The sequence below is a fragment of the Hyla sarda genome, chromosome 6 (assembly GCF_029499605.1).
Source record: "Hyla sarda isolate aHylSar1 chromosome 6, aHylSar1.hap1, whole genome shotgun sequence".
Classification (NCBI taxonomy): Eukaryota; Metazoa; Chordata; class Amphibia; order Anura; family Hylidae; genus Hyla; species Hyla sarda.
In genome coordinates, this window is record NC_079194.1 from 180,780,392 (window position 1) to 181,357,107 (window position 576,716).

The 576,716-nt window shown below is 44.4% G+C and overlaps 7 protein-coding genes, 1 long non-coding RNA gene and 2 other non-coding genes across 16 annotated transcripts; 5 read left to right on the top strand and 5 right to left on the bottom strand.

Annotated features, from left to right (window-relative positions):
* Positions 1 to 5,197: 5,197 nt before the first annotated feature.
* LOC130276494 (EP-cadherin-like) lies at positions 5,198 to 51,343 on the bottom strand. The gene is made up of 16 exons (XM_056525959.1): positions 51,131 to 51,343; positions 49,413 to 49,527; positions 23,767 to 23,975; positions 23,545 to 23,688; positions 22,470 to 22,619; positions 21,913 to 22,057; positions 21,231 to 21,406; positions 21,029 to 21,157; positions 20,358 to 20,540; positions 13,556 to 13,800; positions 9,058 to 9,200; positions 8,243 to 8,467; positions 7,538 to 7,753; positions 6,881 to 7,011; positions 6,619 to 6,762; positions 5,198 to 6,269 (listed from the first exon to the last, which is right to left on the bottom strand). Exons 1-16 carry the CDS (start codon positions 51,191 to 51,193, stop codon positions 6,063 to 6,065), a joined length of 2,625 nt encoding a protein of 874 aa, XP_056381934.1. The 5' UTR covers positions 51,194 to 51,343; the 3' UTR covers positions 5,198 to 6,062.
* A 39-nt stretch (positions 51,344 to 51,382) lies between these two features.
* On the top strand, positions 51,383 to 271,404 carry LOC130276496 (blastomere cadherin-like). 3 transcript variants are annotated; one of them, XM_056525963.1, is made up of 9 exons: positions 51,383 to 51,453; positions 162,423 to 162,537; positions 165,269 to 165,474; positions 208,750 to 208,893; positions 209,460 to 209,609; positions 211,559 to 211,703; positions 211,790 to 211,925; positions 212,006 to 212,134; positions 271,268 to 271,404. In XM_056525963.1, the coding sequence occupies exons 1-8, from the start codon at positions 51,421 to 51,423 to the stop codon at positions 212,025 to 212,027; spliced, it is 951 nt and encodes a 316-aa protein (XP_056381938.1). In that variant the 5' UTR covers positions 51,383 to 51,420; the 3' UTR covers positions 212,028 to 212,134; positions 271,268 to 271,404. The 3 variants fall into 3 exon arrangements, with proteins under 3 accessions (XP_056381938.1, XP_056381939.1, XP_056381937.1); XM_056525964.1 differs by lacking the exon at positions 51,383 to 51,453 and adding an exon at positions 115,468 to 115,618; XM_056525962.1 differs by lacking the exon at positions 51,383 to 51,453 and adding an exon at positions 162,073 to 162,186.
* Positions 271,405 to 274,728: 3,324 nt separating this feature from the next.
* On the bottom strand, positions 274,729 to 310,931 carry GAS8 (growth arrest specific 8). Its single transcript, XM_056525961.1, has 11 exons — positions 310,798 to 310,931; positions 307,496 to 307,597; positions 307,121 to 307,318; positions 301,752 to 301,958; positions 300,736 to 300,790; positions 300,164 to 300,369; positions 299,722 to 299,889; positions 295,461 to 295,547; positions 276,624 to 276,833; positions 276,472 to 276,537; positions 274,729 to 275,071 (listed from the first exon to the last, which is right to left on the bottom strand). The coding sequence occupies exons 1-11, from the start codon at positions 310,798 to 310,800 to the stop codon at positions 274,922 to 274,924; spliced, it is 1,452 nt and encodes a 483-aa protein (XP_056381936.1). The 5' UTR covers positions 310,801 to 310,931; the 3' UTR covers positions 274,729 to 274,921.
* Positions 310,902 to 369,959, top strand: DBNDD1 (dysbindin domain containing 1). 4 transcript variants are annotated; one of them, XM_056525967.1, is made up of 5 exons: positions 310,902 to 311,037; positions 361,602 to 361,754; positions 363,219 to 363,272; positions 364,999 to 365,139; positions 368,741 to 369,959. In XM_056525967.1, exons 3-5 carry the CDS (start codon positions 363,251 to 363,253, stop codon positions 368,896 to 368,898), a joined length of 321 nt encoding a protein of 106 aa, XP_056381942.1. In that variant the 5' UTR covers positions 310,902 to 311,037; positions 361,602 to 361,754; positions 363,219 to 363,250; the 3' UTR covers positions 368,899 to 369,959. The 4 variants fall into 4 exon arrangements, with proteins under 4 accessions (XP_056381942.1, XP_056381943.1, XP_056381940.1 ...); XM_056525968.1 differs by having other exon boundaries at positions 310,912 to 311,037; positions 361,607 to 361,754; XM_056525965.1 differs by lacking the exons at positions 310,902 to 311,037; positions 363,219 to 363,272 and adding an exon at positions 340,852 to 341,125 and having other exon boundaries at positions 361,607 to 361,754.
* LOC130276499 (uncharacterized) lies at positions 346,540 to 359,545 on the bottom strand. Its single transcript, XR_008845148.1, has 3 exons — positions 359,320 to 359,545; positions 358,100 to 358,317; positions 346,540 to 346,598 (listed from the first exon to the last, which is right to left on the bottom strand). It is a non-coding gene; the product is annotated as an uncharacterized LOC130276499 (long non-coding RNA).
* A 47,391-nt stretch (positions 369,960 to 417,350) lies between the features above and the next one.
* On the bottom strand, positions 417,351 to 454,594 carry LOC130276500 (AFG3-like protein 1). Its single transcript, XM_056525969.1, has 16 exons — positions 454,391 to 454,594; positions 451,711 to 451,798; positions 449,484 to 449,581; positions 447,608 to 447,757; positions 442,398 to 442,466; positions 442,141 to 442,265; positions 441,026 to 441,296; positions 438,369 to 438,506; positions 438,118 to 438,271; positions 435,457 to 435,564; positions 435,051 to 435,176; positions 434,850 to 434,960; positions 433,071 to 433,186; positions 422,767 to 422,967; positions 422,448 to 422,642; positions 417,351 to 419,226 (listed from the first exon to the last, which is right to left on the bottom strand). The coding sequence occupies exons 1-16, from the start codon at positions 454,487 to 454,489 to the stop codon at positions 419,023 to 419,025; spliced, it is 2,253 nt and encodes a 750-aa protein (XP_056381944.1). The 5' UTR covers positions 454,490 to 454,594; the 3' UTR covers positions 417,351 to 419,022.
* A 16,217-nt stretch (positions 454,595 to 470,811) lies between these two features.
* DEF8 (differentially expressed in FDCP 8 homolog) lies at positions 470,812 to 497,558 on the bottom strand. Of its 2 annotated transcripts, none has more exons than XM_056525970.1 (12): positions 497,338 to 497,558; positions 492,863 to 492,982; positions 485,922 to 486,019; positions 481,493 to 481,642; positions 480,199 to 480,340; positions 479,367 to 479,531; positions 476,369 to 476,496; positions 474,994 to 475,107; positions 474,782 to 474,862; positions 474,561 to 474,701; positions 473,493 to 473,602; positions 470,812 to 472,629 (listed from the first exon to the last, which is right to left on the bottom strand). In XM_056525970.1, exons 2-12 carry the CDS (start codon positions 492,969 to 492,971, stop codon positions 472,530 to 472,532), a joined length of 1,338 nt encoding a protein of 445 aa, XP_056381945.1. In that variant the 5' UTR covers positions 492,972 to 492,982; positions 497,338 to 497,558; the 3' UTR covers positions 470,812 to 472,529. The 2 variants fall into 2 exon arrangements, with proteins under 2 accessions (XP_056381945.1, XP_056381946.1); XM_056525971.1 differs by having other exon boundaries at positions 497,189 to 497,558.
* Positions 497,559 to 497,759: 201 nt separating this feature from the next.
* LOC130276502 (60S ribosomal protein L13) lies at positions 497,760 to 505,714 on the top strand. Its single transcript, XM_056525973.1, has 6 exons — positions 497,760 to 497,789; positions 499,419 to 499,535; positions 499,874 to 500,015; positions 500,481 to 500,654; positions 503,127 to 503,183; positions 505,513 to 505,714. The coding sequence occupies exons 2-6, from the start codon at positions 499,432 to 499,434 to the stop codon at positions 505,669 to 505,671; spliced, it is 636 nt and encodes a 211-aa protein (XP_056381948.1). The 5' UTR covers positions 497,760 to 497,789; positions 499,419 to 499,431; the 3' UTR covers positions 505,672 to 505,714.
* Positions 499,608 to 499,692, top strand: LOC130277826 (small nucleolar RNA MBII-202). The gene has a single exon (XR_008845591.1). It is a non-coding gene; the product is annotated as a small nucleolar RNA MBII-202 (small nucleolar RNA).
* Positions 500,346 to 500,430, top strand: LOC130277828 (small nucleolar RNA MBII-202). Its single transcript, XR_008845593.1, has one exon. It is a non-coding gene; the product is annotated as a small nucleolar RNA MBII-202 (small nucleolar RNA).
* Positions 505,715 to 576,716: the final 71,002 nt, after the last annotated feature.

Below are 576,716 nucleotides of genomic sequence, written 5' to 3' on the forward strand. Positions count from 1 at the left end.
CCTGCTTGTTGCAGCCTCCGGCGCTGACACTCTATACCAGTGGTCTTCAACCTGCGGACCTCCAGATGTTGCAAAACTACAACTCTCAGCATGCATGCTGGGAGTTGTAGTTTTGCAACATCTGGAGGTCGGCAGGTTGAAGACCATTGCCCTATACTGTGTGGTATCCCTACGCCCGGGCTGCAAAAAATAAACAAAAAAAACCTTTCTTACCTCCCGTTGGTCAGGTACCGGCCTCATCTTCCTCCAAGGGGATGGAATGTCGGACATCCGTCAGCCTATCACCGGCCGCAGCGATGTTCCGCCTCGGCCGCTGATAGGCTGAGCCCACTGTCATGTAAGAAGCCGTCTAGAGCTCCTTAAAAGACAGTGGGCTCAGCCTATCAGCAGCCGAGGCAGAACATTGCTGCTGCCAGTGATAGGCTGACGACTGTCCGACGTTCCCGTCCCCAGCGTAAGGCAGACGTCGGAACATGCCGTTAGTTTATTTTGTTTACCTCGTGTCAGCGGCCGCAACAAACTGCACGAGGAGAGAAGCGCTAGCGGATGACATGCGAGTATTTAACCAGATGGGGGCAGCGCTGGGCTGATAATTGGGGGGGAGGCAAGCAGAACAGCGCAGCACTGGGCTGATATTTTTGGGGGATGGGCAGGGAGGAGGAAATACCGTTATATACCGTGGAACCGCCGAAAGTTACAAAAAATACTGTGATACACACATTTGGCGATACCGCCCAGCTCTACTTCCTATAACCATCAATAAGCTTCTTACACCTCTCAGCCGGAATGTTGGACAACTCTTCATTTGCAAACTGCTCCAGGTCTCTCTTATTGGAAGGGCGCCTTTTCCCAACAGAAATTTTAAGATCTCTTCACAGGTGTTCAATGGGATTTAGATCTGGACTCATTGCTGACCACTTTAGAACTCTCCAGCACTCTGTTGCAATCCATTTCTGGGTGCTTGACTTGTTTGGTGTCATAGTCCTGCTGTAAGACCCAAGATCTCGGACGCAAACCCAGCTTTCTGACACTGGGCTGTAGAGTGTGACCCAAAATCCGTTTGTAATCCTCAGATTTCATGATTCCTTGCACACATTCAAGGCACCCAGTGCCAGAGGCAGCAAAACTACCCCAAAACATAATTGAACCTCCACCATATTTTACTGTATTCTTTTCTTTGTAGGCCTCATTCCGTTTTTGGTAAACCGTAGAATGATGTAAGTTATCAAAAAGCTCTATATTGGTCTCATCTGTCCACAAGACGTTTTCCCAGAAGGCTTTTGGCAAAATGTAGTCTTGCTTTTTTTTATGTCTGTGTGAGCAGTGGGGTCCTCCTGAAATAGTTTGCACTGACACTGATGTTCCCTGAGCCTGTAGGACAGCTTGAATATCTTTGTAACTTGTTTGGGGCTGCTTATCCACCATCCGGAGTATCCTGTGTTAACACCTTTCCTAAGTTTTTCTCTTCCGTCCATGCCCAGGAAGATTAGCTACAGTGCCAAGGGTTGCAAACTTCTTGACAATGTTTTGCACATTGTAGACAAATCTAGATCTCTGGATATGTACTTGTTACCATGAGCTTGTTGTCCATTCTCTTTCTGTTGTCCATGCTTAGTGTGGCAGACACACAATGAAAAGACTAAGTAAACTTTTCTCCTTTTTATCTGCTTTCAGGTGTGATATTTTATCCACACCTGTTACTTGTCCCAGGTGAGTTAAAGAAGCATCACATGCTTGAAACAATCTTATTTTTCCACAATTTTGAAAGGGTGGCCATTTTTTTTTGGGGGGGGGTTGGTATGACATTATGTCCAGTTTGCTTTTTCCTCCATTTTTGGTTTAGTTCCAATACACAAAGGGAACATACATATGTGTAGCAAAACATGTTACTGTAATCCTTTTCTGTGAGAAACCCTTCATTTTCTTGAAACATTTCTATAGTACCATCATTTACATCCATGACTTTTATTAAAACTTTTTTTGAGTAGTTGATAGGGAAGGTGTTAATTCACATTTATATTTTACTATTTTTACTGTAGATTGCATACACTGATCAATGCTATGCCACAGCATAGTGATTAGTATTATCAGCACTCCTTTACTAATTCCTGCCATGGCTGGCAACAGGTGATCCCAATCAACATCCCTGAACTAATTGGCAGTTAACTTCAGGACTTTTAGACATTGCGATCAACTTTAACCGCAGCATCAAAAGTTAATACAGGTACCAGCTATGATGTAAGCTCAGCAGTTGAGCCCACGGCATAGTTCGGGCACTGAGTGTGCAGGTGGCTTACACACACACAACATAAAATTATATTATCTCAGCCCATAGACTATTGTCATTTTTTTTGAGCACCAATACCCTAGTTCACTAAGTAAAAAGTTTAACAAGGGGACTATGTTTCACAAATCAATAAACCTAAATCTCCTTAGTTGTGAGCTGCACTTTCTATTTCACTTTTAATAAAATGTATGTCACTGTAGGATATCTTTGTGTGGCTGTGTGCAGTCATTGCTTCAGCTTTTTTTGGAGTGTTTTTGGTTTACTTGCTCAAAAATGGTGCATAGGCTTTAATAAGTTTTGCACAAATAAACTCCAAGAACTTGCTGTAGGCAAACCCTTTTCTATGGCAAGGCAGAAGTGGTAAAAATGTGCAGATTTTTTAGAACATTTGAATACTGTGCCTTTTTCAAGAAGGAGCACATGGCAGATATCTTCCACTGGAATATCAATTCACTGGAAGTTTTGCAGTGGGGAGAGACTTATCAAAACTTGTGCAGCAGAAAAATTGCCCAGTTGCCCATAGCAACCAGTCAGATATTTCATTTGCCTCTAAAAATGAAAAGGTGCAAGCTGACTGGTTGCCTGAGCAACAGCACCATTCTTCCTCAGCACAGGTTTTGATAAGTCTGCCCCAGTGTCTTTAAAAAGGAGTATCCCAGCATCTAAGCTTTTATCCCCTAGCCAGATGATAGGGGATAAAATGTGTGATTGCTGGGACCACCACCCGACCGTGCTGCAGGATTGTGTCTCCAGTGTCTGAAACCTCTGGGCTTTTAAGACTGGAGACTTATCACGCCCCCACCATTCGTGTCTATGGGAGAGGGCATGACAGTCGTTACACCCCCTCCCATAGACAGCCCTGCATACAATGCTGGGGGTCCCAGTGAAGGAGGGCCCCAGAACATCCTCTGGACTGGGGATAAAATCTTAGATCCTGGAATACCCCTTTAAATTGTGCAAAATTTTTGTACCAAGTTACAACCAAAAAATGTTAGGAAGCAAATATAAAAAAAAAAAAAAATCCCATTGTTCTTTGGAAAAACGTGTCATTCAGTGCACTTTGCTGACTTAAACCCACCACCAAACCAGACTCCTTCACTACATTAGTCTATGGTGACTGAAGTTTGGGCAACAGGCAGGTAAGTGAGGCATGTTGCCATTCACTTAATCTGACCGTAACTTATCCAGACATGACAAATTTAAATTGCACTGGGTCTTAGGACTTTGACCTAATGTGATCTAAACTTTTGACATGTCTGAACACCAAAGGTTTTTACAAGTGACTAATTAGAGGAACAGCGCCACTATTTAAACTTTGTATCCTACATGTAATTAACTGGACGATGACGACAACTAGAAATAGACATGCATAGATCATTCAGCTATTCAGTGTCCATAGGGTGGGGATCATTTATTAATCTCTTGCTATAAATTCTCTTAAAAATGTGGGTGGCTTGTTTATGACAAACCCTTCATCAGTTTCCAAAACACTCACAAGTATAACGTACACCAGTATCTGAAGATTACAGCCATGTGGCAAGGATGGAGAAGAACACCCCATTATGACCACTAATTATAACCCTAATACTAATCAAAACAGAATAGTTTGATACTAACAGAACAAAAAGTACTATACTGCATCAGCTTGAAGCCAACAGAACTTAAAAAAAATAATTTAACAGCACATTCTTTAATCTACACCACTAATCATACATAGAACATTCTTCACACCAGATGTGCTACTTTTAAACAATTTCTGCATGTTTGTGGTAGTTCTATAAAATACATACATGGCTCAAATCCTGAACATATTCAAGATTACAATCAAATGGATAGTCACATTCAAGGGGATGCTGTAAAGCTAGTCGAGAGCATTGGGAACAATGTCTAATTGTGCTATACAGAACCTACAAAAACCCTTTAACCCCCTTAACGATACAGGACTTAAAAGTACGTCCTGGTGAGCTGGTACTTAACACACCAGGACGTACATTTACATCCTATGCTTAACCGTGAGCATCGGAGCGATGCTCTGGTAATGCGCGGCAGGTGCCGGCTGCTGATAGACATCTGTGATCGCACGGATGTCTGCCATTAACCCCCTCAGATGCCATGATCAATACAGATCACAGCATCTGCATCATCGCGGTCACTAAAATGGATGATCGGATTGCCCGCAGCGATCAGATCATCCAGCACGGCAGACGGAGGTCCCCTCACCTGCCTTCCACGGGTCTTCTGCTCTGGTATCGAGCAGACGATGACCAATAGCACTGAACAGTATTAGCAATCGAATGATTGCTATAAATAGTCCCCTATTTGGACTATTAAAGTGTAAAATTAAAAATTTGAAAAAACCCCTCCCAATAAAAAACGTAAATTGTCCCATTTTCCCTATTTCACCCCAAAAAGTGTAAAAAATTATATACATCTTTGGTATCGCTGCATGCGTAAATATATGAACTTTTAAAATAAAATGTTAATGAGTGATGTCATTACAACGGACAACTGGTTACGCAAAAAAAACCAAGCCCTCATACTAGTCTGTGGATGAAAATATAAAATAGTTATGATTTATTGAAGGAGAGGAGAAAAAAAACGAAAAACCTAAAAATAAAACTGTCTGAGTCCTTAAGGCCCAAATGGGCTGAGTCCTTAAGGGGTTAAGAATAATTCTTCAGAACGTGTACCTGTGATATTTGACATTGACAGTAGTGCAGCACTAAACTACATTCAGTGCCTAAATGCCTCCACGGAGGTGGTTCTTTTGTTCGTGGATGAACAGAGCGAACAGACCTCAAAGCTATTAAGGCACCATATAAAAAGGAGCCTTGGAAGTTCGATTTTTCTGCCAACATTGCCAAGGTTGAAGAACCCCTTTAAAATGTGATTTGCTTTAGCTCCCCTGCATAAGTCTAGAGCAGGTTAGGAAAACACAGAGACAAACCTTTAATAAAATGTATTTAGGTACTTTACATCAAATCTTTTCTTGAAAGTTTAAACACAAGTTAGAAAACAATTTCTATAAATAGTACACAAAGATGAAAAATAATCAATATAAAACCTGCTGTGATAACCCAAATTGTGTGTGGGTGGGGGAAGAAAAAAACAAATAAAAAAAATGAATAAGATCTACCCTACTACAATGACATGAGAATGTTTAGAAAATAAAATAAGGGGTCTTTGATGTCAACAAGGCTTTGGTGTGATCTCATTATCCAATGAACCACCACCATTAAGTTAGGTCTTCTCCCAGACACTTGAAGGTATGGCCTGCATTAAACCTGTGCGGTGGTTTAAAGGCTTTTTAGTCCAAGCTTCATTCCAGTGTTATGCACTCTGTTCTTGTGTGGACAAGAGTCAAGGGTTAGTGTGAAGGAGTTGAAAAGTCCAATGTCATCTTTAAGCATGATAGATCTGATTCTAAAAACCAAGGCAAACAAGTAACATATCATCCAAAGCCTCTGAAGAAAGGCACAACTGAGCGATATTTTAGTTTGAGCAGCACTGGATTTTGGATCTTTGCACTTACTAAGCACTACAGATTGGCCAAGCCATCCTGGACAAATTTTGGTTTTATAATGCACATAGCTTGTCAGGCATAAAAGCCAAAAAAAGGGAAAAAAAAAAAAACATACATGTAGTGGTTCAAGGTACAATATGAAGTGGCTATTCCTCAGCTGTATGTAAAAAACAAAAGGTGTTTTGTTTAAGGCGATGTGGTAGAAGTTCTACTTTGGACACATTATCACTGTTCACTCTCCTTGTCAACAAACTAGTCTTCATCTCCACCATACATGTCTGCCAATTTCCGGAAGCGAGGACCCCATTGGCTAAGACAGTCATAATCCTGGTCAGCATCTGAGCTTGAAGAGTTTATGGAACTAAGAGAAGCCGCTTCTGATCCACTTCCTTCATAGTCAAACACAAGGAGGGAGTCATATGGTGGAGCAGTGGGGTCATTATCAGCTGCATGGAGGTTCTTTAAAATGAAAATAAATAAATGAAATAAGGAATTGACTATCATTCCAGCATATTTAGTAGCAAAAAATTGTAAAAATAGAATAGCCTGCAGAACATTATGCCGGTAATGTACTGTCAGCTTGTTTAGAGGTAATTTCTGCTTTTAATGAGCTTGAGAATCCATTAGGCAACTTCCCGATATAAGCAGCCATGGAAGCTCACTAATGTCCACTCACAGGAAATTGACGACTAGGCAGTTTAACCCTAAGCAAGTAGACATTTCATTTCTGGTACATGCATTTTCATGGTGTTGGGAAGATACCATAATTACATATCTTTCTGAACTTTACTTCATTTATAAAACTTACCTCTTCAATGAAGTTTCCAATTTCATCAGGGTTTGAGGGTCGGGGTCTGTACTGTGGAGCAGGCATTAGGGTCGGGACCACATCATTCCTCATAACATCAGGTCGTGCATCTAGTCCACGGTGGAGCTGACTCAGGTCATAATCCTAAAATAGGTTTTTTGTTTTTATATGAATGACTATATTCTAAACACCCATGGGGTGTAAAATGAAATTTTTTCTAAACACACTAGATTTTACTGCATTCTGTTCAAAAAAACCTCACCTGATCTTCCTCTCCTCCTCCCTCTTCACCATAATAGAAAATATTGTCCCTCGTCTCATCCTCTGGCAGTAGCAAAGGTTCCTTTACCACCTTCTTCCTCTTTAAGAACAGCAGAAGTAGCAGGATGAGGACTGTAGAAGGTAAGATAAAGATGCACACAAGGGTTATGATGGTTGCTTCCCCCCCCCCCCCCCCCCCACAGACAGCGTACACCTTTAAAATGCTGATCTCTTTAGTTGTAATGCATGAAATTGGTTACTACATAGACCCAGGCATGTTTCCTAAATTATGTATCCAATGTACATAGTCACAAAATTATCCAGTTTTTAAAGTGTAACCATATTTGTTAATTGTAAGGTATTAACTACAGCATTAGAAAATGTTCACACCGAGTAAAATTTCCAGAGAAAATGACAATTCTCACAAAAAAAATTGCCTCATTAAAGCAGATGTGAAGCAGAATTTCATTGTGAATAATACCACACAGATTTTACATGTCAATTTTTGGAACAGAAATCTAACCCTTGTCAGGCTTCCCATCAAAATCAGTGGAGCCAGTTACTTTGTGTGAATATACCCTCAGTTGAACAACAGTAAACATTTTGATTGGTTTATACAACTTTCTGCTTTTTCAGTTTCTCAAACCAATCTACTTACTTAGAAGTGCCAAAACAGCCCCCAGAATGACCAGGATAATGGGTAGATCAAAACCAGCAACAATCTTATCTTGACAAGAGATACTACTGCCTTCACAGTTGCACACTGTAGCATTGACAACGGTGACTTGGGCCCGCTTTTGAGCATCAAATAAGCGAACATATATATTGTAGTCTCCAGCTTTCAGTTCTTCTTTGGGTTGAAGAAACATGGAATCTGGGCAGATGGGGGAAGAGAAAAATAAAAAATTAGATTTGTTAGTAGCAAAATAGAAAAAGTGCACCTGCATACAAATACACAGCAGAAAGCAGCTTAAACACACAGGGCTAGGTTAACACTACAGAATTGGAGAATGGGATTCTGCTGCACAAGAATTTCCGAGTGGAATTGTAAAGCCGACCACCACTCTAATTCTGGCGCAGTAGCATCCCATTGCCGGCAACAGAAGAGAATTGGTGGTGGAAACCACCTATAATACATTGCTGGCTAGGGGGACTGCAGTGTAGGTGCAGTCTTCATGCCGACTGATTCAGTAAGTGCTGGCCACTTCTGGAATCTGAGAGATTCCGTAGCGTGAACCTAGCTTAACACTACCTTGTGGTTGAACCATAGAGGTCCAGTCATCACAAGTGTAATAACTAAATGCATCTATATAGGCCATAGTCACATTTCTGTAACAGTTCTAATATCATTTCATCCACTTACTTGTTCCTTTTATCTCAGCAGTCCAGGTCACATCAGAGCCATGAGTGAGCTCTACCTCATAAGGGTTAGTGTTTGGGGGAATGTCCGCATCAGAGACTGTAAACTCATATGGCTCAGGTTGCCTGCTGCATATGGTGAAAGCACGAGGGCTGGGGACAGGACCATTATCGTTGACATCAAGCACTTGCAGAACAAGCGTACCAGTACCAGTTGCAAATGGAACGCCTGTAAAAAGACAGTCCTTTATTTTTCTAAACATAGCAAGCATTAGATGACCTGTTGCATATTTGCACATTCATAATTTGCGCAGGTAGCTGGGACATAATGACCCTGATTTACTAAGAGTGTTGTGTAGGTTTCTTTGTGTGTTTTAATTCCCTACAATTTTTTTCCCCATGGTATTTACTAAGGTTTCCCAACATTTTCCACTTTCCCTACAAATTTATTTTAATTTTATTTTTTTCACACACACAAACAAACACACGCTCTGATCTGTTGGGTTTTCCTCAGATCAAATCCATCACATTTTCTGCGGAAACCTTAGTAAATATGTTGGGTTTTTGTGAAAATTTTGGAAACACGCCCCTTTTCCGGGTTTTCTGAGCAAAATAGAGAGTTAGTCAGGGGTTTTTCAATTCTGGCACAGACAGAATTTCTGGCACACAACCTGACAAAATATGTTGGGTTTGCAATAGTAAATGAGAGACAATATGCGCCACTAGCATTTATACTGGCAGTACATTTATTGTTCTATACAGACATGCACAAAAAAAACAAAAAAAAAAAATCCACATACTAAAACCCTGTCTGCTTACCATCATCAACCACCATCACAATGATCGTGTAATTGTTGTTCTTGACAAATTCAGACTCTCTATCCAGGTTGCCATTTCCAGTGACAATGCCAGTGTCTTCATTTACAGCGACCCACCGAGCAGGATCATTACCAATTTTGTACCTAAATCAAAAGCAATACTGTTTCAGATATTGTTAAGACTTCCACACAATATGCACATCAATATAACCTGAGAAATGCAGTGCAACACCACTCATGTTTATGGGTTGTGCCGATACTGCTCTGTAACTTCAGTCATGTGAATGTGGCTGAAGTGAAATACTGTACAGCCTACAGCTGTGCAGTAACTAAAAGACGATTGGGAGTTTCTGTGCAGAGGAAAAGTTGTCCAGTTGCCTATCGCAAGCAGATGGCTTTCATTTTTTTAAATAAAAAGGAGCAATATGATTATTGCTATGGGCAACTGCCTTAAGGATGTGCACTGGAGTTAACAATAACTATAGAAAAAAACCTCATGGGATGTCCTAATATATGGTTTGGAAATACTGAAATGACTGGAACCCCCCTCCCCATAAAATATATGGTTTGTACTGATAGTGCCATAAGATATGGATTGTTTACCACATTAAGATATCGTTTGGGGAAAAGGCCATGTGGGCAAGGCTATCTGGTTGGGCTCTCTGTAGCAGGTCGGAAGATTGAGCATCGATATGAAGGATTCTAACAAGGGGCGGGGGAAGTTACCTTATCTGGCATTAAAGGGAAGTTAGGCTAGTACTGCTTGTTAGTGCAGGAGATTCTGGTGAAAATGGGGTTCACCTTTTTCTCTAGGTGCCGCTGTTACAGATACATTGCTAAAAATCCTAATATACAAAATGACAGTGAACTAAGGGCATTTCCTAGCCCCAAGGTGCATTGACTCCTGTCCATAGCTGCTACTTGATGAGAGCCCACGCATGAGCCTGGGACAGTTATGCTAGAGATCTTTGCCCATGGCAGCTACACGCAGAAGACGAAGTATAGGATTAATAAAATGGGGGCATGAATCATGGGACTGGCCTGAGAGGAGAGCCAGTGCATTTCAGGACCAGGGAACACCCTGACTGCACCAAGAGCCTTTAGCAGTATATCGGAAACAGAGGAACCTAGACAAATAAGATAAACCACCATTTTGATCAGAGTCACCTGCACTAAGAGGTGGTTTAGTGTGGATGAGACTGCTGTAAGTTTTAATTTAAACCCCAGGAACAGATAACCATCCCTAACAAACACTAACAAAGTAAAAGGGGAATGAGGAGTTAGGCTGGGTTCACACTGCGATTTGACGATACGGTCACTGGATGTAGCTGGGGGAGTGAAAACCGGGTGCTCCCGATCGAGCCGAACCTGGCCCGTATCTCATTCATTTGAATGAGCCGACCGGAGTCAGATAGTGAACTAGTCGACTAATTTTTGCCCCATATTTGGTTTTGTGACAGACCTAAAACTGCGGCATACCATGGTCACAAAACCGTCAAATCTCTCAACTTATGATTTTTCACTTTTTCTTAGAAAAGTTTCAATTAGCAGCTTCCCCCCACAAGCCACTTCCAAAAACTGCCACACCTGTATACAGGTAATTTACTGCCACACCTGTATACAGGTAGTTTCATTAAAAAGGTACTCCGCTGGAATTTTTTTTTTTTTTTTTTTTTTTTTATCAGCTGGTGCCAGAAAATTTTACAGATTTGTAAATTACTTCTATTTAAAAATCTTAATCCTTCCAGTACTTATCAGCTGGTATTTTCTACCCAGGAAGTTATTTTCTTTTAAAATTACCTTTCTGTCTGACCACAGTGCTCTGGAGTTCTTTTCAGTCTGAGCACAGTGCTCTTTGCTGACGCCTCTGTCCATAACAAGAACTGTCCAGAGCAGGAGAGGTTTGCTATGGGGATTTGCTTGTACTCTGGACAGTTCCTTATATGGACAGAGGTGTCAGCAGAGAGCACTGTGGTCAGACAAAGGAAATTCAGAAAGAAGAAAACTTCCTGTGGAGCAAATAGCAGCTGATAAATACTGGAAGGATTAAGATTTTTTAATAGAAGTAAAAAATCGCGTGCTCTCTACACGAGGACGCCACCTGGATTACCTGCCTTGCAAGCGCAGCAGCCCCTGTATCTATCGCCCACCATCTGCTAACATCGCACGAATAGGAGTCGACAGACTCCAGCGGTGCGCTCTCAGGCCAGAGAGCGGGGACAGACGGCTGCCTGACATCGCTGAGGACAAGCAAGGAACGGTAAAGTTACCTCCCGAGAATCGCATCAGGACCGGTGAGCTAAACCTTTCCCAAACACTATGCGCAGAGTTTGAATTTACCGCTGTGGAATACAGCATCCTAGGATTGCTCTATATAATATACAGAGCGACATCTAAGTCTGGAGCCACAGACACCTGAATATTATTCAACTGCCACTTTACTGTCTTGAAAGGACATTTATAAGTGTGATAGACTGTGTGATCTATATTTTCAGGACTGCACTGGCACTTTGGATAATATTTGTATATAGATAATGTCCATCAGAGTGCCGATTTGAAATAGCTGCTACCCTTTTCAGTGGTCTCATACATCTATAGATATATGTATATATGTATATATATAATTTTATTTTATGAATATACATATGAATTTTATGATTTTATATTTTTTATTAATCTTCTGATTCCGTGGATTTACAAGGGCCCTGTGATCCCGGACTATCAGTTGATAGTAATTAATTAATAAATATTTCATATATTTTAACCAACAAGTGTGTTCCTTATCCAAAGACCTTGAGCCTCAAATTCTTTTTGTCCAATTTACAAATTTGTTTAACTTTCTGGCACCAGTTGATTTAAAGAAAACATTTTTTTCCAGCGGAGTACCCCTTTAAAGCTCAACTTTATTAAAGGGAATAAGGCTGAGCTGCAATAACAGAAAACCTGAGTACAAGTGTGATGTTTTTTAAAACATTTTCATGTTTTTTTTTGTTCAGGAATTGCAGGATTTACCTTACCTGCAATGACAGACGTGATAGAAGGGATATGATAGAAACTTAAATACATAAAAAAGGAATCATGGTAAAAGAGTATATTTAAAAGCAATATCAGGAAGTATAACTTTACTGAGTAGCAGATGCATGGAATAGCCTTCATGTAGAAGTGGTAGCTGCAAATAAGCATGCATGGCATAGGGCTATCCTTCATATAAGATAGGGACTATTGATCGTATTCAGAATATTGGGCAGAACAGATTAGCCAATGGTTCTTATTTGCAAACACATTCTGCTTCTATGTTTATGTTTGTTTCTAATCTTTGACAACCCCATTCAACCCCCTTAAAGATGCAGGGTTTTTCCTTTTTTACAAAATCATAACACTTTCAATTTTGCACTTAAAATTCCATATTATGGCTTATTTTTTGCGCCACCAATTCTACTTTGCAGTGACAGCCATTTTACCAAAAAATCCATGGCAAAATGGGAAAAAATTTCATTGTGCAACAAAATTGAAAAAAATGCCATTTTATAATTTTGGGGGCTTCCGTTTCTAAGCAGTGCTTTTTTTGCTAAAAATGACACCTTATCTGTAATATGTTTGATTTTTTCTTACCTCTAGAAAAAATGATAACTACATGCACGAAAATGAATAAGTTTAAAATAGTCATCTTCTGACCCCCTATTACTTAATTTTTCCGTGTAGGGGGTGGTATGAGGGCTCATTTTTTGCGCAGTGATCTGAAGTTTTTATCGGTACCATTTTTGTTTTGGACTGATCGCTTTATTCATTTTTTTGTGCTATAAATTGTGACCAAAAATACGCTATTCTGGACTTTGGAATTTTTTTGTGTGACCATCATTGACACGGCGATACCAAGTATATATATTTTTTTTACAGTTTTGAAAATGGGAAAATGGGAGGGGGTGATTATTTTATTAGGGAAGGGGTTAATTCATCTTTAGTAACTTTTTCTACTTTCTTTCCACTCATTACATTGATTCCTAACAATGATAAACGGCATAGAACTACATGTGGATGATCAGTATTATCGGGGCTTGCCTGCTCCTGCCTGGATCTCAGGCATGGAGAAGTCAATCGCCGTTCGGATGCCGAGGAAGCAGGAAGGGGGCCTTCCTTTGGTGTCCTAGTAGTTTGGGACACCGCGCTGTTCCCCATCAGCCTGACTGAGCTGCCGGGATAGTTTTCTCAACTTTAGACTGAAAGGGGTTAATAGCGAGCAGCACAACGATCGGTGCCGCACACCATTTGCCCAGGGTCCCGGCTTTCATTAGCCGCCGGGACCATGACCCCGCGTTATAGACAGACTGGGCGCAGGGCGTACAGGTGCGTCCTTAAAGAGGTTAAAAGCGTAACTGCACTCAATTTCAGGATATTTAAACAGATCCTGTTACCGGAACTTTTGTAGCCAGAGATATCAGGATACGAAGCTGAAAGATTTAAACAGATACCCTGCCCCTATACATTAGTGTTTGACATACTTGAGCTTTTGGTTCTTCTGCTTGTCAGGATCCTGAGCAACTAGAGCAGTTATCTGCCCCCCACGTTGCAAGTCTTCTGAAACCTCCACCAGGTTGACATGTGGGATGAAGAATGGAGCCTCATTTACATCCTCCACATTCACAGTCACTGTAGCAGTTGAGGTTGGCAAAGGGACAGCAAAACGTTCTTCATTCTCTACTGTGATCTGCAACACAAACTGCTTCCTGGTCTCAAAATCCAAACCCTGTCAGGGAGAAAAGACAAGAGATTAGTGGGGGAGAAAAAAAAAAAAAAGTCCCCCATCTAGGGGAAAGACAGTTTTGCTCCTATTAAAATAGTAAAATCTATGGAATAATATCACACCTCCAGAATCTACATCAACTAGATAGTGAATATATTAATGACCTTTAGAGAGATTGTATAGTGTCTTTGCAGAGGATACCAAGCTCGGTAAAGTGGTTAACACACAAGGACAGGGCATGGTTACACATGGATCTGGATAGGTTGGGGTTTTGGGCTGGGAATTGGTAAAAGGTTCAACGCTGATCAATGTAATGTTATGCACATGGGGAGAAAATACTGAGGACAGCTGACATGCAATAGGACTTAGGAATTTTAGTCAACAGTAAACTAGCAAACCGTGTCAGGCAGCTGCTGCCAAGGCAAATAAAATTCTAGGGTGCATCAAAAAGGGGGAATATATATGAGAAAACAGTGTTAACACTGGACAGTCCAGACATTGAATACTGTACAGTTTTGGTCACCAGTGTACAGGGAAGATTGCGGAGTTGAAGAGGGTATAGACAGGCGACAAGAGAAAAATTGAACAGGAGGACTACAGTAAGACTATCAAAATGTAATTTTTTTTTTTTTTTTTTTAAATCAGGAGAGGGGTGACCCATGTGTAATCGAAGGGGAAAAAATTCTCCCAAAATTTGCTTATACTGTAACTATTGGGAAATCAAAACCTGTGTAGAGGAAAAGTGTTGCAACCAATTAGATTGCTTCTTTCATTTTCAGAGGCCTCTGTTGGGGGAATGCAGTTGCCCATAGCAAGTAGTGTTCTCACAAATCGTACTGGCTTTGACAAGCTTAAGTGATTCACTCCCGATAGGAAGTTGGGTAGTTTTCACTTTCTATCTGGTGGTGTCTCAACGCATCTACAGTCTGCATATCTTTGAGGCATTCACGTGAAATTATGTGTTTACAGGATGCTGCTTTGGGCTCAATGATGGCAGAGGACCAGAAGGAACAAATGCAGCAAAACTGATTTTTGATGGTTTCAGAACTGGGGCAGACAGGTAAGCAATTATATACCTGTAGTAGGGCTGCACGATATATCGCAAAGGCAATTGAATTGCGATTTTTGTTTTTGCAATATAGCGATACGGCTCCCCAGGAAAAATTATCTGCTCGGGCGGGCTCCCGTGTGCTGCTGCGGGCGGGGGACGGCCAGAGCAGGTAAAAAATTGAAATACTAAAAGTCAGTGTTTCCCAACCAGGGTGTCTCCAGTTGTTGCAAAACTACAACTCCCAGAATGCCTGGACTGGCAAAGGCTGTCCGGGCATGCTGGTAGTTTCACAACATCTGGAGGCACCCAGGTAGAAAAACATTGAGCCAAGTAAAAGTGCACAGAAAGAAAAATAAAACCTTCTGCTCAACTACTCCCGGTCCCTGCAGATGCCGTTCTTCTCAGTGCGGTCCAGCGTCTTCACTTTACCATACAAGTAGGACCTTTTCAGCCAATCGCTGGCCGCAGCTGTGTCAAGCCAGTGATTGGCTGATGGGGAAAGGTCTTTCGTTTGCATACACACTGGGTTTCCCAGTTCCGGTAGGAGATTTGAAAACTGCCCGAGAAACCCAATGTACAAGCAGGGGGGTGGAATGTGACATAAGGGGAGGAAGGAATGTGACCGGAGGAAAATGTTCTGGAAGATTTGACCATGAGGGGGGATGTGACAGGGGGAGACAAATTAAATGGGGAGATGTGAAAGGGGCGGTGGGCATAAAATGAGTGGATAGTTGTAAAATGGAGAAGACTGGACATGAAATGGTGGGATTTCACCTTTTATCGCATTGCATCGCAATATTTAGGCCCATAATTGCAATCGCACATTTTCCCTATATCGTGCAGCCCTAACCTGTAGCATAATTTTTTCCCACTGATGCCGAGTAGCCATTTAACCCCTTAAGGACGCAGGACGTAAATGTACGTCCTGGTGAGGTGGTACTTAACGCACCAGGACGTACATTTACGTCCTAAGCATAACCGCGGGCATCGGAGCGATGCCCGTGTCATGCGCGGCTGATCCCGGCTGCTAATCGCAGCCAGGGACCCGCCGGCAATGGCCGACGCCCGCGATCTCGCGGGCGTCCGCCATTAACCCCTCAGGTGCCGGGATCAATACAGATCCCGGCATCTGCGGGAGTTCGCGATTAAAATGAACGATCGGATCGCCCGCAGCGCTGCTGCGGGGATCCGATCATTCATAACGCCGCACGGAGGTCCCCTCTCCTTCCTACGTGCGGCTCCCGGCGTCTCCTGCTCTGGTCTGTGATCGAGCAGACCAGAGCAGGAGATGACAGATAATACTGATCTGTTCTATGTCCTATACATAGAACAGATCAGTATTAGCAATCATGGTATTGCTATGAATAGTCCCCTATGGGGACTATTCAAGTGTAAAAAAAAATGTAAAAAAATGTAAAAGTAAAAGTAAAAAAAAAGTGAAAAATCCCCTCCCCCAATAAAAAAGTAAAACGTCCGTTTTTTCCTATTTTACCCCCAAAAAGCGTAAAAAACATTTTTTATAGACATATTTGGTATCGCCGCGTGCGTAAATGTCCGAACTATTAAAATAAAATGTTAATGATCCCGTACGGTGAACGGCGTGAACGAAAAAAATTTTAAAAAGTCCAAAATTCCTACTTTTTTAATACATTTTATTAAAAAAAAAATTATAAAAAATGTATTAAAAGTTTTTTATATACAAATGTGGTATCAAAAAAAAGTACAGATCATGGCGCATAAAATGAGCCCCCATACCGCCGCTTATACTGAAAAATAAAAAAGTTATAGGTCATCAAAATAAAGGGATTATAAACGTACTAATTTGGTTAAAAAGTTTGTGATTTTTTTTAAGCGCAACAATAATATAAAAGTATATAATAATGGGTATCATTTTAATCGTATTGACACTCAGAATAAAGAACACATGTCATTTTTACCAGAAATTGTACGGCGTGAAAACAAAACCTTCCAAAATTAGCAAAATTGCGTTTTTCGTTTTAATTTCCCCACAAAAATAGTGTTTTTTGGTTGCGCCATACATTTTATGATATAATGAGTGATGTCATTACAAAGGACAACTGGTCACGCAAAAAATAAGCCCTCATACTAGTCTGTGGATGAAAATATAAAAGAGTTATGATTTTTAGAAGGCGAGGAGGAAAAAATGAAAACGTAAAAATTAAATTGTCTGAGTCCTTAAGGCCAAAATGGGCTGAGTCCTTAAGGGGTTAAAATGGCATCTCACAGCTATACCGTAAAAAGCTATAGGTTAGGGAATTATGGACACTGCATTATGCAGTCAAACTACCGTATATACTCGAGTATAAGCCGAGTTTTTCAGCACGATTTTTCGTGCTGAAAACACCCCCCTCGGCTTATACTCGAGTGAACTCCCCCACCCGCAGTGGTCTTCAACCTGCGGACTTCCAGAGGTTTCAAAACTACAACTCCCAGCAAGCCAGGGCAGCCATCGGCTGTCCGGGCTTGCTGGGAGTTGTAGTTTTGAAACCTCCGGAGGTCCGCAGGTTGAAGACCACTGCGGCCTTCAACATCATCCAGCCCCCTCTCACCCCCTTTAGTTCTGAGTACTCACCTCCGCTCGGCGCTGGTCCGGTCCTGCAGGGCTGTCCGGTAAGGAGGTGGTCCGGTGAGGAGGTGGTCCGGGCTGCTATCTTCACCGGGGAGGCCTCTTCTAAGCGCTTCGGGCCCGGCCTCAGAATAGTCACGTTGCCTTGACAACGACGCAGATGCGTCGTTGTCTAGGCAACGGCTCTATTCCGGGCCGGAAGCGCGGAGAAGAGGCGCCCCCGGTGAAGATAGCAGCCCGGACCACCTCCTCACCGGACCACCTCCTTACCGGACAGCCCTGCAGGACCGGACCAGCGCCGAGCGGAGGTGAGTACTCAGAACTAAAGGGGGTGAGAGGGGGCTGGATGATGTTGAAGGCCGCAGTGGTCTTCAACCTGCGGACCTCCGGAGGTTTCAAAACTACAACTCCCAGCAAGCCCGGACAGCCGATGGCTGCCCGGGCTTGCTGGGAGTTGTAGTTTTGAAACCTCTGGAGGTCCGCAGGTTGAAGACCACTGAGGGCGAATGATGAGAAGAGGATGATGAAGGGGGGGGGGGGTGTGGGGATGATGAAGGGGGGTGGGGATGATGAAGGGGGGGGTGTGGGATGATTACAAGGGGATGATGAAGGGGGGATGTGTGGGATGATAAGGGGATGTGTGGGATGATTACAAGGGGATGATGAAGGGGGGATGTGTGGGATGATAAGGGGATGTGTGGGATGATAAGGGGATGTGTGGGATGATAAGGGGATGTGTGGGATGATGACAAGGGGATGATGAAGGGGGGATGTGTGGGATAAGGGGATGTGTGGGATGATGACAAGGGGATGATGAAGGGGGGATGTGTGGGATAAGGGGATGTGTGGGATGATGACAAGGGGATGATGAAGGGGGGATGTGTGGGATAAGGGGATGTGTGGGATGATGACAAGGGGATGATGAAGGGGGATGTGTGGGATGATGACAAGGGGATGATGAAGGGGGATGTGTGGGATGATAAGGGGATGTGTGGGATGATGACAAGGGGATGATGAAGGGGGGATGTGTGGGATGATAAGGGGATGTGTGGGATGATAAGGGGATGATGAAGGGGGGATGTGTGGGATGATGACAAGGGGATGATGATGATGTTAATGACGGGTCTGGATGATGACAGGGGGGGATGAGGTATTTCCCACCCTAGGCTTATACTCGAGTAAATAACTTTTCCTGGGATTTTGGGTTGAAATTAGGGGTCTCGGATTATACTCGGGTCGGCTTATACTCGAGTATATACGGTAGCTAACAAAAAAAAAAAAATGCACAAGACTTCACTACAAGACTGTGCTGTGTACAAATGTTGGCCCATGTACAGTCAGGTCAAGAGGATCACTCATGGTTTTCCCAGAAATGATAATGTTAACCCCTTAAGGACCGGGCCATTTTTCATTTTTGCATTTATGATTTCTTAGGAGAGGCGGAACAAACAAAAACTTAATGCTTTCCTTTTTCCACGTACAGACCCATATAAGAGCTTTTGAGCTTTTTTGCACCACCAATTTTACTTTGTAATGACATCTCATTTCACCACAATCTACGGCAAAACTAGAAAAAAAAGCCAATTTGTAAATTTGGGGCTTAAGATTCTACACAGTGCACTTTTCGGTAAAAATGACACCTTATCTTTATTCTGTAGGTCCATATGTCGCAAGGATACCTAATTTCCATTTTTATTTTACTAAAATTTATTTCCACATAAAGGGACGTAAGAGGGATCACTTTCTGTGCCATGATCTGAAGTTATTGGTACCATTTTTTGTTTTGATGGGACTTTTTGATCACTATTTTTTATTTTTTTTAGGTTATGCAAAATGACCAAAAATACGCAATTTTGGACTGGAATTTTTTTTTACGTATACACCATTGACCGTGCAGTTTAACTAACATTATATTTTATAATTCAGACATTTACGCACACGGCGATGCCAAATATGTAAACCTAAAAATGATTTTTTTTTTATATGGAATTTGGGAAAAGGGGGAGAGTTAAACTTCTAGTATGGAAGGGATTAATTCACATTTATTAATTTGTTACACCATTTTATAGTCCCCATTGTGAACTATTACATGCAATCTTCTGATTGCATACACTGTTCAATGCTATGCCATAGCATAGCATTGATCAGTGTAATCGCTCTGCTGCTGCATCCTGCTGAGCAGGCAAGGAGAAGCAGATCGCAGTTCTGATGGAGAGGAGGCAGATAAGGACCCTCCCACCATCCTTTCAGCTATTCAGGACGCCGCAATTTCACTGGCACAACTTGGTGGTGGTGCACAACTTGAGCCACCATTTTGGCCTTTCCTTGTTAAGATAAACTATTAAATTACATATTCCTACAAGCCTGTGACTTCAATAACTTAATGAATGCCCTTTTATTCAAGTACATATACACAATATTGCAGCTTTGCAAAAGTTGGAGATTCAGGAAAACAATGAATAAATAGACAAATCTTGACAGAGCGGAAGAATTGAATGACAAGTCAGCTGTTTACCCTGCCAGAAATAGTAGATAATATAATGCAATCAGCTAACCACAAGGTAGGATTCTGTGAAAGGCCAGCTTGTGTTTAACACAAGAGGAAGGAATTACAAACTTTATCCACTAGAGGCAGTGTGTTAAAGTACATAGCCTTGAACAGTATGTTTGAGATTTTCCCATTTTTTGTTTTAACAAACATCAGCAGGGAGCGTACATCAAGGTCAAAGGCATAAGAAAGTCAGCTGGGAGTCAGAAGATACAGACTAGACAACTACTGTATTTTTCCTCTTCAGATGAGAAAACTTCAGGCAGAGGATGCAATATGACACTAAACAACTCACTGTTTTGGATTCCATTTCTAAAACAATGAGTCTTATGAAAACTTTTTTAGCCCTCCTATATGGGAGTACAGGCACCAACCTTGACTGTAGTCAGAATGCCTTCATTTGTATCTTTGTCTGTGGCAATGCTGAAAAATCCTCCTTCATTTCCTCTTATCTTGTAAACTGCACGCCATGCGGGTGTTTTCTCTTCATCCAGATCAATTACAGTCAACCTCTGAACTTCAAATCCAACTTCATTTTCCGGTACAAGTGCTATGTACTGTGAAGGAGGTTTAAGATTGAATTAAGAAGAATTTTATGCAATTGAATTATTTTTACCTTTACAAAAAGTCATGCATGCCATAAATGTGTTGAAGAAACTGTAGAACTGTAGAAATTGTCATCCTAGGGTGAAAGATCAATTCACAACTCAAATATGTAGTTCTATGTGCATAATATTTGTACTGCACACTGATCTTTAGGCTTCTATGCTATTTGAAATACCATAGCATATGTGACACCCTTAAAAAAAAAAAATGCAAGTCTTTTAGGGACTGTATGTAGGCATCTATCATGTCCTAAATGAAGATTTTTTTTTATATCAGGATGTGTGATGTGTGGATTTATGTAACAGCCAGGTAATTCCAGGGCTCATTGATGTCAGTGTTCATTAAAATGGTCAATTGTTCAGTTGAATAAATACCTTCTATTGTATAAAAGTATTCAACCCCTAGATAACAGTTGTATATATAACAAACAAAAACTTACCTTCACAGGATCAAAAACTGGGGCATTATCATTGGTGTCTAAAATTTGGATAACTGCTTTTGCAGTGGTGGACAGGCCATTTCCCTCCATGTCAGCAGCCTGTACAGTCAGTACATACTCTGGTACTCTCTGTAGATACAAAACCAGGGTTAGCTTGTTGACAAAGTCAATTTTGCATATACACAACAGAGAAGGGACCCACCTCCCTATCCAGTCCTGTCCCAATCACACTGATAACACCGGTCACACTATTGATGGTAAAGAGCCCAGCTGCTGGATCTTCAGGCTCCTGCTTTAGAATGGAATAACCAAGAATGGCATTTGCAGTTTCTGGGTCATCATCATCTGTTGCAGTTATATTTATTTTTACTGGAGTCCCTACGGTAGAATAAGTTTATAACCGATAAGAAACAAGTCTGGAACCAGACAGAACACACAAGTATGCCGGGAAAAAAAAAAATATATATATATAATATATATAATATAATATATAAATATATATAATATAATATATATATATATATATAAATATATATATATAAATATATATATATAAATATATAAATATAAATATAAATATATATATATATAAATATATATATAAATATATATATATAAATATATATATATATAAATATATATAAATATATATATATATATAAATATATATAAATATATATAAATATATATATATATATATATATAAATATATATAAATATATATAAATATATATATATAAATATATATATATATATATATATATATATATATATATATATATATATATATATATATATATATATATAAATATATATATATATATAAAAAAATATATATATATATAAAAATATATATATATATAAAAAAAAAATGTCAGCCATACCTGGTGGAACTCCTTCTCTTACAGAACCTCTAAATACTTCTTCTGTAAACTTGGGTCTGTTATCATTCTGATCAAGGACTTGGATGATTATTTCCATTGGTTCCTCTGCAGGCTCGCCATTCGATGATACCGCATGAGACTGTAGCTGTGTTAAATATAACTTGTTAAAAACCTTCTTGAAAGATTGAGTATGTATGCATATTTCAACAGGGGAGATAAACTGCTGTATGACATCTCTGGCAGCCTATTATCCCCAGTGGAAATAATGGATGAGGGACAAAGATTTGGTGGGTTTTGCCAAGTTCTGTCTTATGTGGAAGCAAACCTTTACTTGCTACACCAGCCGCCTATTACCAACAAGTGTTTAACTATTCCTTGGACCACACATAAAAATGTGCAGTCTGCCAAAGTCAGGTAGACTCAACTATAAAATGTATACGATTTAGTGGGATCAAAAGTTATCACGCTGGCCATTGCATTTCTATGGCTGCACAAAATGAAGAGTCTAAGACACAGATATCCATTATGAAGAGAACAGATCAAGTCCAGGTACTTACAGTATACGATGCATATTGTTCACGGTCCAAAGGTTTATTCACCATCATCCAACCAGTCTCCTTCACAACACTGAACACTCCTTCAGGAGGGCTATCGGCACCTTGCCCGGTAATGCTGTAAAAAATAGTTCCTCCCTTGTTGGATTTAATCTTGAAGCAGAGAGAAATCATAACGTTACATATGGAGGCAGTTTGTTAGCATTGCAACAATGTCATGTATGGGTTTTAACATTTCACAGTTGAGATACAAAGTTTTGCCTAATTTACTTTGCAAATTAATTACCTCTTTATTTTGTTACCCTATAGCTGCATTCACAATGTAACAGTTTGCAGAGCATGTTCTGTGATCTGTATATTGAAAATTATGCCTTGACCCTGTACAGTCATATGTAATAAACTGCCCTAAATAAAGGGTATCCAGTATGTATCTCTTTTCCAAGTTTATTATAGAAGCCTGGGGGATGGTCCTTCATACTTTGACTGGTTCCAGCACTTGTTTAAAACACCGGCTTTAAGGCTGCATTCACATCTCGTTTTGTACATACAGGTGCCGGATCCAGCTGGGGGAGGGGAAAACCGGGCCCTCCCGTACCCCAGCCGGATCAGCCTGTAACTCCATTTACATTGATCAAACGGTCAAACGGTGACTCCGGTCAGCTCACTTTTGACCCGTATGCGGTTTTGGACCGGACCTAAAACCGTAGTGTACTATGGTTTGAGGTCCGGTCAGGAAACCGCATACGGGTCAAAACTGAGCCTACCGGAGTCACCGTTTGACTCCGGTCAGCTCATTAAAGTAAATTGACTTACGGGCTGATCCGGCTGGAGTACGGAAGCGCCCGGTTTTCCCATCCCCCAGCCGGATCCGCCACCCATATGTACAAATAGAGATGTGAATGCAGCCTAACCCAGGATAAAATTTAATAGTTAACATTTTACATACATCAGTAGCTGTATAAAATTGTACTGACATTTGAATACCAACTTTAAAGTAGAGTAGGGAATAGTAGGGAACAGCTTATGGCCAGTCATAGGCTTTGATTTTGGTCAAAAGGGCACTGGATACTGTCCTCACCTGTACAAGTCTTTTGGGAAAAGGGCCCCTCCCATTCTCAGGCACATTGATAGGTGGGATGACCCAATCCCTCTTCCTTCTCTTTAGGCCACTTGGCTTCTCAGGAAAAATCAGTAAGGGTTGTTTGCCTTTGCCATGAGCTTTCTACAAAACACAGATTAGAGATCAACAAAGGAAACACCAGTATGTGGTCCATAAAATGTCATCATACAACATACTTACCCCTTTAGGCCGCTGCATCCTTTTTATAGTAACTGCTGTAGAATATTTTACGCCTTGAGAATCCCATGTATTGACATGAAACTTTATGTCCTCACCATGAAGCTTTAGGTGTCGTTTAGCAATCAAACTCCCATCACCGAGCACCAAGAATCGGGGATCTCCAACATCAAATTTACCATGTTTTGGAGCCATGCAGTCAACAAACTTTACTGAAAAACCGGAAAGAGGGGGGGGGGGGGGTTATTTCAGGAGAGAAGGTGTTAAATGGTTTGAAAAATGCAGTAAATTTGACTTTTGCCCATTGCAGCCATGCATAAAACCTGCACCAGACTTATCTGAAAGGGCATGCAGCCATGGGTTAGCTGTATTTATTGGGACCCTGGCAGCATGCCCTTTCAGTTTTCCCTGCACAGTGACACTGTCACCCATGGCTGTAGTGTAGTTTACAGCACAGCTAATGTTGTGACTGCAAATGAAGAGGCCAAAATGTTAAGCCTATACTGGTTAGTACACGTTTTACTACTTTAGCCTAGTCATCTGACACCCATTGATCTTACCTGCCCTTTAAAGTGGTTTTACTTCATATGAAGGATTCCTTCTAAGACAAACTGCACAGCGAGTGTAGATGACTGGCCCAGCTGGTTTCCAAATGAGGAGCCTGGACCTGGCAAGAGGTTCTATTAACCAGCTCTATTAATTGAGGGTATTCTGCATGGGTACAAATTGCTGAAGCTACATTGCTCAGGAGACCAAAGGTCACAGTTGCGCTGTAGCAAAACAAAGGGTTGAAGGTGTGCGCTCTGCCCAGGAGCCTAAATAGAGCTTACAGACGACAACAGGCATCAGACAGGCTGGGCCGGAGCATGGCTTGAGGGAAAAACAAGCTGCACTGAAAATATAGGAGAATGGGTTTAGGAACATGTAGTCACGTTCACAAAAAGCACAGGGACAGTACAAGTGTGTTTTATTTTCTTTATAGGCAAACTGTGGAACATGTCACCCATTTGAAATAAATTGACAGCCTTACTAAGGCTAGAGAACAGGACTAATGAAGAAAAAAATAAAAAATAAATGGCTGAGGTGACATTGTTTTCACCCCAAGCCTGGCCATCATTTTGTGAAACATCTATTAAAGGGGTACTCCGCCCCTAGCATCTTATCCCCCCTATCCAAAGGTTATCCCCTGGGATCTCCGCTGCGGCACCCCGCTATCATTACTGCACAGAACAAACCCTCTGTGTGCAATGACTGGCAATACAGGGGCCAGAGCATCATTATGTCACGGCTCGCCCCCTTAATGAAAGTCTATGGGAGGGGGGCGTGATTGCCGTCTCGCCCCCTCCCATAGACTTGCATTGAGGGGGCGGGCTGTGATGTCACGAGGGGTGGGGCCATGAAGTAACGATGCTCCGTCCCCTGTATTGCCCATAATTACACACAGAGTTTGTTATGTGCAGTAATTAAAGTGGGTGCTGCAGCCGAGATCCTGGGGGTCCCCAGCAACAGGACCCTGCCAATCTGACATCTTATCCCCTATCCTTTGGATAGGGGGATAAGATGTCTAGGGGCGGAGTACCCGTTTAACATACATTTTGGGGCTTTCTATGCTAGCAAGCAATGAGTCCTTAGTCTAGAAAACAAAATATTTGAAATCTTTCACTGACAGTGTACAGGTGCAACAGAAGTCAATTATGTCATGGATGTGCTCAACAATAGAAGGAAAATCCTAGAGCCCTGCTGCAAAAAACAGTATATGGTCCATTGTTCTCGAATACATCGCCTATTGCACTTATTTAACCTCTTATGGATGCAAAAGAGTTCTTTTTTGTTTGCTTTTTTAGCAAGTTTTTCCTCCTTGCCTTTTCATAGAAAAAAAAAAAATCAATTGTCCACCAACAGAGCCCCATATTTTTGGGAAGCAAGGGCTTGTTTTTTTTGCAGGACCAATTGTCATTACATAGAACATTACTCACTTTACCACAAAAACTAGTGGGGCAAACGTGAAAAAAAAAAAAATTATAAAAAAGTTCATGCAAAGTTTTTCAGCCCAGTTTAATGTTTATTTTTCACCTAGAAAACATCCTGAGGGCTCATTCACACAAGCAGACTTTTCAAACTTTCAGCAATTCTCCCGCTGTGAGTTTGTAAAGGGGCGGAGTCTCCGTGCGCTACCCGCAGCTGAATTTCACCAGTGGAATCTCCACTGTTGAAAATCCACTGCAGGTCCTAGTGACTCGAGATCTGCTGCGAATATGAAAAGAAATCAGATTGTGTGAGTGAGCCCTGAGGTTCTATTCACTTGTACAGTATTCTGTGCAGATTTGATGCACAGGATTTAAAGCTGTATTTAGTCATTTAGTTTACATTGGAATCTGCACCATAAAATCCTGCCCATCAAATCTGCCCAGAAAACTGTACTGGCGATCCTCTTAGAAGTCTATGGAAGTGGATGCAGTGACCGAGGCTCAGGAGCGGTTTAATAGTATGACTGCGCAGGAAGTTGCTGTTTGCACTTTACACAGTGGCACTTATGGACGAGTGTCTGCAACGGATGGCACTGTTAAGTAGAAACTTGACAGACGAAATTGGCGGCTCACCTCAGCTGAACATGCACACTTGTGCGCGGATTAACCGGCAGTGCTCCCGGTCCAACAATAGCACAAGAGAAAAAAATATCCAGCGCAGAGTGCAGTGAATCAGGAACAATTTATTAGAGATCACACCAACGCGTTTCGGGTCAAACAGGACCCTTAGTCATGGCATGACCCGAAACACGTTGGTGTCACTGTGCTATCCATGTGATCTCTAATAAATTGTTCCTGATTCACTGCACTCTGCGCTGGATATTCTCTTCTCCTCGGATGGTACTGTTAAATCCCCTCGGTGGCATACCTACATATAGGCAGCATAGGCCACTGATATTACAAGTTGCAGGATATAACGTCAAGAAGTAGCCGTTTAGAGCTGGAGCACTCTTTAAGGTTTGTCTTTATATAGTCTGCAGCCCCAGTCACAATTTTTATTTTTTTCATAAAGGAATGGTATAGAAACATGTGGCTGCTCTTAACCTTGGTTATCTTTTACGGATGCCTCTGAAAGTCCCAGGTTGCTCCGATTACCAAGTAGTCTTCAGCCAGGTGTAGGTGACACCTGTCCTACCACATTTTATGGAATTATGAAAAATGCTGCTTAGGTATCAATTCTTGTGAAACTTCTAGAATAACCAATGCACTGAACATGTTCCTGACCAGTATAGACATGATCTCACACCCAAGCATATTAAACATGCAGCAGGCCCACTGAGCATTTCCCTTAGGGGAAAGTAATACTGTTACTATGGAGCATTATGAACTACCACAGTAAAAACAGTGTGAAGCAGTTTACCGGCAGAAAGAAAGACCGAGAACATTGATGCTTACAGCCAAGACTCTGGTTATACTGTTCTACATCGCACCAAAGAAGGGCAATGGAGAGCCTTAATGGAACTGGGCAGAATTATAAAGACACTGATGCTTTACACAAAGATATAAATAAGAGCCACAACCACCAATGTACTCTTGTTCACTGGTTATGTGGTATGCAGCTCAGCCTATTTACTTTAATACAACCAGTTTGACTCCGTATGAAATACTGAAAATTCTCTAATGAAAGCAATTCCAAAACCTATTGGTTTTGCATGCTTTACAACATATCAAAAGTTTTTGTATCTGACAGTGCCCATTTAAGCATAGAGATTACTTATACACTAGGCCTATATCTTGGGATTGGCCATGTATAACCAGAATTTGCTGGAGGGGTAGTCCATACAATAGAGCCATTATTGTGGGCCCACCACAGAGGTTGCTCCCATGTCTCACACACCACGATGCAAAGTGAACAGGACTCTACTGAACATTATCAAATCGATGAGACACGTGCCTGAGTAATGAGCTGCTGAAAGGACAGGAAGACTCCAGAAAGTATCAGTCATAGGCCTCCTGCAGGCCCCATTGTAACGGAAAATGCCTTAATAGGATGAGTGCGCAACCAAGTTCATGCTGAGAGCTTCAGCACTGCAGATAACGGTTATGGATAGTTTGCTGGTAAAAAGTGGCATGGCCAAGATTCTATTTGAGGAATGGTCTGTTTATCCGAACAATTATCTCCTTCAAGGTAACAATATGACAATATTAGATTACTGAAGTTTTATCTGATAAAGTTTATGACTGTTCAGTGTCATGATCTCATCACTATCCTGGATGTCTGCACTTGCCATTATAGAAAAAAGGAAGCAAAAAAGATTTGGTCAGCTGTTAAAGGGGTCCTCCGGTGCTTAGACATCTTATCCCCTATCCAAAGGATAAGATGCCTGATCGCGGGAGTCCCGCTGCTGGGGACCCCCCGTGATCTTGCACGCGGCACCCCGTTTGTAATCAGTCCCAGGAGCGTATTCGTCACGCCTCCGGCCCCGTGTGACCTCACGCTCCGCCCCCCAATGCAAGTCTATGGGAGGGGGCGTGACAGCTATCATGCCCCCTCCCGTAGGCTTGCATTGAGGGGCGGAGCGTGATGTCATACGGGGCGGAGGCGTGACGAACACGCTCCGGGGACTGATTACAAATGGGGTGCCGGGTGCAAGATCACGGCTGTCCCCTGCAGCGGGACTCCCGGGATCAGGCATCTTATCCTTTGGATAGGGGATAAGATGTCTAAGCACCGGAGTACCCCTTTAAGATTGATTTTCACTCTGCTTTAGCAGACCCTTAGACATTGTGGAGGACAAGGTAGACCAGTGAATTACTTTAATGTTGGGTGTGTGCTTGTAATGGGAGCCACATCAAAACAGCATCATACATATTTTTGTATCGGACCATAGTTAGGAACTTGTGGACAGTGCATGCCAAGATCCTTAAGAGGTCCCTTTGGAGACATCTGGAGAGATTAAGCTTGAGCATTTTTAGCAGCCACTCTCCCTATGAAGAGAGGGGAGGTTTGTAGGAAATCTGAGCAATAAGAAAAGGAAATTACCCTTTACAATAACTGAATATTAAAGTGAACGGTTTATTCAGTAATTAATGAGCCGAAACTGATTACCTGGATCTTGTAACATTACTTCATGCATAGAAAACTAAATATATAGAGATAGGGAATCTTCTGAATATCCTATCCATTATGTATACTCTCATCGGGGAAAGAAAATGACATTCAACAGCGCAACATTTTAGAAGGAGCAGTGACAATACTGGTTTTGGGGAAGCAACATGCCACTTATTTTATTTATTTTTTTATAAGAAGCAGCATTCCCTACCAAATGTAATATGTTTTTGTTTGATCTTTATCCAGATTTTCAGCCAAGATCTGCTGACCACTTCCCTGAGGGAAGACATGTGACAAAAAGGCCAAGTACAGTACAAACAGGGCAACAATGAACGGTTTTATCTTGTCTCCCTCTGAAGCCCTAGGAGTGGGTGGATTAGCAGTGAAATAACTAGTGCCCAGTGTTACAGAACCCCTTTATTGCCATGTGGAGCACTAGGAAAATTCTAAAACTTTGCCAAGTGTTTTGTTTTAGTTTTCTTTTTGCTTTGAAGTCCTACAAAATGTTGGGAATAGAGTCACATGCATTGCACAAGATGCAGCATTTTTGTAGACTGATCAGGACCGGACGTCTGTTTCATTTAATTTTCTGGAAAGAGTTTCACTGTAAAACGACATTACTCAAAACATAAAAGATTTTAAAAAAAAAGTCTCAGTATAAGCCCATGTTTATTCACCTATGGCCTGATCAAGCCAAGTTTTAATAATATCCTCCCCCACAGTTCCCAGGAAGTAGGGAAGACTGGGAAACTACACAGCAAAACAAATGACACTGTCCAAGGCAGATCAGCAAGGTAGACACCACTAACATCACACATTATTGAGAAGAAGAGATCACATCCTGCTGACAGGCTTCATCAGATTAGGCACAGATAAAAATGGCAGCCAGGAAGTGTAAACGGTAAGAAGTAAACAACCAATGTGTTTTGTGAAGAATGTAACCCTACAGATTCTTGAAGATCAGAATGATGCAATCCAATAAGCTCCAACACATCGGGGGAGATTTATCAAAAACTGTCCAGAGGAAACCTTGCTGAATTGCCCATAGCAAGCAGAGTTTATTTTTCAGAGGCCTCTTCAAAAATGAAGGCAGCAAAACACTGGACAGGTTTTGATAAATCTCCCCCATCTAGTCAGGCCCAACCTTAATGAGGTACTTCCATGGAAAACTTTTTTTTAAATCAACTTGTGTCAGAAAGTTAAACAGATTTGTAAATCACTTCTATTAAAAAATCTTAATCCTTCCAGTAATTTTTAGGGGCTGTATACTAAAGAGAAATCCAAAAAAGAAATGCATTTCCTCTGATGTCATGACCACAGTGCTCTCTGCTGACCTCTGCTGTCCATTTTAGGAACTGTGCAGAGCAGCATATGTTTGCTATGGGGATTTTCTCCTGCTCTGGACAGTTCCTAAAATGGACAGCAGAGAGCACTGTGGTCATGACAGAGGAAATGCATTTCTTTTTTTGGATTTCTCTTTATTATACAGCCCCTAAAAAGTACTGAGAGGATTAAGATTTTTTTTTTATAGAAGTGATTTACAAATCTGTTTAACTTTCTGACACCAGTTGATTTAAAAAAAAAAAAAAATAATTTAAAAAAAAAATGTTTTCCACGGGAGTTCCCCTTTAAGACCTCTTGTGCAGCTATAAGTCAGCCACAAGATCTGGAGATTCAAACAGTATGTTAAACATATACACTTGCCAGCATGCAAAAGAACCTGTATACATCAGTACACAAACACACTAAAGGGTGCCATTCAATTTCACAACACATTCTACCCAAAAGGCACTAATACTCTATCCCCCTCGCTTCATAAAACAACTTAATTTAAAGGGGTACTCTGGTGCTTACACATCTTATCCCCTATCCAAAGGATAGGGGATAAGATTCCTGATCGCGGGAGTCCCGCAGCTGGGGACGCCCGTGATTATGCACGCGGCACCCCATTTATAATCTGTCCCTGGAGCGTGTTCGCTCCGGGTCCCATTACGGTCGACCGCAGGGCCAGCGGCATGTGAAGTCACGCCTCCGCCCCCGTGTGACGTCATGCTCAGCCCCTCAATGCAAGCCTACAGGAGGGGGCGTGATAGCTATCACTCCCCCTCCCATAGGCTTGCATTGCGGGGCGGAGCGTGACGTCACACGCCGCCCGCCCTGTAGTCGCCGTAATCAGTCCCGGAGCCAACACGCTCTGGGGACTGATTACAAACGGGGTGCCGCGTGCATGATCCCGGGGTCCCCAGCAGCGGGACTCCCGCGATCAGGTATCTTATCCCCTATCCAAAGGAGATGTTTAAGATGTTTAAGCACCGGAGAACCCCTTTAAGTGGCAGTGCACACTGCAGGTGCATTGGCACATTTCATACATGTGAGAACACAAAAAAAAAAAAAAAAAAAAAAAAAAAACAGCCATCTATTTCCCCTAATTGGGGAGGATTATATTGGTAATTTGGGAGTCTCCCATTCATCCTTTTCCCCATAGGGTTCCCTGGTTATTGTTTGGTAGGATCCTTCTGAAGCCACCTATTGTATGGTCTAAAGGGATCACTATGGCTATGGATGTATCAACTAACACTGGACTACATATATTTTTGTTTTACCTTTTTCAATAGTATTTTTAGCAGCCTAAAGTTAGATTTCATGAGGTGATGGGAATAGTAGGGCATTTGTGCCTTTTGAGCAGAATGGGTTGTAGTATTTATTATACGCGTGAATAGTGTTCAAACAGGTGGCACTTCTGTCCTAGCAGGTAGTGAGCGGGTTAACTCTTCTAAACAGTACAAGCCAGGATTTGGGTTAGGATAGCGATGGTGGAGATCAATCACATATAGTCATCAGTAATGCTAGGATAGATGCAAGATAGTTGTGTCAGATATAAGGTCAATAGAAACAAAGATATCCGCACTCACTGCTGGATTCACGACTTGATCCTCCTAAATACAGCAGCCAGCAGGTCTTGGTGATGCAAAGCGTTCAGAAGCTATTATCGGCAATTTCGCGCACTAAGTGCCTCTTCCGGCTCTAGCAAGGAGGATCGAGTCGTGAATCCAGCAGTGAGTGCGGATATCTTCGTTTGTTTCTATTGACCTTATAAAAGTACCGTATTTATCGGGGTATACCACGCACCGGCCTATAACACGCACCCTCATTTTACCAAGGATATTTGGGTAAAAAAAGTTTTTACCCAAATATCCATGGTAAAATGAGGGTGTGTGTGTGCGTGTATACCCCGATATACCCCCAGGAAAGGCAGGGGGAGAGAGGCCATCGCTGCCCGCTTCTCTCCCTCTGCCTTTCCTGGGGTCTAGAGCCCTGCTGCCCGCCCTTCTCTCCCCCTGGCTATCGGCGCCGCTGCCCGACAGCCAGGGGGAGAGAAGCGGCAGCGGCACCCATTGCCGGCGCCGCTGCCCCCCCCCATCCCCAGTGGCATAATTACCTGTTGCTGGGGTCTGGTCCCCTGCGTCGTTGCTATGCACGGCGCACTGACGTCATGCGCCGTGCAGCGCATAGCAACGACGCAGGGGGAGAGAAGGGCCGGCAGCAGGGCTCTAGACCTCAGGAAAGGCAGGGGGAGAGAAGCGGGCAGCGACGGCCTCTCTCCCCCTGCCTTTCCTGGGGGTGTATCGGTGTATAACACGCACATAGACTTTAGGCTAAAAAAATTTGCCTAAAAAGTGCGTGTTATACGCCGATAAATACGGTAAATTTTTATTGTATTTTTTAACATTGAGAAAAAAAAATTAACTTTCATTTCAACCCTTTAGAAGTCAGATATTTTACACATATTGGCAGCAATATCTATCATTACTCAGTTCAACAAAATTCATAACCATGAGTCCCGAAGAGATGGTATTTAGAACCCATGGGCTTGAGGAGTCTCAAGCTTCCACAAATCCAGACAGGCGTCCCCCTACTAGAGTGAAGATGTCATTGTTGGGAATCCTTGGGGCAGGTGTCTATTCGGATTGAAAAGGAATCCTTTCCCTCTCCCTGATAATCTGGATTTTTTTTTATTTTCGCTTCCCTGAAAGGAACCCCTGCCCCTACCACACAAGGAATGGCACAGAGTTTTAATTTAGATGTGACATCCCCTTTCCAGGACCCAGATGGCTCTCCTTGCTGAATTTGGCAGCGCTGCAGTCCTAGCAGGGGATCTAACAAGATCCACTGTGGAATCTGCTAGCAAGTCAGCAGCTTTGGAAACTACAGGAAGATATTCAAAAATTTCCTGCCTAGGAGTTATTTTCAATGTGGGATTAAAGCTGAGCTAGCCAGACTCCGGACCGAGCCACACACACACTGAGGCTACTGAAGCCTTAAAAAGGGGTACTCCGGCGCTTAGACATCTTATCCCCTATCCAAAGGATAGGGGATAAGATGCCTGATCGTGGGGGGTCCTACCACTGGGAACCCCCGTGATCTTGCACACCGTACCCCGTTAAAATCAGTCCGGGTGTTCGCTCCGGGTCTGATTACTGTCTATCACAGGGCCGGAGCAATGTGATGTCACGGCTCTGCCCCGTGTGATGTTACACTCCGCCCCCTCAATGCAAGCCTATGGGAGGGGGCAACAGCTGTCACGCTCCCTCCCATAGGCTTGCATTGAGGGGGCTGAGTGTGAAGTCACCATGCTCCGGCCACGTGAGCGACAGTAATCAGCCTCGGAGTGAACATGCTCCGGGGACTGATTTTGACGGGGTGCGGCGTGCAAGAACATGGGGGTCCCCAGCAGCGGGACCCCCACGATCAGGCATCTTATCCCCTAGCCTTTGGATAGGGGATAAGATGTCTAAGCGTCGGAGTACCCCTTTAAAAGGAACCTGCTGAGACTTCCCAGAGGTTTTTTTTTTATTACATAGGTCAGCCTTTCTATCCATGGGGTCGGAGAGAGAACCTAGATCTACAAAGGGTAAAGCAAATTATTTTTTTTAAATCTTCGCCACAGGCATCAATAAGGTGTGCTCTATCCCAATTTGAGACATCTTCCTCAAAATGGTACTCAATGTATAGTCAGGTAGGCATTTTTGTCTGGCTCCATTCTTTATCAATAAGTGCTTTAACTTTATTATGGAGACAGAAAGCATGTCTGTTCTTAGGACCTAGACCTTAGCTCATCCTCTGCTGACTACAGCTCTTTGCTTTCCTCTAAATTCCTCGTGATACAGATGGCCTTTATAAGCTGCTCCGTAGCCTCACGGGTAATCCAAGACACAGTACCCAAATCCTCTTCAGCAGAAGACAAGACCTCACCCTTTTCTTCTGTAACAGACTAAGGCAGAGGGGATTGGGATAATGGGGCAGGAAGAGCGGACGAATCCTTGTCTTTTCTAAGACCTAGGTCCTGCAGAGAATTTTTAAGTTCATCTTTAATTTTTTTTGCACTAAAGAGGAGGATTCCTTTTCGAATAGAGCATATCCACAAGATTGACAGATCGCTCTTTTACAAGAGGGTTCTAGCAGACTTCTACATTGTGCACACTTAATGAGTTTTAGATGTAGCTTTCTTAGGGGCCTCAGCTGAGTTTTAACTGTCGTGCTGGAGCTCTTTGATTTAGTGCGTCCACCTTCTTTCCCAGTTTCAGGCATGCTGGAGAAGGTCTTCAGCTCGATTTAAAAAAAAATAAAAAAAAAATAAAAAAATTCAGGCGAAGGAACTCAGGCACCAACTTCAGGACGAATCCACTGCAGTATAGAACTGCACCGATGCAGGAGCTGGCTGCTGCGGTCAGCGTGATCTCTGGACTCCGGGAGAAACAGATGCCAAGCTCCGGTTCCCGTGTCTTTCGAACGCTCACGTGCCCTCGGCACATCCCAGTGGAAGTGACTGCTGGGCCGGTCGTCACCACTGTGTGCCACATGCGCACACATACAGGGACTATGCAGAGACCAGAGAGCCGGCCATCCGACCCGCACTCTCCTCAGTATCCCCCCTCCCAGAGAGGACACTGCCGGGACCCGTATCAGACACTGCCTGACACCCACAGCAGACATGCAGCGGCTCCCGAGGAGCCTTATGCCGCCCGGATAAACCGCTCACAACCACCAGCAATGGGGGCCCCGCAGCTCATCTAAGGAAAGATGTCAGAAAAATATTCCCAGGCCTCCTATCCGTAGGACAGGAAATCTGAACCGAGGGTGGATATGGAAGGAGGTCCAAATTTATATCCAGGTTTCCTGTCTCATGGTGGGAGGTCCTCTCCAGGGGTGCCATCATGGGTAAATGTTAATACCAAATGTTCCTACTGAACTTTACTGTCTGAAAGGGGGATACATACTAGAACCCATCTGTGGGCACCAAGAACAACCTCAGGAGATAAAGCACTGCAGCACACACAAGGCAACCCTTTTATGAGTATGGATTCTGGATCATTCAGCTTAATTCACCATTCAGGAGATGACTGGGTGTGTGAATTGGAAGAAAAATTCCATGTTTTAGACCAAGGCTCTAACTTGCAGGATTCAGTAAATGCAGAGAAGCTCAGCTAGCTGAGAACGGCAGCATAAGAACTCAAGACACAGAACAATGAAGCTCTCCCACTATGGAATGGAATGCGTTTGGGTTATGCAACAATGCATCTTGCAGGTCATCAGTTAACTATTCCAAAGCAGAATGAAATAGTGGAGAGGGCACACAAATGCTAGAAACTGGAGGAACCATAAAAATATCCATTGCATCATGCTCCTCTGCCCCTCAGGCCCTGCAATAGGCATAACCCAGACTAAGACTACGTTCCCAGTTTTTGTGTTAACGAGAATATGGCCGCACAATTTGTCTGGAGTTTCCTTTAAATTCCTAATAAGCACTTGGAAATAATTTGCTATGATTAAACAGGTGTTCTTGTGGGCTTTTAGTCCAAAAATCAACCATAGGAGAACACATTACATATGTTATCCTGATCTGAGCAGTTTCATTACAATGCACAACCATGCTTTCCACTAGCAAAATTACACAAAGTCATAAATACCGTAATTCCTGCAACACTCACATCAAGGTTAAGACGCTGCTTGTAACTGTGCAACCATTCCCCAGGTTACAGATCAGAAGGGCTGCACAGAAAGCTTCTCAGCCATAAAACTGGCAATTAGTCCCTACGACCATCAATAAAACAAGTGGTGGAGCTTTCAGAAAACTACTCAGAAGACTTCAGTGACATTCTATAGTCTCACAGAAAAAGTGCAGTCTTACAATGGAACAATATGGCTGAAAGGCTATCAAGCATGGGGTGCAATCAGCAATACATGCATCATGAGATGCACGGGGGTGTGGAAATTTAATAAAAAACTACTTGTTCACAGGACTAAAAAACGAATCCACTTGTCTGGGCCAATTTTCGCTTTTACACTTGTTTTTTCCCTCATTGCCCTTTAAATGGTCATAATTAACTACCATAATGACACCTTTCAATTTTTCCATAACATCTACGAAAAAAAAAATTGGTGAAGTTAAATTGATAATTTTGCTAATTTGGTGGTTCCCTTTTCTACGCCATTTACCTTGTGGTTGAGCCATTATGTTATTTTGATACATTAGGGCGGCCTGATTACAGCAATACCAGATTTGTATAGCTTCCATCATGTTTTACTAACAAAACAAAAAAAAAAACAAAAACAAAAAAAATTTGAATTGCCATTTTCTGACCCCTGTAGCTTTTTTTTTCTTCATTGTTTTTGCATACCAGGCTGTATAAGGGCAATTTTTTTGAACCATAAATCTGTTTTTGTATCTGTACCATTTTAGTGCTGATCTGACTTTTTATTGGCTTTTAACTTTTTTCTGAGAAATTATAAAAATTGCAATTTACATCATTCACGGTACGGGATACATAATGTTATATCTTATGTATACAATTACGCACGCAGCGATACCAAATATGTTTATTTTTATAATGTTTAAGTGTTATGTAGAAAAGGGGGTGATTTGAACCTTTAATATGTAAGGGGTTAATGGGCGTCTTAAAATTAACTTTTTTTTTTTTTAAACACACACTGTTAGTCCTTTAGGGGACTTTTCGATTCCTTATACAGATCAATAGAGTTCTATTGAACTCCATTGATCTGTGTGCTCTGCAATCCATTGCTAGAGCCTAGCCCAGCCAGACTAGATGACAGAGCCACGGGACAGCCAGGAACAGGCGTAAGCCCTCCAGCTACCTCTATAGTAGATCGCGCCCCCCCCCCCCCTGCAATCATGCTGCAGGGACGAACCACCCAACCAGGGAGCATTCACATGTCCCTTTAGATGCCGCAATCACCACATGCTAGCCATTAGCGGTGGCCCCCAGCTACTGAAAACCGCCGGGGCTGCAGAGTACGGAGCGGGCACGAATCCGGAGGCTGCTCCATACACCCTTCTGAGCGCTGCCATGCTTGCTAGGGGTTTTCAGGTCCGGCCCCAATTGCCTGAAGCAGGACTAAGGGCCTGAAAAATTCCCTTGCCCGGCGACCGGAACTGGATGTCCCGAGCGTTGGGCGATACAATTTCCACATCCCTGGATGCATGTGACCGCCCACCAGCATGGCATGTTTGATCATAGTCCAACTGACCAATTTCAGCCAGACCGTGTAAGAGTTCAGTCATCTCAGGATGCCATCTATACATAAAAGCCGTGAGAAACTAATTAAGATGATTTTGCATACTACAGATTAATTTCCTTTGTATTTTATAACACCTAGAACAATCTTGTATCAAGTTAAAATGATTAGTTTTTGGTCCAATAAATCCCAGTAAAATTCAGCAGCATTGTGGGGCTTTTTGGTATTGTGGTTATAGCTGTAGGCCACATGTCCTATTATCTGTCCATACAAAGTTTTACACATCTGCTGTACATGACTTCTCTGTAGACTCTTTGGTCCATGCCACATCATAGCAATAAGCCTAAACAACTCAATTCAAAAAGGTCTCCTGCTAACACCACATTATCCAATGATCACCCCCTCAAAAAATTCTTAGACAGAAAGGAGCTGCTGCACTTCCTCATATGTTATAAAACAGGAAGAGATATATTTCAGGGAGATTGTGATAGTTCTCATGACTTAAGTGGTTCCTCTTGGCCACTGCATGATCTGTTTTGAAATTAGTCTCAGGCCCATTTATGTCAGTTTCATCATATGACTGCACAGATTAAATAGAGGGGGAAAACAAAATTAGGTATATCAGAAAGAACAGCACTAACACCGAATAGGTTGAATTTATCGTATGTGATGCAGATACTTCACACAGAGGGGAATTCATCAAGCTATTTAGACCAATTTTTTTTGTCTAAAATTGTCACAAAAATTCTGTCACTTCCCATGCAACTTTGAGACTTTTGCTCATATTTGAAAGTGAACCATCATTTGCAGTGCTTTAGACTACTTTTATGCAGTGGGCACCAATTCATTATGTGTGACTTCTCAGAGTCGCAGCTGCAGTCTTTTAGATGCAAAACCACACTCATTTACTCCAGCCCTGTGAAGCAGTCTAAACGGGTATAGGGGGAGAGGACATATTCAACAGTTTGCTAACACTAATATGGTAAATGCTTTTCAATAGAAGAGCATAGATCAGTGTTATTAGCGCTTTGCTACAACCTGCAAAGGCAAGCTGCAGCATAGGAGCGAAGATCACACTTAGGACAGGCAGGTAAGTGGCTTCACTCGCTCATTAAAGCTGACTGGGACATCGCGCATTCAACACAGTTGCCCCAGTTTCCCTGAGCTATCGGCAAGGTGAAATCTGAAATTTTAGCCACCGCGATCAAGTGTGATTACAGGGGTCTAAAGGGTTAGTGCCGGACATCGGCCAAAAGCAGATGCCCGGCAATAAAAACAGAACTTAGCCATTCGGGAGCGGGTGATTAGCATACCGGAGGCAGGCAAGGAAAAATTGGGCAGTTTTAGACACCACGGTCAAGTGTGATCGTGGTGGCTAAAGGGTTAATCGCATTTGCCACAGTGCATGGAAATTAGGGAAGAGGTAAAGGGCATCCCTGGTCCAATTTTTAAAAGGTTAACAAATTGGATATATGGCAGATCATGAGTGATTTCTTACTCCCCCTGCTTCATTTATGCAGGAAAGAACAGGAGGGAAATGTAGGAAGACTCTGAGGTAATGTTCCCGTGCACCAAATTCATCAAATGGCATGTGACACTTGATGAATTTGGCACAGGAATGTAAAATCAAAACGTGACTTTTCATCTCTAAAATAGTACACACACTAGACAACAATTGATGAATTTCCCTCAAAGTCACAAAAAGGTTTAGGATTAAGCTACCACTTTGGCAAAAATTAGACAGGCAGCCTATGTCCCTAACATGCTAAAAAGTAGGGATCAACCGATACAGATAATCTGCGACCTTTCAGGCCGATAATTTATACCGATATTCTGGTATAAATTATCGGCTATTTCCCCCACCCGTCCCCGCAGAAGCGGCTGCAGATCAATGATTTAAAGCGGGCGTTTTAAATCAATGAATCCCCCATCCCTGGTTGTATAATTCTGTTCCCAGGGTCTGCACTACTTCTGGCTCCAGGAGCATCCTGAGCTGACACTGTGCGCACTGACGTCGCGTTGAGGACGTCAAAAGTCATTGCGCTGCGCAGCACGTCGCAGGAGCCAGAAGTAGCGTGGGCCCCGGGAACAGGTAATTATAAAACCGGGGAGGCAATGGGGCATTATCGGCAAGGTAATTGCAGATACCGATAATGTCACAAATGGCCAATATTATCGGCAGATATTCACGAAACAAATCGGACGAGCCCTACTAAAAAGCCCTCCTAAATGTGAAGCTGAATGCAATCTACTGCTGGTATAAGTCATAAAAATGCTGATCTGGCTAATGTTAGTCAATATGAACTAAGCCGTCATAAAGCTCCAGAAACCCAGAAATCTCATTCACATATACAAATTACATAAATCGGAATGTTTTGAAAGTTAAGTGGCCCTTTAAGCTATACATAACCTCTTAATGTAACCTAGCATTAATAACTTAGCATTATTGACATTTGTATTGATTTTATACCTGCACAGAGTATTTCACAAAATGATGCCAGTTGCAAGAGAATAGAATTCTGTATATTACAAGTGAAACACATGGTGATACGCTGTGCTGCATTATTTATAGCTGGATGATGCGGCAACACTAATGCAGTCTATTGTAAACATAATAAAACTCCCTAGATACGCCGCAGGTCTTGATGCCTGCAGTAGTCACGCAGGAAGCAAGGTGCAGCATGCAGGCTGTTTCTCATCACCCATCAAGCCTGCACTTAGGTTGGGCAGATTGGGGTTACCAGCTGTAATGAGACCCAAATTATTGTTTATGGAGAACAAATACCAGCTGTCAAAACACATCAGGATTAACACAGCAACAATAGTCAGCACAAGGGAAAATAAAACCCCACACGCAAGTGATGTAACAGATCTGTATACAGATGAGCTGCACATCCATTGTTATCACCTCTAGTTATCTGCACTCATTTCCTACAAATATGTCACCAATACGCCATTTAGTCACTGCTTTGTGTAAAAGACACCCAAAAAAGGAGAACATGCACTCAAGAAAAATGCATGTAAAGAAATTCCCTAAATACACCCCTACAACAAGGAGGAAGTGACCTGATAATAGGACAGTCACAGATAGGGATGCCACCTTTCTTGCAAAAAGAAAAAGGCAATGCTAATTTGCATAATTATATATTTTGTCCTATTCTGACCCCTATAACTTGTTTCTCCTTATATGGACCTGTATGAGGGGTTCATTTTATTGCACCCCGATCTGTAGTTTTTAACAGTACCATTTTTGTTTTGATGTGACTTTTTGATTGCTTTATTGAATTCGGGAGTTGCAGTTAGTTACTAACTACAACTCCCAGCATGCCCTGATACAGCCTGTGGCTCAAGCAGCTGCCCCCAAGGAAAACTACAACTCCCAGCATGTTGGACTATATAGTAGTATATAGTATAGGTCAGTGACCAAAGGTGCCTCCAGCTGTTGCAAAACTACAACTCCCATAGCCCAACATGCTGGGATTTGTAGTTTTGCAAAAGCCGAGGTGCTGTGGTTGGGAAACACTTGTATAGGTTATGGTGCAACATTCCGGGAGTTGGAGGATTGGTTGAATAAATACCAGCCATTGCATTGCTGGTCTTTTTAATATAAAAATACCGGCAGACTGGCCAAAATCACAGCTGTGCCGTAAAATACCGGTCAAGTGGTAACCCTAGTCAGTCAATGGGCAGCACGCATAGATTGTATGACTGCCTGTGCACAGCTTCAAATCAGGCCACTATACAGATTGGAGATGTCTTCAGCAACTGTAGTGCTATGTGGTCGGTAGCAGGAGGTGACTGACCTATATGACATCCAATAATCCCAAGAATGGTGGTCTCATGTCCTCTGTAGAGAATGAGAAGTATGCTCTCTAGATGAGAAAAATTGGAACACAAGATCCCCAATCTGGGGATCAATGTAGGGTCCAGCATTCAGAATAGATCAGTGTATTTAAGAAAACCCTTCAAAATGTCAAAAAACCCTTAAGTCAACATGCCATAATGACTGGTACAAGACACGGCTACAAGAAGAAAAAAAAAAAAAAAAAAAAGTCAACTGTACGTATGTAGTATGCTACGGGTGAGAAGTTGGACAATGCCTACATAACCTACACCTTTTAGCATCCCTGCCTTCTTATTTCTGATCAGATAGATTGTCGTAAACCACAGACCACCATGCAGCACTCCTGAAGTCAACAGTACAGACAGTTCACTCAGCTGCACGAATAGTAACTACATTGATACTTGATACGGTGCTTCCTCAAGGGGAGGAGGAGCGTATTTGAACAGGTGAAGCCGTAGGGATGGGGGAGGGGTAGTTTTCAATTCTATGCCAACACAGACATTGGGTGCAACATAAAACATGCAGGGAAGAGGAAATTAAGGAGAGGAGATTAAAAATAAAAAAAAACACACACAGGGCAGGGGACAAAGCAGGTGTATCAATCTCCATATTTAAACATTTGCGATATAGGATTCCTGGGCACAATAACTTCTCATATAGTTTTGATAAGCAAATCATTTCTAGAAACCAAGATATGAAGGAAAATATATGTCTGGATTAGATTAGAGGCTGAGTTTACAGTCCATTACAATACCTCAGGACCTGTAGAGAACACTTAGATGGCAGACAGAAGAAAACAGGCACAAAACATGACATTAAAGCAGCATTACAGGAATTTTTTTGCTTCTATAGTGCAGCATAGGCTATTACAGAATATGGAAGGAGATTTATCATTTTCAAACGTATGGCTTTTATGACTAACTTTTGCTTACATGCAACCTATTTGTCAAATAGTCGCACAACCTTGATAAATAAAAATCGCATGTAAGCAAAACCCAGGAAACCCACTTCCAAAAGCATTATTTAAAGCAGAAAAGTTTTCCCTTATGTTAATAGCTGAAGTTCTTTATCTACCCTTTATTACCAGTAGTGTTGCTAGAGAGTGACGGCGAGGGAGGCGTACCCCATCAGGCGACACCCTGACTGGCACTAAATAGCTGCACTCCAACTATCCCGCAACAACCCAACCACCCTCACAAAATTATATAATATCAATATAAATATATAATATATAATATATTATATATTATATATAACATATAATATATTATATATTAAACATACTATGCCGCACCATGAATATCCGTACTCTGTTCGATGGTTGTAGTCTTGCGTCACTGCGCTCAGGCCGGAATTTACGTCAGGAAGGCCACGCAGCACGACCCCCCCCCCCAAAAAAAAAAAGCTCTGCACGTTACCCACCCTAAAATGTGCATGAAGCTGTATTACTATGGATGTTTTTTTTTTTTTTTAAGGGAAAAATTTGTGCCACATATGGTTATTTACGTAGTCTAAAAATGCTTACATAATTATTTTGTGCCTTATTCTATTTTAACCAGTGCTGAGGAGTCGGACAAAATTTTGGGTACCTGGAGTCAGCAAACATGCACCGACTCCTAAATTTAGATAGGAATATATAAAAAAAAGTTTAAATGTCCCAATTCACAAAGTTATACTTAAGGACTTCTCTACTGTAAGAATAAAGACCAATGCATACAGTGCCTCATGTAACCGCAAATCAAACATGTTAAGTGACTGTGAAGAAGCATGCTTTTCATGCTGTTTCACTATATGGCATGCAACACACAATTAGGAGCGGCAGTACTTCTATTTTCCATAGTGTTGTGTTCTGCTGTTACAGGGAACCCATGGGTAACCTAGCCTCTCACTGATAAGGGAGTAAGAAAATATGTTTTTAGCAGGACTAGAGACACTTGTAACAGTGAAGGGAATGGAGGGTCAAGAGCTCAAGACTGAAGCTGTAAACCATTGGAAAAACTGCTGCCATTCAGCTAAGGCTATAAAAACTTGTAAACTATGCTTGTTAGCTTAAACTTTAAACATGACTATGGGATTCTACTAGGGAAATCATGTTTTATAATAAATGCCCCTTCCTGGATCCTCCCACTGCCCTATCTTCAGCAGCAGATCAGCACAAAAAGGAGGAGAAGGCAGCAGCTTCTGCCCAACTACCTCTCTCTGCTAGAAGAACTTGGTGGAACAGCTTCTTGGATTCAACTGTAAGTGTTTATAAATACATTTGCATATTAATACAGAGGAGTCAGAAGTAGGGATCGACCGATTATCGGATTGGCCGATATTCACGATTTTGGACTTTATCGGTATTGGCAATTACCTTGCTGATAATCGAATAATGCCACGCCCCCCTCCCCCACCATGACGCCCCCCCCCCCCCCCACCACCGCACCGTGCCGGCCGCTGCCCCATTACCTCCCCCATCCCCGGGCTTTTTAATTAACTGTTCCCGGGGCCAGGGGTCCACAATATTTCTGGCTCCTGCGCCGTCCTGCGCAGCGCAATGACTAATGACTTCCTCAATGCAATGTCACCATCAGTGCGCACAGTGACAGCTCAGGACGAAGGTGCCGGAGCCAGAAATAGGAGCGGACCCCAGGAACAGGTAATAAAACCGGGGATGGGGGAGGCAATGGGGCAGTGGTACGGTGCGGGGGGGGGGGGGGTGGAACGGCGGCAGTGATGGGACTCATGACCCCAGGGCAGGCAGCGGCGGTCTCTGGCACCGCAAAAGCCCCTGCAGTTCATTGATTTAAAGTGCCCGCTTTAAATCAATGATCTGCAGCGGTGTCGCAGGGGGTGGGGGGGATAAATAGCTGTTAACTTGTACCGGAATATCGGTATAAGTTATCGGCCCTAACCTCCACAGAGTATCGGCCCTATAAAAAAACTATATCGGGCGATCCCTAGTCAGAAGTACAAAAAACTGCGGAGTCGGAACATTTATCTACCGACTCCAAAGCCCTGATTTTAACACAACATTAATTTTTAAAATGTTGTGGGTACACCAGCATGTACGTGTCCTAAAATTAACAAGGGGTGCAGTGTGTATTTTCAACCTCAAAATTAGAGTTATTAGTTTTATAATTTTCTCTTTAACATTAATGTAGTAGCTTTGTTTCATGATGCAGAACAAGGTTGGACCTGGAATACATATGCGACTTTTAAATGGAGATGCGACTTCATAAATAGCAACTATTGCATTTGATAAATGCATGTCCACTGCAAAGTGAAAAAAATAAACAAACACGTGAGCAGATTTCAGAAATGTGCTTTGGAATAAGCAAAAATCAAGAAGTCGCAGCATGTATAGAAAAGTCACACGTGCAACTTTATGCTAAACAAAAAAAATTACTACGGTGCTTGATAAATCTTCATGGAGGTTGTTGTGAATGCTACATTTTGATTTCATCAGGCAGCTAGTGCTAGAGACTACCCATGTGAACTTAGGTTAGTGTTAGTTCACACTGCAGTAATGAGTTCTTACTCTTTAGAGAAATATTGTCATGGAAGAGAAAGTGATCAGACCCATCACCACAATTAAAAGGAGTACTCCAGCCAAAGACCTCTTATCGTCTATCCAAAGGATAGGTAATAAGATGTCTTGGACCCCTGTGATCTCCATGCAGCAGCATTATATGCCGGGCTGCTGCTCCAGTCTCATGACTATGGGAGGGGGCGTGACGTGATGTCACATCTCCCATCCCAGAAACAAAGGTTTCCGAGACTGGAGCAGCAGCCAGGTATAGAAGCTGACATTTATCATTGTCTTTAAACAGTTTGTGTCTACAAAAGGCACAAAAAAAGGCGCAAGCAGGGTTTATATGTGCCTTTTTGTTTACACATTTCTGCTAATTTTAAGTTGCAATCCACATGATATGGAAGGGTTTATCAACTGCGCCTTTTGTGAAAAGGTGCAAAGACGCTGAAAAGTCTCTAACTACACCAGCCCAGACAGCTTTTTCGTGTATGTGAAGGGAGAAATTTCAGAAAATGTGACCTGCACAAAATTTATCAAATGCTCTGTGACCATTTAATAAATTTGGCTCTCCTTCACATTACCAGTAAAAAAAAAAAAAAAAAAAAAAAAAAAAAAAAAGGTACAAAAAAAATTATTCACTTACACCTACAATGAAATGCCAGCCACAATGCGGGCGCTGCCTTTAGGTTATGTTCACAAGTTGAATTTATACTGCATATTACACACATTTTTATTGCATTTTAGTTGTTTTTGGAGCCATTTTCCAAAATCCTAAAAAAAAAAATGCATGTTTTTACCAGATTTTGCATTATTGTGGTACAGACTCCATTTTTGCTGATAACCAATAACCATGTAAAGCATAGAAACATCATAGCTACGACAAATTTTTCCTATGTACTGGCTTTAACAGATGACATTGAAAAACTGGCATAAAAGGATGCTGGATTAAGATCTTTTGCATAAACATACAAGGCTTAAAAGAATTTTGCAGATACCACTTAGATTAGGCTCTGACAAATTATAAAAGCCAAAATGTGTCCCTTAGGTGGAGTTTCCCTTTGGGCATTGACGCCAGTCCTAAGAATAAGTCACATTTTGTTAGTTGCACCCCAAGTAAAACAATATAAATCTAAGATGTCAGGCCTAAGGGTTTAGGAGGTGTTTGTTACACTGTACTGCTCATGCACCTGGGCAAGAAGAACAATAACCCTTTTGTTAAACCCCACAGGAGAAGAGTCAAGTACTAGAAAGAAAAAAATAAAATAATGGAGTTTCACTTGAGTTTCAGTTACAGTCAGATGCATTAACAATCTCTGTGCAAACATGGACACAAAGACAGCTCCCAGGCCAGGTTAATGACCACCACCATAAGCTATTCACACCACAGGAGGATGGTCCAGACCCATGGGGAGGGAGGGGGATGGGATCCAGAAATACACAGGACTTACCAAAAACCAAGACAATAGCACCCTGGTCATTACCTGCAACCAAACTTACCACTTCAAAAGCAGCTTTTGATTCATATGGTCTTACAGTTCCATAGAAAAAGGCAACAATATCCAGGTTGGAGCTATGTAGCAGTATTTGTAGTCTGATCCTATCATGAAGCTCAGATAAAAAATAGCAAGCAATAGATTTTGTATTTTCTTGCCATTGAGGTCATGTGTGCAGTCCATAATCTAAGAAAATAACCGAGTGTGCAGGTGATGTGTAGCATAGAATGCCACATCTTGCAGTCTTAAAGAAAAACTGTCAGGATTCTAACGAGGGGTCACTTATTTTGGTCCACTGGCTGCAGAGATATTTGCCTGTAAAGTTCTGGTATTTCATCCATGACTAGCACTTTGAAGACATTGCCCCCACCGGCTGGCCACCTCTGCCTTCCGAAGTGAACTTCCTAAGCCTGCCCCTGCTATTCGCTTATTCACCATCTTCAACTTCACGTCCTAGTGACATGGAGTCACAGGTCACATGATCACAGCGCTCTGTCTGCAGAGCGCATGTGCCAGAAGATTTCAAAGAGCAGAGCGCTCTCATTAGGCAGAGCTTTCATCATCAGGACATGAGCCATTTGAAATCTTCCGGCGCACGCTGAGGCAGCCAGCCGGTGGGAGCAACGCCTTCAAAGCGCTAGTCATGGTGAAATACCAGAACTTTACAGGCAAATCTCTCTGCAGCCAATGGACCAAAATAAGTGACCCGTCATTAGAATCCTGTTCACCCACACTATAAACCAGTGCAGAGGGTTTCTTGTGGTTTAATAGGCTGACAGTTTTTCTTTAGAGAGGTCTTCTGATTAGGACAACCCTCTCTAGAGCAGCACCCTGGTCGGTGAGGGGATACCTAGCAATAAATTATTGTGAGGGTAACCATGTAATAATGTAGTAATACACAGCATCCAAGTCTTTACATTGTCATGCCAAATCCAGTAGAAGAGAGGTCTCCACCTTTTCTTGGGAGCCACCTTCACTGGTATTATACTAACCAAACTGGCACTGATCAAAGTACATTGGAACAAGGGCATTTGGCCAAAACTGAGGTAAGGCTGCGTTCACACCACATTTTTCAAGTATGTTTCCATTATTGAAAACTTATGGAACCGTACTGAAAACCGTATACATAGACAAATTGAAAACTGTATGCACCCGGATGTATACGGTTTGCTTGCAATATGTTTTTTCCCCATACTCAAAACTGTGGTTGACCACTGTTTTGCCTCAGGTTTAAAAACCGTACTGCAATCGCATACGTTTTATTTTATTTTTTTAACATTGACGTCAATGGGAAACGCACATGTATACGGTTCCATACAGGAAACCTTATACGGTTTTTACTTTGCACATATTCATCCTGAAGTCCCCACCCAACACCCCTCCCATTAAAAATGGACAAAATTTAATACCTTTTTTTTTTTTTTAAACGGACTGAACCGTATGCACTTTTAAAAACAGTATACGGTTTAAAAACACATACGGTTTACTTTTTCCCCATACAGTTCTATCTGCCATACAGTTTTCTTTAGAAAAACTGATTAAAAACAGTATGGCAAAAACGTGATGTGGACACCTACAGAGGTGGGGGTTGCGAGCGCTCTTAGAAAGTGGTCCACTATTTGGCATACCCACCCAACATACCATATATATATAGCAGAGATTTCCTGATGGGACCCCTTTAAACTGATAACTAAAAATAGTTGTTGCCAATCTAAGCATGCACATTTACAGGAGGAAGGCGTTAAGCGACCTAAAAAGTAAACAGCATGGTCAGCGCTACTACTAAACCCGCTGAACACACTGTGCAATAAGGGTTCCCATATTTGCTATACTGTAACACTGGTTATATGCAGTAATACTTAACATAACAGGATTGCCCATTGTATGCAGAAGCTAGTCCTATGTATAGAAGGTCACCACCCGTAATAAAGTATTACATTGTCAAACAATGATAAGATAAGCCCTGTGCAGACAGCTCACAAGGCCAGAGACCCCCAGCGCATATAAAAGGAATGCAGCTAAGACTCTTTGGAATTCCATTTTATTTATATTAAACACACCAGGACCCAATACCGGATGTCACAACCTGGAATAAGGAGGATAAAGTATCAGGCAGGGAAAGAAGAGACAACAGAAACTAGGTGACAAAACATCTGTTTATAAAGGAAGGAGAGCATAAGAAAAGGCCTCACAGGTAACCTGAGCCTTGGTATGCAAGGAGGTGGGGAGGGGGATGGGTGTGATGCATGCAGGTTGTGATGCCTTCTAGTGGGAAAAGACAACCCACAATGCATCATTTCAAAAATGTCTCAACGTTCATTTCACACAAGTCAAGGTGCATTATTCTTCAACCATCATAAACACATACCATGGAGCAGTACTGTACTACAACAACCCCACACACTATGAGTAGCCCCCTTAATAATCTCTGGTGCTGAAACCAAGTCATTCACATCTCTTTACTTTGCTTCTTAGACTATAGAAGGAAATTATTAACAGGGGACACGGACCTGCGTATTGGAGACTATAGACTCCATTAGGCTGGCCGCAGATCAATGATTATATGGAATTTTATTTCCAGTTCATTGGTAGCACATTACAGAAAAACATAGCACACATTATAACCACTATATATCAGTGTTTTCCAAACAGTGTGCCTCCAGCTGTTGCAAAACTACAACTCCTAGCATGCCGAGACAGCCTTCGGCTGTCTCGGCATGCTGGGAGTTGTAGTTTTGCAACAGCTGGAGACAGCACCACAGGAAAAGATGACCCTAACAAAAAAAAAAAATAATAATCTGACTCTAAACAGAAAAAAAATAGCTAAATTCTGAATTATTTAAGGCCACAAGTAGTAGATGAGCCCATCTCAGCACAACACACACCTAGCATTTCCCGAGGAGTTTAAAACCGCTTTCAAAGCCACAGGTGAAGCAAGGTAAGGGTTAACACGTTGCAACATCAGAGAGTACCGGCGCCAAGACAATACCATTATTAACTGCTTTTCAGCCTGGTACGTCATGCCATTGTTTTCCAGGGCTTGGCTAACCCTTGGCTAAAAGGAGTTTGGGGGAGTGTTATGGAGAAGATCGATCAAGGTCAATGAGATGGGGGTGCAAATTATACAGTATAGGGGGGTCTACGCGAATTCATTACTACGTCATAGACCACAATGGCTTACCAGTTCCAAGCCTTTTTTCCTTCTTTAATTCCCTGCGGTCCACAGCAAAGATATACTCGTGCGAAGAGAAGCCAGGCTGACATGCTGAAGAGCTGGCACTCACAGAGGTCAACAGCTAGAAAGGGGAAGGAGATGAGTGTTTTTATATCTATATACATAATATAGCAAAAAAGCAAACAAATACAGCAGCACTTAAGCTGAAAAAAGAATTAAGGTGCAGGGTGCAGGCCACTCATAAGAACCAAGCCCCTCGGTCCATAAGCATAGAATCAAGTACAGCACACCATAGGTTGAAAAAAAGTAACGTTTTATTCCATCAAAAAAAAGTGAAAACAGCGACATTTTCGATCTTCTCCAGGATCTTTCTCAAGCCCGGAGAGGATCAAAATGTCGCTGTTTTCACACTTTTTGATGGAATAAAACGTTACTTTTTTTAAACCTATGGAGTGATATAATATTATATATATATATATATATATATATATATATATACATACATACATACATACACACACACACACACACACACACTGTATTTGCACATACACACCACTGTCAACAGCTGCGTATTTTGCTATCCATTGAGTTTAATTACGCAGAAGCAAAAAAGCACGTTACCCTTTCAGTGTATTTAAATTCTAGCTTTCTTATCCTTCCCTTATCTGCATTGAAACAGCACCATGATATATACATATATACACTTTTCTTCCCTCATTGAGACATGGAAAGATAACCTAGAAATCTGCCCACAATAATAAACTAAGGGTACGTTCACATGTGCATCCGGCTGCAGATTTTACATTTCATGTTGTAATTGGGAAAATCTGCAGCACATTTTCCATGTGTGAACATACCCTAAGGATGGTCTTACACTGTGCAGTTTTAGTAGCAGCTTGGAAACAAAAACCAAGTGTGGATTATAATGTATTAGATAAAGAACAGCTCCTACTTATATCTTAATCCACTTCTAGTGAGAAAATTAAAGAAAGTAGAAGGGGCATCCATTCTTATTTAAAGCATTACAATCCATACCTGGTTTCGGCTTCAAAAAACACTGGAAAAAAAAAACTAACAAAACTGCAGTGTTAGAGTACATTCACAGAGCTGCAGATTTTTTTTGCAGTTTTGCTATGCATTGAGGTAGCAAAAAAGGTTACAGAAAATCAGCAGCAAAATTACCAAACATTTAATAAATTATATTTTATATCTCTCTCTCTCTCTCTCTCTATATTATATATATATATATATATATATATATATATATATATATATATATATATATATATATATATATATATAATCTCTATCTATCTATCTATCTACACACACACACACACGTTTACAAAATAATTAAAACGAAGTCCTGCAGTGTTATAGGGGTAGAAGACAAGCAGAGCTCCTCTCCCAACCTGACTGGAACAGATACAGCAGTAGCCTCCAAACTGTGTTCCTCCAGCTGTTGCAAAACTACAATTCCCAGCATGCCCGGACAGCCGTTGGCTGTCCGGGCATGCTGAGAGTTGTGGTTTTACAACAGCTGGAGGCACACAGTTTGGAGACCACTAAAATACAGTGTTCAAACACCTATACTGGAAAAAAACAGGACAGTAGATACATTGTCCAGAACTAATAAATAAAGTCTAGTAGGAGCCATCCGCCTACTCACAACTCTACAACAAACGCGACCGAATTCATAGGAAATAAATGCGGTAACTTACCTGTAAAACGAAAAGTAAACTCCACAGGCAAAAAGCCGGGAAGTGTAACTTGTGGCCCCCCATGTGTGTGTATCCGAGCCCTCACTCAGCCCCGCACAACGTGTTACACACCCGCTTGACTCTATGCTGGCTTTAACTCTGAATCAAGCCCAGGTGAGCCTGGCGGAGAGTGACGTAGGCAGGTGAGAGTTCCCATTGGCCAAGTTGTACGTCAATCATCTAGCTGAAACTTCTGCCCGCCCTTGGGTGTGACGACCACGTGACTCTCTAGGGTGTCAATCAAAACCGGAATGCGAGCGGAGCCGGAGTGTCCTGTGAGATGTGTAAGTTCACGTTACTTTCTCACGCGCCTTCATTTCCATATATTTTCACTCATTTTTCTCCATGAAGTATTCGTCGTCGAAGTTGGTAAACATTCTCTAGGCCCTATATAACTGGACAGGATATATAGCAATACAACCCACAACATCCAACCCATTAAGCTGATATATCTGTATTCAGCCCATTATGAAGGACAGATAAAACCCACAAACCACCCCTAGAGTCTAGGTCTAGTCCAGTCCCTTTAGGGGGTGGTTTGTGGGTTTTATCTGTCCTTCATAATGGTCTGAATACAGATATATCAGCCCAATGGGTTGGATGTTGTGGGTGCAGCACAAAAGGTTGTATTGCTATATATCCTGTCCAGTTATGTATTCATAGTTCTGGAAAAGCAGGGTGGTTTATAAGTTGTCTTTTATTGCACACAGGTAATATGGGACACATTGTGGGAAAGCTGGGTGAAGCCATTGTCTAGTTCTATCATGGTGGCCCAGGTTAACTGAGTAGTCAGGCGGCTGGGCTAATACAAGGTTTGCTGGATGCAAAGCAGATGTCTTAAAGGGGTATTCCAGCCAATTTTTTTTATTTAGCCTATGTGTCCATATGTCACCTTTTAAAATAAAAAACTTTAAACTTACTTCCCACCAATCCGCCTATATCAGTCTCCCAGACTTTGGCCCCTGTCTTTTCCTGGTTTTTGGGCCCGACACCTCACACTGCCGGTCAGCTAATCAACGACCGCAGTGAGGTTTGCCTCAGGCGGTGATAGGCTAATCAGCAGTGTCAAGTCATCACACGCAGAGGCATAGCTTGGAGCTTCTGGGCAACCACAGAGCCCCATATGCCAATTATATTACTGATCTCTAATGGGGCACTGGTCTCTAATGTTCTTTGGGGCCCCCATAGGCACCAGGGCCCCGGTGCGACTGCTACCTCTATAGCTATGCCCCTGATCACACTGCTGCTCAGCCTTTCACTGATCGCGGTACGACATTGCTGTGGCCGGTGATTGGCTGACCCACAGTGAGACATGTCGGGCCCTAAAACCAGGAAGAAGACCGGGCATAAAGGATAAATAAAAATTTGGCTGAACTGCTCAGTGAACATTAACATCAGTGTGAATGGTTCTTCCGCGAGACAGGTTCATACTGAAATTGATCCATACAAAGAAAGATCGTTTTCATTCTTTGTGCGGAAGTCCACGAGCCCTGCATTGCCATCAATGGTGAAGGTGCAGGGTCGTGCGGTCCTACCGCCGAAGTGCCGGAATTCTGCGAGCGTAGATTCCGTTAAAAATCCTCAGTGTGAACATACCCTTACAGTATGCAGACATTGCGTTGTACAGCTGAATGATTGAAATTGTCAAGCGGACTACTGATCAATGAATGTAGGATTCCATCAACAACCGCTCTCCTCTCCTGAGGAGCAGGATGGGACCTAACATTGCCCTAGTCAGTAAGTTTAGCCTTGGCAGCCAAAGAGCACATGTCAGCTACTTTGTACTGTCAAATTCCTGAGAAGACTGAATTATGTGAGCCGAGGTATAGCTAACACCAGGCATACCTCCAACAAATAGGCCATGAGGGGAATTTATCAAACCATTTAGACTGCTTTTCTCATTTAAATTTGTCACATGAAAAGTCGCAGGCTGGCCCCATGCTACGTTTTCTGTGACATTTTACTTAGAGCATTTAACCCCTTAAGGACACAGCCCATTTTGACCTTAAAGGGGTACTCCGCCCCTCGACATCTTATCCCCTATCCAAAGGTGTCAACACAGGATAGTCCAGATGGTGGACAAGCAGCCCCAAACAAGTTCCAAAGATATTCAAGCTGTCCTTCAGGCTCAGGGAGCATCAGTGTCAGCACAAAATATCCATCGACATTTAAATGAAATGAAACGCTATGGCAGGAGACCCAGGAGGACCCCACTGCTGACACAGAGACATAAAAAAGCAAGAGTACATTTTGCCAAAATGAACTTGAGTAAGCCAAAACCCTTCTGGGGAAACGTCTTGTGGACAGTTGAGACCAAGATAGAGCTTTTTGGTAAAGCACAGAATTCTACTGTTTTCCAAAAACGGAATGAGACCTACAAAGAAAAGAACACAGTACCTACAGTGAAATATGGTGGAGGTTCAATGATGTTTTGGGGTTGTTTTGCTGCCTCTGGCACCGGGTGCCTTGAATGTGTGCAAGGCATCATGAAATCTGAGACTAACCAATGTACTTTGGGTCGCACTGTACAGCTCAGTGTCAGAAATCTGTGTTTGTGTCCAAGATCTTGGGTCTTCCAGCAGGACAATGACCCCAAACATACGTCAAAAAACACCTAGAAATGGATGGTAGCAAAGCGCTGGAGAGTTCTGAAGTGACCAGCAATGAGTCCAGATCTAAATCCCATTGAACACCTGTGGAGAGATCTTAAAATTGCTGTTGGGAAAAGGCGCCCTTCCAATACGAGAGACCTGGAGCAGTTTGCAAAGGAACAGTGGTCCAACTTTCTGGCCGAGAGGTGTAAGAAGCTTATTGATAGGTTATAGGAAGCGACTGATTTCAGGTATTTTTTCCAAAGGGTGTGCAACCAAATATTAATTTAAGGGTGCCAATAATTTTGTCCAGACCATTTTTGAAGTTTGGTGTAACATTATGTCCAATTTTCTTTTTTTTCTTCCCTTTTTTGGTTTAGTTCCAGTACACACAAAGTTAATAAACGTGTATAGCAAAACATGCAATCCTTTTCTGTGACAAATAATTCATTTTCTAGAAATATTTCAGGGGTGCCAACATTTACGGCCATGACTGTGTATAAAATCACTTGACACTTAACTTTTTTTAAAAAATAACTGTTTATTTATGTAGAAATATTTTCCAAGACATTTTATACACATCAAATAACATGTAAAAGGTAAAGCAAAAAAGTATAAAATCATCTCCAGTGTAGAAGTAAGCAAAGTAACTAAAGTATTACATGTATCATCATTACAATGTATAGAACAAGAATGGTCACGTGTAAAGACATAACAGTATAGAATATAACAATCCAAGTCTGTGAGAAGAACCAATGGTCAATTGGGTCCGATGTAATATCACATTGTAAAACAAGTAGAATTCCCACTAGAAATGTAAAAATAAACTACAGTAATATAAAAAAAAAAAATGGATAATAGAAGAAGGAAAGACATGGAAGTCAAAAAAGAAAATATTTTCCTCCCTTTTCCCTTTCATAGTGTGGATAGTGCGGGAGACGCTGATTAAAATGAGCCCTACCTTGTCCGAATCTGCGCCGTCATTCTCCCGCAATGATAGTTTTATTATCTGTTGAAATCTTCCTGTAACTGGCACTGGCGGGGCTTCGGTGCTTAACTGGCACTGACGTCAGCGCCGCTTATGAATATTCAGCCCCCCAGTTAGGAGCGGCGAAGAGAGGGAGAGCTGGAGGGAGGGGAGATGAATATTCATAACCGGACAAGGTAGGGCTCATTTTAATCAGCCTCCCCCGCACTATCCACCAGTACCTGTGGATAGTGCGGGAGAGAACAAGTTACAGTTTTCCTTTAACTTTTTTTGCTTTGTATATATATATATAAAATTTATTGTGGCCTTGTGCTAAAATTAAAAACACAGACTTAGTTGGTTATAAGACTTGCAGTAGTGTTGCCATCCTTTCCAGCCATTACACAACGTAAAGAACTGTGTGTTTCTTGCTTTATTCACTGTGTATTCAGTAGGGTTGTAGGGACATTAATAGAGAAGCCCAGAAAACCCCTTTAATGAGAAATGTTCTGTTTATTCCCACTTTATCACTTACATTATGACACTTGTGTACAAATCAACAGTTTCACATTCAGAACTAATAAAAATAAAACCTTAAATACATATGACCACATAAGGAAGTGAGGAATATAATTGTGCCATCAATTATTATTGCATTTTACTATTTGAAGGAACATCGACCTTGCTCTAAAGTGAATTGTCACGTATCTTAGTGGTAAAACTCAATGTTCCTTGGTGTACCACAACCTTTCTTTCTAATGAAGTTGTTAATGAGACTTCTGTAAGCCAGGATTTCGAGAAACAACTGCAACTTTACCTAAGGGTACGTTCCCACTTGGCGTATACGCAGCGTATTTCACGCTGCGCAAAATCAGCAGCAGCGGGAAATACGCTGCGTATCCCTCGCTCACCATTCACACAGGGCTTTCCGGCTGCAGCCCTATGTGTGTAGTGAGTTTTGGAGGCGGAGCCGCGCATCACAGTCACGCCGGCACATGGCACCACCTTCAAAACTCACTGCACACATAGGGTTGCTGCCAGAAAGCCCTGTGTGAATGGTGAGCGAGGGATATGCAGCATATTTCCCGCTGCTGCTGCAGATTTTGCGCAGCGTAAAATACGCTACGTATACGCCAAGTGGGAACGTACCCTTAAGAGTACCTGCCATGATCTTGTTAAATCTTATAATCCTCCCAGTTCACTGCCCCCATCATGATAAAGCACCCCCTGCCTTTATTCTTTATTATTTTTTAGTTTTCTACCTTGATATTACTCTGTATTTTCTGCTCAGTCAGATTCACAGAGTGGAAAGGGGCGTTACCCAGCAGGCGTGACATCATCTAAAGCCATACAGGGTAAAACTTCCTCCCTCCTTCTGCTACACACAGCCCAGAACAGTTAGTGTGAGATGAGCTCTGATTGGCTAGGTTGCACACCTCTTTCCGCACTCCAAACTGCATTTCCTGATTTTGGACTTCTGCCAGGCCAGCAGGAGTCCAAAGTCTGTGCAAGACATAGGGGGAAATGTGCTCTGGACAAGTAGGGAGACACCTAGTGGCAGCTTTTTAAAACACAAATAAAACATAGAAAACTTCATAATTTTTTTTTAAACAATGTACATTAGAAAGATTTTTTATTTACCATAAGGAGTGCAATAGCAAACATTAGTTTTAATGACAGTGCCCATTTAACTTAACCTCTTCAGGACATAGGGCGTATGGATACGCCCTGCATTCCGAGTCCTTAAGGACCGAGGGCGTATCCATACGCCCGTGGGAATTCCGGTCCCCACCGCTAGCCGGTTGGGGACCGGAGCCGGATGCCTGCTGAAATCGTTCAGCAGGCATCCCGGCATATCGCCCAGGGGGGTCATTATGCCCCCCCATGTCGGCGATGGCCGCAGATCGCTGGACAATTCAGTCCAGCGATCTGTGGCGATTCCGGGTCAATTGGGTCTCCGGAATTACTGGCTGATCGGGGCCGTCTCTGAAGGCCCGAACAGCCAGAGCCTGCAGGGGTGAGGTGGCACTGGTGCCACCTCACGATCGCCCTGATTCGTCGGCCGGATTACCGACCGACCAATCAGGGCGCCTGCTGCGGGTGTCACTCCCGCAACCCACTCCGCCCCTCTTCCGGAGGACGTGAGCGGGTGCGGGACGTGCACCCCGGGTGCTGGGGACCCCGATCCCCGGCGTCAATATTGGGATCAGGGCCCCAGGAGCAGCGGCGGCAGCAGCGACGACGACGAGGGACTGACCTGCGCGGCGTGGATCGTTGGAGGTGAGTGACAGCCTCCTGCTGTTGCTTAGCAACAGCTCCCAGCATGCAAAAAGGGCATGCTGGGAGCTGTAGTTATGCAACAGCAGGAGGCAGTTCACCACAACTCCCAGCGTTGCCTTATGGGCATGCTGGGACTTATGGTTTTGCAACAGCTGGAGGCACATTTTTTCTATGGAAAAGTGTACCTTCAGCTGTTGTATAACTACAACTCTCAGCTTGCACAAACAGCTAAAGTGCATGCTGGAAGTTGTAGTGGTGCATCTGCTGGTTGCATAACTACAACTCCCAGCATGCCCGTTGGCTGTCGGTGACTGCTGAGAGTTGTAGTTTTGCAACAGCTGAAGGCACACTGGTTGTGAAACTTAGAGTTTTTTTTTTTTACCTAACTCAGTGTTTCATGACCAGTGTGCCTCCAGCTGTTGCAAACTCCAACTCTCAGCAGTCACTACTGTGAACCCCCGCCCGTGCGACTGTACCCTAAAAACACTACACTACACTAACAAAAAATAAAATAAAAAGTAAAAAACACTACATATACACTTACCCCTACACAGCCCCCCTCCCCTCCCCAATAAAAATGAAAGCGTCTGGTACGCCACTGTTTCCAAAACGGAGCCTCCAACTGTTACAAAACAACAACTCCCAGTATTCTCGGACAGCCGTTGACTGTCCAGGCATGCTGGGAGTTTTGCAACAGCTGGAGGCACCCTGTTTGGGAATCACTGGCGTAGAATTCCCCTATGTCCACCCCTATGCAAGTCCCTAATTTAGGCCTCAAATGCGCATGGCGCTCTCACTTTGGAGCCCTGACGTATTTCAAGGCAACAGTTTAGGGCCACATATGGGGTATCGCCGTACTCGGGAGAAATTGTGTTACAAATTTTGGGGGGTATTTTCTGCTTTTACCCTTTTTAAAAATGTAAATTTTTTGGGAAAACAAGCATTTTAGGGGTATTTTTTTTTTTTACATATGCAAAAGTCGTGAAACACCTGTGGGGTATAAAGGTCAACTTCACCCCTTGTTATGTTCCCCGAGGGGTCTAGTTTCCAAAATGGTATGCCATGTGTTTTTTTTTTTTTTTTTGCTGTCCTGGCACCATAGTGGCTTCCTAAATGCGGCATGCCCCCAGAGCAAAATTTGCTTTCAAAAAGCCAAATGTGACTCCTTCTCTTCCGAGACCTGTAGTGCGCCAGCAGAGCACTTTTCACCCCCATATGGCATGTTTTCTGAATCGGGAGAAATTGGGCTTCAAATTTTTAGGGGTATTTTCTGCTATTACCCTTTTTAAAAATGTCAAATTTTTGGGAAAACAAGCATTTTAGGTAAAAATTATTATTTTTTTTACATTTGCAAAAGTCGTGAAACACCTGTGGGGTATAAAGGCTCACTTTATCCCATGTTACATTCCCCAAGGGGTCTAGTTTCCAAAATGGTGTGCCATGTGATTTTTTTTTTGCTGTCCTGGCACCATAAGGGATTCCTAAATGCAACATGCCCCCCAAAAACCATTTCAGAAAAACGTACTCTCCAAAATCCCCTTGTCGCTCCTTCCCTTCTGAGCCCTCTACTGCGCCCGCCGAACCCTTTACATAGACATATGAGGTATTTCCTTACTTGAGAGAAATTGGGCTACAAATCCAAGTAAAAATTTTCTCCTTTTACCCCTTGTAAAAATTTTAAAATTGGGTCTACAAGAACATGTGAGTGTAAAAAATGAAGATTGTGAATTTTCTCCTTCACTTTGCTGCTATTCGTGTGAAACACCTAAAGGGTTAAAACGCTGACTGAATGTCATTTTGAATACTTTGGGGGGGTGTAGTTTTTATAATGGGGTCATTTATGGGGTATTTCTAATATGAAGACCCTTCAAATCCACTTCAAACCTGAACAGGTCCCTGAAAAATATTCAGTTTGAAAATTTTGTGAAAAATCGAAAAATTGCTGCTGAACTTTGAAGCCCTCTGGTGTCTTCCAAAAGTAAAAACTCATCAATTTTACGATGAAAATATAAAGTAGACATATTGTATATGTGATCCAAAAAAAAAATTATTCGTAATATCCATTTTCCTTACAAGCAGAAAGCTTCAAAGTTAGAAAAATGCTAAATTTTCAAATTTTTCATCAAATTTGCGGATTTTTCACCAAGAAAGGATGCAAGTATCGACAAAAATTTACCACTATGTTAAAGTAGAATATGTCACGAAAAAACAATCTCGGAATCAGAATGATAACTAAAAGCATTCCAGAGTTATTAATGTTTAAAGTGACAGTGGTCAGATGTGCAAAAAACGCTCCGGTCCTTAAGGCCAAAATGGGCTTGGTCCTGAAGGGGTTAAAGGGGTACTCCGGCGCTAAGACATCTTATCCCCTATCCAAAGGATAGGGGATAAGATGCCTGACCACGGGGGTCCCGCCGCTGGGGACCCCCGTGATCTTTCACACCTCACCCCGTTATAATCAGCCCCCGGAGCGTGCTCGCTCCGGGTCTGATTACTAGCGATCACAGGGACGGAGCATAGTGACGTCACGGCTCCGCCCCCGTGTGACATCACATCTCCGCCCCCTCAATGCAAGCCTATGGAGGGGGCGTGACAGCAGTCACGCCCCCTCCATAGTCTTGCATTGAGGGGGCGGAACGAGCACGCTCCGGGGGCTGATTATAACTGGGTGCGGCGTGGAAGATCACGGGGGTCCCCATCGGCGGAACCCCTGCGGTCAGGCATCTTATCCCCTATCCTTTGGATAGGGGATAAGATGTCTTAGCACTGGATTACCCCTTTAATTTCCATAATATTCACAGCCAATGATACACAACTTAGTAGTAGTACAGCTTAAACCACTTTCCTCCCCTGGACATATAAGTACATCCTGGGGTGGGGAAGGGGGCTGGCTAAAGCCAGAGGCCGCAACTATTAACCCTTTAGATCCTGTGATCAAAGTCGATTGCGGAACCTAAAGCAGGTAAATTACTAGTGCTGGTTGGTTGGGAGGCTGATCGGGACCACTGCAGGGTAATCGCAAGGTCCCGATCAGCCTGCATGACGGACAGAGGGTTCCTACCTTCCTCCGTGTCATCCTGATGGTGCCCTGCTTCTCTAGCCTTGTTCTGCAGGCTAGAGAAGCAGAGCGCTAATAACACTGATCAATGCTGTGCTAGAGCACAGCATTGAATAGTATTAGCAATCTAAGAATTGCAGGTAATATTCCCCTATAGGGACTAAAAAAAAAGTGTAAATAATAATGTGGTAGCTTGGGGGTGTAGGGTAGGTAGTGTGTAGCTGTGCAGTGATGAAAGGGTGTTAGATTTACCCTTAACTGTCGTAACGCTAGGGTGCGGGTTCCTCTCTGTATATATATCCTACCGCCACCCAACGATAGGGAGGAATAAAGTATTGTCCACAACCGGAATCTTAGTAAACTGAAGATAACTTTACTGCAGGTTTTATGCAGGTTAAATGTAGTAACAGTCTTTACAGAGGACCGGACTTTAGGTTCCTCACAGGTTTGGTTGGGACCTTATAGGCAATAAATCCACTGGATTTAGGGGAATTGTTTAGGTACAGCAGTCACGTAGGATTAGGATTGAGTTAGATTGAACTCACGGTTTTGTATTCGGCTGAAGTTAGCAGACTTCAGGCCTAGATTTGTCTTGCAGGTATCCACAGAGCTCCGCTCGCTGTCATATCCCAAGGGAAAGAGACAGAGGATTGGATAACAGCACCCTTATATCTAAAGGGGCAGGCTTCAAGCTTATTGGTCCTCCAGACCTGTCAGTCCTAATACAAAGCATTTTGGTACAACATGTGACATGAGCACCTGACCTGGAAGGTCCTTAACCTTAGCAAACAATATAATTATTATTCATGTGACCTAAGGTCCTGGAAGCAATATTTACACTATACATTATATATATAATAAACACATAAAATTAAAGAAGGAAGAGGTGACAAGGGGTTATCCCACTAAGAGCATCCTATCAGTGCGGAGGAACTCTGACTTTGGGGACTTATAAGACAAGGTACAGTACGAGTACAGTACCCGGACACAACAATAACAAAAATAATAACTCCTCCCCTGATTAAAGTTTAAATCCCCCCCTTTTCCCCTTTAAAAATTATGTAAATAAAAATAAACAAACATGTGGTATTGCCTCGTGCGGAAATATCCAAACTATTAAAATATTATGGTAATGAACCCGCACAGTGAATGGCGTAGACATAAAAATACCAAAAGTACCAGAATTGCAGATTTTTGTCACATCCTATAGCAGAAAATTTTTATTAAAAGCAATCAAAAAGTCAAAAAATACAGCCCCGTATACAGAAAAGTAAGGGGTTATAGGGGTCAAAACAGAACAATTTTAAAGGGGTATTCCAGGAAAAAAACTTTTTTTTTATATATCAACTGGCTCCAGAAAGTTAAACAGATTTGTACATTACTTCTATTAAAAAAATCTTAATCCTTTCAGTACTCATATGCTTCTGAAGTTAAGGTTGTTCTTTTCTGTTTAAATCCTCTCTGAGGACACCTGTCTCGGGAAACGTCCAGTTTAGAAGCAAATCTCCATAGCAAACCTCTTCTAAACTGGGCGTTTCCCGAGACAGGTGTCATCAGAGAGGATTTAGACAGAAAAGAACAACCTTAACTTCAGAAGCTCATAAGTACTGAAAGGATTAAGATTTTAATAGAAGTAATTTCAAATCTAAAGCAAAGAACGAAGAAAACTCGGCACTGCTAGGACTGTACTAAGGACTGGTAGGTGGGGAAGGGACCACTGGTAAACTGCTGTATGAACTCGGGTGGTGCTCAAACTGAATGACAACAGTTCAATAAATCTTGATAGAAGAATGAATGAATGAAAAGTCGGCAACTCACCGCGCTGGTTCTTGTGAGATCCTTCTTTGTTCACGGCATACTCACATGTAACAAACAGGGGAGAGACAGACTGTGGGGGGTACAACAAATAGGCAACGGAACCGTTTGTCAGGATTCGAACCCGTGACCAGCCACATCCCAGGCAGTAGCCCTGCTTACTAGGCTACCGTCTTCTCTGGACATTCCTTCCTGAAACCTATTATGTAACCTTAGTCTTGCCAAGTCTTGCTCATCACCCTTGATTCCCCACACCTGGTACTTCCCTATATAAGTCCAGCCCCTTGCACTCTAGCTTGCTGATTATTGAGCTCCTGAGCCTTGATCAAGCTTCTCCTCATCTGCTGCTCTTGCTACTACTGAAGTCCACTGCTGACCAGGAATTGCCTACCGACTACTCTTCTGCTTTGTCCCTACTTACTGAACTGCTACCACCGTTGCCATCTGGATTGTCTGACCACGCTTATTGCTGCCTGCCCTGACCCACCGCCTGCCTACTGACTACGCCTCTGCCAGACTTCCTGCACTTACTACCTGCCTGCGGTCCTTGCCACTGGGCTCCACTCCTACCTCCAGCCAGCGGTCCTCTAACTCAGGTGAGCCCGTAGGATTGTTACACCGTTTCACATAGTGAACGTGCTTCTTCGGGCCTGAGGCTCAAAGAAGCACGTTCACTGTGTGAAACGGTTCCATTGCCTATTTGTTGTTCCCCCCCACAGTCTGGCCCTCATTTACTATTCTAAACCCGACTTGTTTGGTTTTTTTTTGTCGCATCTTTGTCTACGACATGTCGCAGACATCGTGCGCCAGTCTGCGACACGATGCAACATTTTTTCCCGACGGACCCGATTTGGATTCTCCCAAACCCGAAAAAGGGGCGTAACCCGACATTTCTGAGCTTTACCACGTATTTATAAAGCTTTCCAAACCGAATTTGTTCAATTGTTGTGGATTTTTTCCCGACAACTCAGAGGAGTTGGAAACCAAGCCAAAAAGACGCACATGCGACAAACAGGATGCAACATAATAATAAATACCAGGGAAAAAAGCAATCGGGTAAGAAAGCAACATAGACTTACAACCCGATTTTCTAAGTAAATGAGGGCCTCTGTCTCTCCCCTGTTTGTTACATGTGAGTATGCCGTGAACAAAGAAGGATCTCACAAGAACCAGCGCGGTGAGTTGCCGACTTTTCATTCATTCTTCTATCATCATTTATAAATCTGTTTAACTTTCTGGAGCCAGTTGAAATATATAAAAAAGTTTTTTCCTGGAATACCCCTTTAAGCAATACAAATTTTATTACAAAAAGTTAAAGGTTAATTTTTAAAGTAAAAATGAAACAAAATCTACATAAATTGGGTATTTTAGTAATTTCATAGAACAAAGATACATGTTGGTTTAATCGTAAAGTGCACTGTGTAGAAATGAAACCCCCTAGAAGTTGCATAATGGCATTTTTCCCCCCCAGTGTGGCCCCACAAATAATAGTTTTTTGCTTTTATGATCATTTTGTGGTAAAATGAATCTTGTCATTAAAAAGTACAACTGGTCTTGTAAACAACAAGCCCCTATATAGGTCTGTAGATGGAAAATTAAAAGAGTTATGGATTGCCAGACTGCAATGGTGACGGCTTATCTCACAGAGAACATTCATTCAGGAGCCCATCATATACATTAGCCGGCCATCTTGTCCCCCCCTAAAATCAGTGGAATCAGTTGACTTTTCTCTGTTTATGGGGCCTTAATAGGGCATATGGACAATCCTTTGAAAGGGGTTTTTGGAACTTTTTCATTGATGGCATATTCTTAAAGTAGCTCATAAATATCTTGCATACACAATTCATTAATACACACATTAATAGAGAAACCCAGAAAAACACATTACCACTTATATTATGACACTTGTGTACAAATCAACAGTTTCACATTCAGAACTAATAAAAATGAAACCTTAAATACATATGACCACATAAGGAAATGAGGAACATAAAGCAATGGTTTAGAGAATGTTTCAAGAAGCAAATGTAAACTATAAAAGGAGTACTCCGGTGGAAAAAAAAAATTAAAATCAACTGGTGCCAAAAAGTTAAACAGATTTGTAAATTATTTTCAGTACTTATCAGCTGCTGTATGCTCCAGAGGAAGTTGTGTAGATCTTTTCAGTCTGACCACAGTGCTCTCTGCTGACACCTCTGTCCGTGTCAGGAACTTTCCAGAGCAGGAAAGGTTTGCTATGGGGATTTGCTCCTACTCTGGACAGTTCCTGACACGGACAGAGGTGTCAGCAGAGATCACTTTGGTCAGACTGAAAAGAACTACACAAGTTCCTCTGGAGCATACAGCAGCTGATAAGTACTGGAAAGGTTAAGACTTTTTAAAAGAAGTAATTTACAAATCTGTTTAACTTTTTGGCACCAGTTGATCTGAAAAAAATTGTTTTACACCGGAGTACTCCTTTAAAGGAGTATTCCGGGATGGGAAAATTGCCCGTCATACTCCGGCAGTAAAAAAATAAAGAGGTACAAACCTTCCGTTCTCTCCCCCGCAGCCTCTGGTAACTGGCTCCGGCCTCCACCGCAATCTCCTTCCTGATTGCCGGTGCTCGGTGACTCATACTGCACTAAGCCAATCACCGGCCGCAGCGAAGTCCTGCCACGGCCGGCGATATGCTGAGCGGCAGTGTGATGTTTTCAGCCCCGGCACCTGCATGGTCGGCAAGACTATACAGCGGTTTCACAGGACATGTCCCATTCAGAACATGCCTCACCATGATTGACCAAAGAAGTTGAGTACAGATGCTTATTGTCATATCCAGAGGTTGTCTTTGGGAAGTGAGGGGGGGGGGGGGGTAAGCCTGTCAGTGCTCAGACGATATGCCACACATGGCATCAAATTGGTCTGCATGGCTGTTGTCCCAGAAGGAAGCCTCTTCTAAAGATGAAGCCCAAGAAACCCTGCAAACAGCTTACTGAAGACAAGCACAGACTAAGGACAAGGATTGCTGGAATCATGTCGTGTGGTCCCATGAGACCAAGACAAACTTATTTGGTTCAGATGGTTTCAAGTGTGTGTGGCAGCAGCTAGGTGAGGAGTACAAAGAAAGTCTGTTTTGCTTATGGAGAAGCGTGGTGGTGTCATGGTCTGGGCCTGCATGAGAGCTGCTGGCACTGGGGATCTACAGTTCATTAAGGGGACAATAAATACCAACATGTACTGTGACAATCTGAAGCAAAGCATGATCCCTTCCTTTCGGAGACTGGGCCACAGGGCAGTATTCCAAAATAACGACCGAAAACGAAATAATAACGAAAGAAGCAGAGGGTAAAGGTGATGGACTGGCCAAGCATGTCTCCAGACCTAAAGCCTATTAACCCCTTAACGATGCAGGACGTAAATGTACGTTCTGTGAGGTGGTACTTAACGCACCAGGGCATACATTTACGTCCTATACATAACCGCGAACATCGGTGCGATGCTCGGGTCATACCTGCCGTTAATGGCCAACATCCGCGATCGCGCAGATGTCCGCCATTAACCCCTCAGATGCCGTGATCAATACAGATCACTGCATAAACAGAAGTGCGGCACTAAATGTGGATGATCGGATCGCCCGTAGCACTGCCGCGGCGATCTGATCATCTGTAATGGCGGACGGAGTTCCCCTCACCTGCCTCCATCCTTCTCCCTGCGTCTTCTGCTCTGGTCTGAGATCGAGTAGACCAGAGCAGAAGATAGCCGATAACACTGATCAGTGCTATGCCCTATGCATACAGTGGGCATCAAAAGTTTGGGCACCCCAGGTAAAAAAATGTATTAATGTGGAGAAAGAAGCCAAGGAAATATGGAAAAATCTCCAAAAGGCATCAAATTACAGATTAGACATTCTTATAATATGTCAACACAAGTTATATTTTATTTCCATCCTTTACACTTTCAAAATAACAGAAAACAAAAAAATTTCATCTGCAAAAGTTTGGGCACCCTGCAGAATTTATAGCATGCACTGCCCCCATTGCAAAGCTGAGACCTGCCAGTGTCATGGATTGTTCTCAATCTTCATCTGGGAAGACCAGGTGATGGCAATCTCAAAGGTTTTAAATGCCCAGACTGATCTGACCTTGCCCCAATAATCAGCACCATGGGTTCTTCTAAGCCAGGGGTCCTCAAACTACGGCCCACGGGCCACATGCGGCCCGCCGAGGACATTTATCCGGCCCGCCGCTGCCTGGGACATCCCTGTTCGGGACACAAGGATGCGCTCTCGGAGGCCCCGCGTTTACTTTAAAAACACAGAGGCCGTCGGGAAGGTGGTGCACGCAGGTACGTCACTGATGCCGTGCGTGCGCCCATAGCAATGGACGTGCGCTGGCCAGCTAGGTAAGTGTTACCAGCGGCACGTCAGCTCCGGTGCTCCGACCACCGGTCCTTCGGTCCCGGGACTTACTGCTATGTCCGGACCGGAGGAGCGGTGGTCGGAGCACTGAAGTGGGACAGAACACAGGCATACAGCCCCCAGCCATACACTGTATGGCTGGAGGCTGTATGTCTGTGGGGGAACATACTGCACCTAATTTGGGGGATCTATACTGCACGGTGCACCTTATGTGGGGGAACTATACTGCACCTAATGTGGGGGAACATGCTGCACCTAATGTGGGGAGCTATACTGCACCTAATGTGGGGGAACATGCTGCACCTAATGTGGGGGAACATGCTGCACCTAATGTGGAGGAACTATACTGCACCTAATGTGGGGGAACTATACTGCACCTAATGTGAGGGAACTATACTGCTCCTAATGTGGGGGAACTATACTGCACCTAATGTGCGGGAACTATACTGCACCTAATGTGGGGGAACTATATTGCACCTATTGTGGGGGAGCTATACTGCACCTAATGTGGGGGAACTATACTGCACCTAATGTGGGGGAACTATACTGCACCTAATGTGGGGGAACTATACTGCACCTAATGTGGGGGAACTATACTGCACCTAATGTGGGGGAACTATACTGCATCTAATGTGGGGGAACTATATTGCACCTAATGTGGGGGACCATACTGCACTTAATGTGGGGGAACAATACTGCACCTAATGTGGGGGAACTATACTGCAATTAATGTGGGGGAACTGTACTGCACCTAATGTGGGGAACTGTACTGCCAACCCTAATGTGTGGGAACTATACTGCACCTAATGTGGGGGGAACTATACTGTCAACCTAATGTGGGGGGAACTGTGCTGCGTACTTAAAGGGGTAGTCCACTAATAAGATATAGAAGTGTGCATAGGAATTTGTTCATGTTTTTTTTATCTGTAGTCCGGCCCTCCAACGGTCTAAGGGACCGTGAACTTGCCCCCCATTTAAAAAGTTTGAGGATCCCTGTTCTAAGCATTTGTCTAGAAATAGAAAATAGTTGACGCTCACAAAGCTGGAGAAGGCTATAAGAAGATAGCAAAACGTTTTCAGATGTCAATATTCTCTGTACGGAATGTAATTAAGAAATGGCAGTCATTAGGAACAGTGGAAGTTAAAGCAAGATCTGGAAGACCAAGAAAAATACCAGACAGAACAACTCGCAGGATTTTGAGAAAAACTATTCAAAACCCACGTTTGACTGCACAATCCCTCCAGAAAGATCTGTCAGACACTGGAGTTGTGGTACACTATTCCACTATAAAGAGATGCTTGTACAAATATGGTCTTCATGGAAGAGTCATCAGAAGAAAACCTCTTCTATGTCCTCACCATAAAAATCAGCGTTTGAACTTTGCAAATGAACATATAGACAAGCCTGATGCATTTTGGAAACAAGTTCTGTGGACTGATGAGGTTAAAGTTGAATTTTTTGGCCGGAATGAGCAAAGGTACGTTTGGACAAGAAAGGGAACAGAATTTAATGAAAAGAACCTCTGTCCAACTGTTAAGCATGGGGGTGGATTAATCATGCTTTGGGGTTGTGTTGCAACCAGTGGCACAGGGAACATCTCACGAGTAGAAGGAAAAATGGATTCAATAAAATTTCAGCAAATTTTGGATGCTAACTTGATGCCATCTGTGAAAAAGCTGAAGTTTAAGAGAGGATGGCTTCTACAAATGGATAATGATCCTAAACACACCTCGAAATCCACGGGGATTACATCAAGAAGCGTAAACTGAAGGTTTTGCCATGGCCTTCACAATCTCCTGACCTCAACATAATTGAAAATCTATGGATAGACCTTAAAAGAGCAGTACGTGACAGACAGCTCAGAAATCTCAAAGAACAGGAAGACTTTTGTAAGGAAGAATGGGCAAAGATACCTCAAACAAGAATTGAAAGACTCTTGGCTGGCTACAAAAAGCATTTACAAGCTGTGATACTTGCAGGGGGCAGTACAAGATATTGACTCTGCAGGGTGCCCAAACTATTGCAGACGCCATTTTTTTTGTTTTCTGTTATTATGAAAGTGTAAATGATGGAAATAAAATCTAACTTTTGTTGACATATTATAAGAATGTCTAATCTGTAATTTGATGCCTTTTGGAGATTTTTCCATCTTTCCTTGGCTTCTTTATGCACATTAATACAAATTTTACCTGGGGTGCCCAAACTTTTGATCCCCACTGTAGCACTGAACAGTATTAGCAATCAAATGATTGCTATAAATAGTCCCCTATGGGGACTATTTAAGTGTAAAAATAAAAGTAAAAACAATGTGAAAAATCCCCTCGCCCAATAAAAATGTAACCTCTTAAGGACGCAGGGCGTATGTTACGCCGAGCGCTCCGGGTCCCCGCTCCTCCCCGGAGCGCTCGCTACACTCCTCTCACTGCAGCGCTCCGGTCGGTTCCACGGACCCGGGGCGCTGCGATACCGCCTCTGGCCGGGATGCGATTCGCGATGCGGGTAGCGCCCGCTCGCGATGCGCACCCCGGCTCCCGTACCTGACTCGCTCTCCGTCAGTTCTGTCCCGGCGCGCGCGGCCCCGCTCCCTAGGGCGCGCGCGCGCCGGGTCTTTGCGATTTAAAGGGCCACTGCGCCGCTGATTGGCGCAGTGGTTCCAATTAGTCTTTACACCTGTGCACTTCCCTATATCACCTCACTTCCCCTTCACTCCCTCGCCGGATCTTGTTGCCTTAGTGCCAGTGAAAGCGTTTCCTTGTGTGTTCCTAGCCTGTGTTCCAGACCTCCTGCCGTTGCCCCTGACTACGATCCTTGCTGCCTGCCCCGACCTTCTGCTACGTCCGACCTTGCTTCTGTCTACTCCCTTGTACCGCGCCTGTCTTCAGCAGCCAGAGAGGTTGAGCCGTTGCTAGGGGATACGACCTGGTCACTACCGCCGCAGCAAGACCATCCCGCTTTGCGGCGGGCTCTGGTGAAAACCAGTAGTGACTTAGAACCGATCCTCTAGCACGGTCCACGCCAATCCCTCTCTGGCACAGAGGATCCACTACCTGCCAGCCGGCATCGTGACAGTAGATCCGGCCATGGATCCCGCTGAAGTTCCTCTGCCAGTTGTCGCTGACCTCACCACGGTGGTCGCCCAGCAGTCACAACAGATAGCGCAACAAGGCCAACAGCTGTCTCAACTGACTGTTATGCTACAACAGTTACTACCACAGCTCCAGCAATCATCTCCTCCGCCAGCTCCTGCACCGCCTCCGCAGCGAGTGGCCGCTTCTGGACTACGACTATCCTTGCCGGATAAATTTGATGGGGACTCTAAGTTTTGCCGTGGCTTCCTTTCCCAATGTTCATTACACTTGGAGATGATGTCGGACCAGTTCCCCACTGAAAGGTCTAAGGTGGCTTTCGTAGTCAGCCTGCTGTCTGGAAAAGCCCTGGCTTGGGCCACACCACTCTGGGACCGCAATGACCCCGTCACTGCCTCTGTACACTCCTTCTTCTCGGAAATTCGAAGTGTCTTTGAGGAACCTGCCCGAGCCTCTTCTGCTGAGACTGCCCTGTTGAACCTGGTCCAGGGTAATTCTTCCGTTGGCGAGTATGCCGTACAATTCCGTACTCTTGCTTCTGAATTATCCTGGAACAATGAGGCCCTCTGCGCGACCTTTAAAAAAGGCCTATCCAGCAACATTAAAGATGTTCTGGCCGCACGAGAAATGCCTGCTAATCTTCATGAACTTATTCACCTAGCCACTCGCATTGACATGCGTTTTTCCGAAAGGCGTCAGGAGCTCCGCCAAGATATGGACTCTGTTCGCACGAGGCGTTTCTTCTCCTCGGCTCCTCTCTCCTCTGGTTCCCTGCAATCTGTTCCTGTGCCTCCCGCCGTGGAGGCTATGCAGGTCGACCGGTCTCGCCTGACATCTCAAGAGAGGACACGACGCCGCATGGAGAACCTCTGCCTGTACTGTGCTAGTACCGAACACTTCCTGAGGGATTGTCCTATCCGTCCTCCCCGCCTGGAAAGACGTACGCTGACTCCGCACAAAGGTGAGACAATCCTTGATGTCTACTCTGCTTCTCCACGTCTTACTGTGCCTGTGCGGATGTCTGCCTCTGCCTTCTCCTTCTCTTCTGTGGCCTTCTTGGACTCTGGATCTGCAGGAAATTTTATTTTGGCCTCTCTCGTCAACAGGTTCAACATCCCAGTGACCAGTCTCACCAGACCCCTTTACATCAATTGTATAAACAATGAAAGATTGGACTGTTCCATACGTTTCCGCACGGAGCCCCTTCTAATGAGCATCGGATCTCATCACGAGAGGATTGAACTTTTGGTCCTCCCCAATTGCACCTCGGAAATTCTCCTTGGACTTCCCTGGCTTCAACTTCATTCCCCAACCCTGGATTGGTCCACTGGGGAGATCAAGAGTTGGGGGCCCTCTTGTTCCAAGGACTGTCTAAAACCGGTTCCCAGTACTCCTTGCCGTGACTCTGTGCTTTCTCCAGTAACCGGTCTCCCTAAGGCCTATATGGACTTCGCGGATGTTTTCTGCAAAAAACAAGCGGAGACTCTACCTCCTCACAGGCCTTATGATTGTCCTATCGACCTCCTCCCGGGCACTACTCCACCCCGGGGCAGAATTTATCCTCTCTCTGCCCCAGAGACTCTTGCCATGTCTGAATACGTCCAGGAGAATCTAAAAAAGGGCTTTATCCGTAAATCCTCCTCTCCTGCCGGAGCCGGATTTTTCTTTGTGTCCAAAAAAGATGGCTCTCTACGTCCTTGCATTGACTACCGCGGACTTAATAAAATCACGGTTAAGAACCGCTACCCCTTACCCCTCATCTCTGAACTCTTTGATCGCCTCCAAGGTGCCCACATCTTTACTAAATTGGACTTAAGAGGCGCCTATAACCTCATCCGCATCAGAGAGGGGGATGAGTGGAAAACAGCATTTAACACCAGAGATGGACACTTTGAGTATCTGGTCATGCCCTTTGGCCTGTGCAACGCCCCTGCTGTCTTCCAAGACTTTGTTAATGAAATTTTTCGTGATCTGTTATACTCCTGTGTTGTTGTATATCTTGATGATATCCTAATTTTTTCGGCCAATCTAGAAGAACACCGCCAGCATGTCCGTATGGTTCTTCAGAGACTTCGTGACAATCAACTCTATGCTAAAATTGAGAAATGTCTGTTTGAATGCCAATCTCTTCCTTTTCTAGGATACTTGGTCTCTGGCCAGGGACTACAAATGGACCCAGATAAACTCTCTGCCGTCTTAGATTGGCCACGCCCCTCCGGACTCCGTGCCATCCAACGTTTTTTGGGGTTCGCCAATTATTACAGGCAATTTATTCCACATTTTTCTACCATTGTGGCTCCTATTGTGGCTTTAACCAAAAAAAATGCCGATCCCAAGTCTTGGCCTCCTCAAGCGGAAGACGCCTTTAAACGACTCAAGTCTGCCTTCTCTTCGGCTCCCGTGCTCTCCAGACCTGACCCATCTAGACCCTTCCTATTGGAGGTTGATGCCTCCTCAGTGGGAGCTGGAGCGGTCCTTCTGCAAAAAAACTCTTCCGGGCATGCTGTTACTTGTGGTTTTTTTTCTAGGACCTTCTCTCCGGCGGAGAGGAACTACTCCATCGGGGATCGAGAGCTTCTAGCCATTAAATTAGCACTTGAGGAATGGAGGCATCTGCTGGAGGGATCAAGATTCCCAGTTATTATTTACACCGATCACAAGAACCTCTCCTACCTCCAGTCTGCCCAACGGCTGAATCCTCGTCAGGCCAGGTGGTCTCTGTTCTTTGCCCGATTTAATTTTGAAATTCACTTTCGGCCTGCTGATAAGAACATTAGGGCCGATGCTCTCTCTCGTTCCTCAGATGCTTCTGAAATTGAACTCTCTCCTCAACACATCATTCCTCCTGACTGCCTGATTTCCACTTCTCTAGCCTCCATCAGGCAAACTCCTCCAGGAAAGACCTTTGTTTCTCCACGCCAACGCCTCGGAATCCTCAAATGGGGTCACTCCTCCCATCTCGCAGGTCATGCGGGCATCAAGAAATCTGTGCAACTCATCTCTCGCTTCTATTGGTGGCCGACTCTAGAGACTGATGTGGTGGACTTTGTGCGAGCCTGCACTATCTGTGCCCGGGATAAGACTCCTCGCCAGAAGCCCGCTGGTTTTCTTCTTCCTCTGCCTGTCCCCGAACAACCTTGGTCTCTGATTGGTATGGATTTTATTACTGACTTACCCCCATCCCATGGCAACACTGTTATTTGGGTGGTCGTTGATCGATTCTCCAAAATGGCACATTTCATCCCTCTTCCTGGTCTTCCTTCAGCGCCTCAGTTGGCTAAACAATTTTTTGTACACATTTTTCGTCTTCACGGGTTGCCTACGCAGATCGTCTCGGATAGAGGCGTCCAATTTGTGTCTAAATTCTGGAGGGCTCTCTGTAAACAACTCAAGATTAAATTAAATTTTTCTTCTGCATACCATCCTCAATCCAATGGACAAGTAGAAAGAATTAACCAGATCTTGGGTGACTATTTACGACATTTTGTTTCCTCCCGCCAGGATGACTGGGCAGATCTTCTACCTTGGGCCGAATTCTCGTATAATTTCAGAATCTCTGAATCTTCCTCCAAATCCCCGTTTTTCGTGGTGTACGGCCGTCACCCTCTTCCCCCCCTCCCTACCCCCTTGCCCTCTGGTCTGCCCGCTGTGGATGAAATTTCTCGTGATCTTTCCATCATATGGAGAGAGACCCAAAATTCTCTCTTACAGGCTTCTTCACGCATGAAGAGATTCGCGGATAAGAAAAGAAGAGCTCCTCCCATTTTTTCCCCTGGAGACAAGGTATGGCTCTCCGCCAAATATGTCCGCTTCCGTGTCCCTAGCTATAAGTTGGGACCACGCTATCTTGGTCCTTTCAAGATTTTGCGCCAGATTAATCCTGTCTCTTACAAACTTCTTCTTCCTCCTTCTCTTCGTATTCCTAATGCCTTTCATGTTTCTCTTCTTAAACCACTTATCATTAACCGTTTCTCTCCCAAATCTGTTCCCCCCACTCCTGTCTCCGGCTCCTCGGACGTCTTCTCCGTCAAAGAAATTTTGGCATCTAAAAAGGTCAGAGGGAAAACCTTCTTTTTAGTGGATTGGGAGGGTTGTGGTCCAGAAGAGAGGTCCTGGGAACCTGAGGACAATATCCTGGACAAAAGTCTGATCCTCAGGTTCTCAGGCTCCAAGAAGAGGGGGAGACCCAAGGGGGGGGGTACTGTTACGCCGAGCGCTCCGGGTCCCCGCTCCTCCCCGGAGCGCTCGCTACACTCCTCTCACTGCAGCGCTCCGGTCGGTTCCACGGACCCGGGGCGCTGCGATACCGCCTCTGGCCGGGATGCGATTCGCGATGCGGGTAGCGCCCGCTCGCGATGCGCACCCCGGCTCCCGTACCTGACTCGCTCTCCGTCAGTTCTGTCCCGGCGCGCGCGGCCCCGCTCCCTAGGGCGCGCGCGCGCCGGGTCTTTGCGATTTAAAGGGCCACTGCGCCGCTGATTGGCGCAGTGGTTCCAATTAGTCTTTACACCTGTGCACTTCCCTATATCACCTCACTTCCCCTTCACTCCCTCGCCGGATCTTGTTGCCTTAGTGCCAGTGAAAGCGTTTCCTTGTGTGTTCCTAGCCTGTGTTCCAGACCTCCTGCCGTTGCCCCTGACTACGATCCTTGCTGCCTGCCCCGACCTTCTGCTACGTCCGACCTTGCTTCTGTCTACTCCCTTGTACCGCGCCTGTCTTCAGCAGCCAGAGAGGTTGAGCCGTTGCTAGGGGATACGACCTGGTCACTACCGCCGCAGCAAGACCATCCCGCTTTGCGGCGGGCTCTGGTGAAAACCAGTAGTGACTTAGAACCGATCCTCTAGCACGGTCCACGCCAATCCCTCTCTGGCACAGAGGATCCACTACCTGCCAGCCGGCATCGTGACAGCGTACCTGTAAGCCCTGCGCCTGGTCCCGATGTATAAAACGGGGTCACGCCGTGACCCCGCATCACACCGAGTCAGTCCCGACTGCTATTCATAGCCGGGACCCTGGGCTAATAGCATGCGGCACCAATCGTTTTGCCGCACGCTATTAACCCTTCGGACTTTGATCGCCACTCTGAAAATGAAAGTAAACACTTCCCGGCAGCTCAGTCGGGCTGATCGGGACTATCGCGATAAAATCGTGATGTCCCGATTAACTAGGACGCGAGCGGAGGTCCCCTAACCTTACTCTGTCGTGTCCGATCTGGGTTTAATTGCTCCAAGCCTGAGCTACAGGCTTGAGCAATCGAGCCCCTATCTCGCTGATCCATGCAAAGCTATGGCTTTGCAGGGATCAGTATAAGAGATCAGTGTGTGCAGTGTTATAGCCCCCTATGGGAGCTATAACACTGCAAAAAAAAAAAAAAAAAAGGTATTAAAAGTTTTATATATGCAAATGTGGTATAAGAAAAGATTACAGACCACGGCGCAAACAATGAGCCCTCATACCGCCGCTTTTATGGAAAAATGAAAAAGTTATAGTTCAGCAAAATAGAGGGATTTTAAATGCACTAATTTGGTTAAAAAGTTTGCGATTTTTTTAAACCAGTACAATAATAGAAAAGTATGTAATCATGGGTATCATTTTAATCGTATTGACCCACAGAATAAAGAATATGTCTATTTTACCATAAAATGTACAGCATGAAAACAAACCTTCCAAAATTTGCTAAATTGCGGTTTTCTTATCAATTTCCCCACACATATGGTATTTTTTTGTTTGCGCCATACATTTTATGGTAAAATGAGTGATGACTGTAACGCCGAGCACTCCGGTCCCCGCTCCTGGACTGGAGCGCGTACGGCGTGTGTCCCCAGGCAGCGCTCCGACGTCTCAGTGTGTGTGCCCCCGCTCTCTTCGGCCCGGGACTCATAGATCTAAAGGCCCAGTGCATCGGTGATTGGTGCCTGTTCCAATGTGGTTGATTAAGGGTTAATGTTTGTGAGAGGCAGTGCTGCTTAGACTTAATTAGGCCTCACCTGTGCACTGCCTATAAATACCATCTCCTCCCACAGCCTCCTGCCGGATCTTTGTTGCCTTGTGCCTGAGAGAAAGCGTTCTTTGTTCCTGTGTTTCCTGCCTGTTGCCGACCCGTTGCTACTGACTACCGCCTGTGAACCATTGCTGCCTGCCCTGACCATTTGCTTCGTCCGACTACGCCTTTGCCTCATCCTCTTGTACCTTGCCTTATCTCAGCAGCCAGAGAGGTTGAGTCGCTACTGGGTGGAACGACCTGGGGGTTACTTGCCGCAGCAAGTCCATCCCGCTTTGCGGCGGGCTCTGGTGAAAACCAGTAACTCCTTAGACTCCGTTCCCCTGGTAAGGCCCACGTCATCACCTCTCTGACACAGCGGATCCACCACCAGCCTCCGCTACCTGCTACCAGCCCGGATCCTGACAGTAAGATCCGGCCATGGATCCCGCTGAGGTGCCTTTGCCAAGTGTCGCTGACCTTACTACCATTCTGGCCCAGCAATCTCAGCAGATCGCACAGCAAGGTCAACTGCTGAACCAGATGTCCGCCAAGTGCTTTCTCGTCTGAGGGAAAATCGCCTTTATGCCAAATTTGAGAAGTGCGTATTTGATCAAACCAGTCTGCCCTTCCTGGGGTACATAATTTCCGCTAAAGGTATTCAAATGGATCCTGCTAAACTCTCAGCAGTTCTGGACTGGCCTTGTCCTACCGGTCTACGGGCCATACAGAGATTCTTGGGTTTCGCCAATTACTATAGACAATTTATCCCTCACTACTCTACACTTGTGGCACCCATCGTGGCTTTGACTAAAAAGGGGGATAATCCTAAATCCTGGCCTCCTCAGGCCAAAGAGTCCTTTCGCTCTCTCAAGTCAGCCTTTGCCTCCGCTCCTTACCAGGCCCGATCCATCTAAGCCCTTCTTCCTGGAGGTAGACGCATCCTCTGTGGGTGCTGGAGCCGTGCTCACTCAAAAGACCCCAAAGGGTAAATTTGTTTCCTGTGGCTGAAATTATTCCATCGGCGACAGGGAACTTCTGGCCATAAAACTGGCTCTAGAGGAGTGGAGGCATCTTCTAGAAGGGTCTGCTCACCCGGTGATCATTTACACCGACCACAAGAATCTTTCTTACCTCCAAACTGCACAGAGACTCAATCCACGCCAAGCCCGTTGGTCATTATTCTTTGCCAGTTTTACCTACTTGATTCATTTCAGACCTGCAAGCAAGAACGTCCATGCAGATGCTCTTTCCCGTTCCTCTGATGCCGCTGGGGTTGAAGTCACTCCACAACACATCATTCCACCAGAACGCTTGGTTACCGTGGCTCCTGCGGATCTGTGTAGTCTTCCTCCCGGGAAGACTTATGTCTCCCTCCATCTCCGTTTTGAAAGTGCTTAAATGGGGACATTCTTCCTTGGTTGCTGGCCATCCAGGAGTCCGTAAAACTTCTCAGCTGATCTCCAGAAGATACTAGTGGCCTTCCTTGGAGAAAGATATGGCTGACTTCGTCCAGGCTTGCTCAGTCTGTGCTCGAGACAAGACTCCACGCCAAAAGCCTGCAGGGTTCCTTCAACCTCTCCCAGTTCCAGAGTCTCCATGGTCCCATATGGCCATGGATTTTATTACTGACCTGCCTCCATCCCATGGCAAGACTGTAATCTGGGGGGTTGTGGACCGCTTCTCTAAAATGGCGCATTTTGTTTCATTACAGTCTCTTCCTTCTGCACCCCTTTTGGCTAAGCAATTCTTGCACCATATCTTCCGCTTGCATGGCCTCCCTTCTCATATTGTGTCCGATAGAGGGATACAATTCATTTCCAAATTCTGGAGAGCCCTCTGCAGACAACTAAGAATCAAATTGGACTTCTCTTCGTCATACCACCCTCAATCCAACGGACAAGTGGAACGTGTGAACCAAATCCTGGGAGACTATCTCCGTCACTTTGTCTCCTCTCGTCATGATGACTGGGTCGACCTTCTTCCGTGGGCAGAATTCTCGTATAATCATAAGGAATCATCTGCTTCCAATAAATCTCCTTTCTATGTGGTCTACGGGCGTCACCCCTTGCCACCCTTGCCTTTGTCTTCCTCTTCCGGAGTGCCTGCGGTAGATGAGCTTGTCCAGGACTTTGCCACCATCTGGCGCAGGTCAAATCTTTCTCTTCTACAGGCCTCCTCCCGCATGAAGACCCAGGCAGATAAGAGACGTCGGGCTCCACTAGTTTTCGCCCCCGGGGACAAAGTGTGGCTCTCCTCTAAGTATATTCGCTTCAGAGTCCCTAGCTATAAATTGGGACCTTGCTTTTTGTGACCTTTCAAGATCAAGAAGAGGATTAATCCGGTTTGTTACCAGCTCCATCTTCCCTCCTCCCTGAGGATACCAAACAGCTTCCATGTCTCCCTTCTCAAGCCGGCGGTCTTTAATCGCTTCTCCCCCAAGGATGTCATCCCTACCCCAGTATCTGGCACCTCTGACATTTTCTCCGTCAAAGAGATTTGGGCAACCAAAGTGGTCAGGGGGAGAAGGTTTTTTTTTGGTCGACTGGGAGGGCTGTGGTCCTGAGGAGAGATCTTGGGAGCCGGAGGAGAACATCTTGGACCGCAGCCTCATCCTCAGGTTCCAAGGTACCAAGAAGAGGGGGAGACCAAAGGGGGGGTACTGCAACGCCGAGCGCTCCGGTCCCCGCTCCTGGACTGGAGCGCGTATGGCGTGTGTCCCCAGGCAGCGCTCCGGCGTCTCAGCGTGTGCGCCCCCGCTCTCTTGGGCCCGGGACTCTTAGATCTAAAGGGCCAGTGCACCGGTGATTGGTGCCTGGTCCAATGTGGTTGATTAAGGGTTAAGGTTTGTGAGAGGCAGTGCTTCTTGGACTTAATTAGGCCTCACCTGTGCACTGCCTATAAATACCATCTCCTCCCACAGCTTCCTGCCGGATCTTTGTTGCCTTGTGCCTGAGAGAAAGCATTCTTTGTTCCTGTGTTCCCTGCCTGTTGCCGACCCGTTGCCACTGACTAGTGCCTGTGAACCATTGCTGCCTGCCCTGACCATTTGCTTCGTCCGACTATGCCTTTGCCTCATCCTCTTGTACCTTGCCTTATCTCAGCAGCCAGAGAGGTTGAGTCGCTACTGGGAGGAACGACCTGGGGGTTACCTGCCGCAGCAAGTCCATCCCGCTTTGCGGCGGGTTCTGGGGAAAACCAGTAACTCCTTAGACTCCGTTCCCCTGGTACGGCCCACGTCATCACCTCTCTGGCACAGCGTATCCACCACCAGCCTCCGCTACCTGCTACCAGCCCGGATCCTGACAATGACATCACAAAGAACAACTGGTCTCGCAAAAAACAAGCCCTCATACTAGTCTAAATATAATAGAGTTATGATTTTTAGAAGACAAGGAGAAAAAAACAAAAGCGTCAAAATAAAAAAATTTTTTTTATTAAAGAGCTTTATTATTATCAGTATTGTTTTACATACATCTTAACAATATCTATAGTCTGCACTATAAGTCATGCAAGGGAAAAAACAAAAAACAAGAAAGGGAAAAAGGAAAAGATAAAAAGGAAAAGTTTAAAAGAAAAAAATAAATTGCCTTCTCTACTTTCTGATCCATTCTCTCACCTATACTCTCTCTTTCTCTTTCCAGCCTCTTTTCTCTCCTTATAGCTTCTCAATCCATCCCTCCCTCCCCTTCCGATAATAAAGCTGATCATTTGTTACTTAATTGTTCCCATATTTGTGTTTCTTTCTTAACCCCATTTGAGCTACTCAACCTCCGCAATCTCAACATCTCCATTGTGCCTACGTATTTAAGGGAATTTATTATTTCTTTTAGCGAAGGGGTCTCCTGGGACTTCCATTTTTTAGCTACTGCCAGTCGAGTTATAGATGGTATGTGAAATGTTATTATTTGTTTAAAAAGTGGTAATTTATCTAATCTTAATGATATCAGAGTTACTTCTGGTCCCCATGGTATTTATTTTAATAGTTTCCCCATTAAATCCCAAATCTCTCGCCAAACCCGACATATGGGTCTACAGTTCCACCATATATGCAATAAAGACCCCTCTCCCACTCCACACCTCCAACACAAATCTGAAGTCCCAAGTCCCATTTTCACCATTCGTTGTGGAGTAAAGTACCAACAGTAGCGTAATTTACGGGACACTTCAAAGTGTGCTACATAATGTGAGACTTTGGTTGGGAGAGAGAAGGACGGTGACCATATTTCTAGAGGTATCTCCATACCTAAATCCTTCATCCAGTCTTGTTGAAATTTAGTTAAGCCCTGTGGTTTATCTTGTAAGGTCTCCTAAGCTAGTGAGATTCCCCCCTTATTCCTCCCCAGATTGGAGAACACTATCCCAATAGATAAGGAAGGGGCCTTCTCCTTGAATTTAAATGTGCTAATTAAGTGGCGCAATTTAAATATTTAAAAAATTGTCTACTAGGGAGCTTATATTTAACACTAATCTTCTCAAAGGGCAGTAATATGTTATCTTGACTGATATCTCCCAATGTCCTAATCCCACTTCTCTCCCAGTCTATAAAACTGGACTCAGGGATTAATTGCTCTACTACCTCCATTGTTTTCATACTTAATCACATCAAGCCGCCTACTTACATTAGTTCTTATCCAAACTTTCATACTTGCTGAAGCTGTTGGACTGGTTGTGGGAATTATTTTGCCCTGTATAGCAATAATCCACAGGGCAGTTCTTAGTGATGAGATTCTTGTCATACATGCTTCTGCCTCAACCCATTTCAATGTATGATCATTATGCCACCATCTATGTAATTGCATAAGATGAATTGCCTGGTAATATCTTCCAAGATCCGGGCAGCCCAATCCCCCCTGATCCGTCGGTCTACATAAGGTTTTAAAAGCTACTCTAGTTGGTTTGTTTTTTTAAATAAATTTAATCAAAGTGGATTGCAGTTTTTTTATTACTGTTTGTGGGATTTCTAGGGACAGATTTGAGAAGATATATAGAATTTTGGGGACTAATACCATCTTAGTTACTGCAATTCTGCCCAGCCAGGAAAGTGGTAATTTGGTATAACTATTATATGTTTCATTTGTTTATGAAGGCATTCTATATTAAACATCACTGTTTGTACTGGGGAGATCATCAGTCTGATTCCTAAATATGTCAGTGATGACTCCTTCCACATAAATGGGTACTTCTGCTCCAGTTCCTTCCTCTCATCAGGGGTCATCACTACCGGGAGTGCCACTGTTTTTGACAAATTCAATTTATAATAACTGATCTCACTAAACTGATTCAACAATGCCATCACCGACTCCATGACATTTAGGGTTTACTATAGTGAGAATCACATCGTCGGCGAATAAGCCCACCTTGTGTTCTACTAACCCTATAGGGATGCCCCATATCTCCATAGATTCCCGAATAGCCTGGGCAAATGGCTCCATCATTAAAACAAATATAGTAGGTGAGAAAAAATTCTAGACAGGGCCCCCCCTATGCTCACTCTTGCCGAGGGCGAACTATACAGAGCCATGATGGCTTCTACCATAGCCCGAGGTATATCAATCCTCTCCAATACCATCCTCAAATACAGCCAGTTTATGCGGTCGAATGCCTTCTCCGCATCCAGTGCAAGGAGCAGAGAAGGCATCCGACCGAACCTCGCTGCCGAGATCACATTAAGGGTCCTTCTAGTTCCATCAGCTGACTGACGCCCCCTGACAAATCCCACCTGATCTGCTCCTATCAAGTTTGGTAGGACCTGCTCCAACCTGGATGCCAAGATCTTTGAGTATAATTTAAGGTCTGTATTTAGGAGTGATATAGGGCGGAAATGTGCAGGGGACGTCAACTCTTTTCCCTCTTTGGGGATTGTCACTATAGTGGCCTGTAGCATTTCACTTGGGGCCTTCCCTGTTTCAAATACATTATTAAACAAATCTAATAAATAAGGAACTATACAGTTTCCAAAAATTCTATAAAATTAATTAATTAGCCCATCTGGCCCCAGAGCTTTTGCTGTTTTAAGGGTTTTTATGGCTTTTCTAACCTCTTCCAATGTAACTGGCTGATCTAATTTCTTTCTCTGAATTTCTGTAGGTAAAGGAAGGCCCAGTCTAGATAGGAATGAAGCTATTACTGTTCTAGATGGGTGTACCATTTAATGGAGTACCCCTTTATGAAAATAAAATTGTCCATAAAGGGGTACTCCAGTGGAAAACCTTTTTTTTAAATCAACTGGTGCCAGAAAGTTAAACAGATTTGTAAATCACTTCTATTAAAAAAATCTTAATCCTTCCAGTACTTTTTAGGGGCTGTATACTAAAGAGAAATCCTCCCAAAAATGCATTTCCTCTGATGTCATGACCACAGTGCTCTCTGCTGACCTCTGCTGTCTATTTTAGGAACTGTCCAGAGCAAGAGAAAATCCCCTTAGCAAATATATGCTGCTCTGGACAGTTCCTAAAATGGACAGCAGAGGTCAGCAGAGAGCACCGTGGTCATGACATCAGAGGAAATGCATTTCTTTTTCGGATTTCTCTTTAGTATACATCCCCTAAAAAGTACTGGAAGCATTAAGATTTTTTAAAAGAAGTGATTTACAAATCTGTTTAACTTTCTGGCACCAGTTGATTTAAAAAAAATAAATAAAAGTTTTCCTCGGGAGTACCCCTTTAACCTCTTCAGGACGCAGGGCGTATGGATACGCCCTGCTTTCCGAGTCCTTAAGGACGCAGGGCGTATCCATACGCCCGTGGGAATTCCGGTCCCCACCGCTAGCCGGTTGGGGACCGGAGCCGGATGCCTGCTGAAATCGTTCAGCAGGCATCCCGGCATATCGCCCAGGGGGGTCATTATGCCCCCCCATGTCGGCGATGGCCGCAGATCGCTGGACAATTCAGCGATCTGCGGCAATTCCGGGTCAATCGGGTCTCCAGTGACCCGGAATTACTGGCTGATCGGGGCCGTCTCTGACGGCCCCGAACAGCCATAGTCAGCAGGGGTGAGGTGGCACTGGTGCCACCTCACAATCGCCCTGATTCGTCGGCCGGATTACCGGCCGACCAATCAGGGCGCCTGCTGCGGGGGTCACTCCCGCAACCCGCTCCGCCCCTCTTCCGGAGGACGTGAGCGGGTGCGGGCGTCAATGTTGGGATCGGGGCCCCAGGAGCAGCGGCGGCGGGACTGACCTGTGTGCCGGCAGCAGCAGGAGGTAAGTGACAGCCTCCTGCTGTTGCTTAGCAACAGCTCCCAGCATGCAAAAAGGGCATGCTGGGAGCTGTAGTTATGCAACAGCAGGAGGCAGACAACCACAACTCCCAGCATTCCCTTATGGGCATGCTGGGACTTATGGTTTTGCAACAGCTGGAGGCACATTTTTTCTATGGAAAAGTGTACCTTCAGCTGTTGTATAACTACAACTCCCAGCTTGCACAAACAGCTAAAGTGCATGCTGGGAGTTGTAGTGGTGCATCTGCTGGTTGCATAACTACAACTCCCAGCATGCCCGTTGGCTGTCGGTGACTGCTGAGAGTTGTAGTTTTGCAACAGCTGAAGGCACAATGGTTGTGAAACTGAGAGTTTCTTTTTACCTAACTCAGTGTTTCACGACCGGTGTGCCTCCAGCTGTTGCAAACTACAACTCTCAGCAGTCACCGTACACCATGCACCGGACATGCTGGGAGTTGTGGGAGTTGTAGTTTTGCAACAGCTGGAGGCACACTGGTTGTGAAACACTGAGTAAGGTACACTCACATGGGCGGAGGTTTACAGTAAGTATCCGGCTGCAAGTTTGAGCTGCGGCAATTTTCTGCCGCAGCTCAAATTGCCAGCGAGAAACTACTGTGAACCCCCACCCGTACGACTGTACCCTAAAAACACTACACTACACTAACACAAAATAAAATAAAAAGTAAAAAACACTACATAAACACATACCCCTACACAGCCCCCCTTCCCTCCCCAATAAAAATGAAAAATGTCTGGTACGCCACTGTTTCCAAAACGGAGCCTCCAGCTGTTGCAAAACAACTACTCCCAGTATTGCCGGACAGCCGTTGACTGTCCAAGCATGCTGGGAGTTTAGCAACAGCTGGAGGCCCCCTGTTTGGGAATCACTGGCGTAGAATACCCCTATGTCCACCCCTATGCAATCCCTAATTTAGGCCTCAAATGGGCATGGCGCTCTCACTTTGGAGCCCTGTCGTATTTCAAGGCAACAGTTTAGGGTCACATATGGGGTATCGCCGTACTCGGGAGAAATTGTGTTGCAAATTTTCGGGGGTATTTTCTGCTTTTACCCTTTTTAAAAATGTAAAATTTTTGGGAAAACAAGCATTTTTAAATTTAAATAATTTTTTTTTTTACATATGCAAAAGTCGTGAAACACCTGTGGGGTATAAAGGTTCACTTAACCCCTTGTTACGTTCACCGAGGGGTCTAGTTTCCAAAATGGTATGCCATGTGTTTTTTTTTTTTCTGTGCTGGCACCATAGGGGCTTCCTAAATGTGACATGCCCCCCGAGCAAAATTTGGTCTCAAAAAGCCAAATATGACTCCTTCTCTTCTGAGCATTGTAGTTCGCCCGTAGTGCACTTCAGGCCAACTTATGGGGTACCTCCATACTCAGAAGAGATGGGGTTACACATTTTGGGGGGTATTTTCTGCTATTAACCCTTGCAAAAATGTGAAATTTTGGGGGGAAACACATTTTTGTGAAATTTTTTTTTTTTTTTTTTTTTTACGTATGCAAAAGTCGTGAAACACCTGTGGGGTATTAAGGCTCACTTTGTTCCTTGTTACGTTCCTCAAGGGGTCTAGTTTCCAAAATGTTATGCCATGTGTTTTTTTTTTGCTGTTCTGGCACCATAGGGGCTTCCTAAATGCAACATGCCCCCCCAAAAACCAGTTCAGAAAAACGTACTCTCCAAAATCCCCTTGTCGCTCCTTCGCTTCTGAGCCCTCTACTGCGCCCGCTGAACACTTTACATAGACATATGAGGTATGTGCTTACTCGAGAGAAATTGGGCTACAAACATAGGTATAAATTTTCTCCTTTTAGCCCTTGTAAAAATTCAAAAATTGGGTCTACAAGAACATGCGAGTGTAAAAAATGAAGATTGTGAATTCTCTCCTTCACTTTGCTGCTATTCCTGTGAAACACCTAAAGGGTTAAAACGCTTTTACTGATTGTCATTTTGAATACTTTGGGGGGTGTAGTTTTTATAATGGGGTTATTTGTGGGGTATTTCTAATATGAAGACCCTTCAAATCCACTTCAAACCTGAACTGGTCCCTGAAAAAAAAGCAAGTTTCAAAATTTTGTGAAAAATTTGAAAATTGCTGCTGAACTTTGAAGCCCTCTGGTGTCTTCCAAAAGTAAAAACACGCCAATTTTATGATTCAAACATAAAGTAGACATATTGGAAATGGGAATAAAAAAAAAATATATTTGGAATATCCATTTTCCTTACAAGCAGAGAGCTTCAAAGTTAGAAAAATGCAAAATTTTCACATTTTTCACCAAATTTTGGGATTTTTCACCAAGAAAGGATGCAAGTTACGACAAAATTTTACCACTATGTTAAAGTAGAATATGTCACGAAAAAAACAATCTCGGAATGAGTCCTTAAGGTGAAAAAGGGCTTAAGGGGTTAAGGCCCAAATTGAGTCCTTAAGGGGTTAAAGTGTACCTGTCATTAACAAAAACATTTGATATAATGTAGACAATGCCATTATATGTATATTTGTAATATACATTGATTAAAAAATTTGTATATTTTTTGTGAAAAAATGCTGTTGCCTGCTATTGTCTGTGTGTCTCTATGAGGAGTCCAAATACAGGATGTGCAGGCTCCTGGCTTGTCAGTCATCCTGATGTGTGAGCTGGGGACATATCCCAGAGCCTAACTGCACAGAGCCCTGCTTGTCCTCATTGCACAGAGCCCCTTGTGAACCCACTTACTTCCTGTATTTGGACTCCTCATAGTGACACACAGACAATAGCTGTAGGGACAAAAATATATAAATTTTCTAACCAATGTATATTACAAATATACCTATAATGGTATTATGTGGAGAAATCTTAAAATTGCTGTTGGGAAAAGATGCCCTTCCAATAAGAGAGACCTGGAGCATTTTGCAAAGGAAGAGTGGTCCAACATTCCGGCCGAGAGGGGTAAGAAGCTTATTGATGGTTATAGTAACTGATTTCAGTTATTTTTTCCAAAGGGTGTACAACCAATTATTAAGTTAAGGGTGCCAATAATTTTGTCCAGCCCATTTTTGGAGTTTGGTGTGACATTATGTCCAATTTGCTTTTTTTCCTCCCTTTTTTGGTTTAGTTTCAATACACACAAAGGGAATAAACATGTGTATAGCAAAACATGTGTTACTGCAATCCTTTTCTGAGTGAAATACTTCATTTTCTTGAATAATCTCAGGGGTGCCAACATTTACGGCCATGATTGTAAACATTTTTTGTTAAGGAAAGGTACACTTTAAGCATCAGTGGGGAATATGGTGGGGTATAATAAGGTCTCTAACATCCTCCAGCTCTTTGATGTCTTCACAGAGGAGTGGAAGAGGACTTCAGTGCATACCTGTGAAGCTCTGGTGAATTCCGGTTCAATCGTTTTTATTGAAAATAAATGTTTGTTAACAATTAACACAAAAGAATAACAGTGCAAATACAGGTTCCACACAGGGAACTCGAGTGGAAATACATCTCAGTATCCATAGAATGGGTTGGATGGAAAAGAGGGGCTTAAACAAGGGATGGTGGAACCGTGGGGGGGGGGGGTTTTGGGAGGTGGGAATGTGGTGGGCCCCATTGTACATTGAACATGAAACACACCTATGAGATACTCCTTCGATCACATAGCTATGCAGAGAACATCATTGTCCATTTTAAGGTGTATAAGGAGTCCACAAGGGAAAGAAATCAAAGGAAAGACAGGAAGCAATGTTCAACAACATGACTGCATAATAGTTTAAATGTAACAGTGACATTCAAGGTGGGGACGGTGGTTACCGTATTGTGCGAGCCAAGGTTTCCATTTGACATAGAACCTTTTGTAATAACCCGAGCCTAAGGAAATAGTTTTTTCCATATAAACATGGAGTGTTAAGTTTCTGAACGATTTCAGCTAATGGGGGTACATCAGGTGTTTTCATCAGCGTGACCCTGGCGATTATGTAAATAAGGCAGGTTATAGGGGCGGAGGGACAGTGTCCATATCTAGGAATAATAAGGCATACCTGCAGTAACGTCTACCGGAAACCGGAGAACCTCTCGTAACAGATGGATGCAGGCATCCCAAAAAGGGCGTATGACTAGGCATTGCCACAAAATATGAAACAAGGTACCTTTATGTCCACATTTGCACTAGCAATTATGAGGGGACCCCGGGTACATGACTGCCAATCGATCTGGGGTGAATTACCAACGTAGGGTAGTTTTTGCAGCAGACTCAATGTGGGACACACATAAAAAAGTTTTTTGAACAGTTTGAAATGCACTTCTCCACTCTTGGTCAGTGAAAGTTATCCCCATGTCCCTCTACCAAGAAAGGAGGGGGTGAATTTTGTGGAAAGTGGTGGAGTAAGCCATAATGGAACACAGCGGCCGGAGAGCCTTCAGATTCCTAGCTAGGAACGTAAGAGTCGCACTGTGTGGGTTGATCCCAAACAGGGATAGGGATGTCAAGAAGTGGCGCACTTGAAGATATTTGTATAAATCCCTGTTGGAGATGTGGCATTTGGATCATATGTCTTGGAAGGTCAGGAGGCCCGTCGGGGTACAGATTTTACCTAGTGATGTTATTCCAGCCGCCTCCTATGTACGTAGGTCAGTGGCACGTAAGGCAGCTTGAATAAGGGACATGGAGAGGTTAGTTATGCAGGGGATAGAAAAAGCTGCAGTTAGAGTCCAGTAGGATGCCCATTCTGTGTAAAATACTCTAACTATCGGGTTAGTGGTATGAAATGTCAGAGGGGACCATAGAGGGGGCAAAAGGACATCTGAAGTACAGTAAGGGGAGGTAGAACTCTCTATGTGCACCCAGGGTTTGGAGTGATAATTTTTAAGCCAGTGTCTCAGGTTGCTCACCACTGTGGCCAAAAAACACAACTGTATGTCAGGACCCCCAATCCTCCAACTTCTCTAGAAGCGGATAAAATATGCCGCGCTATACTAGGCCTCCTATCTGCCCATATGAATTTGGAAATCAAGGTTTGTGCCATAACAAAGAAGGAATTTGGGAGTGAAATGGGGACTGTTCTAAATAGGTAAGTGAATCTAGGGAGCAGGAGCATTTTGAACATGGCCACTCATGATATATTAAAGTTTGTCAATCGCCGTGCTTCTGCCTCAATGTCTGCCAAAAAGGGCTCATAGTAAACTTTAAAGAGGGTGCTAGTGAGAAAAGACAATTTTATACCTAGGTAGGTGAGACTTTTGCAATGCCAGTCAAAGAGATGTTGCTTTTTCAAGTCATTGATAGACAGTCAGTTAGGTGCAATGGTAAGACCTGTGTCTTAGTCGCATTGAGATGGTAATAGGAGAGTATGCCAAAATTATCTATAAGCTGCAGAACTGCAGGGACTGACACGGAGGGGTATGCAAAGGATAGAATCACATTATCCGCATAAAGCGAGATGACGTGGTCCTTGCCAGATATTTAAATTTATACAATTCATGTAGAAGAAGAATGAAGCAGTCGGCAACTCACCAATCCTCGGTTCAGTAAAGTTCTTTATTGCACATACTCACAATCTGGGTTGCCCAGGGAGAAGACAAAAAGATGGCATAAGCGGGGGGGAGGGGTACCCACAGAGAGACGACAACGTTGTTTCGCACTACATAGTGCTTCAACTGGCCAGTGTGAAACTATGTAGTGTGAAACAACGTTGTCGTCTCTCTGTGGTACCCCCCCCTCCCCCCGCTTATGCCATATTTTTGTCTTCTCCCTGGGCAACCCAGATTGTGAGTATGTGCAATAAAGAACTTTGCTGAACAGAGGATTGGTGAGTTGCCGACTGCTTCATTCTTCTTCTACATGAATTGTTTGGATTTATCTATTCATCAGTCTGAGCTCCACATACACCTCACTGCTATACCCGCTATTGTGCTATATAGTCCAGAGCATCAGAAGTAAGCTGTGCCGAATTGCTCTGTCTTTCTTGTGAGATTTTTAAATTTCTTCTATTAAAAATCTTAATCCTTCCAGTACTTATCAGCTGCTGTATAATAATGTATAAGTACTGGAAGGATTAAGATTTTTAAATAGAAGTAATTTACAAATCTGTATAACTTTCTGGCACCAGTTGAGTAAAAAAAAAAAAATGTATTCCGCCGGAGTACCCCTTTAAGTCCTAATTGAGGAGGGATAGGCCTGAAGTTTTGTGTGATTTGCCCAGCTTTTGTGGTTGAGAAAGCCATCTGGGGCTGGGGCTTTTTGGGATGGACTTAATAGTTTTGCTTAGTTCTGTTCAATTCCTGCAGTTGATCACTTTTAAGAGAAGGGAAATGAAGAGAGGCAAGGAATTTGTTAATAGAAGAGGGCAGATCAGGAAGAGGGTGGGGGAGTGACGCTCCAAATTATATAGAGAGGCATAAAAGGTTTGGAACCCATTGGCAATAGAGTCTGGTGTATATAATTTAGTCCCTGAGGACGGATGGACAAGATGGGAAATGCAGGACTTTGCGCGGTCGGCTTTAAGGCGACTAGCTAACAGTTTACCCGATTTATTGTTCTGGGAATAACATCTAGCATTAGTTTTCCGGAGGTGTTTTTCATAATCAAACAGAAGGAGGCCTCCAAGGTTTTGGCGAAGAGTCAAGAGTTGAGAAGCCAGTGTAGGGGAGGGGTGTTTTGGTTTTGTACGTCTAGGTATCTGATCTTAGCTGTAATGTCATTCAGGGCCACAGTTCGCAGTTTTTTTTTACAAAGAAAAGATTTTTTTAATAGAAGTAATTTACAAATCTGTTTAACTTTCTGGCATCAGTTGATAAAAAAAATTTAAAGAAAAGGTTTCCACCGGTGTACCCCTTTAACCACATAGGGACCCAGGGCGTACAGGTATGCCTTTGGTTCAGTCCCTGGTACTTAAGGACCCAGGGCGTACCTGTAGGCCCGTGGGAATTTTGGTCCCCGCCTCCTGCCGGGCGGGGAGCGGGTTGACTGCTGATATTGATCATCAGCAGGCACCCCGCGCAAATGCCCAGGGGGGGTCATCAGACCCCCGCATGTCGGCAATCGGCGCAAATCGCAGGTGAATTCACACCTGCGATTTGCGCCGATTCCGGGTCATACGGATCTATGGTGACCCGGAATATAGCGGGGATGGCGGTTGTCTAAGACACCTACGATCCCCCTGAAGGGATAGAAGTGAGGTGGCCCCCCCCCCCCCCTCCTATCCCTGCTATTGGTCACCAGAAGCAACGACCAATAGCAGATCGGGGGCGGGGAGGTTAACTTTCGTTTTCCCCGTCCTGCCCAACCACAATAGGCGGGGCAGAACGGGGAAACCGAAGAGGACCAACGGCAGAAGATTCACTTACCCATCCGGAGGCAGCGGGCTGCGGTGATTGGCGGGCGGCGATGTCGTGCGGCTGGCTCTCTGGATCCTACGGAAGCCGGTGAGTTGCCTAGCAACATCTGTTGCCTAGCAACATCTATACAGTGGTCTCCAAACTGTAGCCCTCCAGATGTTGCAAAACTACAACTCCCAGCATGCCCAGACAGCTGTTTGGGCATGCTGGAATATGTTGTTTTGCAACAGCTGGAGGGCTACAGTTTGAGACCACTATACAGTGGTCTCTAAACTGTATCCCTCCAGATTTTGCAAAACTACAACTCGTAGCATGCCCAAACAGCTGTTTGCTGTCTGGGCATGCTGGGATTTGTAGTTTTGCAACATCTGGAGGGCCACAGTTTAGAGATCACTGTGCTGTGGTTTCTAAACTGTAGCCCTCCAGATGTTGCAAAACTGCAAATCCCAGCATGCCCAAACAGCAAACAGCTGTCTCGGCATGCTGGGAGTTGTAGTTGCGTACCTCCAGCTGTTGCATAACTACATCTCCCAGCATGCCCTTCGGTGATCAGTACAGGCTGGGAGTTGTAGTTTTGCAACAGCTGGAGGCACACTGGTTGGAAAATACTGAACCTAACTGAAGGTTTTTCAACTAGTGTGCCTCCAGCTGTTGCAAAAGTACAACTCCCAGCATGCATGGTCTGTCAGTAATGCTGGTAGTTGTAGTTTTGAAACAGCTGGACGTTTGCCCCCCCCCCCCCCCCCCATGTGAATATACAGGGTACATTCACACAGGCAGGTTTACAGTAAGTTTCCTGCTTCAAGTTTGGGCTGCGGCAAATTTTTTGCCGCAGCGCAAACTCCTAGCGGGAAACTCACCGTAACACGCCAGTGCGAATGTACCCTAAAAACACTACACTACACTAACACACAATAAAGGGTAAAACACAACATATACACCCCCTTACACTGTCCCCCCAATAAAATAAAAAAACGTATTGTACGGCAGTGTTTCCAAAACGGAGCCTCCAGTTGTTGCAAAACAACAACTCCCAGCATTTCTGGACAGCCACTGACTGTCCAGGCATGCTGGGAGTTTAGCAACAGCTGGAGGCACCCTGTTTGGGAATCACTGGCGTAGAATACCCCTATGTCCACTCTTATGCAATCCCTAATTTAGTCCTCAAATGCTCATGGTGCTCTCTCACTTCGGAGCCCTGTCGTATTTCAAGGAAACAATTTAGGGCCACATATGGGGTATTTCCGTACTCGGGAGAAATTGCACTACAAATTTTGGGGGGCTTTTTCTCCGTTTAACCGTTATGAAAAGGAAAAGTTGGGGGCTACACCAAAATTTTTACACTAACATTCTGGTGTTGCCCCATACCTTTTATTTTCACAAGCGGTAAAGGAAAAAAAGACCCCCAAAATTTGTAACGCAATTTCTCCTGAGTATTGAAATACCCCATATATGGGTGTAAAATGCTCTGCGAGCGCACAACAAGGCTCAGTAGTGAGAGCGCACCATGTACATTTGAGGCCTAAATTGGTGATTTGCACAGGGGTGGCTGATTTTACAGCGGTTCTGACATAAATGCAAAAAAATAAATACCCACATGTGACCCCATTTTGGAAACTACACCCCTTACGGAACGTGACAAGGGGTATAGTGAGCCTTAACACCCCACATGTGTTTGACGAATTTTCATTAAAGTTGGATGGGAAAATGAAAAAAACATTTTTTTTCACTAAAATGCTGGTGTTACCCTAAATTTTTCATTTTCACAAGGGAAAATAGAAAAAAAGCCCCCCAAAATTTGTAACCCCATAACTTCTGAGTAAGGAAATACCCCATATGTGGATGTAAAGTGCTCTGCAGGTGACCTACAATGCTCAGAAGAGAGGGAGCGCCATTGGGATTTTGAAGAGAAAATTTGTCCGGAATTGAAGGCCAGGTGTGTTTACAAAGCCCCCATAGTGCCAGAACAATGGATCCCCCCCCACATGTGACCCCCATTTTGGAAACTACACCCCTCATGTAATGTAATAAGGGGTACAGTGAGCATTTACGCCCCACAGGTGTCTGACAGATTTTTGAAGGAGTGGTCCGTGAAAACGAAAAATTTAATTTTTCATTTGCACAGGCCACTGTTCCAAAGATCTGTCAAATGCCAGTTAGGTGTAAATACTCACTGCACCCCTTATTAAATTCTGTGAGGTGTGTAGTTTCCAAAATGGGGTCATATGTGGGGGGTCCACTGTTCTGGCACCATGGGGGGCTTTGTAAATGCACATAGGCCCTGAATGCCATTCCAAACGAATTCTCTTTCCAAAAGCTCAATGGCGCTCCTTCTCTTCTGAAGAAGTGCACCAGCAGAGCACTTGACGTCCACACATTGGGTATTTCCATGCTCAGAAGAAATGGGGTTACAAATTTTGGGGGTCATTTTCTCTTATTACCCCTTGTAAAAATGTAAAATTTAGGGAAAAAAGGAGATTTTTATGCTTACCGTAAAATCTCTTTCTCGATGGATCCATTGGTGGACACAGACCATGGGTGTATGCTGCTGTCACTAGGAGGCTTGACACTATGGCAACAAGAAAAGTCGGCTCCTCCCAGCAGGATATACCCGCCTCCAGGCCACTGAGCTAATCAGTTTTAGTCCCAGAGCAATAGGAGAAGGCCGACAGGTCAAGAGAAAACCACAAACTGTCCGAGCACCCAGAAGAAAAGGCAACTGAACAACCTTTGGACAGATAACTGAAATAGGAACACCAGAAAAAGGGTGGGAGCTGTGTCCCCCAATGGATCCTTTGAGAAAGAGATTTTACGGTAAGCATAAAAATCTCCTTTTCTCTATCGGCTCCATTGGGGGACACAGACCATGGGACGTACCAAAGCCGTCCCTTGGGTGGGTAAGGAATCAGACCGGTGGACGGTTGGACCACCGCCGCCTGCAATGTCTTATGGCCCAGAGTAGCATCAGCTGATGCGAAGGTATGAATCTGGTAGCACCTTGAGAAAGTGTGCAAAAGCGACCACGCGGACGCCTTACAGAACTGCAAGACCGAAGCCACGTAGCGGAGGGCCCAGGATGCCCCAAAAAACGGGTGGAATGAGCCAAAACCCTGAAGGGTGGGATCTTCCCCTTGGAGCGGTAAGCTCCCGAAATAGCATACCAGATCCACCGAAAAATAGTGGCCATAGAAGCAGGTTGTCCTGTACGACGACCTTCCGGAAAAACAAAAAAGGGGAGTCACACTGCCGAAAGGAAAGAGTGACTGAGAGATAAGTCCGAACAGCCCTCACCACAACGAGATTTGGAACAAATGTTTCCAGGATGAGAAGGGGCCGGACAAAGGGATGGTAGGACGATGTCCTCATTGAGATGAAAATGAGTGTCCTCATTGGACGGAAAACAACTTGTCCTGGTATACAACCAGGAAGGGAGAACGGTAGGAGAGAGCTACCAGCTCTGACACCCTCCTAACAGAGGTAAGAGCAATAAGGAACGCCACCTTCTGGGGAAGGAGGCAAAGAGAAATGTCCCTGAGAGGTTCAAAAGGGGGGCGCCTTGCAGGGAACCTAAGACCAAGTGTAAGTCCCAAGGGAAAGAAGGGGACTGATAAGGAGGGGCAGCTTGTGCCACTCCCTGAACCAGGTTTGGACATGATAATTGAACGCCAGAGATGTTGCAACAGAATGGAAAGGGCCAAACCTTTGACCCTTAAGGGAGCCGAAAGCCAACCCTTGGGCCAGCCCCAACTGGAAAGGGGTCGGGAATTGAAAACCACGACCGGAGAAAAAGGCTGAGTTTCACACCAACAAAAATAAGATCACCAGGTATGGTGGTAAATCTTGCAGAGGAAGGCTAGTGAGCCCTCAGCATGGTGTGAACCACTTGGGAAGAGAAACCGCGGGTCCTCAGAACCGCTGTCTCAACCGCCACGCCATCAAAAGCAGAGACGGTAAATAGGGGAGGCACAGGAGACCCGAGATAGGAGGTCTGGACGATAGGGAAGGCGCAGCGTTAAGTCGTTCAGGAGCCTGACCACGACGACGTACCACGCCCTTCGGGGCCAGGCTGGGCCACGAGAATGTCGGAAACGCCCCACTGTGAGTTTCCCCAGGACCCCGAAAAGAGAGGAAGGGGAGGAAACAGATAAGGTAGGGCAAAGCTCAACCACTAAACAGATAAGGTAGGGCAAAGCCCGACCAAGAGAGAGGAACGCTTCGGTTGTGGTGGGACAAGCAGAGGTCCACGCCTGGAGCGCCCCAGGGGTTGCAGATCACTGCAAACACCCCTGTATGTCGGGATTACTGGCGTTGGACGACTGAGGACAGGCCGAGAAGACCACATCCCAGGGACGGCCGGACTGAAGATAGCTGAGATGGCCGGAAACCTGAATTCAGCCCAGAAGGGAATTTCCCAAGAAGCAAGCAAAGAAAGAATTGCCCTAGGCCCCAAAATGTTGAAGGGGAAAAGGGCTTCTCGGCTTACCGGCCGGTCCCTGAAAACACCTCCCCAGCCCGACAGACTGGCAGGGAGGGGCAGGATGGAGCCCCCCGAAAAAAGCAGGGGGGAAACTAAGTCACTGTAGAAGGGACCGACAAGACTGACGAGAGAGAACGATCTTGCGGTCGAGAGACAATGGAGACCTGTCCCACCGGAAGAGAATCACCAGTTGAAGAGCTCGGTGATGAAACTGGGCAAATGGCACGGCCTCCACGGCCGCCGCCAACCAACCCCGGACATCCATGCAAAAGCGAATGGAAACTGGAGCAGGGTGCCGAAGTCATCGGACTCTTGATAAGTCAGCCGATTGGTCGGCGGAGTCAAAAGCGGGCAGAGGCCGTGTCGAACTGGAGCCCCATGAGAGCGGTTGGACTTGTCCCAATTGACCATCCAACCGAAGTGAGACAACGTCTGGAGGTTGAGACTAAGACTCTCCAGGATCTGCGCCCTGGCTGGGGCTCTGATCAGGAGGTTGTCCAAGTAAGGAATCACGGAAACAACTGTTGTCCGTAAAAGGGCGATCACAGGCGCCAGGACTTTGATAAAGGTCCGCGGAGAAGTGGCCACAACGAAATGGAGAGCCACAATAGAAAATGACCGTCCGGAACTGCAAAGCAGAGGTACCACTGATCACCGGGAAACAATGAGATGTGGAGGCAGGCATCCTTGAAGTCCACCGCGGAACGAAAACTCCCCTTGAACCATGGACTCCATTCGGGATGGGAAAGCAAGATGCTGGCTGAGATACTCGAGAACCAAGACTGGGCGAACAGAAACGCCTTTCTTAGGGAGCACAAAGAGGTTAGAATAAACCTCGAAAATGTTCCCCTGAAGGAACCGGGACAATTACTCCCTGGATTAAAAAAAAAAAGGAGCTGCATGGTCCAGGCATCCCGGAGAGTAAGAGGCGACCAACCACCCGAGAAAGGTCGGTGGGTGGGGGGCGACCCTTCAGGCCGAGGAAGGCCTACGGGTGCCTGATGGGGCCGCAAAACGGCCGGAACAGATAGCCGACCTCCGGGAGGAACGGGATCGGAAGGAGGGAGCCTTCTTCCCGTGAAGGCGCCTGGCTGGACCCTTTGTTGGTACCCTTTGTTGGTACCAAAGGTCCGCAGAACCGAAAGGAGGACTTACGACGGAAAGCGGTTCTGTGAGCCTTATCCAGAAGTAATAAAGAACTCTTTTCAGCCTGTCGCCTCACTTCCTGAAGGTGGCGTCCGCATTCCAGGCTTTAAGCCACATGGAGGGATGGTGGCTACCATGTAGCTTGTGGCAAAGGCAGCACAGTGGCTGCGCATGGAAGCAGAACACAGAAAATCTCCATCTGCGAAGCATCGGAGAGCTAGATTAAATAAATCCTCAGGAAGGATCTTGAAGACTACCTTGGCGGAGTTGGGAGACCATACTGAAAGGACCTTTGACACCCAGGCAGAAGCAAAAGCAGGAAGAAATTTGCCAAAGCCTCCACCTTCATGTCCGCTGGATCCTTGAAGGCAGCCGCATTAGCCAACGGGCGGGTAGGCGCCTTCCTGAAACTTCTTGTCAGGGTGCCTCCAGGCGGATACCAGCAGGGCGTAAAATTCAGCTTGAGAGCTGAAAGTCTTGTGTGCCGGTCGGGCACGAAGAAAGGAGACTTCTGGAGCCACGTCAGAAGTTCCTGGGTCCTTTAGATGGAAGGTGTCTCATATGGCCGCAACCAATGAGTACACCACATCAGGCACATCCGTGCGGTCCTCTGAGTTGGAGGCCGAATCAGAAATCTCATCTGCAAGTTCTCCATGTGAATGGGAACGAGATGAGGCAGCCCTGGAAGAGGTGGGGCACGAAGATAGGAAACTTCTGGACCACGTCCGAAGTTCCTGGGTCCTTTAGCTGGAAGGTGTCTCTTATGGCCCCAACCAAAGAGTACACCACATCAGGCACATCCGTGCGGTCCTCTGAGTCGGAGACCGATTCAGAAACCTCATCCACAAGTTCTCCAGGTGAATGGGAACGAGGTGAGGCAGCCCTGGAAGAGGTGGGGCACGATGAAAGGAAACTTCTGGAGCCATGTTTGAAGATCCTCTGTCCTCTAGATGGAAGGCGTCTCTTATGGCCGAAACCAATGAGTGCACCATGTCGGACATATCCGTGCGGTCTTCTAAATCAGAGGCCGAATCGGAAACTTCATCCACAAGTTCTCCAGGTGAATGGGAACGTGTGAGGCGGCCCTGGAAGAGAGGGAGACGGACCTGGTACAAGGGTCTGGAGAGCCAGAGCGGCGACCATGGGAGCGTCCTCTAGGGGAGCGACGCTTGCCACAGGTCGGAGTAACGGGGTGATGCCTGTGAGGGGAGCGCCCGTGCCTGCCAGAAGACTCGGGGAATTTGTCAGATGAAACACCCCTATGACGCTCCAAGAGCGTCAGTATAGGGGGAGAGCGGGACCCTCCGGAGGGCCGGTGTAAGGAGGGCCTCTCCAAGGCAGTCACCACATAACGGGAGACCTGAGCCAAGTCGGATATAGACCAGGAGAGGGAGGGAACCAGGGCTGGAGGGGCGGCCGAACCCAACGGGTCTGGAAGAACAACCGGGGTAGAATAGCAGGGGGGTCTGGGGGAGCAGTGGTGCAGGCAGAACAAGTGGCTCAGCAGAACCAGACATTTTTGAGTTACAGCTATAACAGATGTAATGAGTGGCTAACACTCCAGTTATCTGTTTAGAGGTAGGAACAGTTCTGGGCACGGACATAGTAAAAATTGAACTGTCTCACCCAAGACTGTGTGGTCCATGTATCCTCCCCAGGGCAGCTGAGGGAAACTCCGCGCTCTAGCAGTCAGAGAGGGGGAAATATGCCGGCCAATGGCAAGAGAGGGCCGTGCTAGGAGCAGGGGCGCTGCTGATTGGCCCTTTCCACTATATGCGCTCGCACAGCGCTGATTGGTGGCCAGTTCGCGCCATGTAGAAGCTCCGGCGGTCCTGGGTGGCACGGAGTTAAAGCGCCCCGGGCCGCCGGAGAAGAAGAAGAACAGTAATGGCGCCCACTCATTGCCCCGAGCGCACATGCGAATGCATATGCGCTCGCAGGGAACGGAGCGGGCGAGATGCCGCCGGCAGCAGCCGCTGCTGAAAACAAAAGTAAGCCGGCGATCTGTGCGCCCGCAGAGAAGAGCAACGCCGCGGCTGTCAGCCGCGCTAAAGGTCTGCTCTAGTTCAGTCATAAAAAAGCACACACACAAATGAACAGTGAAATAACACACAGTGAAATAAACTGTGCCCCTTACACACTAAACTGCCACTGCTCACCCCAGAATAAAGAAAGCCCCCTGTCCATGCCAACCCCTTTAGACCCATGAGAAAGGTGGGCAAAAAACTGAGGGTCTCCAGAGGTTGCAAATCCACACCTAAGGGAGAAAGGGAAATATACTCACTTCAGTCAGAAGAACTTACCTAATGAAGTCTTCAGTCAGCTTTTTGTCACCTGCATCACGCCGGGCTACCATGTGCGAGTGAGGCGAGCAGGGAGATAGGTGGACCCGGACCCATGAGGTACAACCCCAGGCGCTGACCGTTGGGGGTTAACAGCACATATACGCAATATCTGTGCCCCCTCAATCGCAATGGGGAGACAGTGAGCCGCAGTTCCTGAATTCCCACCTGAAAAAAGAAAAGAAGCGGAATAAAAAATTAACATCCCTAATACTGTGAAAATATAAAACATAAGATCTGGTCTGGAGAACTCCAGACCATTTCCACCTCCTTAAGACACTAAGCTAAAACTGATTAGCTCAGTGGCCTGGAAGCAGGTATATCCTGCTGGGAGGAGCCGACTTTTCTTGTTGCCATAGTGTCAAGACTCCTAATGACAGCAGCATACACCCATGGTCTGTGTCCCCCAATGGAAGCGATAGAGAAAACTTCATTTTAGTAAAAAAAAATTTTTTTGTCATTTACACATCCAACTTTAACGAAAAGTCGTCAAACACCTGTGGAGAGTTAAAGCTCACTGGACCCCTTGTTACGTTCCTTAAGGGGTGTAGTTTCCAAAATAGTATGCCATGTGGGTATTTTTTGCTGTTCTGGCACCACAGGGGCTTCCTAAATGCGACATGCCCCCCAAAAACCATTTCAGCTAAATTTGCTTTCAAAAAGCCAAATGTGACTCCTTCTCTTCTGAGCATTGTAGTTTGCCCGCAGAGCATTTTACGTCCTAACATGGGGTATTTCCATACTCAGAAGAGATGGGGTTACAAATTTTGGAGGGCATTTTCTCCCATTACCCTTTGTAAAAATGGTACATTTGGGGAAAAAACTGCACTTTAGTGAAAAATCTTTTTTTTTTCATGTACACATCCGATTTTAACGAAAAGTTGTCAAACACCTGTGGGGTGTTAGGGCTAACTGGACCCCTTGTTACATGCCTTGAGGGGTGCAGTTTCCAAAATGGTATGCCATGTGGGGTTTTCTGCTGTTCTGGCACCATAGAGGCTTCCTAAATGTGACATGCCCCCCAAAAACCATTTCATCAAAATTCACTCTCCAAAATCCCATTGTTGCTCCTTCCCTTCTGAGCCCTCTACTGCGCCGCCGAACACTTGACATACACATATGAGGTATTTCCTTACTCGAGAGAAATTTGGTTACAAATTTGGGGGGCTTTTTCTCCTATTACCACTTTTAAAAATTCAAAAACTGGGTCTACAAGGACATGCTAGTGTAAAAAATTAAGATTTTGAATTTTCTCCTTCATGTTGCTGCTATTCCTGTGAAACACCTAAAGGGTTAACACACTGAATGTCATTTTGGATACTTTGAGGGGTGCAGTTTTTATAATGGGGTCATTTGTGGGGTATTTCTAATATAAAGGCCCTTCAAATCCACTTCAAACCTGAACTGGTCCCTGAAAAATTTTGATTTTGAAAATTTTGTGAAAAATTGCTGCTGAACTTTGAAGCCCTCTGATGTCTTCCAAAAGTAAAAACATGTCAACTTTATGATGCAAACATAAAGTAGACATATTGTATATGTGAATCAATATATAATTTATTTGGAATATCCATTTTCCTTATAAGCAGAGAGCTTCAAAGTAAAAAAAAAATGTTAGTATCGACAACATGTTACCACTAACATAAAGTAGAATATGTAATGAAAAAACTATCTCGGAATCAGAATGAAAAGTAAAAGCATCCCAGAGTTATTAACGCTTAAAGTGACAGTGGTCATATGTTGAAAAAATGGCCAGGTCCTTAAGGTATAAATGGGCTGGGTCCTTAAGGGGTTAATCATTTGTTGCAGTTCTAATATAAATAGAAAGCTGCGCTATGATCTGTTTTTTAGATTCTTAATTTTTAAACCAGTAACTAACATTGAGATGATGGGTATTTCATAGCAAAGCCTTCTCTCCATCACGTTGTGAAAGAGCATAGCATGGTAACCCACATACCAGATCCTCCCCCTTTCCTAATGTTAGGATTCTTGTAAAATTCCAAAATTGTGTTTCCATTAAGCAGGGGCAGAAGGGGGATTCCAAGTACTGTTACATAAAGAGAAGCCATGACTTGTATGACAACGTGTCACTTTCAATTTCACTTCCTAATTTTTACCTAATGTTATCAAATACTTTTGTGAATATTATATTAATATAATTACTGGTAATAATGTACTCACTAATGCTTGATAGCTCCGCTCCAATCTCTGTATCTGCTGCCGTGCTTGGACTGGGAGGTGGCGTTCCCCTCCACACTGGAAATAGCAATAGAAGAAGGTATCCAGCACCGGAGAACAAATAAAATACTTTGCTTTATTGAGGCATCTGCATAACGTACATACACTGGAGGGTAGTCGCCTTTAAGGTTGGGAAACACTGGTTGGGAAACACTGAGTTAGGTAGCAGACTAATTCAGTGATTCCGCACCAGTGTGCATTGACAGACCATGCATGCTGGGAGTTGTAGTTTTGCAACAGCTGGATGCACACTGTTACCTAACTCAGTGTTTCCTAACCAGTGTGCCTCCAGCTGTTGCAAAACTACAACTCCCAGCATACATGGTCTGTCAGTGCATGCTGGGAGTTGTAGTTTTGCAACAGCTGGAGGTTTGTGCATAATTTGTATAAAAATTTAAAACGTCCTGTACAGCACTGTTTTCAAAATGGAGCCTGCAACTGTTGCAAAACAACAACACCCATCATTGCTGGACTGTCACTGACTGTCCAGCTGGAGGCATCCTGTTTGAGAAACTATGCCGCAGGGTAGTTTTGGTGGAGGAGGCAAATGTAATGCATTACATCCACATAAGGGGTATTTCCTTACTTTCCTTAGAAATGGTGTTACAACTTTTGGGTGGCTTTTTTCCTATTACCACTTGTGAAAATGAAAAGTTTGGGTAAAACCAAGCATTTCAGTGAAAAAAAATCAAATTTTTCATTGTCACGTCTAGTGTTGAGCGGCATAGGCCATATTCGAATTCGCGAATATATGGCCGAATATTCGTCATATATTCGCGAATATTCGCATATTCGTAATATTCTCGTTTTATTTTCGCATATGCGAACATTCGCGTATACGAAAATTAACATATGCGAAAATTAACATATTCAAAATTAGCATTTGTAAAAATTCGCATATGCGAAAATTAGCATATGTGAAAATTAGCATATGCTAATTTTCGTATATGCGAATTTCCGTCCGACAGTCTCACACAGTAGTATTAGAGCCTTCTTTACACCACACAAGCTGGAAGCAGAGAGGGGTGATCACTGTGATGTGTACTGTGAAGAAAAAAAAAAAAAAAACGAATATTCGTAATTACGAATGTATAGCGCTATATTCGCGAAATTCGCGAATTCGCGAATATGCGATATTCGCGAATAATATTCGAATTGCGAATATTCGCGAGCAACACTAGTCACGTCCCACCTTAACGAAAGTGCGTCATTCACCTGTGGTGTGTTAAGGCTCACTGTACTCCTTGTTACGTTCTTTGACGGGTGTAGTTTCCCAAATAATGTGCCTTTGGGGTTGCTGTTCGGGCATCATGGGGGCTTCCTAAATGTGACATGCCCCCCAAAAACCATTTCAACAAAATTCCTTCTGAGCCCTCTGGTGCGCTTGCAGAGCATTTTACATCCACATATGAGGTATTTCCTTACTATAGAGAAATTGGGTTATAAATTTTGGGGGACTTTTTTTTCCCTTTACCCCTTGTAAAAATGAAAAAAAAAAATGAGGTTACAAGAACATGTTAGAATTTTCTCCTCCACTTTGCTGTTATACCTGTGAAACACCTTTCTGAATGTAATTTTGAATACTTTGAGGGGTGCAGTTTTCATAAAGGGGTCCATTATGGGGATTTCTAATATAAAGACCCTCAAATTCATTTTTCGTGAAAAATTTGAAGCCCGCTAATGTTTTTAAAAAGTAAAAACATGTCAACATGTGGCATGTCTATTTTCCTTACAAGCAGAGAGTTTCAAAGTTAGAAAAATACTAAATTTTTAAATTTTTCATGAAATTTTGAAATTTTTCTCCAAGAAATGATGCAAGTATCAACGTAAAATTACCACTAACATAAAGTAAAATATATTGCAGAACAACAATCTTGGAATCAAATTCATAAGTAAAAGCATTTGAGATTTATTAATGCATAAAGTGATGGTGGTCAGATTTTCAAAATATGTTCTTGTCCTTAAATCAAAGCAAAATAAAACTTATCCCCTATCCCCCGCGATCTCCCAAACGGGGCCCCACATTGCTGCTCTATGTGAGCGGCTAATGCACGTAGCGTTGACCTTTCTGAGGTCGACGGTACGCCCCCTCCACACCCTCTCCCCATACAGTTCTTTGGGAGAGGCGGGGAGGCACGAACGCTGCCTCTCCCATAGAACTATGTGGAGGAAGCGTGTCGGCTACGGCTTCATGCTGCAGCCGGCACACCTCCTGCACGGGAGAGCCGCGACAGAGCCGTGGCCCCATGCAGAAGATCGCAGGGGGTCTCAGTGGTGGATAGGGGATATGTTGTATTTTGCTGCAGATGTCCTTTAACCCCTTCAGGACTGAGCCCTTTTTCACCTTAAGGACTCAGCCCTTTTTTGCACATCTGACCACTATCACTTTATGCATTATTAACTCTGGGATGCTTTTACCGATTATTCTGATTCCAAGATTGTTTTTTTGTGACATATTCTACTTTATGATTGTGGTTTTCATTGTTACTTGCATCCTTTCTTGGTGAAAATCCCCAAATTTCATGAAAATTTTGAAAATTTTGCATTTTTCTAACTTTGAAACTCTCTGCTTGTAAGGAAAATGGATATTGCAAATAAATAATATATTGATTCACATATACTTGCATCATGATTTGCATATATTTGCATCATGAAGTTGACATGTTTTTACTTTGGGAAGAGATCATAGGGCTTCAAAGTTCAGCAGCAATTTTCCAATTTTCCACAAAATTTTCAAAACCAATTTCTCTTGAGTAAGGAAATACCTCACATGTGGATGTCAAGTGCTCTGTGGGTGCACTACAAGGCTCAGAAGGGAAGGAGCGACAATGGGATTTTGCAGAGTGAGTTTTTCTGAAATGGTTTTTGGGGGGCATGTCGCATTTAGGAAGACCCTATGGTGCCAGAACAACAACAAAAAAAAAAACACATGGCATACTATTTTGGAAACTACACCCCTCAAGGAACGTAGCAAGGCATACAGTGAGCCTTAACACCCCACAGGTGCTTGACAAATTTCTGCTAAAGTTGGACGTGAAAATGAAAAATTAGATTTTTTTTCACTAAAATGCTGGTGTTACCCCAAATTTTTCATTTTCACAAGGGGTAATTGGAGAAAAAGCCTCCCAACATTTGTAACCCCATTTCTTCTGAGTATGGAAATACAATGCTCAGAAGAGGAAGAGCACCATTGAGCGTTTGGTGAGAGAATTTGGTTCGAATAGAAGTGGGAGGCCATGTGTGTTTACAAAGCCCCCTGTGGTGCCAGAACAGTGGACCTCCCCACACATATGACCCCATTTTGGAAACTACATCCCTCACAGAATTTAATAAGGGGTGCAGTGAACATTTACACCCCACTGGCGTTTGACAGATCTTTGCAACAGTGGGCTGTGCAAATGAAAAATAAAATTTTTCATTTTCACGGACCACTGTTCCAAAAATCTGTCAGACACCTGTGGGGTGTAAATGCTCACTGCACCCGTTATTACATTATGTGAGGGGTGTAGTTTCCAAAATGGGGTCACATGTGTGGGGGGGGTTCCACTGTTCTGGCACTATGGGGGCTTTTAAACACACATGGCCTTCAATTTCAGACACCTTCTCTTGCCAAAATCCCAATGGCGCTTCTTCTCTTATGAGCATTGTAGTGTACCCGCAGAGTACTTTACATCCACATATGGGGTATGTTCTTACTCAGAGGAAATGGGGTTACAAATTTTGGGGGTGCTTTTTTCCTATTCTCCCTTGTGAAAAGGAAAAATGTAGGGTAACACCAGCATTTTAGTGAATTTTTTTATTTTCACATCCAAATTTTACGAAAATTTGTCAAACACCTGTGGTGTATTAAGGCTCACTATACCCCTTGTTACATTCCATGAGGGGTGTAGTTTCCAAAATGGGGTCACATGTGGGTATTTATTGTTTTGTGTTTATGTCAGAACCGCTGACATAAAAAATCTGCCACCCCTGTGCAAGTCACCAATTTAGACCTCAAATGTACATAGTGCGCTCTCACTTCTGAGCCTTGTTGTGCACCCACAGAGCACTTTACATACCCACATATGGGGTATTTTCGTACTCAGGAGAAATTGCGTTACAAATTTTGGGGGTCTTTTTTTTCCCTTCTACCGCTTGTGAAAAGTATGGGGCAACACCAGCATGTTAGTGTAAAAAAAAAATTTTTTTACACTAACATGCTGTTGTAGACCCCAACTTTACCTTTTCATAAGGGCTAAAGGGAGAAAAAGACCCCCAAAATTTGTAACACAATTTCTCCTGAGTACGGAGATACCCCATATGTGGCCTTAAACTGTTTCCTAGAAATACGACAGGGCTCCGAAGCGAGAGAGCACCATGCACATTTGAGGTCTAAATTGGGGATTTGAATCCGCCACAAAAATACCCTACGGCAGTGTTTCCCAAACAGGGTGTCTCCATCTGTTGCAAAACTCCCAGCATGCCTTGACAGTCAGTGGCTGTCTGGCAATACTGTGAGTTGTTGTTTTTCAACAGCAGGAGGCTCTGTTTTGGAAACAGTGCCGTACAAGACTTTATTTTATTTATTTATTTTTTATTGGTGGTGAGGGGGACTGTGTAGGAGTATGTAGTGTTTTACTTTTTATTTTGTGTAGTGTAGTGTTTTTAGGATACATTCACATGGGCAAAGGTTTACAGTGAGTTTCTCGCTGGGAGTTTGAGCTGCGGCGGAAAATTTGCTGCATCTCAAACTTGCAGCAGAACTCACTGTAACATACATTCACATGTGGGGGGGGGGCAAACCTCCAGCTGTTGCAAAGCGACAACTCCAAGCATGCACTGACAAACCATACATGCTGGGAGTTGAAGTTATGCAACAGCAGGAGGCACATTGGTTGCAAAACACTGAGAGTTTATTACTTAACTCAGTGTTTCACAACCAGTGTGCCTCCAGCTGTTGCAAAACTAGAACTCCCAGCATGTACAGTCTCTCAGTGCATGCTGGGAGTTGTACTTTTGCAACTTCTGGTGGCACACTGGTTGCAAAACACTGAGTTAGGTAACAAACTCTGTTTCACAACCAATGTGTCTCCAGCTGTTGCAAAACTGCAACAACCAGCATGCATTGACAGCCGAAGGGCATGTTGAGAGTTGTAGTTTTGCAACAGCTGGATGCACTTTTTCATAGAAAAAATGTGCCTCCAGCTGTTGCATAACTACAACCCCCAGCATGCACAGACTTCTAAAGGGCATGCAGGCAGTTGTAGTTGGAACTCCAGCTGTTGCAAAACCACAACTCCCAGCATGCCCTTTGGCTTTTCATGCTGAGTTGTTGCTAAGCAACAGCAGGAAGTGACCAGGCCATACCTCCTGCTGTATCCTGCCCCGGTACTGCCACCGCTGCTGCAGCCGATCCTGCTTCTCCTGTCGCCGACACCGATCCTGAGGGGACCCCCGCCGGACCAGGGTAAGGTAGGAGAACCCCGCCGGCGCCGATCTCCGCTCCGATCGCCGTCCCCAGCAGGTCCGTGATTGATCGGTCGTTCCGACCGATCAATCACGTGATCGTGAGGCGGCACCCGTGCCACCTCACTCCTGCTGAGTAAGGGTGAATGGGGCTGTCTCCGGCAGCCCCATTCACCCTTTTTTTCCAGGCCTCCAGAGACTCGATTGACCCGGAATAATCGCAAATCGCGTGTCTGAATTGACACACATTTGCAGCGATATGGGAGGACCTCAGGACCCCCCTGGGCGATATGCCGGGATGCCTGCTGAACAATATCAGCAGGCATCCTAGTCCGGTCCCTGCCCGGCGAGTGGCAGGGGCCGGAAGAACGCAGGGCGTACCCATACGCCCTGAGTCCTTAAGGACTCGGAAACAGCTGCGTATGGATACGCCCTGCGTCCTTAAGGGGTTAAAGGAGTACTGTAGTGAAAAAGTTTTCATTACCTCTGTGCCCGGGTGGCAAAAACTAAAAAAACAAACTTTAACTCACCTACCGGTTCTCCGGTACTGGTCTTCTTCCTGCTTCCTGGGGACGGTGAGTCATACTGTGCTCAGCATATCGCTGGCCGCAGTGATGTCCTGCCTCGGCCAGTGATAGGCTGGGCGCACTGTCAAGTAAGGAGCCCGGGCAGCAGGGAGAACGGAGGGCCAAGGTGAGTTAAATTTAGTTTTTTTTGTTTTTGCAGCCCAGGCACAGAGGTAGTGAAAACATTTTCACTACAGTTCTCCTTTAAGGTCAAAATTGTCTTCGTCCTTAAGTGTATGCAATGCATTCAGAAAGTTTTCTCTTATTATTCTGCACTCAATACCCCATAATGACAAAGTGAAAACAGAATGTTAGAAATCGTTGCTAATTTATTAAAAACAAAGTTGATCGCAGCGTCTAAAACGGGAGAAAACAGTTGCCGGTTAGCTCAGCGGCTGTTCGGGACCGCTACGGTGAAATCGAGAGGACAGCGGGGGGGTGCTTACCGTCCTCCTCACTGTCAAATCAGTGTTCTATTGCTCCAAGCCTGCCATGCAGACTGGAGCAATTGAGCACAGATAACACTGATCAATGCTATGCTATGGCATAGCATTGATCAGTATATGCAATCAAATAATTGCATGTAATAGTCCCCTATGGGGACAAAAAAAAAAGTGTAAAAAAAAAGTTAATAAATGTGATTTAATCCCTTCAGTAATAAAAGTTTGAATCACCCCCCTTTTCCCATTTAAAATAAATGCATGCATAAATGTCCATACTATAAAAAATATAATGGTAATTAAACCGAACAGTCAATGGCGTACACGTAAAAAAAAAAAAATTGCATATTTTTGGTTACTTTGTATGCCCTAAAAAAATTTAGAAAGCCATCAAAAAGTCCCATCAAAACAAAAATGATAATTTCTGATCATGGTGCAAAATATGAGACCTCATACATCCCTGTATGTGGGAAAAATAAAAAAGTTATAGGGCTCAGAAGATGACAATTTTAAACATACTAATTTTGGTACATGTACTTATAATTTTTATAGTAGTAAAATAAAATAAAACCTATATAAATAGGTTGTAACCGTATGGACCTATAGAATATAGATATGGTGTCATTTTTCCCAAAAAGTGCACTGCGTAGAATCAGAAGCCAACAAATATTTTTTTTCTGGTTTCGCCGTAAATTTTGTGGTGAAATGATTGATGTCATTACAAAGTACAATTGGTGGTGCAAAAAACAAATCCTCATATGGGTCTGTAGGTGCAAAATTGAAAGCGTTCTGATTTTTAGAAGGTGAGGTGGTAAATAACCTGTGGTCCTTAACCCCTTAAGGACGGAGCCCATTTTCACCTCTAGGACGAAGCCCTTTTTTGCAAATCTGACCACTGTCACTTTAAACATTAATAACTCTGGAATGCTTTTAGTTATCATTCTGATTCTGAGATTGTTTTTTCGTGACATATTCTACTTTAACATAGTGGTAAATTTTTGTGGTAACTTGCATCCTTTCTTGGTGAAAAATCCCAAAATTTGATGAAAAAATTAAAAATTTAGCATTTTTCTAACTTTGAAGCTCTCTGCTTGTAAGGAAAATGGATATTCCAAATAAATATTTTTTTGGATTCACATATAAAATATGTCTACTTTATGATTGCATCATAAAATTGACGTGTTTTTACTTTTGGAAGACACCAGAGGGCTTCAAAGTTCAGCAGCAATTTTCCAATTTTTCACAAAATTTTCAAACTCGCAATTTTTCAGGGACCAGTTCAGGTTTGAAGTGGATTTGAAGGGTCTTCATATTAGAAATACCCCATAAATGACCCCATTATAAAAACTGCACCCCCCAAAGTATTCAAAATGACATTCAGTAAATGTTTTAACCCTTTAGGTGTTTCACAGGAAAAGCAGCAAAGTGAAGGAGAAAATTCAAAATCTTCATTTTTTACACTCGCATGTTCTTGTAGACCCAATTTTTGAATTTTTACAAGGGGTAAAAGGAGAAAATGTATACTTATATTTGTAGCCCAATTTCTCTCGAGTAAGCACATACCTCATATGTCTATGTAAAGTGTTCGGCGGACGCAGTAGAGGGCTCAGAAGCGAAGGAGCGACAAGGGGATTTTAGAGAGTACGTTTTTCTGAAATGGTTTTTGGGGGCATGTCGCATTTAGGAAGCCCCTATGGTGCCAGAACAGCAAAAAAAAACAAAACACATGGCATACCATTTTGGAAACTAGACCCCTTGAGGAACATAACAAGGAATAAAGTGAGCCTTAATACCCCACAGGTGTTTCACGACTTTTGCATATGTAAAAAAAAAAATATATATATATTTCACTAAAATGTTGGTTTTCCCCCAAATTTCAATTTTTTTAAATGGTTAATAGCAGAAAAGACCCCCCAAAATTTGTAACCCCATCTCTTCTAAGTATGGAGGTACCCCATAAGTGGACCTGAAGTGCACTGCGGACGAACTACAATGCTCAGAAGAGAAGGAGTCATATTTGGCTTTTTGAGAGCAAATTTTGCTCGGGGGGCATGTTGCATTTAGGAAGCCCCTATGGTGCCAGAACAGCAAAATAACCCCCACATGGCATACCATTTTGTAAACTAGACCCCTCACAGAATGTAATGAGGGGTACAGTGAGCATTTACCCCCCACTGGTGTCTGACAGATCTTTGGAACAGTGGGGTGTGCAAAATCTTTCATTTTCACGGACCACTGTTCCAAAGATCCGTCAGACACCTGTGGGGTGTAAATTCTCACTGCACCCCTTATTACATTCCGTGAGGGGTGTAGTTTTCAAAATGGGGTCACATGTGGGTTTTTTTTTTTTGCGTTTGTCAAAACCGCTGTAACAATCAGCCACCCGTGTGCAAATCACCTCAAATGTTCATGGCGCACTCTCCCTTCTGGGCCTTGTTGTGCGCCCCCAGAGCACTTTGCGCCCACATATGGGGTATCTCCGTACTCGGGAGAAATTGCGTTACAAATTTTGGGGGGCGTTTCTCCCTTTTACCTCTTGTGAAAATGAAAAGTATAGGGCAACACCAGCATGTTAGTGTAAAATTTTTTATTTTTTTACACTAACATGCTGGTGTAGACCCCAACTGTTCCTTTTCATAAGGGGTAAAAGGAGAAAAAGCCCCCCAAAATTTGTTAGGCAATTTCTCCTGAGTACGGCGATACCTCATATGTGCCCCTAAACTGTTGCCTTGAAATACGACAGGGCTCCAAAGTGAGAGCGCCATGCGCATTTGAGGCCTGAATTAGGGACTTGCATAGGGGTGGACATAGGGGTATTCTATGCCAGTAATTCCCAAACAGGGTGCCTCCAGCTGTTGCTAAACTCCCAGCATGGTTGGACAGTCAATTGCTGTCCAGAAATGCTGGGAGTTTTTGTTTTGCAACAGCTGGAGGCTCCATCTTAGAAACACTGCTATACAATACATTTTTCATTTTTATTGGGGAGGGGGGGTGGGGGGGGCAGTGTACGTGTGTATATGTAGTGTTTTACTCTTTATTTTATGTTAGTGTAGTGTAGTGTTTTTAGGTTACATTCACACTGGCGGCAGATTACACTGAGTCTCCCGCTAGGAGTTTGAGCTGCGGCGGAAAATTTGCCGCAGCTCAAATTTGTAGCGGGGAACTCACTGTAATCTGCCGCCAGTGTGAATGTAGCCTGTACATTCACACGGGAGGGAGGTCAAAACTACAACTCCCAGCATGCACTGACAGACCATGCATGCTGGGAGTTGTAGTTTTGCAACAGCTGGATGCACACTGGCTGGAAAACCTTGAGTTAGGTTCTATGACCTAACTCAGTATTTTCCAACCAGTGTGCCTCCAGCTGTTGCAAAACTGCAACTCCCAGCATGTACTGATTGCGGAAGGGCATGCTGGGAGATGTAGTTATGCAATGGCTGGAGGCACGCAAGTACAACTCCCAGCATGCCAAGACAGCCTTATGCTGTTCCTGAATGCTGGGAGTTGTAGTTTTGCAAGATTTAGAGGGGTTCAAGTTGTAAATCACTGTCCAGTGGTCTCAAAACTGTGGCCCTCCAGATGTTGCAAAACTACAACTCGCAGCATGCCCAGACAGCAAACTGCTGTCTGGGCATGCTGAGAGTTGTAGTTTTGCAACATCTGGAGGGCTACAGTTTGAGACCACTTAGTGATCTACAACCTGAACCCCTCTAAATATTGCAAAACTACAAGTCCCAGCATGCCCACACAGCAAACAGCTGTCTGAGCATGCTGAGAGTTGTAGTTTTGCAACATCTGGAGGGCCACGGTTTAAAGACCACTGTAAACTGTGGCCCTCCGGATGTTGCTAGGCAACAACTCACCTAGCAGGACCCGGAAGCCGCCGCCGCCACACGTGGGAGATCCCCGCATGGAGGATCGCGCTCCGGGATCCAGGTAGGGACCTTCGGCGCCGATCTTCCCTGGACGGTTCCCCCGTTTTGCCCGGACACCGATAGGTGGGCAAAGCGGGGGAACCGAACTTAAACCCCCCCCTCCCCCGGTCTGCTATCGGTCGGTCGCTCGGCCGACCAATAGCAGGGATAGGAGGGGTGGCACCCCTGCCACCAAATTCCTATCCCTTTAGGGGGATCGAGGGTGTCTCGGACACCTACGATCCCTCTTATTTTTCGGGTCACCGGGTCACCAGTGACCCGTATGACCCGGAATCGCGCAGATCGCAGGTCTGAATTGACCTGCGATTTGCGCGCATCGCGGTCATGGGGGGGTCTCAGGACCCCCCTCGGCGATGTGCCGGGATGCCTGCTGTTAGATAACAGCAGTCATCCCGGCCCGATCACCGCTACCGGTGACGCGGCGCTCCCGGAACCCCGTGACGTACATGTACGTCGCCGCTCGCCAAGTAACACTTCGCGGCGCCGTACATGTACGTCGCTCGTCGTGAAGGGGTTAAGGGGTTAAAAACTCTGTATCATACTTTTCCCCTTGCTCAAATTGTGTGAGCTCCCAGCAGGAGAAAGTGGGTGTTCCCCAGCAGTCGGGACGTCCATGAAGTCTGCGAGATCTTTACCTCAGCATACCCTGCACACACTTGCTGAATTTGGTCACCTGCCAGGTCAGAAGGAGACCAAACTAACTGTTTGACTTGCTGCAGGGGACAGAACAGAGCCACCTAGTGGCCGTTTTTTCAATCACATTAAAGACATATAAATGTTGAGAATTTTAACAGAAAGTAAAAAGCAAAGTGTCTTATAATTACATAAGGAATAATATATTTAAAGTTTAGTTTGGTGACAGGTACTCTTTGATTATTTGATAAAGGAAAGTTGGAACAACTGGGACTCTTCCTGGAACTGGAGAGCTAGACACTCCATAGAGTAAGTAAATCATTGGGTAAGAAGGGCCTTGGTCACTCTGGCTAAGTTCAGATTGGAGAAACTTTCAGAAGGTCAACCATCATAGCGCTCAACCAGTCTTGGCTTTATGGTAGAGTAGCCAGAAAGAAGCCTCGCTTTAGTAAAAGTCACATGAAAGCCCATCGGAAGTTTGCAAAAGTCACCTAAAGGACTCCCAGACTGTGAGAAACAAGATTCTGTGGTCTAATGAAACCTAGACTGAACATTTTGGCCTTAATCTTAAGTGTAATGTCTGGCGGAAACAAGGCACTGCTCGTCAGCAGCATCTGTTTTTCAGCGGCTGGGACAGGGAGACTGGTCAGGGTTGAGGGAAAGCTGAATGGAGCAAAGTATGAAGACGTTCTAAAAGGGGCACTGTCAGAATCTAAAGCTTTTTATTTGTTACACAAAACATTAACCTTTCAACCTTTCTAATATTCTTCATAAAAAATGTTTATCTCCTTTTTATAGAAATCATTGCTTATAAAAAAAAGAAAAAGATCACTACGGGTCCCCATACCATCGAGAACATAATGCTGTTTGGCCGCAACATAATCCTTAACCCAGCTGAAGCACAGGCTGGGACAAAGTCCTGGAAGTGAGAGCAGGACTAGCACTCCTCTGTGCTCACTCTTGTCCTGTCTATCAGACTTCTGTCTGAAAACAGAGAGGATGGGTTACAGGGAAGCCTGCTCTGTGACTGGATGAAAAGACCCAGCACAGCACAGTGAATGTTCACTGCTTGTCTCAGACATGCCCCTTCCTGAGCAGTGGATGTCAGAATGAGTGAGCAGTAGCACAGAGGGATTTATGGGCCAAATACAGAAGCTATACACATAACATTTCGTTCAATTAAATAAATAAATTCATTATTGTTGTCCGCCCTTGTTTACATAGGACTATGTGGGACTTTTAGTTTTCCTCCATCAGATGACTGTACCTAATGTAAAGAGGAACCTTTGTGGGATATAAGTCTGTGCAGATGCTAAACCAGCTGGGAGTGCAGGAATATTTTAGCTCAGATCCTCAGAAATGTGGTTGCTGTTGTGGGTGAGCATAGACTATCTATAACCCAGGCTGTACGACAGGGTCAGTATAAGATATGTAATGCTTTATATATTCACAAATTAGTTGAACTATTTATATAGATCACATCGGATTATAAGCTATAAAATGATGTTCAGTAGGGAAGCTGAAAACTCACATTTAGAAATAGCTTATGTAACCTGCGTGCATCTCTTAATAAACATCAGTATTTCATGAAAGAGACAACTTCTTGGTAACTCACTGTTTGATGTCGACATATAAACGATGGGTGTTTTCTTCAGATGATCAATGAATGCATTGTATACTGGAAAGCGAGACATATTCTGTAAGTATAGGAAACAGAGACAGAACTTAAAGGGGTACTCCACCCTTAGACATCTTATCCCCTATCCTAAGGATAGGGGATAAGATGTCGAGGGGCATTATACCCCTTTAAAGCCCTGAGGCTCTAATGCAAACTCTGTACCAAGCACCCACAACAGTCACATGCTGTTTATAGTATTGATGTTTTAAGTGTTGATCACAACCACTGGAAGCCCTTTACTTTTGCCCTTGAAGGGAACATATTGGAGGGGAACTCATCCAAAAAGTGTACCACTTTTGTGGCATCAGTCACAAATTCTTGTGCAAGACCTGTTTTGCACAAAAATGTGCAACTTTTTACTACTTTATGCCATGCCTGTCACAAGCAATATGGCTGCATCCAAACCACAGGCAAGTATGTAAATTAGCATAATAGTATTAAATTACTACAGAAGTTATTGCATTAAAGGGGTATTCCAGGCAAAACCCTTTTATATATATATCAACTGGCTCCAGAAAGTTAAACAGATTTGTAAATTACTTCTATTAAAAAATCTTAATCCTTCCAATAGTTATTAGCTTCTGAAGTTTTCTGTCTAACTGCTCAATGATGATGTCACGTCCCGGGAGCTGTGCATGATGGGAGAATATCCCCATAGGAACTGCACAGCTCCCGGGACGTGAGTCATCAGAGAGCAGTTAGACAGAAAACAACAACTCAACTTCAGAAGCTAATAACTATTGGAAGGATTAAGATTTTTTTTAATAGAAGTAATTTACAAATCTGTTTAACTTTCCGGAGCCAGTTGATATATAAAAAAAAAAGTTTTGGCCTGGAATACCCCTTCAATTTCTCAAAAACAACAATGAACTAGGTTACATTAGTCATAGTGTAATGTAAATGAAACCTATACATGTGTGCAAAACATGGCTAACTGTCCGTCATGTAAGAGTGTGAAAATGCCCAATGGAATTCCAATAGAAAACAGCAAACTGACTCAAATCATTATATATTAACCAGGTATTAACAGATAGTAAGAAGGACTTACGAAGAGAAAAGACGGATCAAGACATGTAATGGAAGAAGAAGGGCCAATAGGTGTGAGCTGAAATATGGGTATGCCCCTATGAATGGCATCAGGCCTGGGGTGCAATCCAATAACAGTCCCAGAGATCATAGATGACGTTAAACTTGTCAAAATTGTCTATTACCACAGCTGTGAGATAATCTATCCCCCTGACATCCTTTACACTAGTCAAGAGTTCTAGATTTAATGGAGAAGCCAAACTCTTCCAGTGTTTAGAGATGGGACCTCTGGCAGCCATCAGAATGTGCATGAACAGTTTAACCTCTTAAGGACTAATGACGTTGTGGAACGTCATGGCACCCTGGGCTTTAAGGACCAATGATGTCCCACAACGTCATGGGGACAGAGATCGGAACAGCATTCCTGCTGAAATCGTTCAGCAGGCATGCCTTGCAAATGCCTAGGGGGGTCTCGATGTTGCCAAACTACAACTCTCAGCATGCCTAGACTGCCCAGGCATGCTGGGGGTTGTAGTTCTGTAACATCTGTCCCTTCAGATTTTGCAATTTTCATGACATTTTTGAAAATTGCTGCTCTACTTTGAAGTCCTCTAATTTTTCCAAAGAGTAAAAATATGTCCATTTTATGATGCCATCATAAAGTGGACATATTGTATTTGTGAATAAAAATAAAATTTATTTGGAATATCCATGTTCCTTACAAGCAGAGAGCTTCAAAGTTAGGAAAATGCTAAATTTTAAACATTTTCATGAAATTTGGGAATTTTTCACAAAAAAAGGATGCAAGCAACGCCGAAAATTTACCACCAAAATAAAGTAGAATATGTCACGAAAAAACAATCTCAGAATCAGAATATTCGGTAAAAGCATCTTAGAGTTATTAATGCTTAAAGTGACGGTGGTCAGATGTGCAAAAAACGCTCTGGTCCTAAGGTGTAAAATGGCCTGGTCCTTAAGGGGTTAAGACAGGGCTTGCGTAGGGAAGAGGCAAAAAGATTCAAGAAACAAGCCTTAAGTGTCAGGGTTGTATTCCAGGACCTGATGGACAACATTACACATGTTTCTCAAGAAAAGCTGTATGAGAATGTCATCCCAACAGAGATGTGTGAGTAACCCCTGAGCTACATTATATCTCCAGCATACTGGGGATATCACAGGGTCAAAATAGTGCAACAATTCAGTGGTATGATACCAATGCATAAGGCATTTGTACTGATTCTGCCTATTAATCATGCATGGGGAGGTTTTAACTGCCTGGCTCCAACTGATCCCCATTAAGCATCAGACAAAGGCACACCCAAATAATCTTCCTGCTTGAGCACATATGAGGGGCGTGGTGGGCCTTCTGGGGGATTGGAAAGCAAATAGAATATATAGCTGAAATAAGACCTCTAGTGGAGGCATTAGAACATCACAGGCATTTACAGACAGTGGGGAGGGATACCATAGTGCTATTGTACAGGAACTAGGCATAATGGGGAAGATGTATCAAAACCTGTGTAGGGGAAGAGTGGGGCAGTTGTCCATAGCAACCAATCAGATTTCTTCTTTCATTTTTCACAGGCCTCTTTAAAAATGAAAGAAGCGAGCTGATTGGTTGCTATGGGGAACTGCACCACTCTTTCTCTACACATGTTTTGATAAATCTCCCCCTATGTTTATTTGGAGATGAGCGCTGACCAGAGGAAACTGTTTGGGTGGAAAGGAGCAAGCTAGAGCTTCTCAATTGGCATCTACTTGGAAGACTCAACCAGGCCAGGATTCTGTGAAGATGAGTGGCCCAATGGTATTGGAGCAAGTCTGGTACTGCCATGATGTTCCCTGAAATATAGTATATGATGCTAAAGCATTGGGTGCAGTACAGGTGTCTGTACCAGGTGGAACTTCTGGTGTCTATGCCTAAATGTGGGAAAGTATTATCGTATAAAGTATTGTAGAATGGGATCAGTCAGATACCAAAGTATTTTAGGGATAACTTTAGCCATAGATAAGTTGGAACAGAACTAGGAAAGAAGGTCACATTGGGACATATAATGGAAGAGCTATAGTTTAAAGGGGTACTCCGGTGAAAACCTTTTTTCTTTGAAATCAACTGGTGGCAGAAAGTTAAACATATTTGTAAATTACGTCTATTAAAAAAATCTTAATCCTTCCTGTACTTATTAGCTGCTGAATATTACAGAGGAAATTCTTTTCTTTTTGGAATGCTCTCTGATGACATCACGAGCACAGTTCTCTCTGCTGACATTATTATAATAATAATAACGCTTTATTTCTTGTTGAACCCAAGTCCCCAGCACTGCAAGGCAGCAGTGCTTACCACTGAGCCACCATGCTGCCCTTAGCATACATCTACTATGCATGGTTTCAAAAATGGACAGAGATGTCAGCAGAGAGCACTGTGCTTGTGATGTCATCAGTGTTCCAAAAAGAAAGGAATTTCCTCTGTAGCATTCAGCAGCTAATAAGTACTGGAAGGATTAAGATTTTTGAATAGAAGTAATTTACAAATATGTTTAACTTTCTTCCACCAGTTGATTTAAAAGAAAAAAGGTTTTCACTGGAGTACCCCTTTAACCCCTTAAGGACCCAGCCATTTTACACCTTAGGACCCGGCCATTTTTTGCACATCTGACCACTGTCACTTTAAACATTAATAACTCTGGAATGCTTTTAGTTATCATTCTGATTCCGAGACTGTTTTTTCGTGACATATTCTACTTTAACTTAGTGGTAAAAATTTTTGGTAACTTGCATCCTTTCTTGGTGAAAAATCCCAAAATTTGATGAAAAATTTGAAAATTTTGAATTTTTCTAACTTTGAAGCTCTCTGCTTGTAATTTAAATGGATATTCCAAATATTATTTTATTTTATTCACATATACAATATGTCTACTTTATATTTGCATCATAAAATTGACGAGTTTTTTCTTTTGGAAGACACCAGAGGGCTTCAAAGTTCAGCAACAATTTTCCAATTTTTCACAAAATTTCCAAAATCACAATTTTTCAGGGACCAGTTCAGGTTTGAAGTGGATTTGAAGGGTCTTCATCTTAGAAATACCCCATAAATGACCCCATTATAAAAACTGCACCCCCTAAAGTATTCATAATGACATTCAGTCAGCATTTTAACCCTTTACGTATGTCACAGGAATAGCAGGAAAGTGAAGGAGAAAATTCACAATGTTCATTTTTTATACTCGCATGTTCTTGTAGACCCAATTTTTGAATTGTTACAAGGGGTAAAAGGAGAAAAAGTATACTTCTATTTGTAGCCCAATTTCTCTCGACTAAGCACATACCTCATATGTCTATGTAAAGTGTTCGGCGGGCGCAGTAGAGGGCTCAGAAGGGAAGGAGCGACAAGGGGATTTTGGAGCGTACGTTTTTCTGAAATGGTTTTTGGGGGGCATGTTGCATTTAGGAAGCCCCTATGGTGCCAGAACAGCAAAAAAAAAACCACATGGCATACCATTTTGGAAACTAGACCCCTTGAGGAACGTAACAAGGAATAAAGTGAGCCTTAATACCCCACAGGTGTTTCACGACTTTTGCATATGTAAAAAAAATTTTAAAAAATTTCAATAAAATGTGTGCTTCCCCCCAAATTTCAAATTTTTGCAAGGGTTAATAGCAGAAAATAGCCCCCAAAATTTGTAACCCCATCTCTTCTGAGTATGGAGGTACCCCATAAGTTGACATGAAGTGCACTATGGGCGAACTACAATGCTCAGAAGAGAAGGAGTCATATTTGGCTTTTTGAGAGCAAATTTTGCTCGTGGGCATGTCGCATTTAGGAAGCCCCTATGGTGCCAGGACAACAAAAAATACCCACATGCCATACCATTTTGGAAACTAGACCCCTTGAGGAACGTAACAAGGAATAAAGTGAGCCTTAATACCCCACAGGGGTTTCACGACTTTTGCATACGTAAAAAAAAATAAAAAATTTTCACTAAAATGTGTGTTTCCCCCCCAAATTTCACATTTTTGCAAGGGTTAATAGCAGAAAATACCCCCCAAAATTTGTAACCCCATCTCTTCTGAGTATGGAGGTACCCCATAAGTTGACCTGAAGCGCACTACGGGCAAACTACAATGCTCAGAAGAGAAGGAGTCATATTTGGCTTTTTGAGAGAAAATTTTGCTCGGGGGGGCATGTCGCATTTAGGAAGCCCCTATGGTGCCAGGACAGCAAAATAACACCCACATGGCATACCATTTTGGAAACTAGACCCCTTGAGGAAGGTAACAAGGGGTACAGTGAGCATTTACCCCCCACTGGTGTCTGTCAGATCTTTGGAACAGTGGGCTGTACAAAATTTTTAATTTGCGCAGCCCACTGTTCCAAAGATCTGTCAGACACCAGTGGGGTGTAAATTCTCACTGCACCCCTCATTACATTCCGTGAGGGGTGTAGTTTCCGAAATGGGGTCACATGTGTTTTTTTTTTTTTTTTTGCGTTTGTCAAAACCGCTGTAACAATCAGCCACCCCTGTGCAAATCACCTCAAATGTACATGGTGCACTCTCCCTTCTGAGCCTTGTTGTGCGCTCCCAGAGCAGTTTGCGCCCACATATGGGGTATCTCCGTAGCCGGGAGAAGTTGCATTACAAATTGTGGGGGGCTTTTTTACCTTTTACCTCTTGTCAAAATGAAAAGTATAGGACAACACCAGCATGTTAGTGTAAAAAATTTATTTTTTTACACTAACATGCTGGTGTAGACCACAATTTCACCTTTTCATAAGGGGTGAAAGGAGAAAAAGCCCCCCAAAATTTGTTAGGCAATTTCTGCCGAGTACGGCGATACCCCATATGTGGCCCTAAACTGTTGCCTTGAAATACGACAGGGCTCCAAAGTGAGAGCGCCATGTGCATTTGAGGCCTGAATTAGGGATTTGCATTGGGGTGGACATAGGGGTATTCTACGCCAGTGATTCCCAAACAGGGTGCCTCCAGCTGTTGCAAAACTCCCAGCATGCTTGGACAGTCAACGGCTGTCCGGGAATACTGGGAGTTGTTGTTTTGCAACAGCTGGAGGCTCCATTTTGAAAACAGTGGCGTACCAGACGTTTTTCATTTTTATTGGGGAGGGGAGGGGGGCTGTGTAGGGGTATGTGTATATGTACTGTTTTTTACTTTTTATTTTATTTTGTGTTAGTGTAGTGTAGTGTAGTGTTTTTAGGGTACAGTCACACGGGCGGGGGGGTTACAGCGATTTTTCCGCTGCGAGTTTGAGCTGCCGCGCAAAATTAGCTGCATCGCAAACTGCAGCCTGATACTCGCTGTAAGCCCCCTGCCCATGTGAATGTACCCTGTACATTCACAAGGGGGGGACCTCCAGCTGTTGCAAAACTACAACTCCCAGCATGCACAGTCTATCAGTGCATGCTGGTAGTTATAGTTTTGCAACAGCTGGAGGCATACGGGTTGGGAAACACTGAGTTAGGAAACAGACAGTGTTTCCCAACCAGTGTGCCTCCTGTTGTTGCAAAACCACAACTCCCAAACATTCTCAGGCATGCTGGGAGTAGTAGTTCAGCAACATCTTTAGAGCCAGATGTTGCCGAACTACAACTCCCAGCATGCTTGGAGTTGTAGTTTGCAACATCTGGAGGACTACAGTTTGCAGACCACTAATACAGTGGTTCCCAATCTGTGCCCTTCCAGATGTTGCAAAACTACAACTCCCAGTATGCCAAAACTGTCCAGGCATGCTGGGAGTTGTAGTTCTGCAACATCTGAAGGGCCAGATGTTACAGAACTACAACTCCCAGCATGCCTGGACAGTAAGGGCATGCTGAGAATGTGTAGTTTTGCAACATCTGGAAGGGCACAGTGGTCTCCAAACTGTGGACCTCCAGATGTTGCAAAACTGCAACTCCCAGCATGCCCAGACGCCAAGGGCTGTCTGGGCATGCAGGGAGTTGTAGTATATAGCGTCCCAATACAGCAATGCATGTCGCTTTACGGCGACGTGCATTGCTGTAAAGGGCCCGACCGCGGCTGAAGATACACTCACCTGTCGCCGCCGCCGCCATCTTCCTCGCCGGGATCCGGGTCTTCAGGGATGAGGTAAGTACCGGGGCCGGTCCCCAGCACTCCCCCGTCCCCCGCCGCGTCCTCCGGTCTTCCTCCCGTCCTCTCCAGACTTTCATGGGCCGGGCAGGACGGGAGGAAGTAACCGCCCCCCTCCTGCGATTGGTCGGTTAACTAACCGACAGATCGCAGGGTATAGGAGGAGGTGGCAGGCTTGCCACCTCGCTCCTATATATTAGCATGGTCCCGGCTGTCTGTGACAGCCGGGATCCTGCGAAATTACCAGGCAGTCGGGTCCCAGAGACCCGATCAGCCCGGTATCGCCGCAGATCGCAAGGGCGATTTCCCTTGCGATTTGCGGCGATCGCCGACATGGGGGGCATACATGGCCCCCCTCGGCGTTTGCCCTGGATCCCTGCTGAAGGATTTCAGCAGGGATCCGCTTCCGATCTCCGCCGGGTGAGCGGCGGAGACCAGGAAAAGACATGACGTATGCATACGTCATGGGTCCTTAAGACCCAGGGTGTGAAGACGTATGCATACGTCATGGGTCCTGAAGAGGTTAATGACTGTGTATTATATGAGCAAGATCCTTGACTGTTTTGGGGGATGTGGTAAAAAAGAATGCAACATTCACACATATTCCAGGCTTGGAATCTGTACTGACTAGTAAAGACACGAGGGGCCTAATATACTTGTTGTATTTTGCACTCCTGCTATTCTATCATGCTTAATTTCCTCTTTATATCAAGGAGAAATGGGAGAGTGATGTGAACCCTATCTCTGTGGAACAGTGGTCAGAGGTCCCATTAGCATTGTCTGAGACACATAGATTGTCTCACACCTGGTTGCTCTGCCGGGTTTATAGTACACCACACTTTTTTTTCACCATATAGGGGATTGCCTAGACTCTTACTGTCCCCAGTGTGGAGTGGCCGATGCACACATTTACCATATGATTTGGGAGTATCTAGGACTAGAGCAGTTTTAGAATGGCATCACTGTTTCTACACATCCTAAAGTTTGTCTATTGTGTCATACTAAGGTTTGTCTATTGGCTTTATCTATGGAGTTAAAGCGTACTTGTCGCCAAAAAAACTTTTTATATTTTGTTAATCAATGTATATATATATATATATATATATATATATATATTTTTTTTTTTTACTTTTAAAAAACGACCACTAAGGGTCTCCCTACATGTCCCGGTGCATAAAGTTCGGAGCCGGCCTGGCAGCATGAGTCCGAAATCTCAGCGAAGCCAGACACTGAAGAGCACAGCGCAGCTCCCCGCCTGTCAATCAGACAGGCAGGAACGAGCACTGTGCCTGCAGCACGGGTGCTCCTGACATGGACAGCCGCTTTATCTGGCCAAATGTCAGTGTAGCGCAGGGCAGAGGATCGGGTCTTCTGCACTCTGTGTCCCGAAGCAGTCATTCAGTGTCCCGTAGTAGCAAGGCAGCACGTCGGGACACAGAGCATATCAGTCCCGACGTGCTGCCGCGCTACTATGGGACAATGAATGACTGCTTCAGGACACAGAGCGTACAAGTCCCACAATGCTGCTGCACTCACTCACCTTGCCGGGGAGATCTATTGTTACACTCGGATGTTGAAGAGGGAGAAGTGCGGAAGTGCGGACTGACAGGCTTCAGATGACGTCAAGCCTGCCGGGCCACGCCCCCTTCCTCCCTCGCTCACGGCAGGAGCCTGAGCAGCCACAGGGGATCTAAAAAAAGTAGTTATATGGGGTTTTGGGTAAAAATATAGACCGGGATAGAGTCAGCGGGAGTCAGGGACAGATTGGGGGGAGGGATTAGGGACAGCTTAGTTGATGATAGGTACTCTTTAATGTACAAAAAAAGAAAGTTGCAACAGCACTCTTGGTCAAAAAATGGAGGCTCTTAGCGCACTTTTTGATCAAAATGTGTCCCCCCATCCACCACGCAGAGGTGGCCTCATATCGGATGGGACCCTAACATGATAACTCACCTCTGCTGTGCATATAGCCTCTGACTGTGTGACATGTTGGATCAGCCATTGACTAAACCACCTCCAGTCTGAGAGGGGTGGGGTGCACGGCTAAAGAGGGGGCCACACCCCCCAACTTACAAAGTAAAAACAAAAGGAAAAATAGCCAGCACAACAACCTAATACACAGGTGCCCGCTGCTGTGGCAAATACAAAATGTACAAAAAAAGAAAGTTGCAACAGCACTCTTGGTCAAAAAATTGAGGCTCTTAGCGCACTTTTTGATCAAAATGTGTCCCCCCCATCCACCACGTGGAGGTGGCCTCATATCGGATGGGACCCTAACATGATAACTCACCTCTGCTGTGCATATAGCCTCTGACTGTGTGACATGTTGGATCAGCCATTGACTAAACCACCTCCAGTCTGAGAGGGGTGGGGTGCACGGCTAAAGAGGGACAGCTTAGTTGATGATAGGTACTCTTTAATGGTACTACTAGATTGGAAAAAGGTGCCCGTTTCAAGTTTGAATCTATTTGAGGTCCTTGGATAGATGCACCAGGGCTTCCTATCCAACATATTCTAAGGACGCCATTTGAAGCTTTTCTGTGCTTAGTGGATATTACTAGGAGGAGGGCTCATTAAAACCTATTGGGGTGACCTGTTGGTTTGCCTTTTTACTGTTAGGTACCAGAGATGGGAAGGTAGACCTGTCTACTGTTTCTGTTGGTTAATTTGAGGGTATTTGTGGATTGTATTGGCTAAGTGTATGCTGGGATGTAGCTCTTATTTTTACTAAGGGGTAAGGAACTATTGACTGTACTTGGGCGAGGGTGTTCTGTTTTTTGTGTGCTGTTAACAGAGAAAATTCTTCAATAAAAATGATTTAACTGAGGAGTCTGTCAGTAAAGCATTTAAGAAAGAAGGCAGGTGAGGGAGCAGTTTAGGGGGCTATAGTTTTACAATATAGGTTGGGCAGGACAATATGACTTGGGGACTTACCCCTAGGAAGTTCCTTAATGACACCCATCACTTCCTCAAATTAGACCAGGGCATTAAGGGACGAGAGTGCTTCCCTTGAAGGTTTAGGTAAGTTTCAAGAATCTGAAAAAGAACATTTCCTCTCTCTCTCTCTCTCTCTCTCTGCCAGGTCAACAGGGAGACGGCTAAGCAGGGGGTATAATTTAGAATAGTTGTCATAAAATGCCGGTCTTTAATAATTCTGAGCAGAAATCCAGTCCACATGATTCCCTGATATACTGTAACATACATACATATGAGATCATTTCGGTGAAGTCTAAGATCCTAGACCACCACTAATCTCCAGACTAAAACTCTTTATAGAGGGATTATACTGGCACTTACTGGAAATCAGGCTCAACATTTCAGTCAAAGATTCTTTGCCTTGAATTTCTGTTTTCACCACTAAGGCTTCCCATCCTGGCAAAGGTGATCTTAACAATGTTCAATCTGCCACCTTTCCATTGCATAGGCAAAAAGGAGTGATGCCACCATGGCTCTTTGTTAGCATTGCAGGGAGTAGGAATCTCCCTTTATGGAGGTAAGATCCCCCTTTATGGAGGTAAGGAATACAGTAAAGTTTAGAGCACAACTGAAAAGAATCTGAATATAGCTGTCTTAGAAGTGAATAGAAGATGGGTTCAGTAACTCTGTCTTCCATTTTTGAATAACTTATCTATCAGCATCGTACAGCTGATGGGAAATAATGCGCACATGGTGAAAATTAAAACACAGACTGAATAAGAAAATTGTAATAAAGACAGACACTCACCCTCCTGACCTGTAATGGAAATGATAGTCATTGGGTCAAGCAAAGGAAGTAACATTTACCACTATTGTCAGGATACAGAAAAATGAAGACAACATAAACAACTGTTATTAAAGGGATAGTCTGGCAAAAAAAAAAAAAATTTACAATCTGGTCAAGGAGGGGTTAGTTGGAAAAAAATAAAATAAAAGAATACTCTCTTACTTTCCTTGTTCTTGTGCCCTACTGGTATAAAGGAGCTCCACTGCCCAGCATCTTCAGGTATGGTGATATGATGTCACACACCCACACATCCAATCAGTGGCCTCTGATTGGCTGAGTGGGCGCGTGACCTCATGTCCCTGAACCCTTAAGTGGTGTACAGCAGAGAGCAGAGCACTATTAGGCTAAGTTTCCACTTGTTTTTATTTTATTTTATTTTTTTTAGCAGTTTAGGAATACTGCCACTGCAGTTTTTAAGCCAAAGTCAGAAGTGGATCCATAGGGGAGGAGAAGTGTAAGTCCTTCCTTTATATTTCCTATTCCTTTTGATTACACTTCTGACTTTGGCTCAAAAATTGCAGTGGCAGATATCCAAAAACTGCCAGAAAAAAAACAAGTGGAAACTTAACCTCATACCAGCAGCGATGAGGGAACGAGGAAGGTAAGAGAGCATTCTATTTTTCTTACTAACCCCTTTCCTGACCAGGTTTAAAGGGGTTGTGCGCTGCCCTGCCTTTCGGAGTTCCGCTCACAGCATCCGGAAGTTCATTACTCCGAATGCTGTGTGCGGGTTTCCGTGTTCGCCGGGCGTGACGTCACGCCTGGCCCCTCGTGACGTCTAGCCCGCCCCCTCGTGACGTCACGCCCGCCCCCTCTACCAAAGTCTATGGGAAGGGGGCGACACCGCTATCACGCCCGCCCCCTCTACCAAAGTCTATGGGAAGGGGGCGTGACAGCGGGCGAAACGTCACAAGGGGCCGGGCGTGACGTCACGCCCAGCGGCCGCGAACCCGGAAGCCCGCACACAGCGTTCGGAGTAATGAACCTTAATGAAGGCAGGGCAGTGCACAACCCCTTTAAAACAGAAGTTTTTTTTTTTTTTTTTTGCCAGACTACTCCTTTGAACATTGAGTGAAATGATACAAAATTAAAGGTCTTGGGCTTAGGTAGACTCTGCTGCCATCTAGAGTCCTCTTTTACTTATAACAGGTAGAACATAGTAGTTAAAAGATGATAATCACCATCATCTATCTTCATCTGTGTGCTTTTCTGAAGCTACTGCTTTTCCTAACATGATGTCTGGGAAACCTTGATATTATCTGCATGTGAAAGAAAGTTAGATTGGTAAGTGTAAAAATGTAGATCATCTAAAATATGAAAAAGAAATTACAAATATATATATATATATATATATATATATATATATATATATATATATATTAGGGGTGTGAATCGCGATACCAGGGTGGCAATTCGATATATCGCGATATATCGCGATACTGTCATGATGGCGATATATCGTGATATTCCCTGTTAAAAGCTTGGGAAAACTTATTCTACACATCAATACTACATTGATGTACTGTATTAAATATACATTTATTTTTCTTAAGAACAATGAGGATTTACAAAGTCAAACAAGTGTTTAAGCAACAAACTCTTGTGCTTGCAGGATTGTTTTTTTTTTTTTTTTTAGAACAAACCTAATACTTTTTGACAGCTTAGCTGAGGTTTGATACTAGATTTCACAAATAAATACAATTCCGTATAACATAAATAAAATATGAAGGCATGTGCCTTATAAATAAGGTTATTCCTTCCAGTATGTTTTTTACAAAAAAATAAAATAAAGTGCAATTCTGCTTTAATGCATTTTCAGAGTTAACATAAAGGCTACCAACGTCAACTGTTAAATGTTCCTTTAAGCTTTAAGGTGCAATATATAACAGTAGACAAACTCTACACTTAAAGGTGCAACAGCAAAATATCTGTTCAGTAACACAAAAGGCCAACGCCTGGAATAGCAGAGTATCCATAATCCTAGTCCTCACACATACGACTCTGCTATTCCAGGCGTTGGCCTTTGTTATACTGCACAGCTGTTTTGCTGTTGCACTGGTGTAGAGTTTTTTTTATAGTTGCCTTACTGTACTACTAGCACAGTAAGAGTGGAGACAACTATATAAACTCTACACTAGTGTAATAGGAAAACAGCGGTGAGAGCATTAACACAAAAAAGGCCAATGCCTGGAATAGCAGAGTATCTTCCTCCTCAGAGTAAGAGAGTTCTAGCTAAGTGTTTTGTCTGCATCCCTGCTACAAGTGTTTCTGCAGATTAAGCACAGTAGTTGACGTAGTACAAGTTAGACAACTATTTACCCTAAACATAAAAGTGCAACAGCAAAACATGTTTGCAGAAAGGCCAATGCCTGGAATAGCTCCTATGACATGACAGATGACATCACTATGAACATAAACATATGGAACGTGTGAGGGTTTTTTATGCTGATGCTGGTTTTTGATAAGGAACACAAGCTGATCTACATGCCCAGCTATAAGGACACTTTGTGAAGACACAATGTCTCCTGCAGTGGAGAAAACTCGTTCTGCAATATTCTAATCCCTTGTGAGGAGGATAGTCTGCTACTCCAGACGTTGGCCTTTCTTATACTGCAACTGCACAGATGTTTTGTAAAGTGCAACAGCTGAACATCTGTGCAGTTGCAGTATAAGAAAGGCCAATGTCTGGAATAGCAGACTATCCTCCTCATAGTACTAGCAAAGTGTTTTGTCTGCCTCCCTGCTACAAGTGACTGCAGAATAAGTAAATACTAGACGTGGTACAAGTTAGACAACTATTATGAAACCCTAAACTTAGAAGTGCAACAGCAAAACATTTGTGTGGAGTACCAGGAGTATAAGGCCATCGCCTGGAATAGCTCCTATGACATGACTAGAAGTAAGTATAAAAGGATGGAACATGCAAGGGTTTTTTTTTGCATTGTAATGTTATGTAATCTACTAAGATTCTTGTTGAGGAACACAAGCTGATCTACATGCCCAGCTATAAAGACACTTCTTTGTGCAGACACAATGTCTCCCGCAGTGGAGAAAACTCATTGGCCCAGATTTATCAAACTGTGTGAGAGAAAAAGTGGAGAGATTTCCCCACAGCAACCACTCACAGCTCAGCTTTCACTTTACCAGAGCTCGTTAGCTGAGCTGTGATTGGTTATGGTTACTGTGGGGAAATTTCTCTTTTTTTTCTGTCACACAGTTTGATAAATCTGGGCCATTATGCACAATATTCTAATCCTATGTGAGGAGGATACTCTGCTATTCCAGGACTTTTTTTTATACTGCGCAGATGTTTAGCTGTTGCACTTTTAAGTGTAGATATTTACTTAATAGTTATTAATAACAGTAACACAACAATTATAAACTCTATACTTAAAAGTGCAACAGGCACAGCAAAACATCTGTGCAGTATAAAACAAAGGCCAACGCCTGGAATAGTAGAGTATCCTCCTCAAAAAGGTAGAGTACACTACAACGTGTTTTGTCTGCATCCATGGTACAAGTGTTTCTGCAGAATATGTACATCTGTAGTAGACGTAGTAAGACAAGTTAGACAACTATTATAAAACCCTACACTGTTAGTGCAACGTCAGCAAAACATGTTTGCAGTATAACAAATGCCAACGCCTGGAATAGCTCCTATGACATGACTACTATGACTAAAAGGATGGAACATGTGAGCTACTGAGCTTATTTTTTCTTCATCTTAAGATTCTTGTTGAGGAACACAAGCTGATCTACATGCCCAGCTTTAAGGACACTTCTTTGTGCAGACACAATGTCTCCTGCAGTGGAGAAAACTCGTTCTGAAGAGACACTTGTACCAGGGATGCAGAGGAAACACTTTGCTACTCTACCTATGTGAGGATACTCTGCAATGTGCTTCCTCCACCAGTCAAGAGGGTCATCATTGAGAGGCAAGGGGGTTTCATCTCTAAACATACTAACTTCAGTTGCTGCAACATCATGTGCAGATTTTTGTGCTCGATTGTGTTTGTCAAAGGAAAAAGTTTGTCCAAGCAGCTCAGCCAATGCACATGATGCTCTGGGTTTCTTCATGGGTGGCTGGATGTTGGTTGCTGGTTGATTGTCTTCTTTGTCCTCCTCTTCTTCTTGCTGCTGAAAAACAAAAACAAGCAGTAATCAAATTGAAACTTAAGATATAAATAACATAATGTCAAACTCAATATTGCTTTGATGCCTTCACTCACCTACCATAGTAGAAGTAGTAGTTAGCTTTTGTATCTCAACCTCCACAGCTTCAGTCAGTCGTGCGTAGATGTCATCAGCCTCATCAGCAGGGAGGAAGGGTAGATTCTTGAACCGAGGGTCAACAGCTGATGCCATGTACAGGGTCTCCTTTTCATTTGCATATCTTTTTTTTTAGATCTTGTGCTATTGCTTCCTTAATATCCTTGACTGTATCTGAATCATCAGGATTTCGTTCAGTGCCCATGACGAGCTTGGCATGAAGTGGTGCAATCAGTGACAGTGTTGGCATGCTCTCCTCTGACATCACTAATGTGGCATCTTTCATAGGCTTCAGAGCTTTCAGGACCTCTTCTGTACATGTGATGTCTGACTCAGTCAATGTGAAGATATCCTTTTCATTTTTCCTGACCTCATTGGAAAGAAGTGCTGCATATATTGCTGGTTGCTGTTCTAAAAACCTCAGTCATGTCATAGGAGCTATTCCAGCGTGTAACGACATCTGTAATCAGCCTGTGCTTTGGTAGCTGGAGTTGGTCCTGTTTGAGATTTAGCTGGTGACTGGCTATTGCACTGCGCCTAAAAAAGCCAGTGACACGCCTAATTCTTCCAAGCAGTCTGGCCACTGATGGTAGTTTAAGTGCTTTCTGTGAGGCTAGGTTTAGGCTGTGAGCAAAACACTGAATGTGGCTAGCCTGTGCAAGTCTAGCAGCCACAGCCATATTGGCAGCATTATCTGTGACGACAACGGGATCTTTAGCAGTCAAGCCCCATTCATCAAGAGCACCACGGAGCAAACCTGCAATGTTTTCGCCAGTGTGGCTGTCATATATGGCTCGCGTTTGCAGCACGTGTGAGACTAACTTCCACTTGCCCGTAATGTGATGAGCTGTTATGGTCACGTACGACTCAGTGCATCTGGAAGTCCAAGCATCACATGTCAAAGCCACTCTCCCGGCAGAACTCAGTTCCTCCAGCACAACCTTCTTTACATCTTTGTACATTTTCGGTAAAGCAATGTCTGTGATGTGTTGTCGGGAGGGTATGGCGTAGCGGGGCTCCATCTCATTCACCATAATCTGAAAGCCCTCGTTCTCCACCACATTAAGAGGGCGCAAGTTTTTGCAAATGAAGTAGAGCACAGATTGTGTTATTCTTGTTGCACGAATCGAGCCTGGTGGAAACTTGGCAGTATTAGCTTGGTCAAGAGTCATCTGAGAAGCGGGGGTAGTGGTACTAGCTGCTTGTTTTAAGTTTACCTCTATGTCGCCATGATGCCTGGCCATGTGGGCACGTAGGTTTGTCGTATTCCCGCAGTATTTGATTCTGGCCTGACATATTTTGCACACTGCATGGCTCTTGTCATACTCCTTACTCCCTGGTTTATTGTAGAATCCAAAATGAGTCCAAATGCCCGCCTTATAACTCCCCGGCGCGTTCCGGATCTCTTTTTCATTGCTAGCAGTGTTGATGCAGCGTTCACTCTGCAGCAGCTACCGCGAGACTACAGACTCAGACCAAACAGGAAGGAGAACATACGCACTCACAGGACAACTCTCGCGGGATCTTGTTCTTTCTCAGCTGCGACTCGCAGCTGAGAAAGAACAAGATCCCGTGAGAGTTGTCCTGTGAGTGCATAGACTGCGTACGTTCTCCTTCCTGTTTGTTCTGAGTCTGTAGTCTCGCGGTAGCAGCCTGCGAGTGGGACAGAGCTGATAACAAGTACACTGCCAACTAGTGGTCAGGAGTTTAAGTGTTATAAAAGAAAAATAAGACAGACAAATAGGACTGTGACTCAGTGAGTGAAATACAGTAAATGTTAATTATAATAATTTATAAAGAAAATCGATTCTCAGAATTTTAAAATCGATTCAGTATCGCGGAACAAAAAATCACGATAATCGCGCAAATCGATTTTTTCTTACATCCCTAATATATATATATATATATATATATATATATATATATATATATATATATGTATATATATATGTGGTGTCCCGGTACTGTACTCATACTGTACCTTGTGTTATAAGTCCCCAAAGTCAGAGTTCCTCTGCACTGATAGGATGCTCTTAGTAGGATAACCCCTAGTCACCTCTTCCTTCTTTGATTTTATGTGTTTATTATATGTATATATAATATATACTGTAAATATTGCTTCCAGGACCTTAGGTCACATGATTGATAATTATATTGTTCTGCTAGAGTTAAGGACCTTCCAGGTCAGGTGCTCATGTCACGTGTTGTACCACAATGCTTTGTATTAGGACTGACAGGTCTGGGCAGGGCCGGTTTTAGACAAAGTGTGGCCCTGGGCAAACCTAAAAATATTCTACCAATAATATAAGTGCATTTAATGCTGAAACCGATCAGCTGTTTTGCTGAGCTGCTGCAGCTGGATCTACGCTGTGAACGGGGCCGGAACGGGGCAGCTCTGCTCTGTATACAGTGAATGAGAGCAGAGCTGCAGTAACTCAGCACGGGCACTACACAGTGAATGGGGCCATCTGATTCTGGCCCTGTTCATAGCGTAGATCAGGCTGTGGCAGCTCCGCAAAACAGCTGATTGGTTTCAACACGCTACCAATCAGATATTGATGGCCTATCCTGGGGATAGGCCATTAATATGTGTAACTGGAACTACTATCAGGGGTAATTAAGACATTATATTACATGTATAGTAGGGATCGACCGATATCGTTTTTTTAGGGCCGATACCGATAATCGGTGCAGGTCAGGGCCGATAGCTGATAACTTATACCGATATTCCGGTATAAGTTATCGGCTATTTATCCCCCCGCGACACCGCTGCAGATCATTGATTTAAAGCGGGCGCTTTAAATCAATGCACTGCAGTGGCTTTTGCAGTGCCATAGGCCGCCACCCGCTTCTCTCCCCCTACCTGTCAGGGCCATCCATCCTTCCTGTAGTGTCCGGCGGCATTCCGGGTGGAGGGTGCACCGGTCCAGGCTGTCCTTCTCCGGGGGTCCTCATCTCCACTCCGGGCAGGCTCCGGCCTAGTAACGCAGCATAGACGCCGCTGCGCAGTGACGCCCGTGCACAGCGACGCACATGATGTCACAGAGTAGCGGCGTCTATGCAGCGTACTAGGCTGGAGCCTGCCCGGATTGGAGAAGAGGACCCCCGGAGAAGGACAGCCCCCACCCGGAATGCCGCCGGACACTACAGGAAGGATGGATGGCCCGGACCACCCCCATTACGTGTAAGTTTCATTTTTTTTTATTGACTCGGAGGGTGGGGGAGGGGCCCGACCGGTATAGCGGTATGGGCAAAAATCCATACCGTGGGAGAAAAAAAACGGTATCCGGTTCATACCGGTATACCGCCCAGCAATACGGTGGGGGGTGCGACGCGGTGTGGTGGGTCTGGGGGGTGGTGGTCGCGGTGCAGTGGGTGGGGGGGGGCGGTCGCGGTGCGGTGGGGGCGGTGCGGGGCATTATTGGCTTATTGTCAAGGTAATTGCCGATACCGATAATGCCCAAAATCGTGATTATCGGCCGATAATATCGGCCATACCGATAATCGGTCGATCCCTAATGTATAGGTACGTTCACATGCTGGTAACCCGCTGTGGGAAATATGCTGCGAGTTACACTGCCTTTCATTTCAATGGGTCTGCGGTGAGTCCGCAATAGTGGCAGATTTGCAGACTGCTGGCAGACCCGTTGAATGGTAGTGTAACTCCCAGTGGATTTCCCACAGCAGGAAACCTGCTGCTAGTTACCAGCATGTGAATGCACCCTTACATCCAAAGTGACCAGTCTGTAGCCCTCCAGCTATTGCAAAACTACAACTCCCAGCATGCCCAGACAGCCAAGGACTGTTTGGACATGCTGGTAATTGTCGTTTTGCAAACAGCTGGAGGGACACAGATTGGACAGCTAGGTTATAGTGTGTGTATGTATTAGTGTATGTATTGTAATGTTTTTTTTACTGTAACACTTACCCTGTAATGTCCCTGAACTGACTTTGGCTGCCACTGGCTTCCTGGTACTGCTGCCCTTGCTCTGCTGACTGCTCTTAAGACGCTCCCTGAGGCTGCACTGCGTCTGCTTTACACCACTGAGTCTGTGCTGTTGTGACAGGACGCATGCAGCTCAGGGAACGTCATATTCTGGAGGAGGGGCCTCGCTTGCTGTTGCTGAGCCAGAATGTCGGCAGACTCAGCAGACAGCAGAGCAAGTAAGAACTGACAGGGGAGGGGAAAGAGAAGAAAGGGTGGGGTATCTGCACCCTGCTCTTGTTGTTTCTGTACAGCACAGTGAAAAGAAGGAGCGGCTTTTGCCTCTGCCTCCTATCACTGCTGCTGTGCTCGCCCGTCCGCCCACTTGCTATCAATGAGGACCGTCGGACGCGGAGTGACACTGTCAGAACTCCTGACAGTGTCACGCCGCCTCCGCTGCCCTTCCTCATTGAGTGGATTCCATCTTCCGAAGGGCCCCTGTCACACTGACACGGGGGCCCCTTTGGAGATGGGGGCCCTTGGCAATTGCCTAGGTTGCCCCGCCCTAACGCCGGCCCTGGGTCTGGGGGATCAATAAGCTTGAAACCCACCCCTTTAGATATAAGGGCGCTGTTATCCAATTCTCGCTCTCTTGGGTTCCGGATTAGCAGAGAGAGAGGAGTTCCGTGTATACCTGCAAGACCAACTTAGGCCTGAAGCCTGCTAACTTCAGCCGAATACAAAACCGTGAGTTCAATCTAACTCATTCCTAATCCTACGTGACTGCTGTACCTAAACAATTCCCCTAAATCCAGTGGAACAGCGTAAAGCAATTACTTCAAGCATATTCCCTATAAGGTCCCAACCAAACCTATGAGGAACCTAAAGTCCGGTCCTCTGTAAAGACTGTTACTACGTTAAACCTGCATAAAACCTGCAGTAAAGTTATCTTCAGTTTACTAAAACTCCGATTGTGGACAATACTTTATTCCTCCCTATCGTTCCTGGGACGGGTGGCGGTAGGATACATATACAGAGAGGAACCCGCGCCCTAGCGTCACGGCAGTTAATGGTTAATCCAACACCCTTTCATCACTGCACAGCTACACCCTATCTACCCTACACCCCCAAGCTACCACACATATATACACAGTCATGGCCGTAAATGTTGGCACCCCTGATATTTTTCAAGAAAATGAAGTATTTCTCACAGAAAGGATTGCAGTAACACGTTTTGCAATACACATGTTTATTCCCTTTGTGTGTATTAAAACTAAACCAAAAAAGGGAGGAAAAAAGCTAATTGGACATAATGTCACACCAAACTCCAAAAATGGTCTGGACAAAATTATTGGTATCCTTAACTTAAAGGGGTATTCCAGGCGAAAACTTTTTTTTATATATATCAACTGGCTCCGGAAAGTTAAACAGATTTGTAAATTACTTCTATTAAAAAATCTTAATCCTTCCAATAGTTATTAGCTTCTGAAGTTTTCTGTCTAACTGCTCAATGATGATGTCACGTCCCGGGAGCTGTGCATGATGGGAAAATATCCCTTGCATGATGGGAAAATATCCCCATAGGAGCTGGACAGCTCCCAGGACGTGAGTCATCAGAAAGCAGTTAGACAGAAAACAGCAACTCAACTTCAAAAGCTAATAACTATTGGAAGGATTAAGATTTTTTAATAGAAGTAATTTACAAATCTGTTTAACTTTCTAGAGCCAGTTGATATATATATATATATATATATATATATATAAAGTTTTTGCCTGGAATACCTCTTTAATATTTGGTTGCACACCCTTTGCAAAAAATAACTGAAATCAGTCGCTTCCTATAAGCATCAATACGCTTCTTACACCTCTCAGCCGGAATGTTGGACCACTCTTCATTTGCAAACTGCTCCAGGTCTCTTATTGGAAGGGCGCCTTTTCCCAACAGCAATTTTAAGATCTCTCCACAGGTGTTCAATGAGATTTAGATATGGACTCATTGCTGGCCACTTCTGAACTCTCCAGTGCTATGTTGCCATCCATTTCTGGGTGCTTTATTACATATGTTTGGGGTCGTTGTCCTGCTGGAATGCAAACCCAGCTTTCTTACACTGGGCTGTACAGTGCGACCCAAAATCCTTTGGTAATCCTCGGCTTTCATGATGCCTTGCACCCATTCAAGGCACTCAGTGCCAGAGGCAGCAAAACAACCCCAAAACATTATTGAACCTCCACCATATTTCACTGTAGGTACTGTGTTCTTTTCCACAATTTTGGTTCTCAAGTCCTCGGACAGTTCTCTTCTCCTCTTTCTGTTGTCCATGCTTAGTATGGTGCACACACAGACACACAATGCAAAGACTAAGTGAACTTCTCTCCATTTTATCTGCTGTCAGGTGTGATTTTTATATTGCTGACACCTGTAACTTGCCCCAAGTGAGTTTAAAGGAGCATCACATTCTTGAAACAATCTTATTTATCCACAATTTTGAAAGGGTGCCAATAATTTTGTCCTGCCCATTTTTGGAGTTTAATGTGACATTATGTCCAATTTGCTTTTTTCCTCCCTTTTTTGGTTTAGTTCCAATACACACAAAGGGAATAAACATGTGTATAGCAAAACATGTGTTACTGCAGTCCTTTTCTGTGAGAAATACTTCATTTTCTTGAAAAATATCAGGGTGCCAACATTTACGGACATGACTGTAGACATTTTTTGTTAAGGAAAGGTACACTTTAAGCATCAGTGGGGAATATGGTGGGGTATAATAAGGTCTCTAACATCCTCCAGCTCTTTGATGTCTTCACAGAGGAGTGGAAGAGGACTTCAGTGCATACCTGTGCCACCTTTTGCTTTGAACTCTCTTGGCATTCTCTTGTTGAGCTTCAAGAGGTAGTCACCTGAAATGGTTTTCACTTCACAGGTGTGCTGGTGTGGAGGAGGAGGTGTGATGGTGTGGGAGTGCTTTGCTGGTGACACTGTTGGGGATTTATTCAAAATTGAAGGCATACTGAACCAGCATGGCTACCACAGCATCTTGCAGCGGCATGCTATTCCATCCGGTTTGCGTTTAGTTGGACCATCATTTATTTTTCAACAGGACAATGACCCCAAACACACCTCCAGGCTGTGTAAGGGCTATTTAACCAAGAAGCAGAGTGATGGGGTGCTGCGCCAGATGACCTGTCCTCCACAGTCACCGGACCTGAACCCAATCGAGATGGTTTGGGGTGAGCTGGACCGCAGAGTGAAGGCAAAAAGGGCCAACAAGTGCTAAGCATCTCTGGGAACTCCTTCAAGACTGTTGGAAGACCATTTCAGGTGACTACCTCTTGAAGTTCATCAAGAGAATTCCAAGAGTGTGCAAAGCAGTAATCAAAGCAAAATGTGGCTAGAACCTAGAATATTACATATTTTCCCACTTTTTTGTTATGTATATAATTCCACATGTGTTAATTCATAGCTTTGATGCTTTCAGTGTGAATCTACAATTTTCATAGTCATGAAAATAAAGAAAACTCTGAATGAGAAGATGTGTCCAAACTTTTGGTCTGTACTGTATATATTTATTGCATATGATAATATAAATTCGTTTAGGTGCCAAAATGCCATGTGTTTCTCAATACTACTGCTACTATTGCTGCTATTGCTAGGTTCGCATGAGCCGAACCTAGCAATGTTCAAGAGTTCCAAGAGCTGCTGTCAACTCATAGTGTTACTGTGTTACTTAAAAACTAAGCCTTTTCCTAATTTAATTGATAAAAAAATTTGATTGCTAAAGATGTGAAAAAAATTGGAACTAGGGGTCTCTGTCTCTTTAATTTTGCAAACGAACCCTGGAAATCAAGCCTTTTTGGTATGGTCCATCAACAGAAGGACAATTTTCTCTGAGGAGAGAAGGGAGGGAGGTGTGGTTATCTCCATGCTGTACCTCAGAGCAGTGTATAATCCAACTTTTACCAACATGAGCTGAACACCTGTGAGATCCAGACAGAGAAACATTTCTATGCACACTGACAAGCAATACAAGGTGCTAAACTATTATTTATATGCAAAATGCTTTCTCTTTGGTCATTTTATGAACTTGTTTTTTGTGTATTTGCACCATATTGGTTCCACGTGGCTGCTTTAATGTAATAAAAAGCATGCACTTTGGGCACAAAGCTGTGCAAATGTAAAAATGTTAATTTTTAAAAATGTATTTTCTTATAGTTTCACATGGCTGCATTAGAGTTCTATAGAGCATGCACTTTAGACACAAAGCTTTGAAATTTAAAAATGTTTGTGCAGACCTCATGACGGGAGGTGGAGGGAAAAGGAGCTCATCATGCACCTTTTTATAGAAATCCTGACTTATAAAATCATGGCTTTGTCCAAGCTGAGGCACAGGCATGGACAAAGTCCAGTAAGTGAGGGTGGGCTAGCACTCCTCTGTGCTCTCTCCTGTCTGATAGGACTCCTCTGTTCTCTTTTCTGTCTGATAGGACCCCTCTGTTCTCTGTCTGATAGTACTCCTCTGTGCTCTCTCCTGTCTGATAGCACTCCTCTGTGCTCTCTCCTGTCTGATAGTACTCCTCTCTGCTCTCTCCTGTCTGATAGCACTTCTCTGTGCTCTCTCCTGTCTGATAGTACTCCTCTGTGCTCTCTTCTGTCTGATAGTACTCCTCTGTGCTCTCTCCTGTCTGATAGTACTCCTCTGTGCTCTCTCCTGTCCTATCAGAGAGCACAGAGGAGTGCTAGCCCACCCTCACTTACTGGACTTTGTCTATTCCTGTGCTTCAGCTAGGACAAAACCATGATTTTATAAGTCATGATTTCTATAAAGATGATATCAAATTTTCTTATGAAGAATATTAGAAATGTTAATGTTTCGCTAAGGCTTCTTTCACACTACCGTTAGGACATGGCAGTGTGACGGCCATCGGGGGAGCTCAAGGGAATAGCGGGAGTAAAAATACTGCTTGCACCGTCTTTTACTCCCGCTACAAAATAACAGCGCCCAAAGGACCCCATTATAGTAAATGGGATCCATCTGGACCCATTATTGCCCGTTGTGCCCTGTCACGATAACGGCCTTTAAAAAGTAACTGTCACCAAATAAACTGTTCTAAATGAACTCAGGCTATGTTCCCTAGCTACTCCTAACACCCCTCGCACCCTTAAAAAAAAAAATTGTGCAATTTTTTAGCAGGAGAAAGTGGGCTTTCCCAGCAGGCATGACATCACTGAAGCGTGCTAGAGGACCACTTCCACCCTCACATCCTTGCAGCGCTGTGATGAATAGAAGACCTCAGGCTCTGTGCATGTTTCAGTCTGTGTTACTATCAGTGAGGCTCTCCTGCAGCTTTCAGTCTGCGCATCTTTCTGTGAGAATCTGTGGAGCTTTCACTTTCTGTGCAGCTGTCAATCAAGTTCAGTGCAGAGAATCATTTCCTGAGTTTGAACTCCTGCCAGGCCGGGAGGAGACCAAACTCACTGTATTAATTGTGTCGGGGAACAGAACAGAACCACCTAGTGGACATTTTTTATGTTTGAAAGTAGACTAAGTTGTACAACATATAAAAAGTTTTTGTATCTGCCAGTGCCCATTTAAGCATTTTATTTAAATTTTCTTGCTAATGACAGTAACGCTTAAAAATAGTGCTTTTATAGCAGCTTAGCTGAATTTATAACTTGCCTGACTGTAGAAATAGAAAGGTGAAAGACAGAAAGGTTCTTGCCCCACTTATCCTTGATTGGAAAATACTGTTCCTGTTGGAGACCAAGGTAATATAAATTTATCCTCACAGTGTGGACTAGAATCAGGGTAGGAACAGGAACCAACAGTACATGTGGCCTGTGTCGATGTAGGCCTAGCAATGACTAGAGCAGGGCTGGCAAACCAGGCAATTGCCTAGGGCCCTCATCCCCCTGGGGGCCCCCTGCTGTTCAGCATAGGCATGCGCACGCTATGTGCGCATGCTAATCAAGCCCAGGGGGGGGGGGGGGGGATCCGCGGCCACCACTGAGCAGCCCGCAGGGGGCCCCTGTCACATTCTGGACATCCCTGTGTCCTGAAAGATCTTTTCGGGACACAAGGATGTCTCGGTTACCCTTCTGTGGTGGCCCCCCCGTTAACTTTAAAAACGCAGGATAGGGGATAAGTTGTTCACCACTGGGTCACCACTGGGTCACCACTGGACTACTCCTTTAAAGGAGTACTCCGGTGGTTAAGATTTTTGGCTATATTGCATCTTCTTTTAATGTTCATGTTTTTTGCAATTGACATGTATTATATTTTTGTTTAGCATGTGTCATTTTTCTTACCTGTTTGTGGGCCAGGAAGTTCTGTGTTGGATCTCTTACTGTTGTCCACAACATCGGCTATGTTAGGATTAGGCTGTGGACAACATGTCATGGCTTTTTTTTTTTCTCTGTTCTTTCAGAACTGCATGAGAGAAATAAGCCATGCCCCCCATCTCCCCCTCCTGGAGGACGCAGGTCTGCATGAGAGAAAGAAGCTAGAGCAGGGGGAGAGAGAGGACATACACAGCTCCTCATCTCCCCTCCCCCTGCTCTGTCTTCTGAGGACGCAGGTCTGCACTGAAAGAAGACAGAGAAAATAAGTGTTATCTGAAGGGGAGGATAACAAGGTGCACGGGCTGGGGATGTATAGACTGCAGTGGAATAAATCTCAGACTGGGGATGATTTATATGTGTGAAGGGGGGGGGGCTCCTGAATGAGACACATGCTGGGAGTTGTAGTCCCTGTTATGTGTGTGTATGCTAGTGTTTACAAACCAGTGTGCCTCCAGCTGTTGCAAAACTACAATTCCCAGCATGCCTGGACAGACTTTGGGCATGCTGGGAGTTGTAGTTTTGCAACAGGTGGAGGCACACTGGTTGGGAAACACTGCCCTAGCCTATTCAGCATACACATCATGTTACACCAGTGTTCCCAAACCAGTGTACCTCCAACTGTTGTAAAACTACAACTCCCAGCATGACCTGACAGCCTTTGGGCATGCTGGGAGTTTTAGTTTTGAAACAGCTGGGGGCACACTGATTGGGAAACACTGGCCTAGCCTATTCAGTATATTACAAACAAAGTGCGTTGTTTCCCAACCAGGGTGTCTTCAGCTGTATCCAAACTACAAGTCCCAGCATGCCCGGACAGCTTTTGGCTGTCCAGGCATGCTGGTAGTAGTAGTTTTGCAACACCTGGAGGCACCCTAGTTGGGAAACACTGGTGTATGCCCTATAGAGGTGTGGTGAACTACAACCCCCAGGAGACTACAGAGGCAGCATGCTGGTGTTATACTACAGACTGAAAACTCCTGAATGACACATGCTGGGAGTTGTAGTCCCTTTTGTGTGTGTATGCCAGTGTATCCCAACCAGGGCTGATTATATTAGTGTGTTGTGTATAAGGGGGCTGACCTGGGAAAATAGTAGGGTGGGTAAAGGAGCCGCCCCCAAACCAACAAGGCATGTGGCATGCTGGGATTTGTAGTTTTCAGCACAGCAAGAAACAGGAAATTTAAGCAAAGATAGGAAAACAAAGTGGGGGATAAAAAGACAACAAAGAAGGGAAATAGAGTAGCCTAAACAACAAGAACAGAAATTAAACAAAACAAATAGGGTAAGTCAAAAACAGAAAAAACAAGTTGACCACCGGAGTACCCCTTTAAGGACATAGCCCATTTTGGCCTTAAAGGGGTACTATGGTGGAATATTTTTTTATAAGTCAACTGGTGCCATGAAGTTAAACAGATTTGTAAATTACTTATTTTAAAAAATCTTTACCCTTCAGGTACATTTTAGCAGTTGTATGCTACAGAGGAAATTCTTTTCTTTTTGAATTTCTTTTTTGCCTTGTCCACAGTGCTCTCTGCGGACACCTGATGCCCGTATCAGGAACTGTCCAGAGCAGCATAGGTTTTCTATGGGGATTTTCTCCTGCTCTGGACAGTTCCTGATACAGGCATCAGGCGTGTTTTTTTTTTTTTTTTTTTCAGTTTTGTTTCACAGTGATTTTTTTTTCCGTTTCGCCGTAGATTTTTGGGTAAAATGACTGATGTCATTACAAAGTAGAATTGGTGGCGCAAAAAATAAGCCATCATATGGATTTTTAGGTGCAAAATTTAAAGAGTTATGATTTTTTAAATGTAAGGAGGAAAAAACGAAAGTGCATTAACGGAAAAACCCCAGGTCCTTAAGGGGTTAAGGACACAGCCAAATTTAGCAAATCTGACCTCTGTCTCTTTATGCATTAATAACTTGCTCATGAATTTGATTCTGAGAGAGTTTTTTCATGACATATTCTACTTAAAAGTGTTATCCAGCATAAGGTGATTTTAGTACGTATCTGGCAGACAGTGCTGGACATGCTTAGGAAGAATCTGTGCTTGTCTTGGGGCTAAATGGAGATTATCATAACACTGTATGGGAACTAGTATTTCCTGTGTGACTTTTCATTTTTTGACTACAAATCCCACAATTCCATCTTCCTCCCTCCCACACATCAGCCACCCCACCCTTTGAAACATAAATGAGCTGCATCCATTCAAATCAGTGTGGTTTTCAATCAGGGTGCCTACAGCTGTTGCATTAGTTGCAGATTGATCCCTCCACCCATTGAAGCAGACAGGCTCCCTGTCATCAGCTGACTAGTGAGTCAGGTCTCGGCCGCATTGGAAGCTGGGAAAAATCAGACATTTTGTATGCTGGTAAAAATAAATATTGGGGTGAAAATCACATAAGAATTGTGAGAAAACCGTCACACACAGGTACAGGCACTATATTATGTACTACACTAACTTTACAGCCCCTGTAGCATAGTCAAATAAAACTTGCATCATTTCTTTGTGAAAAATGACAAACTTTTATGAAAAAATTTAATAATTAGCATTTTCCAAAATTTGAAATGCTCTGCTTGTAGGGAAAATGGTCATGCCAAATAAATGACATAATGTAATAGTGGGCCGTTAAAATTAAAAATCTAAATTTTTACACTACAACACTGGTGTAACCCCTAATTTTTCATTTTCACAAGGGGTAAAAGAAGAAAAAGCCCCACAAAATTTGTAACCCAATTTTCCCTGAATATGGAACTGCCCCATATGTGGAGGCGCTCAGCGGACGCACGGCAGGGCTCAGAAGGGAAGAAGCTCCATTTGGCTTTTGGTGAAAGAATTAGGCTGGAATATATTTTGAGGGTCATGTTGCATTTACAAAGCCCCCATAATGCCCAGACAGTTGAAACCCCCTTATGTGACACCATTTTGGAAACTACACCTAAAGCAGTGTAATAAGCGGTGCAGTGAACATTTGGACACCACAGGTGTTTAACAAATTTTTGGAACAGAGAGCCGTAAAAATGAAAATTTAGTTTTTTACGTTAAAGGAGTACTCCGGAGAAAAACTTTTTTTTTTTAAATCAACCGGTGCCAGAAAATTAAACAGAGTTGTAAATTACTTCTATTAAAAAATCTTAATCCTTCCTGTACTTATTAGCTGCTGAATACTACAGTGGAAATTATTTTCCGGTTGAAACACAGAGCTGTCTGTTGACATCATGAGCACAGTGCTCTCTGCTGACATCTCTGTCCATTTTAGGAACTGTCCAGGGTAAAAGGAAATCGCCATAGCAAACATATGCTGTTCTGGATAGTTCATAAAATGGACAGAGATGTCAGCAGAGAGCACTGTGCTTGTGATGTCAGCAGACAGTTCTGTGTTTCAAAAAGAAAAGAATTTCCACTGTAGTATTCAGCAGCTAATAAGTATAGGAAGGATTAAGATTTTTTAATAGAAGTAATTTACAGATCTGTTTAACTTTCTGGCACCAGTTGATTTAAAAATAAAAGTTTTACACCGGAGTACCCCTTTAAAGAGTACCTGTTATCAAACCATATTTTCTAAACTAACTCAGATTATATTCCTTAACTACTCCTAACACCCCTCCTGCCCTTAAAATTTTTTTCTGAACTTTAAAAAAGTCTGTATAATACCTGACTGTTGAGACCCGATTAGCTCCTAGCAGGCTATAACTACCCCTCCCCCTTATTACAATAATTAATTAAATAATAACTGACACAACAACAATTCAACTTTTTCATGGGTGGGGATCGGCCACAGCTTTATTTATAAAATTACTTATATAAATAACAATTTAACTGTAACAAAGACACCGATTGGCTTCTTGCCAACCCGAGAGGTGCTGCCACACTGTCCTGTGTGGAGGTCTACCCCGGGTTCACCCCGCTTTCACCGTCTTCTTACCGCCAAGCTGTGACTAACAATAAACAGAGATACAAAAAAGGGAGGGAGGGAGGGCAAAACTCCGGGTCCTGGGCAGATTGAGGGGGAAAGGAGGCACCAAAGCTATAAATACCCAGGGGAGGGCCCCTGAAAGCCCGGGAAACTATTAAACCCCTGATTGGTGCACTCCTTCCCCCCCACCCATGGGACATACCACTATAGTAACCAACAAGTTTTTACAGGCACGGGAGGGGGCTAAAAAACCTTGCCTGTATATTTCTTAACCCCTTAACTGCTCACCAGTCAGGGGGCAAGCTAGTTATGCACAGCTTGCCCCTCCATTCCCCTTACTCACATTGTGGTAGCTCCCGGTAGAAGAAAGTAGGCATTCCCCAGCAGGCACAATGTCACTGAAGCCTGTGAGACCTGTGCCTCGCCATGCCCTGCACGCACTTCCTGAGTTTGGTCTCCTGCCAGGCTGGGAGGAGACCAAACTAATTGTTTGACTTGCGCAGGGAACAGAACAGAGCAACCTAGTGGCCATTTTTTCAATCACATTAAAACATATAAAGGTTGAGAATTTTAACAGCAGGTATATAGCAAAGTGTCTATGTGTCTTATAATTACATAAGCAGATGTGCTGGTGCAGACAAGGGATACCTGGCATGGTTATGCAGATGTCTGGGAGAATATTCCGACTTTTGGCTGGATTGCAGCTCAAGGATGTGGTGAAGAAAAACAGCTTTATTGAGTACAGAACAACACGTTTCGAAGGGTCAACCTTCTTCGTCAGGTTCATAATATGTAGAAAACAGTTCCATTATTATATACATTAGAAGATTTATATTTTACTGGCTGATCCTCTCCTCAAAACCGCACTCCCAGGAAGACCAAAAATCACATACCGCAGAGCCCCCACTCTTGGGAGCATGGTCGCACCCAGTTGGCTGAAACGACACACCAAAAAAACCTACCAAACCTTAAAAACCCTCAAAGCACCAAAAGGATCATACATATGCAACACAAAAAAAGTGTCTCTGCTGTAACACTATCTCTCATAAAGAAGAATTCTTCACAAACTCTACATCCGGTGAAAATTCCCCATCAAGTACCACCTGACATGTAAATCACGCTTTGTAATTTATGTCATCTCCTGCATCTGTGGCAAAAAATATGTTGGCAGAACCACCCAGGAACTTCACTCAAGACTAAATAAACACAGAAACAACATAAAGAAGAAATTCCTCCTACACCGTGTATCAAGACACTGCGCCAAAAACACCCGGACATCAAAGATACAATCACCATCTGCGCCATAGACCACATCCCTAGTCATATTACCAACCGATTGCAAAATCTAGTCAAAAGAGAAATGTTCTGGATTTTCAAACTGGGAATGTTTCAACCTCTTGGTCTTAATGAAGCCACCGAACTTATCAAATAACCCCTGACGATTCACCCACTGATCTCCTGCCATTTTATTGAATCTTCTCATGTATATAATAATGGAACTGTTCACTACATGTTATGAACCTGTCAAAACGCGTTGTTCTGTACTCAAAAAAAATGTTTTTCTTCACCACCTCCTTGTGACTCCTTGGGTATGCACCAATCCAGCCAAAAGTCAGAATATTCTCCCAGACATCTGGATAACCCTGCCAGGTTTCCCTTGTCTGCACCAGCACATCTGCAACTCCACCGCTCACACAGCAGGACCGACTGCCAGCTGCCTCCCGACTCTGCTACGTATGTCTAGCGCAAATCAGTGTTGTGCCTGCCCGCACAACACTATAAGGTGGGCATAACACAGTTCATTAACTTCAATGGGTAGCAAAACCAGCTGCAAAAAATATGCAGCAGATACATGTACGTGTGAGCGTACCCTAAAGCCTAGTTAAAGCAATGTTCTGATATGTCGCAATAATGTCACATACCAAAAACTGCAGTATTTTTGCTGTGATTTTGAAATATTGTAACAAAACCATGACTGTACTGCGACACATCCTCAAAGTACAAAAACATTTCTTTATTAATAGGAAGTACTGCTGTCAAGTATCTCCTAAGTTATTCAACACATTATTATAACCTAGGGTTCCACAATGGGGACTCTCCTGTCTATATCCAAGCATGCTTCCCATCGTTTTCAGAACTGCATACCTGTCTCCAAACTGAACTTTGGTCTGATCTGAAACCCCTTTATAGCTGGGATGTGTACGGATTGGTTAATGAACAACACAGAGCAGAGAAGAGGATTGGCAGATGTCGGCATATGCTGTGCCACCTCTGTTCTTTGTTGTCTACCTGTTTGTTGCTACATAGACCTGACCAATAGAAGCATAACAACTGGTAATAGGCATTTTGTACAATGACCATTTGCATTCATTTGATTATTATTTGGATAAACAGGAAAATGTAGTCAATGAAAGATGAGCATATTGTCACCATCAAATGTAGCGTATGTTTGGCCACTTTGCTTGACTTCAGTGTCTGATGATCATAGCGGATGGAAAAATCAAAAGTAACAAGGAAGTTTCAGGCAGTAGAGATCACCAAGGGCCTGGGGAATAGAGCATTACCAACTTTTGCCATGGGCTACCTTATGTAGCTGTGGGATAGCCCAATAACACAAAATAGAAAGTTCCTTTCCTTACCTTTTATAACAGACTCTATGACATTGATAGAGACAAGCATGTTATACTGATGTCTGATGTATGGACAGGAAGTCAGTGATATGACTTTGGGATTTAAAGGGGTACTCCGCTGCTAGACACCTTATCCCCTATCCAAATGATAGGGGATAAGATGTCTGATCACGGGGGTTCCGCTGCTGGGGCCCCCCATGATCTCCCGCAGCACCCGGCCTTCTGAACAAACGCCAGGTTCCTGTGGCAGTGGTGGTGACATCACACCACACCCCTCCATTCAGGTCTATGACCACGGCCTCCTGCTTCGAGCATTCTGAACAAAACGTTCAGAACGCTGGAGCACAGGAGTACCCCTTTAAGTCTCATAATGAGGAACTCAAAGGATTATATTGTCATCTGAAGTGAAAGATTATTCATTATTCATCTATAATCTGGATGAACCTCACTTAAGAAAAATAGGGAAGGGCAACTAATAAACCTGTTTTTTTGTTTGTTTTTTTAATTACAATCTGAAATCATAAAGGTGGACAGCAAATCAGAGTACCCTAGATGATTCAAGACACGGAGCAACTGCCCCTCAAATAATCCAGTTCTACAAACTTTAACTCACAGATAAGGTTGTCCATATACTTTAGCTACAGCCATGCAGCTTTGACATATGGCCTTTGTTATTCCATACAAGATATCTTTTTTTTTTTTTTTTAGCTATGTTGGCCTATATAACTATGTCTCTCACCTGCTTGTATGTTGTAAACATCCCAGTAATGACATAGAAGACATTTGTGATCTCTTTACTGAGGGCTATAGCCAGGCCTGTCACTCAGTCTACTTACAGTAATTGTTGGGGTGATGTCTCCCAGACCCCTGGCTCATCTGATCTGAAAGTCTTCCTAGATTAAAGCTTCATTGTGAAACACAAAAATAGTGTTGAAAAGAACATGTCAGGATGCATTCACACTGTTTTCTTCATACTGTTACCAGATCCAGCTGGGAGATGTCAAAACCGGCACTCCCGTATCCCAGACGGATTCATGTCACTCCGGTCGGCTCATTTATGCCCCATATACGGTTTTCTGGCCTGACTGAAAACCATACCATACCACGGTTTTCATTCCGGGCAGAAAACCGGATATGGGGCAAAAATGAGCCGACCGGAGTCACTATCTGACTCCGGTCGGCGCATTCAAATGAATGAGATGGGGGCCAGGTCCGGCTAGGATATGGGAGTGCCGGGTTTTGACATCTCCCAGACAGATCCAGTCACCATACGAAGAAAACTTAGTGTGAATGCAGCCTTACAAACATTTTTTTTTATTATTATTTTTTTTTATCAAGTTTTGTTAATGGTACACATAGCACACCATAAATTTGCCATGTATCAGAAAAATAAATGTAACAAATTCAGCATTAAAGGGGTACTCCCATGGAGACCTTTTTTTTTTTTTTTTTTTTAAATCAACTGGTGCCAAAAAGTTAAACAGATTTGTAAATCAATTCTATTAAAAAATCATAATCCTTCCATTACTTTTAGGGGCTGTATACTAAAGAGAAATCCAGAAAAGAAATGCATTTCCTCTGATCTCATGAACACAGTGCTCTCTGCTGTCCATTTTAGGAACTGTCCAGAGCAGGAGAAAATCCCCATAACTACGCTATCGCCTCCTCCTTCGGTACCTAACCTTGCCCAGTTACCTGTGTGGTTGAGCCGGGTCTGGGGTAGCGACCTGGGTGTCGCTTGCCACAGCAAGCCCATCCTGCCTTGCGGCGGGCTCGGGTAAAGACCAGCGGCACCCGATACGGTCCGATTCATCAGCCACACAGGTAGAGGATCCACATCCAGTTCCGTTACAGTAAGATCCGGCCATGGATCCCATTGGGGTTCCTCTGCCTGACATCACAGATCTTGCTTCTATCGTGGCGCTTCAGTCACACAGTCACAGCACTTGGCCCAGCAAGCACAGCAGCTTAATCAGCTATCTGTCAGGATGCAGCAGTTGCTATCTGCCCAGCAGCACCCGCCACAGCCTCCTCCAGCTCCAGTACAGCCTCCCCCTGCCGCAATCTCCTACGAAACCAAACTCTGTTTGTCGCTTCCAGAGAAGTTTGAGGGGGATCCCAAGTGTTGTGGTTTTGTGACGCAGTGCTCCATGCACATTGAACTCATGGAGGACCAGTTCTCCACGGAATGAGCAAAGGTAGCCTTCATCATCAGTCTCCTATCTGGTAGGGCCTTGGTCTGGGCAACTCCGCTGTGGGATCGCAGTGATGCTATCACTACCAATCTCCAGGAATTTCGCACTGTCTTCGAAGAACCTGCTCGAGCTTCCTCCGCTGAGGCGGCTTTGCTGAGTCTTTCTCAGGGCATCTCCACTGTGGACGAGTATGCCATCCAGTTCCGGACCCTGGCGTCAGAGATGTCTTGGACTAATGAAGCTCTCTGCGCTGCTTTCAAGAGAGGATTATCAAGTCAAATTAAAGATGTCCACATTGCCCGGGAATTGCCATCTAACCTGAATGAACTTATACAGTTGGCACCCCGGATTGATATCCGTTTTCCTGAGCGATGAGATAAACTGCGACAAGAAAGGGAATCTGCACGACCTCGGTACTTTTCTCGTCTGGCACCAGTTTTCCAGCAACCACTGCAACCTTCTATGTTGCCTCCCGCAGTGGAGGCTATGCATCGGTCTCGCCTGACCCAGCAGGAAAGAACTCGCCAACGAACCGGAAATCTATGCCTATACTGTGCCAGTGCAGACCACTTCCTTAAAGGGGTACTCCGCCCCTAGACATCTTATCCCCTATCCAAAGGATAGGGGATAAGATGTCAGATCGCCACGGTCCCGCTGCTGGGGAGCCCTGGGATCCCCGCAGCGGCACCGCGCTCTCATTACAGCTAAGAGCGAGTTCACTCTGCACGTAATGACGGGCAGTACAGGGGCCGGAGCATCGTTACGTCACGGCTCCGCCCCTCTACAAGTCTATGGGAGGGGGCGTGGTGGTCGTCACGCCCCCTCCCAAAGACTTGCATTAAGGGGAGGGGCTGTGATGTCATGAGGGGCGGAGCCATGACGTCACGCTTCTCCGTCCCCCATATCGCCCGTCATTACGCACAGAGCGAACTCGCTCTGTGCTGTAATGAGAGCGGGGTGCCGCAGCGGGGATCCCAGGGCTCCCCAGCAGCGGGACCGCGGCGATCTGACATCTTATCCCCTATCCTTTGGATAGGGGATAAGATGTCTAGGGGTGGAGTACCCCTTTAAGGATTGTCCTTTGCGTCCACAGCCACAGGGAAACGCTCGCACCTAGGGTTCGTAGGAGAGGCCTTCCTAGATGTGAGTTCCACCTCTCCACGCTTAAATCTGACGGTCCAGCTTCTTCTTCCGTCTAAAGAGATCATCTCCGTTCTGGATTTCCTTGACTCTGGTTCAGTAGGAAACTTTATTGATGCCTCCCTAGTGCATAGGTATCATCTGCCGGTGTCCCGCCTCTTAAAACCGCTGTATATCTCTACGGTTAATGGAGAAAGATTGGACTGTACCGTGCTATATCGCACAAAACCATTATCTATGCAAGTCGGAGTCTCCCATAGGGAGAACTTGACTTTCTACATTCTCCCACATTGTACCTCTCCTTTCTTGCTTGGCCTGCCGTGGTTGTAACGCCATGCTCTGCAGCTTTATTGGAAAACTGGAGAAGTGCTGCACTGGGGCCCGTATTGCAAAACCACTGTATACATATACGTGTGACCAAGTTGAAATCTTCGTCTAGTCCTCTGCCTGGTTTACCTTAGTTCCTCCAGGACTTTGCTGATGTCGTCAGTGAAAAGCAAGCTGAAGTCTTGCCTCCACATTGTCCTTACGATTGTCCCATTGATTTACTGTCTGGCACCACACCTCTAAGGGGTGAATTTTCCCCTTGTCAGTTCCTGAAACCCAGGCCATGTCAACCTACATCCAGGAAAATCTTCTGAAGGGATTCATCAGGAAATCCTCTTCTCCTGCCGGAGCTGGGTTTTTCTTTGTGGAAAAAAAAGATGGGTCGTTGCGTCCTTGCATCGACTACTGAGGACTGAATAAAATTGCAGTAAAAAATCATTATCCCTTCCTTTAATCTCGGAGTTATTTGATCGGCTGTGAGGTGCCAGGATTTTCTCCAAACTGGATCTTCATGGTGCCTATAACTTGATTCGTGTAAGAGCAGGGGATGAGTGGAAGACTGTGTTTAATACTCGAGACGGACATTTTGAGTACCTTGTAATGCCATTTGGACTATGTAATGCTCCAGCAGTCTTTCAGGAGTTTGTCAATGACATTTTTCATGACCTTCCCTACTCCTGTCTGTTCTCATCTATTCGCCCAATCTCCACACTGTTTGTCTCCATCTCCGTCAAGTTTTACAGCGTCTCCGAGACAACCAACTCTCAACCAACTCAGCGTCTCCGAGACAACCAACTCTATGCAAAACTTGAAAAGTGTACTTTGGAAAAAAAAACAGTCTTCCGTTTCTGGGGTATATTGTTACCAGTCAAGGACTACAAATGGATCCTAACAAATTATCTGCTGTACTGGAGTGGTCTCAACCTTCTGGTCTGAAAGTGATTCAGCGCTTCCTTAGCTTTGCCAATTATTACCGGCAGTTTATTCCACCTTGGTTGCCCCCATCGTGTCTCTTACTAAAAAGACTGCCAATCTGAAGGTCTGGACTCCAGAGGCTGAGGTAGCCTTCAAGCACTTAAAGTCTGTCTTCGCTTCTGCTCCGGTGTTGTCAAGATCTGATCCGGACAAGCCATTTACTTTAGAGGTGGATGCATCTTTAGTTGGTGCAGGAGCTGTCTTGACACTAAGATTTTCCAAGGGCAGGACCATGACTTACGGATTTTTCTCTAAGACTTTCTCTCCAGCGGAGAGAAATTATGCTATAGGAGATCATGAGCTTATGGCTATTAAGTTGGCCTTGGAAGAATGGTGACATCTCTTAGAGGGCTCAGTGCATCCAATAACCATCTACACGGATCACAAGAATTACTCTATCTTCAGTCTGCTCATCGTCTCAACCCTCGTCAGGCTCGCTGGTCCCTATTCTTCTCCAGGTTTAACTTTTTTATTCATTTACGTCCAGCAGAGAAGAATCTTCGGGCTGACGCTCTATCAAGATCTTCTGAAGTACAAGACCTGGAATCACATCTTCAACATATTTTTCCTCCTGATCGTCTTTCCGCAGCACCAGCAAGTATTCAGCATCTTCCCCCTGGGAGGACTTATGTATCTCCTCGTCTGAGACTACGAATCTTGAAATGGAGTCATTCCTCACTGTTGGCTGGTCATGCCAGTGTCTGTAAATCCTTGCAACTAATATCCCGACAGTATTGGTGGCCCACTCTGAAGCGGGATGTCACAGACTTTGTTAGTTCCTGCCCAGTCTGTGCCCGAGACAACACACCACGTGCCAACCCAGCCGGCCTTCTACATTGTTTACCTGTTCCTGACCTGCCCCGGACTTACTGCTAGAAGAAGGAAGGTCTGTAATGAAATCCATTGCTATTTTCATTACAGACCTTCCTTCTTCTAGCTGCAATACGTTCATCTGGGTAGTAGTGGACCGATTTTCTAAGATGGCTCATTTTGTGCCCTTGCCTTGTTTACCATCTGCACCTCAACTTCAAACACATATTGTTTCTTACCAGGGAGTCCAGTTCATTTCCAAATTCTGGAGGGCGCTCTGCTCACATCTTCAAGTGAAGCTGTATTTCTCCTCTGCCTATCATCCCCAATCTAATGTTCAAGTTGAGAGGGTGAATCAGGTCTTGGGAGATTACCTTCGCCACTTTGTTTCTGCCTGCCAAGACGACTGGGCCGATCTACTACCCTGGGCAGAGTTTTCATACAACCATAAGGATACGGAATCTACAGGATCTTCACCTTTCTTATGCAGTCTATGGACTTCATCCTTGTCCACCTTTCCCTTGTCTTCTCCCTCCGATGTCCCTATGGCTGATGAACTTGTACGGAACGTCTCCTCCATCTGGAAGAGGACTCATCTCTCCCTTCTTCGTGCCATGACCCGTATGAAATTTCAAGCGGACAAGAAAAGGCGTCCTCCTCCCGGGACAAAGTGGGGTTGTCATCTAAATACATCTGCTTCAAAGTACCCTGTTACAAACTGGGCCCACGCTATTTGGGTCCTTACAAAGTCAAGAGGCACCTGAATCTAGTGGCTTATTCTCTTTATCTCCCTTCGGATCCCAAATTCTTTTCACGTCTCCCTCTTGAAACCTGTCATCTTTAACCGCTTCTCAAAAAAGTATGTTTCTCCTACTCCCATCTCAGGTACCTCGGATGTATACTCAGTCAAAGAAATTCTGGACTCCAAACTCATCAGAGGAAAATGTTTCTTTCTTGTAGATTGGGAGGGGTTCGGACCAGAGGAGAGGTCTTGGGAACTACAGGATAACATCCTAGATCAGGATCTTCTCAAAAGGTTTTTGAGCCGTAAAAAGAGGGGGAGACCTAAGGGGGGGGGGTACTCTTACACACTGCGCTCCGGCCGTTCAAGCACCATGTCCCTGACCATCGGCAGTGCCGGGATTCGCATCGTGGGACGCGCCCGCATGCGAATCCCGGCCCGTCACTCACCTCGCTCCGCTCCTGGAGCTCTCTCACTCTCTCCGCTCTGGTGCATGTGCCCCCGTCCCTTAGGGCGCACGCACGTCGGAGCTCTGAATTTTAACCTGTTAAGGACCAAGGACATACCGGTATGTCCTGAGTCCTTTCCCTTTCTATAACGCGGGGCCATGGCGTGATAGCACAATGGCCATGGCTAATAGCGCATGGCATTGATGGCGGTGCCGCATGCTATTAATCCTTTAGACGCGGTGTTCAAAGTTGAACGCCGCATCTAAAGTGAAAGTAAAACAATGCCGGTTAGCTCAGGGGGCTGTTCGGGATGGCCGCTGTGAAATCGCGGCATCCTGAACAGCTGTGACACAGAAGGAGGGTCCCTTACCTTGCCTCCTGATGTCCGATAGCCCCTATGGGAGTTATAACACTGCAGAAAAAAAGGGGGGGAAAAAAGTTAATAAAGATCATTTAACCCCTTCCCTAATAAAAGTTTGAATCACTCCCCTTTTCCCATTTAAAAAAAAAACTGTGTAAATAAACATATGTGGTATCACGGCATGTGGAAATGTCTGAATTATAAAAATATATTGTTCATTAAACCGCACAGTCAATGGCGTACGCGCAAAAAAATTCCAAAGTCCAAAATAGTGTATTTTGGTCACTTTTTATATAATATAAAAATTAATAATAAGTGATCAAAAATCTGATCAATACAAAAATGGTACTGCTAAAAACTTCAGATCACGGCGCAAAAAATGAACCCTTATACCGCCCCATATGCGGAAAAATAAAAAAGTTATAGGGGTCAGAAGATGACAATTTTAAACAAATAAATTTTCCTGCATGTAGTTACGATTTTTTCCAGAAGTACGACAAAGTCAAACCTATATAAGTAGGGTATCATTTTAATTGTATGGACCTACAGAATAAAGAGAAGGTGTAATTTTTACCAAAAAATGTACTGTGTAGAAACGGAAGCCCCCCAAATGTAAAAAATTGTGTTTTTTTGTCTTCAATTTTGTCGCACAATGATTTTTTTTTCCTTTTCGTCGTAGAATTTTGGGTAGAATGACTGATGTCATTACAAAGTAGAATTGATGGTGCAAAAAATAAGCCATCATTTGGATTTTTAGGTCCAAAATAGAAAGAGTTATGATTTTTTAAAGGTAAGGAGGAAAAAATTTATAGCTTGGTTGTCACTACCATATAAAGGTGGTCAGTGCAATTGAAAAGGTTTCCAGTGACTTTGTTCTTCCCTCCCATCTCTTATCCATAAGGATCAGGTTGGGTTTATCCCTTGCCGCCAAGGCGGTGACAACATCAGGAGGGTAATAGATCTCGTTGATTTAGTCAATTGGAGGTCTGAACAGGCGTTACTCCTTAGCTTAGATGTCGAAAAGGCATTTGATAGACTGGTGTGGCTGTTTCTTTTTGCTACCCTTCAGAAATTTGGTATTACAGGCAATTTTTTTGACTGTACTGCAGGGTCTCTACTTCTCTCCTACTGCATCTCTCAAACTGCCTCAGGCTCCTTCTCCGACTTTTCCTTTGTCTAATGGCACCTATCAGGGCTGTCCCCTCTTGCACCATCTTGCAGCGTGGTCTTCTTACCATGCATACAGCCGATGGATGGAGCTGGAAAAGCTTTGGTTAGCCCCCATTCACCCTAATACACTTCTCTGGTCTCCCCCGGCATCTACTGTCTCTCTCTCCCCTCTACTGGTGTGGGAGTGGGGATATTAAGACCTTTTCTGTTGGGCTGATGTAGTTGACACTCTCTCATGTTCTCTCCTGCCCTTTGAGCAGTTGACAACTTGTTGGGATCTCCCCCCTCATCTGAGCGCTTTCACTATCTGCAGTTGCGGCATTATATGTCATCCATGAATGGTTCCACAGTGGTTTCTATGCCCACTGGATTTGAAAGACTGTGCCGTGGTGGGCCTCAGCTGAGGGGTCTTCTTTCCGACATTTACTCCTTGCTTCTCCAACGGAAACCATCCGACACATCGATACATGGGTCGCTGGGAGGCTGCTCTCAACACTACCATTACCCTTCCTCAGTGGCGGGTTATCTGGGAGAGGCTTCGATTTGTACCGCCTATAAGGAAACCCAGTATAAATTGATTATGGGCTGGTATCATACTCCAGAACTATTGAATAGACCGAACCCTGATATCCCTCCTTAATGCTGGCGTTGTGGGATGGGATTGGGAACTGTGTTCCATATTTTCTGGTCATGCCCTCTCTTAATGGGATACTGGAAAAATGTGCAGAGATTGCTACATGAAGCTCAGGGTGTGTTGGTCCCTCTAGACCCCCTTATTTATCTTCTCCATCTCTTTCACCCCACTTTGTCTAAGAAGCCCTTTAAGCTCTTCCAGCATATTGTCTTAGCCGCCAAGACTCTTGTTGCCAAATACTGGAACAAAACTCTCCCCCCTCCTGAGTCAGACCTGTTATCCCGTATACGTGAGATTCGTTCCTTGGAATTCTTAACAGCCTCTCTCAATATCTCTATCCCCTTATTCCTCTTGGTCTGGGAGCCCTGGGATCGTTTTACTGGCCTTGATTTCTTAGGCTAGGTTCAGACTACAGAATTTCTGCCTACAATTTTGCTTTGAAATTGCAGGCGGAAATTCCGCTTGCTAAAATGTATAGTGTAGTAAATGGTTTTTCGGAATTTGTGAAGCGGAATTTGTGAACGGAAAATCCACTTGGAAATTTCCACCTGAAGAAAGGCGGTGCTCTTTATTCATGCGGAAATCCGCGTGGAACACATTGCAGTCTATTGGAGACTGCAGTGTTCGCGCAGTCCTAGCGCTAACTGATTCAGTCAGCGCTGGCCGCACTCGGAATCTCCGGGCGGAAATTTCCTGCCTGGAGATTCCGTTGTCTGAACCTAGCCTTACTCTCTCTTTTTTCTCTTCCTTCTCCTTTCCTTTCCTTACTTCTTCCTCTCTACTTCGCCTTGTGTGGCTGTTATGTGTTCGTCTTTGTGCACCCATTGTTTGTATTCCCCCCTCCTACCCTCCCCTGTTTGTGATTCCTACAGACTTATTACCTGTGTCTGATGGTGCATGGAAGCATGCTTGTTTAGGCCATTTACTGATTACAGTTGCAGTTTTATGTGTTTATTATTATGGTACCAGAGGCAATTCCAGGATTTCCTGTGACTTTATTAGCATGCCTTGGCCCTACCATTTGCCTGTTTTCTACTTCCTTTTCTGACAATTGTTATTGGGCTTTGGCCCCTGTGATCTCATTGAATTCTGCCAATTGTTTTTGGGCTTCGGCCCCGGTGATACCATTTACATATTTTTCTTATTTTTCTATTTGTGTTCATAAAAAAACTCTTTAATAAAAATTACAGTAAAAAATAAAAAATAAAAAAAGGTTGGCAGTGAAATTAACCTTCCTGTCCCTCACTATAGGGCCATGTTCACATTGGAATCCGGCACAGAGATTCTGCTGCAGCAGAGTCCTGTTGAATTCTGCTGCTCTGTGCACACAGCAGAATTTCCGTGCCATATGTTTCCAGCACGGAAATTCCATTTTACGCAACCGCACAAAATATGAACAAATTCATTCTTTGTGCAGAGTCTGCACAGAATGCATAGCTGTCTGTGCGACAGCGCATTTTCGTTGGTCCTAGCGCCGGCAGATTATGCCGGTGCCCTCACTGTCCGGAATGTCCGCATGGAGAGTGTGAACATAGCCTAACAGTCCATGCTACTCTCTGATTTTCTTACTGCATCATACTACAGGTATATATTTTTCAAATATAGTGCTCGTTACCAATAGTGCTGAATGCTTCAAATGATTTGTAGCTTTATGTGATACCATGTCTTTCTTTTAGCACTAGTTAATAATTTCCCATTATGTTCAATAACGCATCATGAATGATACATTTTAAATGCAGAAGAAAAGGATAGGCGATGTGTGAAATGCGTCAGACATTGTCCTCTGGCGAGTGATCTCTGTGAATTTTCCAATAAAGAACAAGCTTTTATCCGCAAGCCTAGCGCTGGACAATCCTTTTCTTCTGCATTGCTTTGGGCCGAGGGCGGGACCGGCGTGTCCGTGCGCAGGTGTGGTGGATCAGACCGGTGTAGTGAGCGACACTGAAGTTTGCTATTACAATAAATTTTAAATGTGGCATATTTTGAGTGGATAATGAAAAGTCCTGCCATCAGCATGCATGTATGTTGTGTATCTGAAGCATTAGGACTCGCCATATAACCATGTCTGTCCAGAGGTATAACTCTTAGCTATCTTTTGGATTTCCTGTTTATAAGATATAAGAACTACAGTCTCATTGGAAGATGTCCATTCTATGCTTTTTTGTAAGCAAGAAAAAACACAATGTAGGTTGGTGGAAAAACACAATTAAATATCCCCCCCCCCCCCACCCAAAAAAAATAATCTGTGCAAGTGAAAAAAAAAACCACAAAGCAAAAAAAACTATGTAGGAAGAGTGTATTAAATTACCCTATGCACTTCAGTGGTTGCCCCCAAGGCATATCACATAGTACTGCAGGATATTAAATAGCTGGATCGTGCCCTTTTTCAATATGTAATAACTGTGATTGTGATTTTTTTTCCAATTATTTCTAGCATTACTTTTAATACTTGAAAAAAAAGCAAAAATCAGTTTAGTATGGTCCTACGGTCCTCCCACACACATACACTGGGCCGGTAAGCGATTCGATCAACAATCACAGCACATGTCAAATGGTGCAGGCCAATAAAGAAGGAAGCATCCACAACAGCCAATCCTATTCTGGATAGTGCTCAAAAAAGGAATTTGATCGGTTCACTTTGGCTCTATTGTAGTAATAAAACCTTTACATTTTGACCCAATAATGCCCATATCTGATGCCCCCACATTGTGCCCTCCCTCTTGTTAACGCTAGTGCCCTTCCTTCTCAGATGATCAGTGTCGAATGGCTATCTACTTCATGGGGGCCCCACCACAATGATCAGGAGGAAGAGGACACAGTGGCCTGTAATCTACTTTGGCAGGGACGCCACTGTTAGATATGTCTGGCGCATATGTACTTCTCTTTTTGCACTCATTGAAAATGAAAAAAAAAATGAATGAAATAAAGAGGTGTCGCACTTTTAGGTCAGAATACTAAGAATGTGCCTAGAGCATGATGCAAGTCTCAGTTTGCTGCTATTCGTCACCACCTTCAGGCTACAGGCAGGGTGACAAGGTTACACAAGCGGACAACACTTCCCACCCTCCCCAAGTCCTTTCCACCTAAGGCACTGTTTGCCAACCAGGGCAGCTCCAGCTGTTGCAAAACTACAACTTCCAGCATGCCCGGACAGCCAAAGGCTGTCCGGGCATGCTGGGAGTTGTAGTTTTGCAACAGATGGAGGCACCTTGGTTGAAAAACACTGACCTAGGCCAATATTAATAGTGTCCAGTCTGGGCAATCCTCTTTGGGCTTAAAGGGGTACTCCGGTGGTCAATGTGTTTTTCCATTTGTGACTTACCCTATTTGTTTTGTTTCATTTCTATTCTTGTTGTTTAGCCTACTCTAGTTCTTTGTTGTCTTTTTATCCCCCACTTTGTTTTACAATCTTTGCTTCTATTTCCTGTTTCTTGCAGTGCTGAAAACTACAAATCCCAGCATGCCACATGCCTTGCTGGTTTGGGGCGGCTCCTTTTTGTTTGTTTGTTTGTTCCGCCCTTTACCCATCCTACTATTTTCCCGGTTCTGCCCCTTATACACAGCACACTAATATAATCAGCCCTGGTTGGGATACATTGTCATACACACACAAAAGGGACTACAACTCCCAGCATGTGTCATTCAGGAGTCTTCAGTCTGTGGTATAACACCAGCATGCTGCCTCTGTAGTCTCCTGGGGGGTTGTAGTTCACCATGCCTCTATAGGGCATACACCAGTGTTTCCCAACTAGGGTGCCTCCAGGTGTTGCAAAACTACTACTACCAGCATGCCTGGACAGCCAAAAGCTGTCCGGGCATGCTGGGACTTGTAGTTTGGATACAGCTGAAGACACCCTGGTTGGGAAACAACGCACTTTGTTTGCCTTTGGGCATGCTAGGAGTTGTAGTTTTGCAACAGTGGGAGGCACACTGGTTGGGAAACAATGGTGTAACATGATGTGTATGCTGAATAGGCTAGAACAGTGTTTCCCAACCAGTGTGCCTCCAGCTGTTGCAAATCTACAACTCCCAGCATGCCCAAAGTCTGTCATGGCATGCTGGGAGTTGTAGTTTTGCAACAGCTGGTGGCACACTGGTTTGTAAACACTAGCATACACACACACACACACACACACACACACAACAGGGACTAAAACTCCCAGCATCTCCCCTTTTACATATAGAGATCATTCCCAGTATGAGCTTTATTCCCCTGAAGTCCATACATCCCCAGTCCGTGCACCTTCTCATCCTCCTTCAGATAACACTTATCTTCTCTGTATTTCTTCTCCTGTGCAGACCTGCGTCCTTAGAATACAGAGCAGGGGGGAGGGGAGGTGAGGAGCTGTGTACTCAGCTGGATGGGATGAGGGGGCGTGGCTTATTTTTCCCATGCAGAGAGTGGAAAAAAAAAAAAAAGCTGTGACATCTTGTCCACAACAGACTCAGAACTGTGGACAACAGTAAGAGAAAACCCTCTGAACTACAGAACTTCCTGCCCAACAAACAGGTAAGAAAAACACATACATGCTGCCAAAACATATAACACATGTATATTGCAAAAAAACAAAACTTACAGAGAAGATGCCATATACAGTGGTCCCTCAACATACGATGGTAATTCGTTCCAAACGAGCCATCGTTTGTCGAATCCATCGTATGTTGAGGGATTCGTGCAATGTAAAGTATAGGAAGCTGTACTCACCTGTCCCGCTCGAGATGGTGTCCCCGCCGCCCCCGATGGTGATCCCGGGCCTCCGCTGGGCTCTGAACTGTCTTCTCCGGTCCTCCGCTGTCTTCTCCGGTCCTCTTCTGTCTTCCACAAGGCCTTACTGGGCCTGCATAGCGACGTCATTACGCCGCTGCGTACGCCATTTCTATTGGATGGCGTGCGCAGCAGCGTATTGACGTCATCGGAGAGGGCCGAGAAGACGCCGGAAGACCAGCCCTGGACCCGGAGGGCACCCCGGAGCATCGTGGAGGGGTAAGTAATACTTACCGCACCACACGGGGAACATTAAGCTGCTATCCGGCAGCAGCTTAAGCATTTGGCGCTGCCGGATAGCACTTAATGCGATGGCCCCGACATATAAAAGCATCGCATGTCGATACTGACATCGACATGCGATGGCCTCTGAGAGGCCATCGTATGTCGATTTAATCAAATGTCGGGGCCATCGTAGGTCGGGGGGTCACTGTAGTCAAAAAAATTAACCACCGGAGTACCCCTTTAACCCCTTAACGACACAGGACGTATATTTACGTCCTGCGCCGGCTCCCGCGATATGAAGCGGGGTCGCAGCATCACATCGCGTCAGTCCCGGCGCTCATCAACGGCCGGGACCCGCGGCTAATACCACACATCGCCGGTCGCGGCAATGTGCGGTATTAACCCTTTAGAAGCGGCGGTCAAAGCTGACCACCGCTTCTAAAGTGAAAGTAGTCAGTCGGGCTGTTCGGGACCGCCGTGGTAAAATCGCGGCGGCCCTAACAGCTTACAGGACACCGGGAGGGCCCTTACCTGCCTCCTTGGTGTCCGATCGACGCTTGAGATCCAGGCAGGAGCAGTCAAGCACCGATAACACTGATCACAGGCATGTAAATACACGCCATTGATCAGCATAGGAGATCAGTGTGTTAAAAAAAAGTGTTAATAAAGGTCATTTAACCCCTTCCCTAATAAAAGTTTGAATCACCCCCTTTTCCCATAAAAAAAATAAAACAGTGTAAATAAAAATAAACATATGTGGTATCGCCGCGTGTGTAAATGTCCGAACTATAAAAATATATCATTAATTAAACCGCACGGTCAATGGTGTACGCGCAAAAAAATTCCAAAGTCCAAAAAAGCGTATTTTGGTCACTTTTTATACCATTAAAAAATGAATAAAAAGTGATCAAAAAGTGCGATCAAAACAAAAATCCTACCGATAAAAACGTCAGATTACAGCGCAAAAAATGAGCCCTCATACCGCCCTGTACGTGGAAAAGTAAAAAAGTTATAGGGGTCAGAATATGACATTTTTAAACGTATAAATTTTCCTGCATGTAGTTATGATTTTTTTCCAGAAGTACGACAAAATCAAACCTATATAAGTAGGATATCATTTTAACCGTATGGACCTACAGAATAATGATAAGGTGTCATTTTTACCGAAATATGCACTGCGTAGAAATGGAAGCCCCTAAAAGTTACAAAATTGCGTTTTTTTCTTCTATTTTGTCGCACAATGATTTTTTTTTCGTTTCGCCGTGAATTTTTGGGTAAAATGACTGATGTCACTGGAAAGTAGAATTGGTGACGCAAAAATTAAGCCATAATATGGATTTTTAGGTGGAAAATTGAATGGGTTATGATTTTTAAAAGGTAAGGAGGAAAAAATGAAAGTGCAAAAACGGAAAAACCCTGAGTCCTTAAGGGGTTAATACATCTGCTGCACTAATCTTTTCCATGTCTTTTAGATTTCTATAATGTATCTGTGTGGGAAAAATGTGTCCACCTGTGGTCCAGGACTGTCTATATACTGTATATAGTTGTTGCAAACCTTCAGCTGTGAGAAGTATTATGATATACACTACAATGTTAGTGAATGGAGCTTAACAAATCTAATCTACTAAAAGGAATAAAAAATAAAAATCCACAGCAGATTCGAGGCACGCTACAGATTTTCAAATTCACAGCAAGCCCTATGCATTGCGGAAATGCTGCAGATTTTCACTATACATTGCAATCAGTGCAGTCTGCGGCTAAATTCCACACCCAAAACAACAATGAAATCCATGTCATGCATTGCAGCGTTCACTACAAATCTTAATGCAGCGCTTAAAGGGGTACTCTGCTGTAAAACATTTTTTTTTTTTTTTTAAATCAACTGGTGGCAGAAAGTTAAACATATTTGTAAATTACTTCTATTAAAAAAATCTTAATCCTTCCTGTACTTATCAGCTGCTATATGATCCACAGGAAGGTCTTTTCTTTTTGAATTTCAGTCTGACCACAGTGCTCTCTGCTGACACCAACTGTCAAGAGCATGAGAAAATCCCCATAGCAAACCTATCCTGCTCTGGACAGTTCCTAAAATGGACAGAGATGTCAGCAGAGAGCACTGTGGTCAGACAGAAAGGAAATTCAAAAAGAAAATAACTTCCTGTGGAGCATACAGCAGCTGATAAGTACTGTAAGGATTGAGATCTTTTTTTTTTTTTTTTTTTTTAATAGAAGTGATTTACAAATATGTTTAACTTTCTGGCACCAGTTGATTTAAAAAAAAAACATTTTTTCCAGCGGAGTACCCCTTTATGGTTGCAGACTTAAAGGGGGTACTCCGGTGGAAAACTTTTATTTTTAATGTCTTTATAAGTCAACTGGTGCCAGAAAGTTAAACAGATTTATAAATTATGAATTCGGGTAGAAAACAGACATGGTGCACATCTACAATCTTGTATAATGATCTGATTGCTTCTCAGCATAATAGCAAAAACTAACAGGTTGTTAGTATATATTTTGATCAAAAAGTACAAGCCCACTCGCCACGTCAAGGCCACCTATTTAGAGTGGGTCCCTAACGTCCCTAGTATAAAATGGCGCAGCACTGGGCGGCGACCACCACCGCCGCGACACCAATGCCCACAAGGGGGAAACGACCCACCGGCAGAGCGGCCCCAATGTGCCACTCAAACCAGTCTATGGGCCGCTGACCCCCCCCCCCCCCCCGCAGACACGGCGCCACGGCAGCAACGGACACCGCACAGCACCACACCAGTGTGAACAAGATTTATAAATTACTTCTATTAAAACAATTTTACCCTTCCTGTACTTTTTAGCAGCTGTATGCTACCGAGGAAATTTTGTTCTTTTTGAATTTCTTTTTTGTCTTGTCCACAGTGCTCTCTGCTGACACCTCTGTCCGTGTCAGGAACTGTCCAGAGCAGCATAAGTTTGCTATAGGGATTTTCTCCTGCTCTGGACAGTTGATGATATGGACATCAGGTGTCAGCAGAGAGCACTGTGGACAAGACAAAAAATAAATGAAAAAAAAAAACAGAATTTCTTCTGTAGCATACAGCTGATAAAAAGTACAGGAAGGATAAAGATTTTTTTAATAGAAGTAATTTACAAAGCTGTTTAACTTTCTGGCACCAGTTCATAAAAACAAAAACAAAAAAAACACCTTTAATGTGGAGCTTAATGTAGTGTTTGCACATACCACTAGGTCTATACAGATTTTTTGCCTCTTAAGGTTAATTGGAATGTTTCCATTCACTGACAGTAAACAGAGAGCTTGAAAATGGTGCAGATTTAGAACATAAAATTGTACTTTCCGCTCTATAGAGAATGGACTTTATTTGTGTTAAACACTTGGGCTAGCTAAAATCTTTCTTTGGATCTGTAGAGTTATCTAAGCTGAAACCATCAAGTGAAAAAACAATGAAGTGCAGGCTCAGCTTTTCTGCACATCTGTAATTGCTTAAACCACTGGAGGGGACGGTGACCACACCCTGTGTGAGGAGGAGGAGGTAGGACTAGACTTTCTCTCACTCCTACCCATAAGCTGGAGTGAGCAACAACTCCGAAAGCTCTGGAACAATGAGATATTGCCACTTGGCACTTTTTATACTCTTGGTACAGGTAAAAGACTTTATGTGGGTAAAGTGGATATTATAGATTTGTATTGGTTGTTCCCTGTGTATGAAAGATATCTATCTGTAGATGTGTGGTCTGAAGGACAGTATGATTGTATATTCTGTCTCTGTCTAGCTGGAAGGGGACTACAAGATCCAGCCCAACTGTAAAAGTTGAGGTGACCATTTTTCTACATTACAGTTCTGTATCTGCTCGTATTAAACTTTGTGTTCATTTTGTAGGTGTCCAGTCTGGTTTCAGAGGACCAACAACAATGTGAGCCAGGCTTCAGTGAGCAGAGCTATGCTTTTAGCGTGAATCGGAAATTCCTGGAGAGAGGCCGAATCATCGGCAAAGGTAAAGTAATTCTGTAAATCCATCACAGATTGTATTGTGAGGAAGCTAGTCAGACACATTTCACTCATAAATGACACCTAATTCAGTGGTATAGATGGCCCAAAGGGTGTATTCACACATACAGTAGCCTGCACATATTTGGTGCTGCAGATTTGAAGCTGTGTTCAAGTTTACATTGGAATCTGCAGTATAAAGTATGCAGCTTCAAATCTGCAGCATCAAATATGCGCAGGATACTGTAGCTGTGAATAAACTCTAAGGGAGAGGATTTGAAGAGCTTTTTTTTTTTTTTTTTTTTTTTTACAGTCCAGTTCCCCATGCCAGGAGCTGATCAAAATGATTTTCCTAATAGGTGTCCACATGATCTGCAGAAATCGGTGAGCAGCATCATGGCTTTCTGCTTTCATTAAAGGGAATCTGTCATAAGTGTCACCTGCACTAACCTGTTCCTATAGGCAGGTAGTGCAGGTGACACTGATGATAATAATACTTACCTATTTTCGATCTGTGGTCCCGTTTGTCCATTATCTTTCTTATTCGGGGGGCAGGCTTGCTGTGTGCTGCTGGCAATCCAGGAGCATGCTAAGAGCATTGCATCACTGGTGACGTCAGTGTGCTCCTGGAGCGCAGTCCCTGCACCAAGCCTGCCATCCAAATAAGAAAGATAACGGGCGAACGGGGCCACAGATGGGGATAGGTAAGTATCCTTATTATCAGTGTCACCCACACTACCTGTCTGTACCAACAGGTAAGTGTGGGTGCCTCTGATGACAGATCCCTTTTGAAAGAATGCACTGTGTTATGCTTAGTGCTAGCCTGAATAGTGGAATGTGGAAAAAAAAAAAAAAAGGGTTTTCCAGTAGTTTAAAAAAAAAAAAAAAAAAAAGGAAAAAATTTCTACCGACTGAAATCAGAATTTAAAAAAAGTAAATAAATAAATAACCCTTTACTCACCCCAAAATTCTTCTCTGCCCTACTCTCCCTTGCTGCAATTACAATGTGTACATTGTGAATGTGACAATGCCACAAATGCAGTTTTGGATGCAGTTTAATAAGCCAAAGTGGGTTTAAAAAAAGGGGAAATATAGGAAATTTGCTAGATTCAGTTCTGGCTTTGATCAAAAAGTGTGTCTCTAACTGCATCAGAAACTGCATGTGTGATTCCAGCCCTAAACTGGTATTATGGCACTATCACATCCACATGTACAATGTTGTGTCTATGTACACTGTGAGGTGCTCCTTCAGGCTCCCTTCAGACACAAGATTTTAATGGTGCTTTTGGCGTGAAAAAAACGCCACAAAGATCTCTACAAAAATAATTGTTGATCATAAATTTTTATCTACCCCTATATGATTCTGTTAAAATTATGAGTTGTCCAGACAAGAAATAAGTCCTCATATAGCTTTGTTGAAAAAAAATGATTAAACAAAAAAAAGCAGCAGCTCTTGAAATGTGGCAACACAAAAACTATATTTTTATGTATACAAAAGTAGTTAAACACAATAAAAAAACAAAAATACATTTACTGTAATTATACTAACCCAGAAGAAAAGTAATCATGCCTCATGGTGAACAGAGCAAAAGTTTTAATGCAAAAAAGCAATGGCGATTTTTTTTTCCCATTCTCCCCAAAAAAAGAGTTAATAAAAGTAAATCTGAGTCATCTCTGCCACTTTAACTACTGTTCATCTGAACATCTCAGTAATAAGAATAAAACTCAAAAGGAATTTAGATTCACATTCCCGATTTCTCTAGGGCTGGACATAAAACATCTCAGTAAATGGTGAGGTTTAAAAGTCTGATGCACCCTGTGCTGCTTCTCTGTACATTACAGGCATTTGGGGATGTAGTAAGAAAGAGGTTTCTAAACAAACATTTCTCACTGTAAGTCGCATCACTGTAAGTCATCAGCAGTTACATGCTGGACCCGCAACAGTCCAGTGGTATCTCTTTAGATCTCTAGTGATATGGACTATACATCCATTATAGTCAGTGCAGAACTTAGGCTAGGTTCACATTGCCATTTGCATCCGACCCATTTAGGATGCGTTCTTTTTTTTTTTTCTTTTTTTTTTTTGAGCTGAAACGGGTCAGATGTATACAGCTACTGCCAGGTCCCGACAGACCCCATTCACAATGCTTGCACCATTTTTTTTCCTGCTAAGCTTACAGGACTGCTGACAGAGCTCCACATAACAAAGCCACACAGCAGTGTGAACGAGTCCTTAGTGAGATGGTTTTCCCACATGCAGATCTCAAATGTTGCCCAAAGGTATAGCATCACTATAAACGGGATGACCCAGAAAGATATGACAACTATGAGATCTATGTATGTGAATGGCTTGCTCTCCTTCCTGAGGGTGCCATTGCTAAAATTCTGTAATGAATTTGGGAAGTAGAAATGTATGTAATAAACATAAAATTCAGGAAGCCAACAATCACAAAAATAAATAGCATATTTCAATTAAATGTCACAAAGTAGTTTGTACTGAAAAATAGTGATGTATGTCATACAAATATATGTTGTTAGGGGCAAATGATGCAGAATAGCATTTTATGGTACAAATACAATTTTGGCTGCACAGGATAATATTCTATACCATGGGGTCATCCCCAACCCCTCCTGATGTGACGCAGACAAGCAAACCCTAGATATTGAGAAACTTCCAACAACAACAAAAATATGTGGTGACCAGGTCAATTTGTAGAAATATATATTTTCTGTTTTAGTGAGTTTTACATCATGTTCCACTAATAACCGTGTACTCTACTCGCCTGATGACACCCGCTTCCGGGTGTTTCCTGATGGTAAAGTGACACTGAAGAGGCAGATCACCCTCCATGATGGATCTGTCAGTTTTGTGTTGAATGCATGGGATGCCAAAGGACTGCGCCACTCTGTGCCCATTTTTGTCTGGAATGAAAGAGAACAACAGGTATTGTGAATGCTTATAATTCTTAATATGCATTATAATAAGAACTGGATGGAGAAAATACAACTTTTTTGGCTGGTTTTTAGCTCTAAAATGGCAGTTTTGGGACATTTCATGGCCAGAAAAAGGGGCAAACAATTCTAGTGGGAGCATAGAATGAAGCTTTCTTTACAACCTTTCTATTGACAGCTTTAGACTTAGGATAAATTACTTGTATGGCAAAAATGTTGTAGTTTTTTTTTTCTCTTTGTATTTTATCCAACTGCTTTTCTTTCACCAGAGTTTCTAATTTGCAGCATGTCTCTGCAAAATTGTGGCACACCAATAAAATGTGCTGGATTTCGCTCCAATCGGGTTTTAAAGGGCTATTCCAGGATTTGTTTTCTTCATCCTAATTACCTCTGTGTGCTGGCTGAATAAAAAAAAAATCCTGGAATACCTCTTTGAGCAAACCATTAACAGAAAAAAATATATAAAAAAAAACCCCAGTAATTTTCACTAGCTGCACAATTTTTGAAGGATTTTTCTGACCACTTCAAGATTTCTAGGAAAATCTGCATTTTTGTGAAAATTTAAATATTAAATCTGTAGGATTTTGAGAAAAAACTTTATCGGGTTAAAAATGTCATTTGTGGTGTAGTTCAGTTTATTCTTATGATTTGTCACAATGTGGTACAATTTTGGTATGCAAAATTGTGCGGAAGATTTTACAAAAATAATTGTCTTACTATAGAATATATTTAGGGGGATATTTAGCAAACCTTGTGCAAAGGAAAAGTGAAGCAGTTGCCCATAGCCACCGATCAGATTGCTTCTTTCATTTTTAGAATAGGCCTTTAAAAAATGGAATTGGTTGCTATTGCCAATTGCCCTACTGTTCCTTTTGCACAAAATTTGATTTATCTCCCCCTTAAAGCTTATCTGTAATTTTGTGTTCCAAATTTTGTGTTCTAACATTTTTACAGCCATAGAGTAAACACTAGAGGAAGCCTGTTGGGGTTTCATCATTCATCATTGGGGTCAAAGCAAAGGCTGTATAACATTATATGCCGGGAGCTCCCTCTAGTGGTAATTGCAGACAACCAGAATTAGCTGTAAGAAGAAAAGCATGCAAGTTGCTGAAGATGTGGGCCTGGCAATAAATACTAACTAGCTGAAAGGCTTGCAAAATTTCTGAATTTATTTCTTGAGTATGAAAACATAATGTATGTTTTTCTTTTTCTTCTTAATTACTAGGTAGTGGATCAGTCCCTTGGAAAGTCCTAAAGTTTCCTCCTCTGTTGTTCCTTACTTTTGCCAACACTGCTTCCTTTCCCTTTTTTTTTTTTTTTTTAATGAATAAATAAATGTTTTGATATGGCAGAGTGTTTTACTTATTTTTCTATTAAAATTCCCTTTTCATTATGTGATTAAGGATCAATTCATCGGTGCTGTAAGGAACTGATTTATATTGTGTAATTATATATTCTTTGTGTATAGACTCAGCAGTGTGTTTCAGCCCCCTCATGACAATGTTATGTGCTGGGGGTGGTATAGTAAGGGGCCACATGTCTGGAATGTCCATGTCTTTATTTGCCCTCCAGTATTTCCATACATTTTCATTAATGTTTGCAGTTTGTTATGGGGAAAACAAGGCATACTTGGAGATGCAGATAACAAAAGAGGGAATGAGGCACACCAGAAGGCCTCCTACATAATTCCAATACAAGAAATGATTGTGGGCAGGGGTGTAGCTTAAAGCTCCTGTGTCCCCCTGCAACATTTTATTACATGTCCTCCTCACCTACTATCTGCTATAAATGTGACTACTGCCTCTGCCCCACCTTTATCTATGCTTCTGAATTAGGGAATGAGATATAACAAAAAAAAAGTGTTTCCTTGAGTGTCCAGGGGAAACGCTCAGTTGCTTGAATGCTGATTCCTTGGCTGCTTTTAGATCTGCTTAGATCAATGACTACAGTGTAGTGGCCTGTCTAATGGGAGACGAATGCTCTAAAATCCCGCTTCATATTTACCAGAGGCCTTGGCTGCTGCATTTTTACTCCCTTATGCTTTATACTTATGCACACACTGCCTGTCTGTTTTGCTAAGAGAATAATTATATGAGGTAACTATGTCTGGCTAATTCAGAAATCTGACATCTACCACTTTAACCCCTTAAGGACCAGGCCATTTTACATCTTAAGGACCAGAGCGTTTTTTGCAAATTTGACCACTGTCACTTTAAACATTAACTCTGGAATGCTTTTAGTTATCATTCTGATTCCGAGATTGTTTTTTCGTGACATATTCTACTTTAACATAGTGGTAATATTTGATGGTAACTTGCATCCTTTCTTGGTGAAAAATCCCCAAATTTGATGAAAAAAAATGAAAATTTTGCATTTTTCTAACTTTGAAGCGCTCTGCTTGTAAGGAAAATGGATATTCAAAAGAAATGATTTTTTGGTTCACATATACAATATGTCTACTTTATGTTTGCATCATAAAATTTATGAGTTTTTACTTTTGGAAGACACCAGAGGGCTTCAAAGTTCAGCAGCAATTTTGAGATTTTTCGCAAAATTTTCAAACTCACTATTTTTCAGGGACCAGTTCAGTTTTGAAGTGGATTTGAAGGGTCTTCATATTAGAAATACCCCATTATAAAAACTGCACCCCCCTCCCAAAGTATTCAAAATGACATTCAGTAAATGTATTAACCCTTTAGGTGTTTCACAGGAATAGCAGCAAAGTGAAGGAGAAAATTCAAAATCTTAATTTTTTACACTCGCATGTTCTTGTAGACCCAATTTTTGAATTTTTGCAAGGGGTAAAAAAGAGAAAATTTGTACTTGTTTTTGAAACCCAATTTCTCTCGAGTAAGCACATACCTCATATGTCTATGTGAATTGTTCAGCGGGCGCAGTAGAGGGCTCAGAAGGGAAGGAGCGACAAATGGTTTTTGGGGGGCATGTCACCTTTAGGAAGCCCCTATGGTGCCAGGACAGCAAAAAAAAACACATGGCATACCATTTTGGAAACTAGACCCCTCGGGGAACGTAACAAGGGGTAAAGTGAACCTTAATACCCCACAGGTGATTCACGACTTTTGCATATGTAAAAAAAAAATTTTTACCTAAAATGCTTGGTTTCCCAAAATTTTTACATTTTTAAAAAGGGTAATAGCAGAAAATATCCCCCAAAATTTGAAGCCCAATTTCTCCCGATTCAGAAAACACCCCATATGGGGGTGAAAAGTGCTCTGCTGGCGCACTACAGGTCTCAGAAGAGGAGTCACATTTGGCTTTTTGAAAGCAAATTTTGCTCTGGGGGCATGCCGCATTTAGGAAGCCCCTATGGTGCCAGAACAGCAAAAAAAAAAAAAAAAAACACATGGCATACCATTTTGGAAACTAGACCCCTCAGGGAACGTAACAAGGGGTAATGTGAACCTTAATACCCTACAGGTGTTACACGACTTTTGCATATGTAAAAATTTTTTTTTTTTTTACCTAAAATGCTTGTTTTCCCAAAAATTTTACATTTTTAAAAAGGGTAATAGCAGAAAATACCCCCCAAAATTTGTAACACAATTTCTCCCGAGTACGGCGATACCCCATATGTGACCTTAAACTGTTGCCTTGAAATACGACAGGGCTCCAAAGTGAGAGCGCCATGCGCATTTGAGGCCTAAATTAGGGATTGCATAGGGGTGGTCATAGGGGTATTCTACGCCAGTGATTCCCAAACAGGGTGCCTCCAGCTGTTGTAAAACTCCCAGCATGCCTAGACAGTCAGTGGCTATCTGGCAATACTGGGAGTAGTTGTTTTGCAACAGCTGGAGGCTCCATTTTGGAAACAGTGGCGTACCAGACGTTTGTCATTTTTATTGGGGATGGGAGGGGGCTGTGTGGGAGTATGTGTATATGTAGTGTTTTTTACTTTTATTTTTTTTGTTAGTGTAGTGTTTTTAGGGTACAGTCGCACGGGCGGGGGTTCACAGTAGTTTCTCGGTGGCAGTTTGAGCTGCGGCAGAAAATTTGCCGCAGCTCAAACTTGCAGCCGGATACTTACTGTAAACCTCCGCCCATGTGAGTGTACCCTGTACATTCACATTGGGGGGGGGGGGGGAGAACATGCAGCTGTTGCAAAACTACAACTCCCAGCATGTACGGTCGATCAGTGCATGCTGGGAGTTGTAGTTTTGCAACAGCTGGATGCACACTGGTTGTGAAACACCGAGTTTGGTAACAAACTCAGTGTTTTGCAACCAGTGTGCCTTCAGCTGTTGCAAAAGCTACAACCGCCAGCATGTACAGACAGCGGAAGGGCATGCTGGGTCTTGTAGTTATGCAACAGCTGGAGGCATACTACTTTGGCTGGGGATGCTGGGGATTGTAGTTATGCAACAGCTGGAGACACACTGGTTTGCTACTTAACTCAGTGTGCCTTCAGCTGTTGCAAAACTACAACTCTCAGCAGTCACCGACAGCCAACGGGCATGCTGGGAGTTGTAGTTATGCAACCAGCAGATGCACCACTACAACTACCAGCATGCACTTTAGCTGATTGTGCAAGCTGGGAGTTGTAGTTTTGCAACAGCTGGAGGCACATTTTTTCTATGGAAAAGTGTACCTTTAGCTGTTGTATAACTACAAGTCCCAGCATGCCCATAAGGGAATGCTGGGAGTTGTGGTGGTCTGCCTCCTGCTGTTGCATAACTACAGCTCCCAGCATGCCCTTTTTGCATGCTGGGAGCTGTTGCTAAGCAACGGCAGGAGGCTGTCACTCACCTCCTGCTGCTGCTCCGCTGCAGGTCAGTCCCTCGCCGCCGCTGCTCCTGGGGCCCCGATCCCAACATTGACGCCGGGGATCGGGGTCCCCAGCTCCCGGGGTGCACGTCCCGCACCCGCTCAAGTCCTCCGGAAGAGGGGCGGAGCGGGTTGCGGGAGTGACACCCGCAGCAGGCGCCCTGATTGGTCGGCCGGTAAACCGGCCGACGAATCAGGGCAATTGTGAGGGGGCACCAGTGGTGGCGTCAGACGGCCCCGATCAGCCAGTAATTCCGGGTCACTGGAGACCCGATTGACCCGGAATCGCCGCAGATCGCTGGACTGAATTGTCCAGCGATCTGCGGCCATCGCCGACATGGGGGGGCATAATGACCCCCCTGGGCGATATGCCGCGATGCCTGCTGAACGATTTCAGCAGGCATCGGGCACCGGCTCCCCTCCGGCTCGCGGCGGGGGGCTGGGAATGGACAGGACGTACTCCTACGTCCTCGGTCCTTAAGGACTCGGAAACGGGGGCATAGGAGTATGTCCATCGTCCTTAAGGGGTTAATATACACCCTTACTTTAAAAACTATGAATGTTAAGATAAAGCAAGGTGCTGTTGTATTGTTAGTAAACACAGACTGTACCTCCAGTCACGTCTTCAATACATTCGGCCCATCTAGTCTGCCTAATTTTCTGAATACTACCGATAGTCCTCTGCCCTATCTTATATGAGAGTACTACAACACTTTTACGCAGTTCTCCGCTGAATCATTAACATGTTCATTGTCAAGCTTCCGATGGGTCTATACACGGACTATATTGAGCGGTGGGTGCCTTAGGATTTTGGACCTTAACGGCGTAGTGTGTTCTTTTCTTGGTGACTATGGTCTCGGCTGCTTTGAGATTATTGACAAGATCCTCCTGTGTCATTCTGGGCTGATCCTCACCATTCTCATGATCATTAAAACTCTGTGAGGTGAGATCCTTCATAGATCCCCCAACCAAAGGAACCTTTGGCTGTGTAGGAATGATGGAGGTTGTAGTTTACCAACACTTGGAGTGTCCCTGTTTAAGAACACACTGTTTAAACAAGAAGCCCGGTGCAGACTATTCTTATTCCATCCTGCACGGGCTGCAAAAAAAGAGAAAACAAACTTTCACTTACCTTCCTATTTTCCCCAGGAGCTCCACAACAGCTGATCGGTCGGCCGGGCTGTCTGCTTCCTACTTCCTTTAGCCCCGGACGTCACACAGCGCTTCAGCCTATCACCGGCCACAGCAATGTCCCGCTTCGGCCGGTGATAGGCTGAAGTGCAGTGTAACGTCCCAGGCTAAAGGAAGTAGGAAGCAGACAGCCCGGCCGACCGATCAGCTGTTGTGGAGCTCCGGTGGAATGTAGGAAGGTAAGTGAAAGTTTGTTTTCTCTTTTTTTGAAGCCCGGGCAACTCCTTTTAATGGGTGCTCTCTTCGGGGAAGAGTGTCCTAAATGTACTAAGCCATTTTTTTGTGTTTTTCTATTCTTCTCATTTTAGATATATGTATGCAATGGATTATATGGACTACGATGGGCTGCTTTTTTTTTATATAAAATGGTTAACAAGGGCTTGCGGGGGGAGTATTTTTTGTATTCAATTTTTTTTCCATGTGTCGTATTTTTTCAAATGTACTTTTCAGGCTTAGGAGTAGAAGCCTTCTGATTACTAAGCACTATTACCCCCCAAAACAGCTAGTGCTAACCCCCACAGCCACGGCACACCTACCAAGAAGAGCCAGTACCAACAGGCCCAGAGCATCAAAAATGGCGCTCTAAGGCCTTGGTGGTAACAGGCTAACATTATTCAGGTTGGGGAGAGCCAATAACATTGGTCCCCGCCAACCCTGGTAACGTCAGGCTGTTGCTGCTTGGTTGGTATCTGGTTGAGAATTAAATACATTTTAAAAAAAACGTGGGGTTCCCCATATTTTTATTCACAGCCAGATACCAAGTAGGCCGCAACAGCCTGACGTTACCAGGGTGGACAAGGGCCATTGTTATTGGCCCTTCACATCCTTTATAACATCAGTCTGTTACTGCCTAGGTCCAGGAGTGCCACTTTTGACACTTTGGGCCTGTTGGAACTAGCTGTTCCCGGTACTCCTGAGGCGGGGAATTATTGGAAGTTAGCGCTCGCTGTCTAAGCCTCTACTTAGTAATGGATTCCATCTATAAGCAAGTTAACACAACTAAGCCTGAAAAGTTAATTTTAAAAAAAGACACATGGAAAAAAAGATTTTACAAAAAACACTTTCCCAAAAACCCTCGTTAACCATTTTATTTAAATTAAAAAAAAAAAAAAACAGGTCATCAACATAATCCACGGAAACCAGCGTAATCCACCACATAAACATATCTGAAACAAGAAGAAAAGAAAAACACAAAAAATGGTTAAGTACATTTAGGCTAAGTTTCCGGCAGTTTTTGGAAAACTGCCACTGCAGTTTTTAAGCCAAAGCCAGAAGTGTATTCAAAAGGAATAGGACATATAAAGGAAGGACTTATACTTCTCCTCCCTTATGGATCCACTTCTGACTTTGGCTCAAAAACTGCCCCCCCCCCCCCCCCCAAAAAAAAAACAATAAAAAAAACAAGTGGAAACTTAGCCTTAGTGAGCACATAAATCGGTGTGTTCCCAAACAGGGAGTCTCCAAGTGGAGGTTGAAGTTTAGCAGCAGCTGCAGGCTACCTGTTTGGCAAAACACTGCCATAAAGGGACAGTTCACATTATACATTTTAACATGCCTTTTTTTTATTTTTTATAAAAAGACAAGTGAATGAAATGTGAACAGAGCCATAGTTACTATCCTGGCTCTTGGCTGTAGCTCTGTCTCTTATGATATCACCTCTAGTGGCGGGGCTGCAGTGACCCAGGCCAGAGCAGCAGCCATGCTGATAAGTGATCGTCTGACCACAGCATACAGTATATATTGTGCAGCACTCTGGCCTGGCTGGGCTGACACACAGTGCTCAGCCCAGCAAGGAGTTACAGTAAAAACAGCGATCTTCCTGGGTATTAAAATTTTTTTAATTTGGTGTATTTCCTCATATTTAGCTCATGTGTGTTGAAAAGAGTGTGTGTATATATGTATATATATATATATGAGGAGGAATGGCACCCTCTTTAGCCATGCACCCCTCCCCTTTTTCACAGGAGGTGTTTTAAATTCATAATGGATCCAGCATGTCACCCAGTCAGAGGCTATATGCCCAACAGAGGTGAGTATTAGGAGCGTTAGACTCAGAATTTGTGCTAGGGTACCATCCAAAATGAGGCCACCTCCGCGTGGTGGATGGGGGGACATGTTTTGATCAAAAAGTGCGCTAAGAGCCTCCATTTTTGGACCAAGTGTGCTGCTGCAATCTTCTTTTTTTGTATACTCATCTATATAATTGTCATTTCAGGGGTGTGCATGGCATCATAGTGTGTCTGCTTTTCTCTTTTCTTGTTTGCACCAATTCTACTTTGTAATGACATCACTAATTTTACTACTAAATCTATGGCAAAAAAGTTATTTAAATTTTCAGTGCAGTGCAGTTTTTAGCAAAAAAAATAACAAATAGGGCCTCATTTACTAAGAGTGGAGTGTCGGTTTGTGTTTCTGTTTTGCGGTTTCTACCTTTTTTTTTAACTTGGTATTTACTAATCTGTCGCACTTTTCCTGATATTTTTTGTTGCAGGGAAAAATTCTGTCACATGGTAATTTCTGTCGCAGGGTTTTCTGTCGCACGGTAAATTCTGTCACAGGGTCTTTCCTCGCACGGTAAATTCTGTCGCAGGCAGGTTTATTTCTGTCGCAGGATTTCTTCTACTTCTAATCATAAAAGTGGCAATACATGGTAGGACTATGCGTTTCTGAGGGGCTCCCTCCTTCCTCAGGTCCGAGTTTCAGTGTGTGGATACAGTACTTTATACATATTTCCATAAATACATTAACCCATTAAACATTTGAAGTTTGCCGGGTCTGAATGTCATTGGAGGCAGAATATGACGTCAGCCTCCAGGGTCTATTAGTGGTGTATAGGAATGAATGGGCTAGATCTATAACATTGTGATTTGTTGCCCAATGAAAACAATGGTACCATTGTGGTCTATGGAGATCTTGCGGCAAACAGGGTAGAAAGTTAAACAGCAGGGTCCTGGTAGTAATGTGAATGGGAGACCCTGGTGTAGGTTCAATTCGAGGGTGAATATACAGTGTTGTGATTATACTTTAATTCGGATAGACTTGATTTTTTGAACCGTGGGAACTAGGTCAATTGACACGGTCAATTGACCTAGTTCCCACGGTTCAAACACTTTCTTAACCTCTTCAGGACACATGTCGTATCAGTACGTCATGGGACCCTGGTACTTAAGGACCCATGACATACATGTACGGGCGTGAGAATTTAGGTCCCTGCCACGCAGCGGGCAGGGATCAAACTGGGGTGACTGCTGATATCGATCAGCAGGCACCCCGCGCAAATGCCCTGGGGAGTCAACAGACCCCCCCCCCCCATGTCGTCGATCACGGCAAATTGCAACTGAATTCACACTTGCAATTTGCGCGATTTTGGATCATTACGGGTCTATGGTGACCCGGTGACCCGGAATATAAGGGGGATCGTGGTTGTCCAAGACACCAACGATCCCCCTGAAGGGATAGGAGTGAGGTGGCAGGGGTGCCACCCCTCCTATCCCTGCTATTGGTCATATAGACGCGACGACCAATAGCAGATCGGGGGTGGGCGGGGGGTTACTTTCGGTTTCCCTGTTCTGCCCACCCACAATAGGCGGGGCAGGACAGGGAAACCGACAGGGACCGGCGCCGAAAGTCATTTACCATTCTGCTGAAGCTACGGGTGGCGGAGATCGGCGGGTGGCGATGTCGTGCGGCTGGCTCCTTGGATCCTACGGAAGCCGGGGAGTTGCCTAGCAACATCTGGAGGGCTATAGTCTGAGACCACTATACAGTGGTGTCTATACTGTAGCCCTCCAGATGTTGCAAAACTACAACTACCAGCATGCCCAGACAGCTGTTTGGGCATGCTGGGAGTTGTAGTTTTGCAACAGCTGGAGGTCTACAATTTAGTGACCACTGCACAGTGATCTCCAAACTGTAGCCCTCTAGATCTTGCAAAACTACAACTCCTAGCATGCCCGCAGAGCAGTTTGGTGTCTGTGCATGTTGGGATTTGGAGTTTGGCAACATCTGGAGGGCCACAGTTTGGAGATCACTGTCCACTGGTCTCTGAATTGTAGACCTCCAGATGTTGCAAAACCCAGCATGCCCAAACAGCAAACAGCTGTCTCGGCATGCTGGGAGTTGTAGTTGCGTACCTCCAGCTGTTGTATAACCATCTCCCAGCATGCCCTTCGGCGAACAGTACATGCTGGGAGTTGTAGTTTTGCAACAGCTGGAGACACACTGGTTGGAAAATACTGAGTACAGAACCCAACTGAAGGTTTTCCAACCAGTGTGCCTCCAGCTGTTGCAAAAGTACAACTCCCAGCATGCACGGTCTGTCAGTACATGCTGGGAGTTGTAATTTTGAACAGCTGGAGGTTCCCCCCCCCCCCATGTGAATGTACAGGGTACCTTCACACGGGCAGGTTTACAGTAAGTTTTCTGCCTGAAGTTTGAGCTATGGCAAATTTTTCGCCGCAGCGCAAACTCCTAGCGGGAAACTCACCATAACCCGCCAGTGCGAATGTACCCTAAAAACAGTACACTAACACATAATAAAGGGTAAAACACTACATATACACCCCCTTACACTGTCCCCCCAATGAAAATGAAAAACGTATTGTATGGCAGTGTTTCCAAAACGGAGCCTCCAGCTGTTGCAAAATAACAACTCCCAGCATTTCCGACAGCCACTGACTGTCCAGGCTTGCTGGGAGTTTAGCAACAGCTGGAGCCACCCTGTTTGGGAATCACTGGCGTAGAATACCCCTATGTCCACCCCTATGCAATCCCTATGTAGTCCTCAAATGCACATGGCGCTCTCTCACTTCAGAGCCCTGTCGTATTTCAAGGAAACCGTTTAAGACCACATATGGGGTATCTCCGTACTCGGGAGAAATTGCACTACAACTTTTAGGGGGCTTTTTCTCCTTTTACCCCTTATGAAAAGGAAAAGTTGGGGGCTACACCAGCCTGTTAGTGTAAAAAAAAAAAATTTTTTTACACTAACATGCTGGTGTTGCGCCATACTTTTTTGTTTTCACAAGCGGTAAAAGCAAAAAAAGACCCCCAAAATTTGTAACACAATTTCTCCTGAATACGGAAATACCCATATGTGGACATAAAATGCTCTGCGGGCGCACAACAAGGCCCAGGAGTGAGAGTGCACTATGTACATTTGAGGCCTAAATTGGTGATTTGCACAGGGGTGGCTGATTTTACAGCGGTTCTGACATTAACGCAAAAAAATAAATACCCACATATGACCCCATTTTGGAAACTATACCCCTCACGGAACGTAACAAGGGGTATAGTGAGCCTTAACACCCCACAGGTGTTTGACGAATTTTCATTAAAGTTGGATGGGAAAATGAAAAAAATTAACATTTTGACTAAAATGCTGGTGTTACCCTAAATTTTTCATTTTCACAAGGGAAAATAGGAAAAAAAGCCCCCCAAAATTTGTAACCCCATTTCTTATGAGTAAGAAAATACCCCATGTGTGGATGTAAAGTGCTCTGCTGGCGAACTACAATGCTCAGAAGAGAAGGAGAACCATTGCGATTCTGAAGAAAAAATTTGTCCGGAATTGAAGGCCACGTGGGTTTACAAAGCCCCCAGAGTGCCAGAACAATGGACCCCCCCCCCCATGTGACCCTATTTTGGAAACTACACCCCTCACGTAATGTAATAAGGGGTACAGTGAGCATTTATGCCCCACAGGTGTCTGACAGATTTTTGGAACAGTGATCCGTGAAAATGAAAAATTTTATTATCACGGTTCCAAAGATCTGTCAAATGCAGTGGGGTGTTAATACTCACTGCACCCCTTATTAAATTCTGTGAGGGGTGTAGTTTCCAAAATGGGGTCACATGTGAGGGGGTCCACTGTTCTGGCACCACGGTGGGCTTTGTAAACACATTCCAAACAAATTCTCTTTCAAAAAGCTCAATGGCACTCCTTCTCTTCTGAGCATTGTAGTTCGCCAGAAGAGCACTTTAAATCCACATATGGGGTATTTCTATACTCAGAAGAAATGGGGATACAAATTTTGGGGGGAATTTTGTCCTATTTTCCCTTGTAAAAATTTTTTATTTGAGGGAAAACTAGCATTTTTGTGAAAAAATTTAAATAAGAAGAATTTTTAACACTTACCGTAAAATCTCTTTCTCGAAGGATCCATTGGGGGACACAGACCGTGGGTGTATGCTGCTGTCTCTAGGAGGTATGACAGTATGGCAACAAAGAAGTCGGCTCCTCCCAGCAGGATATACCCGCCTCCAGGCCCTGAGCTAATCACTTTTAGTACCAGAGCAATAGGAGAGGACCGACAGGTCAAGGAAAAAACACAAATTGTCCGAGAACCAGAAGAAAAGATATAACTTAACACACCCTCGACAAAGAACCAAGAGAAACCCAAAAGGGTGGGAGCTGTGTCCCCCAATGGATCCTTCGAGAAAGAGATTTTACGGTAAGTGTTAAAAAAAATCTCCTTTTCTCTATCGGCTCCATTGGGGGACACAGACCGTGGGACGTACCAAAGCCGTCCCTTGGGTGAGCAGATAATCAATCAGGCAGACGGTTGTTCCTCTGCCGCCTGCAGCAGTTTACGGCCCAGACTAGCATCAGCCGATGCGAAGGTATGAACCCGGTAGAACCTCGAGAAAGTGTTCAAAGACGACAAGTAGCCGCCTTGCAAATCTGCGAGGCCGAGGCTTTGTTCTGGAGATGCCCCAACAGAAACGGGTAGAATGAGCCACAACCCTGAAGGGAGGAATTTTCCCCCAACAGCGATAGGCTTCCGAAAAGGCAGAACGTATCCACCGAGAAGTGGTAGCCTTGGAAGCAGGTTGTCCCTTACGACGACCTTCCGTAAGGACGAAAAAGGAATCGCACTGACGAAACAAAGAAGAGATAGAGAGGTCCTAACAGCCCGAACCACATCCAGTTTGTGGAGCAAATGCTCCTTGACAGAGAGCGGGACAAAGAAGGAGCGGGACAAAAGGACAGAAGAAAAATGTCCTCATTGAGATGAAAGGCCGAAACAACCTTAGGCAAAAAGGAAGGATCTGGCCGGAAGACAACCTTGTCCTGGTGAAGCACCAGAAACGGAGAACGGCAGGAGAGTGCTGCCAATTCAGACACTCTCCGAATTGAGGTGATAACAACAAGAAATGCCACTTTCCAAGAAAGGAGGCGCAGGGACACCTCCCCAAGGGGTTCAAAAGGTTCACCTTGGAGGACCACCAGAACCAGATTCAAGTCCCAAGGGGGAGAAGGTGACCGATAAGGAGGGGCAGCATGCGCCACTCCTTGAAGGAAGGTCCGGACATGAGAATTAGAAGCCAGAGGATGCTGGAAAAGAATAGAAAGGGCCAAAACCTGACCCTTAAGGGAACTGAAAGACAACCCCAGTTCCAATCCCAACTGCAAGAAGGAGAGAAGACGGGGGACAGAAAAAGTAACAGGAGACAAGACCTGAGCTTCACACCAACGAAAATAAGACCGCCAGGTACGGTGGTAAATTTTCGCCGAGGAGGGCTTGCGAGCCCTGAGCATGGTGCGAATGACTTGGGAAGAGAAACCACGGGCTCTCAAAACCGGGGTCTCAACCGCCACGCCGTCAAATGCAGCGACTGTAAATTGGGGTGAAAAAGAGGACCCTGAGACAGCAGGTCCGAACGAAGTAGAAGGCGCAGTGGAGTGTCGTCCACGACCTTCGGGGCCAATCTGGAGCTACCAGTATGGCGGGAACGTCCTCCGCTCTGAGCTTCCTCAGAACCCTGGGAAGGAGCGGAAGGGGAGGGAACAGATAGGGCAGAGAAAACCCCACCCAAGGAATCACTAGGGCGTCCACGGCTAGAGCCAGGGGGTCCCGGAACTTTTGACACAAATGGAAGGATCTTCCGATTGTGAAGAGGTCCACGTCTGGAATGCCCCAGAGGTTGCAGATCTGCGCGAAGACCTCTGGATGCAGGGACCACTCTCCGGGGTCAGCTGAGGACCTGCTGAGAAGGTCCGCTTCCAAGTTGAACACACCCGGAATGTGAATCGCCAAAATGGCCGGAACCTTGTTTTCCGCCCAGATGAAAACCTTTGTCACCTCGGCCATGGCTGCCGAGCTGCGAGTGCCGCCTTGCCGATTTAAGTACGCTACGGCCATGGCGTTGTCCGACTGGACGCGGACAGGGTGGGACTGAAGAAAGGACTCCCAATGAAGAAGACAAAGAAGAATCGCCCTCAGTTCCAAGATGTTTATCGGAAGAAGGGCTTCCTGGGGAGACCAGAGGCCTTGAACCATCCAGTCCCTGAACACACCGCACCAGCCCGACAGACTGGCATCCGATGTAACTACCTGCCAGTGGAGGGGAAGAAATGATCGCCCCTGAAGAAGAAGGGGGGAGCGGAGCCACCAGAGCAGAGACTGACGGATCTGACGAGGGAGAGTAATCCTGCGATCGAGAGACAGAGGAGAACTGTCCCATTGAGAGAGAATCGGCAGTTGAAGGGGATGGTAATGAACCTGGGCAAAGGGTATGGCTTCCATGGCCGCTACCATCCGACCCAAGACTTCCATGCAATTGCGGATGGAAACTGGGGCCTGGGCCCAAAGAGATCGGACTCCTGACAGGAGCGTCAGACGTTTGTCCGGGTGAAGGCAAATCCGGGCAGAGGCAGTGTTGAATTGAAGTCCCAAGAAGATCAGAGACTGGGCGGAAGAGAGGACAGACTTGTCCCGGTTGACCATCCACCCAAAACGATTCAGGGTCTGGAGAGTGAGATCCACATTCTCTAGAGTCTGGACTCTGGTGGGAACCTTGATGAGAAGGTCGTCCAGGTAAGGGATCATTGAGACTCCTCTCGACCGCAACAGGGCTATGACAGGCGCAAGGATCATCGTAAAGACCCGAGGAGCCGAGGCCAGACCAAAGGGGAGGGCTATGAATTGAAAATGCCCCTACGGAACCGCAAAGCGGAGGTAACACTGATGGCTGGGAAATATTGGAACATGGAGGTAGGCATCCTTGATGACCAATGAAAAAGAAACTCCCCTTGTTCCATGGATGCCACTACCGAACGGAGAGATTCCATTCGGAAGTGGCAGAGAAGATGACGGTTGAGATGCTTGAGGTCCAGAATCGGTCGCACAGAACCGCCTTCTTTGGGGACCACAAAAAAATTGGAATAGAAACCCCCGAAAACATTCCCCTGGAGGAACGGGGACAATAACTCCCTGAGCTGGGACTGGAGGGCCTCCCGAAACTGCTTCGCCAGAAAAGGAGACCGGGGGGCTCTGGACTTCCTGAATGTGTGTGGTCCAGATGTCTCGAAAAAGTAAGAGATGACCTCCCACCCGAGAAAAATCTGCAGGTGGGGGCTTCACTTCATGCGGAAGTGAGATTGCAGTTGCCCGATGTGGCCGCAAAATGGCCGGAATGGTTGGTGTCCGACTTCCAAGACGGACGCACCCGGAACGAGGGAGCCTTCTTGTCCCGTGAAGGCGCCTGCCCAGACCCCTTATTGGGGCCAAAGGTCCGAAAGGACCGGAAGGAAGAGGACAGGATATATAGCAATACAACCCTTACTCCTATTAAGCGGCCATATCTGTACTTAACCCATTTTGACAAAGACAGATAAAACTGGCAAACCATCTTAGAGAATGTTTACCAACTTTGGGGACAATAATATTTACTGAACATATGCGAATCCTCAGCTTACCCCCTATAGCGTTCAGACTGGCACGGACTCCCTAATGAACTTGTAGACAGTAAAAGATAAAATGTCCATGGTATGACTAAGGCCCATTTGTGTGGCAGAAACTGTCTGTGCACTGAGGTGAATTATGCAATAAAGCTCCGTTCATAAAGAAGTTGCGCTGAACATTTTCTCTTTACTGTCTACAAATAAAATTTACTGTAGAAAAATCTGTCAAAATATGGTGAGATTAGTGTTGGGAAAACCAAACCTGTAGAAGTTGGATTTGGTCAGAAGTTGTGAATATTCACTAGTTTGATTCAGCCAAATCTAGTAACACTGGGCCAACACCATGTGAGAATAGGTTAAGGGATGAAGAACATAAGGTGTTGGTGCCATTTTAGATTAACAAGAGGAAGTAGGGACACAAATATGACATCAAAGTAGCCTAGAATACTTTCCAACTAGCAAGATTTAATGACCTCAGGTTAGCCAATAATGGCCTGCATACAGTTTCCAACCAATTAGGAGGTAGTACAGAGGTGGGGCAGAGGCACCAGAAAAAACATGCAAGCAGCTGCTGACAAGAGAACAACTCTGTCAGGGACATTGTGTGATCAGAGGCTAGAAAAGCAGTGCTGCACTCCATTGTTACACTACCCAGAGCTGTAGCTAGCTCCTTTTGTGCCCGAGGCAAGCCCAGAAAATTGCACCCCCCCCCCAATAACACCACTATACATAGACCAGTATAACCAATAACACCACTATACAAGGGACAAATAATACTGCCACAATATGACCGCTACCTTTACCACAATATAATGACAGGATAATATTACCATATTGATTTTAAATAAAACCACTATGCACAGACTAATATCCCCCCAAACAGTGACCATGTAGTAGTGACCCCGGTTCTACACAGGCTCTAGAGACCATATATAAGACCATATATATTTGAGTCAATCACTTTCCTTTTTCTTCTCCATCCTGCCTAGACCGTCATGTCAATTCTTCCATCCACAATTCGTCTCCACAGGACCTGCCAGATATTTTAGGATCCATACTCTTTAAGCACCTATAGCGCTCCATACAGTATTAATAACTCCTTGGTGTCTTACACGCCCCCCCCCCCAACCCCCCCCACTCCATTACCCATCCCCCCACACACTCCATCACTCCTACCCCACACTCCATCACCCCCCCCCACTCCATCACTCCCTCCCAGACTCCATCATTCCACTCCCCCACCCCCACACGTGCCCTTTGCCACCTCACCTCTGTCAGCCATGAGTGGAGATCAGCGCTGAGGTCCTGGCAATCCCCAAAGGATAGGGGATAAGATGTCTGATCGCGGGGGTCCCGCCGCTGGGGATCCCCACAATCTCTCCTGCAGCACCCACTTGTCATCAGCTGCACGGAACGAAGATCGCTCCGTGCCTGATGACTACCATACAGGGGCCGGTATTGTGACATCATGGCTCCGCCCCCTCAATGCAAGCCCACATACACCAACACATCTCACGCTCACATTCCAGCTTTGATTGACATGCCTGAGAGTCACATGGTTGTCACACTCATTGTGGCGTTGGCACCCAACCTGGAGACAGACGTGGAGCTGTTTTCGAAAGAAATTAGCTCTGTTTTTCTATTCCTGAATAACCCTTTAAAGAAGGACAAGAAGGTTAGAACGCGTGAGCCATAGTGATCCATGACCAAGTTTAGTTCAGCACACCCAATGCAAATAAGCACTCACCTGTGTCTCATTGACCTTGATTTATATCTGCTATCTGCTCAGTGACCACCCCCTCCCCAACTCAATGGCTGTGAGGTTAATAATAGTAATGTCTTTGCGCTGGTTCTTTTGGTTGGTACAACATGTTAATCTTTTATATGCCTAACCTGTGACTGTGCAAGCTGATTCAGACGTCTCTTTAAAAATGTATTAGTAGTATGTCCAAAGCAAAACATATTCGCCAGAGGCGGAAAAGTGACCATAGTTGTCAACGGTAACTGAATTTTGAAACATAATTTTTTCTATATTTAAAACTGTTAAGAAAACTGGCAAAATGAATTCTTTAAAATCTAACTTCTTATGTCTCGTCTATGGATGGTTACTGAACTATTTGTATTGTGAGTGAGACCAAACTCAAAGAGGCAACCTCAGAATAAATTTACTCCCTTAGGAACAACAATTACCAAGACTTCATGTCAACACAACCGATAAATTTGCAACACCAGTCAAGGGCAGTGTACATCTTTTCAACTGATTTTGCAAACAAGTCCTCCTTATTGCTAGTCATTGGCCTGCAGAGGTTCATTCCAAGCAGGGTCGGACTGGGCGTGAAAACCAGCCCTGGAAAAAATTACATACCAGCTCCATAGTGTTGTCATTATACCAGCACGTCGTCATTTTATTGTTCATAAAAGGTAAAATCATGCATTTTGACGCATATTTGAAGAGTGCCTTATTTATAGATAAGACATATATAAAGAGCAAAAAAAAGTATAGTTTCCCCACATTAGGTGCAGTATATTTCCCCCACATTAGGTGCAGTATATTTCCCCCACATTAGGTGCAGTGTAGTTCCCCACATTAGGTGCAGTATAGTTCCCCCACATTAAGTGCAGTATAGTCCCCCACATTAGGTGCAGTATAGTTCCCCACATTTGGTTGGCAGTATAGTTCCCCCACATTAGGTGCAGTATAGTCCCCCCACATTAGGTACAGTAGAGTTCCACACATTAGGTGCAGTATAGTTCCCCACATTAGGTTGGCAGTATAGTTCCCCCACATTTGGTGCAGTATAGTCCCTCAAATTAGGTGCAGTATAGTCCCCCACATTAGGTGCAGTATAGTTCCCCCACATTAGGTGCAGTATAGTTCCCCCACATTAGGTGCAGTATAGTTCCCCCACACTAGGTTCAGTATAGTTCCCCCACAATAGGTGCAGTATAGTTCCCCCACATTAGGTGCAGTATAGTTCCCCACATTAGGTGTAGTATAGTTCTCCACATTAGGTGCAGTATAGTTCCTCCACATTAGGTGCAGTACAGTTCACCACATTAGGTGCAGTATAGTTCCCCCACATTAGGTGCAGTATAGTTCCCCCACATTAGGTGCAGTCACTGAGGACAAGCAGGGCTCTGTACACTGAGGACAAGCAGGGCTCTGTACACTGAGGACAAGCAGGGCTCTGTACACTGAGGACAAGCAGGGCTCTGTACACTGAGGACAAGCAGGGCTCTGTACACTGAGGACAAGCAGGGCTCTGTACACTGAGGACAAGCAGGGCTCTGTACACTGAGGACAAGCAGAGTTCTGTACACTGAGGACAAGCAGGGCCGTGTGCACTGACGACAAGCAGGGTTCTGTACCTGAGGACAAGCAGGGCCTGTACAAGAGTGAGAGCAAGGCGGTGGGCGCACTGATCGGATGCTCAGTGAACTCCGACGTGGCACGCTGCTGCGCTTAGACGTGAGGTCACGTCACCCCCACAGTGTAGTATAGTTCTCCACATAAGGTGCAGTATAGTTCCTCCACATTAGGTGCAGTACAGTTAACCACATTAGGTGCAGTATAGTTCCCCCACATTAGGTGCAGTATAGTTCCCCCACATCAGGTGCAGTCACTCAGGACAAGCAGGGCTCTGTACACTGAGGACAAGCAGGGCTCTGTACACTGAGGACAAGCAGGGCTCTGTACACTGAGGACAAGCAGGGCTCTGTACACTGAGGACAAGCAGGGCTCTGTACACTGAGGACAAGCAGGGCTCTGTACACTGAGGACAAGCAGGGCTCTGTACACTGAGGACAAGCAGGGCTCTGTACACTGAGGACAAGCCGGGCTCTGTACACTGAGGACAAGCAGGGCTCTGTACACTGAGGACAAGCAGAGTTCTGTACACTGAGGACAAGCAGGGCCGTGTGCACTGACGACAAGCAGGGCCTGTACAAGAAAGAGAGCAGGGAGGTGGACGCACTGATCGGATGCACAGTGAACTCCGACGTGGCACGCTGCTGCGCTTAGATGTGAGGTCACGTCACCCCCACAGTGTAGTATAGTTCTCCACATTAGGTGCAGTATAGTTCCTCCACATTAGGTGCAGTCACTGAGGACAAGCAGGGCTCTGTACACTGAGGACAAGCAGGACTCTGTACACTGAGGACAAGCAGGGCTCTGTACACTGAAGACAAGCAGGGCTCTGCACACTGAAGACAAGCAGGGCTCTGTACACTGAGGACAAGCAGGGCTCTGTACACTGAGGACAAGCAGGGCTCTGTACACTGAGGACAAGCAGGGCTCTGTACACTGAGGACAAGCAGGGCTCTGTACACTGAGGACAAGCAGGGATCTGTACACTGAGGACAAGCAGGGCTCTGTACACTGAGGACAAGCAGGGCTCTGTACACTGAGGACAAGCCGGGCTCTGTACACTGAGGACAAGCAGGGCTCTGTACAAGAGAGAGAGCAGGGCGGTGGGCGCACAGTGAACACAGTGAACTCCGACGTGGCACGCTGCTGCGCTTCGACGTGAGGTCACGTCACCCCCACAGTGACCTCACATCTAAGCGCAGCAGTGCGCCACGCCGGAGTTCAAAGCGCCTCTTGTAGGCAGCCACACTGACCACCCAGGGCCGTAAGTAAGAAGCAGGGCCGGCCTGGGAGATATTTATCATGGGCGCCGGGCGGCCTATGCGGGCCGTCTGTGCAGGCCACTGGGCCTATTTTCATGTAGGGGCCTGGAGCCCCTACGTTAATCTGGTCCTGCAAAGCGGCCCCAGGGCCGGCCCACCGTGAAAATTCCTGGTATCCCGGTAGGCCAGTCCGGGCCTGATTCCAAGTGCAAAAGAAGAGCAAAACATGTTTACACAAAGAAGTGCACGAGAATATAATTGTTTTTCACTAAAATGTGTGTTTCCCCCCAAATTTCACATTTTTGCAAGGATTAATAGCAGAAAATACCCCCCAAAATTTGTAACCCCATCTCTTCTGAGTATGGCAGTACCCCATAAGTGGAACTGAAGTGCACTACGGGCGAACTACAATGCTCAGAAGAGAAGGAGTAATATTTGGCTTTTTGAGAGCAAATTTTGCTAGGGGGGCATGTCGCATTTAGGAAGCCCCTATGGTGCCAGGACAGCAAAAAAAAAAAAAAAAACCACATGGCATACCATTTTGGAAACTAGACCCCTTGAGGAACTTAACAAGGAATTAAGTGAGCCTTAATACCCCACAGGGGTTTCACGACTTTTGCATATGTAAAAAAGAAAAGAAAAAAAAATTTCACTAAAATGTGTGTTTCCCCCCAAGTTTTACATTTTTGCAAGGGTTAATAGCAGAAAAGACCCCCCAAAATTTGTAACCCCATCTCTTCTGAGTATGGCAGTACCCCATAAGTTGACCTGAAGTGCACTGGGGGCGAACTACAATGCTCAGAAGAGAAGAAGTAATATTTGGCTTTTTGAGAGCAAATTTTGCTAGGGGGGCATGTCGCATTTAGGAAGCCCCTATGGTGCCAGGACAGCAAAAAAAAAAACACATGCCATACAATTTTGGAAACTAGACCCCTTGAGGAACGTAACAAGGAATTAAGTGAGCCTTAATACCCCACAGGGGTTTCAAGACTTTTGCATATGTAAAAAAAAAAAAAAAGGTTTTCACAAAAATGTGTGTTTCCCCCAAATTTCACATTTTTTCAAGGGTTAATAGCAGAAAATACCCCTCAAAATTTGTAACCCCATCTCTCATTGAGGTACCTCATAAGTGGACGTCAAGTGCACTGCAGGAGTGCCACAATGCTCAGAAGAGGAGGAGTCACATTTGCAAACTTTGCTGAAATGGGGGGGGGGGGGGGGGGGACATGTTGCATTTAGGAAGCCCCTATGGTGCCAGGACAGCAAAAAAAAAAAAAAAAAAAAAAACACATGGCATACCATTTTGGAAACTAGACCCCTTGAGGAACATAACAAGGGGTAAAGTAAGCCTTAATACCCCACAGGGGTTTCACGACTTTTGCATATGTAAAAAAAAAATGTGGGTTTTCCCCAAAATTTCACATTTTTACAAGGGTTGATAGCAGAAAAGACACCCCACAATTTGTAAATAAATTTCTTTGGAGTAAGGACATACCTTTTTTTTGGATGATTTTGGCTCCGGGGGTGCACACCAGGTCTTGGAGTGGGAGGTCAGTCAGGGGCCTTGAGCTTTTCATAGCAGCCAGGATGTGGGACCCCCCCTCAAGGAGCGTTAATTGGGGGGAGCACTGAGCCCTAAAATAGGGGAACACTATGGGGGACAACGGGCCGTAACTGGGGTAGACAGGTAGGGTACAGAGGCCCGTAATATGGGGTACAGTGGGCCAGAAAATTATAAAACATAATAAAACAGGATATGTTCCCAGAATGATGACCCAGAGCATAGCCAAAACTAAAAAAATATGCCCGCCCCAAACCCTATGCTCTGAGTCATCATTCTGGGAATGTGTGGCCGTCCATAACCTGTTTCCTCAAATGCGCACCCGCTCAGGTGAAGAGAGAGCGCTGCCCATTTGAGACAACATAAAAAAGTCTCCGATGATAGTGACTCAGTGACCTATGACCCATTTTTGAAAAAACACCCCCAGAGGTCTTATCAGGTTTTTTGGTTTTTTTCAGGTTTTTTTGGGCAATTTAGTGATATATGGGGTTTATATTTTGGAATGTACTCTGGACTTGGTACATAGGTCAAATTATGGAAAATTCAAATGAAAAGGGAAAATTTAGTGCTCCATGGAAGTGTGATACTCCCTGAAGCAGCCTATGCAGAGGCTCGGATTATCTGGGCAAGTGTCACATTGATACCTGGTGTCCCTCCGCATCCCCTTCCTGTAACACACTCTGCATTTTTTCTGGGATCGCCCCTTCCTTCCAGTGGGGGGGGGATGTCACCTGAAAAGTGTTGGCCTGAGACGATCCTGGCGCCTATAACTCCAGACCCTTGGGAAGTCCGCCCTGATCTTTCCCGGTCAGCAAAGATCAGGAACCTTAGGACTTCTTCTTGGTACTGGAGGAATGTCCCTGTGTTGCCAGCGTACTGGGATAGTACAAAAGTGTTGTACATGGCAACCTGTACCAAGTACACCGCAACTTTTTTGTACCATGTCCGTGTTTTCTGCATGGCGTTATATGGCTTGAGGACTTGATCTGAGAGATCAACTCCCCCCATATACCGATTGTAGTCCAGAATACAATCGGGCTTGAGGACCGGTCCCACGGTACCTCGCACAGGGACAAGGGTGCTGCCGTTCCCATGAATAGTGGTGAGTATAAGGACATCCCTCTTATCCTTATACTTCACCAACAACAGGTTATCATGGGTCAGGGCACGGGACTCACCCTTGGGGATAGGCGACTGGACCAAATTTAGAGGGAGGCCTCTCTGGTTCTTCCTCACGGTCCCACAAGCAGACGTGGATCTGGCGGAAAGGGATTTGAACAGAGGGATGCTGGTATAAAAATTATCCACGTACACGTGGAAACCCTTATCCAGCAATGGGTGCATAAGGTCCCAAACAAGTTTCCCGCTAACACCCAGAGTGGGGGGACATTCTGTGGGTTCAATACGGGAATATCGTCCCTCATATACTCTAAACTTGCAAGTGTACCCGGAGGTACTCTCACAAAGTTTGTAAAGTTTTACGCCATACCGCGCCCGCTTCGAGGGAATATACTGGCGGAAGCTGTGTCTCCCCTTAAAACTGATGAGAGACTCATCTACCGAGAGATCCCTGAGGGGTACGTAGGCCTCCAAAAATTTGGCCCCAAAGTGATCGATGACTGGCCTCACTTTGCAAAGCCGGTCATGGGCGGGATCACCTTGGGGCGGACATGCCGCATTATCTGCATAATGGAGGCATTTCCGAATCGCCTCGTACCGCCTCCGTGTCATCGCCATACTGTAAAGCGGGGTCTGATAGAGGACGTCCCCGCTCCAGTACTGACGAACACTTGGTTTTTTGACCAGGCCCATATGCGAGCATGAGGCCCCAAAATGTCCTCATTTCCGCTGCATCAATGGCGCGCCATTCATTGGGCCTGGCCAAAAGCGAATCTGGGTGGTGGGCAATGAACTGCTGGGCATACCAGTTCGTTTGCTCCACCATGTGATTGACCAGGCTGTCACTGAAAAAAAACTTTAAAAAGTCCAGATCAGTGAAGCCAGCATGGTCAATCCGGATTCCTGAGTCGCCAACAAACTCAGGAATCCGTGGCTGATAACCCTCTGGGGGGCTCCAGACAGGGTCATCGGAAGGGGACACCGGTGCACTTGTCTGGGGGGCCGGACTCCTATTACGAGCGGCATTGCCACTCGTACTAGTGTCGGCCACTGGGTCACTCTCATAGGGGGTGCGTGGCCCCGCCTGGCGGCATCTCCGCCGCCGTACAGGGTACTCATCATCACTCCTAGATGATGAGGAGGGCGAGGAAGAACAAAAAAAAGTCGGATCTTCCTCGTCCTCACTGGCAGATTCGGAGTCGGAGGCTTATGCTTTTTTAGCCTGGCGGGGGGGAGGGTGTGTGTGCGGGGGGGTGGGGAAGTATGTACTGTGTGGTGCTTGGTGTAAAAAAAAGTGTAATACAGTAATAGAAAAAAATAAAAAAGCTGTGGCCCCCCCCAAAAAAAGGGGTGGCAAACGCAGCTCCCTGAACCCCTAATAGGACCCGGGGTAAGGGATAAGACCCTAATAGGACCCTGGGGGACCTATTAGGGGGTCGGGGGGGGGGATTTTTTTACATTAAAAAAAAAAACTGCGGACAAAAAAAAAGGGGATGGCGCACGTAGCTCCCTGAACCCCTAATAGGTCCCGGGGTCAGGGATCAGACCCTAATAGGTCCCTGGGAACCTATTAGGGGGTCGCGGGGGGGGGTACTTTTTTTTACTTTTACATAACTTTTTTTAACTAATAAACTCCTACCTGTCCCTGCAATTAGCTTTCCCTATTCTAAGGCTCCTGAGGGGGCTCCGGAGCTCCGAGGGGGGATCCACGGCTTCTTCTCACTGCTGCACCAGCTGACTGAACGAAGAGAGCGGGTGCAGCAGCGGGAAGGGACCGTTAACCCCTCCTCTGCTGCTCTGCTATTGGCCGGACTATCGCCGGCCAATAGCAGCGTTGCTGGGGCAGTGACAGTATTGTCACCGCTCCCCAGCAACAGCAGGTGATTGGCGGTGTATTGTACACTGCCGATCACAATTTATTTCCAGGTCATCGGGTCACAAGTGATCCAAATTACCCGAATCGCCGAAGATCGCTTGCGTGATCGCCGACATGCGGGGGTCCTGGGACCCCCCTCAGCATTTGCACGGCATGCCTGCTGAAGAATTTCAGCAGGAATGCCGTTCCGATCTCTGCCCGGCGCGTGGCAGAGACCGGAGAAACACCAGGACGTCAGGGGACGTCCTTGGTCCTTAAGGCACAGGGTGCCAGGACGTCCCCGGACGTCCTTGGTCCTTAAGAGGTTAAAGGTGTACTCCGGTGGAAAACTTTTTTTTCAACTGGTGCCAGAAAGTTAAACAGATTTGTAAATTACTTCTATTAAAAAATCTTAATCCTTCCAGTACTTATTAGCTGCTGAATACTACAGAGGAAATTATTTTCTTTTTGGAACACAGAGCTCTCTGCTGACATCATGACCACAGTGCTCTCTGCTGACACCTCTGTCCATTTTAAGAACTGCCAGAGTAGGAAAAAATCCCCATAGCAAACATATGCTGCTCTGGACAGTTCCTAAAATGGACAGAGATTTCAGCAGAGAGCACTGTGCTTGTGATGTCAGCAGAGAGCTCTGTGTTCCAAAAAGAAAATAATTTCCTCTGTAGTATTCAGCAGCTAAAAAGTACTGGAAGGAGTAAGATTTTTTAATAGAAGTAATTTACAAATCTGTTTAACTTTCTGGTTTTCCACCGGAGTACCCCTCTAACCCCTTAAGGACCCATGACGTACCGCTACGCCATAACACCCTGGGTCTTAAGGACCCCGGTACGTCCGTGGGAATTCCGGTCCCCACCGCGTGCCGGGCGGGGACCGGACCAGGGTGACTGCTGATATCGGACAGCAGGTACCCCGCGCAACTGCCCGGGGGGGGTTATCAGACTTCACATCAGAATTCACGCTGGCGATTTGCGGCTTTTCCGGGTCATACCGGTCTATGGTGACCCGGAAAATAAGGGGGCTCGGGGTTGTCCAAGACACCAACAATCCCCCTGAAGGGATAGGACTGAGGTGGCAGGGGTGTCACCTCTCCTATCCCTGCTATTGGTTGACTAGAAGCGATGACCAATAGCAGATCGGTGGCTGGGGGGGGGGTTAACTTTCGGTTTCCCCGTTCTGCCCACCCATAATAGACAGGGCAGAATGGGGAAACTGAAGGGGACCAGCGCCGAAGTCCACTTACCCATCGGTGGCGGGGATCAGCGGCAGAGGAGGACGGCGATGCGGCTCCCTGGACCCTACGGAAGCCGGTGAGTTGCCTAGCAACATCTGGAGGGCTACAGTTTGAGACCATTATACAGTGGTCTCTAAACTGTAGCCCTCCAGATGTTGCAAGACTACAACTCCCAGCATGCCCAGACAGCAGTTTGGGCATGCTGGGATTTGTAGTTTTGCATCATCTGGAGGGCGACAGTTTGGAGATCACTGTGCAGTGGTCTCTAAACTGTAGCCCTCCAGATGTTGCAAAACTGCAAATCCCAGCATGCCCAAACAGCAAACAGCTGTCTCGGCATGCTGGGAGTTGTAGCTGCGTACCTCCAGCTGTTGCAAAACTACATCTCCCAGCATGCCCTTCGGCGATCAGTACATGCTGGGAGCTGTAGTTTTGCAACAGCCGGAGGCACACTGGTTGGAAAATACTGAGTTAGGTAACAGAACCTAACTGAAGGTTTTTCAACCAGTGTGCCTCAAGGTGTTGCAAAAGTACAACTCCCAGCATGCACAGTCTGTTAGTGCATGCTGGGAGTTGTAGTTTTGAAACAGCTGGAGGTTTGCCCCCCCCCCCCCCCCGCCCCCATGTGAATGTACAGTGTACATTCACACTGGCGGGTTTACAGTAAGTTTCCTGCTTGAAGTTTGAGCTGCGCAAATTTTTTGCCGCAGCGCAAACTCCTAGCGGGAAACTCACTGTAAACCTGTGCCAGTGCGAATGTACACTAAAAACACTACAGTACACTAACACATAATAAAGGGTAAAACACTACATATACACCCCCTTACACTGTCCCCTCCAATAAAAATGAAAAACGTATTGTATGGCAGTGTTTCCAAAACGGAGCCTCCAGCTGTTGCAAAACAACAACTCCCAGCATTTCCGGACAGCCAATGACTGTCCAGGCATGCTGGGAGTTTAGCAACAGCTAGAGGCACCCTGTTTGGGAATCAATGGCGTATATACCCCTATGCAATCCCTAATTTATTCCTCAAATGCGCTCTCTCACTTTGGAGCCCTGTCGTATTTCAAGGAAACGGTTTAGGGCCACATACGGGGTATTTCTGTACTTGGGAGAAATTGCACTACAAATTTTGGGGGGCTTTTTCTCCTTTTACCCCTTATGAAAAGAAAAAGTTGGGATCTACACCAGCCTGTTAGTGTAAAAAAAAAAAAAAAAATGTTACACTAACATGCTGGTGTTGCCCCATACTTTTTATTTTCTTAAGCGGTAAAAGGAAAAAAAGACCTCCAAAATTTGTAACACAATTTCTCCTGAGTATGGAAATACCCCATATGTAGGGTAAAATGCTCTGCGGGTGCACAACAAGGCTCAGAAGTGAGAGGGCACCATGTACATTTGAGGCCTAAATTGGTGATTTGCACAGGGGTGGCTGATTTCACAGCGGTTCTGACATAAACGCAAAAAAATAAATACCCACATGTGACCCCATTTTGGAAACTACATCTCTCACGGAACGTAACAAGGGGTAGCCTTAAAACACCACACAGGTGTTTAACTAAAATTCTTCAAAGTTGGATGGAAAAATGAAAAAGATTTTTTTCACAAAAATGCTGGTGTTACCCTAAATTTTAATTTTTCACAAGGGAAAATAGGAATAGGTGTCTGACAGATTTTTGGAACAGTGGTCCGTGAAAATGAAAAATGTAATTTTTCATTTGCACAGTCTACTGTTCCAAAGATCTGTCAAACGCCAGTGGGGTGTAAATACTCACTGCACCCCTTATTAAATTCTGTGGGTGGTGTAGTTTCCAAAATGGGGTCACATGTGAAGGGGTCCACTGTTCTGGCAGCACGGGGGGCTTTGTAAACGTACATGGCCCCTGACTTCCATTCCAAAAAAATTTATTTCCAAAAGCTCAATGGCGCTCCTCCTCTTCTGAGCATTGTAGTGCGCCAGCTGAACACTTGACGTCCACACATGGGGTATTTCCATACTCAGAAGAAATGGGGTTACAAATTTTGGGGGTCAAATTTTTTTTCATTTACACATCCAACTTTAACAAAAAGTCGTCAAACACCTGTGAGGTGTTAATGCTCACTGTACTCCTGTACGTTCCTTGAGGGGTGTAGTTTCCAAAATAGTATGCCATGTAGTTTTTTTTTGCTGTTCTGGCACCATATGGGCTTCCTAAATGCGACATGCCCCCCAAAAACCATTTCAGCAAAATTTGCTTTCCAAAAGCCAAATGTGACTCCTTCTCTTCTGAGCATTGTAGTGCGCCAGCAGAGCACTTGACGTCCACACATGAGGTATTTCCATACTCAGGAGAAAATGCCCCCAAAATTTGTAACCCTATCTCTTCTATTACCCCTTGTAAAAAATAAAAAATTTGGGGGAAAACTAGCATTTTAGTGAAAAAATAATAAAAAATAATTTACACATCCAACTTTAACGAAAAGTCGTCAAACACCTGTGGGGTGTTAAGGCTCACTGTACCGCTTGTTACGTTCCTTGAGGGGTGTAGTTTCCAAAATAGTATGCCATGTGTGTATTTTTTTTTTTTGCTGTTCTGGCACCATAGGGGCTTCTAAAATGTGACATGCCCCCCAAAAACCATTTCAGAAAAACTCACTCTCCAAAATCCCACTGTCGCTCCTTCCCTTCTGAGCTCTCTAGTGCACCCACCAAACACTTGACATACACATATGAGGTATTTCCTTACTCGAGAGAAATTGGGATACACATTTTAGGAAGATTTCTCTCCTTTTACCCCTTGCAAAAATTCAAAAACTGGGTCTACAAGAACATGCCAGTGTAAAAAATTAAGATTTTGAATTTTCTCCTTCAATTTGCTGCTATTCCTGTAAAACACCTAAAGGGTTAACAAACCTTTTGAATGTCATTTAGAATACTTTGAGGGGTGCAGTTTTTATAATGGGGTCATTTATGGGGAATTTTTAATATGAATGCCCTTCAAATCCACTTCGAAACCGAACTGGTCCCTGAAAATTTTCGATTTTGAAAAGTAAAAACATGTCAACTGTATGATGCAAACATAAAGTAGACAAATTGTATATGTGAATCAATATAGGATTTATTTGGAATATTCATTTTCCTTATAAGCAGAGAGCTTCAAAGTAAAAAAAATGCAAAATTTTCAAATTTTTCATTAAAGAGGTACTCTGGTGAAAACCTTTTTTCTTTTCAATCAACCGGTGGCACAAAGTTAAACATATTTGTAAATTACTTCTTTTAAAAAATCTTAATCCTTCCTGAACTTATTAGCTGCTGAATACTACAGAGGAAATTCTTTTCTTTTTGGAATGCTCTCTGATGACATCACGACCACAGTTCTCTCTGCTGACGTTATTATAATAATAATAACGCTTTATTTATTGTTGTCCTTAGTGGGATTTGAACCCAAGTCCCCAGCACTGCAAGGCTGCAGTGCTAACCACTGAGCCACCATGCTGCCCTTAGCATACATCTGCTATGCATCTGCTATGCATGGTTGCTAAAATGGAGAGAGATGTCAGCAGAGAGCACTGTGTTCGTGATGTCATCAGTGTTCCAAAAAGAAAGGAATTTCCTCTGTAGCATTCAGCAGCTAATATGTACTGGAAGGATTAAGATTTTTTAATAGAAGTAATTTACAAATATGTTTAACTTTCTGCCACCAGTTGATTTAAAAGAAAAAAGGTTTTCACCAGAGTACCCATTTAACCCCTTCAGGACCAAGCCCATTTTGGCCTTAAAGACCAGAGCGTTTTTTTTCGAACATCTGCCCACTGTCACTTTAAACATTAATAACTCTGGGATGCTTTTAGTTATCATTCTGATTCCGAGATTGTTTTTTCGTGACATATTCTACTTTAACATAGTGGTAAAATTTTGTGGTAACTTGCATCCTTTCTTGGTGAAAAATCCCCAAATTTCATGAAAAAATTGAAAATGTTGCATTTTTTCAAACTTTGAAGCTCTCTGCTTGTAAGGAAAATGGATATTCCAATTTTTTTTTTATTATTCACATATACAATATGTCCACTTTATGTTTGCATCATAAAATTGACAAGTTTTTACTATTGGAAGACACCAGAGAGCTTCAAAGTTCAGCAGCAATTTTCCAATTTTTCACAAAATTTTCAAACTCGATATTTTTCAGGGACCAGTTCAGTTTTGAAGTGGATTTGAAGGGTCTTCATATTAGAAATACCCCACAAATTACCCCATTATAAAAACTGCACCCCCCAAAGTATTCAAAATGACAATCAGTCAGTGTTTTAACCCTTTAGGTGTTTCACAGGAATAGCAGCAAAGTGAAGGAGAAAATTCAAAATCTTAATTTTTTACACTCGCATGTTCTTGTAAACCCAATTTTTGAATTTTTGCAAGGGGTAAAAGGAGAAAATTTTTACTTGTATTTGTAGTCCAATTTCTCTTGAGTAAGCACATACCTCATATGTCTATGTAAAATGTTCGGCGGGCGCAGTAGAGGGCTCAGAAGGGAAGGAGCGACAAGGGGATTTTGGAGAGAACATTTTTCTGAAATGGTTTTTGGGGGGCATGTCACCTTTAGGAAGCCCCTAGGGTATCAAAACAGCAAAAAAAAAAACATGGCATACCATTTTGGAAACTAGACCCCTTGGGGAACGTAACAAGGGGTAAAGTGAACCTTCATACCCCACAGGGGTTTCATGACTTTTGCAAATGTAAAAAAAATTTTTTTTTACCTAAAATGCTTGTTTTCCCCAAAATTTAACATTTTTAAAAATTGAAGCCCAATTTCTCCCGATTCAGAAAGCACCCCATATGGGGGTGAAAAGTGCTCTGCTGGCGCACTACAGGTCTCAGAAGAGAAGGAGTCACATTTGGCTTTTTGGAAGCAAATTTTGCTCTGGGGGCATGCCGCATTTAGGAAGCCCCTATGGTGCCAGGACAGCATAAAAAAACACCACATGGCATACCATTTTGGAAACTAGACCCCTTGGGGAACGTAACAAGGGGTAAAGTGAACCTTAATACCCAACAGGGTTTTCATGACTTTTGCAAATGTAAAAAAAATATATATTTTTTTTTTTACCTAAAATGCTTGTTTTCCCAAAAAAGTAACATTTTTAAAAAGGGTAATAGCAGAAAATACCCCCCAAAATTTGAAGCCCAATTTCTCCCGATTCCGAAAACAATCCATATGGGGGTGAAAAGTGCTCTGCTGGCGAACTACAGGTCTCAGAAGAGAAGGAGTCACATTTGGCTTTTTGAAAGCAAATTTTGCTCTGGGGGCATGCTGTATTTAGGAAGCCCCTATGGTGCCAGGTCAGCATAAAAACCCCACATGGCATACCATTTTGGAAACTAGACCCCTTGGGGAACGTAACAAGGGGTAAAGTGAACCTTAATAACCCACAGTGGTTTCACGACTTTTACATATGTGAAAAAAAAAAAAAAATTTTTACCTAAAATGCTTGGTTTCCCAAACATTTTAAATTTTACAAAGGGTTAAAGCAGAAAATGCCCCCCAATATTTGAAGCTCAATTTCTCCCGATTCAGAAAACACCCCATATGCGGTGAAAAGTGCTCTGCTGGCGCACTACAGGTCTCAGAAGAGAAGGAGTCACATTTGGCTTTTTTGGAGGCAAATTTTGCTCTGGGGGCATGCCGCATTTAGGAAGCCCCTATGGTGGCAGGACAGCAAAAACTCTCCCACATGGCATTATATTTTGGAAACTAGACCCCTTGGGGAACGTAACAAGGGGTAAAATGAACCTTAAAGGAGTACTCCGACGCAAAACTTTTACCTGTGAAAAGAAACATGAATAAAAGTTATATTACATTGTAATGTACTCACCTTGTCCATATCGGCTTCTTCCCGGACTTCTCCTTGGTTTTCCATCAGGCCGGAAGCTGGTGCCTTTGATGACGCTCGACTGCCTTTTTTTCACGATCCTGCGCCATCTTCGCCCGGTGACTCATCGATCCCATGAGTCACTGCGGGCTGTGCCGGCCTCCCAGCCCAGAGTCGGCTACTCCCCCTAACTTAATTTATTAATTTATGCGCTGAGCTGAGCTGCCATAGGCTCAGCTCAGCAAACGCCCACCTAAGCGCTGTCACCCAATCAGGGGGAGGGCAGGAGCTGGCCGGATGTCAGGAGCGGGCATGCTGGGAGATGTAGTTTTTCCCAGCGTGGGCCAGGAACTTCGGGCGGCCGTAACAGGAGAATGGCTGGGCCATTTAACAAGATTGAGGGGTCGTTGGGCAGGTAAGTTAATGGGCTACAGTTAATGGGCTACATTGTGGCATTTTTTTTTGTGGTGCATCGGAGTACTCCTTTAATACCCCACAGGGGTTTCACGACTTTTGCATATGTAAAAAAAATATATATATATATTGATATTGTTACCCCATATGTTTCATTTTCACATTGGGTAATAGGGCAAAAGGCCCCCAAAATTTGAAGAACAATTTTGTCTGAGAAAAAAAATACCCCATATGTGGATGTAAAATGCTCTGTGGACGCACTGCAATGCTCAGAATAGAAGGAGTGAAAATTTTGTTGAAATTGAAATCGGGGGTCATGTGCATTTATAAAGCCCCCAACAGCAAAAAAAAACACACATGTGACACAATTTTAGAAACTACACCCCTCAATGAACGTAACAAGGGGTACAGTGGGAAATAATACCTCACAGGTTTTTTGAAAAGTGGGCCATAAATTGAAAAATTTTATTTTTTTACACTAAAATGCTGAGGTTACCCAATTTTTTACATTTTCACAAGGGGTAATATGAGGAATTGGGTTACACATTTTGGAGGGCTTTTTCCCCTGACTATGAAAATACATCCACATATGGGGTAACGTGCTGGGTGGTTTGTATTTGTGGCCTATGGCATATCAGTAGCTGACGGTTACATACATTCCGAGGAAAATACAAAAATTAAACACCCACATGTGACACCATTACAGAAAGTACCCACCCTAAGGAATGGGTATAGGGGTAAAGAGGACATTTTGAACGCACGGGTGTTTCCTAAATTTATTTTCCAGGAATGGATGAAGGGTAGCTTTTGAAAATTGCAATTTTCAACCTATGCTCTGCTTCATCTTTCTGGGAACAACTAACATGTGACCCCGAATTGTCGCCTGGAAATACGACAGAGCTCAGCGAGAACTCTTCGGATTTGAGGCGGATTTTTGTTACGGACATAACAATTACATACATTCGGAGGAAAATACAAGAAAGGAGCACCCACATGTGAACCTATTACAAACAGTACACCCCCTGGGGAAGGTGTATAGGGTGAAGTGGAGATTTGGAACAGACGGGTGTTCCCTTCATTTATTTTCCAGGAATGGATGAAGTGTACTATGGGGGGGAAAGAAAATTGCAATTTTAGTACTGATATGCCAATTATTTTCCCAGAATGATGACCCAGAGTACAGCCAAAAGTAAAAATGATGCCTGCCCCAAACCCTATACTCTGAATCATCATCCTGGGAAGGGGATGTGTGGGGCCGTTGCATTGCCGTGGAATGAGATTTGCCATAGAATGAGATGGTCCGCCTCCATCACATCCTATTGGCTCTCTCTTGTCACGTGACATATTTAAACGTCACGCATCGATGCGCACAGCAGTGTCAGTTTGGCTATCACAGGGAGAGGATCTTCTCACCCTGTGATAGCTGAAGCTGCACGGAGCTCTCATGGCCTCTGTTGCCCGACAGAAGTTCACACGTACGCAGCTCATACGGCTGCCTCATATACATTTACTGTTGATGCACAGCGCTATCGGGATCCCTATGCCCGATGGCGCTGTCATCAGGATCCCCACGCCCGCAGCTGTACTCCCCGTCCCCCGCAGCTCTACTCCCCGTCCCCCGCAGCTCTACTCCCCGTCCCCCGCAGCTGTACTCCCCGTCCCCCGCAGCTGTACTCCCCGTCCCCCGCATCTCTACTCCTCGTCCCCCGCATCTCTACTCCCCGTCCCCCGCATCTCTACTCCCCGTCCCCCGCAGCTCTACTCCCCGTCCCCCGCAGCTCTACTCCCCGTCCCCCGCATCTCTACTCCCCGTCCCCCGCAGCGTGTGATACTCCCTGAAGCAGCCTATGCAGAGGCCCGGATTATCTGGGCAAGTGTCGCATTGAGTGGTGGTGTCCTTCCGAATCCCCCTCTTGCGACACACTCTGCATTTCTTCTGAGATCGTCCCTTCTTTCCAGTGTGGGGATCACACCTGAAAAGTGTTGGCTGGGGACGATCTGGGGACCTGAAGTTCCAGAGGTGCTCTGACCCGCTCTTTGGCGGTCACCATAGATGAGGGCCTTTAGAACTTCCTCTTGGAACTCCAGGTATGTCCCTGTGTTGCCAGCGTACTTGTACAGTACAAAAGAATTGTACATGGCAACCTGCACCATGTAGACCGCAACTTTTTTGTACCATACCTTTGTTTTCCGCATGGCATTATATGGCTTGAGGACTTGATCAGAAAGATCAACTCCCCCCATATACCGATTGTACTCCAGAATACAATCGGGCTTGAGGACCGGTCCCACGGTACCCGCACAGGGACAGGGGTGCTGCCATTCCCATGAATAATGGTGAGCATAAGGACATCCCTCTTGTCCTTATACCGGACCAACAACAGGTTCTCATGGGAAAAGGCCACCCCGGGGGATAGGAGTCTGCAGGGGATAGGAAGGAAGGCCTCTTTGATTCTTCCGGACTGTCCCACAAGCGACCGTGGATCTGGCGTTGAGGGATGTGAAGAGAGGGATACTAGTATAAAAGTTATCCACGTAAAGGTGGTAACCTTTATCTAGCAATGGGTGCAAAAGGCCCCAAACGATTTTCCCACTAACACCCAGAGTGGGGGAACAATCTGGGGGTTCAATGCGGGAATCTCGTCCCTCATACACCATAAACTTGCAAGTGTACCCGGAGGTACTCTCGCAAAGTTTATACATCTTCACGCCATACCGCGCCCACTTGGTAGGGATGTATTGCCGGAAGCTGAGTCTCCCCTTGAAGCTGATGAGAGACTCATCAATAACAACCTCCCTTCCAGGGACATAGGCCTCCCAAAATCTGGCCCCGAAGTGATTGATGACCGGCCTGATTTTATACAGGCGGTCACACGCGGGATCAGTTCGGGGGGGACATGCCGCATTATCAGCATAATGCAAACATCTCCGAATGGCCTCGAACCGGGAACGTGCCATGGCCATACTGTAGAGGGGTGTCTGGTAAAAGAAGTCCCCACTCCAATATTGCCTGACACTGTTTTTTTTAACTAGACCCATATGTAGCACGAGGCCCCAAAAGGTCCTCATTTCGGCTGCAGTCCAGCCGCCGGGTCTAGCTAAAAGTGAGCCCGGGTAAGCGGTGATGAACTGTTAGGCATACAGATTCATCTGTGTAACCATTAGATTAACAAAGTCGTCACTGAAAAAATGACCGAAAAAGTCCTTTTCAGTGAACCCGGCGATGTTAATCTTGATTCCTGAGTCGCCAACAATCTCAGGTATCACAGGCTCGTGGTCAGCAGGTTCAGCCCAGACAAGTTCTCCAGTACGAGGTACCAGTGACCTTGGCAGGGGGGCTTCACTAGTATGAGCGCCAGGGGGACTCATACTAGCATGGGGCACAGGGTCAAGGGCAGAGGAGGTTTGCGGCACCGCACGGCGGCGTCTCCGCCGCCTTGGTGGCTCATCATCAGAACTAGATGATGAGGAGGACGATGAAATAAGGAAGCTGGGGTCTTCATCGTCCTCTGAGCCGCTCTCGGTGTCGGAGGCAATTATGGCATATGCCTCCTCTGCCGAAAACGCTCTGCGGGCCATTTCCCTACTCTAATGGGGATACGGGTGTGTGTGTGTGTGGGGGGGGGAAACTTTATTGGTATATGTGCTGTGTGTGGTGTGGTGCCATACTGCCTCCCTAACCCGCCCTAACCCTCCCTAACCTAACTAAACTAACCCACCCTAACAGAAAAAAATATAAAAAGGGGACTTTTTTTTTTTTTTTTAAAGGGACTTTAAAAAAGCCCTGCGCCAAATAAAAGTGTTTATCTAATCAGTGGTGTGCGCACTGATTAGCGCTTGTGGCGGCAGGGGGCGCAGAAGTCAGTGGGGGGTCCGGCCACTCAGCCCAGAACAGTGGCTGGTGGCTTGTACACAGACCCCCACACAAAAAACCCAAAAAATAAAATAAAAAACCGCTTAACCCCGAAAAAAATGCACCCGCCTGAACCCCCCAAAAAAACGCTGATCAGTGATAAATCACTGACAGCGGTGGGACAGGCTGCACACACAGGTACGGTCCGTCCACACAGTACACGCCTGCTACTGGTGGCACGGACTGCCTATGGGTGCAAAAAAGCGCTAGAAAACGTGAAAAAAAGCGCTGGCACCACAAAAAACCCGCTGATCAGTACTACGGGACTGATCAGCGGCAGGTGGGCTTTAACAAACGGTGGCGGACCACTCTTTTATAACTGAGAGGGTCTGCACACACGCTTAGGGGGAAAAGAAAAAGATCTGCGCCCCCAAAAAAAAGGCTGGCGGCAGACCGCAGCGACCCAGCAGGGCCGGGGTCACGCAGCTAAAGGTGCTACGGACCCACAGACACCCACTGAGGTACGCCGAAATTATTTTTTTTTTACTTTTTTTTTTTAACCCTAACCTGTCCCTACCTAAATCTAAAGCTATCCCTGGGGATTTCTGTGCCAAGGGGCCACAGAAAGGGGGCAAGGGGCACTTTTTTTTATAGTGAGGGGATGGTGGGCAGCATGGGGCTCCGTCCTGCTCGCCATATCTCTATGAAAAGCCGGGCAGAACGGAGCAACATGCTCCCACTTTGGCCACCCAATCACAACTGTACTGAGGGGGGTGGCCACAATGCCAGCCCCCAGTACAGCATGGATGGTGATTGGTGGTGTATACTACAACACCAGTCACCATCTATATCCGGGTCACAGGGTCACACGTGACCCTGATGACGCGGAACCGCTGCAGGACTGCCGGAATGTCTGCTGATTGAAATCAGCAGACATCCGGCTCCGATCCCGGCCCGGCGAGCGGCGGGGAACAGAATCGCAGCACATCGCTCATCTGAATTGATAAGCGATGTGCTGCGATCGCCGACATAGGGGGCCATGATGACCCCCCTGGGCGATATGCCGAGATGCCTGCTGAACGATTTCAGCAGGCATTCGGCTCCGGTCCCCAACCGGCTAGCGGTGGGGACCGGATTTCCCATGGGCGTATGGATACGCCCTCGGTCCTTAAGGACTCGGAATGCAGGGCGTATCCATACGCCCTATGTCCTGAAGAGGTTAAAGAGTAGCTAATCTGTCCCTAAAACCCTCCAGCATATGTCCCTGACTAACCTTGACACTAATCCTAGCGCTTATTTTGTTTTACCCCCCCCCCCCCCCCCCTTTGTTCCTTTATTCAGGCTTATCAGCCTGCACAGTCATCGGTAGTTCAGTGAGGGAGGAAGTGGTCGTGGCCCAGCAGGCTAGACATCATGTGATGCCTCCTAGGGCTTGCTTCTGCCCTTCTTCCTGTATGCTGCTCTCCCTCTCGGGAGTGAGCACACAGGCTGATTACAGGGCAGGCATGGCAGCTTCTGTGTCTACTCCTCTATGTTTGGCATTGCACGTTCCATACATAGTGGAGGAATGTCGGAGTACAGAGCTGCCGTGTCATGCAGGAAGAAAGTAAAAACATGGTGGTTCACAATTTGTAATAGTATACAGTACATTTATACTTTGGATGGAATAAATTCTCTATTTTCATCATTATTTATACTGTATTGCTGTTGTGTTACCTAGTAAGCTTATGTAGAAGGTAAAACTGCAGCCTTAAAGTATACATGGTGATGATAACAGTGAATTTTTTTCATCCAAAAATATGCATAATAATTATAACCTGATATTGAGCCTTCATAGCATGCTGGCTCATTACATGTATTGAGCCAGCATGCTATGCACGCATAATATCATATAACAAGCCAGCATGAAGAAATATGGTCAGGAGGTCCGGCACTTCGTATACAAGCAGCTTTATTTAGACATCATCACACGGTAAAAACGACACAATGCCAGACATGTTTCGAGCGAGTACGCTCTTCCTCAGTGACATCAGCAAATGCTCAGGTGAGGTTTAAATACCGGAAGAATGACACATGGAACCTCCCACCTCACCTGAACTGAAGCTGATTTGAGAATCAAAATACAGGATCAAAAATAAAACATAAAAATTACATAAACATGAAGAATAGAATTACCAATACTGGTAGACAAAGAAAGGGATGAAAATTCAATAATGGAACAATAATTCCTTGCGGATATTCAAACCCATAGGGGCACAAGTTCCTAATGTGAATTGCCAGAATGCTTCTCTGCCAGCATAGGCGTGCGCAGCCTATTGCATTAGGGTGTGCACCCTAAAGCACAAACTCACGCTGCGCGCGTACATATATATATATATATATATATATATACGCACACAGTTAGTATAGTTCCCCCACATTAGGTGCAGTATAGTTCCCCCACATTAGGTGCAGTATAGTTCCCCCACATTAGGTGCAGTATAAGTCCCACCACATTAGGTTGGCAGTATAAGTCCCCGCACATTAGGTTGGCAGTACAGTTCCCCCACATTAGGTTTGCAATACAGTTCCCCCACATTAGGTTGGCAGTACAGTTCCCCCACATTAGGAGCAGTTCAGTTCCCCCACATTAGGTGCCACCTAATGTGGGGGAACTGTACTGCACCTAATGTGGGGGAACTGTACTGCACCTAATGAAGGGGAACTGTACTGCACCTAATGAGGGGGAACTGTACTGCACCTAATGTGGGGGAACTGTACTGCACCTAATGTGGGGGAACTGTACTGCACCTAATGTGGGGGAACTGTACTGCACCAGTACAGTTCCCCTACATTAAGTGTAGTACAGTTCCCCCACATTATGTGCAGTACAGTTCCCCTACATTATGTGCAGAACAGTTCCCCTACATTAGGTGCAGTATAGTTCCCCACATTAGGTGCAGTATAGTTCCCTCACATTAGATGCAGTATAGTTCCCCACATTAGGTGCAGTATAGTTCCCCACATTAGGTGCAGTATAGTTCCCCCACATTAGGTGCAGTATAGTTCCCCCACATTAGGTTGGCAGTATAGTTCCCCACATTAGGTGCAGTATAGTTCCCCCACATTAGGTGCAGTATAAGTCCCCGCACATTAGGTTGGCAGTACAGTTCCCCCACATTAGGTTTGCAGTACAGTTCCCCCACATTAGGTTGGCAGTACAGTTCCCCCACATTAGGTTGGCAGTACAGTTCCCCCACATTAGGTTGGCAGTACAGCTCCCCCACATTAGGTGCCACCTAATGTGGGGGAACTGTACTGCACCTAATGTGGGGGAACTGTACTGCACCTAATGTGGGGGAACTGTACTGCACCTAATGAAGGGGAACTGTACTGCATCTAATGAGGGGGAACTGTACTGCACCTAATGTGGGGGAACTGTACTGCACCTAATGTGGGGGAACTGTACTGCACCAGTACAGTTCCCCTACATTAAGTGCAGTACAGTTCCCACACATTAGGTGTAGTATAGTTCACCACATTATGTGCAGTACAGTTCCCCTACATTAGGTGCAGTATAGTTCCCTCACATTAGGTGCAGTATAGTTCCCCCACATTAGGTGCAGTATAGTTCCCCCACATTAGGTTGGCAGTATAGTTCCCCACATTAGGTGGAGTATAGTTCCCCCACATTAGGTGCAGTATAGTTCCCCACATTAGGTGCAGTATAGTTCCCCCACATTAGGTGCAGTATACTTCCCCCACATTAGGTGCAGTACAGTTTCCCCACATTAGGTTGGCAGTATAGTTCCCCACATTAGGTTGGCAGTATAGTTCCCCACATTAGGTGCAGTATAGTTCCCCACATTAGGTGCAGTATAGTTCCCCCCACATTAGGTGCAGTATAGTTCCCCCCACATTAGGAGCAGTACAGTTCCCCCACATTAGGCTGGCAGTATAGTTCCCCCACATTAGGTGCAGTATAGTTCCCCACATTAGGTGCAGTATAGTTCCCCCACATTAGGTGCAGTATAGTTCCCCCACATTAGGTTGGCAGTATAGTTCCCCACATTAGGTGCAGTATAGTTCCCACATTAGGTGCAGTATGTTCCCCCACATTAGGTGCGGTATAATTCGCCACATTAGGTGCAGTACAGTTCCCTACAAAAGCAAAATAGACATGGAGGCCACCAGCATCTGGGGGTGCTACCTTCCTACTGGCAGGAAGAGGGGATTAATTTGAGGGTACTACCTACTTACTGGGGGGGGTAATCTGGGGGTACTACCATCCTACTGGGGGGAGGGGGTTAATCTGGGGGTACTACCTGCCTACTCGGGGCCCCAGATTAACCCCCTCCCCCCCAGATTAACCCCCTCCCCCCAGACCCAGTAGGCAGATTGAAATAACATTCACTCACTCAGCGCGGTAATCCTGCGAGCCGCGTACTGTCACGTCACGCTCTGGGGCCGGTGCATAGAATTGCCATAGAATGAGATTTGCCATAGAATGAGATGGTCCGCCTCCATCACATCCTATTGGCTCACTCTTGTCACGTGACATATTTAAACGTCACGCATCGATGCGCACAGTAGTGTCAGTTTGGCTATCACAGGGAGAGGATCTCCTCTCCCTGTGATAGCTGAAGCTGCACGGAGCTCTCATGGCCTCTGTGGCCCGACAGAAGTTCACACATGTACGCAGCTCATACGGCTGCCTCATATACACTTACTCTATTATTACATGTACTGTTGATCCACAGCGCTATCAGGATCCCTATGCCCGATGGCGCTGTCATCAGTGTGCGTCCCCGTGAGCGCCCCACGCCCGCAGCTCTACTCCCCGCCCCCCGCAGCTGTACTCCCCGTCCCCCGCAGCTCTTCTCCCCGTCCTACGCAGCTCTACTCCCTGTCCCCCGGAGCTCTACTCCCCGTCCTACGGAGCTCTACTCCCCATCCTACGCAGCTCTACTCCCCGTCCCCTGTGAACGCTCAGGGAGCGAGCCACAGCGCTATGGGGATTCCTACGCCCGATGGCGCTGTTATCAGTGTGCGTCCCCGCGAGCGCCCCACGCCCGCAGCTGTACTCCCCGTCCCCCGCAGCTCTACTCCCCGTCCCGTTAACGCTCAGGGAGCGGGCAACAGAAAGTAGAGCATCGGGCGCAGGTAAAGTAGTACTGCGCATGCGCAGCACTACGCGAATAACTTTACCTGCGCCCGATGCTCTACTTTCTGTTCCCCGCTCCCTGAGCGTTAACGGGACGGGGAGTAGAGCTGCGGGGGGCGGAAGACGGGGAGTAGAGCTGCGGGGGATGGGGAGTAGAGTTGCGGGCGTGGGGCGCTCGCGGGGACGCACACTGATGACAGCGCCATCGGGCATCGGGATCCCGATAGCGCTGTGGATCAACAGTAAATGTATATGAGCCAGCCGTATGAGCTGCGTACATGTGTGAACTTCTGTCGGGCCACAGAGGCCATGAGAGCTCCGTACAGCTTCAGCTATCACAGGGTGAGGAGATCCTCTCCCTGTGATAGCCAAACTGACACTACTGTGCGCATCGATGCGTGACGTTTAAATATGTCACGTGACAAGAGAGAGCCAATAGGATGTGATGGAGGCGGACCATCTCATTCTATGGCAAATCTCATTCTACGGCAATGCACCGGCGTCCTTGAATACAGCGTGACGTCCTGATGGTCATGTGACGGAAGTGACGCGCCGTCACATGACCGGACCAACTGAAGGTGAGCCAGAGCGGAGCGGGGCACAAACAGGAGCAGGAGGCAGCGCACAGCGGGGGGGGGGGGGGGGGGGGGGCGGGGGTCTGGGCTGGTGAAGGACGGTCGGGCACAGATGGGGGGTGCTACGGAGCGTCTTGGTGTCACCCGGTGCGGGCCGCACCGCCACTGGATTAGGGTGTGCCTGGGCACACCCCGTGCGCACGCCTATGTCTGTCAGCCAATTTTTTGTGAATGCATCCCTTTCTTATGCCTACCTTTACATGTTCAATCGCATACATTTTGAATAAGTAACAAACAGATTATACACAAACATTTATATCTCCTGAAACAAGATGAGATTCTGTGCAATATTCTCAGCGATGGTTGTCTTGTGGTATCCAAGAGAGCACCCACACTGGGGGATAAATTATCCTCCTGTGTGGTGTGCACTCAGCCCAGCAGTAATACTGGCTGGCTTGCTCAAAAGGGCTTTTTCAAATGTGGCCAAAAAGTTTGCCGAACATGTCGGTATGCTAAACCTACAAAAGAATTTCACAATGCTGAAGGAAATAAAACATATGCCATTAGGACTTACATTATAATGTGGTTTATATCAATGAATGCACAGCATGTGAATTAAAATATGTAGGTTACACTACTAGAAAATTTAAAACGCGTGCTCTTGAACATTTGAATGATAGTAGTAGCACCGCAGCCAGGCACAGATCGAAGGCATTCTTTGCCTACCGGTATTGGTAATTCTATTCTTCCTGTTTATGTAATTTTTATATGTTTTATAAAGTATTTTACCTCTGTATTTTGATCCTCAAATCAGCTTCAGTTCAGGTGAGGTGGGAGGTTCCATGTGTCATTCCTCCAGTATTTAAACCTCACCTGAGCATTTGCTGACATCACCGAGGAAGAGTGTACTCACTCGAAACATGTCTGACATTGTGTCATTTTTACTGTGTGATGATGTCTAAATAAAGCTGCTTGTATACGAAGTGCCGGACCTCCTGACGATATTTCTTCACGTTTGGATGTCCTACCGTGCAACGTTCACAGGGTGAGGTGAGCTGGAATCCTATCTCTTGTTAAAGTTTGTTGACTGCATGGCTCCAAAACATGGTGAATTTGATGTTGGAGATCCCCGATTCTTGGTGCTCGTGGATGGGAGTTTGATTGCTAAACGACACATAAAGCTTCACGGCGAGGACATTAAGTTTCATGTCAATACATGGGATTCTCAAGGGTAAAATATTCCATAGCAGTTACTATAAAAAGGATGCAGCAGCTTAAAGGGGTAAGTATGTTGTATGATGACATTTTATGGACCACATACTGGTGTTTCCTTTGTTGATCTCTAATCTGTGTTTTGTAGAAAGCTCATGGCAAAAGCAAACAACCCTTACTGATTTTTCCTGAGAAGCAAAGTGGCCTAAAAAGAAGGAAGAGGGATTGGGTCATCCCACCTATCAATGTGCCTGAGAATGGGAGGGGCCCTTTTCCCAAGAGACTTGTACAGGTGAGGACAGTATCCAGTGCCCTTCTGACCAAAATCAAAGCCTATGACGGGCCATAAGCTGTTCCCTACTATTCCCTACTCTACTTTAAAGTTGGTATTCAAATATCAGAACAATTTTATACAGCTACTGATATATGTAAAATGTTAACTATCTTTTCAATTTTATCCTGGGTTAAAGCCGGTGTTTTAAACAAGTGCTGGAACCAGTCAGCAAGTATGAAGGACCATCCCCCAGGCTTCTATTCTACAATAAACTGGGAAAAGAGATACATACTGGATACCCTTTATTTAGGGCAGTTTATTACATATGACTGTACAGGGTCAAGGCATAATTTTCAATATACAGATCACTGAACATGCTCTGCAAACTGTTACATTGTGAATGCAGCTATAGGGTATATTTGAGGCTCGAGACTAATAAAATAAAGAGGTAATTTAAAAAGTAACTACATTTATTAGGCAAAATTTTGTATCTCAACTGTGAAATGTTAAAACCCATACATGACATTGTTCGAATGCTAACAAACTGCCTCCATATGTAACGTTATGATTTCTCTCTGTTCAAGATTAAATCCAACAAGGGAGGAAATATTTTTTACAGCATTACCGGGCAAGGTGCCGATAGCCCTCCTGAAGGAGTGTTCAGTGTTGTGAAGGAGACTGGTTGGATGATGGTGAATAAACCTTTGGACCGTGAACAATATGCATCGTATACTGTAAGTACCTGGACTTGATCTGTTCCTTTCATAATGGATATCTGTCTTAGACTCTATTTTGTGCAGCCATAGAAATGCAATGGCCAGCGTGATAACTTTTGATCCCACTAAATCGTTTACATCTTATAGTTGAGACTACATGACTTTAGCAGACTGCACATTTTTATGTATAGTCCAAGGAATAGTTAAACACCTTTATGTAATAGGTGGCTGGTGTAGCAAGTAAAGGTTTGCTTCCACATCAGACAGAACTTGGCAAAACCCACCAAATCTTTGTCCCTCATCCATTGTTTCCACTGGGGATAATACTGGGGAGTAGAGCAAGACTTCAAGAGGTTCAGGAATCATTAGGCACTGACCAGGATAAAATTTGCGGGACAAAGGAACATCCACTGAATGCTTTAATGACAATGCATTGTTGTCATTAAAGCGTTCAGTGGATATTCCTGTGTCCCGTTTTTTTTTATCCTGGTCAGTGCCAAATGATTCCTGAACCTTGTGAAGTCTTGCTCCACTCCCTTGTACATGCGAATCTCAGGAAGGCTGCAGACAGGAATGTGCTTCCTCTACAAATGCTCTCCATTGTTGTGTATGCGGGCACACAACCTGTATTGGTAAACGGTTGCCTAACCTGCCCCCCCCCCCCCCCCCCAATTTATTGGCTCCTATACACTTTCTTTTTAGATTTTACTGGGGATAATAGGCTGTCAGAGATGTCTAACAGCAGCTTTTTTCCCTGTCCCTGTTGAAATACACACACATGCTCTGCTTGCACTACTTCTGTGGTGGCTAAAAGGGTGGCGTGTATAATGTACTGATGGGCAGTTGTTACTGAGATAAAGTTTGAGACACCAGGGTAGTGTTTTAGAAAAGCAAGACTAACTTTCAAAAAAACGCTCCCCATCTGTCTCCAGCTCGAGTTGGGGTCTGCAGCTCAGTTCCATTGAAGTGAATGGAGCCAAGTTGTAATACCGCACACAACAGGAGGACAGACGTGGAGCTGTTTTTAAAAGAAATTAGCTCTGTTTTCTATTCCTGGATATCCCCAGTAACCTCCACACCCTAAGGATAAGAAGCTTCCTGGACCAAATGTTGGGGCGATAAAAACCACAGATGCAGGGTTACAGAAACCACTTTTACTCAAAGTTCTTGCAGGCAGATGGTCCATGCAATTTAACAGCAAACTTTGATAGTGCAATAATTGGTAAAAAGTTGCAGAAATAGTCACATTAGTTCAGGCACTCTGGGACTTGTAGTCATAGTGCAGTTGTTACGACTCAACTTGGCTTAACCTGACTTCATGCCGACTTTGGAGACAACTAACACCTTCACGACTTGAACTTTTGGACTAAGGTGGCCAGAGGAACTTCGCTCTCACAATCCTTGACTTGGGGCCCTTTCGACTCTCAGGCACTTCTCCCCACAACTTGGATTTTGACTGACTTGACCTGGACAGCATGATGCTTGCGTTTTGCTGTAGTTGCTCGACACTTGACTTCTCCTCAGACTCCACTGACTTCGACACTGCACTAACCTCTTCTCCATACCACACCACTCGGACTCTCCTCTCTCCTCCTTGCCCAGGACCAGACTTAGCTCCTCTTCCTTCTGGACCCCAACTAGAACTCCTCTCCAACTCATTGCACACTCAACTGACTCATCCCTGTCTAGGCAGACAAGGGGGCTTAGGGATTAAGATTCTAATTGGCCACAGCGATCACATGACACCTCTGCAACCTTTCCCTTAAAGGCACAGTACACTTTATACAAGATGAACAACATACATTGGCATAAAACAAAGAACAATGAATTAAATAAAAAGTTCCCTGGAGCTGTGGGCCAAAACAGACGCCTGAGGCAACATTTACCTGACATGGCAGGCAGAGTAGTATGTTCTGTATCGGGGCACCACATTTGAAGACATTTTTAACCAGTTTTGTCCAACACAGGTACTGTCTCATGCGGTATTGTCAAATGGCCAGCCTGTAGAGGAACCAATGGAAATAATCATCCAAGTTCTTGATCAGAATGATAACAGACCCAAGTTCACAAAAGAAGTGTTTAGAGGTTTGGTAAGAGAAGGAGTTCCAACAGGTAAGGCTGAGTTTTGTTTTCATACTTGTGTGTTCTGTCTGGTTCCAGATTTGTTTCTTATCAGCTATAAATATATTCTACCGTAGGGACTCCTGTAATGACTGTAACTGCAACAGATGATGATGACCCAGAAACTGCAAACGCCATTCTTGGTTATTCCATTCTAAAGCAGGAGCCTGAAGATCCAGCAGCTGGGCTCTTGGGAAAGGACTGGATAGGGAGGTGGGTCCCTTCTCTGTTGTGTATATGCAAAATAATTGACTTTATTTCTCAACTAGCTAACCCAGGTTTTGTATCTACAGAGAGTACCAGAGTATGTACTGACTGTACAGGCTGCTGACATGGAGGGAAATGGCCTGTCCACCACTGCAAAAGCAGTTATCCAAATTAAAGTCACCAATGATAATGCCCCAGTTTTAGATCCTGCGAAGGTAAGTTCTTACTGATGTATATTAGGGCCAGACGGGGACTAAAAAGAATGCATGTGAATGCATGAACATAAGGCTGGGTTCATAGAGCATAAAATCTGTAAGTGTATTTTAATAACAATTGCACTTATGCCGTTTTTTGTCCATACAACAAGAAGAAAAAACGTGGTCTCAAAGAGCAGGAGGTGCTCAACCCCAAATGCAGTTGTGCATTTATGCTGGGGGAGCAAATCCTGCCCTGGTCTGTTGCTAAGGGCGATCCCCAGCATAAAATGCATACAATGGGGGATGCCTGCAGCAGACTACAAGTGCCACAATAGAATCCTACACCAGATGAGAGGTGTAGATGTGTAACATTTAGAGTAAGGCTAAGTTTCCACTTGGCTTTTTTCTTGGCAGTTTCTGGAAATCTGCCACTGCAGTTTTTGAGCCAAAGCCAGAAGTGTATTCAAAAGGAATAGGACATATAAAGGAAGGACTTACACTTCTCCTCCCTTATGGATCCACTCCTGACTTTGGCTCAAAAACTGCAGTGGCAGTTTTCCAAAAACTGCCAGAAAAAAACAAACAAGTGGAAACATTATGGTAAAAAATCAAGGTGAAAGTCTAATACAAGAATTTAGGTGCACTACTGTGGTAGATGTAAACAGTGACATATGACTAACCCTCAAACTGATGTTAAAATTGAGACATTAGCCAATATATCCTTATATGAAGGACATACCTGAGCCCGCACACCAACACCAAGGTTTCTCAAGTGGCACGGGACCTAACACATCTGTGCCGTATGGGCAATACCAGGGGCCAGTGGGCAATTACAGCAGCATTTGTCCATAATTAGAAAAAAATGGGCACAAAATTAATTACAGCTAAAAAGCAAGTGTATATAAAATACACAACATTTTTTACACTGTCTAAACTCGGCTTTATACTTAAAATGTATTTATCAAAAACACATCACGATATTAACAATAAATTGTATTGAGTGATTTGATTTTTAACATCTTACCTCTGAGCATCTCAAATTAAAGGGGTACTCCGGGGGAAAACAACTTTCTGGCACCAGTTTATTTAAAATAAAATAGTTTTCCACCAGAGTACCCCTTTAAGAACAAAATGGCAGCAGGATATCTCTTTGAATTTTCACGACGCCGCCAGAGCTCGAGACTTCAGCACTTAGGATAACGATTTAGCGGATGTCCCAAGTAGGTCTAAAATGTAAACAGAAGTCCTGCTGCCAAAGCGTAACTGTTCCCGTTAAACTTAAAGGGGTACTCCACCCCTAGACATCTTATGCGGGGGTCCTGCTGCTGGGACCCCTACGATCTCCGCCGCAGCACCCCAGTCATCCGGTGCATGGAACGAACTTTTCGTGCATGGAGCGATGCGGCTCCGGGGGGGGGGGGGGGGGGTCGCGCCACGAGCCTCCAGTGCCGAAGCTTGCATTCTAAACAAACGCCTGATGCTGCAGGGAAATCTGAGGGGTTCCCAGCGGCGGGACCCCCGCAATCAAACATCTTATCCCCTATTCTTTAGATAGGGGATAAGATGTCCGGGGGTGGAGTACCACTTTAATGGGAAAATGGACTGGGCGATTGAGATATTCAAGGTCATTGGCTCAAAACAATAAATAAAACATACAATTAAATTATACTTTAGAACATAAGTGTGATACTGCTCAGATATCAACCACAATCTTTTTTTAATTATTTAACTCCTTAAGGACATGTGCCGTAAATGTACGGCGCTGCTAAAAGTAACAGCGCACAGAGCCGTACATTTAGAGCGTGGTCTCCGGGGATCACTGCGTCACCTGACATGATGATCAGGCCAGTATGGCTGCTGTTATCTAACAGCAGCCACCCCAGCATATCGCCGTGGTACGGGGTGAATTCTGATCGGTGAATCAAAACATTTCAAGGCCAATCAGGTCTCTGGTGACCCGGTGGCCTGGAAAATAAGGGTGATTGGTGCTGTCTGAGACAGTACCAATCAACCCTATGCAGCAGGAGTGAGGTAGCACTGGTGCCACATCACGATCGCCGTGACTGGTCGCTGGGAGGTGCACCTGCTTTGCCCCTAGTCAGGAGGGTGAGAGCAGGTGCACAAACGGGATTGGCGGAAGCGGGAGGATACGGGCAGCAGCAGGAGGTGAGGGCTGTATGCCTCCTGCTGTTGCATAAGTGCAACTCTCAGCATGCACAGCCAAAGGGCATGCTGCGAGTTGTAGTTATGCAACAGCTGGAGGTACACCTTTGGCTGTCTGTGCATATTGGGAGTTGTAGTTATGGAAGTGCTAGTGGCACTTTTTCCCACCAGCTCTTGCATAACTACTACTCCCAGCATGCATGGGCAGCCAAGGGGCATGCTGGTAGTTATAGTTGTGTGCCTCCAGCTGCTGCATAACTACAATTCCCAGCATGCTGGGAGTTGTAGTTATGCAACAACAGTAAGGCACACTTTTTCATAGCGAACAGTCAAAAGGCATGCTGGGCTTTGTAGTTATGAAATAATTGAATGCACATAACTACAACTCATGGCGGTATGGCATCAGTATTTTTGTTTGCATTACACGTAAATATTTTGTGGGGGAAACTGTCTCTTGTCTTGCCCAAAACAACCAATCACAACTTAGCTCTGGTAAAATAAAGCTGAGCTGTGATACTGCAACAGTACAACAAAGCAGCAATGGCAAACATGTCTCCAGTTCAAAGTAAGCCACACCAGATGGTATGTTATGACCCCATTCAAAAATAATTATAGTCTGAATATACTTATAGTAGTATTTTGCAATGTCAATTTTAAGAATGCAAAACATAACATTGGAAAATGAGCCTTTGAAAATCTTCGGTAAACTTCACTAAACCAGACACCACACCCACTTTAGCAAAACTGGAGTGCACCATGTAAACTTCTTGTAAATTAAAATATAGTGTGATTTTTGTGTCACTTTTGACCGCGTTTCATAGTAAAAAGTGATGCGAAGTGTCACGATCACACCCTATCGGTCCAGCCAAGACATTAGAGAGAGTTTGATGGTGCAAGGGTTAAGGCCACCAGACCTCTGGGTATCCACTACTAGTCCCAGCAAGTCACCAAATTAACTCTTAGATAAACGTGTTTCCACCAGAGTTGCTCATATATTTAGAGATCAAAGACCAGAGCTGATTAATTAAACATTTAATCTGATAAAAGGTATCACAGTGCTATATATATATATATATATATATATATATATATATATATATATATATATATAGCACTGTGATATATATATATATATATATATATATATATATATATACAGAAACAAATGACATACAGGTATAAAAATATATAAAAGAGTTTGGCAAGACAAGTTCAGAAAGAAAAAATGAAGTCCTTACAGCATAATGGTATAGCCGTCCTTGGGAATGAGAGTCCAGCTCTTGTCAGCTTTTGGCACAGCCTTGAACAACCGTTGAGTCCAGCATTTTAAGTCTTATCTGCTTCTTTGGAGGGAAACTCCATTCCCCCCCTCCCCTCTGATCCCACCAGGTGGGGCATCTTTCTTCCTGACCCCTTATCTGTTTGATTATATGATGGGACCAGAGTGCACGACTTCAAAGGAGATACCAAACAGCCAGACCCCCAATAAAATGCAATACACAAACACACAGTCTGAATGACCCTCACCCCCAGGTCTTAGTTTATACGCAGATACAATTGTAAAACACATGTATGTTTCCATAATCAGGTCTTGGGCCTGACACCTCCCCCTTAAGATGGAGACAGAGAGATCTTGCCTCTCCAGGCTGATAGATCTGTTTCCCTTAACCATCTATTTCTTTTCTTGACACCACAGGCCCTGCATTCCCAGGCAAAGATGGCACTGAAGGGGCCTATTTCCTCATTTAGCTGCCTTTTCTTTGCAGCTAAGAGCTGTGGATTGATCTCCACATCCTGAAGGGATCCCTGGCTCTTAGCTTCTTCCACTAGGTCCAGTAGGGGATCACTACCCAGCCCTTCCTCTGGTGCACTACATACACTGAGTACCACCTCCTCAGGGTCATAGTATGCCATATTAATGTGGTACTGTCTCTGCCTCTGACCTTTCTCATCAAGGGCAGCTACATATGTGGTGGGTTCTCGGCGCTGCAGAATGGGGAAGGGACCCTCCAAGGCAGCCTGCAACCTGTTCTGCCTGATGGGGTTCAGAACCATTCCCTTCTGTCCCACTTCATAGACCCGGTCCCTTGCATTGTGATCATACCAGTACTTCTGCCTGGACTGTGCTGCTGTAAGGTTGTCATGTACCAGCCCAGTCAATGTCTGCCTCCTGTCCCTGAATCTCAGAACATACCCCACCACAGAAGTTTCAGGGGCATGTAGCCCCCCTTCCCATTCTTCCCTAACTAAATCTCGGGGTCCCCGCACTTTGTGACCATTTAATAACTCAAAGGGCGAGAAACCTGTAGGCTCTTGGGGTACCTCCCTGTAAGCAAATAACAGATGGGGTAAATACTTTTCCCAGTCTCTGCCCTCCGATTCTACAAATGTTTTTAGCATTTGTTTCAAGGTGCCATTGTTACCGGACACTCTGTCCAACCAATGTAGAGGGTTGTGATCAGTTATGACAGTAAAATCCCTGCCATACAGATATGGCTGTAATTTATGCAAATCCCAGACCACAGCTAGACATTCCTTCTCTATGACCGCATAGGCCACTCCCAAATGTCCTGCCAGGGGGGTCTCATGGGCCAACCTCAGCAGCTCTTTCCTGTACTGCCTAGGAACCACTAACGGCCTTTCTCCCTCCTGGGCCCCTAGCATGCCTTTGGAAAGGGACTCCCAGTACAAGATATCATTTTCCCAATATACACGATGCCCCTCTGTGTCAACATCTGTATGCTCAGCACGTTGTCTCAGCCCTTCAAGGGAAGGGGCACTGCGCAGAGCTTCCCGGAAATGCTCATTTCCCTCCCCCCATCTTGTGGCATCAGTGAGCACATTTCCCCCAGGTGAACTAGCATCTCCACCTTCCTCTCCCTCAGTTCCAGACATAACAATGTTACAGGCATAATACACAGGGCTATCACTCCTTCCCTCCTCCTCCTTGGGCTCACAGGATTGGGACATATCACTCACTGCTGGTCCCTCATCCTTAAATGTCCCCAGGGGCATGCCAACCCCTCCCCCTAGCCCATTTCCTCTAGGTTTTGGCATCGGCAATGCATTGTCACCACATTTTACAATACACCCCATTTCACTTTTAGAAAACATTACTGGTTCAGTAACAGGTAAACAATTATCAATCCCCTGCACTCCCTCCCAGTTACCACATTTCACAATACACCCCACTTCACTTTTGGAAAACATTACTGGTTCAGTCACAGGTAAACATTTATCAATCCCCTGCACTCCCTCCCAGTTACCACATTTCGCAGTGTCTCCCAAAGTCTCGCACAGTACCTCAGAATGAACAGGGCTCTCTCCTAGCCCTTCCGGTGTGCAGGTAGTGTCCTCTGGAGCATAATGACAGAGCATCCGACCCAAATCATTCCCCAGCAGAACATTAACAGGGATGTCCTCAGAGACCCCCACCTCCCGCAAACCTTTGCCTGTACCCCGATCCAGGTACACACTGGCCATGGGCACAGCAGGCCGCACACCTCCAATTCCTTTTAAAGCCATGGTTCTTCCAGGGATGATGTCCTCTGTATCCACCACTTCAGGCCGCACCAAGGTAAAGGAGGCTCCAGAATCTCGCAAACCCACTGTCACCCGGTCACCCACAGTTACACTCTGCAGGTTATCCCCTCTTTTCTCCACCGCTCCAGACACCAGAAGAACGGCTGTGTGTCCTGCAGCTACTGGTGGAGAATTCTTTTTGTTGGGGCAAGTGGCACTCAGGTGCCCAATATTGTTGCATCTGTAACATCGGTGGGTGTCCCCCTGACCCAATGTGGCTCCTGTTGCTTTTGGTAATGATGGCAAGAATTTCCCGGCTGACCTGGTGGTGCTTTGTGGTTGTGTGGCTCCCCTCCAGGTACATGCTCCAGCTTGTGCAGATCCACGCTTTGCTGCTGGCGCCCGGTTGTTGGCAAAGTCATCTCCTAGTTCTGCTGCTTCCATGGCTGTCTTGGGCTTGCGGTCCAAAATCCACTCTCTGGCTTCAAAGCTCCATGTTTGGAGAAACTGATCCAGGACCATCAAGTCCTCCAGGGCCTCATAGGTAGTGACTTGTAGTCCCCCAGTCAATTGCCTCAATGCAGTCCTTAGCTGACCTGCATGTTGAGTGCAGCTTTCTGTGGCACTTTGTTTCAAAGTCCGAAACTTTTTCCGATAAGCCTCTGGAGTCAGATTAAAACTTTTTAGCAGGGCAGATTTTATTGCCTCATAGTCCTGGTCACTCTCAGAGGGAAGCGAAGCAAACACATCCAAAGCTTTCCCTCGCAGCCGTGGGGTTAGATATCATCCCCACTGTTCCTTAGGTAGATGGAACTGCCGGCAAACCTTTTCAAATCCCCTCAGGAACACATCCAGATTACCATCTTTCTCCAACATGGGGAAATGTTCCAAGCGAGGTTTGTGGTCTCCTTGATCCTGCACATCACTGCATGCAGATAAAGCATCCCCTCTCAGCCTCAGAACCTCCAGTTCATGCCTCCGCTGGGCCTCTCTCTTTGCCGCCTCTCTCTCTGCGGCTCGTGCCTGGGCCTCTCTCTCTGTGGCTCGTGCCTGGGCCTCTTTCTCTGCGGCTCGTGCCTGGCCCTCCCTTTCTGTAGTTTGGTACTGGAGAAGCAGTTGGAGTTTCATATTGGCATCCACATTCCCAAGGTGTTGTAAGGCAGTCCGCATATAAGAGTCCAAGGCTTCATGTGGAGTACTGTCCTGATGGGGAGTAATGTTGTATTCCCCAGGAGACATCAGTCCTTGGATGGCAGTTCCAGCTGTAGGACTTTGTCTCATGTCACTCAGCTCTTCTGCATGGGCATCATACTCCACAAGATCAGCAAAAAGTTGTTCCTTGTTCTTTCCTGCAGTAGGGATGTCCTTTTCTTGGCAAATTAGCTCCAGTGCAGGCTTGGACTGCTTGCGATATGCCTCCATATTTCCGAGATGAGACAGAGGAGGTAAAACAGGAGATGGGGAGGACAGAACTGTCCTGCACTTTTTTTGTATGTCTTTTAAACCAGCACTGAGCTCTGTCTTTGGAATTTACACACAAGAATATGTATGCAATTTCTTTTTAGTGCTAAGATTTCTTTACAGGTAAAATCCAGCAAGCACTAAAAATCTCTAAATATATCCCGACGCTGCCATCAGTTGTCACGATCACACCCTATCGGTCCAGCCAAGAAATTAGAGAGAGTGTGATGGTGCAAGGGTTAAGGCCACCAGACCTCTGGGTATCCAATACTAGTCCCAGCAAGTCACCAAATTAACCCTTAGATAAACGTGTTTCCACCAGAGCTGCCTTCAGAAAGGTGAGCTCATATATTTAGAGATCAAAGACCAGAGCTGATTAATTAAACATTTAATCTGATAAAAGGTATCACAGTGCTATATATATATATATATATATATATATATATATATATATATATATAAATACAGAAACAAATGACATACAGGTATAAAAATATATAAAAGAGTTTGGCAAGGCAAGTTCAGAAAGAAAAAATGAAGTCCTTACAGCATAATGGTATAGCCGTCCTTGGGAGTGAGAGTCCAGCTCGGCACCTGTCATTTTATCCCTTAGATGCTGTTATCGTCATTTAAATGATGGACATGAGCTTGATCACTGGTGTCTGTCCATCATTAGTGGCGCGTTTGTTTTATGGTAAGAATGCACTGCAGGACATAAATATACATTCAAGTGCACAAAGTACCATGCCGCCAAGGTGTACCTTTACATCCATTAGGAATAATTTTTTTGTGTACATAGGAAGAAGAGAATGTCCAGCTCCAGACTCGTGCAGGAAACTTCTTGTTTAGGTTGCAATGGGAAACGACAGGAACTCAAGTAATGTGGAGCGTTTCGGCCCACAGGGCCTTGGTCATACCACATTTTTTGTGTATATATGGCAGCATAGGCTATTATTTAAGTATAATGTACAGGTTCTTGTGTATGTCTTGTGCTCTTTTTGTTGATGTAACGTACATGGGACAGTGTCCATTTTAAGTGGTTCTGTAATGCTGCTTATATTTCTCATTAATCCTCTAGCTGTGCAGAGAGCGTGGGTGGTGTTTAATCACTGCAACTATTCATCTAAACCAGACTGCTTGTGCTGGAGTTTTCCCATGTGAACTCATTTGACTCATAAGCTGAGGTATTTTTTAACGTCTTTAGACTGTGTTCACAAATTGAATTTGGCTTTTTTTGCTGCTTTTCTTTTTTTTTGCAAAGATTTGGTAAAAATTACACCTTTTACTGTGATTTGTACAATAGCACAATTTTTGCAACAATATTTGGAAAATCACAGCAAAAACTGAAAAAAAATGTCAACAAAAATTCAAGTGGTGAACACAGCGTCAGGAGAGGTGTATAATTACTATATATCATGATTACATAGAAATAGCAGCAGAATACAGATCTGGGTAGGGAAGGGGACTGAGAGCTAGCAGGAGGGGATATGGTAGGTGATGATGTCATCCTGTAGTTTACATGAAGTCACTGTCCCCAGACTGACATTCTGTGACACATATTAAATACGGCAATTTTGTGAGAGTCAAAGTGATGATCGTATGACCAAGTTAGAGTAAAAAAAAAACACAGATACAGCTGTGCTGGAATAAAACAAAGGGCACTGTGCGACTAATGGTGGTGATTGTGCATAATATGGGCAAAAAAATTAAACGAAAACTGTTTCCTGTTCACTCAGTGAATCGCGCGCAAGGGGCAGGGTTTCGCCGGATCAATTTACATATTCATTTTCTGCGACTCCCCATCCTAGTGAAGTGGAGTCACAGACAATGAAAATTGTCGACAATGCCGGCAAAGCCCCGCCGTGAATTCAGCAGAGGATCTTCTGGGGGACATATCACAGGACCTACTGGACATATTTAAGTAAGTGACTCCTCGTTGAACTCCTGTTCAACCACACTATAACCCAGTGCATTGGGTTTGGTGCGGGTGAACAGGCAGACAGTTGTCCTTTTAAAGAAACACTTTTGGTTTGTTTTTCCCCCCCATATTTTGGGTTTAGTGTGGGTGAACAGGCGGATCCTCTTCCCTTCTACCTCTGGAATGCTGCTGTTCGCTTTTTCTCAATACATTTACCCACATGTTCTTTGAGACAGACATCATACTTACTTAGCAACAAAGCTAACTCCAAGAAATTTCTATGGTCTAAAGTAGCATCCAGTCCACACTTGCCTACCTTTAACGATAGTGTACCTATCCTTAACCAAAACTTTTGATATAATGTAGATAATACTAATATATATATATATATATATATATATATATATATATATATTTGTAATATACGCTGATTAAATATTTTGTATATTTTTGGGTGAAAAAAATACTGTCCCTGCAGCTATTGCCCGTGTGCCTCTTTGAGGAGTCCAAAAACAGGAAGTGAGTGCAGGACAAGCAGGGCTCAGTGCAGGCTCCTGGCTTGTCATCCTGCTGTGTGGGCTGGGAGCATGTCACAGAGCCCTGCTTGTCCTCCGTGCAGAGCCCTGCTTGTCTTCAGTGTACAGAGCCCTGCTTGTCCTCAGTGTACAGAGCCCTGCTTGTCCTCAGTGTACAGAGCCCTGCTTGTCCTCAGTGTACAGAACCCTGCTTGTCATCAGTGTACAGAGCCCTGCTTGTCCTCAGTGTACTGAGCCCTGCTTGTCCTCAGTGTACAGAACCCTGCTTGTCCTCAGTGTACAGAGCCCTGCTTGCCCTCAGTGCAGAGCCCTGCTTGTCCTCAGTGTACAGAGCCCTGCTTGTCCTCAGTGTACAGAGCCCTGCTTGTCCTCAGTGTACAGAGCCCTGCTTGTCCACAGTGTACGGAGCCCTGCTTGTCCTCAGTGTACTGAGCCCTGCTTGTCCTCAGTGTACTGAGCCCTGCTTGTCCTCAGTGTACAGAGCCCTGCTTGTTCTCAGTGCACAAATCCCTGCTTGTCCTCAGTGCACAGAACCCTGCTTGTCAACCCACACCTCTTGTATTTGGTCTCCTCACAGAGACACAGACAATAGCTGTAGGGACAAAAATATACACATTTTAACCAATGTATATTACAACTATACATATAATGGTATTATCTATATTATATAAAAATTTTTGTTAACAACAGGTACACTTTAAGGCTCATGGGTGCTGGTGCATATGTTAAGCTTTGGCCGGCCTCTCCCTGGGCAACCTATTGCTTCCTACTTTTAGGGTCACAGCAGGTGGTGGCTCCTCTGGGCCTATGTGGATGATGACATGACCCATGCCAGGGAGTCTAAGGTGAGGCTGGTTTTCACCAGAGCCCGCAGCAAAGCGGGATGGTCTTACTGCGGCAGGGGGCACCCAGGTCACTACCCCTGGCATGACCCATCGACACAGGTTGCTGGGATGAAGAGTGGTAATGAAGGATTCAGACAAGACGTGGTCAGGATAGCTGATGGTCAAGTCAGGCAGCACAGTAGCAGGTTACGGTCACAGAACAAAGGAACAGGTACACAGATAAACAGGAACAATGGAACACAGAATCTTTCACTCGTGCACTAGGGAAACAAAGATCCGTCCAGGAGTCATATGAGGAACTCATACTAGTAACAGAAGGTGCAGGTGAATTCACTAACTAAGGGGGGTGGCCTGGCCACTGGACTGCATGGTCGCACTTTGAGTGTGCTCCGCTGTCAAAAGCCCTAATCAGCAAATTAAAAGCATTCCCCAGAGTTTAATCTGCTACCCACTGCCATGGGATATTGCTCTCAACATGCCAGCAAGGAAAAAGAAGGTCAGCAAGCATGATTCCCTTGATAAATTTTACATTACACAGCAGGCCTCCCTCTCAAGATGGCGCCGGAGATTTGCAGAACAAGGAGCGGTACTCACCGCTGCAGGCGCGCACCTCACCTGCCTCACACAGACGCTCCTCGTCTGATCCGGAGCGTCACTGCTCTCCGCTCCGGTGCACTGACCTGCCGACATCAGCACCTTCCTCCCCTGGTGCTTTGCAGCGAGATGCGCTACAGGTATGGTCCCCTCTAACTGTGCACGAGACTCTCTCTCCCCCGGCCAGAGCAGGGACTCCTCCATCTAGCTCTCTGGTACAGCAGCAGCTCCACACCTCACCGCCTCTCAGAACTCAGTCTGTAGCTGAATGGGGCTCTGCTGCTGCTCCTTCTAGCAGTGCTGAAGCAGATGAATTACAACTGTTTTCTGTTACTGACCAAACTGTGACAGACACACAAATGAAAAGCATGTTCTTTCCTTACAAAAATCCTTTAGGAAGGACATTTTAACTATGATTAACCCTCTGCATGCCACAGTTGAAGAGTTGGGGGCAAGAGTTGACCACATTAAATCTAAATTTGGAGAGTTTGCTGCCTCTCATAATGAAGTTATTGACTCTCACAATGCAGCTGAAGATTAAGTTGCGGTACTTAAAGGGAAAGTAGCGGATCTAGAAGACCGCAGCAGGCGCAATAATATCAAACTATGTGGAGTGCCTGAATCTGTACCTCCTGCAGACATACGCTCTTATGTTCGCTCCCTTATTAAAGCTGCATTGCCCACATGCTCACCCCAGGAGCTTGAGATAGACAGGGCTCTGCGGGTACCCTGACCTAAACACCTGGACGATTCTGTCCCTAGTGACATCCTGGCGAGGGTGCATTTCTTCTCAGTAAAAGAAAAACAAATTAACTTTGCGTGCCTCAATGGGGGGTTACCGGCTCCATATCACCAGGTTGCTATATATACTGATCTATCAGTGGCAACCCTGCAACTCCGCAGAGCACTGCACCCCGTTACCTCTACTGTACGTTCCGCAAATATCCAGTATCGCTGGGGTTTCCCGGTACGCCTCTTATTCCATCATGAAGATGCTGTACATGTGATCCGTTCCCCAGAAGAAGGCGAGGCCCTCCTACGATGCTGGAATCTACAAATGGCACCCACTAAAGAAACATCCCGCTCACCCCAGCGTAAACTACGAGAGGACTGGTCTGTGGTTCGCTAACTCTGGACTCCGACAAGACCGACAAACTGGGCTTTCAGAGATTTGACTTCGGTCTGGCTTCGGCATGGACATTACTCAGGAAGATAGGCTTCGGCTGTCACCTGCCATATCCTTTATTGATTTGCTACTTTTCTGGTTTGCAATGTTTAATGTGGTTCTTTGATCTGTGAGGAAGTTTACTGATGTCTTATCCTTGCAGCATTGTCCGTTATATTGTGGCCCGAGTGTGCTGGCTGGGAGGCACTTGTGGTCAAATTTATTTGTATTACTAACAAATCTTGCATTGCTTTTTTTCTTACTGCTGTATGGTACTTAAATTAGTTAGTACTAATGCCAACGGTCTAAACAGTCCGCATAAGCGTGCATACCTGTGGAAGGAAGCTATATCATTGGGTGCAGATATCCTTAGTGTTCAGGAAACGCACTTACTAGATAAGGACGCCTTTAGACTGAAACATCCATCATACCCTCACATATTCCATTCCCACCACAAAACTAAAGCTAGGGGGGGTGACAATTGCGGTCAGGGACACTGTGGATTTTAGTAAAGATAATATAGTTAGTGACCCACAGGGGAGATATATTATTCTCAAGTGCAAAGTAAATAATGTGCCTTATAATATTATAACAATATACGCACCTAATCTGGGACAATACCGTTTTCTTCGTGGCACTTTGAAACTTGCTAGGCGTATGAAGACTGATCCAGTGATCATTTGCGGTGACTTTAACTTGACAGCTGACCCTACTCTAGACTCCACAACCACAGCCCGTATGGCTCCTGCTGCTCTGGCTCATGTGCTTTGGTCGGAGGAGCTATATGATGCCTGGCGCATACACCATCCGACTGAAAGGGATTACACGCATCATTTCCTGACTCACAACACATATTCCAGACTGGACATTTTCCTGGTAGAACGGTCCTTGCTAGCTAGCATATTGGCCTCCACCATTGAACGTATATCCTGTTCGGATCACGCGGCTATATCTTTATCTCTGCAAGAAGCCCTTGTAACCCCTCCTACGTATCTCTGGAGGGCAAGTCCCTTCTTAATGTCTCACCTGGAGCATGTCCAAAATCTACGGAATGACCTGACTAACTTTTTCTCAGTCAACGCGACAGCAGATATAGACACTTTTACTTTGTGGAACTGCCATAAAGCATACATTAGGGGTTTCTTTATTAAATATGGTGCCATTAGTAAAAAGCAAAGAGACGCCCACTTAAACGTTGTTCTACAGGGCTGGCCATTTATATGGATACACCTTAATAAAATGGGAATGGTTGGTGATATTAACTTCCTGTTTGTGGCACATTAGTATATGTGAGGGGGGAAACTTTTCAAGATGGTTGGTGACAATGGCGGACATTTTGAAGTTGGCCATTTTGAATCCAACTTTTGTTTTTTCAATAGGAAGAGGGTCATGTGACACATCAAACTTATTGGGAATTTCACAAGAAAAACAATGTGCTTGGTTTTAACGTAACTTTATTCTTTCATGAGTTACTTACAAGTTTCTGACCACTTATAAAATATGTTCAATGTGCTGCCCATTGTGTTGGATTGTCAATGCAATCCTCTTCTCCCACTCTTCACACACTGATAGCAACACCGCAGGTGAAATGCTAGCACAGGCTTCCAGTATCCGTAGTTTCAGGTGCTGCACATCTTGTATCATCACAGCATAGACAATTGCATTCAAATGACCCCCAAGATAAAAGTCTAAGGGGTCAGATTGGGAGACCTTGGCGGCCATTCAACTGGCCCACAACGACCAATCCACTTTCCAGGAAACTGTTCATCTAGGAATGCTCGGACCTGACACCCATAATCTAGTGGTGCACCATCTTGCTGGAATGTGCCAGCTTCAGTGCATAAAGAGGGAAACACATCATCATGTAGAAATTTCGCATATTCAGTGGCCTTGAGGTTTCCATTGATGAAGAATGGCCCCACTATCTTTTTACCCCATATACCACACCATACCATCAATTTTTGTGTTACAACAGTCTTGGAGGGATCTATCCAATGTGGGTTAGTGTCAGACCAATAGCGGTGGTTTTGTCTGTTAACACCATTCACATAAAAGTTAGCCTCATCACTAAACAAAATCTTCTGCGTAAACTGAGGGTCCTGTTCCAATTTTTGTTTTGCCCATTCTGCAAATTCAGTGCACCGATCTGGGTCATCCTCATTGAGATGCTGCAGTAGCTGGAGTTTGTAAGGGTGCCATTTGTGAATAGCTAATATCCGCCAAAGGGATGTTTGACTAATGCCACTCTCCAGTGACATGCGACGAGTGCTACGCTGTGGGCTCTTGCTGAATGAAGCTAGGACAGCCACTGATGTTTCTTCATTTAGTGACAGATTTCATGCTTTCACATTTTGGCAACTCCAACACTGAACCAGTTTCATGAAACTTAGCAAACAGTTTGCTAACTGTAGCATGGGAGATGGGTGGTCTCGTAGGGTGTCTTGCATTGAAATTTGCTGCAATGACCCGGTTACTGCATTCACCAGACATCAACACAATTTCTATCCGCTCCCCACGTGTTAACCTCAATGACATGTCAATGGCTGTAAACAAAGAGAAACTTGTAAATAACTCATGAAAGAATAACGTTACGTTAAAAGCAAGCACACCAGTGTTTTTCTTGTGGAATTCCCAATAAGTTTGATGTGTCACATGACCCTCTTCCTATTGAGAAAACAAAAGTTGGATTCAAAATGTCCGACTTCAAAATGGCCACCATTGTCACCACCCATCTTGAAAAGTTTCCCCCCTCACATATACTAATGTGCCACAAACAGGAAGTGGAAGGTTTATCCATATAAATGGCCCACTCTGTACCTCGGAAATCCAAAACAAAGCCTGCCCCTCTTCGGTTTTGGCTTCCCAGATCACAGAACTCCATCAAGAACTTAAAGGTCTGCTTTTATTTCAATATGAAAAAATCTTAGCAAAACCAAGGCGAAATATTACTCGCAAAATGATAAGGCAGGCAAATTGTTAGCAGCTCACTTAAAAAAAAGACACAACCGATCCCGCATAGCTCATCTAACACACCCTACGTGTGGCGAGGATATAGCTGATGGCTTTCAAGTATTTTATTCCTCTCTATATAATCTACAAGATAGCACCCCCCCCCCCTCCCTGGAAGACTCGATTAAGGCTGGGTTCACACTACGGTTTGTAATTATGGTTCCCGTATACGGCTGGGAGGAGGGGTGGGCGGGGCTTAATCGCGGTGCCCGCACTCAGTCGTATTCAGGAACCGTAGTTAATGTATGTCTATGAGCCGACCGGAGTGAACCGCAGCCTCCGGTCGGCTGCTTTTTCGGCCGTATGCGGTTTCCCGACCGCAAGCAAAAACTAAAGCTAGAGAAGCGGGAAGACTAGGAGTGCCAGATCTCCATGGGTACTATATCGCCACACTAGTTAGCTCCTTACGAGGCTGGTGGAAGGGGCGCATAGAAATATCTTGGGTACATATCGAACACACCTACCCGTTTCCTTATCAAATCGCAGACGTTTTGTGGTATCCTTTTTGGAATGTCACCCTTCCATTACCGCTACATAATCCTATTATTAAAGCTGCTTACTCAGCTTGGCTAACATACCTAAAGGAAACAGCTGCTGATAGTGGTGCTTCATTCAGTTGCCTCCCTACCCCTCACTTTTATTCAAGCATCTATCCCCCAATTAGATGTACGGGGATGGGCTCTCCCTGGTATCACGCACGTTAAACACTTACTTGACGATGGTCGTCTGATGGCCTTCCAGGGAATGCAAATTAAATATCACGTTCACAAAAGAGATTTCTACAAATGCGACATTTCTTGAATAAGCTAACCCCTTCAGGCATACATCCCCATTCAGCGACCTTTGCTTTTATAGATAGTAATTTGAAGGGGCTAAGTCTGCTATATTCCACTGTCACAAACAACACCCGCTTTCATAGATCCCATCCATTCCGCACATGGGAGAGGTCGTTGGGCATCAACATAGATGAAAATGATTGGACCAGGGCCTTTCAATTTGCACATAAAGCTTTTCAATGTGTATCTGTGGAATCCCTGTCCAAAACAGTCCTGCAATAGTATTATACGCCTGAACAGCTCGCACGCATATATCCCAACTTCTCTCCCGTGTGTTGGCGCCATTGTGGGCTAAGGGGAACCCTCATACACATACTGTGGGAATGTCCAGCAATTAGACCTTTTTGGGCTTCTTGTAAAACACTGCTAGAAGAAGTACTAGGTATACAAATTGACTGGTCCCCTCAACTAGCTCTACTATTCATAGAATTCTCTTGTATACCACCAAAATTACAAGCCTTAACCAGTATTATTTGCATTATCACCAAGATCACACTTACCAGAGAATGGAAATCCCAGACAGTACCCTACATCATAGATGTAGTGCATAAAATAAATACTACTTGCATGTATGAAAAGACCATAGCTTTAGGCAACGGCATGTACTCAAGCTTTGAAGATGGGCTAACTGGGTGTCCTCAACGCACTCTACAGTTCATATTTAGAAGTGATGATAGTTCCTTAGACCGATACACCCTGACAACTTACTGAATATGTACACCTCCTCCACTGGGTTTCTAGGATTTCTTCCTAGCTGACTTGAGAAATAAAACATAATATAAGGTCTGCAATCTTTAACCTAACGCTCCTAGATAATATAGGACCGTTTGGCTCTAAGAAGATTCATCGGACAATGTTTTTCCTTTATTTTCATGTACCATTTATGTTTGGCTTATATTGGACAACTTATATTGATTGACAATCTTATGTACGTGAACTGCTTCCTCACTTACTATGTTCTAGTTTCTATGATGTTGTATTTGCTTTTTACTGGCGTGTTTAATACCTGTATGTAAGGCCTCTCTAATTTTCAGCAAATGTGATTCGCATGGCCCTTTGGGGTCACCGGCTTTCGCATGTGACATTACTGTCCAGTGTTTGGATGTTTGAATTGTTTATTTGTTATAAAATATGAAAAAATTATTTCAATAAAAATTATTGAAACAGAATTCATTAATTAAGGGCGTACAGGAGACGGGCACGTGAATCCCAGCCGCACCGGAGCGCTGATGTTACAGTTGGTGTTACGCCGAGCGCTCCGGGTCCCCGCTCCTCCCCGGAGCGCTCGCTACACTCTCGTTACTGCAGCGCTCCGGTCAGATCCACTGACCCGGGGCGCTGCGATACCACCTCCAGCCGGGATGCGATTCGCGATGCTCCCGTACCTGACTCGCTCTCCGTCGGTCCTGTCCCGGCGCGCGCGGCCCCGCTCCCTAGGGCGCGCGCGCGCCGGGTCTCTGCGATTTAAAGGGCCACTGCGCCGCTGATTGGCGCAGTGGTTCTAATTAGTGTGTTCACCTGTGCACTCCTTATTTATACCTCACTTCCCCTGCACTCCCTCGCCGAATCTTGTTGCCATTGTGCCAGTGAAAGCGTTTCCTTGTGTGTTCCTAGCCTGTGTTCCAGACCTCCTGCCGTTGCCCCTGACTACGATCCTTGCTGCCTGCCCCAACCTTCTGCTACGTCCGACCTTGCTTCTGTCTACTCCCTTGTACCGCGCCTATCTTCAGCAGTCAGAGAGGTTGAGCCGTTGCTAGTGGATACGACCTGGTCACTACCGCCGCAGCAAGACCATCCCGCTTTGCGGCGGGCTCTGGTGAAAACCAGTAGTGACTTAGAACCGATCCACTAGCACGGTCCACGCCAATCCCTCTCTGGCACAGAGGATCCACTACCTGCCAGCCGGCTTCGTGACAGTAGATCCGGCCATGGATCCCGCTGAAGTTCCTCTGCCAGTTGTCGCCGACCTCACCACGGTGGTCGCCCAGCAGTCACAACAGATAGCGCAACAAGGCCAACAGCTGTCTCAACTGACCGTGATGCTACAGCAGCTACTACCACAGCTTCAGCAATCATCTCCTCCGCCAGCTCCTGCACCTCCTCCGCAGCGAGTGGCCGCTTCTGGCCTACGACTATCCTTGCCGGATAAATTTGATGGGGACTCTAAATTCTGCCGTGGCTTTCTTTCCCAATGTTCCCTGCACTTGGAGATGATGTCGGACCAGTTTCCTACTGAAAGGTCTAAGGTGGCTTTCGTAGTCAGCCTTCTGTCTGGAAAAGCTCTGTCATGGGCCACACCGCTCTGGGACCGCAATGACCCCGTCACTGCCTCTATACACTCCTTCTTCTCGGAAATTCGAAGTGTCTTTGAGGAACCTGCCCGAGCCTCTTCTGCTGAGACTGCCCTGTTGAACCTGGTCCAGGGTAATTCTTCCGTTGGCGAGTACGCCGTACAATTCCGTACTCTTGCTTCAGAACTATCCTGGAATAATGAGGCCCTCTGCGCGACCTTTAAAAAAGGCCTATCCAGCAACATTAAAGATGTTCTGGCCACACGAGAAATCCCTGCTAACCTACATGAACTCATTCATCTAGCCACTCGCATTGACATGCGTTTTTCCGAAAGGCGTCAGGAGCTCCGCCAGGATATGGACTTTGTTCGCACGAGGCGTTTTTTCTCCCCGGCTCCTCTCTCCTCTGGTCCCCTGCAATCCGTTCCTGTGCCTCCCGCCGTGGAGGCTATGCAGGTCGACCGGTCTCGCCTGACACCTCAAGAGAGGACACGACGCCGCATGGAGAATCTCTGCCTGTACTGTGCCAGTACCGAACACTTCCTGAAGGATTGTCCTATCCGTCCTCCCCGCCTGGAAAGACGTACGCTAACTCCGCACAAAGGTGAGACAGCCCTTGATGTCAACTCTGCTTCTCCACGTCTTACTGTGCCTGTGCGGATATCTGCCTCTGCCTTCTCCTTCTCTACTATGGCCTTCTTGGATTCCGGATCTGCAGGAAATTTTATTTTGGCCTCTCTCGTCAACAGGTTCAACATCCCGGTGACCAGTCTCGCCAGACCCCTCTACATCAATTGTGTAAACAATGAAAGATTGGACTGTACCATACGTTTCCGCACGGAGCCCCTTCTAATGTGCATCGGACCTCATCACGAGAAAATTGAATTTTTGGTCCTCCCCAATTGCACTTCCGAAATTCTCCTTGGACTACCCTGGCTTCAACTCCATTCCCCAACCCTGGATTGGTCCACTGGGGAGATCAAGAGTTGGGGTCCCTCTTGTTTCAAGGACTGCCTTAAACCGGTTCCCAGTACCCCTTGCCGTGACTCTGTGGTTCCCCTGTAACCGGTCTCCCTAAGGCCTATATGGACTTTGCGGATGTTTTTTGCAAAAAACAAGCTGAGACTCTACCTCCTCACAGGCCTTATGATTGTCCTATTGACCTCCTCCCGGGCACTACTCCACCCCGGGGCAGAATTTATCCTCTGTCCGCCCCAGAGACTCTTGCTATGTCTGAGTACATCCAGGAAAATGTAAAAAGGGGCTTTATCCGTAAATCCTCCTCTCCTGCCGGAGCCGGATTTTTCTTTGTGTCCAAAAAAGATGGCTCTCTACGTCCTTGCATTGACTACCGCGGTCTTAATAAAATCACGGTAAAGAACCGCTACCCCCTACCTCTCATCTCTGAACTCTTTGATCGCCTCCAAGGTGCCCACATCTTTACCAAACTGGACTTAAGAGGTGCTTATAATCTCATCCGCATCAGAGAGGGGGATGAATGGAAAACGGCATTTAACACTAGAGATGGACACTTTGAGTATCTGGTCATGCCCTTTGGCCTGTGCAACGCCCCTGCCGTCTTCCAAGACTTTGTTAATGAAATTTTTCGTGATCTCTTATACTCCTGTGTTGTTGTATATCTGGACGATATCCTGATTTTTTCTGCCAATCTAGAAGAACACCGCCAGCATGTCCGTATGGTTCTTCAGAGACTTCGTGACAATCAACTTTATGCCAAGATAGAGAAATGTCTGTTTGAATGCCAATCTCTTCCTTTCCTAGGATACTTGGTCTCTGGCCAGGGACTACAAATGGATCCAGACAAACTCTCTGCCGTCTTAGATTGGCCACGCCCCTCCGGACTCCGTGCTATCCAACGTTTTTTGGGGTTCGCCAATTACTACAGGCAATTTATTCCACATTTTTCTACCGTTGTGGCTCCTATCGTGGCTTTAACCAAAAAAAATGCCAATCCCAAGTCATGGCCTCCTCAAGCGGAAGACGCCTTTAAACGGCTCAAGTCTGCCTTTTCTTCGGCTCCCGTGCTCTCCGGACCTGACCCATCTAAACCCTTCCTATTGGAGGTTGATGCCTCCTCAGTAGGAGCTGGAGCGGTCCTTCTACAAAAAAATTCTTCCGGGCATGCTGTTACTTGTGGTTTTTTTTCTAGGACCTTCTCTCCGGCGGAGAGGAACTACTCCATCGGGGATCGAGAGCTTCTAGCCATTAAATTAGCACTTGAGGAATGGAGGCATCTGCTGGAGGGATCAAGATTTCCAGTTATTATTTACACCGATCACAAGAACCTCTCCTATCTCCAATCTGCCCAACGGCTGAATCCTCGCCAGGCCAGGTGGTCTCTGTTCTTTGCCCGATTTAATTTTGAAATTCACTTTCGGCCTGCCGATAAGAACATTAGGGCCGATGCTCTCTCTCGTTCCTCGGATGCCTCGGAAGTAGAACTCCCTCCGCAACACATCATTCCTCCTGACTGCCTGATCTCCACTTCTCCAGCCTCCATCAGGCAAACTCCTCCAGGAAAGACCTTCGTCTCTCCACGCCAACGCCTCGGAATCCTCAAATGGGGTCACTCCTCCCATCTCGCAGGTCATGCAGGCATCAAGAAATCTGTGCAACTCATCTCTCGCTTCTATTGGTGGCCGACTCTGGAGACGGATGTCGTGGACTTTGTGCGAGCCTGCACTGTCTGTGCCCGGGATAAGACCCCTCGCCAGAAGCCCGCTGGTTTTCTTCATCCTCTGCCTGTCCCCGAACAGCCTTGGTCCCTGATTGGTATGGATTTTATTACAGACTTACCCCCATCCCGTGGCAACACTGTTGTTTGGGTGGTCGTTGATCGATTCTCCAAAATGGCACATTTCATCCCTCTTCCTGGTCTTCCTTCAGCGCCTCAGTTGGCTAAACAATTTTTTGTACACATTTTTCGTCTTCACGGGTTGCCCACGCAGATCGTCTCGGATAGAGGCGTCCAATTCGTGTCAAAATTCTGGAGGGCTCTCTGTAAACAACTCAAGATTAAATTAAACTTTTCTTCTGCATATCATCCTCAATCCAATGGACAAGTAGAAAGAATTAACCAGGTCTTGGGTGATTATTTACGACATTTTGTTTCCTCCCGCCAGGATGATTGGGCAGATCTTCTACCATGGGCCGAATTCTCGTATAACTTCAGAGTCTCTGAATCTTCCTCCAAATCCCCATTTTTCGTGGTGTACGGCCGTCACCCTCTTCCCCCCCTCCCTACCCCCTTGCCCTCTGGTTTGCCCGCTGTGGATGAAATATCTCGTGATCTTTCCACCATATGGAGAGAGACCCAAAATTCTCTCTTACAGGCTTCATCACGCATGAAGAAGTTTGCTGATAAGAAAAGAAGAGCTCCCCCCATTTTTTCTCCTGGAGACAAGGTATGGCTCTCCGCTAAATATGTACGCTTCCGTGTCCCTAGCTACAAGTTGGGACCACGCTATCTTGGTCCTTTCAAAATTTTGTGCCAGATTAATCCTGTCTCTTACAAACTTCTTCTTCCTCCTTCTCTTCGTATTCCTAATGCCTTTCACGTTTCTCTTCTTAAACCACTTATCATCAACCGTTTCTCTCCCAAACTTGTTTCCCCCACTCCTGTTTCCGGCTCCTCGGACATCTTTTCCGTCAAAGAGATTCTGGCATCCAAGAAGGTCAGAGGGAAAACTTTTTTTTTAGTTGATTGGGAGGGTTGTGGTCCAGAAGAGAGATCCTGGGAACCTGAGGACAATATCCTAGACAAAAGTCTGCTCCTCAGGTTCTCAGGCTCTAAGAAGAGGGGGAGACCCAAGGGGGGGGGTACTGTTACGCCGAGCGCTCCGGGTCCCCGCTCCTCCCCGGAGCGCTCGCTACACTCTCGTTACTGCAGCGCTCCGGTCAGATCCACTGACCCGGGGCGCTGCGATACCACCTCCAGCCGGGATGCGATTCGCGATGCGGGTGGCGCCCGCTCGCGATGCGCACCCCGGCTCCCGTACCTGATTCGCTCTCAGTCGGTCCTGTCCCGGCGCGCGCGGCCCCGCTCCCTAGGGCGCGCGCGCGCCGGGTCTCTGCGATTTAAAGGGCCACTGCGCCGCTGATTGGCGCAGTGGTTCTAATTAGTGTGTTCACCTGTGCACTCCTTATTTATACCTCACTTCCCCTGCACTCCCTCGCCGGATCTTGTTGCCATTGTGCCAGTGAAAGCGTTTCCTTGTGTGTTCCTAGTCTGTGTTCCAGACCTCCTGCCGTTGCCCCTGACTACGATCCTTGCTGCCTGCCCCGACCTTCTGCTACGTCCGACCTTGCTTCTGTCTACTCCCTTGTACCGCGCCTATCTTCAGCAGTCAGAGAGGTTGAGCCGTTGCTAGTGGATACGACCTGGTCACTACCGCCGCAGCAAGACCATCCCGCTTTGCGGCGGGCTCTGGTGAAAACCAGTAGTGACTTAGAACCGATCCACTAGCACGGTCCACGCCAATCCCTCTCTGGCACAGAGGATCCACTACCTGCCAGCCGGCTTCGTGACAGTTGGTCTCCTCCTCTTCTTGGAATTTAGAAGGTTCCGGAGTATAGGAGGGTGGCAGATCGGTAATAAAGTTCTTAGCACTATGAGACCAAGGGTTTTTTGGAGTGGGCAAAGGCTATAAGAGACCTGCAGGTTTCTGTAAAAGAATTTTGTCACGGGCACAGGTGACACAGGAACGAACAAAATCTGTGACATCGTGCTTAAGGTGTGGCCACCAGTAATTACAGGGGATAAGTTGAAAAGTCTTCCGTTAACCAGGGTGACCAGGCAGCCAAGAAGAATGTCCCCAATTCAAGACTTTACGTCTCAGTTTAGCAGGCACAAAAGATTTTCCAGGTGGAACTTGTTGAAGATAGACAGTAGCTACAGGAATCAAATGCTCAGGAGGAATATTATGCCTTGGCGTGGAGTTCAATCCTGCAACATCGGAGGACCTGGAGAGAGCGTCAGCTTTGAAGTTTTTGTTAGCAGGCCTACGAGGAGGTGAAGAAAGAGTTTTGGACTGGTTCGGCACAAGACAATGATTTTGGCAAAACTGTCCCCAGCATGTGATTTCACCAGATTTCCAGTGTAGTTGAGGAGAATGAAGTTGAAGACCGAGAAGAAGCTCTGAAGTACAATGTGGCAGCACATATAACTACATTTTTTCCTTATTCAAATCTTCTACTTGCAGGATGAGAGGTTCTGATCGGTATAGCACCTTACAGTTCAGATTTAGTCCATTAACAGAGGAAATGTACAAGGACTTGGCAAGACGAGTAACTGGAAGGCGAAGTTTCTGAACCAGGGAGGCACCAATGAAGTCGCCAGCGGAACCAGAGTCCAAAAATGCTGAAGCGTTGGGATCATCAGACGAGGAGTGGTAATATTCACATCTACATAAGCCACTCTTACTTGTCCAAGATGCAAGCATTCTCCCAGACACAGAGGACTTATAGAACAGTCTTTGAGAAAGTGCCGCGGACTGGCACAATATAGGTGGATCCCCTGGGCTTGTGTGGATGATGACGTGAGCCACGCCAGGTAGCGGAGTCTAAGGTGCCGCTGATTTTCACCAGAACCCGCCACAAAGCGGGAGGGTCTTGCTACGGCAGGCAGCACCCAGGTCACTACCCGTGGCATGACCCGTCCACACAGGTCCCTGGGATGAAGAGTGGTAAGGAAGGATTCAGACAAGACGTGGTCAGGATAGCTGATGGTCAATGTAGGCGGCACAGTAGCAGGGTACGGTCACGGAACAAAGGAACAGATACACGGATAAACAGGAACAATGGAACACAGAAGCTTTCACTCGTGCACTTGGCACTAGGGAAACAAAGATCCGGCCAGGAGTCATGGGAGGAACTGATACTTATAACAGACGGTGCAGGTGATTTCACTAATTAAGGGCGTACTGGCCCTTCAAATGTAAGAGCTCTGACGCGCACGCGCCCTAGGAGGCGGGGGCATGCGTGCCGGGGCTGAGAACACAGAAGACCAGGAAGGTGAGTGACGGACCAGCAGCAGGGACATAACAGGAGAGCGCTCACGCCCAGCGTGTCTGGCTGGAGCGCTGACGTTACACATACATATCATACTGCCACAAATAGTGCCCCTAAATAGAATACTGGCACATACTTTTGCCCTGAATATAATACTTCTAGATGCTATGCCTCTGTATACAATACTGCCACATGCTGTGCCAGAATACAATACTGCCACACACTGTGCCCCTGAATACAATACCACCACGTGCTTTGCCCCTGAATACAATACTGCCACATGCTGTGCCCCTGAACACAATACCACCAAGCGCTGTGCCCCTGAATACAATACTAACCAATGCTGTGCCTCTGAATACAACACAGCCATCTGATCCTGAATACAATACTGCTACATGCTGTATTCCTGAATATAATACTGCCATATTCTGTGCATTTAAATACAATACTGTGCCTCTGAATACAATACTGCCCCATTAACTCATCTGTTATCTGTTTTTGTGCTAAACAGACTTGGCTGTATACTGTTTAATGCAGGCCTGTGTGAAAATGGCTGAAAAACACACCATACCTAGAGTCTGCTACATTCAAAAACACAAAACCACTATTAAATAAAAACCCCACAAACAAAAAAAACCTTGTTTTTAGAATGTTTAAAATGCCACTATTGGCTTTTAAAAAAAAAAACATTTAGCCGCATCATTATTCACAAGATAAAAAAAAAAAAAAAAAAAAAAAAAAGGACCAGCTTTATGCTGTGGCTGCTGCAGGTTTTTTTTGGCATATAATGGGTAGTTTTATTTTCGAGATTTCCATGTGTTGTTTATTTATGATATATTCAGATGTAGTCATCATGTCTCAGTTTACTGTCACAAAAACTGCAAAAATGTGGCTAAATGCTTTTTTATTTTTTATTTTTTATTGCAAAATCATAGCAAATCCAATGCAATGTTCCATGATTTTGGAGCAGTTGCAGTTATAAGCAGAGAGACCTGACCGCTACATCTAAATATACTTTAAGGCTGTGTTCACACGTTGCAGTTTTGTTGTGGTACCATGTTTTTAAATCACTTATGGTTACTCTACACAACTATTAAATCTTCATTAGTTTCCACCAATGTTAGTACACAGGTAAACTGGTGCTATCGTGCACCATATACAGCAACTAGAAATAGATATACCTGGGCATGTGCATGATTAAGGGGGTGGTTCCCCGCCAAGTAGCGCGGCAGGCTGGAGCAGAGGTATTTGTCAACTTACCTATCTGGGATGTGGATCATCGTACCCCAATAACAGAAGTGTTGTATATCTAAGAATGCAAAACCATGCAAATAAAGGAAGACATATATGAGAAGACCAGAATGTGGTAGTCGTGAGTACATTTCTTATGAATGCATAAAAATCTGGTGTCATATGTTCACCGAGAAGTAACACACTTGCCCAGGTATATCTATTTCTAGTTACCATGTTGTTTTTGCATGTTATTAGAAATTTGACCAATTGTGACAAAAACGTGAGAGTACATGGATGATACCGCAACAAAAATGCAACTTGGCGTTTTTCAGTTTGGCTTTTTTTTTTTTTTTTATCCTTTTGGTGTTTTTCAGTTATTTTGGGCTCAGTGGGCGATTTTCAAAAATGACCTCATGTAAAGACTATGGGTTTTTTTCTTGAAAATATTGGCGTTTCTCCAATAATAGTCTATGGGAGTGAAAAAAAAACGCCGCAAAAGAAGCCATGTGAGTTTTAACACTGCCATTTTTGCAGGCGGTTTAGTCTTTTTTTTGACTTTAGCATCTAAAAAAAGGAATGGAGTTAGGTTTTTTTTTAATAAAATTTCATGGGTTACCATTTAAAAAAAATGATGTAGTAGGGATGGAAAAACGTGTAGGGAACAAAGTTTATACTTTTTAGAACCACATTTTTATTAATTTTCATTCAGGGACCAATTTATGTGAGCGGGCAGCGGACGAAAAATGTAGACGGTAATATTAAAAATGGGTGTGTGTGTATCCAGGTGGAGAAAACAGACATGGCCGCACATCCACAATTTTGTATTTTGATCTAATTGCTTCCCAGCATAAATTCAAAAACTAACAGGTTGTTAGTATACATTTTGATCAAAAGGTACAAGCCCACTCGTCATGTCAAGGCCACCTATTAAGAGTGGGTCCCTAACATCCCTAGCATAAAATGGCATAGCACTGGGCGGTGACCACAACCGCTGCGACACCAGTGCCCAAAGGGGGAACGACCCACTGGCAGAGCGCCCCAATGCCAGTCAAACCAGTCTCTGGGCCGCACCTCCCCACTGACACGGCGCCGCGGCAGCAATGGACGCCGCACAGCACCACACCAGTGTGAACAAGGTATAAAAGCTCACTTACCATGTGCTCCCAGTCAGACTGGGAGGCTACCAGAAAATGAAAGGGCCCTGTGTAGCTACCTGCTACTTATATAGGGTTGGGCTGAGGGGGTGGGGAGGAGTGCAGGCAGTGAAAAAAACAAAAAGCAGGGGATAGAATACACAATGTTAATCCAGGTAGAGAAAACAGACATGGCCGAATACATCCACAATTTTGTATTTTGATCTAATTGCTTCCCAGCATAAATTCTAAAACTGACAGGTTGTTGGTCAAATGGTTTTTATTTAATTTTTTCAAGAAATTTTATAATACAATACACAAAGCCATTGCAACATTTGTTAGTATACATTTTGATCAAAAGGTACAAGCCCACTCACCACGTCAAGGCCACCTATTAAGAGTGGGTCCCTAATGTCCCTAGCATAAAATGGCGTAGCACTGGGCGTCGAGTGCCCACAGGGGGAACGACCCACTGGCAGAGCGGCCCCAATGCCACTCAAACCAGTCTCTGGGCCGTAATAAGAATTTATGCTGAGAAGCAATTAGATCAAAATACAAAATTGTGGATGTGCGGCCATGTCTGTTTTCTCTACCTGGATTCAGATTGTGTATTCTATCCCCTTCTTTTTTGATTTTTTCACTTTGCCTGCACTCTGCCCCACCCCCTCAGCCCAACCCTATATAAGTAGCAGGTAGCTACACAGGGCCCTTCCATTTTCTGGCAGCCTCCCAGTCTGACTGGGAGCATATAGTAAGTGAGCTTTTACACCTTGTTCCCACTGGTGTGGTGCTGTGCGGCGTCCATTGCTGCCGCGGCGCCGTGTCTGTGGGGAGGTGCGGCCCAGAAACTGGTTTGAGTGGCATTGGGGCCGCTCTGCCAGTGGTTCGTTCACCCTGTGGGCACTAGTGTCGCGGCGGTGGTGGTCGCCGCCCAGTGCTACGCCATTTTATGCTAGGGACGTTAGGGACCCACTTTTAATAGGTGGCCTTGACGTGGCCAGTGGGCTTGTACCTTTTCATCAAAATGTATACTAACAACCTGTTCGTTTTTGAATTTATGCTGAGAAGCAATTAGATCAAAATACAAAATTGTGGATGTACGGCCATGTCTGTTTTCTCTACCTGGATTCATATATCAATTTTGTAACACTTTTTTATTATAATGTATTTTAATAATGTGATTTATAAAATGTGATTTATATTAACTACTGTGATACTTTATTAAATGAGTAGTCCGGTGCAGACTATTCATTCTCCATCCTATCCGGTCGGCAAAAAAATAAACTTTCACTTACCTTCCTGCTTTCCCCCGGCGCTCCGCTACAGCTGATCGGTTGGCCGGGCTGTCTGCTTCCTACTTCCATGTGGACGAATCGTCATACGCTCCTTCAGCCTATTAGCGGCCGCAGCGATGTCCCGCCTTGGCCGGTGATAGGCTGAAGGGCCGTGTGATGATCCCTGTACACGGAAGTAGGAAGAAAACAGCCCTGCCGACCGATCAGCTGTTGTGGAGCTCCGGGGGAAAGCAGGAAGGTAAGTAAAAGTTTATTTTATATTTTTTTGCAGCCCGGGAAGGATGCAAAAGGAGTAGTCTGTACTAGACTACTCCTTTAATTATATGTCTGATATTATTTTGGTACTATCAATACTCCTAGCATGGAACAGGCTCTGTTACGTGCTGGGAGCTGTATTACCTGCACTTATGGACAGATCGCACTGGATCTTACTCTTGAGACCCGTTGCGATCCGGACTTCTGATCCAGAGAAGCGTGCGGCACTCTGCAGCGCTCCGCAATCCCTGCTATATCCTGTAAGGATCCGGACTGGTAGCAGGAAGCGGTACTGGAAGTGGATCCCCTGTGTCAGTGAGGGAATGGCGTGGACCATACCGGAGGATCGGTTCTAAGTAGTTACTGGTTTTCACCAGAGCCCGCCGCAAAGTGGGATAGTCTTGCTGCGGCGGTAACTACCAGGTCGTGTCCTCCGGTAGCGGCTCAACCTCACTAACTGCTGAGATAGGCATAGTACAGAAGGGACAGGCAGAGGCGTAGTCAGACGTAGCAAAAAGTCAGGGCAGGCAGCACAGATTCAGAGGCGGTAGTCGTAGCAACGGGTTCGGCAACAGGCAAGGAGTACACAGTAAATGCTTTCTCTTGGGCACAAATGCAACAAAGATCCGGCAAGGGGAGGAAGGGGCAGGATACATTTATAGGGACAGCTATTATTGGATTGGGCCAGGCACCAATCAATGGTGCACTGGCCCTTTAAATTTTACACTGCCGGCGTGCGCGCGCCCTATAGTGCAGGGACGCGCGCGCCGGGAACCACGTGACCGGGGAGCAGAGGAGAGAGTCAAAGCAGGTGCGAGTAAGTGAGGATGGGCCGCGGGCGGGGACATCCCGCAGCGCGGACCGCTTCCCTGCCGGTGACAGAAACAGAGTGTCCCCAGTCAGTGAGTCTGACCGGGGCACTCTGCGGGGACAAACGCAGTGAGCGCTCCGGTCCAGGAGCAGGGGCCGGAGCGCTCAGCGTTACATATCCCAGCCAGTTATGTGTATAGAAATTCGCATCACTGATTTATATTTGTCACTGAGAGTTGTGATTAGCCAGCACCATCTGGCACCACCTGAGTGAAATCCTAGCCTGAGAGAAGAGATAAGGAAAACTGACAACCCCCCTCACAAGTGGATCCAGAAGAACGGAGAAGCCCCTTCCTTAAATTTTCAAAAAGTGCTGTGTGAGAAACCACACTAAGGGTGCGATCACAAGCTAGTAGCTAGCAGCGAGTTTCCCGCTGCGGGAAACCTGCTGTGAGTTACGCTACCATTGATCTAAATGGGTCCGCGGACAGTCAGCAAATCTGACACTATTGTGGACTGTCTGTGGACCCATTCAAATCAATGGTAGTGTAACTCACAGCAGGTTTCCCGCAGCGTGAAACCCGCTGCTAGTAATAGCGTGTGAACGCACCCTAAGGGTACGTTCCAACCTGGCGTATTTGCTGCGTATTTTATTTTCCCATTGAAGTCAATGGGTAGGAAAATATGCAGCAGCAAATATTCAGCAAATACGCAGCAAAATACACCAGGTGGGAACGCATACTAAGGGTATATCACATGCAGTGCAAGTTGCCTCCTTCTTGCAGGATCCACTTCCAGTTTTGGCTCATAAAACTGAATGACAACCTGTCACAAAATGCAGCACCACACCCAGAGGCATAGCTTAATGGTGAATTCACACATACAGTATTCTGCTCAGATTTGATGCGCAGAATTTTCTGCTGTAGATTCCAATGTAAACTAAATGACAGAGTACATCTTCAAATCCTGTGCAGGATACTATACATGTGAATAGACCCTGAAGCTTTACGGGCCCCAGTGCAAAATATGTTCCTGGGCCCCAACTGTCATTTATAAGTTATAAGAAAAGAGTTTTCTTATGCGGAAAAGGGGTCTATGGGGCCCCTCAGGTATCTGGACCCAGGTGCAACTGCTACCTCTGCACCCCCTCCAGATACGCCACGGCCACAACTGTTCATGAGTTGTATTATGCTTAACTTAGTTCTACTGAACTGAATTAGGCTGCGCTTCAATACCACTGCAAACATGGTTGTCGTCTCTGGGGTCACTGATCTATCTCTACAACCAACTACAGCTCAGCAGGCAGAGAACAAGGATAAAACACCTGCATGTTGGTAAATGTTAACGAAGACCCCTGGGGTCATATGAGCTTTACAGTACAAAGGTCCAGGCTCAGGACAGCACACGTTCTGCTATGAGCAGGCACCGGCTGCAGCTCATTCATCAGCACCTGCAGGGCACTCAGGTAACTTTATTAGAATACACTGCTTATACTTTGAAACATTTCTGTGCAGCACTCCCCCTTTATGTCAGTACATTTCAGCAGTTCGGTGTCATCCGGCAGCAGGAAGTGCTTTGGCTGAACTTCAAGGACACAAGTAGGTCGATACTGAGAGCAGCTACAGACAACGGGCAGGAAAGTGTTCACTGTTCACTTCTTGGATATATACAGAACTGACAAGTGGGTGCCCAGTACTTTTGGGGGCGAAGGGCAGATCCTCGACTTCCAATGGAAAAATTGCTGTACTCACTTCTAATTTGTTTCTGCAAAATAATAGCATTCAGAAATGCTGTGTGTGTGAAGGTTTAGGTAATAGTGTGAACCAGTGTTTTTGCAGCCAGGGTACCTCCAGCTGCAACAAAACTACAACTCCCAGCACGCCTGGACAGACTTCGGCTCTCCAGGCCTGCTAGGAGTTGCAGTTTTGTAACAGCTGGAGGCACACTTGTTGGGAAATACTGGTGTAGAGGATACTGTGAACTTCATCTTTGCATGGTTTATGTGAGCAGAAGATGTTTAGTTTAGGCAGGATGTAAGATATAAGTAAAAAGCCATTAGAAGTAATAGCCATTTTAGGACTTCACAGCAGGCAAAAGTATAGGGAACATACACACATGGGTGAGTTAACAGCTGTTTTGCATCCTCTATTCCTTTTTTAAGGCCTGCTAGCTCAACTAGGCCGAGACCTTAATTGAAAACCACAGAGGTGGTATAATCAAAGTTGCTGATTTTGCCCATGATATGGGCGAGATAAAACAAACTGGAGTCCTTCTTTGAGGTTGTAAAAACAAAATAAGTCAAAGAGAAGGTGGCGCTCAAATCCCAACAGATGACGATACTTTGATATGTGTTAAGACTATAAGGCTGCATTTGTGCGAGGGGCATGAGTATCACACACACACACACTCACTTCTAGGCGGGTGTTGGGACTTGTGTGTAGGGGTCGGGAGAATATAACGCCCCTGCACCTACTGGCCGGGAGTACGTGACGTTTTGCGGCATGGCTGCGGCTGGAGTTTGAATCTCCTGCCACATTTGTACTTGGCACAGCCACTCCCCATCTCGTGGCCTTGCTGTTGCTGAGGGCTGTGCCGGGCGGCACGATCTCGTCATCTCCGGCAGCCCACTGGCTGCCTCACGGTGGGATGCCTGGCCTCCGGTGTGGTAAGACCATGGCTTGCCTCCTTTGCGGAGGCTTCCGCTTATGTACTGTTTTCTTAAATACAGATTTCTGCAATCTGCTTGCAGCCTTTCTCCTGCTGGGGGCTGCTGAGAGTCACCTGCGGTTTGATTTCCACTGGGAAGGGGGGTTGGTTTGGGATCAAGTAGCCAAGCTCCATGCTCCAGTACTGTCCGTAATCTGTATTTGGGTGTCGGGCGGAGCATTGGTTTGGCTCCTGTGTTCAGTCCACGAAGGGTTTAGTTAATGTGTAGGTACAGTCTTTATTTCTTCCATAGATTACTATCTCCATAGGGGATGCTCATTACCAGCATGCAGGATGTGGGCACAGTCATTTCACTCAGCATTTACGTGTTTTCGGCCTGCGGGGTCACCAAAGGGCACTTCATAGTAACGTTTTATACATGAGCATACTTTATGATATAGTGAAGTGCAAAGTGACATAAGAATGTACTTTGGCTGATGGCATGCCAAAGGACATTCTTATGTCTATAGTACTTTCCCATCACTCCACCCATAAAAGTCACATTGCTGCGATATGTGGCCATACCTTGGGTATGTTAAATAATGCGTACTCTGCATAGCATATCAGGCAAATTCACTAGTACACATACATTAGACACGCTACCATACCACATACATCACTATTCCATGCATATATCTCTACCTTATGTGGACATTACAACACATACCTTGCATACGTTTCTATACTGGGTTTACAGACTTCATAACACATGTATCAGGCGTTCGGTCACGGCAAGTCTTATAACATGCATACGGTCGCTACGATTCTTAGGTATATTTGACTATAGCATGCTTACGGTCACTATTAGAGATGAGCGAAGTTACAGTTATTTGATTCGTCACAAACCTCGTGGCTCGGCAGTTTCTGACTTTAGCCTGCATAAATTATTTCAGCTTTTAGGTGCTCCGATGGGCTGGAGACTCTCTCCTAGGACTGTATCCACCTTTTCCAGCCCACCGGAGCACCTGAAAGCTGAACTCATTTCTGAGGGATAAAGTCAGCAACCACTGAGCTGCTAGACTGGTGCAGAATCCAATTACTGTAACTTCGCTCATCTCTAGTCACTATAGCATTTATTCTGTTATGTTCATAGCAGTTGTCCTGTGCATACTTTTCCTGTGCATAGGGGTAGCTTTTATTCTTTGTATATGGTATAGCATTTGGCTGTTATTCTGCACCGGTTTTATAGTAATTGTTCTATGCAGGTGTTATAGCAATTAGTCTATGCATGTTCTTTATTTGCATAGGGTCATAGCAGGGATACAGTCATTGCTTTATCACACATTCATAGCATGTATTCTTGTACACGTTCATAGTTTTCATATTATGCATGTTCGCAGCGTTGCATCATGATTATTTTAGCTTGTCCCCTACTTAAGTTTACAGCTTTTATTCTGTACCAACGTTATTCGGTGGATAGGTGATATCTTTTATTCTGTGTGTATGTTCAGCATTTACAGTTGTTATTCGGTCTGGACTATTGTGCTGTGCAGACGTTATAGCAATTAGTATGTGCGTATGTTCATAACACTTATTTTTCACTTTGTTTGTGGTGTTTTTACCTTGAATACATTCATTGCATGTATTCTGTGCATTCATTCATAGCTTTCAATATTACCTATTTAGTTTGTATGTTATAGTATTTATAGCTTACGTTTGAGCAGTCATCTGGGGTATACGTCCATAGCTTTTGTCAGTACAGTTATCGCACATTGTAGCATTTAGTCTGTACATAGTTATAGCATTATTTGTGCTTACTTTCATAGTATCATAAATATAAAGCGTGGTAGCATGTGTTCTGTGTATATGTGTCGCCATTTGTTCTGTGCATTCTGTTGTTGCATGCACTCACGGCATTTATACTGTTTGTACGCTCATAGTATTTATACTGTTCATGCGCTCATAGGCCGGCATTTATCATTGTAAGCGTAAGTGAAGCGTTTTTCTACACTTTTTTTTGTGTGTGTGCTGGTAATGTGTTGGAGCACCAAATTTAATAAATGGTCACAGAGCATTTGATACATTTTGTGCGAGGTCACATTTTCAAAAATTTCTCTTCACATACACGAAAAAGCTAAGCTAAATCTGGGCTGGTTTAGTTTTAGAGACTTTTCTGTGGCTTTTCACAAAAAGGTGCAGTTCATAAAACCCTTCCATATCATGTGTATTGCCAAAATCAGTGGATTGCAACTCAAAATCAGCAGAATAAGGCACAAAACCAAAAGGCACAAAAAGGTGCAAATAAACCCTAATTGAGCCTTTTTTAGACACAAAAAACAGTCTAAAGACAATGATAAATGTCAGCCATAGTGTTTATACTATTGATATGCTCGTGGCATTTATACTGTTCATACGCCCGTGGAGGTTTATACTATTCATACACTCGTGGCCCTCTGTTCACACTTTTTTAAATACTATTCATACGCTCTTGGCATTTATACTATTCATACGCTCATGGAATTTATACTGTTTAAATGGTTCTTACACTCATAGCATTCATACTATTCATACGCTCATGGCATTTATACTGTGCATACAATCATGCCACTTATACTGTTTCTATGCTCATGGCGTCTATATTCATTCGCTTATGGTATTTACACTGTTCATACGCTCATGGCATCATGCAGTTTCATACGCTCACAGTATTCTAACTGTTCATACGTTTATTGCTTCTCACTACCGCTCGTTGCTTTTATACTGTCCCTATGCTTATAGCATTTATACTGATCATACGCTCACGGCATTCATACTGTCATACGCTCACGGCATTCATACTGTCATACGCCCACAGCATTTATACGGTTCTTACACTCATGGCATTCACACTGTTCATACGCTCATGCCATTTAAACTGTTCATACGTTCATGGCAGTAATACTGTTCTACACTTATAGCAGTCAGACTGTTCATACATTCATGGTGTTCACACTGGTCATATGCTCTCGTTGTTCATACATTCATAGCATTTATGCTGCATGTGCACTCTTGGCACATTCATAATATTTATACTATATACTGTGAATTTTGATAGCATTTCATGTTCTTTTACACTGTGCAGTAATACACAGTACTTATACTGTACTTATTGTAGGTTCTTAGCTTTCCTATAAGTCATCTGTCCATGACCATTCACTGTGTATAGATAGGTTTACTTACAGACATTGATGCTAGAATTACATGCATACTCTCTTAGGTCCATAACATCTATATGTTAGCCCATTTACACTACTATAGCCCGCACCCCCTGAAGCCCCGAGCACAAATTGTATGGTTACTCACCCGGTGTATGTGGGGGGCCCACACAGATGATGGTTCCCCTCCACGAACACCAATAGGTCATTCCAGCATATAATAACAAAGGTAAACTCTTCTCTGTCCTCAAAGACATCCACTCGTGGAGAGCGCAGGGTATTCCTGAGTCAAATAGGGGCAAAAGAGAAAAATAAAAAAACAGAGCTCAAAGAATAGGTGTAGTAAAAAAATCTCCAAAGCATGGGAATAGCTAGATGTATATGGATAAAATAGTAAGTTTGGAACAATTTTTTTATCCATATACATCTCGACATTCCCTTGCTTTGGGGATTTTTTACTACACTTATTCTCTGAGTGCATTTTTTATTTTTTTTTGCCCACTTTGAGGTTCTGGGGCACCGCCATCTACCGTTACAAGGGTATCACCCCTATTTATAATATATTTTAGTGCTTTCAACGGTATTTGCATACAGTTGAATGCCAACAATAAAGGCTGCAGGCAGTGTTAGATTCACGGCCTACACTAATAGGAGTACGCACCTCTGCCCTGACACAGTGCAGGAGTGTTGTCACTCATCGAAGAAGGAAGACATTTGTCAGGCTGTACTTTTCAGGCGAGTGGTATTTTTTTAACCTTATTGTGACTCAAAGGGGGAACTGGCTGTCTACTGGGGACAGGGAGGGCGGGTAGTTCCTGCCTACTTGGGGACAGGGACAGAGAGGGGGCTACTGCCTAAGAACACACCTGGCTACTGAAGGGGGAGCTCCTAAGGAAATAAAGGGCTTCTGCCTAAGGAACTACAGGGGAGATTTATCAAGACTTGTGCAGAGGAAAAGTTGCCCATAGCAACCAATCAGCGTTTCTTTCATTTTGAACAGGCCCTTTTTAAAATGAAAGAAGCAAACAGATTGGTTGCTATGGGCAATTTTTCCTCTGCATAGGTTTTGATAAATCTCCCCCTCCCCTACGTATCTACTGGGGGATCTATCAACCTACCACTTTTACTGCGTGAGACACTAGGGAGACATTATTACAGTTTGAGGGACTATAGATGGTGTACATTGTGGAGATGGGGCTGATAAAATTCGGGCCCTAAGAAGTTTGTTCTGCAGATGCTGAAGGGATGCGTTTTGGCTGCAAGAATTTGTCATGGCGATAATAGCCGAATGGAGAGGAAAAGGAAGGAAGATGGCTCTGATCAGAGTAGACACTGGATGTAACTGTAATCACTTATATGGTTTACAACACTGTGTAAGGTTGGTGTCTATATGGGAGCTGTATGGGGGAATACCAGTCTGCGTACAGTTGTTTTATTCAGTACCTGTATGGTGCAATAGTCAGTGACTGTGTGATGGAAATATTCCCGCCATATAGTGGTCTATACACAAAGTTATTACAATCTGAGGCAAGTATTATCAGCTGCTGTATGCTCCAGAGGAATTTGAGCTCTTTGTTGTTTTTCTTTTCTGTCTGACCACAGTGCTCTCTTCTGACACCTCTGTCCATGTCAGGAACTGTCCAGAGCAGAAGACATTTGCTATGGGGATTTGCTCCTACTCCAGACAGTTTCTGACATGGACAGAGGTGTCAGCAGAGAGCACTGTGGTCAGACTGAAAAGAACAACTCAACTTCCTCTGGAACACACAGCAGCTAATAATTACTTGATGGATTAAAATTTTCAAATAGAATCAATTTACAAATTTGTTTAACTTGTCCAGTTCCACCAAAAGTGGTGGGTTCAGCTGACCTCAACAAGGTTGTCTAGGGATCAACTATATATATATATATATATATATATATATATATATATATATATATACAGTATTTATCGGCGTATAACACGCACTTTTTAGGCTAAAATTTTTAGCCTAAAGTCTGTGTGCGTGTTATACGCCGATACACCCCCAGGAAAGGCAGGGGGAGAGAGGCCGACGCTGCCCGCTTCTCTCCCCCTGCCTTTCCTGGGGTCTAGAGCGCTGCTGTCGGCCCTTTTCACCCCCTGGTTATCGCCGACAGCCAGGGGGAGAGAAGGGGCAGCGGCACCCATTGCCGGCGCCGCTGCCCCGTTGCCTTCCCCCATCCCCGGTGGCATAATTACCTGAGTCGGGTCCGCGCTGCTCCAGGCCTCCGTCGTGCGTCCCCGGCGTCATTGCTATGCGCTGAACGGCGCGGCGCATGACGTCAGAGCGCCGCGCCGTGCATAGCAACGACGCTGGGGACGCACGACGGAGGCCTGGAGCAGCGCGGACCCGACTCAGGTAATTATGCCACCGGGGATGGGGGGAGGCAACAGGGCAGCGGCGCCGGCAATGGGTGCCGCTGCCCCTTCTCTCCCCCTGGCTGTCGGCGCCGCTTCTCTCCCCCTGGCTATCGGCGCCGGCACCGATAGTCAGGGGGACAGAACGGGCAGCGGCGCCGATAACCAGGGGGTGAAAAGGGCCGACAGCAGCGCTCTAGACCCCAGGAAAGGCAGGGGGAGAGAAGCGGGCAGCGACGGCCTCTCTCCCCCTGCCTTTCCTGGGGGTGAATCGGGGTATACACGCTCACACATGCACCCTCATTTTATCATGGATATTTGGGTAAAAAACTTTTTTTACCCAAATATCCTTGGTAAAATGAGGGTGCGTGTTATAGGCCGGTGCGTGGTATACCCCGATAAATACGGTATATAAATAAATAATTTATTCCCCTATCTCAATTCCCCACAGCTGCTCCATTGAGCTAGGACCATTAGGACTGAACAACACAAATGGCTGATGTAAATTATTTTTTTTTTTTTTTACATTTGTATCTACAATGCATTTGGAAAATCTTCTGACCCTTTTACTTTTTTCACGTGTTATGTTGCAGCCTTATGCTACAATAAAAAAAAATTATAATTAAGTCCATCATTCTGCACTCAATACCCCATAATGACAAAGAATTTTAGCAAATTTTATTAAAAATAAAAAACTAAATTTTTTTTCATGGACATAAGTATTCAGACCCTTTACTATGACACATGACATTTAACTCTGGGGGCCTCCTATTTCTCTTTATCATCTCTAAGATGTTCCTACACCTATGGTAAATGCAGATGATCGGACATGGTTTGGAGAGACACAGCCCCGTCTATATAAGGGCTCACAGCTGACCATGTATTATCAGAGCAAAAACCAAGCCATGAAGTGGAAAAATTGCCTGTAGAGATCAGAGACAGGATTGTGTGGAGGCACAGATATGGAGAAAGGTGCAAAACATTCCTAATTTGACAGCTTTTGAAAAAACCTGGACACTTTCTAGATCTGGTCACCGCACCACACTAAATAAACTTGGGAGATGGGCATGGTAAGAAAGGTGACCAAAAACCCAATTGTCACTGTGGCTGAGCTCCAAAGATTCTATGTGTAGATGGGAAAAACTTCCAGAAAGTAAACAATCACTGCAGCACTTAACCAATCAGGGCTTTTTGGCAAAGTGGCCAGAAATAATTTTTTTCTCAGTAAAAGACTCATTATAGGGGTACTCCCGTGGAATTTTTTTTTTTTTTTTTATCAACTGGTGCCAGAAAGATAAACAGATTTGTAAATCACTTCTATTAAAAAATCTTAATCCTTCCAGTACTTTTTAGGGGCTGTATACTAAAGAGAAATCCAAAAAAGAAATGCATTTCCTCTGATGTCATGACCACAGTGCTCTCTGCTGACCTCTGCTGTCCATTTTAAGGAACTGTCCAGAGCAGGAGAAAATCCCCATAGAAAACATATGCTGCTCTGGACAGTTCCTAAAATGGACAGCAGAGGTCAGCAGAGAGCACTGTGGTCATGACATCAGAGGAAATCCAAAAAGAAAAGCATTTCCTCTATAGAATACAGCCCATAAAATGTATTGGAAGGATTAAGATTTTTTTAATAGAACTAATTTACAAATCTGTTTAAATTTCTGACACCAGTTTAAAAACCGTCTACTAGGGGTCACCCTCCTAGTGGCCGGCTGCAGCCAGGCGTGACGTCACGCCAGAAAAAGGACTGTTTTTGGCTGGGCAAAATCAGTCCTTTTTCTTTTCGGCTGCGCTCGCTCCCTGCCTGTCAATCAGACAGGAGGGAGCGAGCGCATTAAACGCCGGGGCTGCGCGCATTGGCTGGTTATAGTCGCGCGCAGCCCATTCATCCCCGCCCCCGACATGTACACTGTAGTGGAGACGGCGCGCGCACACTAGTTATCAGTGCCGGGCTGATGCTCCCCTACTGTCACTATGCAGGCTACTCCTATACTCCTCCTCCCCGGGTATCACATGTACAGACAAACAGGGAGGAGGAGACCCCGGAGCAGCCTGCCATGCGATTGGCAGATCATCTATGCACGCTCCCGACGCGAGCGCAGCATAGATGAAGTGAGGGCGGAAGTCTTTGCCTAGCAGGCGTCAGTGACGTGATGCCTGCTGGGAAGGTCGGCTTCCGGTAGAGGAACGAGCAGCCAGTAAGAAGACGTGCAGATGACCGCTATGTGAGTGCCAAAATTTTTTTTTAAAGGCAGGGAGGGGGTTAGGGATAGATTACCTATAGGTAGGGACAGAGTAAAATAAATGTGAGATGGTGGGAGCTACTCTTTAAGGAATCTCCAACTAAAACAAGATTCTGAGAAACCTACATTTAACTTTCTACCCTTACCTGTCATATCCCACAAAAAAACATTCCTGGACGTCCTACAGCAGCACAGTATGGGGGTTAAGTTCGTCCTCCTGAACTTACCAGAAGAGATATTACAGCATAATTAAACCAATTAAAGTCATTTACCTATCAATTAGAGCCCCTCCTCCAGTGCATAAAGGCCCCCCAAACACACACATACAACAGAGTTTTTTATCTTCTGCTTACAGAAGGGGTATTATGTAGTGCACAGGGTTTTCTTTTCATCTGTGTTTTCTTTTTATCATTTTAGGTTCAAGAATTAGGGTGCTGTGAAGCCACTATGGAGTCTTTTAGTTACTGTGAAGTACTATCTTTGAGGGGGGCGTCTGTGAAGAGCCCTTACCTTATCCATCGCATCCGGCGTTCCAGGCAGCGGTGCGATGCGTGCGGCCATCTTCTCGGAAGACACGTGGGTACGTGCGCAACGCGCGGTATGGCGTCCAGGAAGTAGGTCTTTAGCGCATGCGCACGGCCATCTTGGTGCTCCCGGGTTTAGGTTGGAGATGCTCCTCGCGGGTACCCGTCGGCCGGAAGTGACGCGGCCGGAGGACCACGATTACCCTGGTAACGGCGGCAGCGTCTCTACTCTTTAGGGGCCAGTAGCTAAGTCTCCGCTGCCTATGCACTGTTCTAGGGCAGCGGGACTCACTGGATGCAAACATAAGTCTGTATATCAAGTCTACCGTGAAGAAGCTTTTGCTCTGCATATGAAACTGTGAAGTTTTCATTTTGCCTCATGCATGTCCCTTATGTGTCTTATTAAGTTTACTGTGAAGTAACCTGATTATATGCAGAATTACTGTAGAATTTCAACCAGGCTTTGGCTTTGCTACTATAGGCATCTATTTATCCATATGCATATTTATTCTGCATGTCTACTATATATCTCCGCTTTCTGATATTGGTTTCTGCAATTACCACTTTGTATTACTGCAGATGTCTGACGCTACGTCTAAAGGCAAGCGATCCAGGAAGTCTAAGCATAGGCAATGCAGCTCCTGCTCTCTTCCCCTGCCGGATGACCTACACAGAGATCTGTGTGATTTGTGCTCCCAGCAATCTGATCCCGCTGATCGAGATCGGAATTTCGGAGATGAGGCAAGTGCCTTCTTTTCGTGGTTTAAAAAACGTATTACATCTTTAATCCCCGATGAAGCTTCCCCTTCTAAGAAGCGGAAGGTTCATCAGAGGGCAGTATCTCCATCGGATTCTGACAATAATAGTGCCTGTTCCTCGGATTCTCAGGAATCCCCGGAAGACTATTATCTGTTTCATAATAAACAAAAGGGGATGCATCACCAAGATCTGGAGTAATGAACCTTACAGCTTGGAGTGTGAACTAGTTGCACTCAAGGATAAAGGTATGTCAGATGAAGTAATCTCGACATAATCAAATGCCAGTAAACCTGGTACAAGAAGATGTTACTCCAGGGTCTGGAAGATATTTAAGTCCTCATTTCCAGATGAAGTCGTCACAATCCCTATGATCTTAAACTTCCTACAACAAGGTCTTGACAAAGGGCTGAAGCTATCTACATTAAAGGTCCAATTTGCAGCCTTGAACTTTTTCTTAGATGGAAAATTCTCGAGGGACCCGCTGATAAAGAGATTCTTTAAGGGAGTCAACAACATGTATCCTAAGCTCCTCGCGCCTATTCCTTCATGGGATCTCTCGTTGGTGCTAAGGTGTCTGGCTGATCATCCATTTGAACCTATTGATGCCATTGAAATTAAGTTTCTCACATGAAAGACTTGTTTTTTTTAGTGGCAATCGCCTCTGCTCGGCGAGTGAGCTTCAGGCTTTGTCTTGCCGGGAGCCTTATCTCCGTGACATGGGGGATGCTTTGATCTTACGTACCCTGCATGGGTTTATTCCTAAAATCCATTCTTCTATTAATCTTCAGCAGGAAATTATTTTGCCAGCCTTCTCTGAAGACGCAGAGATCTCAAAGGTCGACGTGAGAAGATCAGTATTAGAATACATCTCGAAAACAGCTTCATTCAGGTGCTCAGAACATTTGTTTGTCCAATTCGCAGGGAAGTCTCGAGGCTCTAAAGCTGCGAAGTCGACCATATCTAACTGGATTAAGAACACCATCAGATTCTCTTTCCAGAAAGAGGGGTTGGAGCCTCCGGAAATCCTTAGAGCACACTCCACAAGGTCAACCTCAACTTCTTGGGCTGAAGCTTCATATGTACCTTTGCAGGAAATTTGCAGAGCAGCTACGTGGGCAACACCTTCTACATTCATGCCCCATTACCGTCTTGACATGTCCGGTAGTTCAGCCCTAGGTAAAACAGTGCTACAAGAAGTATTTAAGAAATAATGCCCTCCCTTTGTTATTTTGCTACTCAAGTCCCATACTGTGCTGCCGTAGGACGTCCAGGAATTATTTAAATTTTTGCTTACCTGAAAATTTCAATTCCTGGAGTCCTAAGGCAGCACAGACTTCCCACCCAGAATAAATAAGCATGCTATAAAATGACTCTGTTGTATGTGTGTGTTTGGGGGGCCTTTATGCACTGGAGGAGGGGCTCTAATTGATAGGTAAATGACTTTAATTGGTTTCATTATGCTGTAATATCTCTACTGATAAGTTCAGGAGGACGTACTTAACCCCCATACTGTGCTGCCTACGGACTCCAGGAATTGAAATTTTCAGGTAAGCAAAAATTTAAATCATTTATATGTTATCTAGTACCTAATCCTGTACATATAGGCGATAGACACTTACATATATATCTGTTGCTCACTTGGTTTTTCATCCTGTGCTTTGGAGAGGGCATGTCCTCACTCTGCATGACTCATCTTCCTCCCTGAGTCTGTTGTGGTGTGCTGGGTCTCCTCATCTAATCACTTTAGGCTGCTTTGTAACCCCCTCCTCTCTGTTTTAATGCTGCAGTCTGATAGGACAGACATGCTTAGGAAGGATCTGCGCTTGCATTGGGGCTAAATAGCTATGTTGTGATATTACCATAATATTGTGGCTAGCTTTTTGTGAACTGGTATTTCCTGTTTGAGTTTTTTTCTTTTTTGACTACAAATCCCATAATTCCATTTTCCTCTCTCCCACACATTAGCCACCCCACCCATTGAAACATAAATGAACTGCATCTATTCAAAAGACCTGTGGTTTTCAATCAGGGTGCCTACAGCTGTTTAGGCATTAGTTGCAGATTGTTCTCTCTCCCACCAAGCAATCCCTCCACCCATTGAAGCAGACAGGCTCCCTGTCATCAGCTGACTAGTGAGTCAGGTCTCGGCCGCATTGCAACCTGGGAAAAATCTGAGACAAGTCATTTAGTATGCTGTTAAAAATAAATAGTGGGGTGAAAATCACAGAAGAATTGTGAGAAAACCGTCACACACAGGTACAGACACTATATTATAAATTACACTAACTTTACAGCCCTTGTAGCATAGTCAAATAAAAAAATCCTGGAATACCCCTTTAAGTATATTAGAAAGGGTAATGGTTTTTTTTTAATGTTTTTTTTTAAAAGGTTTTGTTGTACAAAAGTACCCATTTAACCCCTTAAGGACTGAGCCCTTTTTTCACCTTAAGGTAGTCTGTATAGAAGAATATTCAGCTGGTACTGCTCACCCCACCCTCCGATTCTTCGGAATGGAAATTCAACCACACCCAGTTCACTGCTCCAGACCACCAGTGCTCTTCACTCGCAAGGATACATGTAGTAATAATATGTAGAAGAATACAATGTTGAGGCACTCAGATCCGTCTGTTCACATTTATTGAAAGAGCAGGTCAAACGCACGGCAACAAATGTTTCTTTAACAAGTAGCTAATCCCACCCCTTAAATCCCTGTCCCATTTGAAACAACTTTATTAGTCACGGCAAGGCTGACAATGAAATAAAAAAAAAAAATTAAAAATTACTGTCAATATAATTTTATAAAACACATAATAAAAAATATAAATATATGTGTATCACACTGTGGAGTGGTTTTAAAGGCAGCACCACATGCAATACCCTTATATCTAATCTTCATCTATCACTAGTCACAGACAAAACTGTTCAGATCACTCCTCTCATTGCAACCCAGTGGACCGAGTGCTTCAGATCTCAATATTATCCTTGTCTCACATTTTAACAGTTCAGTGTTGCGGTCGCCACCTGTTGCTAACGGATTCATCCGTACTAAACCACAAAATTTTATTTGTTACGGGTCTACCCCATGTGCTTCCAACATATGGCTGATTACGCGGTGATCCTACCTTAGTTTTCAATGATCGTACATGTTCACTGAAACGTCTATGCAGTGATCGGACCATTTTGCCGACGTAATATCGGCCACAGTCACAGATCACTGCATAGACTACATAGCATGTGCGACATGTAAAGAAATCTTTCATCCGGTGTGTGTATACTGGCCCAATTGTACCAATGAGACAGGAAGCATTTGGCTGCAGGAACGGCAGTTTCCACATCTGCGGTTACCCGGAGCAACCGATCTCTGAAGCCAAGTATCCTCCTGTATCTTCTCAAATCTGCCTTTTACTAGTATGTCCTTTATATTTTTACACCTTCTAAAAGAGACCACTGGTTTGAAGATAGTACAATGCAGGAAAAAACTATCTCTGGATACTATGTGCCAATTGCGATTAATAGCTGTCCTAATCGCATTGGACATAGAACTGTGTTTGAATATGAACGAAAAAACTCCCTCTTGTGAGTATTAGTATGTTTTCTTTTGGGGTGTAGTAATTGTTGTCGATCCCTCTTCATGGCTTTTTCTCGGGCTTGTAGTATTAACTGTATAGGATAGCCCCGATCTTGCAATTTTTTAGTTAAGGCATCCGCCTGTAAATTAAAAGAAGTAATGCTGCTACTAATACGTCGTAGACGTACAAATTGTCCATAGGGCAGGGAATGTAAAGTATGATTAGGATGAAAACTATCATATTTTAGTAAAGAGTTAGTGGCTGTTGGTTTGGTATACGTAGATGTCTGAATGGTATTGTTCTCAACGGTGACTCGCACATCAAGAAAGTTGATGGTAGTGGTGTTATATTCATATGTAAATGACATGTTATATGAATTAGAATTTAACCCCTTAAGGACTCAGGGTTTTTCCGTTTTTGCACTTTCGTTTTTTCCTCCTTACCTTTTAAAAATCATAACCCTTTAAATTTTCCACCTAAAAATCCATATTATGGCTTATTTTTTGTGTCGCCAATTCTACTTTGCAGTGACATTAGTCATTTTACCCAAAAATGCACGGCGAAACGGAAAAAAAAATCATTGTGCGACAAAATCGAAAAAAAAAACCCGCCATTTTGGGGGCTTCCGTTTCTACGCAGTGCATATTTCGGTAAAAATTACACCTTATCATTATTCTGTAGGTCCATATGGTTAAAATGATACCCTACTTATATAGGTTTGATTTTGGCGCACTTCTGGAAAAAATCATAACTACATGCAGGAAAATTTATATGTTTAAAAATGTCATCTTCTGACCCCTATAACTTTTTTATTTTTCCAAGTACAGGGCGGTATGAGGACTCATTTTTTGCGCCGTGATCTGAAGTTTTTATCGGTATGATTTTTGTTTTGATCGGACTTTTTGATCACTTTTTATTCATTTTTTTAATGGTATAAAAAGTGACCAAAATACGCTTTTTTGGACTTTGGAATTTTTTTGCGCGTACGCCATTGACCGTGCGGTTTAATTAATGATATATTTTTATAGTTCGGACATTTACGCACGCGGCGACATCACATATGTTTATTTATTTTTTTTACACTGTTTTCTTTTTTTTATGGGAAAAGGGGGGTGATTCAAACTTTTATTAGGGAAGGGGTTAAATGACCTTTATTAACACTTTTTTTTTACATTTTTTTTGCAGTGTTATAGGTCCCATAGGGACCTATAACACTGCACACACTGATCTCCTATGCTGATCACTGGCGTGTATTAACACGCCTGTGATCAGCATTATCGGCGATTGACTGCTCCTGCCTGGATCTCAGGCACGGAGCAGTCATTCGTCGATCGGACACCGAGGAGGCAGGTAAGGGCCCTCCCGGTGTCCGGTCAGCTGTTCGGGATGCCGCAATTTCACCACGGCGGTCCCGAACAGCCCGACTGAGCAGCCGGGTCACTTTCAGTTTCACTTTAGAAGCAACGGTCAGCTTTGACCGCCGCTTCTAAAGGGTTAATACCGCACATCGCCGCGATCGGCGATGTGTGGTATTAGCTGCGGGTCCCGGTCGTTGATGAGCGCCGGGACCGACGCGATATGATGCAGGATCGCGGCGCGATCCCGCATCATATCGCGGGAGCCGGCGCAGGATGTAAATATACGTCCTGCGTCGTTAAGGGGTTAAGTAATTTACAAATTGTAAGAATATGTCAGGTGAACCGGCCCATACCACAAAAATATCTTGCTGTAGATCTAATTCAAATTCAGTAAAATCAAAGTCTTGTGTCATACAGTAATTTAAACCCTTGGACAATAAATCTAAACATTCTGTTGGCAACACAGTATCAGTGAGGTTAATGATGTTACTATCTTGTTTACCTGTGGTGTCTTGTGCATCAGGAGCTCCTACGATCTCCAGGAGACCTGCTTGCGCTTGCCACCTTTCTTTTTGTCGTCTCTTTAGACCCCTCCGGGTGTGACGCCTAAAGGAGTTTCGCCCGACCTAGCCACTTGGCCGGTGGGAACAGTCCTTGTGTCCCCCTGGACATTGGCCTCTGTGCTGGAGTCTGAGCCAGAGTCGGTAGTCCAGCATTCAGTCTTTCTGGATTGCTCTGGACATCTCCTTGGGCGTTGACGGCGTTGATTCGGAATATTACGGTGCCAGTTAAAGATTTTGCCTGACTCCTAGTCCGCTCTATCTCTGATGAATTTTTCCTTCTTGCGTTCCTTCACTTCCTCCTAAATCGGAATCACTTTCTTATCTAGCCGTTTAAGGAAGGTCTGAAATTGTTCAGCTGTCAATCTGGGGTTACCCATTTTTTTACATTTTCACAAGGGGTAATTGGAGAAATTGGGTTACAAATTTTGGAGGGCTTTTTCTCCTGACTATGGAAACACATCCACATATGGGGTAACGTGCTGGGCGGGCGCACAACAAGGCTCAGAAGTCATAGAGGTCTGTTCATATTTGAGGCCTATGGCATATCAGTAGCTGACGGTTACATACATTCAGAAGAAAATACAAAAATGAATCACCCACATGTGACACCATTACAGAAAGTACCCACCCTGAGGAATGGGTATAGTGCTAAAGAGGAAATTTTGAATGCACAGGTGTTTCCTAAATGTATTTTCCAGGAATGGATGAAGGGTAGCTTTGGAAAAAGGATATTTTTTAACACTTACCGTAAAATCTCTTTCTCGAAGGATCCATTGGGGGACACAGACCATGGGGGACACAGATCGTGCATGTATGCTGCTGTCTCTAGGAGGTATGACACTATGGCAACAAAAAAAGTCGGCTCCTCCCATCAGGATATACCCGCTTCCAGGCCCTGAGCTAATCAGTTTTAGTACCAGAGCAATAGGAGAGGACCGACAGGTCAAGGAAAAAACACGAACTGTCCGAGAACCAGAAGAAAAAATATAACTGAACACACCCTCGGACAGAAAACCAAAGAGAAACCCAAAAGGGTGGGAGCTGTGTCCCCCAATGGATCCTTCAAGAAAGAGATTTTACGGTAAGTGTTAAAAATCTCCTTTTCTCTATCGGCTCCATTGGGGGACACAGACCGTGGGACGTACCAAAGCCGTCCCTTGGGTGGGCAGATGAGTTAGGCAGACGGCTGTTCCACTGCCGCCTGCAGCACTTTACGGCCAGGACTAGCATCAGCCGATGCGAAGGTATGAACCCGGTAGAACCTAGAGAAAGTGTGCAAAGACGACCAAGTAGGCGCCTTGCAAATCTGCGAGGCCGAGGCCTTGTTCTGGAGAGCCCAGGATGCCCCAACAGAACGGGTAGAATGACCCACAACCCTGAAGGGAGGAACCTTCCCCCTACAGCGATAGGCTTCCAAAATGGCAGACCGGATCCACTGAGAAATGGTGGCCTTGGAAGCAGGTTGTCCCTTGCGACGACCTTCCGTAAGGACGAAAAAGGAATCACACTGACGAAACGAAGAAGTGACAAAGAGGTAAGAACTAACAGCCCGAACCACATCCAGTTTGTGGAGTAAATGCTCCTTAGGATGAGAAGGAGCGGGACAGAAGGACGGAAGAACAGTGTCCTCATTGAGATGAAAGGCCGAAACAACCTTAGGCAAAAAGAAAGGATCTGGCCGGAAGACAACCTTGTCCTGATGAATCACCAGAAACGGAGAACAGCAGGAGGGAGCTGCCAATTCAGACACTCTCTGAATGGAGGTGATAGCAACAAGAAACGCCACTTTCCAAGAAAGGAGGCGCAGGGACACCTCTCTCAGGGGTTCAAAAGGTTCACCTTGGAGGACCCCCAGAACCAGATTCAAGTCTCAAGGGGGAGAAGGTGACCGATAAGGAGGGGCAGCATGCACCACTCCTTGAAGAAAGGTCCAGACATGAGAATTAGAAGCCAGAGGACGCTGGAAAAGAATAGAAAGGGACGAAACCTGACCCTTAACCCCTTAACGACGCAGGACGTATATTTACGTCCTGCGCCGGCTCCCGCGATATGAAGCGGGATCGCGCCGCGATCCTGCATCATATCGCGTCGGTCCCGGTGCTCATCAACGGCCGGGACCCGCGGCTAATACCACACATCGCCGATCGCGGCGATGTGCGGTATTAACCCTTTAGAAGCGGCGGTCAAAGCTGACTGCCGCTTCTAAAGTGAAACTGAAAGTGACCCGGCTGCTCAGTCGGGCTGTTCGGGACCGCCGCGGTGAAATCGCGGCGTCCCGAACAGCTGACCGGACACCGGGAGGGCCCTTACCTGCCTCCTCGGTGTCCGATCGACGAATGACTGCTCCGTGCCTGAGATCCAGGCAGGAGCAGTCAAGCGCCGATAATGCTGATCACAGGCGTGTTAATACACGCCAGTGATCAGCATAGGAGATCAGTGTGTGCAGTGTTATAGGTCCCTATGGGACCTATAACACTGCAAAAAAATAAGTAAAAAAAAAAGTGTTAATAAAGGTCATTTAACGCCTTCCCTAATAAAAGTTTGAATCACCCCCCTTTTCCCATAAAAAAAATAAAACAGTGTAAAAAAATAAATAAAATAAACATATGTGGTATCGCCGCGTGCGTAAATGTCCGAACTATAAAAATATATCATTAATTAAACCGCATGGTCAATGGCGTACGCGCAAAAAAATTCCAAAGTCCAAAAAAGCGTATTTTGGTCACTTTTTATACCATTAAAAAAATGAATAAAAAGTGATCAAAAAGTCCGATCAAAACAAAAAACATACCGATAAAAACTTCAGATAACGGCGCAAAAAATTAGTCCTCATACCGCCCTGTACGTGGAAAAATAAAAAAGTTATAGGGGTCAGAAGATGACATTTTTAAACGTATAAATTTTCCTGCATGTAGTTATGATTTTTTCCAGAAGTGCGACAAAATCAAACCTATATAAGTAGGGTATCATTTTAACCGTATGGACCTACAGAATAATGATAAGGTGTAATTTTTACCGAAATATGCACTGCGTAGAAACGGAAGCCCCCAAAAGTTACAAAATGGTGTTTTTTTTCTCGATTTTGTCGCACAATGAATTTTTTTTCCGTTTCGCCGTGCATTTTTGGGTAAAATGACTAATGTCACTGAAAAGTAGAATTGGCGACGCAAAAAATAAGCCATAATATGGATTTTTAGGTGGAAAATTGAAAGGGTTATGATTTTTAAAAGGTAAGGAGGAAAAAACGAAAGTGCAAAAACGGAAAAACCCTGAGTCCTTAAGGGGTTAAGGGAACTGAGAGACAACCCCAGTTCCAAACCCGACTGCAAGAAAGAGAGAAGACGGGGAACAGAAAAAGTAACAGGAGACAAAACCTGAGCTTCACACCAACGAAAATAAGACCGCCAAGTACGGTGGTAAATTTTTGCCGAGGAGGGTTTACGAGCCCTGAGCATGGTGCGAATGACTTGGGAAGAGAAACCGCTGGCTCTCAAAACTGCGGTCTCAACCGCCACGCCGTGAAATGCAGCGACTGTAAATTGGGGTGGCAAAGAGGACCCTGAGACAGCAGGTCCGAACGAAGTGGAAGGCGTAGTGGAGTGTCGTCCAGTAGCCTGACCACGTCGGTGTACCACGACCTTCGGGGCCAATCTGGAGCTACCAGTATGGCGGGAACGCCCTCCGCTTTGAGCTTCCTCAGAACCCTGGGAAGGAGCGGAAGGGGAGGAAACAGATAGGGCAGAGCGAACCCTGTCCAAGGAATCACTAGGGCGTCCACAGCTAGCGCCAGGGGGTCCCAGGACTTCGCCACAAACGGAAGGATCTTCCGATTGTGCCGAGACGCGAAGAGGTCCACGTCTGGAATGCCCCAGAGGTCGCAGATCTGCACGAAGACCTCCGGATGCAGGGACCACTCGCCGGGGTCGCCGAGGACAGGCTGAGGAAGTCCGCTTCCCAGTTGAGCACACCCGGAATGTGAATGGCCGAAATGGCCGGAACCTTGTTTTCCGCCCAGATGAGAATCTTCATCACCTCGGCCATGGCTGCCGAGCTGCGAGTGCCACCTTGCCAATTTATGTATGCCACGGCCGTGGCGTTGTCCGACTGGACGCGGACAGGGCGGGACTGAAGCAGGAACTCCCAATGAAGAAGGCAAAGAAGAATCGCCCTCAGTTCCAAGATGTTTATCGGAAGAAGAGCTTCCCGGGGAGACCAGAGGCCTTGAACCGTCCAGTCCCTGAACACACCGCCCCAGCCCGACAGACTGACATCCGTTGTAACCACCTGCCAGTGGAGGGTAGGAAATGATCGCCCCTGAAGAAGAAGGGGGAGCAGAGCCACCAGAGCAGAGACTGACTGATCTGACGAGGGAGAGCAATCTTGCGATCGAGAGACAGAGGAGATCTGTCCCATCGAGAGAGAATCGCCAGTTGAAGGGGACGGTAATGAAACTGAGAAAAGGGTACGGTCTCCATGGCCGCTACCATCCGAGCCAAGACTTCCATGCAAACGCGGATGGAAACTGGGACCTGGGCCTGAAGGGAGCAGACTCCTGACAGGAGAGTCAGACGTTTGTCCGGCGGAAGGCAAAACCGGGCAGAGGCCGTGTTGAATTGAAGTCCCAGGAAGATCGGAGACTGAGTGGGAGAAAGGACAGACTTGTCCCTGTTTACCATCCACCCGAAGCGATCCAGGGTCTTGAGAGTGAGATCCACATTCTCCAGGGTCTGGACTCTGGTGGGAGCCTTGATGAGAAGGTCGTCTAGGTAAGGGATCACTGAGACTCCCCTCGACCGCAACAGGGCTATCACTGGCGCAAGGATCTTGGTAAAGACACGAGGAGCAGTGGCCAGACCAAAGGGGAGGGCTACGAATTTAAAATGCCCCTCTGGAACCGCAAAATGGAGGTACAGTTGATGGCCGGGAAATATTGGAACATGGAGGCATGCATCTTTGATGTCCACCGAAGAAGGAAATTCTACCTTGTTCCATGGATGCCACTACCAAACGGAGGGATTCCATTCGAAAGTGGCGGAAGAGAAGATGACGGTTGAGACGCTTGAGGTCCAGGATTGGCCGCACCGAACCGCCCTTCTTGGGAATCACAAAAAGATTGGAATAGAAACCCCGAAAACGTTCCCTTGGAGGAACGGGGACAATAACTTCCTGGAGAAGCAGGGACCGGAGAGCCTCCTGAAACTCCTTCGCCAGAGAAGGAGACCGGGGAGCCCGGGACTGAAAAAAATGATCCCTCGGGAGGGAGGCAAACTCGATTCGGTATCCGTTGGACACCATGTCCCTGACCCAAGAGTCCTGAATGTGTGTGGTCCAGATGTCTCGAAAAAATAAGAGACGACCTCCCACCCGAGAAAAATCTGCTGGTGGGGGCATCACTTCATGCGGAAGTGGGTTTGCGGTTGCCCGATTTGGCCGCAAAACGGCCGGAACGGTTGGTGTCCGACTTCCAAGACGGGCGCGCCCGGAACGAGGGAAGCTTCTTGTCCCGTGAAGTCGCCTGCCCTGACCCCTTATTGGGGCCAAAAGTCCGAAAGGACCGAAAGGAAGAGGACTTCATCTGGGAAGTAGAGCGAGCCTTATTTTGAGGCAACAAGGAACTCTTACCCCCCGTCGCCTCAGAAATAATCTCGTCAAGGCCCTTGGCAAAAAGACGAGTACCAGTAAAAGGAAGCTCGCTGAGAGACCTTTTAGAAGCGACATCCGCATCCCAAGCCTTAAGCCACATGGAACGGCGGAGGGCCGCTAGGTGACCCATAGCAAAGGCAGCACAACGGGCTGACTGCATGGAAGCTGTGCACAGAAAGTCCCCAGCTTTAGAGCATTGGAGAACCAAAGCGGACAGATCCTCTGGGGGGGATCCCGCTTGGATACCCTGACGGAGTTTTGAGCACCACACCGATAGGGCCTTGGACACCCATGCCGAGGCGAAGGTGGGAAGCAGAGAAGAGCCTGTTGCTTCAGAGGCAAACTTCGCTAAGGACTCCAACTTCTTGTCCGTCAAATCCTTGAAAGCAGCCACATCTGCTAGCGGCAGTGTAGTAGCCTTAGAGAGGCGGGAAATTGGTGGATCCACCGAGGGAGGGGAAACCACCTTAGAGACAAGGTCCTTGTCGAATGGGTAACGCACCTGAACCTTCTTCATTCCCAGGGAACCTCTTGTCTGGATGTTTCCATGCAGATTCCAGAAGGGTGTCAAATTCAGCGTGAGAGCTGAACCTTTGAGGTGCCAGTTTAGCACAATGAAAGGGTACTTCAGGAGTCACGTCCGAAGATCCTGGGTCCTCTAAGTGAAAGGTGTCTCTTATGGCCGCAACCAATGAGTTCACAATTTCAACTGAATCCAAGCGGTCCTCCGAGTCAGATGCCGAATCAAAAGCCTCATCCACCAGTTCACCAGGGGAATGTGAACGAGTCGAGGCAGCCCTGGAGGGGGCGACCCTGACCGGGTACGCGGCTCTGGCGAGGCAGAGTGGCGACTGCGGGAACGTCCTCTGGAGGAGCGACGTTTGTGACCAGACCTGGAGGGGCGAACCCACGAGGGGAGCGCCCACGTCTACCTGAAGACTCAATGGAAGAGTCAGATGATGCACCCCTAGTACGCTTGTGAGAGCGTGAGGTATGTGGAGAAGAGGAGCGGGTCCCTTTAGAGGGCCGGCGCAGGGCAGACTTCTTCAAGGCAGACACCATGTCACGGGAGGCCTCAGTCACCGAACGGGAGACATGAGTCAAGTCAGCCTTATACTGGGATAGGGAAGAAACTGCTGGAGGGGCGGCCGAATCCACCGGAATTGAAAGAGCATCCGGGGGTACCATGGGGTCTGGGGCAGCAGAGGAGCAGGCAGAGCAAGTGGGTTCAGCAGAACCAGGCATTTTGGAATTACAGTTCTTACAGACAAAATAGGAAACTAATGCTCCAGTTGTCTGTTTAGAGGGAGGAACAGTTCTGGGTACGGACATTGGATTGGAGGGCGATTCACGCCCCCAGTAAGCTCTGGCGGCCCTGTGGCCCCGGCCGCCGTGAAGAAGAATAGTAATGGCGCCCGCTCCTTGCCCCGGGCGCACATGTCAGTCGCGTCTGCGCCCGTGGGGAAGTGAGCGGGCGATACACATGTCAGCCGGCAGCTGTCTGCTGCCGAAACTGAAAGTAAGTCGGCGCTCCGTGCGCTGAACAGTACAAAGTAGTAAGCGCTGCGGCTGACAGCCGCATAGTATAAAAACACACACACATATGTACTTAAAATAAAGATAACCCCTTCCTGCCCAAAATGCCATTGCTCGCAACTGCTTGAATAAAGATAGAGCCCCAATACAGACCAGCCCCTTAGATCCTGAAAGGTGGCCCAAAAATGAGGGTCTCCAGAGGTTGCAAGTCAGCACCTAAAGGGAGAAAAATATATACTCACCTGGTCAGAAGAACTTACCTAATGGAGTCTTCTGTGAAGTCTTCAGTCAGCTTTCTGTTACCTGCATCACGCCGAGCTACCATGTGCGAGCGAGGCGAGCAGGGAAATAGGGATACCCAGACCCATGAGGTACAACCCCAGGCGCTGACCGTTGGCGAGAGGGGGTGAACAGCGCATATACGCAATGTCTGTACCCCCTCAATCGCAATGGGGAAACAGTGACCCGCAGTTCCTGAGTCCCCACCTGAAAACATGAAAGAAAAAGGAATAAAAAACTAACACATTCCCTAACTAGGAAAATAAAAAAACATAAGACCTGGTCTGGAGAAATCCAGACCATGTCCACCTCCTTCAGACACTAAGCTGAAAACTGATTAGCTCAGGGCCTGGAGGCGGGTATATCTTGCTGGGAGGGGCCAATTTTTGTTGCCATAGTGTCATACCTCCTAGAGACATCCACAGTCTGTGTCCCCCACGGTCTGTGTCCCCCAATGGAGCCGATTGAGAAATTGCAATTTACAACCTAGGCTCTGCTTCATCTTTCTGGGAACAACTAACATGTGACTCCGAATTGTCGCCTGGAAATAAGACAGAGCTCATGAGCGAGAACTCTTTGCATTTGAGACTGATGTTTCTTACGGACCTGACAGTTACATACATTCAGAGGAAAATACAAGAAAGCAACACTCACATGTGAGACGATTACAAACAGTACACCCCCTAGGGAAGGTGTATAGGGGTGAAGTGGAGAAGTGGAGGAATGGATGAAGTGTACTATGGGGGGGGGAGGGAAATGAAAATTGCAATTTTAATACTGATATGCCAATTCCCAGAATGATGACCCAGAGTATAGCCGAAAGTAAAAATTATGCCCGCCCCAAACCTTATGCTCTGAATCATCATTCTGGGAATGTGATGTGTGTGGCTGTCCCTATTCTGTTACCTCAAATGCGCACCCTGCTCAGGTGGGGAGAGAGCGCTGCGCATTTGAGGCAACTGCAAACCCCCAATGCTGTTGACTCTGTTTCCCATGACCCATTTTTTTTTGTGGGGGGGTGGGGGAAGATATCAGGGGTTTTGGGAAAGAGGTTTTGTTTTGTTTCTTTTGTTGTTTTTTTTTTGGGGGGGGGGGGGGTTGGTTTTAAAATTTGAAAGGCAATGTTCTTTGGACTGGATCATTTGGAGTCGAATTCTGGGGAATTGAAATTAGGGAGAAGGATTAAAAATGTAGTGCTCTTTGGAAGTGTGATACTCCCTGAAGAAGTTTTTAATGCAGAGGCCCAGATGATCGGGGCAAGTGTCACACTGAGTGGTCGTGTACTTCCGAATCCCCCTCCTGTGACACTCTGAATTTTTTCTGGGATCGTCCCCTCTTTCCAGTGTGGGGGACCTCACCTGGAAAGTGTTGGCTGGGGACGATCCGGGGGGCCCACAGTTTCAGAGGCACTCTGACAAGCTCCTTGGCGGCCACAAAAGATGAGGGCCTTTAGAACTACCCCTTGAAACTGCAGGAATGTCCCTGTGTTGCCAGTGTACTGGGACAGTACAAAAGAGTTGTACATGGCAACCTGTACCATGTAGACCGCAACTTTTTTGTATCTTCTCAGTGTTTTCCACATGGAAAGATCAACTCCCCCCCCCCCCCCCCATATACCGATTGTAGTCCAGAATACAATCGGGCTTGAGGACCGGTCCCACGGTACCTCACACAGAGACAGGTGTGCTGCTGCCATTTCCATGAATTGTGGCGAGAATAAGGACATCCCTCTTGTCCTTACACCTGACCAGCAACAGGTTTTCATGGGAAAAGGCACGGGACTCACCCCAGGGGATAGGAGCCGTGTAGGGGATGGGGCGGAAGGCCTCTATTATTCTTCCGGACTGTCCCACAAGCGACCGTGGATCTGGCGGCGAGGGATGTGAAGAGACGGATACTAGAATAAAAGTTATCCACGTAAAGGTGGTAAACTTTATCTAGCAATGGGTGCAAAAGGCCCCAAACAATTTTCCCGCTAACACCCAGAGTGGGGGGACATTCTGGGGGTTCAATATGGGACTCTCGTCCCTCATACACCATAAACTTGCAAGTGTACCCTGAGGTACTCTCGCAAAGTTTATACATCTTCACGCCATACCGCGCTCGCTTGGCTGGGATGTATTGCCGGAAGCGGAGTCTCCCCTTAAAGCTGATGAGAGACTACTCAATAGCGACCTCCTGCCCCAGGACCTAGGCCTCCCAAAATTTGGCCCCGAAGTGATTGATGACCGGCCTGATTTTATGCAGGCGGTCATACGCGGGATCACTTCAGGGGAGACATGCCGCATTATCAGCATAATGCAAAAATTTCCGAATGGCCTCGAACCGGGGATGTGCCATGGCCATACTGTAGAGCGGGGTCTGGTAACGGATGTCCCCACTCCAGTATTGCCTGACACTGGGTTTATTAACTAGACCTATATGCAGCACAAGGCCCCAAAATGTCCTCATTTAGGCTGCATTAACTGGGAACCACTCATTGGGTCTAGCTAGAAATGAGCCCAGGTTTGCGGCGACGAACTATTGGGCATACAGGTTCGTCTGGTCAACCATCAGATTGACAAAGTATTCACTGAAAAAAAAACGAGGATGTCAATCTTGATTCCTGAGTCGCCGACAAACTCAGGAATCACGGGCTCATGGTCCGCTGGCTGAGTTTAGACAAGTTCGCCGGTACGGGGCACCAGTAAACTTGGCTGGGGGGCTTGACTAGTATGAGCACCAGGAGGACTCATACTAGTGTGGGGCACAGGGTCAGGAGCAGAGGAGGTTTGCGGCCTCGCTTGGCGCCGTCTCCGCCACCTTGGTGGCTCATCATCAGAAGATGATGAGGACGACGAGGAAATAAGCAAGGTGGGGTCTTACTCGTCCTCTAAGGCGCTTTCAGAGTCGGAGGCAAGTAAAGCATATGCCTCCTCCGCTAAAACGCCCTGCGGGCCATTTCCCTACTCTAATGGGGGGTGAAATGTACATATGTGGGGGGGAAACTTTATTGGTGTGTGTGTGCGATACTACCTCCCTAACCTAACTAACTAACTAACCCGCCCTTGGAACAAAAATATAAAAATATAAAATAAAACTAAACAACAACAAAAAAATACATAAAAAAAACTTCTAGTGCAAAAAAAGTTTACCTAATCAGTGGTGTGCACACTGATTAGCACTTGGTGGCAGCAGGTGGTGCAGAAGTAAGTGGGGGGGTCTGGCCACTAAGATAAGAACAGTGGCCGGTGGCACATACAGACCCCCACACAAAAAACCCGAAAAATAAAATAATAAAACACTTAACCCCAAAAAAATGCACCCGCCTGAACCCCAAAAAAATGCTGATCAGTGATAAATCACTGACAGCAGTGGAACAGGCTGCGCACACAGGTACCTATAGGTGCAAAAAAATAAGATGGTTTAATCCCCGAAAAAGCACCTTCACCACAAAAAAATGCTGGTCAGTACTACAGGACTGATCAGCGGCGGGTGGGCTTTAGCTAACGGTGGTGGACCACTCTTTCACAGCTAAGAGGGCCCGCCACATGTTTAGCAAAAAAAAAAAAAAAACGGGGGGGGGGGGGGGGTTTGACAGACAGACCGCAGCAACCCTGTAGGGCTGGGGTCACGCAGCTAAAGGTGCTAAAGACCCATGGACACCTACAAACGGTACGCCAAAATATAAAAATAATTTTTTTACCCCTAACTGTCCCTACCTAACCTAATGCTTTCCCTGACTGCTTTCTGTGCAAAGGGGCCACAGAAAGGGGGCACTTTAACACTTTTTAGTGTATGAGGGGGGAGATGGAAGCACTGGGCTCCATCCTGCACACCAGATTTCTAGGAAATGGTGGGCAGAACGGAGCAGCGTGCTCTTGCACCCCCCTCCCCATACTGCAGTGATTGGTGCGGTCACTACGGCTGCCCAATCACTGCTGTACTGGGGGGGTGGCAACAGTGGCGCTCCCCCAGTACTGTATGGATGATCAATTTCCGGTTCATCGTGGCACATGTGACCCGGAACCGGCGCAGACCACCGGTTAGTATTTGCCGGCTATCTGCCAGGATGCCTGCTGAATGATTTCAGCAGGCATCCGTCTCCGATCCCGCCCGGCGAGCGGCGGGGACCGTAATTCCCACGGGCGTATCCATAAGCCCTCAGTCCTTAAGGACTTTGAAATGGGGGCGTATGGATAAGCCCACCGTCCTTAAGGGGTTAATCCAAACATCATATCTGGAGGAAACCAGGCACTGCTCATCACCTGCCCATTATTATCTCTACAGTGAAACATGGCGGTGGCAAGATCATGCTGTAGTACTGGTCAGGGTTATGGGAAAGCTGAATGGAGAAATATACATACTTATTATTAATGAATCTAATCCAGAATGTTCTGGAACCTTTGGCCTGAGTCAAAGGTTCACCTTCCAACAAGACAATGGGGGACATTTATCAAGCTTTTTACACTGCTTTTTGGTGTACATTTGTCGCACTTGCACAAAGTGATTTTGACTAAACTGCATTAGGTACACACTTTTGCATTTTCACTTTGCAGTGGGAAGAGTTTTTTGATATGCTACTTTTCTAAAATAGCAAACAAACATAGTCCAGACCTGGCTTACAAAACTGGCTGTAGAAAGTCAAACAGGTGAAAAAGGTTGCAGAAAGGGGATTAAACAAAGGGGTGCACTAAAGTGAAATTTCCAAAAACGTGTAATAGCGCCATATTTATCACAGGCCCTGCATACACATTAAAAAATGTGTATGTACACTCCAACTACACCATCACACCTGTGCATAAAATCAGTGCACCTAAACTAATGTTAAAGGGGATAAGATGTCTAAGAGTGGAGTACCCCTTTAATGTTAATGGGTAGCAAAATCAGTTGCACAAAATATGCAGCAAAAATATTCAGCATTTATTTTAGCACAAGGCTGCAACATAACAATATGTAAAAAAAAATAAAGGGTCTTTCTGAATGCATTGTTTATTGTTTAGGCCTTTATATGCTTGTTCGGTAAAATGTTAAACATGTATAGAAATGTATTGTATGGTAATGTGACTTTTGTGAAAACAATCCTCTAGCAGTCCTTAAGAATGTGTCAGTGGGCACAAAATGGCCAATGACCTGTCCATGTGAGTCTGTACCCAATACTTTTACCTGCTGAGAAGCACTGACTACAAAGGATGTCTACTACCTCCAACGATAGATAGATACTGTGGATTTCCATTATTTTCAACAATTCTTGCTCCTTACGGTCTGCAAAATGCAACATGGGGATTATTTCTATGGTTACTGGTGTCCTTCAATTCTGTTTGGGAAGAAACATTAATAAGCCTTCTAATTCTCTAACCTTAATTTTATATTTTAAAGGAGTCAATGTCTGGGGGAAGTAACAGCCTTTTGAGCACACATGTCCTTAATACAGCGCAGGGGATTCCTGCAAAAGGTCTAACAATAACCCTGTCCAAGATGGATGCCAGCCAAACAAAATGGGTACAAGTGAGCAGAAGGTGAGTACATAACCACAATCTGTAAGAAGCTGAAATCTCTGTACCAGATTATAGATAGGGATACTTGTATACAGCAGCACTGACCACATTATCTGAACATATAACCTAATATGACACATACAATGGGCATTTTCAATTTTTTATTTACCAAAATAAATTTAGAGCAGACAACCCCTTTAAAGTATTAAAATGTATGAAGATGTGTTTATAAATGACAAAGGCCATGAGCATTATCTGCTGTCACTCAGAGTTGGACACTAAGAAAAAATGATTAGCTCCTCCCATATAGGATATAAACAAACATTTAAATCAACAATCAAAATATATAATTATTTTAATATACATTAATATATAAAATGTATAAAATGGTTCCCTACTCTGTCTAGCTGAGGTACTGGGCAAGCTCCTTGATTTTTGTCCTTGTGGTTCAGTAAGTTGGCCCTATGGGATACATAATAAAGCTTATCCCTAAGCCTTTAGACTGCTTTTTTACTCACTTGGTCACAGTCCCCAAGAAAGATGGGTCTTTTACCCTAGCCTGGATCTAAGATGCCTGGATTGTTTGTGCCAGGGGCTGACACTTTCAGATGGAGTGACTGCAGGATAAGCTTCTTCAGGTTAGTTGTTCATTCCTGCCTGTCACCTCGTAGCTCTTCTGTGAGGTCTGGCAACTGCTTCTTGAGTCCCCATGAAGTGACCCACCATACCTAGATAATATTCTAGTATAGGCTCCCTACAGTTTTGAAATCCTTCCATAGAGGCCATCTGCTACATTTAGTGAATCATTTGGCTACTTCAGCAGGTAATTCACTGGCACTGGAATCGGTCTCTAGCATTGTTAGATCATCTCATTCTTCTTTCTCTAGCAGTACAACCTTCACACCCCAGTAATGACCACCCATTTTCTCTGCTTGCTGGGCAGTTTTCCTAATGGAGGACAGTTTTCAGGACCAGTGGAAAATCTTACAATCTCGACAGCATAGGACACAAGATTACCATGGTAGACAGCTTTTCTTATAAACATCCCAGAACTAGTGCAAGAAACTTTCTTTGTTTTTTTGTGAAGAAATTTTCTTAAAGGGTTATCCACAGACTAGGACACCAATCTCTGCTGGCAGAAGCCCCACCAATCCGCTGCTTAGCACCCTACACTTTACAATAAATGTGTTCGGTGGAACGATGGGAGTAACATAGTAACATAGTTCATAAGGTCAAAAAAAGACCAGAGTCCATCAAGTTCAACCTATAACCCTCATGAGTCCCTACTGAGTTGATATCTATCTAGAATCCATAACCTGTAATGTTGTTATTCTCCAATAATGCATCCAGACCCCTTTTCAATTATTTTACAAAGTTCACCATGACCACCTCCTCAGGCAGAGAATTCCACAGTCTCACTGCTCTTACAGGAAAGAACCTCCATCTGTGCTGGTGTAGAAACTCCGTCTGTGCTGGACGTAGAGTGGTTTAGACAGTGCAAAAAAAATCTAACACCTCTGGATTAGGTGTCTATTACACAGGGCGAATTTTAGCCCAAAAGGCTGATATTGCCCTGTGTAATAGGGCCAGAGATTAGATGACAGGACCTCAGTGCTCACCTTCCAGAAACAGTAGCCCATACCCACAATCTTCTGGGTCCCCCAGTAAACTCAGCTAAAAAATATTTTATAGGCAACAAACTAATCTTCTTCCTATATTTGATAATGGAAACGTGGAACTGAATCTTTTTTTCTGCAGTGTCACCAATGAGGATGGCCGTTGTCCAGGGCTCTTGCGAGGAGAACCTCTTACTGCTGGGACTTTTCAGTTACGCTTTGATACCAAGGACTACTGGAAACAAATGCAGCAGGACAGTTTCTATCCTTATGTCGAGGTACCTGCTTTATCTATATAGTAACCAAAAAATTATATCCAAAGCAAAAGGATCCAAGGGCCCTTCAATAGCAGTACATGGGACCCCTGCTTCAAAAACCAAATAAACTGTATTGTGTTAGCACTTATCTCTGAAATAGCCGATTCTCTTTCATTAGTTCTGGTGTGGCAAGTTCTTGCAGTGGGTAGAAGTTGGTAGCAGTGCAGTTTACAGCTCCTGGACTCCAATGCAAAATCTTTTGCAGGGCCCCCTAACTTGCTGGTGGTGTCACCCTCTCAGACAGCAGGGCTCAGCTAGACCTGCTACCTCTGACCTGAATCCCCATGGTCCTGGATGTGGGATTATGTTACTGTGTCAGAATGTGAAAAACTTCTTTGACACGGAAAAGTTCTTCCATGAAAAAAGTCTAAAACGTTTTAACACATCTGAGAGCCCCCTCTCCCCCAGGGCCCATATAAAGCTACACATGTCCCTAAAGCCAGTAAAAGAACATGCAAAATTCCTGCAAATACTGTAATAATCATTTTCCCTGTTTTAATTATTTCCCAGGTCGTTTTTACCATCACAGACCCACAACAAAAACACCACGTGCCACTCCTGCTGAGTCCATTCTCTTACACCACCTACAGGGGAAGTTAATGGTATAAATGTACGGTTTTATGTTTTTCTCAGATTACTTCTATATATCACTGAATCTGAATTCATTTATACTAAGAAAACTGGTCAAAAACTATCCTCATTTTTGGATTAATACTTCTGTATTCATTTATACTAATAAAACTGGTGAAAAACTATCCTCATTTTTGGATTAATACTTCTGTATTCATTTATACTAATAAAACAGGTAAAAAACTATCCTCATTTTTGGATTAAACACTTATTTGTCTCTCTTATATGTAAACTGAACTATAAATTCTCTGTATTTTTTTAACCTTACTCTATCACTATAAATAACACAATCATTTCCTGCTTTAATACTACCCCCTATGGTCAAAAATTGGGTGTCTGAAAAGGAAGACTTAACATCCCTATACAGTGAAGCTTCTCCAAAAGACCAACTCTTTTGAGAAGACCAATCCCTAATCCAAACCAGATTTTGTGTGACAGATTTTCAGTCCATCAATCATTATAAATAGTGGCCATATTATTTGACAAAACCACCCTTTATAAGTCCAGTTTGGTCTTCTCAGATTTCACTGTAATAGATGGCAGGCATATTAGTGCAGTGTACGTTTGGAAGTCAATTTACCTAGAGCAGTGTTTCCCAACCAGGGTGCCTCCAGCTGTTGCAAAACTACAACTCCCAGCATGCCCGGACAGCCTTTGGCTGTCCGGTAATGCTGGGAGTTGTAGTTTTGCAACAGCTGGAGGCACCCTGGATGGGAAACACTGACCTAGAGCCAGTGTCATCCCTAAGGCCACCTTCTAGAAATAAAGGCACAGCACCATTTATTTTTAATTTTTTTTTTTTTATAGAATATAGAGTTTATAGAATATTAAGTCTTTAAAATGTTATAAAGTTCAAGTTTTGTTTAAAGAAATAAACTTTGCAACCTCCATGTGCAAATGTTTATCATTAAGGAAAGTGCAGATCAGATGATTTGTTGTTCTTCCTGATGGTAAGAATAGGTCTTTATAGATTTAAGTGCTGGCTGCTACCAGGCCCGCTGGCCCTTGCCCAAATGTCTGCCCAGGTACCAGGCTCTCTAGAGGTTTAAATCCTAGCTCTTCCACAGGGATTCCAAATGCCCTCATCTTGGCTTCATATGTTCGGAGCAGGTCATTGTGTGCCTAAAAACATGATGAGAGTTTTAAGAAAAACTGGAGTTGACATTTCGGTATTCTGATTTAGTAAATACAGCAGGAGTGTCTTCAGTTTTCAACTGTCCCAATAATATCCATAGAGTGGTTGCACGCACAGGGTCAACTCTTCTTTCAGGACCGTTATGCCCCTTGTTCCCAGCAACACTGTGAATCCCAGAGGTTGGGCTCCATAGGTACCATGCTTTTATTTATTTATTTTTTAAATCAACTGGTGCCAGAGAGTTAAACAGATTTGTAAATTACTTCTATTAAAAAAATCTTAATCCTTCCCGTACTTTTTTGGGGCTGTATACTACATCGGAAATTATTTTATTTTTGGATTTCTCTTCTGTCACGACCACAGTGCTCTCTGCTGACCTCTGCTGTCCATTTTAGGAACTGTCCAGAGCAGCATATGTTTTCTCCTGCTCTGGACAGTTCCTAAAATGGAAAACAGAGGTCAGCAGAGAGCACTGTGGTCGTGACAGAAGAGAAATCCAAAAAGAAAAGCATTTCCTCTGTAGTATACAGCCCTTAAAAATACTGGAAGGATTAAGATTTTTAATACAAGTAATTTACAAATCTGTTTAACTTTCTGGCACCAGTTCATTTAAAAAAAAAAAATTATAATAATTTCCATGGGAGTCCCCCTTTAACTAGCAGAGGTTTTTTTTTTTTTTAACAGGAAACCTGTTAAATTGAAAACACAGTCCAATCTACATGTACCATGTTATAGAGCAGGAAGAGCTCATCAGGCTGATATATATTTTTGTGGCAAATAATTCAGGATAACTTTTTTTCATATGAATTTCTGCTCATTCTGGAACAAGTAGTCATGTGGGTTGTCCTACTCAGTCATTGACATCTGTCTTTATAAGCACACATATACACATAGCTGTCACTCATTGAGTAGGACCACTCACTTGACTACATGGACCAGAAGAAGCATAGATTTACATGAATATATATGACACTGTATGCTGGAACTTTTCCAATAAACTATAAATCAATATGCTCAGCCCCTCCTGCTCTATTACATGATGCCTGCAGACCGGACTGTATTTTTTATGTGACAGGTTCCCTGTATGATGTACTATCAAATCCAAGCTAGTCGACCAATAGCTGGATAGGCCAATATGTTGGCCCAGTAACACCCTCTAGTTGATCTTTATTAGGACTTTTTCACTCATAGATGTTATGTAATAAAATTTGAGGCTGTGGTAAACGGAAAGGAAATTATTTTCCCATATATTTATTATATTTCTTTTCTAATACACTTTTGTGTATTAGATGTTTGTCTATGTGTCTTGTCAACTATTGTGTAAGCCTCTAAAAAGGGATAGGTGTGAATACTTACTTCAGATACTCCTCCTGCAATGAATCCTTACCTTACACACTCTTGCCAGTTCATATTGCAAGTCCTTAATGGCATTATTCTTGCTGTCTAATACGTCCTATGTGGAACAAGAGGGGGGAAGTTTAATCACACATAAGAAAAAGCCATACAAAGAGTGTTCACTCCTGACCAAGAATCTCATACCTCCAGCTTACGAGTAACAGTACTCAAAGAGATTGGGTCCAGGTTTGATGCTGCCAGAACCTCATTGAGTTGTGCTTCCTTTTTCTCTAGGGTTTCTCCAAGCGCTTGTAACTTCCTTTCTAATAGCAGGTTCTTAAAACCGTTCTTCTGCTGAACTTCCTGAATTGCTGCTGTAAATTTTTTGTACAGCTCATCTCGCTCATTCTGGATCTATGGAGTAAGAAGTATTTAAAATGTGTGCACAAAGTAATAATAATAATAGTAGTAGTAATAATATTAATTAAAAAAAACAAAAAACTGTATCCTCCATTAACGTGTACAATTTTTTTATGCATATGTAAAAAAAATATTAAAAGGATTTTGGGATTTCAGTAAAATGAGCATTTAAGTTTTTCAAATAAAGCATTAGGTTGCCTTATTTCTTAAATCTTTTTTTAGATGTCTGGTATCAATCTCGGAAAGTTTAGTTAATTAGTTTGCCTGGTGATCTTCATAAAAGGAAAGTTGTTCACACACCTTTCAAACTCCCATGTTCACACACCTTTTAATAGCCTTCTAAAATAACATCTTTTAAAGAATACAATTTGTGCATTACAAGCTGTATTTCTTTCAAAGGGGTACTCTGGCCCTAAGACATCTTATCCCCTATCCAAAGCAGGGCCTGATTATCTTTGGAGCTTTTGGAGCTCATGCTCCGGGCCCAAAAGGAAAGAAAGGAGGCCCCACGCCCTCTGCATCATGCAGGTCCTGGTCGGCAGTCACTTAAAAACAGGGATCTCCACACAGAACATAATGGCAGTGACTGCCCGATCAGGACCTGCTTTGTACCTTCTGAATGCTGGAGGGGATGATTTCTTTGAGGACCTATGGTGATGTCACGGTCATGTGACTTGGGGGCGGAGCTAGAGTTCCCGGAGCAGCCAGGAGAGCAGAGTGTATGTGGTGAGTTCTTCCTGGAATCTGTTGGTGTGAAGTCACTGTATACAGCAGTGTTTCCAGGGTGCCTTCAGCTGTTGCAAAACTACAACTCCCAGCATGCTAGAGGCACCCTGGTTGGAAGGCACTACTATAAAGTATATACATGTGAGCTGCACTCACTATTCTGCTGGTGGGGTAACGGTGTGCATCAGTGTTTCCCAACCAGGGTGCCTACAAGTGTTGCACAACTACAACTCCCAGCATGCCTGGACAGCCAAAGGCTGTCAAAGGGTGTTTAGGCATGCTGGGAGTTGTAGTTTTGAAATATCTGGAGGCTGATGAGGTCACTATGTACATACATTACATTACTTATCCTGTACTGATCCCGAGTTATATCCTGTATTATACTCCAGAGCTGTACTCACTATTCTGCTGGTGAGGTCACTGTGTACATACATTATTTATCCTGTACAGATCCTGAGTTATATCCTGTATTATACTGCAGAGCTGTACTCACTATTCTGCTGGTGAGGTCACAGTGTACATACATTCCATTACTTATCCTGTACAGATCCTGCGTTATATCCTGTATTATACTCCAGAGCTGCACTCACTATTCTGCTGGTGGGGTCACTGTGTACATACATTACATTACATTACATTACTTGTTGGGGGTTGGTGTCAGTGAGCACTTAGTGGTGATATCGGGGGCGATGTCACCGGTGAAGTCAGGGGGTGATATCTGAGCACTCAGTGGTGAGATTAGGAGACGACAGTAAATGGCGTAAATGTAAAAAACAATACCAAAGTCTAGAATTGCTGCTTTTTGGTTACATCATATACCATAAAGAATTAATAAAAATGCAATAAATTCCCATCTGAACAAAAATGATACCGATAAAAAAAAAACTACAGATCATGGCACAAAAAATGGTCCCTCATATAGCCTTGTATACGGAAAAATAAAAGTGTTATAGGGTTCAGAATGGGAAAATTTTATGCATGTTAATTTTCTCACAAAAAGTAGAAAAATATTTAAAAAAAAACTACAATAAATGGGTATCATTTGTAATCATCTGTGGACCTACAGAATGAAGATAATGTGTAATTATAACCGTAAAATATATTGCGTAGAAAAGAACTCACACCCCAAAAACTTAGCAACATTGCATTATTTTGCTATATTTTCTTTATGAATTGAAAAATGGATTTATTGTATGTGGGCAGGGCATCTATATGGGTGTGGGTGCATGGAGGGGCCCCCATGAGTTTTCAGTCCACCCCTGCTAGCCGGCAAAAAGTCTCAGTGGGAGGGGAGGGGGGACTGTCTTGGGGAGATTGTTTGGGGCCCCATCATACTGAAGTGCTCAGTCTTCCAGGCAGCCTTAACCTGGCCCTGATCAAAAGGATAGGGGATAAGATGCCTGTAGGCGGGGGTCCTGCCGATGGGGACCCCCGCAATCTTTCTTGCATAAAAGAGTGCGGGAGTCCCCAGCGGCGGGACCCCCACGGTCAGGCATCTTATCACCTATCCTTTTGGATAGGGGATAAGATGTCTTAGGGCCGGAGTATCCCTTTAAGTTCCACTAAGCTTAACAACTGGAAAAAGTCAGATTTTTTTTTCCTGTGTTTTGTACCTCAAAATGTCTACAAGACTGCAGTTTTTTCTGGACCAAAGACAGTATTTATAAAAATAAAATAATGCTGTGTAAACATAGCCAAATAGATTGCTTTACTTTATTAACCCCTTCATGACCCAGCTAGTTTTGGCCTTCATGACCCAGTCTGTTTTTTTCAAATCTGACATATGTCTCTTTAAGTGGTAATAACTTTGAACTGCTTTTACCTGGCAAAGTGATTCAGAGACTGTTTTTTCAAGACATATTGTACTTTATATTAGCGGTAAATTTTTTGTTGATACATGAAGCGATTTTTGTGAAAAATGCAAAAATATTGTGAAAAATTAGAAAATATTTCATTTCTCTACTTGTAAGAGAAATAGTCATGCCAAATAAATGTAGCTATTAATTCACATCCACAACATGTCTACCGTATATGCCGGCGTATAAGACAACTGGGCGTAAGACGACCCCCAACTTTCACAGTTAAAATATAGAGTTTGGGATATACTCGCCATATAAGACTACCGCTCCTACCGCGATGTACGGTACCTTGTATTTCCCCCCACATTAGGTAGGCATCATGTTCCCCTCACAATAGGTAGGCAGCATGTTCCCCCACATTAGGTAGGAAGTATAGTTCCCCCCACATTAGGTTGCCAGCTCCCCCACATTAGGTTGCCAGCTTCCCCACATTAGGTCGGCAGCTCCCCCACATTAGGTCGGCAGCTCCCCCACATTAGGTCGGGAGTTACCCCACATTAGGTCGGTGGGCAGCTCCCCCACATTAGGTCGGCAGTTCCCCCACAATAGTAGGCAGCTACCCCACATTAGGTCGGGAGTTACCCCACATTAGTAGGCAGCTCCCCCACATTAGTAGCAGTTCCCCCACATTAGTAGGCAATTCCCTCACATTAGTAGGCAATTCCCCCACATTAGGTCAGCATTTCCCCCACATTTGTAGGCAGCTCCCCCCACATTTGTAGGCAGCTCCCCCCACATTAGGTCAGCAATTCCCCCACAATAGTAGGCAACTCCCCAGACATTTGTAGGCAGCTCCCCCCAACAGAAATACAGCTTCCAGCCATATACAGTGTATGGCTGGAGGCTGTATGTCTGTACTGCCCCCACAGTGTTCCGATCACCGCTCCTCCAGCCCGTGTCACCATCTACTGCTATGACCTAGCCTATGGACCATAGCAGTAGGTGCCGGGACCGGGGAGCAGTGACCGGATCACTTAAGATAGCACGGCCGGTTACTCACCAGGCCCCGGTCGGCGCGCGTCGTCCTGCGGTCCTCCTGGTCCTGCGCTCCTCTGCCTCTATGGTTGTATGCACAGGAAGTCACTGACGTCCCGTGCGTACAACCATAGAGACGGAGGACCGGACCGCAGGAGGACCGAAGGAGGAGCGCAGGAGGACGCCGGTGAATGGTAAGTGACCGGCGGACATCCTTATGTCCCGAAAACATTTTTCGAGACACAGGGATGTCCGGGATAGGAATACCTATGATTATCTGCCCGGGCCGGCTCCCGTGTGTGGCTGCAGGCGGGGGCCAGCCAGAGCAGGTAAAAACTAATACTGTATACTAAAAACCAGGGTGCCTCCAGCTGTTGTGAAACTACAACTACCAGCATGCCCGGACAGCCTTTGCCGTGCTGGGAGTTGTTGTTGTTTCACAACAGCTGGAGGCCCCCTGGTTTTTAGTATACAGTATTATTATTTTACTTGCTTTGGCAAGCCACACACGGGAGCCGGCCTGGGCAGATAATCAGAAGTTTTCCTATCCCGGACCTCAATACCCGGCGTGTAAGACGACCCCCGACTTTTCAGAAGAAAATTCGGGGTTAAAAAGTCGTCTTATACGCCGCGATATACGGTACTTTATGTTGGCATCATTTGTTAAACATTATTTTACTTGATTACAACATTAGAGCATTTTTTCAAATTTTCTACAAAAGTTTAACATTTAACAATAACATTTTGAAAATTTAAATTTTTTTTTTTTAACTTCTGTACAACAGATCCCCCCCCCCCCCCCCCCAAGTGTCTAGTGCACTAAACATGCAGTAAAAAGTTTAGGACACTAGGGGGAGCTGTTGTACAACAAAACAGCTCCTTTACAAAAAAAAAAAAAAAAAAAGTCAAAGTGAGACTAAAGCATGTCGGCAGCTCGGGACGGGAAAGGGACACCGGGGGAAGGGGGGACAGGTAAGGGACATGGGGGTCTCCTAACAGAGCAGTGTATGTGTCCCTATCCCCGTGATTGGGACACATACACTGCGCTGCTCAGGATTTTTCTGTGTGAAACGCTGCCATCAGCTAGTCAGATTTGACTAGCTGATAGGAGCGATCGCTATGAGAGGGATGGGAGACGAAGGCAAGATGGCTGGCTATCAGCGTTTCTGTGTCTACACCTCTCCCATAAAGATGAATGGAGGGGGAGTGTTCCTGTGGATAGGGGATAGATTTCTTAGGACTGGCCTTCTTTTTGAACCCCTTAAGGACAAGGACGTACGCGTATGTCCTAACTACATGGTAGTTAAGGACCAGGGGAGTACGCGTACATCCGTGGGAATTTCAGTCCCCGCCGGGCAGGAACAGGACCATGGTGACTGCTGATATCGATCAGCAGGCACCCCGTGCAAATGCCCAGGGGGGGGGGGGGGGGATCATCAGACCTCCCCATGTCGGCGATCACCACAAATCGCCGGTGAATTCACCCCCCAGAAAATAAGGGGGATCGGGGTTGTCCAAGACAATCACGATCTCCTGAAGGGATAGGAGTGAGGTGGCAAGGTTAACTTTCGGTTTCCCCGTTCTGCCCACCCACAATAGGCAGGGCAGAACGGGGAAACTGAAGGGGACTGGCGGCAGAAGAGGACAGCGATGCGGCTCCCTGGATCCTACGGAAGCCGGTGAGTTGCCTAGCAACATCTGGAGGGCTACAGTTTGAGACCACAATACAGTGGTCTCTAAACTGTAGCCCTCCAGATGTTGCTAAATTACAACTCCCAGCATGCCCAGACAGCTGCTTGGGCATGCAGGGATTTGTAGTTTTGCAATAGCTGGAAGGTCACAGTTTGGAGATCACTGTGCAGTGGTCTCTAAACTGTGGCCCTTTAGATCTTGCAAAACTACAACTCCTAGCATGCCCACACAGCAGTTTGCTGTCTGGGCATGCTGGGATTTGTAGTTTAGCAACATCTGGAGGACCACAGTTTGGAGATCACTGTGCAGTGGTGTCTTAACTGCAAATCCCAGCATGCCAAAACAGCTGTCTCGGCATGCTGGGAGTTGTAGTTGCGTACCTCCAGCTGTTGCATAACTACATCTCCCAGCATGCCCTTCGGCAATCAGTACATGCTGGGAGTTGTAGTTTTGAAACAGCTGGAGGTTTGCCCCCCCATGTGAATGAACAGGGTACATTCACAGGGGCAGGTTTACAGTAAGTGTCCTGTTCAAGTATGAGCTGTGGCAAATTTTTAGCCGCAGCACAAACTCCTAGCGGGAAACTAACTGTAAACCTCTGCCAGTGCAAATGTTCCCTAGAAACCCTACACTACACTACACTAACACATAAGGGGTAAAACACTACATATACACCCCCTTACACTGTCCCCCCCCCCCCCCCCAAGAAAAATGAAAAACGTATTGTACAGCAGTGTTTCCAAAACGGAGCCTCCAGCTGTTGCAAAACAACAACTCACAGCATTTTGGGACAGCAACTGACTGTCCAGGCATGCTGGGAGTTTAGCAACAGCTGGAGACACCCTGTTTGGAAATCACTGGCGTAGAATACCCCTATGTCCACCCCTATACAATCCCTAATTTAGTCCTCAAATGCGCATGGTGCTCTCTCACTTCGGAGCCCTGTCGTATTTCAAGGAAACAATTTAGGGCCACATATGGGGTATTTCCGTACTCAAGAGAAATTTCACTACAAATTTTGGGGGTCTTTTTCTCCTTTTCTCCTTTATGAAAAGGAAAAGTTGGGGGCTACAAAAAATTACACTAACATGCTGGTGTGGCCCCATACTTTTTATTTTCACAAGCGGTAAAAGGAAAACAAGATCCCCAAAATTTGTAACGCAATTTCTCCTGAGTACGGAAATACCCCATATGTGGGCGTAAAATGCTCTGCGAGCGCACAACAAGGCTCAGGAGTGAGATCGCACTATGTACATTTGAGGCCTAAATTGGTGATTTGTACAGGTGTGGTTGATTTTACAGAGGTTCTGACATAAACACAAAAAAATAAATACCCACATGTGACCCCATTTTGGAAACTACACCCCTCATGGAACGTAACAAGGGGTACAGTGAGCCTTAACACCCCACAGGTGTTTTGACGAATTTTCGTTAAAGTTGGATGGGAAAATGGAAAAAAAATAAAAATTTTACCCTAAAGTTTTCATTTTCACAAGGGAAAATAGAAAAAAAGCCCCCCAAATTTGTAACTCCATTTCTTCTGAGTAAGAACATACTCCATATGTGGATGTAAAGTGCTCTGCATGTGCACTACAATGCTCAGAAGAGAAGGAGCTCCATTGGTCTTTTGAAGAGAAAATTTGTCCGGAATTAAAGGCCACGTGTGTTTACAAAGCCTCCATAGTGCCAGAACAATGGACCCCCCCACATGTGACCCATTTTGGAAACTACACCCCTCATGTAATGTAATAAGGGGTGCAGTGAGCATTTACGCCCCACAGGTGTCTGACAGATTTTTGGAACAGTGGTCCGTGAAAATGAAAAATGTAATTTTTCATTTGCTCAGCCCACTGTTCCAAAGATCTGTCAAACGCCAGTGGGGTGTAAATGCTCACTGTACCCCTTATTACATTACATGAGGGGTGTAGTTTCCAAAATGGGGTCACATGTGGGGGGGTCCACTGTTCTGGTACCATGGTGGGTTTGTAAACGCACATGGCCCCTGACTTCCATTCTAAACAAATTCTCTTTCCATAAGCTCAATGGCGCTCCTCCTCTTCTGTAGTGTAGTTCGCCAGCAGAGCACTTGATGTCCACACATGGGGTATTTCCATACTCAGAAGAAATGGGGTTACACATTTTGGGGGTAATTTTCTCCTATTACCCCTTTTAAAAATGTAAAATTTTTTGAACCCTGACATCCCCCCGCAATGTTGGCGATGTGGTGTGGGACTGGGGGACACTTACCATATATTCTGGTCCTGTCCGCTGATCTCTCAATTTTGGGTAATGGTGCAGCGGCTTATCCGTGACATATTGGGAGTTGGGGTGCCCCTAGACCCTTTAATCTATCTCTTACATTTGTCAACTAGGGCCTTGTCTGGTCGACCATATAAGCTATTTCTACACATCGTCCTGGCAGCGAAAACTCTCATTGCAAAACATTGGAAACAGACTTCCCCCCCCCGTCTGAGGGTGAACTCCTGGCCCGGGTCCGTGAAATTCGCTCTATGGAATCTCTTACTGCCTCTTTGAATAACACTATCTCACAATTTCTTTCAGTATGGGACCCATGGGACAGATTCACGGACAGGCAACCTCCTTGATCTTTTAGCTCCTTTTGGACCTTTTCCTCTCTTCTTGCTTCTCTCAACCCACTTTCCTATTTCTTTGTACGTTTCCTTTTCTGTTCCCTCGCCCCTCTGTTTGACGTTGTTGTCTTAGTCACCCTCTCCACCCCCCCCCCCTCATGTCTAGGACTATTTGATCCAAATGTGCGGTTGTTAACTATTGCATTACTATGTCACAGTTGTGATTACCTGACTTGATTGTTGTGATTTGGATTATTACTTGCTTGCATTTCTCAATTACTGTGGGGTACGTCACCCCGATCATTCCTACTGGTGTGTATTTTTCTGTCTGAATATAATAAAAATTTACAGTTGAAAAAAAAATAAAATAAAAAAAAAATGTAAAATTTGGGGAAAAAACAGCATTTTAGTGAAAAATTTTTTTTTTCATTCACACATCCGACTTTAACGAAAAGTCGTCAAACACCTGTGGGTTGTTAAGGCTCACTGGACCCCTTGTTACGTGCCTTGAGGGGTGTAGTTTCCAAAATGGTATGCCATGTGTTTTTTTTTCTGCTGTTCTGGCACCATAGGGGCTTCCTTAACCCCTTAAGGACCAAGGACGTATGAGTATGTCCTTGGTCCCGCTCAAGTGATATAACGCGGGGTCCCACAGTGACCCTGCATCATATCGCGGCGGGCCTGGCGTCATAGTGAAGCCGGGACCCGCCTCTAATAGCGCGCGGCACTGATCGCGCTATTAACCCTTTGGCCGCGCGCTCAAAGTTGAGCCACGCGGCTAAAATTGAAAGTAAAAAGTGCCGGTTAGCTCAGGGAGCTGTTCGGGATCACCACGGTGAAATCGCGGCATCCCAAACAGCTGTACTACAGGAGGAAGGTCACTTACCTTCCTTCCTGCAGTCCGATTGCCGGTTGAATGCTTCAAGCCTGAGATCCAGGCTTGAGCAATCAATCGCCGAAAACCCTGATCAATGCATCTCTATGGAGATGCATTGAACACTGTTAAAGATCAGTAAATGCAATGTTATAGTCCACTATGGGGGCTATAATATTGCAAAAGAAAAGTGTAAAAAAATCATTAACCCTTTGAATTATCCCTTCCCCTAATAAAAGTTTGAATCAACCGGCATTTCCAATAATAAAAAAAAAAACTGTAAATAAAAACAAAAATAAACATATGTGGTATAGCCGCGTGTGGAAATGTCCGATTTAAAAAATATACCGCTAATTAAACCGCACTGTCAATGGCGTACGCGCAAAAAAATTCCAAAGTCCAAAACAGCGTCTTTTTGGTCACTTTTTATATCATGAAAAGATGAATAAAAAGCGCTCAAAAAGTCTGATCAATGCAAAAATGGTACAGATAAAAACTTCAGATCACGGCGCAAAAAATGAACCCTCATAGTGCCCTGAACACGGAAAAATAAAGTTATAGGGGTCAGAAGATGACAATTTTAAACGTATACATTTTCCTGCATGTAGTTATGATTTTTTTCTGAAGTAATACAAAATCAAACCTATACAAGTAGGGTATCATTTTAACCATATGGACCTAGAGAATAAAGATAAGATGTCATTTTTACCGAAAAATTTACTACGTAGAAACAGAAGCCCCCAAAAGTTACAAAATGGCTGTATTTTTTCAATTTTGTCGCACAATGATTTTTTTTCCGTTTGTTTTGCCGTCGATTTTTGGGTAAAATGACTAATATCATTACAAAGTAGAATTGGTGGCACAAAAAATAAGCCATAATACAGATTTTTAGGTGCAAAATTTTAGGAGTTATGATTTTTTAAAGGTAAGAAGGAAAAAACGAAAGAGCGAAAACCGAAAAACGCCCGGTCCTTAAGGGGTTAATATGACATGCGCCCCCAAAAACCATTTTAGAAAAACCTCACTCTCCAAAATTCCATTGTCGCTCCTTCCCTTCTGAGCCCTCTACCGCCGAACACTTGACATACACATATGAGGTATTTCCTTACTCGAGAGAAATTCGGTTACAAATTTTGAGAGGATTTTTCTCCTTTTACCCCTTGTAAAAATTCAAAAACTGGGTCTACAAGAAAATGCGAGTGTAAAAAATGAAGATTTTGAATTTTTTCCTTCACTTTGCTGCTATTCCTGTGAAACACCTAAAGGGTTAACACACTTACTGAATGTCATTTTGAATACTTTGAGGGGTGAAGTTTTTATAATGGGGTATTTTATGGGGTATTTCTAATATGAAGGCCCTTCAAATTCACTTCAAACCTGAACTGGTCCATGAAAAAGGAGATTTTTGTTTACTTACCGTAAAATCTCTTTCTCGGAGGATCCATTGGGGGACACAGACCGTGGGTGTATGCTGCTGTCTCTAGGAGGTGTGACACTATCACACCTCCTAGAAACAGCAGCATACACCCACGGCCTGTAATAAAAAAAAGTCGTCTCCTCCCAGCAAGATATACCCGCCTTCAGGCTCTGAGCTAATCAGTTTAAGTTCCAGTGCAAAAGGAGGAGACCAACAGGTCAAAGAAAAACACAAAACTGTCCGAGAACCAGAAGAAAAAAACATAACTGAACACACCCTCGGACAGAGAACCAAAGAAAATCCCCAAAAAAGGGCGGGAGCTGTGTCCCCCAATGGATCCTCCGAGAAAGAGATTTTACGATAAGTAAACAAAAATCTCCTTTTCTCTATCGGCTCCATTGGGGGACACAGACCGTGGGACGTACCAAAGCCGTCCCTTGGATGGGCAGATTAACAGTCAGGCAGATGGCCGATCCACTGCTGCCTGCAACACTTTACGACCCAGACTAGCATCAGCCGATGCGAAAGTATGAACTCGGTAAAACCTCGAGACAGTGTGCAAAGACGACCAGGAAGCCGCCTTGCAAATCTGCGAGACCGAGGCTCTATTCTGGAGAGCCCAGGATGCCCCAACAGAACGGGTAAAATGAGCCACAACCCTGAAAGGAGGACTCTTTCCCTTACAGCGATAGGCTTCCAAAATGGCGGACCGAATCCACCGAGAAATGGTGGCCTTGGAAGCAGGTTGTCCCTTGCCACGACCTTCAGTAAGGATGAAAAAGGAATCACACTGACGAAACGAAGAAGTGATAGAGAGGTAAGACCTAACAGCCCGAACTACATCCAGCTTGTGTAGTAAGTGCTCCTTAGGATGAGAAGGAGCAGGACAAAAAGGACGGGAGGACAATGTCCTCATTGAGATGAAAGGCTGAGACCACCTTAGGCAAAAAGGAAGGATCTGGCCAGAAAACAACCTTGTCCTGGTGGATCACCAGAAACGGAGAACGGCAGGAAAGAGCTGCCAATTCAGACACCCTCCGGATGGAGGCGATAGCAACAAGAAACGCCACTTTCCAAGAAAGGAGGCGGAGAGAAACCTCTCTAAGGGGCTCAAAGGGTGCACCCTGGAGGGCACTCAGAACCAAATTCAAGTCCCAAGGGGGAGAGGGTGACCGATAAGGAGGAACAGCGTGCGCCACTCCTTGAAGGAAGGTCCGGACATGAGAATTAGAAGCCAGGGGCCGCTGGAAAAGAACAGCAAGGGCCGAAACCTGACCTTTAAGTGAACTGAGAACAATCCCAGTTCCAACCCCGACTGTAAAAAGGAGTGAAGACGGGGAACCGAGAAGGTTACCGGGGAAAAGTCCTGAGCTTCACACCAACGAAAATAAGACCGCCAAGTACGGTGGTAAATTCTTGCGGAGGAGGGCTTACGAGCCCTGAGCATGGTGTGAATGACTTGGGAAGAGAACTCACGGGCCCTCAAAACCACGGTCTCAACCGCCACGCCGTCAAATGCAGCGACTGTAAATTGGGGTGGCAAAGAGGACCCTGAGAGAGCAGGTCCGGACGGAGCGGAAGGCGCAGTGGAGCGTCGTCCAGGAGCCTGACTACGTCGGCGTACCACGACCTTCGGGGCCAATCTGGAGCTACCAGAATGGCGGGGACGTCCTCTGCTTTGAGCTTCATCAGCACCCCGGAAAGGAGCGGAAGGGGAGGGAACAGATAGCGTAGGGCAAAACCTCGCCCAAGGAATCACTAGGGCGTCGACGGCCAGAGCCTGAGGGTCCCGGGACTTGGACACAAAAGGAAGGATCTTCCGATTGTGACCAGACGCGAAGAGGTCCACGTCCGGAATGCCCTAGAGGTCGCAGAGCTGCGCGAAGACCTCTGAATGTAGAGACCACACGCCGGGGTCGGGTGAGGACTGACTGAGGAAGTCCACTTCCCAGTTAAGCACTCCCGGAATGTGAATCGCCGAAATGGCCGGAACCTTGCTTTCCGCCCAGGTGAGAATCTTGGTCCCCTTGGCCATGGCTGCCGAGCTGCGAGTGCCGACCTGTCGATTTATGTACGCCACGGCCGTGGCATTGTCTGACTGAACGGACGGGACTGAAGATGGGACTCCCAATGAAGAATCGCCCGTAATTCCAATATGTTTATCGGAAGAAGGGTCTCCCGGGGAGACCAGAGTCCCTCAACCGTCCAATCCCTGAACACGCCGCCCCAGCAAGACAGGCTGGCATCCGTTGTAACAACCTGCCAGTGAAGGGGAAGAAATGACCGCCCATGGAGAAGAAGGGGGGAGCAGAGCCACCAGAGCAGAGACTGACGGACCCTGCGAGGGAGAACAATCTGACGATCGAGGGACAGAGGAGATCTGTTCCATCGAGAGAGAATCGCCAGTTGAAGGGGGTGGTAATGAAACTGGGCAAAGGGCACGGCCTCCATAGTTGCCACCAACCGACCCAGGACTTTCATACAAGTGTGGATGGGGACTGAGACCGGGGTCCAAAGGGAGCGGACCCCCGACCGAAGCGTCAGACGTTTGTCTGGCGGGAGACAAATTCGGGCAGAGGCCTTGTCGAATCGAAGTCCCAGGAAGGTTAGGACGGAGGACTGACTTGTCCCGGTTGACCATCCACCCGAAGCAATCCAGAGTGTGGAGAGTGACGTCCAGATTCTCCAGAGTCTGGGCTCTGGTAGGAGCCTTGATTCCCCTCGACCGTAACAGGCCCATCACTGGCGCAAGGATCTTTGTAAAGACCCGAGGAGCCGTGTCTAGACCAAAGGGGAGGGCTACGAATTGAAAGTGCCCCTCCGGAACCGCAAAGCGGAGGTACCAATGATGGCCTGGAAAAATTGGCACATGGAGGTAGGCATCCTTGATGTCCACCGATGAAAGGAACTCCCCTTGTTCCAGGGACGCCACCACCGAACGGAGAGATTCCATTCGGAAGTGGCGGATAAGAAGATGACGGTTGAGACGCTTGAGGTCTAGGATTGGTCGCACAGAACAGTCCTTCTTGGGGACCACAAAAAGATTTGAATAGAAACCCCGAAACCGTTCCCCTGGAGGAACGGGAACGATAACCCCCTGGAGAATCAGAGACTGGAGAGCCGCTTGAAATTGCTTCGCCAGAGGAGGAGACCGGGGGGCCCGGGATCGAAAAAAGCAATCCCTCGGAAGGGAGGCGAATTCGATTCGGTAACCATTGGACACCAGGTCCCTGACCCAAGAGTCCTGAATGTGTGAGGTCCAGACGTCTCGAAAAAGCAAGAGACGACCTCCCACCCGAGAAGAAACCGCGGGTGGGGGCCTCACTTCATGCAGAAGTGGGTTTGCGGTTTCCTGATTTGGGCGCAAAATGGCCGGACCGGTTGGAGTCCGACTTCCAAGATGGTCGTGCCCGGAATGAGGGAGCCTTCTTGTCCCGCGAGGGTGCCTGCCCGGGCCCTTTGCTGGAGCCAGAGGTTCGAAAGGACCGAAAGGAAAAGGACTTCCTTTGGGAAGTAGGGCGAGCCTTATTTTGAGGTAACAAGGAACTCTTACCTCCCGTTGCCTCAGAGATAATCTCATCAAGGCGTTTGCCAAAAAGACGGCCAATCGTAAAGGGAAGCTCAGTGAGAGACCTTTTGGAAGCGGCATCCGCATTCCAAGCTTTAAGCCTCAAGAGAGCCGCTAGGTGACCCACAGCAAAGGCAGAACAATGGGCTGACTGCATGGAAGCTGTGCACAGGAAGTCCCCAGCTTTAGAGCATTGGAGAGCCAGAGCAGATAGATCCTCTGGGGGGGATCCCGCTAAGATATCCTGATGGAGCTTTTGGCACCACTCCGACAGAGCCTTGGACACCCATGTTGAGGCAAAGAAGGGAAGAGCCAGCTGCTTCAGAGGCAAACTTCGCTAAGGATTCTACCTTCTTGTCCGTGGGATCCTTGAAGGCAGAGGCATCTGCCAGAGGCAGTGTAGTCGCCTTAGAGATCCGGGAGATTGGTGGATCCACTGAGGAAGGGGAAACCACCTTAGTGACAAAGTCCTTGTCAAAAGGATAACGTTCTTGAATTGTCTTGATTCCCGGGAACCTCTTGTCTGGATGTTTCCATGCAGATTCCAGAATGTCGTCAAAGTCAGCGTGAGAGCTGAACCTTTGAGGTGCTGGCTTAGCACGATGAAAGGATACTCCTGGATTGACATCCAAAGATCCTGGGTCCTATAAGTGAAAGGTGTCTCTTATGGCTGTCACCAATGAGTTCACCGTTGCAAATGAGTCCGAGCGGTCCTCTGAGTCAGATGCCGGCTCGGAAGCCACGTCCACTAGTTCACCAGGAGAATGTGAATGAGTAGAGGCAGTCCTGGAGGGGGGCGACCCTGACCGGGTACGCGGCTCTGGAGGAGCGACATTTGTGCCCAGATGACGGGGGGGGGGGGCGGGACCCACGAGGGGAACGCTCATGTCTATCTGAAGACTCAATGGAAGAGTCAGACAAGGCACCCCTAGTACGCTTGTGAGAGCGTGAAGTATGTGGAGACGAGGAGCGGGCCCTCTCAGAGTCCCTGCGCAGGGAAGACCCCTTCAAGGCGGACACCACTTCTAGGGAGGCCTCAGCCACCGAACGGGAGACTTGGGTCAAGTCAGCCATATACTGGATCAGGGAAGAAACCCAGGCTGGTGGAGCGGCTGAACCCACCGGAACCGAAAGGGCATCAGGGGGTACCAGGGGGTCTTGGGGAGCAGTGGAGCAGGCAGGGCAAGTGAGCTTGGTAGAGCCAGGCATTTTGGTACTACAGTGCTTAAAGACAAAATAAGTCACTGACGTTCCAGGTTTCTGTTTAGAGGGAAGAACAGCTCTGGGTACAGACATTATGAGAAAAAAAGACAGGAACTTTCTCACCCTAGTCTGTGTCCCCTGGTAGCTGCAGTGAGGAGAACGGCTCCGTGAAGCTAGTGTGAGAAACAGGCCAGCCAATAGTAGAGGGGGGCGTGCCTGCAGCAGAGGCACTAACTAATTGGCCCCCTTCTGACTGAAAATCGAGCCCACGCCGCTGATTGGAGGCTATTTCGCGCCTCAGAAGAGCTCCGATAGCCCTGTGGGCGGAGCTAAAAACAGGCCAAGAAGGAGCAGCAATGGCGCCCGCTCCTTGTCCCGAGCGCACATGTCAGTCGCATATGCGCTCGGGGGAACAGAGCGGGCGGCTAATACGCCGGCAGAGACTGCCGGAGAAGCGAAAGTAAGCTGGCGCTGAGAGCGCCCGGCCCGTACCAGCGCCACGGCTGTCAGCCGCATATAAGGCGCTGCCGGCGAAACCGAAAGTAAGCCGGCGCGGAGAGCGCCCGGCCCGTACCAGCGCCGCGGCTGTCAGCCGCGTATAAGTAACACACACACACACAGTGCAAAACATAAAAGGTACGCGCCCCCTCAGATGCCACTGCTCCCCCAGAATAAAGACCAGAATAAAAGTCCATCCCCAGTAAGCCAGCCTCATAATCTGAAAAGGTGGCCAAAAACAGGGGGTCTCCAGCAGTTCCAAGTCCGCACCTGAGGAGAAAGAGGGAAAGTACTTACCTCAGTTAGAAGAACTTACCTAATGGGAGTCTTCAGTCAGCTTTAGTTACCGGCATCACGCCTGGCTGCTATGCGCGAGCGAGGCGAGAAGAGAAAATAGGGGGACCCGGACCCATGAGGTACCAACCCAGGCGCTGACCGTTGGCAAGGGGGGGGGGGTGAACAGCGCATATACGCAATGTCTGTGCCTCCTTACTCGCAATGAGGGAACCGGAGTCCCTGAGTCCCCACCTGAAAACAGAAAAGAAAAGGAATAAAAACTAACACGTCCCTATACTAGAATTCCAGACCATGTCCACCTCCTTCAGACACTAAGCTTAAACTGGTTAGCTCAGAGCCTGAAGGCGGGTATATCCTGCAGGGAGGAGCTGACTTTTTTATTACCAGAGTGTCACACCTCCTAGAGACAGCAGCATACACCCATGGTCTGTGTCCCCCAATGGAGCCGATAGAGAAAATTCCAATTTTTTTAATGTTGTGAAAAATTGGAAAATTGCTGCTGAACTTTGAAGCCCTCTGATGTCTTCCAAACGTAAAAACATGGCAACTTTATGAAACAAAGTAGACATATTGTATTTGTGAATCAAAATATAATTTATTTGGAATGTCTATTTTCTTTACAAGCAGAGAGCTTCAAAGTTACAAAAATTCAAAATGTTACATTTTTCATCAAATTTTTGAATTTTCGACAAAATGTTACCACTAACATAAAGTAGAATATTTCACGAAAAAACTATCTCGGAATCAGAATGAAAGGTAAAAGCATCCCAGAGTTATTAATCCTTAAAGTGACAGTGGTCAGATGTGCAAAAAACGCTATGGTCCTACAGTGAAAATGGGCCTGGTCCTTAACCCCTTAAGGACTCAGCCCATTTTGGCCTTAAGGACTCAGACAATTTAATTTTTACGTTTTCATTTTTTCCTCCTCGCCTTCTAAAAATCATAACTCTTTTATATTTTCATCCACAGACTAGTATGAGGGCTTGTTTTTTGCGCGACCAGTTGTCCTTTGTAATGACATCACTCATTATATCATAAAATGTATGGCGCAACCAAAAAACACTATTTTTGTGGGGAAATTAAAACGAAAAACGCAATTTTGCTGATTTTGGAAGGTTTCGTTTTGACGCTGTACAATTTATGGTAAAAATGACGTGTGTTCTTTATTCTGAGGGTCAATACGATTAAAATGATACCCATTATTACATACTTTTATATTATTGTTGCGCTTAAAAAAAAATCACAAACTTTTTAACCAAATTAGTACGTTTATAATCCCTTTATTTTGATGACCTCTAACTTTTTAATTTTTCCGTATAAGCGGCGGTATGGGGGCTCATTTTTTGCGCCATGATCTGTACTTGTTTTTGATACCACATTTGCATATAAAAAACTTTTAATACATTTTTTATAATTTTTTTTAAATAAAATGTATTAAAAAAGTAGGAATTTGAGTTTTTTTTTTTTTTTTTTCGTTCACGCCGCTCACCGTACGGGATCATTAACATTTTATTTTAATAGTTCGGACATTTACGCACGCGGCGATACCAAATATGTCTCTAAAAAATTTTTTTACACTTTTTGGGGGTAAAATAGGAAAAAACGGACGTTTTACTTTTTTATTGGGGGAGGGGATTTTTCACTTTTTTTTTACTTTTACATTTTGCCGGCGGGTCCCTGGCTGCGATCAGCCCGCGGTTATGCATAGGATGCCCGCGGTTATGCATAGGACGTAAATGTACGTCCTGGTGCGATAAGTACCACCTCACCAGGACGTACATTTACGTCCTCCGTCCTTAAGGGGTTAAAGGGGTACTTCAGTGGAAAACTTTTTTTTTTTTTTTTTTATCAACTGGGACCAGAAAGTTAAACAGATTTGTAAATTACTTCTATTAAAAATCTTAATCCTTCCAGTACTTATTAGCTGCTGAATACTACAGAGGAAATTATTTTCTTTTTGGAACACAGATCTCTCTGCTGACATCATGACCACAGTGCTCTCTGCTGACATCTCTGTCCATTTTAGGAACTGTCCAGAGCAGGAGAAAATCCCCATAGCAAACATATGCTGCTCTGGACAGTTCCTAAAATGGACAGAGATGTCAGCAGAGAGCACTGTGGTCATGATGTCAGCAGAGAGCTCTGTATTTTTAGAGGCTGTATAGTACAGATGAAATGCTTTTCTTTTTGTCACAACCACAGTGCTCTCTGCTGACCTCTGCTGTCAATTTTAGGAACTGTCCAGAGCAGCATATGTTTGCTATGGGGATTTTCTCCTGCTCTGGACAGTTCCTAAAATGGACAACAGAGGTCAGCAGAGAGCACTTCTATAAAAAAAAAAAAAAAAAAAAATGTTTTACACTCACTTAGCTGAGCTGCCGGGATTCTTTGATCTTGGCATCTAAAGGGTTAATGCTGGGCATCGGCCCGATTGGCCATGCCCGGCATTAGCCGTGGGTCCTGGCTGCCCGTAGCAACCAGGATCCACCGGGTTTAACCCGTTCTCCGTCAGTGAGAATGGTTTAAACCCGTTAAACTGGACCAGGGCATACAGGTATGTCCTGAGTCCTTAAGGATCCGGGATGCAGGGCGTACGCATACGCCCTGCACCCCCAAGAGGTTAACTGGTCAAGTTTAGGGCACTCTGCCATGACACAGTCCAGAAGAAGCAGACAGCACACAGTGCAGTCACACAATGACAGGACCTGTGTTGTGGGTCAGTGTCACTGTATGGTCCTGCAGTGATGTAAAATATTTTTACACATTCGTGCAACTGTCCTGTTTTTGCCGCAATGTTTACATAGTCCAGCACAGGTTGCCTAATCTCAAGCCTTTTCTCAGCAATAATTAGAGAGTTGAAAACTATGAGAATACAACATCACATTCCTTGGCTCAGGAGCTTACAGTCATCCAATACTCACCTTTTGGAACCTCTGCACTAATACTTCATGCTCCCATTGCAGGTCATTTAGTTCTTTCTCAGTTGATTTCAGGCGGGATTTTGTACTCTGCAGGGAGACAGAAAACCATTATTATAATCATTTATTTATGAGCTGCCACTGAACTGTACATAGATGTTTGTTTTGACAGAGAGTGACAGAAGCTGGCTTACAAGGTGACAGGAACTACTCTCCTACATGTGTACAGATACTTCATGTATAATTAATGGGAGATGGGGAATGCAGTTGGTCAGGAAGACCTTTATGCAGCGTACAAAGAATATGCCGTAAAAGCACATAATTCTATGCTTGTACTGTAACCTCAGATGAATTTACATCTGCATTTTTAATTCCTATAGTAATTCCTATACATTTATGTGCAGAAAACTGATGGCTATTTAACATAAATCCCTTCTGCTCCGTATACAAACTACAGGCAGCTGTATGCGGCAGTGTACATTAAACTAGTGGATATGCATTGTACTTGGCATGTTTACAGCCCTACAAGCTCATTGTACGTAAAAGGAGTATTTGAAATTATAGGAATGCATTAGGAAATGTTCATGCAAGTCCCTAATATATATGGTTGGCCAAGATTTTTTGTTTGAATTAGAATGTTTAGCTATCTGGTACTAGTAAATATTTCCATTACTGTGAAACAAGGTTGACATGCACATAATACAAGGCCGAGCCTATGTAAAGCTAGGACTATGGCCGGTTTAACAGAAAATAGTACCTAGGTCGGGCTATATAGACTGAAAAAAATTACTGCCATATGCAACCCACAAAATACCATTAATAGTTGTAGTATGTAAGTTTTGTATATATGTCTAAATAATACGAAGCACACAAATAATTTTCACTTAAAAAGCCGACATGGACTTAGGTCCCCCCCAAAAGCGTAATATGATCATACAGCACTTGAAGAAGTTCTCCTCTGATGTCAGGTAATTCTGTCTTTTTCCGGATGCATAAGGGGTGGGTTGGTAAAGTGGTGATGTCAACAGCAAAGGACAATAGAGCTTTAGTCATCCTTTTAAGTAAACACTTTCAATATGAATTGCTGTGGTTTCAAAGATGATGGTAGACTGTGCAGAGAATATCCCCGGAATGTCTCATATTAGAATGTCCACAGATGAGATTGATATTGTGAACGTTTATGGACCAAATGATGACAAAAAAACAGTTCCTAGAAGACACATCAGTAAGAGTTTTGTCCAATCAGAGTCCGTGTAAAATTTTAGCAGACATGCACCATAGTGAGGATTGTAGAAGTAATAGAACAACTTCTATAGGGCCAAACTCTAGGAGAGGTAATTGAATAATTGGGCAGATTTGATGATTCACAGAGTTTTTTACATCCTGACTCTACTAAGTACCTCACTATTCCTGTGCACACAACTCCTGGTTGAGGATTGATTATTTCTTCTATCTACGGCCATGTTACCTTGACTCCCCCAACATACCTTGAAAAACCTGGTAATTTCAGACCATGTCCCCTTTCCCAAAGGTACTTAATAGAGATGAGCGAAGTTACAGTGATTGGAATCGTCACAAACTTTACGGCTCGGCAGTTGCTGACTTTAGCCTGCATAAATGAGTTCAGCTTTCAGGTGCTCCGGTGGGCTGGAAAAGGTGGATACAGTCCTAGGAGAGAGTCTCCAGCCAACCGGAGCACCTGAAAGCTGAACTAATTTATCACTGTAACTTCGCTCATTTTTAGTACTTAGTTCATTTGGCAGTTCCCCATTGGTTTACAAGGGACAATAGTTCGATCACTATTAAAGTGTGGTGGGTGGAATTCTCCACAGATGACGCAACTTGCAAAAATATTCTGCAGTTATATTGGGATACTGCCAAAGCAGTTTTGAGAGGCAGGATTATGGCCTACACTTCTTCTATATAGAAAAGGGTATCTTCCTAGGTAAAGGGGAGGTATTGGGGAAGGCATATACAGCATTTCTTGCTGCACCAAGCGAGGGAACCAAATAAGCTTGGCATCTCACCAAGGATCCCTTTAAGGTGTGGCTGGAAAGTTAAAAACACCTTCACAAGTCTTCTTATGACACGCTCTTATTCCACCATGGTTATAAACTGGGTACACTTTTGGCGAAGTTTGACAAAGGTCCTTACCCCCTCTCCTATATTTCTAAGTTCAGCGATCTGGCTTTACTGCACTTAAGAGATTACTATTTAAACTTGTACGGTGAATCCCCCTTTGCATCTACCCTTCTGAGAAATTGGTTAACTGAGGCTGGTCGTCCCTCCCTTACGGGGCATAAAAAGATCCTTCTCAAAGTTCCATTTATGGTGTAGAAAATTCAGGGGGCTATTAAAAAACTGAAACCACACAAAGCGCCTGGGCCTAATGGTTATTTGGAGGATTTTAACAAAATACTAGCTCCAGAGATTACTCCTACTTTATTGGCGATCTTTAACTCCTATTTGGGAAGAGAGCATATTCCACCTTGGTCAATTCTACTCATATTAATCATTTTACACAAACCAGGAAGGGTACTGCCTACCCGGGAGGGTTACAGGCTCATTTCTCTGATCAACTTTTATCTTAAATTAGTTTCTAAAATATTGTCGGACCATCTGGGCCTGGTGCTTTCCAGTCTAATTTTCCCTTTTCAGGCTGGCTTTGTTCGTCACTGATCGGCAGTCACTAATCTTTGCAAGATAGCTGCAGTGTCAGAAGAAATTCATTTGAGGTCACATTTATACCCATCACCAGCCATATTATCTATCGATGCTGACACAGCTTTTAATAACGTGCGGTGGGGATGGGTGTGGGAGGTTTTGGGACACATGAGCTTTGAGGGACCCTTCATGACTTACCTATTCTCATTATACTTTAACCCATTGTCGGATTCATATTCAGGCTTTTATCTTCTCCCTTTTCTCCTCAAAAAGGGACTAGACATGGTTGCCCCCTATCCCCATTATTATTTAATTTAATTATAGAGCCACTGTCCCAAGTCCTAACTTCCGATATGAAGTTAAGACAGCGTTATTCACTACTATTTTTAGCTCTTCCTTCTGAAGATTTAATGAAGGTCTTTTACCACCTGAGTTAACTTGGCCGGGCCTCAGGTTTTAAAGTGAATATCTCCAAGAGTGTCCAATTAGATTTCTCCAGGGGTCCTTCAGGTGTTATCGACTGGACAAGGCCCCTTGTCGATATCTGTATCCTACACTGATTTAGTTAACATTGGACCTTTCCCATGGATCTGCGTAAATGGTTCCAGTCTTCTCTCCCTATTTTAGCTAGGTGCCTCATAGGCTGGGTAAAATATGTTATCTGTTATGCTTCTTATTTACTGTACTTTACTGTAAGAGCAGTGAGACTGTGGAATTCTCTCCCGGAGGAGGTGGTCATGGTGAACACTGTAAAAGAGTTCAAAACGGGTCTGGATGCATTTTTTGGAGAATAATAACATCACTGGTTATGTATACTAGATTTATAGGGACAGAACGTTGATCCAGGGATTTATTCTGATGCCATATTTGGAGTCAGGAAGGAATTTTACCTCTAGTATGAGGGTTTTTTGCCTTCCTCTGGATCAACTCAGTAGGGACTCAGTAGGGATATAGGTTGAACTTGATGGACTCTGGTCTTTTTTCAACCTCATGAACTATGTTACTATGTTACTAACTTGTACCTTTAGCTGGATTATATGTTATAGTTTGTTGGTGTATTGTTATATTTTTGTTTGAAAACTGATTAAAAATAAATACTGACATAATACTACTACAATTCCATTTTCAAATATCTCTATACACTGTTAAACAATGCTGAGTGGTGTTAGCTTGTGTCTAAGGTTACCTTTCTGAACAATTGCCTAGTATGCTACCCCATAAGACATCCCCGGGGGAATTATGCTACCACTGATTAACCTACATACCTATACAGTACACTGCCATGGACTACAATGGGATGAGGGGTAACTACAATGTATGCTAAAACTGCACCCATCTCATATAAACAGATACAACATTCTGGCAACAACCTGTGCTGCACTACAGTCCAAAAGAAAGAACATAACATAAGAAACCAGGGAACAGCCTGTAAAAACTGTGGGATTTCCTTCAAGGCATCTGACAATCAAATAATAATGATTTAAGCTGCTGAATGCTGAGGGACTCCAGTGTATAAGGATGTATTCTAGAGAATAGACTGGAGAAAACCATGACAGCCACACAGTCACAGTGCACTACACAGACATGTTGAGAGACTTACTGCCAGAGACGTCTTGTCCTTTTCATAATTGGCTAGTTGTCTCTGGAGTTCAGCCACCTCCTCACGAGCCTTCTGCAGGGGCTCTGTGAGACGACGGTTTTGTAGCTGGAGGTCTGCCATCTCTTTCTCTAACCTGTCTTCCTTTTTCCGCATTTCTTCCATCTGCTCCTGTAATGTTGGTCACATAAAGGACAGTTACAATGGAATCATATTATAGAAGGGGACAGAGCAAATCCTTCTGTTTTTTGCATCTGCAGTGCATACACATGACAAGCCTATTATAGTGTATGAGTTAACCATGTGTTTTCCAATATAGCTAAGGTCTATAAGTCTGTCCCTTTGAGGCCTTTATGCTAGCCAAATGGCCAAGTTTCTACTAAGCACTGCAAAGGCAATCTACCCTCAGCACAGCACCTAGAAGGCTTCTTTGCTTTCCATATACCTTGAGCGAGTTGATTAGAGCCAAGTTATTGAGAGTGATGTCATTGTAATAGTTCTTGATGTCACTGAAGGCCTTCTCATGGTTCTTCATCAGAGTATTGATCTGTCCATTCTTCCGCTCCTCAACCTCATGAATTTCTGTCTTTCTACGGAGCTCTAGCTCATCTCGCAGTACATGCATTTTCCTATCGTATTTAGTTTCAATTTCTGCATATGGGATAGAAAGAGGACATACAGTTATACACTCAATTCTAAGTGATTACACAGAAAGCGAACTCCAAGTTATGATAAAACCTGAGCCTAAATGAAGAGTGGATGGAACAAAGGAAAGCTGGCCATAGACCCTGACTGCAGTTTCAGTAGCTAAAAAGAGGCCATATGACCCCTGTCCAAACAGCTAGAATATAGTATGTTTTTTTTAATGAAGGAATTAATAATCCAGCCATTCTGCTCATGTACCTGTTGTATCCACAAGTAAAAAGAGAACAACTTTGGATGGAATGGATGAGGGACCACATACATAGACAACATAGGGGCATGAAAGGGGTACATTGTTTAAAAGCCATAGCTGACCTTTTACTTGTCTCTCAAAATCACTCCTCAAGCGCGTGATCTCTTCATCTTGTTTCTAAGGAAAAAAACAAAACAAGACTGACAGAAGAAGGCTAAGGTAGATTGGACATATGAAATTATGTAATCCAGTTTTGGCGTGAAGACTATTTTTTAATGGAAGAAGCACCCGAACTAGATTATATTATTTCCTCTGTCCAATCTTCTACGTTTATGCCAGGATCATTGTGGAGAATGAGCTATTCCAGGGCTGCTGAACTGTATACACAATTGTGATATGCCCTTTTAGATGTTGTGCTCTAAGCACAATGTTCTCTGGTAAGCATTACTGCCCTTTTGATTTCTTTCTTGTAAATCTGGATAATGCACTAGGAGCGCCCATTCTGTTTTTTTCTTTTACTTATAGCAGAAGAAGGATAAAGAAAATTGGAAAATCCAAATCTAAATAGAGAATACAGTGTTCTACTTTGCTTTGCTAAATTTCCTGTACAGGTAAGAAGGTACCTGTACTTTAACATATCTAGGGCAGACCAGGCAGTTTATCTTTAGTCATGTGTAACAGCGGATACAAGTAAACACAGTCTAAAAATCCTAATAACTGGAAGTCTAACCTGCAATGACATTGTTAATGGTGAATACAGCCTATTAAAGGGGTACGGCCGTCCCCTACCATAGACTTGCATTGAGGGGGTGGGCGTGAAATCACACGGGGGCGGAGTCGTGACGTCACGATCTTCTGTTCCGGTGGTCGGGGCCCAGACCTCCAGCGCTTACGGAGCAGAAACAGGTGGGTGCCGCATGCTATATTGCGGGGGTCCCCAGCAGCGGGACCCCGCGATCAGACATCTTATCCCCTATCCTTTGGATAGGGGATAAGATGTCTAGTGGTGGAGTACCCCTTTAATCCTGATAATAACTTTAAATTTTAAATATTTAATACAGCCAATAAATCCTAATAACTTTAATATACATTCATTTTCTCTGCAGTCCAATAATCCGTGTTTCACTTGCTTTCTTACCATCTTGAGGTTCTTCACAACCATCTCATTGGCCAGCTCCTGCTCTTTGATCTCCACGCGCAAACCCCGCATATCTTTGCGTAACAGGCTCTCATGTGTGTGATGGTCCTTTTGAGCCAGCTTCATAGTGACGCTGCCCTCTGCTTTCAGCTCTGAAATGTTGTTCTGGTGCTCGTATAGCAGATGTTTTACTTTTTGCTTGTATACCTGAATCAAAAGAACAAATCAGATGTCAGGAACAAGTGATACCATTGTCCTCAATAGCAAATTAGCTTTAGATGAGATTTCCCTATCCCCACACAGCGATGAAGTAAACCCCAAAGAGAATGAATGAAGCCGGGGCTATGCATGTGTGGCCTGCCGACGCTCTCAGGATCAGCAGGGGTCCCCAGTGGTCACACTCACACCAATCCACTAGTCATCTTCTAACCTGTTAAGCAAGAATACCCCTTTGAGATACTGATAACACTAAGCATCTTTACGTTTCACTATACGTTAGACACAGTTTTGTTCATTAGTAGGAGTTTGGTCAAAAAAAAAAAAACATCCTGTGAGAGACGGAGATTAAGATAAATGACATGCTGGCTTTTCAGGCGTAGAGGTAGACGCTGCCTCAGGGAAGTGTTCCTTTAATTCCTGGAAAATGCTGACTTAATGGAGAAGAACTCTCTGTCCCTGCTGTTTCCCAGGACCCAGGATAAACATGAGCAAGGTAAGCAATATACACAATGTCCCTGTACACTAGTGGTCTTCAACCTGCGGACCTCCAGATGTGGCAAAACTACAACTCCCAGTATGCCCGGACAGCCAACGGCTGTCCGGGCATGCTGGGAGTTGTAGTTTTGCAACATCTGGAGGTCTGCAGGTTGAAGACCACTGCTGTACATGATTGCTTATGATATAGGCAGCAAATAAGACATAACCAGAAGCATCTAAAAGAGTTTTCCAGGCCCAGACCTTGAATGGAAACAAGAGTAAAAGTTGACCCCCCCCCCTCCAGGTACAGTACATTCCAACACCAACCTGAAGATGCAATAAAAGTAGACCCTTGATTTATTACAAGAACAGATCCTTTCTGATAAGATCCATTTAACTGGCTACATACAATAGAACTGTTACATTAAATTCCATTGAAATCCCTGGCAATCTAGTCCATCATGTTTACCATCAAAACCAGTATGCTATCCTATTGCTGTTCCCCTATTCCCATCCTTGTATATATCTTGCATTGTATAGTCATTTTGTAGTTCAGCATCCCGGCAAGCATCTTTGGGCACATCAGGGTTACATTTATAAGGGTATGATCAGCTTTAGAGTATGTTCACACTGAAGAATTGAGAACTGAGAAATTCCGCTTGCTTTTTCTGCTCCAATTTATTCAACAAGCCATTTTCAATTGACTTTAACACCTTAAGGACCCGGTGGTTTTCTGTTTTTGTATTTTAGTTTTTTCCTCCTTACATTTAAAAAATCATAACTCTTTCAATTTTGCACCTAAAAATCCATATGATGGCTTAATTTTTGCGCCACCAATTCTACTTTGTAATTACATTTTACCCAAAAATCTATGGCGAAACAGAAAAAAAATCATTGTGAGACAAAATAAAAAAAACAAAACGTAATTTTGTAAATTTTGTGGGCTTCCGTTTCTAAACAGTAAATTTTTCGGTAAAAATGACACCTTCTCTTTATTCCGTAGGTCCATACGATTAAAATGATACCCTACTTATATAGGTTTGATTTTGTCGGACTTCTGAAAAAAATCATAACTACATGCAGGAAAATGTATACGTTTAAATTGTCATCTTCTGACCCCTATAACTTTTTTATTTTTCCGCGTATGGGGTGGTATGAGGGCTCATTTTTTGTGCCGTAATTTTGTTTTTAGTGGTACCATTTTTGTTTTGATCTGACTTATTGATCGCTTTTTATCATTATATAAAAAGTGACCAAAAATACGCTATTTTGGACTTTGGAATTTTTTTGCGCGTATGCCATTGACCGTGCAGTTTAATCAACAATATATTTTTATAAGTCGGACATTTCCGCACGCGGCGATACCACATATGTTTATTTTTATTTACACAGTTTTTTTTTTTTTATGGGAAAAGGGGGGTGATTCAAACTTTTATTATGGAAGGGGATAAATGATCTTTTATTAACTTTTTTTTTCACTTTTTTTTTTTTGTAATGTTATAGCTCCCATAGGGGGCTATAACACTGCACACACTGATCTTTTACATTGGTCAATGGTTTCTCATAGGAAACCATTGATCGATGATTAAGGAGAAAAATATCCAGCGCAGTGTGTAGAAAAAATCAGGGACCTTTTATTGTAGATCACATGGACAGCATAGATATAGAACCAACACGTTTCGGGTCAAGGTGTCTCTAAAGTGTTTAGACAATGCTGATATATTGAAGTGGTTACTTTCTACATCAGAGATGTGTCGCCTGATTCGTACTTTCAACGCTTTAGAGGTACAACCTACATATTGACAGCGACAGCTGCAACATGAGGCTAGATAAATTACAGATGTTGTATTGCAATTAATGTAACCCTTGTTGTAGTAATGTTTAACTGTAGTGTAAGAAACAAAAGAATTGGATACTGATATTTAGGAACACGTGATACATTGATGGTGCCCACATTTCCATGTACCTGGGTAATGTAACCAGGTAGGGGCACCAGATGTATTATGATTTGCCAGGAAAAGGCTAGGTGACAATCTGGAGCCCAAAAAGGGGCCTCTTCTAGAGACCACTCTAATGTGAGACTTATCAAAAAAAAATCGATATCGGTCAATCCCTAATACCAACCCTTAACAATCTAAAAACCACAATAAAATACTGCCAGTTTTTGTCACTAGTTATAGTTGTCAATTAAACGCTATCAGCCACATCATGCAAAAATATCTTCCAATTCTTGAAAACGATGTAGTCCTACAGAATTTTGATAAATCTCACATTAGAGTGGTCTCTAGAAGAGGCCCCTCTTTGGGCTCCAGATTGTCACCTAGTCTTTTCCTGGCAAATCATAATACATCTGGTGCCCCTACCTGGTAACGTTACCCAGGTACATGGAAGTGTGGGCACCATCAATGTATCACATTCCTATATATCAGTATCCAATTCTTTAGTTTCTTACACTACAGGTAAATATTATTACAACAAGGGTTACATTAATTGCAATACAACATCTGTAATTTATCTAGCCTCATGTTGCAGCTGTCGCTGTCAATATGTAGGTTGTACCTCTAATGCGTTGAAAGTACGAATCAGGCGACACATTTCTGATGTAAAAAGTAACCACTTCAATATATCAGCATTGTCTAAACACTTTAGAGACAAACACAATGGAGAGTTATCCTCATTAATGATTAATGCTGTTGAAAAAGTTAAAAAATAATGTTAGAGGGGGTGATTTAAAGCGTAAATTGTTTAACAGGGAGTCATACTGGATCTTTGTATTGAATACGAGAGAACCACTGGGGATGAATCTCAAACATGATCTAATTTTAACTTATTAGACTATAATATATGTATATTTGACTCCCTGTTTCTCAATAACCTTTATCACCTTCTTTCATACTGTGTTTTGGATAAATTGTCCTATATATTTTTGTAGCAGGATTTGACTGATCCACCTTATCCAGTTTCCATGACCCATCTGTCTCTAAGTGCATTTTCCATGTTTTGTACGTGTTTTAACTTTGTGATGTCATAGGCATGTGACCATTTATTTTTTTCTATTTAAACTCACTTCATTGTAATTTTTGATATGCCATGACTATGGGTCCAGCTTGACCCGAAACGCCTTGGTTCTATTTCTGTGCTGTCCATGTGATCTACAATAAAGGTTCCTGATTTTTCTACACACTGCGCTGGATATTTTTCTCCTTTCTGCATTGCTAATTGGTACCGGAGGCACTGCCGGCCAGTCCGTGCGCAGGTATGTGGATCCAGCTGAGGTGAGTCTTCAGTTCTGTTTCCTTCATTGATCAATGATTCTGCTGCTTGATTGCTCGTGCCTGGATCTCAGGCACTGAGCAGTCATTCGGCGCTTGGACACCAGAAGGCAGGTAAGGGGACCCTCCTGCTGTCCTACAGCTGTTCGGGACACCGTGATTTCACTGCGACTGTCCCAAACAGCCCGCTGGGCTAGCCAGGGGTAGTTTACTTTCACTTTAGACGCGGCGATCAACTTCGCGTCTAAAGGGTTAATAGCGCACACCACCGCGATCAGTGCCACACGCTATTAGCCACATGTTCCGGCCGTGGCCCCGCGTTAAGAACGGTAGTGGACTCAGGACGTACAGGTACGCTCTGGGTCCTTAAGAGGTTAATTGACTTTCTGTTGTCCTGTTCACACTGAGGAATTTCTGCTAGCCGAATTCTGACGCTGAATTCTGTTCTGCCCGAAGATAGAACATGTTCATTCTTCAGGCGGAATCCTCGGGTAAAAACCCATTGAAGTCAGGATTTTTTTCTGACGAAATTCATATTGTGCCAAATTCCCACGAAATCCAGAAAAGTAGAATTAAATAGCCTCCTTCTTCATTCCTCTTCATTTCCATGTAGAAATTCTGCACGAATTTTGCATGAATTACGTGAAAATTCCGCACAATGGATAAAATGACAGAAGTCAACAATTTCCTAACAGAAATCATTGCTCATAAATTCCTCAGTATGAACGCACCCTTAAAGGGTTAACCCGCTACCCAGCATCCGGAACATTGAGTTCCGAATGCTGTGTGCGGGCTTCCGTGTTCACTCCAGCGCCCTCGTGATGTCACGCCCCATCATGTGCCGTCATGTGACGTCACGAGGGGGCGGGTGTGAACACGGATACCCGCACACAGCTTTCGGAACTCAATGTTCCGGACGCTGGGGAGCGGAGTAACCCTTTAAGAAGAGGCACCAGTTCTAGAAACCTTTTCCAAACCTTTTAATTTTTCCATTACTTGACAATTAGTTTACTGAATGAATAATAGAATTAGTAATAGACACTTTAGTTTACGGAATGAGTGTTGTGACTATGATCAATTAAAAGGAGGTCATGTGCTGTAATAGGGGTCCTGTGTGGCAGACTCTATAGTATCCATATGACCTAATGAGACAGATAGTGAGAGGTTCTTTAAAGGGGTGTTCCGGCCTCCGCCACCGGGACCCCGCGATCTCCGTGCAGCATCTGGCACTCTGTGCCAGGCACTGCTCCAGAGACGAAGACGTGATGTCACACCCTAGTGACATCATGCCATGCCCCTTCTATTCATGTATCAGACATCTTATGCCCTATCCTTTGAATAGGAGATAAGATATCTAAGGCTGGAATACCCCTTTAATTGCCTGTTTACATATGTTCATACCTTGATTTCCACCTGATGTCTCTCCTCTGCCTCCTCCATTTCCCGGTCCTTATTACGGAGTTCAGATTTCTTTTCTTCCAGCTGGCGACGGGTTATCTCCCAGAAAGTGTGGATCTTGTCTCGTTCCAACTGGAAGTAGTTTCTCTCCTCTCGTTCTCGGTCTAGCTCCTCCCGCAGACGTACTATGTGTTCCTCCAGCTAAGGAAATACTATTTTTCAGTTACATGCCACTAGTACATATTAAACACCAAACAAGGAAAAAACATATTACAATGAAGAACAACAATGCCCCAAACACCCCTCTGGTATGGTGGCATAAGGCAAGTCACACTTAAACCAATAACATAATGCCCTCTGCCCTCTTCCATGTATTACCTGTTCTTTGCTCATTTCTTCTGTGGCCAGTCCATCTACCAAGCCAGGGCTTTTCTTCCCCTTGGCTGACTTTTTCTTCGGTGATGCTTTCTTTTTGGGTGGCTGAAAAATCAAGCCCAACATGTCAAATCCACATAACAGGGATTCAATGTAGCTAGACTGACTGCATTGCTATTATACATTTAAAATGTACCTCCAGTTGCAATCTCCCACCTGAACTGACATTAAAGCATGGAAAGACTCTACTGTGCGCTGGGTAGTTACGACATGTCAGCAACACATGCCTGGCCATTTTTCAGTTGCTTTCTAGATATTAGATCAGATAAGAGGCTGCAACTGGAGGTACAATTTAAAGGGGATGTATGGCTATATTCTTTAATAAACAGAGGCATCTACAGGACCGGTGATCCAAGATAATTTTTTTGACAAGTTTAGCAGTCATGTGCATTGGCAAATGAGGGAGCGGCTGTTTTCATGGTAGTATGGGCTGTGAGGGTTTGATACCTAAACCTTTCTTGTTGTTGAAATGCAAGCTCGCTGAATCGCAGAAAACTGCTGGCTAAGAAAATCCCACAATCCCAACCCGTGACATACATTTACGCCATGGGTCAGGAGAGGGATTTTGATGCATGCCCAGGAGCCGGGCCCGCACCATTTGTGGCTGACATCTGCTGGTAATGACCGACATCCAAGATCACTTGAATGTTTCTCATTTAACTGTATAAATGAGTGTACTAGGCCTGGTGCAGGTCGTGAATCAGCAGGCTTTAGCAATAGAGTGCCGATCTCATAGATTAATGTAATGGAAATGCATAACATTGATCTATATAAACAACTAAATAATTGCTCATAAAATGCCTCTAGAAGGGCCAAAAGTTTGGTTTCGCCAAATGTGGAATTTTTCTTACTATTCAATTATTACATTCCTGATTCTGTATGGTCAACACTAAAAAAAAATTCTATTAAAAGTGATCGAAAAGTCAATACTACGAAATATGGTACCTATAAAAACTACAACTCACTGTGCAAAAACTTAAAAATTGCGCTGGTCGTTTAAAAAGATAACTTGTTTGCTGGCTCCTAGATCCAAAACAAATTTGTCATGCCCTGGAATGAAGAATGCCCTAATAGGATACTTTAGACAACCCTTTTAACGCTTCATGGGTGAAAATGTGAACACTTGGATCAGGATGCTCAGTCCACTTTTCCTGGAGGAGAATAGCTATGCATCTGCAATCCCCATCACAGGCCCCTTCAAATTAACCCTACCCATTGACTGGCTGAGCATGCATTTCCTAAAGGGACAACAAGAAAAAGCAGGGACCAGGAGCCGTCTGAACAGCAGCTGCAGGGAATCAGGGAAGGGGAGTATGTTTTTGTTTTTATGTTTAAAGCACCCAGAGTCCATAACAAAAATATTTCTACCTCCAGAATACCCCCTTAATGCTTCAGTATCCCAATTAGTTCAACTGTATGCTTCTATCTTTATAGGAACAGTTTGTGTTTGACCCTTTTCTTTTCCAGCATGACGGTGTCCCAGTGTCCAAAGTTAGATTCATAAAGGCATGGAAGTACTTGACTGGTCCTCAACCTTAAAGGGGTACTCCCGTGGAAACCTTTTTTTTTTTTTTTTTTTTTTATCAACTGGTGGCAGAAAGTTAAACAGATTTGTAAATCACTTCTATAAAAAAAAATCTTAAAAGGAGTACTCCGGCGCACACTTTTCTCGTTTTATCCCGTCCGGGCTGCAAAATGAAAGAAAACAAACTTTCTCTTACCTGCCAACGAGCCCCCGATGCTTCAGTACAGGTGTTAGGTCCCCGGGCTGTATTCTTCTTACTTCCTGTTAGCCCGACACGTCACACAGAGCTTCAGCCTATCACCAGCCGAGGCGGGACATCGCTGCGGCCGCTGATAGGCTGAAGAAGCTCCGTGTGACGTGCCGGGCTAACAGGAAGTAAGAAGAATACAGCCCCGGAACCGAACACTTGTACCAGAGTGTACCGGAGCTCCGGGGGCTCGTTGGCAGGTAAGAGAAAGTTGGTTTTCTTTCATTTTGCAGCCCGGACGGGATAAAATGAGAAAAGTGCGCGCCGGACTACTCCTTTAATCCTTCCAGTTCTTTTTAGAGGCTGTATATTAAAGAGAAATCCAAAAAAGAAAAGCATTTCCTCTGATGTCATGACCACAGTGCTCTCTGCTGACTGCTGCTGTCCATTTTAGGAACTGTCCAGAGCTGGAGAAATCCCCATAGCAATCATATGCTGCTCTGGACAGTTCCTAAAATGGTCAGCAGAGGTCAGCAGAGAGCACTGTGGTCATGACATCAGAGGAAATGAATTTCTTTTTTGGATTTCTCTAGGATACAGCCCCTAAAAAGTACTGGAAGGATTACGATTTTTTTAATAGAAGTGATTTACAAATCTGTTTAACTTTCTGGCACCAGTTGATCTAAAAAAAAAAAAAAAAGTTTTCCACGGGAGTACCCCTTTAATGAACACATTTGGGAACAACTAGAATGGAGATTGTGCAGCATTAAAGTCTGACATAGGCTCTTTAGGATGAAGGGACAAATATTCCCACAGATGCAATCCAAAATCTTGTAGAAATGATAAAACACTCCATATTAATGCCTATGACTTTACAAGGGGATGTCTACTCTGAAAAGCTCCTGAAGGTGGGTACCAATATTTTTGTCTATAAAGTATATGTATAGTAGTATGGAGTTGCCATATTGTTCCAGCAGGATAAGAAAGGTTCCGGATTATCAGATCTTTTGGATTAGAGAACCACATGAGATTGCAGTTGTCTAGGTTATTAGACGTAATATATTTCCCATAATTAGTTCCTTTTACCTTCCGCTATTACTAGTCATCCTTGGTATATAGTGTGGGGTGCTTTAAAAACAAGGATAACATACCCGAAACATCTAATAGTACGGAATGTATATATTACATGTAATGGAATATAAAACGATATAAGAAAATGATACATTATAATAAGGGTATGCTATCTGCTCCTGGGAAAGCTGGGTGACAACTTACCTATCATTGTCTGGCAGTGTTTCCTAACCATAGCGCCCCCAGCTCTTGTAAAACTACAACTTCCAGCATGACCAGACAGCCGAAGGCTGTCTGGGCATGCTGGGAGTTGTAGTTTTGCAAAAGCTTGAGTCATCCTGGTTGGGAGACACTGTTATTGGAGGACGAGAATAATGACATATATGCACAGCTGCTATAGAAAAAAGAACCCATCATTTATAAAGAGGGACCCTGAATGTCAGAGACGAACCCCCTACTCACCATTTTGGTTGGTGTTTCTTTCCATCGGATACACAGTAATACAGTCTCTAAGCAACAGGGTCTCGCGAGATTTCACTTCCCTGTTTCCGGTTTGTTGGCGGTTGCTATGGGGATCTTGTATCCAGTAACAAGGCCCGTAGGGGTGAAGGTCTGGAGCATTTAGCTGTCATACTGCAGTCTGCCTGTAGATGGCAGCAGTGTCGCCGTGTGAAGGCTTCACGAGTTGTTACATCCTGTTTTGTATGTATTTTATGTAAGGTTTTTTGTTTTGTTTTATATATAGAATGTACCATACATTTCTAGTAATGGACCACACCTATCCTGAGAACTGGGGTTCTGGCCCCTGTTCCTGGACTACCTGCTGACAAATTAGCTGTTGTGAAACTACAACTCCCAGCAGCTTGTTCTAGTTGTTCACTGGAGACCAATAGGAGAATGTTATACCTACATTTTTTTCTTCCATGAGGATTCCTTTTGAATCACAAAAAACGGTTAAATTTTTGTCCTCCATGATGCATTTTTTGTGGCCTTTTTCCCTATAGTGTGTATTAGTATAGGCCTGTTACAGTGTGTCATTTTATTCTCTGTACAGGTCATGTGATTCAAGGTTTTCTATTGAAGAAATGTAGGAATAAATACCAGAAAGATATATGTACACATGCATTTTTTTCTGGATTTTTTGTTTTGTTTTTTGTTTTGTGTGTGTGGGGGGGGGGGGGGGGTACACGAGCGTTTGCTGCCATTTTCAAACACTGCAGGGTGAAAAAAAAGCCACAAAAGAAACACCATGATGTTGTGGCATTTTATATTTCCCTACTTACTCATACTTACCTAGCTAAGCTCCCCGCTGTTCCCCCGTAGTGTTGTCTTGTCTTCACCAGTGATTGGCTGAGTCGGCAGGTCCTGCAGCAAGCCGCTCATCTTGGGAGCAGAAGGAGAAGGAGCTGCTGGGGACCAGCAGTGAGGGCGGTGGCTTTGGGGGGGTTGGCATGGCTAGGTGAGGATGTGTTTTTTGTTTTTCTATTTCTGGTTTTGTTTTTTGTCTCCTTATGTTGGTGGCAGCAGGACTGTCTTAAGAATGCATCTGATATGCATGAGGAATTTTATGGGCATTTTTTTTTACACAGAATTGGGAAGAGAACATGTAACAGCTGATCATCTGGTTTTACAGCTTCCCCTGAAAGTGACACCAAAGTGCCGCCCGGGCAAAGAGGTTTACGCTATTTTTAACTGCTTCTTCCTCCGATGAATACATCTTCGTGCCCTGACTTCCCTTTTTATTAATACAGACATAGTAGTTTTTCTGGCTGCTGAACCTGACAGGGCAGAAATGCATTTGGAATACAGTGACCCCCCCGACCTACGATGGCCCCGACATATGATCATTTCAACATACGATCACTCTCAGAGACCATCGCATGTTGAAGGCAGCATCAACATACGATGCTTTTGTATGTCGGGGCCATCGCATAAATAGCTATCCGGCAGCACAGACTGCTTCAGCTGCCACTGGATAGCCGTTTACGGTGCCCCGTGTGGTCTGCTGCCGATCACTTACCTGTCCTCGGGGCTCCGGCGCGTCCTCTTCGGGATCCCTTCATCGTCGGATCCCTTCATCGTCGGAGCTCTCCATCGTCGTCATCATGTCGCTGCGCATGCCGTCCCGTCATTCAATAGGAGCGGCGTGCGTAGCGACATGATGGCGGCGACGGAGAGCGAGGTTGCCGGGGAAGCAGAGGCCTTGCTGGAGCATCGGGGACACCCCGGGGACGCAGCGACAGCGATGGACGGCGACATCCAGGGCAGCGGTGACGAGCGCTGACGGTCCGGAGCGGCGGGGACACGTGAGTATAACCTCCAATACCAGTGGTCTTCAACCTGCGGATCTCCAGATGTTGCAAAACTACAACTCCCAGCATGCCCGAACAGCCGTTGGCTGTCCGGGCATGCTGGGTGTTGTAGTTTTGCAACATCTGGAGGTCCGCAGGTTGTAGACCACTGTCCTATACTTTACATTGCACGGATCCCTCAACGTACGATGGTTTCAACAAATGATGATTCATTTGGAACGGATTACCATCGTATGTTGAGGGACCACTGTAGATGAATGTTCCATTATTCCTACTTCTGTGGTTATGTAGAAAAAACAAACACGTAACAACTACACACCCTGGGGGGGGGGGGGGGGACATAAATAATTGTTTAAAAGGTGCCCATGTAATGGCTACCCATATGGTATTGAGTAATATACCCAAAAACAAAGGGGCAATGTTAATATATTCCCAACTATGTGTGTGAACAAGGCCTATGTATAGACTCCAATCAATGATATATACCCAAAGAAAAGAAACTGAGCTATTTACACAAATATGTATGCAAAAAATATACAATCTTTATTAATACATAGTGTATGACATACAGTAAAACATCATCTTAAAAACACAAAGGAATGCGACAACAAAAGGTGGCAGCTTGGGACGTATACACATGAATACATGAATAACCACCAGTGTGTAAGAATTATGAGCAGTGTGGATAACCAAGATCAAAAAGTGTAAGACTATATCATAAAAAAAGGCCCATGCAATCTGTAAACATAAGTAGTAATAAGGGCATAATGACATAAAATATGTGCAGTGTTGCACATTCAAATACAAGGGCCAGAAAAAGTGCAAGCGCAGGATATAGTATGACTATATATTAAAGACTGGTCACATAGGAAAAAACGCCATATTACCTTAGAGCCGTGCGTCCCAGGATGCCGCCACCCCAACACGTGTTTCAGTCTGGAGACCTTCACCCCCGGACGAAGGTCTCCGGACTGAAACAAGTGTTAGGGTGGCGGCATCCTGGTACGCGCTGCTCTAAGGCAACAGTGTGGTTGGTATTAACATTTGTGATACAGCGTTTTTTCCTATGTGGCCAGGGTTGCGTTTTACGCAATGCACCTTACAATAATAATGACATGTTATTTTTATTCTTTGGATCAAAATTATTAAAGGGAACAAAACACTAGATTTAACCATATATTATGCTTAGCAACACTTTTTATATGGTGGAATCTTCATCATCCAGGTATGGTGAGGATATGAAGTTATAAAGTCTCCCCGGCTGCCCCATAAGTAGTCCTCTGGGCGGGGAGCTTTGCTTACCAGATCCCATCGCTCTGGCCATTGTGATAGCCTGCGTCACTGCTCTGCTACGTCTGTTTAGGTAGCAGAACGATGACACGGGCTGTCAATCAAACTGAGAGGGCATCACTACGGCCGGAGCGACAGGACCTGGTAAGTACAGCTGGAGGCAAACAAGTCCCCTTGGGATGGTGAGGGTAAATATTTTACCATTATATAACGCGTTGCTAAGCGTTATATATGCTAAAATCTAGTGCTTGGTTCCTTTTAAAGTGATATCCAGTATCCAGTATTATTCTACTGCTTTAAAATATAAGTAAAACTTTTTTTTAACTAAATAAGTGTGTTTAAAATGACCCTATTCTGACCCCCAATAACTGTCTTATTTTTTCATATGCAGTGCTCTATAAGGGCGTGCTGACAAACTGCTCCATGCAGTGGAGAAAATCAGGGCCCTATTCTGGAGATTGCAGCGGGACCTACCATTTGGACTCCCGTAATCAGACACGTATCCCCCATTCTGTGCTGGAATAACCCTTTAAGTCCTGAATGTACTGTTGTATGTGAAGGCAAAACATTACTGTCTTTCTAAGGCAGGGTGCACACCACTCTTTTGCAATACAGTTCCCGTATCAGGTTTTTGAAAGAAAAAAAACTGATTCCTCAAAACCTGACCAAACTGTATCAACGTGTGTACAAATTTTAATCCGTATACGATTGAAAACCATACACAGTTTGAAAAATGATGTCCGGTTCCATTCGTTTTTTGTTTTTCAAGTATACTTTTTAACTTTTCATTCCATTATGAATAAAGTTTCACTTGTTTGATTGAAATTCCAAGAAAAAAACTGTGCAAAGTCAAAAACAATATGGTGAAAACAGGATGGAACCGTACGCACATACGGTTCTGTATGGTTCTCTACGGTTCCGTACAGTTCCCATAGACTCCCATGTAAAAATATATATATACATTTCAATACGGTTTTACACCCAGACCAAAAAACGGGGTAGGCTACGGTTTTGGGTACGGCGAAAAAACTGGCAAAACCATACGGGATGCAAAACAGACACAACCTGATGCAACTTTTGGCATACGGTTTTCAATGGAGAGTCAATGTATACTGTTTACAATATGGTTCCGTATGGTTTTCAAATTGAAAACATATATGGGAACTGTATTGCAAAAACGTGGTGTGAACCCAGCCTAAAAGAAGCAACAGTATAATTAGGCTTCTTTCACACTACAGTGTATTCACCCGCTATTGTATATCCGTTATCTGTATTAACGGGTCATTAAAAAGCGTATGAAATAACGGGTGCTAACAGCTGAATAACGTCCATCAAAATAACAGGCATATTCATCTGTTATGACTCATTATAACATCCGTCATGTACTGTTATTTTTTGGCCGTTTTAACACCTCTGCCTACAGACTCCTGCAGCCGGGACTACTAGTACTCCCAACATGGAACAGACTTGTTTCCATGATGGGAGTAGTAGTTACCCAGCTGTGGGTGAGGAGGCTACATTAGTGTTTGTACTACTACCCTATCATGGAACAGACTCTGTTCCATGATGGGGGTTGTAGTACAGGGGCTGGGGTCTCACTTCTGAGACCCGATACGATCAGAAGTTATTAAACAGGGGAGCAGGTGGCATGCTCCGCTCCCCTGCGATGTACGGTGTATTTTTACTTTCACTTTTAAATTCCCCGCCGGGAGCCCTGAATGGCTGGCATTGAGGAGCCATACAGGGCTCCCGGCGGGGTTTTTAAACTACTGACCCCCAAATGTATGCCCCCCATGCATATTTATAATGATTCATTGGCCCCAGTGTGTTTATAATAATTAATTGGCCCCAGGGGGGCGTGGCTTGGTGCCTAAAGTGATGGCCGCACATTGAGAGGGCTCCTGCGCCTGTGGCCGCAAATTAGCTGCACACCCCGGTGACCCTGCTTTCATTAGATGGGGAAGACCTCCAGGCGCTACAAGAAGCCCACCTCCACTGCCCAGATGGCGAATATCCCACCTGGAGGCATCCGCCAATACTAAAGAATGCCTCCGGCCTCTGCATCAGCCTGCCCACCCACCATTACAGGCCCTGCACACGGCCTGCACTCCAGATCCAGAGGACTCACCTCGCTTCAGGAAGCGGACCCTCCAGCGCTCCTGTCCCCAGCTCCAGACCTCCAGGGGCTGCCTGCCCGACGACTGCCGCCAACTTCAGCTGCCCTGCTCGGGCTCCACAGGGCTCTCTGGTCTCCTGCGACCAGCGCTGCAGCACAGACTTCGCAGCTTCCTGTCTTGGGTGCCGCTCCTGCTGCGGCATCTGCAGCATCCTCAAAGTCGCCGGTCGTGGTGGTGAGTGAGTTCCCCAGCCTGCTAGCCAGGAGTCCCTGTCCTCTCGGTGAAGCTCGGCCACCCATGCCTGAGGGGCTTCTGCTCCCCTCCTGTCTCAATGTAGGGCCGCCATCTTGCGCCTCCCTAACGAGGGGTCTTCCTCCATCTACCTTCTGTCCACGGGGACAACAAGCCGACCCTTCTTCTCTGGCACCCCCCTCACCTGCTTCTCCAAGCCAGGGTTCAGAGTTCTCCCCCACCGAGTTGCCCACCTTACAGGAGACAGCACCTGGGCCTCCGGCTCCTGGGCCTGCAGCACATCTCCTCTTCTCCCCCATGGACCCCAGCTCAGCCTGCAGTGCACCCCCTGTATCTCCCAAGCCACAGACGGCCAGGTCCTCCAACAAGATGGCCGCCAGTATCTCTCCCCTATACTCCCAGGGGGGCACCCCACTCACTCCGGGAATTCGGTACCCCACCTCCCGGGATTCTGTCTTTATCTTAGGATGCCTTGCCAGAACCTAACCTCACCTGTTCCGGCCTTCCTGCACCCTCACCTTCTCTGCCTAATTTAAGTTTGGTCCTCTCCCAAATTCCAACCAAAGAGGACTTCCGTTTGCTCATTGTCAAAGTTAAATATGCAGGGTGGAAATTTTGTCCTTATGCCAAGATTTGCAACATGTCTCTGATCGGGTTGAGGGTCTAGAGGATGCTCATGATACCACTAGGACATACGTCACCCAGCTTCATGCAACAATTACATCTCAAACGGACTTTCTCTGTGATATACATGCCCATGTTGAGGATTTGGACAATAGTAGAAGACATAACGATATAAGGGGGTGAGGGGGCTGCCGAAGGCTACCCACTAGGAAGATCTCCATGTCACTCTAGAAGCCATCTTTAACCTTCTTCTGGGGGAGCCACCTTCTCACAGGATCAAACTGGACAAAGCCCTCCGCCCTAAGTCTACTACAGGCACTCCGAGATATTATCTGCTGTGCGCATGATTTCCAGGTCAAGGAGGCTATCATGGCCAAGGCTAGATCCCTTAAAAACTTTGACTTTGATGGGGCTCCCATGCATCTATTCCAAGATCTGTCCTGGCTGACGCTTAGAAAGCGACAGATGCTCAAACCCCTCCTTGCAGTTCTTCGCTCTCACCAGGTGCCCTATAGGTGGAAATTTCCGTTCGCTCTCCATGCCCGCAAGGATGGACGCTCTGCAGTTCTTCGCTCCTTCTCTGATCTCTCACCCTTCTGTTCCACCTTGGAATTGCCAGTGCCCCAGATGGTGGATCGGGACCTGACCTCCCCTCCTCCTCTGTCTCCTGTGCGGCAGCCTGTCCGGTCCCAATGGTCTGGGACTCAGAAGAAGTCTCCTCCCCGGGGGCCCCCTGAGGGCTCCCCCTTGAGATGATGTCTGTGGCCTCGTGCCTTCCCCATACTGCTCCTGACCGGGACTTTGTTTGATTTCTGGTCTTCTTGCAAATACGCTTAGAGTTATAATTTATCACTGAGTTGTCTTATTTTTGCTTTTTTCTACTGCTATAGTAATTTTGCATTTTTTTGATCACCTATGGTATAATTTAACTTAGCCTCTTGTCTTGATTACGCTCTTTTGCTTTGGCCTTGGAGTGTTGTGCTTGTCTCTTGATCAGTCTCTTGGTCACTCTTGATCAGTGTTCTCCCATATCCCCTCTAGAGGCTATAGCAATGGACTACCCATGCCTTGGTTTCTTGTCCACCCTGGTGGTCTTGGCCTCCGCATTGGCTGGTTGGTCAATTGTTCACTTTATTGCTTTGTACTATTTTTGTTTTGCCTTGTATGGTCTCGTCTGTTTGATGTTGGTCTGTCAGTCATTTAGTTGCCCCCTGTTTTCTTCCCTTCCTTGTTTTTCTTCCCCCATAGGTTCCGTTTTCCCCCTTTGTCTCTTCCAGGGTCCGGGTTTCACAGGCTCCTTCCATTGGTATCCTCTGGTCCATCCAACAGTTCCTGTAAGTATGTTCCTTCATTGGCTCCGTTACCATCTCCACATCCATCATGGTCAAGTGTGTCTCCCTGAACGTTAAGGGGCGTTTACTGCAACGGGAGTTGGTCTCGCTACGGGTTTATGTTGTTTTTCTTCAGGAGACACACTTTGACTGTATTGGATCTTTCCAATTCCTTCACCATCTCTATCCACAGGCCTACTCTGCTGTTTCTAATAGGAAAGTGGCTGGGGTTGCTATTCTCATCTCTCGCTCCTGCCCGCTTCAAGTCTCTTCTACCTTACTCGACCGACAGGGGCACTTCGTGGTATTGGAGGGTGTCTTGGTCGGGGTCCCACTGCTACTTTGTAATATCTATGCCCCCAACACAGCAAGGACTCTATGCAAGAACAGTATTTGTGATGTGTTGGGGGCATAGATATTACAAAACAGCAGTGAACAGTATTTGTGATAAGCTCCATAGGTACCCCTCCTCTGCATGGTTACTAGGGGAAGATTTTAATCTTATTTTCTCTTCTTCCCTGGACCATCACTCGGTCACGGCGGCTCCTCTTACTCCTGCCCAATTGCGCTCGGCTTCTATTTTTTGGCGGTTAATACGGGCTTCCTCGTTATATGATTTGTGGAGGATCAACCATCCGACGGAGCGCTCTTTTAGCTTCTACTCTCACCCCCATAAAACTGCATATGCGCATAGATTACTTCTTTGGTAACCTTCCCATGGTTTGCATGCTTTCTAAAGCTTCTCTTGAGCCTATCTCCTGGTCTGATCACTGTCCTGTTCTCCTTTCTTTCTCTTCCTCCCCTTCTCCTCTCTGGAGCTGTCATTGGCGTCTTAATGATTCTCTTCTTAAATTGATGCCTTCCCGGGAGTCAATCCAGAAGTGCCGGACTGACTACTTTTCTACTAACGAGTGTTCGATCTTTTCATAGGCCATTTTCTGCGAAGCTCACAAGTCGGTAGTGAAGGGACATTGCATTGCTCTGGGTGCCCGACTTAAATGTGACGCTCTGGCTCGCTCCCTGGAACTCTGAACACAGATTACATGCCTTGAGACTCTCTTACTGTCCTCTCCTTCTTTACCGATCCTGTGGCAATTGGTGGCTGCTCATGGGGTTGAGCGACAGCTGCTGTATGCCAGACAACATTTTTATGAAAAGGGTTATAAAACCCATACTATGTTAGTCAGGCGCCTACGTGAACGCGCAGTTACCCAGTCTCCCTCGGCTCTCAAAGATTCCTCTGGTGTTCTTCCTGCTGATATTTCTCGCCTTCTTGTTGACCACTACTCTGGTCTCTACTCCCTTCCTTCCCAGCTTCCGTCCGACCCGGGGGAGCGTGCTGCTGCTCTTGATTCTTATCTCTCCCATGCGGCTTGTCTACTCTGTTGGGAGCCGATCGTGAGGTTCTTAATGCTCCTATAACTGGGGAAGAACTCTTGGAAGTCCTCAAATCCCTTCCTGCTGGTCGCTCCCCAGGCCCGGATGGATTCACATATTTATATTATAAGACCTACTCCTCTACCCTTATCCCTAAGCTTGTTCCTCTTTTTAATTTTTTTATGGAGGGGGAGAGGATTCAGCAGTCTTTTTTGCACTCCTTAATTACTTTAATACCTAAACCTGGCAAGGATCCTCACGATTGCTCTGGTTATAGACCCATTGCCCTCCTTAACTCTGACTTGAAGCTTTTCTCAAAGGTTTGGTGGCCCGTTTTTTCTCATTTCTCCCCTCTCGGATCCATAAGGACCAGGTCTGGTTTAACCCTTGCCGCCAAGGCGGTGACAACACCAGGAGGGTGGTGGATCTTCTTGTCTTAATCAATCAGAGGTCTGTACAGGCGTTAATTCTCAGTTTAGATGCACTCACACTTCCTCTCCTACCTTCGCACTGTATAACGGTACCCGTCAGGGCTGTCCACTTCCCCCCTGGTCTTTGCTTTATGCATTGAACTTTCTCTCCCGCCCCTTGCTTTCCCTTCCTAATCTCTACAAAGCTCTTTATGCCTATGGTGTGGTTTCTGGCTATAAAGTTAACCTCTCTAAAACTGAAGCGCTACCTTTTGAACCATGCATATGGGCCAGCATTTATCATTGTAGGTGTAAGTGAAGCATTTTTTTTACACCTTTTTTGTGTGTGCTGGTAATGTGTAGGAGCACCAAATTTATTAAATGGTTGCAGAGCCTTTGATACATTTTGTGCAGGTACACATTTTCTGAACTCTCTCTCTCTCTTCACATATAGTGTTGCTCGCGAATATTCGCAATTCGAATATTATTCGCGAATATCGCATATTCGCGAATTCGCGAATTTCGCGAATATAGCGCTATATATTCGTAATTACGAATATTCTTTTTTTTTTCTTTTTTTTTTTTCTTCACAGTACACATCACAGTGATCACCCCTCTCTGCTTCCAGCTTGTGTGGTGTAAAGAAGGCTGTAATACTACTGTGTGAGACTGGCGTGCGAAAATTTGCATATGCGAAAATTAGCATATGTTAATCTTCGCATATGCGAATGTTCGCATATGCTAATTTTGTATATGCTAATATTCACATATGTTAATTTTCGCATACGCGAATATTCGCATATGCGAAAATAAAACGAGAATATAACGAATATGCGAATATTCGCGAATATATGACGAATATTCGTCCATATATTCGCGAATATTCGCGAATTCGAATATGACCTATGCCGCTCAACACTATTCACATACACCAAAAAGCTAAGTCTGGGCTGGTGTAATTTTAGAGACTTTTCAGTGGCTTTTCGCCTTTTACCAAAAAAGGCGCAGTTCATAAAACCCTTCCATATCATGTGTGTTGCCAAAATCAATGGATAGGAACTAAAAGTCAGCAGAAATGTGTAAACCAAAAGGTGCAAAACAGGTGCAAATAAATCCTGCTTGCGCTTCTTCTGCACCTTTTCTAGACACTAAAAACAATCTAAAGACAATGATAAACGTCGGCCATGGTGTAGAATAAATGTGCATGTTTTTAAAAGTCAGGAAGGTGTGCCACTTTTCACATGGTGTCGGCCTCAAAGATTCAGTGAAACATGTGCCAAAACACAGTGAATCGTGTTTGTTTAAGCCCTAGAAAAAGTTTTCATGCATGATGTCACACTCCTTTTGTGTTCAAGTCAGGTTTGTCATGTAATGGAAATTTCACTGAAGAAAACTTTTCAATGATATGTTGAAAATGTGATACCTCCCCTCAATATGTGGTTACTTCTAGAGCGGTCTTCACTGTTCCAATATATTAGGGATCCTACAAATGAGATACAAGATGTCTCCTAAAAAGCATTCCAGCAAAGTGTGTGTGCTAAAAGAAAATTCTCCTTACTGTATAAATCCTGCAGTGTGCCAAAATGGCTATTTACAACCACATATGGGGTATTGCTGTACCTATGTAATAAATGATGGCCTTTTCTTCTACTACCCATTGTGAGAATTAGAAATTTTGTCCTAAACAAGATATTATGGGGAAAAAATTATTGTTGCTATTGTTGTTCATCATTTTAGGACCACAGTGTACTTATCTTTTTATGGTTACTTCCAGCAGGATAATGCACCATGTCACATATCACATTATCTCATACATGACAATGAGTTCACTGTACTCCAATGGCCTCCACAGTCACCAGATCTCAATCCAATAGAGCCCCTTTGGGATGTGGTGGAACAGAAGAATAACATTATGGATGTGCAGCCAACAAATCTGCAGCAACTTTGTTATGTCATCATGTCCATATGGACCAAAATCCCTTGGTTTGGTTTCCACACAGGTTTTTTTTTTTTTCTTTTTTAAACTGCCACTGCAGTTCTTGAGCCAAAGTCAGAAATGGATCCATAAGGGAGGAGAAGTATAAGTCCTTCCTTTATATTTCCTATTCCTTCTGAATACACTTCTGGCTTTGGCTCAAAAGATGCACTGGCAGTTTAAAAAAAAAAAAAAAAAAAACGCCAGAAAAAAACAGTGTGGAAAATTAGTCTAAGGAATGTTTTTAGGACCTTTTAGAAAGTTTTCAATAAAAAAAATTACAGCAGTTCTGAAGGCAAAAGGTGGTCCAACCCAGAACTAGCAATGTGTACCTAAAAAAGTGGCCAATGAGTGTATGTGCTGACAATATAAATGGGGTGGAAGATATGTACCGCTGATGTGGATCAGGAGAGGGTAGCTATTATAATTGTTCTTTCCATTCTCAGTGCATTCCCCTAGTATAATGCATACAGAAAATGTATATACATGTTGCTATATTACTATACTGAGTAACAGATAATGAACAGGATAATATTTGCCAATCATAGAATTTATGATGTTCCATTTCACTTGGTCCCTGAGTTGATATGAAGCCTATGACCTTCACTGCCCAGCGATGAAGGAGTTAAGCCATGCTTGGCCCTGGAAAATAAGGTGGTGATTGTGGAGATGAATTGTCAGCTCACACCTCTCCTCTGCAGTCAGCGGTTGTGACAATGTGTGATCAGACTTCTAATTCTGCTGGTTTCAGGTCCCAGAACCCCTCCCTCAGCTGAGCTCACAATTATTCCTCCTTCCCACAGAGAAACATGTGCCCTGCCTGTCAGACTGCTGGCATCACATGGTTTGCTGATATTGGTACTCTTGGTATTCACCCTGTGTTAGGGAAACATTTGTATTCTATTCTCCTATGCTGCATTGCCATGTTTTGGGGTTGGCACAGTAAATGCAATACTGTATTACCATGTAAAACCTTTAAGTTTTTTTTCCACAACTATATCAGATTGGGCGGGCATGGGTAACTGCTAAAAACCCCACTGATCAACTGATTGAAAAATCCAGAGCAGTAAGTGCTTATTAGTCACTTCACCATATATCATGTAGTGGCTGTGCCTGGTACTGCAATCAGTCCCATTCACTTGAATAGGGCTAAACTTCAGAGAGTTGTAATTCCCTTTAACCAGATGATCTGGCATTCTAGATAAAGAGGTAAACAATATGGGAAGAAAAATCAAGCAATTACACTGGAGCCTCCATAATATAGCAGCTTCCAGAACCCCATTTCCACCATATGCAGTCCTAAAATAGGCTTAAAAAAGATGCCTTAGACCTGGACCCTTAACCAAAAAAGGCATAGTAAGAAGATTTGCCAACCTTAAAGAGGTACTCCGGAGGAAAACAGTTTTTTTCAAATCAACTGGTGCCAGAAAGTAGCTCCCACCATCACTTTTTTTCTTTTTTCTGTCCCTGCCTATTACCCATCTATCCCTAACCCCCTCCCTGCCTTTAATTATTATTTTTTACATATTAAAAATGCCTGTTTGTCTGCCTGGTAGTGTGCTCACTACCAGGCAGACTTCCCCAGCATGCACCACGTCACTGATGCCTGCTGCGGCCGACACTTCCGCCCTTAGCTCACCTATACAGGGCGCCTCCAACTGTTTCCCCACTGCAACTCCCAGCTTGCCCTGACATCTATTGGCTGTCAGGGCATGCTGGGAGTTGTAGTGGGGAAACAACTGGAGGCACCCTGTATAGGTGAACACCGGATCTATGATGGCCGCACATACCGCTCCCCTCCGCGCAGCCCGCAAACCCCCCCCCGCCCCGTTGCGCCGCTCAACTTACTCCCCCTTAGTTCAACCATTCAGAGTACCCCCACCCCGCCGTGCAGCCCGCAACCCCCCCAGCCCCGCCGCTCCGCTCAACCCACTCCCCCTCCCGACCCCCCTTAGTTCACCTATTCAGTGTTCCTCCAGTTGTTTCCCCACTACAACTCCCAGCTTGCCCTGACATCTATTGGCTGTCAGGGCATGCTGGGAGTTGTAGTGTGGAAACTGGAGGCATACTGTATAGGTGAACACGCAACCCCCCCCCCGGCATAATACTTTACCTTGTCCCCGGGAGCCTGCGCGCATCCACTTCCTTCAAAGCGCTCGCTCCCGCCTGTTGACAGGCGGAAGCGAGCACCGCAGTGACTGAATTTCGACTCATTGCCAGGCTTAAATGAGTCGAAATTCTGTAGTGACGTCACTGCCTAATGCATTCGGCCACTAGGAGGGCGACCCCTGGTGGCCGATTTTAAAAGTTATTTTAAACTGGTTTAAAATCACTTTTTTTAATTAAAGTATATTAGAGATATGTTGTAGTACTAAAGTACTACAACATATAACATTTTTTATTTCATGACAGTGCCCATTTAAACAGATTTGTAAATTCTATTTAAAAATCTTAATCCTTCCAGTACCTGTCAGCTGCTGTATACTGCAGAGGAAGTTGTATAGTACTTTTCAGTCTAACCACAGTGCTCTCTGCTGACACCTCTGTCCATGTCAGGAACTGTCCGGAGCAGGAGAGGTTGTGCTATGGGGATTTGCTCCTGCTCTGGACAGTTCCAGTTCCTGACACGGACAGAAGGGGCAGCAGAGAGCACTGTGGTCAGACTGAAAAGGAACAACTCAAGTTCCTCTAGAGTATACAGCTGCGAAGTACTGGAAGGATTAAGATTTTTTAAACTGAAGTAATTTACAAATCTGTTTAAATTTCTGGAACCAGTTGATTTTACTCTTTTTTTCCACCGGAGTACTCCTTTAAGGCACTATGGCATTGCTATGTGGGCACCTTATGGTGATCTTATTTAGTCACTTTAGCATTGTCACTTTACACAGATCTTGGGAACATCACAGTTTGTTGTCTTTGGTTTTACTTTGTAGTGTAGAAAATCCTTTCATGACAAAAATGCGAAACTCCGCTTTGCTACATCTGTAAAGTTTATTCACAGCAGCCATTATATTTTAGTTGCTTATTTTATTATGTAATGTACAAGTGTGGGAGCTCTACGTAACATATAAGAGACCTAAACCGAGGATACTGCATTGCACATACCCGTGTGCCAAATAGATACTGATTTAAAAAATGGAAAAATAGCAGTCCTACTAGGCTAGGAAGAAAATTTAGAATAAGGCAGAATAAATAGAGATAAATAAGAAAGAAAGGAAGTGTCTGATAATAAGATATAAATTATAATTACATTTATTGAATAATACTGTGAGGTCTGGGGCAGGGCCCTTGCCACAGACAGTTCACTAAAATAGAATGGTAAAAGTTAGTTATAAACATTTAAAACATGACGTTAAAATAGTATTGCACTTAAACGGTTTGCATATCCACCATTGAAAAAGGGGACGCTGCTCCCCGAAACGCGTCTGGTCCAAGACTGCCTTTGCACAAGAAGTCGGGACTATTTGGATTATCTGCCCTCCACTATTGGTCTTTTACTGCCCTCTCAGCTTCTCCCCCCGCCGTCGGGGTAGAGAGGGATCCCACATCAAAGACCTCCAGCGCTGCCACACGCTACAAACTAACATAACCTTTTCCAGCAGACTACGCAATAACCATCTGTACCGGACATCTTCACCTCTCCTACACCTTCCCCGTGCTGCCGGGGCTGAGAGGCATCAATCCGGATCACCGTTAAGCGCTGCTGTGCGCATATGACTGCTTTCGCCGGAGCCGGTAAGAGGCACTAAGTTTGATCTATTTTTCTGACTTTGATCTATTTTTCCTCTTGTACTTTGTCCCTGTGCCGTCAGGGTATAGAGGATAGATCTTTAGCACTACTGCGCATACAAGTATACTCAGTGGGCTCGTAACTGCGAGCCTCCAGCGCTGCAAAAACTGTTTGGACATATCCTATTACATAAAATGGACTATAAAACCCCACCATTGTCCCACCGTTTAAATGCAATACTATTTTAACGTCATCATGTTTTAAATGTTTATAACTTATTTATTTTATTATGTATTTAACATTAATACTATGTGCAGACTATTGTGTCTTGTCAAAAAGCGCAATTTGACTTCCATAGAAGCCCATTTACCAAGGAGAGACAAGAGCTAACTTTTCTTACACTGTGGAAGCTCCAGCAGAATAGTGAGTGCAGCTAGCTCTGCAGTCTCCTCAGTGGCTGTGCCTCCCCTCTGTCCATGTGTTCACTGAGGGAGGAGATTTCTCGGCCTCTCCCTCTCACTCTGACCTGCGGAGCTCTAAAAGTGTCAGCTGCAGCTCTTAAGGCAGCAGCCTCAGGCTGTGGCTGCATAGTATTTAAGGCAGGGAGACAGCCTGATACACGGACGGCCCGGCCCACAAATATATATATATATATATATATATATATATATATATATATATTTACACACTACATACCTATATATACACATGTATGTAGTGTACACACTGTGGCAAGCAGCATCGCTGCTCAATATTGAGCCCACCTGTACTCAACACTGAAAGCCAGAAAGTCTGTCTGTAATATTCTCAGTGATTTTAGATGCACTACCACCCACTGGCTTGTCTTTCTCCTTGACAGGTTCTGTCAAGTCGGTTTTGACTACTGTTGAGCATATGAACAGCGTTTCTCCAGCACATCATGTCTTCTGTCTGCATTCTCAAGTATAAGTCCTTAACATTGACCTTGTATTTAAATTTCTCTTATGCAATTCAGCCATTTCTTAGTCTTACCCTTTTCATAGAAAGCTGGATAAAACCAGTATAGCTACCACTGCAGCCGCCAAAGGGGTTAATAGTTGTATTCACGCCTCTGAATTGAGTTGTGACTTCATAATTAGGTAAAAGTGTCAGTGTAGGTCTGGAAAAGTTTTGTGGTAACCTTGCTAAATCGCAGAAAAAGCAAACTCACCTACTTCCATGACTAATGGGGGTCACAGAAAACCCCACAAATCTGAGGGACAGCATTTTAAAGGAAAACTGTCACCCTGATTCCCCATACTAAACTTAATACACTGGGTTATAGTGTGGGTGACCAGGAATCCAAAGAGGGGTCACTTACTATAATCGGTGCTGTGGTTCCCGAAATATTGGCCGGCGAATTCCCCCTTGTGAATTTAGGGAGTCGCATGCAGGAGGCGGGGCCCCGCCGACTGTCCGGCCCCTGCTTCTTTCCGTCTTCTCAATCAGCTGTCCCCTTAGTTTGCACATTCATATTCTGCAACTCCACGTCCTAGTGACGTGAGTCGCATGTCACATGAGCGCATGCGCTGGCAGCTCTACAGCTCTCATATGACTGCTTTCAGCAGTCAGAGCTCAGGACATGAGAGCTGCATGTAAACCGCCAACGCATGCACTCTACTGACAGAACGCAGCGCTCACGTGACATGCGACTCATGTCACTAGGACGTGGAGTTGCAGAAAATGAATATACTAACTAAGGGAACGGCTGATTGAGAAGACGGAATGAAGCAGGCGCGGCCAGCCGGCGGGGCCCCGCCTCCTGCGCGTGACTTTGCCAGCCAATATTTCGGGAACCACAGCACCGATTATAGTAAGTGACCCCTCTGTGAATTCCTGGTCACCCAGTGTATTGGGTTTAGTGTGGGTGATCAGGGTGACAGTTTTCCTTTCAGTGAGTGAGACTGTGTGATGGTGGAGCCACAAAAAGGGATGGGACAAAAGAGGCAGAACCACTCAATGATGCATAAAGCTACAAAATTGAGCTTCAGGCTTCTCGGGGAGCGGTGAATTCAGGGGCCAGTGATCCGGACAGGGCTGTGGGAAGCTGACTGTGTGTGTGTGTGTGTGTGTGTTTGTAAGGTCAGGATAGGGGGCTCTCTACAGCCTGTGTAGGCACATTAAGTCATACATTACATTACTTATCCTGCACTGATCCTGAGTTACATCCTGTATTATACTCCAGAGCTGCACTCACCATTCTGCTGGTGGAGTCACTGGGGGAGATTTATCAAAACCTGTGCAGAGGAAAAGTTGCTGAGTTGCCAATAGCAACCAATCAGATCGCTTCTTTCATTTTTGAAAAGGCCTGTTAAAAATGAAAGAAGTGATCTGATTGGTTGCTGTGGGCAACTCAGCAACTTTTCTTCTGGACAGGTTTTGATAAATCTCCCCCACTGTGTACATAGATTACATTACTTATCCTGTAAAGATTCTGAATTACATCCTGTAGATCTTTGATTTAAAAATAAAAAACATTACAATAATAAATTGTGGAGTCAGGGTGCAATGCAGGGTAGATGCAGGGCAGATGTTATGGCCCAAGCGGCAGATGATATTAACCCCTTCTTGTCCTGACGCCAGGGCGTGGTTTAGCCTTAATCACCCGAAGGTAATACCGCTGATCCTGGGTTAGGCAGGGGCAATGAAGACACCAACGCCAGATTAAGGATAACTGTAGCTTTACTGAGGCAAGACAGGTGATATAGTCTTTGAAGTACAGCTAAATATCCCAGAGAGGTGACCAGTGACACAGGGGGACCTCGCAGGCTTGCTGGGACTTCCAGTAGTTAGACTGACTTTAGTGCAGGCCACGGTGACTAAAGATGGACTTGACTTGACAGAGAGGGTGACTGACAAAAGATGACTAGACTTACTGATGACCGACTTGTGGCTGCATGACTTTAGGCTTGAGGCCTCCAATGCTCTGGACACAGACACTGAGACGACTGCACTGGACCTCAGCATACAGCAGAAGAGAGAGATTGCAGAACCTCCCCTGGTTATATAGGGGGGCTGTGCAAGGAGCCCATAGGTCATTTGGGGAGACACCTGGTCACTGGAGCCCTCTGGGTAACAATCATGTGGTACAAACATTAAAGTAACAGTACATTAAATGAGGCAAACCTATATACATAATGGGGGTATGCCTCAGGGGATCAGTGGAACTTGGCCTGACAGGGAAAAAGGACAGTACGGGGCCACATCATCCCGTACTGCTACATCACAAAATAACAACATAACAATAAAAACAAACAACATATACCTGCATGTATAAAGCATTAGCCCATAAATGTCCATCAAAGTATTTCTTGTCCTGCTTCATTCTCTCTAAACACACTCCACTTAAATACCAAACCCTGAACATGCAAACTAGTAAACACAAATTTTTTCCTAATAAAATAATAATAAAATTTTAATAACAACAACAATAATAATAATAGTATAGTGTTTATCAGAACCTGTATATAATACCATAACTAATATGCTAACATAACAATACTTAGATTCCTTGTCCAGCTGCATTTTTCACAAAATAAAGAATTTTGGTCCAAATCAAACCACACCAAACCACACATGGAAAAAAAATTATTTGGCCCTGAGCTTGACTCTGCAACTAATGGAAGCACCCACCCTGTTGTACACCTCTGTATTAAAGAGACAATTAAGCAGGTAATGATCCATGCTTTCCAACATGCCTCCACACTCCTCAGATAAAACCAGTCCGTTCTCACCCCTGCCAATGGTCCACAGTCAATCCTCCTAAGGAATAGAATAATCACAAACAAACAGCATGCTCAAAGGACAACCCTGACAAACGCCAGACCTAACCTTTAAAGAATGGTCAATCCAACCATTCACAAGGCAGAAACTCTCCGCCCATGCATATAAAGTCATAAGCCAATCAAAAAACTCCCCAGGCAGCCCAAACCTCCAGAGGTACTTATGATTAGCCCAATCAAATGCTTTTGCCTTATCCAAGGACAGAAAATACCCCTTATAGTGCCTACATTATCCTGCTCTACAGCCTCTCTGACACTGAGCACCGCACTAAATGTACTGTGGCCTGGAACAGAGCAACTGAGCCCCGGAAAGGAGCCAGTGTGCAAGCTTCACCAGCCGATTAAACAGGGTTCTTGCCTTCAGAATCCTACTGTCCACATGGAGATTGGAGATGTGCTATTGGAGGCCAATTCTCAATGCAAGATGGTTCTTTGACAGGATGATTATGGTTACCTTAAATGTCTTATAGAACTTAGATGTTAAGCCATCTAGACCAGGTGACTCTTTTAGGGCAGGCCCATCAACCAGCAGCCTGACTACTTCTTCCTGGATCATCTCTGTCAAACGTCAAGAGAGGTGTCTACTCCAGGGAAAGTTTCAATTTCACGAAAGCTGAGACCCTATCTCGATTGAGAGCCTCCTTTTCTAAGAGGGGTGAGTAAAAGGATCTGACAACCTGGAGACAGACAGGGAGTGGTTTTTGAAAGAAATAAGCTCTGTTTTTTTATTCCTGGATAACCCCTTAAAGTTTTACCACAAACATCCAGGCTCCTGACCAGATGACAAACTCATCACCAATATTGTCCTAAACATGTCATGACGTCCATTCAAAAGAGTGATTCTAAATGGGTCAAATCAGTTTATGACAAGACAGTGCCTGCACAGCAAAATCTCATCAGCTAGGCTCATTCTTTACCAATCCCTCTGGCTGAACAAAACTGATATCTAATTCAGGAGTACCATAGGGATTTATCAAGGCATATGTATCAATTGCCTTGAAGCCCATCTTCAGCAATAACTCAACCAACTTGGTCCTTGAAGGACATGTACCCTTGCCCTGCTACAGAAGATGAACTGCATTCCTACTGTAACCACCTGACCCAGCTGTTTGGGGGGAACCACACATTATTCCATTGTGCCTCCCAGAGTCTCCTGACACTTTTACTGGCATCTTCATACTCACGGAGGTGGCTTATGACCCAGGACCCATATGTGGACATAGACTTCTGGGCCCTCTGCACTCCCCAGCCTTTCTCACTGAGGTCGGCTTCCCCTTCCAGAGCACTCAGCTTTCCTCCAGAAGAACCCAGCTTTCTGCCAGAAGCTCTTAGCTTTCCTGAGGTGAATTCCTCCTTACTGAAAACCTTGCAGTCTCTTGCCCCAGAGGGGGAGTAGGTGCAACATCGCTGTGACTCCTAGTGGAATGTCTCATCCCCAAATCCTGTATCGGCCTCTTTTGGACCTCTCTAGTTCCTACATGGAGAGAAAGAAGTAGGCCCCAGCTAGAAAGTTTCCTTGGAGCTCAGGAGACATAGCATACACAGGTACAACAGAACAGGACCAAGTTTATTGGAGCTACACTCCAGAGCTGCACACACTATTCTGATGTTGAAGTCCCTGGGGGACATTTATCAATTATGCAGTGAGGTCAGGGCCAGTTCTGCCTATAGACAAAATAAGCAGCTGCCTAGAGAGCCCTCCTGATGGGGGCACCACTCTGCCCGCTGCAAGAAAATTTGCCAAATCTGAAGAAGGGGTTTGTACACCCTGAAACGCGTCATTTTTTGCTTTATTTTCAATAAATTTGCAACTTCATTTCACCTCCATGACCTGGTTGTGACTTCTTCTGTGGACACCTGAGTCCCTGCCTTGAAGGTCATCTTCCTTTTTGCTGCACTTAATCTGAATACAGGATAACCATTTAGTTTTTCCTGAGACCTGTGGGCCTGCACAGGATCCTTCTTCCACAATACCTCAGATGAGGTTACATGCGTATATCCATACGCTCTAGGTGAGTGGCTATTTTATAGACTATATGTCTATCCCCACTTGCCGTGGGGCATACATTGTTTTATTAGGGCAACGCACAAGGTGCCTCCTTCTGGGCCTTTCTCCTTTTTTTCTGTTATCACAGAGCCTGGAGATGGCATCAGTATGAGGAGACCATATAGTGGCTGAATGACTGCCTGGAGTTTGTGGCAGCATGAAGAGACCATATAGTGGCTGAATGACACAGCCTGGAGGTGGCTGAATCATGAAACAATATAGTGGCTGAATTGCACAGCCTGGAGGTGCCTGAAGCATGAGGAGACTATTGAAATTTAAGATTTTTAAATGTAAGATTTTTTAATTGAAATTGAGGATTTTTAAATTTAGATTTTAACTCCCAAGTTTTAGTGTCCCGGGCCCTGACGTGTGGGTACAAAGGACCAAATTTAACAAGGAGTCACATGTCACATGGCAGCACAATGAGAGAGCCTTGAGGTGGTGGCAGCAGCAGCATGAGGGCCATGCCTACTGAGGGTTGAGTCTGAGGAACCCACCGACTGTTGACTGGGGGTGTCGGATGTCACTTGGGATGAAGTGGATGACCGAGTGAGCCGAGCAATCATGGCTGCTGGGTTGCTGGTCAAAACACGACTGCTAGCTGAGACCGGGAGCTCAGACCTACTTTGCTGCAACCTCTGCCTGTGCCTGATGAATTTAGGCCTCAGCCACTCCACTGTGCACGTCCTGGCACTACTCTGCCTGACATACTTATTGCGTATATGAGGGGAGTACAATACGCTTCACTAGGCTTAAAACAGTATTTGTCTAGAACAGCAGCAGGTGTGTACTATTGGCTGTCCTTTCACAGTATATGGACCCTTGACAGATTAACAGGTACAAATGTGGTGTCCCAATACCGTATTTCATACGTTACCTTGTGGTGAGGTCCCCAAAGACAGAGTCCCTAGAAACAGTGGGGGTCCTCTACCTTAGCTAGCCCCTCGTCACCCCTTAGTTAATATTTATGTAAATAAACATGTAAATATGTCTATTAAAGATTCTTACCTTGTTTGCGTCGAAGGACCTGCGGCTCATGTGACCGGGTTGCAGAACTCTATGGTTTGCTGAAGGACCTTTGGTGGTTCTCATGGCATGTGATCACCCACAATGCAATGTAAGGGTGAGTGACAGCTGATTGGACCAATCCAAACCGGCCAGCCCCTGCCCATATAAGGGAGCTGCGCCATCTTGATCGCTCTCTTCGCTCTTGGGTTGCTGATTCTGGATGAGGTAGGACCTCCGCAGCTTACAAGACAAATTACTAGGCTTAAGCCTTGCAGCCTAAGCCTGCGCTAGAGACGGATAGTTCATACAATTCCCGGTTACCTCAGCAAGATCTCCGGACCTAATCAAACCCCTAAATCTGGCGGATCTATGCAAATACAATCCTCTAAAGCTAAAGCAAACTCTCCGGTCCTAAGCATCTGTCAGTCACTGCTGTGCTGTTTCAATAGACTCTGTTATCTGGACTCTTACCGTTATTGCAAATACAGAAAATCTTCAGTAAAGATTCTGCAAGTTTTAAGTTCAATACTGCTGTGGACAATCTATTTATTTCACACTCACCTATCGCTCTAGGGAAGGGTGGTGATAGGCCCAGCATCACTACAGAGTTTTAACCCTCACCCTGGCGTCACGAGTGACAAGGGTTAACAGTGCCCTTTCAGTATCTAGAACAGCAACACCCCAACTAACCTACACCCCACAAGGCTTTCCACACAGTTCCTCACCACACAAAATAGTACACTACTTAGATGTAGGTATGTGGTATGCACTTATGAGGGCAGAAAAATGTGCTACAGTATGCTTAAGAATACTTATTTTTACCTGTGTCCCAGATTCCAAAATTTCTTTACAATCAGAAAATGTCAGCATATATCCTGACATTCAAAATAAGAAAATGATGCATAACGTTCTCTAAAGAAAAGGATCCTTCATTATATGACAATATGAGTATTGTGTGTTCCAGTGATATTAGCTCATCGGAGGAACAGGAAAACAGGACACAACTTAATTCTGCAACTAAAGAACCACAACAAAGAATGAGCGACTTAAAGCGTACTGGAACTGAGGAACTTCAAAATGGTAAATCTACCACCTGGGATAGTCAGTCAATTCCAACAGCCGGTGGTCAGTATCCACGGTTCCCTGTTTCTGCTAGTCCTTGGCAATATTCCTTTTAATATGGCAATAATGCTGGCAGAGTAACTCAAGGATACCCACATGTTTACTACAATACACAGTCAACCAATCCTTATAATCAGTCATCTGCATGTGCAGGGCCAAATTCCTTTAAAACAAACCAGACTTACTCTGATTTCAATGGACAGATTCAAGCACAGATGTATTCAGTTTCTGGCCCCTTTGGTGCCAATTTGCTATACAATTTATGCAGATCCGTCCTCTTCTTCAAATCAGAATCCAGTGCCAAGTTCTCCTGGAAATACAGGCTGGCCATGGAGTTCTTGGCAATAATGAAGAAAACATGATGAAAGATGAAACAAGATGAAAAGATGAAACAAGACAATGATCTCTGGATTCAATATCTGAATTTTTTATTTAAAAAAATTACAGTTGACTACTTGCAGTAGTACTTTTTATGCCAATGACATTTGTAGTTTTTGGCATTTGGCATTTCTTAACTGTGCTAACTTTTTTCTATGTTTCTGCATTATATTATGTAAAATTAACATGTCTCACCAGTATTTCATTTTTATAAGCAAAATACTTATTTTTATATATTTTTCCAATTTTTATACAAGAGTTTTCCTCAGGGCAGTGTCTATAACTATTTTATATATTTGTTTAAAAAAAGTATTTTAGTAAAACACTAGCCGGTGATTACTTTTGCCTGGACAGTCTGGACTTTCACAGTATCTAGGCCCTAGACAGATTAACAGGTACGAAATAGTACACTACTTAGATGTATGTATGTGGTATGCACTTATGAGGGCAGAAAAATGCACTTCAGTACACTTAAAAAAGTATCTGAGTAAAAGCACCAGCCGGTGATTACTTTTGGCTGTCCTTTCATAGTATGTAGGCCCTTGACAGATTAACAGGTACAAAATAGTACAATACTTAGATGTAGCAAGCAAATAGATAGATTCAGCTCACCCCAAAGCCAAGATAAACGAGCAAGGAGAAGGTGCGGACTAAAACCCCAGGTAAATGGCAAGAAACATGTTTACTCCTGCTCTAGTTGCAGATCAAATCGCCTTCTTTATTAGACCACAGCTACACATATCACAGGTACATGGCAGGATGTGACGTGTTTTGGCTAGGTGCTGGCCTTACTCATATGAGTAAGGCCAGCACCTCTCCGAAACGCGTCACATCCTGCCAAGTACCTGTGATCTGTGTAGCTTTAGTCTAATAAAGAAGGCAATTTGATCTGCAACTAGAGCTGGAGTCAACCTGTTTCTTGCCACTACTTAGATGTAGGTATGTGGTATGCACTTATGAGGGCAGAAAAATGCACTACAGTACACTTAAAAAAGTATCTGAGTAAAAGCACCAGCCGGTGATTACTTTTGGCTGTCCTTTCATAGTATGTAGGCCCTTGACAGATTAACAGGTACAAAATAGTACAATACTTAGATGTAGCAAGCAAATAGATAGATTCAGCTCACCCCAAAGCCAAGATAAACGAGCAAGGAGAAGGTGCGGACTAAAACCCCAGGTAAATGGCAAGAAACATGTTTACTCCAGCTCTAGTTGCAGATCAAATCGCCTTCTTTATTAGACCACAGCTACACATATCACAGGTACATGGCAGGATGTGACGTGTTTTGGCTAGGTGCTGGCCTTACTCATTTGAGTAAGGCCAGCACCTGGCCGAAACGCGTCACATCCTGCCAAGTACCTGTGATCTGTGTAGCTTTAGTCTAATAAAGAAGGCAATTTGATCTGCAACTAGAGCTGGAGTCAACCTGTTTCTTGCCACTACTTAGATGTAGGTATGTGGTATGCACTTATGAGGGCAGAAAAATGCACTACAGTACACTTAAAAAGGTATCTGAGTAAAAGCACCAGCCGGTGAGTACTTTTGCCTGGACTTTCACAATATCTAGGCCCTTAACAGATTAACAGGTACAAAATAGTACACTACTTAGATGTACGTATGTGGTATGCACTTATAAGGGCAGAAAAATTCGGTACAGTACGCTTAAAAAACGTAATTTAGTAAAACACTAGCCGATGATTAGTTTTGCCTGGACTTTCACAGTATGTAGGCCCTTGACAGATTCACAGGTACAAAATAGTACACTACTTAGATGTATGTATGTGGTATGCACTTATAAGGGCAGAAAAATGCGGTAAAGTACGCTTAAAAAAAATATATTTTTGCACAACACCAGCAGTACACAACAGTTCTGCAGCACAAAAAAGCTGTGTACTAAACACAAAAGTGCACTCTGTCAAAGACTATTGGAATGGACTGCTGGGTATTATACCATCTACAGACTAGTATAACCAGCAGATGATTTGTTGTGGAACAAAGACACAGAATTGCGCTGAAAAATTATTCCTGCCTCATCTGCTAAGGTTTATGTTGAGGCAGCTTGTTGAAATGTATGAGGAAACACACAGCTATCTGCCCCTCTCTGTAATACAATGCTGAAGAAAGTAACTGGGAGGTTAATGCCTGCAGTAAAAATCCTTTTCAGTGGAAAAAACACTGCTCTCTGTCCACAAGAACACTGATGTGTCTAGGATATGAAACGCTGCTGGAATGAGCTTTTCTGTGTAACACACACACAACGATGTTCGTCCTATCTCTATGCAGTGTAATGAATGATATGACAAGCCGCAAAATGGCTGCCGAATATATAGGGCTGTGATATCACAAGTATGACTGGCTGCTGCATCCTGCATGTGATTCAGGGTCATCCCGCCTAATTCCCTTCCCGCCTTGCCTTCCCAGCATTCCCTGCCCTTTGTACTGACATGTACTCCACCATTTTAGATGCCCTTGAGCCTGGACACAGTAAATGGAGTTTAATGAAGCGATTCGCGCAAAAGAATCACGGCGATATTCGCATTCGTTGAGAATCAAATATTTCATGAAATTCGTAACAAAACCGGGTTCGTCAGCTTTGATTTACTCATCTCTACTTGCGACGTTTTTTTCTCCCTTTGTGGTGGCCCAGTACAGGAGTTGTAACCCCGTACCCTTGCTGCCCTGTCAGGCAACATCCCTGCAATGTCCCCTGGGCCCCCTTACACCTGTCCCCTTATGTATATATTGTTTGCCATCTGTTATACTATATAATGCATATAGAAAGTGTTATTACTTTAATAAAGGTTAACATCTGATCACCAGTTGTCATGTGAGTTGTCATGTGAATGTAACCCAGGAGGTATCAGTGACCATGTGACCTAAAGGTGACCTATGGGACCCCTCAGAGTATCCCCCATATAAGACCTGGGTGGAGTCTCTGCGCTCTCTCTCTCTTGAGTCTTTGCTGAGGTCAGTGCAGTCAAGTTCTAGAGTGTGTTTGGAGTCCATAGGAGGCCTCAAGTCCGTCCTGCAGCCGCAAGTCTTTAAGTCTACAAGTAAGCTACAGTGACAGCTTAGTCAGTCTCAAGTCAGGTCAAGTCAGTCACTGTCATCTATTGTCAAGTCAGCGTGGTCTGCACTAAATTATCCAGTTCTACTGCAAGTCCCAGCAAGCCCTTAAGGTCTCTGAAGTCACTGGTCACCTGCATGGGCCTGGCTACACTGTATAGACTGTACCATCTGTCACTCTACCATTGTCCATAACTTGGCGTTGGTGTCATTATTGCCCCTGTGCCTAACCCAGGATCCAGCTGTATACCTTAAGGGGGTATTGAGGATAAACCACGCCCTGGCATCACGAATAAAAGGGGTTAATGCCATCTGCCCCTAGGGCAATTTTGTCTGCCCTGCATTATCACACCCCATACCACACCCATATCTTCCGGCAGAATAATGGCCACAATGACGGCCGAAATTCAAGTGAATGGGATTCTCTGTGCCCGTTATGCCTCCCTTTGGGCTCTGTTAAAGGCACAAAAAGAGATCCTAAATGGACGTTTGTGGTGGAAACCAGCGGCAGTGTGAAAGTAGCCTTAGTCCGCAATGCATCAGTGACAACTGGCTTTTTAATATGCATTATTCAATTCATTTTGCCCAGGACTCTATTCTCTTTTTATTGCCAGAACCTTTATAACTACTTGTCACCCAGTTGCCCTAGAACCCTGATTGGCATATTATATTCTGTGTTATGAAACAATACAGTCAGATCCATAAATATTGGGGCATCGGCACAATTCTAACATTTTTTCTCTATACACCACCACAATGGATTTGAAATGAAACAAACAAGATGTGCTTTAACTGCATATTGTCAGCTTTAATTTGAGGGTATTTACATCCAAATCATGTGAACGGTGTAGGAATTACAACAGTTTCAATATGTGCCTCCCACTTGTTAAAATCAAATTTTCACTTTTTAATACTTGGTTGCAAATCCTTTGCAGTCAATTACAGCTTGATGTCTGAAATGCATAGACATCACCAGACGCTGTGTTTCATCCCTGGTGATGCCCTGCCAGGCATCTACTGCAACTGTCTTCAGTTCTTGCTTGTTCTTGGGGCATTTTCCCTTCAGTTTTGTCTTCAGCAAGTGAAATGCATGCTCAATCGGATTCAGGTCAGGTGATTGATTTGGCCATTGCATAACATTCCACTTATTTCCCTTAAAAAACTTTGGTTGCTTTTGCAGTATGCTTTGGGTCATTGTTCATCTGCTCTGTGAAGCACTGTCCAATGAGTTCTGAAGCATTTTGCTGAATATGAGCAAATAATATTGCCCGAAACACTTCAGAATTCATCCTGCTGCTTTTGTCAGCAGTCACATCATCAATATATACAAGAGAAGCAGTTCCATTGGCAGCCATACATGCCCACTATGCCATGACACAACCACCACCACGCTTCACTGATGAGGTGTATGCTTAGGATCATGAGCAGTTCCTTTCCTTCTCCATACTCTTCTCTTCCCATTACTCTGGTACATGTTGATCTTGATCTCATCTGTCCATAGGATGTTGTTCCAGAACTGTGAAGGCTTTTTAGATGTCGTCTGGCAAACTCTGATCTGGCCTTCCTGTTTTTGAGGCTCACCAATGGTTTCCATCTTGTGGTGAACTCTCTGTATTCACTCTGGTGAAGTCTTCTCTTGATTGTAGAAAGCCCCCAGATCAGACAGAATGGGAGAGGAGGGGGCACATGACAGGGGGTGTAGGGGAGAGGTAGTGAAAGGGTTAATGGGCAGTGAGGGAACGGGTAGGTCAGGTTCAGGTCGGGGATAGTACAGGGGGTGGAAGGAAGAGGAGGACCATTCACCGGGAGATCAGCGTGTCCCGCCCTGTTAGTAGAGGGAATTTTGGTGGTTACGTGGGGGGGGGGGGGGGGGGGGGGGTTGGTTAATACTGTCACGGTGGTGTAAGCTGGAAGGGGATTTGGAGGCATGCTGGAAGATGGTGGAGGTCCTGGTCATAACGACCGGGGGGGAGCTGGGTCGGGAGCCAGCTAAACATGGGGGTCCCTGGCGGAAGGGACATGTGGTCTCCGAAGGTGGTGCCGTTGGGTCAGGTGTTGGTCGACCAAAGGCAAAGTAGGAGACTGGCCTGGATGAGAAGCTGCCTTCAGGTCCCCTTTCAGAATGGTGGGTTATATCGGTTGGGAGGGTATGTGAACCCTGATTGTTATGTGTTTATCTTGTTATTTATATTTGGAGGATATTTTTGTATATATGATGTTTTAATATATTTTGGGTTTTGTTAAATAAAAGTTGGGTCCACTGTGGCCTTTACACCATACTCTGTGTCCGTGGTTCTTAAGGTAGAAGGAGAAGGGTGGATAGATGGGTGGGGTTTTTGGTGTGCAACGGCAGCGGAACTCTACGCTCCCCTAGTCATGACTTTGACACACATATGCCTACCTCCTGGAGAGTGTTCTTCATCCAGCCAACTGTTGTGAAGGGGGTTTTCTTTTCCAGGGAAAGAATTCTTTGGTCATCCACCACAGTTGTTTTCCTTAATCTTCCGGGTCTTTTAGTGTTGCTGAACTCACTGGTGCATTCCTTCTTTTTAAGAATGTTCCAAACAGTTGTTTTGGCCACGCCTAATGTTTTGGCTATCTCTCAGATGGGGTTGTTTTGTTTTTCAGCCTAATGATGGCTTGCTTCACTGATAGTACTTGAATAGTACCTGTCACTAAATAAACTTTCCTAAACTAACCCAGGCTATGTTACCTAACTCCCCCCCCCCCCCCCCCCCCTTTAAATTTTTTAAGAGCTTCTAAAAGCTCTGTTTTATACATTTTCTTCGCTGGCAGTAAGATGTGGGCGTGCCCCATCAGGCGCTACATTTCTGAAGCCTGTTGGGGGGACCACTTCCACCCTCAGTTCATGCTGGTTCACAGAGTCTGGAGCAGTGGAGAAGCTGCAGGCCGGCTGGGAGAAGGAGAGAACTTCTTCCACAGCTCTGTCACCTATCTCCAACCAGCCGGCCATGTCCGCAGCTATTTGACAGGCAGGGAGCAGCGCTGTGCCTGACTGCAGTCAGATTTCGGACTCATGCCAGGCCAGCATGAGTCCGAAATCTATCGGCCGGGAATGGTAGGCAGACCCCTAGTGGTGGATTTTCCCAAGTTAAAATAAACATAGAAAAAAAAATAATAACATATATTTAGGAACTTATTAAAAATAGCTTTCTTAACAAAAATATAAAACATTTTTAATGACAGGTAATCTTTAACAAGTGGGAGGCACATTTGCAAACTGTTGTAATTCCTACACCCTTCATCTGCTTTGGATGTAAATACCCTCAAATTAAAGCCGACAGTCTGCAGTTAAAGCACATCTTGTTCGTTTAATTTCAAATCCATTGTGGTGGTGTATAGAGCCAAAAACGTTAGAATTGTGCCGATGTCCCAATATTTTTGCACCTGACTGTATGTGATAATGTGATATTGGTTGTAACTCCACTCTTACAGAGCCTAGTGAATATACATTTAGGCTATGTATATTTGCTATCTAGCTGGACAGTGCAGATACTTTGTATGCTTGTGCTCCTTGTAGTATTGTCAGGTATTCTGTCCGCAAAGACCTGCAGCATCTGCAGGAAGGAGCTGCCATCCCCAACCTACCTCATCCCCAGCCTACCTCATCAGTCTGGGCTCCTTGCCAATGTCTCCTCACAGACACACGCATGCACACTCTCTGACACCCTGAGACACATCTCCTCAGCCCTCCCCTCACAGCCTCTCACTCCCTCTGTCTGCTCATTTGCAATGCAAGGCTCACTTATCATTGAGGCTCTCAGCTTGGGGATGTGTGTCTGTGCTGCAGATCGCTCAGCCTGCTGCTTGCTGCAGGGAGGAGGCTTTATCTGATGCTGCCCTCTGCCCCATCTCTTCCTCAGTTTAAGGAGGGTGGAACCCCTGATTCAGTATCTGGATGGAGCCCCAGCAAGGGCCTGGTACCTCAGGTGAGTGACTGGCAGGCAAGGGTCTTGGGTTGGTCCCCACTTTGGGCATCTTAAGTGCATTAGGTGTGTGATCATTATGTCTTAGTAGGCAAAGTCTATGGGATTGTAAAGTGGGAAGTTAGTGCTGGGATGCTGGGACTTGTGTGGACAGTACCGCATTGCACTGGTGATATTAATACACAGGGCATGCCAGCAGCATAGAGTGGTACAGACATGGGCACTCTATATGTGTTTGTACATTATCCCAGGTGTCACCCCCTATTACCAAATAGAAAAGAATTGTGTGTGATCATTATGTAAGTGGGGTAAGAAGTCCAAGTAATATTTATTGTAACCAAAGTTCAAAATAAAAATCCTCAAGTGCTGGAATCCTGCAGGCCATAGACAGAGGTAGCAAACACACTGGGGATATACTGTAACATGAAACAGTCTCTAAAAGCCACAGTTTAAGCTGCAGCACTGATACTGGTATTGGGGGGTTGGTGGAGGGAGGGAGGGGGGGGGGGGGATAAAACCAGATCTGGGAATGCTGAGTATTTGCTTTATAGTAGCAAAAGGACAGCTGCTGAAAAATGTAATACAGTAGTGAGATTATGAGACAGTCACATAGACAGAGTGTGACACCCAGACAGTCACCCCCCTCCTTCCCCCACCTGCCTAGTTTTAAATTTGCAAGGCATTAAAACCATTGCTGTAATTAATCCCTAGAGAAGAGCCTGGTAGGCATTAGATGAGCTGGGGTAAGAAGGATGGGGGAGGGCGGAGATGGGGTGCATAATCTAGGCTGATAATAATGACCCCCCTCTCTTTATTGTGTCTGGTTAAAGCAGTAAATACAAATAAATTGCTTAAAAAGTGGAGAAAAAAGCAGATAAAAGTTTAGGAAATACAATTTGCATCATGGTCATTTAGTAGTCCAGATTTATTTGTTGTCTGTTTTAAATTGTGGTTTTCTATTTTGGTGCTAGTTGTTGTTTTTGTATTTCTTTGTGGTTTTCTATTTTCTGTTTTAAATTATGTATTTTGTACTTGTGTGTTTTCTATACTATATATATATAATATATATTTCTTTTCTTTTTGCTTTTTCTTTATTTGTGGGTATTTATTTTTATTTTGTAGTTTGTATTTAATGTTTTTATTTCTGTGTTTATGTGACTTAGTATGTATATTTAGTATTTGTTTTACAATTTTGTCTTTTTTTAAGCACCTCACACGGAACCTTAACGGGTAACTCTCATTAAAATAAATTTTTGCTTTTGCACTCCTTATGGTAAATCAAAAAAAAAAATGACTAATATACCATGTTTTATTTGTGCTTAAAAAAGCTCAAGAGCACATTTTCCCCCATCTTATACACAGACTTAGGACCGAGATCCAAACACAGAAAGTGCAGCCTGGAGTGCTGAGGGAAGTGTATCCAACCTCATCCAATCATAGCTCCTCTCACATTTAACTGACATATGCTGTTGGTTGGACTCCCCCCCCCCCCCCCCTCAGCACTCCAGGCTGCACTTCCTGTGTTTGGGCTTCGGTCCTAAGTCTGTGTATAAGATGGGGGGAAATGTGCTCTTGAGCTTTTTTAAGCACAAATAAAACATAGAAAACTAAAAAATTTTAACCAAAGTATATTAGAAATCTTTTTAATTTACCATAAGGAGTGCAATAGCAAAAATTAGTTTTAATGAGAGAGACCATTTAAATGCACCTCTGTTACCCAGCCTTTGATATGCTAAATGATAGGGCTTGTTAATGCCTGCCATTCCAGTCACAATAACAGAGGAAGCCTTATTATAAAGAAAGCTCTGTCTGGTGATGCCAATGGTAATTCAGTGGTGTGTGTCTCTGGAGAGTGGCATGTTGAGAGTCACATGGCATTTCATCAAAGTGTCATCTCTCTCTGTGGAAAGCCTCTTATAATGATAAATCGCAGTAACTACCTGTGCACAGTGCAACATCAGTGCAAGTCTTTGGACTTAAAGACATCTTGGGTATTGATCGTGTTTTTAGCATTCGGTATAGGGTGTACCAAAACAGTGAGGGAGGCTTGAATGGTGCTGAACATGAAGAGGTACATTTAGAAGGCAATCAAGTGGTTAATACTTAAGACCTATAGGATGCATTGTATATTCAGTTATATAAACTCCGTGATAGAGAGTTACTATTTTGTTATTTCTGTCAGGGAACTCTACATGATCTATGGACATTCTGTGAATTCCGGGAACACTTTTAGCTCCCTCCACATCTTTGTTTTTAGTGCATAGTTTTTCCCTGGAGACACTTCCTCTTTCCCACTGGATTTTTAACTAGTTGTTTATTTCCAATATAGTTTCTATGACCTTTTTTGGATTTTGTATTTGGACTGTATAAAGAATGCAGCTCATTGACAAAGCTATAGGTCTTGAAAACGTGTCACATATTCTGAAGTCATATCAAATGGATGTGTCGTGCAACACACAAAACACACGCAGTACTGTTAGAAAAGGAACATCAGCCATAACATTAAAGGGGTATTCCTGAATTGTTTTTTACTTGACTATGTTACAGGGGCTGTAAAGTTAGTGTAGCTCATAAAATAGTGTCTGTACCTGTGTTGCATGGTGGTCTTGCAATTCTTTTGTGACTTTTGCCCCAAAGTTAATTTTTAACAGAATACAAAATGAGTGTCGTCTTAGGTTTTCCCAGGTTGCAGTTCGGCTTGAGACATTACATCACTAGTCAGGGGATCAGAGGGAGCCTGTCATTGCTTCAATGGGTGGAGCGACTGCTGGGTGGTAGGAAGATCATTCTGTTTTTGCAACAGCTGGAGGCACCCAGGTGAGCAAACAATAGTCTATTGCATTGAAGCGATCACAGGTGTGAGGAATAGTCAACTCTTACTTACAAACAAGGAATGATGGGATTTGTAGTTTAAGGTATAAACTCCAACATGAAATAGCCATTTCACAGAAAGATAGCCTCAGCTTTATGGTAATCTCACAACGTAGCCCTTTAGCCCCAAGACAAGCATGGATCCTTTCTAAGCATGTCCATTACTGTCTGGCAGGTACTACTAAAATGACCTTATGGTGAATAGCCCCTTTAAGAACATTTGTCTTATGTAATACTGAGTACCCCCCCCCCCCTTGTGCTTTCAAAAAACTCTGATCCGCCAAGACATATACTCCACAAGACCTCAGAAGGTGTCCTGTGGTATCTGACAACAAAATAATATCAAGTCCTTTACATCCTATTAGTTGTAAAATGGATTGATTGAAAAAAAAAAAAAGGACCTCGTCCTTTCTTTAAAGTGTACCTGTCGTTAACAAAACCTTTTTCTACAATGTAGATAATACCATTATCTATATATTTGTAATAAGCATTGGTTAAAAAAATGTGTATATTTTTGTCCTTGTGTCACTGTGAGGAGTCCAAATACAGAAAGTGTAGGTAGACAAACAGGGCTCTGTGCACTGAGGACAAGTAGGGCTCTGTGCACTCAGGACAAGCAGGGCTCTGTACACTGAGGACAAGCAGGGCTCTGTACACTGAGGACAAGCAGGGCTCTGTACACTGAGGATAAGCAGGGCTCTGTGCACTGAGGACAAGTAGGGCTCTTTGCACTGAGGACAAGCAGGGCTCTGTACACTGAGGACAAGCAGGGCTCTGTACACTGAGGACAAGCAGGGCTCTGTACACTGAGGACAAGCAGGGCTCTGTACACTGAGGACAAGCAGGGCTCTGTACACTGAGGACAAGCAGGGCTCTGTGCAGTGAGGACAAGCAGTGCTCTGTGCAGTGAGGACAAGCAGGGCTCTGTACACTGAGGACAAGCAGGGCTCTGTGCAGTGAGGACAAGCAGTGCTCTGTGCAGTGAGGACAAGCAGGGCTCTGTACACTGAGGACATGCAGGGCTCTGTACACTGAGGACAAGCAGGGCTCTGTGCACTGAGGACAAGCAAGGTTCTGTGCACTGAGAACAAGCAGGGATCTGTACACTGAGGACAAGTAGGGCTATGTGCACTGAGGACAAGCAAGGTTCTGTGCACTGAGGACAAGTAGGGCTCTTTGCACTGAGGACAAGCAAGGTTCTGTGCACTGAGGACAAGCAGGGCTCTTTGCACTGAGGACAAGCAAGGTTCTGTGCACTGAGGACAAGCAGGGCTCTGTACAATGAGGACAAGCAGGGCTCTGTACACTGAGGACAAGCAGGGCTCTGTACACTGAGGATAAGCAGGGCTCTGTGCACTGAGGACAAGCAGGGCTATGTGCACTGAGGACAAGCAGGGCTCTGTGTACTGAGGACAAGCAGGGCTTTCTACACTGAGGACAAGCATGTCTCTGTACACTGAGGACAAGCAGGGCTCTGTACACTGAGGACAAGCAGGGCTCTGTACACTGAGGACAAGCAGGGCTCTGTACACTGAGGATAAGCAGGGCTCTGTACACTGAGGATAAGCAGGACTCTGCACTGAGGACAAGCAGGGTTCTGTGCACTGAGGACAAGCAGGGCTCTGTACACTGAGGACAAGCAGGGCTCTGTACACTGAGGACAAGCAGGGCTCTGTATACTGAGGACAAGCAGGGCTCTGTGCAGTGAGGACAAGCAAGGCTATGTGCACTGAGGACAAGCAGGGCTCTGTGTACTGAGGACAAGCAGGGCTTTCTACACTGAGGACAAGCAGGGCTTTCTACACTGAGGACAAGCAGGGCTCTGTACACTGAGGACAAGCAGGGCTCCCACTGCAGGAAATCCAATGCAAGTTACGCTACCGTTTACTTAGCTTACAACAAGTCAACCGGAAGTCTACAAATTTACCACTATTGCGGACATTTGGTGGACCCATTGAAGTAAATAGTAGGATTTCTTGCAGCGCGTAACGGGCTGCAAGTTTTATTTATTTATTAATTATTTTTTTTATTAATCATCTCCAAAAAGTAAGTACCAAATTGAGAAACAGTTTTCCAAACCCCCCCCCCTACCAACCTCCCCTCCGTATCCTCTGAGAGAAAGAAAAAAAATAATAATAAAAAAATATATAGTGTTAAAGTGTTTCTACTCTCTCCCCTCCCCCTCCCCTCACCCGGTCCCCTTACATTTATTCAGGCTAACGGCCATCCTCCATGCAACTCCGGAGAAAAAGTCCACTCCATATATACTATACCTCTACTCCATATTCTTTTTTTAACCCCCTTTTTCCAGTCCCCAATATTTGGTGTTTTTATAAATATCCACTGCCTCACTATCATTAACCTTGCGTTAAAAAAAAGCCCTTTGTATATTTTTATTCAATTCCTTGTTTACCCCTAGCCTAACATCGTCTCCAAGGATTGTTCCAAAGGGGGACAGGTCTATCCTGGTCTTCCAAGCTTTCTCTACCTCTAATTTTACCTCAATCCAGTAGTTTTTTATTTTCTCGCATGTCCAAAACATGTGTAACCAACTTGCCTCCTCTTGTCCACACTTTCGACAGATGCTTGAGTTCCTCTTGCCTATCTTAAATAAAAATAATGTATAAGTGTATAATACAATCTAAAAACTATATTAAACTGTATCATTTTATGGTTCACATAAACCTGTATTAATCCTACTATATATTTTTTCCCACTGTGTTTCTTCTATTATTCCCAGTTCCGGCTGCAAGTTACAATTATGTGAACATACCTTATATGGGCTTGACATTCATCTGGTTGTGGTCAAAACTTATTCGCACAGTGCTTAACCCCTTAATGACCAAGCCCATTTTCACCTCAAGGACCAGGCCAATTTTATTTTTGCGTTTTCGTTTTTTCCTCCTCGCCTTCTAAAATCCATAACTCCTTTATATTTCCATGTACAGACCCATATAAGGGCTTGTTTTCTGCGTGACCAATTTTACTTTGTAATGAAACCTCTCATTTTACCATAAAATGTACGGCGAACCCCCAAAACATTTTTTTTTAGGGAGGAAATTTCAATGAAAACCAAAATTTTACACATTTTGGAGGGTTTTGTTTTCACACTGTACACTTTATGGTAAAAATGATAGGTGTTCTTCATTCTGTGGGTCAATACGATTAAAATGATACCCATGGCTAGATACTTTTATATTTTTGTACCATTTAAAAAAAATCTAAAACTTTTTGTACAAAATCAGTAATCTAAAATCGCCCTAATTTGACCACCTATAACTTTTTCATTTTTCCGTATATAGGGCGGTATGAGGGCTCATTTTTTGCGCCGTCATCTGTCCTTTTTTTAGATACCACATTTGCATATATAAAACTTTTAGATAATTTTTTATAAATTTTTTTTTTTTATAAAATGTGACAAAAAAGCAGGATTTGTGGAATTTTTTTATTTTTTACGTTTACGCCATTCACCGTACGGGATCATTAACATTATGTTTTGATAGTTCGGACATTTACGCATGCGGCGATACCAAATATGTTTATTTAAAAAAATTACGCTTTTTGGGGTAAAATGGGAAAAACTGACAATTTTCATTTTTATTGGGGGAGGGGATTTTTCACTTTTTTTTTTTACTTTTTTTTTACATTTTTCAACTTTTTTTTAACACTTTTTATGTCCCCATAGGGGACTATCTATAGCAATCGTTTGTTTGCTAATACTGTGCAGTGCTATGCATTGGACACAGCACTGCTCAGTATTATCAATGATCTTCTGCCCTGGTCTGCTCGATCACAGACCAGAGCAGAAGACCCCGGGAGACAGCCGGAGCTATGTAAGGGGACCTCCGGCTGTCATGCTGGATGATCGGATCCCCGCGGCAGCGCTGCGGGCAATCCGATCATCCAATCAAAGTGCCGCAATACCGCAGATGCCGTGATCTGCATTGATCACGGCATCGGAGGGGTTAATGGCGAACATCCGCACGATCGCGGATGTTGGCCATTACCGGCGGGTCCCCGGCTGCTGCTAGCAACCCGAACCTGCCGTGTATGATGCGAGCACCCTTCCGATGCTCGCGGTCATACACAGGACGTAAATGTACGTCCTGGTGCGGGAAGTCCTGCCAAACCAGGACGTACATTTACGTCCGTGGTCGTTAAGGGGTTAAAGGCACTTCTAACCACTGTATTAAATCTTTACATTTTACAAAATGTTTACATCGTTTACATTTTATGATTTATAAAAATATTGACTCTGACTAGTAATTTACATAGATCCCATTTCACTGACATTATTGAGGCTCCTGTGTCACAGTGATGAAGCCTTGAAATGTCTTTGATGAGATCTGGGACTTAAATCTATGCCAGGGGTGATTTTTCAGGGGTTAGAAGTGATAGCCATGAGTATGCATTATTCTGCACAATGAGAATGAATTGTCCAGAAAAATAAAAGGCATAACACCCACTTATATGTAGTGTTGTTTTTGTTCAACAGTTTTTTTTTTATTAAGGAATTTTTCTTAAAAACAGATATTTGACAGTAAAGAAAATATGAATACGAAGAATAATAAACAAAGGTCATTACATATTAACAAGACCAGGTTACAATATGGTAATCTGCATAGATCCGGCTGTCAAGATGTTGTAAAGTCCAGATTTTCTCTGGTCGGCTCTATGTAGCGTTGTAACTATTCTCAGCAACCTCTATGAAAATGTTAATGTCAACAGTTATCTCAATCAATGGTCCCTAAGCTGTGGTTTTCCTGCTTACCCCCCAGCATGATAGCCGATGTTGGTAAATATGCCAATGACGGTGCCTAACACTAGATAATATACAGTGTCCCACCATTTAATGATAGCTGCATTGATGTAAAAATGTCCTGTACCTATTGGAGGAATAATGTCCACTATGCATAGCATGGTCACAGCAGACTAGATGTAGGCTTGGAACTTGGCCATCTTCAGTGGTCAGTCACAGTGGAGTCCATTTATTAGGCTCCAGATACATACTGTATTATACACTGTTATTCAGTCACCACTCATTTCTGAGGGTTTAAGAAAAATAAAATAACAGTTTTAAGGCTATAATACCTTGTATGGCTAACAAAAAATTATGTTAAATAGTTATGACTAGCTATGCAGCCAAAAATGTGCAGAAGCCACAGCACTCCAATGGATAGTTCAAAAAGAGCTTTTATTCACCAGTCCAAGCAGGCTCAACAAAGACCCTGTGGGGTTAAAACATTACACATACAGTGGGGAAAAAAAGTATTTAGTCAGCCACCAATTGTGCAAGTTCTCCCATTTAAAAAGATGAGAGAGGCCTGTAATTTTCATCATAGGTATACCTCAACTATGAGAGACATAATGAGAAAAAAATCCATAAAAACACATTGTCTGATTTTTAAGAATTTTAAGGAGTCTCCTCTGTCCTCCATTCATGGCACCTGTTTGAACTTGTTATCAGTATAAAAGACACCTGTCTACAACCTCAAACAGTCACACTCCAAACTCCACTATGGCCAAGACCAAAGAGCTGTTGAAGGACACCAGAAACAAAATTGTAGACCCGCACCAGGCTGGGAAGACTGAATCTGCAATAGGCAAGCAGTTTGGTGTGAAGAAATCAACTGTGGGAGCAATAATTAGAAAATGGAAGACATACAAGACCACTGATAATCTTCCTCAATCTGGGGCTCCATGCAAGATCTCACCCCGTGGTGTCAAAATGATCACAAGAACGGTGAGCAAAAATCCCAGAACCACATGGGGGGACCTAAGTGAATGACCTGCAGACAGCTGGGACCAAAGTAACAAAGGCTACCATCAGTAACACACTACGCCGCCGGGGACTAAAATCATGCAGTGCCAGACGTGTCCCCCTGCTTAAGCCAGTACATGTCCGGGCCCGTCTGAAGTTTGCTAGAGAGCATTTGGATGATCCAGAAGAGGATTGGGAGAATGTCATATGGTCAGATAAAACCAAAGTAGAACTTTTTGGTAAAAACTCAACTCGTCGTGTTTGAAGGAGAAAGAATGCTGAGTTGCATCCAAAGAACACCATACCTACTGTGAAGCATGAGGGTGGAAACATCATGCTTTGGGGTTGTTTTTCTGCAAAGGGACCAGGCGACTGACCTGTGTAAAGAAAATAATGAATGGGGCTATGTATCGTGAGATTTTGAGTGAAAACCTCCTTCCATCAGCAAGGGCATTAAAGTTGAAACATGGCTGGGTCTTTCAGCATGACAATGATCCCAAACACCCCCCCCAGGGCAACGAAGGAGTGGCTTCATAAGAAGCATTTTAAGGTCCTGGAGTGGCCTAGAGGAGATCTGCATGAAGGAATGGGCCAAAAGACCTCTATCATTACCAAAAAGGGTATATAACAAAGTATTGAGATTAACTTTTGTTATTGACCAAATACTTATTTTCCACCATAGTTTGCTAATAAATTCTTTACAAATCAGACAATGTGATTTTATGCATTTTTTTCCCATTATGTCTCTCATAGTTGAGGTACACCTATGATGAAAATTACAGGCCTCTCATCTTTTTAAGTAGGAGAACTTGCACAATTGGTGGCCGACTAAATACTTTTTTTCTCCACTGTAGACTGGTAAATAAAGATAGCTGTTTTTCAGCATTACATTTTTGCTGAATTTGGTGGGATCCACAAACTAGGACTTTTTCTTGCTGTGTTGCACAATATCTATTAAATGGTAACTCTCATTAAAACAAATTTTTGCTATTGCACTAGAAAAATATTTCTAATATACTTTGTTTAAAAAATGAAGTTTTATTTGTGCTTAAAAAAGCTCAAGAGCACATTTTCCCCCATCTCATACACAGAATTTGGATCAAAGCCCAAACACAGGAAGTGCAACCTGGAGTGCTGAGGGGTGTGTGTCCAACCAACAGCATATACACAAAGTAAGTCACTGATAAGTCGGGAGATAGTGCGCAAGCGCCAAGATATGTTTACTTGTTACCATGGGAATACTGAACCCAGTGCGCAAGCGCCGAAAATACCATAGAGGAAAGCCGTGGTATGATAGAAGGGGTAGGACGGGACGAATGCGCATGCCTGATCGCACTAACATCGTTGGTTTAGTGACATAAGAAGGTGAAAGCTTACAAGACCTATCTGGATTGGACTACGAATTATAAACAAGTAAGAAACAAGGATGGAACGTGATTTTTGATAGGTTCTGATGGAAATAGGTATCACATGACTTAGATAACCCGGAAGTGATCCGGTAATAAGACAGAAGGTAACAGGATATAGAATCATAACTAAGAGACAAAATAGTGATGTGGCAGTCCCTGATTGGTCAAAGTAAATTGGTAAGTGACCACACCTACAAACAGAGGACATATATACCACAGTGATTACCCACTCCCAGCATTAGTGTCCTATACCTTGATAAAGCTGGGTCTTTCCAGCGAAACGTCGGGGGGATGCTAGGGAACACTTTTTAAACAGCAATAATAGGAATTGGTAAATTAGATAGAGGAGGTGCATGTTATGTGGACTATAAAGATTGGAATCTTAGGATCCAGATCAATGGAATAAAAGAGTCCCTAACATAGAAGCCCTAGTGAATTAGAATTAGTGGAACCAGTAATGGACCAATCCAATTCCTATATATTGTGTTTTTAAACACCTTCGTTTGTATTATTTTTTGCACCTCATTTTGTTCTTAACAAATAATAAATAAAAGTGAAGTTTTAAAAGGGTGACCCTAGTCGGGGGTCTTAATCCCGGAGGGGTTGTTAACCCTGAAGGGAATTGGAATTTATCAACCAACAGCATATGGCAGTTAAGTGTGAGAGGAGCTATGATTGGATGAGGATGCCTCAGCACCCTCAGCACTCCAGGCTGCACTTCCTGTATTTGGACCTCTGTCCTAAGTCTGTGTATGAGATGGGGGAAAATGTGCTCTTGAGCTTTTTTAAGCACAAATAAAACATAGAAAACTTTATTTTTTTAAACAAAGTATATTAGAAATATTTGTTATTTACCATAAGGAGTGCAATAGCAAAAACATTTTTTTGTGAGAGTTACCCTTTAAGTCTGAATATAAGAGAAGCTGTTCTGTTTGTCATGAATTGTAACTATATGGCCTGGCATTTACCTTACTTCCCTTATTATTTGGCCACATTCATTTTGACTGGCTGTCAGAAATGATTACCTTTTCTCCTGAAGTCCTGACAGGCACGGAGACTGGCAATATAAAACTCTGACAGGGATCCCCCCCCCCCCCCCAAATAAAACAAAAAAACAACAACAATACCCTTGCCAGGCAGTAGGAAAGCAAATAGAATCCTAGCTGTATTAACTGTATAGCTAGAGGTACAACCAGTCACCTCACCTATGTAAAGACATTGACAAAATAGAACAGGCCTAAAGACAGTGTACAAAAATGTCTTAAGCATAAAATATATCAGTGAAGGCTTAAAGGGATACTCCAGTGAAAGACAAATGTTTTCAAATCAAATGGTGACAAAACGTTATACAGATTTGTAAATTACTTCTATATAAAAATCTTAATCTTCCCAGTACTTATCAGTTGCTGTATACTACAGAGGAAGTTGTGCAGTTCTTTCCAGTCTGAGCACAGTGCTCTCTGCTGACACCTCTGTCCGTGTCAAGAACTGTCCAGAATAGGAGCAAATCCCCATAGCAAACCTATCCTGCTCTGGGCAGTTCCTGACATGGACAGAGGTGTCAGCAGAGAGCACTGTGGTCAGACTGGAAAGAACTGCACAACTTCCTTTGGAGCATATGGCAGCTGATAGGTATTGGAAGGGTTAAAGGGTACCTTTCATCAAAAAAACTTTTGATATATTATAGATTAATGTATGCAGAATAACTTTCCAATAGCATGTTATTAAAAAATATGCTTCTTTCTATTTAATTTTCCACTTTGAAAAAATGACCACTAGGGGTCTCCCTACCAGTCCTTTTTTTATAGATTTCTGACTCATGCTGGAGTCCTAAATCTCAGACTGCAGCCCGGACACAGACAAGCTCAACACTGCTCCCTGGCAGCGAGCAGTGCTGAGTTTGTCTGTGTCCCGGCTGCAGTCTGAGATTTAGGACTCCAGCATGAGTCAGAAATCTATAAAAAAAAAAAAAAGGACTGGTAGGGAGACCCCTAGTGGTCATTTTTTCAAAGTGGAAAATTAAATAGAAAGAAGCATATTTTTTAATAACATGCTATTGGAAAGTTATTCTGCATACAATAATCTATAATATATCAAAAGTTTTTTTGATGAAAGGTACCCTTTAAGATTTTTAAATAGAAATAATTTACAAATCTGTTTAACTTTCTGACACCAGTTGATTTAAAAATAAATTGTTTCTAGCTGAGTAGTCCTTTAAGAGAACAAACTTTATATGTTCTTTGTTGTGTCCTGTGCTACAACAATGTATGACCACAGGTAAATGAGTGTTTTTGCCTTTAATTCTGTATGAACGGGACCTTATCCTTGCATTAACTTTTGTACTTTTCAAACATAGGAAATCTAGTGCACAGATTCAGGTCACAACATTGGATGTAGAATATGTTAATGCCCAAGGAATCTTAGCGTCCTGCTGTGTGTTGCAAATCTGTATACTGTTTGTAGTTATTATAAAAGAACAGGTTTTGCAGCTCTTTACGTTGCATGGAAAGTTTCTTTTTTTGTGTATCATGAGCTAAAGGCTCATGCGTCTTAGTGCAGGATTTAAAGGGGAAATGACAAGCTGTTCACCCACATTAAACCTAATACACTGGGTTATAGTGGGTGTGGACAGGAGTAAAATGATGTATTACTTACTTAAATTGGTCCAGGTGTTTTCAAGATATAGAATGCTAATTCTGTTCAGTGCGCAATGGAGGTGGGAGTTGGCTTGCCAAGCTTCCCTGCCTCTGTCCCGTTTGTCACACTTTGCCCGCCCATCTTATGCATATTCATTATTCTTCACTGTCACGTCACTAACTGCCTTCCACCTCTGCGCACTGGACAGAATTAGCATTCTAGCAATAGAGGCCATATCTTGAAAACATATGGATCAATTTAAGTAATAGAAACATAGTAACATAGTTCATAAGGTTGAAAAAAGACCAGAGTCCATCAAATTCAACCTATAACCCTATTGAGTCCCTACTGAGTTGAGGCAAAAAAAAAAAAAAAAACTCATACTAGAGGTAAAAATTTCTTCTCTTCCCAACTTCAAATATTGCAGTCAGAAAACATCCCTGGATCAATGTTCTGTCCCTATAGATCTAGTATACATAACCAGCGATGTTATTATTCTCCAAAAATGCATCCATGCATTTTGAATTCTTTTACAGAGTTCACCATGACCACCTCCTCAGGCAGAGAATTCCAGTCTCACTGCTCTTACAGTAAAGAACCTCCATCTGTGCTGGTGTAGAAACCTTCTTTCCTCAAGACGTAGAGAATGCCCCCTTGTTATAGATACAGTCCTGGGTATAAATAGATCATGGGAGAGATCTCTGTACGGTCCCCTGATATATTTATTAGGGATCGACCGATTATCGGTTTGGCCGATATTATCGGCCGATAATCACGATTTTGGGCATTATCGGTATCAGCAATTACCTTGCCGATAAGCCGAGAATGCCCCGCCCCCTGCACCGCCCCCACCGCACCGCGACCGACCCGCCGCACCGCGACCGCCCAGCCCCCCGACCCGCCACACCGCGTCACACCCCCCACCACACCGCCCCGCCCCATTACCTCCCCCATCCCCGGTTTTATAAATACCTGTTCCCGGGGCCCACGCTACTTCTGGCTCCTGCTGCGTCCTGCTGTGCGCAATGACGAACGGCGTGTGCGACGTGACGTCACCGTCAGTGCGCACAGTGAAAGCTCAGGAGGACGCCACCGGAGCCAGATGTAGAGTGGACCCCAGGCCCCGTGAACAGGTAATTATAAAACCGGGGATGGGGGGGAGGCAATGGGACCGGGGCGGTGCGGTGGGTCGGGGGGGCGGTCGCGGTGCGGCACGGAGGGTCGGGGGGGGCGGACGCGGTGCGGCGGGTCGGGGGCGGCGGTGCGGTGCAGCGGGTCGGGGGGGCGGTCGCGGTGCGGCGGTGGGGGGAGCGTTGGCGGTGATAGGACTCAGGACCCCCGGACAGGCAGGGGGAGAGAAGCGGGTGGCGGCGGCGGTCTACGGCACCGCAAAAGCCACTGCAGTGCATTCATTTAAAGCGCCCACTTTAAATCAATGATCTGCAGCGGTGTCGCGGGGGGATAAATACCCGATAACTTATCGGCTATCGGCCCCAACCTCCACCGATTATCGGTATCGGCCCTAAAAAAACGATATCGGTCGATCCCTAATATTTATACATAGTTATTAGGTCGCTCCTAAGCCTTCTTTTACCTAAACTAAATAACCCCAATTCTGCTAATCTTTCTGGGTACTGTAGTCCTCCCATTCCCCGTATTACTCTGGTTGCCTGTCTTTGAACCCTCTCCAGCTCCACTATATCTTTCTTGTACACTGGTGCCCAGTACTGTTCACAGTATTCTATGTGTGGTCTGACTAGTGATTTGTACAGCGGTAGAATTATTTCCTTGTCGTGGGCATCTATGCCCCTATTGATGCACCCCATGATTTTATTAGCCTTGGCAGCAGCTGCCCGACGCTGGTCTCTACAGCTCCATGTCAATCGCCCCAAGTGTTCTCCCATTTAATACACAATCCCAGCCCAGATTTTTCTTCCCCATGTGCATTACCTTCCATTTATCAGTGTTGAACCTCATCTGCCACTTCCCAGCCCAAACCTCCAACCTATCCAGATCCATTTGTAACAGTTCACAGTCTTCTATTGTGTTATCTACTATACACAGTGCACTGTCCTCTTTAGTGTTTACCGTTTACAGAGTTTAGTATCATCTGCAAAGATTGCAACTTTACTATTCAACCCCTCATTCATTAATGAATATATTAAATAGGACAGGACCCAAGACGGACCCCTTGTGGTACCCCACTAGTAACAGTCACCCAATCAGAGTTAGTACCATTAATAACCACCCTCTGTTTCCTATCACTGAGCCAGTTACTTACCCACTTGCACACATTTTCCCCCAGCCCAATCCTTCTCATTTTATGCACCAATGTTTTATGTGGCACCGTATCAAATGCTTTGGAAATTACCGCTGGTCCAGTCTGGAGCTCATCTCCTTATAAAAGCTGATCAGGTTAGTTTGACAGGGCCGATCCTTCATAAACCCATGCTAATATGGGGTCATACTGTTAGGTTATGCGCTCCGGCCGCACATACTGTCCATGAGCGCATGGTCCCATTACTTGCTGCTGCCGGCGGGGCTGGGACTCACATCGCGGGATGCGCCCGCATGCAAGACCCAGTCCATCATTCACCTGGTGCTTCTCCTGCCCCAGCCTCTGCCTCACTGCTCCGGCGCACGTGTCCCCGTCCCCTATGGCGTGCGCCAGAGCTTTGACATTTAAAGGGCCAGTGCGCCGGAGCAGGGCCAGGGCCAGTGTGATTCTCCTGTGGCTCATTTATATATTCCTCCACCCTCCTCACTCCCCTGCCTGATCTTTGTTGCCTTGAGCCTGAGAGAAAGCATTCCTGTTTCTGCCTTGCCGTGGATCTGATCCTTCCTTTGTGACCCGACATGCTTCTCTGCCGCCTGCCTATTGACCTCCTGCTATGTCCTGACTACGCAACCGTGCCACCTGCCTTGACTTTCTGCTATCCTGACTACGAGCTGCCTTATCCCTCCTGTGCCTCGCATCTCCTCACCCGCCTGTGTGGTCGATCCGCGCCAGGGTTAGCGACCTGGGTGCCGCCTGCCGCAGGAAGTCCATCCCGCTTTGCGGCGGGCTCTGGTAAAAACCAGCGGCACCTTAGACTCCGCCCTCTGGTACGGTCCGAGTCATCTGCCACACAGGTCCAGCGGATCCATATCCACCAGGTTTCCTGTCTTCTGAAACGTGAGTGTTACACATATATTTATTTTTATCAAGATATTCCAAAATAGCATCTCTTAGAAAACCCTCAAACAATTTACATACAACGGAGGTTAAACTAACAGGTCTATAATTCCTGGGGTCACCTTTTGATCCCTTTATAAATATTGGCACCACATTTGCCATGCGCCAGTCCTGGGGAACAGTCCCTGTCACTATAGAGTCCCTGAATATTAAAAATAGGGGTCTGTCTATTATATTACTTAATTCCTTTAGAACACGGGGGTGAATGCCATCTGGACCTGGTGATATGTCTATTTAGATTTTTTGTAGGCGGCACTGTACTTCTTCCTGGGTTAGACAAGTGACCTGTACTGGGGAGTTTACCTTAGCTCGCTGTATTCCACCTGGCATTTCATTTTCCTCCTGTTTACTCGCACCATAAGTTAGTGTTTTGTATTTAGTGCGGGTGAACAGACAGTTTCCCTTTAATTTCCTGTTTTACTCTTGCACTAATTATATAGATAGAGCCCCCACACAATTCCACTTCATGACCCCAGGCCATGGGCCTCCCTTATTTTCATTAGTATTGCCAGGGATCCCTCCAAGCTTTTATGGCAAGTGAAAGGGGCAGTTAGAGACCTAGGGGGAGATTTGGAGAGTTATCAAAACCTGTGCAGAGGAAAAGTTGACCAGTTGACCATAGCAACCAATCAGATTGCTTCTTTCATTTTGAAAAGGGCCTCTGAAAAATGAAATAAGCAATCTGATTGTTTCCTATGGGTAACTGACCAATATTTCCTCTGAATAGGTTTTGATCAATAACCCCCCCCCCCCCCCCCGGGGGGGGGGGGGGCCCACACACACTCACACACACACACACCTTTTAGAGTTATTGAACTGCATCTCAGCCTAGCAGAATTAAAATTATTGTATTCAGTAGGGCAGTGAGGGTTGTTAATGTAAGGATCCCTGGTGGTCTAGGGCAATAAAGGGGTTAATATTAGAATGCCAGGTGGTTTAGGTTAGGGAAGATGTTAATGTCCGAATGCCTGGTGGTCTAGGGCAGTGAAGGTGTAATTGTCATAATTCCAAATTTTCTTATGTAGTAAAATAGTTAATGCTGCATTAGTCGAGTGGTTACTTACCTCTACACATTCCAGCATTGCCCTGACTTAACTTCCTGTTTTGTTACTGCACTGATGAGTTCAGGCGGGATATAGAGATGACAAGTGGCTGTAACCGTCCAGCTACACTCTCTGTGATTTGGAGGATATTGGGAGAGAGAAGAAAAGACAGGGGCGCTCCCTGGTATCGTATATCAAAAAGGTGTGCACCCTCCACCACACTGAAGTGATATACTGACCTGTAAAAAAAAAGTTATACGTTGGTGTGTAACTGCAGTGCTAAGGGAAATGGAGTAGATTTCAGCAGATGGGTATCAGATTCCAGGAAGGAAACCGATTTGGAGAACGAATATACAAGCAAAAAAATGGGTCCTTCATTTGCGTCCAAGTTTTGAGCAGTGCCTCCAAAACCGTTTTTTGCTTCTATATTCTCCTCTGTGGTTTGGAAGAGCAAGTCAAGAGCACTCTGCCCTATTTTTTATTGTATAATGAGCATTAGCTTTGTTAGAGGTCTGTTAAAGTGCAACTTTTGTGACACTTACCGCTTGGCCACTTTGGTAAGTGTCTAACATTACAGGTTAGAACCTAGACATATTGGCCCTGATTTACTATTGTAAACCCAACCTGTTTTGTTGAGTTATGTGCTAAAATATGGCGCAGTGCGCCACAAATTGTGTCTGCGCGAGAATTTGTGACCCAAAAAAAAAAAACCTGACTACCTCTCCATTTTACTCAGAAAACCCAAAAAGGCCATGGCTCCCAATGAGAGGAGGTGTAGCTGCTGAAAAGGGGAGTGTCCCAACATTTAAAAAAAATCCCAACATATTTACTAAGGTTTGAGCTCTGGAAAACCCTATAACTTAGAGCATGTGTAAAAAAATAAAAATTTAAAAATAAAATGTAGGGTAAAGTGCAAAACTCAGGGAAACTCAGCCATTATTTTTAAATGGTCATCCTTATGTAGGATATGTGTGGTGACTGGGGTGTTGCAGTATGTAGCAGGGTCTGGTGGTATTAACCCTGGGGGGCAAGATGTTGTTAACCCCTTAGTGTTCGTGACGCCAGGATGTGTTTACTCCGGTATGGTAATCGCCGTCAACCAACCCAAAAACGGTTTTGTAATAAAGGAATGTCCACAGCAAGGATTCTGAATAAACTGGAACTTTTACTTGAAATGTTTAGGGAACAGTCTTTACAATTATGCAGTTCCTTCAGAGGCAACCAGGACACAGGATACCTACCAGGCTTGCTTGGACTTGTAGTTATTGAGATATTTAGGCAGGCCACTGTGCTGCTAATATATTCCTTAGCTGAGTAGTAGTCACTGGATCTGTAGAGAGAGTTGTAACTCACATTTTAGAAGTGGCTGCTGGACTTTAGGCTTTGGCCTAGATGAGATGAATTTGCAGTATATAGGACTCTATGCTTTCTTGAATGGCAGGAACAAGAGAGCTAACTGGGAGACTACATCCCCTTATATACTAGGGGGCTGGACTAAAGCCCATTGGTTGCTAAGCCTGTAGGTTCTGTACCCAATTAACTCTGGGTATGTCACATGACAGTGGTTCACATGACTAACACTTTTATACATTTGTACAAACTTTATACATATTGACAATGCATACACAATATATACAATGCATTTAAATAGAACAATAAGAATGTTAGCGGGGGGTGTGGGGGGGTCCCGCAGGAGAGCCCTATGGACTCAAGGGACTCTTGCTGAGGGGACTTAAGGATGGTACAGGACTAGGTCCTTTACCGGGACACCACATATGATGTAGCTGAGAAGTTGATGTCTGAGTACCCTGGTGACTCTGATGATGACAATTATGTGATGACCTAGGTATGGACAATGGACCTTATGTCTGTTGTATGTAAGCTGATTAATATGTAAAGAATATTACAATAGAGTGTAGAGTCTGGTACTGCCGCAACAAGATAGTCAAACTGTATATCTATTAGTGGCTGAACGCCATTTGAACTCCCCCCGGATCCATCTACCTCCTTCCTGCTCGTGCCTTATGTCATTATGGAGCAAGATTGAAGTATGTATGAATACAGAAGATGATCCGCTTTACCAGACTGGGGGAGTGCTCCATTCATATGCTTTCTGGGATTGCATCTTATGCCTGTATTATTCACATGTAGCACCACCGGCAGCAGCCAATCCTGCACCACAACTGAGCACCTAATACAGCCACGCATAGGTATACAGTGTGACTATCTTGTTGCGGCAGTGCCGGACTCTACACCCTATTGTAATATTCTTTACATATTATTACAATCTGAGAAGGGTTAGAAGGCCATCTCTAAACAATTTGAAGTCCATAATTCTACAATAAGAAAGATTATTCACAAGTGGAAAACATTCAGGACAGGTCATCATTTTCCCAGGAGTGGAATGTCCCAGTAAATTCACCCCAGGGTCAGACGGAAAAATTGAGAAAAAATAAAAAAAACTCTACAGCCTTTATTATAGTAAGATGAATGTGTCTTCTGAAAATGGCTTGTTGTTTAAACCAAGTGTTTTTTAAAGAATTTTTGGTGATTTTTAAAAATGTCAATTTTACTATCTATATTTTAATCCTTTCTGTTCTATACTGGTCACCTTTCAGCAGTTCCTTATTATCATTACTGACAGGATTACTATAAAAGATGACACCAGTAGATAAATAAAATGGGATTAGGCCATTCACTGGTCAGATTTCAGCATCTCTGCCTCCACAACACCATCAGCGCCCCCCCCCCCACCCCCCCCCCCCCCCCACCCTGCACAAAGAACGCTGCAAAGCTCACAGAGCCTGCAAAGAAAACTCTCATGTACGAGACAAAAAAAATGTATAATCAGAAAATAGAAGCGGAATAGAAAAATGAACATATTTTGGTATTGGGCTCAAATCTGAAAAAAAAATGTAAGTGATACATTCAATTTTATGTTCATGACAGTACAATAAGAAAAAAGACTGAACAATCATGGAAATTGACAACCCCTTACTCCCTAGATGACGTCAGTTCCCAATGTAAACAGAAACATATTCTTTTTCTCTGCGTACACCACCAAACAAAGCATATTAGCGCAAATATCTCTATCAACTGTCAATCACAGGTCCTTCATGTACCAAAGTATTTGGTGAGGGCAAATTGAGAAGAAAGGTTTAAGTTGCATTGCTAAATAGGTGGCTCCTTCTACCCAGAGACTTCAATGTGAGCAAAAAAAAAAAAGGCAATGAAAGGTCCAAAGGGCTTTGTTGACTCTTTGAAGCATTGGATGGGTATTGGTTGAACGAGAGCTGAGCATTCCATTCCACAGAAGAGGGGCCTTCTATAGCCCTCTTTAAATTACAGTTTTAGGTTTTATAATTTATTTTTACTCCAGTTTCATTTATTCCTTATGGGATGTCAGGCACTATTTATTGTCAATGTAGATTCATAGCATCTCTTGATAACATGTATTTACTAGTATATGTTACTTTGATCCATTGATGTAAGAATTGGTCCTGCCATTGTGTTTTCTCTGCAGAGCAGACCAGAGAAGCAGAGAGTGAGGTTGGCCCTCACCCTAGTGCCCCCGCTGAGGTGACTGTAGAAGAACCTCAACAATCCCTGGTGGCTGAAGAGCAATCAGGAGTCCTGGCTCCTACGTCAGGGCTGCTGCAGGTCACAGAAAGAAGACGTGAGTATCCTCACTATGATATTAACCACCATTGACACTTCTGTACAACCATGACCACATTGTGGCCCCTTACAATTCATCATGCTACCTTAAAAGCATCATAGAAGAGTGCCTTGTGGGTGTTCTAGATGTTTCATTGTTGCCCAGTATTTCCTGGGTCTTTCAGCTGTTCTAGGGAAGATATCTTTGACTATGATGAACAGTAAGTTTTTATTGATATATGAGACATAAATTTGTTTTCTTAAAATGATTACTGTAGACTAAAAATAAAATAAATGAATACATTAAAACAAGAAGTATAGAATGTGTTGACAGATGCAAGCCTTCTGCCCATCTAGTCTTTCCAATTAAATAACAAAACAAAAACAAGATCTGCCAGAAAACAATGGACAATAAATAGTGAAGGCATGACTTAAATGGACACCTCTGAATGCATTTTTAACTCATGCTTTACATGTTGATGTAGTCATAAATCAGCTTAGTTCTTCCAGTAGAGGAGAGAAGGGCTGATATCGGATCAGTCAGAGAATGGCTTCTCTGATAGACTTCACTGACAACAGGAGACTGAAGAGCTTGTAGAAGGAAGAGGGAGAAAATGTTGTATTAAAGACCTATAATGGAAATGTTTACGACAAGGGGTACTCCTGTGGCAAAAAAAATAATTAACTAGTGCCAGAAAGTTAAACAGATTTGTAAATTACTTCTATAAGAAAATCTTTATCTTTCCAGTACTTATTAGCAGCTGTATACTAAGAGGAAATTCTTTTCTTTTTGAATTTCTTTCCTGTCTGTCCACACTCTGCTGACACCTCTGTCTGTGTCAGGAACTGTCCAGAGCAGCATAGGTTTGCTATGGGGATTTTCTCCAGCTCTGGACAGTTTCTGACATGGACAGAGGTGTCAGCAGAGAGCACCGTGGACAAACAGAAAAGAAATCCAAAAAGAAAAGAACTTCCTCTGTAGTATACAGCTGCTAATAGGTACTGAAAGGATAAAAAAAAATGTATAGAAGTAATTTACAAATCTGTTTCACTTTCTGGAGCCAGTTGACTTAAAAAGACCTAAAAAGAAAAAATGTATTCCACCGGAGTACCCCTTTAAGGGGAATGTGTTAAAAGCTGTGAAAGCTTAAAACTAAGCAGTGACTTACTGTTTTGTACAGGTCACTTTCCAGCAATATCCTTCTGATCATCTCAGATAGAAGTACAGTGAAATGTGACACCAGTATATAGAGTATAAAGATAATACACCATTCACAATAACCAACATGTGAATAATATGAGTCCATAGCCTTTAATCTTTAGGGCCAGAATAAGTTCTGTAATAGGTACCCCACCTACTATTTGATTTTTTTACCTAATTATTATTAGTGGGGGAGTCTTTATAACTACCTCCCTAAGTATAAATACTATGGTTCCAGTAGTGGTGTCACAGCTGAAAATGAGAAGTAAATGTTTTATCTAGTGTAGTTTCAGGAGGAGGACAAGAATTTGGAAATGCAGAAAGGTAGGAGGGAAGGTAAGTAGACAAGTATGTCACAGGTTAATATAACTATTGGTCATTTATGATCCTTTGCCTTCTTATGTGTGAGAAGAGAATATAGGTTTCTTTGAAGCACAGAGGCATGAGTGCAACCACCTACACCCTCCCTAGAAGTATTGCCCAACATGTTGTTCTCCAGATATTGTGGAACTAAAGCTCCTATCATACCCTTAAAGGGTACCTCATCCTTTTCGCCCAGCATAGCTACAGCAAGCAGTATCCATGAAGTATATTTGCCAGAAGTCCCATAGACTGCCCCCTTTTTTCACCTACACCTACATGCAGTTATTTTTTTTATTTTTTTTTTAATAGTGTATTTAGTGATTAATATTAGTATTAGTATAGTGATTTTTTTGAGTTGTTTCTTTTCCTGCATTTTTCTTATTACAAGTCATGGGATTCTTATAGCTTGTGACTCAACAATTTCTATTGAGGAGTCTGGGGGGAAAACACCCACATTAATGTACATCTGTTTTTTTTTCTGTTGTTTTTTCCTTGGAAGAAAAATGCCACCATTTCTTAGCGTATTGCCGCTACGAGCAGACACACTGCTAAGTGCGAGTCGCAGCGTGCATGCACAGTATACTCGCGTATCGCGGCAGCTCTCGACCCAGCTCATGGAGCAGGGGGAGCAATGTGTGTGATTAAACCGCGCATGCGCGTCAACTCGCACATAGCAGTGTGTCTTCTCGTAGCGGCGTATTGCCACTCCGAGCAGGCACATGTAAAGCCACCATGCAGCGGTCCTTCAGCGGCGGATCTGCCGCATAAAATACGCTGTGGGTCCGCTTGTGTGACCATACCCTTAGGCTAAGTTTTCACTTGTTTTTTTTTCTGTCACTTTTTAGAAAACTGCCATTTCAGTTTTTGAGCCAAAGCCAGAAATGTATTCAAAATGAATAGGACATATAAAGGAAGGACTTACACTTCTCCTCCCTTAGGCTAAGTTTCCATTTGTTTTTGTTTTCTGGCAGTTTTTGGAATACTGCCACTGCAGTTTTTAAGCCAAAGTCAGAATTGGATCCATAAGGGAGAAGTGTAAGTCCTTCCTTTATATGTCCTATTCCTTTTGAATACACTTCTGGCTTTGGCTCAAAAACTGCAGTGGCAGATATCCAAAAACTGCCAGAAAAAAAAAACAAGTGGAAACTTAGCCTAACCAGAGTTTTTTCCTTTTGGCCCCAAAAAAAGCCATGTGACAAGTATGATGTTTTTTATTGGTGTTTTTGGACAAAAACACTGTACTTAATCCCACCTTAAAGCCATACCATTGGATGATGTCCCCTATAACAACCCATATTTTTCACTTTAGATTAGGATTCATTGCTATAGCTCAGTGTTTCTCATGTGAGGTCCTCTAGATGCCCCAAAAGGTCATATTTTCTGGATTTCCTTAGTCTTTCACAGGTGATATAACTGTGATGATACCTGATTCACTGACAATAATTATATCACCTGTGAAAGACTAAGGAAATCCTGAAAACATGACCTGTTGGGGGGTCTTGAAGGCCGCGCTTGAGAAACACTGCTATAGTTGCCACTAAAACTTTAGGTTATCAGTGCCACTCCCTAAAATACAACCTCTGTTTATACAAATCCACATGTATTTGAAACTTAGAGATATATTTGTCATTTTTTGCAAGGTTTACAATTGTCACATTCCTAAATTTTACACATAATGGCTTGTATTCTCTCCATGCAGAACCACTCAGCAGCGTCTCCTCTCTTGAAGTGCACTTTGATCTGCTGGACCTGACAGAACTCACAGATATGTCTGACCAGGAACTGGCCGAAGTGTTTGCTGACTCAGATGATGAAAATCTGCACAATGAACCACCCCCAGGTGTGTAAGACTATGTTTACCTAATGTTTGGGCTCTGCAACAAAGGTATATGTTGGAATTACACAACAAGCTTTGCAAATCTATTCCATAGTGTTCTCGCAGAAAGCCCATTTATTTTATTGGATAAAATGTAACCTACCCGTCACTACATTTGGGGCATTTCCTCGTATGCTACATGGCAGATTTTTCCCTTACTGCAGCTGTGTAGATTGCAGTAAGATGTGAAAAATTCTGTAACAATTCACCATGCGAAGATACCATAAAGACTTCAAATCAGTTGTATTTATAGGTCAAATGAGTTTTAGCCTCATCACAATACTTCTCTGAAAATGCATTTTGAATAAGAACATGTTACAAAACTGCAAATGTGAACTGACCTCAACCTACTTATGAGTCTAATAAGTTCACCTGGGTGACCTCCAGCAGTCTTATTAGATGACCAGGTACAGTGACCAAATGCCCTACCTAATCTCTCAGCACAGGCAGAGGATTCATGGGAATTGTAGGCAGCATTACAGAACAATTTCACAGGTACATTTTCATTAAAGGGGTACTCCGCCCCTAGACATCTTATCTACTCCGCCACTGGGGACCCCCGTGGTCTTGGCTGCGGCACCCCAGACATTCGGTGCACGGAATGAACTTCGCTCCGTTTCGGATGGCTGGCAATGCAGGGCGGAGTCTGGTGATGTCATGGCCATGCCCCCTCAATGCAAGTCTATGGGAGGGGGCGTGACGGCTGTCACACCCCCTCCCATAGACTTGCATTGAGGGGGCGTGGCCGTCATGTCATGAGCGAAGCGTGACAATGTCGTCACAAGCCACCGGCCCTGCACCCGACGCTCTAAACGAACATCGGGTGCAGCAGGGAGATTTTGGGGGGTCCCCAGCAGGGGGACCCCCGCGATCAGACATCTTATCCCCTATTTTTTGGATAGGTGATAAGATGTCTAGGGGCGGAGTACCTCTTTAAAAATGCCCATGTCTGCAACATCGGCTAATAGCCTATGCAGCACTATTTAAAAAAAAAATCTATGAAAATCCCAGGGTGCCACACATATCCATGGGTTGTATGCTGTTTTGCAGTTCAGCTCTTTTTGAGTGAATGCAGCTGAGCTGGAAAGCCGCATACAATCTGCAGACAATTGAGGTGCTGTTTTACAAAAAAAAAAGCATTGATGTTTTTTCTAATCCTGCACAACCTTGTTGAGACATTCAAGAGAATAAAGAGTGAGCAGACTAAGATTAATGACAGCTGTTCCAGGCACACCGCATATAACCCAGGGCCAATCAGCCTTTCAATAAACTATTCCAGTTAAAGTGTGAGCGTGTCCTGAATATCTAAGGTGTTATTTTGGCTTTCAGTGGCAAAACATGACCTTGTCTTATGAAGCAAACAGATGTTAGAGACATTTTAGATATCATATACTCAGCCATAGGGTATGTTCACATAGTGGAAAATCAATCTACAATGCATTTCCGAGGGGATTCTGCCAAAAGAATTGACATGTGAAATTGCGCACAGTGCAGCAGAATCCGATTGAAAGCAATGCGATTCTGCTGCATCAGAATTTCCGTGTGGAATTCCATTGTGTGACTATGTCCTTAGCATGAATGTGAAATAGAGATTCTTTCCTCTTTGTTTCATAAGACAAGGTCACGTTTCTATAGGTAGGAAGACAATGTAATAAAGCAGCAGGAAACGCTAGCAGAATGCTTGGATGTATAGGGAGAGGTATAAGCAGTAGAAAGAGAGAAGTGCTCATGCCACTGTACAGAACACTGGTGAGACCTCACTTGGAGTATCGTGCGCAGTACTGAAGGCCGTATCTCCAGAAGGATATAGATACTCTAGAGAGAGTTCAAAGAAGAGCTACTAAACTAGTACATGGATTGCAGGATAAAACTTACCGTATATATTCGAGTATAAGCTGACCCGAATATAAGCCGAGGCCCCTAATTTCACCCCAAAAACCCAGGAAAAGTTATTGACTCAACTATAAGTCTAGGGTGGAAATACATCATCCCTCCTTTCATCATCCAGACCCCCGTCATTAACACCCTCATCATCATCACCGCCTGTCATCATCCCCCCCTTCATCATTACCCTGTCATCATTCGCCCCCTTCATCATCCCCCCTTCATCATCACCGCCTGTCATCATCCCCCTGTCATCATCCCACACCCCCCCTTCATCATCAACGCCAGTCATCATCCCACACCTCTCCTTCATCATCACCGCCTGTCATCATCCCCCTGTCATCATGCCACCCCCCCCCCCCTTCATCATCACCGACTGTCATCATCCCCCCTTCATTATCACCGCCTGTCATCATCCCACACACCCCTTCATCATCACCACCTGTCATCATCCCCCGGTCATCATCCCCCCCCCCCCTTCATCATCACCACCTGTCATCATCTCACCCCCCCTTCATCATCACTGGCCTGTCAACAGTGGTCTTCAACCTGCGGACCTCCAGATGTTTCAAAACTACAACTCCCAGCATGCCCGGACAGTCATCGGCTTTCCGGGCATGTTGGGAGTTGTAGTTTTGAAACATCTGGAGGTCCGCAGGTTGAAGACTACTGCGGCCTTCGTTATCATCCAGACCCCCCCCCCCCACCCCCTTTAGTTTTGTACTCATCTCCGCTCGGCGGGAAGGAAGGGTGAGCTGGTCCAGGCCATCTGTGCTGCAGGGTCCGTCCGGTGGGCAGGGATAGTCATTCCGGGCTGTCCATCTTCACCGGGGGTCGAAGCGCGGAGAAGAGGCCCCCCCGGTGAAGATGGACAGCCCCGAACAACTATCCCTCCTCACCGGACGGTCCCTGCAGCACAGATGGCCCGGACCAGCTCACCCTTCCTTCCCGCCGAGGGGAGGTGAGTACAAAAATAAAGGGGGTGGGGGGTGTCTGGATGATGACGAAGGCCGCAGGGGTCTTCAACCTGTGGACCTCCAGATGTTACAAAACTACAACTCCCAGCATGCCCGGACAGCCGATGGCTGTCCGGGCAGGCTGGGAGTTGTAGTTTTGAAACATCTGGAGGTCCGCAGGTTGAAGACCACTGAGGACGGAGAGTTCACTCGAGTATAAGCCGAGGGGGGTTTTTCAGCATGAAAAATCGTGCTGAAAAACTTGGCTTATACTCGAGTATATACGGTACCAGGAAAGATTAAAGGACCTTAACATGTATAGCTTGGAAGAAAGAAGAGACAGAGGTGATATGATAGAGACTTTTACATAAATAAAGGGAATCAACATGGTAAAGGAGGAGAGCATATTTTAAAGAAGAAAAGCTACCACAAGAGGAGATAGTTTTAAATCAGAGGGGCAAAGGTTTAAAAGTAATATCAGGAAGTATTACTTTACTGAGAGAGTAGTGGATGCATGGAATAGCCTTCCTGCAGAAGTGGTCGCTGCAAATACAGTGAAGGAGTTTAAACATGCATGGGATAAGCATAAGGCTATCCTTCATATAAGATACGGCCAGGGACTATTGATAGGATTCAGATTATTGGGCAGACTAGATTGGCCAAATGGTTCTTCTCTGCCGACGCATTCTATGTTTCTATGTTTAACATCTCCTTTTTACTTACAGGTCTACAATTACCTCCATTTCCTAGAGCTGGGTATCTGCGCTCTCCATCTTGGACCCGATCAAGAGCTGAAAGGGAGAAGAAACATCTCAGCGACTCAGAACTGCAAGGAGGACTGCTGGACACGTACTTCTCTGCAGAGAGATCCAAAGAAAACTAACAATAAGAAAGCCTTTAACCCAACAATTTTGGTCCCTGTTGCCCTCATATCATCCATATCAGGGATTGGACCACAGAAAGTGCCAACACCATAGCTCTCAAAACTGCATTAACCACTGAGACTCAATAGAGGCCATCTCAGTACTACTACTTCTAATATTCTCTGGGATGATAGGGCCTGCTCAGCACATGCAGCTCAGAAAGGTCCAGGCTGGGACTTATCTATAGTAGGAATCTATTAGTAGTGGGGCTTGGATGAACATCATCTACTCGTACAAGTGCAAGTAACACAAGACAAAAGATGAATTGGAGACTTGGTAGAAGCACAGACTGTACTGGGAATATGAGACACAACAATACCAGCTGTAGAATGAATATAGTATATGAATGCGTACATTGGAGGGCCCCAGTACAGTAGCCATGACAGACTGCCATTCAATCCATATAGAGGTCCTACCTGGTGGTCAGAGATGCAAGGATATAATAGGAAGCACTGAGCCTGTGCTAAGTAGTTTAGGACTCTATCATAGATAGTTATCAGCACATTTTAATTGGTAGCATAGAAGAAAGAGGACAACCTGCTCCATGAATGTAGAACTGCATGAAGATCTGGATGAGCATTATCACCTCTGTATAACAAGAGATGAGGACTTAACATAACTTTTTTCATAAGCACAGAATTTCCCCCCACCGCCTTAAATTACACCTCCATCCACAACACCTCAGAATCCATTTTGCGGGGATGCTGTGGGACACGGACTTGCTATCTGCCCCTTACTGTGCAGCCCTTTCATGGGGAGTTGAGGTGCATAAGCCCTTATTTATATGAGTTGGTGTTCCATCCTCTCGCAAAAGCAACATTACATTACAATATGTGTTCTGGTGACCACTTTTGTTTTGTTACTATGGTGACACTTTTGCACTTTATAATGATGTGGCTGCACCCCACAGCATTGGGATTTTGCCCTTGCGAGGGCTTTCTGGCACTTAAATGGTTTGTCATTATAGTTACAAAGGTTCTGTTGCTTGTAACATGACGCATTAAAATCATCCTGAACCACATGGTCATGTATAATGCTTTACTAAGTCTTCTGCTTGTTCTTAAACATAGTACATAGTGTCTGCAGCCTAAACCTAAAGAGGTTGTTTGGGAGAATTAAAACTGACCTACTCTAAACCTGCTGCACAGTACGCCAGATTGGGAGGACTACACACACCTATAGTAAAATGCTCAGAAATACGCATTAAATACAAATATATGCCATATGTATCAACCTATCATAAGCGTGCGCACGGGGTGTGCCGGGTGTGCCCAGGCACACCCTAATCAAGCTCAGGGGGGCATCCTGAGGCCACCACTGAGCAGCCCGCAGAGGACCCCCCCTCACATTCGGGACATCCCTGTGTCCCGAAAGATCTTTTCGGGACACAAGGATGTCCCGGTTACCTTTCTACAGCGGCCCCCACGTTAACTTTAAAAACACAGGGGCCGCCGAGAAGTAGCGCACGCAGGGACGTCATTGACGTCCCGTGCGTGCGCCCATAGTAACGGAGGAGCGGAGATTCAAGGAAGAGGATGCGCGCGCCTGCCGGAATGGTAAGTGACCAACACGATCTGGCAGCACGTCGTCTTCAGTGTTCCGACTACCGGTCCTCCGGTCCCGGGACCTACTGCTATGGACTATAGGCCATAGCAGTAGATCGTGACCCCGGACCGGAGGACCGGTGGTCGGAACACTGAAGTGGGACAGTACACAGACATACAGCCTCCAGCCATACACTGTATATGGCTGAAGGCTTTATGTCTGTGGGGAATATACTGCACCTAATGTGGGGGACTATACTGCACGCTATACTGCACCTAATGTGGGGGACTATACTGCACGTAATGTGGGGAGCTATACTGCACGTAATGTGGGGAGCTATGCTGCACCTAATGTGGGGGACTATACTGCACCTAATGTGGGGGACTATACTGCACCTAATGTGGGGGACTATACTGCACCTAATGTGGGGAACTATACTGCACCTAATGTGGGGGAACTATACTGCACCTAATATGGGGAGCTATACTGCACCTAATGTGGGGGAACTATACTGCACCTAATGTGGGGAACTATACTGCACCTAATGTGGGGAACTATACTGCACCTAATGTGGGGGAACTGTACTGCACCTAATGTGGGGGAACTGTACTGCACCTAATGTGGGGGAACTATACTGCACCTAATGTGGGGGAACTATACTGCACCTAATGTGGGGGAACTATACTGCACCTAATGTGGGGGAACTATACTGCACCTAATGTGGGGGAACTATACTGCACCTAATGTGGGGGAACTATACTGCACCTAATGTGGGGGAACTATACTGCACCTAATGTGGGGGAACTATACTGCACCTAGTGTGGGGGACTATACTGCACCTAATGTGGGGGGACTATACTGCACCTAATGTGGGGGAACTATACTGCACCTAATGTGGGGAACTATACTGCACCAAATGTGGGGAACTGTACTGCACCTAATGTGGGGAACTGTACTGCACCTAATGTGGGGGAACTGTACTGCACCTAATGTGGGGGAACTATACTGCACCTAATGTGGGGGAACTATACTGCACCTAATGTGGGGGAACTATACTTCACCTAATGTGGGGGAACTATACTGCACCTAATGTGGGGGAACTATACTGCACCTAATGTGGGGGACTATACTGCACCTAATGTGGGGGAACTATACTGCACCTAATGTGTGGGAACTATACTGCACCTAATGTGGGGGGACTGTACTGCACCTATTGTGGGGGGACTGTACTGCACCTATTGTGGGGGGACTGTACTGCACCTATTGTGGGGGGACTGTACTGCACCTATTGTGGGGGGACTGTACTGCACCTAATGTGGGGGGACTGTATTGCACCTAATGTGGGGGAACTGTACTGCACATAATGTGGGGAACTATACTACACCTAATGTGGGGGAACTGTACTGCACTTAATGTGGGGGAACTGTACTGGTGCAGTACAGTTCCCCCACATTAGGTGCAGTACAGTTCCCCCACATTAGGTGCAGTACAGTTCCCCCACATTAGTGCAGTACAGTTCCCCCACATTAGGTGCAGTACAGTTCCCCTACATTAGGTGGCACCTAATGTGGGGGAACTGTACTGCCAACCTAATGTGGGGGAACTGTACTGCCAACCTAATGTGGGGGAACTGTACTGCCAACCTAATGTGGGGGAACTGTACTGCCAACCTAATGTGGGGGAACTGTACTGCCAACCTAATGTGGGGGAACTGTACTGCCAACCTAGTGTGCGGGGACTTATACTGCCAACCTAATGTGGGGGACCTATACTGGACCTAATGTGGCGGGACTTATACTGCACCTAATGTGGCGGGAATTATACTGAACCTAATGTGGCGGGACTTATACTGCACCTATATATATATATATATATATATATATATATATATATATATATATACACGCGCAGCGGGAGTTTGTGCTTTAGGGTGCACACCCTAATGCAATAGGCTGCGCACGCCTATGCAACCTATATGATGACTGTGTAAATTGAAAAAAAAAAATGGTGCCAGCAAACTTAGCCTCATTAACACCATGTTTTGACACCTTTGTTTAGCATGGATGTCATGAAAGCACCCAACATACATATTAAATGTGTTCATGAGGGTCCTTTGGCAGAGAGAGGCCAAAAGATGGAGTGGTATATGATACTTTACTACAAAAGAACTCATACAGAATAGTGTATTAGGTTATGCTATTCATACCTCAGAATTGTTTGTAAAAATGAAACCGTTAAAGGGGTACTCTGCCCCTTGACATATTATCCCCTACCCAAAGGATAGGGGATAAGATGTCTGATCGCGGGGGTACTGCTGCTGGGACCCCCAATATCTCTGCTACGGCATCGCAGTCATCAGGTGCACGGAGCAAACTTCGCTCCATGCCTGATGACTAGTGATGTAGCTTTGACATCATGGCCTTGCCCCCCTCGTGGGGGTGGTCGTGACATCACGAGCCTCCGGTGCAGCAGCCGGTGTTCTAAACAAATGCGGGGTGCTGCAGGGAGATTGTGGGGGTCCCAGCGGTGGGACCCCCGCAATCAGATATCTTATCCTCTATCCTTTGGATAGGGGATAAGATGTCTAGGGGTGGAATACCCCTTTAAGCAGATGCCATATTACCCTAGGGGTGCAAAATGACATCCATCACAGTAATTTTTTTAATGCATATCTCAATAAGTTCATTATCATTGGAGCTTCCTGACTATAGATGAGCGAACTTACAGGAAATTCGATTCGTCACGAACTTCTCGGCTTGGCAGTTGATGACTTTTCCTGCATAAATTAGTTCAGCTTTCAGGTGCTCCGGTGGGCTGGAAAAGGTGGATACAGTCCTAGGAGACTCTTTCCTAGGAATGTATCCACCTTTTCCAGCCCACTGGAGCACCTGAAGGCTGAACTAATTTATGCGGGAAAAGTCATCAACTGCCGAGCCGAGAAGTTTGTGACAAATCAAATTTACTGTAAGTTCGCTCATCTCTATTCCTGACCCATAGATGCAGGGACCATCTTTCTCTCCTTCTAAGCTCTTTCTAGAATAGTGGTACTGCAAACAGCCACATTTTGCCCTACAATGTGTGTTGGGTGGGGATCAGCAGTACCACTGCTCTGGTATATACATGTACAGTGGGGAGAACAAGTATTTAAAGGGGTTATCCACCATAAGGTGATTTTAGTATGTACCTGGCAGGCAGTAATGGTCATGCTTAGGAATGATCTGCGCTGGTCTTGGGGCTAAATGGCTATGTTGTGAGATTACCATAATACTGTGGCTAGCTTATTGTGAACTGGTATTTCCTGTTTGACTTTTCTTTATTTTTACTACAAATCCCACAATTCCATTTTCCTCCCTCCCACACATCATCCACCCCACCCATTGAAACATAAATGAGCTGCATCCATTCAAAGACCTGTGGTTTTCAATCAGGGTGCCTACAACTGTTGCATTAGTTGCAGATTGATCTCTCTCCCACCAAGCGATCCCTCCACCCATTGAAGCAGACAGGCTCCCTGTCATCAGCTGACTAGTAAGTCAGGTCTCGGCCGTATAGCAACCTGGGAAAAATCTGAGACAACAGTCATTTTGTATGCTGGTAAAAATAAATAGTGGGGTGAAAATCACAGAATTGTGAGAAAACCGTCACACCAGGGGCGGACACAGACAGCAGAGGGCCCCTGTGCAAGGAATGTGCCTGGGCCCCCCCCCCCCCAGCACTGTGCCCCCTCATGTACCCAGACCCCACCGGGGGGGCCTCCACTTACCCCGCGTGTGTAGTGTCGCCACTTGCCTTGTCCAGTACAGGTGGATGGAACGGCTCCTGAGGTGGGCTCCGGGTGGCCCTGTCCCTCTCAGTGTGCGGCCCAGGCCCAGTGAGTACTCCACCAGGTCAGCCTTACCCGTATCTAGCTGGGATGCAGAGGGCAGTGCTCCCCTTTACATTCGCACCCCTGGACTTAGCACGACACCCCTTGGCACCCCCTGGTTCCTTGGATTCTTATCCTTAGTGATAGAAGTGACTTACAGGCAGGGCCAGACTGGGACCAAAAATAGGCCCAGGCATTTTAAAATAAACAGCCCATTTTTATGGTGGGGGTCTGACTCATGGGACCCCCACCAATCACCTTGGTTCAAGTGGCTCCCCAGATGTTGGAAAGCTGCAACTCCCATCATGTCTGAAGTGACTACAGCTGATGGGACAGTCAGGAGACTACACAATGATATCAGTGACTACAACTCTGATGGGACAGTTAGGAAAATACACAATGATATCACTGACCTGAGTGACGTCTTCTCTGTTGTCTTTACTTTTCTTCATCTGGTCCAGACACCAGGATTTCTTCCATCTTCTCTGCAGAGTCTGACATCTGGACATCATTGGTTCCTTAATTTGTCAGTAGATCCTCATCCTCTGTATGATGACAGTAATCATTATAACCTTGCCAAATACTGTACCCCCTGAATATAATACTGCCAACCACTTTACCCCCTGAATATAATACTGCCAAATACTGTACCCTGAATATAATACTACCAACCACTGTACCCCCTGAATACTGCCAACCACTGTACCCCTGAATATAATACTGCCAAATACTGTACCCCTGAATATAATACTGCCAACCACTGTACTTCATGAATATAATACTGCCAACCACTGTACCCTGACTATAATACTGCCAACCACTGTACCCTGAATATAATACTGCCAACCACTGTACTCCATGAATATAATACTGCCAACCACTGTACCCTGACTATAATACTGCCAACCACTGTACCCTGAATATAATACTGCCAACCACTGTACCCTGAATATAATACTGCCAACCACTGTACTCCATGAATATAATACTGCCAACCACTGTACCCTGACTATAATACTGCCAACCACTGTACCCTAACTATAATACTGCCAACCACTGTACCCTGAATATAATACTGCCAACCACTGTACTCCATGAATATAATACTGCCAACCACTGTACCCTGACTATAATACTGCCAACCACTGTACCCTGAATATAATACTGCCAACCACTGTACTCCATGAATATAATACTGCCAACCACTGTACTCCATGAATATAATACTGCCAACCACTGTACTCCATGAATATAATACTGCCAACCACTGTACCCTGAATATAATACTGCCAACCACTGTACTCCATGAATATAATACTGCCAACCACTGTACCCTAAATATAATACTGCCAACCACTGTATTCTATTAATTTAATACTGCCAACCACTATACACGACTGAATCACCCCATACACCCCACGCACTCCATCCTCAGTCTCCTCATCACCCCATACACCCCATGCACTCCATCCTCAGTCTCCTCATCACCTCATACACCCCATGCACTCCATCCTCAGTCTCCTCATCACCCCATACACCCCACGCACTCCATCCTCAGTCTCCTCATCACCCCATACACCCCATGCACTCCATCCTCAGTCTCCTCATCACCCCATACACCCCATGCACTCCATCCTCAGTCTCCTCATCACCCCCATACACCCCATGCACTCCATCCTCAGTCTCCTCATCACCCCATACACCACACGCACTCCATCCTCAGTCTCCTCATCACCCCATACACCCCATGCACTCCATCCTCAGTCTCCTCATCACCCCATACACCCCATGCACTCCATCCTCAGTCTCCTCATCACCCCATACACCCCATGCACTCCATCCTCAGTCTCCTCATCACCCCATACACCCCATGCACTCCATCCTCAGTCTCCTCATCACCCCCATACACCCCATGCACTCCATCCTTAGTCTCCTCATCACCCCATACACCCCATGCACTCCATCCTCAGTCTCCTCATCACCCCATACACCCCATGCACTCCATCCTTAGTCTCCTCATCACCCCATACACCCCATGCACTCCATCCTCAGTCTCCTCATCACCCCATACACCCCATGCACTCCATCCTCAGTCTCCTCATCACCCCATACACCCCATGCACTCCATCCTCAGTCTCCTCATCACCCCATACACCCCATGCACTCCATCCTCAGTCTCCTCATCACCCCATACACCCCATGCACTCCATCCTCAGTCTCCTCATCACCCCCATACACCCCATGCACTCCATCCTCAGTCTCCTCATCACCCCATACACCCCATGCACTCCATCCTCAGTCTCCTCATCACCCCATGCACTCCATCCTCAGTCTCCTCATCACCCCATATACCTTAAGCACCTCATCAGTATTACACAGCTGACACCCCCCCCCCAGTCCTTCTCATCAACATTAAACCCCCTAATCACTACACCCCTGACCCCCCTTCTGGTCCTCCTTATCAACACTACGTTCTCCCAGACCCCCAATCCTTCTTATCATTACACCACCAACCTCTTCAACACCCCTCCTGTCCTCTTCATCATCATTACAATCCCTTCCCCCCCCCAAACCCCCCCCCCCCCCGCCCTGCACCCGACCGTCGCTCTCCTCACCTTATCTGTTCAGTGATGCGGCTGTGAGGCGGGAGGGTTTGCTGCTCCTGTCGCTTCTGCCGGGGTCAGAGGCCATGACACGTGACACCAGGGGCTTGGAACAGACGTGCGTGCCTGCGCGGGGCACGTCTGTTCCCATCAGCCCCTGTCCTGTCCGTCTCGCCCGGCCGGTTTAAAGGCAAATTACTGCTGTCAGCGGCAGGTCCGGGACCTGTTGCTGCAGCATTTAGTACGAAGTACTGGAAGGGGGCCCTGCAGGGGCCCAGATTGTGAGGCCCAAGATGTGACCTGGGCTACTAGGGGGGCCCCCTAACACTCTGGGCCCCTGTGCAGCCGAACCGGCTGAACAAGTGATATGTCCGCCCCTGCGTCACACACAGGTACAGACACTATATTATGTACTACACTAACTTTACAGCCCCTGTAGCATAGTCAAATAAAAAAAATCCTGGAATACCCCTTTAATACACAGACGATTTTGCAGGTTTTCCTACTTACAGAGCATGTAGAGGTCTCTAATTATTATCATAGGTACTCTTCAACTGTGAGAGACATAATCTAAAACAAAAATCCCGAAAAACACATTGTATGATTTTTTTTAAATTAATTTGCATTTTATTGAATAGCATAAGTATTTGATCACCTACCAACCAGCAAGAATTCCAGCTCTCACAGACCTGTTATTTTTTTCTTTAAAGGGGTACTCCACCCCTAGACATCTTACCCCCTATCCAAAGCAAAGGGGATAAGTTGTCTGATCCGGTGGTCCTGCCTTTAGGGACCTCTGCTTTCTCAGTAGCAGCACCCCACCGTCATCACAGCACAAGGGAAAATCTCTGTGTGTGATGATGGGGTGATACAGGGACTGGAGCACTGTGACGTCATGGCTCCGGCCCCTCCTAACTTCATGCCCCGCCCCCTTAATGTAAGTCTTTGGGAGGGGGCATGACAGCCACCTTGCCCACTCCCATAGACTTGTATTGAGGGGGCGGGACGTGATGGCATGAGGGGCCGGAGCTGTGACATCATGGTGCTCCGGCCCCTGTATCACCCCATCATCACGCACAGAGATTTTCCTCTGTGCTGTGATGACGGCGGGGTGCTGCTACAGAGAATGCGGGGGTCCACAAATGCAGGACCCCCGTGATCAGACATCCTCTATCCTTTGGATAGGGGATAAGATGTCTAGGGGCAGGGTACCTCTTTAAGAAGCCCTCCTGTTCTCCACTCATTACCTGTATTAACTGCACCTATTTCAACTCGTTACCTGTATAAAAGACACCTGTCCACAGACTCAATCAAACAAACAGACTCCAACCTCTCCACAATGGCCAAGGCCAGAGAGCTGTGTAAGGACATCAGAGATAAAATTGTAGACCTGCATAAGGCTGGGAAGGTCTACAATAAGCTGGGACCACAGTCTCTAAGAAACTCATTAGCAACATACTAAGCCTTCATGGATTAAAATCCTGCAGCGCACATAAGGTCCACCTGATCATGCCAGCACATGTCCATGCCTATCTGAAGTTTGCCAATGACCATCTGGATGATCAATAGGAGAAATGATAGAAGGTCATGTGGTCTGATGAGAAAAAAGTGAGCTTTTTGGTCTAAACTTCACTTGCCATGTTTCGAGGAAGACGGATGAGTAGAACCCCAAGAACACAATGCCAACAGTGAAGCATGGAGGTGGGAACATCATTCTTTGGGGATGCTATTCTGCAAAGGGAACATGATGACTGCAAAGTATTAAGGGGAGGATGAATGGGGCGATGCATTGTGAGATTTTGGCCAACAACATCCTTCACTCAGTAAGAGCATTGAAGATAGGTAGTGGCTCTGTCTTCCAGCATGACAACGACCCGAAACACACAGCCAGCGCAATTAAGGAGTGTCTCTGTAAGAAGCATCTCAAGGTCCTGGAGTGGCGTAGCCAGTCTCCAGACCTGAACTCAACAGAAAGTCTTCGGAGGGAGCTGAAAGTCCATATTGCCCAGCAACAGCCCCGAAACCTGAATGATCTGGAGAATGCCTGTATGGAGGAGTGGGCCAAAATACCTGCTGTAATATGTACAAATCTGGTCAAGAACTACAGGAAATGTTTGATCTCTGTAATTGCAAACAAAGGTTTCTGTACTAAATATTAAGTTATGCTTTTCTGATGTATCAAAGACTTATGTCATTCAATACAATGCTAATTATTATTATTATTTTTAAATCTTACAATGTGATTTTCTGGATTTTTGTTTTAAATTCCATCTCACAATTGAAGGGTACCTATCATAACATTTACAGACCTCTACATGCTTTGTAAGTATCACTTGTGTTAATATTATAAATCTTTATTCAAAATATACATTACATGTTAAAAACCACTCTCAACATATGGATAAGGTGAATACATGAACAATGCCTGGACTGCTGAAGAGGTACAGTATTGACACAGTTTGAGCTAAACAAACACTCTTACTAGCATGTATTTATCAAATGTACAAAATAGATGTCTCATGCACTATGAACCATGTAATAATAGTACTCAATAATACACTTCCATGTTGAAACAATAAAAGTCAGGCAATAAATATAGGGCAGGAAAATTTCTGGTAAAAATGAGAGCTACAATGTTCAATATTATATAATTAATCCTGCTAGTACCTGTATGCCTAGCTTATCAAATACTATGTAAACATATTACTGGTCAAGGTGCTATATGTAAACATGTCTGAAAGTGCCTAAGTGCTTACCCATATTGTCAGCATGCCTCTGCGTCCCAACGCCATTTCGTGCCTCACTTTCTCAAGGGGCCGTCGTCTACTCCTTACAATTAAAGGAAATCTGTCATCAGAATCACCCGCACTAAACCTGTTACACAGGCTTGAAGTGCGGGTGATCCTGATTAAAATGCTTCTTACCTGGTTAAAAATGGTTCAGCGCTTCTTAAGATATCTATATTTTTAGTTTTCTGTTATTGCCTGGCTTGGGACTCAGTGGGAGGTGTTATCATCTGGGACTCGGTCACACGTCATTCTAGCTGGGCGGAGCTGCCACCCGGCTTATGAATATTCATGAACTTATCCTCCTGGTCTAATTCTTCTTTCTCGGTCTGTTTGTGAATAAATACACCCTCCGTCCCTCCCTTCCTCCCACCCCCGGCTTTTCACTTATGCAGCCCGTCTTCTTACTTGTATAGGGCCGCAGCTTGAGTGAAGCCGGGGGGAGAACGCCGCTTCCGGGTGTACGGAACGCGGCGCATGCGCGGCCCTCCACACCAGACCGAGAAAGAAGAATTAGACCAGGAGGATAAGTTCATGAATATTCATGAGCCGGGCGGCAGCTCCGCCCAGCTAGAATGACGTGTGGCCGAGTCCCAGATGATAACACCTCCCACTGAGTCCCAAGCCAGGGAATAACAGAAAACTAAAAATATAGATATCTTAAGAAGCGCTAAACCATTTTTAACCAGGTAAGGAGCATTTTAATCAGGATCACCCGCACTACAAGCCTGTGTAACTGGTTTAGTGCGTGTGATTCTGATGACAGATTTCCTTTAATATCCCACTTTTATATACTGCGGCCTGGAAGTGGCCATTCACATAATCGTACCCATTCTGGCGCACACGCCGCATCCAGTTCCGCCCCACTCTGTCGCCCCACCTGGAGAGCGCAGGCCCAGGAAGAAAAAGTGGGCATGCACTTTATGAGGTGAGCGGCGGTCCGAGCAGGTCCACTAGTGTTGCGCTAAGCGCTCCGGCCACTCACTCTGGCCGTGAGTGCTCTCCTCCTTCTTCCTCAGGCAGGGCCGGGATTCGCATTGTGGAGCATGCCTGCATGCGAATCTCGGGCTGTCACTTACCTTCTGTTCCTGCTGACTTCCCCGCTGCCTCTGTTCTGAGATTTAAAGGGCCAGTGCATCCCTAATTAGTGATTGCATATGTCCCTTCCTTATAAGTTTTTGCACCTACCTCTTTCTTTGTTTGCCCCAGTGCCATTGTGAAAATGTTTTCCTGTTTTGCCCACCTGTGTTCTGACCTACTGTTCCATGACCTGACCTTGCAACTGTGCCACCTGCCTATTGACCTCCTGCTATGTTCCTGACCACGTACCTGTGCCGCCTGCCCTGACCATCTGCTTTCCTGACTATGAGTTGCCAGATCCCTCCTGTGCCACATACCCCCTTAGCAGCCTGTGTGGACGAGTCATGTCGGGTAGCGACCTGGGTGCCACCTGCCACAGCAAGTACATCCCTATTTGCGGCGGGCTCTGGTGAAAACCAGCAGCACCTTAGACTCCGCTCCCTGACATGGCCCAAACCATCATCCACACAGATACAGCGGATTTACTACCTCCATGAGTGCTACAGCTAGAAGAAGAATGCGGCACATGCGCACTGAATGCAATCCCGGAGATGGGCCAAATGCTTGGTGGTATTATAATAAACTGCACATTATCCACCCCAACCTTTTCTGCAACTCAAATGGCTATTAATGTGCTATCTTTGATAGAATATCAATACAATGGATACATATAAAAAAATATATATATATAAAAATAAATATATAAAAATATATATATATATCCACCAAATTCATTACATATATTATGTAATAATTTTTCCTATATTACATCATGAACAATCATATAATCACTATTATAAAAACACCATGTGACATGAATAATACAGCAAATATCCCCTGATAAATGTACATACAAAAATATAACCCCACAACCTATTAATTGATAATAAATATATATTCATAAACTGCCAAAAAAATATCAAGTGCAATTATGCAAGACTCATAAAGCCCCATGAATAATCCACCCATTGTGCACAATACTCCCAATTGGTAAAATCCCACTACAAATCAAATGATTAGTGTTAAAATATATTATCACTGTAGTGCAAAAAATGAATAAATTACCTATTTATATAAAATCAAGTGTATACATAAATAAATACATGCATAAATGCCACTGTGAACAAAAAGATAACACTGATAACATGAAGAAAGAAAAAACATTTACGCCATCATTTAACATTAAAGTTGCATTCTTGGATGAATTGTGCCGGTTCTTTTCCCAAAAATGGACACTTCCTTGCCAAATATCTTTGCAATTGCATCATATCCATCACATGGATAGTCAAACTAAAAATAAAAGGAATAAGACAAAAATATTAACATCACTGATGGACATATCATCTACAAAAATGCCCTGAATGACAACTGCTCATTCAAACCTCTTGGAGCCATGGTACTGAGCTGTACTATCCAGCGGCACTCTTTCTGAGCCAAAAGTTTTTGTAGTTCCCCCCTCTTGTGCCCAAACTGATCTTCTCTATACCTCTTACCTGTAAACTGGAGAGATCACAATTATGCTCAGTATTAAAATGTCTAGGTAGTGTTTTTAACTTTGTGCTGTCATCAGCATTCCTAGCTGCCAGTATATCTCGAATGTGCTTTTGAACGTGTATTTTAATTTGCCTCGAAGTCAGGCCTGTGTATATTTTGGGACACCCGCAAGTTGCATAATAAATTACGCTTTCAGTCCTACATGAGATGTACTGATGGAAAGAATATTCTCTCGCTGATTTGAATGTCTTGGCCCTTACCACATTGACACATACTATGCTATCTCCGCACGGGTAACATCCCACTTGGGAGTTTGTTGCCCCCAAAAATTGTGGGGTTTTGGTCATATAGTGACTTCTCAAAAGTTTGTCTTTTAAATTTGACCCCCTTCTAGCAGTGAACAATGCCCTTTCTGGAATGAGTGGTGCTAATACTGGATCGGTTTTTAGTATTCCCCAGTTTTGTCAACAGCCTGCCTCATTAAGTTCCACTGGCAGTTGTGAGTTGATATAAATCTTACAGTGTTGTTTGTTTTTTATTTTTTATTTTTTTGCTGACATTTTAATAAGTTGTTTCTTTGTTCACGTCTGGCCCTTTGGTAACCCTGTTTTATTGTCCTCTTACTGTATCCTGTCTCTTCAATCTCTCGCATAGATCCTGACTCTGTTTTTCAAAGAGGGGTTCAGTGGGACATATTCTTTGCATTCTCAAAAATTGTCCTCTCGGTATAGCTTTGATTGTGGATGGAACGTGTGCTGATGTGGCATACAATAATGAATTTGTGGATGTTTCCTTTCGGAAAACATCCGTAGAGAGGCTGCCATCTGCTTGTCTCTCTATTTTAATGACCAAAAATCCACCTCACTTTGGCTATACCTGTATGTTAATCTGACATTGATGTCATTTGTGTTCAACATCTTCATGAATTATTCTAAGTCTGACACGGACCCCTGCCAAATAAAGAGGACATAATAAATATTTGGTGGATATACAGTGGTTCCTCAACATACGATGGAAATTTGTTCCAAACGAGCCATCATTTGTCGAATCCATCGTATGTTGAGGGATTCGTGCAATGTAAAATAGTAAAGTCATACTCACCTGTCCCCGCGTCCGGCCGCTCCCGATGGTGTCCCTGGGCCTCCACTGGGCTCTCCTGGTCTTCTCCGGTCCTCTGCTGGGCTCTCCTGGTCTTCTTCGGTCCTCCGCTGTCTTCTCCGGTCCTCCGCTGTCTTCCGCATCGCCTTACTGGGCCTACATAGCGACATCATTATGTCGCTGCGTACGCCGTTCCTTTAGGATGACGGGACAGCGTGCGCAGCTTCGTATTGACGCCACCGAAGAGGACCGAGAAGACACAGGAGGACCAGCGCTGGACCCGAAGGGCACCCCGGAGCATCGTGGAGGGGTAAGTAATACTTACCGCACCACACGGGGAACATTAAGCTGCTATCCGGCAGCAGATTAAGCATTTTGCGCTGCCGGATAGCACTTAATGCGATGGCCCCGACATAAAAAAGCATCGTATGTCCCGGGACGTGAGTCATCAGAGAGCAGTTAGACAGAAAACAACAACTCAACTTCAGAAACTAATAACTATTGGAAGGAATAAGATTTTTTTTATAAAAGTAATTTACAAATCTGTTTAACTTTCCGGAGCCAGTTGATATATAAAAAAAAGTTTTGGCCTGGAATACCCCTTTAAACTTTCAGAAAACCTCTTAGGGTACATTCACAGGTGCATATTTTCTGGTACAGATTTTGCTACCCATTGAAGTCAATGAACAGCAAAATCTGCAGAAGATCTTCAGCAAAAATATGCATGTGTGAACGTACCCCTAATGTAGAAGCACAAGACAGGAGGCAGGTCTCTATAATGGTGGCTGCTGTCAAGTTATAGAATAGATACAGAGGTCATGTAATCGAACAACACAAGAGTTGTACTGTGTGATTCTACTCCACATCCTGAGTTACTGGTAATCAGGGTCCTACTGGAGTAGGACCCCGATTCATTCATATTAGCATTCAGTAGGTAGGCAGGAACCAGTGGAATAAGGGAAGGGAGTATGACAGCAGGATTAGACTATATACAGGGCTTGGTTATACGGGGGGGGGGAGATTTATCAAAACCTGTCCAGAGGAAAGGTTACTGAATTGCGCATAACAACCAATCAGATAGCTTCTTTCATTTTTCAGAGGCCTTTTCAAAAATGAAGGAAGCCATCTGATTGGTTGCTCAGAAATGCTCCATTTTATAGAAACATCTGCTGCAGGAAATTCCACTGTGTGAATAGTGCAGCAGAGTCCCATTGAAATCAATCTGCCGTGTGAACATACCCTCAGGGTCTATTCACACAGCGGAATTTCCACCTCAAATTAAAGTCCATAGACTTCTATGGGATTCCACACTCCCAATCAACTTTCTGAATTTCCGCTTGCAGAATTCCGCTAGCGGAAATTCAGAAGTGTGATGAATGGGAGTGCGGAATCCCATAGAAGTCTAGGGGCTTTATTCTGAGTGTGAATAGACCCTAACTCTTCTTCATTAGGACACAGCATCTTTAGGGTGTGTTCACACATTCAGATTTTTAATAACAATTAGTATTCCCTTAACCCCTTAAGGACTGAGCCCTTTTTCACCTTAAGGACTCGGCCATTTTTTGAAAATCTGACCACTGTCACTTTAAACATTAATAACTCTGGAATGCTTAGTTATCATTCTGATTCCGAGATTGTTTTTTCGTGACATATTCTACTTTAACATAGTGGTAAAATTTTATGGTAACTTGCATCCTTTCTTGGTGAAAAATTCAAAAATTTGATGAAAAATTAGAAAATGTAGCATTTTTCTAACTTTGAAGCTCTCTGCTTGTAAGGACAATTCATATTCCAAAAAATTATTTTTTTATTCACATATACAATATGTCTACTTTATGTTTGCATCATAAAATTGATGAGTTTTTACTTTTGGAAGACACCAGAGGGCTTCAAAGTTCAGCAGCAATTTTGAAATTTTTCACAAAATTTTGAAACTCGCTTTTTCTCAGGGACCAGTTCAGGTTTGAAGTGGATTTGAAGGGTCTTCATATTAGAAATACCCCATAAATTACCCCATTATAAAAACTGCACCCCCCAAAGTATTCAAAATGACATTCAGTCAGCATTTTAACCCTTTAGGGGTTTCACAGGAATAGCAGCAAAGTAAAGGAGAAAATTCACAATCTTCATTTTTTACACTCGCATGTTCTTGTAGACCCAATTTTTGAATTTTTGCAAGGGGTAAAAAGGAGAAAATTTTTACTTGTATTTGTAGCCCAATTTCTCTAAAGTAAGCACATACCTCATATGTCTATGTTAATTGGCGCAGAAGGGAAGGAGCGACAAATGGTTTTTGGGGGGCATGTCACCTTTAGGAAGCCCCAATGGTGCCAGAACAGCAAAAAACCCACATGGCATACCATTTTGGAAACTAGACCCCTCGGGGAACATAACAAGGGGTAAAGTAAACCTTAATACCCCACAGGTGATTCACAACTTTTGCATATGTAAAAAAAAAAAAAATGTATCTAAAATGCTTGGTTTGCCAAAAGTTTACATTTTTAAAAAGGGTAATAGCAGAAAATACCCCCCAAGATTTGAAGCCCAATTTCTCCCGATTCAGAAAACACCCCATATGGGGGTGAAAAGTGCTCTGCTGGCGCACTACAGGTCTCAGAAGAGAAGGAGTCACATTTGGCTTTTTTGAAGGAAATTTTGCTCTGGGGGCATGCCGCATTTAGGAAGCCCCTATGGTGCCAGGACAGCAAAAAAAAAAAACCACATGGCATACCATTTTGGAAACTAGACCCCTTGGGGAACGTAACAAGGGGTTAAGTGAACCTTTATACCCCACAGGGGTTTCATAACTTTTGCATATGTAAAAAAAAAAATTTTTTTTTACCTAAAATGCTTGGTTTCCCACAAAATTTACATTTTTACAAAGGGTTAAAGCAGAAAATACCCCCCAAAATTTGAAGCCCAATTTCTCCCGATTCAGAAAACACCCCATATGGGGGTGAAAAGTGCTCTGCTGGCGCACTACAGGTCTCAGAAGAGAAGGAGTCACATTTGGCTTTTTGAAAGCAAATTTTGCTCTGGGGGCATGCCGCATTTAGGAAGCCCCTATGGTGCCAGAACAGCAAAATACCCCCACATGGCATACTATTTGGAAACTAGACCCCTTGGGGAACGTAACAAGGGGTTACGTGAACCTTAATACCCCACAGGCGTTTCACGACTTTTGCATATGTAAAAAAAAAAATTTTTTTTTTACCTAAAATGCTTCTTTTCCCAAAAATTTTTCATTTTTAAAAAGGGTAAAAGCAGAAAATACCCCCCAAAATTTGTTAGGCAATTTCTCCCGAGTACGGCGATACCCCATATGTGACCCTAAACTGTTGCCTTGAAATACGACAGGGCTCCAAAGTGAGAGCCCCATGCGCATTTGAGGCCTAAATTAGGGATTGCATAGGGGTGGACATAGGGGAATTCTACGCCAGTGATTCCCAAACAGGGTGCCTCCAGCTGTTGTAAAACTCCCAGCATGCCTGGACAGTCAGTGGGTGTCTGGTAATACTGGGAGTAGTTGTTTTGCAACAGCTGGAGGCTCCGTTTTGGAAACCGTGGCGTACCAGACGTTTTTCATTTTTATTGGGGAGGGGGGCTGTGTAGGGGTATGTGTATATGTAGTGTTTTTTACTTTTTATTTTATTGTGTGTTAGTGTAGTGTTTTTAGGGTACAGTCGCACGGGCGGGGGTTCACAGTAGTTTCTCGCTGGCAGTTTGAGCTGCGGCAGAAAACTTGCCGCAGCTCAAACTTGCAGCCCGATACTTACTGTAAACCTCCGCCCATGTGAGTGTACCCTGTACATTCACATGGGGGGGGGGGACATCCAGCTGTTGCAAAACTACAACTCCCAGCATGCGCTGACAGACTGTACATGCTGAGAGTTTTAGTTTTGCAACAGCTGTAGGCACACTGGTTATGTATCACTGAGTTTGTGACCTTACTCAGTGTTTCAAAACCAGTGTGCCTCCAGCTGTTGCAAAACTACAACTCCCAGCATGTACGGTGCATGGTGTAAGGTGACTGCTGGGAGTTGTAGTTTGCAACAGCTGGAGGCACACCGGTCATGAAACACTGAGTTTGGTTTAAAAAAAAACTGAGTTTCACAACCAGTGTGCCTTCAGCTGTTGCAAAACTACAACCCTCAGCAGTCACCGACAGCCAATGGGCATGCTGGAAGTTGTAGTTATGCAACCAGCAGATGCACCACTACAACTCCCAGCATGCACTTTAGCTGTCTGTGCAAGCTGGGAGTTGTAGTTATACAACAGCTGAAGGTACACTTTTCCATAGAAAAAATGTGCCTCCAGCTGTTGCAAAACCATAAGTCCCAGCATGCCCATAAGGGAATGCTGGGCGTTGTGGTGGTCTGCCTCCTGCTGCTGCATAACTACAGCTCCCAGCATGCCCTTTTTGCATGCTGGGAGCTGTTGCCAAGCAACAGCAGGAGGCTGTCACTCACCTCCTACTGCTGCTCCGGGACACAGGTCAGTCCCTCGCCGCCGCCGCTGCTCCTGGGGCGCCGATCCCAACAGGGACGCCGGGGATCGGGGTCCCCAGCACCCGGGGTCTTCTGCCCGCACCCGCTCACGTCCTCCGGAAGAGGGGCGGAGCGGGTGCGGGAGTGACACCCGCAGCAGGCGCCCTGATTGGTCGGCCGGTAATCCGGCCGACGAATCAGGGCGATCGGGAGGTGGCACCGGTGCCAGCTCACCCCTGCTGGCTCTGGCTGTTCGGGGCCATCAGAGACGGCCCCGATCAGCCAGTAATTCCGGGTCACCGGGTCACTGGAGACCCGATTGACCCGGAATCGCCGCAGATCGCTGGACTGAATTGTCCAGCGATCTGCGGCCATAGCCGACATGGGGGGGCATAATGACCCCCCTGGGCGATATGCCGGGATGCCTGCTGAATGATTTCAGCAGGCATCCGGCTCCGGTCCCCAACCGGCTAGTGGTGGGGACCGGAATTCCCACGGGCATATGGATACGCCCTGCGTCCTTAAGAGGTTAATGACCAAGCCCCTTTTTAAAATCTTACCTGTATCTTTTAGTGGTTTTTACTGATTGAAGTGATTCTGAGATAATTTTTTTTCGGGACATATTGTACTTTATATTAGTGTTACATTTTTGCTGGTACAAAATGTTGATGTTGACATGAAGTTGACATGTTTACACATCCGGAATTTCCTTGCGGAATTCTGCATTGGAATTCTGCCAGAGTTTCCGGAGCAGCAGAGTCCCATTTTATTCAATGGGATTCTGCTGCGCTCTGCACATGACAGAATTTGCGCACCAGATGTTTCTGGCACGGAATTCTGTTTTCCGTGTCCGCAGAAAGAATGAACCTGTATATTCTTTCTGCAGACTTCGCACGGAATGCATAGCAGTCTATGAGACAGCGCATTCCTATGTGGTCTTAGCGCTAGCATATTATGCCGTCGCCTTCAGTCTGTGGAGTGTCTGCAACGAGATTTTCCGTGCGGACATTCTGGATGTGTGAACATAGCCTAGGAGGTCAGATCCAACTATATAGCGACTGGTGTCCCTGCACTGTGTCCTTGTACTGTACTTAGAGCAACACAATTCCCACTTCTTTCCTAAACTTGCCATTAATGGATCTTTGCAATGAAAAATGTATTAGCATTGGTTTCAATAATATAGCAGTAAAAGCATAAAGAGTTCTTTGTAAACTATGTTACATGGAGACAAAAAGGCCATTTACATTCATGCTATATGTTCAGAACATCTCTTTACAGTCATGTAAGTGCCTCTCCAGCCGAATAATACATTTTTCATGTGGTTATTAATGTTCCTGTTCTCTCATTCTAGGCAGGATTTCACTTGTTCCAGCAGCAGTTTTATGTTTCAGAGCTTTTTTTTCTCCTCTGGGTTCACTTGCACAAAAAGGAAAGCAACCTTACATCAAACTCCTAAAGTAGATCCTAATATACATTATTGTTTTTGACAGTTGTGGGGAAAAAAATCTGCAAAGTAAGAATGCTTTAAAAAAAATAATAAAAAAAAAAAAAAATAAAAAAAAATACACCCTACCCCGAAAATAAGCCCTAGCTGGATTATCGGGATGGGCTGCAATATAAGCCCTACCCCGAAAATAAGACCCATCTGGAGGTCCGCAGGTTGAAGACCACTGACCTAGGCAATGCCCGGGCTGCAAATATTAAAAAACAAACTTTAACTTACCGTACCTTCGTCCTCCGTTCCCCCGTTGGGATGTCTCAGAGCCTTCAGCCTATCACCGGCCGCAGCGATGTCCCACCTCGGCCGATGATAGGCTGAGCGCATTGTCATGTGAGGAGCCGGCTGGCTTCTTACCTGACAGTGGGCTCAGCCTATCATCGGCCAAGGCGGGACATCGCTGCGGCCGGTGATAGGCTGAAGGCTCTGTGACGTTCCCATCCCCAGGAAGCAGCAAGAACAGCGGAGGGACCATGAGGCCGGTTCCTTAGCAACGGGGGAACGGAGGACAAAGGTAGAGTTAAAATTTGTTTTTCAATATTTGCAGCCCGGGCACAGGAATGCAAAGTACAAGTAGTGATAATTATTTGGCAGGGGGGGGAGAGAAGCTGTGCTCGCGGGTGACATACGATTTGTCTCCAGATGTGGGGTGCAGCGCTGGGCTGATAAACCGGTTGCGGGGGACGTTGGGGGGGGCAGAGCTGCACCCATCACATGATGATGATGATGGGGGGGTAAATATCGTTAAATGTTGTTCAATGTACATACCCTGAAAATAAGCCCTAGTGTGTTTTTTGTGACTAAAATTAATATAAGATCCAGTCTTATTTTCGGAGAAACACGGTAGTTGGTTTCATCAGTTAACCCTTAAAGGGGTACTCCGGCGCTTAGACATCTTATCCCCTATCCAAAGGATAGGGGATAAGATGCCTGATCGCGGGGGTCCCGCCGCTGGGGACCCCCGTGATCTTGCACGCAGCACCCCAGTTAAGATCAGTCCCCGGAGCGTGTTCGCTCTGGGTCTGATTACCGGCGACCACGGGGCCGCCGGCATGTGACGTCATGCCTCCGCCCCCCCGTGTGACGTCACGCTCCGGGGTGCTGCGTGCAAAATCACCGGGATGCTGCGTGCAAAATCACGGGAGTCCCCAGCAGCAGGACCCCCGCGATCAGGCATCTTATAAGATGTCTAAACGCCGGAGTACCCCTTTAAGGACGCAGAGATTTTAAATTTTTGCATTTTATTTTTTCCTTCTTTTCTTATTATAGCCATTACGCATTCAATATTCCACTTACAGACCCATATGAGGGCTTGTTTTTTGCACCACCATTTGTTCTTTGTAATGACATCAATCATTTTAACACCAAGTGCACCTACACTTTAATACCGCTTTCAAAATAGCATCAACTCTTCTGGGTGCACTTGTACAAAGTAAGGTCAGGAATTTTGTTCTATTTTATTCAGGTTTATTATTAACCAATTATACCAAACTGGTGTTAATGATCATTATTTTCATTTGTAGGTATAAACACAGCTTACAGCCTGCAGATACTTAACCATCATGTAATACCATCAGTGGAACATATGATTGGCTCCAAAAAAAAAATTTCTGCAGCAGGACAACAACCCTAAACATACAGCCAATGTCCATTAAGAACTATCTTTAGCGTAAGTAAAAGGAGTCTTATTAGTGATAATATGGTCCCTACAGAGCTTTTATCTCAACATCAGATTTATCAAAACCTGTGCAAAGGTAAAGTTGCCCAGTTGCCCATAGCAACCAATCAGATTGCTTCTTTCATTTTGCAGAGGCCTTGTTAAAAATGAAAGAAGCGAGTTGATTGGTTGCTATGGGCAACTGGGCAACTTTTCTTCTGGACAGGATTTGATAAATATCCCCCATTGAGTCTGTCTGGGATTGCATGAAGAGACAGAAGGACGACTTGGGCAAGCCTACATCCACATAAGATCTGTGGTTAGTTCTCCAAGATGTTTAGAACAGCCTCCCTGCCGAGTTCCTTCAATAACTGTGTTCACATGTACATAGAAAAATTGATGATGTTTTGAAGGTAAATGATGGTCGCACCAAATATTAGTCTGATTTAGATTTATTTTCCAATATAGTGCTGACCCTAGCTATACACAGGTTCTACAGACCGTATAACAGATTACAGTGCAGTTATATCTAGTGACTTACAGGGTGTCTTTGTGAAGTTGTTCTCCTTCCTTTTTTTCTGTCTTGTTCCAACGTTCAACCAAGACTCATCACCACAAGAAACCTGCCAGAAAAACATGTCAGGCGTCCCACATTTCCCTACCCTCAGTGCCGCAAATAATGCCGCCCTTGGTGCCCAGCATACTATAAGTGAGTAAGGGAGTATAGGGGGTTTCGGAGGTAGCGGATAGGTAATTTGCCTCCATTAGGTAGATTCCCATCTGTAGGTAGGTAGATAATTATTCCCCTCCCCTCATCCGATAGAATCCCCAAGTAGGTTCGTTGGGAATCTAAATGGTAGAAGTTAGTTATTCCTTCCTGGTAAGTAGGTAATTCTGGTAGATATTTCCAGTAGGTAGATAGTTCCAGTAGTTAGGTAGATAGTGCTGTTAGATAGTGTAGGTAGGTAGATAGTGCAGGGCGTTTCCAAGGAATTGCACTACAATTAAAAACAGCCCTAAGTGTTTCCAAGTAATGAAGGGCCTACAGCACCTGGGTGCGATGCCACACCTGTTTAGCTTGTGAGATCTGACAGACTCAACTAATGCAGTGTGAATTAGCCACACGTGGCTTCCTTCTTTAATGGATATTAGGACGACCCTCACAAAGAAGGCGAGAAACCACAAACAAACGCTATGCGGACTGTGCCTCTGACACAGGACCCCAGCTCTGATAAACAAGGATGCTAACCATAATTGTCTTCTAGAAAAGGGGAATAGAAATAAAAGAGCCTCTAAAGATAAATGGATATCTAAGAAGGGGGTTGGGTGGACATGTGCCCTACTCACAAAGTCTGCCAATTTCTTAACCTCTGCTTGCAGTGCAAGGGCCATTAGTGTGTGGGATTCCCAGTAAAGAATCAATGGCTAATGATCTGCAGGCCTCCAAGGAAGTCCCTAGGCCACAGTCCATATTCACCATGTCACTTCCATAGCGGCAGAGAATGACATTACAGCCCCTGGCTTTTGGTACAGGACATACATCTTCATGGGGGTCCGCCCTGTAGAGACTCCTCGCGCAGCCCCTACCATGGGGTGGAATTTGTCGGCATTCACAGTCGGGGCACTCCTGCCCAGATTAGTGCTGGCTACTGAGGGTGATCCAATGGTGCCATTATGAATGGGGTGCTGGGGAAGAGAGGAATTACCTAATACTTAGTTACATTTAATTTATTCGGCTGTCCATATAACACATGAACATGCTGGCTCTCCCAGACTGAGAAAGGCTGTCTATAGCAACTCTAGGTAATAGGCCTTTAAGAACCATGAAGAATTGTTCACCTATCCTACCAATTTGCACTGTTATAATAAAGGTCACATGACTCCCAGGCACCTGATGTATATTACAGATGGCTGGGATTTATACACACACAGTAATACGCTGTCTCTCTGCCTTAGACACCATCTTTCTTCATCAGCAGCTCCCACCTCATGTTGCAGTTTCTTAAGTAGATTGTCACGTTCTGATCCAAATTTAGCTACCTTCTGCTTTCTTAGATTAGAATATCCAGGTCACTTCTGCTCACAGGGAACTGTGTTAGAATCATCATGTCTTGTGCAGATCTTGGATACGGAACAGAACCTTGTTGGCTGGATTATAAAGCTTCCTACGATAAGATGTGTTATTTTACAAAATGCAAGACAAATGAAGATGGGAAAGGATTAACACCATATAAGCAAGGGGAAAACAGAAATTTATTAAAAACCTGTGTAGAGAAAGAGTGGAGCCGTTGTAAATGGCAACCAATCAGATTGTAGCTTTTCACTTTCAGAGGCTGTTTTAATAATTAAAGATACGATCTGATTGCTTGCCATGGGCAACGGCACCGCTCTTCCTCTACACAGATTTTAATAAATCTCCCCATAGTATAATATCCGCTGATGACAGCCATTATAGTATCCATAAGGTTTGTCTCACAGCTTTTCAGACACCAGGAATGGAAAAAGAAACTTGCCCAACCCTATAGAATTGAATTCCTTTCCTATATGTTCTGTTAGTTTAGATGTAGTTTTGTAATCATGAACCTGAAGGCCCAGGATAAAAAGCATTACCAATCATGTTTACATACACTCCTGCTACATTTTCTACATGATGGTAGTCACGCCCCCTCCCATAGGCTTGCATTGAGGGGCGGAGCGTGAAGTCGCACGGGGGTGGAGGCATGACGTCACACGCCGACGGCCCTGTGGTCGCCGGTAATCAGACCCGGAGCGAACACGCTCCGGGGACTGATTATAAATGGGGTGCGGCGTGCAAGATCACGGGGGTCCCCAGGGTCCTTTGGATTGGGGATAAGATGTCTAAGCGCTGGAGTACCCCTTTAACTATAAATCTATCCTTCCATCCATAAAGCAGGAAGCCCAGAAAGTAGTTGTACAGGATGTTCCCTACATATTTTCTGCAAATGGCATGTCAGTCTTTACAGTCAAAGTAGTTCAGGATGAACAGTACTACTCTGGTGACCCAGTACTGGAGTGCGTCCTGTCAGGTAAACATTGCTTCAGGTGCCTGACGTAGGCCCTGCTGCTCAGGTGATGCTGCAATGTTCATTGTAATATTTGTTCAGTTAAGTTATATTGTGTTTAACGGTTCCTTTAAGGAATGTACTGGATATTTGTGAGGAGGTATGATGCAGAGTACCCATGTGACCCTGTTTGCCCAATAGGAACCCCCAAATTTCCCTGTATATAATGTAGGAGGGGAGGAGCTATTCAGTTTAGTTTTAGTTTCTCCTGTGTGCAGAGCTCAATATGAACTTCAGTGTGGAAAGGAGTCAGAAGAAGTGTGAGGTGATTCCAAGGGAAGCCTAAAGAAAATCTCTTATCAAATCAAGCCCCGTCATTCTGCAAGTGGTCCCCCAGCAGGAGTCGGTGAGTTTATACCCTGGTGGTTTCAGTAAATTGGACCTTAGCCGAACCCTAGTCAGCGTGGGATATCTCCAAGTCTCAAATCTGTCATATCTAATAGCAAGTCAATTCAAGTGGGTGTAAAGCACCATAAGTCCCAGCAAGGCCACAGGGCTTACACTGCATCCATTCTACTCTGCTTTGTACTGTGAGGATTGTACCATCTGCTCCTGCCTCAGGATTGTACCATCTGCCCCTGGAATCGGTGTGTTTATTGCCCTGCGTCTGGCCCAGGAAAAGCTGTCTCCACCTCGGATCATGTAGGTTAACGGTGCCCTGACTTCACTATTTGACAAGTATATGTTGCACCCCTGTGTCATCACATTGTGTACTGAACTGGCTTAATGTAGAGATGGTACAAGGTAAGTTAAGTGATATAAATGTAAACAAATCCCCAGGACCGGATGGACTACACCCAAGAGTTCTTAGAGAGGTAAGTTCAGTAATATCTGTACCCCTGTTCATGATATTTAGAGATTCTCTGGTGTCTGGTATTGTGCCAAGGGACTGGCGCAAGGCGAATGTGGTGCCAATCTTCAAAAAGGGCTCTAGGTCTTCCCCAGGAAACTATAGACCGGTAAGTTTAACGTGCATTGTGGGTAAATTGTTTGAAGGACTTATAAGGGATTACATACAGGAATACATAGGGGATAATAGTATTATAAGTGATAGCGAGCATGGGTTTACTAAGGATAGAAGTTGTCAAACCAATCTAATTTGCTTTTATGAAGAGGTGAGTAGAAGCCTTGACAGAGGAATGGCTGTGGATATAGTGTTTCTGGATTTTGCTAAAGCGTTTGATACTGTCCCTCATAGACGTCTGACAGGTAAGTTAAGGTCTTTGGGTTTGGAAATTTTAGTTTGTAACTGGATTGAACACTGGCTCATGGATCGTACCCAGAGAGTGGTGGTCAATGATTCGTACTCTGATTGGTCCCCGGTTATTAGTGGTGTACCCCAAGGTTCAGTACTGGGACCGCTGTTGTTTAATTTATTTATCAATGATATAGAGGATGGTATTAACAGCTCTGTTTCTATCTTTGCAGATGACACCAAGCTTTGTAGCACAGTACAGTCTATAGAGGATGTGCATAAGTTACAAGATGACTTGGATAGACTAAGTGTCTGGGCATCCACTTGGCAAATGAGGTTCAATGTGGATAAATGTAAAGTTATGCATCTGGGTACTAATAACCTGCATGCATCGTATGTCTTAGGGGGGATTAAACTGGCAGAGTCACTGGTAGAGAAGGATCTGGGTGTACTTGTAGATCACAGACTACAGAATAGCATGCAATGTCAGGCTGCTGCTTCCAAAGCCGGCAGGATATTGTCATGTATCAAAAGAGGCATGGACTCAAGGGACAGGGACATAATACTCCCCCTTTATAAAGCATTGGTATGGCCTCACCTGGAATATGCTGTTCAGTTTTGGTCACCTGTCCATAAAAGGGACACTGCGGAGTTGGAAAGGGTGCAGAGACGCGCGACTAAACTAATATGGGGCATGGATCATCTTAGCTATGAGGAGCGATTAAAGGAGTTACAATTGTTTAGTCTTGAGGAGAGACGTTTAAGGGGGGATATGATAAACGTATATAAGTATATTAATGGCCCATACAAAAAATATGGAGAAAAACTGTTCCAGGTTAAACCCCCCCAAAGGACGAGGGGGCACTCCCTCCGTCTGGAGAAGAAAAAGTTTAGTCTCAAGGGGCGACACGCCTTCTTTACCGTGAGGACTGTGAATTTATGGAACGGTCTACCTCAGGAACTGGTCACAGCAGGAACAATTAACAGCTTTAAAACAGGATTAGATACATTCCTGGAACAAAATAAGATTAATGCTTATGAAGAAATATAAAATCTCATCCCTTCCCCAATATCGCGCCACACCCCTACCCCTTAATTCCCTGGTTGAACTTGATGGACATATGTCTTTTTTCGACCGTACTAACTATGTAACTATGTAACTATGTAACTATGTAAGACAGGGAAAATATCATCTAAATGGAACATTCTTCTGTAGATGATATTCTGTTCAGGATAAGGATAATTGTATAACATAGACACCAGTCACTGGCACAGAAGTTCTCCCCATATCTTCTGGGAATTATCTGTATCATGTAACCTTGTAACTAATGAATTTCTGGTTGTTGTGGGACTGGTTGGCAGGACGTTCACGTATCGCTGCTGTCCCCCGACAGTTACTGTTTTTTCAGATGAAGTTATTAACTTGCAGAGCTCATTCCCAAACAATTCTCATTCCTAGTGTGTCTACAATATTGCATGTATGTATTCATTTTTTCTGTTATGTATATAGAACTGGTGTATATTGTAGCACTTTACACGGAATTTTGTCACAGTGGTCCTTATTTCCAGTGTGGATCCCAGAGGATGTTAGGGACAATTTCTCAAGGCCTCCGCTGCCTGTTTCATTCAAGCATTTCCCAGATACTACCCAGCAGATACTCTCTGTACTCCCATCTGTGTTTGTCAACTAGAAGAAACTCAGTGGTCAAGAGTTCATGTTTATTTCCATTGAGAATAGAGGATAAGCAGCTGCTATGCTCTTCAGCCTCCGCTTATCTCTTACAACCTACCTGCAACTAGCATATGTAAGGTGTTACTGTTGTGGTCACAGGGCATGAGGGCTGCACCAATGGAGTAAAGGTATTAATTCCTCCAGAGCACACCCTGCATGACAGTGTTGTTTGGAGGCATTTCAGGATACTTTTCCTGGTGACGTGCAAAAGTAAGCCAAACACTGGAGATCTACAGTATGAACAGTTTAACAATCTTAACTTAAAGGGGTTATCCAGAGTAAGATAAAATAGAGCTAATTTATTTTAAAAACAACACCACACCTCTCTTTAGTTTGTGTGTGGTACTACAACTTCACAGCAAGGAAACCAAGCTGCAATACCACACACAACCTGAGGACGGTTGTGGTGTTGTTTTTTCTATTCCTGGACAACCCCTTTATCTGAACCACAATGAAGCTTAGAGGCAGGAGGGTCTGGTCTGCATGTCCTGCCTGTATCTATCTTTTGGTTCAGTTGGACGGAATCATTTTTGCATCACCAGTTCTACAATGATCTGTGAGCTGTGGATCTGTAAGTTCTGTGAGGTGGAAGCCATGCTACATTCGACCTCAGAACCACATTAATAAGAGCCTGAAAAGACGTCCCATTAAAGCAGGATTAGGCATTAATATTAGTTATATTAACATAGTATAAATAGGAACCCTTTGTTGTATAGGATAAAGATCGCTGGGGTTTGGCCTGTGTTATGCCCCCACTTACAGATCATACTGGTGAGCTTGATCCTACAGTGGCCATGACGCTTACAGGTCGAGAAAGTTTCCTTTTATTCTGCTAAGGCTCATTAATTGAATAAACTGTTAAATCCACAAAAGTAAATTATTAATCAAAGCTGCAAGAGAGAGTGAAGTAGATGAGGAAGAGGAGGGAGAAGAGGAGGAGAAAGAGAAAAGAGGTGGTGGAGTGGAAGTGACAGAAAGAGAGAGGGAAAGAGTTACTGTAAAAAAGAGAAAAATGACTAGAGAAAGAAAACAGAGATGATAGGCATAAAAGGCAGCAACAAGGAGAAAGAGAAGAGGAAGAAAGTAAATGAAAGGAGAGAGATGGAGGCAGCAAAATGGGGAACTTTGGGTTAATAGTGAAAGGAGGAGTGATGGGGGGTGAGGAGAGAGAAAAGGAGATAATAGCGACAGAACAGGAAGATAGAAAAGAACAAGATATAGAGAGAAAGAGAGATACAGATCAGAGAGGAAAGGAGTGATAGGGAAAGGAAATATGGGATGTATGGGGTGTATATATTGAAAGATTTCACACAAAAAGTCAAATGACAGTGCATTGCAAGTGAATGGAATGTTACAGAACCCAATCCATGGATTATAGGGCATGCTGCAGATCTCCAGAATACCCAATATTTTCCAGTTTTGCTGTAGATATCACCCTTTGCAAGGCAGTGTCATTTTAATTAACAATTAAATTGAACAAATACAATTAAACTTGATGACACAAATGCACATACCTCTTCCAAAAAAGACCTGGCCTCATGACATACACCCTTGTCTGCTTTGGGCCTCTTTTACACATAGTATTTTGGTCATTCCCCCCCCCCCCCCCCCCCCCCCCCCCCAATTTTAAAGCAAAAAACAGTAGGAGTAGGTTCAAAACACAAAAAGGAGCAAATCTTCCCATCATAGCTTCTCTGTGCCGATTGCACTCTTGGTTATGGCTAAAAATACTGACCAAAATGAGGACCAAATACTGACCAAACTACCTTGTGTAAACATAGCGTAAGAGGTTCCATTCAATTCCGTTCAGCTTTGACTTTATACTGGTTGGGATGTCTGCCATCTTCTGGCCCCTGATTTGCATTAGTTTGGTGGTACATTTTTTGTAAAACTGCCAGTGTAGTTTTTGAGCCAAAGCCAAAAGTAAATCCAGAAGTATAAGGGCCCATGCACAATGAGAAGAAGTTACAAACCAACATCCACTTGGTAAATGAGGTTCAATGTGGATAAATGTAAAATTATGCATCTTATGAAGGCAACATATGTCTTGGGGGGGGGGGGGGGGGGGGTCAAACTGAGAGAGTCGCTGTAGAGAAGGATCTGGGTGTACTCATAGACTACAGAATAGCATGCAATGTCAGGCAGCTGCTTCTAGGGCCAGCAGGATATTGTCATGTATCAAAAGAGGCATGGACTCCAGGGACATAATACTACCCCTTTACGTTTCAAAAAGTTTTTATTGAAGATAATACAGATGCATACAATACAATGGCGTATAAATCCAAAATATTATAATAAATACAGGAACGGTAATGCGATAATCACTATAGAACATATATATGGGGAAAGGGACAGAGATGGCAGTTCTAATACTCCCCCTTTATAAATCACTAGTACGGCCTCACCTGGAATATGCTGTGCAGTTTTGGGCACTGGTTCATAAAAGGGACATTCTGGAGTTTGAAAGGGTACAGAGACGTGCGACTAAACTAATAAGGGGCATGGAACATCTAAAATATGAGGAAATCAGAAGAATTACATTTGCTTAGTCTCATAAGATATTTAAAGGGGAACTCCACTGCAAAACATCTTATGCCCTAGCCAAAGAATAGGGGATAAGATGACTGATCCCCGGGGTCCCGCCGCCGGGGACCCCCGTGATCTCTGGGTCGGCAGCGGCGGCATCTCGAACATGGAGGCTTGAAGCTTCCGTGTTCATAACGGCACGCCACACTCCTCCATGCATGTCTATGGGAGGGGGCATGACAGCTAGTACAAAGGCGTCACACCTGCTCCCATAGACATGAATGGAGGAAGCGTGGTGGCTGTAGTCACCAGTCATCTGGCACGGAGTGGAGTTTGCTCCATGCACGGATGACTGGGGTGCCGCGCTGGAGATTGCAGTGGTCCCCAGTGGCGGGACCCCCCTGATCGGACATCTTATCTCCTATCCTTTGGATTGGGGATCAGATGTTTCTTTGGTGGAGTACCCCTTTAAAAGGGAATATGATTGACTTATTTAAGTATATAAATGGCCCATACAAAAAATATGGGGAAAACTGTTCCAGGTTAAACCCCCTCAAAAGACAAGGAGATACTCCATTCATATGGGGAAAAAAAAAGGTTTAGTTTTCCAGGGGAGACAAGTCTTCTTTACCATAAGAACTGTGAATTTATGGAACAGGCTACCTCAGGAACAGTTGTGGGCTTCAAAACAGTGTTAGATACATTCCTAGAACAAAAAACATACTAACTATGTAACTATGAGCAAATTCAATAAAGCAGAAAATAATTCTCATCAGGACCTTATCATTGACATCAATGGAGCTTTTATTTCATGAGGATTCTAGGCAGAATTTCCATGTGGAAATTCAGTTCTAATGTTTCTCATATTACTAAGGACCCATTCACATTACCGAATTTTCGAGGTAAGAAATTCTGCTCAGAAATTGCGATGCAGTCGCCTCCCAATGTTTCCCGCTTACAAATTAAAATTTGAGACTGCGCTGAGAGAATGAACATGTTCATTCTTGCGGCAGAATTCCAGGTATTGTCATCAATTGGGACAGTGCATGTCTGCACAGACCTAGCACTCATTGCTTTTTGAGGTGAGCGAACTTACAGTAAATTCGATTCGTCACGAACTTCTCGGCTCGGCAGTTGATGACTTATCCTGCGTAAATTAGTTCAGCCTTCAGGTGCTCCGGTGGGCTGGAAAAGGTGGATACAGTCCTAGGAAAGAGTCTCCTAGGACTGTATCCACCTTTTCCAGCCCACCGGAGCACCTGAAAGCTGAACTAATTTATGCAGGAAAAGTCATCAACTGCCGAGCCGAGAAGTTCGTGACGAATTGAATTTACTGTAAGTTCGCTCATCTCTAATTGCTTTTGGTGGGGTCCCCTACACAGAAAAACATCTACCTCCAATGAAAATACGTTCAATATCTCAGAATAACAAAAAAGCTTACCCACTATACATAATGTCCAAAGAAATAAGCTTAATCAATTTACAGACAACATGATGTAGAAAATAAAAATTTTATTAAACATGATAAAGTTACACCTAAAAATGACCCATAAAAACATTTACACAAATAGACTACATTAAAATCCGTGGGGGAGCCAGTAATTCCATATCAAATAAGCATGATCAAGTAATATAGGTCAAAGTTTTGTAGCAGCAACAAGGGGTTAATAGGATGCCAAAGCACCAACTAATGAAAATGAATGCTATAGAATACGTGCACTTGATACCAGTGTCAGTCAAAACAGCATAGTAACTGTTGGGAGTTATAACCCCCTAGTTATTAAAGACAGCATGTTATTGTATAGAAAGCATCAAGATCACAGTATTGCACATAATAAGAAATAGCAGCTAATTAATAGATAAATTGTATCATAGTAAGATCATAACAGACAGAGCCTAAGTATCCAAAAAGTGCATGGTAATCAAAATACAGTGATCCCTCAACTTACAATGGCCTCAACATACAATAGTTTCAACATACAATGTTTTTTTCTGGACCATTGTAACTTGAAACCAGACTCAACATACAATACTACAGACAGTCCAGATCTGTGAAATGTGTCACAACTGGAGGAACTGACCAATCAGAATGGGCATTTTACTGGTAAATCACCTGTATTACTGAAGTGTAGGCACTGACTGGTGTCTAGTAGCGCCCCCTACAGTACAGGGAGGTATTACAAGTTCTGTACTACTCCGTACCTGTGCCAGGGTTAGTTGCTCTTTTGGACACCAAGTAAGGGTGGCTCCATTTGGGACACTGTGTGTACTGTATAGGACCCTGAAGAAGCTCCTGTCCTCTACATAAACCATTGTTTCCCAAACAGGGTGCCTCCAGCTGTTGCAAAACTACAACTCCCAGCATGCCCGGACAGCCGTTGGCTGTCCGGGCATGCTGGAAGTTGTAGTTTTGCAACAGCTGGAGGCACCCTGGTTGGGAAATACTGACATAGACAGTGATTTACAGCTCCCAGCAGATCTTTCTTACTTTTATATGTAAGGTCTTGCTTTATCTGTATTAGTTATATACTTATTTTTCTTTAATCCTCACTTTTTCCTATTTTTGGATGACATTTTGGTGGCTTCAGAACCAATTACCAGGTTTCCATATACAATGGTTTCAACATACAATGGTCGTCCTGGAACCAATTAATATTGTTACTTGAGGGACCACTGTATTTAATAAAGGTACTGGTACTGTAATGAAAAATATGTTTAGACTATGCTGAATAGCCAAGCCAATGCAGCTCCCCAACCTCACCCTCCAACGCGTTTCGCCTCTGCTTTGTCCAGGAACGGTCATAGTGTGAATCGACCCTTAAGCAGAATTTCCACATGAAAATAATGTTGGAATCTGCCACTACCAACATGTCTGCTCCATGGGAGGAGAAACGCCACAATTTCTTTAAAAAAAATGCCCTGCCACTTAGCCTAAAACGCCATAAATAAAAACTGGCATGTGGGTATGGCTTTTAATATTTCGTTATTGACTCCCAGCTAACATCTGGCTGTTGTGTTTTTGGGCATTTGTTTTTATTGAAAATGCTTTTTCTGCTTTTTAGGCTTACAGGTCTATTAAAGGTAGGGTCACATATACAGCGTATGTTCTGCTGATGATTTTAAAAACTGAAAATCAGCAGAAGAAAATATGCAGCAAAATATGCTGCGAATGCTGTACGTGTGACCCCACCCTTAGGCTAAATTCAGCCATTGTGGATTCACTTCAGAGTTAAAGAGGTTATCCTGGAAAAAACTTATATATATATATATATATATATATATATATATATATATATATATATATATATATCTCAACTGGCTCTAGAAAGTTAAACAGATTTGTAAATTACTTCTATTAAAAAATCGTAATCCTTTCAGTACTTATGAGCTGCTGAAGTTGAGTTGTTCTTTTCTGTCTAAGTGCTCTCTGATGACACCTGTCTTGGTAACCACCCAGTTTAGAAGTAAATCCCCATAGCAAACCTCTCCTACTCTTTGAAGTTCCTGAGACAAGCAGAGATGTCAGCAGAGAGCACTGTTGCCAGACAGAAAACAACAACTCAACTTCAGCGGCTGATAATTATTGAAAGGATTGAGATTTTTTAATAGAAGTGATTTATGAATCTGTTTAACATTCTGGAGCCAGTTGATATATAAAAAAAAGTTTTTTCCTGGAATACCCCTTTAACCTACAGATTTATGTATCCGCAGTCAATCACAGCACAATACATGTGGATGAGGTTTTACAAGCCTCGGTCACATGGTGGGGACAGTTTTCCAGACCATGCTGTGGATTTTTTTGGTCTTTATATCATGTCTGCTATGTTGTAGGTTTTCCCTGCAGATTTCACCCCTTTTACTATAGCAGCCGTAAGAATTGTGCTGCAGATTTTCAGTGGAACAACAGAAAGTTTCCTATGTGTGTTAATGTATTCTTAGTTTTTTCAGCAGTTGAGCTTCTATTAAGCATTTTACGACATTCTGCAATCTACAAAGATCCTTTCCTGGTGACAAATCCCTTTTACTAGGCCACAGTGCAGTAGCGTAGTGGCTCTTTAAGGTTAATAGCTTATCATAAAGCTTATATAACACAGACCCCACGTCCATTCTGTATGAGTACATAAGCTGTACAGATTGTCAGGATGAATTAATGGTAGCAAGATGTTAGGAGGCAATTGTACATCAGCTGGCAGCTCACTTCAGGCTGAGAATATCTGAAGCGTGTCACATGTGCAGTTCTGTAATCCCAGGGTAGTGACGCATCATGCCATCTCAACAGGGAATTCATTTGCGTCAGTCTGACCTTTCTTGCCTGCAGCTGAAATGATGTTGCGTACATGGAATGAAGTAATGTAGGGGCTGATGGAAAATGAAATATAATCACTATACATTATATAATATGATGTATAATAATTATGTCATATAGAGAATGCTACATATGAACATGGTTGTTGAAGTATATATGATATATATTGTTGAGCCAGACATACACTGCAGTTGCTTCAGACAAGTGTGTTGTGTATCAGAAATTAGAATGCCATATGCACGGCCCTAGATGGCATCACAGAACTATGTACCTTGGGAGAGGGCATAGCTCAGTGTTGTATTGAAGACATTGAATAATTAGAAGTTGGGTACGGTTATTGTGGTTCTATCTGCCCAAAGTACCATCACAGATAACATTCTAAATTCATAAGGATAGTGTCTACACTAGTGCCTGGGAGTGTAGAATTGCCCAAATATTGTTAGAGGTGAATGTGTGCCAGGAAACCAGATGGAGAAGATTTGTAGTACAAATCACACTTTTATTAAAATAATAAATACAACATAGCAACCAATAGCAGAATACAGGATTCAGGGGCCAACGTGAGTACCAAAGTCAGATTACTGGAAGCAGCATAATCAGAACCAAGATTAGGAACAAGATTGGATGTCAGCTAGTCCAGGGTCATACACTAAATCCCAGTCAGGAACACACTTGGAGATCAGAGACCACGAAAGGGCAGAGGCAGTCTGAACTGTTGCAGTTAAATAGCCAGGACCCAGCAGGGAAGGAGATGGTTGATTAGGAGGTAGCCAGGGAAATGCAGAGCAACTCGTTTGCATCAACTGAGAAACAAGATGGTGGAGAGGAGGAGGGGTGAATACCCTGATAATATGTGAATAACCTGTCAGGACACTTGAGACTCCAGCAATCAGTACTACACCAAGAAATCATGGATAGCTTTTTTTTCCTCCTACTTTTGTTGATCCCCTTCCTATTGTTTACAGGGAAGGTGGTGAAAGACGCTATGCTCACTCTTATAAAAAGCATTAAAGCATGGAAGGGCTGTAGTGTATCCATTGGCCAGCTATTTGTGGCCCTGTGCATTAAAGATGCCTCTTGCATTAAAGGGGTACTCCGGCCCTAAGACATCTTATCCCCTATCCAAAGGATAGGGGATAAGATGCCTGATCGAGGGGGTCCCGCCGCTCAGGACCCCTGTAATCTTTCATGCAGCACCCCGCTATCATCAGCCTCCGGAGCGAACATAGATTCGGGTGTGATGAATTACGATCATGGGGCCGGAGTATCGTGACATCACAGCTCCGCCCCTCAATGCAAATCTATTGAAGGGGGCGCGACGGCTGTCACGCCCTCTCCCATAGACTTACATTGAGAGGGTGGAGTGCGACATCACACAGGGTGGAGCCGTGACATCACGATATGCCGGCCCCGTGATCGTGATTCATCAGACCTGAAGCAATGTTCGCTCCGGAGGCTGATGATAGTGGGGTGCTGCATGAAAGATTGCGGGGGTCCCCAAAGGATAGGGTATAAGATGTCTTAGGGTCAGAGTACTGCCACGAGTAGGCTTATACCTGGGAGATCTCTGAAAAAGGCCATGTCTTGGGACTTCTTGCTGCCAAATTCCATTGGTGCCCAATATACAGGGGGGGGGGGCATTTATATGGATACACCTTAATAAAATGGGAATGGTTGGTGATATTAACTTCCTGTTTGTGGCACATTAGTATATGTGAGGGGGGATACTTTTCAAGATGGGTGGTGACCCTGGCGGCCATTTTGAAGTCAATTTTCAATAGGAAGAGGGTCATGTGACACATCAAGCTTATTGGGAATTTCACAAGAAAAACAATGATGTGCTTGGTTTTAATGTAACTTTATTCTTTCATGAGTTATTTACAAGTTTCTGACCACGCATAAAATGTGTTTAATGTGCTGCCCATTGTGTTGGATTGTCAATGCAACCCTCTTCTCCCACTCTTCACACACTGATAGCAACACCGCAGGAGAAATGCTAGCACAGGCTTCCAGTATTCGTAGTTTCAGGTGCTGAAGAATAGACAAAACAAAAATTGGAACAGGACCCTCAGAAATTTCCTCCAGCCATGCAAAACTTCTGTTCAAGTTGCAATGGTGCCCATATTAGCCTCTTGCACATATATTTTCCAAAAAGATATTAAAGAGGGGGTCTGAACTTTTTTCTTTAGTAGAAAGTGCACCACTATTGTTCCTTAAAAACAACTGACAACATGTTATAAATATAAACATTAAATAAATGTCCCCCTGCTCGTTCCTGAAAGTGAATTATTTTTTTTGTGTGAAAATGAATGCAAATAATCCTTAACTAGGCATTGGGGTGTGTGGCTTCCCAAACTGGTCACCACGCCCTAGGCTGTAATCACACCCATTCAGCACCTAACCATGCCTACTCAGATATGATTGACAGTCCGCGCATGGTCCGATGCCATGCACGACTTCAGGGAGCAAAGCGGTGACATCAGTCCATGCCCAAGCTGTCAATCATGTCTGAATTGGAGAATGCATAGGGACTCAGTGACTAGTTTGGAAAGCCACATTCCCAAATGACCTGTTGAGTATTATTTACATATGGCATAAGAGATTTTCAAAAGAGTTTTCTCCACTTTCCCAGATTTATATATATATATATATATATATATATATATATATATATATATAATTTTTTATTTTTTTTACTATGCCTGGATGACCTCTTGCCTATCTATAAGGTGTTGCTGTTGATTATATTGGGTCAAATCTGGTGACAGTTTCTTAAAGGGAAACTACTAAAACAATTTTAACATAAAAGGACAACTTCAAGATTTCTATTTATGAGAGAGATTTCCCATAAAATCAGCTAAATATATACCAGTAATTTCTGCTTGTCTAAGAACCCTTTGGCTAAGTTTCTACTTTTTTTCTTTTTTTTTGTAAAAATACCAAGAAAAATGCCAATTTTACTGCATGGCGTTTTTCGGCCAATAAAACGCTGCAGCCAGATGTTAACTCTAAATCAATGAGAAATCGCAAAATTATTTTTCCACTTGGAGTTTTTCAGTTTGGCGTTTTTTCACTCTTTTTTAGCTCCTTGGCAGTTTTGCAAAATCGCAGTATGTTGAGCCAGGAGCGTTTTTCTCCCATAGAAATCTATGGGAGTGAAAAGACGCCAAGAAAAATGAAATTTGGGTTTTAACTTTGGCGTTTTTGCAGGAAGTTTTTAATTCTTTTTTGGACTTTTTAGCGATCCAAAAAAGTGATGGAGATACCTATTTTTAATAAAATTTCGTAGGGTACTATTAAAAAATAAAAAAGATACAGTAGTGCATGAAAATGTATCTAACAAAATGTATCTTTTTTATTTAGCCGACAATAAAAATGTGTGTGTTTTTCACTTTTTTTTTCTTTATTAGAATTTTTTTTTTAGGTAGTACTACTACTCCCAGCATGGAACACACACTGTTCCATGATGGGAGTAGTAGTACCTGTACTAAATTGACAGATCGCCCTGGATCCGTTGCGATCCTTCTGTATAATGTATAGATTCGGCCGGGCCACTCTTCTATGGTCCCCTGCACTGCCGTATATTTACACCTATTCATATTTCCCGCACAGAGCTGTGATTGGTCAGATGGTTCCAGCCAATCACAGCTCTCTGCAGGAAATATGAATAGGTGTATATACACATCAGTGCAGGGGACCATAGAAGAGCGGCCGTCCTCATCTATACATTATACAGGACGATCCCAGCAGGTGTCAGGAGTGACATCAGCTGTGATCTTTCCTTAACTGCAGGTACTACTACTCCCAACATGGAGCACACTCTGTTCCTTGCTGGGAGTTATAGTACCTGCATTAATAAACAGATCGCAACAGATTTCAGGAGTGACACTCGCTGCGATCTGTCTATTAATGCAGGTACTACAGCTCCCAGCATGGAGCAGAGTGCGCTCCATGTTAGGAGTAGTAGTAGTACCTGCAGTCAAGGACAGATCACAGCAGGTATCACTGACACCCACTGTGATCATCCTATCTATTGCAGAGATGTGTAGCGGCTCTATGCGAGTGCTGTATAGAGCTGCTCCACAACTCTGCTATGTTATGGACAATCGCACCGGGTGTCAGGACTGACACCTGGGGCGATATGTCTATTAGTACAGGTACTAACTACCCCCATCATGGAACAGTCAGTTCCATGCTGGGAGGTAATAATACTACCTAAAAAAAAAAAAAAAAAAAGTGACACTTTATTAAAAATGTATTCAAATTTTGTTATAGAAAATATAAATTTCGGGAAATAGATTTTTTTTTTTTACCATCACTACTGCATCCTTTTTTTTGGGTACCAAAAAAAAAAAAGCGCCAAAAGGGGCCAAAAATGCCATTTCCACTCAAATGCAAATAACGCCAGAAAAAACGCAAGAAAAAAAAAGCCAAACACAGGAAAATGCTGTGGCGTTTTTTTCTTGCATTTTTTGGGGCCCAAAAAAACCAAGTAGAAACTTCTGAATCACAGCATGGAAATGGAGATCATTCCCTGCCAGCAGCGCATCAATATCCAGAAAGAAACTCTGGAAGAGAATAAGATTTCTAGGCGTCTCCATCCGCCTTGACTTGGCACCTTTCAGTGAGAAGTTTGGAAGTGATGCTTTATATAAAAGCTTCTGCACAAGCTGTGAGAATTAGCAGTGAATAAATCAACAGCATTGGATGGCGACAGGCGCGGCTTGGGTCCGTACAATGCCTGTGTTGTCAGCCCCTGGCCTCCCCTCTTCCCTTCACCATTGCTGGGAGTGCAGTGAAAGCCTGGTATATCCTCCATTGTTCCTGCTCAGCCATTTAGAAGAAAATAAATCTAGAAAAAAACAGAGCAATTGAGTCTTATAAATAATTTGTGGATGTGTTGTGAGAAGACGATTCTTGTGTCTGAGGGGAAGAGATGATTTATTTATGACTGACTCAACAGGAGGAGGCCCGAGTGACACTACAATGAAGGAAATTGCTCTCATTACAAAGTGGCGCTGACTAGTTATCAGAGGCTCCAACCTTCCACAGGAAAGGCTTCTATGTATTATTCACTACCAGCAAAGGGGCATGAGCACCAAAACGATTAAGCTCAAGGGACTTGTACGGTATATGCTATTTATTCCTGCCTTGTGGGCGTTTTTACCCATGATCCCCGTACATTTCAGCAATGTACTTGCCAGGTCTGAAACCAAGCTGCTGAAATAGGGGAATAATAAAGATAACGAGAAAAAATGTTCACAGGTAAACAAGAGTATATGTAAGAACACTTAGTAATATAGCAAGTTTGGAATGGAGCGTGCATAAGTTCACATCTGCGTTTGGAAGCTCCATTACGGATGGAATATAACTGACCCTTACAAAGGGTTAAAGGGGTTATCCACCATAAGGTGATTTTAGTACGTACCTGGCAGACAGTAATGGACATGCTTAGGAAGGATCTGCGCTTGTCTTGGGGCTAAATGGCTGTGTTGTGAGATTACCATAACACCGTGGCTAGCTTTCTGTGAACTTGTATTTCCCGTTTTCTTGTTTGCCTACAAATCCCATGATACCATTTTCCTCCTTCCCACACATCAGCCACCCCACCCATTGAAACATAAATGAGCTGCAGACCTGTGGTCTTCAATCAGGATGCCTACAGCTGTTGCATTACTTGCAGATTGATCCCTCCACCCATTGAAGCAGACAGGCTCCCTATCATCAGCTGACTAGTGAGTCAGGTCTCGGCCGCATTGCAAGCTGGGAAAAATCTGAGACAACAGTCATTTTGTATGCTGTTAAAAATAAATAGTGGGGTGAAAATCACAGAAGAATTGTGAGAAAACCATCACACACAAGTACAGACATTATATTATGAACTAAACTAACTTTACAGCCCCTGTAGCATAGTCAAATAAAAAAAATGCCCGGAATACCCCTTTAAGCAGAGAAAAAAATGGACCTGCAGTATTTTTTTCCCTCTCCATTCAACTCCCATCATCTGAACGAATTCTGGAAAGGATCTCCTGCACAGAGCTCCGAATGGATGTAAACAAGCCCTTAGCCCTAAGAACATGATGAGACCTACAGATCTGAGCTTCATTCAAAATCTGCTGGTTCTTATTGATAGGCAATACGCTTATCAGACACACGTGGAGCTTATACAATGAAGAGTGGCAGATAGTGTCTTCAACCTTGGATTAACAGAATAAAACTTACCAAAACAAAATCTGTATACACATAGAAACAGCAGCAACTACTGGGAAAAATCCGCACTAAAACCAGCAAAATTGTGAAGGCAGCTTCAGTATCGGCTGTAATTCTGGATCAGCACAAGATGAATAACGTAATGTATATTCACATAGAGAATACAGCTCTGGAGAAGAAGACAGGCTCTGGAGAATAATGACCACCAACAGATAAGTAATGCATATATGAGCAGTAGTAAGTGCCACTTTGGAGTAGAATACAGACTAAAACGGTGACCATTAACCTACGGCTGGGTTCACTCTGCATTTTTATTACCATATAACATATACAGTGGTCCCTCAATTTACAATATTAATCGGTTCCAGGACGACCATTGTATGTTGAAACCATTGTATGTTGACACCATAACTCTATGGAAACCTGGTAATTGGTTCTGAAGCTCCAAAATGTCATCCAAAAATCAGAAAAAGTGAGGATTAAAGAAAAATAAGTAGATAACTAATATAGATAAAGCAAATCCTTACATATAAAAGTAAGAAAGATCTGCTGGGAGCTGTAATCACTGTCTATGTCAGTGTTTCTCAAGCAGGGTGCCTCCAGCTGTTGCAAAACTACAACTCCCAGCATGCCCGGACAGCCGTTGGCTGTCCGGGCATGCTGGGAGTTGTAGTTTTGCAACAGCTGGAGGCACCCTGGTTGGGAAACAAGGGTTTATGTAGAGGACAGGAGCTTCTTCAGGGTCCTATACAGTACACACAGTGTCCCAAATGGAGCCGCCCTTACTTGGTGTCCAAAGGAGCAACTAACCCTGGCACAGGTACGGAGTAGTACAGAACTTGTAATTCCTCCCTGTACTGTAGGGGGCGCTACCAGACACCAGTCAATGCATGCACTTCAGTAAGAGTGGTGATTTACCAGTGAATGCCCATTCTGATTGGTCGTTTCTTCCCGCCATTGACACGTTTCACAGATCTGGACTGTCTGTACATTGTATGTTGAGTCTGGTTTCAAGTTACAATGGTCCAGAAAAAACATTGCATGTTGAAACTATTGTATGTTGAGGCCATTGTAAGTTGAGGGATCACTGTATACGTTTTATATAATTGAAATGGTAAAAAATGGATTCTGCTGTATGCCATACAGCAGAATCGGTCTCCCACTGACTTACATTATAAAAATGGATTGCAATTAGAGATGAGCGAACTTACAGTAAATTCGATTCGTCACGAACTTCTCGGCTCGGCAGTTGATGACTTTTCCTGCATGAATTAGTTCAGCTTTCAGGTGCTCCGATGGGCTGGAAAAGGTGGATACAGTCCTAGGAGACTCTTTCCTAGGACTGTATCCACCTTTTCCAGCCCACCGGAGCACCTGAAGGCTGAACTAATTTACGCAGGATAAGTCATCAACTGCCGAGCCGAGAAGTTTATGACGAATCGAATTTACTGTAAGTTCGCTCATCTCTAATTGCAATGTATATTTTGTTATTTACACAATAAAGAAGTTGATTATGTTTTTGTATACAGCAAAATTAAAAAAAACGTACAGTGAACATAAATGGGTACTCCGCCCTTAGACTTCTTATCCCCTATCCCCCGCGATCTACCTGCAGCACCAAGCGTTCATTTAGAACGCCGGCTGCGGCACTGGAGGCTTGAGCTGTCACGATCATGCCCCCTCAATGTAAGTCTATGGGAGGGGGCGTGGCATGGCCGTGACGTCAGCACCGCATCGCTAGTCATCGGGCACGGAGCGAAGTTCACTTCGCGCACCGGATTACTGTGGCGCCAAAGCAGAGATGGATAGAGGATAAGATGTCTAGGGGCAGAGTACCCCTTTGAGACAAAAATGAAGTGTGAACCCACCCTTATATAAAGTCAGCTTAACCGGTCATTGTTGGTGTGGCCTCCTGATTCTCTGTCAACAGAGGAAATCAGTGAAAAGAAGGGTTGGCCATGATGGATTTTAGCTGCTGGCCATTTTTTTTTTCTGGAGGGGTAAGATGCACCAGAGTGGTCTGGTTGTGGCTTACCCCTCACCTTCCCATAGAAAACACAAGGAGGTTGCATGGCCACCATAACCGCAGGATCAGTACAAGAGAAGTTTCACTCTTCCAAAGTTGCTGGTTTATAAAATGACATCTACAGTGGCCATGAATGACTAGGATTGAAGAGGTTCTCTGGGAGCAGGAAAGGGATTTTACCTTCTCTTCGCCCCCTGGCATGCCACTTACACCTAGGCGTCGTCTTGGAAGTATAACTTCTGTGACCTGGAGGTGGGTACTTTATAGTGATCATTGCATACAGGAGAATCATGAGATTCTATTCCATTTTCAGCATCATCAAAGATGTTCAGTTAAGCACAATAAAGATTTTGCTAAAAATTATTAAAAAGCGATATGGCCACCAGAATTAAGGCGATGGTATTTAATCGGTTTTGACATGTTTCCTTATGGATGTTGAATTCCAAATGTAGGAAAATTCATAACAAATCCACAACCAATCCAGGTCAGGAATTGAAATTCTGCGATATAAAAATCTGCACCACACGTCTTTCTCTGCACAGAAAGTTTCTGTAACGTGTAGATGACATTTGCTTGAAGGTCTTATTTGTTTCTTACTGTATTCTGCAACAGATTTTACATCCAAAAATCCATACAGAAAATCTGCAGCAATTCAGTTATGTGTGAACATAGGGTGGGCCTTACAAGTCATGGTATATATTAAGAAATAACTGTCCATGCAGTTTGTTAAAAGGAGTTTTGCCACCATCGACACTCATCCTATGTATAGGGGATGTGTGTCTGATCGTGAAGGCCTTGACTGTTGGGACCTCTCGCAATTTCAAGAATGGGACTCCTGAAGCTCCCATCTCGATTCACTGTTTGATAGGGGTACTAAAGATTGCAGATTGTTTGCAGATTGTTTTTGTATTTTTAGCTGGTTTACCTGCTCTTTGGTCAACTCATCCTTTATTTGCAGTAAACAAAACATTTTGGAAGAAGTGGCATTGAGAGAATCTTCTGGCCTAGAGGGGCAGCTGGGTCTGCATTACTGATGTTCCTTCACATCACAACCCCTATAAGGCCCATGGAAGGTGCAAAAATGTATCAGTAGTATAGTCTATGCACAAGTCCCATGCAACAGTTTTGTATGACGGCATCCTGCTGGTTATTTACAAAGGGTACAAAGACATTTTGATGCAGGAGGGCACATTTAAAGGCACATGAACAGGTCTGTTCTGTGGACTTGGTACCTCATCCTAGTTTGGCCCTGAGATAGGTGTTGCAGTTTAACCCCTTAAGGACGCAGCCCTTTTTCACCTTAAGGACCGAGCCCTCTTTTGCAATTCTGACCACCGTCGCTTTACGAATTAATAACGCAAAAACGCTTTTACTGAATATTCTGATTCTGAGATTGTTTATTCGTGACATATTCTACTTTATTTTGTTGGAAAATTTTCGGCGTTACTTGCATCCTTTTTTGGTGAAAAATCCCCAAATTTCATGAAAATTTAGCGTTTTTCTAACTTTGAAGCTCTCTGCTTGTAAGGAAAATGGATATTCCCAATACATTTTATTTTTATTCACAAATACAATATGTCCACTTTATGTTGGCATCATAAAATGGACATATTTTTGCTTTTTGAAAAACTTAGAGGGCTTCAAAGTAGAGCAGCAATTTTCAAAGAAATTCATGAAAATTGCTAAATCTGAAGGGACAGATGTTACAGAACTACAACTCCCAGCATGCATGGGCAGTCCAGGCATGCTGAAAGTTGTAGTTTGGCAACATCTGGAGGACTACCGTTTGGGCACCACTGTGACAGTAGTCTCCAAACTGTGACCCTCCAGATGTTGCAAAACTACAACTCCCAGCATGCCCAGACAGCCGAAGGCTGGGAGTTGCAGTTTGGCCTTCCTAGTGGTTGCTACAGTAAAGATCACTTTACTTTCAATTCCCCCCCCACTGTAGTTTCCCTACCTGACCCAGCATCCAGCAGTCTCCAGCAACGATCGGGGATCTCCAGGCATCTTCTCCTGCAGGTACCGGCCTCCATCTTCTTCCCACGATCCCCTTGACATCCAGGGGTGGGCAGGATGGGGGTTGCCATGGCAACCCACTGTCCTGCTCTGCCATTGGTCAGAATCAGTTCTGACCAATGGCAGGGGATAGGAGGAGAGCGCAGCTCTGCAGCCTCATTCCTAGCCCTCAAGATGATCGGGGCTGTCCCTGACCGCTCCGATCATCGCTATTTTCCGGGTGATCGGGTCACCAGAGACCCGATCAGCCCGGAATAGCAGAAAATCGCATGTCTGAATTGACATGCAATTTTCAGCGATCGCCGGCATGGGGGGGGGGGGGGGTTGCAGGATTTCAGCAGGCATTCCGGTCCCCAACCGGCTAGCGTCGGGGACCGGAATTCCCACGGGCGTATGCATACGCCCCACGTCCTTAACCTCCTGAGCGGTATTCCCGAGCGTGACTCGGGGTTAATTTTCCCTGCCAGGATCGGTAACCCCGGGTCACGCTCGGGGTAGAATTACAGAGTTCCCGGCCGGGCTGCACGATATATCGCAAAAGCAATGCGATATAGCGATGCGGCCCCCGGGAAAACTTGCGATTATCTGCTCTGGTCGGCTCCCGTTGCGGGGTCCGGCCAGAGCAGGTAAAGAAAAATACTAAGTCAGTGTTTCCCTACCAGGGGGCCTCCAGCTGTTGCAAAACTACAACTCTCAGCATGCCCGAACAGCCAAAGGCTGTCCGGGCATGCTGGGAGTAGTAGTTTCACAACAGCTGGAGGTACCCTGTCAGAAAAACAAGAGGGGGGAATGTGACATGAAGGGGGGGATTTGACAGGGGGAGGGGAATGTAACATGAAGGGGGGGGAATGTGACAAGGGGGGGAATGTGACAAGGGGGGGGAAGAATGTGACAAGGAGGGGGGAGAGTGTGACGGGGGGATGTGACAAGGGAGAGGGGGGAATGTGACAAGGGAGAGGGGGGAATGTGACGGGGAAGATGTGAAATGGGCGGGGGGGGGGGGGGGGGGGGAGATGTGAGATTCAGTGCAAAAAATTGTACCGCTTTTGGTACAAATTTCCAGAAAGAATCATACCGCCAGGGAGGTTAAGGACTCGGGATGCAGGGCGTATGCATTAGGGATCGATTATCGGTATGGCCGATAATCACGATTTTGGGCATTATCGGTATCGGCAATTACCTTGCCGATAATGCCCTGCACCGCCCCCACCGCGAAAATGCCAAAGAACCGCCCCCCCCCCCCCCGACCCACTGCACCGCGTCGCACTCCCTACTGTGGTGCTGGGCGGTATACCGGTATGGATTTTTGCCCATACCGCTATACCGGTCGGGCCCCACCCTCCGAGTCAATAAAAAAAGAATTAAACTTACCCGTAATGGGGGTGGTCCGGGCCATCCATCGTTCCTGTAGTGTCCGGGGGCATTCTGGGTGGAGGGTGAACCGGTCCGGGCTGTCCTTCTCACACGGTCTTCTCCACTCCGGGCAGGCTCCGGCCTAGTACGCTGCATAGACGCCGTGACGTCAGGTGCGTCGCTGCGCACAGGCGTCACTGCGCAGCGGCATCTATGCAGCGTACTAGGCCGGAGCCTGCCCGGAGTGGAGAAGATGACCGCCGGAGAAGAAGAAGGACAGCCCGGACCGGTTCACCCTCCACCCGGAATGCCCCCGAACACTACAGGAAGGATGGATGGACCGGACCACCCTGACAGGTAGGGGGAGAGAAGCGGGTGGTGGCTGCGGCAGCCTATGGCACCGCAAAAGCCACTGCAGTGCCTTGATTTAAAGCGCCCGCTTTAAATCAATGCTCTGCAGCGGTGTCGAGGGGGGATAAATAGCCGATAACTTATACCGATATTCCGGTATAAGTTATCGGCTATCGGCCCTAACCTCCACTGATTATCGGTATCGGCCCTAAAAAAACGATATCGGTCGATCCCTAGTATGCATACGCCCGGCGTCCTGAACAGGTTAAGCCAGTAGCATACAGTCACATACACACTCACAGATTGATACGAACACTTCACTTAAACCAATTTACTAGTTCCTAATTTACCCACATGGCTTACTCTTTTCGGTAAGGACTTTTTGATCCCATGATCAAAAGGTCTTGCTCTCACGGTGAGAATAAGTCAACAAGGGAAGGTCAGAAAAGCCCATACCTGTAAAAGGATGCAAGAAAGGTAATTATAACAATTTGCAAAGATGTTTATTTTAAAATGCACCATAGGGTTAAATAGGATATTTGACATGGGAATACCCTTTAATCATGTGACCTGAGAAGTGAATGCAATCTTCTTAAGACTACAAGATCCATTCATAATGAATGTAAAATGCAAGTTTGTCAAAGGCTTAAAAGATTTTATAGGGGAAACAAAACGGCCACTACTGGTGCCATATGGTAGATACAGTACTTGGAGAAAAGATTATACCAGGGGTGTTGCTGCTCTTTAGAGCCGGACACACACACACAGTCCACTTCCCTATGGCTCTCAGTGTATCTAATGGCAACCCATGTATAAAAGACAACTGGTACTGGTGCTATAGGTCTTTTCCTGTGCCCCCTGTCCCTATCTCTTTAGCAATGAGTATTCTTTAAACAACCAGAACTAGAGGTGGTGGGAAGGGATGTGACAACCATTCAGATTACATTTTTGCTTGGGAAAATTGTCACCTCAAGATCTTTCAACTGATCTGCCAAAGCAGTGTCTCTTTACTATTCTTACATCAAGTACACTATTATAGCCTAAAGGATAAACCACTGTTCTTTATACACTAAGGAGTTAAATAAGATCAGAAAAACATGGCTGCTATTTTCCAGAAACAGCACCTATCTTATATTCTCTGTAATGTTGAAGCTCAGCTCCATTTACCCCCAAAACACAGCTCATGGACCAGGGTGGTTAGTTTCATCTTACAAGAGCCCCCCTCCAAGGAAGGGGCATAGTGTTGTTGATCACATACAGTGATCCCTCAACTTACAATGGCCTCAACTAGAGATGAGCGAACTTACAGTAAATTCGATTCGTCACAAACTTCTCGGCTCGGCAGTTGATGACTTATCCTGCATAAATTAGTTCAGCTTTCAGGTGCTCCAGAAGGCTGGAAAAGGTGGATACAGTCCTAGGAAAGAGTCTCCTAGGACTGTATCCACCTTTTCCAGCCCACAGGAGCACCTGAAAGCTGAACTCATTTATGCAGACTAAAGCCACCAACTGCCGAGCCGAGAAGTTCGTGACAAATCGAATTTACTGTAAGATCGCTCATCTCTAGCCTCAACAAACAATAGTTTCCACATATTATGGTCTTTTCTGGACCATTGTAACTTGAAACCAGACTCAACATACAATGTACAGACAGTCCAGTTCTGTGAAACATGTCAATGGCTGGAAGAACTGACCAATCAGAATGGACATTTTACTGGTAAAACTCCTGTATTACTGAAGTGTATGCACTGCCTGTGTCTGGTCGCGCCCCCTACAGTACAGGGAGGTATTACATGTTCTGTACTCTTTACCTGCACCAGGGATAGCTGCTCCTTTGGACACCAGGTGAGGGCGACTCCATGTTACTTTTTTAGGACAATTTGTACTATACAAGACCCTGAAGAAGCTCCTGTCCTCCACATAGACCAGCGTTTCCCAACTAGGGGTCGTCCAGCTGTTGCAAAACTACAACTCCCAGCATGCCCGGACAGCCAAAGGCTGTCCGGGCTTGCTGGGAGTTGTAGTTTTGCAACAGCTGGAGGCACCCTGGATGGGAAACACTGACATAGACAGTGATTTACAGCTCCCAGCAGATCTTTCTTACTTTTATATGTAAGGATTTGCTTTATCTACATTAGTTATCTACTTATTTTTGCTTTAATCTTCACTTTTTCCTTTTTTTGGATGACATTTTGGTGGCTTCAGGACCAATTACCAGGTTTCCATAGAGTTATGGTCTCAACATACAATGGTCGTCCTGGAACCGATTAATATTGTAACTTGAGGGACCACTGTATAGGTAATGTGTTATGGCCTAATTACAATTATGATGATCATTAAACTATTAACTCATAGGTTCTTGATAATAGATACATCTACCTCATCCTTCCTTTTCTAGTTTGTGAAATATTATATTAGCATAGGAAAACTATCCTGTTTCTTGCATCATGGAAATCCCCTTGTAACTGATATTAGTCATTTATACTTCCATAAAGCAGCACTAAAAGGCTGACTAAAAGGGATTTACACATAAAAAAAAAAAAAATTTGCAGAATTGTTGCATAGCCCTCACTTACCAGAAACATACACCAGCCAATACCTGGCTAGCAAAACTGTCTGTAGACCGCATTTAAAAAAGAAGTCGCACAAAAACTACAACGGGTGAAAAAGTCTGAGAAAAGTCGCAGAGAAGGAATACAAAGTGGTGTTTTGAGGTGAAATTTCCAAAAAATTGGTACTAGCACCATATTTATTAAATATCCTGCACCATTTAATAAATTTGGTGCATGTACATTCCAACTACATCAAAACCTGTGTATAACATCAGCGCACCAACACGGACTTGATCCATTATCTAACTGAAACAGTTGCAGTCAGTTCATGGGTACATACACTTGCAGCGCCACCTGCAGAGTGGAACTGTAGTGTATATGCACTTGTTTACAGCACAGTTTACAGTGACACCACAGACCAATATCAGACTCCATACTTCCTGAATGAGGGATATGACTGTTGCCAAGGCACTGATGGTATGGCCCTACATAGTTTTATAACAAAAAATAAATAAAAAATTGGCCCACTGTTTTCCTGGATGCCTTCCCTGAGATTGTGCCTTAATAGCCGAGTAATGTACTCATAGATCCACATCAGAGAATGAGGTAAGTGCCAGTCTACTGCTTTGTTGTGTCACTGTCTTCAGTCTTCTCTTGATTCCAATCTTTTAATCCTTCAGGTAAAGATGTGTCCTCTTCAAAGCTACCTGTCCCTTCTACAAACTCTTCATAGGAGGACTTCTCTGGAAAAGGCCTAGGGCCTAAAAGATTGATCATGTCCGATTTCTCCAAGACTTCCTTTTCCAGCAACTGCTTCCCAACCTGATGGTGGTAAACAATTTATTTGTTACTCATCCAATATTGGTTTCTGAAGTATATCACCTGCTCCCAGTACTTTACCCCATCAATGAACCCCACTGGTTTAGGTTATTTTAGATATCAATGATAGCTTGGCAATGAACTGAGCATGCACAAAGTAAATAGGCACTGTCAGATTCAAAAACTTTTTATATGTTTTACATCTTGGCAAAACATCAACCTTTCTAATATACTTCATAAGAAAATGTTATCTCCTTTTTATAGAAATCATGGCTTTGTCCAAGCTGAAGCACAGGCATGGACAAAGTCCAGTGAGGGTGGGCTAGAGCTCCTCTGTGCTCTCTCCTGTCTGATAAGACTCCTCTGTGCTCTGTCCTGTCTGATAAGACTCCTCTGTGCTCTCTGTCCTGTCTGATAAGACTCCTCTGTGCTCTCTGTCCTGTCTGATAAGACTCCTCTGTGCTCTCTGTCCTGTCTGATAAGACTCCTCTGTGCTCTCTGTCCTGTCTGATAAGACTCCTCTGTGCTCTCTGTCCTGTCTGATAAGACTCCTCTGTGCTCTCTGTCCTGTCTGATAAGACTCCTCTGTGCTCTCTGTCCTGTCTGATAAGACTCCTCTGTGCTCTCTGTCCTGTCTGATAAGACTCCTCTGTGCTCCCTGTCCTGTCTGATAAGACTCCTCTGTGCTCCCTGTCCTGTCTGATAAGACTCCTCTGTGCTCCCTGTCCTGTCTGATAAGACTCCTCTGTGCTCCCTGTCCTGTCTGATAAGACTCCTCTGTGCTCCCTGTCCTGTCTGATAAGACTCCTCTGTGCTCCCTGTCCTGTCTGATAAGACTCCTCTGTGCTCCCTGTCCTGTCTGATAAGACTCCTCTGTGCTCCCTGTCCTGTCTGATAAGACTCCTCTGTGCTCTCTGTCCTGTCTGATAAGACTCCTCTGTGCTCTCTGTCCTGTCTGATAAGACTCCTCTGTGCTCTCTGTCCTGTCTGATAAGACTCCTCTGTGCTCTCTGTCCTGTCTGATAAGACTCCTCTGTGCTCTCTGTCCTGTCTGATAAGACTCCTCTGTGCTCTCTGTCCTGTCTGATAAGACTCCTCTGTGCTCTCTGTCCTGTCTGATAAGACTCCTCTGTGCTCTCTGTCCTGTCTGATAAGACTCCTCTGTGCTCTCTGTCCTGTCTGATAAGACTCCTCTGTGCTCTCTGTCCTGTCTGATAAGACTCCTCTGTGCTCTCTGTCCTGTCTGATAAGACTCCTCTGTGCTCTCTGTCCTGTCTGATAAGACTCCTCTGTGCTCTCTGTCCTGTCTGATAAGACTCCTCTGTGCTCTCTGTCCTGTCTGATAAGACTCCTCTGTGCTCTCTGTCCTGTCTGATAAGACTCCTCTGTGCTCTCTGTCCTGTCTGATAAGACTCCTCTGTGCTCTCTGTCCTGTCTGATAAGACTCCTCTGTGCTCTCTGTCCTGTCTGATAGGACTCCTCTGTGCTCTCTGTCCTGTCTGATAGGACTCCTCTGTGCTCTCTGTCCTGTCTGATAGGACTCCTCTGTGCTCTCTGTCCTGTCTGATAGGACTCCTCTGTGCTCTCTGTCCTGTCTGATAGGACTCCTCTGTGCTCTCTGTCCTGTCTGATAGGACTCCTCTGTGCTCTCTGTCCTGTCTGATAGGACTCCTCTGTGCTCTCTGTCCTGTCTGATAGGACTCCTCTGTGCTCTCTCCTGTCTGATAGGACTCCTCTGTGCTCTGTCCTGTCTGATAGGACTCCTCTGTGCTCTGTCCTGTCTGATCGGACTCCTCTGTGCTCTGTCCTGTCTGATCGGACTCCTCTGTGCTCTGTCCTGTCTGATCGGACTCCTCTGTGCTCTGTCCTGTCTGATCGGACTCCTCTGTGCTCTGTCCTGTCTGATCGGACTCCTCTGTGCTCTGTCCTGTCTGATCGGACTCCTCTGTGCTCTGTCCTGTCTGATCGGACTCCTCTGTGCTCTGGCCTGTCTGATCGGACTCCTCTGTGCTCTGGCCTGTCTGATCGGACTCCTCTGTGCTCTGGCCTGTCTGATCGGACTCCTCTGTGCTCTGGCCTGTCTGATCGGACTCCTCTGTGCTCTGGCCTGTCTGATCGGACTCCTCTGTGCTCTGGCCTGTCTGATCGGACTCCTCTGTGCTCTGGCCTGTCTGATCGGACTCCTCTGTGCTCTGGCCTGTCTGATCGGACTCCTCTGTGCTCTGGCCTGTCTGATCGGACTCCTCTGTGCTCTGGCCTGTCTGATCGGACTCCTCTGTGCTCTGGCCTGTCTGATCGGACTCCTCTGTGCTCTGTCCTGTCTGATCGGACTCCTCTGTGCTCTGTCCTGTCTGATCGGACTCCTCTGTGCTCTGTCCTGTCTGATCGGACTCCTCTGTGCTCTGTCCTGTCTGATCGGACTCCTCTGTGCTCTGTCCTGTCTGATCGGACTCCTCTGTGCTCTGTCCTGTCTGATCGGACTCCTCTGTGCTCTGTCCTGTCTGATCGGACTCCTCTGTGCTCTGTCCTGTCTGATCGGACTCCTCTGTGCTCTGTCCTGTCTGATCGGACTCCTCTGTGCTCTGTCCTGTCTGATCGGACTCCTCTGTGCTCTGTCCTGTCTGATCGGACTCCTCTGTGCTCTGTCCTGTCTGATCGGACTCCTCTGTGCTCTGTCCTGTCTGATCGGACTCCTCTGTGCTCTGTCCTGTCTGATCGGACTCCTCTGTGCTCTGTCCTGTCTGATAGGACTCCTCTGTGCTCTGTCCTGTCTGATAGGACTCCTCTGTGCTCTGTCCTGTCTGATAGGACTCCTCTGTGCTCTGTCCTGTCTGATAGGACTCCTCTGTGCTCTGTCCTGTCTGATAGGACTCCTCTGTGCTCTGTCCTGTCTGATAGGACTCCTCTGTGCTCTGTCCTGTCTGATAGTACTCCTCTGTGCTCTCTCCTGTCTGATAGTACTCCTCTGTGCTCTCTCCTGTCTGATAGCACTCCTCTGTGCTCTCTCCTGTCTGATAGGACTCCTCTGTGCTCTGTCCTGTCTGATAGGACTCCTCTGTGCTCTGCCCTGTCCTATCAGACAGGTGATAGCACAGAGTAGTGCAAGCCCATCCTCACTTACTGGACTTTGATATAAAAACGTTTTACATGTTGTTCAGACAGTGCCCATTTAAGCAGCATCAGCACAATCCATATCTGAACAGATTATGAGGAATCAAAATTACCTTTTCCACCTGCTCCCTGCACTGAGTGATCAGCTCCACGGTTCTATCATAAGCAGAGCTGATGAGGTCCCTGGCCTCCTGGTCGATAAGTTCCGCAGTTGCCTCACTATAGGGCCTATTTGAAATCATTTCTCCTTGCCGTCCAAGGCTAAATGACACTTGACCCAACTTTTTGCTCATTCCAAATGTCACAATCTGCAATAAAAAACCGCAGTTATTTCCATAGAATGTGAATCAACCATAATATTTACAACTAGTGAACACTTTAGATTGTGAAGAACATTTTCTCTTTACAATTTATCACTTAATTTGTCCTCACCTGTGCATATGCAGTCTGTGTAACCTTCTTCAGGTCATCCTGTGCCCCAGTTGTGATGCGACCAAAGAATATCTGTTCAGCTACACGTCCCCCCAGCATCATGCACATGCGGTCAAATAACTGCTCCTTGGTGTATAGATACTGTTCCTTAGGGAGGTATTGTGCATAACCTAAGCCTTTCCCTCGAGGAATAATCGACACCTAGATGTGGATTAAATGAGAGGATAAACCATGTGTTTGTGCTCTGCATTCACATAATTTAAAAGGGGTATATCCACCGCAACATTTATGGCATTGTTGTGATGTGGGTATTCTTGGTGCCAGAAATTGTCCTTACTTAGGCTTTGTCAAACAACGCTTATTTAATTTGAGCAAAAACATTATTAACCCCATAACGACCACGGACATAAATGTACGTCCTGGTGTGGCGGTACTTAGCGCACCAGGACGTACATTTAGATCCTAATTTACATCCTATGTATGACCGTGAGCCTCGGAGCGGTGCTCGCGTCATACACGGCATGTTCCGGGTGCTAGCAGCAGCCGAGGACCCGCCGGTAATGACCGACATCCGAGATAACGCGGATGTTTTCCATTAACCCCTCAGATGCCGTAATCAGTACAGATCACGGCATATGCGGCAATGCGCATGTTAAAATAGATGATCTGATGATCATCTGTAATGGCGGACAAAGGTCCCCTCACCTGCCTCCGTCCATCTCCTGGCGTCTGATGCTCTGGTCTGAGATTGAGCAGAAGATCACTGATAATACTGATCAGTTCTATTTATATTGCTATTTCTATGGGGACATAAAAAGTGTAAAAAAAAATATTTATATAAATTTTTTTTTTTATATATAATGATAAATAAATAAAAAGTCCAAAAATGCAGCATTTTATTCCCAAAAAATGTATTAAAAATGATCTAAAAGTTTTATATATGCAAATGTGGTATCGATAAAAAGTACAGATGACGGCGCAAAAAAAAATGATCCCCCATACCGCCCTATATATGGAAAAATTAAAAAAAGTAATAGGTGGTCAAAATAGGGAGAATTTAGATTACTGATTTTGTACAAAAAGTTTTAGATTCTTTTAAGCGGTACAAAAATATAAAAGTATCTAGCGATGGGTATCATTTTAATCATATTGATCCACAAAATAAAGAACACTTCATTTTTACCGTAAAGTGTACAGTGCAAGAAACGAAACCCTCCAAAATGTGCAAAATTGTGGTTTTCGTTTAAATTTCCTGCCTAAAAAAATAATTCTTTGGGTTCCCATAAATTTTTGGGTAAAATTAGTCGTTTCATTACAAAGTACAATTGGTCACGCAAAAAACAAGCCCTTATATGGGTCTGTGGATGGAAATATAAGAGTTATGGATCTTAGAAGGCGAGGAGGAAAAAACGATAACACAAAAATGAAATTGGCCTGGTCATTAATGACAATGGACGTAAATGTACGTCATGGTGAAGTGGTACTTAGCGCACCATGAAGTACATTTACGTGCCGCCGTGATCGCGAGCACCGGCGCGGTGCTCGCATCATGACCGGCAGGTCCGGGCTGCTATCAGCAGCCAGGGACCCGCCGGTAATGGTGGACATCCACGATCGTGCGGATGTCCACCATTAACCCCTCAGATGCCGTGATCAATACAGATCACGGCATCGGCAGCAATGCGGTACTTTGAATGGATGATCGGATCGCCCACAGCGCTGCCACGGCGATCCGATCATCCAGCATGGCGGCCGGAGGTCCCCTCACCTTGCTCCGGCCGTCTCCCGAGGTCTTCTGCTCTGGTCTGAGATCGAGCAGATCAGAGCAGAAGATGACCGATAATACTGAGCAGTGCTATGCCCTATACATAGCACTGAACAGTATTAGCAATAAACTGATTACTATGAATAGTCCCCTATGGGGATAGAAGTGTAAAAAAAAAAAAAAAAAAAAAGTAAAAAAATTTGAAAAATCCCCTCCCCCAATAAAAAAGTAAAACGTCCGTTTTTCCCATTTTACCCCCAAAAAAGCGTAAAAAAATAAATTAATACACATATTTAGTATCACCGCATGCGTAAAAGTCTGAACTATTAAAATATATTGTTAATTATCCGGTAGGGTGAACGGCGTAAACGTAAAACATTTTCAAAAAGTCCAAAATTGCTGCTTTTTTGTTACATTTTATTCCAAAAAAAATATTTATAAAAAATTAATTAAGAGTAAAACCTAAGCAAAAGTGGTACTGATAAAAACTACAGATCATGGCGCAAAAAATGAGCCCTCATATCGCCCCATATACTAAAAAATGAGAAAGTTATAGGTGGTCAAAATAGGGCAATTTCAAACATACTAATTTTGTTAAAATGGTTTGAGATTTTTTTTCAAGCAGTGCAATTATAGAAAAGCATATAACATGGGTATCATTTTAATCGTATTGACACAGAGGATAATGAAAACCTGTCATTTTTACCGGAAAGTGTACAGCGTGAAAACAAAACCTTCCAAAATTTGCTAAATTGCGGTTTTCTTTTCAATTTTCCCATATAAATAATATTTGTTTGGTTGCGCCGTACATTTTATGGTAAAATGTGATGTAATAAAGTACAATTGGTGACGCAAAAAAGCCCTCATATGAGTCTGTGGATGGAAATATAAGAGAGTTATGATTTTTAGAAGGCGAGGAGGAAAAAACGAAAATGCAAAAATAAAATTGGTCTGCTCCTTAAAGGAGTAGTCCAGTGGTGATTCAGTGGTGAGCAACTTATCCCCTATCATAAGGATAGGGGATAAGTTGCAGATCGCGGGGGGTCCGACCGCTGGGGCCCCCTGCGATCTCCTGTACGGAGCCCCGACAGCCCGCTGGAAGGGGGCGTGTCGACCTCCGCACGAGGCGGCGGCCGACACGCCCCCTCAATACAACTCTATGGCAGAGCCGAAGCGCTGCCTTCGGCAATCTCCGGCTCTGCCATAGAGATGTATTGAGGGGGCGTGTCGGCCGCCGCCTCGTGCGGGGGTCGACACCCGCTATCTCGGCGGAGAGCCGGGGCCCCGTACAGAGAGATCGCAGGAGGCCCCAGCGGTCGGACCCCCCGCGATCTCAAACTTATCCCCTATCCTTAGGATAGGGGATAAGTTTTTCACCACTGGACTACCCCTTTAAGGCCAAAATGGGCCTGGTCCTTAAGCACATAGGGACCCAGGGCGTACAGGTACGCCTTTGGTCCCTGGTACTTAAGGACCCAGGGCGTACCTGTACGCCCGTGGGAATTACTGTCCCCGCCGGGCAGGGACCGGACCGGGGTGACTACTGATATTGATCAGCAGGCACCCCGCGCAAATGCCCAGGGGGGTCATCAGACCCCCCCACGTCTGCGATCGTCACAAATTGCAAGTGAATTTACACTTTCGATTTGCGCCGATTCCGGGTCAAACGGGTCTATGGTGACACAGAATAGAAGGGGGATTGCGGTTGTCCATGACACCCACGATCCCCCTGAAGGGATAGGAGTGAGGTGGCAGGGGTGCCACCCCTCCTATCCCTGCTTTTTGGTGGTCTAGACGAGACCACCAATAGCAGATCGGGGGCGGGGGGCTTTACTTTCGCTTTCCCCATTCTGCCCACCCACAATAGGCGGCGCAGGACGGGGAAACGACGGAGGACCGGGGAGCGAAGTCCACTCACCCATCGGCGACGGCAGCGGGCGATGATCGACGGCGGCTGCGAGCGACGATCGGCGGAAGAAGAGGACGGCTACGCAGCTCCCTGGATCCTACGGAAGTCGGTGAGTTGCTTAGCAACATCTGGAGGGCTACAGTCTGAGACCACTATAGTGGTCTCTAAACTGAAGCCCTCCAGATGTTACAAAACTACAACTCCCAGCATGCCCAGAAAGCTGTGTAGGCATGCTGGGATTTGTAGTTTTGCAACAGCTGGAGGGCTGAAGTTTTAGACCACTGCACAGTGATACGTAGAACTCCAGATCTTGCAAAACTACAACTCCTAGCATGCCCACACAGCAGTTTACTGCCTGGGCATGCTGGGATTTGTAGTTTTGCAACATCTGGAGGTTGACAGTTTGGAGATCACTGTGCAGTGGTCTCTAAACTATAGCTCTCCAGATGTTGCAAAACTGCAAATCCCAGCATGCCCAAACAGCTGTCTTGGCATGCTGGGAGTTGTAGTTGCGTACCTCCAGCTGTTTCATAACTACATCTCCTAGCATGCCCTTCGGTGATCAGTACATGCTGGGAGTTGAAGTAATGCAACAGCTGGAGGCACACTGGTTGGAAAATACTGAGTTAGGTAACTGAAGGTTTTCCAACCAGTGTGCCTCTAGCTGTTGCAAAAGTACAACTCCCAGCATGCACGGTCTGTCAGTACATGCTGGGAGTTGTAGTTTTGAAACAGCTGGAGGTTTGCCCCCCCCCCATATGAATGTACAGGGTACATTCACACAGGCAGGTTTACAGTTAGTTTTCTGCTTCACGTTCGGGCTGCGGCAAATTTTTTCGCTGCAGCACAAACTCCTAGCGGTAAACTCACCGTAACACGCCAGTGCGAATGTACCCTAAAAACACTACACTAACACATAATAAAGGGTAAAACACAACATATACACCCCTTACACTGTCCCCCTAATAAAAATTAAAAACTTATCATACGGCAGGGTTTCCAAAACGGAGCCTCCAGCTGTTGCAATACAACAACTCCCAGCATTTCCGGACAACCACTGACGGACTATGTACATTTGAGGTCTAAATAGGTGATTTGCACAGGGGTGGCTGATTTTACAGCGGTTCGGACATAAACGCAAAAAAATAAATACCCACATGTGACCCCATTTTGGAAACTACACCCCTCACGGAACGTAACAAGGGGTATAGTGAGCCTTAACACCCCACAGGTGTTTAGAACCAATAAAGAAAATAACCCACTTAAAGGCGGACCACGTATAAAAAAAGAATACATTTTATTTATTGATAGTTCCAAAAATACATAAAACACAGCGTGGACAAACATAAGTGGGAACCAGGGAGCAGGGGGAGACAATAAAAATGAATAAATCACTCCTGGACAAAGCCCCATTGGGTGAAACGCGTCAGAGGTCTGGTGGGTAGCTTATTGATCTATGCTATCATTGCACTTGGTTCTTTTCCCTTTGGTCCGGTTAGCATGTGAATAACCTCCTATGGCACTCCAATTTATCCTGTACGCTTTGGTATTTTGTTTGAGACTTGTATAAACGGTTATCTTTATTAGTGAGGCGATTCTGCCCTTGTATATGTCTCATGTTCATGTGATTATTTACCTATATTGTGACACACCTGTCTTTATATACCATAGGCTAGTGCACCTGGACAATTTCTTTATTCATTTTTATTGTCTCCCCCTGCTCCCTGGTTCCCACTTATGTTTGTCCACGCTGTTTTGTTTTATGTATTTTTGGAACTATCAATAAATAAAATGTATTCTCTTTTATACGTGGTCCGCCTTTAAGTGGGTTATTTTCTTTATCAGTTCTATATTTTGTGTGTATACCACAGGACCTTATACACCTAGTGTAGGTATTTGAGTACATCCCTTTTCTTTTGTGTAGGTTGATTGATCCTCACAGGTGTTTGACAAATTTTCCTTAAAGTTGGATAGGAAAATGAGAAAAAAAAAATTTTTTCACTAAAACGCTGGTGTTATCCTAAATTTTTCATTTTCACAAGGGAAAATAGGAAAAAAAGCCCCCCAAAATTTGTAACCCTAATTCTTCTGAGTATATAAATACCCCATATGTGGATGTAAAGTGCTCTGCAGGCGAACTACAATGCTCAGAAGAGAAGGAGCGCAATTGGGATTTTGAAGAGAAAATTTGTCTGGAATTGAAGGCCACGTGTGTTTACAAAGCCCCCATAGCGCCAGAACAATGAACCCCCACAACATGTAACCCCATTTTGGAAACTACACCCCTCACGTAATGTAATAAGGTGTACAGTGAGCATTTACGCCCCACAGGTGTCTGACAGATTTTTGGAACAGTGGTCCGTGAAAATGAAAAATTTTATTTTTCATTTGCACAGCCCACTGTTCCAAAGATCTGTCAAACACCAGTGGGGTGTAAATACTCACTGCACCACTTATTAAATTCTGTGAGGGGTGTAGTTTCCGAAATGGGGTCACATGTGGGGGGGGTCCACTGTTCTGGCACATCGGGAGGCTTTGTAAACGCACATGACCCCGACTTCCATTCCAAACAAATTCTCTTTCAAAAAGCTCAATGGCGCTCCTCCTCTTCTGAGCATTGTAGTTCGCCAGCAGAGCCCATTACATCCACACATGGGGTATTTCCATACTCAGAAGAAATGGGGTTACAAATTTTGGTGGTCATATTCTCCTATTACCTCCTGGGGGGAAAAAACAGCATTTTAGTGAAAACATTTTTTTTTTTTCATTTTACACAACCAACTTTCACAAAAAGTCGTGAAATACCTGTGAGGTGTTATGGCTCCCTGTACCCCTTGTTACGTTCCTTGAGGGGTGTAGTTTCCAAAATAGTATGCCATGTGTTTTTTTTTTTGCTGTTCTGGCACCCTAGGGGCTTCCTAAATGCGACATGACCCCCCCACCCCCCCAAACGTCATTTCAGCAAAATTTGCTTTTCAAAAGCTAAATGTGACTCCTTCTCTTCTGAGCATTGTAGTTCGCTCGCAAAGCATTTTACGTCCTAACATGGGGTATTTATATACTCTGATAAGATGGGGTTACAAATTTTGGGGGGCATTTCCTCCCATTACCCTTTGTAAAAATGATAAATTTTGGGCTAAATCTGCACTTTAGTGAATAAAATTTTTTTTTTATTTACACATCCGACTGACGAAACACTTGTGGGATGTTAAGGCTCACTGGACCCCTTGTTACGTGCCTTAAGGGGTGTAGTTCCCAAAATGGTATGCCATGTGGGGGTTCTCTGCTGTTCTGGCACCATAGGGGCTTCCTAAATGTGACATGCCCCCCAAAAACCATTTCAGCAAAATTCACTCTCCAAAATCCCATTGTTGCTCCTTCCCTTCTGAGCCCTCTACTGCACCCGCCGAACACTTTACATCCCTTTACTGGCATTGCCCTGCCGCGCCGCCTTCTAGGGGGCTCATCACTGGATGACGACAAGGGGGGGGATGCAGGGTCTTCCTCTTCTCAATCATTGGCGGTCCTTTGCGGCAGGGATGGCATATTCCTCCTCCACCAAAAAAGAGCCTTCAGGCTATTTTAATTTTATAGGGGGAGGGTGTAAGTGTGTGTAAATGTATTGACTTTTCAATTTATTTCATTATTTCGGTGTGTAGTGTGGGTGTAGTGCTTCTTTTACTGTAATAAAAGTAGGGGATTTGTTTGTTGCACTTTTTTGGGGGTGTATGCTGTCCGTGCCACCAGCAACTGTTCTGTGTGGCCAGACCAAAAAAAAAAAAAAAAAAAAAACCTTGGAGTAAAAAAAATAAATAATAAAAGTGTGCTGATCAGAAATAAATCACTGATCAGCAATAAGTGCAATCTGCACATGGGGGTAAAGTCTGGCCACACAGCGCAGAACAGTCGTTGGGGGCACAGACCGCATACACAAAGTCCCCCCCCCGCCCCCCCCAAAAAAAAACTGCACTACAAAAAAGCTAGGGGCGGGCAGACAGCCAGCAGACTGATGGGTCACAGATCAGTCGTCTCCAAACTGCAGCCCTCCAGATGTTGCTGAACTACAACTACAGCATGCCCAGACAGCAGTTGGCATGTTTACATACTGTGACAGTTTAGCTTCAGGATGAGCCAGCTTGTCCTAATGCGGCAAGTACCTACTGATTAGGACGAGCCGGCTTGTCCTTAGACGTCAGTTAAGGAAAAATAGGGTTAAGTAGCAGTTAACTTTGTGGCAAGTAGCCAGCCAACCCCCCCCCCTCCCCCCCCCCCCCCCCCCAATGCTCTATTCATAAACTCTGAACTGAAGCTATATAGCTATAAAGCTCCAGGTGCCTTTATATACACACACTTTCCCAGAATCCTACAGTTTTTTTTTTTTTAAACAAATACAAAAATTATACTATACTATACTTGTCTCCTCTTGAAATAAAAAGGAGCTTACAATCTTACAAGACAGAACAAAATCATAACAAATAAACATAAATCTACTTGGTTTGGCTGGAGCTCTGTCTCATCTGGCATTAAGTGGCTGCTATAAAGACTCAGAACACCCTCTACTCAGGTTTAGTCACATGCAGGTAATGCTGTGGGATACTGAGTTAATTGATCTGTATAATCGATAGCGGACAGAGACAACGGTTTGTGGGCCAGTGGATGACATAGAGCAGAGAAGGCGATATACACACAGACCAACTTACTGACTATTAACACCCCCCCCCCCCCCCCCCACCCCCTTATCCTAAAATCAGGGGCCCTCTGGTCTGCTTGCAACAGTCAGGTCAGGAAGCCAATAAAAAATTGTATAAATACATAGCTATGCAGTGCATCATAAAACATAAATCCTACATGGACATAGCAACCGCAACCCATATATAAATGTAAGAATGGAGACACCAACTGCTTGGCCCTGAACGCACGCTTTCGTGTCTTCCTCAGGGGGTTGCGGTTGCTATCTCCACGTAGGATAGATGTTTTATGATGCACTGCATATCTATGTATTTATACAATTGGATGCACTTTTAGCCATGTGTTTATATTTAAGTCACAATCCCCCTGTTTTGCTGTAGACATTATAGTTACTATACTATAATTTTTTGTAATATATTGTAGACACCACCAGCCTATTTAAGCTCTCTGCATATGAATACCATTATTGATTTTTTATGTTCATGATTTTAATGCTAACAAATAAAACCTTTATATTTTATTGCATACATTCATGTGTGGTAGTTGACTTATTTAGTGTAAAATTATATATTTGTACGGGAAAAGCTTTTATTTTTTGCATCTTTGTATTGTATTAACCATTTTCCCATTGATGCTGTATTTTTTTTTTTTTTACTATACTCACCATGCATGATTAGAAGTGTATAAGTGTGTACCATTACAGCAATAACAACTATGTATGTTTTGTTATGATCCTTACCAAAATAAAGTTAAAAAAAAATAAAAAATTGTACATATTATTTTGCACATTGCCGCCACCAGACCCCCTCCCATAGACTTGCATTGAGGGGGCGTGGCCATGAAGTCATGAGGGGGCGTGGTCATGAAGCCACGACCCCCGCAGCCTGCACTCAGTTTGGAACAAAATGTTCTGAACCCTGGGGCAGTGGAGTACCGCTTAAAACACTGCCTCTGTATTGCATTGTATTATGCTTGTCAGTGTAATGCTTATAGGCATCTTATTAAGCCCTAGCTCTGGCAGAGCCTAATCGAAAAACTAAGGTGACAGGCCTAAGGGTGTTTATTAGGTTTCCAGATCAGCCAGTGACTTATCAGCACAACCTAATCACATTGTGGGGTGTTGATCAGGCCATTTAGATGCTGAATTCACTGTGGCATTTGAGGGGATAAGGCCCCATTCACACTGCTGTTGTACCCCTTCAAGAACAGCCGTTAAAGTCTTATTTTCTTTTTGTGCCTTTAATGACTGTTCTTATGACAGGGCACAACGGGTCCAGACTCCCATTTACTATTATGGGGCCTGTCGGGCACTGTTTTTTTTATATGGGAATAGTGGGAGAAAGAGACGGCGCAAGCAGTATTTTTTCTCCCGCTATCCTCCCCGGCTCCCTTGATATCATAACAGCAGTGTGAAAGGAGCCTATACAGCCATGAGTAGTCATTGCTAGTCTCGGCTGTTACAGCAGGATATTAGCTATTAGTTATACCCAGCATCTATTAGTTACACACAGCTCCTGTGCCTGCTCGATCACATACTACTGTAGTGCTTTATGGTAAGTGTATAGCTGTAGCACCAGAATATTATGTCAAATATCACCAAGGTGTTGAAACACCATTTTGACATATAAATCAGACATGACATAAGAAGTGTATTGGTATCAATTTTGAGAACAATGGGCTAACCACATGCATGATCTCCTTTAAAATGAATGGAGACTGATACAAACAGAGACCATGAACCCTCCCATCTCAAGGCTGGCAATGATCCAAACTGCAAAGTCTACGGTGTTTGCACTTCTAACATAGTAATGTGTCAGTGGAAAACTCCTTCAGTGTGTAGTGACAAACATAACTTCTGCATACCATGAATCAGACCATTATTAAAGTACAGGGTGACAAGGTAAGTATTTAATGGCAGCTAATAACTTATCTAAAGGTCACCTTAAGAAGAGGGTCTGCATGTTCCAGGAACCAGCCAACCACTGCATGTCCAGCCTCATGGTATGCCACAGTCCGCTTCTCATCTGGCTGAAGGACCTGAGTCTTCTTCTCCAGTCCTGAAAGCAAAAGGAATACACAAGAGTTTTTAGGTTCAGAAGCTATCTGAGGTATGTGCCCTTTACTGAGAAGTGGGATGGATCTTAACCTATTAGGGATTACTCTCTGCGTTACAATATCAGAGCAAGCTACCTGACATTCTGCTGAATGCTAATGAGCAAAATATTTTTAGTGGTCCATATCAAGAGTGATCAGTGAGAACAGAACCAGTTCCACAATTTAATATAGGTTACACAGTACGGTTGAAAAAAAAAAAAAAAAAAAAAAAAAAAAATCACAAGTACAAGTTTAACCAATGACAGGAGGATATGGATGAAGGGAAGAGGAATTAGTGGACTAAGGGGAAGGAATATGATTTGAAGCCCGGTTCCTACTGTGACCAGTTCCTAAGGCTGGTCCAGAGATTCACAGTTCTTAAAAGGGGTTATCCAGGGAAAAACTTTTTTTTTTTTATATTTCAACTGGCTGCAGAAAGTTAAACAGATTTGTATACAGTATTACTTCTATTAAAAAATCTTAATCCTTTGTTCTGCTTTTTGTCCCTTTAGGCCTCCACAGGCCTCTGGACCCCTTGTTGTATTCCTCCGTTACTTTTGCATTGCTTTTGTGTAATGTTCTTGAAGCATTTTCAATAACAAATGTTGTTTGAATTGTAAAAAATTAAAATCTGAATCCTTTCAGTACTTATGAGCTGATGAATTGGAGTTGTTCTTTTGTCTAAGTGCTCTCTGATGACATCTGTCTTGGGAACTGTCCAGAGTAGAAGCAAATCCCCATAGCAACAGTGCCCTCTGCTGTCAAGCAGAGATGTCAGCAGAGAACACCTTTGCCAGACAGAAAAGAACAACTCAACTTCAGCAGCTGATAATTATTGGAAGGATTAAGATTTTTAATAGAAGTAATTTTCCAATCTGTTTAGCTTTCTGGAGCCAGTTGATATAAAAAACATTTTTTTGTGGAATACCCCTTTAAAAGATAAAAGGCTTGTCTCCTCTGAAGATTAAAACTCTTTCTTCAGGAGGTGGGAGTGCCAGGTTCCTTTTTAAAAGGGGTTTTGCCTGCTCCCACACCACTGCCATTAAGCCGCTAACTGGCTAAGTAGGTGGTGTCGTCACATCCTCAAAATGCTGCAAAACATGAACCGGAGCTTTGTAATACAGGCAGAGGAGTGGGAGTGTGGAAGATAAGTTTGTATTTTGTTTTTTCTTAATCAATCCCTCCCTATTGAACAGCATTTCCAGATAAGGCCTTACCAATGCTCAGTTTCACTTAAAACAAAATCACTATCCATATTACAGTATAATAAAGCTTCATTATGGTAAGATGAACAGATCTAAAATCTTCTAACATGTTTTGTGATACATTTCTCCAGTATTTGTAAGCTCTCTGCTTGCTGACAATCCTCTTGCAGTTGAGTTAATCTCCTATGAGTCTGGTCTCAATTGATAAGGTTTTAAAAAGATTGCAATAAGGAAAGGTTTGTGCTTCTGATGTATTTAGCTTCAAGTGATTTGCCTTGCATTGCTGGGTACAACTGTATCCACCTCTTATCGGTGAGAAGTACAGTATGTTAAGTCTTATCTTCTGGATGAAAATATATTTGAAATGCACATTTCACTAAGAACAGTACAGTTGAATGAGAAATAAAAAAAAGACAGTCACCTCCAATGACACGCTCAATGGCCTTCTCAAAATGCTTCTCCACCACATACTCATTCAGGTGTCTTGCGGCAATCAGAGCTGCCTCGTTGCAGACGTTGGCAATATCAGCGCCTAAAATGAGCAACATAAGAAGTCAATGGTAGGAAGTCAGACAGTCATTTTGTATCATGTTCTGGTATACTGCAACACTGATTTCCTGACCAGTAAAGCCTGGAGTCAAAGCAGCCAACTTCCGAGACAAGTCATCCTTGTTGAGTGTTGCAGGCAACTTCAAAGGACGTAGGTGGACCTTAAAGATAGAGGCTCTTCCTTTTATATCAGGGGGGCCTACATGGAAAAAAAGAATAAAACACAAGCTCTGATGACTGATAGAAAGCTGGAAAGTATCAGTTCTATTACAAAGAATGCCACAATTTTCATTTGTCTACTGTAGTACTGAAATAAAGAAAATATTAAACATCGTTTATATAAAACCAGTGGAATCAATATGCGTTTCAATGGTCCATATTTACTATAGTATAGTAAATTATCTGTTTATTTATATCAGTTTCACAAAAGGCAACAGAAGTCAATATTATCCCTTTTTCCTTCATGGCTTATTACCTACCAATGAAGATTTGCCGATCAAATCGTCCCGGTCTCATTAAAGCCGGATCCAAAATATCTGCGCGATTGGTGCCTGCCAAGACTACCACATTTGTATCAGAGCTAAAACCTGGAGTGAAGAAAAGAAAATGTGATAAGAATTCAGAGAAACCTGGATAATTACTGAATGTGATGTCTACTAGATTGGTGGTTTTTATCTTATCAGTACAACTCTCAGCATGAACTCATGGATGTGGATGTAAATGACAGTTCTGGCTGACTAAGTGACTAGCCAATTAGAAGTATTTAAAGGGGTTTTATAGGCCAAATCTTTTTTTATATATATCAACTGGCTCCGGAAAGTTAAACAGATTTGTAAATTACTTGATTACTACAGTTGATATATATAAAAAAAAGTTTTTGCTGGAATACCCCTTTAACAATGGAGCACCTGAAATAATTCCACTAAAAAAGGCTTTTTTTCAGGTGTGGAAGTTAGTCAAAATTAGAGGTGAAATAAAATAAAATAATATAATTTATTTAATTTTTTTTATATGTAATTATACTCACCCTTGCTAGTTACTACCAATCCAGCACGGCTGCTCTGGAGTTCCTGGCGGAAGTGTCTCAGTGATTGAATGTACACGAGATGGCTGTAGCCAATTACTGGCCTCAGCCGTCACGTGCACAACACAACACCGACTACTTCACAGGACACTTCACATCATGTTATTTCTTATATAGGAACAATCTATATGTGATGGTAATGTCTTTTTTAACCCCTACAGGACCCATGACGTACCGGTACATCATGAGTCCGCTCCCGTTCTATAACACGGGGCCACGGCGTGGCCCCGCATTATAGCGGGTCGGGCCCGGCCTCTAACAACAGCCAGGACCCATGGCTAATAGTGCACTGATCGCGGTGCTGCGCGCTATTAACCCTTTAGGCACGGCATTCAAAGTTGAACGCCGCTTCTTAAGTGAAAGTAAAACAATGACAGTTCGCTTAGGGGGGCTGTTCAGCATCGCCGCGGTGAAATCGCGGCATCCCGATCAGCTGTGACAGGCAGGAGGGTCCCTTACCTTGCCTCCTGGTGTCCGATCGCCGAATGACTGTTCAGTGCCTGAGATCCAGGCATGAGCAGTCAAGCAGCAGAATCATTGATCAATGGTTTCCTATGAGAAACCATTGATCAATGTAAATGATCAGTGTGTGCAGTGTTATAGTCCCCTATGGGAGCTATAACATTGCAAAAAAAAAAGTGGAAAAAAAAAAAGTGAATAAAGATCATTTAACCCCTTCCCCAATAAATGTTTGAATGACCCCCCCCCCCTTTTCCTATAAAAAAAAAAAAAAAAAAAAGTGTAAATAAAAATAAACATATGTGGTATCGCCGCATGTGGAAATGTCCGAATTATAAAAATATATCGTTAATTAAACCGCACGGTGTATTTTTGGTCACTCTTTATATCATGAAAAAATGAATAAAAAGCGATCACTACGTCCTAGGAATACAAAAATGGTACAGGTAAAAACTTCAGATCACGGCGCAAAATATTAACCCTCATACCGCCCCATACACAGAAAAATAAAAAAAAGTTATAGGGGTCAGAACATGACAATTTTAAACATATTAATTTCCCTGCATATAGTTATGATTTTTTCCAGAAGTGCGACAAAATCAAACCTATATAAGTTGGGTTTCATTTTAATCATATGGACCTACAGAATAAAGATAAGGTGTCATTTTTACCGAAAAATGTATTGTGTAGAAACGGAAGCCCCCAAAAGTTACTGCCTAGCTCTTTACCACTGAAAATACACACACCCCTCCGGTGGGACGGGACAGTGAGTAATCACTGAAAAAAATAGATGTGCATAACAATGGGGTCTTGTTGTGGACAATCCTACATTTGGTAGAGGCCTACCCCAAACACAATTTAAAAGAAACAAATGGATATACTTAAATGGAGTTCACAATGCCAAAGGTTATACCCTCGAAGATTTATGGAGTCAGAATATCGTCATGCACTCAATGAGTCTCCAATAAGACCAAATACCGCAAGCACCGAATACCCATAATTGCTAGTAAATATAGAGGATTATAGTGAATCATATGATAGCTCAGTTAATCATAATGTAGGTGTTTGCACAAGTTATTGTTGTGATAACTCAAGTGTGTTGGGTTTGTGCAGTACCCTATAAATCGTCACTAATATCTGCCCAGCCATCTCCAGCTTGTTTACAGCCAGCAGTCCCTTTAAAGCATACCTGGAGTCTTATTTATGCGACTTGCATGGTACATCTAGCCACTACCATGTGAACTGCCCAGGAAGCAGGCACTTCCAGTTTGATGCCATGAACTCTGTATTGAGAGCTTCATAGACCTCACTTCCAAGCTATATTTGAAAGCTCTAGCTGTCTTCAGATTGTAAGATAAAGGGAACAATCATAGAAGAGAAAAACTGAGGAAAACTCAATACATGACTAGGACACCAGGTACCATTACACTCCTCTCCCTAAACATCTGTATAGGACTGCCTACAGTTATGACAGCTTTCATTTGACTTTATTCAGTGAATGACTTCAAATGCATCCATAAAGACTAGCTAGACTTGGGGACATAGAGGACCCCATGGAAGACCCTGTAATTCCTGCAGCACTATGATTAGTACTTACCATCCATTTCTACTAGCAGCTGGTTTAAGGTATTTTCTTGCTCACTGTTCCCTCCAAAGGTTCCTTGTCCTCGTTTCCTACCAACGGCATCAATCTCATCGATAAAGAGAATACATGGAGCATTCTTACGAGCCAGTGAAAACATGTCCCGTACCTACGCAAAAGTATTGATGTAAAAGGACAATTTAAGGAGTAATATAAAACAACAAAAGTCTAAAAGGTCACCTGGCATCACCCCATTATGAACTCACCCTGGCTGGGCCAACCCCTACAAACATTTCCAGGAATTCTGATCCATTCACAGTTATAAACGGTACATTGGCCTCTCCTGCAGTTGCCTTTGCAAGTAAGGTCTTGCCGGTACCTGGGGGTCCAGTGAGCATAGCCCCCTAAAAATAAAAAAATAAAAATAAAAAAGGGATGTAGGATTTGGTATAAACAATTACAAGCATATGCTTCTACTATTACCTTGGCATTATCCTTCCTTGATTCTCCCTAAACTCTTATAAATCGCTCAACGTCATAAATTCAATATGAAGCCTTTTTTTTTTCCCAACACTTCTGGCCAGGTTCTATATACTTCTATACATTTGGTAACAACCCATTTGTGATTCTCCATTATTTTGGCAAGGACCTTTCACAGTTTATTTTAAATGTAGAAAATAATTTGTAACCATGTGAGATCCATTACACAAACCCATTTCTACTTCCTCCTAATTCTCCACTCCTTCACTGGACCCAAGTCTTCCATCCCATTCTCTAATGCTACCATGTAAATAGATTACTTTTACATTCCAATAGCTCTTCATAAATCTGGGGTCGATTTTTAAACATGATGACATATCTTCACAGCCCCTTCTTACAGAAGAGAACAAGACTATCTGCTGGTTCAACTTAAAAACAGAATGTGTCGGCAGCTAAGGGCCATTCAGCCCAATATTTCTGAATACTATGAATAGTCCCTGGCCCTATCTTATATGAAGGATAGCCTTATGTCTATCTCTATCTTATATGAAGGATAGCCTTATGCTTATCCCATGCAGGTTTAAACTCCTTCACTGTATTTGCAGCGACCACTTCTGCAGGAAGGCTATTCCATGCATCCACTACTCTCTCAGTAAAGTAATACTTCCTGATATTACTGCATAAACCTTTGACCCACTATTTTTTGCTAAATTATCCCCCTTAAGGGATGCTTAACCCCTTAAGGACGCAGGACGTAAATGTACGTCCTGGTGCGGTGGTACTTAACGCACCAGGACGTACATTTACGTCCTAAGCATAACCGCAGGCATCGGAGCTGATCGCAGCCAGGGACCTGCCGGCAATGGCCGACGCCCGCGATCTTGCGGGCGTCAGCCATTAACCCCTCAGGTGCCGGGATCAATACAGATCCCGGCATCTGCGGCAATGCGCGATTTGAATTAATGATCGGATCGCCCGCAGCGCTGCTGCGGGGATCCGATCATTCATAAGGCCGGACGGAGGTCCCCTCTCCTTCCTCCGTGCGGCTCCCGGCGTCTCCTGCTCTGGTCTGTGATCGAGTAGACCAGAGCAGAAGATCGCCGATAACACTGATCTGTTCTATGTCCTATACATAGAACAGATCAGTATTAGCAATCATGGTATTGCTATGAATAGTCCCCTATGGAGACTATTCAAGTGTAAAAAAAATGTAAAAAAATGTAAAAGTAAAAGTAAAAAAAAAGTGAAAAATCCCCTCCCCCAATAAAAAAGTAAAACGTCCGTTTTTTCCTATTTTACCTCCAAAAAGCGTAACTTTTTTTTTTTATAGACATATTTGGTATCGCCGCGTGCGTAAATGTCCGAACTATTAAAATAAAATGTTAATGATCCCGTACGGTTAACGGCGTGAACGAAAAAAAATAAAAAAAAAGTCCAAAATTCCTTCTTTAATACATTGTATTAAAAAAAAAATTATAAAAAATGTATTAAAAGTTTTTTATATGCAAATGTGGTATCTAAAAAAGTACTGATCATGGCGCAAAAAATGAGCCCCCATACCGCCGCTTATACGGAAAAATAAAAAAGTTATAGGTCATCAAAATAAAGGGATTATAAACGTACTAATTTGGTTAAAGTTTGTGATTTCTTTTAAGCACAACAATAATATAAAAGTATATAATAATGGGTATCATTTTAATCGTATTGACCCTCAGAATAAAGAACACATGTCATTTTTACCATAAATTGTACGGCGTGAAAACGAAACCTTCCAAAATTAGCAAAATTGCGTTTTTCGTTTTAATTTCCCCACAAAAATAGTGTTTTTTGGTTGCGCCATACATTTTATGATATAATGAGTGATGTCATTACAAAGGACAACTGGTCGCGCAAAAAACAAGCCCTCATACTAGTCTGTGGATGAAAATATAAAAGAGTTATGATTTTTAGAAGGCGAGGAGGAAAAAATGAAAACATAAAAATTAAATTGTCTGAGTCCTTAAGGCCAAAATGGGCTGAGTCCTTAAGGGGTTAAAGCAGCCACTGCTAGGAAAATGTAGTATGGAAAGGCAACCATTTCAGTGAACTGGCAACCATATAATCTGTATTCACTATGGCTAACAAGTAACATAAACCAAGATATTTCCAACACAGCCCTAAATACTGTAGTAACCCAGTTAAGGCTCTTTATTTTACTTGTATGAATTTTAGTAGATTTGACAAGCCAGGGGTCAATAAGCAACACTCTATAAGTGATTCTACATGAAGGCTGAGAAGAGTGAGTCAATTAAAGATACTTCCTAAGAATATTTATAAGCAGAATAGGCAAAACAAATCCGTATAAAATACCAAGAACATACGGTCCAGTGAACACACAATAGACATTCTAGTCTTGATGCAATGCCGCATATCAAAGTATTCCCACTTCTGAATGTTCTCTTACTCTAGGTATCTTTGCCCCCAAATCCTGATATTGTTTTGGGTTTTTCAGGAAATTTACAAACTCCATTATCTCCAATTTTGCCTCCTCACACCCAGCCACATCACGAAACTTGACATTAATGTTTCCTTTCATCATCTTGGCTGTTGTCTCCCCGATGCCAAAAATTCCACTGCTTTTACCTCCTCGAACAGACCCCATAATACCTCTCCGCAAGCTATAAAATAGGTATCCTATTATGAGCAGTGAGGGGATGAGGCTCATGAGAAAAGATCTGTAAAGAAAGCAGAAAAAGTCTCACGCTAGATGGAGAATACTAATAATATAGGCCATATAGAGAAAACATACTGGACATCACTTTAAACTAGAAGTGCAAGTGTCTTTTTGGTGAGACAGTAAAGCTCATCATGCGTGCTCCACAATACAGATAAACGGCACATATGCAGGACTTGGCCAGGGTTCTGAAAGCCTTGGCTGCCAATCATAGGAGAAGGGTAAAGAAGGAAGCGGAAGTGAGCAGAGAGGCGTTGGAGCAATAAAGAAAATAATAAATCTAATTGGCTTCCACAAAGGGATATTGGTCTGGGTACTAAAATAACCAATATGGTAAGGGATTCTTCCACAAAGTTGCTGTACTGTTTTCCCTACACAAAGTTTTGGACAGAAGCATTGTGCTACATGCACCACACCTGTTGTCTGAAACAATTTATTGCCTAAATGTGCACTGTTTGTTATCCAAGGGATTGGAGTAGAAGGTGCCTCTCCTACAGGTATGAGATCTTACCCATCATTGTATCATTGGTGATATGAAGTACCGTGTGTTCTGACACCTTTCTTTCATACCCATCAGAACTTTTCTCAGCAATTTATGCTAAAGTAGCTCTTAAGTGGAATTGGATATTATGGGTTAAACTTCACTCCCTAGACATAAGTAAGCTATGGATGACAATAAGCCCATTCACCAATTGTTCAGTTCTTGTTCCTGCTTCTGATACACCAATTTCAAGACTTGACTGTTCAATGTTGACTTGACAGGTGCCATTTTAATGGGATAATGAGTGCTATTCATGTTTTAATGTTATGGCTGACCAGTGTACTTATACAGACTATGAGCTCACCCATCACTCTCAGTGTTATATACAACAGTGATACGATCAGCTGGTTCGATCCCCAGATCTTGCTGTGCCATCTCCAGGTTGCGCTCAAAGCTATCCACGCTGCCAATATTAAACCAAGCTTGTGCCTGTAATTGACATGAATAGTGAATATATATATATTACTATGATGTATACGCAAAGACAGTTTGATAAACCATGAATCAGTCAACCCTGTAGGAAGCAGAGTGATGAATGTTACTGCAGGAGTTCTTACTCACCTCAGCAGAGGCTCCATGTCCCGGGATCACTCTTACATGTTGTTTATTGACAATTTCTAGGCGATCAACCTGAAGTAAATCGGAAACAGCAGAATACATGATAGGAATAATTCTCTATTTACTCTACCTTCAAGTGACATTAGACAAGGACACACCAGATTAGAGATTTCTGCCAACAATTTAAATTTTTTTTTAAACTTGTTTTACCACATAATTTTTTAACAAAACTGCGATATAATAGTCAGTAGTAGCATATGTATAAAACATCACTGACCACATAGTCAGCAAATGATACTAGATGAGTGGCACCATGCACCCCATATTTTATTAATTTTAGCTGGGCATTTCCTATGCTTAAAGACCAGATATTTGTATGCAATAGTCATGTTCATCAAATTCTTCCATTCTGAGTAGGAACCCTAGGATCCTTCCATAACTTAGCTATAGACTTATGGGCCATGAAGCATTACTTCCTCAGAAAAATTTCATGATGTGACCATTGCTCCGCATCCAGTATGCCTAAAAGGGAGCTCACAGGCTCCAGCAGAACTGGGTGGGCCAAAAGGGAAATAAGAAAAGTCACCACTGCCGATCAAAAGGTCCGGATGCAAGGGCAGAGCCACAATATATTTAAAAAGTATGATCAAGGGGCTCTACACCTATGGCATTCCAGTGTTATTCAAAGTAAATTAACTTATGTTAGGTAACATTGGCGAAAGATGTACAGTTGGTTAAGACTGTTCTTAATAGCAGGTGACACAGACATGAGAAGATAATGTCTTGTCCCAAACTTCATCCAACTAATCAGATATAATCTCCTTTTATTTAGCCTCAACAGACAGTGGATCTTCTTTTGGTTTTGCCCCATTTAGTTTTGTCTTAGTGATTTTTAAAGGGGTTCTCCGGTGCTTAAACATCTTATCCCCTATCCAAAGGATAGGGGATAAGATGCCTGATCGCGGGAGTCCCGCCGCTGGGGACCCCCGGGATCACCGTTTGTAATCAGTCCCCGGAGCGTGTTCGCTCCGGGACTGATTACTGGCGACTACAGGGCGGCGGCATATGATGTCACGCTCCGCCTCACAATGCAAGCCTACAGGAGGGGGCGTGATAGCTATTTATCCCCCGCGACACTGCTGCAGATGTGCGGTGCGGTGGAGGCATTATCGGCTTATCGGCAAGGTAATTGCCGATACCGACAATGTCCAAAATCGTGATTATTGGACGATAATATCGGCCAAACCGATAATCGGTCGATCCCTACTTTAGGCCATTAATAATCCTAGTATATTGGGGATGTTGGCAACTGGTGCCCTTCACACAGAGTTATGACAAATGATGGTGCGGAAACACGAAAGATTAGATGGATTTCTAACTGTCCATATCACTATTTTCTCAAAGAGAAACAGTGACAAGTGTCCAGCATCCACTTAGGACCCCAACTCCTTTAACCCCTTAAGGACCCATCCAATTTTCACTGTAGGACCCGTGACATATTCTACTTTATGTTAGTGGTAAAATGTTGTCGATGCTTGCATCATTTCTTGGTGAAAAATTCCAAAATTTGATGAAAAAAAATTGAAAATTCAGCATTTTTTTTTAACTTTGAAGCTCTCTGCTTGTAAGGAAAATGAATATTCCAAATAAATTATATATTGATTCATATATACAATATGTCTACTTTATGTTTGCATCATAAAGTTGACATGTTTTTACTTTTGGAAGACATCAGAGGGCTTCAAAGTATAGCAGCACTTTTATAATTTTTCACAACATTTTCAAAATCGAAATTTTTCAGGGACCAGTTCAGTTTTTAAGTGGATTTGAAGGGCTTTCATATTAGAAATACCCCACAAATTACCCCATTATAAAAACTGCACCCCTCAAAGTATTCAAAATGACATTAAAAAGTTTTTTTTTTAACACTTAAGGTGTTTCACAGGAATAGCAGCAAATTGAAGGAGAAAATTCAAAATCTTCATTTTTTACACTCGCATGTTCTTGTAGACCCAGTTATAGCATTTTTACAAGGGGTAAAAGGAGAGAAATCTTCCTAAAATGTGTAACCCAATTTCTCTCGAGTATGGAAATACCTCATATGTGTATGTCAAGTGTTCGGCGGGCGCAGTAGAGGGTTCAGAAGGGAAGGAGCGACAGTGGGATTTTGGAAAGTGAGTTTTTCTGAAATGGTTTTTGGGGGGCATGTCACATTTAAGAAGCCCCTATGGTGCCAGCACAGCAAAAAAAAAAAAAAAAAAAAATACATGGCATACTATTTTGGAAACTACACCCCTCAAGGCACGTACCAAGTGAGTGGACCCCAGTGAGCCTTAACACCCCAGAGGTTTTTGACGACTTTTCGTTAAATTTGGATGTGTAAATGATTTTTTTTTTCACTAAAATGCTAGTTTTCCCTCAAATTTAAATTTTTTACAGGGGGTAATAGGACAAAATGCCCCCCAAAATTTGTAACCCCATCTCTTCTGATTATGGAAATACCCCATGTGTGGACGTCAAGTGCTCTGCTGGTGAACTACAATGTTCAGAAGAGAAGGTGCGCCATTGAGCTTTTGGGGGAAAAAAAAAAAAGTTGGAATGGTAGTCAGGGGCCATGTGCGTTTACAAAGCCCCCCGTAGTGCCAGAACAGTGGACCCCCCCCACCACATGTGACCCTATTTTGGAAACTACACACCTCACAGAATTTAATAAGGGGTGCAGTGAGTATTTACACCCCACTGGCATTTGACAGATCTTTGTAACAGTGGGATGTGCAAATGAAAAATTACATTTTTCATGGACCATTGTTCCAAAAATCTGTCAGACACCTGTGGGGCGTAAATGCTCACTGTACCCCTTGTTACGTTCCATGAGGGGTGTAGCTTCCAGAATGGGGTCACATGTGGGTATTTTTTTTTTTGCGTTTATGTCAGAACCGCTGTAAAATCAGCCACCCTGGTGCAAATCACCAATTTAGGCCTCAAATGTACATAGTGCACTCTCACTCCTGAGCCTTGTTGTGCGTCCGCAGAGCATTTTACGCCCACAACTGGGGTATTTCCGTACTCCGAACTAAATTGCGTTACAAATTTTGGGGGTCTTTTTTTCCTTTTAACGCTTGTAAAAATAAAAAGTATGGGGCAACACCAGCATGTTAGTGTAAACTTTTTTTTTTTTTTTTTTTTTTTTTTTTTTTTTTTACACAAACAGTCTGGTGTAGCCCCCAACTTTTCCTTTTCATAAGAGGTAAAAGGAGAAAAAGCATCCCAAAATTTGTAGTGCAATTTCTCCCGAGTATGGAAATACCCCATATGTGGCCCTAAACTGTTTCCTTGAAATATGACAGGGCTCCGAAGTGAGAGAGCTCCATGCGCATTTGAGGACTAAATTAGGGATCGCATAGGGGTGGACATAGGGGTATTCTACGCCAGTGATTCCCAAACAGGGTGCCTCCAGCTGTTGCTAAATTCCCAGCATGTCTGGACAGTCAGTGGCTGTCCGGAAAAGCTGGGAGTTGTTTTGGACAGTGTAAGGGGGTGTATATGTAGTGTTTTACACTTTATTATGTGTTAGTGTAGTGTAGTGTTTTTAGGGTACATTCACACTGGCGTGTTACAGTGAGTTTCCCGCTAGGAGTTTGAGCTGCGGCGAAAAATTTGCCACAGCCCAAACTTGAAGCAGGAAACTTACTGTAAAAACCTGCCTGTGTGAATGTACCCTGTACGTTCACATGGGGGGGCAAACCTCCAGCTGTTTCAAAACTACAACTCCCAGCATGCACTGAGAGACCGTGCATGCTGGGAGTTGTACTTTTGCTACAGCTGGAGGCACACAGGTAACAAAACCTAACTGAAGGTTTTCCAACCAAACTCAGTACTTTCCAACCAGTGTGCCTCCAGCTGTTGCAAAACTACAACTCCCAGCATGTACTGATCGCCGAAGGGCATGCTGGGAGATGTAGTTATGCAATAGCTGGAGGTACACAACTACAACTCCCAGCATGCCGAGACAGCTGTTTGGGCATGCTGAGATTTGCAGTTTTGCAACATCTGGAGGGCTACAGTTTTAGAGAACACTTCAAAGTGATCTCCAAACTGTGGTCCTCCAGCTGTTGCAAAACTACAAATCCCAGCATGCCCAGACAGCAAACAGCTGTTTGGGCATGCTAGGAGTTGTAGTTTTGCAAGATCTGGAGGGCTATAGTTTAGAGACCACTGTATAGAGGTCTCCAACTGTAGCCCTCCAGCTGTTCCAAAACTACATATTCCAGCATGCCCAAACAGCTGTCTGGGCATGCTGGGAGTTGTAGTTTTGCAACATCTGGAGGGCTACAGTTAGAGACCACTGTATAGTGGTCTCAAACTGTACTCTCCAGATGTTGCTAGGCAACTCACCGGCTTCCGTACGATCCAGCCGCACGACATCGCCGCCCGCCGATCTCCATCGCCCGGATGGGTAAGTGGATCTTTGCCGCCGATCCCGGTCGTTTCCCCATCCTGCCCCGCCTATTGTAGGTGGGCAGGACAGGGAAAACGAAAGTTAACCCCCCCACCCCCGATCTGCTATTGGTCGTCGCTTCTGGCGACCAATAGGAGGGATAGGAGGGGTGGCACCTCACTCCTATCCGTTCAGGGGGATCGTGGGTGTCTTAGACAACCGCGATCCCCCTTTTTTCCAGGTCACTGGGTCACCATAGACCCATAATCGCGCAAATCGTAAGTGTGAATTCACTTTGCGATTTGCCCCGATCACCGACATGGGGTAGTTTGATGACCCCCCTGGGCGTTTGCCCGGGATGCCTGCTGAATCATTTCAGCAGGCATCCCGGTCCGATCCCCGCCTGGCGTGTGGTGGGGGCCGGAATTCTCCATGACGTACGCGTACGTCATGGGTCCTTAAGTACCAGGGTGTCATGACGTGCGCGTACGTCAAGGGTTCTTAAGAGGTTAAGCTCAATTAGCATGTTTTGGTTAAGCTAGTCATGAGGGACTTGAAACCAAATGTGACAGCACAAAACAAGGAATGGGAAGGTTGCTGTTGTGTAAGCCTTTGTCTCCTCTAGTGATAAGTCACGCAATACATGTCTAGCAGTTGCTCATCTCCATCCTTACAACAAGATGAAGTCTAAATGGAAGACTTCTGTGCAATGAAATAAGGGCAAAGAAAACCACATTTTACAACAGCTTAAAGCACAGTATTCAGTGGCACATACCAGCCCCCTTTCCAGGTAAAGATGGACAAACTCCTTCCAACTTATTTCCTTGCCTGAGTCTCTGAAGTAAAATACTGCAAATCCAGTGATCAGACCAGCTGCAAGAATTATAAGGCTGCGGAAATCATTATCATCCCATGGGAACTCACCCTATAAAAAAAGACATATCAAAAAGAAATTTCAATATTTGTTTAGAAAATACAGATCAGCAGGAACAAATATCTGTGTTCTTGGTCCCCTATTCTTCTAGATCTGACCCTGGGCAGCTTATAGAATCTTATGACTTGGAGTACCACAGGATAGGGGATAAGTGTTTGATCGCGGGGGGGTCCGACCACTGGGACCACCCGTAATTCCTGTACGGAGACCGGGCATTGCCGCGGCTCTGCGCGGCTAATGCTCATGTCTTCGACCTTACCAACGTCAACAGACACACACCCTCCATTCAGTCCTATGGGAGAGAAGGGGATGCACGAACGCTGCATCTCTGCCTCTCCCACAGAGATATATAGAGGGGCATATTGGCCATGCCCCTGCATGGGAGAGCCAGGGCCCCATAGAGGAGTTCGCGGGGGGTCCCAGCATTCAGACCCCCCGCAATCAAAATCTTATCCCCTATCCTGCGGATAGGGGGCAAGTTGTTTATCGCTGCAGTACTCCTTTAAAAGGGGTATTCCGGTGAAAAACATTTTTTTTTTCATATCAACTGGCTCTAGAAAGTTAAAACTGATTTTTAAATTACTTCTATTAAAAAAATATTAATCCTTCCAGTACTTAGATGCTAAAGTTGAGTTATTTTCTGTCTGACAACAGTGCTCTCTGCTGACACCTGTCTGTCTCAGGAACTGTCCAGAATAGGAGAAAATCCCCATAGCAAGCCTCTCATGCTCTGGACAGTTCCTGTGACAGACAGAGAGCACTGTTGTCAGACAGAAAAGAACAACTCAACTTCAGCATCTGATAAGTACTGGAAGAATTAAGATTTTTTTAATAGAAGTAATTTACAAATCTGTTTAATTTTCTGGAGCCAGTTGATAATGAAAAAAAAGTTTTTTTACTGGAATACCCCTTTGGAGTTTACCTCTCTGGCCCAGATATTTCCTCTTTACTAGCCAGATTGTTACTTTCTGATATCCTTCTTCTCCTTTCTAATGGGCCATTTACACCACATGATCCAGGCATATGTTGGCAACCTATCAAAATGGTGTATAAATGTATACCACAGTGCAATTAGGAGAATTGTCAAATGGGTGTGAACCAATTTTTTTTTAATGGGAGTGACATCAAGTAATGAGTGGGATTATATAGTAAGGCATACACATCTCTCAATGTAAAACATTCACATCCCCTGAGTGTATAGAAAGATGGGAAAGTGTAAAAGGTGTGTGATCCGGACAACCCAAGTTATTCAATTATAGTAAAATAAAATCTTTGGGTTGGTCACATGTCCTTTTCAATGGGCCAAATGTAGTCTAATAGAGAAAAAACCCTATACTTACCTAGCCCGGCTCCATCTGGTCCCCTAATCTCCTGTCTTCTTCCTGCTTCTGAGACAAGGTCCTTTGTGCAGGATTTGGCGACAGTGGTGTCTCCTCTCAAAAGGATTTGTCAAAAAAGTTAAAGTTTCCAGTTTTTAGCCTCAGCTAAAAAGCACCTGGAAATACTATTAAAAAAATTGGGCAAAAAAACAAAAAAAAAACTGAAAGTTTCAGACCTTTTTGCCTGTGAGATTGACATGCTTTTAGCCTAAAAAACAGCCTCAAAAACTGGTGTGTGAACATAGCCCAACACTTCTGGATAACTGCTGCTAATGGTGGCCTATGTGGATTTCCTTAAATGGGATCATAACAAGTGCAAGATGCTATAAGTCACACACCTTCTGTATTCGTTGCCACCAGTTTGGTTCTTTTCTGTTTCCATCCTTTTTCTTGTTGTTCCCACCGCTGCCTTGTGAACCTGGTTCTTTTGCCTTGTCTTTAATAGAAATGCACACATTTCTTTTTATTTATTTATTTTTACATAATTTTGCATTTTTTAATTGATAGAGCTGTATAAAAAAATGCAATTCTGCTATTTCTAGAGGTTCCATTTATTGGCATTTACTGTTCATTGGGCAGTAAAAACTAAATTTTACCTTTAACAACCATAGAAAGGATAATATAAGGAGCACTCACACTACGACTTTCCTGCGGGGGTAGGCGGCTGGTTGATGATCTCAGTCGCAGTCTTCCATAGCGGGGAGGCGGCAGGTGGAACGAGGGAAGCCTCAGACGCCGGCCGGCGTCTGAGGCTTCCCTCGTTCCACCTGCCGCCTCCCCGCTATGGAGGACCGGGACTGAGATCATCAACCAGCCGCCTACCCCCGCAGGAAAGTCGTAGTGTGAGTGCTCCGTATATCATTATCCTTTCTATGGTTGTTATAGTTTCTACTTTGTTTGACATACGAGAGCACCTCCAGACATCACAGCTCCCTCCCATTTGCATATCCTAGGTATATGGATTATATCCAATTGCTTTAAAATTTATTAATATACCTGCAATCTACTGGAAGACAGAAGCACTAGTGCCGTCTCCGACCCCCCTGTTTTTTCTAAGATTGGACTATATTGAAATTTTACCTTTATTGTGTAGGTTAGTCAGACCCTGGGGAAATCGCTTATGCTTTGTGTTGCCATAGTCTGATACTCAGGATGTTGTTTCCACTAACAGACCCATGTGAGGACTTGCTGCTTGCACAGTGAGCTGTAGTTTTGATTAGTATCTTTTAGGTGTACATACTACTTTTTGATATTTTTTTTTTTTTTAAAAGCTGTATGTATTAAAGAGGTATTCCCTCAATTCAAAATGATCCCCTTTCCACAGGATAGAATATAACTAGGTGATCAGTGGAAGGGGGGCGGGTGTTCTGACCAGAATGAAGGTGAAATGTCCCATGAAATGAAGGGGGTGGCCTAGTGCTCCATCCATTCTCTATGGAGAAGCACTGTTCCATAAACAATGAATGGAGTGTTGACCACGCATATGTGTGGTGTGCTATTGGATATCCCTTATCCCCCCCCCCCCCCCCTTATATAGTTCTATCGGAGAGCCGTTTGGCAATCTTCATCTCTCCCAGAGCTATATGGAGGGCGTGTAGCAGCCTCCGCTTTGGGCAGGGGTTGTGATACTCTCCTGTGCTAGCGCACCGGGGCTCCAAGCAGGGGCACCAGCGCTCGGACTCCCCACAATCTAAAACTTATCCTCTATCCTTCGGATAGGGGATATGTTTTTGATCATGGGACTTGTCCTTTAAAAAGTACAGTGATCCCTCAACTTACAATGGCCTTAACATACCATTTTAACATACAATGGTCTTTTCTGGATCGTTGTATCTTGAAACCAGACTCAACATACAATGTACAGACAGTCCAGATCTGTGAAACATGTCAATGGCTGGAAGAACCGACCAATTAGAATGGGCATTCACTGGTAAAAACACCTGTATTACTGAAGTGCATTCACTGACTGGATGTCTGGTAGCGCCTCCTACAGTACAGAGAGATAATACATGTTCTGTGCTGCTCTTAACCTGCGACAGGATTAGCTGCTGGTTTGGAAACAAGGTGGGGATGGCTTAATTTTAAGTTTTTTTGACACTGTGTGTACTGTACAGGACCCTGGAGAAGCTCCTGTCCTCTACATTGACAGTGATTTACAGCTCCCAGCAGGTCTTTCATATATATATATATATATATATATATATATATATATATATACACACACACACACACACACACACACATATATATATATATGGACTATCTACATTAGTTATCCACTTATTTTTCTTTAATCCTGACTTTTTCCTATTTTTGGATGACACTTTGGGGGCTTTAGAACCAATTACCAGGTTTCCATAGAGTTATGGTGTCAACATACAATGGTTTCAACATACAATGCTCATTCTGAAACCAATAAATATTGTAATTTAGGGAACCACTCTATTGAATATGTAAATGCGGTTGGGTGTGGTTAGGGGGCATGACTGAAGGTGTAGTTAGGGGCATGGTTTTTGGGGCACACCCTAATACAATAGCTATGATATTTATCATTCTCATACATACCTCTAGAAGTTTTAGAGCCCATGAAAGATAACATTGGTGATGGCCTCCATTGAAAATTTTGATGTAAAACCAGGCTTCCTCTCAGAGACTGCAACATGAAAAACAAAAAGTGTGGGTCATGTTTGTGGTAGCAATGAAAAGTATCAAGCGTTTCAATAGAGCAGAGGTTTGCAACCTGGAGAAACTACAAATTCTAGCATGCCCAGACAGTCTGCAACTCAAATTCTAATATTGTTTTCCAATTCTTCACTATTTCCTACCTATATGTGTGCAGCCAGTTCCTTTTATAACCATCTGTCAGGTCATAGAAGTTGAGGAAAGGGAGAAGGTGGGATAAAGCAGGAGCTGCCTCTCTCCATAAGCACAGAATCCTCCAACAGCTGAGAGAGTGCTGCTGCATCACACTAGGACTCCTAGAAATACTCTAGGGAGCTCCTTACAAATCTGTGCACCCACAGAAACATTTCCAGGACCTTGGCAGGGAGCCAGCAGCCTAAGGGTAGGTCCACACGAAGCAGAATTGCTGTGCAGAGACTGAAGGGAAACCCAAAGGAAAAGGTATGTTTTTGTTGTGTTTTTTCAGTTTTGAGCATACATGAGTTTGCAGTTCCAGCTGTGTAGTTCACAGGTGATTGTCTAGACCAGTGGTCTTCAACCTGCGGACCTCCAGATGTTGCAAAACTACAACTCCCAGCATGCCCGGACAGCCAACGGCTGTCCGGGCATGCTGGGAGTTGTAGTTTTGCAACATCTGGAGGTCCGCAGGTTGAAGACCACCGGCCTAGGTCTTATTTTCGGGGTAGGGCTTATATTGCAGCCCATCCCGATAATCCAGCTAGGGCGTATTTTTTTTTTATTTTTTTTATTTTTTTTTTAAAGCATTCTTACTTTGCAGATTTTTTTCCCCACAACTGTCAAAAAAAATAATGTATATTAGGATCTACTTTAGGAGTTTGATGTAAGGTTGCTTTCCTTTTTGTGCTAGTGAACCCAGAGGAGAAAAAAAAGCTCTGAAACATAAAACTGCTGCTGGAACAAGTGAAATCCTGCCTAGAATGAGAGAACAGGAACATTAATAACCACATGAAAAATTTATTATTCGGCTGGAGAGGCACTTACATGACTGTAAAGAGATGTTCTGAACATATAGCATGAATGTAAATGGCCTTTTTGTCTCCATGTAACATAGTTTATAAAGAACTCTTTATGCCTTTACTGCTATATTATTGAAACCAATGCTAATACATTTTGTATTGTTGTGCTGGGAGTTGTAGTTTTGCAACATCTGGAGTTCCGCAGGTTGAAGACCACTGGTTTAGACTATATACAATTGTAGCAAACCCACAGCTTTGACAATAATAAGATCTGTACAGGTCTCAGGCTCTGGATGTAAATACTAAAGTTTGCAACAACGAAAGAAAAAAAAAAAAAGAAGAGAACTAAAAACTCATGAAATTAAGTCATACAAGAAAGTGGTTTAACTCTTCATTATACATTTATTGCCCCATAAAGGGCTCATCCAGTGCTTTTAAAGGACAACTGTAGTGGCACACTTTTCTATATGCCCGTGCCTCAAAAATAAACAAAATAAACTCATACACCCCTTCCTACGAGCCCCTGTTGGCCCGGCACAGGCCTCACGGTCCGGCAGTGCTGACATCATTCCACTTCCTGGGGACGGGGATGCCGCAGAGCCGTCGGCGTATCACCGGCCGCAGCGTTGTTCCGCCCCGGCAGGTAATAGGCTGAGCCCACTGTCATGTAAGAAGCCGGCCAGAGCTCGTACATGACAGTGGGCTCAGCCTATCACAGGACAGGGCGGGACAACGCTGCGGCCAGTGATACGCCGACGGCTCTGCGGTGTCCCCGTCCTCAGGAAGGGGAATGATGTCAGCACTGCCGGACCAACGGGGGCTCGTAGGAAGGTGTGTATGAGTTTATTTTGTTTATTTTTGAGTCCCGGGAATATATAAAAGTGTTCCACTACAGTTATCCTTTGAGGGTCTATTCACACGTACAGCATCCTGTGAATAATTGAAGCTGTGTTCAGTCATTTAGTTTACATTGAAATCTGAAGAATAAAAGCCTGAGCATCAATTATGGGTAGGATACTATACGTGTGAATACACCCTAAAGTAATATTTCAGTCCCCCCCCCCCCCCAAATAAATGTATCCCCTATCAACAGGATAGGGAATAAGTGTCCTCCGCTTGGCATATGATCCAGGAGATGCCCAAGTGCTGTAATCAGGTATCTCTGCATAGAGTACGTGCCGACCTACTGCTCCATACAGCCATGCAGGAGGGAGAGTGAATAGGAAACAATTTATAAGGGTCTGGAATACCCCTTTAACCTATTCCCAACATTTGTCATAATGCCAGGAATGGAGTGTGGAGCGGGCTCAGGAGTATTAAACTGTAGTATGAGAGAACCTTTCCTGGCTAGATAACCATTGCAGGGGATTGTGGCTTTTAGGTGGATAAACAGCAGGTGACCGCCCCCTAAGTAAACCAAAAGCTTATTTATACATTATAAAGTACAAATAAGGGGTTAATGACATAACTCCATTAAGCGATCATATGACAATTACATAAATACAATGCACAGTACTTGCATAACAGGCAGCAGGCACATGAGCGGCCCCCTGTGGCAGGGATCTGACTGACACCATGTGTCTCACCTGACGAGCCCCAGCCCCGCAGGACAGACCCCGCCACCAGCCGGCCCGACAACATCTCGCAACCCCGGAGGAAAACAGGCGTCCGATCCCGGTACTCATGTCACTGTACGGGGATGAAGCAATGTCACTGAAAGTGTCAGCTCCTCGGCTCCAGACCACGCCCCTTAACTTCCTGCCAATAGAAGAGCCCCATTCCGGGCAGGCGGTATAAGGGCGCACTGTGGGGTCCTTCAGTGTCCCACCTGTATTATTGTACGGTAAACAACAAAGTCATGCGTGCCTAGTTCCTAGTTATATAAGTTCTTGGGGAGGCAGGGCCTGTTGGGGGACTGGTTATTTGGACACTGCAGATATACATAAGCTGGTTTCTAAGTGTTTCCCAACCAGTGTGCCTCCAGCAGTTGCGAAACGGAACTCCCAGCCTGGTTGGGCTACACTGATGTAACATAAATTTGTAAATCCAATATAATTTTCGGGATGTGATGTGGTCAGGGTGTTTAGGGGCATTGTGAGTCAACCCCATTCCACATGTGGCTTTAGCTTTTGCGAAACTACAACTCCCAGAATGTCCTGACAGCTGCATACTAGGAGTTGTAGCTATCACACCTGAAACTGCAAGGAAACTGAAGAAAACTTGATCCTCCTGGCGCTCACCCGGTAGTAAAGAGGCCGTCAAATCAATGGATATAAATATAAGATCTTTATTCAGCGCTAACGGACTACGCATTTCAAGGGGTGGGACCCCCTCTTCGTCAGAGGACTTGAAATGCGTAGTCTGTTAGCGCTGAATAAAGATCTTGTATTTATATCCATTGATTTGACGGCCTCTTTACTACCGGGTGAGCACCAGGAGGATCAAGTTTTCTTCTGTATCCTTGCAGTTTCAGGTGTGATTTCCCCGACCGCTACTGTGCATCACAGAGACAGGCAGGATCCAGGCTGCTTCACCACTTCATACCTTGATATTGGGTGTACAAGCTTCAGTAGGTGTTGTGCTCTGAGCATAACACCCCCAGGTGAGCAGTTATCCATATTGCTGCCAATGCTAACCTCTGTACTAGAGATGAGCGAACTTACAGTAAATTTGATTCGTCACGAACTTCTCAGCTTTCAGGTGCTTCCGTGGGCTGGAAAAGGTGGATACAGTCCTAGGAGACTCTTTCCTAGGACTGTATCCACCTTTTCCAGCCCACCGGAGCACTGGAAAGCTGAACTAATTTATGCAGGAAAAGTCAGCAACCGCCGAGCTGAGAAGGTTGTGACGAATCGAATTTACTGTAAGTTCGCTCATCTCTACTCTGTACCATTGGAGTTGATTTTTTGATTTTTTTTCTGGCAGTTTTTGGATATCTGTCACTGCAGTTTTTGAGCCAAAGCCAGAAATGTATTCAAAAGGAACAGGACATATAAAGGAAGGACTTACACTTCTCCTCCCATATGGATCCACTTCTGATTTTGGCTCAAAAACTGCCAGAGAAAAAACCAAGTGGAAACTTAGCCTAACAGCACATGCTCTTGCGCTTTTGTCTGTTTTTGTTTTCACATATTGTACAGGAGTTGTAGCTAGATAGCCCCAGGTTGGAAACTACTCTTCTAGAATGGTCAGTAGTTTCCGAACTGTGGACTTCTAGATGGTCCAAAACTACAATTCGGTTGTCCAGGCATGCTGGGAATTGTAGTTTTGCAACAGTTTGGACCACTGTATAAGAAAGGTGGAGTCCTCATTGTAGATGTTTAGAAAGTGTAATTCTTTCTTTAACCCCTTGGGGACCGAGCCCTTTTTGACCCTAAGGACCAGAGCATTTTTTGCAATTCTGACCACTGTCACTTTAAGCATTAATAACTCTGGGATGCTTGTACTTATTCATTTGATTCAGAGAGTTTTTTTCATGACATATTCTACTTTATGTTAATAAAAAATTTTTGTCGATACTTGCATCATTTCTTGGTGAAAAATTCTAAAATTTCTTGAAAATTTGAAAATGTTGCATTTTTCTAACTTTGAAGCTCTCTGCTTGTAAGGAAAATAGAAATTTCAAATTAATTATATATTGATTAACATATACAATATGTCTACTTTATGTTTGCATCATAAAGTTGACATGTTTTTACTTTTTGAAGACATCAGAGGGCTTCAAAGTATAGCAGCAATTTTTCAAGTAAATTTCAAAATCTGAATTTTTCAGGGACCAGTTCAGTTTTGAAGTGAATTTGAGGGTACGGTGTCCATATTAGGACATCATCAGGCGTCACACAAACCTCCGTCACACTTCAGAAACACCTACCTCAGCCGTCAGCCAAACCTCTGTCATGCCTCAGACAAACCTCTGTCACACCTCAGACAGACCTCCCTCAGCTCTCAGACAAACCTCTGTCACACCTCAGACAAACCTCCCTCAGCTCTCAGACAAACCTCTGTCACACCTCAGACAAACCTCCCTCAGCTCTCAGACAAACCTCTGTCACACCTCAGACAAACCTCCCTCAGCTCTCAGACAAACCTCTGTCACACCTCAGACAAACCTCCCTCAGCTCTCAGACAAACCTCTGTCACACCTCAGACAAACCTCCCTCACACCTCAGACAAACCTCTGTCACACCTCAGACAAACCTCCCGTAGGGAGGCTGGAGGCTGGAAAACTTTAACTGCTGTCCAGCTGATGTCTGAGGTATGACGGAGGTTTGGCTGAGAGCTGAGGGCTGAGGGAGGTTTGTCTGCGGTGTGACGGAGGTTTGTGTGACACCTGATGATGTCCTAATATGGACACCGTATGAGGGTCTTTATCTTAGAAATACCCTTTAATGGACCCCATTATGGAAACTGCACCCCTCACCGTATTCAAAATGACATTCAGAAAGTTTGTTAACCCTTTAGGTGTTTCACAGAAATAGCAGCAAAGTGGAGGCGAAAATTCAAAATCTTCATTTTTTTATACTAACGTTCTTGTTGACCCATATTTTTTTTTTTTACAAGGAGTGAAAGGAGAAAAAGCCCCCCAAAATATGTAACCCAATTTCTCGAGAAATTTTTTTACTAAAATGCTGATGTTACCCCAAATTTTTCATTTTCACAACGGGTAATAGGTGAAAATGTCCCCCAAAATTTTAAACCCCATTTCTCTCAAGTAAGGAAATACCTCATATGTGGATGTTAAGTGTTCAGCGGGCGCAGTAGAGGGCTCAGAAAGGAAGGAACAACATTGGGCTTTTGGAAAGCGAATTTTGCTGAAATGGTTTTTGGGGGGCATGTCACATTTAGGAAGCCCCCATGGTGCCAGAACAGTGAGAAACACCCCACAAGGCCCCCTATTTGGGAAACTACACCCCTCAAGAAACATAACAAGGGGGGTACAGTGAGCCTTAACACCCCACAGGTGTTTGACGACTTTGAGTTGAAGTTGGACGTGAAAATGAAACATTTTTATTTTTTTTTACTAAATTGCTGATGTTACCCCAAATTTTTCATTTTCACAAGGTGTAATAGGTGAAAATGTCCCCCAAAATTTTCAACCCCATTTCTCTCGAGTAAGGAAATATCTCATATGTGGATGTAAAGTGATCTGTGGGTGCACTAGAGGGCTCAAAAGTGAGGGGGTGACATTGGGCTTTTGGAAAGCGAATTTTGCTGAAATGGTTTTTGGGGGGCATGTCACATTTAGGAAGCCAGTCCAGCATAAAATGTGTTTTCCAAGACTTCAACACTTTACTTCCAATACTTCTTTATACAAAGATATTTTCATACAGGAATAGTGTACTTATACACATTGCAATATCACCCAGTGCATACTCGCCGATACACAGTCACAGCATTACAACAGACCTCTTCGGCTCCAACCGGAGCTCCATGTGAAAATGTCCACGGGTGCTATTTATGCTGGACTGGTTATATACTGAGTAGCGTGGAAACTCAGGTGCACTACGTTACACCCATGTGCTAAAGTACACACATACCCTGTTCACATTTAGGAAGCCCCCATGGTGCCATAACAGCAAAAAACACATTACATGGCATGCTATTTCGGAAACTACACCCCTCAAGGAACGTAACAAGGGGTGCAGTGAGCATTTACACCCCACTGGCGTTTCACAGATCTTTGTAACAGTGGGCTGTGCAAATGAAAAATTTAATTTGTCATTTTCACGGACCACTGTTCCAAAAATCTGTCAATCACCTGTGGGGTGTTAAGGCTCACTATACCCCTTGTGAGGGAGTCTTTATTTCCTTTTACCTCTTATGAAAATTAGTATGGGGCAACACCAGTATGTTAGTGTAAAAAATAAAAACTTTTGACACTAACAGGCTGGTGTAGACCCAAACTTTACCTTTTCATAAGGGGTAAAAGCCCCCCAAAATTTGTAGCGCAATTTTTCCTGAGTACGGAAATACCCCATATGTGGCCCTAAACTGTTGCCTTGAAATAAGACAGGGCTCCGAAGTGAGAGAGTGCCAGGCGCATTTGAGGACTAAATTAAGGATTTTTATAGGGGTGTTCCCGGATGCAAGCGTTTCACTTGCCTCCTCCACCAAAAATACTGTACGTCAGTTTTCCCCAAACAGGGTGCTTCCAGCTGTTGCAAAACTCACCACATGCTTGGACAGTAAATGGCTGTCCGGCAATACTGGGAATTGTTATTTTGTAACAGCTAGAGGCTCCGTTTTGGAAAAGCTGACGTACAAGACGTTTTAAATTTTTATTGGGGAGAAGGGGGGGGCGACAGTGTAAGGGTGTAGTGTATAGGGCTGGGCGGTATGACCAAATATGTGTATCACGGTATTATTGTAACTTATGGCTGTTCTACGGTATATAACGTTATTTCCGTAAATCGCAGCAATGTTCCACCTCGGCCAGTGATAGACTGAGCCCACTGTCATGTAAGAAGCCGGCTTATTACCGCTCAACCTATCACTGGCCGAGGCGGAACATCGCTGCGGCCGGTGATAGGCTGACGGCTGTCCGACGTTCCATTTCCTAGGAAGCAGGCCCGGACCGACGGGGAATGGGAGTTAAAGTTTATTTTGTTTACCTTTTGCAGCCCAGGCATAAGGATACAGCTATAGAGTGTCAGCGCTGGTGGCCGCAGCAAACAGGAGGACAAGGAGGGCAGCGCTTGCGGGTGATATGTGAGTATTTACCCCGATGGGGACAGCGCACCGCTGGGCTGATAATTAGGGGGGGGTCAGAACAGCTCTCGCGGGTCACATATGATTAGTTCCCCAATGTGGGGACAGCGCAGCGCTGGGCTGATAATTCATTCATTCCAGAGGGGCCAAACCGGTATTGCGGTATGGGGAAAAATTCATATCGTGCAGGACAAAAATTTCGGTATGAACCGGTATACCGCCCAGCCCTAGTAGTGTATATGTAGTGTTTTACTCTTTATTTAGGGTTAGTGTAGTGTAGTGTTTTTAGGGTACATTCACATGAGCCGGAGTTTACAGTGAGTTTCCCGCTGCAGCGGAAAATTTGCCGCATCTCAAACTTGAAGCGAGAAACTTGCTGTAAACCCCCGCCCATGTGAATGTACCCTGTACATTCACATGGGGGGGGGACTACAGACAGACCGTGTATGCTGGGAGTTGTAGTTATGCAACAGCTAGAGGCACACTGGTTGGGATTGGGAAACACTGAGTTAGGTAACAAACTACCGCAGTGTATATAGTTGATATATAAAAAAAAGTTTTTTCCTGGAATACCCCTTTAAGTACCAGGATGCAAGGGAGTATCCATACGCCCGTGGTCCCCAACCGGTTAATATTGACACAATATTTGGGCATTATGTGGAGTTAATACTTTTTCTATCAAATATGGATTTCAAGCCTTTTACTACGCACATTTTTGGTGGTGTTTCTTTTATTTGTCAAATGGTTTCTGTTTTATTTTACTTTTACATTTTTCAGGCAATATTTAGAAGCTCTACAGAGAGTGCTGGTTGCACATGCGTGCTGCCAATCCATTTGTTTTGGGGATGATGATCCTCCATTTTCATGATCAGTGGGGGTCCCTGTGGTCGGACCCTTACCCATCAGCTAATTATTCCCCTAGCAGTTTGATAACCCCATACAGGGCCGTTGCCACCTATAGGCAAGATAGGCACCCGCCTACAGCGCCCTCTTGATGGGGGTGCCGCTCTGTCTGCTGCAAAAAAGTTACAGGGCTGGTAGAAGCCCCTATCTCATTCAGGTCCCGCTCCTCTTTATCTTGATAGCATGCGCAAGACATCCATCCTGGCTAGTATAAGAGCGCTCCTCAGGTCTTGCTTCCTGCTAACTGGAGCACCACCTCTCCTCTCCACGGTGCTGACAATCCTTCAACCATGCCAGCCTGCTTCAATTGGGTATGCTGGGAGTTGTAGTTTTACAACAGCTTTAGGCACCCTGGTTGGGAGGGGCTGATACTATATATATATATATATATATATATATATATATATATATATATATATATTGTATCAGCCTCTCCCAACCAGGGTGCCTTCAGCTGTTGTAAAACTACAACTCCCAGCATACCCAATTGAAGCAGGCTGGCATGGTTGAAGGATTGTCAGCACCGTGGAGAGGGCAATTGGGCATGCTGGGAGTTGTAGTTTGTTGGGAATTGCTGAGATATATATATATATATATATATATATATATATATATATATATATCACCTGTGTGTGTGTGTATATATGTAGAGAGGTAATTCCTGATCATCCGTGGCAGCACACAATGCATTAATGCTTTCCTCATTAACCTGAAAACAGAAACAAGCACAAGCAGTAACAGGGGTGTGGAAATGTAAAAAAAACTACTTGTCCAAGGGACTACAGCAGAGCACAATCTACTTGTTCCTCAAGAAAATCCACTTGTCCTGGTAGATCAAATAATTTAAACCAAAATAGTCTGTAAATAAGGTCTTTATTAGTTTCTGCACTTTCGTTTTTTCCTCCTCGCCCTATAACAGCCATAACTCTTATTTTTCCATCTACAGACCCATATGAGGCTTGTTTTTTGCGGGGAAGTATACTTTGTAATGACAACTTTCATTTTTCCATAACTTATGCTCTGAAGCAAAAAAAATTATTTGTGAGGTGAAATTGAAAAAAGTTCCTGACCCCTATAACATTTTTATTTTTCCATATACTGGGCTGTATGAGGGCTCATTTTTTGGGCCGTAATATACTCTTTGTACCGGTACCAATTTGGTATTGATCAGACTTTTTTTAACACTTTTTTACTTTTTTTCTGGGATATGATATTATAAACATAAAAAAAGCAATTCTGTGATTTGGTATTTTTTTTTTTTTTACGTTAATGCCATTTACCGTACGGGATATAAAATGTTATTTTTTAATAGTTCGGACAATTACACATTCGCCAATACTAGATATGTTTATTTTTATTATGTTTACATATTTTTATATGGAACAGGGGGTGATATGAACTTGGAAGGGGTTAATGGATGTTTGTAAACTTTTATTAAACTTTTTTTTAAATACACTTTTTTAGGAGGAATTATTTAGATTCCTCATACAGGTCAATGCATTTCTATTGGACTCCATTGATCTGTGTTCATTTGGTTGAGCCTGCTCAAGGCAGGCTCAATCAAATGCAGATCCACGGGGGCAGCCATGAATGCAGAGGTAAGCCATCCGGCCACCTGCACGGGGGATTGCCCCCCCCCCCCCACCCGCGATCACGCTACGGGGGGGGGGGGATGCAATCCACCCCACTAGACCACTAGGGGTGGTTAAAAGATCCCTTCAGAAACCGCTGTCAACTTTGACAGCGGTGATCTAAAGCGTTAACAGCCGGCCGCGGCAATCGCCGCATGCCGAGCTATTAGCGGCATCCCCCGACTACTAAAATCAGCTGGGGGAAGACAGGACCAGAGTGGAACATCAAAGAAAATACCTTTACTCCCAAAAGTACCGAACAATGACCTGCCTCCGGTGGGTGCCAGGCTGGGGGATTTTGCAGAAAACTGGTCTCAGACATCCTCTGATGCCTGGGTCACAACCACCATAAAAAAGGGGTACTCCCTGGAATTCAAGGAAAGGCCTGCAAACAGATTCTTAATAAGCAGATCCTCCAATTCGATCATTCTGCACATAGTGGAACAGTTCATCCAGAAGAAAGCCCTCGAAGAGGTTCCAACTACAGAGGAGGGTGAAGGTCACTATTCCCCTGTGTTCGCGGTTTTAAAGGCAGGAGGGGATTGGAGATTAATTATAGATCTGTCTTGCCTGAACAACTTCTTTGTCAATCCATCCTTTGGAATCCATCTCCTTGGCTGTTCTGAATATTCAGAAAGGGGATCATCTTGCCTCAATAGATCTCCAAGATGCATACTTGCATGTTCCGATCCTGAAAGCGCATTGGAAATTTCTGAAAGTGGCAGTCCGGGACAACGAGAGGGTTCTTCATCTGCAGTTCACATGCCTGCCATTTAGGATAACCTCAGCCCCGAGAGTTTTTACGAAAATCGTGGCGGTATTAGCCGCAAACCTCAGAATCAGGAGCATACATATGATGCCATATGTGGACGATTGGCTACTGAGAGCGCCTTCGGAACAGATTCTGAATTGTCATCTTCCGACAACCATTCAAGTTCTTCAATCCTACGGCTTCCTAATAAATTGGAAAAAGTCACAACTCACACCATGTACCACCATCACGTACCTGGGATTTGCAATAGATTCAGTGGAGATGAAGCTTCGTATCTCAGCAGAGAGAATCAGGAACATATGCCACTCAGGGAGACATTTTCTTTCTCTCAGAGCTTGCTCCATCAGGTACACCATGAGAATCCTGGGCCTTCTCACATTCACCCTGGAAGCAGTTCCCTGGGGCAAGGCCCACATCAGAACACTTCAATACTACATCATGCACTCGTGGAGCAAGGATCACGACAGTCTGGACTGCCTGATCAATATTCCCAGTTCACTCAAGATGGATCTAGGTTGGTGATTGAAACCAGAGAGATTCTTTATGAGCAAATCTCTCAAATACATCCGCCCTTTGGTCCTGACCAAGGATGCCTCATCTACAGGATGGGGAGCTCATGTCTTGGATTCCTGGGTGCAGAGGACCTGGAGCAGGGAAGAGTCAAGACTATCGTCCAACATGAGAGAGCTGAAAGCCATCAAGTTGGCGCTCTTGTAATTCCAACCCCTGCTTGTCCATCAGGCAGTGCAAATTCAGACAGACAACCTTCCTGCAGCGTTTTATATAAACAAGCAGGGGGAACCAGGAGCAAATTGCTACAGAGGGAGTGTGCCGAAATAGGGAGTTGGGCAGAATCATGTCTTCTTTCCCTCTCAGCAGTCCACATCAAGGGTTCTCTGAACGTCACTGGTTGAGCAGGAACAGCATGCTCCCAGGAGAGTGGGAGTTGAACCCCAGAATATTCAATACCCTGGTACAGAAATGGGGGCTTCCAGAGTTAGATGTCATGGCCACCCATCACAACAGGAATACTCATTGGTTCTGTTCCCTATTAAGAACAGACAACCCAACCTTCCTGGATGGACTATTCATCAGCTGGAGTCGGATGGTCATCTATGTATTTCCCCCGGTAACTCGAATTCCCAAGGTTCTGAGGAAAATCCAGAACGAGAAAGCCAAAGCTATCGCGATCCTCCCATACTGGCCTCACGGCCTTTTTTCCAGATTGCATTAATGCTTTCAAATGGAGAGTTTTGGGAGATTCCGTCCTGCAAGGATCTCCTTCTTCAATCAGGGATGTTCCATCAAGACCTGACTAGATTACGTCTTACAGCATGGAAGATGAAAGTTCAATGCTAATCCATCAGGGTCTGACAGGGGAAGTAGTGGATATCCTTTTAGAATCCAGGAAGTTTTCTACAAGAAAAGTGTATTCCAGAGTATGGAACCTGTACTCAGGATGGTGTGCAAGATGTAAGATGTCTCCTTCTGAAGTTTCATCGCTACTGAAATTCCTTCAGGAAGGTTTTAATAAAGGCTTAAAGGGGTACTCCCATGGAAAAGTTTTTTTTTTATTCAAATCAACGGGTACCAGAAAGTTAAACAGATTTGTAAATCGCTTCTATTAAAAAATCGTAATCCTTCCAGTACTTTTTAGGGGCTATATACAACAGAAGAAATGCTTTTCTTTTTGGATTTCTCTGATGTCACAACCACAGTGCTCTCTGCTGTCCATTTTTGGAACTGTCCACAGCAGGAGAAAATCCCCATAGCAAACATATGCTGCTCTGGACAGTTCCTAAAATGGACAGCAGAGGTCAGCAGAGAGCACTGTGGTCGTGATATCAGAGAAATCCGAAAAGAAAAGGGGAGAGAGGGGGGGAGAGAGGGGGGAAGAGAGAGATAGAGAGGGGGAAGAGAGAGAGAGAGGGGGAAGAGAGAGAGAGGAAGAGAGGGGGAAGAGAGAGAGAGAGAGGGGGAAGAGAGATAGAGAGGGGGAAGAGAGAGAGAGGGGGAAGAGAGAGAGAGAGCAAGAGAGGGGGAAGAGAGAGAGAGGGGGGGAAGAGAGAGAGGGGGGGAACAGAGAGAGAGGAAGAGAGAGAGGAAGAGAGGGGGAAAAGAGAGAGGAAGAGAGGGGGAAGAGAGAGAGGGGGGAGAGAGAGGAAGAGAGGGGGAAAAGAGAGAGGAAGAGAGGGGGAGAGAGAGGAAGAGAGGGGGAAGAGAGAGAGAGGGAGGGGGGGGGAAGAGAGAGAGAGGAAGAGAGAGAGAGGGGGGGGGGAGAGAGAGAGCAAGAGAGAGAGAGTGAGGTTATAGTCTCTTTGCCGTAAATGGCGTAATATAATAATGAGGTAGTGAGATATTATCCTCTCCGCAATGTGGTAGCGTGATATAGATGGAGTAAGGCTAGGTTCAGACTACGGAATCTCCGGGCAGAAAATTTCTGCCCGGAGATTCCGAGTGCGGCCAGCGCTGACTGAATCAGTCGGAGCTAGGACCGCGCGGACACTGCAGTCTCCAATAGACTGCAATGTGTTCCGTGAGTATTTCCACCTGAAGAATGAGCAACGCCATTCTTTAGGCGGAAATTTCCAAGCGGATTTTCACAAATTCACACTGTGGAATTTGTGAACGGAAACCCATTCACTATACAGTACATTTTAGGAAACGGAATTTCTGCCTGCAATTTCAAAGTGGAATTGCAGGCGGAAATTTCATAGTGTGAACCTAGCCTAACAGTGGTGTAGGGCGTTGGCACCAAGTGCCTCTTACCGGTAATACCGATAACGCATAAGAGGTAGTCGCTTCAGGGCACGCTTTCTTCCAATTTCGCTGGCCAGTGGAGTGAATGAAGTTCGTGGAGAGCACGCTCTGCTTCTGAACTTGCAGTGATAATTAAAGCAGTGCGGGTCCTCCGGTTTTGCCAAGGTTGGGGTATGAGTGCATATAAATACTGGCTAGACGTGTTTCGGGGAGCCACATCACCATTTTCAATAGCTAATAGACGTAGTTGTATAGGTAAAATGGCCAGGAAAGTTGTGGCATTTTATAACTCATTCCAAAATACGTAAGATAGGTAACATGTAAACTTCGGACTGGATCACGTGAAGGTGTGCTACACGTGGCAATAAGTAAATAATTACGTAGATCCTAGTTTGAACTTATTGTCAGGTGTAGCACACCTTCACGTGATCCAGTCTGAAGTTTACCTGTTACCTATCTGACGTATTGTGGCGAAATTGGAAGAAAGCATGCCCTGAAGCGACTAGCTCTTCATCCGTTATCGGTATCACCGGTAAGAGGCACTTGGTGCCTACCCCACTTGGGACTTCTGTTTTGTTATCCCTGTGCTGTCAGGGTAAAGTGGGTACAAAGTAGAGGGACTCCAGCGCTGCAGAGCGCACCTGCCCAGCATCCAGCCATAATTCCCATCCCACTCTAGGACACTAAGGCATCAGCCCTGTGCTATCAGGGTAGAGTGGGCAGCAAATATGGGTATTAAAGTGCTGCCGAGCGCTCTTAACGAATACTCACCAGCCTCACCTACTGTTCATATGACAGCACGGCGCTGTCTGAGCCATCACCACAAGGGACAGCTTGTTAACGCCATTATATTGTGGTAAAACCTGTTACTCTATCTATATCACGCTACCACATTGCGGAGAGGACAATATCTCACTACCTCATTATTATATTACGCCATTAACAGCGAAGAGACCATAACCTGACACTTCTAGCCCTCCTAGTGAAACTATTTGCCAATAGGGGAATAACTATTATATGAGCATCTTAATAACTATAAGTGGTACATATTATCTAGCATTATTGTAATCTATTTTATTTTAACCTGTGATCTGTCTGATGCAAGGGCCCTGCAGAAGACACCATAGTGTACAATTATTTATTGTGTAATACATTTTAACTTATTCACTGGATACATCTTTTTATATCCCTTTTTTTTCTCTCTCTCTTTTCTTTAATCATCCTTAGCCTAGTAGGACTGTTATGGTATCTTGTTTTTTCTTGCAGTTATCAAAACAAAGCAGGCACATTTGTTTAATGCATTAATTTAGACCTATTTTTCCTAATGGGACAACCCATTTGAGCATGTAATTTCCTGTGGGTCACACTGGTGATCACATGACCCAGTTACAGTAATGAACCTTATGAATGCAGCTGTGCTGCAATAAAACAGATGGCGTTGTAGGACTAGTAATTGTGAGTGTGCATGATATGGGTAATAAAACAATAACCTGGAGTGCTTTCTTTTGCCCATTATTACAAAAAAAATAATTCTTTCTTCCTATTAACCTTTATAGATTTTTTTTCTTAAGACAATATATATATATATATATATATATATATATATATATATATATATATATATATATAGACATTTATTCTATCCATAGATCCATAAAAAAAATATAAAAAATAATAATAAATAAAAAACACATCACTACACACACAAAAAAAAGTATAAGGGTGCGGAATCTCCGCTCGCTGAATTCCGCGAGCGGAGGTTCCGCCTGGCGCCCGCCGCCGTAGGTGCTTCGGCGCTAGGGCCGTGGGGCACTAAGCCATCACCATTGACGGCTATGCAGTGCTCGCGGAATCCGCGCAAAGAATGAACCTTACATCTTTCCCTATGTTCAATCCCTTTACGTTATACAATATTTAGATAGATTCCATGCACTTTTCAGTTTTTGGAATCTTTCAAACTTCTCATTCCCATAATAGTCAGATGTAAAAGGGGCGGCGATCAGCCAACAAAGAAGCTCATTGGCTGATTGGATCTTTTGAGGGCCATAACAATGATTGCTGTTGGTCACACATTGCCCTGTGTAAACAGATGATGTGCGTCCAACAGTGATGAATTTAAAGGGCTGATCGAGCCACAGTAGATCACATTAGATATCTATTTTTTTTAAAAAGACCCTGGGCATTTGCATTTCCATTAGGAGGTTTGCAGAATAATAGAGAGGGGCCACTCCCATTAACCCCTTAAGGACCGGGGGTTTTTCCGTTTTTGCATTTTCGTTTTTTGCTCCTTGCCTTTAAAAAATCATAACCCTTTCAATTTTGCACCTAAAAATACATATGATTGCTTATTTTTTGCGCCACTAATTCTACTTTGTAATGACGTCAGTCATTTTGCCCAAAAATCTACGGTGAAACGAAAAAAAAAAATCATTGTGCGACAAAATTGAAAAAAAACCCGCCGTTTTGTAACTTTTGGGGGCTTCTGTTTCTACGTAGTAAATTTTTCGGTAAAAATGACACCTTATCTGTATTCTGTAGGTCCATACGATTAAAATGATACCCTACTTATATAGGTTTGATTTTGTCATACTTCTGGAAAAAATCATAACTACATGCAGGAAAATTAATACGTTTAAAATTGTCATCTTCTGACCCCTATAACTTTTTAATTTTTCCCTGTATAGGGCGGTATGGGGGCTCATTTTTTGCGCCGTGATCTGAAGTTTTTAACGGTACCATTTTTGCATTGATAGGACTTATTGATAGGACTTATGATATAAAAAGTGACCAAAAATGCACTATTTTGTACTTTGGAATTTTTTTGCGCGCACGCCATTGACTGAGCGGTTTAATTAATGATCTATTTTTTATAATTCGGACATTTCCGCACGCGGTGATACCATATATTTTTATTTACACTTTTTTTATGGGAAAAGGGGGGTGATTCAAACATTTAATAGGGGAGAGGTTAAATGATATTCATTCACTTTTTTTTGCAGTGTTATAGCTCCCATAGGGACCTATAACACTGCACACACTGATCTTTAACATTGATCACTGGTTTCTCATAGGAAACCAGTGATCGACGATTCTGCCGCATGACTGCTCTTGCCTGGATCTCTGCATGTAGCAGATACAGAGCAGGCCCACAGCCCTTAAGGAGTACCTCTCATGATCTTGTAAAATGTTATAATCCTCCCAGGTCACTGCCCCCATCATGATAAACCAACCCCTGCCTTTATTCTTCTTATTATTTGATAGTTTTCTACCTTGATATTGCTCTGTATTTTCTGCTCAGTCAAATTCACAGACTGGGAAGGAGCGTTCCCCAGCAGGCGTGTGAGGTGAGCTATGATTGGATAAGGCTGCACACACCCCCCTCAGCATTTCCTGATTTTGGACTTCTGCCAGGCCAGCAGGAGTCAAGTCTGTGCAAAAGATGGGGAAAATGTTGCTCTGGACAAGTAGGGAGACACCTAGTGGCAGCTTTTTTTAAACACAAATAAAACAGAAAACTTTTTTTTTTTTAAAGTACATTAGAAAGATTATTTTTTTTTATTTACCATAAGGAGTGCAATCGCAAAATTATTTTTAATGAGTGGCATTTAATTTTCCTTAATCCAGCTGTAATTAGGACCCCTCAGTGTGAATGACAACCCTTGTCACCACCCAACTCTCTAAGCAGACAGGGCACAGCCATGACACGGGCAGTGGCCGGACTGTCAATCACACTGAGGGGGCACGATTATAGCCACGGAAGACGGGGTCGGCAGAGGAGACTTTCTAACGTCTTATCCTCACCGTCTCTGGGGATGGTGAAGAAGATTTAACCATATATAACGTTATATTTGGTACAATCCCATGAAAAGTTCATTTTAAAGGAGAGTTCCAGACAAAATTAACTTATCTCCTATCCACAAGTAGCTGATTACTGTACTGTACAGTGGTTGGACCCCCAGCAGAGTACAGCACTTGGGCATCATCGGCACTCTCATAGAAATGAATAGAGCGGGTGCCTTCTATTAGTAGACGACACACACTCCTCACCAAGAGAGTCAAGGTCCTGATCCTGGAAACTGGGGGGGGGGGGTCCCGGCGGTCAGACCCCCCCGCAATCAGCTACTTATACCTTATCCTGAGGATAAGTTAATTTTGGCAGGAGTTCTCCTTTAAGGCTAGGGCTAGCAAATCTCATCTAAGTAGAACAAGATAATTTGTGCAAACTGCTGTAGTGTGACTTTATTACAGTTGCATTTTGGCTATCAAACTAAATAAGCAAGTCAAGAGAAGTCGCAAGCAGGCAGCATTTGCATGCAACTTGCATTAAAGGGGTACTCCGGAACAAAAACGAATTTTTAAATGAACTGGTGCCAGAAGTTTATACAGATTTGTAAATTACTTGTTAATAATCTTGAGCCTTTCAAAATGTATCAACTGCAGAGAAAGTTGTGTAGTTCTTTCTAGTCTGACCACAGTGCTCCCTGCTGTCACCTCTGTCCGTGTCAGGAACTGTCCAGAGCAGAAGCAAATCCCCATAGCAAACCTCTCCTGCTTCGGACAGTTTCCAACACGGACAGAGTTGGCAGCAGAGAGCACTGTGGTCAGACTGGAAAGAACTACACAACTTACTCCAGGGCATACAGCAGCCAATAAGTACTAGAAGGCCTAAGATTTTTAAAAAGGAGTGATTTACAACTGTAAACTCTGTACAACTTTCTTGCTGATTTGTAAACATATTTTTTTTCTTCCAGAATATACCTTTAAGGTCAGTGGTTGCAAAGTTCAATGCAACTTGTGACCTGCAACAAAAAAATTCAGTCACGGTATGTCAGAACATGACACCATATAGTTACATTTGACAACGCAATCTGACACTGCAAACTTTGTTTTGCACAACCAAAGTCACCATATAGCCCTAGGCTTATGGCTATGGCAAGTTCTACAAAAAGGTACCCCCATCTTTGCCTTGGCCATTAGACAGGAAACTTGGGTGACCTCTTCAGACTTGTGTTGTGTATTCATGTGTTTCTCCATCTTTGCGCTCTGTGCCCGCTCTTGTTGCTGCCTTACAGTAACACCATTTACTTTAAGTAGTAAAGTTGCTTCTTTACTACTTAGCAATAAATGGTTTAGCGCATAAATAATGTAAACAGATTTGTTTTATCATTTTAATAATCATTACATCTATAGCCTTAATGAATAAAGTCTCCGTAATAAAATAATTGATATAGAGTTCAAGTGAATAGCATTGATTTTATTGACAAAAATCACTTAATGTAGAATATGATAAATAACAGCAATAATTCTTTTAATAAATAATGTCATTCTGGCATCCCCTCCCCCCCATTAAGTATCTCATTTTGTGGGTTTCACGTATTTACAATTCTTGAATAGTTTCTATACAATGCCAGAGTCTGAAAAATTATGTAGAACTAAACAGGTGTCAAACTCGCCATGATCGGGCCAAGAGTTAGGCCTTATTTAGATGGGCATACTGCACCGTTTCACTGTCTACATTCTAGTCGTACAGTATATTCCTGCAGTTCTACTGAACTGATTTGAGGGCACCATACAGACCTATTTGTAAAATATGGCCATTTGAATGAGGACGTTCAGAGTTTTTGAAATATTCCTCTCAGCCCTGGTGGTACTAACATGGTCAGTCACCATTGTCTAGTGGTGTGAAAAGCTTAAAGGGAACCAATTATGAGATTTTACCATATATAATGCTTGTCAACGAGTTAGATATGGTAAAATCTTTATCCTCACCATCCCCTGGGGACATCTTTGCCTCCAGGGATGGTGAGGATGTGAAGTTATCATAAGTAGTCCCCAGGGCGGGGAGCTATGCTTACATGGTCCAGTCCAGTGGCTGTAGTGACTGCCCCTCGGCCTGGTTGAAGGCCTGTGTCATCACTCTGCTGCCTAAGCAGACAGAGGGGTGACATAGGCAGCCAATCACACCGAGGGGGGGGGGGGGGGGGGGAGTCACTATGGCCAAATCCACAGGTCCAAGCAAGCATAGCTCCCCGCCCAAGGGGACTACTTACATGGCAACGCAGGAGACTTTATAACTTCATATGATCACATCCCTGTGGGCAAAAACGTATTCTGAAAAACAGATGCCGTTGTATGCCATACAGCAGAATCAGTTTCCCATTGAGTTACATTATAGAAAACAATGACAAACTGCAATTTATACATTTTGTGAACGCACCCCTAAGGTTTGTTCCACATGTTTTATAAAAAAAAAGTATAAAAAAGGTAATGGATGCTATACAGCAAATTCTGCTTTCAATAACGGTATAAAAAAAAAAGACTAATGGATCCAGGGTTTTTTTGCATACACGATAGAGAAGTTGACCACGTTTTTGCATACAGCTAAATTAAAACAGACTGTAATGAAAACAGTGAAACCTGTACAAGCCCATAGGGCATTTTAAAACATGCAAACTAAATTGCAAGAAAGAAAAAAAATATCTCAGCACCTTAGTGGTAATAGGCACCAAATATTTCAATAAACTTCTACTTATAATAGTATTATAGATGCCAGGGACTGTACATTTATATACACAAGTTGTGAAAGGTTTATAGAATGGTAATAAACCTTCTTTCAATGATGTTTCCCATGGCAGTGCCTGCAGGTGAGAGCAAGAAGAGGAAATTACAGGACTAGATCACCACGTATACTGCAGCAATAAGGCACCACATCAGATCTACATACAGTAATATCCGTAGTCTCTCATTAAGATGTAAGGTCTCTAGAAGAATGGTCAGTTTCTACCATACTGGAATGTCTATAAGATTCATAGATTCTGAGGAAATCATCTTAACATGTTTTTATCCATGGTCCATTCCAAAGTCTTGTACCAGGGCACAGTAGATGTCACTTGTGTCTTCAGCGCACCATACAAGTCTCTGTACATAGTTATGCCATGTGTGGGGCCTTCCTCACTGCTGCCATTTATCTTCAGCAGGCTCCTGTGTCTGTTTTCGGAGATTCATCCTCATACAGCGAGGGCAGCTTGTCGAATTGTCATAATAGCAGTCCCTACAATAGAAAGCAGAAATCAACAAAAAAGAACCGTATCATTTATATAGCTTATACAATAGGTTACCTCTACATACAATGTAAAGAGAAAAGTTGACCAGTTGTCCGTACCAACCAGATTGCTTCTTGAAAAGACCTCTGAAAAATAAAAGAGGCAATCTGATTGCTATGGCCAACTGGTCAACTTTTCTTCAGCACAGGTTTTGATAAATATCCTCAATTGTGCAGACACTAAACAGCTTGAGGCTGCAGTTGGATATGAGGCCATGAAACCTAAAGGATAAAGGGGTACTCCGCCAGAGGCATCTTTCCCTATCCAAAGGATAGGGGATATGATGCCTGATTGCAGGGGTCTGGCTGCTCGGGCACCCCGCGATCTCTGTGCAGTCACCCAGCGTTCTGAACATTATGTTCAAAACGTTGGGTTCAGATGGCTTCACGAGGGGGCATGGTGTGATGTTGCAATCACAGCTGCCCAAACCCAGCGTTCTGAACATAATATTCATAATGCCGGTTGACTGGACAGAGATCCCAGAGGGGTCCCAGCAGCCGGAGCCCTAAGATCAGGAATTTTATCTGCTATCCTTTGGATAGGGAACATGGGACCTAATGTAACATAGAACATGGGACCTAACATGGGTTTAAAGAACATGGGACCTAATGTAACATAGCATAAATAAAGCCAACTGTTGAAATTTCCCATCCTAGAAAATACCCATCTAAATGAATAGGGATGCTAATAGGAACATTTCTCTATGGCTTTTGTGGTAAACATGACAAACAGAATAATGCAGAATAACCAAAAGTGAGAACAATGTTTAGCACTTAGCATACCCCTTATAGTATTGTGTATAAAACCTCACCTGTGGAACACAGCAGCACAATCCTGGCAGACAGATGTGTGGCTATCAAATGGAAATAAAATGTCTCCTTCTTTGCATAGTTCACACACAAAGCCCTTAGCTTGGCAGCGCTGCAAATGTAAAGATTACATCATGAACACAACAATATCAGCTCATTTTAGAAAATCTACATGTTAGAGAATTGTGCAGTGGCACATCAGCGTCACCGACCGTTCACCATACCGGTGATACCGATGTGCTTCTGCGCCACTCAGGTTAGGAGGACTTCCGACTTCAGTCAACTTAAGAACCAGCTACACTACACAGCCACCTCAGGGCTGCATCATACACTGCTTGATTGTACTCCATAAAGTGCCCACCAGTGCCCTGTGCAAAGATATTGGCATGCCATGTGTACTCTAATTACTCCTGTATATTTAAAAGGAAAAAGGACCGAACAGCGTGGCGGATCCGAGCATGGCATGCATCAAACTGATCGGCACCCCCCGCACTACCAGCCAGTACCACTGGTTAGTGCGGGGGAAGAAAGCTGACAGTTTTCCTTTAAGGTGCCATATACTGACTGACTCCATAGTGCACATCAGTGCCATATACTGTCTGACTCCATAGTGCACATCAGTGCCATATACTGTGACTCCTTATTGCACATCAGTGCCCTGTGCACACATAATGGCATGTATTTTACCGCTTCAGATAACTTCATAGAAGCCACAAAAATAGAGTGAGTACTGGCCGTACTGGTCAGTGAAAATAAATCCCCTATTCTAGTAATTGTGGGGGTGCCAGCATTTGGACCCCTCATTGGTGGACAAATATTGAAGCTGTATCAAGAACACATTGTTAAGTAGAAAGAAATGTAATGTCTATAAAGCTGTCTAGTAATTATTATTATATCAAGTCTAAGGAGGAACCTTGATATACAACTCCGCTACAGTATCAATTTGCTCTAAAACCAGTCGTCATTTAAGGATCATCATTGGAAAGACCTTTCAGCTGGCAAACAAATTGCTAGATTTTACCATGTGCCTCCAGTTTTCCATTAAAATTCCACATTATTGGTATACACACCTCACAGTCCAATTTAATGTGCTTGGCAAACATGGTGTGTATGTCTGTGAGAGAGGCCCCAAGCCGTCCACTGCTAACATCCAGAAGATCCTGCAGGGAATACATGTCATCGTTCTCCACAAAATGCTGACGATCCTGGAGCTGTATCAAGAACACATAGATAAGAAGAAAAAACCCCACAACCAGTCTAATGTTAGTAACCGGGTATATCACATCCTGACCTGCAGCAGCAATCGGGCCTCCATTGCCTCTTTGCAAGTGAGGAAGTATGGCTTCATGAGGAGGATATCCTGACGTAACTTCTATGGAGCAGACAAAATTGCAAAAGCAGACAAATCACCTGAGAAATTCTATAAATTCTATCTATATGCACTGTATGCCCAGAAATAGGAAAAAAGATACACTAAGTTCTCAGGGTCTGATCAGCTCTTACCCGAATCTCTACCAGCTCTTCCACATAGTTAAACAGCAAAGGGTTAATTTCCCGTAGCCTCAGCACTGGACGTCCAAGCATCAGAGCAAGATACCGCATACTGCAGCGAGACACCTGGTGGTGGAGACCGCACTTTAGGTCTAAATTCACTTATTTCTGTCTCCAACACAAAGGGAAAATAGTACTATTTATAAGTCTGATTTATGGTATGGAATGATCATACATGAAGCAGCTTCCAGCTTTCCTAACTCCATTATAAATGTGCAAGTTTACAACAGTTGGAAGGGGGGGAGGGGAGCTGGTGGCTGAAAGACACGTATGCTCAAGTCTAATATGCAAAAGGACTATTTTCCCTCAAAATTTATGGAGAGATAAAAAGGGTTTCCCCCCCCACACAAGATTATTGGCTGCTCCCACTCCAGTGGTCCCTCAACATACGATGGTAATCCATTCCAAATTAACCATTATTTGTTGAAACCATCGCATGTTGAGGGATCCGTGCAATGTTAAATATAGGACAGTGGTCTACAACCTGCAGACCTCCAGATGTTGCAAAACTACAACACCCAGCATGCCCGGACAGCCAACGGCTGTCCGGGCATGCTGGGAGTTGTAGTTTTGCGACATCTGGAGGTCTGCAGATTGAAGACCACTGGTATAGGAAGTTGTACTCCCCTGTCCCCGCCGCTCCGGACTGTCACCGCTGCCCTGGATGTCGCCTTCCATCGCTGTCGCTGCGTCCCCGGGGTGTCCCCAATGCTCCGGCAAGGCCTCTGCTTCCCCGGCATCTTCTCTCTCCGTCGCCGCCATCACGTCGTTACGCACGCCGCTCCTGTTGGATGACGGGACGGCGTGCGCAGCGACGGGATGGCGATGATGGAGAGCGCCGACGATGCAGGGGATCCCGAAGAGGATACTGCGGAGCCCCCAAGGACAGGTAGGAGACCATCACCGAAGCACACGGGGCACCGTAAACGGCTATCCGGTGGCAGATGAAGTAGTCTGTGCTGCCAGGTAGCCGTTTATGCAATGGCCCCGACATACAAAAGCATCGTATGTTGTTGCTGCCTTCAACATGTGATGGCCTCTGAGAGGCCATCGCATGTTGAAATGATCGTATGTTGGGGCCATCGTAGGTCGAGGGGGAGGGGTGGTCACTGTATTAGGTTTAGGTGACTTATAGATGTATAAAGCAGGAGAGGTTTGCTATAGGAGTTTGCCACGGGCTTTCACCAGGGAGTACATCGGCTGATAAGTCCTGGAAGACTTGATATTTTTAAATAGAAGTCATTGGGAAGTCTGTATAAAACTTTCTGCCACCAGTTGATTTATTTTTAAAGATAGAAGTGGTGGTGTCGCTGTAATCTGTGCCTACCTTGCGTGGTTCAAAGTCCCAGTTGTGTATAACACGGGCCGGGATGACAGCAAGATCATTCCAGTGACAGTTGCTGCAGTAGTACTGCCCAGTATAATCACACTGCCGGGCTTCACTGGGGACAGCTCCTGGAAAAGCAAAAATGCATGTAAAGGCCATATTAATATTTAATGAGGGCTTGTTATGCCTTTTATAATTACATAGTTACATTTTAGTGCTAATAATAAAAATATTACTACTCTACTGTACTGAAAGAGTGTAGTGCCACCAAAGGACACTTTATATGAAACTATTAAGTATACATGCATGGGGATATGTCCAATTGCTGGGAGGGAGCAGTAAAGAATAAACCTCGTATCACTTACACTGCCAGGTGCTTAACTAGCAGATTACATTAAATATGTATGGCAACCACTTATCTCCCCTCAATGAATCCAGGCAAGCTTTGGCAACACAAACCTGCTCATTTTTGAGGGAGTTTGGGAAGATAGTTGTTAGAATTCACTGGTACAAATCAGGAAACTTGCAGCCAATAATAAATGCATCCTATATAGCAGATCATGCAGGGATAGTGATGTTGATGGCTGACCACGATTTTCAGTCCGTGTCAAAAATCTGACATGCTGAGAAAATGACCAGATTGTAGACTACGATCAGGCCCCCAGCCCCATAATAGCTAATAGGCCCATACATGTCCGTGCACAGATCCGATTTCAGCCGATTTGAGCTTCTGAAATAGTTTCTTTGTGCAGCGGACACTCAAATTGTGGTGTGAAGCCAGCCTTAGCTGTTTGATTGTTCAGTGTATCTTATGTGTATGGTAAGATTATAGGGTATAAGAGAATGCTACTGGCTTACATTTTATGGGAACATCTACATACTATTTTATGCCTAGTGCCTTGTGGAAAATGCATGACACAGATTTGACCTCTTAATGACAGATTCACTTTAGGCAATTTTTCTAAGGTCAAAGTTTTTCTCTTTTCGGTTGTTATGGATCTGATAATACTATTAACAGGCAGCCTATTCTCTCTTGCCTGACAGAGGACCTTATAGGCTAATATGAATTGACAGCAGCATGTAAGGGGTTATTTCTCGGATTCTCAGTTTTAAAGGGGTACTCCACTGGCAAGCGTTCGGAACATTTAGTTCCGAATGATGTGTGCACACGCTGCTGGGGTCGGCCACGCCCCCTCATGTGATCAGGCCATGCCCCTCAATGCAAGTCTATGGAAGGGGCCGTGGCGGCCATCACGCCCCTCCCATAGACTTTCATTGAGGGGTGTGGCCTGATATCATGAGGGGGCGTGGTAGATGCAGCGTGTGCACACATCATTCGGAACTAAATTTTCCAAACGCTGGCCAGTGGAGTACCCCTTTAAAGGGATAACTAGAATAGGGCAGACATTCTGCACATTTGACTGATCTGGAGGGTGCTAGGACCACTCAGAAATGCACTCTCAGAGATGGCAATGCATTTCCAAGTGGAATCTGCAAATAGAATAGTCATGACTGTTCTTTCTGCGGACACTAGAATTCCGCAAGGACATTCTGCCTTCTGAACAGAAGCCTTAATGACTACTGTAAAAAGAACGAATGGTCACTAAGGAGTAAAAGTGGTTGTCCAGCCAAAAAATATAACCCCCTATCCACAGAATAGAGGAGAAGCATGTAATTATCAAGGGATCCAAAAGCTGGGAATCCCTGCAATCTCCAGATTGGGACCCTGGCTCTCCCCACTGCATTGGCAGATGGCATGTATCAGCTTTCGGGCCTCTTCAACGCTTCCATAGCCATTCCATGCAGCAGATAGAGCAGAGTCCCCATTCCGAAGTTTGTGGAGGTCCCAGCAGTCAAATTCCCACCCTCCACTATGTAGTTTTTTTTCTGCCTGGATAAACCCTTCAAAGAAGTATCAGAAAGAACCCTTGAGTGGTGTATTACCCTCTCAGGTCCTGCACCACAATACATTAGTTTTGCTCGGAATGTTCCTTTAAATGCATCCTTTACTCAAAACTAAACTAAGTATCACACATTTTGTATGGTTTACTACATGGAAAGATAAAACATCCCATTACATATAATCCTAGGCGTATAGATCTTATCAGCCCGTCACACCCCACAGACTCTGCCCTTTCCTACCTTTATTAATTTTTAAAGGGGTACTCCAGTGGAAAACTTTTTTTTTTTTTTAAATCAACTGGTGCCAAAAAGTTAAACAGATTTGTAAATTACTTCTATTAAAAAATCTTAACAATTTCATTACTTATTAGCTGCTGAATACTACAGAGGAAATTATTTTCTATTAGGAACCCAGAGCTCTCTGCTGACATCTCTGTTCATTTTAAGAACTGTCCAGAGTAGGGGAAAATCCCCATAGCAAACATATGCTGCTCTGGACAGTTCCTAAAATGGACAGATGTCAGCAGAGAGCATTGTGTTCCAAAAAGAAAATAATTTCCTCTGTAGTATTCAGCTAATAAGTACTGGAAGGATTAAGATTTTTTAATAGAATTAATTTACAAATCTGTTTAATTTTCTGGCACCAGTTGATAAAAAAAAAAAAAAAATTATTTAAAGTTTTCCACCGTAGAACACCTTTAACATTCCTAATGATATGGGCAATCAGTAGCAATTATTTTCTTGATGGATCGGAAACGAGGGGCTTTGTGGTCCAAAGAAAAGGTGGATCACTTATAACAGGCACAGAAACTATTCTAAACTCTTTAGTTAGTAGTGATTACATGCTATGGCTGTAGTGTTGAATCAGTCATTGCGTGAGGAAATACATGAGCAGCAAAGCATGTGAATCATGTTTACAGTATTCATGAATTTGTAGTGTCTGGCACTTTAAACCATTCCTCCTTCCAATAGTAAAAAAATAAATGGAGTATGTAATTCCCAGCTACTATAACTACCATCAGATGCAGAGCAATGCATTCACTATGACAGAACAGAAATCAGGCTAGTACTGTATGTATTTTTGCTCTATACTTACGTAAAGAGATGGGTGCCCTGCACTCCGCACAACGATAATCTTGGCTGTCCAGTCCAGCCTCTGGACAAATGGTTAACTCATACTCAGACTGATGACTAACCTTTGACCTCACGCAGGGTTTGGTAATGAGGTTCAGACATTTGCTATGACAACGATAGTAACAACCTGAAAAAAATGTGAACAGTGGTCTGGATAAGTGTACTAGAAAATATGACCTGCACAAAGTAAATCAGTTCTTTATGCACTAACGTTTGCTGGCTCTATCATTAGTTACACGTGCATCAATAACCTATATTCAGAGCGAATATATTCATATCTCCGTTAGAGCTAAACTAAGCAATTATGGTCATGAAATAGACATCACATTAGGAGAGAAGCTCTATTGGATTCTTGTGTGAATGGCATTGTCTGCACACAATATAGGGTACTATCTGTTGATTTGTCTATAGCACAAGACAGCGCAGAACACATTCAACATGACAACTAGGGCTCTTTATTCCCTATCGCTGTATCCCTGGCTCTCCCATAGAGATACATTCCTGGGGAGAGCCAGGGTGCCAGCAGGAGAACACAGGGGTGGGGGTGAGCAGTGGTCGGAATCCCCTGCAATCAGACACTTCTTCTATATCCTTTGGATAAGTTTTCCTCCAACACAGTACTTTAAGAAATCCAATATTAAAAACTGTGCAGACATGGGAACCCTGAACTTGTTGGAGCCATGATTTCAATTCAAACATGTTTGAAAAACTAGAAGTTCGAGAAGCAACCAGAACACTACTATAAATGGACATACAGTAAAACTGGGCTCTGTGTACAATGTGAAGTCTCTCACCTGTACATGTATACCAAGTCTGGATCAAGCCCCAAATAAATGTGCTGCACTTATCACACACTTGTTTTACACTTTTACTCTTCTCCTTGTAGAGTCTATGTTCCAATATAATCCGCATATTAGGCTCATCCTCATGTGGATCCTGAATAATAGAAATAAAATGGTTATGTGAACCAAGTACTGCAGCAGAAAGATCACTTCTTCAGGACAACCATTTCACCAAAGACTATTACCTTACAGAGAACTAGCCATGGGTGGGGGAGAATCAGCCAATCGACACATCAGATTATGTGGCAAACTGGGATGATGCCTTCTGAGGGAAGATCTTGGGACATTGTATGGCACAGTATAGTAATTCTATAATTGGACTAAAAGATCTTTACCTCATTCTAACTTACTAGGGAGGAGGGATCCAGTCTTAGAAAGACATACCAGAAGAAAATTCTAAAATTATCCTTTAATTAACATTGTATTGAATATCTTTAGGTTATAGATGGGGCTACATGTAGTATTTTAGTCAGTATGTGGTCCTCAATTTGAAGCTCACGATTGGTCAGTAGTTTACCAAAACCAAGTGGGGAACTGACACAGAGAAAAAATTAATATAATAGAAAGATTGTACCTTTTTCTCTACTTTAGACCCACTCCTGGTTTTGGATGGCTTAAATACTGACCAAAATATTACGTGTGAACAAAGCCATATTCTGATAACATGTTGCCTTCTGATTTCAAAGTACTGTTTTGTCATGTAGTTTTTATGTGGATCCAAACCAACACCATCTACTTAATTCCTGGCTTAATAATGAAAGATGTGTGTATATATATGTGAGAACATTGTCATAGATACAATTTTGAATCCACACAGCACATTATAGATCAAAAGAGAAAATGTTTGCATCAAAATCTTATAGAAATTAAGTTTTAGGCTTTGAGGCCTCTAACTTCAAAGAATTGTATCTTAGCATAGCAGTAATATATATGTCACAGTAGTAACATAGAAGTGAATCCTGCACTCACCACAATCCACCGCTACTGAAAGGGAGGCATCGGGGCTTGGACAGGGGCTCAGAGGCAACGACCGGTGGTTTCGTGCTAATGAGCACTTCTTCCGGCCTCACTCAGACCGGAAGAAGTGCTTATTCTCACAAAACCACCGGTCATGGCTTCTAAACCCCCGTCCAAGCCCTGTTGCCTCCAGGATGCCTCTCTTTCAGTAGCGGTGGATCCTTTAAATAAAAGTGAGAATCTTTCATGTAGCTGTTCAAAGAACAAGAAGCACAAAAATGTATCCTACCTTTAGTTCTTGCAGCTTGAGTCGAAGATGAATGAGTCTGACCACTGCGTCCTTCTGCTTGTCCGATTGTTCGGGCAGCTCAAGGATCACCTGCTTACACTCTTCAATTGCCTGTCTCAACTGCTGGATGTCAGACGCCAGAAAGAGGCCCTTTGACCAAACAGAAGATAATTACACCTGTCACGTGTGTCGGCCATAAAACCCAGTTTCCAAATTGTCCTACGGCAGCACAAATGGGTTAAAGCCCCTTTGGTATAATCAGTGACAGTTTATTAGCACTTTAAGCCTTAGCATCATTGTAAAAACTTGTCACCAAGACATGTCAAAAGTTTAGATTGCAGTAGTTCAGTCCTTAGACCCCCTGTGATCGTGAGTAATAGCTGGGTAAAGTGTGAGGCAGAGTGCACTTCACTTTCTTGCTTTCAATCAAATTGGACTCTTTTACCGCATTAGTCTATGGAGTGAAAGAGTTGGATAGAGCAGATGGCTGGGGAGTGCAAAGCACCGCCGCTCACTTCAGCCACTATTTCTGATGATCCCAGCAGGTCTCAGGACTGAGACCTGATGCAGTCTAAACTTTTGACAGATGACACTAACGCTTTATGTTTTTTTTCCCTACTAAGGTTCCCTCTGTCGACAGGAGATTTCTTTGTTTTACCCTAGCTTGCTTGCGAGGGGCGCCTTTGTGCAAGTAGCTCCCCTATCTCCTGTCATACAGGCTGGTTAAGAGGCTGCTAATTCTGCATTGGCAATGTAAGGGTAATAGCCTGCTGGGTCTGACAACTGGTTGAGTGGGCTCCAGGCTTAAGGCGTGCACACTTTATACAGGGAGTGGTCTCTGTTAATTAGTCTAAAAGCGTTCTGCTCCTTAAATGGGCACGGTCAATAGCAAAACTATTTTATATAGCGAAACGTTTTATATAATGTAGATAATCACATTATATGAATATTTGTAATATACATTACTGTGTATATTTTTGGGTGAACCAAATGCTGTCTTGTCCCTGCAGCTATTGTCTATGTGTCTCGTCTAGAACAAAATACAGGGCTCTGTGCACTAGGGCTCTGTGACACGCCCCCGGCTCACACAGCAGGCTCATTGACACACACCTACTTATTGGATGTTGCTGCATGTGGGTTGTTATACACTAATATTACCATGCTTGTCATGGTCAGGTCTATTCCTATACCTTTCACTCTTATACCAACCTGTGGTTTGTTAGGCTGCTGTTCCATACTGACCATTTGGGTTGTAAAGCTGCTGCCCCCATGAAAAACCCTGAGTTTTTCACAGCAGTTTTTTCTTAGCAAATCAACTTGCTGAGGATAATTTGCAGGTAATCCACCCGTGTGAACGTACCCTAATACAGGATGTAACTCAGAATCAGTACAAGATATGTAATGTACATACACTGTGACTCCACCAGCAGAATAGTGCGTGCAGCTCTGGGGTGCAGCTCCAATTAACTTTGGGTGTGGTATTGTTCTGCTGAAGCAATGTGTGCTGTGTCTCCTGAGCTTCAAGGAAGCTTCTTTTCAGCAGGGGCCTACTTCTCCCCAGGGAGGGAGTGGGTTTCCAGGCATGAGTGAGGAAGGCAAGGCCCAGGCTGCTGTTCCCCAAAGTAGGTCACAGGGAAGCAGGAGAGTCCAGCATGCAGCCTGTAGACCAGACGACTTGGGGGTGAGACTTTCGACCAGGAGTAGCAGCAATGTGGCCCCAACTTCCCCAATGAAGCAAGAAACCACAAGGTTTCCAGTAAGGAGAAAGTTACCTCAGACAAGCTGAGTGCTGCCAGCGGTAAGCACAGTTCTTCTGGAGGAAAACACAGGGCTCACAGAGGTGAAACAGACCTCAGTGAGAGATTGGGGAGGGCCCAGGAGTCTATTTCCACCTATGGCTCCTGGGTCACAAGCCACCTCTGTGAGTATGAAGACACTAGTAAAGCGGTCAGGAGACTCCAGGAGAAACTGCAATGTGCCCGTGCCAGGGCCAATGAGGCCCCAAAACAAAAAAGGCAGAGAGGCAGACACAGATTAAAAGAATAATGGCTGAAATCAATGCTTAGGAGGAGAGGAAAGCTGTGATATGGGAGCTAAGTGGTCCATTCAAACAAAAGCTGCAAAATGATGACAGTTTCAGATAGATAGCTGATAACAGAGAGAAGGTTGATGAGGCTGCAACCTGAGAGCCAGGTGGATGATGTGGAGGAGATGGATGAAGACCAACAGTCAGACCCACCTGGTAGCCTGCAGCAAGACCAGCAAGCTCAGTACAGAGGGCTTCCTGCACAGCAGCATCACCTGGCTGCAATTCTGCCAACACAGTGGAGGAGAGAGACAAAAGCAACCAGGGAGGGGTGCTGATGGCCTAGAATAGAACGCTGCAATACCCAGTGTACCCTTAAAACCTTGTATTTAGAAATTAACCCCCAGAGGAGGCACCTGGGAGTAAGAAGAAGAAAAAAAGACCAAGCCAAAGTAACCCCAGAGCGGGGTGCAGGGTAAGCTCATTGTGTGAGCCCTGTTACCCAATATAACCTGTGTCCTGTGGTGGACTCTGTACAAACATGTAGGGAAAGTGCAGATATCAAAAGGGCGCTAAGCTCCATCCCTGTTTCCAGCAACAGGGAAGAAGCAGGGAAGGCATCGGCCAAAAGGCCAGACAGTGGACAGCTCATCGGTGAGCAGACGCAGACTCTGGGGCTGTAGTTCGCTCCCCTGTGGAAAGAAGGGGGGGGGGGGGGTGATGTTGTCACAAAAGTAGTTGCAGAGGCTGCGGACATTGTAGTGGCCTCTCCCCAAAAAACAAAAATTTTGTTTTGCGTTGGCGCAGCTGATCCCATTGATCAGAGTCACCCTGATAAGGCTGGAGGAAGGGCTGGGGATTCCTCTAAACTGAGCAAGCAGGCTACCACATCCCCTGAAGGGCCAGTGGAGGCTGTCCCAGTCCTGGTGCTCCGGGATGAAGGTGTGGAGCGTAGGACAGTTTTTTGCCACACCCAACAAAAATCACAATAAAAAGTATGCATTTTTTACAGTGATTAGTGCAAGCTTTACAGCAATTGCTAAAATCATGGAAACATTTTTAATTTTTACCACAATTTCAGTAAATCATGGCAAAAATGCAGAGGCACCGCAATGTGGTAACACAATGTGTGAACACAGCCTAAGGGCTTAAATGGGCACTGTCACCAACTTTTTTTTTTTTTTTTTTTTTTTTATATATATGTTGCAGTACTTATATACTACAACATATCTCTAATATAGTTTCATTTTTTTAAATTAAAATGGTTTCATTTTACATTTGAAAACCGGCCACTAGGGGTCTCCCTCCTAGTGGCCGGCTGAAGGCTGGCGTGACGTCACGCTTGAATTTGGACCGATGCTGGGCGGGCAATTGGTCCTAATTAATTCAGCCTGCGCTCGCTCCCTGCCTGTCAATCAGACCGGCGGGAGGGAGCGCTGTGAAAGCTGGGTCTTGTGCGCATTGGCTCCCTGGCCTCGTGCGCCGGCCCCGCCTCCCGACATATACGCGAGGCAGCGCGCACTGAATCTCAGTGCTGCGCTGCCTGTCCTGTACATGGGTAGGTCTGATCTGAGGTCTTCTAGGGAGTTGTATGGGATAGGGGGAGCGGGTTGCACCGCGGCCTTATAGGGAGTTGTTTGTGAGAGAGGGGGGTTGCGCCGTAACAAAAGATAGATTGTTTTCAACACAGAGTGCCACCAGTTGTTTCACCACCAGTGTCAACAAAGCTGGAGGTACACTGTTTAGGAAAACAATCATGTCCTGTATAGATGAACTAAGGGTGGAAGGGTCGGCCCCAGCAGGCATCAGTGACGTCGTGCCTGCTGGGGAAGTCTGCCTGGTAAGTGAGCACACTACCAGGCAGACAAAGGGATTTTTAATATAGTAAAAAAAAAAAAAAAAAATGTAAGAGGCAGGGAGGTGGTTAGGGATAGATGGGCATTAGGCAGGGACAGAAAAAAAAAATATAGGATGGTGGGAGCTACTCTTTAATTGATTTATTGCTAATTAACCTGTCTGTGTGGGATTGTACCTAAGGGGCCTTTTCAAAATTAAAATTTTGGTAAGAACATTTTGTTATTCAAAACTACTGGTTTTATGTATTGAACATTGTGCAACTACAATTACAGATTATGGAGTAATCACCATTGTAGGGAAGTTTCGTAACCTATTGATGCTAAGATTTCAATAAATAAAAATATAAACAACTTTCTAAGCTTTCCTTGGAATGTTGATGAGTAACATGTTGGCCATAGGAAAGCACAAAAGTCACTAACAGCACATGAAATGGACAAAAATATGAAACTATTAAGTGCCATTTTGTGACACTCCTCTGCAATGAAGTTGCACATAATGTTTATGTTGCTGCACCTATTATAATGCAGTATTAAAATTTCTGCTCACCACCGGCCTGGAAAAGTGATCTTCTGATACACCCAAATCCATCACTCGCTCAGGGCACTGGAATTCTGGTACACGTAGAGGAGATCCTGGTGGAGATTCTGAAAAAGAAAAAAAATGGTGTCAAACCTAAGGAGGGTAAAAAAAAAATTGGTAACCACGCTAATATAGGATACTGAATGGTAAAGGTGCATTAAATATAATATTTACATTGTGAACTCCAGAAAAGGCAGGGACTGCATGCTGTACAGTGATGCAAGATAGGCTGGCGTTGTGTAAGTGAATAAAGAAAACATCACCAACAATGCTCGGCCACATGATGTTGTAATGTCTGACTTAAACAAGTTCATGGGGGGGGCTTGGATGTTTTTCTAGAGTGTAATAACAGAGGTTATAGATACTAGATTTATCGGGCTAGAACGCTGATTCAGGGATTTATTTTTTCCTCTGTCAAGGGGTAATTGCCTTCCTCTAAATCAGTGCTTCTCAAATAGGGGGGGCGCGGGGCTCCGTAAAGGGGGGCCCCGACTCACTCGCAAGCGGCGTCCCACACGGCGTCTGTTGCCTTGCAACTCTACGGCTGGATTTTACTTACGGCCCTGGGTTGTCAGTGTGGCTGCCTGGGAGAGGCGCTTTGAACTCCGGCGTGGCACGCTGCTATGTTCAGACGTGAGGTCACGTCACCGGGGTGACGTGACCTCACGTCTAAGCGCAGCAGCCCACCATGTCGGAGTTCAATGTGCCACCGAGCAGTGCGCCCGCCGCCCTGCTCTCTCTCGTACAGAGCCCCGCTTGCCCTCAGTGTACAGAGCCCCGCTTGCCCTCAGTGTACAGAGCCCCGCTTGCCCTCAGTGTACAGAGCCCCGCTTGCCCTCAGTGTACAGAGCCCCGCTTGCCCTCAGTGTACAGAGCCCCGCTTGCCCTCAGTGTACAGAGCCCCGCTTGCCCTCAGTGTACAGAGCCCCGCTTGCCCTCAGTGTACAGAGCCCCGCTTGCCCTCAGTGTACAGAGCCCCGCTTGCCCTCAGTGTACAGACCCCCGCTTGCCCTCAGTGTACAGAGCCCCGCTTGCCCTCAGTGTACAGAGCCCCGCTTGCCCTCAGTGTACAGAGCCCCATATACATTAATAAGGATACAGTGTTATGCAGAGGTGTACTTATAACAATTTTATAGACAAATGATACTATTTACAGTCGCGCAAAATGTTTTCTTCTTCATAGGGGGGGCATGACAGAAAATAATTGAGAAGCACTGCTCTAAATCAACACTGTAGGGTTTTAAGTTGTACTCTATGGACTCTTGTCTTTTTTTCAACCTTACAAACTATGCTACTATGTAACACACTTTGCAGCACACTTTAAGAACATGTTACAGAGTAGCAAACTACTTAAATTATCACTATACTTTTAAACAGCTTCCCTCCATTTGATAACCTACGAAATTCTTAGCAATTGTGTAAATTACTCCAGAGGCTCTGAGCACAAGCAAATCCGGGCTTTGCTCTTATCTCCGCAGTTCAATGCTTAAGGTAACTCCTTCCATGCTGTCCTGTATTTACACAGCGCTGCCTACTGTATCTGATCTCCATCTCCCCCTCCTTTTAGTCAGTAGGCTTGTCTTTAGCAGCAGTTTAGTGCTTAGTGTAACCTCTTTCTTGCAATGCTACTGTTTTATTCACGTCTGCTCATATAGCAACTTGAAAAGGCAGTGCATCAGAAATCGCTTCTCCCTCCACCTGCCATCTATAGTAAAATACTGTGTAAATCATCAGCACCATAGTACCAGCCTGTTCAGTTCAGTGCACTTTCTCCAACATTATGTCATGGCATTGCAGAGAGGAGTGGGTGCTGTACTGTGATTGGCCAGACAAGGGAAAGGGCATGCAGCATGCATGTATGAGTCCTGCTGGCAAACCGCTCAGAGCTCTAGTTCTGCCCCTAAAATGGTGAGAATAAGAAATTACGGTGCACCATGGAGGGGACTTCCAGAGGCTCAATTACAGCAGTGACAGCACTTAAATCCCCTAGTCCCACCTGTGAAGGGTAACTTTCACACAATTATGCAGTTGTTATATATGTTTTCATTTAAACAAGGGAGTAAGGGCTATTCTCAAAAGAGCCTACAATCTTAAAAGAAATGTGGGTGAGACAAGAGGCAAGTACTTGTTTTGTACAATGGTGCAGCCATCTTTTCCAGTGCATAGTGACCTTTTGCCACATTTCAGGCTTCAAACATAAAGATATAAAACTGTAATTTTTTGTGAAGAATCAACAATAAGTGGGACACAATCATGAAGTGGAACGAAATTTATTGGATATTTCAAACTTTGTTAAATAAAAAACTGAAAAATTGGGCGTGCAAAATTATTCAGCCCCCTTAAGTTAATACTTTGTAGCGCCTCCTTTTGCTATAAGTCGCTTGGGGTATATCAGTTTTGCACATGGAGAGACTGAAATTTTTGCCCATTCCTCCTTGCAAAACAGCTGGAGCTCAGTGAGGTTGGATGGAGAGCATTTGTGAACAGCAGTTTTCAATTCTTTCCACAGATTCTCGATTGGATTCAGGTCTGGACTTTGACTTGGCCATTCTAACACCTGGATATGTTTATTTGTGAACCATTCCATCGTAGATTTTACTTAAAGGGTATTCCAGGAAAAAACTTTTTTTTTTTTTTATATCAACTGGCTCCAGAAAGTTAAACAGATTTGTAAATTACTTCTATAAAAAAATCTTAATCCTTTCAATAATTATCAGCTGCTGAAGTTGAGTTATTCTTTTCTGTCTGGCAACAGTGCTCTCTGCTGACATCTCTGCTTGTCTCGGGAACTGCACAGAATAGAAGAGGTTTGCTATGGGGATTTGCTTCTAAACTGGGCGGTTCCCGAGACACATGTCAGAGAGCACTTAGACAGAAAAGAACAATTCAACTTCAACAGCTGATAAGTACTGAAAGGATTAAGATTTTTTAATAGAAGTAATTTACTCTATTAAGTGCTCTCCACACCCCTACCCCTTAATTCCCTGGTTGAACTTGATGGACATATGTCTTTTTTCGACCGTACTAACTATGTAACTATGTAACTATGTAACCAGTTGATATATATATTAAAAAAAAGTTTTTTCCTGGATAACCTTTAATGTTTTGGATCATTGTCTTGTTGGAAGACAAATCTCCATCCCAGTCTCAGGTCTTTTGCAGACTCCATCAGGTTTTCTCCCAGAATGGTCCTGTATTTGGCTCCATGCATCTTCCCCTCAATTTTAACCATCTTCCCTGTCCCTGCTGAAGAAAAGCAGGCCCAAACCATGATGCTGCCACCACCATGTTTGACAGTGGGGATGGTGTATTCAAGGTAATGAGCTGTGTTGCTTTTACGCCAAACATGACGTTTTGCATTGTTACCAAAAAGTTTGATTTTGGTTTCATTTGACCAGAGCACCTTCTTCCACATGTTTGGTGTGTCTCCCAGGTGGCTTGTGGCAAACTTTAAACAACACTTTTTAAGGATATCTTTAAGAAATGGCTTTCTTTTTGCCACTCTTCCATAAAGGCCAGATTTGTGCAGTATACGACTGATTGTTGTCCTACGGACAGTCTCCCACCTCAGATGTAGATCTCTGCAGTTCATCCAGAGTGATCACGGGCCTCTTGGCTGCATCTCTGATCAGTCTTCTCCTTGTATGAGCTGAAAGTTTAGAGGGACGGCCAGGTCTTCGTAGATTTGCAGTGGTCTGATATTCCTTCCATTTCAATATTATCGCTTGCACAGTGCTCCTTGGGATGTTTAAAGCTTGGGAAATCTTTTTGTATCCAAATATGGCTTTAAACTTCTCCAAAACAGTATCTCGGACCTGCCTGGTGTGTTCCTTGTTCTTCATGATGCTTTCTGCGCTTTAAACGGACCTCTGAGACTATCACAGTGCAGGTGCATTTATACGGAGACTTGATTACACACAGGTGGATTCTATTTATCATCATTAGTCATTTAGGTCAACATTGGATCATTCAGAGATCCGCACTGAACTTCTGGAGAGAGTTTGCTGCACTGAAAGTAAAAGGGGCTGAATAGTTTTGCACGCCCAATTTTTCAGTTTTTTATTTGTTAACAAAGTTTGAAATATCCAATAAATTTCGTTCCACTTCATGATTGTGTCCCACTTGCTGTTGATTCTTCACAAAAAAATTACAGTTTTATATCTTTATGTTTGAAGCCTGAAATGTGGCAAAAGGTCAAAAAGTTCAAGGGGGCCGAATACTTTCATTATGCACTGTATATAGATTGAAGAATTAAAGCTGCATACGATAGTCATACAGCAAGTATATTTGCATGTACAGATAAAAGGTGCATAAAGGGACAATGAGTGTGAGGGATACTGCTGAATAAAGGGGGTAAACATTGGAGAAATAGAAGAGGGAATGTGGTAGGCCTAACTTAAAATATCTGCTTTTAGGACAAGCTTAAAACTGTGGATGTTTGGAATTAATCTGTTTGGGGTAACATACTCCATAGATCTGGCACAGCATCAGAATAGTGTTGCAGAGAACAGTAGGGGGTTGAGAGTAAGGAGGAATTTAGTCTTAGATCATTAGCAGAACTAAGTGCACAGATATAGACAATGATGGCAAAAGATGTAATGGGAAGTGCAGCACAAACTTATGACATGTCATAGTGAGATGTCAAAAGTTTTAATTGGGGATGGTCTGGGTGCTTAAACCCCAATCTCTTCTAACACAAAGGTGCCAAAGCTATCACATTCATTGGCATTTCTCGGAGAATAGAATGAGTGGTGTACGGATTCACAGAAACTCTATAAGAGCTGTGAATCTATGAGATCCTGCCAACATGGGGAAGGGGGGGGGGGGGGGTGTCTAAGGAGGGGCAGGGCCAGGTATTCCTGATACCATGTACTGTGGATTTTGACCGGTATATTGTAATATTATCCGTGCTCCAGGAGGGAAAGCGTCTGGCCTCCTCCAGTTTAGTTTGTGGTGTCTCTTGTATAGGACACCTTTAATTATTTTTAAAATATCTGTTATGTATGTGATGGCTACATTAATAAAATTATAGATTTTTTTCATCATCATTGAGTTATTGTTTGGGTGTGCATTTACCATACAGTGTGTGGTGTTGTTTTCCATGGATATTGTATAGTATACACTGTTTGCTCCCAGTTCATGAATCATTTCAGCTGAGCCCCCCAATTCTTACATAAATAAGGAGGGGCAAGTATCTCACCAGCCCTTGGCATTTTATCAACCTGTGTTGCTGACCCTTGCAATGACTTTACGTTGAAATGGTACTAAAAGCATTGTTAACCATACTATGAATGTTGTATTATGTGTTTTATGATGGTGTATAAAAGCCCCACACACTGTATTAAAGTTGTCACTAGGACCGGCATCTTTTAGCTGCAAAATAAAATAAAAAAAATCTAAATCTAAACAGCTGTGTGAATTGTCCCAAACTACCTCAAGCCTGCTGTTGCCCTTTGGGTAGATAGGGGCATAATGGAACAGTCCTAACTGTAGGAAACGCTGATTCGTGAAGGGTAGGGGGGGCACTATCCATCTTTCCTTTACAGTTTTCCTGACATAATGCATTGCTAGGTTTTTTAAAGGCTTAAAGCGTACCTGTCATAGTGCAAAAGAAAAAAAAAATTATATATATGTGTGTGCGATATGTTCCTCGGTACCTAATCCTGATCAGGTACATATCGTTTTTATGTGTCTAGGACCTATATATCCCTAACAAATTGCATTTATATGTTGCTCACTTGCTTTTTGTTCTTTCCTTCTGAAGGGGCGTGTCCGTCCCTCTCCCTCACTGTGATCACTCATCTGCTCAGAGTCTGGGAGCAACCTGGCTGTCTGCAAATCCCTGCACAGTAGTTTTTATGCATACATTTTCTATCTGTTCCTAGTAAAGCTGGATGCTAATCAACATAGCTTTCACTATGTGTGTCATTCAGCTTTCACAGACTCCTGAATGTCTGATCAGCTTCTTTGTCATTCAGGAGTCAGAGAAAGCTTTGGCTATTCAAGCATGCAGGGAGTTGTAGTTTTGCTGGAGCTGCAATTTTTATAAAGCACTGTGTTACAGCAGTGTTGCCTTTACCTGTTGCAAAACTACAACTCCCAGCATGCCCACACACCCTTTGTCTATAGTTTTGCAAGAGCTGGAGAACACACAGCTCTAAAACAGAGTTTTACCAAGATTGTGCTCCCCCAGCTGTTGTAAAACAACAATTCCCATCATGGGAGTTGTAGTTTAGGAGCAGCTGAAGGCTGTAATGGTGCAATGGTGATCACCTATACTGGATACAAATATGCTTCACGGCCGGTATCCAGTATGCTGCAAAATACAGAGTAGTCTGTCTGCATAAAGACATATTATCCCTAGTGGTGGCTTTTTTCATTTTAGATTTTTTAGTAAAATTGACATTTTAAATAAATGTATATTTAAAAAAGTCACCTTATCAGTAGTACTACAATATATAAAAAGTTTTTCACAATGACAGTGCCTCTTTAACAAAGACTTATTTTGTAATGCATTTAAATAAACTTTTCCGAGATAGGCGAGATGTTACATATTTCAGCTAGGCGAGTAATGACAGGTAGGGAGACAGACTGGATGGGATGTAAGGGAGTAAGATCATAAATGGAGGTGGTGAGGTAGAAAGAGTGGAGTCATTTGATGAAATGCTGAAAATAAAGAAGAGGAAGTGCAGGAGGGAAGAAGATTGATAGGGATTGGAAGATGATTTCATGCCGGATGTTATCCGGCACCAACTCCTGTCACCCAACTTTCTCAATTCTCAGACATAGATATATCCAAGAAACAATTGAATTGACATAAGGCGCTGGCCATTAGATTTATGCTGGTTTATATTGGAGAAAGTCAAAATCTTATTAATAAAACATCATCTCAGTCTAAAAATACTAACCCTTGGAAGACTCTTGCTCTCTGTCCTGTGGACTTTCTTCCTCTCTTGTCTTGTTAAAAGGGTTGAGATGACCCTGACGGAACCTGGCCAGCTTGTCATTGTATTCCATATCCAGTCACACTGCAAGACAGTAAGCAATACCTGAAAAATAGCAACCATTACACCAGGACATACCCTATACATACATCTTATAGCAGTGTTTCCCAACCAGGGTGCCTCCAGCTATTGCAAAACTACAGCTCCCAGCATGCCCGGACAGCCTTTGGCTGTTCGGGCATGCTGGGAGTTGTAGTTTTGCAACAGCTGGAGGCACCCTGGTTGGGAAACACTGTCTTATAGGATCATGCATCATATATACATTACTGATTACAGCCCCCTCTACTGGATAAGACTCCAGTCTACATACGCCTGCATCACTTTGGAAGGCATATAAGCATAGTAAGAGAATATTATACAGCAAACATTTAAATGGAGAATACCCTCTTAATGTATCAGCAGATAACAGGAGTAAGATCAGCACATTGTGGGACAACATTTCACGGAATCAGCAGACGACTGGTCTAAGGCTGACGACAGCGAGGATTAGTCTCCATAGACAGCTCACACAATACTGCACAGATCGCCCACATACCCCACAGATAAGCCCCACACACAATAAATGACATTCAAGGTCCCTACAAAGAATGATCATGTCAGTCACTGCAGTTGTCGACTTCCTTTGATACACCTTTGATAGTGAAGAGGTTCTGCAGCTGCTAAAATAATGTACTATCCCTATCAACACACCTCAGCTATTGTAAAACCTTTGTAATATTAGTCTGCTTCTTCATCTAAAAAAAATTAAATAAAATCTCGGAGTAAAGGATGAGGAAGCTTAGGCTGTGTTCACTAGGGGTGTGAATCGCCAATAATTTGGCGATTCGAATCGCGATACCAGTGTGGCGATTCGATATATCCCGATATATCGCGATACCGTCTAGGTGACGATACATCGCGATATATCCCGATTCTGTCTAAAAAACAATGTCTTTTACACTTTTATTAAAACTTTTTTTATTTTATTTTTTTATACTCGTTATAAGAATTTTAGGAGGAATCATTAGATTCCTAAGACAGATGAATAGAGTTCTATTGAACTCCATTGATCTGCGATCCATTAATAGAGCCTAGTCAAGCCAGGCTCTATCAATGACAGAGCCACTGAGAGCAGGGAAGCAGAGGTAAGCCCTCCGCTACCTCCACAGTGGATCGCCCACGATGGCGCTGCGGGGGGGGGGGGGCAATCCACCCCACTAGCTCACCAGGGAGCATTCACAGATCCTTTTAGATGCCGCTGTCAGCTTTGACAGCGGCGATCTAAAGGGTTAAAGGAGTAGTCCAGTAGTGAACACGTGGTGAACAACTTATCCCCTATCAAAAGGATAGGGGATAAGTTACAGATCGCGGGGGGTCCGACCGCTGGGGTCCCCCGCGATCTCCTGTACGGGGTCCCGGCAGCCCGCGCGAAGGGGGCGTGTCGACCCCCGCACGAAGCGGCGGCTGACACGCCCCCTCAATACAACTCTATGGCAGAGCCGAATCTCCGGCTCTGCCATAGCGATGTATTGAGAGGGCGTGTCAGCCGCCGCTTCGTGTGGTGGTCGACACCCGATATCTGGCCGGAGAGCCTGGCCCCTGTACAGAGAGATCGCAGGGGCCCCAGCGGTCGGACCCCCTGCAATCTCAAACTTATCCCCTATCCTTAGGATAGGGGATAAGTTTTTCACCACTGGACTACCCCTTTAATAGCCAGCTATTGCTGGCTATTAGCGGCGACCCCCGGTTACTGAGAACAGCCGGGGGCTGCAGAGTATGGAGCGGGCACGAGTCGGGAGCCCGCTCCATACATACTGCAGAGCACCGCATGCTGGATATTAGCGGCAGTGATGCATTAGCAGCCCCCGGCTACTGAAATCAGCCAGGGGCCGCAGAGTATGGAGCAGGCACGAGTCGGAGCCCGCTCCATACACCCAGAGCGATGCCGCGTCAGATCCCGCTGACAAAATGTGGAACTTTTAACTCCTGATGCCCGGGACATGCTGTTCCGGGCGTCAGGAGATACAAATTCCACATCACTAAAAGTATCGGCAAGGGGGAAAAAAATCGTAATAATCGCGCGAATCGATTTTTTCTTACATCCCTAGTGTTCACCGCTCAGAAATGTCTCCATAGATAGCAAAGCATTACCGAGCGGAATCCACAGAAACAATTTAGAGGATTCTTTCTTTCCGCAGATGCCAAAATCAGAAATTCCGCTGCATGCACGATGCAGCAGAATCCCATTGAAATCAATGCTGCAGCAGACTTTCTGAGCTGAATATCTCTGCTGAATTCCACCATGTAACCATAGCCTTACAGGGGTTTTCCTACAAATGGCATTTCTTATTCATCCACAGGATGGGAAATAAATGTCTCATCACTAGAACAAGGTTTCAGAGCCCCCACATTCCTCCTAAGTCCTTCTCCCTGACCACAGGGAGGAAGAGGTTAAGGGTACGTTCACACATTGATGTGCAGGATTTGATGCACAGGATTCTGCTGCAGATTTCAATGTAAACTAAATGACTGAGCACAGCTTCTAATCTGCAGTTACAAATCCTGCGCATCAAATCTGTGCAGTATCCTGTATGTGTGACCGCACCCTAAAGGGGTTATCCAGTTATTAATGTCTGATCGTGGGGGGGGGGGGGGGGGGGGAGTGGATACCAACCTTTAGGCTCCCCTGTAATCTCCAGAAAGTGGCCCAGCTCTTCCAACTGAGCGCCCTGGCCTCCACTTTTTGTGACAGACTGGTCTTAGCAGTGACCACCTCCTCAACCAATCATTGACTGAGGCAGGAAACCACTCCGGCCATTGATTGGCTGAACAGACAGACAATGCCGAGATGAGATATCTGGGGGCTAGTAAGTCAAGCAGCATATAGGGCAGACAGAAACAAGTCTACATCTTTTAACCTTTTATAGGCTAGGATAAGGTAGAAGTATCCATCAGTGGGTTTACATTGGAGCTTATGCCTACTTGCTGTACATGAAGGTGCAGGCTCCTGCGCTATTCCACAGAACGGTAGACTGTTTAGTATACTGCAGACAGCACTACTTGCGAGCCTATAGGTATACCTTAGGACTCTTTCACTCTACCGTTGTCACACGTTGACGGCCATCGGGGCCACCGGGAGAAAAAAAAAAAGCCAGTTATCTTGCCAAAGCTGCATTTAAAAGGAGGGATATCAGGGGGAAAAACGTATCCGCTATACAATGGGTCTCCTACGATCTCTTGTAAGGGGTCCTGACTCTCCCGGGAGCAGAGCTATACAACTCCCACACAACCCACACGAAGCTGCAGCCTACCCCCCCCCCCCTCCATATAACTCTATAGGAGAGCCGTTCACAGAGAGTTACGGAAACTCCCATGTACATAGGCACAATGGCCTAGAGCTGACCCTATACACTTTTGTGGAAGAGTGTTCAAGACATGCTGGGTCGGGGGGGGGGGGGGGAGGCTGAGCTGTGTTCACCACTTATCGTAAATGGTCAGATCCCATCTTATCTATACACCTTCCACAGTGAGGAGAGTTATGTAGAGAACAGTAAGTGTCAGCCTATTGTTTGGTTTGGCAGTGGTCAGACTGAACTAAAAGATTGTAGGATTGTTTTATAATATAGAGATGATAAGAAAGGGAGAAAATAAATTAAAAAAAACACACCAAAAATGCTTTAAGATCTGTTTAATATAAAAACACGATATAAACAATAGGTCAATTTTCTAAGGACACATTCCCCTTAATGAAAAGGTTTCTGTCGCTGAAAAGAAAAACCTTTCATGTTTACATTTAGGTGCTGAACAACGAAACAGACCTCATACTTCTCACATCTGAGGGTTTGCTACAGTTGCACCAGATAGAAAATAGCCTGGGCGCCACTCTAATACATTTTGGGGGAGATTTATTAAAACCTGTGCAGTTGCCCATAGCAACCAGATTGCTTCTTTCATTTTTCAGAGGCCTTTGCAAAAGTGAAAGAAGCCATCTGATTGGTTGCTATGAGCACCTTTTCCTCTGGACAGGTTTTGATAAATCTTCCCATTTGCACCTACGCTAATACAGTGTAACAAACTATAAGCTGTGTGTGTGTGTGTGTGTGTGTGTGTGTGTGTGTGTGTGTGTGTGTGTGTGTGTGTGTGTGTTTTTATGGGTCTAAACAGCCAATACCACCACTATATCAAATTCAGCAGACTGATCGAATATATAACACTAGTGCAGCTTCTATGTAGAATAGTTACATCACACACCTCATGTATATCATACGAGTGGCCATAGATGAGCAGTGCTGCTGTATCTGTCATACAGATTCCCGGTGCCCGCAGATCACTCCATTACACCCTCTCCATGGCTGTAAACACTCTAGCGGTCACTCATTCTCCATGACACCCGGGCTCACCTCGGCATGTCCGGCCTGTCACTGTAAGGCCTCCCCGTCCAGGAGCGGCCTTCCTCCGGTTCCCTGCCCATGCAAAAACCGAACCGCTCCTCCCCGCAGCTCTTACGCTCCTACAGCGGGGAGGAGCGAGGGCAGAGCCCGAAGGCGCACGTCTGCAGGAGATAATTAAGCCACGCCCCTTAGGTTCGGAGATCTCCCTTCACACCCCTGGAGGACGCAGCTTGCAGTACACAATAAGACACAGCAGGGGGAGCGCGAGGACGAACACAGCACTGAGCTACGCCCCTTAGGTTCGGAAATCTCACTTCACACCCCTTTCGTAAATACGTGACTTTGCGTTACTCCTGATTGGCTGCAGACCCGTTTTACTCCTGATTGGCCCTCACGACTCATATCCCATAGTGCACCGGGCCCCTTCTTTCTCTCTTTTCGGCCATTTTCTCCCTGTAGAGGTATGTCTATCACTTCGCGGGCCGACGGGTTTTCTTATCCGGTCACATCCTTAGTCTCCCGGCCTCGTCTGTTGCTGCAGACGCTCGGAATTTGCTCCTCTGCTCCTTATCGTCTGTTTTGGGTCCATATTGGAGGATGGCTCACCGGTGTCTTGGAGTCGAGCCCGTTGAGGCCTAATACCGGGTGTACTAGTAGTGTGCGGCGGGGACGTGCACCGTGTGGGGATAAGGGCGCGGGATTATGTGCAGGGCACAGAGGCTTGGTGTCATGTATGGGACACGTGTGTGTGTGTGTGTGGACACGTCTACTCCCAGTTGGACTCGCTGTAGATGTGTGTGGAGGGAAGGTATTATTGGTTGCACCCGCATATGATGGTAGTGATCATGCTTTCCAGTGCTGGCTGTAGACTCCCCCCATGTTATTAGTAACCACTGTCTTCTCCTCAGTCATGGGATCTATGTCAGATTTTTCTTCCTTTTAAACTCCTTGACTATATTGGGCAGTTAATGGGATCTAGGTCTAATGCAGTGGTCTCCAAACTGAACTGCAACTCCCAGCATGCCCCTACAGGCAGCGGCTGCAAGGTGGAGCTCCATAGTGTGTAGACAGCTGATCTAATGTGTATGGGGCAGCATGTACTGTCAGGGATCAGGCACTGGGATGACACTTTCCATAGTCCCCATAAGCGGAGCCTTAGCTGTTCTGTGCTTGGGAATACTGTAATGCTGTTGCAGCAGGATCATGGAGCCATTTAATACTTTAGGTACTGGGAGGTAGAGCTGGGCAGTATGACCAAATATGTGTATCATGGTATTTTTTGTAACTTATGGCGGTTCCACGGTATAAAACGGTATTTTTTTCACCCCAAATCATGTGACCTGTAAGTGCCCTTCTGCTCTCCTTCCCCCCCCCCCCCCCCAAATTATCAGCCCAGTGGGGTACTACACACATGTCACCGACAAACACTGCCCTCCTCCTTTTTGTTGGGGGCCGCCGGTGCTGGAACTCTATACTGTACGCCAGTGGTCTCAAACCTGCGGACCCCCAGATGTTGCAAAACTACAACTCCCAGCATGCTGGAAGTTGTAGTTTTGCTACAGATGGAGGTCTGCAGGTTTGAGACCACTGCTGTACGCTGTATCCCTATGCCTGGGCTGCAAAAATAAAGAAAATAAACTTTAACTTGCCTACATCGGGTAACATGATTTGGTGGGGGGAGCAGAACAGCGCTGGCGGGTCACGTATGATTAGTTCCCCGATGTGGGGACAGTGCTGCGCTGGGCTGATAATTCATTCCCAAGGGGGAGGGGCCAAACCGGTATTGCGGTATGGGAAAAATTCATATCGTGCAGCCCAAAAATTTAGGTATTTGGTATGAACCGGTATACCGCCCAGCCCTACTGGGAGGCATTCTGGTGGGGATTTACAGCCTTGCATAACAAAATAGATTCCATCCGAAAGTGTAAACATTGCCTGGTAAAGGGCTGTTGGTTGTGTTCTCCATAAGAGACTATTGGATGCATTGTGTCTATAGTGATGCCTGCATGAATACTAGATTGCTGCTATATGGTGGCACCTACTTATTTATCAGTACACGTGTTATTGATCTTGAATTCTTTGTCACTTAGGGATTAAGGCGCCATGGCCCCCAGCAGGAATGGCATGATCTTGAAGCCTCACTTCCACAAGGATTGGCAGCGACGAGTAGCCACATGGTTTAATCAGCCTGCTAGAAAGATCCGGAGGTAAGTTCCCAGCTGTCCTGTAGAAAAAGCTCTATGGGTTAAGTATTTGCGGTTAACGGATACAGTCAAATGATGACAAATTCTCCGGAATCTCTGCAGCTTCTGTGATGACTCCATATTTGAACCCTTTTCCGTCTGATAACTGTAGACAATGTTGGGTGGGTGGCAGCCTGGTATTATAGGGAGCCTAGTCTTGGTGTTACCTGAGGTTAGTTTGAGTAGTGTATCTCCAGTGAAAGCCAAGTGACTGCTGGGAGCCCTGATTTGTGAAGCAATGCCTGTTGTACTATTGCTGTGTTAAAGTTTGATCTAAACTTTTTTATCTTTTCACCAAACAGGCGCAAGGCACGTCAAGCCAAAGCCCGGCTGGTAGCTCCGAGACCCATCGCTGGTCCTGTTAGGCCGGTGGTTAGATGTCCAACTATCAGATATCACACAAAAGTGCGACTTGGCAGAGGCTTCAGCCTTGAGGAACTGAAGGTTTGTAGTAGCATGAAATGGGCGTTGCTGAACCCAGATCAACTTTGCAGTATAATAAAGTCTATGGATTTTATCAGGCTGTTGTATTGTCAAATCAGCACCTCGACCTTCTCTTTGCACCATTTTACTGTGTGACTCCAAAGTTTGAGTGTTGTGTATACAGATGCAGTGGAGATCAGTCATCTTCACTATCATGTTAATTTTTGTAATGTGCAAAACTGAGCTCGGCTCTGCTACATCTCTGTAGTTATGGTCTGGCTTTATAATGCTTCGATGGGTGGTCAATAGGCATTATATTGTCAATAACCTTTACTGTAGCTGACAGCTGTATGATGACAAATTCTCCGGAATCTCTGAATTTAAGTGATGATTCCCTTGAACCCTTTATTCTGATTGCTGTTGAAGTCATATAATCATGTATTAATAGTATAAGTTCTTCTCTAAACCAGTGTTTCTTATTGGCAGGCTGCTGGCATCAACAAGAAGGTTGCCCGCACTATTGGCATCTCTGTGGATCATCGTCGCCGCAACAAGTCTACAGAATCCCTGCAGACCAATGTGCAAAGGCTTAAGGAGTACCGCTCCAAATTGATAATCTTCCCACGCAAACCCTCCGCTCCCAAGAAGGGAGATGGCTCTGTAAGTAGACAGACTATTGGCAAAACTGTTTTTAAGTTATTCTTTTCACAACATCTGCTATATATCTATATGCAGTGGGTGCCAGCTGTTTGCTTCAGCCGACACACTTCTGCTACTGCCAACAATGAAGGTGACGGATCCTAGCGGTCTTATTAGCACTTAGGCTGGATTTATGCTGCATTTTGTTTTACATGTACATTTCTATCCTTTTCATGTTAAATAATACCATGACAAACGTGTCTAAAGTGAAAGTAAAACCATGCCGGTTAGCTCAGGGAGCTGTTTTGGATCGCCGCGACGAAATCGCAGCATCCCGAACAGCTTACATGACAGCCGGAGGATCCCTCCTGCCTCCATGCTGTCTGATCGCCGAATGACTGCTCAATGCCTGAGATCCAGGCATGAGCAGTCAAGCGGCAGCATCATCGATCACGGGTTTCTTATGAGAAACCAGTGATCAATGTAAAATATCAGTGTGTGCAGTGTTAGGTCCCTATGGGAGCTATAACACTGCAAAAAAAAAAAGTTAAATTAAAGTGAAAAAAGATCATTTAACCCCTTCCCTTTGAATCACCCCCCTTTTCCCATAAAAAAAAGTGTAAATAAAATAAACATGTGGTATTGCTGCGTGCGGAAATGTCCGAATTATAAAAATATATCTTTAATTAAACCGCACAGTCAATGCCGTACGCGCAAAAAAAATCCAAAGTCTAAAATAGTGTATTTTCAATATGAACAATAAGTCCTATCAATGCAAAAAATGGTACCGCTAAAATCTTCAGATCACGGCGCAAAAAATGAGCCCTCATGCCGCCCCATAAGCAGAAAAATAAAAAAGTTATAGGGGTCAGAAGATGACAATTTTAAATGTATAAATTTTCCTGCATGTAGTTGTGATTTTTTCCAGAAGTACGACAAAATCAAACCTATATAAGTAGGGTATCATTTTAATCGTATGGACCTACAGAATAAAGATAAGGTGTCATTCTTAACGAAAAATGTACTACGTAGAAACGGAAGCCCCCAAAAGTTACAAAATGGCGTGTTTTTTTATTTTTTATTTTTTTTCCAATTTTCTCTTACAATGATTTTTTTTTTCCCCGTTTCGCTGTAGATTTTTGGGTAAAATGAGTGATGTCATTACAAAGTAGAATTGGTGGCGCAAAAAATAAGCCATCATATGGATTCTTAGGTGCAAAATTGAAAGTTATGATTTTTTTTAAAGGTAAGGAGGAAAAAACAGAAAAACCCCGGGTCCTTAAAGGGGTACTCCAGTGCTGGGGACGCCCGTGATCATGCATGTGGCACCCCGTTTGTAATCAGTCCCCAGAGCGTGTTCGCTCCGGGTCTGATTACGGTCGACCGCAGGGCCGGTGGCGTGTGATGTAACGCCTCCGCCCCCATGTGACGTCACGCTCCGCCCCCTCAATGCAAGCCTACGGGAGGGGGCGTGATAGCCGGCCCTGCAGTCGACCGTAATCTGTCCCGGAGCGAACACGCTCCGGGGACTGATTGGAAAACTGGGTGCCGCATGCATGATCACGGGCGTCCCCAGCTGCGGGACTCCCGCGATCAGGCATCTTATCCCCTATCCTTTGGATAGGGGATAAGATGTGTAAGCACCGGAGTACCCCTTTAAGGGGTTAAAGGGGTATCTTTACTCTGAGTTTGACAATGTTAAAAAATTAAATAAATAAAAAAAACAAAAAAAAAATGCCCTGTTAAGTAAAACTGTCACTTGTTTTCTCCTGCACTATCCACAGGCACTGGTGGATAGTGTGGGAGATGCTGATTAAAATGAGCCCTACCTTGTCTGGATCTGCGCCGCCGTTCTCCCGCAATTGTAGTTTTATGATCTGTTAATCTTCCTGTAACTGGCACGGGCGGGCTTCGACACTTAACTGGCACTGACGTCAGTGCTGCTTATGAATATTCACCCCCTCCCTCCAGTTCTCCCTCTCTTCGCCGCTCCTTACTGGGGGGGGGGGGGGGGGGGGGGAATGAATATTCATAAGCGGCGCTGACGTCAGTGCCAGTTAAGCGCCGAAGCCCCTCCTGTGCCAGTTACAGGTTACTTGAGTTGTTGCGGGAACAAGCTTCCTTCACCTGTGATTATAGTGCTAATTTTAATCAGCGTCTCCCGCACTATCCACCAGTACCTGTGGATAGTGCGGTAGATAAGTGAGTTTTCCTTTGAGATTGGAGCACTGTACATGTGGTGCACTCCATTCATTTGGTTTGAACACTTACCACTTTCTTGTAACTGAATGAGGTGGTCCCAGCAGTTGGACCCCCACTTATTAGGAGTTGGAAATACCTTTGAAAGCTACAGTCAGAGGATGTCACCTTCCCTGGATTGTCTGCTGAGTGATGAATTGTTTGAACTCTTTCAGGCTGATGACTGTAGATTAAAACCTCCTGTTTAGTCTTTACAGAGTACTTATACTATCATTTATTTTCTTTCCACTTTAGGCTGAAGAGTTGAAGGTTGCCACCCAGCTGAAGGGCACCATCATGCCAGTCCGCAATGTAAGTTCTTACCATTTTGTACCCTTGTTGACTTAAGTATGAAGTGTGATTTAAATGAGGTGTAAAATATCACTCACTTTGCCAAGACCAATGGGGTGCTCCACATTGGTGCCTATGTCTTTCTCCTTGTGTGATGTGCGGTTCCAGTTCTCCTGGGACATTCTGAACACACTGCAGCCTCATTTAGGTTCATGGGTGACAAGCAGAGCTGCAACAGCACGTTGCTCTAAGCTGACTACATACAGTTACTTGCCACATTCCTGCATGGCTAACTTGGTATGTCATAGAACTGCCACTTGCGTCTGTTATTGCCACGTGTTGTTTTTTAATGGCATAATTGCATATTCTACTCGCCAATCCTGTAGCATAAATTAGTTGCATTCACCTGTTGATGCGACGTCAGCTAGTCTTATCGCCAGATATCCAAAGTGTTCAGTAGAAGAGCAACTCCAGCACTTATGTATTGTAGAGTAAGTAAAATCAGTCCATCTTTATTTCCAAACCTCCTAAAATGATTGTGCTACAGAGAAGAAATACTGACACATTTCTGGTCATATGGGGCCCTTAGTCATGTTTGTAATAGTGTTACAAACACCCAGAGTGAATTCAAGCATTAAAGTAAATGCTTTACACGTGCCATGCACAGCATAACATATTAGATAGGAAAACTTGTCCTGAATAAACACAGACTTTACTAACATGTAATGTAAAGTGGCACAAAATGAACATTAAAGGGTTTGTCCCAGCTCTCTCCTTCTGGCATTCTCTGCTTCTCCAGCCTGTTTTCAGTAGCCAGGGGTGGGAAAGTTAAGGAATTTGCGCATCTCTTGTTGACTTTAATGGGAGTTGTGCAAAAAGGATACACTGGCAGTTACCCCAGTATATACCCCACTGGCAGTATATAGTGTACATCACAGGGCTTTGCAGTCTGCTCAACTCCATTAGTGTTGTGCATATTCCAAAACTTTACCGCTTTGGGCTGCTTTCAACTTTCTTGACCACCTTGGGCCACAGGAGTGAGCTGGGACAAACCCTTTTAAATTCACAAACCCTTTTAAAAGGGCACACAATAGCAAGAGGTGAATAACCGGAACATTTACCTGGATAAAAGAGGACCTGTGGCAACTCCCAAAATTAGATGTTGATATTATTAAATGGCTTTGGGTCCCCTGATCACACACCTTTCTACAGTTTCTTGCTATGTCTTCCCATTCCTGAGATATTTGAGGTTTAAAGTTTGTCTGATAGTGTTTCCCAAACAGTGTGCCTCTGGTTGTTGCAAAACTACAACTCCCAGTATACCTAGACAGACTTTGGCTGTCTGGTCATGCTGGAAGTTGTAGTTTTGTAACAGCTGGAGGCACACTAGTTGAGATCACTGGCCTGACTAGGGAATTGCCAGATGGGTGTGAATATCCGGTGGACAGGATTATGCAGTTGGGTAGTGAGTGTTTTAAATTGAGGGTTGTGTTCCTAATACACACTGACCTAGTTATGCTCCTAAAGTGTAGTTTATGGAAAAGCCGCCCCCTCCCTCCTTGTTGTGCACAATAAGTTTAGTCTGATTTCAAATAAAGATGGATGGGATGTTAGCTTTTCACTCCAGGATACATTAGTGCTGGAGTTCTCTTCCACTAATTTTACAATTGTCTATTCCTGCAGCTGTCATGGCTGTAGCCCCCAGTAATCAAATGCTTCATATTTTAATTTCAGCATAGCTCCTGAGTGGTAACTAGACAGATTTGTTGGACATCCTGGCCACAAAAAATGGAAAATCCCTTTAATCTGGGAAACCTTGCTGGATTAGTTTGAAGTTTACTACAGCAATGAAACACTGTAGTTTCCCCGCAGTTGTTGCTAGTTTAAAGGGCTGTTCTGGTATAAATGTATTTAAAAAAAAAAAAAAACTTTCCTCTCTATCACAAGTTTGCACGCTAGCAACATAAACATACCATATAGAACATTCTTAATTAGAGATGAGCGAAGTTACAGTAATTAGTCACAAACTTCTCAGCTCGGCAGTTGCTGACTTTATCCTGCATAAATGAGTTCAGTTTTCAGGTGCTCCGGTGGGCTGGAAAAGGTGGGTACAGTCCTAGGAGAGAGTCTCCAGCCACCGGAGCACCTGAAAGCTGAACTAATTTATGCAGGATAAAGTCAGCAACTGCCGAGCCACGAGGTTCATGTCGAATCACTATAACTTCACTCATCTCTACTCTTAATGCTGGTTTGTGTTTTTTTTTTTTTTTTTTTTGCTGCTAAGATTGGCGAATGTCTTATTTAGCAGTTTATAGACTTAAGTTTTAATTTTAAATCTCGTTTTTATTAGGTCTACAAGAAAGAAAAGCCAAGAGTTATCACAGAGGAAGAGAGGAACTTCAAAGCCTTTGCCAGTCTGCGTATGGCAAGAGCGAATGCTCGACTCTTCGGCATCCGTGCCAAGAGAGCCAAGGAGGCTGCAGAACAGGAAGTGGAGAAGAAAAAATAAAACTTTCATTTGAACTGTTAATAAAATGTTCTCTAATTCTTGATTTAGTTCGTGTTTTTATCGCTACCATGTCTTGGAGCCACAGAAATCCTCGTGTGAGCACTTACTTATTTTGCTTTAACTGCATTTAGTAGTAAGGGCCGGGTTTACATTACAGAATTTCTTACTGGAATTTTGGTTAGACATTCCAGTGCAGCAGAATACCATTGACAATAATTCACTGTACAGTTCTAACTACAAAATTTCAGCAGCGGACGTTCTGCAGCTAAAAGAACGAACTTGTTAATTCTTCTGACGGAATCCGTTCCGCAGACATTTGCATCTTTGGGGGATTTAGTTTGGGCAGAAATTTTTAAAGTGAACCCAGCCTAACTAAGCAATATTTATAAGCTCTCAGCAGCTGAATGAAGCCTAGTTTGACTGCTTCAAAACTGTATGTAACGTGGAGATTAAGCTGCGAGTGAAGGATAAAATCTTGGTCCACACCATATTATGACCCTTTGCTGCTGTTATGACTCGGGATAGTGGCAAGAAGGTATGCTGATGTATAGCATAGCAGATCCCTTGACTTTAAAGAGTACCTGTTATATATTAGTACCTAATCCTGATCATGTACATATAATTTGTATGTATATAGCACCTATGTTTCTCTCACAAATACTTTCCATCTGTTCACTTGGTTTGTCATTCTGTGCTCTGGAGGGGGCATGTCCTCACTCTACATGACTCCTCCTTCCTGAGTGCTGGACATGGTCTCTTTGTTCAATTACTGCAGGCAGAACTGTAACCCCCCCCCCCCCCCCCCCTCCTCTTGTCTTCAGAAAGGAGTCTGATGGGACAGGAGTCAAAGTCCCACCTTCACTTACTGGACTTTGTCCATGCCTGCATTTCAGCTTGGACAAAGCCTTGGTTTCTCTTATTGCTACTGATACGGCTTCACATGCGCTGCTCTAAATATATGATCAAAGTGAAATAGTTTTTTACCTTTTTGTAAATGCATTTGTGACCCATGTTAATATGTGTAACGATTGCATCTATTTGACTTTTGAACCCAACTATCTTTGACTACAGATGTTTTGCCAAAGGATGTAAGAACACTTCTTCATCGAAAAGAAAACTAACACAGAACTGCGGTTCCTCTGATTACTGGATCTGTGGTAGCTGCAATAGGTAAAATGCAAAACAGTGTGAGTTTAAAGAGATTCTCTGGGGAACTAAAACTTATCCCCTATCCTGCTTCTGACTGCAGACAGTCTATATGCTGGGATCCCCTCAATCTCTTGTACAGGGTTCAGTAAGTTACTGAACACAATACAAGAGATTGTGGGGGTCCTAGCATATAGACTGCCTGAAATCAGAATGGATACAGAAGTTTTAGTTTCCTTGAGAACCTGGAACCAATTATTAATGAAGTGATCTCCAGGAGATGAGAATCAGTAAGACAATATAGTTAAAACATATATAAGCATTTTACAATTAGCCAGTGTGATCCTGTCATTCTGTGATTAGCTAGTGCGGAGTCCCTGGTATACTTTTTGTCTTATATCATTCATGGTTTGTGTATGTAGCCACCGTGGGGTCCCTGGCGTTTACCCATACTAGTCTTCTGGGGTGACGGTTATATCCTCCCTAAGCTTGGTCCTGAGTCTGTTACCTTATGCGGACTGGTCATTGCAGAGCTTTCATCTTGCTTGTCTTCTGGTGTGCAGCAAATCTCTCCCTCAGACGTTCTGGCGCCTGTCCTGTTTACCCGAAATTCGGTTTTCTGCGTATGTGCAGAGCAAATCACTTATGGGGTGGGCCGGGGTGAGAATAGGAGCACATGTGTTCACTGCCCTGCAGCTTTAAAGAGACATCAGAGTCTGCTTGGTGTGTCTCTGATGTGCTAGGCAGCCGGGCTCTTGGTCTGTTTAGGTAAAATTGCCCTTAGCAGCATTGCTGCATGGAGAAGCGTTATTGCTCTTGGAGATTTATTTTTTTATATTTTTTACCAATTTTTACATTTGTACTTGTCACTTAGATGTCTTCATACTTTAGTCATGAAAATCAGAATTATGACTTGACGATTGTTTTCTTTAGTCCACCATGAAAGCCCACAGGAGAGATGATCCCATAGGACCTGTGGACTCCTGATGACTGGGCTGTTAATCTGCAGGGGTTTACATTGTTTCGCAAGGATAGAATGAACAGAAAAGGTGGTGGAGTCTGTCTGTATGTAAGAAGTGGTATGAAAGTGTGAACGATGCCATAGTGTGTGATGATTCTGAGGATGTGGAATCACTGGGTAGAATTACAAAAGGAGGGAAATACTGAAAAAATATTTGGTGTAATCTACAGACCCCCTAATATCACTGAAGAGATAGAAGGTCGGCTGTATAAACAAATAGAGAGGGCCGCCTGGGCAGGTACAGAGATTTTAACTATCCAGATATAGATTGGGGTCCGGGGTTGGCTAAAATTATAAAGGGGTGACAATTCCTAAATTTATTGCAGGATAGTTGTATGGGCCAGTTTGTGGAGGACTCAACAAGAAGTGATGCCTTGTTGGATCTGATCATTTCCAACAACGCAGAGCTGGTTGGTAATGTAACTGTGCGGGAAAACCTTGGTAATAGCGACCACATTATAGTTACTTTTGACTTAAAATGTAGAAAACAAAGACAGACTAGGAAGGCAAAAACATATAACTTTAAAAAGGCAAATTTCCCTGGGCTGAGATCTGCACTACAGGACATAGACTGGGGGGAGGTGTTCTCAAATACTGATACAGAAGGTAAATGGGACATCTTTTAAATCAACTCTAAATAACTATACAGCTAAATATATACCAAAGGGGAACAAATATAAACGATTAAAACTAAATCCTACATGGCTGACAAATGATGTTAAAAGAGCAATAAACAACAAAAAAATTGCCTTCAAAAAATTCAAATCTGATGGGTCAGATATAACATTTAAACAGTACAAGGAGCTTAATAAAATCTGTAAAAATTTAATAAAAACAGCAAAAATTCAAAATGAGAGACAGGTGGCCAAAGAAAGCAAAACTAATCCTAAATATTTTTTAGATATATAAATACAAAAAAAACAAGGACAGAGCATGTAGGACCCCTTAATAATGATAATGGGGAGGTTGTCAAGGGCGATCAAGAGAAGGCGGAGCTACTGAATGGGTTCTTTAGTTCTGTATATACTATGGAAGAAGGAGCTGACATTGGCCAGGTCAGTGCTGGTAACACATCATGTAATGTACTGAACTGGCTTAATGTAGAGATGGTACAAGGTAAGTTAGGTAAAGTAAATGTAAGCAAATCTCCAGGACCGGATGGACTACACCCAAGAGTTCTTAGAGAGGTAAGTTCAGTAATATCTGTACCCTTGTTCATGATATTTAGAGGCTCGTTTCTTTGAGAGAGCCATTCAGAATGGCGAAAACGTTTAGAGAAGAGGATTAAAGTTTTAATAGCACACTGTACCAGTGACCTTTCTAGGTAGTACACAGTGTCCGAGCTGCAGCAGGGCACTGGAGTACACTAGATAGCAATGATAAAATAGTAGTCTGTATGACAGACACTTCGCGATCTTATTAGAGAGAAATTAACTGGACACGGGGACATGTATAATTTCCAGTGTATAATAGAAGTTTTTTACCCCTCTGCCTGTTGTCTAAATTTGGCGCAGCTGCGTTAAATTTATCATTCTTGCGCAGCTACTTTCTTGAATTGCGTTTAAATTTAGAATTCTCCTCAGAGCATAAATTTACACCGCAGCTCTATTTAGTAGGAGCTTTGTCTGCAGCATATCTGCACCTAAACAGTAAATGTGTCCTCGTTATTAGTTTTAGAATTTTTTTTCTTCATTATGTAGAGTTTTAATCTCACAATAATACCACTTTTTGCACCCAATTATAACACATCAATTATACCAATGTCCTTATTCTTCATTTAACATCTGTGACACCCCTCAAATCACCTCAAATGTACATGGTGCACTCTACCTTATGGGCCTTGTTGTGCACCCGCAGATCACTTTGCGCCCACATATGTGGTATCTCCGTACTCTGGCTAAATTGTGTCCCAAAAAATAGGGATCTTTTTTCCCATTTACCTCTTGTGAAAATGTAAAGTATGCGGCAACACCTGCATGTCAGTGTAAATAATTTTATTTTTATACACCTAACATACTGGTGTAGACTCCAACTGTTCCTTTTCATAATGGGTAAAAGGAGAAAAAGCACCCCAAAATCTGTAAGGCAATTTCTCCCGAGTACGGCGATACCCCATATGTGACCCTAAAATGTTGCCTTGAAATACGAAAGGTCTCCAAAGTGAGGGCTCCATGGGCATTTGAGGCCTAAACTAGGGTTTTGCATAGGGGTGGACATAGGGGTATTCTACGCCAGTGTTTCCCAAACAGGGTGCCTCCAGCTGTTGCAAAACTCCCAACATGCCTGGACAGTCAATGGCTGTCCGGCAATACTGGGAGTTGTTGTTTTGCAACAGCTGGAGGCACACCGGTTGTGAAACACGGAAACAGACTCAGTGTTTCGCAACCAGTGTGCCTTCAGCTGTTGCAAAAACTTCAAATCTCAGCATGCAGTGACAGCAGAAGGACATGCTGGAACTTGTAGTCATGCAACAGCTGGAGGCATACTGCTACAACTCCCAGCATGCCCTTTGGCAGTCCGTGCATGCTGAGGGTTGTAGTTATGCAACAGCTGAAGGCACACTGGTTGCAAAACACTTGAAAGTTTTTTACTTAACTTAGTGTTTCCAAACCAGTGCGCCTCCAGCTGTTGCACAACTTCAATTCCCAGCATGCATGGTCTGTCAGTGCATGCTGGGCGTTTTAGTTTGGAGGCACACGGGTTGGGAAAAAGAGTTAGGAAACAAACAATGTTTCCCAACTAGTGTGCCTCCAGCTGTTGCAAAACTATAATTCCCAGCATGGCCAAACATGGTGGAAGTTGTATTTCGGCAATATCTGAAGGGTCAGATGTTGACGAACTACAACTCCCAGCATGCTGGGAGTTGTAGTTTTGCAACAGCTGGAGGTCCACAGTTTGTAGACCACTGTATAATAGTCTCCAATTTGTGGTCTTCCAGATGTTACAGAACTACAACTCCCAGCATGCCTCGACAGAGTGGGCATGCTGAGATTTGTAATTTTGGAACATCTGGAAGAGCACAGATTGGAGACCATTATACAGTGGTCTCCAAACTGTGGCCCTCCAGATGTTGCAAAAATACATCTCCAAGCATGGCCAGAAAGCCAAAGGCTGTCTGGGCATATTGGGAGTTGCAGTTTTGAAACTCCCAGAGGCAGCAGTGAGATCGCTTTACGGCGATCTCACTGCTGCCAATGAAGATGCCGCCCTGCTGCCGGAAACTCACCGCCGGGACGCACCACCTCCGGGACCGCCTGGAGGACGCCGCTCGCACCGGGATCGCTCAGGACACCGCATGGCCGGGTAAGTGACGCCGGGGGACGGGTAAGGGACACTTAGCAGAGCGGTGTGTGTCCCGATCCCTGTGATCCGGACTCACACACCGCGCTGCTATCAGCTAGTCAGATTTGACTAGCTGATAGCAGCGATCGCTGGGGGGATGAAACCCCCCGTGGTCACATGGTAAGATGGCTGGCTATCAGTGATAGCCACCATCTTACCGGGCGCTGCGGAAAAGTATAACGGAAAGCAGTAAATTTTAAAAATAAAAGGAGAATGATCTACAGTGTTAAGTGGATTACAAAGCTATGTTAATGTGACGGAGCTTGTTCAATGATAAGTTATCAAACATTTCCTATGTAAATGTATTAAATTGTTGGATCATAAAATAACAATATACAAGTGATCTAATGAATAACTGAACTGTAAACAAATATTCTATATGCAAATTATTTTAAAAGTGCCTTAGAATAACCAAGGAATATCAAGCAAACCAAATGAGGAATTGAGATAGGAAAGTTATAACATTCTGGTGGTTCCTTAGTAGAACTTTCCTTCACAAATAGAAAGGATTGCTACGTGCAGTTAAAGTTGGCTTATATTTGCTGGGAAAAAGACGCACTTGCGTCAAAATCTTTGGTGCAAAGGAAAAGTACCAGGTGAGGGGACCTACGGCTGCCGTGCAAGATGATCGGATCGCCGCGGCAGCGCTGCGGGCGATCTGATCATCCTGTTAAGTGACCGCGATGCTGCAGATGCCGTGATCTGTATTGATCACGTCATCTGAGGGGTTAATGGCGGACATCCGTGGGATCGCGGCTGTCCGCCATTACCGGCGGGTCCCTGGCTGCGATCCACAGCCGGGACTTGCCGCGCATGATACCGGCATCGCTCCGATGCCCGCGGTTATGCTCAGGACGTAAATGTACGTCCTGGTGTGTTAAGTACCACATCACCAAGACGAACATTTACGTCCTGCATCGTTGCCCTCCTCCTCTTTGTTGGGGGCCGCTGGCACTGGAACTCACTGTACACCAGTGGTCTCCAACCTGCGGACCTCCAGATGTTGCAAAACTACAACTCCCAGCATGCCCGGACAACCAACGGCTGTCCGGGCATGCTGGGAGTTGTAGCTTTGCAACAGCTGGAGGTCCGCAGGTTGGAGACCACTGCTGTATGCTGTATCCCTATGCCCGGGCTGCAAAAGATAAAGAAAATAAACTTTAACTTACCTACGTCGGCCTTACGCTGGGGACTGGAGCGTCGGACAGCCGTCAGCCTATCACCGGCCGGAGCGATGTCCCGCCCCGGCCAGTGATAGGCTGAGCCCACTGTCATGTAATTGGGGGAGCATAACAGTGCTGGTGGGTAACATGATTTGGGGGGGGGGAGAGCAGAACATCGCTCGCGGGTCACATGATTTTTGGGGGGTGAAAGAAATACCGTGGAACCGCCATAAGTTACAAAAATACCGTGATACACATATTTGGTCATACCGCCCAGCCCTATCCTAGCGTTCAAAGTGTAAAATAATTTTTCTTGCTCATTCTTCGAATTATTGCAAAATGACTGAAGTACAATTTCTTGCGACCTATGGAAATCCGTAACTACTTTAGGAAAAAACGCAGGATCTAATCTCAGTTCCTTAATTTATAGAGCTTAAATGTACCTGATTCTACGAGCCTTCATGATGGCAATCAAAAAAGCAGGTTTGAGGGTCAAAAATTTCAGATATTTGGTCTAACGGTTCAAAAGGAACACTCGTTAACCCTGAAAGAACCCAATTTAGATTCCAGGAGGGAGTATGAGTTTTAGGTTTTATTCTGGATAAACCCTAAAAAAAAATCTTTTAATTAAACTATAATCTTCTGAACGTACACTGCACCAAGGGCTGCCACCTTAGCCTTCAGTGTACTTACCGACAAGCCTTTTTTGAAACCTTCCTGTAGGATGTCAACAATGCATGGTATCTTTGGCTTAGAGACATTACGTTTTTTTGGAGACACCCATTCTACCATTTTTTTTCCTCCAAATTTTCATGTAAATATTAGTTATAATTTTTACCTGGCACTCATGACAGTACCCCTGGAGAGGACCTCCCACCGCAGGACAGGAAACCTGGGAAATAGAAAGGGACAGGCCTCTCCACACCTCGGTTCAGGTTTCCTGTCCTTCGGTGGGAGACCTGTGGAGCTAATCTCGACATACCTCTCCAAGGGGCTGCAGGTCATCCGGTAGTGGGGCTCCCTGGCTGGCAGAAGTCTCCTCCAGGGAGCAGCCAAAAGACTGTGGATCCCGCAGGTCGTCCGGTGGTGTCCTGGTAGCTGTGCCTCCCTGTGTTTTTCCCCTTGGTGAGCGTTCTGGAGGAGATGGAGCAGCTTTGGTGTTCGACGGCCTCTCCCGTCTCTTGGGCCGGTGCGTCGCGCAGTGATGTGGCCTGGAGTGTGTGATGTATTTCTGGCTAGCGTGACGTCACTTCTGGCCCCATTCAAAAGAGGCGCGTGAATCCCCTTCCTGGATCCCCAGTTGGCCTCCTTAGCGTCTGGAAGCCACAAGCACTGTGTCAGCAGCTCTGCAGTGGTCCTGCTGCAACCTTTTTCCCCTCCTGAAATGTCTGAGGCCTCAGCAGATGGAGGGGGACGCTCAAAGAAAAGTAGCTCCAGCCTGTCATCGAAGGTGTGGACCTACATCCTGGGTGAGATGATTTTAATGTATTTTTCCTCTTGCTAGCCTAATTGGTTATTAATTTCTTTGTTATAGGTCAGCAAAAAGTCCTCCTCTAAAACCTGTATCCGGGAATGTGCGAAATCTAGAAAACCATTAGATTCTGCCTATAGGAAATTTATTTGAGCAGGATGTATTGAAATTATTGTGGCCCAGGAATCCTCGGCAATTGCTAATAACCTTAAGTGATGATTTGAGAGGCAACTCCTCAAAGCAATCCACTTAACAGCAAACCTTGAGGAGGATGAAGGCTTGGGTCCTAAAAAATCCTGTACGTTTAATCTCAATAAGAGTGTTAAACAATTGATTGAAAATGAATGGGAAAATCCTGATAAATCTTTTTTTCCTAAAATCCTCAAAAGAAAGTACCCCTTTGAGGATTCTGTATCTAAATCTTGGGATAGAGCCCTACTAATAGATGCCCCTGTAGCCAAGATGATCAAAAAATCTGTTTAGCTTTTGAAAATCTTTTTTTTGTCTGATCACTACACAGATCAGGTATCTAATCACCTTTCGTAGGCAGTGCTCCCAGTCTCAATGAAGATAATATATATAGGGGAGTGATAATAAAACGTAACTTTTACTAGTTATGCAATAAAACGCTGCCTTGGATATCCGGGACTTGTTGCCGTCTGCCTCCGCTGCTCCGGCTCCATCTGGACCTCTGACTCAGCTGTCCCCGTGTAGCGCTGCTGCGCAGCTCGCAGGAGCCCCCATCTCTCACTGCTGTGCTGGTTGCTCACACTCCTGCTTCCCAGCTCCAGGACTCGGCAGTGAGTGAGCACTCTGATTCTCCGGCTGTTATAGCTGGGGACTGTCTGCCTGCTCTTCCCCCACAAGTGGCCTCCTCTCCTCCTCAGGGTCCAGACGCTCCATCCTGGGCCTCATTAGTGAGAGGCCTGCCAGCTCCCCACTCAAGCCCCCTGTCTCCTGCAGCTACTCCCCACTGTTCAGCCTCCCTCTCACCGGGTTCTCCTGCCCTGGGAACTGGGCTGCACTCCTCTGGGCATCTCACACTTGATAGGCATACCTCTCCCCCATCAATGCCCCCTCTCTCCACCCCGCTGGACCCTATGGCTGCTCGCTCCTCTGCCTCCTGCTCACCCAAGCCGCAAAGGCTCAGACAGGGCTCCATGATGTCCTCTGGTACCACTCACCTGTCCCCCCAGAGACCACCCCACCTTCATCCTGGGCCCGGGATGCCTGCACAACCCGGGGCGGCCCAACATCCTGGGATGCTCCCTCTGATTCTGAAATTCCCTGCTCGGGCCTCTCCATACCCTACTCAGTTCTGCCAGATCTGAGCCAGCTGATTTCCCAGATCCCAACTAAGGAGGACTTCCAGTCACTCATTGCCGAAGTGAAAGATACCTGCCGGGCAGAAATTGTGGCTATGCGCCAGGATCTCCAGCATGTTTCGGATCGGGTGGAGGGCTTGGAGGATGCTCATGACAACACCAGGGCATATGTTGCTCAACTACAGTCTACAATTGCCTCTCAAACTGACTTCCTCAGTGATCTACATGCCCATGTCGAGGACTTGGACAACAGAGGGAGGCATAATAATATCGGGGTACGCGGATTACCGGAGGCTACCTGTGAGGAGGATCTCTTCATAACCTTGGAGTCCATCTTAAGCCTTATCCTTGGGAAGCCTTCCTCTCACAAGACTAAACTGGATAGGGCTCATCGGGCACTCCACCCCAAGTCTACTGTGGGGGCTCCGCGAGATGTCATCTGCTGTGTGCACGATTTTGAAGTCAAGGAGGCCATCATGGCCAAAGCTAGATCTCTATTCAACCTATTCAACTTTATCCGGATTTATCTTGGCTAACCCTCAGGAAGCGACGGATGCTCCAACCTCTTCTGGTGGCCCTCCGCTCCCACAATGTGCCTTACCGTTGGAACTTCCCGTTTGCTCTGCATGCCCATAGAGATGGACGCTCCGCTGTTTTGCGTTCCGTTTCTGATCTTCTGCTCAACTCTGGAGTTACCGGTGCTGCAGCTGATGGACTGGGACTGGACACCTCCGCCCCCTCCTTTGCCGCCTATGTGGCAGCCGGTCCAGTCCCGTTGGACTGGTTCCCAGAGAAAATCCTCCTCCCATGTCTCAGAGGCCCCTTCCCAGGCTCCCCCCTGAGGTGTCGCTGAGTCCCGATGTCCTCGCTCTACTGCTCTTTGTTGGGATGTCTCCTGACAGCGTTGGGACTACCTCCCCCTGCAGATTGCCCTTTGTTTTTGCATATCTTTATTGTTAATGTTAATGTGATGTTGCTTTCTTTTGTCACCAATGGTTTAGTTTTACGCTTGTCCTCCATTGCTGTGGCCTCGGAGTTGGATGCCTACCCCTTTTTGGTGGTTGTTCTCTGGTGGTGACCTCCCATGTCCCCTCTCGAGGTCGTAGCGATTGACCGCCCATGCTTTGGTTCTCGGTCTACCCTGGTGGTCTTGACCTCCACATTGGCTCTTTGGTCATTGGTTCTCTCATTTGTACTGTGTTGTCTCTTGTTTGCTTCTTGTTGTCCTGTCGGTTTGTTGTCAGTTTGTATTCCCTTGTGTTTCCCCCTCTTCCCGCTTCTCTCTTGTCCTTTTTCCACTTTAGTTTGCTTCTCCTGGTTCCTCTCCCTTGGAATTCGAGATCTGTGGTTGCGGTCTCCCCGCCTCGCGGGGACTCTTCTGGACCTTTCTGTGAGTGTATTTCTTCATTGGCACTTCCCTTACCTTTGCTAACTGCCATGGTCAAGTGTGTCTCCTTGAATGTTAAGGGGCTGAACTCCCCCTCTAAGAGGCGTCTGCTCCAAAGGGAGTTGGTTGCTCTACGTGCTGATTCTTTCAATTTCTCCACCATCTCTTTCCACAAACCTATTCTGCTGTCACAGATAGGAAAACAGATGGGGTTGCTATGTTAGTGTCTAGGCCTGCCCATTGCAAGTCTCTTCCTCCTTTCTGGATCCCCAGGGGTGTAATGTAGTGGTGGAGGGGGTCTAAGGTGGGTTCCCACTCTTACTCTGTATGCCCCTAACACCTCTCAAATCCCATTATTATGCAGGGTCCTGGCTAGGCTCCACAAATACCCCTCCTCTGCCTGGTTGTTAGGGGGGGGACTTAAACTTTATCTTTTCTCCTTCTTTGGATCGTCTTGCCCTCTCTGCTGCTCCTCCTACCCCGCCCAAATGTGCTTGGCTTCCATTTTCCGAATGGTTATACGGGCCTCTTCATTATATGATTTGTGGCGGATAAACCACCCGACAGACCGTTCTTTTAGCTTTTATTCCCATCCCCACAAACTGCATACGCGCATAGACAATTTTTTTGGCAACCTCCCTATGGTACGCATGCTTTCTGCCTCCTCTCTTAAACCTATCTCCTGGTCCGACCACTGCCCTATTCTCCTTTCTTTCTCTTCTTCCCCTTCCTCTCTTCGATCCTGCCATTGGCAACTGAATCATTCCCTCCTTAAATCATTGCCTTCCCGGGAGTCGATACAGAGGTGTCTCACTGAGTATTTTGCCACTAATGAGGTTCAGTCTCTTCTCAGGCTGTCCTCTGGGAAGCTCACAAGTCTGTGGTGCAGGGACACTGTATTGCTCTGGGTTTGAGACTCAAGCGTGACGCCCTGACTCGCTCCCGGGAACTCCGTACGGATGTTGCTCATCTGGAAGCTCTCTTGCTATCTGCTCCTTCTCTGCCGACTCTGCGGTGCTTGGTGGCTGCTCGGGCACAGTTAGGTGACCTGGCTCTTCATAGGGTGGAGCTGCAATTGTTTTTTGCCAAGCAACGTTTTTTTGAAAAAGATAATAAAGCACACACTATGTTGGCAAGGCGCCTGCGTGACCCAGTGGTGGCTCAATTATTATCCTGCCGATATTTCTCGCCTCTTTGTTGACTATTACACAAATCTTTACTCCCTTCCTTCTCAGCTTCCGTCTGACCTGGAGGAGCAAGCAGCAGTCCTTGACTCTTATCTCTCCAGATGCGGCTTGCCTGCCTTGTCGGGGGCCGATCAATAAGCTCTCAATGCACCTATCACTGGGGAGGAGCTCTTAGAGGTTCTAAAATCCCTGCCTGTTGGTCGCTCCCTGGGCCCTGATGGCTTTACATACCTATACTATAAGATTTTTTCCTCTATTCTTGTACCTAAGCTTGTCCCTCTTTTCAATTCTTTCATGGGGGGGGGGGGGGGGGGGGGTGTTCCCGCAGTCCTTTTCGCACTCCCTGATTACCTTGATACCTAAACCCGGTAAGTATCCGCATGATTGCTTCAGTTATCGGCCTATTGCCCTTCTTAACTCGCATCTGACATTGTTTTCTAAGGTGTTTTCAGTTAGACTCTGTTCCTTCCTACCATCTCTTATCCATAAGGATCAGGTTGGGTTTATTCCCTGCCGCCAAGGCGGTGACAACACAGGGGGGTAGTAGATCTTGTTGACTTGGTCAATCGGAGGTCCGAGCAGGAGCTACTCCTTAGCTTGGAGGCCGAAAAGGCATTTGATAGACTCGGGTGGCCTTTTTTTTTTGACACACTTCAGAAATTTGGTATCACGGGCAATTTCTTAACTGCACTGCGGGGTCTTTACTCCTCCCCACTGCATCTCTTAAGCTTCCTCATGCTCCCTCTCCCACTTTCTCTCTGCTGAACAGCATTTGTTGTCCACTGTCCCTGGGTTGTCCGCTGTCCCTCTTTGTTTTTGCGCTATGCTTTATTGAGCCTTTAGCCACCATGATTAGGAGGGACGAGGACATCACTGGCATTTCCTTACATGACAGGGAGTTTAAGATGTGCTTGTTCGCTGATGATGTTCTTCTCACCCTCTCCCGTCCTTTACTTTCTCTCCCTAATCTGTATAGGGTTCTCCATGACTATGGTGTGGTTTCTGGCTATAAGGTGAATCTCTCTAAATCAGAAGCACTCCCTCTTAATCTTCCTACATCTCTTTCCACTCTCTTGTGCTCCAACTATTCCTTTAAATGGTCCTCTTCTGCTCTTAAATACTTGGGGGTCCACTATTCTTCTCTTTACTCTTCCAACTATCTTCTGCTTTTTCAGGAACTTCGAGCCCTTCAGGAGAAGTGGCGTTCACAAAACATCTCCTTTTTTGGGCGTATTGTGGCGGTGAAAATGCCGATCCTTCCGAAACTCCTCTATTTTTTCAAGACGTTGCCGACCCATGTGTCTCTGTGTGCAATTTTTCGTTTTATCTGGGACGGGAAGAGGCATCGACTCCCTATGTCCGATATGATGGCTAGTAGGGCTTGAGGGGGTCTGGCGGTCCCGAGCATGCTTAACCCCTTAAGGACCAGGCCATTTTACACCTTAGGACCAGAGCATTTTTTGACCACTGTCACTTTAAACATTAATAACTCTGGAATGCTTTTACTTATCATTCTGATTCTGAGATTGTTTTTTCGTGACATATTCTACTTTAACATGGGGGTAAATTTTTGTGGTAACTTGCATCCTTTCTTGGTGAAAAATCCCCAAATTTGATGAAAAAATAGAAAATTTAGCTTTTTTCTAACTTTGAAGCTCTCTGCTTGTAAGGAAAATGGATATTCCAAATAAAAAATAATTTTATTCACATTTCCAATATGTTTACTTTATGTTTGCATCATAAAATTGACAAGTTTTTACTTTTGGAAGACACCAGAGGGCTTCAAAGTTCAGCAGCAATTTTTCAATTTTTCACAAAATTTTCAAACTCACTATTTTTCAGGGACCAGTTCAGGTTTGAAGTGGATTTGAAGGGTCTTCATATTAGAAATACCCCATAAATGACCCTATTATAAAAACTACACCCCCCAAAGTATTCAAAATGACATTCAGTAAGTGTGTTAACCCTTTAGGTGTTTCACAGGAATAGCAGCAAAGTGAAGGAGAAAATTGACAATCTTCATTTTTTACACTTTCATGTTCTTGTAGACCCAATTTTTGAATTTTTACAAGGGGTAAAAGGAGAAAATGTATACTTATATTTGTAGCTTAATTTCTCTTGAGTAAGCACATACCTCATATGTCTATGTAAATTGTTCGGCGGGCGCAGTAGAGGGCTCAGAAGGGAAGGAGCGACAAGGGGATTTTGGAGAGTACGTTTTTCTGAAATGGTTTTTGGGGGGCATGTTGCATTTAGGAAGCCCCTATGGTGCCAGACAAGCAAAAAAAAAACACATGGCATACCATTTTGGAAACTAGACCCCTTGAGGAACGTAACAAGGAATAAAGTGAGCCTTAAAACCCCACAGGGGTTTCACAACTTTTGCATATGTAAAAAAAAATTATAATTTTTTCACTAAAATGTGTGTTTCCCCCCAAATTTCACATTTTTGCAAGGGTTAATAGCAGAAAATACCCCCCAAAATTTGTAACCCCATCTCTTCTGAGTATGGAGGTACCCCATAAGTTGACCTGAAGTGCACTACGGGCGAACTACAATGCTCAGAAGAGAAGGAGTCATATTTGGCTTTTTGAGTGCAAATTTTGCTCGGGGGGCATGTCACATTTAGGAAGCCCCTATGGTGCCAGGACTGCAAAAAAAAAAACACATGGCATACTATTTCGGAAACTAAATCCCTCAAGGAACATAACAAGGGGTACAGTGAGTCTTCACACCCCACAGGTGTTTGATAAATATTCATGTGAAAGTGGGATGTGAAAATGAAAAATTGGATTTTTTAACACTAAAATGCTGGGGTTACACCAAATTTTTCATTTTCACAAGTGGTAAAAGGAGAAAATGTCACCGTAAGTTTGTAAATGCCTTTCTTTGCAGTAAGGACATACATCAATTCTGGGCGTAAACAGCTTGCACACTGGTCTGAGAGGAGCAGGTCGCATTCAGGGGCCTTGAGCTTCTGCGTTGGGGCCTATGGAGCCACAACAGTGGGACCCCCCCTCAAGGGGCATTACATGGGGTAAATAACTGGGGTACACTAAATAACTAAAATGGGGTACAGTGGGACATAAAATTATAAAACAGGTTATGGTCCCAGAATGATGACCCAGAGCATAGCCAAAACTAAAAATATGCCCACCCCAAACCCTATGCTCTGAATCATCATTCTGGGAATGTGACGTGTGTGGCCGTCCCTAACCTGTTGCCTCAAATGCGCACCCGCTCAGGTGGAGAGAGAGCGCTGCGCATTTGAGGCAACAAAAAAAGTCCCCAATGATAGTGACTCAGTAACCCATGACCCAGAGAAAAAAATACCTGAGTTTTTTTGGGCAATTTAGTGGTTTTATGGTGTTAAAATTTGGAATGTACTCTGGACATGGTACATTGGGGTCAAATTATGGAAAATTAAAATGAAAAGGGAAAATTTAGTACTGCATGGAAGTGTGATACTCCCTGAAGCAGTTTTTAATGCAGAGGCCCAGATGATCGGGGCAAGTGTCACACTGAGTGGTGGTGTCCTTCCGAATCCCCCTCCTGTTACACACTCTGCATTTTTTTCTGGGATCATCCCTTCTTTCCAGTGTGGGGGACTTCACCTGGAAAGTGTTGGCCTGGGACAATCCTGGCACCTATAACTCCAGTTCCTTGGGAAGTCCGGCCTGCTCTTTCCCGGTCGCCAAAGATCAGGACCTTTAGGACTTCTTCTTGGAACTGGAGGAATGTCCCTGTGTTGCCAGCGTACTGGGACAGTACAAAAGCGTTGTACATGGCAACCTGTACCAAGTAGACTGCAACTTTTTTGTACCATACCCGTGTTTTCCGCACATACCGATTGTAGTCCAGAATACAATCGGGCTTGAGGACCGGTGTTGTGGTACCTCGCACAGGGACAGGTGAGCTGCCGTTACCATGAATAGTGGTCAGCATAAGGACATCCCTCTTATCCTTATACCTGATCAACAACAGGTTTTCATGGGTAAGGGCACAGGACTCACCCTTGGGCATAGGTGTCTGCAGAAAATTTAGAGGGAGGCCTCTCTGGTTTTTCCGCACGGTCCCACAAGCGGACGTGGATCTGGCGGCAAGGGATGTGAAGAGAGGGATGCTGGTATAAAAGTTGTCCACGTACACGTGGTAACCCTTATCCAGCAAAGGGTGCACAAGCTCCCAAACGATTTTCCCGCTAACACCCAGAGTGGGGGAACAATCTGGGGGTTCAATACGGGAATCTTGTCTCTCATACACTTTAAACTTGAGAGTGTACCCGGAGGTACTCTCACAAAGTTTATAGAGCTTCACACCATACCGCGCCCGCTTCGAGGGAATATACTGGCGGAAGATGAGTCTCCCCTTAAAACTGATAAGAGACTCATTAACCGAGAGCTCCCTGAGGGGTACGTAGGCCTCCAAAAATTTGGCCCCAAAGTGATCGATGACCGGCCTCACTTTGTAAAGCCGGTCATGGGCGGGATCACCTCGGGGCGGACATGCCGCATTATCTGCATAATGCAGGCATTTCCGAATGGCCTCGAACCGCCTCCGTGCCATGACCATACTGTAAAGCGGGGTCTGGTAGAAGATGTCCCCGCTCCAGTACTGTCTGACTCTTGGTTTTTTGACCAGGCCCATATGCAGCAAGAGGCCCCAAAATGTCCTCATCTCTGCTGCATCAATGGCGTACCATTCATTGGGCCTGGCCAAAACAGAATCAGGGTGGTGGGCAATGAACTGCCTGGCGTACAGATTCGTCTGTTCCACCATTAGATTGACAAAACTGTCACTGAAAAAATAACTGAAATAGTCAATTTCAGTGAATCCAGAATTGTCAATCCGGATTCCGGAGTCGCCAACAAACTCCGGAACCCGTGGCTGATAAGCCTCTGGTGGTCTCCAGACAGGTTCACCGGAAGGGGGCTCTGGTAAACTTGTCTGGGGGGTTGGACTCCTAGTACGAGCAGCATCACCACTCGCACTAGTGCCGGCCACTGGGCCACTATCATGGGGGGTGCGTGGCCTCGCCTGGCGGCATCTCCGCCGCCGTCTAGGTGACTCATCATCAGTACTAGATGATGAGGAGGACGATGAAGAACACAGGAATGTTGGATCTTCATCGTCCTCACTGACAGATTCGGAGTCGGAGGCAAGAAAAGCATATGCCTCCGCTGCCGAAAATGCCTGGCGAGCCGTCGCCTTTTTTCTACGGTGGTGGTGGTGGGGGGGGGGGGGTTGGTGTCGGGTGTGTGTGTGGGGGGGGGGGGGGTGAGTATGTAGTGTGTGATTGGTGTAACTAACTGTATGGGGGGGGGGGGAAAGCGCTGCAGCCCAAAAAAAATAAAATGGCCAAATGCAGCGCCCTGAATCCCTAATAGGGCCCGGGTCACACTGAAAAAATTGTTGCGGACCCTTTAGGTCCTATTAGGGGTTCAGGGGGGGGGGAAATTTTTTTAACTTTTTTTTTACACTTTTTTTTCTACTTTACTTTTTACTGGTTAACCCTACCTGTCCCTGGGGCTGTACTCTCTCCCTGCTCTAAGGGGAGTCTTCCTCTGTGAGGGGCTCTGGCCGCTGAATGAACTCAGGGAGCAAGCAGAGCCGCGAGAAGGGGCCGTTAACCCCTCCCCTGTCGGCTGCCAATAGCAGCGTTAACCCCTCCCCCGATCGTCCGGCCAATAGCAGCGATCCTGGGGGGTTATGAAATTGCCACCTCCCCATAGATACAGAGGGTGATAGGGGGTGTATCCTACACCCCCGATCACCTTGTATCTCCGGGTCAGCGGGTCATCACCGGAATAGCTGAAAATCGCAAGTGTGAATTCACTTGCGATTTTCGGTAATCGCCTACATGGGGGGGTCTGATGACCCCCCTGGGCATTGGCGCGGGGTGCTTGCTGATCGATATCAGCAGTCACCCCGGTCCGGTCCCCGCACGGCGCGCGGCAGGGACCGAAATTCCCACGGGCATACAGGTACGCCCTTGGTCCTTAAGTACCAGGGACCAAAGGCGTACCTGTGCGCCCTTGGTCCTTAAGGGGTTAAATAATATTGGGCTGCCCATTTGCACCATCTTGCAGCATGGTCCTCTTACCATGACTACAGTCGTTGGATGGAGCTGGAAAAGCTCTGGTTGGCTCCCATGCATCCAAACACCCTTCTCTGGTCTCCCCCGGCTTCTACTGTCTCTTCTTCTCCTCTACTGGGCCCCATGGTATTCTCTAAATATGTTTGGGGATATTGCTCTGTGAAATTCTGACTGTTTACCCCTTCTTCCCCTCTGCATTCCTTCCTTTACCATCCTGACTTTCCTTCTGGTATGTCTTCTGCTATGGTGCGGGAGTGGGGATCTAGGGGCCTTTTCTGCTGGGCTGATGTAGTTGTACCCTCCGCCCGACCCCACTCCCTTGTCTGTGGGTCTTATTGTGTTGTTGTCTGTGTTTCGTGGTGTGTGGCAGCCCGATGTGGGCCACTTACTGTTTTCAGTTGCGATTTTAGAAGCCTCATAGTTTTGTACCGGAGGCCATCTCCAGTTCTTCCGTGACTTTAATAGCCTGCCTGCGCATTACTTTTTGCTTAATTTCTGCAATCTCTGTTCTGATAATTGTTATTGGTCTCCGGCCCCTGTGATATCATTGCATTTTGCTGATGGTTTTGGGCTTCGGCCCAATACCACTTGTTTTCTTTGTTTTTGAATTTATGTCTATGAAAAACTCTTTAATAAAAATTACAGTTGGGAAAAAAAAAAGAAATCACTGATGTCATTGCTAAGTAAAATAGGTAGCGTGTACAACACGCCCTCATATTGGTCTGTAGGTGGAAAACTGAAAGCGTTATGATTTTTAGAAGGTGAGGAGGAAAAAACGAAAGTGGAAAAACCCTGAGTCCTGAAAGGGTTAATATTAAGTCCAGTAAGGTGCCCCCCTTTGGTCGGATCCTGCACCATTTGGGACAGATAAGTGTCTTTAGCTATAGTGAGAAATCTGTTTTCTTTATGAGATTCACAGGTCTCAGTCTGCCAGTTTATATCAGGATAGTTAAAAGTCCCCCTTTATTGTACCAACTATGTCATATTTTCCTCAGACATTATCAGCTCCAATTTTATTCGTCAAACTTCTGGCATTAGTCAACATGCAATTCAATGGTGTATGTTTTTTTTTTTTTCTATGAAGCTTATCTCTATTAACTATTCTACCCCCTCCCTCCGCTCCACCCCCAGATACAATAATAGGTCCCCCCTCTCTCTAACTACACTATCTTCCTCCTCTATGTTGTAGATTCCCTTCCCCCATTTCCTTAGTTTAAACACATTCACCACCCTTCTGGTCATCTTGTTCCCAAGCACAGCTGCACCCTCCCGATTGAGGTGCAACCCATCCCTACGGTAGAAGTTGGCCAAGTTCTCCATGAACCCAAACCCCTCCTTCCTACACCAGCTTCTGAGCCACATGTTTCCCTCCCTAATCTCCCGCTGCCTCTCTGGTGTGGCTCATGGTACAAGTAATATTTCAGAAAATACTACCTTGAAAGTCCTTTCCTTAAGCTTGTGGCCTAAGTCCCTGAAATGATTTTTAAGGACACTCCACCTACCTCTTACTTTGGCATTGGTGCCAATGTGTACCATGACTACTGGGTCTTCTCTAGCCCCACACAGCAAACTGTCAACCCGATCCGCGATGTGCTGAACTGGAGTGCCAGGAAGACAACACACTGTTCCGCAATCCCGGTCTTTGTGAGAGATCGCCCTGTCTGTCCCCCTAATAATAGAGTCCAGATGGTATTCACCCCCGTGTTCTAAGGGAGTTAAAGTAATAGACAGACCCCTATTTCTTATGTTCAAGGACTCTAGTGACAGGGACAGTTCCTCAGGACTGACGCATAGCAAATGTTGTGCCAATATTTAAAAAGGGGTCATAAAGGGGCCCCGGGAATTACAGGCCTGTTAGTTTAACCTTAGTTGTATGTAAATTGATTGAGAATTTTCTGAGAGATGCTATTTTGGAGTATCTTGTTAAAAATAAAAATAAATGTATTACTCCATTTCAGCATGAGTTTATAAGGGATCAGTCCTGTCAAACTAACCTGATCAGCTTTTATGAGGAGGTGAGCTCCAGACTGGACCAGGGGAATTGCTGGATGTCGTATATCTTGATTTTTCCAAAGCATTTGATATGGTGCCACATAAAAGATTGGTACATAAAATGAGAATGCTTGGGCTGGGGGAAAATGTATGCAAGTGGGTAAGTAACTGTCTCTGATAGGAAACAGAGGGTGTTTATTAATCTAACTTATTCTGATTGGGTGACTGTTACTAGTGGGTACCACTGGGGTCAGTCTTGGGTCCTATTCTATTTTAGATATTTATTAATGACCTTGTCGAGGGACAGTATAGCAAAGTAGCAATCTTTGCAGATGATACTAAACTCTGTAAAATGGTAAACACAATAGAGGACAGTGCACTGTTACAAAAGGATCTGTATAGGTTGGAGGTTTGGGCTGGGAAATGGCAGATGAGGTTCAACACTGATAAATATGAGGTAATGCCTGGAAAAATCCAGGCTGGGATTATGTTTTAACTGGGAGAACACTTGGGACGACTGACATGGAAAAGGATTTAGGAGTCTTAATTAACAGTAAATTTAGCTGTAGTGACCAGTGTCAGGCAGCTGCTGCCAAGGCAAATGAAATCATGGGGTGCATCGATAGGGGCATAGATGCCCACAACAAGGAAATAATTCTCCCGCTTACAAATTACTAGTCAGACCACACATGGAATACTGTGTACAGTACTGGGCACCAGTGTACAAGAAAGATACAGTGGAGCTGGAGAGGGTTCAAAAATGGGCAACCAAAGTAATAAGGGGAATGTGAGGACTACAGTACCCAGAAAGATTATCAGAATGAGGGTTATTTAGTTTAGAAAAAAGAAGGCTTAGGGGCGACCTAATTAACTATGTATAAATATATCAGGGGGCAGTACAGAGATCTCTCCCATAATATATTTATACCCAGGACTGTATCTATAACAAGAGGGCATCCTCTACGTTTAGAGGAAAGAAGGTTTCTACACCAGCACAGATGGGGGTTCTTTACTGTAAGAGCAGTGAGACTGTGGAATTCTCTTACAGAGGAGGTGGTCATGGTGAACTCAGTAAGAGAGTTCAAAAGGGGCCTGGATGCATTTCTGGAGAGTAATAACATGATGAACTTGATGGACTCTGGTCTTTTTTCAAACTTATAAAGTATGTAACTATCTAGCTACATGTCTGTCTTTCTACCTATCTGTCTAGTTATCTACCTTCCTACCTACCTGGCTGTGTACCTACCTAACCACCTACCTAACTATCTGTTGTCTACCTACCTTCCTGCCTGGCTGTCTACCTACCCACCCACCTACCTACCTACCCACTTGGCTGTCTACCTACCAACCTACCTACCTTGCTGTCTACGTATCTACCTAGCTAGCTACCTTCCTACCTAGATGCCCGATGAAGCTGCCCATTCGCAGTGAAATGCATAGCATGTCTTTGGAGTAAATACTGCTTTTATCTTCACATCCCTGACTGTTTGGATCAGCGCTGTTTTTGATTCCTGCTTGCAACTTTTGAAGTGCCGTTTTTAATGTTTCCTACCTGGATACCTATCTATTTAACGTGTGGCTAGCTGGCTGTCTACTTACCTAGCTATCTTCCTATCTGGGTAACAACCTACCTAGATATCTACCTACATGGCTGTCTACCTTACTACATACCTGACTAGCTGTATACCTAGCTACCCACCTACCTACCCATTTACCCACCTTGCTGTCTATCTACCTAATTAGCTAGCTAGCTACCGACTCACCCAACTACTCACCTTGCTGTCTACCTTCCTGGCTGTCTACTTACCCAACCACCAACCCACATACCTGGCTTTTTACCTACAAATCTACTTACCTGGCTATCCACCTACCTAGCTAGCTGCCTACCTACCTGACTATCTTTCTAGCTACCTGGCTGTCTACCAACCTAGCTAGCTTTCTACCTGATTATCTACCTAGCAAGTTAATAGCCTACCTAGGCAGCTACCTTCCTGGCTACCAACCTACCTGTCAACCTACCTAGCTACATACATACCTGGCTGTCTACCTACCTAGCAAGCTACCTTCCTGGGTGGCTACTTACCTGGCTACCCACCTACTTCAACAACCTACATACCTAGCTTCCTAACTACCTGTGTATCTACCTTGCTAGGTAGCTAACCTACATTGATAGCTACCTACCTAATTAGATAAGAACATGCCTAGCTAGCAACCTACCTACAAAGTCAACAACCTAGCTATCTACCTAGCTAACAACTTACCTATCTACCTGGTTACCTACCTACCTACTGCCATATTTATCAACTTGGGGGGGGGGGTTGATTTAGCTACCTAAGGATGTATTTACCTATTGGGGAGAGACTACCTGCCTGAGGACATACCTGCTTATGGGTTGGTACCTGGAGGGATTGTGCAGTCAAACGTGGGTTTTGAATTGTTTTTCTCACAATCCTGCGAGCTGTTCTGTCTGATATTTTTCTTGGTCTTCCAGATCTTGCTTTAACTTCCACTGTTCCTGATGACTGCCATTTCTTAATTACATTCCGAACAGAGCATATTGACATCTGAAAACGTTTTGCTATCTTCTTATAGCCTTCTCCAGCTTTGTGAGCGTCAACTATTTTCAGTTTTAGATTTCTAGACAACTGCTTAGAAGAACCCATGGTGCTGATTGTTGGGGCAAAGTCAGATGAGTCTGGGCATTTAAAACCTTTGAGATTGACATCACCTGGTCTTCCCAGATGATGATTGAGAACAATCCATGACACTGGCAGGTCTCAGCTTTGCAAAGGGGGCAGTGCATGCTATAAATTCTGCAGGGTGCCCAAACTTTTGCAGACGCCATTTTTTTGTTTTCTGTTATTTTGAAAGTGTAAATGATGGAAATAAAATCTAACTTTTGTTGACATATTATAAGAATGTTTAATCTGTAATTTGATGCCTTTTGGAGATTTTTCCATCTTTCCTTGGCTTCTTTATGCACCTTAATACAAATTATTTACCTGGGGTGCCCAAACTTTTGATCCCCACTGTATCTAACTACTGTGGGACATAACTACCTAATGGTGGAACTACCTGCCTATTGTGGGGGCATATACCTACTTAACAGGGGACCTACTATCCTTCCCACTTTTACTGTGGCGGTAACCAGGGGGGGTCATTTTAACAGTTCAGAAGATGAGTTTTGGCTGGAAGAAGTCGTCATTGCGGTCTGAGCTGGATGGGAAGGAAAAGGAAAGAGGACGCCTCTCAGGAATAGCCTTGCTATGCCTGTTTAGTTTGGACTGGTTTTCCCTTAAGTTTTCCCTCAGTCAAGATGGTGGATTGTGTCTCAGCCAGGTGCCATATTGCTTCCTGTCTGATATATAAACCCCTCTGGCCTGTTACTCAGTGCTTGAGTATTGTGTCTGTGTTCCTGCTTGTACAGTCCTCTAGCCTGGAAATTGCTCTCGGGTCTGTTCCTCCACTTGCGGTTAACCCTGCTAACCTTGTGTACCTGCTGACGGATTATCAAGTCTCCTCCTGATACTTCGCCTGGATCTCCGCTTATCTTCCTGCTACTCCTGTGCAAGTCTCCTGCATTTTGGCCTAGTCTCTGCCATTGGTCTCCAGCAGTATCCACCAGTATTGTGACAAGATACTCAAGCCTAAAATGGAGTCCGCTGGGACTGGGAGTTCGGAGGTTCGCATTAAGCAGCTACAGACTACTCTGGCTAATATGCACACCGAGATGCAGGTGCTGAAATACAAATATGATGCCTTTGAAGGACAGACTTCTCACAACGTCCACATTTATGGACAAACAATTCAAGAGCTACGTGGGACGGTGCAGACATTATCTGACCGGATAGCCCACTTGGAGGCTCAAGCTTTTGTACCATCTACTTCCGTGCCTGTTATGAGTCCTAAGTTGCCGCCGTTCAGATTTGGCGGTGACCGCAACAAATTACGGGAATTCCTGAATCAATGTAGGCTATACTTTGATGCAAATTCAACCCAGTTTCCTATTGACCGGTCTAAAGTCCTGTGTATCATTATGCTGCTGACACATAAAGTCATTGCCTGGGCTAGTCCACTGATTGAGACCCAAGACCCCCAGCTGAACAACCTTGAAGATTTAATCAACGCCATGAGTCAAATGTTTGATGACCCTAATCGAGGTGCTACGGCTGAAGCAGCACTATTAGCATTGCGCCAAGGCAGACGCCCCGTCACCGAGTATGTGATGGAGTTCAAGAGGTGGGCTATCGACACTGATTGGAATGACGCAGCGAAAATGTCTTTTTTTAGGAAAGGACTCTCCAGCGCATTAAAAGATGAACTTGCCCGTGTAGAGGCCCCTTTAGGCTTAGACGCCTTTATTAATCATTGTATTAGGATTGACACCCGACTGTCTGAACGACAACAAGAGAAATGGGCTACCTTGAATTTTGATACTAAGCAGTACCCTTCTTTCCCCTTCACTATCTCTAAGGAACCCCAAGGAAAGATTCAAAGGGAATCGGGAAGTGAGCCGATGCAAGAAGATTCCATACTAAGGTGTGAAAGCGTTGACAGAAGAGAGCATAGATTCCGGGAAAGTTTATGCTTCTACTGCGGAAAATCTGATCACTTTCTTATCAACTGCCCTAGACTTCCTTGGAGATTGGTGGCAGCCATTACGGATCCTGACTTTGTGGACGGGGAATCAATTGTTTCTGAAACAGAATTATCAGAGAAAGCAGCTATCCATTCCATCTCATTGGTGGCCCCTCATATTAAGAAAGAAAATAAAGATTCCTACTGCCTTCTTCCTATTAAGTTTCTGACTAATTCTCAGTGGATTTCTACCTCTGCTATGGTGGACTCTGGGGCTAGTGGCAATGTCATCGACCTTTCTTTTGCCCAAAAGCATGGGGTCAGATTTAACAAAAAGCTCTTACTCATGGTAATGGAAACCGTAGATGGATCTTCACTGAGCTCTGGGCCTGTGGATCAAGAGACGGAACCACTTGAGATCATTATAATACCCCAGCACCGTGAAGTCCTTTCATTCCTGTTGATCTCGTCTCCACATTTTCCTGTTATTTTATGCCTACCATGGTTGCAAGCACAGAATCCTGTCATAAACTGGGAAACTAAAGAAATAAGTTTCCGTGGGGAGAATGGTCTTTTGACAGAGCACTCTGAACAAGATTCTAAAGAACCAGTTGAAGATAATAAAATGGTAGAATTACCCTCTGTATATAAGGATTATGCGGACGTGTGCGAGAAACAAAATGCAGACAAGCTTCTCCCACATCAATCTTATGACTGCCCCATAGAATTGCTTCCTGGTGCCCCTATACCCTTTGGACAAATTTACCCTTTGGCAGACCCTGAACTAAAAGCCCTCAAGGACTACATAGAAGAAAATCTGACTAAGGGGTTCATCCGCCCATCCTCCTCACCTGCAGGGGCTCCCATATTCTTTGTCAAAAAGAAGGATGGTTCTCTAAGACCTTGCATTGATTACAGGGAACTTAACAAAGTTACAATTAAGAACCGCTACCCTCTACCACTGATTCCAGAGCTCTTGGAGAGAGTGCGACATTCAAAGGTGTTCACCAAGTTAGACCTGCGTGGCGCTTATAACTTGGTCCGCATAAGATCCGGAGATGAATGGAAGACAGCGTTTAGGCCACGTTATGGACATTTTGAAAATCTTGTTATGCCATTTGGTCTTTGCAACGCCCCTGCTACCTTCCAACATCTCGTCAATGATATCTTCAGAGACCTTTTGGATCAGTTTGTAGTTATCTATTTGGATGATATCTTAATTTTCTCCAACTCTATGGAAGAACATCAGAGACATGTGAAACTGATTCTGGACCGTTTAAGGGAGATCCAACTCTACATTAAAATTGAAAAATGTGAATTTCATCATACTGAAATCCAATTTCTGGGTTATATAATTTCACCCCGTGGTCTACACATGGACTCTAGCAAGATTAAAGCAATAGTAGACTGGCCGATGTTCAACGTGATGTTCAACGTTTCATAGGTTTTGCCAATTTCTATAGACGTTTTATTAGGAATTACGCAGTTGACTAAGAAAAGAAATGCCTTTGCCTGGTCTTCTCAAGCACAAGAATCCTTTTTTCTCCTAAAGTCTAAGTTCACTACAGCCCCAGTGTTAATTCATCCTGACCAAGATTGTGCCTTCATTGTGGAAGTAGATGCTTCAGACTGTTCTATAGGGGCTATTCTGTTGCAGAGAACAGGAAACAAGGGTTTATTGCATCCCTGTGCCTTTTTCTCCCGATGTTTATCACCCGCTGAGAAGAACTATGATGTGGGGAATAAACAACTGTTGGCCATTATTGCAGCTTTGAAGGAATGGAGGCATCATCTTCAAGGAACCTCACAGCAAATAATTGTTCTAACCGATCACCGTAACTTGGAATTTGTTAGATCTGCCAAGTGTCTATCTCCCCGCCAGGCTTTCTCCCCACCAGGCTCATTGGAGTCTTTCGCAACCAATTCAACTTTGTAATCTCATACCGGCCTGGTTCCCGAAATGGTAAAGCGGATGCTCTATCTAGAATTTTTTACAATGATTCTACTTCTATTATTCCACCCAAAACTATTGTTTCTGAGTCTAATTTCGTGGGAGTAATCCATAATAAGGACTTGCTGGAAGAGATAAAAGAGGCCTATAACACAGATTCCTTGCTGTCTCAAACACCTGATGAGGTGCATTTAACGCTTCAGAACAAGATGTGGATCCACGGGCAGCAGCTATATATACCTGAAACAGTAAGATTGAAAATTCTAAAACTTGCCCATGATTCTAAGATTGCTGGGCACAAGGGAGTGCAGAAGATACAGGAATTCCTATCTCGTCTCTTTTGGTGGCCCAATTATCAACAGGACGTAAGAAAATATGTATTGTCATGTGACGTTTGTGCTAGATGCAAGACTCCACGTTCTTCACCATTGGGTTTGTTACAGCCTTTGCCGATCCCCTCTCGTCCCTGGGGTTCCATTTCCATGGACTTTATTGTAGATCTACCTACCTCTAAGGGAAAAAATACAATTCTGGTAGTAGTTGACCGGCTCACCAAGGCTGCACACTTCATTCCATGTACCGGCATACCTTCCACTAAAGACACTGCTGACCTTGTAGTTCAGAATGTATTAAGTTTTCATGGAGTTCCTGATGAAGTTATCTCGGATTGTGGGGTACAGTTTGCATCAAAATTTTGGCAGAGTTTTTGTTAAGCACTTGATATTGAGGTTAACTTATCAACCGCCTTTCACCTACAATCTAATGGACAAACTGAGCGCACAAATCAGACCCTGGAACAGTACTTGCGATGCTTTATCTGTCATTTACAAGATGATTGGGTCGATCTGCTCCCGGTGGCTGAGTTTTCCTATAATAACTCCCAAAATGCCTCCACTAAGCAAACTCCTTTTTTTTGCGAATTTGGGATATCACCCAAATATTCTACCCAAATTCCCTGCTGTTTCACCTATGCCTGCAGTTGCGGAAAGGATCTCTAAGTTACAGCAAAATTTGGAACTAATCAAAACAACATTAGAGAAGGCTCAAGAAAATTACAAGAAGGCGGCAGATAAATTTCGTAGGCCAGCAGAAATTTGAAACTTAAGGTGCCTTCTCCAAAACTGGGACAGAAGTTTATTGGGCCCTATAAGATTATCCAGATTTTTAGTCCAGTAGCTTTTCGGATCCAACTCCCACGATCCATGAAGATTCATCCTATTTTTCATGTCTCTGTTAAAACCTGTTTTGTTCAACCCTTTTCCAGAACGTATTCCTTCTCCTCCTGATGCAGTGGAGGTAGATGGGCAAGAACAGTTTATTGTAGAAGAAATCTTGGACTCTAGAATTTTCAGGAACCAACTACAGTACCTCGTTAAGTGGCAAGGTTATGGGCCTGAAGAAAATTCTTGGGAACCTGTGAGTAATATTAATGCTACCCGAATGATCAAACAGTTTAATCAAAGACATCCTGGGAGGCCGTGGCAGGTCACATCCAGAGGCCGCTGTTGAGGTGGGAGTAATGTCAGGAATAGCCTTGCTATGCCTGTTTAGTTTGGACTGGTTTTCCCTTAAGTTTTCCCTCAGTCAAGATGGTGGATTGTGTCTCAGCCGGGTGCCATCTTGCTTCCTGTCTGATATATAAACCCCTCAGGCCTGTTGCTCAGTGCTTGAGTATTGTGTCTGTGTTCCTGCTTGTACAGTCCTCTAGCCTGGAACCTGCTCTCGGGTCTGTTCCTCCACTTGCGGTTAACCCTGTGTACCTGCTGACGGATTATAAAGTCTCCTACTGATACTTCGCCTGGATCTTATCTTCCTGCTACTCCTGTGCAAGTCTCCTGCATTTTGGCCTAGTGTTTGCTATTGGTCTCCAGCAGTATCCACCAGTATTGTGACAATGCCACTATCAGAAAAGATGTCACCTGTGAGTCCCTAGATGTAACTTTAATCCCTTACATATGGTATACAGATCCTGAGCACAGCTGGTATATACCTATATGATACTGTATTTAATCACTTATATGATATATAGGTCCTGTGTACAGCTGTTATCTACTTCTATATGGGCACTGTATGGAGTAATACCAGTCTGTGTACAGTTTTTTATTCATTAACAGTTCGGTGTATCAGTCAGTCACTGTGTGATGTATAGTGTGTTCCTGATGCGCTGGTATTATTTGACATTTGTATTTGCATACTGATATTTTTTGGTATTGTTAGTCTGTGTATAGTGGTTTTTACTCAATATTGTGATATTATTCAGTCTTTGTGTGGTGGTCTAATTGTTTTCATGTATACTGTTATTATTGATAATATAGATGATATTGGTCCGGTACTCTGGATTTGGTCAGTAACAGTATAATGGTAATATATATGGTGATTGGTAATATTGGTCTTAGTATACAGGATTTGGCAATATGTATGGTGATAATATTCCTCCTTTATATACTGGTATTATTGGTCTCAGTATACAGGATTTGGTCAGTAACAGTATGATGTAATATGTATGGTGATAATATTCCTCCTTATATACTGGTACAGGGATGTGGAATTCCTATCACCCGACGCCCGGGACAAGCAGTTCCGGACACCGGGCAGGTGATTTCTTCAGGCATTTAGCCCGGCTTCGGGCAAGCAGCGCTAAGTGCCTGAAGAATTCACACAGGTCCGCTCACACTGTTACTGTACTGCAGCAGTCTATAACTAGACTTCCTTGTGGGGATGCGCGTCATCACATACGTAGCTCAGGACGTCTGGACGCTGACGTCCCGTGCGGCACCTGTGATGACGTCAGCTATCGCGCGCATCCCCGCAAGAAAGTCTTGATAATATGAGGACCTGCCCGATCACCAGGGGCAAAACCTATATTCTTAGGGGGCATAATTGTTTAAATACCGGGGGTAATATCCAGCTGAGGGCCTAGATAAACCTATTGGGAAACCCTACCTGATCATCAGGTAGGGCTCCCCAGTATCTAGACAGGCCCCCAGATAGATATGATCCCCATCAATGATGGGGGTCATATCTATCTGGGGCCTCTATACCTACTTTGGAGCCATACCCAATTGGGGTCATATCTATCTGGGGGGCCTGTCTTCATATGGGGGAGCCCTACCTGATGGGGGTCATAGCTATCTGGGGGGGAGCTGTCTTCATATGGGGGAGCCCTACCTGACGGGGGTCATATCTGTCTGGGAGGCCTGTCTTCATATGGGGAGCCCTACCTGATGGGGGTCATAGCTATCTGGGGGGGAGCTGTCTTCATATGGGGGAGCCCTACCTGACGGGGGTCATATCTGTCTGGGAGGCCTGTCTTCATATGGGGAGCCCTACCTGATGGGGGTCATAGCTATCTGGGGGCCTGTCTTCATATGGGGGAACCCTACCTGATGGGGGTCATAGCTATCTGGGGGCCTGTCTTCATATGGGGGAACCCTACCTGATGGGGGTCATAGCTATCTGGGGGCCTGTCTTCATATGGGAGTCATATCTATCTGGGGCTTTGTCTGCCTACTGGGGGAGCCCACCCTTTCTATCAACTGGGGGCACATATCTCTCTGGGACATTATTTAATAGGGGACATACCTTACAGTGAGTGTGTAGGTAGATCCCTCAATTACATAGGTAGGTTGTCCCCCCCCCCCCTATTAAGTAGGAAGGCCTTCCTCATTAAAGGGGTTGTCCAGCACGCTGTGGCACTGACTCTCCTCGTCCCCTCTCATCACCGTTACTGACGGCCACAGCAGTGACTGGCTGAATTGGCACTTGCATCGTCTCCTTAATATTACTAGGAATTAGGAAGTAGCTGTGATGAGAGGGGACCAGGAGAGTCAGTGCCACAGCGTGCTGGATAACCCCTTTAATGAGGAAGGCCTTCCTACTTAATAGGGGGACAACCTACCTATGTAATTGAGGTATATACATACACACTCACTGTAATGGGCACAAAAGGGGGTACTGTACTTTATGGGACATCATGGGCCACATTATTAACATTTTGGGCTTTATGTGTGGGAAATTTGTGTAGGTTGGGGAAGATACAGAAAAGTACAGAGCCTAAATATTTGTTTGGCAGATTCTGCAAAGGAATGTTGTGGTTTTAGGTACTCTAACATTATAGAAAGTGGGTAAATTGCGAAATGATTCATCAGGCTCTCCTTGCAGGTCAGCCAGCTTTTATGCTGAACACGAACTTTGTGCCTAGGAATTTGTGTTAATCTAAGCAACACTAAATATTTGACATTGGTGAGTGCTGTTTCCTTTTTTTTTTTTTTTTTCATATTTTTTGACCCTTGCCTTTTGTTTAAATGTGCAACCTTACAGACATTTTCCCCTCCCTGCTCTGTAATAATGTATTTAAAATGTGTTGCCATTTATTTGTCACAGTTATGCCTGCCTAGCTTTCTTTTCATAACCCACTATTAGTCACAGTTTGTTGGTAATGGTAGTGTTTCTGGTGTAGTTGTATAATTAGGGCTTCATAAAATGATATTATTGGTAGAGAAAGCCCTGGAGGGGACAGAATGGGAACGGAGGGGACCCATGACAGGGGTATTATGCGGGCAGGTAGGGGTTAAATGTGAGGAGGTTAGAGGAGGGAGCTAGGGAAGCGCGGGCTTTTAGTGAGGGAGTAGGGATGAGTTAAGGAGGGTATATAGGAGAGGGGATTTGTGCGGGGGCCACAATCTGCGTGACTGAAGAAGTGTCCCTACCTGTGCCATGGCAGACATGGAGGCGATTCTGCGGCGCGTGCAGGATGAGGTCCTCCGGTGCGGCTCCCAGTGGCTGGAGGACGTGCTCCCATCCCTCACCGCCTCTCCGGTGCTTTCGGCGGGGGAGTCCGGGCCCCGTTCTAGCGGCCGGCGCTCTCGCCCGCTGGAGCGCCTGTCACCTGTAGCTTCCCCTATTCCCAGGCGCCAACGGGTGAGTCCTTCTCCGGCCGCTTCCTGCCGTGGGTCCGGGGCGGGGGGCGGTCCGGGCAGGCACCCCTCGGTCGGCCTGTTGTGAGGAGCGGTGCGGGGCGTGCTGTCGGCGCGTCCCAGGGCCTCAGTGAGGGACCGGCGCGTGGTGCGGCCCGCTCTGGAGGGCGGGCCCGGCGGAGATCCGGAGCTGCTGCTTCCTCTGCCCCTCAGTCGGGGGGGCAGTCTCCTGCAGGCCTAGTTGCTGCCCGAGCCGTGATTCATGCTGCGCCCTCTGCTTCCTCTTCCAGGGGGAGCAGGAGGGCTGGTTCTGCAGTGTCCCCTGCTGCTGCTGCCGGCAGGGGGGCGGTGCTTCTGGGAGGAGATGAGATCGAGGCTGCTCTCAGTGAGGTCAGTGAGGATGATCTCCTGCTGCTGGCTGGAGAATCTACAGAGACCCTGGACCCGCTGTCTTGTCCCCTGCTCCCCTCCGGGGTTGTAGCGGGTGTTGGCGTCAGCGGGGTCCGGTCGCCGCCACTGTCCGTCCAAGCCGCTGGTGGGGCGAATTCTGCTGCTGCGGAGTCGTCGGACGGGGTCCTCCCGGTCCTCTCCTTGGTCGATGTGCCTGCAACCCGTGATGTCCAGAGTCACCCTTCTTCTGGAGTTACGGCCGCTGGTTCCGAGCCGGTGAGGTCGGGTGAGTCTACCACTGTCTCCAGTTTGGGGGGGGGGGGCGATTTACAATAGTTTTTTAATGGCTTGCATGCTTTACTGCGGGGGAGTGGTCTGGGGGCGGGGGATTCCCAGGTGTCTCCGGTACCTGTTTGGGGGGCTGGGGGGGTGCAGCAGGCTGGGGGGGGGTGCTGGGGTGTTAGGTCCGGTTGGGGGGACTGGGTCGGGCTCGTCGGTGGGGGCCCCGGTAGTGGCAGCGTCGGGCTCTGGGGGAGGGGTCCGGCTCGCAGATGCGGCTAGGGGGGAGATTTATGTTTGTTTTGAGGGCCCATTGGGCGCTCATCTCAAGACGGAGGTCAGGGAAAAAATTTGGAAGCTGCAGTATGTCGACATTTTTTCGCTCCTGCCGCTGCATAAGTTCAACTTGGACAGGGTCCGGCCGGACGAGTCTAAGCAGCTGGAAAAGGTGGAGGAGGAAGAGCGTCGGCGGTATCGACTGATGCCGCGGACGTTCTCCAATTGGCTTCAGGCCTTCGCCATTTTGGCTAGCGTGGTGGGTGAGAAGGCGCCGGAGTCCTGTTCCGGTCTCTTCTGCTACATGGATGCGGTGGGGGAGGCGTATCGGGTTTATGGGGGCTCGGCGTGGCTTCGGTACGATGAGCAGTTCCGGCAACGCATGGCGGTGCGTCCGGATCTGCGTTGGGAGCATAAGGATATCGGTTTGTGGATGCGGCTGATGGCGGCTCCTCGTAGCGGGACCAGGCCGCAGTCCTTTCGGGACGGTGTCGGGGGTTCGGGTTTGGGGTCAGGGGGGGCCGGGCGTGGGGTTTGTTGTCAGTTTAACGAAGGGAGCTGCAAGTTCGGGGCGGATTGCCGGTTCAAGCACGAATGCTCCGGTTGCGGGGGTGGGGGACACTGTTTGTCACGCTGTTTCCAGCGGGGGAAGAGTAAGCAGGGAGAGGCTGACCAGAAGAGGGGTGACGCCGGTGCAGGTGGAAAGGATGTTGCCTTTCCTCGCGCTTTACCCAAATAGGGAGGCGGCGGAGCTGTTGCGCTTGGGTTTTGCGGAGGGTTTTCGGATCCCTTTTTCCGGGTCGGCGGGTTCGGGGGGGCTGGTGCGGAATTTGGTTTCAGCACGGGCCCGTCCGGAGCTTGTGGAAGAAAAGCTTTTGCGCGAGGTGGAGCTGGGGAGGATGGCTGGCTTTGGTGGCCCTCCTATTGAGGGATTGCGGGTGTCGCCTTTGGGCTTGGTGCCCAAAAAGGAGCCTGGCAAGTTTCGCCTCATTCACCATCTCTCTCACCCTGAAGGGGGGTCGGTGAATGACGGCATTGACCCGGCTTTGTGTGCGGTGTCGTACACTTCCTTCAACGCTGCGTTAGTGTGGGTGCGGCGTTTTGGGCAGGGGGCTTTATTGGCGAAAACAGACATAGAGGCAGCTTTTCGCCTGCTGCCTGTTCATCCTGACAGTTTTTACTTGTTGGGTTGTTGTTTAGGTGATCGTTTTTTCGTTGACCTTTGTTTGCCCATGGGTTGTTCTATCTCGTGTGCATTTTTTGAAAAGTTTAGTTCGTTTTTAGAGTGGGTGGTGCGGCGGGAGTCTCAGTTGGACTCGGTGTTGCACTACTTGGACGATTTTCTTTTTTTGGGCCCGGCTGGGTCTAGGGTCTGTGCGGTGCTGTTGCAGGAGATGGAGCGGGTCGCAACGTGGTTTGGCGTCCCGTTGGCGCCAGACAAGACGGAGGGCCCGTCTACGGCGGTTAAGTTTCTGGGGATCATTATTAATACCGTGGCGATGGAGTGTCGACTGCCAGATGAGAAGCTGAGTGAGCTGACAGGGGAGGCCGATAGGGCATGCAGGGTTAAGAAATTGCAGTTGCGGGAGGTCCAGTCACTACTGGGTCGTCTCAATTTTGCCTGCAGGATCATGCCTATGGGGAGGGTTTTTTGTCGGCGGCTGGCGGCGGCTACTGCGGGGGTTTCGCGGCCTACCCACTATGTCAGGTTGTCGGCAGACTTGAGGGCGGATTTGCGGGTTTGGCAGGAGTTTTTGGGCAGGTACAACGGTCGGTCGGTGGTGATGGGTTGCCCGGTTTCTAATTGGGATTTGGAGTTGTTTACCGACGCGGCGGGCGGTTGCAGTTTTGGGGCCTATTTGCAGGGTCAATGGTGTGTGGGTCAGTGGCCGGAGGTCTGGCGGGTGGCTGGTTTGACGCGGAACTTGGCTTTGCTTGAATTGTTTCCGATTGTGGTGGCGCTGGAGGTGTGGGGGGACTTGTTTCGCAATAGGAAGGTTTGCTTTCATTGCGATAACATGGAGGTGGTACAGGCCATCAATAATCAGACGGCGAATTCTCCGCCGGTGGTTACGCTGCTGCGTCACCTGGTGCTACAGGGTTTGGAGCTTAATTCACATGTTGTCGCTTTGCATGTGCCAGGTTCTTCTCCTGTGCTAATAGACATCCTAATGTTAGGACAGGTTATATTATGTATGACGTTCATACATCGGTTTACAATGTTGTAATTGATTATTTATGTTATTTAATAAATGGGCTGCTGTGGCCTTTGTTTAACCAACACATGTCTTGTGTCATTTATAGGAGGGAATAAGTTAAGATTAAGATAAAGGTGTTAAATGATAGTTGATCTGGTGGGGGGTCATAGCAGCTATAATATCCCCTAGTCAAGAAAGCCCTGGAGGGGACAAAATGGGAACGGAGGGGCCCCATCACAGGGGTATTATGTGGGCAGGTAGGGGTTAAATGTGAGGAGGTTAGAGGAGGGAGCTAGGGAAGCGCGGGCTTTTAGTGAGGGAGTAGGGAGGAGTTAAGGAGGGTATATAGGAGAGGGGATTTGTGCGGGGGCCACAATCTGCGTGGCTGAAGAAGTGTCCCGCCCGCCCGCCCTTATTTTTGTCACAGTGGCGGGGTCAGGAGAGGAATCTGGGGAGGCACCAGTGGATGGGCATGGTATGTTGGATGGTGTGGAGGTGGGCTGGGAGCGGTTCCCAGCCCGAAGGTGGAATTCAGGTTGGTGGGCTTCACAAAATGGTGCTCCTGTGCGGGTGAGCTACGGCTAGGAGCAAGTGAAGATCCCATCACCTGTTGGTCTGGTAACGGTGCCCCTCAGGTTCTTCTCCTGTGCTAATAGACATCCTAATGTTAGGACAGGTTATATTGTTATGTATGACGTTCATACATCGGTTTACAATGTTGTAATTAATTATTTATGTTCTTTAATAAATGGGCTGCTGTGGCCTTTGTTTAACCAACACGTCTTGTGTCATTTATAGGAGGGAATAAGTTAAGATTAAGATAAAGGTGTTAAATGATAGTTGATCTGGTGGGGGGTCATAGCAGCTATAAAATCCCCTAGTCATGTTAGTCTTTGTATAATGACTAACCAAAATATACAGTATGTAACTGTGTTCTTGGTATGATATATGGCATTTAGCATTTGGGACCCTACTTTTAATTTTTGCTTAGGGCCACACTAAAACCAGCCCTGCTTCCTGTGCGTGCAGAGTCTGCATAATGCTGCACACACAGAAATAATAAGAGCTGTGGGAAGAGGAGCGCATGAAGCTGCAGGGGAACGATGGAGGGGTAAGTGGTGTTTTGTTTTTTTCATTGGGCCTGAAGTATGTGTCAATTTTTCAGGGAAGAAAAAGGTCAGGAATACTGAATAGAAATACGCGAATAGAAATCCAGGTCTTTATCAATACAGGTTTCACTACAGCTTTGGTGACCGCTGATTGATTATTATGTCGTCTCAAAGTCTTCTTAATTTTGGATTCAAGAGAACAAATAAACAAGATACAGGCAATGTGTCTCAGAGCCACAGTCCCTGTGAGAGCAGAAGCCCAAATCCTACTCCCACTTCTGTGTCAAAAGACAAAAAGTATGATACAGACAAGAGAAAGAGAGCTTTTCAACCTCACTGGAAAGATTCCTGACCATGGCTTGTTTTAAAGGAGAGCCAAGGGTAAGAAAAGATGTACTGCAAAATTTGCCTAAAATACCCTACTATAGCCATGAGCTACTCTGGATCAGGAAGGAATGCATTTGTGACTGGCTGTGATAAATTTCATGTTGAACCAATCAAAGCTCATGAAACAAGCAAAGCTCACTTGGAATGCTGTTCATGGCTCAAACAAGAAAATAAAAAAGCACTTGTGCAGTCAGAGGCTTCAACAAGTACAGTGTCTAGTGGTACCAGTTCTGCTGTTCAGTCAGTGCCCAATATTATTACAGCATTACAAAAACTCAAGGAGGTAGAAAGGAAGAGGTTAATGATTTTATTTAATAATGCATACCTAATTGCAAAACCAGGAAAGCCTCTATCAGAAATGAAAAAGGCTGGTGTGGACCTAGGGAAAAACTACACTAACCGTGAGAAAGCTTCTGAATTCATTAAAGGGGTATTCCAGGCCAAAACTTTTTTTTATATATCAACTGGCTCCGGAAAGTTAAACAGATTTGTAAAATTACTTCTATTAAAAAATCTTAATCCTTCCATTAGTTATTAGCTTCTGAAGTTGAGTTGTTGTTTTCTGTCTAACTGCTCTCCGATGACTCACGTCCCGGGAGCTGTGCAGTTCCTATGGGTATATTCTCCCATCATGCACAGCTCCCGGGATGTGGCATCATCATTGAGCAGTTAGACAGAAAACTTCAGAAGCTAATAACTATTGGAAGGATTAAGATTTTTTAATAGAAGTAATTTACAAATCTGTTTAACTTTCCGGAGCCAGTTGATATATATAAAAAAAGGTTTTGCCTGGAATACCCCTTTAAGTGTGAGGTGGAAGTAATTCGACAGGACATCAAACAGATAAACCTTGAATTCTGGACTATCTGTTTTGTTGCAGATGGCAGCACAGATAATGCCATCATTGAACAGGAAACTGTGCTAATCAGGGTTGTCAATGAATTTGTAGACCTTGTACCAGTGGAGCATGTACACGCTACAGGTGTGCTGAATGCAATTATTAAGGGTATAAATAAGCGGTCTTTAGATATGCTACATCTAAGGTCTCCAGAACAGCCTGGACCAACACTTATCTCTGTAAACTTTGATGGTGCAGCTGTGATGATGGTGGTGTAGCCGCACTGATAAAGAACAACATTCCATATTTGCTGCCTGTACACTGTGTAGCACATACGCTTCAGCTGGGGGTTCTAGATGCTGTAAAGAACACTCCTTATATTATTTGTTTTGAAGAAACTTTGAAATGGGTTTTTAAGTTCTATTGGAATAGCCCTAAAATGAGAAGAGATGCAAAAGAGATTGCAAATGTAATTGAAGAAAGTTTTGTTCACTTCAGTGATATTAAGCAAGTGAGATGGGTTTCTAGTAAAAGAAGGGCCCTAAAAGCAATGCAGCAAAACTTGCAAACTGTTGTTTTGCATCTTGGTCAGGTTGGTGCTGGGACAGATAAAGCAAGAAAATATCTGAAATCCATCACAAATGTACATTTTCTCTCTACGCTATACATTTTGAGAGATATTCCTGAGCCTGTATCTCAGCTGTCAGAATTTTTTCAATCTAATGACCTTTTGTTACTGGACGTTAAGCCTGCTGTTGAAAGATGTGTTAAGATTGGTGGGCTTGACGTTGGAGCGAGGTGAAAACATGAAGTTTTTTACACTGTACCCCCCCCCCCCCTGAGGAGAGGAAATTTGGAGATCAAACTACTGAGGGGTGGGAGATTCAATTGTCAGGCCAGTGCCCACAAGCTGCTAGCGTATGTAATGTACAGCTCATTGCAAACATTATTCGTTACATTGATGAAAGGTTCTCCGTTTTTGATTCTATGCCATCCCGTGGATTCAATGTCTTTGACTACACAACATGGCCAGAAGGTAGAGAGGAACTATATGCATATGGCAGAGCTGACCTTAACCCCTTAAGGACCAATGACGTACCGGTACGTCATTGGTCCTGCTCTTCTGATATAACGCGGGGTTACACAGTAACCCCGCGTCATATCATGGCGGGCCCGGCGTCATAGTGAAGCCGGGACCCGCCTCTAATAGCGCGCAGCGCCGATCGCGGCGCCGCGCGCTATTAACCCTTTAGCCGCGCGCTCAAAGCTGAGCCGCGCGGCTGAAAGTGAAAGTTCCCGGCTAGCTCAGTCGGGCTGTTCGGGATAGCCGCGGCTAATCGCGGCATCCCGAACAGCTGACAGGACAGCGGGAGGGCCCCTTCCTGCCTCCTCGCTGTCCGATCGCCGAATGACTGCTCAGTGCCTGAGATCCAGGCATGAGCAGTCATGCGGCAGAATCGTTGATCACTGGTTTCTTATGAAAACCAGTGATCAACATAGAAGATCAGTGTGTGCAGTGTTATAGGTCCCTATGGGACCTATAACACTGCAAAAAAAAAGTGAATAAAGATCATTTAACTCCTCCCCTATTAAAAGTTTGAATCACCCCCCTTTTCCAATAAAAAAAAAAACACAGTGTAAATAAAAATAAAAATAAACATATGTGGTATCACCGCGTGCGGAAATGTCCGAATTATAAAAATATATCATTAATTACACCGCTCGGTCAATGGCGTGCGCGCAAAAAAATTCCAAAGTCCAAAATAGTGCATTTTTGGTCACTTTTTATATCATTTAAAAATGAATAAAAAGTGATCAATAAGTCCTATCAATGCAAAAATGGTACCGTTAAAAACTTCAGATCACGGCGCAAAAAATGAGCCCTCATACCGCCCCATACACGGAAAAATAAAAAAGTTATAGGGGTCAGAAGATGACAATTTTAAACGTATTAATTTTCCTGCATGTAGTTATGATTTTTTCCAAAAGTCCGACAAAATCAAACCTATATAAGTAGGGTATCATTTTAATCGTATGGACCTACAGAATACATATCAGGTGTCATTTTTACCGAAAAATGTACTACGTAGAAACGAAAGCCCCCAAAAGTTACAAAACAGCGTTTTTTTTTTCAATTTTGTCGCACAATGATTTTTTTTCCCGCTTCACCATAGATTTTTGGGCAAAATGACTGACGTCATTACAAAGTAGAATTGGTGGCGCAAACAATAAGCCATCATATGGATTTTTAGGTGTAAATTTGAAAGAGTTATGATTTTTTAAAGGCAAGGAGCAAAAAACGAAAATGCAAAAACGGAAAAACCTCCGGTCCTTAAGGGGTTAAGGAATTAATTAGTTATTTCAATATTATTTTCTCAGCTGAGGAAAAGGAAGCTATTCTTGAAGAGTTTTGTGGACTTAAGACACACATGAAAAATTTCAACAATAAAAAAAATAATCATTTTGCCTGCATACTCCTCTGTGTTATCAACAAAGCCATCTACCTTGTGTAATATATTGAAGGTTGTGGAGATGATGTTTACTATAAGTGTTTCCACAGCAGAGGCAGAACGGATGTTTTCTGCTATGAATATAGTTAAAAATCCACTTAGAACTTCATCAGGATCTTCTGCAGGACTTGATGCTCATTAAAATGGAAGGACCTGAATTTGAGAAATATGACCCCAGCAGAGCTATTCAGTACTGGCTAACATGTGGTGGAACCAGGCATGTGGGTGGACATAAGAGACCTCATGAGGTTGACACTGATTAAAGTCAACCTGTCATGACAGCAGCATCATATCCTTGAAGAGCAGAAGCGTCTATTAAAGCACTTTCCCCCGTACCTGTGTTAGTTATATAATGTTACTAGTGTTACTTATTTAATTGTTTAGATATTTGATTGCATTAAAGTGTTTTTAGATTTTCACAAGGGACAAGTAGATTGGGCTCCATTTTTAGTCCCTTGGACAAGTTTTTTTAATTTATTAATTTTTTTTTATTTCCACAACCCTGTGGTGGTATTAGTAATATTGGTATCAGTATACAGGATTTGGCCAGTAACAGTATGATGTAATATGTATAATGATAATATTCCTCCTTATATACTGGTGGTATTAGTATTATTGGTATCAGTATACAGGATTAGGTCAGTAACTGTATGATAGTAATATGTATGGAGATAATATTCCTTGTATACTGGTATTATTGGTAATATTGGTTGCAGTATACAGTATTTGGTCAGTCAGTAACAGTATGATGGTAATATATATGGTGATAATATTCCTCCTTATACTGGCATTAAAGGCTATGGAAAATTATTTTACCTATGCATTTTACCTATAACTTTATATATTTATTTGAGTGGGGTTTAGGTGGAATAGGGGTGGGGCGGAAGTGGGGTCAGGGGTAGATTCTAGCAGAGGGCCCTTGCTTTATTTGGTCTGGGGGCTCCAAGTGTTGCCAGTCTGTTTATTATATAGAATAATAGAAAACAGGGTGATTTGGTTGTTGTTGTTTTATATCGGGGGGTGGCAGCATTTTATTCACAGACCCAGGCAGCACAGTGGTGAAGTGGCCAGAAGCATGAAAGGAAGGACCTTCCTAGTGCTCCCCACTCTACAGCCAGCCCCGTCACCAGGGGATGGCATCAGGCAGCAGCGATCAGCTGCTGGAGAGGTCGGTGCTGGGGTCTAGCACATGGGGCAGCCGAGCCTGGGCACTGTGTACAGGGGATGTGAGCACTATCTAGCTGCATACCTATTTACAAAAGAAAATATTTGCAGCACTCAAAATAAGATTATGGTGAAAAAGTGTAGCTTTATTCCATCCAAAGAAAGTGACGTTTCAGCTGACTCACTCAGCCATTCTCAAGCATAGAGTGGCAGAAAGTGCATAGTATAAACAGGGATGACAATCATGTGCATTGATTACAGTAATTAACAAGAATTTACAAAAAAGTGAATAAAATATACATGATAATGTAGTACAAAATACAGCATATAGTACAAAGTGCCAGTGCATGTACATATCCGGAGCAATTATATATGCTCAATAAGTGAAAAGTACATTAGTTCATACAATAAAGTGCTGCAGGTGCATAATATCAAGAGATTACAAGCAAGGCGGGACATGGAGTACACTCACCAATGAAAATCAACTCGCTCGGTAACCTGTTAAGGGACCGGCGTCCCACATGTACCGGCGCCGAACCCGGAAGTCAGCGCTTACACACTGAGCCAATCACATCCTGAGATGTCGTCCGCAAACGTCACAGGTTTGCGCATGCGCGCATCGTATATGAGAGATGGTGGCAGCCATTTGCTATACAGAGAAACTAAGGGCAAATAGTGTGCGGCCAGACCAGCATGCCTTGCTGGGTCACCACAGCAGTCCCAATGCCGTACTAGTACCCGCAGTGTCACCCAGTCACCACGGGACACCTGTGGAAGGCCGGGATCCATGTCACCAACACCCAGGTGGGGGCCACATAGCAGTCACCAACCTAGGGTCAGGAGTGCAGGGTTGTCTTGTTCGGTTTAAGAGGGACAGTGGCTGTCAAGAGGCAGAAACCGCAATGCACTACAAACTAGAATGTGAACAGTGTCCAAAGAAAAATAGTAAAGATGGATTGGCCCTGTTGTAGGCATATTACCGGAATAGAAATGACAATTATAACAGTACAAGTTTGGTGGTGTAGTTCTTTAGTCCATGTTGTAATCTATAAAAAAGGAAAGAAAGAGAAACAATAATTAATAAAAAAAATTTAACAAACGTAATACAGACATTTTTAAGACCACAGTTATGTTAATAGGTCAGGAGGCACAGTGAAATCGGCATTAAGCCCATAGGGGCGTAATGTATTCAGTTCATAGATCCAGCGTAGCTCGCAACGCCTAAGTAAGGCGATGCGATCTCCCCCCCTCTGAGGCATAGGTATGTGATTAATAAGCATAAAACGGAGTTCGCGTTCTGTATGTCCTTTTTCAGTGAAATGACAAGAGACTGGTAAATCCATCCGTTTTTTTTTGGATGGTGTACCGATGTTGATTAAATCGAGTACGAAACTCGAGCGAGGTTTCACCTATATATAGAAGGTTGCATGGGCAAATTAAAGCGTAGACCACAAATTTGGAAATACATGTTAGTTAATGTTTAAGTTTATGCTCCTTCAACGTAGTTGGATGTTGAAAAACAGGACCCTTTTTCATTAAATGGCAGTTGACACAAGTACAACATGGATAGCTACCCTTGCGTTGAATGGATAAATATTGTTGTGTGTCACCCCTCTTTCTAGCCACATCAGATTTCACGAGTTTATCCCCAAGATTTCTCGGTCTACGGTAGGACATCAAAGGGTGATTAGAAAATTCAGGAATGTCGGGGTAGCTCCTAGAGAGAATAGACCAATGTTTACATATAATTCTGGAGATTTTATCCGAGAGGTTATAGTACGTGGATACAAATGCTACTCTAGGGGAGGTGTTTGTCTAAAGTTTGGGAGGCTGATGTATTAAAGAATGTCTGTCTGTCAAGTGTCAAGACCTGTGTCTTGCTTGTTTGGAGCAAGTCATTAGGATAACCTCTTTTAGAGAAACCATCTATCCTACGATTAAGTGTGGGTTCAACATGTTCTGTAGAGTTGATGATACGTTTTGCACGTATCATTTGACTTTTGGGTAATGACTTTAGCATAGTGCGGGAATGACAACTTTTAAAGTGTAAAATAGAGTTACTGTCAGTGGGTTTAGTAAAAAGTGTGGTTGTAAGATTGTTCTCAATGATGACCAGTGTATCCAAAAACTGAACAGAAGTAGAAGAGTATGTAAGAGTGAATTTTATGTTCGGGTCTATGTTATTGAGAAAATCGGTGAAGGCCAGCAGTTCCATGGCACTCCTTCGCCACACGAGGAAGCACAAGGCCGAAGTGGCGGGATACATAGACCGATGCCTCCTCGAGGGAGGCCATGAAAATGTTGGCATATGTGGGGGCCACGTTGGTCCCCATTGCCGTGCCAGATGTTTGGAGAAAAAACTGTTCGTTAAATGTAAAATAATTAACTTAGAATGAACTCAGTTTTTTGTGGTGAAAAATCGTGACAGATGGTTTCTCTAACAGCCTCCACACCTCTATCATGAGGGATAGAGGTGTAGAGGCTAGATACATCTAAGGAGGCAACAATGGCACCATTGGGGATAGTTAGGCATTCAATTTTCCTTAAAATCTGAAGTGTCCAGTAAAAAAGATTTTGCTTTAGTAGTATAGGGACGCAGCACTTGATCAAGGAAAATAGAAATGTGGCTGGTCACAGAGTCATGGCCAGACACAATAGGCCTTCCAGGCGGATCTTTTAGACACTTATGTATTTTGGGCAACAAATACAATGAAGGTGTTTTAGGATGTGTTACTAGTAAATAGGAGTGAATTGCTTTATCGATAATGCCTATAGCAAAGGCATCATTTAGGATAATTTTAATTTAGCGTTCAAACTCAAATCTGGGATCACTAGATAATGGTTGGTAAGTGCCCAGATCCCCCAGTTGGCACATTGCCTCCTGTATGTATTTCGATCGGTCCATGACCACAACCGCGCCACCCTTGTCCACAGGCTTGATGACGAGGTTGTGGTCATGGACTAAGTCTGTAAGTGCTTGTTGATGTTTTTTAGTCAAATTATAGGAAAAATTAAAGTCATGTGAACAACGTTTGAGATTATCCATGTCACTCTTAACCAGTTGGCAAAAACGTGTCCAGAGGACTAGAAGTGACAACTGGCTGGAATGTACTTGGTAATTTAAGATTGTAGTCAGATAGAATAAAACAATCAGATTTCTCAATAGGTGCAGAATATTCAGTTTTGTCATGAAACCATATTTTTAATTTAAATTTTCTAAAAAATTGAATCAGGTCTAACTCATTGTTGAACCAATTAATGTTGTTAGATGGACAAAAGCTTAAACCAAATGACAGCAACTCAATTTGGTTAGGTAACAGAACATGTGAAGAAATATTTACCACTGATCGTGGATTTACTGTTTCTTGAATGGCAGTTTCCCTTGTTTGTTCTTGACTTGGCGTTGAATTCGAGATCTTGTAGCTCCGATGATGATTGCGCCCTCCTCTCCTGGTGGGTCGACGTTTGGTACATTCTGAGGATCTAAAAAAGTATCAGGATTAGAAACAGCAGCATCATTAGATGTAGTGGGGTGAGAGTCAACATCCTGATCTCTAGATTTAGTGTTTTGATTTCTGCGATTAGTTGCTTGGCGTCCCCAGTTATATACACGGTTATTCTCAGTCTGTGGTGTCACGATACCATTTTTGCCACTTAATGGTTTCCTGTTCAGTACGAGACTTGGTTAGAAAAGCAGTTTGTTTGGAAATAAAAAAATTCTCAAAATCATCAGTGGAAAGAAGAGATCTAAGCTGTTCCTCTAGTATTCCCACTTTGCTTTTAAGGCTAGCAATGTCACGTTGCAAAAATTCCATATTAAGTGTAATTAAATCCAGAGTATTTATTGGAAATACTGAGTGAGTCAGCTGAAACGTCGCTTTCTTTGGATGGAATAAAGCTACACTTTTTCACCATAATCTTATTTTGAGTGCTGCAAATATTTTCTTTTGTATTTTAAGAGTCCTGGACCAAGACTGTTTTGCTTGCTGGCACCTACTCTTGTGCATTTCTGGTAGTGCTGTTTCTCAACTTTGGATATTTGCATGCCTATTTAGCTACCTGGTTACCTACCTACCTAGCTAGCAAACAACTAAATTAGCTAGCTACCTAACTACCTGTCTCAAACAATAGAAGCAGCATGACCAAATCGTATGCAGGAGTAGATCAGAGTATCGGGTGCAGGCAGATAACTCAGTCCCAGTCGCAGACTGAATGTTAGATCCAAATCCACATACATTCCACGGCACTTCAGAAAGTGATTCAAGGGTGTTTTTATTGACCCATGGTCAGAAGTGGATGCAACGTTTCAACAGTGTCACGCTGTCTTTCTCATGCTTGAGAAAGTCAGTGTGACGCTGTCGAAATGTTGGATCCTCTTCTGAGCATGGGTCAATAAAAACACGCTTGAATTACTTTCTGGAGTGCTGTGGAATTTATGTGGATTTGTACCTGGCTACGTACCTAGTTAGCTAACAACCCAGCTTCCGTGTCGCAACCACTTGAAGGCCCATCAAAATTCTCGGTACCAGGCCCTGATGCTCTTAAAGGAGTATTATGGCGCATGCTATTATTAATCCTATGTTCCTGGGCTGCAAAATGAAACAAAACAAACTTTAACTCACCTTCCCATTGCTCCGATGTCAGTGTCCTATTCTCCGGTCCCTGTCTTCTTCCACTTCCTGCGAGTCGGTGAGTCACACTGCTCTCAGTGTATCACTGGCCGCAGTGGGACATTGCTACAGCTGGTGATATGCTGAAAGCAGCGTGACTTACCATCCCGCAGGAAGCGGAAGAAGACAGGGACCGGAGAATGGGACACTGACATCGGGGGAACATAGGCAGGCGAGTTAAAGTTTGTTTTGTTTCATTTTGCTGCCCGGGCACAGAGGATTAATAATCAAATGCACCATAGTACTCCTTTTAATACAGCCCTGATAGAGAGGGGTAATATCTTTACGGTGTGAGCTCTAAAGTCATGTGGAATCCTGTGAAATTGATGGCAGGGTGAATGCAGCATGTTATCATAAAATACTGGCAGGCAATTTGCATTCTTCTGCACAAAGCTGCACATGGGACGCTCATGGATTTTCCAGCATGACAATGCCCCTAGGGAGACCAAGTTGGCCCTCCAGTGGTTACAGCAGGAAAAGATGAAGATTCTGGACTAGCTATAATAGTCTACTAACCCTAATATCATCGAGCTACTCTGGGGAGATCACAAACATACAATTCATGCAAGGGTACCAAAGACTTTGCAAGACCTGGAGGCATTTGCCAAGATTAAGGGGCAGCTATGCAACCTGCAAGAATTTGAGGTCTCAATGACAACTATTACAAAACACTGCCCGCTGTCACTGATGCTAAAGGTGGTAATGAACAGTATTAAAAACTAAGTGTTTGCAGACTTTAACATGGTTCTATTTCTATTTTTTGCCATGTTTAGTTTTATGGTTGTGCCATTCCGTTATAACCTACAATTCAATATGAATCCTATGAGGAATCAATGTGTTTTCCTTGCTCACTAATGTTTATTTATTTAAATGGTACATATATTTTCAATGCAAACTATTAGGCTGGAATTCTAGCTATTAGGCTGGAGTTTTTTCCCCCGCAAAAACCCATAAAAAAAACGCCAATTTTACCGCACAGCGCACAGTGTCCAGATGTTAGCTGCAAGTCAATAGTAAACTGCAAAATGCCAGATCCAATTGGCGTTTTTAAGCTTGGCGTTTTTTTTTTTAATCCTTTTGGCGTTTTTCAGCAATTTTGGGCTCAGAGGCTGGTTTTTCAAAACGCCCGCCAAAACCTAGTTTGGCGTTTTTTCTGGCGTTTTTTGGACTTTAGCGATCCAAAAAAGTGATGGAGATACACTTTTTTATTTTTTTGTTATAAAAATGTTGTAGGGTACCATTAAAAAAAAGTAATGAAAAAGATAGTGATGGAAAAAATTGTATTTAACGAAATTTATCTTTTTTTATTATGAAGTTTTTCTTAATTTTTAAACAGGGATCAATTTATGTGGGTGGGTAAAGCACTAAAAATGTAGCCGACAATAATAAAAATGTAGTGTGCGTGTGTTTTTCACTTTTTTCCCAACATTTTTTAGGTAGTACTACTACTCCCATTATGGAACACACTGTTCCATGGTGGTAATTGTAGTAGTACCTGTGCTAATAGACCGCCCGTTGCGATCCTCCTGTATAATATATAGATAGCTGCTCTTCTATTGTCCCCTGAACTGCCGTGTATATATACACATTCATATTTCCCGCAGAGAGCTGTGATTGGCCAGATGGTCCAGCCAATCACAGCTCTCTGTGGGAAATATGAATATACAGTAACCCCCCGACCTACGATGGCCCCGACATATGATAAAATCGACATAAGATGGCCTCTCAGAGGCCATCGCATGTCGATTTCAGCATCGACATACGATGCTTTTATATGTCGGGGCCATCGCATTAACTGCTATCCGACAGCGCAAAATGCTTAAGTTGCTGTGGGATAGCAGTTTAAGCATCCCTGGCAGGTTCGCTCACCTATCCCGCTGCTCCGGGTCCACTTCGCGATCCTCCGGTGTCTTGCGCATCTTCTCCAGGGTCCGGGCCTTGCTTTCCGGCGTCGTTATTACGTCACTACGCACGCCGCGCCGGCGCAGCAGCGTAATAACGTCACCAGAAAGCGAGCCCCGGACCCTGCAGAAGATGCGCAAGATACCAGAGGTTCGCGAAGAAGTCACCGGAGCAGCGGAACAGCATCGGGAGCCCCTGGGACAGCATCGGGAGCGGTGAGGACCTGGTCCGGAGCGACGGGGACAGGTGAGTACAGCTTCCTATACTTTACATTGCACGGATCCCTCAACATACGATGGATTCGACATTCTTTACTATACTTAGTTTTTTTATTATTTCTTTATTATTCACGCATCGCTAATGGACAACCCAGACCACATTGAGTGAGACTGATGCTGCTATAATAGCAGAAAAGCTCCAATTAAGGTGTAGGTGGGTAGACGGAGACATGTTGGGACCCTACAATCCCAATGTCACTGTCCCCCGGTGACAGACATCCCTTTGGAGATCAGAGATGACTCCGAGGGATGAAAGTCCTACATAAGAGGAGCGGTTCCGAGATGTAAATGTAAGGTGTGTCGGGGTGTAAAATTGTCCTAAAAAAGATATTTAAAAAAAAATTTTTTCATTTTTTTATATTATTTATTTATATTTCTTTATGTATTTTTTTATTATAAAAAATTTTTAATTTAATTTTCAAATATTTATTTATTTATGTTTTTATTTTTCATTTTTTTATTTTTTTTATTTTTTTTTTTGTATTTTTATTTATTTATTTATTTTTTTCTTTTCTTTATTCAATACTCTTGTTGGTTAACGAACTGACCTTCATGCACTATTTATATAGATTCGGTTAAAAATAAGTATACATCATAAGCCTCTATGGATTAACTTGTATTCAGGCCTGGCATATATTTTTATAGCATCCGCTGCGTTTGTTTTCTGCTTCACACCAGGGCTGACCAGCTCAGGTGGTAACCAGGACAACGGGCGACGCTTTCAGTGCAGTAGTATGCGGAAGTGATCACATGACCCAGGGTTAGTCACGTGACTTGTTCGCGCGACAGCCCTGGACTGGGATCGCTTCCTGCACAGGCGCAGTAGTGTTTTCACCCACGCTACCGGACGCCATTAAACAAGTACAGAGCGGGTAAGAGTCAAACTCCCCATTTCATTATATTATATATGTATAATTATATCATACAGCTGCTATGTATTAACATAATGTCAGTGGAGCATTCAATTTCGAGCGCTGCTATGTTTTAAAACACTTATATGCACTAATATGCACTAATTTGCACTTTAATATATGAAACATGCACTGAAGATCTATGATATATACACAATGGAAGATATATGTACACACTGTTTATAAAATTTTAATGTTTTTATGTAATGAGCACTTAATTGAAATTTGTATGATGTTTAATGCACATGGGTATTTAAACCCCCTACTGATGTGTGACACTAAGCTTGAAAATGGCTCCATAGGAGCAGAAACGTTGCTTGTATTGATGTGACAGGAATAAATCAACACTTTTTTCACCGTTCTTTGGAGTGCTGCGTTATTGTTGGATCATATATATATATATATATATATATATATATATATATATATATATATATATATATATATAATCTCAACGTGTATGTATGTGTGTATGTTCCAGCATCACGACCAAAAGGCTAAAGATATTAAAATGAAACTTGGCACACATGTTACTTATGTCAACAACAAACATAGGATAGGTGATTTAACCCTTACTCATCCCCATTTGCCAGGGGCGGGGTTTATGTTTAAAGTCCCATACAAGTCAATGAGAAATACATGTTACTGCATAACTTCCAAACGGCTTGAGATATTTCAATAATACTTGGTCACATTACTCATATGTCCACTTGAAATATAGGATAGTTAATTTAACCCTTAACTACCCCCATTTGTGAGGGTCGGGGTTTTTGTTTAAAGTCCCATGCAAATCAATGGGAAATGTATGTTCCCACATAACTTCCGTACGGCTGGAGATATTTCAATACCTGGTACACATATTACGGGACGGGGATAGGAGGACGAGGATAGGAGGACGGGATAGGAGGTCAGGATATGACAACAATATATGAGGACGGGATATGAAGTCAAAAGCTTCCTCTGTTTGTTTTCCTTCTCAACAAGGATTAGGAAGGAAAAACCGGGCAACGCCGGGTACTCAGCTAGTGTATGTGTGTGGGTGTATATATATATATATGTGTGTGTGTATATTTCTCAGTGCAGGGGATGCCCACATCTATACATTATACAGGATGATCCCAGCAGGTGTCAGTAGTGATACCCACTGTTATCTGTTCTTACCTGCAGGTACTACTACTCCCAACATGGAGCACACTCTGCTCCATGCAGGGAGCTGTAGTACCTGCATTAATAGACAGATTGCAGCGAGTGTAATTTCTGACACCCGCTGCAATCTATCAATGCAGGTACTACAGCTCCTTGCATGGAGCAGAGTGTGCTCCATGTTGGGAGTAGTAGTACCTGCAGGTAAGAACAGATCACAGCAGGTATCACTACTGACACCTGCTGCGATCGTCCTGTCTATTGCAGAGATGGAGCGGCTCTATACAGCGCTCGCATCTCTGCACTATACTCCGGCCAGTAATGTGAATAGAACATCACTCATTCATATTTCCCTCAGAGCTGTGATTGGCTGCAACCATCCGGCCAATCACCACTCTGGGCGGAAAATAATAAAAATGTTCTATTCACATCACTGGCCGGTGTATAGTGGAGAGATGCGAGCGCTGTATAGAGCCGCATCTCTGCTGTATTATGGGCGATATGTCTATTATAACAGGTACTACTACTCCCATCATGGAACAGTCTGTTCCATGCTGGGAGTAGTAGTACTACATAAAAATTTGAAAAAAAAAGAGAAAAGTAAAAACACACACAAACTTTATAAAAGTTATAAAAATGTTATTAAAAAAAACATTTAGTTTAAATTTTTTTTTACATCCCTACTGCATCCTATTGCAAACCTCAGTGGAATTCTAGCCTTAAAGGGGTATTCCGGGAATTTTTATTTTTTATTTGACTATGCTACAGGGGCTGTAAAGTTAATGTAGTTCATAAAATAGTGTCTGTACCTGTGTGTGACGGTTTTCTCACAATTCTTCTGTGATTTTTACCTCACTATTTATTTTTACCAGCATACAAAATGACTGTTGTCTTAGATTTTTCCCAGCTTGCAATGCGGCCAAGACCAGACTCACTAGTCAGCTGATGACAGGGAGCCTGTCTGCTTCAATGGGTGTAGGGATCAATCTGCAACTAATGCAACAGTTGGAGGCATCCTGAATGAAAACCACAGGTCTGCAGCTCATTTAAGTTTCAATGGGTGGGGTGGCTGATTTGTGGGAAGGAGGAAAATAGAATTGTGGGATTTGTAGTCAAGAAAAGTCAAACAGGAAATACAAGTTCACAAAAGCTAGCCACAGTGTTATGGTAATCCACTGATTTACAGAGCAGTATTCTACACAATATTCACCACCAGGTGGCAGCAAATCTCTTCAGATTTAGGCTCGGCGTGCTTTAGCTGCGTTGCATATGATGACAGGCAGCTCTGTTAATTAGGCTTGGTAACAAGTTCTCAGACTCCACACATCATGGATTAGAAACAGCTGTTAGTGTTGCCATTAACCCACTTCCCGCACCTTTGGGGACCATTCCCTTCTATGACTCCGATACAACTCGTTAAACATGGGGACAGGCTCATCACTGAGATGATTCTCCTAATTAGGGATTTGCTGGCTCTGCGGCCAGATCTCATTGGTATGTTACAACCTAATTCCAAGGCTATGGGAATGCATCCTCATCTCTTCCATTTCTTACATGCTATATATTAAGGATTATACTTACTTATATAGTGGCCTACATCTTACATTTTGAATATTAAACAATTGCTTCTGTGCCAGAATCAGGAATTGTACTTGGTCAGTGAAGAATATTTTGTGACTGCATTTTCTTTAGCTTGTCCTTAGAGGGAATCTGTTAGCTGCAATTCACATTACAAACTGCTGATACTGTTATATATCTGTTAAGGCAAGGGGACATATGGTACCTATGATCATTTGGAAAAATGCCTTTACTTTCCTGTGCAAAGTGTCAAAAGAGGCGTTTCAGCCTGCAGCACTGCAAGTGCTTGGGAACGCCTCTCTGACACTTTGCACAGGAAAATAAAACACTAAACATATAAATACCATGTGTCTACTTGTGTTAACAGCAGGGCCAGAGGGTCCATCTGGCAATTTTGCCAAATGCCAGATGGGCCACCGCTGCAATGGGTAGTGCTCTTTTTTTTTTTGCAGGGGTATATTATAATAAGGGAAATCTGTTTGAAATGTATAAGCCCCATGGTACCTCTGGTGAATGGATAAGATATGTTCTCAGTGATGTCAAAGCTGCTCTCTAGTAATTGGATAGACTGCACAAACATATTTCCCATTTAAGTTGGCCTGAGTGATTTCAAATGCCGGGGCTACTTAGTGTCAGTAGAATAGAGCATACATTGCAGCTGACATCTTCCCTTTAAAATAAACATGTACAGCTCAGCAGGGGCGTACCTAGAGCACTTGGCACCCACCCCCCCCCCCCCCCCCACACACACACACACATGCACCCCCCTTAATTACACCCCCTCCCTCCCCTCCCCCCAGGGGCGGACTGACAACACTCGGGGCCCCCGGACCAAAAAAAAAGGCAAGGGCCCCTGCTAGGCTCTGCAGCTCGTCAATCTTCTGCCACGCTCCTATTCCACCCAAATCCCACACACAATAAATAAAAATTTATATATGTGTCATGTACCGGCAGGACTGGTAGTGGATCCTCTGGACCTGAGAGGCGATGACGCGGGTTGTACCGGAGGACCGGTTCTAAGTGGTTACTGGTTTTCACCAGAGCCCGCCGCAAGGCGGGATGGTCTTGCTGCGGCGGTAACCACCAGGTCGTATCCTCCAGTAGCAACTCAACCTCTCAAGCAGCTGATATGGCGTGGTACACAGGGAGCAGGCAGGAGCGTAGTCAGACGTAGCAGAGGTCAGGGCAGGCGGCAAGGGTTCACAGGCGAGTAGGCGGTAGCAACGGGTTCGGCAAACAGGCAAGGCAATACACACTAAAGGAACGCTTTCTCAGAGGCACTAGGGCACAAAGATCCGGCAAGGGCTGGAAGGGGCAGGAGGCTTTTATTAGGGAAGGCAGGGAGAGTGAGGGACCAGCGCACCAATTACCGGTGCGCTGGCCCTTTAAATTTACTGAAGGCGGCACGCGCGTGCCCTAGAGAGCGGGGCCGCGCGCGCCGAGAGGCAGGGAAGGACGGCGCGGGGAGACTGGTGAGTGGAGCTGGGACACGGCGCGTGAACGGGGGCCAGCCATCACGGCAGCTGCGTCCCAGACACAAGGGAACCCGGTCAGGATCGAGGAGGCGGGCGCTCCGGGAAGGGGACCGGAGCGCACGCCTTAACAGTACCCCCCCCTTAGGTCTCCCGCTCTTCTTGGTGCCCAGAAAAGAGAGAATGAGACTGCTGTCAAGATATTCTCATCAGGCTCCCAAGACCTCTCCTCAGGGCCGCAACCCTCCCAATCCGTCGCCAAGATCTCCTTAACAGAAAAAATATCAGAGGTACCGGCAACAGGGGTGGGAGAGAAAAGCTTGGGAGAGAGAGAGAAACGGTTGAAGACAGCAGGTTTAAGAAGGGAGACATGGAAAGAGTTATGGATTCGGAGGGAGGGAGGAAGATGGAGCTGGTAGGAGACCTGATTAATCCGACTCTTGATTTTGTAGGGTCCCAAGTAGCGAGGACCCAACTTGTAGCTAGGAACCTTGAATCTGATATATTTCGAGGAGAGCCAAACCTTGTCACCTGGGCGGAATTCCGGAGGGGCTCTGCGTCTCTTGTCGGCCTGGACCTTCATACGAGCAGATGCCCTGAGGAGAGCCATTTGGGTATCATGCCAGATGGTGGAAAAGTCCTGCACTAGATTGTCAACAGCAGGTACAGAAGAAGGAGAGGAAGACTGCAGCAGAGGTGGAAGAGGATGTTGGCCAAAAACTACAAATAAAAGGATTTGTTAGTAGCAGAGGATTGTTTGTAATTGTAAGAAAATTCCGCCCAGGGAAGGAGATCCACTCAATTGTCATGACGGGAGGATACAAAGTGGCGCAGATAGTCGCCCAAAATTTGATTCATCTGTTCTACTTGGCCGTTGGACTGAGGGTGGTAGGAAGAAGAGAAGTCCAATTTGATTCCAAATTGCCCACAAAGGGCCCTCCAGAACTTGGAGACAAATTGTACCCCACGATCCGAGATGATATTTTCGGGGAGGCCATGGAGACAGAAGATGTGTTGGAAGAATAGTTTGGCTAACATGGGTGCAGAAGGTAAACTGGAGAGAGGTACGAAGTGAGCCGTTTTGGAGAAGCGATCAACCACAACCCAGATCACAGTCATGCCATGGGAGGAGGGAAGGTCAATAACAAAGTCCATGGCAATGTGAGACCAGGAAAACGATTTAGTTGATAAATCAACTAGGTACCAGTCCTCAAGGTATATGTAAAAGAAAGTTAGTGGAATGTAAAGAATAAGAATAGATGGAGATCCAGATATTAATTGAAAAAATATAATATATTTATTAAAGGTGATGTTATTCGCTGGTATCTAGTGTCCCTGCAGGGCCCTTGCATGGGACAAAAGGCGCAGCGTAGAATAATAAAAATGTATAAAATCAATGAATTAATAATTCAATAGAGAGAATAAAATAAAATAGAATAAAACTTGCATCTATAGTTCATCCAATGTTGGCATCAATAGTAATCAGTTAACAGTGTGCTTAACTGCTCAGTCTCTTATAAGTAGTGTTGCTCGCGAATATTCGCAATTCGAATATTATTCGCGAATATCGCATATTCGCAAAATCGCGAATTTCGCGAATATAGCGCTATATATTCGTAATTACGAATATTCGTTTTTTTTTTTTTTATTTATTTATTTTTTCTTCACAGTACACATCACAGTGATCACCCCTCTCTGCTTCCAGCTTGTGTGGTGTAAAGAAGGCTGTAATACTACTGTGTGAGACTGGCGTGCGGAAATTCGCATATGCGAAAATTAGCATATGCAAATTCTCACGTGTGTTAATTTTGTATATGCCAATATTCACTTATGTTAATTTTCGCATACGCGAATTTTCACATATGCGAAAATAAAACGAGAATATAGCGAATATGCGAATATTCGCGAATATATGACGAATATTCGTCCATATATTCGCGAATATTCGCGAATTCGAATATGGCCTATGCCGCTCAACACTACTTATAAGCACAATGTGATGCCGATAGCCAAATACACTGTCAAATAACGGCTTGTTGTAACAGTTTGTGTCCAATCTCAATGAATTAGCCGATGGTAGTGCAGTGTAACAAACTGTCTCACAGATGTGAAGGATAACGAAAGTCCGGTGCACAGCACCGCTCACCACCCTTGCGACAGCTGGTATTGCTGGTATCGGCAGAGGAGCTGTTTCGGTGATGTGGCACAGAGGTGTCAGGCCTCCGGCAGTGAAGGTCTGTATCTCCTGTGTCTGGCAGCGTTATAGGTAGCGCTGGAGTTGTCCTCTCCGCAAGGTCCGCGGCTGGCATGGATTGGCACTGGCCTCGTAGGTAAGCCGAAGGTCCGCGGCTGGTGGAATAAAGCGGTGCATTCAAGGTAGCGGTGGGAGTGCGTGCAGCGCGCCCCGTGTAGTTGAGCGCTTGCACGCGCGCAGAGTGGCAGTGAAGCCGCAGTGGTCCCAATACTGGGGGCTTCCAGCAGTTTCAAATAGAGCTGGGATATGGAGATGATTATAGATAGATGCAAGTAGAATACACAATTCTAGACGCGTTTCAAGGCCTCGGGCCTTTTCTTCAGTAGAGGTATAAGTGTATGGTTTGTGCGGGAAGAGTTTTTTTATAGTGTGAACTGTGATTAGTGGAAAACCAGAATGTCTGGAAATTCCAGGTTGTAGGTAAATTCAGGAACTGGATCATATAGGAAAAGGAGAAAAATAGAGAAAATTAGATAGTAGAGGTAAAGGAGTATGTAGATATGATATATGGATAATGAATGTGTAATTGAATGTGGAAGGCTGGAAAAACAATGGTTCAATGTGGGTATTAAATAACTTCAGTTAGTTAGCAGACTCCTATATATATGTATATATAGGGTATATTTAAAGGACTAGGTCTAGTGATAGCTTATGGAATAAATAGACAGCATAATATCAAGAAAAAATATATAGAAAAATATATATATAAAAGTGAAAAAATGGTTTGTAACATGAGAACATAAAAATGAAAAAATGGATGACTATGGAGATAAAAATGTGAATAATATAAATGATAAAAATAAAAATAATCATAATGATAATAAAAAGGTAGAGATAAAAATAAAAATAAAATAAAAATAAAAATTAAATACAATAAAAAATTTTTTTTTAAATAAATAAATAATAATAATAAAAGATAGAAATAAATAAAATGAAAATAAATACAAGTGTAGTAATGGTTAGCGGGACTGGAACAAAAATGGTTGGTGGAACTGGAACAAAAACAAAAATACATGCAGATGTGGAACACCGGAGATGTAATGTTTCTTGGGTGGGTGGAACACCGGAGATGTAATGTTTCTTGGGTGTATCATGTTTCATCTGCATGTATTTTTGTTTTTTGTTTTTGTTCCAGTTCCACCAACCATTTTTGTTCTAGTCCCGCTAACCATTACTACACTTGTATGTACTTTCATTTTATTTATTTCTATCTTTTATTATTATTATTATTATTATTATTTTAATTTTATTTTATTTTTTATCTCTACCTTTTTATTATCATTATGATTATTTTTTTTAATCATTTATATTATTCACATTTTTATCTCCATAGTCATCCATTTTTTCATTTTTATGTTCTCATGTTACAAACCATTTTTTCACTTTTATATATATATTTTTTCTTGATATTATGCTGTCTATTTATTCCATAAGCTATCACTAGACCTAGTCCTTTAAATATACCCTATATATACATATATATAGGAGTCTGCTAACTAACTGAAGTTATTTAATACCCACATTGAACCATTGTTTTTCCAGCCTTCCACGTTCAATTACACATTTATTATCCATATATCATATCTACATACTCTTTTACCTCTACTATCTAATTTTCTCTATTTTTCTCCTTTTCCTATATGATCCAGTTCCTGAATTTACCTACAACCTGGAATTTCCAGACTTTCTGGTTTTCCACTAATCACAGTTCACACTATAAAAAACTCTTCCCGCACAAACCATACACCTATACCTTTACTGAAGAAAAGGCCTGAGGCCTTGAAACGCGTCTAGAATTGTGTATTCTACTTGCATCTATCTATAATCCTCTCCATATCCCAGCTCTATACCGAACTTTATTTGAAACTGCTGGAAGCCCCCAGTATTGGGACCACTGCGGCTTCACTGCCACTCTGCACGCGTGCAAGCGCTCAACTACATGGGGCGCGCTGCACGCACTCCCACCGCTACCTTGAACGCACCGCTTTATTCCACCAGCCAAGGACCTTCGGCTTACTTACGAGGCCGGTGCCATCCGTGCCAGCTGCGGACCTTGCGGAGAGGACAACTCCAGCGCTACCTATAATGCTGCCAGACACAGGAGATACAGACCTTCACTGCCGGAGGCCTGACACCTCCGTGCCACATCACCGAAACAGCTCCTCTGCCGATACCAGCAATACCAGCGGTCGCAAGGGTGGTGAGTGGTGCTGTGCACCGGACTTTCGTTATCCTTCAAATCTGTGAGACAGTTTGTTACACTGCACTACCATCGGCTAATTCATTGAGATTGGACACTGAAACTGTTACAACAAGCCGTTATTTGACAGTGTATTTGGCTATCGGCATCACATCGTGCTTATAAGAGACTGAGCAGTTAAGCACACTGTTAACTGATTATTATTGATGCCAACATTGGATGAACTATAGATGCAAGTTTTATTCTATTTTATTTTATTTTATTCTCTCTATTGAATTATTAATTCATTGATTTTATACATTTTTATTATTCTACGCTGCGCCTTTTGTCCCATGCAAGGGCCCTGCAGGGACACTAGATACCAGCGAATAACATCGCCTTTAATAAATATATTATATTTTTTCAATTAATATCTGGATCTCCATCTATTCTTATTCTTTACATTCCACTAACTTTCTTTTACATATACCTTGAGGACTGGTACCTAGTTGATTTATCAACTAAATCGTTTTTCTGTACTATTTAGACCTTTGGGTGAAGGTAACACCAGTTAACCTCAGGTATATTCACCCACTGAGTGAGCTACACCTTCTTTTATCTAATGTGAGACCAGGGCCTTGTGGGAATGGGCAGAGGCAAGAGAAGGCCCGCTGGTTTCTGGCGGGGCAATTTATCCCGGGCGCAAATCACACAGGCGTGGACAAAGTCCGAGACATCCTTCTCCAGAGATGGCCACCAGTATCTTTGGGAGATCAGCTGAAGGGATTTTTGCATCCCCGGATGCCCAGCAAAAAGAGAAGAGTGGCCCCACTTGAGCACCTGATTTGCCAGGAGGAAGAAGACTCAGGTCCACAGGAGCTACAGGAATCAGCCGTTCAGGTGGGATAATATGTTGAGGAGTTAGTTCATCGCCCACTACATCAGAAGAGCGAGACAGAGCATCTGCTCTAATGTTCTTGCATGCAGGACGGAAATGGATTTCGAAATTAAAGCGGGCGAAGAACAAAGACCATCGAGCTTGGCGGGGATTTAGTCGCTGGGCGGACTGGAGATAAGCCAAGTTCTTGCGATCAGTGAAGATGTTCACAGGATGTGGGGTGCCCTTGAGTAAATGCCTCCATTCCTCCAGTGCCAATTTAATGGCCAGCAGTTCTCTGTCTCCAATAGAATAGTTTCTCTCTGCGGGGGAGAATGTTTTAGAAAAGAAGCCACAAGTTACTGTTTTGCCCCCGGGAGACTTCTGGGTAAGAACAGCTCCAGCGCCCACCGAGGAGGCATCCACTTCGAGAGAGAAAGGCTTGGTGGAATCTGGCCTAGAGAGAACCGGTGCAGAGGCAGAGGCAGCTGTCAGTGACTGAAAGGCTTCTTCGGCTTGAGAAGGCCAGGATTTGGGGTTGGCTCCTTTCTTAGTTAAAGCCACGATAGGGGCCACGAGAGTGGAATACTGCGGAATAAACTGTCTGTAGTAATTAGCAAAGCCCAGAAATCTTTGTATGGATCGGAGTCCAGAGGGGCGTGGCCAATCCAGTACCGCAGAGAGCTTGTCTGGATCCATTTGAAGTCCTTGGGCTGAGATAATGTATCCCAGGAAAGGTAGGGAGGACCGTTCAAAAAGGCATTTCTCAATTTTGGCATATAGGCGATTGCTCCTAAGGCGGGTGAGAACTTGACGCACATGGACCCGATGTTGAATCAAATTGGGGGAGAAGATTAGTATGTCATCCAAGTATACAACCACGCATGTATAGAGTAGGTCTCTGAAGATGTCGTTGACAAATTCTTGGAAGACGGCAGGTGCATTACAAAGGCTGAAGGGCATCAACAGGTACTCAAAGTGCCCGTCCCTTGTGTTGAAGGCGGTCTTCCACTCGTTCCCCTCTCGGATGCGGATCAAATTATAGGCCCCTCGTAGGTCCAATTTGGTGAAAATCTTTGCCCCTCGGAGGCGATCAAACAGTTCCGAGATCAGGGGCAGAGGATAACTGTTCTTGACGGTGATCTTATTAAGTCCTCTGTAGTCAATGCAGGGACGGAGAGAACCGTCCTTCTTAGTCACAAAGAAAAACCCGGCTCCAGCAGGAGAGGAAGACTTTCTAATAAATTCTCTCTCTAGATTCTCACGAATATAGTCAGACATGGCAAGAGTCTCAGGAGGAGAGAGAGGATAGATCCTGCCCTGAGGTGGGGACGAACCGGGCACCAGGTCAATAGGACAGTCATAAAGTCTGTGAGGAGGAAGAACCTCAGCTTGCTTCTTGCAAAAGACATCCGCAAAAGAATGGCACGGCTTGGGCAGACCAGGAGGCGGAGCGACTTGCGGGACCTGTTTGACAGGGGAAGGCTTGAGACAATGGCCAGAACAAGAGGAGCCCCAACGCAGGATTTCACCGGAGGTCCAATTCAGGATGGGACAATGTCGTTGCAGCCACTGCAGACCCAGGAGGAGTTCGGAGGAGCAGAATGGGAAGACGAAGAACTCTAAGGTTTAGGTATGGAATATTTTGTAGAGAGTCTCTCACCGTTAACTGTAGAAATGAGGAACGGCTTAGGAAGACGGGTTACAGGAATATGGTACTTGTCAACCAGGGAGGCATGAATGAAATTGCCAGCTGAACCGGAATCCAAGAAGGCGGAAGCGGAGAAAAAGGACTTGGAAGAGATGAACAACTGCACGGATATGATGAGTAGTGGAGAGGAGGAATCCACACCTAGCAACGCCTCTCCCACGTTTACTAGGTGCGAGCGTTTCCCGATCGCGGTCGACAAAGAGGACAGTCTCGTAGGAAGTGCTCAGTACTGGCGCAGTACAGACATAGGTTCTCGTCTCTGCGACGGCTTCGTTCCTGTGGGGTCAGGCGTGACCGGTCCACCTGCATGGCTTCCACAGCGGGAGGCCCGGAAAGGGGTTGAGGTGGACGCTGGAAAACGGGAGCCAGACGAGGGTAGCGTCTAGGTTGAGCTTTTCCTTTTTTTAGAAGAAGTTCCTCCCGTCTCTCGGCAAAACGCTTGTCTATTCTAGTGGCCAGCAAGATGAGGTCACTAAGGGTGGAAGGTAGTTCACGTGCAGCCAGAACGTCCTTAACTTCACTATTCAGTCCCTTTTTGAACGTGGCACAAAGGGCATCATTGTTCCAGTTCAGTTCTGAAGCTAGGGTGCGAAACTGAATGGCATAGTCGCCCACGGTAGAGTTTCCCTGAGACAGGTTTAGTAAGGCAGTCTCTGCGGAGGTAACCCGGGCCGGTTCTTCGAAAACATTCCTGAACTCTTGACAGAAGCTCTGGATGGAGGTGGTGACTGGATCAGCGCAGTCCCACAGCGGTGTAGCCCAGGCCAGGGCCTTCCCGGAGAGTAGACTGAGGATAAAGGCTACTTTGGCTCGCTCAGAAGGAAACTGGTCAGACAGTAGCTCGAGGTGGAGAGAGCACTGTGAGAGGAACCCTCGGCACTGCTTGGGATCCCCGTCATACTTGTCCGGCAGGGATAGACGGACTCGTCTAATAATGCCCTCCTTGGTGTCCTGCATAGTAAAAGGGCAGGTAGGTAGGTAGCCAGGTAACCCCCTCTTTCCCATATACATGCAGAGTTACACCCCCCTCTTTCCCATAGGTATATGCAGAGTTACATCCCCCCTCTCTTTCCCATAGGCATATGCAGAGCTACGCTACACCCCCCCTCTTTCCCATAGGTATATGCAGAGTTACACCCCCCTCTTTCCCATAGGTATATGCAGAGCTAAACCCCCACCCCCTCTTTCCCATAGGTATATGCAGAGCTACACCCCCCTCTTTCCCATAGGTATATCTAGGGCTGGCCGGTATACCAGTTCATACCGAATACCAAATTTTTTTGGGCTGCACAATATGAATTTTCCCCCATACCGCAATACCGGTTGGGCCCCTCCCCCTCGGGAATGTATTATCAGCCTAGCACAGCGCTGTCCCCACATCAGGGGAACTAATCCTTTGTTACCCGCCAGCACTGTTCTGCTCCCCCCCAATTAATGATCAGCCCAGCTGGGTACTACTCACATATGTCAAGCACTGCCCTCCTCCTCTTTGTTGGGGGCCGCCGGGCGCTGGAACTCTATACTGTACGCCAGTGGACTCCAACCTGCAGACCTTCAGATGTTGCAAAACTACAACTCCCAGCATTCCCGGACAGCCGGTGATGGAACTCTCTCTAAGTATATGCAGAGCACCCCCCCTCTCCCCCCTTCCCTATAGGTATATGCAGAGCACCCCCCTCCCCCCTTCCCTATAGGTAAATGCATAGCACCCCCCCCTCCCCCCTTCCCTATAGGTATATACAGATCATCCCCCTCCCCCCCTTCCCTATAGGTAAATGCAGAGCACACACCCCTCCCCCCTTCCCTATAGGTATATACAGATCATCCCCCTCCCCCCCTTCCCTATAGGTAAATGCAGAGCACCCCCCCTCTCCCCTATAGGTAAATGCAGAGCAGCCCCCTCTCCCCCTTCCCTATAGGTAAATGCAAAGCACCCCCCTCTCCCCCCCTTCCCTATAGGTAAATGCAGAGCACCCCCCTCTTCCCCCCCTTCCCTATAGGTAAATGCAGAGCACCCCCCCTCTCTCCCCCCTTGCCTATAGGTAAATGCAGAGCACCCCTGCCCCTCCCCCCCCTTCCCTATAGGTAAATGCAGAGCACCCCCCCTCCCCTATAGGTAAATGCAGAGAAAAAAAAAAAAGGATGCTCACCTGATATCCCACGCAGATATCTCCTCAGCTGCAGGGCCCGCGTCTTCTCCCCTCCTCAGTACAGGCGCCGGATGAGTGACGTCACCGGCGCCTGTACTGCGTGCTGCGTGGGAGGTCACGTCTCCTCTGTGTAGCTGCAGATGCGGCTCACACAGAGGGGACGGGTTCTCCTGTATGTGCGTGTATCGCGCATACAGGAGAATGTAGCGCTGTCTGCTGAGGATCTGGGACGAGTGTCCCGGACCTCAGCAGCGGCGGCGGGTCAGCGGGTCATCTAAAAAATGAGACACAACACTTTATAGAGAGCTATAGCAATTTGGCATTTTCATATAGTTGTGTACATGAGGCTTTCATGGCATGTGCCTGACTTAATATGTGTAAACCCCAGCATACATCATGAGGGGCATTTATCAAAAGTTAACTTTGTATTTGTTCACTTTAGATTAAAAAATGTTGTGGGCAAAGTGGCGTCTGTGCTTCAAATTTATCAAATGGCGCACAGACATTGATAAATACCCGTTGAACTTCTCTGTTTAAATGTCGCAGAGCAGTGGTGGGGCCATGCGAAAATTGTATTAAAAGTTGCACGGACCTTAATACAAATGTCTCATGGAGACATATAGGGCAGGGTTGAATTGCCCTGTGATTTCTTCTAAATATGGTCCATGCGACTTTTTTGCGACTTTTCGCAGAAAAGTCGCACATGAAAAATTAGTTACCACTGCACAAAGTGATCTAAATCAGATCACCTCCTGGTAATAAAAATTAAACAGTCTAAATGAAATGTCACAGGACAATTCACCCGGAAGTAGCCTGCAACTTTACCTGCGACAAATTAAGATGAAAAAAGCTGTCTAAATTGCTTGAGAAATTCCCCTCCATGTGTCAGTTACAGGCTTTGGCAGTGCCATGGGTCAGACTGTTTGAAGCAATTAGAGTTCTTATAAAGAATTATACAAAATTGGATAAGGTCTTTTGTCAATTACTGAGCCTTAAATAGACTGTAAAGGAGGATGGCATTAGTCACGTTCTATGAAGGAAATCTAATATGTCTCTTCAGTCTAGGTATCAAAGCAGTTTCCAACTAAAAGTGTAGCTGCTTCAATTTTCAAATCTACAAACGAAAAATTATAATTGTGTCTGGACTCCTATTAATACCTAGGCTCATAGAAAAATGTTATATTTTTTGACCATAGTATTTTCATAATCCATGGAATTGTCGAATGTGACTTGTGGATTGGTTTCTATTAGCCACAAGGCCACTTTGGTTTCACACAAGGCAGTATGGGCACAATTTTAAGCCTGTATTATGGAAACAAATAGTCAATATGGAAAAAGATTTCAACTCACCTCTTGTTGGAACTATAGCAAGAGGCATGTCATGTAACAAGAAACAGATGCCAGTGCACCATCTTTATTTTTAAGCTTTAAACTAAACATTACACTGGTGCCACACACAGTCACAACCCCTGGGCGCGTTTACAGTTCAAGTTCTCTTTAACACAGGTAACATAATCTACCCAGAACCCTCTTATCCATATTTATTTTTAAGTTAAAGGGGTACTCCGGTGCTTACACATCTTATCCCCTATCCAAAGGATAAGGGATAAGATGCCTGATTGCGGGAGTACCGCAGCTGGGGACGCCCGTGATCATGCACGCGGCACCCCGTTTGTAATCAGTCCCTGGAGCGAACACGCTCCGGAGACTGATTACGGTCGACCGCAGGGCCGGCGGCATGTGACGTCACGCCTCCGCCCCCGTGTGATGTCACGCTCCTCCCCTCAATGCAAGCCTACAGGAGGGGGCATGATAGCTATCACGCCCCCTCCCGTAGGCTTGCATTGAGGGGCGGAGCGTGACATCACATGGGGCGGAGGCGTGACGTTACACGCCGCCGGCCCTGCGGTCGACCGTAATCAGACCCGGAGCGAACACGCTTTGGGGACTGATTACAAACGAGGTGCCGGGTGCAAGATCACGGGGGTCCCCAGCTGCGGGACTCCAGCGATCAGGCATCTTATCCCCTATCCTTTGGATAGGGAATAAGATGTGTAAGCACCGGAGTACCCCTTTAAAAACTTGTGCATTGGAACATCTCAATGATATGGGTAGCAAGACATTTAGAAATAGATTTTCTTTCTTTCAGAATTAATTTTTATGAAATTGTTTACTTTACTATGCTATTTACTATATCCATGGTGTTATCCTTTATGGTGATCCTTTCCAGTTGTAAGTGGAACTCATGTTTATCACTTTAATTCTCCAATAATTTTCTACTGAGTATTTGTATCCACATGCCTTCTATATATTTTTGTTAAAACTATTTTTAATCTTATTTTTTTATTTTATTTTATTTTTATATTTTTTTTCACTATTTATTTTTTATTTTTATTTTTTTATTTTATTTATTTTTTCATTTTATTACTATCAAATTTTTTTTGTTGTATTTTATTTATAAGTTTTTTCTATTTTGTCTTTTCTTTTTTCATTATTATTATTCATTTTAGGGTTCTGTAGGGATGTGCTTTATCCCTTAGATAGCCCTCCATATGTGGTACGCAAATTGCTTCATGCTAGGCATGGGATTGGCGCCGCTTGATGGCTGGCGCACTCCTGAATTGGATGCAGGGGGTAGACCAGGGGCCATGGGGGCTATATGGCCTCACAGCCTCAGGTCCCCCGGTTACTGCCAGATCTATGCCCTCTTTACACGGGGGGAGGAGTGGTGGTTCTGCATACCAGGGAGGCTCCCAGTCCTGAAATGCCAACAAGTTAAGAGATACCCATACCCCTTGTGGGACTAATGCCAATGGAGTCGGCTTTCATAATCTAGAGAGCTTTTTCCTTTTGATTTTCCTTTTTTATATATACTATTTTGTTTATTTTGTGTTTTGGTCATTATTTTCATTTCATGCATTATCTTTATCATTATCATTTTTTTATAAAAAATGTTTTTTTTGATTATTTTAATTTTAATTAATTTCTTTTATTTTTATTATTTATTTTCCATTTTGCATTTTTTCATTCACCTTCTCACACATTGTTAGTTATATTCAGTCATATAGACACAGACACACTACATGTATTCATTCATTGCACATTGGATATTTTTCCACTTATTCATTTAGTTTTCCTTGCCCACGGCCGCTGCGTTTGTGCGTCAGTGGGCTGGACCCGAGTACCGGACATCCATGACGGGTGGTCTCCATGGAGACGGCGGTGCTGTCAGCGCCGCCGTTGCCATGGAGACTCTCGGTTGATGGTCACGTGTTAGCTCCTGTGGTCATGTGATCGCACGGCGCCCCACGTGACTGGCCAGGCATCCCGGAAACAGGATGTGAACATATTGGGAGATTTTCTGGCGCAGGCGCATACTGTTTGTATACAAGCCAAACGTGGCGAACGGCATGGCAACAGAGCGGGTAGGCGTTTTCTATATATGTATATTTAATTATGGTTTATATGCATCAGTGGTGTATTATTAACTATTATCATGATGGAGTTTTGTATATTCAAGCCACATTGCTTTTTAACTTTCACTGTGACATTGTACACATTATATATGTACCTATGGTACTCTTAAGCACTTTATTTTCTGTAAATTGCACTGTTATTTTATGTATTTTTATCACTGTATTGATTAATTATGTAATTACTGTTCATTACTGAGCTGGGTATATAACCCCAGCCTGTGTGTGGTATCACTATGCTTGAAAAAAGCTCCATTGGGGGGCTGAAACGTCGCACTGTTTGACATGTGGAATAAATAAGTAATTTTTTTGGACATTTGGAGTGCCGCACCATTTTTTGAAGTTATCAATTGGCTGTGATCGAGCCTGAGGAGCTGGCACCCGTCTGCTGTGGTATAGTAGTGCTGCATTTTTTTGGATATCTATATATATATATATATATATATATATATATATATATATATATATATATATATATATATATATATATATATGGTGTTTGAAGGATTAAATAGCTCTCGAACATGTTCGTTTTTTAAATTTTTTTATTTATGTGATTTTACTCTGACCTGTGTCTTTCAGGACATAACTGCATTCCACTTGGTGGGTGTGAGTATAGGAAGATTCTGGGTATATCTTATAACCTGTGCTAAAGGGGTACTCCATTGGGTAAAAAAAATTCATATCAACTGGCTCCAGAAAGTTAGAAATAATTTACAAATCTTTGTTGAATGTTTATTATAAAATCACTGTGGCACTGGAGTGATGTTTTGTTTTAAAGCTTGTAAATACTGAGCACTGGATCATCTGTTTCTTCTTTCATTATGGCGACAAACCCCAGCCATGACCTGACAGTGGTGCAGGGGCCAATAACCATACTTGCAGGGTTAGGGCTCATTGACACTGCGGAATCTCTTCCCAGAGATATTCTGTAGAGGAAACATGTTCATTCTTTCGGCAAAGTCTGAGATTCAGAAATTCCATAGTGCAGAATCTCCTTAAAAACAATGGGCAGCTGCTGCACCGTATTTTCCACAGCGGAACTTCTGAACAGAATTCTGCTCTGAAAATACATAGTAGGGTGCAGGGTACAGGCATAAAAGCCCAAAAAAGCCTTAAAGACACCCCAAAAAATGGTTGCCAACTTTGAAATCAACGGAAGCTTGAAAAAACTGTCCGGGGGGAAAAAAGCATCCAAAAACATCTGTACTTTAAAAAAAAAAAACTCCCATCACTGTTTGAAAATACCTTCATACTGTTCATAAGCTCCTACATTAACACTTGATTCTGATACTGTAACAGAAAAGAGCAGTAAATTCTAAACAGCTTCAGAGTAACCCTCAGGATAATATAATTTGGTGCAAGGTACCCAACACTAATGTGAGACCCCAACCTAATGCTACAATGTGTAATTACATGAAATGGTCTAATAGAGCATTCTTAGTCAATGGGGGTAGCAGTTAGGGACAACACTCCTGGCACATATTCTGACACATCCCCTCACTATGCCCCTGTCACTATCTCTGCCATGAATTGGTCTCTTACGTCAAGCTTCACAGCCTAATACACCAATTACAGGATCAAAACTGAGTGTTATATCATTGTTTATGTTACGCCAAAACATGCGTATGTCCAGTTATGTAAGAATCTATCTGCGTCTTAAAATTAGCCCCTTTAACAACATCCTGCAGACCTGAATTATCCAGATTTACAGGCATAATTATGTAGATACGGCACAAATTACAGGTTTAAGTAGATTATTCTAAGACATTTTCCCTGAAAACACAAATTATCTTCTTCTGTAAAGTTGATTCCTGGCAATTCTGAGTGATTTGCCTTACAGGGGTAGTCTAATAACGTAGAGGTAGAGGTAAAAATGATTTATATGACTAGGGATAGTTAGGTGACAATTCTTAGGTGGGGCATTTACAAACCCAATCTGTGAAACATTATAGACACATCCTATTGATGTTTTACAAACACTGGAAAAAAAGAAAACATGTAGATATCCTGTCTTGTAATTAGACTAGGAGCAGGGTCTTTACCTAGATCTGTGGTGACACAGGGGTGAAGGTATACTTGTCCATTCATGACTCCAGGGCACCGTTAGCCTATATACAGGCCGAGGTGGAGACAACTTCTCCTGGGTCGATATGGGGGCAAGAAACACACCGATGTCGGGTTATGGAAAACTGTCTTTTTCTGAGCAGGTGTAGATGGTGTTACACACACACACAGTACGGAGCAGAGTAAAGGGATGTTGTGTAACCCTCGGGAGCCCTGCTGCCTTGCTGGGACTTATGGTGATTCTTACCCGCTTGAATTGTATAGATTTGAGACTTGGGGATATCCTACGCTGACTAGGGTTCTGACAAGGTCCAATTACTAACACTGCCAGAACATGGCTTACCAACTGTACGGGGGAACACTTGCAGAATGGCGGGGCTGACTTGATGAAAGATTTTCTTCAGGCACCCCTCTGGATTCACCACACACGTCTTCCACCTCCTTTCCACACTGTAGCTCATACTCAACTGGGGCAACTCCCCCCCCCTCCCCCTACACTATATACAGGACAATTTAGGGGTTCCATTGGGCAGAAAGGGTCACCTGGTTACTACTGCATCTCCTTCTTAAAGGTACAGTACATAAATAACATAAATACAACAAATATAATAAAGTGCATAACCATAGTAAACATGATAACAGTGGGCCCAACACAAAAGCAGCAAGCATGCCCGAGGAGATGCGCAGCCCACAGAACAGCCTTTGGTGCTGGGACACCACAGATTTTCCCCCAGAAGCCTTGTTGACATCTATAAATTTACTAAATGCCTTTTGCAAGAGAACATTGAATCAGTTCTGCCTGATAAATTACAGCAAAGTGACAGTACTCCATTCATGATGCTTCTAAATTGAGTGATCTGGAAATGATCAGGCTAAAAATGAGCTTTCTATTAAATCGCATTACTGTATCTTCTCATTTTCACCCTCTTTTCTAGGAGCTCACATTACAGCGATACCTAATGAAGAAAGGACCCCAACTCTTGTGCAAGCTACTGACCCATTTCCCTTATCAACACATGAAATTGTTTGAAAAGGTCATCTGGGTCCCTTTGTACACACAGATCAAGAAGGGCTTGTGAAATCTAGGGAGGCGCGGGACAATACTTCTTTACTGTTCATCACACGCTGTGTCGTAAGCTCCCCTTAATAATGCTGTCTTTAAATGCGGAAAAAGCCTTTGACTGGGTGGACTGAGGATGCATGACAGCCACCCTGCAGTAGATTGTGGGGTGCCCTATTATGCTCTCTAGAATATTGGCACTGTATTGCTGTCTGCAAGCCCACATTAGAATTAACATCTTGCTTTCCTTGCCTGTACATATCCATAATGGTACCAGACCTGGCTGCCCCTATTCCCCGCTTGCATGTTTTGGGTATGGAACATCCTCTACAAGAAATTAGGCAGGACCTGGATATCAGAGGGGTTTTTCATGGCTCCCATGGCAAATGCTCTGTCTTTGTAGACAACTTCATCTCTATATATCCAAGCTGCTCACCAAGTCCTTACCATGTCAGCTGTGGGTTATCGACCCATATGCTTATTTTAGTAACTATAAAGATATTTTGGTCAAAAGTATCACCATAAATATTACCATACAGCAGAAGGTGATAAACCTTGTATAATCCAATTTTTCCTTGGTAGCCTTTTGAAATATGAGTGTTCAGATACCTGCAGATCCTGCTGACACCTTTTCTCCTAACTTTACCCACTTCCCTCCAAAAATGGTTTCACCATAATCAGACAGGGATTCTTTACTCTAAGAACATTGAAACTATGGAACTTTCAGCCACATGATGTTATGATGTTTGACTCAATACACAAGTTCAAGGGGTTCTGGATGTTTTTCTGGAAATAAAGTATATACTATTACAGGTTATGGACACTAGATTTATGAGGATAGAACATTGATCCAGAGATTTATTCTGATTGCCATATTGGAGTCAGGAAGGAATATTTCCACGCCCCCTCCCATAGACTTGCATTGAGTGGGCGGAGTGTGATGTCACACGGGGGCGGAGTCGTAATGTCACAATACTCCGTCCCCGTGGTCAGGAGACATAAGACTTGGAGCCTCCAGCGCTTCCTGTAGTGCTCACAGGTGGGTGCTGCATGTTAGATTTCGGGGGTCCCCAGTGGCGGGACCCCCGCGATCAGACATTTTATCCCTTATCCTTTTGGATAGGGGATAAGACGTCTTGGGGCGGGAGTACCCCTTTAATTATAAGATCATAACAGGGCGGGAGTACCCCTTTAATTATAAGATCATAACAGGATAGTATAGGGTCCATATTGTCCTACACAGGTTATTTCCTGCTACCTCTCCCTTATGCTGCTGGTATGGGAACTATTAGCCACATATGTTGGTCTAGTCTTCCCTACCCTATAAAATCATGGGGATTACTGTAAATATTGACCTGATTTATTACGTTTGGTATTAGTTGATGCACATATGGTTATTCCTGCTGATAGAAAGATACCCCCACACCTATCCTTAGTGAGTTGAGAAAATACTACATTTCCAACTCGTGGAGAAACTCCTAGCACATTCTAGCCAATACTTTAGTTTGGAGTCTAGAATATATGGAACAACCAGACTTTAGACTTACTTGATGTCTGGCAAATTGCCTTATTTCTCTTTACTGTTGTTGCTTCTCATAAACATATATCTCTGGAACTAACTAGCGGAGATGCTAACTTTACATGCTCTCAATTTGCCCTGCTGCGTCAGGAGCGTCAATATTTATTTTTTATGCCTCCCTGTTTGCAAAAATAAAATAAGAGATTGGTGAAAAAAATAGAAAACATACAGTACAGTAATATTTAATTGACTCTAAATAGCTGCGCCATTTAATCATGCATGTAACTTTGTCTGAGAATGGGACTCGAAGTCATCAGGGCAGTCCCCTGCCCTGATTGACAGGTTTCTTCCTATATACAAATAGGGAGACAAACCCAATGATTGGAGCCTCATTCCCACAGTTACATCTATAATTACTCTGAAATGGCTGAACTGTTCAGAATAAATTATATATCACTGTGCTTAGGGAGGCTTTTCTGGGCTATGTTAAGGTAAATCTGCCAGGCTGCGTAAGGCTATGTCTTCTTCATGTCTATGAGCCGACCGGAGAGAACCGCAGCCTCGGGTCGGCTGCTTTTTCGTCCGCATGCGGTTTCCCGACCGTAGGCAAAACGCGGTCGACCACGTTTTTGCCTGCGATCGGGAAACCGCATACGGCCGAAAACACAGCCGACCGGAGGCTGCAGTTCACTCCGGTCGGCTCATAGACATGCATTAAATACGGTTCCCGTATACGGCTGAGTGCGGGCGCCGCGATTAAGCCCCGCCGCCCCTCCTCCCAGCCGTATACGGGAACCGTAGTTACAAAACGTAGTGTGAACCCAGCCTAAGCCTTGCCCGCTTCTTGTGAAAGTGGAAACAGGAAAGGGTAATAAATACCCCCCCATAATGTGTAATGCTTTTTTTGTTATACTCTTCCTTATCCCTATGTCCACTTTGTCACCCACTCTCTTGGTCAATCCTCAGATAATCGCTGGCCCTTGTACATGGGCCAATTATGAAGAATTAGCATTCCTAGGAAGACTCATTTGCCCAATAATTTGCCTGGGTTAAAGGGTCTTAAGTGCACTCAGC

What these genes read in the sequence shown, in the direction of transcription:
- LOC130276494 (XM_056525959.1), bottom strand. Translation starts at nt 51,193, where the DNA reads ATGGGGGGCCACAAGTTACACTTCCCGGCTTTTTGCCTGTGGAGTTTA. An exon ending in GTTTACTTTTCGTTTTACAG is followed by an intron (nt 49,528 to 51,130) that starts GTAAGTTACCGC and finishes TCCCCTTTCTAG; the next exon opens with CTGTTGACCTCTGTGAGTGC. An exon ending in TTGGAAACTTCATTGAAGAG is followed by an intron (nt 6,270 to 6,618) that starts GTAAGTTTTATA and finishes TTCATTTTAAAG; the next exon opens with AACCTCCATGCAGCTGATAA.
- LOC130276496 (XM_056525962.1), top strand. Translation starts at nt 162,145, where the DNA reads ATGAGATATTGCCACTTGGCACTTTTTATACTCTTGGTACAG. An exon ending in TTTTTATACTCTTGGTACAG is followed by an intron (nt 162,187 to 162,422) that starts GTAAAAGACTTT and finishes TTCATTTTGTAG; the next exon opens with GTGTCCAGTCTGGTTTCAGA. An exon ending in AACAATATGCATCGTATACT is followed by an intron (nt 209,610 to 211,558) that starts GTAAGTACCTGG and finishes TGTCCAACACAG; the next exon opens with GTACTGTCTCATGCGGTATT.
- GAS8 (XM_056525961.1), bottom strand. An exon ending in CTCTAATCAACTCGCTCAAG is followed by an intron (nt 299,890 to 300,163) that starts GTATATGGAAAG and finishes CCAACATTACAG; the next exon opens with GAGCAGATGGAAGAAATGCG. An exon ending in TAGTGCAGAGGTTCCAAAAG is followed by an intron (nt 276,834 to 295,460) that starts GTGAGTATTGGA and finishes CTTACTCCATAG; the next exon opens with ATCCAGAATGAGCGAGATGA.
- DBNDD1 (XM_056525965.1), top strand. Translation starts at nt 341,030, where the DNA reads ATGCTGCCCTCTGCCCCATCTCTTCCTCAGTTTAAGGAGGGTGGAACC. An exon ending in GCAAGGGCCTGGTACCTCAG is followed by an intron (nt 341,126 to 361,606) that starts GTGAGTGACTGG and finishes TCTGCAGAGCAG; the next exon opens with ACCAGAGAAGCAGAGAGTGA. An exon ending in GCACAATGAACCACCCCCAG is followed by an intron (nt 365,140 to 368,740) that starts GTGTGTAAGACT and finishes TTTTACTTACAG; the next exon opens with GTCTACAATTACCTCCATTT.
- LOC130276500 (XM_056525969.1), bottom strand. Translation starts at nt 454,489, where the DNA reads ATGAGTACCGGGATCGGACGCCTGTTTTCCTCCGGGGTTGCGAGATGT. An exon ending in GACATGGAGCCTCTGCTGAG is followed by an intron (nt 442,266 to 442,397) that starts GTGAGTAAGAAC and finishes TGTCAATTACAG; the next exon opens with GCACAAGCTTGGTTTAATAT. An exon ending in TTTGACTCCAGGCTTTACTG is followed by an intron (nt 434,961 to 435,050) that starts GTCAGGAAATCA and finishes TGCTCATTTTAG; the next exon opens with GCGCTGATATTGCCAACGTC.
- DEF8 (XM_056525970.1), bottom strand. Translation starts at nt 492,971, where the DNA reads ATGGAATACAATGACAAGCTGGCCAGGTTCCGTCAGGGTCATCTCAAC. An exon ending in AGAGCAAGAGTCTTCCAAGG is followed by an intron (nt 486,020 to 492,862) that starts GTTAGTATTTTT and finishes TTTCTTTTTCAG; the next exon opens with AATCTCCACCAGGATCTCCT. An exon ending in TCAAGCTGCAAGAACTAAAG is followed by an intron (nt 480,341 to 481,492) that starts GTAGGATACATT and finishes TCTATTATTCAG; the next exon opens with GATCCACATGAGGATGAGCC.
- LOC130276502 (XM_056525973.1), top strand. Translation starts at nt 499,432, where the DNA reads ATGGCCCCCAGCAGGAATGGCATGATCTTGAAGCCTCACTTCCACAAG. An exon ending in TCAGCCTTGAGGAACTGAAG is followed by an intron (nt 500,016 to 500,480) that starts GTTTGTAGTAGC and finishes TCTTATTGGCAG; the next exon opens with GCTGCTGGCATCAACAAGAA. An exon ending in CCATCATGCCAGTCCGCAAT is followed by an intron (nt 503,184 to 505,512) that starts GTAAGTTCTTAC and finishes CGTTTTTATTAG; the next exon opens with GTCTACAAGAAAGAAAAGCC.